The sequence below is a fragment of the Syngnathus typhle genome, linkage group LG5 (genome assembly GCF_033458585.1).
Source record: "Syngnathus typhle isolate RoL2023-S1 ecotype Sweden linkage group LG5, RoL_Styp_1.0, whole genome shotgun sequence".
In the NCBI taxonomy this organism is placed as follows: domain Eukaryota; kingdom Metazoa; phylum Chordata; class Actinopteri; order Syngnathiformes; family Syngnathidae; genus Syngnathus; species Syngnathus typhle.
The window spans coordinates 19594274-20107500 of record NC_083742.1 but is presented as its reverse complement, the minus strand read 5'-3'; the positions used below and the strand labels follow the sequence as shown (position 1 = coordinate 20107500).

Below are 513227 nucleotides of genomic sequence, written 5' to 3'. Positions count from 1 at the left end.
TGTGCTCAAACATTAATGGCGTGTTTTCTCCGGTCGAACTCCCCGGGCGTTAAATGTCTAGACACCACATTTGGAGCTCTTGTCAGTGATCAATTATTCCAAATATTCTAAGAAAGCTTCCCGCAGCCTGCCCGGCACGGCACGGCGCCTTCTTCCAAATGTGTTTTGTTTCAATTTGCCAAATCCATTTCCTCACCTTTTGGACCAGAAAGGCTTTTCAGTTCAAGGCTTCAACTTTCAAGACTCTTTCATCTTCTTTAATTTGTCGATCAGACAAAGGTGAACAGGAAAGGAAAACAGGTGAACTTCATTCACAGTCTACTCCATATAAATATTTTGATATTTTCTTCAGTTGCAAGAGTAGTGCTTCATTTCAAAAGAAGTTATTTAGCCCGTCCGTGTCAATGTGTCGTCCTTGAACCCAATCATCATCCCTTAAAAGCTGTTTATTTACCGGGGTCTTATTTGACGCACACCTTTAATTTGGCTTTTCCACTCCATCCATATTTGCGGCCAATCTCATTCACAAGCATTGATGATGAAATCTAACACAGCCTCCGCAGCGGTCCTCTGGGTGTCGTCAGGGGGCAGTACGCATTGGTCGCTACCAAGCTGCGAGTCCCGCTGGGAGGCGGCCATTACACCGCAGCTGGCCACAGGGAACGCTCAAGGACAGTGAGAGCAAACAGACTTAAGTAGGAGGAGTGCAGCCTGGATCGGTGCGACGAAAAACCGAGAAGGTCTAAAGCCATAGATGAATGGAGTTTGCAATGCACTATTTTATGCAGATGAGGTCTAGAAGCAGCAAGAGGCCAACTGAAAAAAGCAAAAAAACAAAACCATGAGAACTAGCAAGCTGTCATTATTCCTTGTTGCATTTCCTAATTCTGCAAAAATCAAACTCCGCCGTGGAGCTGGTGTATGTACAGCGTACACAAAATGCAATAAATCACAAACTGTCATGGTGATAGATTGCATAAAACCACCAAACAGCTGCATTGTAATCCAAATAAATACTACACCCTGACGAGGGTAATTTTATTGATAAATGACTTCTCTACCTAGTACTGTATAGTCTTAACACTTGTCTAGTTTGGAACATTGGGATTAATAGTCTCATTTGCTGTATAATATCAGGAGAATTCATTTATTTGTAGACAGGTGGTGTCAGTAAAATTCCAGGACTAGCCTGAAGGCACTCCTGATTCCTCCTGGATCCTCCACAGCTTCTTCAAGATGGCCATCTTGAGGTTGTCCATGGAATATCTTGGGAATGTCTTTTTTTTTTAATCCACGAGTATTTACTATATGAAATGCAAAGAATTTGTTGTAGGAATATGCCGACCTTTTCATTTCCTGGTATCTGATATCTATCTACTTTTATATAGACAATCAAGTATGCCATTCTTATGACAAACCATTGTAATCCTCAATTCCAAAACCATCTCCTGTGCAATATTAAGTAGTAAGAAAAAAAAATGAAGCGACGTGAAATTGATTTCCCATTTGTGAGACGCCTGATGGCATCATTGTTGTTCCACTCATCAACTACTTAACTCCCTGCCCGTCCACCACAGGTGAACCTTTAATCGCCCCTCGGCGAATCGTAGCAATGAGCTGAGGACTCCCCTGCATGATGGAGTATCAAATTATCACTAATAGGCAGGGTCAGGATGGGGTGCGTGCGACTAGCATGCTAATAGGGACTGCGTCTCGCCGCCACGCAACAGGACAAGCTAATTTAGCTGTGGAGAGAAGAGCCTGTGATAGGGAATATGTTGGGGGGGGTAGGACCTTGGGGATGATGTGGAAAGATGGGAATCCGCCCCGCTCAAACACCGTATTGATCATCTTTCTGCAGTGTTGACACAACCCATACCTCTGCAGAGCAGCTTCACCTCCACTGTACGGCAGCGGTTCATCACAGACCTTTGTGTTGGCTGCCCCTTGGCAACAAAACAACAACGATTGGTATGGAGACGACGCTTTGTTTGTCGTTGTTTTTAAACGAGGCGCATTCCTCTTTTAGAATTATATTGGTGCCGTTACAGCTGGGAGCGGAAGAACAACGCGGATTTAACACAGCGGCTGGCAAACTCAAGCACGCCAAAGCTCCTCCTGCAGCTTAATAATGAATGACTGCTTTTTATAAGATGGCTAATTGGAGGAGATGACGCTGTATGCTCACACTGTGGTCTCCACCTTGATATTGTTCCACTCCATAGCTGAATCTATCCGTAGATGAGAGATTATAGTCAGATGAGTGATGGGAATTGGATAGGCAGGATAAAACCGCAATGCGTGTCGTAATGGTATGAAGGAGCAGAAGAAGAAGATTTCTCCTGCAGAGTACCTACTGGGATTTTCTAGAAATCAAGATCCATCAGATTCTATGAGGTACTACTATAATTACTTGTTCGGTTGGTCAACAAAAATAAACAAGCATGCTCGCGTTAGCTTCACCCTGTTGCATTTGTAAGCTTATACGCAACAGTGTCCACTTTGGTGAATCTGCTCTCTTATTGCTATGGCTTCAGTTTGTCTCTGTGCTGTGGCCCAAAGCCACACGGCAAAAATGAAAACAAAAATAAAAACAAGAAATGCCCATCCTACTCCATCATTGACACATGTCAGCATTTGCATTGTAAAAGGATCCTAGCCCAAGAGGGACTAGTTCCGATTTGGATCCACAATACTGACCATGTTAAACGTGACACTAAAATATAAGTACGATTCAAAAAGAGGTTTGGAAGAAATCCAAGTAAGGCTAGCAAAGGAGTGAGAAAATACAATGTGTTCCCGGGCAATTGGGAAAACAGATACATTTGTATTCCAAATTGTAGGTACATTCAGCTTAAGTCTCACCTAAACACACTTTATGACTTTCTCGCAATAAGTCAACGGAAGTCATCAAACTTTTAGCAATGACCTAAGGCTCCTCTTTAATTGGTAATGGAATTCCATTCAGCTTGATACCACGGCACACGACAGCAACCCTCTGTTTCACAGCAGCCAGTCGGTGTGGCTTCAAAGTCGAACGGTCTAATTTGATCAGACAGTCGTCAAAATCGAAGCTGTCCTCGGACGTGTATGCCGATTCCACGTAGGACCTACGTACGCCGTAGGTGCTGCGAGCCGGTGCGGCTGGGGATGGATGACTTGTTCAAAAGCAGAAACATGAAAGAAAATCCTCTTGTTCCAAACGGTGTTCTCGGGTACAAAACAAGGATACAAGAGCTTGGACCTAACCAGTGATCCGGGAAGAACAGGATTCGGGTGGCCGATTTCAGTCATAAAAATTATCTGTGCTCTCTAAAGGGGATTAATCCGCTTTTAGTTATTTATTTTTGATATACCCAGACTAAAGTTCTCGATAGTAACCTTTGGAAACCCGACACAAATGACTCCCACAAATATACTCGTTTTCTCTCATTTGTTAATAGTCTTGAGACGATTATTTGAGGCTGATTTGTTTTTAAAGGAGGCTCTGAATCATTTGTAGCGTCGGGTTACAAGCTATTGCGTTGGCTAGCTATTAATTCGTCTCCGTGGTGGGCCTCCCTCAATGTGGAACAATGCTCCGACACGCTTTACCCCCCTCCCGCCACTTAAATGCGGGGACAGCCGTGTCCGACATCGCCGTCATATCCAGTGTACTGTGGAAGCCTACAAGTCAAATGAACGTCAGAGCGACTTCTCAGCAGGATTAGGTCACACTCGAGCCGCCTAGAGGATGGGAGGTCAATTGGACTGCATCCAATTAGCCGCCTGTGACGGGTGGCCGTGACGGGCCTAACGCTGCGGCGACATCTTATTCCTCACGGAAGGGATGGAGGAGTGGAAGAATAATAGAAGAACAAACAAGTCACGACTCGGGGAGAAGAGCCAGCAGATACTCATTAGACGAGAATCTCTCCTGACTCGGCCCCATCCTCCCTTTTTTGCTCCACTGGATGAGATGAGAGGGGGGGGAAAAAAATCTTTATTCAGGCTCATTTGGACAGCAATTTTTCCACTTTGCGGAATACACAGCGAGTTGTATTGACAGCTCGTTTGATTGCGTTCATTTCAAGTGTTTGAATATGTCTGCGGTGACAGCGTATCTCCTTTCAAAGCAAAGTGGCGACACTTGGTGAAGAAACTCGTCCTTGGAGTTTTGCGCTTTTCTTTTGTTTTAAACGATGTCAAATATTCATTCATGAACTTCAATACTGCCTCGACGTGAGTTCATAAAAATAGGAGCGAGTCTGCTGTGTGTTGTCCTTTTAGAAGAGACATTTGCAAAGTTTACATTAAAGGTTAAGATAAAAGCACTCAGAGTAATCCATAGCCACTGTTTATAAATGTATTTTCAATAGAGAAAGTCAAGGTTTGAGAAATGCTATCTTTCAAGAGGAAAATCACTTTCAACACGTCGAAGTAATTACTCCGAGCGAGCTAGAGAGCGCCTCCCCGAGAACTAAACTCTTCTCGGTGGTTAAGACAGTAAACAAGTGGTGGAAAAGGAGGCTGAGGGGAACCTTTGATGTGATGTTTAAAATAAGCACAGTGACGTTCCTGTTCGCAGCCCCCGAGATGGAGCATCTGCCGCTCACACAGGAAGCTCTGCAGTCCTGGCACGGAGCTCTCGTGGCCCTGGACCAGAGCCTTGCGGGACCTACTTGGTAAACGCCTAATGGTCTCGGAACAAGCGGCCTCCAGGCCAACTCACACAAACACCTGGGATAGCTGCTCAATCATCACCAGCTGGCCTTAGTAAAGCATTCGGTCGGCTAAGGTCATGCAAAGGGCACAAAGTCCAAGAAAGGTCTCCAACTGCCCCAAAATGATCACTTCGTACCCCTAAAATTTGACAGTGACATTTTCAACTTGGGGTGTACTCACTTTTGTTGACGACAGTTCGGACATTCATAAATATGTGTGCGATCAAGTTAAATGATACAAATTTCACTTATGAACAGAATACTTTAAATTCCTTCAATCCCATGGAAAGTAATCATCAAATCAACTTTTGCAAGACGCTGCACCGTATACAATTTTGCTAAGCAGCAAGAGCAAAAACTTCAAAGGTGGAAACCAATCTGGTGAGAGTGAACTTTTGCTTCGACTACATGAGAGAAAACAAAAGAATGATAAACAGCAAAACATTGGGTTCATCACACCTTTACTTGAAAAAGGGTTTTAAATTGGGTGGCCATCGACAAAAAACAATTCTGAAGCCAGACAGAAGTGGCACACTGGGGTCACAAAGAGCTACGTGAAAAAGAACCAGGTAAAAAAAGAAACATTTGTTTTCTGCCAATTTGTTTTCAAAGTGTCTAAATAAATAAATAAATAAATAAATAAATAAATAAATAAATAAATAAATAAATAAATAAATAAATAAATAAATAAATAAATAAATAAATAAATAAAAGTGCATACCGCACACAAGGGTCACTTTAGGTCATCTTGAGCATAATTAAAACCATAATTAAAGGCATAATTAAGAAAAATAAAGAAAGCCATAATTAATACATTCATAAGATACAAGTCCAAAAGATTCCTTTGATAGTACTTCATCACAGCAAATAGAGATGTATTAGCTTATGAAGCAACTTGGGTTTACTCATGCCTGTTTATAATGAATTTTAGGAAACACGTTTAAAAGTATTAATTAACTAATTAATTCCATGTCGTGACGCAAACGTTAGGGCTCATGGAGAAAATACAGCTAAAAGACCTTAAAGTTGTCACTCATCAGCTTTTCTTGAGTACAAGAATGAGCAAACTAATGCCAATTGCGGTTTTAAACCAGCTGGGCTTTGATGGTTTAATTCGTAATTATGTTCTGGGTCACATTTGCTACATCACGCTGTGTGATATCAAGTTTGTATGTACGCGGATATTCTCCATTCTCTGTGGTAAACAAATCCAAATTCTATTGGGAGTTTGCAACGTATTATGTTAGCTAAGCGGGTATACCATGCCGTACCGTACCGTACCGTACCGTACCGTACCGTACCGTACCGTACCGTACCGTACCGTACCGTACCAAAGCAGCAAACTTGTCAATAATCTTCAAAATAGTCACAGTATTAAAAGTGATTTGAGCTTTTGAGTAAAGAAAGTTTATTGCAGAGGCGGAAGAAACGGCTAATCGAAGCTTAGCTAACGGTGAGTGATATGCTGCCACCGTGGACGTTAGCTTCTTTAGCTTGGCAGTTATAAGTTGGCCACGCAACACTCGTGTCTGAACGACATCATGGGTGCAGGGTCGCCAAAGACGTATGGAAAAGCAGTACACATAGGACGGCATATTATGCTTTGTAAAAAGAGCAATTTCTGGTTATTGATTGCTTCTGGGTTTTTCTTTCGCTCTTCTTTATTTTACTCAAAGATACGTAGTCTGATCTCCTTTGGTCGGCGAAAAGATGTGGCTGTTTTTCACCTGAAATTAGCCACTAAACTCTTGGAATTGAATCTATTTTGGATTTTTCTTCTCAACACTGCATGGCTATGAAACTCATGATGAATACCGGAGAGAAAAAAAGCGGTTCAATGGCCGTGAGAGCTCAAAAGCATTCCATTTTAAGAAAACACATCGAAACCAAAACTAAATGGTTAAAAATGTGTTCGTCAATGCGACAAACAAACAAACAAACAAACAAACAAACAAACAAACCTCTAACAAGAAACCTCTAAGGATGAAGGGACGAAGATTGCAATGGATGTTGTGATTGCCGAAGATAATTGTACTCAACTAGGTACAATAAGAAGCAAACATACTAATCCCAGATATCCAAATGAGATTAGTGCTTAATTAACCAAGTCCATTCATTGGCTGATTATCCGTTGCGGATAATAAAAAATAAAATCGACTGTTTTTTTTAAATAGTAAATACAAACGCCATCTCCATTGCATTAAATGAGTCGGGATCCTAAAATGTCACCTCAAAATGATAGCCAGGCTTACAGCAATATTCAGTAGCATGTAAAAAATAACCAGCAGGTCAATGAGAAGGCCCAAGAAAACAATTGCAGTTTTGATTTTGTCCATTACTTATTTGGAAGCAGCTTTGTGCTTTATATCGGATGAGGAAGCAAAGGGCATCTCCATCATGATTCTGGGGGTGGACACTTTTATTGATTCTCCAGTGACATGTCATGGGCAAAATCAATTCTTTGTCTCTGTATCTCACCTCTCCTAGTTTATAAGTTAATAAGGAAACTAGCACTCTATAATATTGAACTTTACGAGAACATGTAGTACTAAAAATTAAATGGAAGACAAATAATTGTGTGACTTGTATAGTCCAGTCATGCAGAGACAACGTGTTTCAGCGCTATCATTAGTGATGCAGTCATCATTTTTCACAGAAAATAAAGAACATATGCATGTGAGTTTTGTTACATTGTCTGTCTACATGTGTTGATGCACTGTTTGTATTCGCATAGCCATTACCTAATGACATTGATGCTCTTTGTGATCTGCTTTACTGTATGGAGTTTTTGCATTATTTGTTAGCATTAAGCTAACATCAAATGTTTTCCACAATATTCCATTCAACAATATATTGAAATGCACCGGGGACATGGTATGTGACAGTTCACAGTATTTTTATGAAAATAGTCCTTAATATCCTCCACAGCTACAAATCCTTATTGCGTAATGTATTCCCTGTTACGGTTTCTACAGTCTTCTTGTAATATCCGCATTGCATCTGGACTGTTCTGCGGCTGCCTGGGCAACATTATGAGTCCTGGGACAAAGCGCCGCCAGACTCTTTGCTACATCTTCTCTCTGCGTGCGGCTTAAATAATGAATGCGTTGATTGCTGGGGTATTCACGGACACAAAAAGGCTTTCCCTATTCTCCGCCTGACAAACCTCCTCGTCTCCGGGAGACGCAGGAAATACGCTCATCACCATCCGACGTCCTTGAACGTCTGACTATCCCAAATGAGCGTCATTTGGCGAAACGAATCCCCCCGTACTTAACTTCCTGGAAGCAGCAAAGAACGTATATTTACACTCTTTGCTTTTCAACATCAATAAAAGATTTGAGAGCGACTATAGACAAATACAAAGACTATTTCCACGCAGCTTAAGATGCATAAAGTACGCATCTTCTCGTCGGTGACCTTGCAGAGTTGCGTGGAAGCATTAACTAAGTATGTTTGCTGCCACCGCTCTATACTTATTTATTCATGTGTGCGCTCCGGCGCCGTATAAATCCCATCATTAAAGCGGATTTGTGTACAAAGAGCGGTGATGTGCTGGGGGGGGGCCTCCTAATGGAAGGAATTAGCGGCGAGGAGCGCGACGCTAGCGCTAGAGCTCTTGGCGATGTCACGGCTGATTCTTTACGTGACAGCTTCGGCGTGATAATTGTTGCGTAATAGACTAAATTGTCCCGCCGAGACGCCGACATGTTAGCGGCCTCATTGACTGACTATTAAACAATTAGCCTGTCAATCTTTTCCTCTCAAAGGCCAATGAGCTAACCTGATATTAAAGTCCATTGACATGTAATGGCTTCCTTTTCGTGTCGCCTGTTTGGAGTTTGTTGCTTCGGATCCGCTGAGCAATCTGTGGTTGTGTGGGGTTTCTCTGCTTCCTCGCAGTTCGGGAAAATACGGAATTTTCCTGATGACCGTCACACCCTTGAACGTCTGTATGGATTTAGCTTTTGGAAGTCTAATTTATATCCAATGCAAAATGGTCTTGTGTGAATATAAACGCAACCTGTTGTTTTTCTGTATCTGGCCTGCAATTGGCTGGCGACTCCAATGCCGGCAAACGGTTCTGAAAATGCATGGATCTCCTTCTCTAGAAATAAATGAGAAAGTACGTTCACGTTGGCGAAAAAGAAACTACCGTATTTTCCGTCCTATAAGGCGCACCTAAAAACCTAAAATTTTCTCAAAAACCAACAGTGCTCCTTATAGTCCGGTGCGCCTTATATATGGACCAAATTCCTAAATTTAAACTGGCCCAAAGCATTGTGTCATGAAATCAGTCATAAGTGGCCCGCTGAAGACTATGAATCATGACTCAAAAAGACTATGGATCATTCTTTTATGATTATAAAGTCATTTGTTCTGTCTGAAGTTGAAATAAAAAAGATAAAATGGAGAATGATTTGATTTGGATTAAAAATCTGACATGATGCATTAATGGTGCGCTTTATAGTCCGGTGCGCCTTATACAAGGATAAAGTTTTAAAATGGGCCATTCATTGAAGGTGCGCCTTATATAGTCCGGTGCGCCTTATAGGCCGGAAAATACGGTACGTCGTTTTTCTTTTTGACCAAATCATGAGGATGTTTAAAGTGCAAGCTATTACGAGTGCATCATTTCCCCCAGGAATTCAAACAGTATCGAGCGCAATGCTTGAGGAAACATCAATGTGAACGAATCGGACTGGATTCAAACCGGATTGTTTAATTTCCCATTGCTTCACTTGTGAGCAGACATAACAGGCTGCATTTGTCAGCAGCATTCATAGAAATACTTAGAGAGGCAGACTGCATGAATTAGCCAAGAGCAGCAATGAGCTTTGCTTGACACAGACGAGGGCAACCACACTCACACGCAGAAATATTGTATCCGTCCAAGAAAAAAACGGGCAAGTGTGTCTTTGCTCATCGAGCCTGCTTCGGACCTGAGGGCAATGTTGCCGTTGTAACTCCCGAGTCGGCCAGCCAGCCAGCCAGCCGGTCGGTCGGGGTTGGCGACGCTGCCGCAGACCTGCTCGACGGAAGAGGGAGGAGGGAATCTCACCACAGGATGAGTCATGTCCCCTCCTCACCTCGTTTGCTGCACGGAGGGATCACTGCGGGGAACCAGCCGTGTGGGAGATGAGACGTGCCGCGTCTCTGAGGGCAGCCCGTTGGTTTTCTTGCCATTCTAACTGGTCTTAATTCATTGAATTCAATTAGCTTTGAAGTTGATATACATCCCCCTTTCACATGTGAAATGAAATAAAAGTAGTGTGCGCTGCATTGAGTGTTGGAGAGATGTTGCTAAATTGGCTCATTCATGCTTCCCTTGCCCCCAAATATGCAAAGGCCGTTTTTCCCACAAGCAGCATTGTATTTATGGCAGGCTTAATGGGTCCCGTACCATGTGCATGCAAGCCCTTAGCATGAGGTAATACTCTCTGTGTGGCAAAAACAATTTGTCTGCAGCAAAACTCTCAACTTTTCACTGGCTGTTGGAAGAATCCCATATACCGCCCAGCCTTGAGACGCCAGCAAATTTATTTAAGTTGATGTGAGCCATCGCAGGGGCAATGAACTCAACTCACTTCATGAAAAGGAGCAGGATGGCAGACACTGAGTGAAAAAGTCTTCAAAATGTCCAACTAAAGCGGATGGATGGATTTGGGTGGATGGATTTGGGTGGATGGATATGGATGGATATGGATGGATATGGATGGATATGGATGGATATGGATGGATATGGATGGATATGGATGGATATGGATGGATATGGATGGATATGGATGGATATGGATGGATATGGATGGATATGGATGGATATTTTGGATTTTTTTTTCTTTCGGTATGGCGCCGTAAGTGGCTGCCTCCCAGCAGTGTTCTCTCTTTTCCTCTTTATTTCTTTCTTTTCTCCTTTTTCTTTCTGTCTTTTTGTCCATTCGGCGATGCTGGTGCCTTCTACCGCACCTCGGTATCTCTTCGGATCGGATATTTTGTATTATTTTTTTTTCTTCCTGGGACCGGGATCATCGGTCGAGACCGGCGTAACTCTACGGCGGCTTCCTGCTTATCCGGGCAGTGATGACCGGGTCCCTCGCCTTGGCCTTGCAGCCGCAACCCCTGTGGGGAGTCCGCTCCCTCGTGCTCGTCGGAACCAACGACTTTCGCCATGCTAGCCCCGTGGTGACCATCTGCACGTGCACCCGACTGGGTGCCCAGGACGCTGCTCACACGTTTGCCTGCTTTGTGATGTTTTTCACCGATTCACGACCACGGTCCATTGGGCGCCGTTGAACTGGACTGCCCCTACACCTGTCTATGGACCCCGTGGAGGCTATTTAGTGTGTTTTGGGGTGTTCTCTTGTATTGAGGGGTGCTGGTTGGCCACAGTTACTTTTTTTCCTTTGTCTTTTAGCTTTGTTTTGCTTTGATGGCTTTTATCTTGAGCACTTTCTGGCTTTCTTTGTGGCGCCGTTGTGTGGCAGCCTTATGAGAGCCTGTTGAGTTGCGCTCATGCCATTTGTGCGTCTTTTGTATACCCACTCTGTGGTATGAATACTGCTGGGGCCTGAATTTCCCCACCCCTGGGGATCAATAAATATTCAATCAATCAATCAATCAATCAATGGATGGATATGGATGGATATGGATGGATGGATATGGATGGATGAATATGGGTGGGTGGATGGATATGGATGGATATGGATGGATATGGATGGATATGGATGGATATGGATGATATGGATGATATGGATGATATGGATGATATGGATGGATGGATGGATGGATGGATGGATGGATGGATGGATGGATGGATGGATGGATAGAGAGACATTTTATTTCCAGAGGATTTGATCCTATATCCAGATTGCACTCCATAGCACCAAGTGCGTGTCTACAAGTGAGGAAAACATCAGCAGCAGCTGTTGGGAACCACAGTTGCTTGGGTGCTCGTGTGTGTGTGTGTGGGGGGGGGGGGGGGGGCAGTCCTATGTGGTTTCACTAATGATGTGCAACTGAAAGATTTGCACCAGTAGGGTATTCTATGTGAGTGAAAGGAACACCGTGTGCAAATGCAGAGGCTATACACTAAGTGGTGGACACACATGCAGAGCGGTTGAGGCCACTCTAAGCCATCAGCTTCAAAGCAAACGGAGATTTGCACCAGTAGGGCATTCTATGTGAGTGAAAGGAACACCGGAAAACCCGTGTGCAAATGCACTGGCGATACACTAAGTGGTGGACACACATGCAGAGCGGTTCTGGCCACTCTAAGCCGTCAGCTTCAAAGCAAACTGACCACTGACGGGACGGCGTTTAAAAGGGGATTATTTGCTGCAACATTAGTTTGTGCTATACTATCATCACTGAGGCTTAAGTGCACCAAGCCTGTAATGATGCCAAGACAACACAATAAGCATCAATGCAATAGGTGCGAGTCTCAAAAGCCGCTTTTTGGGTGATTTTTCTTTTTTGTTGTAAATCTTCTGGGACTACATTTGGCCATTTGACAGCATACAGATGCGACAAATATTGAATTCATGTAGAACTGCTCCGAATGCTACTTAACAATTCTAGCCAGCGGACATGCGTGAATTCATTTAAATGCATTAAATGGCCAATTTGCCAGACGTCCAGTAATCATTTGGTCTCAGAATCAAATTTCCATATATTCACCATCAACATGTTTCTAACTTTATCGCGTGTTAATCAGAGCTTTTCAGACTGGTCAATACTGAGAATCCCGTTTTGTCAAAACGGAGATTTCATCAAAGCGCAATAAGGTACATATGACCTGATTAGCTCACACAAAAACATGCAACTGCCAATATGGAGTTAACAAAACAAATGACACGTGTATTTGCCGGTCAAGAATGTTTCCGCCATCTTTCGGTTTGTGTTTTCCATTCCATTGCTATTTTCTCAGTCTTCTCCAGGACGTGTGAGTGGAACAAGACTCCAGACAGCCTGCTATCCACCAAGGACATAGATTTGAATGAATAATGTTCAAACTGAGGCGTAAATATTTTTCCACGACAAGCCGTTTGGATTGCTTCTCATATGCGATCGGATACTCGATGCATCATGATCCAGGACGGCCGACCGAGCAGTCGGCCGGCTCGCTTTGTAAGCAAAGGCTTCCCCTGTCACGGGCCAAGATGCACTTAAGGCCTTTCAGGACAGGCCTAGAACTGTCACGCTTGACACTGACTTGTTCTGATGAAGTGGCCCCGTGAGTTCATGGAAAGAGAACATCCATTTTGGAACGTGGATCAAATGTTGGTTGAAGTTACCCAGGGATTAAAGGCAAGCGATTGGTGTCATGTTAATCCTGCAGAATGACACGCTTCGAAAATCGCAAGTCTTTAGGGAAGCTTCCGTGACGTGACCTGACCTTGCGTTGGAACGACAGATTATCAGTCTAATTAAAATCCGACTCGTTCCTCATTATAATCCTTGCGTTGTTTACCTTTGATCGGCGCGGCTTTATCGTCCTATTCACGGCTTCGGCCGTGTTTATCTAGCTCTAAACCAATCACGTCGATAAGCGGAGGAGATCAACGGTGAAATGACATCGGTCACCTCGCTGGAATATGGATCAGCACTCAAGCATGAATCTGTTTGCCAAAGGGGTGGAGGGCATCTGAGGGGGTGACAATGACCTCGTTTACAACATTTTGGGGGGAAAAGTTTCACGTAGAGTTGTCACAACTCTGGCACTGCCATGGACGTTTATTTTCCTCAACTGGAATCCAACCGTTTCCATATCTCAAGACTCTGCGAAATCTTTTCAAATACATTTCCAGGCTCATTGTTCGTTGTTGTCATGAAAGCCATTTTTTTCGTCTTCACAGGCAAATGTGTGACAAACCCATCGTGTCCTTTCGCACTCTGCCTAACGTACTTAAAACGCCTCAGTCGATAGGAGCTGGGTTCTAAACAAACGCCTTCATCTTATTTTCTAAAGGGTTTTTGGACGCTGCCACCTTTGGATACAGTCCCCCCCCCTAACCCCACCACATGAATGGTTCCTGGCTTGGACTCACAAAAGAGAGCCGCCATTATTTATTAAGACACAGAGTACCTTTCAATTTTCATTAATAATCCATCAATGGGCTGAATAAAACGCAGGCCCAAACGGCATCTTGCTCTTTATTTCACTTCATTTTCTCTTTTATTTGTCAATTCAAAGCCTCGCCAGAGCGCCCACGCATGTCTGAATCTTGATGCCGCCGTCTGCCCATGAGCAGATGTTTGCTTCCTCTTCCTCACCAGTATGTCTCAAACTAAGAGCTTTGGCCCTCCACTTGATCACTAATCAAATCCTGGCTCGGGGCAACTTTTCACTCCTTAGCATTCTCTCCCAAGTTGGCACCAAAGTGGCAATCCATTCTGAAAAGTTCAAATCAGTTCAGCTGTGATCGGTGTGGCGAGAATTTGTGGTTTGCCTGCAAAGGAATGACATGACAGAAGATCCGTCTCCAGTCCTCCTGTCCTGTCTTATTCCATAGACAAGCTAACGCTGAATTTTGCTTCATCCACCTAGCTAGTTCGTATGCGACGTTACGATTCTAGAGCGTTTAACTCCTTCGCTACCACTGACGACGATAGATGTCGATTCGTAAATGGTCTGGCAGTGAATGAATTAAGGAACTGTAAAAATCATTTTCTTCTCGCCAGCCCTTCGAAATGGATTTACCGTGTAAAGTCTAACGCTAATGTCATTCGGTCATTACTTTCTGCTTCAGCCTCGTGGAGTGCGAACGGCAGAAGTCCCACTGTTTTAAAAAGATTCTCGAGCGCTGATGGAAACTATTTAAGCCCTTAAAGCTTCCTGTCACCATCCTTCTCTGCCAAGAAAGTCATATTTCCATTCCAGGTTCAGTTAAAGAACACTAAAGGGCTTCAGATGATAATCACTTAAGTACTGTAGCCTGTCTCGGATAGTCCATCACATCTGCAAGGTTGTCGGCAGACCATTTATTATTAATGGACCGTCCGGGATGATCCTGAAAGCAAAGGGCTGATCATGACTCTGCGGATGTTTTAAGTGAAGTTTCTTCTTCTTCTTCAGTTCAGTTGGTTGGAATGGTGAATCAAATGAATTGATTGTTGCTTATAAAAAAAAAACACGGCATCTGTTTTGTCGATCTTTCAATTACACGTGTATTTCAAAATGCCAATGTGCAGAAGTAAGAACAAACAAAGCTTCCGATTGGATTTTTAATTCAATTTAGATTCTTTATAGAGAAGATTAAAGACATTTATGCCTCTGAAAGAAACGGACGTGTTCGGAAATACGTCGCTTAAAGAAGAGGAACAGAAGAGTATCCAAACACAATATTGTCTATCTCATCCATTGCTATTGTTGCAGGCAAAATACAATTACCCGTCTCGCGCCTCGCAATAAACAAGCCGACAAATATTTCATGTCTGCAAATCACTCGAAGCATGTTGCAGCACCGACAGATCGAAAATGAATTCAAACTCCAGACGCGCCGTTGGGAATTCATCATTGTTGCGTTCTGCATACAAATGTTTGACGGTGGACTGAAAGCACACAGACCAATCAAGTCGGGGTCTTCCAAAAGATTTTAAGTTAGTCGTGTTGTTTTTTCTTTACTCAACTTCATCCCGGTTTCCCGCTTTCAACTATTTTACCGCCACGTGGGCTCGCTGACTATCTTTTCGCTCTCAGACAGACTTGTGTCCTTGAGCACTATTGATTCATAGCGCGCTGTATTTACAGCATGTGAAAATAACTTTGAAGGTTGAATCCGAGCGGCCCGAATATCTTGCTTATATTGCCGTTTTATGACGGTTCTTCGTGTACCCAGCAAACGGCCCGACGGATGACAAGGAACTGAAAAATGATGAACGCTAGATTGTGCACACCAATTGAAAATTGGCTGGGTTCTTTTGTTCTCTGGTCCATTTGATCAAAAATTGTCATCCTTTCGGTGTGTCCACGTTTCCAACATCTGTCAATCTCTGGCTGTCATTTTCTGTAAATGTCTTTGCAACGTCAACTTCCCTGTCTGCGTGCTCATCCGGTCATTTCCTGTTCTTATCTTTGGCATGTTAATTGCCTGCCTCATTTATAATACATTGCACAGACAAAATGATGGTTAGCCAAACCATCAAATAGTTTTGTGGTCGAATGTAACCGCAACGTAATATCTTTTTTTCTCCCCCCCGCCCTGTCAGGCTTTCAACATGCTGGACCAAATTAGTATTTGTATTCTATTTTGTTTGAACTTTCACTGTCTAGCTTTGTTTAAATATATTATTATCATTAAAAAACAAATATAATTTTACAAGTCTGTTTTAAAATCTTGCTTGCACTGTAGCACTTTGAGATTTGGTGCCAAAATAAATGAAATGTCTTAGTATTATTTCAATCTTTCTATAGTTATTGAGCACTTCCGGACTGATGACTGCTCTCTCCTCTTTTTCCAAATATCATTGCGCCTCTGCTTAGTGCATCCTACGCTGCTCTCCGTGGCAGCCTGTATATTATTCAGCGGGTATAATAGATGCGCTCAATTTGCCCGAGCCACCTCTTTGGCTCATATCATCACACAGCTCATCTCGGTAATTTATGAGGATTGGCAAAAGATTCCTTCAAATGCGGTCAACCTTTGCCGAGCACAGATGAGCTGCTTCCTGATTGCAAATAAAGCTCCTAAAGCGTTTTCAGTTTTAATATTTATCCGTGCATATCAAAAACATTCTGGACGACATCGGCCCATTTCAAGAGATTTTTTCCATTTGTTTGTGGTGATAAATCAGTTTGATTTCTGAATTTGGCTTGGTTACAAACGATAATGCATGGATGGGGGTCTTGTTTAGAGTCAAGAATGTCAGAACCGCTCATGGTGAACTAAATCTCTTCCAAATTAGTCCATTTTTTTATTTGCCGTTCTGGTTCGCGGTCTCGCTTTAACGAGGGCAGGCTACAATCGACCAACACTGCACTTCACCATAGTGGTCCCTCGTGAAACAAGTTTCCAACTGACACAAGTGCTTGATGAAGATATCTTATTTGGAGACCAGAACTTCTTCTGTGTGTTCCTTCTCGAAATAATCTATAGCTTTAATCCAATTGCTGCCAAGAAAATTAGAAGATGTCGACAGGGACGTGCCTTTTGTATTATTCTTAGCTTCTCATTGTGATTCGCAGTGACCTCTCCCTGCTGTCTATCGTGCTGGCAAAGTACCTTCCATCGCAGCCGACTGTCACAAGTGCGGGGGGATTTCGATGGTCAGATTATTAGGAAGGTGAATAATAATAATATATGCAGGACAATGAACCCCAGGGACGGAAATTGGTGACCCCTACAAGTTTTGGTGAATGTTCTTTTTTACAGAGAGGAGAAATACAATTGTATTGGTCAATAGTCGTGACAGCAACAAAGTTAGAAACACAAGTTATGCTTTTGTGGAAACAAGTTCAGGTTAAAGTTGTCCGTCACAGAGTTCAGGTTGTTGATGAACTTTCTTCTAAGACAGGACACAGAGAAATAAACTCTTGCGGTATTGACTACTTGTCATAATTGTGCATTCAGCCTCGGAAACCAGACGCATGACGGCAAATGCCGTAGGCGAGACACATATTCATTATTCAAGGTTAGTGTGATAACAGCGATGACCTGCCTTTGTACCGTTATTTTACTTTTGTGTACTGTACAGAAAAAGCTATCAAAAGTACAAATGTGGCAACAGTTAAGCAGAATATAAAAGTCAGGGGAAGTACATTCTTAAATGACACTTGTCTACTATCAGCCACAGCTTTTTAAAAACTTCATATCAATTTATTTCCCTCACTCAAAGAGCCTAACATGTTGTAGAGAGATGTCAAACCAGTTCAATGCACAATTCTCCCAAAGAGCACACGCATCCTGATGTAACTAACCTCTTCCCTGTGGCGTGAGTAAAAAAGTCAAGTTTGATCAAATAAAAAAAACATCACTGCCGTTTTCTCAGGGCTCGCCTCCAGATTCTTTCCTTACCATTTCCAATCTCTGGAATCCGGAGAGTGTTCCGTGAGGCGGGCGGTAAACAAATGGAGTGATGTCACGATAGCCCTTCACTTAATGCACCTTGCAATGCAGCCAAGCCTGTAATCATCTCCTGCACAACAGCGGACTTGCTCGAAGCTAACCTTTTTTCGAGGGGCTTGTTGAAGCCCTCCTGCCCAAAGCCCACCCCCTCCACTTGCCCGAGGACACGCTGATCACTCGCACTATGATCTGCTGTTTTCCCCGTCATTGATCAGAGTCAGCGCCTCACTGTCCACTCAGCCATGCGCTGTGTTGTGGCAGCAGCTCATCTAGCTGTGAAATGTTATCACTCGGGCCGAGTCCACAACGGCGAGGATCAATGCTCTTCTACCGGGTCGCTTTAGCCTGTCATGTGCACAACGCTTTGATCGGCACTTTCATAGAGCTGTCAGGGTGTCTTGTAAGGGAGACCGCATGGATACGGGTGAATAACAGCGCTTGTGTCGTGAGGTTATTGACCTGCGTTGACTGTTAGCGTCCTGATATATTGCTTCCCTTCCTAAAAGCCATCTTGCAAGTAATCCGGCAATACAGTCACAGCAGAAGGTCAGAGTCAAACGCAATCCGTTAAGGCCTGTTCACATGGTCAGGAAAATAGAGTCGTTTGGGGTTTTTTGTAATGTTCCACTTAAGAACATCATCTAAATCTCGATCCGAGCTGAATTCCGGACTTGTCAGAACCCCAAAACATTTGGAAAAAAGTGAGACGCGTCAAACGAGAACATTTGCTTACATCATAGCCTTCATGTGGCGGTTTACTCGAAACCGCAAGGTGACGCCATTTGTCTTTAACGTAATCACACTCGGATTAATCCTTCATAAATGACTTCCTGGATTTTTCAACACCCGCTTCGAAGCCTCCGCACAATTTTCCCCATCACTGGAACTTCTACGCTGGCAGAGAAAGGAAGGAAGTCTGGACAGCCAAAGAACTAGTGTGCGTGGCCAATGAAAGGACATGCCAAAGTTCTCTCAAAACAGGTCGGTGAACTCGGCCTGTGTAGCCCCTTAGGCCACCGCCTGTCTCGGCAAGGCAGCAGGAACAGGAACGAGAGGATGCCAAGAGAGTGGCATCAGGCCAGAAATAGAAGAAACATAAATCAGCCTTTTTTCCAGCATGCATCAGGAACACGTGAGAGAAATGGCTTTGGATGAGAAGAACACGCAAGGAAGACAAATGCGCTAGATGTCAAATATTTGCTTATAGAAGAAAGAGGCCTCTTGATTTGGTTTTCTTCTGACGCTGTGCCCAAGAAATGTATCAAAATAGTCTTTCTATATTTTCAGACTTTATTTCACGGAAGGATGCCAGCCGTCTCGACCCCCATCCACTGCTTGTTAGTGTAATCACTGTCCTTTCGATGGCTCCACACATGATATAGCTTCATGCTACAATTAACTGCTGCGGGGGGATTGGGCAGCAACAAGAACACCCCTTCAGCAGAGTGCTGCCCACCCTGGGGAGTTGATGGAGGGATGATTCGTAAAGAAAATAGAAATGCAAAAGGGCTGAGGATAGAAAGAAGTGAGGAGGGTGGCATACTAAAGCTTTGTACTACTTTTGTCTGTATTTTCTGGATTGTGGCAGGAAGAGGTACGCTTTGTGCTAAGAGGGTCGCTTCTGCCCCCTACTGCAGACAACGTGTTGATGGGAGGTCTGTTTTTTTTAAAAAAGATGGTAATACAGTAAATCTAAAAAAATAAAAATATATCAATATATTTAAGCAGTACTTCCCCTTCTTGGCTTGTTAAGCTGGTGATCAATAGAGTGAAGATGTTGCCAGGATTTTTTCAAGTTGTTAAAGGTTACAAGTTATATAACTATTCAATATTGTGTCTGTGCAATTTAATTTGCAGGTTCCCGTTGACAGTTATTGAGCCATCGTCACGGATTTCTTTTAATGATGGCTAGGAAGTTACCATATTTTCTTTTTTAATAACATGTTGGAACGGGTCACTTTGTAGTTTACCTTTTGCCTGAAGTCATCTGGGATAGACTTTAGATAAGCCATGACCCTGAACTAGATAATTGGAGTAAAAAAATAATGTGGAGATATTCGATATTTTTTTCAAATCGAGATCAAATCGTATTTCATTGATCAGCATGTGGAGATGCAGTTTTTGCGATGGCTCCGCTCTGGTTTATATGTTGACAGTGAATAGTTAAACTAGTTCCAGATCCTTTTCAAAAGTGATCTCAGATTGTACGTCGTTGCGTATTCCCGGTGCAAAGATCAGGGTGGAGTTAATCATAATTCAAATGGACAATTCCTGACTTCAAGTCCACCATTTGAGAAAACTAATTGGACGTAGATTATTTGTTGATGAAGCCCGGGTGGTAAAACAGTCAATGGTTTGATTGCAAAACTTTACAAGTGTTTTTAATCGAAAGAACTCTCAAACACGCACGCACGCGTGCATGCACTCGCACACACACACAGAGGTATCCTTTAAATCATCTGAAATGACTGAATATGCTTCTTTCCAACCAGCTGTTGTCTCATGGGCTGCTTGTCCTGATAAACAAACTCACACTCATCTAATCGCCGCAACAAATGATCCATTTTTATAACCTTGTAAATGGTAAATTCCTCCGTGCCGTTCCCCCGTTCCGAGTTTAACCGCACGAGCGTACGTAATGTATGCAAAGGCATACATCGCGAGGGTCACAATGGAATTCATGTTCGTAAATGAGAACAATATGTCGCCGCCGAGAGATTCCACACGGGGTGATTTAACGACGATTCGCCTCGACTTTGAGAAGGTGGAAATATGAAAGCATGGAATGGTGAGCATCCATAACAACCAGGGGGCGGGGGGGAGTGGACGACTTGGCTTTTCTTCACAGTCCTACAGAATATTGGCTGTCAAGGAAACGATATGCAATCAATCACGGGCAAAGCCACAGCCAATGTGGAGGATAGCAGTACGCCTTCGGCCGCATGACACTGACAGGGTATCAGTCACATCATGTATGACTCTGCGCTACAGATTGAGATTGATGGACACTGAGTACAATATGTACTTTTAAAGTGGACTGGAAGTGACCCCTCATGGTTTGAAAAACAGATTCAAAAATAACATCTGTGGAGATTCTGAGACATCAACGGAGCTAAGATGGGACATTATGGGTCCATATCCCCCTTGCGGATTCCTCTTTGGAAGATGCCACTTCCCGAAGTTTAAAATGAAAAAGAGTGTCCACCGCTTCTGGATTCCTTTGTGTTTGTTTGTACACACACACACATAAAAAAGACACCTCAAGTGAATTCCTTTCGAATCTCACTCCGTCTCGCAACTTGGACAAACGGCTTTTCGTATTTGAAATTCACTTCAAGTGGGAGGAAAAAGATCTGAAGCCTTGATGTTGAAGACTTTGCAGTTCCTTCTGTTAAGGGAGTCACTTGAAGCTCTTTCGCTTTGGGACACGATGGCGCTTCAGAGACGAGCGTCGTTCACGAACGGTCGCGGCGACAAACAGCCAAGCGCGTCGTCGTCGTCCTTTTAAAACTCCAATGTCCGTGTCAGTCTTCCGCTCGTGACCCAAATCCATTTCGAGTTCAATCCGAGATATGTGTAGCGTTCCGTTGCACGTAGCCATTTCTGAGGATTTAGATATGATCGGATCATTACGGCATTTATCCAACATGAGCAAGCTGCCCTCCGCAAACACAGTTCTGCAACCCTGACGAGGAGCATCATGTATGCGCAGCTCTTCCAAATCCGTGGACATTGTCAGATGACAGATCTTGAGCACTGAACTGTCATCCCGAAAAGCCAGGGTGGATTTTCATTCTGAGCGGCAAACGAGAACAAGTTGTATCGATTTGCTTGAATTAAAGAATTCCTCCACAAATGGTGGATCCATGATTTTGGAATACGTTTGCATCTTCTTATTCAGAAAACTTTTGTTTGAGTTTCCTGGCATAACTTGTGAGATTCGGCAAAACAAAAACAAATCAATAGTGCTTTTTTGTTGACTGGACTTGACGGGCTATGCAAAGACGACCAGTTTCTCAAGCTTGATGTGCTTTTGTCACGACAGCACATTGGATGGAGACAATCTTTTTTTTTTTTGTTTGGAGCTGCTGCAGGCTCAAATCTGGCCTACTTTTTGCTCTACCTTTTCCTCTCCCGCTGGTTGCTGAGACATTACCAGGCAAGATTTAAATATAGCCATTGCAGATGATTGCGCGGGATAGTGCTGAGTATTGACTTAATTATGACTCATTTGTTCTTCTAGGTAGCGAAAGACGAAAAATAAGATAAAAGATGTGAGAAATGTGGGAATAAAACAGTTGCATACAAAAAGGAAAATAATACAAATTGGAAGCACTCAATTGTTTTGTTTTTTTAATCAAAGGCAAGTCGAAAATTTGTTTTCATACAGGAAATTAATTTTTCACATTTAGCAATAGAGTCAACACTATTTAGAGTTGTTCATATTTTTTATTTTGCAGTATCAATATTGGTTAAATCTCACTTGGAAATGAATGTTAACTGTTCCTACAATTGTGTGTAAAATTAATGTTGGTTAGAAAGCAAAAACAGTAACAGAAATCCTTTTGTTTTGTTTTTACTTGCCTTGTTTAAAAACAGATTCATGTTCTGAAGCGCCAACAGTTTGGAAAGAATATATCGTCATCTCCTTTTTTAAATCACATAAAGCTGACATTTGAACAGGGGTGCGTATACTTATGCTATTCACTGTTGGGATAGAGGAGCCTCCCTAGTGAATCACAGCCAGCAGCAATGTGGCTGAAATCTCAGCACGCGGACGGCTAATAAACTTCAAACCCCCCTTCCAACCTTTGCTGAAGCAAAAAGACGTCTGCAGGCAGATCGGGAGAGGTCATGTGTGCATTGCTGCTCCTGTGATTAGGCATCCTGGCGTACTGCAGAATTCATCATGGCCGCTCATACATCTGCCATCCATCATGCACTTCTGATTAAACACACTGTGAACGGGTGCATTGCTCAACGGAAGCCCCGAGCCAACTTGTGCAAGCAGCATTAAATTAGCGCCGTGTCCGGCAGGAACGGCTTTTCGTTGGCCGTTCTTCCGAGACTTCAACCTGCTTCCGTGTGGATATATCAATCCATCCATTTTCTACACCGCTTGTCTTCATTAGGCTTTCGACTGATCCGGAGCTGATCCCAGCTGAGTTCGAAACCCGAGACCGGTGGCCAGTCGATCACAGTCAACATACAGTAGCCTCGGGTCAAGCAACTATTCGCTTCAAGTATTTGATTTTATTTGTCAAAGACATCAACACACTTGAATGAAAATCAGTAGCCAGCACGACCATTTGTTTACTTGGTTACATCATTGCCAAGATTTGGAGTCTCCAAATGGAAAATATCCACTGGCGAAGCTCGCTGCCGAGTGATTTATTTTGGAATCCAGCAAGGGGTTGGACAAATGATGATAACAGATGATGCCTCTTGGCTTGGTGATAGGTGCAGCATCCCCTTCTGAGACATCCTAATGCTTGCGCTAACAACTGCCACTTTTGGCACTCCTTTCACACTGATCATGTTTTCCAACGGTCTGCCCCGAATCATGAACAGGTCCTCCCATTTTTTCTTTTCTTTTTTTTTTTGAACATGTCTGTTTTATCTCAACTACGGCAGTTTCCGGGAAAGAAACTCTGGACCCGACGTAGGTCTAATTGCGAGACGGTACAATAAAGGCGCTTCTCAATTTTGTGATTTGCTGCGTCACTGATGGAATTCTGGGATGGGATCCAGTGCAATAATTACAAAAATCTTCCTCTCACCAGTCGAGAAAATCTGGATTCCTGATTAAATATTGACTTAGGATCACCTCTGCTCCATCCAATCAACGATTCATGAGCGATCAGTTCTAGGTGGTTGTTGATGTGTTCGCAGAAATGATATGACTTTAAATCAACATGTGCTCAGTGAGAAGCGTGACTGAATGTAAAGGATTCCTTTCTCGATTTTTTTTCCCAAGTTTGGCTTCGTTCCATTCAATTTGTACCTCCATTCGCCATCCGTCACATCTTTATTACGTTAACATCTCGATGTAATACCCTCAAAATGAAGTCATTTCATATTAAAGTCAAAGTCAACGCCGACCAATCCCAACGGAAATAATTGCCAACTGGATATTTGAACAATTTGTTCAAGCTCATAAGGTGGCCCGTTACGACAAGACAGGTTGAAATTTGCCGTCAACTGTGTTTCTCTGAGACAGTGTCCAAAGAAAAGCAGCCTCCCTCCGGTGCTGGCCCTGACTCGTGCTGCAGAGCCATGAATTTTTCATAGCAGTGTGAAAAGGTTGATGATGAGCAGGGACGGCTTCTTAATGCGCTCCCTCCAGACTGGCAACAACATTTACAGCATGCCACCGTGGGCCTGAATTGCAAAGAGCCATCGGTCGCCATCACTCGGGGGAGTCGACGCAAACATCTCAGGCGCGCAGTAAAGAACTGGGAAAAAAAACAAGCCACTTTCATGAGGGAGTTTGAACGAGCTTCACGGGAGTGCGCCGGGGGTTAACCGAATGCAAGCGTAACCTGTGGCCCTCTCTGTGGCAATGGCGGTGGTCTAAAGAATGGATGCTGTTTTCAGCAAGAGTAAATGCATTTCTTTGGAGACATCCAACGACAAGAGTGATACAAAACATAGCAGCTTTAACAAAAATACTGACAGCTGCAATTTTTGCCTTGCTTTCTCCACAGGTCAGGACCCACTGTCAGTGTGGAAGAGTGCAAAATGCAGACAAAGAAATGTTAAGACGAGAAATAAAAAGGACACCGAGCGGCCGTCACGACGGTTAGATTGAATCAACGTTTCATCGTCTCGTTGTATTATTGCGTATACACAACAAATTGATGACTAGAAATAATAGCTTGTTCAAATGGCTATCAAAAGGGTAACAAAGAAAATTGCATTCATGACACATGCCAATTTGAAATTAAACACACAGATTTTAGCGATGTGGAAGTTTGCTTGGCGGGCCGCTTAAAATAGTGCGGCGGGCCAGACCTGGCCCCCTGCCTCGAGTTTGACACCAGTGAGTCTTTAACATTCTCGAGAATGGACAGTGCAACTTCTGTATGGACGTATCCACAAATCGACGTTAAGCAGAGAAGCGACTGAATTTGGGGCTCGCTCGCGCACATTCTACGTAACAAATGCTCGGCTGTGCTTTGAAAGCGCAAACTGTTAGCATTGTCCTGTGAACACAAGCGGAGAATGGGAGCTGTGTAGATACGGGGCTTTAGTTTTGCTTTGACAAAGTCAAACAACAGCTCTCACTTATCACACCAAACAAGATGTCCTCGGTGCCTGAAAAGCATTAAGCTCCACCATTCATGCTTGAAGTTAATTCTCTCCCAGTTTTTGCTAAATTTGCCAAGCTACGGGGATTTACTGCACTTTTCAAAAGGCCGCCCTTAGCGACACGCGGCTGATACATGTCCTGTCCGCAGGAAGCGGCTTCACGCTCGTCGCCCGCCACTTTGATCACCATTTATACTCGTTCGTGCGAGAAACGCCAACGGAAAATCCCTCTAATGCACTTGCTGATCATATTAGCCTGACGTCTGTTATTGGAGCGGCAGAGGAGGCAGTTGGGGCCCAACGCCGCAGTTCTCCCTAATGGGCACTCAGTGCAACGGGCAGAAGCGCAAAATAAATGTGTACCTTCCCAGGAGCGTGGAAGTTGTGGACTAATAAGGAAGTGTGACACTTTTACCTGCTGTGCCCCCGTGCAGAGCTCCCCGAGGAGGGATACAACCTTCACCTCGAAGTGACGGAGTGTTAAAAGGGAGCAAAGCTCCAACAGACTGTCGCTTCTTGTAGCATTTTTTACGACTCATAAAAGCAACTGGTGAAAGAATGACAGAAAAGCTAATACATTTGATTTCCCCCGATGTCGAATGTCCTAATGAAACCAGGCAAAGCGATTCGATGCTCTGCTCATAAGTGATTTAGCCAGTCCGGCCGTAGTAGACGACATCAAGTGAAAACGATGCAATTCCTCAACAGTAAGTCGGTCTCCAGAATGAAGCTATTTTAAACTTGGTTTTCTATAAAAGATGATACTGAGGTTGCGGTCAATGGATTTGTAATGGGCAACATCTTTCATATAAATCCCCACAACGACGGCATGTTATGCAGAAAATGCCATGATTTCCAGCCACAGTCAAAATCATGCACTCAACGCCTACTACTCATCCAGATCGTCCAAGGCTGCCAACGCTGAAACTTTGACTTGAATATGACCGTAAAACTAACGCATCCGTCTCTCTGTGGGAACCCAACTGTCACTTTTGGAATGCATTATGAATCACGCTTCATCAATAATTGGTGAGCAAAAAACGGAGGAAAATCCCCTGTAGGGCAGAAACGAAAACCACAAAGAAGAAATATCTTTGCCTTGTTTCAAAACTTTGTGGTGGAATTTTGTTTTCAGAAGACCAGAGTCATTTGGAGGGCTTTCTGAAGCTAGACTAACATTAATTCATATCTCATTCTGGCACAATGTGGACTGTTAAGTGCGTCGCACATGCTCCGATGTATTCTGACGATTGTTGGCTCGGAACATGCTGGAAAGTTAATGGCTGCATCAGCGAGATGTGCCCAGATTTGGGTCACAGTGTCTGCTGGGAAACATCAGGACGATATACCGCACTGTATCTAGATTTGGAAACAGCAAAAAAAGATATTTTGTCTCGCCAAACCACTGCAGTAAATTGGAAGATGGATTACACCATCACTTTCAGAGCTAAAGCACAGCAACAGGGTTGCTAGCATAAGCAATGTTAGCATTGTCCGCCTTTCCAGCATTTGGACAAGATAAATGAACAAAAAAACGCAACTTAAACTTTACGAGCTACTTTTCTCTTACGTATCCAAATAATGAAGCAGTGAATAAAGCGCCAAAGCTAAAGCACAGCAACAGGGTTGCTAGCATAAGCAATGTTAGCATTCGCATTCAATTGTCCGCATTTCCAGCATTTGCACATGATGAACGAACAATAAAAGACGGAAAAAACGCAATTTAAAGTTTACTAGCTTGAATACTTTTTTCTTAAGTATCCACATAAGGAAGCAGGGAATAAAACAACGTCCCGGAATTAGATGTCAAAGACATCCATTGTCTGTTCGTGCGCTTGCTGCTCTGTGATAAAGTGACGTCTCATTGGCGGCATCAAGGTGGCATAAAAAGGTCGGTCACAGTAATCCACACCGTATATCTACTTTCACATTTCTAGGACACGACTTTAAATCACCCTGAGAATGTCTTTTCAGGCTCTTGCGTCACTACAAAACTGTCAAAGGTGAGATTGCAAAAAGTAATCACCGATTAGCAATGAAGGCAAAGTTCAAGCATCCTTTCAAATCATTTTAGTTTTACTCCAATAGAAATAAAGTTGCTGGAGATGGGCCATTACTCTTTTTTTTAAATGTTTGTTTTTATCGGATTTAGGGTAAAGAATTTTTACACACAGCAGCCAAAAACACGGCCATGCTCAAATACTACCGAATCAGCGCAATGGCCACCCATTTTTGTTAAAATGAAAATAAAAATTGAAACAATGGCTGAAAAGTCCAACAGGAACCTACCAGTGTAGCGAATTCATAATTCCATGCTTAACACAAGAAGAAATCATGACAGGTGAGGAGCCAAATCCTACTGAATAAAATCCCGACCGACTAGGTAGTATCTTGAACCTGCACCGTCTTCATTCCCTTATTGTAAGACATCAGTGTGGAACGGATACACGTCTTACAGCCACAGCCATTGATCAAACTCTGCCACCGTAGACAGCTTCACAATGCTGTGACATTACGTAGTACATAAAGAGGGATGACAATTTGACACAACCATTAACGAGTCCAATATTGTTGTCCATCTCACACAATGATCCTATAATAGTACCTATTTCTTGCCGTCGAGAGGAATGCGTCTGAAAGGACATTTCTCGCGCAGTATTTCTTCCCGAGAGAAGTGTGTGACATTTATATATTTCAAAGTTGCGACTTAGAGGCAAAGCGACAGTCTAATGCATTGCCTGGTCAATATGGCTTGACATTGCAATCCCCTTGCCGCCGAGTCCTAAATTCACCTGGTGAAGTTTTCTCAAACCAAAAGTAGAGTGTCGACAGAACGAATGGCGGATACTATTTAGTTTTTTTTTTTTTATAAATCCTAACCAGGGATCGAACTCGTGCGACTAGGATGAAAGTAAGTAGCATGTACCATTAGCTCACCAATGCTAAAAGTTTTTCAATTCAGCCCTGGAGTCTTACAATGAAAGGGGGCGGGATCAATACAACACATTTCCCCAATGCTTGTTGCGGTGCCGGTTAATTTGCTTAATGATCGTCGCGATGACTAATTCTGATGCACATTAAGGAACACGTTCTCGCAATTAACGCTTAAATCCCATCAGGCCATTAAGTGAGATAGTACATTCTCTCTTTATACGCTTTTTGTTAAGTAGAACATTGGGGCAGCTAAAGAGTATTTGTCACAGCAGTGATTTCACGATAAATCACAAAATGATGGATCATGATTATTTCGGGTTCAAAAAATCATTTGAAACGTTAAATAAGTGCCTCCTTGTGATTCCACCTATCTCTTCGTGATGGGTGTGCGAACGACGACAACAACGAGGCGTTCTAATCTAGCGGTAGGTATAGCTAGCGAGCAAACCGTGCCTCGCAATTGTATCGGTAGCAAATGTTGCTAACAATCACGGACAAAGAAAACAACAACTTGATCGATTAATTGTCAAAGAGGCACAATTTAATGGATGTGATTAATGAGCAAATCAGTTCCTGGCAGAATTCTAGCATTCATGTAACATGGCATTTCCTCTTCCATCTTGTGTAACAGATATTGCAAAGTCTTTTTTGTAAACATAATCAGTTATGTAATTCTCCTTTGGCTGCACTTTCTTATTTTGGATCCAAGCATGTTTCACCTATTCCCAGAGTGAATTTTCGATTGCTACATTAAACGGTGTGGCGCAGACACAAAAAACAAGAAGTACAAAACATCAAAACAATTTTCCCTTTGAATACAAACAAGAAGAAAAAATCCTTGCCCGTTGGTGGCAATATTCCACCGGAGCCTTCGTGGCCGAAAATATCTCCGACTGGTCTGCTAATGTTTTGATTTAATTGCCCGCGTGCAAAAAGAAACACTTTGAGAAAGGTTGCTCCGACTTGTCATTTCAATCAGGTGAGCAATCTGCAATAATGAGGAGAATATTCCAACAAAAGCAAAGTGAAGTGCAAATTGATGTTTGAACATTTCCGGGCTTTAGCATTACCCTCGAGAGTTTTGGATATCGACGTAATAGTCCACTGCTGTCCAAGCCGCGCTACAATCATTTCCCGATTTGGTGAAAATCTCCCTGAACCATAATTGAATAATGTCATATTGAAACGGAAAGGAGATGCTTTTAAATTACTGGTTTCATATAGTCAAGGCAAACAGCAAAAAGATGTAATTGGAGGAGAAAAGGATGCTGCAATAAGTGGAAGTATTTATCAAGAAGGCTTACAGCTGCCATGGCAACCTTGCCCTGCTGGACTTTGTCAAATGAATCTTTTGCACTTGAGAAATCAATCGGATATGAGGCCGATCCCAGTTGTGTCCCACCTACACACATCAAAACAACATTGCTTCTCTCTGTAAATGTCTTTCATCCTCAGCTTAAATACTCCACAGCAGTCCACTCCAAATGTAATGGAACGTTTTTTGTTTCATCGCAAAGACATTTGGGATGAATAATCCATTTTGCGGGTGAGGATGCCCTTTTTTAGATTTGAAAGCAACCAAAGCGAAATTGGACACTGTATTGAGTTCAAAGCAGGTGAAAGAAAGATGGAGATGATTTTGTCACAAGGCTGATTGGGATGGATAATGAAAAGGTCAGAAGTCACTGCAGGGAGAGCAGCTGGCTTTATAATACCTTGTTAAGCGTGGCCGTCTGTGGAAATTGTGGAAATTACCCACTTAACTTTTGGGTGAACCTCGGTCAAAAGGCAACAGGGCCTCACTATTAGATGGTTTAACATATCGCAGCTTTGGTGCTTTGCACATTCTTCCGGCCAATAGCGGCGTTGGGGCGTGTTTGCGTTGAAAAATGTTTACGGGGGGAGAACGAGGCACCGAGCGAGTCTAAGAGGCGTCATTCATAATTCAGAAGGCCTCACTAGGAGGACTTGTGTTGGAACACTGGCGGCGCTAGAGTGGGGGCTGCGGGGGCACTGCCCCGTCCCCCTGTAAAATGCTCGGGTCAACACCAGGTGCCAGACCAGATCATTCATTTGGGAATTCTTTCGCATGCTCTTTATAGAGAACATAGTAATGCAGAGTTTTTTGTGGTACGTAAAAAAATGTTTTTTTGCGGGGCTCCTCGTCGCTGTTGCATTTCGCTTCCACCAGGTGGCAGGCCAGATAATTGATTTTTGGATATTTTTGGAATTCTTTCCCTTGCTCTTTATAGGGAACATAGTAATACTGAGTTTAGCTATGTTTTTGGGGGTGGGGGCTCCTCGTCACTGTTGCATTTCGCTTCCACATGCGCCACCTCTCAGCAGGATTTAGTCGCCACTTTAATTTCCACCTCTGTGTGCAATCAACCAATTAAGGCGGTCCAATTAAAAGCCAATTCCGGCTGAGACCAGCATGCTTTGTGCCTAATGGTTACGTTGTAATTAGCGCCAGAGGTCCTCGTCTCGGGGATGTACTCCACTCGGTTGTTAAATGAACACGCCTTTCCCATCCTTTTCTCGTAGGACCCTTTTGAAGGTGTCAATCTGGATGGGAAATTTCAAAGCAAACTGCGCCGTCCGTCACAGTATAAGAGCGGCAAACGCTGCGGTGGGCATCCTTTCAATACACGCCGCTCGCTATGTGTATTCACCGCTCCCCCAACCAAAACTTGCAAAGTAGAGATGAAAAGAAAGCAATCCACGCTTCATATTTAACCAATTCTCTTTTTATGAGGCCGTATGATTTTTAACGCTCACGTGTTTCGCAGGCCGTTACACTGCAACGGCCAAATGGAGGCCCAAATGACATTTTCACCTTTCACCTGTTCCGCTAAAGGATGAGTATTGATTTGCCGGTTTATGTAGCGTTACCTACGCTGTGCCTGAGATAATAAATTCCCAGGGGGGCCACTGGCGGGATATTACTGTGCCCCCCCTCCTCCTTCCCCCTCCCCTCCTGGTGTAGAGGTCAGCGTGAACAAACAGGCTAATGATTGAGATAATTACAAGCAGGCTTAAGCAAAAAACACACATCGCTGCTTCATTGTTGAGCGAGTGAGAAATCATGGTGGCGTAAAGTGCGCCGCGTGATCAAGTATGATTTATTGATCAGCCTTCTTGTAATGTGTAATGCAATTGCGTTTTATTGCTTTACATATAGCAAGTGGAATAAAACATTTTAATGGGGCCGCACGAGTGCCGTGAGATAAAGAAGCGAGGAGGAGTCGTTGGGGCTCTCAAGCAGCACTTGGGCTTGTTGTTGAGACGTGATTGAAATAAAGCGGAACCTCCCTCCGAGTCTCCGCGCTGTGAGCATTTCAATCGCTAGCTTTGTCAGAAGCGTAGGAAGAAAAAAATAGAAAGCGACTCAAATTGTAATGCGAGCATAAGCGTGATCAGGTTGAACAGGAGCGAAGCATGCTGAGAACTAAATCAGCGCTTTTGTTTCTCAGGGAGACGGACGGCGCAGGAGACACATCGCCGTCAGGCCCGGGAAAGTCAAGCTCGGCAGAGGTTTGACAGCAGAGCCTTGGGCAAGCGTGAGGATGGACTCGCCAGAGAAAGGCTATGGCTCGACACGACGGGGGGAGGATGGAGAACTTTTGTGAAAGGAGATGGGAGAGCAAAGGGAGAGAGAGGGAGAGAGAGAGAAAGAGAGAGCGGACGGCTTTCTGCAGCCATCTGGCCCGTTCACTGATCCAGAACATTGACACTGGCTGCACAGGGAGACAAGAGGAAAGAGAGCAGAGAAGACAGTTGCCTGATCTGAGGCGGAGAAGAACGAGAAAGGGACAACCCAAAGAAAAGGATGTTTATGGCGGCTGACAAAAGATTAAAAAAGAACAAATTCACTACTTATTTCTCCCATCATTTCATAATGACAAATGAATGTGTTCTCCTTGATGTGACTTTTGAAATGAGATAAGACTCCCAATTAGGATTTAGTTGATGAAGATAGCTCCGCCCGACCACATCACTCAGCGATTAGCTGCGGCTGGCCACCGAGCTGAGCTGATAGTCGTTGACACACAGGATAGAGACAAGGTGGCATATCTTGTCTAAACAGATGGCAGGAGTCTGCCCGCATGAATGACTACACACGCGCGTGCACTCATACACACGCATTTGGCAAAAAATCAGGAAAGCTGAATTAGTGGAAATCACTCGAACGCTATATTGCAATTGGATACATCATAGTTTGTGTGTTTCAGCAAATTTTATTTATTTTATTTATTTGGCTATAATTTAAATGGAATTTATTTATCTATTTATTTATTTATTTGGGTACAATTTAAATGGAATTGAAACCTAAAATATAGACATATTAAAATGGTAATGCAAGAAAGAAGACACTTGTCATGACTGTCATATCACAACCAGCAGTCACAATAAAAAGAGTTTCACAGCAGAGTCTTGCACGGAAACCCTTCGTAAAAAATATCTTTTTTCTGAAACGAAACATTCCGGGATGCCGGTAAATAAAGAATGACTTGAAAATAAAGTCGCTATGATTGAAGATCTCACAAAGTTCCAAATCCTTCATACGGATGAGTCTTGTTGGAGATTAACTCACAAACTTTGCAAGTTCTCATGATGCAGCTAGAAAATAAAAGTAACAGATAAGTTCTGATCCATGTCTGGATCCTGTCTTCCCCTTCACATGGTATAAGCAGGCAAAGAAAAAAAAACATTTACATTTAGACTGGTGAAATCCATTTGCAGTCACGTCTCGCAAGCAGACCTCCACGCTTCAAAATGACCTTCCGATTGTGACATTGGGAATTGTCGCTGTCACTGTTCTCCTCCTCCCCTGCTCATGTGGAAACATTTGGTCTTTGTGCACGCTGGCTGGCTGGCTGGCTGGCTGGCAGCGCTCAGCCATGTTCACCACCCCTGAAGGAGAAGCAAGCTGGTCCCAAAGTCGCTGAGGCGGATTAGTCTGTCCTCTCGCTCTCTTTCCCTCCATCTCCGCTCGCCGATTAAGCGTATTGGAGGGCATGTGGAGCAACAACAAGCTTCAAACTTAACGCGTCTGTCCAGGGACTTTGCGTCATTCTTCAGCTGTCCCATAAAACTCGTCTTCCCAGTGGCGTTCGGAGTCAATATTGCACAGGTCCATTTGGGAGGACGGGTCAATAAAGAAAAGCAAACAACACGCTGATCATCTCGTCCCAGAAATGAAACACGAGCCTTTTTTTTTGTCATGGCCAGACTTGTAACCTTGGACGATAATGGTGTGACTCGAGTACATTTTGAAAAAAATAAAAAATAAATAAATAAATAAGATAAGCAACAGAAAGAGGCTGAAGGACTGAAATACTCGATGTTCGCAAATCCAACGCCGCATAAATATGCGCGGAGACGTGTTAGACAGGGTGTCGGTCATTTCGCAGCTGCGCCGTTGTGGGCGTGAACACTCCATGTGTTGCCAATCAAAATGTCTGCTCTCGCTGCCTTTAGTAAATGTGTCGCAGTCACATCCCTCATGGACGCATAGGTGCGGAAAAGGACGCAGCGAAGCACGCGTGACGGGAGCATTGTTGCTACGCTCGGTGGCTATGGCAACAAGAAACGTCATCGGGTAAATGAGTTAGTAGAAATGGATGGGGACTTCAAAGATTTCTGCAGATTTCTCGTATCAATCGTTTGCCGTGCTTCTATTAGGCTCAGCAGCCAAACATTTCCCTGTCAAGTAAATCAACTTACTGGACCACCGCTAAGTCAGGTGTTTTTTTCCATTTTTTCTCCTGTCACTTTCTCCGTGGCAAATAGGCAGAATAGCACATGGATTTCCTCCGCAGGTGGGCCTCCCCGCATTGTTGCCGACAGGAGCCGGGAGTGATTGAAGAGCTCCGCAAAGGAAAGGGCATTTTTTTACAAAGCGAGCCGCTCACCTGTGAGGAAAGCAGCATGTCGGACGGATTGTGAGCTGACGTGTGTTGCCGGGTGAGCCCAGGCTTACGATTTTACGCACGTGTTAACGTTTCGGCGGTGGCAGCCGAGGAGCTAACGGCTTCTCAAAGGTGCTCAGAAATGCATTTTGAAGTGAAAGGAGGGAGGGAAAAATATGTTTTAAAAGTGGCGTATTCACAAATAAGTTGACACATTTCAAATGCGTTGACCTTTGTGAACCGGCAATTGTCCCCATATAGAAAATACAATGAATATGATTATTTGGCATATTTACAATGTATTATATAAGCCTTTAAAAAACATGACACCGTTTTTTTACATGTCTCTTTTTCAGCCAGTATATCAAATAAAATGTTCAGATTTGACCGTAGATGTCTAATGGTCAAGAGCAGTTGGGCCACTATTAAAGTCTGACCTTCCTAATTTCCAAAATGATGGAAGAAGCTCAAATAAGGCTCTGGCCGCAAAGTGTTTCACACATCCAAAAGCGCTTAACACCAAAGTGGTCCTGTGACTCATGAAGACTAAAAAGAAAGCCAAAATAAAACTACCTCGACATTTTGATTGCGCAGAGCGGGGGCTCTCCGCTGCGCGGATTGTGACACGTCAAGCGCTTCCCTCCCATTTGCGGTGACACATTTGGGCGCTCGGGGCACCCAAATGCCACGGCGCCACATTTATTTTTGAAACAAACTCATTTGGACCTTGCTGTTTGCTAACCTCCGCTTCTCTTGTTTCGCCGTGGTGACAGTTGTTCGGATGTGGGAGGACAGCTCCTTTTGCATTGTACTTTTTAAACCCTTGAGGTGCAGCTCTAAACAACCATGATGTGTAACATGCCATGTCCTTTATTTTATTTTTTTAAAACGGCCTCGGCATCAGAGTTAAGCAGCCGGGGCAGGAGTAGCGGCGCTTAACAACAATGGCGTCGCGCTGTGGGACAGCATCTGCTCAGGTTTAGCAACGTCGGGAGTTTTAGCGAAGCGAGAGGGTCATTTTGGGCATTTCTTTATTTTAATAGGCTCTATGACAGGACTAATCAGCTCCCCCGGAAGAGATGACTCAGCAGTTGCAAAATAAACAAACAAGAAAGCTAATTAAGAGTGGAAATCTTACAAAATGCCAAATGAAAGATTCAGCTAATGCAGTGCTTCTCAAATAGTGGGGCGCGCCCCCCTTGGGGGGCGCGGTGCTATTCCTGGGGGGGCGCGTGTGACCCTGGGGAACAGGCTTTTTTTTTGGCAGTACTAGAATAAAGTGTAATTGCGCGTTTACTACAGCAGGGGGCAGTGGCGCTCTCATTGTTACTTCTGTCACGTTTGCGACAGTGCAACATTTTACGATTTACAAGACAAGTTAGGATAGTCACGGTGGGGAGGGGGGGCGCGAATAGTTTTCTTCTTGCTAGGGGGGGGCGTAACAGAAAATAATTGAGAAGCACTGAGCTAATGTAATGATGACGGTCATTTCTCATAAGCATACCGGTGATTTAATAAGCATTTAGTCAAGATGGCCCCTGAAGATTTCGGGTCAAGGAAACATTCGTCGTTAACGACAACAGGCGCGCTGCGCTATTAGCCAGGGGTCAAGACGAGACACGCTCGCCCACACGTGGCGTGCACATGTCGCTAGACGCGGCACTGTGAATATGAAAGTGAGAGCTGTTACTTTCCTCCTGCTGATAGCAGCAGTTGTTTGGGAGAAAAGTGAAAGCACACAACATCGTGCCGCTGAAGCACTTTTGTACCGTCAGCCTCTACAAATTACACCAGAGCCCCACCAAACAACTTTTATGATTGAAATCATTAAGGTGTGTGGAGCCTTTCCAGAGGGGAAATGCTATAAATCCAGTCTTATTTATTTATTTACTTATTTATTTATCGATCTATCATCAACACATTATCCTAAAATCATATTCATTCACTAATTAAAGATGCTAAGAAAGAGCTGCTTCATTCCACTGTCAATGTATAACTGCGCACAGGTCTGCAGCATTAGCGGCTAACGGCTAACAGCGAGGGCCCGCCTGCCTTCTGCGTTTTTTTTTTTCTTTGACAAAAATGTCGAGTTTTTGGAATGAACTCCCGATATTTAAAGGAAGAGATTTGCCTTAAATTGCACTTTGAGATCTATTTCATTCATGAGCCAAAAATAGGTGCCTTGCCTTATATCGCATTCAAGACATGTTGATACAATCTAAACGGCCATTTTGACATTGTGAGTTGAATGTTTATATTTATCGACTTAGTTATTATCCATTATAATTCAAATCCCATCATGGCTGTATTTGTTCATTCTTACGTAGCGTGGAAAATAAGCTAACGTCGACTTGATTGGCTTTTTATTCATTAGCTGCTCAACACATACAGTAGCGTGCGTCCTCAACCAAGAGATCAATGGCTTATGTAGTATGTTTGCTTCTCTGCTGTTGTTACCCAGCAGGCAGCGTACATTCACGTGATTTGAGATTTTTCACTAGTAATGGTTGCAAGCTGAGGTTTGTAAGAGCAAAGCGGCTGGTCGGAAGAAAAGAAATATCAAGAAAATTGGCAATCAAACATAAGACGCCATGCAGGGCGGAAAAAAAAAAAAGACTTCATGCAGAGTCAACGTCTTGAGCATCACCCACAGTCGTTTAATCTGCAGATGTAGGCAAAGAAAACGCAGTTTAGCTTTGAAAATATTGGACTCTTCAATTCTTTCGCGTTAAATATTTACAAATCAAATAGCAACATTTAGTTATTTAAAAGGCACTCATCTCGCAAATCGCTGACTTTGTGACTGGCACTTGAAAAAGCAAATATTACCCACTGGAACAAATGAAAATATGATAAACGTGTTCACTTCCACGAGGTGATCTCGGCTTTGATTTGGCAGTTTGTAAAGTCTCCCCAAAAAAAACGACTTAGTCAAAGCCAAGAAATCAAAGCTCGCAATCGTATCTGCTCATTTGTCATCGCACGCTCTCATGCGGTACAATTTGTATTTTTTATGAGGTGATGGAGGGCACCCCATTGATTTCGCCCTTGGTGTTCTTTCTTTATTTATTTTTTTTGTCCATCCCAGCCCAGTCCAAATGCTGGCGGGTTGTCGCATTTGTCCTGCTGCGCTCTCCGAGTGCGTCCACCTGACATGGGCAGATATGAGCAAGTGTACGTAATGGGATCGTTTATTTTATTTTATTTTTTTAACCGCACATTTCTGCTGTGCTACCATGCAGTAAAAACACATCAGTCATACAATTGATGAATTGTTTCAATTAGCGGGCGCTGTTACACGTCCCAAGATTATGATGTTCTGCCACCACAGCCTTCTCCAAATTGCATTTTTAAAAAGTCCTGTGATGCTTATGCACATGAGCAAATAACTCAACGTGGTTTTGTTGGACATGTATTGTGCCCATGTCGATTCCAGTGACCTGGTGCGAAACATGAGCCCGCTTCGAAAAAAAAAAACGACACTTTGAAATATTTAAAGGGTTCCCCGTTATGAGTAAACAACGTGGTGAGGATCCAAATTAATTTATCACTTGAGCGATGATGCAATAAGGATAACGGGCACCCTAGGAAATTTTAAAGTCATGAGACGACCATACTGCTCTTTTTATAATAGCATCGCTATTGTTCTGAAGTCATGAGATGTAATCATAAGATGTCCTTGCTGTTTGAGAAACGATGCATTTATGTAAACTCCCTCCATTGTTGTTCCTCAATAAAAGGCACGCGCAAACTGGAGGAAGGGCGCCAATCTCAGCCACCCTTGCTGCGTGTCTGGTTTGCGCCCTTCTGCAGAAGTCGCTTGCCATCTCCTGCCTCTGTGAGATTCTTTTCTCTTTCTTACATTTCAAACCATGAATCATTTGGAGTTTTAGGAGTAACATGGACAATTGGCTTTTGGTTCCCAACCTCTGCGTGAGGTGTGATTATAAAAGACTGGAAATCAAATTGCCTCCATGCGTCACATTTTGCCTGGCTGACTTTAATGTGGCCTCGCATTCGGCGGTTTTGTCTGGCTGCTCCGGATTCCTCCTCCACTTCATTTCCAGGCACTTTCATAGAAGGAGAAAATCTTGATTTGTAACCCTTTTGACTTTTCGACTTGATTCCCCGTGCGCAAACTGTCTGTTTTTCTCATTTTTCTGACTTTACATGACTTTTATCCTTCAAAGTGTGAAGCCCCATCAAACAATACTAATTCTTATTAGATCCTAATGTGTTTTGATTTGCTTTGGATTGGAAAATGAAATCCATTTTTGAAATGGAATATTTTCGTATCGTTTTAAATCAAAATTTGTTTTGATTATGATAGCATGCGGCCTAGCCAACCTTGATAAATGGATGGTTGACGTATTTAGGAAAAAAAAATGCCGTTCTTTGGTACCCCCTGCCCAAAAGCAGCCAAGACCTCAATAAACGGCACCCAAGTGTTTTTCTGTCTTTTCGTGCGCAAGCCTGACGTCACGCTGGTAAGAAAAACCGGCAGTTGCAGACTAATTGCTTCGCAGTAGAAGCGCTGGCCAAAAATGACTTTCCAGTTAATTACGCTCGTTAGGCATTGCATAAAGGGTGTGACCCCGCTGTTCATGTTTTGATCATGCCACCAATCACAAACAGACGGGAATCAATATTGCCTCTTTCTCAACGTGCGTGACACAATTGCAGAGATTGCTCGTGCAACAGTGGCCGCCTGACAACGCTGCAGGCGCTCCACACGTGTCATGCACACGCCGTGATATCACAGCCAAACAATTCACTTTGCTTTATTTAATTCAGCAGCAAAACATAACACTAGTTACCTCGGGGCACTTTTTGTTCGGAGCGGGTGTAAAAGCACACTCCTAATGTATTTAGAGAGGAAAAAAAAAAAAAACCACTGAAACAGACACGGGTGGACGGACAGCCATCCATCCACCCACGGTTCACGCTTACTAATGTCTCGCTTAGTGTGTTCAAAAAGTCATTATTCATGTCGTTGAATTGTGTACTATGAATTATTTTTGCACATTAATCACGAGCGACTGCGCATCTAGCTAGTGTTTCATGGACGCATTGTAGAAGAAGTCACTGAATACCCTCGGGATTTGGACAATACACTCAGATGCGAAAGCAGTTTGGCTCTCTTGAACGTCTTTGTTGCTTGGAATGGAAAATGCTTGTGATTGATGCTTAACTTTGTCTCTAGAGATGCGCAGTTGCAGTTCAAAAAAATATACTCGAGACGTTTTCGCCCTCGTTAGCATTCTCCTGAAGACTGCCAGTGAAAAACACTTGATTGAGCAAAAGACATTTAACTCGCCTAGTAACTAAAAAATAACCTGTAAATCAGAATCACTCTTTTCCCGGAAATGAAGAGCCGTGATTCTCGAGTGTGATTTTTATGGCGAGTCTAATTTTACAAGCATATCAAAGAAATCTTCTCATTCCCATTTGCCAGACTTGTATGTTAACGAGAGGCGGTAAGGACCGCAGTGCGGTGTACGTCATCAACAACCTAATTAGCGCCTGGAATCCAATTTGCTTGAAAGTGATTGATGAGCCGCTAAACAAGGGAGCATTTTACAACTCAACCGTGTCTCCCCGTCGCCATTTGCTGCAATGCTGCCATACCGCGAGAATTTGATGTGTCTTCTTTCTTCTCACGCACGTTTCTGCTCAAATGCTTGCATGCTTTTTTTCCATTAGAGAAGCTCAAATTACATTCCAAAGCTTTTGAGCAACAGGTGATGGTATTCCGTCCCGTCACTTTGTGCTTACTTGAAGTCTTATCTGTCCCGGTTCACTCGACCCGCTACTATGGGTAATGGAAACATCCCCTGATCCTTTTCCAGGGAGGAGGATGAGGAACATCTCCTCCTTGAGCAGGTGTCACGCCTATCATGGCAATCCTTGCGTATGTCAATCTGTGTGTAGTGGTTCCCGGGCATGGGCATTTTGCGGGGAGATACATATCAAGTTGAATTGAAATGAAACGCGTTGGTCAGGAAAAGTGCCATCATATCATCAAATACAATATCAAAGAAAGCCTGTGTGCACTTATAGTCAAATACTCTGCTGTATGACTTTCTCAAGAGGTAAAAAACATTCAATCTAAGTATGTGCATATAAGTGTAAGTGTATTTATGTGTATAGAAATATATGTGTATGTACCGTAATTTTCGTACCGGCGTATAAGTCGCACCAGCCATAAAATGCCCAAAAAAGTGAAAAAAAAACATATATATGTATATAAGTCGCTCCTGAGTATAAGTCGCCCCCCACCCAAACTATGAAAAAAAATGCGACTTATAGTCCGAAAATTACGGTGTATATATATGTGTATATATTTGTATAAGTACGTGTATATACTACTAATATATGTGTATATATGTATAAATATAAATCAATGTGTATATATGTCTGTTTATATAAATATGTGTACATACTCTATGTGTATATAGCTAGAGCTCTAGATAAATAAGAGATAGATGTGTGTGTGTGTGTATTTTTTTGCAGAGTCCAAGAGGTTCTGTTCTAAAACCCCCTGAGCGAGCGTTTCAGTGCATGGCTCCTGTTGCATTGCCTTCAAGGCACAGTGGAGCGGGGACATCTGTGTTGTAGACTACATGTGTCGTGACTTCCTCGGTCTCAGGGGAAGATGGGCCACAGTGAAAACTCCATTCCATCCAGCCTCAGCCACGCATCACCGGAGTCTGGCGTGCAAACGTTTTCTCGCACGCTCACCGGTGTCCTTCCTCACACATCATTTATACGCACCTCTCCGTCATGTTCCGAGCCCTCGTTAGACCCTTATTGATTGCTTCTCTTCCTCTATCTCGGCCGCAGCTGCAGCTCTGCATGAACTGCAGCGTGGAAATAACGTGCAGGTGCTGCCCCCTCAAAGTCACAAATGAAATGACAAAAGAAATAGAGGTGTGCGCGTGTGCGTGCGTGCAATCACACTCACTGGTCCCCACATCACAAACAAGTACGAGTTTATCAAGCTGACTTCTAGTCAAGAAAAAACACCTTAACAGGCAAGCATGAAAAGCATATTCTCCTCTTATTGAATTCCAAGCAGCTGCAGGGGTGTCACGGGGATAGTGATCCCCTTCATCCTACTCACGACGGAGCGTCCCGAAGAGGTGGGCGTGAGCGAGGCATCTTTGTGAATACCTGATGAAGCGTGAAGGGAGTGGCGCTTTTCTGTCCTCCTACTGGTCCTCCCTACTGCCTCACATCTCACCCTTGCAGTCAACAAGCACACGGCTGCTCCCCCCTCCCTTCCTCTCGCGGCCGTCCCGAGAGGGCCGCTTTGGCTAAACAAGAGAATTGAATATCTGAGAGGAGGAACATGCAAAAGTTAAAATGAAGGTATCGGCCGTTAATTGTATGTTCAAGGGAGGTGGTGTTGGTGGGGGGGGGCGGTTATGAGTCATTGCTGGCTCCTAATTGAAAAGCAGCAGGAGGCGAAATGGCCGCATGGATGCACACCTATGGGCTAGTTCCTTCAAAGGAATTTATGTGCAAAAAGCTATTACTGCGCAGCAGTCATTATGTTCCAAAAGCAATAGTGCCTGTTGAGGCCAAATCATTAGTTGATTGGGTAATTAATATGAGGAGTTTGCAATTTTTGAAGAAAAAAAACTCATTTGTTAGCGACACTAGTATTGGTAAAATAATCGGTTAGACAAAAATCATCTCTCTCTGATGCCTTTGATTTGATTAGTAAGGGGAAAAAAAACACGCCTTTTATGTGTCAATCATGTTCCGTGCACATGCCAGCGCACGGGCGGGCCTTTGCTGACTTAGATCAGAAGGGATGGGAAAAAAAAACGCCGGACTCGCTTAATTTTACAAACATGATTGAATCGTCTGCAATGACCTTGATACGTTATTAACATGTTGTGATGGCTTTCACCGAGCAAATGAATTTTAGATTGGCTTCCACCTAGATGTTGTATAATATTCTGACATCATTTGTTTTTGGAGTTCTGTTGTGTGCAGATTAAAAAAAAACAAGGGGGGGGGGTGAACCCAACAACAACACAGGAACACGTTTTCCTCATTAAGCTCACCTACCGTGCAGTTACGTAAGACTAAACACTTAACTCTTGGCAAAAAGAATTGCAACTGAGCACATGAGACAAAACGTGACGCAAATGTTTCCGAAATTGGGTGCACGCCCAGCATCACATTCAGAAAGTGTTAGTTCACCTGAGGCTGCTTCATGGAATAGGTGGGAAAAAAAACTTGCCATTCTAACGCCCCCCCCCCCCCCCCCCCCTCCCAACTGTACAGGTTATAACTCGCACTGGCGGTTTAAAAAAAAAAAAAATCTTGATCTTGTTTAGACTTTTTATATCCTCTGAATACCAGTCATACAAAGCAACTTGACTGGCAAACTAGCATTATTGTAAGATTCGAAAGTAAGAAAAGCAATACCATTGGTCACCACAGGGGTCGGTATAACATTTGGTTTCTTCCATCGGCCTTTGTGTTAAAAACGGAATCTTTTCTGACAGTGTGCATGTCGACGCGAGGGTGTTATTTTTAAAAGCCTGAAGGTTCAACCTTGGGACTGAGAGGTAAAATGACTCATTACTGTCCAGATCAAGTTCACACTTGAGCGTGTAAACTCAGCAGGAGAGCATGATGCCATACAGTGGCAAAGCATGATTTGCCTTTGAATGCACCTTTCATTGCCCGACACTGATGTTGAGACTGTAAGCAAAAAAAGAATCAAAGTCAAAAAGATGAAGATAAATGCTTCCGACTCACTCTCATGCTGAGATTGGGGATTGAAGAATTGTGTAATTCAGTTTGAGCCGCGTGAAAGACAACAACAAACCTCTTCAGAGGCCCCACGTCATCCCTCAAGCTGCGAGAAATGGATGTGCTTCATTTTGCCACCTACGATATCTGCGGGGGATTCCGGCCACCTTCCCGCCAGGTACGTGCCGCTCTATTAAAACTGTCCATCGTCTTTTTTCGGCCGACTTACGAGAGGCCGAGAGTCAGGAGGGGGGGGGGAGTTCACACGAGCTGTCGCTCAGTTTCAAGACTGCATCGCTGCACAGCAACCGCATCAGAGTTTGAGCGCTGCGCGGTGTAGTGAAAGAAAGCGGGATTTTTATCTCGCAGAGTTTTGGACAGGCGGTCCGCAGGGACCACCCTTACTCATGTATCCTGAAGGACTGTAAACGTATCAAAAAATAGAAATTTACATCAAACTATTCCATCCTCTGAAGAATTTCCAGGAAACTAGCCAAGAATAAGTACAACTACATATTTTTAAGCTCTTGTTCTGGTCCAACATTGATGACCTTAGAGCATACGAAAATTCTTCTGAAATTCCCCACAGTAACCAGGAACCACAGTCAGGTCTCCTCTCCCAGAGTCATAAATTTGCATGACGGGTGGTACCTTGTTATCATATTACACGTCGGAGGCAAAATAGCGCCGATCGCACGAGCGGTTCTAAATCGCAGACCTTTGCGGGTGAACAAGGATAAACAAGACAGCCCGCCCCGCCGCTGCCTGACTTGGAATTCGTTTGCAAACTCGCACCAGCAGGGTGCATCGAAAATGCTTCCACATTCACCTCACTTATTTATTCATGCGGAAAACAAGGCTCCAAAATAGTGAGAGGAGGAGGCTAACTGGCATGGGCAAACCAGGAAATAGCTTTCATTTGCTTTAAAATGCGACTATCATATGAAACAGAAAAGTAAACCCGTCATTTCCTGGTTATAGTTTCCGCTTTTATTCATCTAAAAATGTTTGGGTTTATTTCATTTTTAAAAGAATAATGGCAAACATCTGCTGCGCTGTTAAGTCTCACAGCTGCCCTAAATATGTCACGGCGGCACCAACACATATCCCCGCGGGCCAGTATCCTTCCCCATGCTGCACCAGCGAAAACATCTTTGAAAACGCCTCACACCCCGCGCCCCAATCCCTCGCCTTCCCCTTCCTTTAACTAGCAGCTGAGGGCCTTTTTTTTTTTTTGCCTTGGACATCCCTCAACACACATGACAAGATGAAATCTGACTGAAAGCTATCTCCCTCTGGTCAACAAGGCAGCCAATGGGAGAGTAAATGTGCCCATTTGTGGGCTCTCTAAAATAACATCTACACATTTACTCAATAATTAGCTTTAAAATGTGAAAGATTTTCGTTCAGTGCACTAAACTTGACTAAACTCAAACGCATCAAACTATGTAGCTAGCTAGCTAGCTAGATAAGAATCAAGGTATCTTTTTTTTTGGTCACACAAACATACACACCGTCAAATGCGGGAATCAAACTCACTACACCATCAGCGACTCCCATATTGAGCTATCTAAATCAACTAGCTAGCTTTAACTATCCAGATCAGCTAGCTCCATCCACCCATCCATTCATGTCAGTTTAGGGAAGTGAAAAGTGTACTGCGGGAAACCCCCGTTCCTCTCTCAATGCCTCAGAGATAAATTAATTAGTAGATATTATGTGATGTAGTGGAGGAGACATCTCAGACTATTTAGCTCAACAAATCAATTTGAAATGTGAACGTGCTTCTGCCGGCCGAGGAGGCCTTGACAGCCCTGACCGCACGCAAGCGTCGTTCGCCAACCGCCTCCAAGTTGCCGTTAATTCTTAAACGCACACTGCCAACTCCCAGCGGTTCATCGCCCTTGTGTTTATTTTTAGCATTGGCCCAAGCCAAACATTGATCTCCGACGGGGAGACACGGGGCAGAGCCTAACTAACTATCAGCGAGCTACTTTGCAGCCCTCGCACAGTAGGATAGCAGTTGATCCAGCGCAGCTTGCGGCCATTGTTTGATCTGCACGGCGCGTGATGCGCCTAGGCCGACCGCTTATGGACTTCATCAAAACAGGAAGGAATAATGTTAAGGCGTAGTTGGGGGCTTACAGTGGGAAGTTATGCTGTAAATAGGCAGCAAATTAGGTGGCTGGTTCTGTACAATCACCTAGGTGGCCTCAGATTTGTTAAGCAAGCCATCTCTGTGGCTCCCTAAAGAGAAGCTCATGCTGCATTCTCTGCCCTGGTGTTTGCTTTGTTCTCTTTCCACCCTTTTCTCCCCCACTGGCTCTTTACTCTCATTCTTGCCAGTTTTTCAACGTATACTGATGAGCTAGCTCGATGAAACTCGGCCGACTCATCGGCATGTAGAGCACGATGCGATTGTCAACTTTACAGCACGTTAATCACGGACGTCCCCTGCCTGCAGCTTCTTGGCGTCTCGGACCATTCCCCGATGTTTTGGCTCGCGCATTGAGAGTTGTGTCAGGTAGGCACAGTTGTGCAGCCACAAAAGAGGTGAATGCGATTTGGGTGAGTGACATAGATGTATCCGCAGTCTTGTTATTGCTCGATGCCTGCCCCTTGGCATTTCCTTGATAACGGGGATGCCCGTGGCCATCGCCCCGTCGGCCCTTTGCGCATCCCCGGAGACGATTGTTTTGTTATGGCAGCCAAATGGAAGAGAAAGCGGTTGTGTTGAGTGTTTGGATGATATTTCGTAAGCCATTCGCTATGCTAAGGATAAAGTTCCGAGATACGCTAACAGTTAGCCGAGCTTCTTTGATTTGTTCCTCTTTGTTTTATGCTAAGGATAAACTTCCAAGATAAGCTAACAGTAAGCCTAGCTTCCTTTACTTGTTCTTCTTTGTGTTCTCCTGCAAGCTGGATGTCCTGTTGCAACATGACTCCTCCCAGAGGTCAGTCTGAGTATTGCAATAGACGTGATTTAAGGGACGCTTGAATCCAACGCAGTTTATTTTACAAATCATCTTTCACATTTTAAAGCTAATTAATGAGTAAATGTGTAGAAACTAGTTGGCGCTGCTTTGTAAATGAACAAGATCAAGGAGTTTCGGAGTTCAGGAGCTCACGTTGAATTCCTCGAGTAATGTCCCTGTGACAAATTTCCCCTTACACTGGTTAAAAAGCATATTGAGCTTATCAGCGTGACCCAGATAGATGGTCGACAGGCGTTGCAGAGGCTGTTCCTGTGCAATTCCACTAAGTCATGGCCACCAAAGAAAAATGGAGGTATTCCGCGGTGCTACATCAGGTTGGCAAGACCCTCAGCTCCCCTGAGAACTGAAGAAAGAAAATCCAGTTACCATGGTGGCAAAACTCTTGCCCCTGTGAGCCTGAAGAAAAAAACTTTTGTAGCGATCCACTCAGAAATGATGGCGCATCAAGATAACCTCGTGAGGCAGCGGCTTTTGGGACAAAACATGTGCGTGTTAACAGCAGTCAAATTTGTCATTTTTGCAGAGGGTAAAGAACGACTCACTGCCGAACGTACCGCTACCGAAAAGCTAACCTGTCGAAAGAAATCTGCTCGTAAGGTGCCTCGTCGAGCGTGCACGAGATGAGTTGAGTACAAAGTTTGCTTAAAGGGAACCACGAGTAGCTACAGAAGGCTGGCGTGCCAGCGTGCCAGCGTGCCACCCTCTCAGCTTAGTGATGTGAAGGAGAGAGTTCATTTTTTCGACTCTGAGGCGAACGACTTGTGACGTTAATGAAAATGTTGCCCGAAGGTGAAAAGAACAAAGTCTTCTGTGAGGACTCAAACGCATGCAAATTGACATCACCGTGACTCCTATTACAGACCAGACATTGACCCTGCACATGAAGCAAGCCTTTGGAAAAGATTTGCATATATCAAGCAAAAAGAAGCAGAAAACTAAGATATCTATCTATCTATCTATCTATCTATATATCTATATCTATATATATATATATATCTATATATATATATAGATATATATATCTATATATATATATATATACACACACACACACACGTATGTGTGTGTCTACACACATATACACTCGCACACACACATATATATTAGCTTGGCTATGGTTATTTGCATTGTCTGTTAGCATCAAGCTAGGTGGCCTTTGTTTCCTACGACAGTGTTCTCAATTGTTGAGAAATTGTTCACTCTCTGCCAAACTGCTGCTCGCACAACAAACGGTCCATTGTATTCTTCCAGCTGTTTTTATCGTATTCATTTGGCATTCAAATATGATCCCGTTCAATTATGCACCATTTTTTGCTCACCGACTTAACTAATAAATGTTAGCAAATACAACGTGTGTGTGTCAACGAGTGGACGACAAAGTCAAGCCCACGGGAGAGATGAGCGAGGAGGTCCCGGTGCACAATAGCCTCTGATTTGCCGAGACTACAGGAGGCAGTTCATTTGCAGCAATAACACACCTCTGAATGAGCCAGAAGCTCTGAACGGCACGGAGCGCTCGCTTGCAACACCACCGATTGGGCTGTCATAATGAGGGACGGAGAGTGGCCATTAATTCCCATCAGGATTACACCCCCCTCCTGTTCATCATGTCTAATATAATGTACTGAGCAGGGAGGAACACAAGCTGTGGATGTGTGGGAGCAGAAATGGTGACTCTATTCTGTCAGGATTGCGCTCATGTCAAAGCGAAAAAAGAAAGAAGAACCCGCGATGTTGCACCTTGAGGTCGCCAGTTGAATTACATGAAGGTTTTCTTGAACTGTGGATGCAGTCAGACGTTTATAAATGACTCATGTAGGTTTTTCAGAAACCCAAGATTGGATTTGATTTAAAAAAATAAATAAATAAAACAATGCACTGGGTTTCATGGAAATTTGTAGGAAATTTTAGTAGAGCCCATCTAAAACAGTAGTACATATCAATAGAATAAAGAAGAAAAAAAAATCACTAAGGACTTCTTTGCATGATAACGTCTAACAATGAGCCGAATCTTATTGAAGCGAATCATAATCGCGCCCAATCGGTACACTTGGAAATGTGCTGTCCTTGAATTATGTACACCACATTGAGCGTGGCAGCAACACCCAGAAAGAAAGAGAAGAAAAAAAAAAAAAAAGCTGGGGAGATATAAAAGAACTCAAGAAAATGTGGAAGGTGAAGGCAATGGGGGTGCTACGACTAGAAAAAGAGAGAAAAAGTTGTGATGTCAAGGCGATATTTTTATTTTTTTTCCGCATTTCACGATCGAAGTGCCTCTCAAGCAAGCAAACGGAACAAGTTAAGAAGCTTGTTCATTTTGGTGACATAATTGGTACGAAACAAAGTTCTTGCGTTAGCGAGGTGCACGTTTAATGGAGTCAGCTACTTTATAAATAAAACAAGGCTATCAGCAAATTTTGTGCATATTGTGCTGCTGACTGACTTTGGCCTATAAAATATGTGGATTGCATCATTCTCATATGATTTACTTAACAGGCAATTAAGAGTAAAATATATAATATTTAATTTATATTATAAGATTTAAACAGATAATTAATGGTACTTGATTGAAATCTTACTGTATTCTAGTTTATCAGTGATGGGACATTGCGATTTCCTAGGAACACAATCAGACGACAACAAGAAAACACATAAGTTGTCTCTGGCTTATTTTGTTTTGGCTCATCCAAGTTTCTTTTTTTCCGCAACCACCGTTTCATCTTTCCAAACATAATTGAACCTTAACCTAACCTATGAGCAGCGGCGAGCTTTTGTTGATTCATTTTTCTTTTTTCCCAATGCTGATTGGAAAATAGGATGCCCAGAGCTGGGGTTTATTTAACAATGGCTTTTCAGTCCCATCTCGCTGAACATTATTGCCGCTGCTGCCACCGCCGCAAGCATTCAATCTCCGTCCAGCGTCCTGTTTGGGCTCTTAGTGAATTTTAATTTGCTCATATTATCATTTGAACATTTTCTACTTTTCTGCTTGTGTTAAAGTTGAGGCACTTTGCCAATAAAAACTATATGGCTAGAATGCAATCAGTAGAGCAAAGACCTCCAACAAGGACAAAGGTGTGCGTGACTTGTGTTTCAGTGACTTGGGTCAAACCTTGTCTGGCCAGCAGAGGGCGTGAGAGAAGCCTGAAATGATCAAATGGCATATCTGGGCGGACACAGAAACCATCTCACGAGACTAAGATCTTACTCGGAGAGAAAAGCAGGCAGGCTCTAACCTTAGTTAACGCACCATTGACGCGTCAAAGATTCATTTTAAGCGAAGGAGTTAATAACATTAGAAAAGAATGCTGCAACGGTAATCATTTCTTGACATGAACCCAAGCTGGCTAAATGCAGGCTTTTGTTGCCTGTTGTGTTGTTCGAAGAGGCAATGATGGTTTTTTTTTTTTCTATTGGCCTATTTACACGTCCTTTGTGAACCGACGGCATGTTCTCAGCATGGAGTCCTTCTCGCATTCATTCGGAGCTTTTTGGCTCCCACGCACGCTCAAGCTTGAACGGCCAACACCTCGCAGCGAAACAGGTTAAAGAGCCCCCCGGGGTGAGGTTCGCTACCCAGCAAAAATTGCACAAGAGGAAAAATGGCTCACATCTCGCTAAACGGAAGACAGAAATGAATCATTCATAACCTCGTCGCTCTATGATTCGAACGTTGATATGTTGCCATCATAACAATCCTGGTTTGTTCTTTGTTCGGACCGAATCTGCAATTTGAGTCGGGGGCAGGTGCAACAAGTGCGCAGAGGGCTCGTCTACTCTGCCGCATTCGTCGTCTATTTTTCTTGAATTTATTTTTTACAACCTTGGGGACATTCAGCTTACGAATGGAATCCATTCAAGCCGCGAATGGAATTCACAATTGGCGCTTCTGGAAGAGAAGGATTACGCCTTGACTCGCTGTTCTAAACGGCGGCGTCAAAGCCACTCAGCGAATAGAATCGTCTGCTGGCGAGCAATCGGCAAAGACTGGAAACTTCACAAGATTTAATTATACCCAATTGTGTGGTCCCTTCAGTCACGCCGAGCTATTTTAAGTCACTTAATGACTCCAAACAGATGGAATCTCCGTTCTTTGATAACAAGCAAAGTGGGACGAGAACAACGACAGCCACAGCGTTTAACATATCAACGCGTTGCGACGTGGGGGGGGCTCGCCGCCGTTGACGCGGGCGGGTTTGATCGCTCGCCGGCGAGTGATCACAAATTCTGCGTGATGCAACGGCGGTGAAAGCGCATCACGCTCCGAGAGCGACACGTCGCTCGGGTAAAATGTCACGCCGCCTGGCCTCGCCTCGCCTCGTCTCACAGCTTGTGTGCTCTCCGCGAGCCTTTTGTGTCATGGGCACGCACCGGTGAGTGACGGCGCCCTCCGGACTGAGACCCCGTTTGGCGTCATGAGATTAGTTCCAGCTTCTCTCACTTCCTCAAGGGCCACTCCAAAAAAAGGAGCCAGCTGCATAAAAGGCCCGGCCGCCGTGCGCTGATGAAGACTTAAGATTGGCTTCCATGCACTCCGTAAAACGTCCTTTTCATCCCCTAATTTTCAAGCTGTCTTCTTCAAACTTTTACACCATACGGTCTTTGATTGAAGGATAAACGTGAAACCTCCTCCATTTAAGCGACTAATTGGAGGAACAGAAGCTGTCATGCAAACTATTTTTAATTTAATTGCCCAGTAGGCTGCAATTTAAATGTGACATGAGGTAGCATTTAAAGAGCTCAAATACTTTCATATTGGATCGTAAGTCCCAGCGCTTATGTAGTGTCTTATTACATTTCATACCCTCCAGAAAAAAAACTCCCGTTATCTAATAAAATTGGAGATTGTAACCTTAGCCTTAACGTGTTCATTTCCCGCGAGTGTCTCTTCTCTTCTCTTCTCTTCTCTTCTCTTCTCTTCTCTTCTCTTCTCTTCTCTTCTCTTCTCTTCTCTTCTCTTCTCTTCTCTTCTCTTCTCTTCTCTTCTCTTCTCTTCTCTTCTCTTCTCTTCTCTTCTCTTCTGTCACAGTTCATTTTAGTGGAGCGCTAGGTAAACATCAAGACGCTAGCATAGTCATCCCGTCGTAATTCAAGGTAGCGACATGACGAGCGCAAGATGACTTGGGTCGCCGTCCGATTTTTACATTCCGAGTGCGCGGGGAATCATCTGCTCGGCGTCGTGATGGCCCGGCGTGATATTTCCAAAAGGTTACACGGCAACTGCGTCGACGCCATTGTTTTGCGTGGATTTATATTTGTTTCAAATGTTGTCTACGATAATAAATGCAATGACAAACAACCGGGCAGGAATTCATTTAGTCAGACAAGGTAGAGATAAAGGCGGCACCCTGATTGCCCGCCGGCGACACTTCGTAAATCAGGCGACGGCGTGGATGAATTAGGCCCGGCGAGAGGAGTCGGGCTCTGAAGGACAAGCCAGCGCGGGCGGCGTGTCTATTTACAAGCGCATGCTTTTACAGCATCACTCTTCGTCCGCTGTATGCTTTTTCAAATTGTGACACTCTGATAAGATGCAGGGACACAGCGGTATCATTCCAGCCGCCTTGAAAAGTTGTTTTGTCTCAGCGCTATCATTCTCGGTGTCAGACATTTTAGACGAGCCTTTATCTCTTTTTAATGGACGCCTGTCACTCTAAGATGGATGACAACTGCTTGATATTTGCCGGATATTTATCACTAAAGTATTTTTAAGGCGTTGCAATAGTGATTATGAGGGGCGGTTCAGTGTCAGAAGTTTTGCTAAGGGCTTTGGCGTCAGAGAACATCTGCTATTAGCACAAGCGTTAGCATTAGCTAGGCTAACATCAGTGAGAAGAGATTACTGGGTCAAACCATTTTGAAGGCAAAAAGGGTGTGTGTTTTTTTTGTTGAGAATATGTTTAAGTGAATTGGGTGTAGAAAAAAAAATGGAGAACCACTGCTTGACAACCTCTGCGTGCATTGGAATGATGGCATCAAACCAATGAACAATAATGAATAACAAGTACGATAGGGTTGAAATTGAATTTGTAAAACTCAAATAATTGCACGTTTTCAAATCGGGCGCCTGCGATTGTGTTGCGCCACACAAAGCCTCTCTGAAAAGAAATTTCCCGTGAATAATGACAGCCACTTCATGCAAATGGCAATATAACAGCGACTGCGGCTTGGGGCTCGGAGGCTTCGGGGCCAAGTGGAGGCTCATCACACTGCATTGCTCGCAAATACAATAGATGGACTCGCCATCCCGCTGAGCAATTTCAGCTACGGCTAGAAGAAGAAGAAGAAAGAAAAAAAAGCCCCCTCGGAAATATGGCGGGCTTTCCGCTAATGGTCTGGTCCCGGTGTTGTTCCAACCAAATGGTGTGTAATGAAGCCCATCACGGCTTCTTTTAGTTTGTTTACACTGCAGATAAGCAGCCGGGTGTGTTTGGAAAGTATGACTTGGTAGTGAGGGGTGAATCTGGAATATTTTCACTGGCTACGTGTGAGCAATGTTAGAAAAAGCGCTTCTTGTACACCATACGTTGTTAAATCAATACTTGCCCAAAGGCGTCAATCAAAATGGAGTAGCGTTACAACCACCGAGGATGTCTCGTTTTTTTGTCGCATCTGTCGGCCGGATCGTTCCAAAACGATCGACTGAAGATTCATTCTGATACGTTGTCAATTCATTTTTGTGGCAACGAAAATCGGCTTCATTACATTTGCAGTGCATCCCAATAATGCACAATACAAAACAAATACATTGCTGAATGCACATTGGAAATCAGGACATGACCTTCAGTCGTTCAGTCAAGTGATTTGGCAAAAGGTCACCCTAATGAAACACTGGAAAGCACACGGTAATACAATGCACATAGTATGTTGTTTGCAAGCAGGTCAACAAGGAAGCAGGTGAATAATAACAGGAAGTTTGAAGGTGACCTGAGTGAGCTGAGTGTCAGGTGCAAAGCACAATGCTCCACTGCCCTCCCTGCATGCTGCTCTGCACTCGACCATGTGGTCTTGATTTAGATGAATGAGCACACCCTCAACCTCTGGACACAATCTGATAAAAAAAAAATATATATATATATATATACGGATATAGGTATATATAATTTATATGGAGTTTCCATATATACTATATAACTTGGCACTGTCAGCATAAGAGTGAGTTGTGGAGTCATCCAAAAGTTCTGCCCGCATCCCATTCCAGGCTTCCCACTTTGGATTGCAAATACGGCACAGATGTCCTTAACAAGCATGGCTGCTCAGCCCAGATGTTGGCATGGCTCGGCTGGCGTTACAGATGCTGCGCAACACAACTGCCACACTGTGCATTTGGACGAGTGCGCATCAGCAACAATCCAAGAAGAGCGAAGAAGCAAAATATTTTTGGACAAACGTTCCTACTTTTTCCCTTATGTCCAATCAGAACTGAGCGTAAATATGGTTTTACACTTGAGGCCTGTTTACACGCCGCCTCCTGCCAAAGTCAGGTAGGAGAGGCTCAATCTCAGCCGCCACCCTGATGAGGATAAGCGCGATAGAAAACGAACGGACGGACGGACGGACGGACGGACGGACGCCTCCCGCAGCTGTCCCTCTAAATCGCAGGATCATTAAAGCAGTGCAGCTTCATCATATTAAAAGCTTTGCATGCAAGGTAGATCACAGCGAGCATTTAATTGGGGCCAATGATCAATCAAATTATTATTTTCTCCACGCACTCTTGCATAGGCATTAAAAGCAATCAGCTTGGAGATCTAATGTCACTCAGCGACAGCGACATTATGTTCGTCGTGCCGTTAAAACAAACGAAATGAAAAATTGACAACACCAAACTATCTTCAACTCATCAACTCTGCCGTTCAATTTGCATTCGTATACTTTGAGTTTTCCATCAGAACACAATTGAACACCAATATTGCTGTGAAGCCATAGGGTAACTGCTACAAAATGGCGGCGGGATGGATGGATGGATGGAAAGATATGGAGAAAATTCACAAACGTAAGAACTCAAATTAGTAGAAAATGGCCGTGTTCATTCATAATGTCATAAAAAATGATGTTTCAAAAAAAAACAAATCCCTTTGGTGGGGTCGTGAGAAAGAGTGAAATGCTCTCCTGGCAATACAAGACTGAAAGAAAGAAAGAAAGAAAAGAAAAAAGACTTATTTAGACGCTCGACACTTTCACTTTGTACTTCCATTTGGGAGGATTCACCGCTGTGGGCTTTTTACTCCGAGCACCTATTCCAAGGAGATAACATCGCAGCCACTACTTGAGATTTTGGAGAGTGATTCTTAAAGCGCAAAGTAAACGCTCCTGCCCAGAGAAAGCTCGCCGGCAGCTTATTCCGTCACATCTTGAGTTTAATCTTCATGGTTGCAGTGCTTCCTTGGAGACGATGACTCAGCCGGGCAACCTTTTGCTCAACTCTCAGCTTTAACTTGTCTTCTGTTTTTCTTAAGCTTGCTGTCATTCCAGGAGCTCCAAGCAGTAGTCAGAGCTGCCACTGCTAAAACATTTTGGAGAAATTGGTGTTGCCATTATGTATTGATTGATTGATTTCATCGTTGGAAACACAGCGCCTTAAAGTTTGGACCTTTGAATCTTGGCTCGAAACGTCCTGTTCGGTTCATTGAAGGAAATAAATTGGGATTTGAAATGTGACTTTGAATCTACCTTTGTTATATGTGGCCTGTAGTCATCCCGACCTCGACATTTTCCAAAGAAAAATGAGAAAAAAAGTAAACATTGGGGGCGGGGGGGGAAAGTTGAAATCTTTTTTTCTGTCCACCCCACCAAAAATCAAACAAAAGAAATCTAACAAAAACTTGTCATTTGAACAGGGGTGTGTAGACTTTTTAAACCCACTGGAGAGGGGCATCTCAATAAATTAGAATATTGAATATGGAATCTTTTTCTCCACATTTTGTCTTATACAAGTTGACCTGACCTTCTGTCTGAAGATAATTTCTGACAAAGCCTAATCTTTCTGAACTAAATGTTCTGAATTCGCAAAGGTGCCCCATGATTGCGGTCTTTGACGAGGGCACGCCAACCTTCTCGAGATCATTCTTGACTTCCCTTGATGAGGTTTTGTCTTTGCTGAGAATAAAACGTTTTGCTCATCCACTTTGTTGTGGAGTCTCTAAAAATAAGGCTAGAAATCTGCATCTGTGTGTCAAAAAGCAAGATCTAACAAAAAGAATCCCTCTCGACTCTTTCGAGTCTGGCCAACGCAGCAGAAGTGTGTCAAACTACTCCTTGAATTATATAAAGATGATTATATACGTTACTTCAGTACCCAGAGTTCCCACAAGAGCACCTTCTTTGTTGTGACTTTTAGTCAGAAGTCGTTCGTTTTATATTTAAAATTCTCCTCAAAATCCCCGGCGGCTCAAAATTCAAACAGTCACGGTTATTATTTAAGATTTTCTTCTCAATCGCTCAATTAGAGTCTTCTGTAAGACTTGAAAAAAACGAGAATAAATCCAGAAAAAAAAAAGAGAAGACCAAAAGCAAGCACAAAAGCCTCTTAGAGCCGAACGACGGGGGATGAGGTGGAAAAGGAAAAGAAAAAACATGAAACGTAGGGGAGGAGGATGATTACGGCGTGTGCTTATTGCACTTACGATACTCACTATGATGATTTGCAAAGGTGAAATCTGAAAGCTTAGCAAAAACACCAAGTTGCTAGCTTGAATGCTATTTAGCATGACTATGACAGTAATGAGGTCGCTCCGAGACTCTTATTAGCGCTTCCCTTTGACCATTATCTAAGTAAGATGCAAGACGCTACAGAATAAATTTAGCGGGGTCACTGCTAGGACAAATTGAATTTGCGTCAACAGCCGTTGTCGTTGTTGTTGTTGTTTTAATTAGCATCCCTTTTTCTGTTTACGTTTTTCCTTTATGCACTTTTCACAATACACCTCACATACAATTCTAACCTTAAAATGCGGGATTGTAATAAAACAGAAAGTGGGATTATCTTTGACAATATAATAACATAAAGAGGCTTCCATCGCTTGAATGTAGCTTTTTCTTCATTCTTCAGTGGAACACCAGGCCCTCCCTCACAATGCCCCATTTATGATTTTTTCTTGAATCTGCAACCAGCTGATCAATACATGTATTTACTTTGGGTAGACGGTGAATAAAAGCTTCAATATGTCAGTGTCTTACAATGAATAATTCAAAATAAAATATCCTGTATATATTCCACAAAAGGAGAGAAAACAAACGTAAAGATTCATGTCAGTCAGAGGCAAAATAATACCATCTGCCCACCCCGCAGAGATATAATGTATGCTACACAGCGCCAATACATACATCTCTGTTTTTGCATCAGCATATAATTACGCCACCTACGCAGTGACATGATTGCAACCCGGCCTTCTAATCCACCCAAACATTGTGAGTCGCCGCACGGTAAATAATAAACAAAAGCCGGCAGAACGAGGAAGACGACGTTGCAACGCTTAAGCATATTTGGACGGGAAATGATGAATAATTGAATTTGCGGGGCACGCACACACACGAGCACGTTGGAGAAATACTCCACCGGGTCTCCAGTGCCATCTAGGGATGGTCGGCAGAAACAAACACAAAAAAGCTGATAATGGAATCAGGTGTCCCAATACATTTGTGCCTGCATCATGGCAAAACAAGATCCACCATTACCCTTTGCGTTAGTGATGTTAAACGGATTTGCTTCTTTTCTTTTTTTTTTTGCCATCCTGCAATTCGAAAGGACAACAAACGCCTCTGCTCGTGTCCCCACGCTGCATTTATTGTCTCGCTTTAATTGTTTGGGAGGAAAAAAACAAACAAACATTTAACATAACACTGATGTTATTATGCCCAATGTGCTCTACTGGTTAAACGGAATGGCTGTTGTTGAGCGTTCGCTTGCGAAAATATTTGCCTGTTTGAAGATTAAATACATTTACAGTACTTAGACTTTAAATTAAATTCTTTGAAAAGACTTTTTTTAAAAGGTAACAAGAGATGCCACAAAAACAAAAATGTCTTCGGCTTTGAGGTATCATAGATTTTGCCCGTTGGAGGGAAACACTGAAATCTGTTTTTGCCTTGAACTAGTGGAACATATAAATTGTTCTATATTTTTTTCTCCACACATTTTCGAAATCTTGAATGAACTTTTTCATCCCAAATATTTACTCCACATCCCGCATTTCTCCATATTGGCACCTTTCTGCTGCCTGCCCTGCGTGGAGCGACACGGCAAAGGGAAAGTTCCACAAAGCCACTTGTTTATTTCCCGTTCAGTTCTGGCAGCGGAAGCCAACGCACAGAGGCCGGCCGGCTGTTGTTCTTTTCACCGTTCTCGTCGTTAATGTTGTCATTCCCGCTGGCTGCTGTTGGTTCGCATGCCATTGGCGGAGCTCGGTGCCCTCGCCTCGCGGTGGCGACGTTCCAGAGCCGTTCCATCCCCTCGTCTGCCATTTGGGGACTGTGGCTTTGCTCCAGGGTCAGGCTCATCTTACCCTGACTGGGGATTTAATGCGCTAGCTAGCCAAGGGAAGAAGAAGAAAAAAAAAAAGACGCTTTGCTTTGGACGCTCTCCTCTAACTCCACATCCATTATTTTTATTGCGGCGAAGATTAAAAACGGATAAAGGAGAAGCCGCTCTGATATATACAGAAGGGAAACTTTTAATTGACTATACGGAGAACAGATGTGTTTTGTTGTTCCATTACCAGCCTTCATTTGCCATAGTGAATATTTACAGAGGGCAGTGGGATTTACACGCTTTCAAAGGTAATGTAATTAACCCAGCCCAGCTATTGTTCAACATGTAAGTTGCCCTTTGTACGTAAAGAAGGCTTTTTTCTTTTTTTACTGCAGTGCTTGAACGTGTCTAATCTAAATGATGTCACAGAATTATCATTCGCCATAACCCAAACCGGTGAGCGGCGACAGGATCTCGTCACATTTCTCCGATCATTCTTCAAATTGGATTGATTTGTTCCCTCCTCCCTTCCACTCGGCGGGAGTGTTAAAGGGCTGCAGCGCCTCCGAGACGCACTATCTGTATCTCACACACGCTGCTGAATTACACTGTAATTCTGCCCAAGTTCTTGACAATAAGCTCATGAATACTGAAAGAAATGTTAGACTTGGCTTTCTGGCAAGAAAGCAATGAAAGCAGGGGTGGGGGGGCTTGAGCCAGTAATAAAAGGAAATATGACACCGCAATTTAATTACCGCATGAGGATCGCCTCGCGCTTCTGTATAAATATATAAATATCGATTCCCGCTTGCACTGGAAGCTCTCGGCTCTTTATCATCGCCTACGTGCAATCCCTCGTTCCGATTAGGGGCCGAAAATTGGACTTTCAAGCGATGCATATTTTGTGTCACCTGAAATGACTTGGTGTTCCGAGCTTTCTGCATGTCAAAAGACTTTGAGAGGATTTGGGAAAGACTTGTGGTCAGTCTCAAGACTTTTTTTTTTACGGACCTTTTTGTTTACCTTTTGTCTAGCTGCGGGAGAATCTCGCTTGGCGACTCGGACCATCTCGCCGGCCTCCGCGTCTCTCCGATTGCGAGAAATGTCTGCAGCTTGTCGTCACCGCCAGGCGAGACGCATTAAATAGTGTTAAAGTCAGGCATGAAGGGATGTTTCGTTGAATTACAAAAAAAAACACACAAGCTAAAAAAGCCCTTTCAAAGCACTTAAATGTAAAAGATCAGAGTGGTGCTCCAAGCTCCTTTGACTAAAGGCCATCCAAAAAGAAACTCCTTAAAAGCTAAGTCGTTTTGTAAACAACACACGCTTCCTCGCAAGGTCTAAGTGTTTTCTCGGCGCTCTTAACAGGGTGACTGTCTAACAGCAGTGGCCAAACAAGCTAGGTCGAATTGAATCCTTGTCAGAGAAGTAAAGAGAAGCATCAACAACCTTGAAACAGCTCCTGTTGTCTCATTCATTTTGAATGAAGGTCTTCCAAGCCCCCCCCCAAGTCACGCGGAAACACGACAAAACTAAAGCAAGGATCCTTCTCGGTGCATCACAGGTGCCCGACACTCAGCGGCCAAGAGCCAGCCGCGCAAGAGCAAAAGCCTCGGCTTTCAACCCACTCGCTCGCCGCCTCGCGGGATCACCAAAACATCAATTTCCTAATAGCCCACTCGTGTGATTCACCGGCACACCAACTAAAGATATTGCAAACGCGCTGGCAGGGCCGACGCATGGCAAACACAATGAGGCCTCCCCTCTTCCCGAAAAAAGGAAGCAATGTCACTCGCTGGCAGATGAGTCGGACAGATATCACATCCCGGGTCAACACGGAGGAAGAGTGACCAGTGAGAGGCGTACATCAAATCATAAGCATTTTAGAAATCGAGAAAAATCAACAACAGGGTTCACTGGTTGAAATGCTTCGTGAGGAAAACTTCTCAGTGGTGTTGTCAGTTCCATGTGATACATTTGAAAGAGTAGTAGGGGGAATATACAAAGATCTAAAGCTGCACGCGCAAGCTAGCACAGCTGGAAATAAGCAGCTGGTTACAGGAGTTTTCTTGCGATACGGAGCTCCTGAGATTGTTTGTACGAGAGCGTTCAAATTTAATCATGCCGGTGAATTGTGTACCAAACCTTTTTGTATACACTCTTAATAACAACCAAATGGGCCTTGTAAAAAAAAGGCAGGGCGGCCATAAGTTGGATCAACGCGACTGTTTGGGTACCCCCGTGCAGCAAGTGCACTTAATTATCGAAGTAATTGAAGTATAGAGTAAATGCAATCGCACGTACGTGCCTTAAGTGGACATATGTAATCGCATAATAAAATCAAGAGCCCAGACTCATTGTAAACTTTAACATTAATGTGCTTTCCAGCCACATACAAGCCAGAAGGGATCAAACAAATACAAACATTCAATCATTGGTATTTTAATAAAGCGCAGACGGCCGGTTTCCTTAAAACAAAATTTTAAAAGATCAATCCCACAAGAACTGAAAATGTAAATATTTTTGTGAATAAAGTGTAACAAATGTATTTTTCTAATTTGTGTACGCCAAGCCATATGCCCTGTTATACTTGTTGAATATAAAACACTCAGATCAAAATGGCGTCTAGAATTAGCATGGATCCAACGGCTAACCTAGCGCATGTTCATTTTAAGCTAGTTGTTCCAACCGTGGATATAGCGGCCGAAATGCAAGGCTCAGTTAAGAATTTTGGTTGATCTCACTTTCCTTGTATCCTGTGCTGGACATTTTCTATTTAAATCAAGTTGCCCCAAGGCTTCACCCTATTTGCTTAGCTGACATCAAGCTAGCCAAACCAACGTTGCAGCTCCAGTAGGTTTTCACACCTGGACAAACTTACTCTCTATCTACATTTTTGAAAATGTGCAAGCAGTCACACTCGAGTAGTTCAAGGCAATTTTTTCCATGGATTTTAACGATGCAGGCCGCATCTTTAAGCTTCCCACCCAGCGGGACACAGAAATAGTGAGTGGAATCTAAGTGAGCAACAATCTCCCACAAACCACAGAGTTGGACACGGAGCAATGTGGCCGCTGGAAATCCTCAAAGTCTTTCAGTACTTTGATAGAAACTTCACTGGTGAAGTGGGGACACTAAGGGACAGCAAGTGTTTGAAAAAGTACAGCAAGTAGAAGGCTTGAAGCAGTGCAGATAAGGCTAATGGCCGTAATGGCAGGACTAATCCCATTATGACAATTCTATGATATAAAATAACGATGTCTCCCTTTCATAAGGTATTATCATTGGGGGGGTTCATGGTGCAGCGAGGTTTCCATGGTTATAGTCAGAAACCCTAAATTGAATGAAAACTAAAGTAGGATATAACGACCCCACACACGGCAGGCTTAATACAAAAATGTTTCATCCTCCCACATCAACTGGGAAGTACTCGTTCGATGTCGTGCGGCGAAAACACACGAGGCTAACTTCTCGTTATTGGCGGAACGTGTCCGCCGGGTGATTTGGATCCAAACAGGCTGGAAAATGAGCAGGTAAAAAAAAAGAAACAAGAGTTTTCCTGATGTAGGAAGGCAGATCAAGCAAGGCAGGGAAATCAAAGTGGGGAAACTGATAAGCCGATGAGACCATCTGCTTGAGAAAAAATATTTCCCATGAGCGGCTGTGTAAAAAACAGCAGAAAAAACAAGCCAGATGCCAACACCGCATCTCTAATAGAGGCAAAACACAACTCCATTTTCAAACCAGAGAAGCTGATGCTCCTCTCCGTTTAGTTTTTTTTTTTTTGCAAAGACCACAAGCGCTTGATCTCGACAATTTGTTCAAATTCCGATTGTGTAGTGCTTCGTATTGTTTCCCTTCATCCTGTGGTTTGCCTTTGACTACCGACCGGACCAAGTACAGCAGTAAACAAAGTTACAATGGAGAAGCAGTCATTCTAATGCTCATAGTAAAAGCTGTATCATTTGCAGTTGAGCACATCAGTCAGTAAATAAAAGCATGATTGAACATTTTGGGCAAGCTGTGAGAGTGGTGTTTACTTACCATTTTCTCCGAAGGGGCCGGATCTGATAAAGAAGCACGTCCAACTCACAAGACCAATTGAACGAGGTGGCCGAGGTCATTTTTCATCTTGACGTTTCTTTGTATTGAAATGACACTACCACGCCCATAATTGGATTCCAATGTTCCTTGTCACTCGAGTAGATGGTACTGTGTGAGGAAGAAAAAAAATACATCATTATTATTTAGCGCTTTGAAAGTTTGCAGAGCTGTCAAATAAAAAAGAATCAAAGCAGCTTTATTTTCCTTAAAACAGAAGAAATGATTTGTGAATATTTGCTGAGAAGAATTTTGTTAGTTTGATATACATACAGCAAGTGCGGCTTGACTGAAGCCAATGCGACGACGCTAGCATGTCAACCGCTAATAGCTAGCATACAACTTCTCGTACGAGCTTTTTGTATCGGGCTTGGGCGCGAGTGTCCAAACAATGATTTATAAATCCCGTCACATTTTGGAAAGTGCCATTTATCTGTATTGACTTTCCCCACGCACGCCTAATCGTTGTGAAGTTTGAAGGCCACGGAATTACGGGATAGTGGCGCCATCAATCTGTCAACGCATCCGAACTATGTCGCTCTCCTGGCAGACACGCGAGCTCTGAATTAATGAGAGCAACTGTCATTGCCAAATTACTGACACGGGCTCAAAGACAAACGTCTTCTGGCCGATGCCAAACAGCAGGCACAAGAGTGATTAATTCCGAGAGGACGGAGTATCATCATCATCATCGTCGTCGTGGCACGTATCACCGTGCGTTGCTCATGTCCAGGAATTTGGATTACGGAAGCATTTCATTGCTGAGATGAGCCGGCGGCGAGGTGGCCCGGGCTGACAGGATCTTGGCGAGCGAGCCCATGGGTCAGTGGCGCCGTACTTTCTCAAGGGCCCCAATTTGATCCGATGACAGGATTGAATTACTCGGTCACCGTCCTGTCGACTGCAATAAGGATAGCGAAGGAGCGCTTGGGCCAAGGTTTAGTTGATTCTGACCCAGGTTTCATAAAAGGCTCACAGCCAATAACTGCTGGAGGCAATAATGCATCTATCCTTTCATAAGCGAGAGGCGGGTCTGCATCCCTTCCTCGGACCACTGATTTACATGTATACGACTCTTGAATATTTGAATAACTTCCATTATAGTTGGATCATCCATCAAGTTTGTGTAACGTTTGTCTTCATTAGTCTAAGTGAGCTGGAGCCTATGCAAGCTGATTTGGGCTAAAAAGGAAGCTTGCTAGCCAATTGCAGAAGCCATCATAAGGCCATAGCATCATTTTCTAATCAGAAAACCGTACCGGTTGGAGACAGAAGTACAAACTCGCCACAGGTCCTCAAGGGCCACCACCATCCAGCATGTTTTATGTTTCCCTCCTCCAACACATAGCTCATCAGGCTTCAACAGTGGAGAACACAGGTTGTACTTTCAAGCGAGAAGGCGGTAAAGCCCCGTCAGACATCTGTGTAGCTCCAGTCGACTCAAGCCCCTCTAGCATTCTGTTTGATATTCTAAAATATATTTATCAAGTGTATTCTCATCACCTTGAACTCCGGAGAGGGGGGAAAAAAAACTGCAGCAGCCTAATCTAAAAAAAGAGAATTGAATTGTTCTGCTGGTCTCTATATCACACACCTGGACTGACTAAACTAAAACTAATAAAACAATACTTGTTTTATACGGACTAAAAATACAGCCAAAAAAGTCACATGCCAAATTGCAAACAACTTGTTTGTTTCCTCCGAATCATTCCACCATTCGCTGAAAACGTGCAGCGATCTACTTTGTGTCACATTGTCATCTTAAGAGCCAAGGTTCACGCCTGATATCACTACCTGGGAGAGAAGGCAGATCAATCAAATCCATTATCTGGCTTCTGTGTTTCTTGCTTTGAAAGTTGCAGCAGGAGCCTGGCCCTGCGTTGTCATGGAAACAGTTGCGGCAGGAGCAAGCATAATAAAGAAAGAATAATGATGAAAAAAAAATAGGTTAGATTGTTGCTGAACTTGGGTTGGGATGTACCGAGTAATGATGAGAGTGGTTATGGGCAAGCGTGAGCAAGGCGGGCGCTTGCTGCTTTTGTTTGCGAGGCAGACTCATTAGCGGAAAGCGCTGCAAGACAAAAAATGCAGTCAAGTAAAAATCACAGGTAAGCCAAGTGAAGGTAATATACACGCTCTCATTCTTCTATGGTAATAAAGGCTGAAGAAAAATCATGTTACTTTTCCAGCTGGTTTTTAGCGGCACCACTACGCAACCTTCCGTCCTGTCTGTCTGTCTGTCTGCTTCACATTTAATATTCACAACCTGGGGATTATTGACAATGAGGCTTGGAGTAGCTCTCCATGCAGGATCATCCCAAAGCTAGCAGTCATGCATAAAATGATATTTTAAGAAATCCGATATAAATCGCGTTTCAAAACATTCATAGGGTCGAGAGCATTAGGAACACATGCACTGCTTGGAAAATGTATTCATGGTACAAATATCATGCTTGTCGACCATATTTCCACAAACATGGGATCAACTTTGAGATGCAAGACGTTTTTTGACCTGCAAGGTTTAAAAAGAAAGGGCGGTGAACAATTCTAATTTAAGAATAAAAAAAATGCCAACCACGTAGCGTGTCTACAGCAAAGCTGAGTCAGCATTTTCAAGGGCCAATGGAACCGATGGTCTTAAGAGATCTATTTCTATTTTCCCCTTTTGTGTTATTAGGGGAACTGTTGACGTGGGCAATGCGGGCGATGCTGCAATCGTCCAGACTGACGTTTCGAGAATAAGCCAAGACCAATGTAGTCATTATACGGCGGCACCGGTCCAAAAAAAACGCAAAGTAAAAACAGCACGAAGGCAAAACGTTTTTTCAAGGTTTCTTCTTCTTCTGGGCGACATCACACAAATAATGCTTTACGTACACCGACACCCAGCGTGGGCCGTATGTCTCGGCTGCTAGCCTGTTATGATTCGCTGCATAATAGCAAATAGAAACGGAGGCTACCATTTTTTTTTCCCCCCGTTTATACCCCGGCCTGAAAAGGTTGCATCCATTCCGCTTTTTCATCGTTTTCAGTAACCTAACAAAAGCGCGGCTTATCTTCCGATGTTCCATGTATGCTAATTGAATAATTGATGCCGTTCTTGTGTGGTCATTTGGCTCAGCGAACAAGCCAATCGGTACGTTACGAATGACATCAATTTGGCGATGTCATACTAAGAGGTGTTTCTAATACATTTAGCTTGATGAGAGGAGCGCGTAATGCACACTAATAAAAAGATTGAAACTAATACCTCGCTAGCGGTGTCAATAAAGGCGGAGCATTATCGTGGAGAAAACAGATTTGATGATGAAGCTCTTAAAATGGGATTAGATTGTGCATGCGGTCATAATGTTTTGGCTGCTTGCTGTAATAGAAGGTGATTTGCTTTAATAAATGACCGTGTTAAAACACTGAAACTAAATTGGTTTGTTGATGCCAAATGCCACGTTAAAGTCATTTCGAACAAATCCCTCATTTCACGAGGTAGCCAATCCTTAAAGGCAACTTTTGAATGGTAAATATCTGCGACAAAAAGCCCTGCGTGTTTCACAGGGCTATTTCTCTCATGCTAAATATGACCTAAATACTCAACAAAGCACACCAAAAATTCAAAGAAAAGAAGCTCCGAGTAATAAATATGATAATGGCTGCTTTTCAGCGCTGGCTGGCTGGCTGGCAAACAGTTGGATTAGTCACCGACGCAGCCACTCACTTTCTCGCCTTGCTTTGCACACATACGAGGCCTCAAAATGTGCCACTTGGACACGTTCGCCCCGTTTTTTATATATAATATAAAAATGTCATTTCAACCCATGAGAGCCTCATTAGAGCTTTGTATGAAAAGTTCAGAAATTATATGTATATATATATATATATATATATATATATATATATATATATATATATATATATATATATATACTGCCGTTCAAAAGTTTGGGGTCACAAAATTGTTTGGGTGACCCCAAACCTTTGAACCTTGTAGTGTGTGTATGTATATATATATATATATATATATATATATATATATATATATATATATATATATATATATATATATATATATATATATATATATATATATATATATATATATATATATATATATATATATATATATATATATATATATATATATATATATATATATATATATATATATATATATATATATATATATATATATATATATATATATATATCTCTCTCACAGGAACAGGCTCTGAACACCAGAGCAATAGAGGCCAAGATCTACCACACCAGACAAGACCCAAGGTGTAGGCTGTGCAAAGAGGCCCCTGAGACAGTCCAGCACATAACAGCAGGGTGTAAGATGCTAGCAGGAAAAGCATACATGGAACGTCATAACCAAGTGGCTGGCATAGTGTACAGGAACATCTGTGCAGAGTATGGACTGGAAGCCCCAAGGTCAAAGTGGGAAGCACCCCCTAAGGTGGCAGAGAACGGGCGAGCCAAGATCCTGTGGGACTTCCAGATCCAGACTGACAAGATGGTGATGGCGAACCAACCGGACATTGTGGTGGTAGACAAACAGCAGAAGAAGGCCGTTGTAGTGGATGTAGCAATACCGAGCGATGGCAACATCAGGAAAAAAGAACTTGAGAAGCTAGAGAAATACCAGGGCCTCAAAGAAGAGCTTGAGAAGGCCTGGAAAGTGAAGGCCTCGGTGGTGCCCGTGGTCATTGGGGCACTTGGGGCAGTGACCCCCAAACTGGAGGAGTGGCTACAGCAGATTCCAGGAACAACATCAGACATCTCAGTCCAGAAGAGTGCAGTGCTAGGAACAGCCAAAATACTGCGCAGAACCCTCAAGCTCCCAGGCCTCTGGTAGAGGACCCGAGCTTGGAGTGGAAAAACCACCCGCGGAGGGTGAGAGGGGAATTTTTATTTTATTTTATATATATAAGTTCAGTAATATATATATATATATATATATATATGGACTTCCTCTTTAAAAAAAAAAAAAAAATGCCCAAAGCATCATAAGAAGTACATCAACATGTATTTTCTCATTCAGTGCACTCCTAAAGTGGATTGCCGTGTGTGTGTGCGTGTGTGAGGAGACACTTTTGCAAAGCCTTTAACATTTTGGTATTTGACAGCGCATGAAGCAGATCCAATATCAAACTGTATCAAAAGCCCCAAAAGAAGTTGCAACATTCATCGCGGTCGAGCTGCGGCTTTCAGCGCTGAGGCAAAGACTCGCTCGGCTTCTCAGGGATGAGAGGAACATAAAAACGTGGCTTACGACAGGGAGGGAAACCCGATAAATCCGTGGATTAGGACGGCCCGACTAGGCGCACGCAGCGTGCAGGTGGTGTGCATGTGTGTGTCCGTGGGTCTTAATGACCTAATGTGTAGCCACTGCCCAAGGTCCAGATGGAATTCTAAGCACAGGCCCATATAAAGCGGATTAACTATCAGTTGCTGTCAGAAGCATCGCTGCTGTTTGTGAGTAGTACAACGGCAGGCTTAATGTTATTACGGGAATAGCCTGTTTGACAAAAGAACACATTAGTCTCAATATGTTAAGTCCGTAATGATCACACTACTGCCAGGGCACGCGCCATTAGCAAAAGCACCGGAGGCCAATGGAAGCACCGCAAAGAATGGGAACGTTGTTGTCACGCGATGATCAAAACGCTTTGCCCCATTTCACACAAATAAGTTGATTTCCTCACTCCACTATGCATGTCCTGATTCGGTATTCAGTGGAAGTTGGACTTTTTTGGTCTTTATTTATACCAAGCATTTTCAGCACACCATTGTTTTTGGTTTTTTAGGCCACAGAAAAAAAAGGTACAGGCAATTCTTTCCACTCCAATGGGTCCGTTAAATTGAGGTTCCACTATAATATACAAATCGATATATTTTAACAAGAATATTTCAGGGCGCCCAAGCCTTTGACTGTAGATAAACAAACCAAAGGTAGGAGAGAAAAAGAAGTCATGCTGAGCCGTGGAGCTGCATGCTAATCACATGTATCCAAGTTGTGTTTTTTTTTGCCAAGTCAAATTTCCATGCTGTCTATAGAGTCAGTCCCCCAGTTCAGTTAGGCGTCTTTCAAACTCAATTCCAAAACGAGTTTGGAGAGATGGCAGCGGCCTCAGTGTTGGTCAATCATATTTTCCTCATTAATTTAAAAGACGCCGGGGATGACTTTTGATTACCGCATGAATAATAATGACTCCTTGGTGGATGTCTCTATTAAATTCATTGTCCTTTAATGTGGGCATGTTGCTTGGCTGGCAAAAAAATTGGATGCATGAAATTGTTGTTGCAGACCAAAACAGCCAGCCAGCCAGCCAGCCAGCCAGCCAGCCAGGATATACTGCATATAAACAAACCTGAATCCAACGACAAATGCATGTGAAAATGTTGTATTCTGTGCCAAAAAGTCTACCTGATATCACGGTTCCAGGTGCTTGATCGAATTTGGCCGCCAAAAGATCAGCCACTTTGATGCAATCGGAGCCCCAATTTGCAAAAAGTAATTACGGGTTGGGCTGCAAAAAGCGGATCCCGTTTCATTAGGATGCACAATTTATTAGGTGAAAATCACACAGATCACACAGATCGTTGGCTCACGTGGTAATCGTCATTCGGTGGCACTTTCTGATTATCGGTGCGTTAATGCCAAACACGTGGCCGCTATGAATTATTCAAGAGCTTGTCTCAGAGCAAGTCTGCACAGCATGGAAGCAGAGATGCCGCCGCACAGGTGTTATGTCGCCACCTACAGGAAACCTGAGAAACTAACTCTCCTGCTGTTGATAAGACTCCAAGTGGGAGGACAATAAGATACAGTGCAACTAAATGCCGTTCATATTTAATAAGAGGTTAGGGACAAGTCAATTGTGAAATGAAATGCTTTAGGAACTTAAATTCGATTGTAGTGAATTAACGTTTTCATAAAACAAGATGTGTGTTGGAATAAAATAAGTTTTAATGACTGATTTTGTTTACCATAGTAGGTGAACACGCTTCATGTGTGAGGATAATTCAAAAGGTGTCATTTTTCATTTGTAATCTAGGCTCTTTCTTTCAATTAAATCAAAAATGATTTTTTGTTATCTTGGAGTAATGTTTGTATTAATACCGTTTTTTTCCATGTATAATGCGCAAAATTTAACAAATTTATTGTCCAAAAATCTGGGGTGCGCATTATACATGGGTAAGAAAAAAAAAAAAATTGTTTTTTTTTTTTTTTAATCCGGATATGATACGGAGGCCGCCATTACAGATGCGCTTTCTTCTCTGCTGTTCACTTCAAACACGCTCCATACGAACACAGTGCTCTGGTATCAGACGCTTGCTCGATCACCTGCTCGTTTGCTGTCACAATGTACCCTACATTATTATATTATACATGGGTACAGGCTTTTTTCCAGCATCAACATGCCATTTTTAGGGTGCCTATTATACATGGGGGTGCATTATACATGGAAAAAAACGGTACTTTGATTTTCAGGTCAACTCTAATAAGCGCAAAAGGAGTGTCTGGGGGTTTCGCTCTCCCTAATGAAGGCAACAATCAAGCAAAGGCTTTATTGAATACAAACCTAGAGGAGCGATAAAGTCAAAACAGTAATTCTATTAAAAAAAAAAGTCAAGTGAAATTGAAAAACGCTTCAGTTGAAGGTTCTTTAATATTTATGAACATCACATGTACAGCAATGCAAAGTCATCATGGTGCAAAACGTTTTCAAAGTGAAATCACATGTATCCGGAAAGTTTTTCCTTAACTTTCTCTTCAATAGTTGAGAAGTATTTCATTTGGGCAAGCAGTGCCTTGGCAGTTTGGAGCTCTCCTGCCAGGGAAAAATAAGAAAATAAAGACGAGACAAGAGCGCGCGCACACGCACACGCACACACACACACAACAAAAGAGATTCAACCGATGACTCATTCGGCGACGTAAAGCTTCGGCAGATTACATAACGAGCAGGCAATGCGTGGGAGGGATGTAGAAGACGTTTCAAAGGGACTTCTTGATGTCTCACCTGCACGCAGGGCGCCGTCTATCTCCGCTGTCAAGCCTTTCAGTTTCCCTGCAAGCGAGGAGGATGCGACAAGTTCAGCGACTGCACGTTACGTACAAAGGATCGGTTCTTTCATTGGGAACCGAACATTGCATCAGTCTGTGTCTGTCAATGCACAGAGTAGGACCAAGTGAATTTTGTCAAAGAATATACAAACTTCAAGAGCTTCAAAGGGGAGTGCAATTTGTCGTGAATCGAGTAACTCAAATTTCGACAGTCAGATTATCCCGAGACAAATTCAACCACGTTTCCATCGAGTGGAAGAATATTTGATTGTTCTGCATAAGTGGCTGGCATAGATTGCTAGATCAGGGGTGGTCGACTGAAATACTGGTGGGAGCGACTTTTTTTCCCACCGAAATAAACTTACACAAAATGTTAGTTATCAAAGTAACTATGTTTGTCCTGCACATAATTTCAAATCTGTAAAACAATTAGGTCTACACATCTTGTACTATAGGGTAGTAGTTTAAGACCCAGTGTTAAGTGCAACTTTAGTATGTCTGCCATCTAGTGGTGATATGTGATATTGCTATCCCAATGTGGAACCAGTTCAGACTACATCCGTGTGAGAGACATGACGTTATTAGTTTACATTTTGTGTCTCGACTGATCTCATCGGCTTCCTCTGGCGTCTGGGCCCGTTCGAGGGCTTCATTGATCTCCATCAGCTCAAACAGGAACTCGGCATCTACCCCTGAATCTGTGCCGTCGTCGATGCGCATTCCCTTCAGCTCCAGCTGGAACGCAAAACATCGAGGACACGGCGCGTCTTGCAAGGCAGACGTTAGACGAGGGGACTTTGAACTTACCAAATAGAGGCCGCGACTCAGAGGCTTCTGCAGAGTCTTGTAGGCCTTATTGACGAGCGCTGACTGGTGTTCGGAATACTCTTGCTCTTCCTGCAAAAGAACAAAAGAACATCAACCGAGCACTCGTAGACCATGCTCCTGGACCGTTACCCGCTTACAAAAGCCCTGCTTACCGCAGATTTCTGGCTGAAGTTGTCTGGATGAAGGGAGCGTTGGAGCAGCAAGTATCTTTTCTGCAGTTTGTGCGTGTCCAGTGCAAATGTGTCTTCACTGTGGGGGAGGGGGGCATGCACATGCACATGATCATGTCATGATTTCCATAAATTCATGACATTAAATGAATATATATATATATATATATATATATATATATATATATATATATATATATATATATATATATATATATATATATATATATATAAAGAGTGGTATCAATTTCATATTGTATTCCCTATGACAAGAAAAGAGGCTGGTGGAAGGAAATCTTACCGTCAATCGTGCCTTGTATTGAGTAAGTGCATCATCCATGCTTGAATCTAAAGTTGCTTATATATGACATGAAGGTTTCAAGATGCTCACCAGTCCATGATGCTGAAGAAGGATACTCCCTCATGAGGAGGTTGGACTACTTTGCAGGACGAGCAGAAGAATGTAGGGAGTTCCTTCAAAGGTTCTTTACACTTCCAGCAGTTCATTTGGACATTGGATGTGCTGTAACTCCTGACTGTCGTGACGCCCCAGAAGTAGCGATTCAACTCGTTGTCACTCCTTGTGCCTCTGAGGGTCTTCTTGCTTGTCCATGAGTCCTTCGCCAAGCCCACAACCAAACAGCGTGCTGGACATGTAACAGCATTGAAAGCGGCCGGTTGATTGGTCACGAGCCGGCCTGTGAGTGGCAGCGTCCGGAATGAGCCTACCGTTCGTAAAATGTTCAATGACACCATTGGGGAAGTTTTAAAATCACCTTAATGGAAGCACTTTTGACACAACGAAAACAAATACATAAGCATCTCCGGAAACAGCGTCTTCTTTTACGTTGACATAATATCATAACACTGCCACCTATCGGTCGGCGGTGACAGACGACGACTGAAGCGTCTGGATTGTGCTCGGAAAAACAGCGGCTACGGCTATTAGCTTTAGCTGCCCTAGCCAAGAAAAGGCAAATACGCGCCCTTTCCAGTGGTTCTGGATTTAAACACACGTCTTCAAACACAGTAAGTGAACGTTTCAAACTGTTTTCCCACAACTTCTTAGTTCCCCCGCTGACATATTATCCGAGGCGTTTCCCCCCCCCCCAAATGAAGTTCAAGCCCAGATGACACAAAGAGCCGGGTGGTAAACATGTAGCTAGTTAGCTTGCTGGCTAACTGCACCCATAATGCTATTGCGCTGAAGATGTTCGTGTCAAGTAGTCCGATCTACATTCACGTGTTCAATGGGGGGGAAAACCAACTGAAAATGATTGCCTGTTTTGTAAATCCACACGTCTTATTCTTGAATCAACGACTTGTGGTTTAGTAAGCCATTTTTTTCCCCACAAAGCCCGTTTGTCATGGTTTTATGATTTGTCATTAAGGTTAATCATATGCTCCAACTCAAACTATGTCGAATTTGACTTTCTCAACATTTTTTACCACATGCCATCATTGACAGATCTCACAATTCCCCCACAGTTTATTGTATTTCCTTTTTTTTGTCATATAGGTTTCACACATAAGCTCATGGCACTGATAGTGGCGATGGTCCATGAACGCTCATGGACTCACAGAAAACGGCTTGTCCAGCACCAACAGCAGCAGGCACTGGAGCCCAGATAACACAGTGAAACTGGTAAGTTACGCAATAGTGAAACAGCCATGTGATGCGGGTAGGGGAAGAAAAAAAAGAGCTCTGAAGTTGAGCCAGTATAAATTTGCATTTTGGCCCCTGATGCAGACTTGGTGTCCCCGACTTTATCGTTTGCGAACAAAGTAGACGCCTGTGATGTCTGCCTCTTATTGTCTTAGTGAAGGTGTGTTGGGGAGGTGAGGGAAAAGGTGACAGTAGAGTGTCCCGGAGAGGCAACTGCTTGGAGACAGCACTTTCTAAACAGGATCTGTCCGACTGAAGGTCGAGGGAGGTGCTTCTCAAGGCCCCCGCAGACAATACTCTGGCTGGGTATTATTAACGGAAATGGCTAAGAATAGAGAGCTAGCGAGAGAGGTGGCTCCTCTGGCCGTCGCGTTGTTTGGGTTAAACATGCCAAAACGGAACATCATCTTTAGAGGAGTCCCGCGCTGGGCGTGCCGCACACACGCCAAGCCCGAGGGGCCGATTGGAAGCACTGATGGACAACATCGGCGAAAAACCTGATGCCGAGTGTTGTTCACTGCAAACGGGCGGACTTATTGCTCTATACAGATGTGTGAGTAGAATATATCTTCTCCTTCTAATGCTCGTTCGTAATTGTATTTTTAGAATGATTAAATAATATAGTGCGTCATCTGCGTGCGGTCGTGCATGACTTTTTATGGAGAGTTGAATCTGTGTACGATTGATAAAAAAAAGAAACTTGAAATCGGATGAACGTGCTCCAGAGTCAAACAGTCATCCTCGTGAAATATTTCCTAAGTGCGTAAGAACTGCTTTCCACTGTGTGAAAGCAATAAGACACGCTTGGGTGCTTAACCCTTAACTTGAATGACAAAGGGCAAGCTTGTACGAAAAGTCACATTGCATGTTAAAGATTAGCCACTGCGAATTTAATACGAGTGGTTTTTCTTATATCAGCAGTTGGCTAGTTAGCAGCAAATATTAGCAATTGATGCTGACGTCTCACGTGACACCACTTACGATAACCATTTCTTTTGGTGTAACATTTAGAGCCCATTTCGGTCACAAAAGTGAGTTTTTTTTTTTTTTTTTTTCCCCTTATTAATTCAATCTCTGCGAGTGATGCAGTTTTGTTCTTTTTGGACATGTGCCAGCAACTCCAACTGTTGAAATGGGATCATTTTCTTTTGATTTATGCAAATGTAAATGATGGCAAGACCGAAAATTGTACTTCATATTTCAATGACTGATGAGTTTTGGCTCCAAAGCCCACATGCAGTATGGCACCCCATTTCCGAGATTAATTGGACCTGTTCAAAGAAAAAACAGCATATCCATTATACTAAAGTCTGTCTTTGTCAGGAAAAGCCAGAAGCTCACTCTTGGAGCACTGATTCTCAATCCTATTTTGCGCCGCAAATTTGATCCGAGTTTTGCCGAAAAATGAACTGTGGACTACAAATAAGTGTATCACATAGGCATGGTTCATTTCAGAGAACTTCGATACGGAAGTTCCAAGTAGCAAGTGTAAACAACTCGTCGATATTTACAGAAGAAAATCAATAGCTGGCCTTACTGACTGCGCCTCAGGCCGAGCATCTTCTCCTTCAAATCCGTGCTTTTTCTCACAGATAAACCATGATCCCCATCACTGAACTGCGGTACTTTGTGGACACCCAGCCAGCCTACCGCATCCTGAAACCATGGTGGGACGTGTTCACGGACTACATTTCCATCGTTATGCTCATGATCTCGGTGTTCGGTGGGACTCTGCAGGTCACCCAGGACAAGATGATCTGCTTGCCCTGCAAGTGGGTGGTGGATAAGACCTGCAAGAATAACTTGAATTCCTCATTCATCGCGCCTTTGTCGTTGGAGCCCAAAGGGATCCAATATGATTTGGACCGCCACCAGTACAACTATGTCGATGCCGTGTGCTACGAGACTCGATTGCACTGGTTTGCCAAATATTTCCCCTACCTGGTCTTGCTCCATACCCTTATTTTCTTAGCCTGCAGCAACTTTTGGTTCAAGTTCCCCCGCACCAGCTCCAAACTCGAGCACTTTGTGTCCATCTTACTCAAGTGCTTCGACTCGCCGTGGACCACCAGAGCTCTTTCGGAGACGGTGGTGGAAGAGAGTGATCCGAAACCAATGAAAATGAACGGCTCCATGGAGCACAAGGAGTCGGTCGTCAGCGAAGACGTGGAGGCCAGCGTCCCTATGCTCCAGCGAACCAAGACGCGGCTCGAGCAGGGCATCGTCGATCGAACGGACACGGGGGTTCTGGATAAGAAAGAAGGCGAACAGGCCAAGGCTCTCTTTGAAAAAGTCAAGAAGTTCCGAATCCACGTGGAAGAAGGGGACATCGTGTATAGGTTGTACATCCGTCAGACTATTATCAAGGTGATCAAATTCATTTTGATCATCTGCTACACAGGGTATTATGTGAACGATATCAAGTTCAGGGTGGACTGTAACGTGGACATAGAAAGTCTGACCGGCTACAACGTCTATCGTTGCGCTCATCCCTTGGCGACGCTCTTTAAGATCTTGGCCTGTTTCTACATTAGCTTGGTGGTGGTGTACGGCTTCATCTGCATGTACACGCTGTGCTGGATGTTGCGGCGCTCCCTCAAGAAGTATTCCTTCGAGTCGATTCGAGAAGAGAGCAGCTACAGCGACATCCCCGACGTGAAGAACGACTTTGCCTTCATGTTGCACATGATCGATCAGTACGACCCGCTCTACTCCAAGCGCTTTGCCGTCTTCCTCTCCGAAGTGAGCGAAAACAAACTGAGGCAGCTCAACCTCAACAACGAGTGGACACTCGACAAGCTCAGGCAGAGGATAACCAAGAACTCCCAAGAGAAGCTGGAGCTGCACCTTTTCATGCTCAGCGGCATTCCAGACACGGTGTTTGACCTGATGGAGCTGGAGGTTCTCAAACTGGAGCTCATACCGGACGTGACCATCCCGCCGATAATCGCGCAGCTCGTCAACCTGCGAGAGATGTGGCTTTACCACACCCCGGCCAAAATTGAAGCGCCGGCCTTGGCTTTTCTGCGGGAGAATTTGAAGTCCCTGCACATCAAATTCACCGACATCAAGGAGATTCCTCTATGGATTTACAGTTTGAAGAATCTCAGTGAGCTTCACCTCACCGGCAACCTCAGCGCTGAGAACAACCGCTACATCGTCATCGATGGGCTGAGGGAGCTGAAAAGGCTCAAGGTTCTTCGCTTGAAGAGCAATCTCACCAAGCTGCCTCAGGTGGTGACCGACGTGGGCATGCACCTCCAGAAGCTGTCGGTCAACAACGAAGGCACCAAGCTGATGGTGCTCAACAGCCTGAAGAAAATGGTCAACCTGACGGAACTGGAGCTGATCCGCTGCGATCTGGAGCGCATACCGCACTCCATCTTCAGCTTGCACAATTTGCAGGAGATCGATTTGAAGGACAACAACCTGAAGACCATCGAGGAGATCATCAGTTTCCAGCACTTGCACAGGCTGGTCTGCCTTAAACTCTGGTACAATCAGATTGCCTACATCCCCATCCAGATTGGCACGCTCATCAATTTAGAGAAACTCTACCTGAACCGAAATAAGATTGAGAAGATTCCCGGCCAGTTGTTTTATTGTCGCAAGCTGCGCTTTCTGGACCTGAGCCACAACAACTTAACCAACATCCCGGCTGACATCGGCTCCCTGCAGAACCTTCAGTACCTTGCCGTGACCGCCAATCGAGTGAGTACGCCCGCCACCGTCTGTTTCCACGACACGGTTCTATTCAATCTTTTCATTTTAATTGCATAGGCTCTAAAAATAACCACTCGTTTCGGGAAAAAAAATAATAATGCTTCTCCCGTTCGTCCACTTTGACCCGCAGATCGAGAGCCTGCCCAATGAGCTGTTCCAGTGCAAGAAACTGCGCACTTTGAACCTGGGTAACAACTGCCTGCAGTCTCTGCCGTCACGTTTCGGCGAGCTGACGGGACTGACGCAACTGGAGCTGAGAGGCAACCGCCTGGAGTGTCTGCCCGTGGAGCTGGCCGAGTGCCGGCAGTTAAAGCGTACTGGTCTGGTTGTGGAGGAGGACCTCTTCAACACCCTGCCCACGGAAGTCAAAGAACACTTGTGGCGGACGGACAAAGAGCCGATATGAACGTAGCCATGGGTTCACAGATGCTCGCCGAGCCGGTCACCGAAGCGGCCGAGACGGGATGGCGTCATGTAGGGCCAGTAAAAAAAAAAAAAAAGGGAATGTGTTCACTAGATTGGCACGATTCTTGACCTTCCCAACTTCTATTTGGTCACACACTTTGACCCACTTGTCGGGCTATTTAGCAATAATAAGAGAAGACTTACTTTATTGATCCCAAAAGGAAATTGGAGAAGCAGTGCCATGGTGATGTTTGTTTACATTTTGTGCATCTCAACGTTGGCCAATTGGAGGTAAGTATGCAAAATGGTAGGCCAACAATACTGAGCATTTCACAAGCATTAAACAAGACGTTCGTCCCATATTCTCGGACACGTCGTGTCAGCGAGCCAACGAGAAGCCGAGCACGGTCTTTCTTTTGTATTACATCATAGTATCGAAATCAGCCGAGTTAGTGTTGGAAGTCGGTTCCTTTGAAGGACTTGACGAGACAGAGCAAAGTCTCTGCAGGTTAAGCTCATTATATATGTTGCATATATTTACAACCGTACCAAGTACAATTACACTGTCAAGTTGACAATCATTTAAGTTGGAAAAATGTGTCACCTGGATTTCCTATGTTTGTTTGTTTTTTGTCCATAATATGTCGTACCAAATCCCAGTCCTGTTGGCATAGACTTTAAAAAATGTGAGTGGAAGGTATGCTTCAAATGTATTCATTTGTGAGAAAATGCGTTTGAGCACGTCAGAGAGTCCTCTGAACGAGTGTTATGTGCTTGCTTGATCTCCATGTTGGGTGGGGAAGGAGAAGTATCCAAGTATTTGAGCCAGCCCACCATGCAGCCCTATAAACAAACCTCAGAGCAACGGAAAGGAAATGCCTCGACTGCTCAATTATTAATCGGCATTTGCTTTTTACACGAGTGCAACTGAAATGGCCCCTGAGCCCCACCCCTGATCTCAATCTTGGAGTGTAGTGAGTTTTTTTTGTGTATATAGCTAAATAATGTTGAAAAAAAGTAACACAAAAAGCTTACAACCTTGCGCACCCCAATGAGGAGTTCTGTCACTTTCATGAATATCTGATCGCCTGATACGCACAATTACTTTGATAAAGTGGGGCCAAATCTAGTCAAATAAAAACCACACCATCGATCATCTGACAGTGACTTTTCGAACGGCTGTGTGTGCAGGCCACTTGCCTTAACCCCTGTTCACTCCTGTTTCTATGGACCGTGGTGTGTTTTGTTTTGATTGCGTGTCTAATACTTTGTACACTTGACCACCTGTTAAAGCTAATGTGGAAGACTACTTGGCTCCAAATAATCACGGCTGAAACAGAACATTTACGTGTATTGTATTGTAAACGTTTTGGAATGCTTTGATCATTAATCTGTCGTAGCTAACAGGAAAGAAGTCACTAATAAATGAGAACCATTGTGATATAGGCGATGCTCCTTTTTCTATGATTACAAATGATAGCGTAAGTCTTATTACTTTGCAAATAAATGTGTAGATTGTTTTGCAGATGAGAGAGAATCATGGATGTGTGAAATGAAGAAATGAATCAAATACAAATCTTTTCCAAATAAAAAAAATGTGACTCGTCTAGTGACTGATATATTCAATTGATACCTTCATTATTAACAACGTGGGGGGTGACAAAGTGATGCTGGTCCACATTCAACGCCAACATCTTTCATATTGTATTTGACATGAGACTTAAAGTATCATAATTAAACCTAAGAGCAGGGTTAAGATTGATTAAAGCCACTTGTTTGGCTTTTTTTACTCCCAACATAAAAACCCCAGTGTAAATTGGGCTTAAAAGGAAAATGCAGTAAAAGCAGAACCATTCAGTTTACATGAATTACCCGAATACTATGTTTCAACATTTTTCAATTCACTTTAACATTATTTGTGACTGTATTTTATATTCTTGAAATATTGTTTGTTTGATTTTGAAATACCCAAATAAATTTGAAAACGTTATTACACAAAGATTATTCCGTTTCCGTGCTGACTTCAGGCATCGTAAACGAAAGAGGACTCGCTTTACGACAACTCCTGTTCATGCAACAGCGACGGATTTATTACGTAAATCAGGACGAGCTTTAGTCTGTAGTTTAGACTAAAAGCAGTAAAGGTAGCATTATGACAATAAATATTTATACGAATATCAACAATATAATACATCAAAGAATTGCGTTCCTCGAAATGTCGTATGTTGGGACGGAACTGAGGTTGGGCTACAGTTTGTCGTCTCGGAACTATTATCCGCTGAGTAATGCATCCACACGGACTTATTTCGTTCGCCCACTCATTCACGCACTGTCGCAGCGTTTAAAATGGTAACTTTTTGTTTTAATTTAAGACGACGAAGCAGCTTCCAAATGAATCATAAATATGTCTTCATGTTTTAAATGTGTGTTATTTACAGATAATTTCTGTTTAGTTCTTAACTCGTCGGTCGAACTGACTGATTTGATGTCTGTTTTTGTTTTGCGGCGTGCGTGTGCAGGCAGTGACCCTTCACACCGATTTAGGAGACATCAAAATTGAAATATTTTGTGAACGCGCACCAAAAACTTGTGAGGTAAGTTTTTAGAAAGACATCGACTAAAGGGAGGAGAGAATTGATTTTTTGAGCTGTGTTTCGACTGAAGAACGTTGAAGACCAAGTGTGAGAGTTGTTTGGTTGATTTGACAGGGTATATTGTGATTATGAGGCAAGAAGTTACGTTTATGTCCATGCCTCACCAGTCATGACCCTCACCAGAAAGTCGCTGCTTGTCATTTTAGAACTTCCTCGCCCTGTGTGCCAGTGGCTTCTACAAAGGATGCCTCTTTCACCGAAACATTAAAGGCTTCATGGTGCAAACGGGAGACCCAACAGGTAGAGGGTGACATTGAATAATAACTTACAATGTCATTTGCCTGACTTTTTATTTTATTTTCTTCCCTTCCATTTGGATGCAAAATCCCACAGGCACTGGCAAAGGAGGAACAAGCATATGGGGGCGCAAGTTTGAAGATGAGTTCAGTGAACATTTAAAAGTAGGTGCCCCCCATCCCCTATTTTTTTTACAATGTTGACCTAAATTTCCTCATTAATTTTCCTCATACCTCAGCAGATCTCATCTCAGCCAGCATCAGGATGAACTTTTAACAGTTCAGATGTCCTGACATTTTGTTTACCGTACTTTACTCTCTATGTAGGATTGTTTTCTTTTGGTTGTATTTTATTTATTTTTTTAAATCTGCTTTTGTTTTTTCTTTCAGCATAATGTCCGAGGAGTGGTCTCCATGGCAAACAATGGTCCAAATACAAATGGCTCCCAGTTTTTCTTCACCTACGCCAAACAGCCTCATCTGGACATGAAGTATACGGTGTTTGGAAAGTATGTACTGTACGGAATGACATTTCCGTCCATTTAGAACCTTGTACATATGCAAATTTTGGAGGCAAATGTGTGCTATCTCCATGCAAACTGCCTCTTCATCTATATTAGACGTATTTCACATTTCTGCTTTGCTTTCTAGGATTATCGATGGCTTGGAAGCATTGGATGAGCTTGAAAAACTGCCCGTGCATGAAAAGACGTTCCGGCCGTTGACTGAAAGTCGAATTAAAGATGTCACCATTCATGCCAACCCTTTTGCTGGATAGAAGAAGTCTCCAAAGTGCAAATTGTGAAGATGTCATTGTTTCGTACAAGAAACCAGTATTTGCCCATGTTTTTTAATAAATGACATATGATTACTTTTATTTCTCATTGCTGTTGTGTTTGGAAGGTTAACAGTGCAGATACTTTGTTACTGTGTAAAAAAACAAAAAACTTTATTGATGATGTCAGTTTAGCTTCGAGCACGACGACCGCAACGGCCCTAAAAAACTTCTCAGCCATTTCGAATCCATTTTCTGAGAGGGAGTACACACTCCATGAAGTCATCCTTCACCAGAAGTTTTAAAGGGGGATAGCTTGAGTTTTATTATGGGTTCGTTTATGGATGGCAAAACACTTAAAGCGTCTATTACAAAGATATATAGTACAAATAAAGACTGTCATCATCAAAAGCAGAGACAGAGGCCATTAAAGTCTACCTCAATATCACTTTTGAAACTTCCCACAACTATTACCAGTCACTTTTTACACACGAATGTGTGGTTTATCAACCTCATCTTCCAACAAGAAAGAAATATTGTGGATTATCATTGTGTTGCATAAAAAATTACTTTCAATCAATCATCGACCGCTTTTGTATTCTACCGTGCTTTTTTTGTCTGCTGTCATGCAGTTGTGAAAGTTTGACAAAAAAATGCAAAATAGCTGAGCTCCACCCACTCTGAGTGAGCGTTTATCTATCTACTGCAGGGGGGAAGGTTGTCGCAATCGTTCTCTGGGAACCCAAGTGCTTGGCAGGCAGCTGACGAAGCAAATAAAGCGAAATGTCAACCTCAACCTCATGTGCTGATTTAAAAGTAAGTTTCTTCTATCAATTCACTCTTTTGTATTTTCTCATCTGCGTCTTCACTTTGGTTATTGTATTTTGTATATTTTATGATTGATTTTATTAGGAAAATGTATTGTAAAGTGAGCACATGCTGACGAGAGGGAGTTCAATAAAAAAATGAAAAAGTCAGCATGACCCTGGCCGAACGCGTTGCTTGCATGATTACAATCATTTGGACGTACATTTTTGCATTTATAAAATGTGCATCAGTCTACAATCAGGCTGCAAAGAAGAACTTTGTACTCAAACAACGTATTCTAAGAAGCTTGATCCCACACAGGAAGTTTCTTAACACTCAGAGATCGGATTTTGCATTTCAAAATAATGGTCCTCTTCAAGCGACATATTTGACCGGAATTAAACCTCATAGAAAAATGATAAATATTATTGGAGTCCAGGGCGAAACTCGACCGAATTGGAATTACAAGCTTTTACTGGATCTGATGTTGCATGAAAAAATGAAAGAGCCTTTGAAATATACCTATTTCATTGAAATTCTCCATTTCAGGTATCTTCCCTGAAGGGAAAAGTGAGCCTGATCACCGGTGCCAGCTCAGGTATCGGCGCAGGTACGGCCGTCCTGTTTGCTAAACTTAGAGCTGTTCTGGTTCTCAATGGCAGAAATGTGGAAAATCTGAAGAAGGTGGCCAAGGAGTGTGCAGAGTGTGGTGGAGGAACTGAGGTATGGATGTGTCCATCTACATACAGTCCCCTCTTTGGTCTTTAAGACCGGTTACTTACGCTTCTACACAATGCACAGCCCTTCCTTGTACCAGGGGACCTCACGGACGAGGACACGGTGAAGAAGATGGTGGAGGATGTCATTGTGCGTTTTGGCCGACTGGACGTCCTGGTGAACAACGCCGGCATCCTGGCCTTCGGCGGCATGCAGACGTCAGACTTGGCGACGTACGACAGAATCATGAACGTCAACGTGAGGTGGGCGTCGTCATGGAGATGCACTCCTGCCGGTTACATCGTTGAGGGAGCTTCTTACTTTCTAGGTCTGTGTACCATCTGACCCAACTCTGTGTGCCTCAACTGATCAAGACCAAAGGCTGCATTGTCAACGTATCCAGCGTCGCTGGTCAGAGATCGGTACGGGCTGGGAATCTCGACACAAAGCACCGCAAACTATGATCCCAAAAGTGTTAACGATTTCAATTTGATCTTACTTTGCTCACTTCTTCCTGAGAACCGTTTGTTGTCGTTGCAGTCGGCCGGTGCTCTGGCCTATTGCATGTCCAAGTCTGCCATTAACCATTTCACTTGCTGTCTTGCTGTGGGTGAGTTTGTACTGTTATCTGATGGTGCTCTTCTTCTAATGCACAAAAAAAACAAAAGCAAATATTTGACTCTATTTTGTTTTCCATTCAGAACTGGCGCCAAACCAAGTTCGAGTCAACTCCGTGTGGTACGTTCAAGGACCACATCCAAATTGGTGCAGACAGGTGACATGTTTTAAACCAGCGTGTGTTTTCTTTTCACAGTCCTGGTGTGATCGTCACAGGGGTGTTCAAGAGCGCAGGGTTGGGTGATGAGGAGACTGTGAAGGTAAAGACATTGCCACTTGTAGGCTGTGGTTTCAAAAACGCATGGAGGGACCCCTCAATTCAAAAAAAAAAATCTTAATCAATAAATAAATAATGCCCTTGCAAGCTCCACCAGTGATACAAACAACTTTTATATATTTTGTTATATAATTGGTTGGAAGTCAAGCTGTGTCACATTGTCAGTGGTTTCGCTCTATTTTGACATGATCTTTTTTTTCCTTTTCAGTTTATTGAAAGGGTCAAGCACAGGCACCCACTTGGCCGAGTGGGCGAAGTGGACGAGGTGGCACGCTGCATCGCCTTCTTGGCATCAGATGCTGCTAGTTTCATCACCGGAGTCAACCTCTCTGTCGATGGGGGCTACCATGTCCAAGGTCCAGGGAGCCCTTAACAGAATAATAATAATAATAATAATAATAATAATAATAATAATAATAATAATAATAATAACACCATTTAAACATGTAAATCCAGGGATTTTTATTAGAACTCAAAGTTTTTGGAATAAGTTCGCAAAAGAATATACTTAATATTGCTGTCTATTCTGTTCCATCCCTGTCATATAAGGTGCGTGCTCGTGCTGTGTCTGATTTCTGCCATCATGCAAAATCTTCAATGAAGTTTGATATTAAAATATATTTTTTAAAAAGAAAATAAGTTCCACGGATTTCTGTTTGTCTATCACTCGAGCACAATTATAATTTCTGACTGTGTGACAGACTGCCACGTCGCAAGCTCAAACCAAAAATGCCTCAGGTGAGCCTTTAAAAATGTCCCAATGTGTTTTTCCGTGATATGAATCACCTATTTTTATTGATGATATTATTCATCATTAATACCATCTATTTTATTAGTATGGATAATGCGCAACAATTGATGATGATCATTGAAATTTGGACTATCGATTACGTCACTGCAGTTAAACCAATCACAGCTCGAACCTGAGCACCACCCGGAAATGAGTTCGTTGCTCTGCTCGCGTGTGTCAAGCAAGACCACGCAGGTCGTGTACAAAACAAAACAAAACAAAACAGTCCAGGTTCAATTGATCTGACTGACTGAATTGTCAAATGGCCTCAGACGATGCATACAAAGTAAGTTACTCTTCACGTCTGCGGCTTCTTGTATTAACGGGCCACACAGCTTATTCTAAACTAGAATAGAGACAGAGATATGATACCGAACTTCATAATACTACTATTAAGTCACTCACATTTAAAAGTAGTATATAAACTTGTTCTATACTATTTCGACTGTAATGTTTTTTTTTAATTATTTAAAAGTAAAATAATCCTCAAGCGTGAGCTATGGTGCCTTTCACGAGTCTCATTAAAAGCTCGTTTTTTCCCATTTATTTTGTTTTTATCATTTAGTTCCATATTCATTTTGATTTAGATGATTGATTCACTGGGATGTCTCAACTCTTCTCCATTGTTGCTGTTTTTAGGGACTGTGAAGTACAGTGACCGCTCGCTACTTTGCGTTTCGTCTATCGCGGCTTCACTACATCGCGGAATTTAAAAAAAACATTTAAAAGTCAAAATAAAACTTCTAAATTGAGGAAACATGTAGGTCAATGTAGTATTGCTCCAAATGTTCCTTTACATTCCTTCCGTTTTCGCGTGTTAGCACGATCGCGAATTAACATCTTTCCTCTAACTCGTTAGCCTCCCCAGTACTTCTTGTTGGTGACCGTAACTCGCGGATTTCACTTATCGCTTTAGGAACCAATTATCCGCGATAAACGAGGGATTACTGTAAATTCAATCATATTCTCATGAATACAAGTGTGACACGTGTGTTTCAGGTGTCTTCCCTGAAGGGAAAAGTGAGCCTGATCACCGGTGCCAGCTCAGGTATCGGCGCAGGCACGGCCGTCCTGTTTGCCAAACTTGGAGCTGTTCTGGCTCTCAATGGCAGAAATGTGGAGAGTCTGAAGAAGGTGGCCAAGGAGTGTGCCGAGTGTGGTGGAGGAACCGAGGTATCGATGCGTACGCTTATATATGCCGGTTATGAAATTCTCAAAAGGTAGCTAGCGACTCATATTTTGCGCAGCCCTTGCTTTTGCCCGGCGACCTGACGGACGAGGACGCGGTGAAGAGGACGGTGGAGGACGTCATGGCGCGCTTCGGCCGACTGGACGTCCTGGTGAACAGCGCCGGCATCCTGGCCATGGGCGGCATCGAGACGTCAGACTTGGCGACGTACGACAGGGTTATGAACATCAACGTCAGGTGGGCATCGTCATGGAAACGTACTCACGCTGCACACATTGTAGTCAGTGATTTTGGCTTTCTAGATCTGTGTACCAGCTGACCCAACTCTGCGTGCCTCACCTGGTCAAGACCAAAGGCTCCATCGTCAACGTATCCAGCGTTAATGGGCAGAGATCGGTACGTAAAATCGACGTCTTTATCATCTCACTTAATCAGGCAATGAAACAATTTGAGTTTGAGTTTATTCACGCGATATCCAAGACATACAACATGGAACAACAAACAGTAATTCTGGATGCGTGAAAGGTCACCCCAAGCAAGCTATTTAAAGCTTTTAATAGGGGGCCTGGTTTCCCATAAGTATCAGATATTGGCCAGATATCCTTACATTTTGGACAACATACAGATATATAATAGACAACAATAATAAACACACAACAAAGTACAGCACACAACAACCATACGACAAGCAATAGACAACCTCAGTATTCTGGTTACTCTGGATTTGATGTAAAGTACATTTGCAATTTATAAATTAACAACTAATATATTAACAACAGGACACAGGTGTTCATGCAGTTTATAACCAGCACATTAAATATACATTGATAGGAGTTGATTTTTTAGATTTGCCTTAAAGATGGATATGGATTGCAACATTTTTAGTGTTTCATCAAGCTCATTCCAAATCTGTGGCCCTCTGCACACAATACTAAAGCTTGTAGATTTTAGTTTCCGTTTTTTCCCAATGATTAGATTTCTATTATGTACGCTCATCCTATTCGTACTACTCAAGGGACATGTTTTAAAAAGTTAAAGGTTTTAGACACCCCTGTTCAAATGCCAGGTTCTGGTGGAATCTTTGCAAGTCTATTGTCATTGTAGTTCCCTGGCGTCCTGGCCTATTGTATGTCCAAGTCAGCCATTGATCAATTCACTCGCTGTGTCGCGCTGGGTGAGTCAGCAGTTTTACCTAACAATGCTCCCTCCCTCCATGCACACAAAAAAGGGCAATTACCAACGTGTTTTTTGATTTCAGAACTGGCGTCGAAGCAAGTTCGAGTCAACTCGGTGTGGTACGTTCAATGACCACGTCCAAATTGCTGCAGGCAGGGGACACTTTTTCAACTAGCGTGTGTGTTTTAATACCACAGTCCTGGTGTGATTGTCACAGAAGTGCACAAGAGGGCGGGACTGGATGAAGAGCAGTATGCCAAGGTAAAGACAACCGCATGTTTATAAAAGCACAAATGGCCTACAGTCCTACTGAAGATGACAAAAATCCATCTCGCCAAAATTCCTCCTGAGAAATATTGCGAAATAATTGTTTTATTTTGTTTTATGATATGGTGCTTAACATAACTTTTCACTGATTCATTCACTTTACATAATTTTCGATGGGAAAAATTCATCAGAAATGAGGAATTGTAAGAAATTGATCTGGAATTGTGGGCGCCCTCTAGTGGTACATTTAGGAATCTACAGTTCAGTTGCATTTAACTTGGTAAGTTGAGTAGATTTACTGTACATATGATCTTTAAGAGATGTTTGTAAGGAAACAATGACTTTAAAAAGGTTGTAAATAAATGCAAACTAATTGGTTTAAAAAAAAAAAAATCTCAGTTGTTCCCTTCTTTTGTTTCTCCTTTCAGTTCCTAGAAAAGTGCAAGCAGACTCACGCACTTGGCCGACCGGGCGAAGTGGACGAGGTGGCCCACAGCATCGCCTTCCTGGCGTCGGACGCAGCTACTTTCATTACCGGAGTCAACCTTCCCATTGATGGCGGCCGCCACGCTATGTGCCCACGATAAACCTTCACTGTATAATTACTAGGAGATAAAAAAGTAAGCCTACCTCTGAGTTGTGTTTCCAAGAGTAAATAGTTGAGTTATTCCAAATTCAAAAGAGTATTTTGATTGGTGCTCAATATAAAAATGATAACTGTAGCTTTAGAAAATAAACATTTATTGAACAAAATGTGGCCAGCTTGCATATTTTGTGAAGTATTCCTGTGGAGTACAGAGCAGTTGCAGCACCAGGTTAGGTACACTTGCACAGTCTAATGGGAAATAACACATTATCCATTTTTATTGTGTTTTTTTTTTAATTGTAATTCAATTGAATCAACCAATTACCCAACCTAGTATATACGAGCGTGGTTTGATGTATTTGATCTTACGATTCATTTTATGAGACAAGAATTAAGTGTATGCATTTTGATTTACTATGTAACATGATTTGCCTTTACAAAAACAAGTTCTGTTTTAATTAGGTTTTGATGGATTCATCGCAGTCTGCTCTGCTGAAAGCGGAATTTTCATCAACTCTAATTAGAGTCTGCAAGTGTCCCTAATGTTGTGGCCAGTGCCGTACGAGGTAGTATCTTCACACGTGCCCGTGTGAAGATATCTGAATGACTGATAAGATGCACACTGAAACATCTATTGCACTTTATATTACAATATACAGTACATACAGTTATAAATAATACATTAGCGCATTTATAAATGTACCGTCCTTATTTCTGTACAACCAGAACCAAAACAATGAAATGTTCTTGGTGTTTCCTTCCATCCAGGCAATTCAAAGCTTGGTAGCAAGTCACCGGAGAGGAAACATAGTCCATTTTATTCCAAAGGCGGATCAGTGCAAGAAGTCTTAAATGTTCCTGCAGTCCAAGCATAGTTTCTGGAGAGTAATCGGGGTGTACCTTGCAGTCCACAACTGTCCGTCAGGTCACCCCACTCAGGAGGTCACAGGTCCCCCCCTTTGACTGAGCTTTACAAGAAGCAAACAGGTCCAACCTCGAGGTGATAACGTGATCCGGGTTCTGTGGTCGGTAAGTTGGATACTTCCACTATAGGGAGTGAATTTGGCTCCTGAGTCTGAAACACAAAGTGGGTCTGACGCCAGCGGCCGTCCATGATCTGGGAAGCGTGACAAAAAAAGAGATATCGTCACGGTCCGATTAAAAGCATTTATCTTCACATTTTGTCTGCTCTAAAAATGCGGCTTGTGTCAGACCTGCATCGGAAGTTAACGATGAGTGCAACCACACGACCGAAAATTCTTTTGACTTTGCTGTTTGAATTGAACAGGAGTGACGTGTGCGCATACCCAGCAGTCGTCTCTAAGTACAAGCGGTTCCAGAAGATCGCCCGCTCTGATCTTCTCCCCCGTCCAGGTCTTGAAGCTCACGGCCTGGCTGTAGTATTGCAACGAAGGTCCCGCTGCCCAAACCGGCGTGTTGAGGCAGTGGACCGTAATGTGTTGCACAGCCTCACTACTCAAAAGGTGGATGAAGTTCATCTGGATGCGACCGACCCCCGTCTCCACCTGGAAGGTAAATCAACAAATCTCTTGATTGGATTCCCATATAGTGCAACTGGATCAGTTTGAGCCAGGAAAAAAAAAACTGCTTGTGCATTGACGTCTAGGTCCACATTTATTGAACCAACCTTGGAGACGGTGACAGGTTTCAAGCAAGTCTGTCCTCCAGCAGTGAAGTTGCATGTGACCTCGATAGTGTCAGCATCACAGCCCAGATTTGGGTCGATCCAGTATGTGCCTGGAAAAGTAGCAGGAGACTATAAAGATGGGGAAAAAAACCTGGCACCAGCAAGACCATCTGTCCAGGTATTTGTGACCCTACCATCATACATCCTTTGCTCACAGTTGTAGAGGTCTCGGCAGATGCGGGCCGGATTGTTGCGCTGCCCCAGTGGGTTCTTCAGACTTTGGATGAGAGCGCTGAGATGCTCTAAAGTCCTGAAGATCTCCGTTCCCTGGTCCAGCATGGGAAGGTCTACATTGTGGTAGTTCAGCTTCAAACAGACCACAGCATTGTTATTTGGACTTTTCAGTTTCAGTTCATGTATTTGGAAAACGGTTGGGATTAGTTCAAATTGAATGTAAATGCTATGCGGTTTTTAAATGTCCATTTTTAAAAACCTCTCAGGCTTTGTTTCAGTCAAAACTCACCTGTGGTCTGAGTGGTGCATGCGAATCAATGATAACTTGAAAAGAAGCACCAAGCGCCTCGCTTGTCTGCAGAAATAAAACCGAGACAGAGATCAAACCATCACAGATAGTTTGGAGCGTATTCAGAATTTGCCATTATAAAACAAATCGACATACAAGAGGAAGAGTAGAACTGGTGCGGCCCTAAGGAAAACAAAAATGGTGTCTTATTAATGAATTGCATAACATTCGATAAGTTATGTATGTAAAGTGAACTTACTGGAAGTCCCGGTGGACCTCGTGGACCAGGAGATCCCTGAAAAATTCCATTCATACATTAGGCTTTCAAATATTCATGTGTATTCTGGGCATGCTTTGACGAGCACTGAGAAGATTTAGTATCACTTACCCTTGGTCCTGGCAAGCCCTGTCAAAGATGAAATAGATCAATACTTGAAGGCAGACAATTCCCGAAAAACACAATTAGAAATAATACCTTTTTGCAAAGCAGTTCTGAGATATTTCTCCCTTCTCATCACAACTGCATTTTTAGGTGTGGACAATACGTGAAGCATATCAATACCTCTCTTAAATGGATTGGTTATGAGCTCAAGAATTTCATTGTCGCATTTCATAGGAAAGTGCCAAAGGGCTTTAGAGAGCGGTCGGTATGAGTGGAGCCTCCGCACTAAGCATGCAATCCAGCACTCACAGCTAAGACAGAAAGGGATTTGTCAAAAGTTTGTCACGCACCACGTCCCCCCGACTTCCTTTGTCACCTTGTAGTCCCTGACAAGAGAGAAAGCAGGGGGTCACGACAAGGACCGTAAAACTGTCAGGCGGAATGTGTTCTAGAGATACGTACAGGATGGCCGCTGGGGCCGATGATGCCAACGGGGCCCAGAGCTCCGTCCGTACCCTGGAAAACAAGGAAGGACAGGTTTGAGAGATTTAGAGCAGTGGTCCCCAACCACTGACTCCAGACATGAGCCATCAGAGCTAACATCAAGATAACGATCTCAACGAATCAAGGTTATATCGTACGGTGATCGTTGTTAAATCACGCTACGATACGTATGGTAATACCGCACATGGAGTTGTGTTCTGGTTTAAAACTGGAAAGAATATCCCGATTTATTTACCATCAGTCCCCTTGGTCCTTTTGGTCCCTGTATCCCAGCTGGCCCCATGTCTCCTTGGGGCCCCTAGAGAGAGACCAGTAATCTATCAAAATATCAAAACAATGCTTGGATCTTGGTGGAATCCTACCTTTGGTCCAGACAGACCTAGCACCCCTGCAAATCCTCGTTCACCAAAGTCCCCCTAAAATATTACAGGATGGGTTGTGCAATGATTTCAAAATAAGCTTTCATGCTAAATATGGTATTTCTGCTCACTGGTTGCCCTTTGGAGCCCTTCGCTCCTTGATTTCCCCTCAGTCCCACACTGCCGAGGGTCCCCCTCATTCCTGCCGGTCCAGTTTGGCCTGGGAGACCCCTTTCACCCTGAAGGTTATAAAAACATATCCCCTAAATGCCTCCTAAAGGTCCACGAATGCACCGGTACCATCTGAGAGATATTTCAATTTCTAGCCAATAAAATAAGTCTTACTTTTGATCCAAAAGAACCTTGAGATCCAGGGAGACCCATCTCACCACTTTGACCCTGTGCCCCAGGTTTCCCCGTGAAGCCCAACTGTCCATCTTCTCCCTGCTCCCCCTGAATGTAAATATAAAAACAGTTACCCCTAATCGGAGTTATTAATCAAGCAGCACTCCTGACCTTGGTGCCTTTGCTTCCATCTGTACCAGGCCATCCATCCATTCCATGAAATCCCTCCAGACCCTCCCTTCCTGTAACACCTCGTTGGCCAGGGAGCCCCTCAGGACCCTTGACAAAAACAATAAATACTCAAAGAACTGTGAACTTGTGGCGCAAGTGTTTCATGATAGTCACGATAGTCAGAAATGATTTTAGTTTCTGATAAGACTTGCTTAGCGGTTACTGCTTTCATTTTGCTAAGTTTCTACTTCTTTTTGTCGCACATTCCTTTTGGCTTTCTTGGACTATACTTTGTAGGATCTATAACCGTTTCGAGAGTTTGAGTATCGTACTGTTGAAGAGAACTGAATGAATCTACATTAAGGATGCTACATTAGCCGATCACGCTAGCTGCTGGCTGGTTAGCTGCAATGTTCTTCTTCAGATTGTAGCCAAACTTGATGATAACACTGCATTTAACTCACCGGTGGTCCTTTGGTCCCAGATGTTCCTCTCGGTCCAGACTTTCCTTTCTGACCCTGGAGCACAGAGAGTTAATGTTCCATAACACAAACGTGAGTGCTTGTTAGACTTTTAGAAGAGAGCAACACACCGCCTGCACTAGTCAGCATTACTTTGAGATAAGTCCTTACTTGTTCACCTTTGGATCCTTTCGCTCCTTGTTCTCCTCTGGGCCCCGGGTGTCCCTGAAATGACCATTACGGTTTGAGAAAGTAACGTCAAAGCTCGCTGTGGCTTTAAATCAAACCAATGGGATACTTACAGGAAGTCCTTGGGCACCAGCTTTACCTCTCTCTCCATTAACACCTACTGGACCCTGCAAAATGTCATTTTGTACATTACGTTACACAGACACCTTTCTTAAAATCGTTGGCTCTATAACTGCCAAGAAACACAAGTAGGGAACCAAGTTGTTTTCAATTCACTTACAAGGTGTCCGGGGTCACCTGCTTCTCCTCTTTCACCTCTGTTACCGGGAGGACCCTGCACATGGAGATAAAAACAATTTTAAACGTGGCACGGTGAGCTAAGGGCTCCCCCCCCCCTCAGAGAACGTAAAACCGATACGGCCTCACCTCCTCGCCCAAACAAACCGCAGACACTAAAATATTCATTGCTTCTAACGGCCTCAAAAACATATCCCTTTGTACAAACCGTCCTTAACGACGGCATTGTCTGAAGTTTTCAGCTCGCCTCACCTCTCTCCCAAGAGGAACTTTTCACAATAGGAACTCACTCTGTCACCTTGGCGACCAGGGGGGCCTTCTATCTTGCTATCCTCCCCGTGTCCACCCTGAAAAGCAAAACAGAAAGAAATCAAGATTTACCCTTGAAGGCTAACATCACAAAAAAAACCCCCATCATTTCAAAGAATGCCGTAATCGTTGTCCATTTCATAGGACAGGTGGTTTCATCCTTTCAAAGTGATAAAAGAACTTTATTACACCAATTGAACAATAACAGACGTGTAAAGAATTTGATCAGTCATGTGTTCGGCATGTGTCAAATGAAATTATTCCTAAAATGACTAGAACAGGATTAAAACAATAATAATAATGACCAAATGTCAAAGGCCATGGAAACATCTCCAATCATATTGTATGTTTGCATCAAATCAATTACATGTTTTTGTTTGGAGGGTGAATCGGTTCAACGATGTGGCAGAGTGATTTTGATTAGTGAACAAGAATTGCTATTATTTTCTAACAATACAACAATGGACGTCCAGATGGTTCCAACCCCCCCATGCAAAAACTTCTTTTTTTAATCTGCTTTATTGTGTTGTGCTGCATCGTGTCCAATAAACAGAAATGTTTGTATTCTTTCAATCATGACTAAAAGAGTCCAGTTACTCGGCTGATCGCGGCGTGAAACGGCACAAAGTGAATTAGTGCCCCAAATCATCAAGAATGAATACCTTAACCAACAACAGTTGGAAACTGAAATGGGTGCGGAACAAACGGTGTACCAATGTACCTTTTCACCTTTTGGTCCCGGTGGTCCTTGTGAGCCTTGCAGTCCTTTGTGACCCTACGACGAGAGGCGTACTCCGTTACACGGAGGAAGCTAAACCTTTGTTTCATTTACTCCTCTGTTGTCATAAAATCAATGAGTGAAAACTAGAGTGAAAAAATATAATCAATAATTGTTTTTGCTCCCATCAAATTCTAAATCACCTCGCAATGCTGATGACACGGCATGATTATTCCACTACGGTAAATCACGGTGAATATTTTTTTTCTATCTAATTTTCCGGGGTGATCATTTTAATGGGTACCCTAAAAAAAGTTCATCTAGTTCTATTTTACACTGTCTGGATCAGATTATATCTCATTTATTCTTTATTATGAACACACTATTTAGTCTGCCTACAAGTCTTTACAAATGTGAAATGAGTTTTTCCATAAGGTCATGAAAATGGAACTATCATAAAAATGTCACCTCATCTGTAAACATGCCATTTGACGGTTTTAAAAATGCCAATGAGATAATTAATAACACTGTTTCATTTTGCTCAGTATGCAATTTGGGTAGATGATGCGCTGCTGTGATATGGAAATGTTCCTGTGTGTAATCCTGCACTGTATCCAAAAATATGCTCCATTGTCTTTAGATTTCATTTCTCGTCTTTAGATACTGCAAAACTGTAAGCGGAGCCTATAACAGTCCAATGGATCATTTCATTGTGTATGGTCACAAAGTGAAGGAATCTGGAATCATTTCATGTTTTTCTCAGTGACACTAATAGAAATCGAAGAGAATCCTACTCTTGGGGTGATTGTTTTATCTATCACCTTACTGGAGGGGATTTCTTCTGAAAATGCTATCATTCCACACCTCATAGCCCGGTATTCCCGGCTCTCCCATCTGGCCCATTCTTCCAGGAGCACCCTGGGGAAATAAACCCACGTTTACCAAAATCCCATTAAGTCTGTCAGTCCGATGGAGGTTTTAAAAGCTAACACATGTTTTACCACTGGGCCTATGGTCCCTCTGGCTCCCTTCAGTCCAACGAATCCTGGCGCTCCCTGCTCGCCCATTGGCCCGCTTACACCCAGGTAACCTTGGTGTCCTTTGGTGCCCTGGCGAGAGGCGGTCAATAAGCGGGTATGTCACGCGGGGTGAAAACTGCCATTTCCAATCGCAGAGCTGAACCTCTTTATTTAGAAGTGTCCCATCACTCCAGCAAATGGACTTAAATGGGAAGGTGACGGCTGGACAAACCTTGGCTCCTGCTTTTCCACTCTGGCCAATTGTGCCCGGTTTACCCTCTTGACCCTTTTAAAAGTAGAATGATTTTAAAAACAAGACCTTTTATTTGATCAAGCCAATGCCATCGACACTTACTCTCACGCCCGACAGTCCGGGAAGCCCGTTGGCTCCGTCCTCTCCTTTCTGTCCTAATTCACCCTTGTCTCCCTTGGCGCCCTCTGCGCCTGCATCTCCTTTCTCACCCTGAAATTGTATAAATGGAAGAATTGATATCGATTTATGGGACCCAAGAGGATAGTCCTACTTGATCATATCAAAACAAACAAACAAGCAGAGCAGTCATTCCCCCGGTGATTTTTTCCGACTTATTTTCACATATCGAAATGTAATCAAACGGAATAGAAGTTGGTTGGTTGGTTGATGTATGTATCTTTGTCAGTATGTGAAGGAGTTACGTAACTGACAAATAGTTGATTAGTTTGCTAATTCAGTAATTCAGATGAACTTAAATTCTGGAGCAACCTATGGAGTCATTTTTAACTGTTGTAAACAGTTCCTTGCGCTATACAGAGTGATATTTTAGCTGCTTTTTTTTGGTGACACTTACTTAATAGTCTTTTAATACCTTCTGGAGGATTTGATGGAGATACACATGACTGCAAAGAGACAAAACTTGCTGACTTTCCATTTGTCTTTGGCCAGAATGGAAGAATGAAGTGATACACGAAGCGGCTTTTATTCCTCCCAACAGTCAGCAGCTAATGCTGCAAATCCCCCGGCCGGTGTGTTGCAGTTTTACATCCAAAAGCTACAAAGACCATTTCATGTACACTCTCTCGGTTGACAAAAATATCTTGTGTGTACTGCACAACGCCGAGCCAAAATGAATCTCTTAATTCTATTTGTTTGACTTGGTTTCATTTGGCAATCTTTTATTTGTATAATCCTCTGTAGTGTTCCATTTATTTTTTTGCAATACTTTCCAGCCGCGATAGCTTTTAAATGAGTCTCATTGTGTGTTTCTGCCACAGTGGCTTTCCAAGAATTCACGCATACTGTACGTCTGTCTCCCTTTTAATGACAGTAAGCTAGCGGTAAGACTCAACTGGAATTGGGTTCATTCGGTCCTATTTTACATATTTCTTGGACTGAATGAACTCATGCTGAAACGGTTTAGTTAGCATTTAGGATCAACATAAACCGAGGTTGAAGCTACCGTTCCATTATTCCCTTTACCTTAACTCCATCAGGTCCATTAGGTCCAGCCTCACCATCGATGCCTTGCTCACCCTTAGAGGCAAAATATTCATCATTGTAATAAGTTACTTCCATATTTTGACTCTGTCATATAGAGGATACTCACTCTCTGGCCAATCAGGCCTTGCTCTCCGATGTTGCCAGGTGGGCCAATGTCACCCTGCAAATGAATGTCACTTCAAATCATAAAAACTTTGTATTTGCTTCCAACTACATCCACGATAACTAGCATCATTCTTATTTTAATACCACGCTGAGCATGATTCCATTCTTAAAGGCCTCAAACTGTCATACGATGTAGGTGTACCTAATAAAGTGGCCTATACCTTATCTCCAGGCTCACCAGACAGTCCTCCATCGCCGACTTTCCCCGGCGGACCCTGAACAGACACACAGACATTGCCATCATCAGCGTTCCCAAGCCGGTTGTGTGAACACACTCACCAAGGGTCCCATCTCCCCCGTCGGCCCGCCCGTTCCCGGAGGCCCGGCTGCTCCCTGCACACACGCACAAAGGTAGACAATCAATCTGAGCGTTGGACAACCTCTAAAAGTGACAGCAAAGGAGGGAAATAAATGTGGGCTTGAGGAGCCATATTAATCTGCAATGGAAAGCGTGGAGACGAGGCTGTTGCTATGGCAACACTGCTGTCTGGCCAGCAGTAAAGCTGCCTCTCCAGGTATAGGATGGTGTGGATCTTCATCTCACTAGTCTAATGTAACTCAGGTGGAAGAAAATAATTATTCCGCGCGGTTGTTGTTGTTGTTGTTTTTATCACAATACGTACTTAAGGGTTCAAAATTTGAAGTCAGGCAGAAAGTCCCAGCTGGGTTTTGTTTCTATCTCAAACAATCCATGATATTATTATTTTGGTAAAATTACAAGTTAAATCTTTTTTTTCTTGTTTTAGCATATGATCGGTCATTATTGAACGCTTTACAATTCTTTTTAATGGCGGGGGAAAAAAAGGACTGGTGGTAATTTAGGAAAATATGACTCACTGTATCTCCAGGAAGTCCTTTGTCCCCTGGAGGGCCAGAATGCCCTTGTACCCCCTAGAATACAACACCATATTATTAACAAATTCAACAACAACAAAAAGAGGGTAAAAATGGTCACTTACTGGAAATCCATCAGGCCCGGTTTCACCAGGCTCGCCAAGCTTTCCCTGCAACACAATGAGGCCAATAAGTGCAATGGTGTGAATTTTTTTCGATACAGCTAATTAGAAAATTGTTGACATTTATTTTGCATAACTTAGGCTCAAAGTAGCCAGTGAGTCATAACCTGTACAAAAAGATGTATTTTCTACAACAAATATCCTTTTTTTATTTTCATCTACCTCATCCCCGGGGAGGCCTGCCTTTCCTGGCGGACCATCCGGACCCTGCGAAGAATAAACTCGAGTGAGATTCCTAAAAATCCCCCACAGTTAAACGTCGGTCCACAGCCAAGTTCTAACTCACAACTTGCATTTTATTCCCTCAACAAAGAGCTCCCTTGAATAAAGTTTGTCAGATGTTAAAAATAATCACTAACAAAAAAGAAAACGGATGGATAGAGCTATTTATGATTACTTTGTCTTTATCGACAAGATGTTTGCCCAAGCTTTTCCATATGTCCAATTAGAGAGCTGCTCTCCCCAAATAGATTTAGAGAATGATGGCATCACAAACAAACATTTGAAGCGCCACGAGAGAACATTGACCATTTTTAAGGTGCTCACCTTTAGCCCAACACCACCTTCTTCCCCTACGACACCATCTGGACCCCTTGGACCCTTAAAAAAAAAAAGAAAAAAAAACTTTCATTCACACATTGTGAGGAAAATTAGGACTTTCACGTTGGCTGACTGATGTGGTTTCAAAGATGAAGTCATTGAATCAGAGCAATTTATCTTCATTTTAAACAAGTCGGGCCGAGGAGACAGTCTCTATTTTTATTTATTACAATTTATCCCACATTGGAGACACTCGAATGAAGACTGCGGTCATGCAGTATACGGATAACGTCGTCTTTCCGTGATGGGGATTACTTGTACACTGGCACCTCTGAAGTTCAATCGGATTCGTTCCAGGAAAGTACGAGAAAGTCGCGGCCCGTAGATGCCTCCGAGCTACAACGAGTGCGGAGGTATAAGTGGATACAGATAACCAACCGTTGGCCTCCTCAAATTCCCTTTCCCAAAGCTTTTTAAATGGCTGGAAAACCTTTCAACTGTTAATGAGGATTTTCATCAGGCAGATGACTGTTTTAATTCAATTTTCCAAGGGCTGGATGTCATTTTCATCTATTATAGTTATCAGATATTATATTTGTGATACCAGGGGAAGATTGTTCAACTAATTTACCAAATGAAATGGCTTCATTATACACGCTCGTGTTCAATTGTTCATTGGGTCCACCCGGCCCGTCTCGCTGTGCGGCATTTCATTAGATCCGTTGGATTATGGCAAAGTCAATAAACGTGACTCTCAACCGCTTCTCCTTTGCCGCCTCACATGTGAATCACTGATAGAGATTCACGAGTATGTTGTGGCTGGCACATCATGTCCAATAAAATGCAGATAGGTATCTCTGATTTGACCAGATTTCATCTGCAAACATAACAGAAATGTATTTTGAAGCCTCACCTCAATGCCTTTGGGTCCTCTGGTGCCATGTGATCCCGTGAGGCCAGTAGGTCCCTAAAAACACAGGACTGTAAATACTCAATTTGACCAGTCCAGGGTGAACCCCATCTGAGCTCACTCAGATCAAGTTCTCAAAGCTCACATCACATGCTATAATGAAAGAAAATATTCAAATATTGCACCAATTCTTCAACCTTGGAACCCATCAGTGGGTTTGAGGATCAAGCTGGATTGACTTACTGGGATTCCTTCCGCCCCGGGAGGGCCTGTCTCTCCAGGTAGTCCAGTGTGACCCTGAACAAACAAACAGAACTGCAGTGATTCCAACATGTTAGACGTCTGTATCAAAGTGCCACAACGGCCTCTCTGGATGAACATCATCATCATCTCCTCTAAGATGCACATGGTTAAAAAAAAGCACTGAGTGGGACAAGAGACTGACTGCAGACTTACTATTGACCCCGATTCCCCTGGAGGTCCGGGAGTGCCTGTTTTCCCTCGATCACCCTGCGGAAGGCCATGTCATAAAGTGATAAAACTTTAAGACAGACGTTACTACCGATTCAGTGGGTTCACCACTTTTGTGCAAAGATTTCAAGACTCTTTAACAGCAAACTGATCAAAGTCAACATCAAAATGTGTGCTAAATAAAAAAACAAGCAAACCATTTCTCCCGCAAGGCCCATTGCCCCAGCAGTCCCGATGAAGCCAGGCAAACCCTGACGGAATAAGAAAAGAACGCTCTTTATCACTAAACAAAATCAAAGTTGCCATTCACAAGGAGAAAAGCATTTTTTTACCCTCTCGCCGAGATTCCCGACCTCTCCGCTTATCCCGGTCTCACCCTACGGTGAATAAAGTATGTCTCGTTTGCGAGTATGTTGGAGGACAATTACCATTTGATTTATGATGATGAGACGTTATAGCAAAAAAAACAAAAACAAGGAGCCAATGCTCTATTTGTGTGCGCTCTGTCCTTCTGACCTTGAGTCCATCCAGACCCGTAAGTCCAGGGAATCCTTGCCTCCCCGGCCTGCCCTGAACACAAAGTCAAAGTGACACAGAGAATGTGTTGCGGAATGAGAAACACTCAACAACATATGTCCAGTTCAAAGTGACCATGTAGGTCCATCTGATTACCGTTGAGTGGAAAAACTAAATTCTAATCTAGTATCTAGATACGAACCTCGAAATCTGGGGCAAATTCTATATGTTTCAACAAAAACAATCTGGACACTGTAAGGACGGCACAGTTGGTTCACAGATTGGGTCAGCTTTGTGTTGTGTTTGCATGTTAGCTTGATCAGGAATTAGCCAATCCCTAAAAGGATAACTAATATCAAAATGGGTTTGATCCAGTCAGCGCTCACCTCAATTCCTGCTGGCCCAGCCGGCCCGATGGGCCCCTCATCACCCTATCGAGAATCAAGTATCAAAACGGAGTGGACGACACAATCATCGATTGTTGATCAACAGAATGGCTGTCTCGTCTCACATTGAGTCCAGATGTTCCTTGTGGACCAGGAAACCCTCGTGTGCCTTGCCTCCCCTGGAAATGGCAACACTGAAAATCAATTCAAGCCACATTTGAGACACAATCTCTTTATATTTACACACCACTGACCTTTGGTCCTTCTGGGCCGTTTTGACCCGGAGGTCCGATGTCACCGGGGAAACCCTGGAATGAACCCCGCAAAGTGAAATCTACATTATTATACTGCCAGTCGTGATTTTATTCCACGATGTTGTTGATGAAACATGATTTCATACCTCTAGGCCAGGAGGGCCGGCTGAACCATCCAGACCTTTATCACCAGATTGACCCTAAAAAGTATGATGATCACCAAAGTAACAGCAAAGGTCAAATGTGCCAGCACTATTCTCTTTCAAAGACTTTGTAGAGGGGGGGTTACCAAATGAAGGAATTCACCTGCGGTCCTGGATTTCCACATGGTCCTGGTGTACCAGCTGACCCCGGGACGCCCTGTCAAAATACAACTCGAGAGTATTAACACTACAGAAACATGTTGAGACAAAGAAAAAGATCCAAACGAAGAACTTAGTTGAGGTTGCACTGGACAAACTTACCTTGTCCCCTTTGAAGCCCGCATCTCCCGGTTCTCCTGGCAAACCAACATCCCCCTGAGATGCAATTCATACATGACACACACAACAGCCACAATTAAAAAAATGGCAGTACAACACAAGTTTTGTATTCGTAATCCAACTCAAGATAAATACGGGATTTGATTAAGACTAAAGGCTTTTAAGCCTGTTTCACGCGTGATTAGACAGCTTATGTTTCTTGATAGCCCGCCAAAATATCCAAAGGGAACTTTGGAGCTGGCCAAAGGCTGTCAATCAACTCAAAGTGACCTTAAACGACAACTCGCCACAAGTACCGCATCAAGAAATGTCTCACCGCTACTCACATAATCCATCACTGCCAAATACGGTATATATTGCATTCCATCAATTATAACCACTGCAAAAGAGTGATTGAACCACCAACATGATCATTTTGTGGCTGCGAAGCAATAGCAGTACAACACGACACTCTGCACAAGTCATCAAAAATGTCAAACGCAATATCTATCTTCCAAAAAACATTGTCAAGTACGATAGCTGAAGCTTGGTTTTATTCCGAATATTATACATCCTAAAAATATTTGTTGTTGGAGAGGAAGACGGGTTGTGGTTGCCTTTCAGTACAATCCTCTGTGACAAGAACCATTTTACGGGCGCAAGTATGATCCATGACACCAAATAATTTGGGTCAATTCTAATGATCAAGAGGCTGAGTTAGGCATACGAGACTGGTCTTTGAGGACTAATAGTCTGAGAAATACATGAGCAGATCACCTTATCACCTTTCAGTCCAGGTTCACCGACGTTTCCTGGCACTCCCTTGGAAGCAAAACGACAAATGCCTAAGAAATAACAGGCCAAAGTCTGCTCTTTTCATATCACCATGGAGACTGGTTAGAGTGTTTACCTTGAGTCCCGGAGCTCCTGGTAACCCCATCATGCCAGCAGGACCCATCTCACCCTTATGCACACAAAAGAAAGATCATGAAGTCAATTGTTCAATTGCCTGATAGCCCACTTGCGATACTTACAAGAAGACCAGGAACTCCATGTGGGCCATGAGCTCCAAGGTCGCCCTTTGAGAAAAAAGGGAGGGAAGAATTTAGACCCTAAGATACGCAAGTTAATCCTGTGCAGGTTTTTAGTTTCATTTGAGCCCGCTGACTGAGCACTTGGCGCTCAACACACAGAGACTTCTGTTGTCCAGGTTATGAACCCAGCGCCATGTCCACATCCTCTCCCCGCTTTACGGCCAGCGTGGATAACAAGTAACCCAGCGTGGCCTTCCTGTCACTTCTGATTCTCCAAAGGAACGACAGGAGATGAAAGCAGCCAAATGTGACTCACTTCCCACACCAGACAGGAAATCAGGCCTGGGATCAGATCTCGGAGGTCAGACGATGGCAGTGGATCCTGAGAACTGAAACTTACCATCCTACCTTCCACGGGATGAACGGGAGAGGTGTTGACATGACATGAAACTGAATTTGCAATTGGGTTCCAGCTCTGACCCATCGTGGAACTTGGTAGTAGTGGCCGCAACCCAGGTCTTTTGGGTTGGAACATCAGTCCATTAACAATTCACATCCAGTCTCTTTGGTACGATAGCTCTATTGTACCCTACCTCAAAAGTCTAAAGTCCAGTTCATGGCAACAAACTGGTGTTTACTCAGAACCGTAGTTTTAGTAAATGGTGCGGTATTTACGCATATTTCATCTTCCAGTCATCATGTACTTACAGGGTTGCCATCAGGACCAGGGGGTCCTCTTTCTCCAAAGTCGCCAGGAAATCCCTAAGCAGACAGATGAGGTCGTTATGTAAGCGATTGTGTTTTTTCACAATCTTACGGTTCGGCTTTCATTCAATTGCCCGTTAAGTGTTAAGTCGTTTGCAACTGCCATCTCAGCAGATCCGATCAGATGCGCTCCCCATGCTTCGTTTCTGACAGACTGGCAGGAAATTCCACAAGAGTCAGAAGCCCCCAGGACTTTCCCACATGGTCGAATCAAGCTGCTTGCACGGTGAACCCATAAAATGCTGACTTCAGCTATTTTTTTAATTGCGGCTGGTGCTGTTGATTCCATCATGAAGATGATGGAACCAAAAAGTTGACGCATGCTTGTCACCGTGCCAAGGTCAACACGCTCATCACGGGAAAACATCCCACACGTCTGTGGAAGACGAGAATGATGACAAAAAAATCCCTCTTGTGTTCTGTTTGCTGACTGAGGTTCGATTCATTTGAGGTACCCAAAAGATACCGATTTTCTTTGTGGATCTGATGTGGAACATTTGGCTGTCGCGGATAAAGCAATAAGCAGTAATTGGTGCAACATGAAGCCCACAGGAAATGTGGAAAATGTTGCCTCTTTCCAGAAATGCCAATAAATGTCTTGGTTTGATCAGAAACACATGCGAGCCTTTAACAAATTGGCGAGACTGTTTTTTTTTTTTCTGGAAGAGGATTCGTCTAAGAAACGCCAGCCTGTTTATTATTTGCGCATTAATTTAATTTCTAACAGAGATTCGAGTGTAAAACAACTTTGATTGTTTTACAATGGCACATCTACCCTACAAATGTAAACGCTTGCCTCTTACGTGCAGGCCATTCATTTCTGCTGACTCGGAGAAAAAAAACCAAAGTGCGTTACGCAAAGCCAATGAGCTCACTGAGAGAGAAATAAGTCATGGCAAGGCTACGATGAGGCCTGCTTTTGGCCGTCTTGTTCATGTCGTAACGTACGGCCTGACTCGTCCGCCGGGACCCATCACGTTGACGCGAGCGTTTGTGAGCGGTATCACCGTTTTCCATGTAAGAGCTCGCGGATGGAAGGCTGACTTCCAGGCGCCATTGACGGGAGACTTTGCCTGCTGTGTGGCTCGTTGTGTCGTAGAGCCAAAACCACAACTGACACTTTGTATTAGCAAAGTACGCTAATGAACACCAAGCACGGCGTGCTGCCTTTCCTTAAGTATCTTAAAACTACGGGAAAAGCACGTTTGAACTTCAATTTAAAAACGAAACAATACAACAGATTCGCATTTTTAGTCTCTTGATGAAAGCGACGCTTATTGTTTTGGCGGGATGTTGACGAGCTTATGAAAAATGAGGGGCTGTAAATGAGGATAATGAAAAGTGTGTTGAGAGAAAACTTTACCGGCCTACCCATCTCGCCCTTCTTCCCATGTACACCTGGAATTCCCTGAAAAACAGCCAACCAAACAAACACGTGAGAAAAAGGGGCTCCCTCTAGTGGTGCATGAAAGTATCACACAATTTAACGTTCTAAGTGGGCATATGCTAACTTTTCTTTTTTCAATCCTGTACAGTTCAGTTGTATTTCATTTTTAAATATAGTGCATTTAATCATTTACAAAATTCTGTATTTTTTCATTTAAATTGGCAATTGAATTTCAGCATTTGTAAGTCGTTTTTTCTTTTCATATTTAAGTACGGTGTCAATGTGCGATCACACTCAATCTAATTTTTCACCAGTGCTAATTTCCACCGTCGGAACAATCGAGTGAATTGGAAATGTGTGAATTGGATCACTTGGCTCATTTCGAGCAACACCACTGACACTCACTCTCTCGCCATCAGGACCGGGAAGGCCAAAGAGCCCGGGGGTGCCGATGTGCCCCTGAAGAGATGAACAGATGAAGGTGGATGAAGGGAGCCAACATGCATCCAAGTAAGGTAAGGCATCTAGCTGTGAATTTCGGACGATGTTCACGAGGTGCCAGGTCTTGAGGCCAGTGTATATGCCCATGGACTGCATGGTGCTGGCTTCCACGATGTAGTCCAAGGGCACATACCCTGGCATCAAGAATCTCGGAAGACCTTGTTGCCAAACCTGCTCAGAGGAGAAACAAATATTACAAGGACCTCACACGATAAAAATGCCAAATCTGAAATATCCAGTCTAACGATAAAGGGCTAACGTCAGATTGACAGAGGTCATTCCTGGGGTAAAATTGAAGAACCCTCGGATTCAAATCCATCCTGGCACAACCATGCAATGTATTTGAAAATGAAGAAAGCATGCAACTGCCGATGTTGAGTAAACATTTGGACTGGCAAGTATGTTTGAATGTATTTGCAAAAATGTTCAAACATATTTGCAAATACGGGTGAATGTACCTCGAGGCTAAATGCTAAAGTCTTGGCCATTTTGTTAAGAGCATAAATCATGCACTGCAGACAACTTTATTTCATTTCCAAACATTTTGATATAATGCAGTTCCACGCTTCCGGAGAAAATGATAAGAATGGTCATCTAATATAATTGATGGTGACGTTTAACTCACCTTGACTCCCTTTGGTCCCACATTACCTATCGGCCCAGGTAAACCCTGAAAGTAAAAGAAAATGTAAAGAATGTGTGTTTGTGGTTGCAATCAGCGACATTGATCATCAAATGACAAAAAGCAAAATGTATTCCACCTGATTTCCTGAGAATTTGCTGAAAAGATATTTCTGCGGATGTTAGCACTTTTAACGAGATTTTTTTTGACATTTTCATCATTTGTGTTTCTCCCATAAAAAGGGCTTAGTCTTTGTCTGTCTTATCCTGTGAACTCGCATGGACCGGCAAATATGGATTTGCGATTACTCTTGAACGTACTTTGACCGTATAAACCAAAAAAAACTTTTTCAAACAAAAGGCCCGAGCGATGGGGAAACTCTGTATTGCAACTTGTAAATTCATCATGGTAGACTCGATGGTTCTCTAGAAAGACACTTGGTCAAAGCTGCTACTGTAGCACGCACTCGTGATTGGTCTTTAGGGAATGGACTGTTTCTGACAGTTTTGTCATAAATGTGTCAAACCCGGAGAAGCTATGATACTTTCTCTGGCATGTTATGACCTCAAGTACTTATAGGCATGTGCATGTGACCTGTATTCGCCACATAAAAATATCTTACAGATGTGGCAGACTATAAATCCGTTGGGATACATGAAGCAGCTTGATGAAATTGTTTGAGTATTTTGGCCAACGTTCAGCTGCGTTCTCATTCGACTCGATTCCAGTGAAGGAAGCGGCGCGACGATAAAGTTCATCCGCCCGTGTGCGAGACTTGGACACTTCCCAGCCTGCGCGTGGTAGGGGGTGCTAAAAGCTCATCCGTCAGCGTAGGGTAAGCAAGCGCCCGTAGGCGTCAAGACCTCATAAGTGCTCTTCGGGAGGCAAATGGCGAGACCGATGCGTGAACTCCGGGATACTACGTTAAACATACAGATGGGAGAAACGCTCGTCTGGTTTGGAGGTTAAGTCAAGTTGAACAGGCCAGGCGCAGTTAAACATCTTTGACTTTTGGCTCAGTCTGGACTCTGTGACCTGGAGACTTTCAAATTCCTCATTAGACAGATGGGCATCTCAGCTACTTTTGAATCATTTGGCTTTTTCTGCCATTCGCTCATGCCAAAAAAAAAAAAAAGCATTCTTTTTCTCCATTATTTCTATTTTGGTCATGTGACTTGAAATGTCCCCCTACCAGTTTATTGGGGTTGTTTTATGATGATATTTTGAAGGAATAAAAAATATATAAATAAAAAAATAATTAAAATAAAAAAATAATAATATAAAGACCAATTAAACTTCAAATGAAAAAAAAATAAAAATGAAAAGCTTAAATGAAAAGTACATTTAATTTGAATTAAAATGGAAAAATTTCAAACGTCCTGTAATTTAAATCCACATGAATGATTTCTGCGTGTGTGGCCGTGCTCAACCAACCCTGCAAGACTAGATTTACTGCACCTGCCTGCCAGGATAACCTTTGACCCCGGGACTTCCGTCCGCTTCCCGTTTGCCCTTGGGAGAGAAGCAACGAAACACAGATCAGCACAAAAGAGGTGCAAGTGTAGCAATGCACATGTGTTTTGAGTTGGTGTCTCCATTCAGAGAGGATAGACACTGATGATATCAAACATGAGGCGATGCTTTTGTATCTCCCTCCCTTGCATGATTTGTTTGTATTTGTTTGTGATGACATCATTTTCCATGCTACTCTGACACGTTCAAACATGCAGCAATGTCAGCTAGATGCGTTGCTAATGTGCAAATCATCTGTGCTACAGCCAAATTATTTACGACTAAAACATGACTATAACTATACATCGTAAATTAGCCCAATTCTCCAAAACAAAGTTTGTAAATTCCAAAGATTACGGTTTACTACTAAGTTCTAAACGCTTTCTTATTAAAAGACCACAAGTGGAGTGAGAAGAAAATAAATTGTTCCAATAAAACAAGCAAAATGTTCATTTATTATAGTTTTAAAAACAATAAACGTATTTGTGGGACGAGTACCAATCAACCAGCGGTCGACCACCATTCATTGTTAAAGAAGCTGCAATAAAACTAAGGAATGCTACGATTGGTAGTCAGTAGAGTCGAAAATCCATTCAGAATTTATTTTACGCAAAAATACGCCACTTGTGATGGCTGGTGTCCGCTTGAAAGGGATTGAAAGGCACAACATCAGCGCTAAATTTGAGAACTAGCACGTAAACTGTAAAACCTACAGAACACATGATTAAATCAATCAATGGGATAAATAGAAGAATAAACAAACAAACAAACAAACAAACGTGCATCCAAAGTTAATTAGCAAGGAGCGCGCCCAAGATTTGGAAGTGTGGGAGTGCAGCAAATAGCCTGGAGTGTCCAAAGCTGTTAGCCCACTTGTGCGCTTGCCAGCGACGTCTCTCTTTTCCGCCAAGATTCCTGAACAACCGATAGCTGATGTTTCGAGGTTAATATCCCCCCCCCGCCCCCCTCGCATCCTGTTTTGGAACTATAAATACTCGATAAGACATCCCGATTCCACATTATCGGATGTCGCTATGAGTTATCCTGAATGATAATCCTCTCATTTTTCTTTCTGATATTTCAAAAATGGTTCCTAATGTGACACTGGTGCCACCTTGTGTTTTATGCTTTTTTAGGGGGGTTGTTCATATTGCAAAATTTGCACAAAAGCGCCAAAACAAACAAAAGTTAGCGCACATTTGGCAGATAGGGTCAGTTCAGATTTTAAAAAGTACTCACAGGTTCCCCGGGCAGACCAGCAGGACCAGGATGCCCTCTTTGTCCCTGTTGACCAAAAAACAACCAGTTAGAATTTGGTGAGAAATTGAGTCCAACGATATGTGCGTGACCTATGCTCTTTGGAATTCCCTCATGTTGCTAATCCCTGATAAATGAAGCAGAGTACTGACAATAAAATATGCACTGATACGGCTTTAAAACTTGGCTCAGTCAGCCAGTCTCGAGCTCGGACTGCCTTGGAAACCAAAGCAAGTCCCATCATGATCAGTTCAAACGTCGTACCAGAAAAGTCGGAAATCGTTGAAGAATCGTTGAATTTTTAACAGTCAAACCACATTGAGGAGAACCAGAATGAGACCAAAACATTTTGCATCGTTTAAATTCTAAATTGTTTACCGATGTTTGGCCACTTGTAAAAATTCCGATTCAGTTTTGGCCTCTGGACCAAAAAGCTGATGTCATGTTCTTCGTTACACCGATTCAACAGTAGTGCCGTCCGTCTACTTTGCTAACATTTGCTTCAAGACACCATTAAGTTACAGTCTGTTCCAAACAAGTGAGCTCATTCCTAACAAATAATCAAAAACTGAAACGATGATAACGATCAAGTAACGATGTTGACAGCCAAAAAAAAAAAAAAGATTAGCGACTATCCAAAGCCTTCACACGCTTTATTCTAATTCACAATCAAGGATTTGACAGGCATGTTTTATTTATTTTTTTGCAATGTGCTTCAAATTAGCAATAAGTGGCCCAAAAAATCAAGGGAAGACTGAAAGACGGCTAAACAACCGCAATCCCGATTAGTCAGCAGACTTTAGTCCACATAGAAGAAGAAGTCTAAAAAGAGCTTTGTTGGTCCTTTTAATGAGTCTTCAGACCACACAACAAAGCCACAACAACACAGTTTGTCCGGCAGACATTCAAAATATTTCCCATGAAAAAATACAGAACAAATTCCCGCTCGGTGAAGATCCCACTACTCAGCAAATTACATTTCACCACCAAGAACGCGTAAGAGCTTCTTTTCCAGTGGTCCAAAATCGTCATAGCTGGCAAGAGAAGGAAAAATTACAGCAGCCCAGAACTGCGAAAACTCGACTCAAGTGTCGCTTTACAGCGCTGACCGTCTCCTTGGCAACCTTCACATTCTCCGAAGAGACTGAGGGGCTTTCTCTGGCGCTGGGACAGCCAGCTGACCAAAGAGATACAAAAGTAATACAAATCATAATCGGCGAAAAATTCAACATCATAGAAAATGGATGGACGGGCTTATTGTATTGTATGTTATTGTATTGCATAATGGCACATATGGAGGAGAGTGGCAAATGAACCATCTGAGAGGCAGGCGACGTTTGAATCAAAAGCGCTGAGTCGGCTTGATTTTTGGTTTCTGGCTCCCGGGTGCGGGAATATGACCCAGATGATTTGTAAAGGAGTTAGTGGAGTGCAGCTGTGCGCAAAGAGGTGCCTGATGCTCTTGAGATGAGCCAAGGTGATTGCATGGCTTTCGCTTTTGCCATTCAGAGTTGCAGTATGAACATGTGAAAAGGTTTAACCCAGATGTGTCCCAACTTGAGCCAGACTGTCAAGACAACGCCCAGCGAGAGATGACCATAAACCATCAGGAAGCAGATCAGCGTTTTCCCATGACTACATGTTCTATGACTCATGAGGAAAGAAGATCTCGGCATTATTTGATTGCATAACACGTACATACTTGTAGGATTCCTGTCACGTGAGCTTTTTTTCCGCTGACCCCCTCACCTGACCTTTGAGTTGATTGATAAGGAATTTTTGCTGCTTTCTTGCAACTTGACTCTAATCAGTTGTGAAACCGTAATGCCACATGAAAGCAACGTTTTCCCTTTGACTGTAGATCCCAGGAGATACGTATACTCTTGCTCCACGAGTAAGTAAATTTAGGGTGGGTTCCTCCGAGGAAAAGCCGACACTGCCAGATGAATGTCAACAACTTTGGCCCTTTTTTTTCTTTTTTGCTGTTTCGAAGAATCGACATCAAAAACATCTGTGGAAAGTCTTGAATAATATATTATTATTCATTTTACTATTAATAATATTCCACCTGGAGCCAACTAATGTCGGACTCTCGGGGTTTCAAGGCAAAGGACTTTGTGTTGACCACTGCATTGGATCTGGGGGTCATCTTGCTAGCTAAACAAGGCTAATGTGATTTGGCAATGCATTTGTTGAGTGCCTTTTTGTTTTGGTTATGAAGTCAAATGGACACTGCTTCGATGCGAATTGAGCCAAGAGGACCGACCGCAAATATGCAAGTGCTTGAGAGCAGGTGTCCGCGTTTACAACTTCCTTTGCTGTCCGTTTGGGAAACAACTCAATGGATAACCTGGGGGAGCGGTTCGCCTTGGAAATCACTCTGGCTGTGCGATTCCAGAAAATACCAAAGTTTAGGGCCAAGGACCGAAATGCAAAGCACAAGGTCTTGAGCAGAAGACTCGGCTGCTCGTCATTGTCACTATTGACGCGACGGGGCAAACTCGCAAAAAAATAGACTGAGAATTTTTTTAGTTGAGCGGGTGCTATTGTCACTTGAGCGTCCATAACACGAGCTTCACTCTGCGAGCTCGGAATCTGACTTGCAGATGTTCAAACTACAGTGAATCCAGAACACAGGTGTGCTGCTGGATGCCTGCGTAGCTTTCCAGGCAATGGGCTAACATCCACTTTTTGGCTCTCAAATTGTCATTCCAGATCAGGGCAGGGAGGAGGAGGAGACTTGATATTCCGATGTCTGCTTAAAAGACAAAATATGGCACATATGGGCCTGTAACATATGACAGATGCCTTCCTGCTCGACTCAAGTTCACGCGCAAACGTAAACAGATTGAGATAGAACAGATGGGGCCTACCTTTCGCCCGCACTGACCGGGGGGTCCAGCATGGCCTTTGACACCAGGCTCTCCCTGCAAAAACAAAACCGGGTCACACGTTCTAAGTCAGCGGCAGTAATATCAGTCGTTCGTTGCAGAGGCTAAAGAATGTCTGCCTGAACTTGTGCTTTAAGTAAACTCGCTCAGCCATCTGCGACCCTGATAATGGACGGATGGATTTTGGTGTCACTGAGGCGCGACGTACTTTTTGTCCTTCCGGGGCTTGACCAAGAGACAGTCCAGGATCACCTTTTTCTCCCTGGAAGAGAAGCATTGATTTGTTTTAGACGTTGCACTACACGCCAAAGGGCCCCCGAAACATTTTGTTTACATTCGCACTATCAGCAAGTAATGAGATCATCCTTCTTGTTGCCTCGTGTATTTACACAATCTCGCGGGCCATTTATGCCCTCCAGTAACTCGGTTTACACCGAGGAGTGACTGCGGAACATTCTTCTCCCTTTTCGGGCAGTGGGACCACTCAGTGGGTGCATTCTGGGTCAGCGTGCACATTTTTACTGCGAGAGATCCGTTGGGGAAAGAAAACGAACATCGCCGGCTCGGAGTACGTTTCCAACCAGGTGGAACAAGTTGACACCGACGCCGTATCGTTGTATCAACCAAGATTTGGCCATGAGACGTCGGTCGGTGGGAATTTTCTCCAGGTGGATTGTTTCAAAATACGAGGAGCAAATCTCCAGCACAGAGAAACATACTGTTCATACATCTTGGGCCTGTTTTTGTTTAATTCCCAATCGATCATGTAACGATTTCAACACCAAACGCGGTGACTTCTTTCAATGATACCCTCATCTCAATTTTGGTCTTGGTGTCGAATACAACGGTCAGACAGTTCACCGTAGTGAGTCGGTGAGTGAACATGGTTTTGTTGCAATTTATCATCATTACAGCCAGATCAGATAACAGAGGCAAAACAAACCTCACAATCTACTTTTTGCTGGTTGAGTTATGACGTGATGGCATGCGTTGATGACTACGGTGGCATATGCCGTGGAAAACCGCCGCGCTTTAATACCTGACATAGAAACACCTCTCATTCCAGGAAAGTATCACATACGCAAGTGACATCATCTTGACATATTATTCCTAGCAAGCTGCTCGCTAAACAAATCAAAGCTGGAACACATGCTGATGTCAAGCAGTTGTAAATGAGTCTGGCCGCACTTGAAACCGCTCGAAAGGGAACGAGAGACTTTTGAGGAGGTCAGAAGACTTGTTCAGTCTGGAAGATTTGACCCCAGTGAGAGTAAGTGGACTCAATATGTACTCAGTAACTACATCTTCCGCATGGTTTTGTTTCATATCTGCCAAGAGCATTGCAGAGAATGATGAAGGGCTTTGTTTTGCACATTTCCAAACTAATTCGAGTCAGATTTTTGTCACTTAAAGTTAGGAAGTCATCAGTTGGGATGGATACGCTTGATCGATTTTTACTTTTGTCTCATTTTAGTCAGAGTATGACATTCGTTAGCCGGGCGAATATACGTAGCAATTAAAAGGGGCACGTCATCAGCTTGGGGAATATAAAATGATTATTTTGTGACAATATGCATGAGTCGCTGGTAATGGCTGGAATGAGGTTCCCCAGGGTAGAAGTTGGAGTCCCCTGCAATTTGGGTTGGAGTCTTTTCTGATCTTGGGTTGATTGTCAACAAGCTGTCCTCACACAATGGCCATATTTGTAATCGTAAAAATGAAAATGTTGTGATGAAACCAAAAAGTGTATCCCAAAATAAAACAAAAAGGTAGACTTCTCAATGCCATACCTTCCTTCCAGGTGGTCCGGATAAACCCGGGTTTCCATGTGGGCCGACAGGACCCTGAAAGCAAAGTAACCATACGTTTATAAGTTGATACGTTTCCAACATTAAACACATTCTGAGATAAATAGAAGTCTCCAAAGATTTTTTCCAATTGCCATAATACGTTACCTGTACAGTTAATAAAGCTTTTATGAAGACGACTGCCTATTTCTATTATTCTTTCCATTATTTCCTACGGGAAAAATATTTAGATTCTAAATATCTAAATTTTAGAATAAATCACAAGTCGTCCACTATCCCAGAATGGCCCTTAAAGTTCCACTATACGAGCGCTAACACGTGTAGATGTATTCTTCCTTTTCCGGCGACTGTCTGGGGTCCGAGGCACGGCGACCGGGTCCTGGAGTTTACGTCCGGGTGTTCTGCGAGCCCTCATATGTCTCCCTCATGTCTCTCCTGGCGTAATGTCGGTTATTTTCCTTCCCCCTGCACTTTTCCACTGCTTAAACGGGGGTCCCGTGATGTGAAGGCCACTCATCCATCACATTATATGCCCCCCCCCTCCAGTGGCAAAGTATAGACATGTGATTTAAAACCTGCTCGATTATAATTCTTTGAGCGAATCCAAATATTTTGCCGAAAGCGAGTCAAACCAGGTGGGCAGAAATGAAAATACATTTTTATCGTTGATGGGATCGTAAATTGATGCAAACTACAGAGGGGGGCCTCTTGGAAAAATAAAGCACCATAATGGATCCCTAGTGTTCGAAAAGCGCTGACGAGGCAAAATCCTACTCATTCAAATATATCCCAACCGGAAGCCGCTGTATCTTCTGCCCGTTCTTTGACTTCTTTGAGCGTTTACGATGCGCTCCGCACTGGAGGTAAAAGAAAAGGATCGGATTCCACCTGGGTGATCCTTTCCACATCTCTGTTTTTTATCTAACTTCACTTGTCAGCTTGTGTCAAAGAACTCCAAAAGAACCTCCTGCCTTGCCTCTTTTCCCCCCACTCAAAAAAAAAAAAAAAAAAAAGAAGGAAAGCCCAAACCCTTCTTCCCCCTTGCAGGCGCTGGACATATGGAGACACTTAACAGAAGCTCATCCACAGATTTTCTTCTTCTTTTCTGTTTCAGTAAATTCCCCTTTTTTTATGCTCCAGATTACAACGGATGGAAATCATCATTAGCAGATAAGGAGCAAGAGAAACGGAGATATGAGCAGCCGGGCTCTTGTGATGACAAAACGCCAAGCTTGCGTTGGACAGACGTGCCTAAAGGTAACGACGTGACTTTGTGTTTGTGATGGAGCATTAGTGCACAACAGACACACTCGCACCTGTTTTCCTCTGGCCTTAAAACACATGGACACCATAGTCACGACCTGATGAATGAACCTCAGAGTAGTTGCAACTGCAAAGACCTGCTGATCTCCAGACGGGGTCTTAAAAGGCTTTTAATATGATGGAGACAAAGACTCTCTGTTGCTGAAAGGGATTGGGGTCCACTGAGAAGATAGTTTCATGGGCAGGTGGACTTCATTCATACACCCCCCGCACTCAACACTCCAAGTAGGACTTTCAAGTCCTGCACTTGTTTGCCATTCCGTTTGTTAGTTAGCTGGTCGGGAGTGGACAGCTGCTGCCCATGTCAGATTCTGGATGCCATGTGTGCTTCCGCATCTTGACTCAAACCACAACAACAACAACATTTCTCGTATCAACAAATTCCACACTGAAACACAATGTTCTTCATTGATCAACTTGACCTTGCCATAGGAAATTGCTCAGTGTGCCCCGACATCACAGGGGAGTGTGTAAAGGCACATGGAAGTGATACACACACACAGCACAATTGAATGAATTTGTCCTTGAAGATCCTTCCGCAATGTCGGAAGTGCATACTCCAGACAAATGAAGACCACGCGACACGGTGTGTCAAACTCGAGGCCCGGGGGCCAGCTACGGCCCGCCACGTCAAATTGTGCATCGACTTTGTGTCTTTACTAAAATTCCAAATTGTCTTCACTTGTAAAAAAAAAAAAAAAAGAAATAGTGATATTGCTAGAATTCATTTTTACTTTTATCTTTTTAAAATATTTGAAGAGTTTTTACAATATACATTCAGAATGGCCCGTGACAAAAAATAAGTTTGACACCCCAGTTAAGCATTTTGAGTGGAATATTTCATTCCGTGATAAAGTGTTCCTTCCCTTCACTCACCCGTGGACCCCGCTTCCCTTGCTTTCCTGGCAATCCTGGAAGTCCTTGAAAGCCCTGGAAAGAATGATGTCAGATTAATTGTAAATTCCTCTGTAAAGGTCCTCGTAAAATAGTGCAACAGCAGGTCTATTTGCGTCTTATTTTTAATGAATGTCACATCAGCTATGACCAGTTCTATAAATGCTGTTAAGGACCAGAAGGTAAAACTGCAGCTGGGTGAAATAGTGGCAGGCCAGAAAATGTCTCATTTAGGGTGCAAGTGACCCTTACGGAGCCAATATTCCTCAAGCTAGTAAAGTCACTTGTGACATCTAGAATTTGTGAGGCTACACGCTTTAATGAAGGCCATTGGCCGGCTTTAAAACAATTTCATACATGGATTAGCAAGGCTCGCAAAGGTCAAAACTAATGAGGGATCTGTGGAACATGAGCTTGCTTGACAAGTTAGCAGTGTTGGCTAGTTTTCCTTATGGCCCCAGCAATAACAAGAACAAGCTTGTTCTCGGGAGAATACAGCAGGAAGTCGTGCTCGATGAAATACACTTAGCATAAAACCAGAAAGGTTTGTTGTGTTGTTTAAAAGAGGGAGGGATTTTATGGAAATTGTAGGATTTCAACCAAAGCCCGCAGCATACGTGGGATTTGTCAAAAAGGCCAGTAAATTTGGAAGAAATGAATTGTGAATGACGACTTTAATCAAAATAAATAATGAAAATGATAAGAATTCTAATCAATAAAAAAATATATAATAATAATAATTAAAAAAATCTTTCCAAATTGACTGAAGAAATGGTGACCTGGACCATAGACAAAAAATACACGTCAACATGGGGTAGAACTTGTTAACTGGAAGGCCGGAGCCCATATTGGAACCCAAGACCTCAGAACTGTGAGGCAGACCACAACCACTAGTAGGCGAGGCTGTTGTACGTAGTTACAAAGTCAGTTATCATCAATCAATCAATTTCTGTGTTTTCGTCACTCACTGGGAGACATATTCGCGTGGTAATCTTATCGTGACATGATTGTGATGAAAGATGATAAGATATCAAAAACACGAAAAATAAATCAAAGTGTAGCGGTACGACTTCGCTAAGACTGCTGGAAAAAAAACATGCGGAACAGTTGAAACTCAGCCTTGACATAACACATGTACATTATTTTCTTTGTCAAATTTACAACTTGTGAAATAGACACCGCGGAAGGAATTTTGTGGGACAAATTGTACAGTTGCCATGGGGATCTGTGTAAACGACATAAAATCGGACGTCAGCGAGTTACACAGTCGTGCGAAGCATCGGGAAGATGACCTTCACCACCCAAGTGATTGGCAGCGACTTTGACTCTCATTTAAATAGTCTGAGTGGCTCGTAGAGCTGCGGTTTCCTTCACCGCCACAGAAGGAAAGATTTATTTCAAACCTTTCTTTTTTTTTTTTGTGGGTCAAACATGTGCTAGCGCACAGAAGGTCTCTTTGACAATGGAAAATGTGTGTAAGCATTTTGTGTTTTGCAGAAAGACAGTGAACAATGTCAAAGGGAAACATGCTGACGCAGCTAAATGCTAACGCTGCAAAGCTAGGTCAGTAGCAAAAATAGTCATATTTAATCTTTAATCTAAACTCCATATGCTAAGTAGCACTTTTTAATATCAAACGTATGCCCAAATAATATCCATTTAGTCTGTAGTCCAAAGCAAAATGAGCACCGGAAACTAAATCCATGTTTTCAGTCTGCTAAAGCTAGCTAAAAATGAATCCAGGCTTGGTATGGATTTTTCAGTGGAACTGGTTAATTGTGCTTTTCTTCTAATATCGGGGTTTTGTCTAGCAGTCAGTCCGAAGAATCTGAGACTTCAGCACCGGCCGCTGAGGTAATAGACTGTTTCTAAAACTGCCTATTTCTATCATGGCTAAAAAACAGATTCGCCCTGGTTTGACAAGTTTTGATGTAAGAACAATAAGCTAAAGTCAGGGAAAGCGGACATTCTAATTTGGATTTATCAACACAGAGATTCCAGGTTTACAAAACCTAAAACCCTAGAGACGTATTTAATATCCACGTCAGCAGGAATGAAGCCACGAGCTCAGCCTTCCGTACAAATGAGAACCAAAATCGTATTAGGGATTAGCCCATATGCGTACGGCGGCCAAGAGTTATGAAATGGTATAATTAATCATAATCGTTTGTAAAATAAACACAATGCTGACAGAACTGTACCAGGAACTCTCGCACGCAAGTTGGAAAGAACCGATTTATCGTCTACACACTCACCGGAGGCCCTGGCTCTCCTTTAAGCCCAGGTGGTCCTGCCAAAAGTGAGACGAGGGTCGGTTCCAGGTCGAATGTTTGGAAGTCATCTCCGGCTGCAGGAGTGACAGGAATAACGGGCATGGTTTGGACATCCTGCACGATGCTTACTTGAGGATCATTTTTTGGAGGCGCATCGGTGGATAATTGCTGGAGAAAGTCGGATCTCAAGGTGGACGCCTGTGTGGATTCGCTTGCGGTCTGAAGTTTAGTCTCCGATGGTCCTGTAGAGGTCGGTACATCCTCCAATCCTTGGCCCTCTCTCTGCTTTGTGTCGGCGGTGGTTTGCAAAGGTAATTCCCATGTCGGTGGTGTCGGACTGGTCCAGAGAGACGTGGTCACAGTTTCCGTGGTGTTCCCCAACCCCGGAAGGTCCACTTGACTGCCGGCAACAGCGGGTTCAGGAGTCCAAGACATGGATGCGTCATTCCCAATTAGCAAATCATCTTTTGGGCCAAAAACGGATCCCTCGGCTGAGGAGGTAGTAGGTTCCGGGGATAACGCCAGCGCTGTTGTATGACTTGTGTTTGGATGGATGAAAAGGAGAGGTAGCAGGGGTGCGAAGACAGGCCGATAGGTGTCGGCTTCTCTGCAGTGTTTCTTAACGTAATCGCAATAGTGACGAGCCGCCTCCGCTGACGGGTAGATATCGAACTGGCAGATGGCGCCTTCAAAGGGCACCGGGTTGTGGTTGGTTTTCCCCAGGACAAACGAGCCCTCCAGAGTAAGCCTTTCCTTCTTTTTGGATTGAAAATCTCCATGGAGGCTTTTGTTCCCGCAAGAGGTGTGCAGGGACACCCGCTGACCTCGGAATTCCAAGGCCAGACTGTGCCACCGGCCGTCGTGAACGTCATGGTCGAACGCCACGCTGTTCCTGTGGCCCGCGTAAACAAGAAGCCGGCCCGGTGTGAACTGCACACCGAGTTGCACTTTCCCTCTCTTGGACACAACGGCGAAAAGAAAGGCGCTGTTGATGCGGTGGACGGACAGACTGAGAATCAGGGAGAGGTTGGCGCTGGTGAAGGAAGCCGGGAGGACGCTACGCAAGGGCACCTGGATGCGTGCCCTCGGGGTGAGAATAACTCCAGACTTGAAGGGGATGATTCCGTTCGGGACTGATGGAGCGCTCCAAGATGTTGACCCGCCTGACCTTTGCCCAGAGAGACCCAGCTGCTGCAGAATATCTACGTCTTCAAAACATACAGAGGAGAAGTCAGCAACCGCAAGCGTTACACTGGAACATCACAAGGGGGGGGGGGACTTTTGTTTGTTTAGGTTGCGTGCACAGAATACGACATGATTCCGTGTTGTTCAGACTATAAAAGTTACATTTCCAGCATCTCGATGTTCAACTTAAGGAAGAATTTCAGATATCATTCATATAAACACTGGGGTGGGGGGAATAATGTTAGTTCTTCAGCAAACCTAACGTCTAAACTGCCAGAAAATGGGATTTTCATTTCAAAACTGAGGCATCGATCAGTACTGTATTCAAAGGTTTCTCACAAAAAAAAAAAAAAATTGGAGCGTCTCCTCCGTAGAAGTGCAGCCTCTGGTGTGGCGCTGTCAAACAAAGGCGCTGTGTTTAGCTTCAAGAGGTCGGAAAATCATCCAGGGCCAATCAGCTCATCTTGGATACTGTACGCTAATCCGCTCAGTACGTGCGGTGGCGAAACTCCCGGCTTATATAAAGATCTCAAATATGCATGGGGTTTCTCTCCACAAAATGCAAGGGATAAGCTGCTTTCGAAAATAAATTCAGAGCTGAGCAGAGGAGAAATAAATGGACGTGGAAGGGGGGAGGGGGGGGTCGAGAATCAGCCCCACGTTAAAAAATACATAAAGAGAAAAAACATCTTCCCAACAAAGCACAGATTTTAATTGTTAATATTCAAATAAATGTGTTCTTTTATCTCATGTACTTTCACAGCTTTACTGAAGATGGACTGCCTCAGGCTTCCTTCCCAAAAGCGACCAAAAACGTCTGCTAAAAGCAGCCAACTAGCAAATTTCACTTCAACCCATCGCCTTTGTCAAAAGAGATCTTTTTAGGAAATACTCACTCTGGCCCAGTGTGAGAGAGCAGGTACAACAGAGGATAGTCCAAAGAATCAGGACTCTCCTAGGACACACAAAAAAACAACAACATTTGAATACAAAACCTTCGTCCATCCATTCATACTAAAGTCATCTTTTTTTATTATTCTCAACAGTTGCTATGCTCTTTTACGGAGGTGATAATGGGAGTGCTGGCTTCACACAAATGATTTGTTTTTTCAAGCTTTTCCATTTCCATAATGTGGTTGTGTGTGGCTTGCTAACGGCGCTTGTAATACAGGAAGTTTATTACGGTTGTGGTTTTTCCCAGAGAGCTGCTGTAAACCGGCGGTCAAACCACTCCACTGACATTACTCAGGACCCCCCCTACTCCTCCTCCCCCCCCCCCATCCTCCTCCCTCCTCTCTCTCTCTCTTAGATATTAAAACAAAAAAGATAAGTGGGTGTGCACTCGGCTCACACTGTCTGTACAGTAGTGTACACTACTGATGAGTGCATACATATGTTGCAACGCTTTTTTTTTTTCTTCTCTCTATCTCTCCTCCCTTTTTGGGGGGAGAGGGGGGGGGGCAACCAATAAACAGAAGATGATGCACTAGCGTGGGAGGAGAGATGAGGAGGGCTTGTCTCCTCCTCTCATACATCTTTTTTGAACACCAAATCACAGTAGAGCTGCCAAAAGGGGACGATGAAAACTCTGTGCAGTTGTTTCAATCCTATGAGTGAATCGAGGTGGCCGTGTGTTAATTAGCTTGCTTTTATCTCGTCAAGCGAGCAGAAATAAGATGCAAAAGCGAGACGGTGACTCACCCCCCGGCTCCTTTGAGTTCGGACTGCGGGGCATTGTCCATAGCGGTTACTTCATTCTTTCTTGGGGGGCTTCTCTCCTGTCCGGATGAGGAAGAGGCGCTCTTTCCATCCCGGGTTGCAACTATTTTCCAAGTTCTTTTTTTTCTCAAATAAGAAAGTGATTTAAGGTTCCAAGTCAAACGCAGTCTGTCATTGCCTTCCACCTGCACGCGTCTTCCCGAACCCTCGCGGCATTGCGCGCGTCTCTGTCTATATGTGTTGTGAGCGTGCGGACTTCCCGAAAATGAAAGTTTCTTGTGTGAGTGAGGGGGAGAAGAGAAGGAGGGGTGTGTGTGTGTGTGTAGGGGGGGGGGGGATGCCTCCCTCTGTCGTGCTGTGGAGCTGCAGCAGGGACTTGAAGGTGTGTCCTCCCTCCCTCCCTCCCTCCCTCCCTCCCTCTGTGTGCAGCCCCCTCAAACTCCTCCTGGGGGGCTCCTCTTGCATGCGTGAGTGGAGCTTTACAGGAAGGATTTAGGGGATCGTGACAATGAAAGAACCCCCAACAAGTTAAAGAGAAGTTAAATATTAGTGTTTCAATGAAATAAGTCCTTTATTAGTGACTTTGGGCCATTTCAACATGGCAGGACCTTTTAAAAATGCACATGTTGGGTGTATAAATGAAAATTCGAATTGTCCGGGGACGAGATGAACTGTTGATGTAATAAAGGGGATTCCTAAATGTTATTTCAAGGGAGGGCAGCCAGTGTATAGCTATTTAAGAAAATTCAAAGCAAAGTGGAAAAGTTGTTTACTAAAATTTTACTTCTAAAAAACTTTATTTACCGTTTTTTTCCGTGTATAGTGCGCAATATTTTACTAATTTATTGTCCTAAAATCTGGGGTGCGTATTATACATTGGTACAAAAAAAAAATTTTAATTTTTTTTTTTTTAAATTTTTTTTTTTTTTTTTTTTAAAGAAAGTCATGGTACAACAAAACCAACAACAGGACTGACCGACAAAGTCGTGGAACAAAAAGACAGGGTGACATTACCAAAGACAGGAACAGAATGACAGTAACACATGCAATGATCCAACGGTGAGCGAGGGGCAGACAGGACTTAAATACAAAACACGTTACATCGATTGAGGTGACACAGGAAGAGCGGGGTGACACGAACAGAAACTATGGCAACCTAGACACATAGCAAAACTGGGGACGAGACATGACAAATCTCCCCCGAAATAAAACTCACCTTTCTTCTTGTTTGTTGTCAATCGCGCATCGCATTCAGCCATCCTGCCCAACACACTTAGTAAAATTCATAATTGACGACACATCGTTTGATGCGATGGTGCAATCCTTGATGGTGTGTTATTGTCAAATATTGTTTGTTTTTTAATCTCCATCGCGGACCGGACGTCATACGGAGGCCGCCATTACAGATGCGCAGAACGGTTGCGCAAGACACGTCAGCTATATAAAGAGCGAGAGTTCAGTTCTCCACCTATTAGTTTCAATTCACAGTTTAATTAGCAGTTTCAATCAGCAAATAACAAAATGCGTATTACAGGTAATATTTGATTTCACAACACTTTGCCTTGTTCCTTTCGTCTCTGCTGTTCACTTCAAACACGCTCCATACGACCGCAATGCTCTTGTATCAGACGCTCGCTCGATCACCTGCTAGTTTGCCGTCTGTCACAATGTACCCTACACAAATCCGAAACATTTGTTGCGGCTCCGAGTCACGACGAGGGGCAAGTTTTGGTTTCCAAGGGTGTTTTTATTCCTCTTCAACGTCTCTCCCATACAGAGCCGCCTCTTTCCCGTGTGCGGACGGAGCGCGGTGGTGCGTTTAGGGGCAGTCGGAGAAATCAACGCCAACAAAAAAAATGACATCCAGCCTAGTTAAGACCATACCAAAGACTATAAAAATGGGACCCATTGCCTCCCTACGTGTGTGACGATCTTTGGGACTTAAAAAAAAAAAAAAAAAAAAAAATTAAATTTTTTTTTTAAAAAAATTCATAAAAATTGGGTGCGTATTATACATGGGTACAAGCTTTTTTCCAGCATCAACATGCCATTTTTAGGGGTGCGTACTATACATGGGGGCGCACTATACACGGAAAAAAACGGTATTTATTTTTCTATCTGTTTTTTGGTGCATATTCCTTCCAATCAGTTTGAAAACGTGACAGAAAGCGACCTAAAGAGCCAAACGCATATTATTGCATTTGCCATATGTTATTTGGGCTTTCACTGAGCAATCTTAGTGGTTGAGTTTAAGAGCAATTCTGACCGCAGCTGTATTTTTTCTGTCCAAACCTTCTACATCCTGCACGACAAAACCACAATTTCCCCAAAATGTCCATCTTGAGCCTTAAAACAAGACCTTGAAAATGGATTACCTTCGTGAATTGAAATGAATGAGTCACTTGGCCAATCTAATTTATTTATTTGCCGTGCGAAGAGAGAATTCTGCTTTTAGTTGTAGGTATTTTGAGAACTATAATAACCTTAATTGTTAATAACAAAAAAAGGATCTTAATTGCAGCCAAAATCAGTTGGGTGCTCTCTGGTGGGTGAAAGGACAAATGACAGAAGATACGAAATGTGAGAGAGATTTTATGTACAAGCCACTTGGAACGTAATCACCTCAGCAATATTTTTCTCATGGCTCGGACACATCGTTTGTAACCCCGACCGAGCAGACAGATAAATCCGTATACTATAAACCCTCGCTTTGAGGTCAGGTCCACTTGTGTCATATTCATCTCGCACCACCGTTTCAAAAGTGACATCACGAGGTGTCAACGTATGGACGGTGTATTTACGGCAACTTTCTTTCCAGAACACGTCTGTTCTCGCCGCAGTGACAGAGACGTGTTGCAGGCCCGCTCGTGTACTGTGAAATTCCTCCGCGTGGAGAAAGTCCTCATTGACCTACGGTGACAGCCAGCGTCCGAGGGGAAACCCAACAGAGCGTCGATTCAGCTGCCTGCAACTGGATCCTGCCGAGGGCCCGGCCCCACCCCTCCCCTCGCTTCGCTTCGCCGTGCACCCATTGTGATCCAGGAAGGCGGACCGACCGAGCCTGTCGCCTTCAAACAACGCCTCCCATGACCCAAGAGAGATACTCGACGGGCCTGTCGAGGTACTGGAAAATAGTATTTTCATTTTGTGGCTTCCCAAGTGATTTTATTTTTTTCCTTACTTCATTGGAACACAATGACGGGTTGTGCATTTGGTACCTGGAACCTATCCAACTTAACCCAGCAGCTGTAGAAATCAATACAATACCAAAAAAAACGTAAAGCTTACTTTCGCTTCGCATTCATTTGAATGTAAAAAAAAAAAAAATTGCTTTGACTTGCAAATATTTTCGGATCAGAGCCAGTTAAGTTTAGAAACCCAGGCTCTACTCGCAAGTTGCAACAGTTTACGGTCATTTTGAAAAACAGTTCACAGAAGACTGACATCTGTTTTTGAAAAGTAGAAATGTGCAGAATATTAGGAACACTTCCCGACTGCTCATCCTTGATTCTTTTTTTTATAGTTCTTTTACTGCAGCAGGATTGTGTTTGCGTAATCGGGCACACAAACGGGGGACCGTGCACCTGGAAAAAAAACATTCAAGGGGTCAGCGAGTTGGATGCCTTGCTCATGGTAAATGGCCTTCTGAGTTTTATATTTTTTCCATAGCATTATTTTTAGTTTGTTGGTGAAACACTCAATTAGCCTCGCAGCTGCTCGGCATACATTGGAAAGTGATTCCTTCCTTCGACGTGGCTCGACCTCAACTGCACAACACAAAAACAGGACTCATTGTGTCCCTATTTGACGAGCAGGTTCCAAAATGTACTTTGCATGTGTTTCCTGCCGTCAGTGTTAGAGGGGGGTTGCGGTCTCATGCGTATCATCTCGGTGGTCCTCGCCTTGACATCTCTTTCATGTTGGCCCACGGGGGCCAGCTTCCGTCGAACCCAAGTGAAAAAACATTGACTGCAACCCAAAAGTCTTCAGGGAAGAAAATCGAAACAGATATTCAATACCAGTGCCATTGTTTTGTTTTCTCCCCACACGTCACACTGATTCATGATTCCAGCCAAATAGGAACTACCGTAATTTTCGGACTATAAGTCGCACCGGAGTACAAGTCGCACCAGCCATAAAATGCCCAAAAGAGTGAAAAAAAAACATATATATGTATATAAGTCGCTCCTGAGTATAAGTCGCCCCCCCACTCAAACTATGAAAAAAAAACGCGACTTATAGTCCGAAAATTACGGTAGTTACTTTTCAAATCAAATCTTCAGGGTAACTCAGCTTGTTTTTCTACCGTAACTATGGCAACACTGGTGCTGAAGTTTTTTTCCACCTAGGTGGAGGTCTGCACTTTTTTTTCGTCCACGTCTGAAATTAGGAGGAGAAGAAGAATCCGTGGAAACTGCGGTCTTCTAAACACGCCGTCTTTTGTCTGTCTCGGGGCCTTGTGATTGCATGGCAGCCCCGAAACAGCTGGCTCCAATCAGAGCGTGCCCCTCGGTGCTGTTTACTCGTTCCATGCGTACGTTACAACAGGAAATTGAACATCAGTCCACCATGACTTGATTTAATGGTGGGTTTTGCTTAAAAGCGCTGCTGCACCCAGATGGGGCATTTGAGTTGCTTTGAATGGTTGATTAACTGTCGCTAATGACGTGCCTTTGTGGAGTCCAACAAAAACGTCAAATTGGAAAATGTGACGTTAGTCTAATCGTGGATGATGGATTTATTTATGATAGCAATGTTTGATATCACTTTTAAGATGGATACTAGTACTCAATTATTGAGTAGTAGCTACTTGAAGTGATACTAAGTACCGTTACCCGAAAAAACTTCTTCTAATTTAGTTCCTGCTCGTAAAGTGGCCGCAAGAGGCCGGCCGATTCAGGTATTAGTACCGATCCCGTGAAATAAGGCTGGTATCTGTACCGATACCAGGTATCAGTAGTCACCCATCCTGAATTCATGATATATCATTTAAAAATTTCTAACAGCATACTATATACCTTAAAAAAAGAACTCAACTTTCCGGGGTGAAATTCTCCATTTTGATGAAATTGTCAAACTAATTTGAAAACAAGCTGTAGACTGCGGCAGTCATACTTGGATGGCGTGTTTCCCGAACGTCTGGAATGAATGGTGATGAAGATATAACAGGCTGTGTTTGGTCATTAGCACTCTTTTTGTATTGGGTGTGAAGCTGCACACTCAAAGCAACATTTGTTGGTCTGTTGGAGCCATCAGTCAGTCATCTGAGACTCAATTCTCCCATTTCCTTTGCTGGGCTGGGCTGGGCTGGGCTGGGCTGGCCTGTGTGAGTCCGACTTGTCATTTCTATGAAAGTGGTAGTCACGATGTTTCCTTCTAATAAATGGGAAAGCATAGGTCATTATTGTCAAGCGTTCACACCCCCGTGGAGCGGCGGGGAGACGCAAACTGCTGCCAAGTCAGAAGCATTGTTGCGCTGACATTTGCACGGAGGATCAAACCCATGATGAGTAATCCATATTGAAAAGCTCGCCGTGCTGCCAAATGTCAAACGGCAGCGGGGGCTATTGTCAGCCCAGCCAACTCTCAAGTATCAATTGGCCGTCGTCACAATGCCGCGTCACCGACTGTATGCGGCGGCCATGCGGCTTGCGCTCCACGCGTCTGGCTTTATTATGACAACAATCCGGGATGGACCTTTACTGGACTATATTATATTATATTATATTATATTATATTATATTATATTATATTATATTATATTATATTATATTATATTATATTATATTATATTATATTATATTATATTATATTATATTATATTATATTATATTATATTAAATTATATTAAATTATATTAAATTATATTAAATTATATTAAATTATATTATATTATATTATATTATAACAGCTAATCAAATGTCCTTTAGGTACCGTTTCAGATGGCATATCATTTTTAATTCCACATCTGCACCAAGCGAGGCCTTGCAGAGAACTGTTGTTCATGATGCTATCTAGTGAGGATAAAGAATATATGCCAATGGGTATATTGTCATGTTGCTTGCCTGCTTACAGGGGAAGCCATGTTCACTTTTCAATACGATAATATGCTGTGTGCACCCACAGGAGTGTAAAGACGGTATTCAGATTATTATTGCGCTTGTGGACTTTAACCTAAGCGGCAAAATCCACCCGTTTTTAACCATCTTAGGGGGGGGGGGGCATTTTGCCATTTGCCGTCGACTGAAAATGACATCACAGTTCCTCCGGGTTCTGGTTGTTCACAAATATGATTCTTCTTGCCATCATACTGAAAATATATCATTTTAAATGAATCTTGCATCGTCAGCACAATGCGTTGACTTACGCTTGTGTTGGCGCGAGCGAATAACACACCAATCATTTTCTCCGTTTTAGCTTTTGTGCGTGCATGACGCCGGCTGCGTCTATAAATTGCTGGCGCATAGAAAAGCAGGATCTGTTCTGCGGAGATCCCAAGGCAGTGCTACATCTCGCACATCTGGAAAGCCAAATTTCATACGGCGCCAAGCTTTTTCCACCCTCGCATTTGTTCCTGTTTACTGATCCAAATCTCACGATAAAGGCTTCCAATTGAACTTTTTGTTCCTTCAAAGCAGCAGAGCCAACAGAAGGTCCGCTTTTCCCACCTGGCCTTCCTCAAACACACCAAGTCTATTTCTGAATGTTGCTGTTCTATTTGTGTTTGTTTGTTACCCGCCGACCGGGCCTCTGTTGACGTCCTCCGTCTCGGCCCTCTTTGGTGCTAATTTAAGTAGCGAGCCTGCGGGACCTTGCTTTAGAGGTCCAAATGTTCTTGTTGAGCTGCGTGGTCAGACTGAATGCTAGATGTCAAGGTTCATTTCTTTCTTTCATCAAAGCGTAGCTTGATGTATTTTTCACGCGTGTGACGGAACAAATAAGATGCGGCAAGGCAGCCTACGAGGTCTCAAAGGTGAAACTCTCTGGCAAATCTGGAAATTCCTTTCCACACTGAAGGCCTTGTTTTTTTGGACCTGGAAAGCAAGCGAACGAGCGGGATTTGTTTCCAGCCGGCTAAAGATTACACCAGTGGGCGGACAATGGGGGTCAGTGATCCTGATGTATTTATATGTAACAGAGACGGGGCGCTATCAAAGGAGAATGTGAATTGCAGCTCCGCACTCGCTTTGTCGGGCACAAATGGGCCTGTTGAGATTCTCGTAGATCAACAGCCAAACCAGGCGGTAAACGTCGGCCGCATTGCGCTGAAGGCAAAAAAAAAAAAGGACTTTCAAAAGCGTAAGCAGCCGCGTGGAGTTTTAAATGAGGACAACTTGGACAGATGTTATCTTCAGGTGTGCCCGCTTTATTTAGCCGTCATCCTCGGAGAACATCTTTCTCGGCGCTCCACGGCGAAGAAAGACCATCGGATCAAATCTAAGGAGGATTGATTTCAGCAGACTTCACCGTCGAGACAAGGCGATAATCATCGGCTTGACAAGCTTTGATCTTTTTCTCTCACAGTCGAGAGAACAATCGAGGTCGTCATTTTTCGCATTGTTCATCCCTAAATCGATCGGATTTTCCTTTCACTTCTTCTCGTATCCTCCGCATGAGCCCGGAGCTGATGTTGTTCTCGGCGAGACTCAGATGCCTCATGGGAACGTGGCCCCTGCAAAGTAAAGCCTCCACGAGGTGGTTTCCTCCCACGTCCGTGACGTGGTTGCCATCCAGATCCACCATCTGCAGACGGGGGTTGGATTTCAACACGTCGGCCAGCAGCCTGACCCCGGGGTCGCCCAGGTTATTCTCGTCTAGAATGATATGAGTCAGCCAGTCGTTTCCTTTGAGACTGTCGAAAAGTTCTTTCCACGCCGCCAGATCCGGGCCGCCGGTTTGAGCTAGACCCAAATACTGCAGGTGCGAGTGCTGCCTCATGTAGGACGCCAGAACCTTCAGCCCCACCCCGCTCAGGTTGTTTCCCCCAATGTCCAGTTCCACAAGTGAAAAGAAGTTCTCGCCAGTGCTGAGGTTGGCGGCGGCGGCGGCTCTCGATGTTTGCTCCTGAAGCTCAGCTATGCCGCTCAGGAGGGCCAGTGCGCCATCATCGCATAGTCGGTTTCCAAACAAGCTCGAGAAGGGAAAAGAAATGGTGTGATCCTGTTGTTATCAAGAAAATCGCTTTGGAATAAATTCCCACACCCTCCCACGAAATGTACGTTCAGCCATAAACGGGGCCTTTTTGGAGTCCCTGGTAATCGTTTGGCAGCTGGAGGTCACAAAATGGATTCTAAGCATCAATCGGAATTATTTTAATAATCGATTATCCATTGTTTCACTTCAAACTGGCCCTTTCGACAGTTATCTGATTTCTATGTGTTTAGTATTTTTTAATCACAAAGAAAACAAATTAAACAACAATAATAAAACGCTTAAATGCAAAATAAATATTATCCGATTACCGTTTTTTTCCGTGTATAATGCGCAAAATGTAACAAATTTATTGTCCTAAAATCTGGGGTGCGCATTATACATGGGGGCGCATTATACACGGAAAAAAACGGTAATTGATGGAATCATCGATTTTCAAAATAAGGTTTAGGGTTCATATCTTGGCTTTTTCATGTTTGCCCGTCTTTTCAGCACTTACTGTAAACTTTTGACCTGAGGTTTCACCTTCAGGACGTCCAGCAGAATGCGAGCCCCGTCCGGGCCAATGAGGTTGAGGTTAAGGTTGAGCAGAGCCACCTCGGACGAGCTGCTCTTCAGAGCGTCCGCTACGATGAGCAGAAGCTGGTCCGTCAGGTCGGTGTTCCTGAGAACCAGCTGCTCCACCTCGTCCGATGTGCTCAGCACTGTGATCATGGCTTCCAGCTATGGCAACAAACCGGGAGAAATTCACGGCAATATGTGAATGGTGTCATTTTTCACAAGCGGGCTGCTGAGCTCTTTCATATCGTCTTGGGGGAATTAGAAGGCAGCTCGAAAGCATGCAGGTCATAGTTCCCTGGAGGCCAAGTTATGGCATCTGACTTCCAATCAATTAACCGCAGGGTGAAAAATCTTTTTCTTGCATTTGCAATTACATTTGGACATCTTTCAAATTCGTGAGAGAAATTTCTCATTCATTTTGCAGAAAACCAAAAAAAAGCACATCAATCTATTTCCGAATGCATAAGAAACAATTTGATCAAGGTTTTTTTTTTTTTTGCTCCAACTGCTGCATCGACTCTAGTTTCTGGTCATTCGTATGAATATACTGCCCCCTGTTGATGCAAAAAATATCAAATCCTTGTGGCAGCAGTCATATGACTGACTTTCTTGAAAATGAGCAAACACACATCTTTCATTTCCATCCATAATAAATAAGACCTTTACTTTTCGAAGCACACCTGCGCTTGCAGGTCTCCATTTTGAAGCGTCTTCTCCTCTTCCCCCTCGCCATCCTCCTTTTCGTTGGGCTCCCCATCTGCTGGTAAGATGGTGTCGCTCCCTTCGCTCAGCTCCACATCTGAGCTGGGCTGGGCGAGGCCCGACGCCAGTCTCTTCTGGAGCCGACGCCTCTGTAGCACTTTGCACAAACAATGGGTTATTGTTAGCGTTGGCGCGATTCAAAAGCACTAGAAGGTGTCTCCAAATGGACGCTAATGTCTTTGATTGTTCCATAGTGAACCTTCTCTCCCTATTATGTAAATGACGGCGGTGTCACGGTGCTGCAGCAGCTCTTTCCACTTGGCTGCAGTTTCCTCGCTCACTGTTTGCTTGGAACCAGTTGTGCTTGCTTGGGCTCTTCTCCAGTTCGCTGCTCATCTGCACGTATTGTTCATGGAAGTCCGTCTGTCCGTCCCCAGCTCTGCTTTTCCTATTTGACTCCCTCGCTTTCTCTCGTTTCTGCTTAGTCAGGACTTCCTCATCCTGTAAGCAGTCTTGGAAAACAAAACCAATGTTGATCTTTGGTGTCTTATCCCCACAATGACGTATCAAGGTTGGTCCGGTCTCACCGAGCGTATGGGCCGTCTTGCTGATGTTCGGCTCGTGAGTGCCGCGTGACCCTTGACGCTGCAGGTCCTGTCTGGCAGATGACGCTCGGCCCTCATTTTTGTGGGACAAGGTCGACCCTGGGGAGCTCCGGCTCGTGGCCGTCTTGTCTTTGCTCCTGCTCTGATCAGTTTGACCCTTACGTCTTCTCTCTTTAATGGCCGCGGGGTCCCCGCTGTCCGCGGATCCACCGGCCTTGTCCTTGACGTGTCTTCTTGCGGATTTCTTCTCCGTTTTGGTCGGGGTAAACAAAGGCGATGACGGACATGACGCCGCTGTGGGAACATTCGGGTCTTGGCAGGAACATGAAACGAAAAGAATGAACGGCGGCACATTTTCTTGTAGCTTTCGAGTATGAATGAATGATTGTGACGAATAAAAAAGAGCGGATGAAAAAGCTTTAGGAAGGAATGGGAGAAGTCGTTTGTACCGGAGCGTCGCACGAGAGGGAGAACTAAGCTCTCCTTTGTGCTGTTGTTCAGTTGCTGGCAGGAGCTGTATTGGCGTCGAAGACTTGTGCATCTGAAAGAGAAAAAAAAATGTCCTGTCCAACTCTTACACATCTCGGCCGCTACGGTAACTTGCCACCTGTGACAAGGCATCCCACCGGCGAGCCAGGACAACCGGAAGCAGCTCTTCTTCCCCTGCTGGAAGCCGGGCGAGTAGCGGTACTCGCAGCAGGAGCTCATTCGGGCCACCTTGATGCCATCGACGTACAAGGAAGCGCTGAAGGGGAAGCTTCGGTGTCTTTGAGAAATGAACTGGAACTGGTCTGGAAGTTGGAAATGAGTGTGGGCTCAGGAAGGTACCCTGAGGAATGCCGCGAGCGAGCAATTTTTTGAATTTGAAATCATTTGTATTGCGTCTCTTCAGATCAACCTCGCTACCTCCTGGAGTCAGCAAGCCCTTGAAGACGCAGATGTTCTCCCCGCCGTTGACTTGTTGGAGCACTTGAAGTTCGTCTCGACTTGAACCTCGGTGGCCTTGTCCCAGGTACGTCATGGTCACAGTGACGTTGGATTTCTTTGCCTCTCTCTGCGCACTGAGGTAGTTCTAAAAACACGAGGGAGGGAGGGAGGGAGGAAAGTTCCAGAAGTGGAAGCTTCGTTCTTCCTACTTGTTTGTTTTTTGCCTACTTGTTTGTTGCAGTGACCTCCGGTCGTGCACGAGCTGACCGAAGAGAAGGATCCTCTCCGACTGTTGCTGAGATAAGGGCAGGACTGACTGAGATTTCCTCGGAGGGAGGCCTTCCTGGTGACGGCCGGCAGGTAAAGGTCATCTTTGCCAGAGCGCGCCGTGAGATCGTCCAGCTACGGGGAGACGGAACAAATCGGGTTTTTGTCTGAGGAGTTGTTTTGAAGTCAACATCATGACTTGTAAAGATGTTTATTGGGACAGTTGCTTGAGAGATCAAACGTCAGCCAATACGTTATTTGGTGGGAAAAAACTTTTTGCAAGATAAATAACGTCCCAGAAATGAAAAGCTATGACATCATCGACTCTCAGGGATCTTCAAGACGTGATCAATCTTTTCAATAATGCTAAAATAGCGCACACACCATCTCCATCAAGGAGGAATTTGCCTTTTTGCTCTGAGCAAACTCGTTTTGCCAACTGGACCTGACTGAGCCTGGATGGGATGAACATGTCAAAATGAGTTTGGGGTTGTTGTTTTTGGTGCTGACAGGATGCGAAGAACTTACTGAAGTATTTCTGCCTCCTGCGCGGCTTGAAAAGAGATCCTGCAGGAGCATTTGGCTGTTCTGCCGGATTCTTCTCAGTGATTCCTTCTGGTATGTCTCCATTACAGCAGGCCAACTGAAAAAAGTGGACAGTTGATGAGTTGAAGGAGCTCAGGAGGAAAATATTTCCCAACAGTAACAGGCTAAAAGACTTTTGACGATTTATGATTTGAGAGACTGCCTCGCCTCTGAAAAATAAATACAGTCAAAGAAACAAGGTTAAAATGATCTTTGAGTTCTTCCAGTTTTGTTCTGGCTCAAGACGTCAAATTTCTTTTCTTATGACCTGAAATCAAACACGACTTAACTGGTCTGTCATTGTTTTGTCATTTCGAACTATTTTATCTATCATTCTTGTGAGATCACATTCAACAAACGTATTACTTTTGAAACGGACTCATTAAAAGGAGGCACTGGAGCGAGATGTCCTACCTGTTGTCTCGTCGGCTTGTGAGGTGATACTGTCGCTTTGCCGGTTTTCCAACAAGTGACACCTGAGAAGCTGTCACATCCTCAGGTGAGCAACCATGACCTTTAACCTTGCTTGTAAATAATGACAAGGCTCACAGCATCAGGCAACTCTGCACAGTGACTAAATACATGAGATATTTTCTCCTTTTGTATATTGATCGATTTTGATGTCACATGCTACATCATGATCATTCTGAGAGCTGCTTGGAACATTTCAACTATTTGCAGCTTTCGTGTAGCAAAGAAAAGAACCCAAATTCTCTGCAACTCAGCGTTTTACCACTAGAGGGTGCAAGAAGACCGAGCGGTCTTTCCACACTATACTAATAAATAATAAAATCAGGTCATATTGACGTCAACGGTAATACAGAGAGCTGAGATGGCACTACTATTAAATGAAGATGCTGTATCACAGAAGTCAAAACAGAATTGGTACTTGAATAATAGATGACAAATATAATCATATATAATGATAATATAATAACATATAGAAAGATAATAAATACATAAATAAAGTCAAAGTCTGCTTTATTGTCAACATCTTCACATGCCGAGACACACAAAGAGATTGAAATTACGTTTTCCCTATCCCACGGTGACAAGACATATTACACAATAGACATACAAGTAAACAACGCAATATAAAAAACAAGAAGGCACAAACAATAAATAATAAGAGTAACAATAAATAATAAATAAATAGAAGCACCAGTCACACATATGATCTTCCATTCATTTCATGATGAAATGCATTTATTTACCAAACTTTTCAAAACATACTGACAGTTGTGCAAATGAGCGATGCTTATTGCGCATTGATTTTTCCCACTTAAGTTATTCATTACTGGCACACGCACATAGACACATTTACGCTCAGTCCTGTCTATCAGGCGTCATATTTCATTAGCAATCATTTGGCTGACAGATGACTTCGACTTATATTTAAAAACTAAAGCTAATAGTATAACTAATAAAAGTTCAAAGTGCGCATTTCCGAGAAAAATAGCAACTCAACTAACAAGCACAATATTCATTCAAACTAACTGAATTCAAAACAATCAAAACCATGAAAAAAAATCCCCAAATAACTGTGATGAAAAATCCCAACCTGATTGGCACTCAAATCTATTTTTCTTCCACACACAGTCTGAGTGGATAATAAGCGACATTTTGTCATCAAGAGCACAAAAGCGTTGCTTCGTCCAAAAAAATCATTCAAATCATTCCCCGCTTTGTGTCGTTCTCTTTTCTGCTCTTTACGAAATGAACTTCCACTCTCTCCGAGTCCAAAAATGACTTCATGACAAGTTAGGGTTGAAGATCACTTACGTATGTCGGCGCCTTGCTTTTATTCTTAGGAGATCTTATTGGGGACAGCTGCAGGAAGTTTAGCCTTTCAGGGGCTGACCTAGCGGGACATCCAAAAAGTCAGCATGACCATCACATGACCACCTACTGTCTGGAAGGCGCATTATGTAACACTGAGGATTTTACGAACATCTCCTACATTAACGCACGTATAAAAAGACCCGCCATTTGGAGAATAGCACGTCTTCATTTTTGCTCCATGGCACTTCAAGGCCTTTGATGGCCTTTACTCTTTAATGGATGGCTGCCATTTACGTCACACTCGGGCATAAAAAATTGTCAATGGCAGTTGCCGTCAGTAATCCAAAGAACAAAGATTGAATACAATCTGTTGAAGGAGGCGCTGTGACCTCGTCAATTTCAAAAAGCACAATTGTCACAACAACAAAGCAGCTACTAGCTAGAAAAGGCTCAGCTAGCATTTTTGTGGAGTACGATTTTGGAACGTTCATAACGGTTCGATGGTTGTGGGCTTGATCAAGAGATGACATCATCTACCGCGATGACATGGTGAGGCAGTTGCCGGGATAAAAACGGACCATCCACCTGTTCATGTAAAATATCTATCAGCTACTTCACACCATCTCCTGCCTGCCTGCGCATGATCAACAGCTCGCCTTGCCCTCCATGTGTGCTCTTAATTTATGCTGAAATCGCCTGATGTACAGTAACTGCTTATATATATATATTTCTTTCTTTCTTTATTTTCAAATCCTCCTTCAGTGAACCTCTTGACCTTGTGAAAATTCGGCCTGTTGCAGTGGAATGCCTCCGGGCAAGTGCATGTGAGTCGGCCAGTTCATCAAATGAAAGCTTCCAGCCAAAGTGTTTTGGTGTTGATTCTCGGATGGCAAATTTGGATCATCTCGGCGGGCCACCGGGGAAATCTCGGCCACTTCTCGTTGGATAATGAGAAGAATCCATCTTCTTTTTGCTCGGTGCGTTCGGGCTGGGGACTGTTTGCTTCTTTTCCATACACGCACGGGCTGCTTCTGTATCATACACTTATTTCGATGCGGTGAGTCAGGAAATGAATCATTGTCGAACTTAAATGTCAGAGACCAAGGCGATGACGGACGTTAACCAAACTCGGACATCGGAATAAATACTAAAAAGCGGAGAAGGCTTTCAACGAAGATGGCATTCCAGCAGAATGCGTCAATAAAACTGCAAGGTGAAGCAAGGCCACTTTGCACAATTTAGAAACACACATTATACGATTTTTTTTTTTTTTGACGCCTACTCTGTGACTCAGTTGTCAGCGCCGTCATTCAACCACTGACTGATGGTGAGATGCATCTCGAAAAGCTCGCCGAAACAGTTAGATGGATGAATTTAGCTTGATTTATTTGACATCACAGAGCCTTCAATGCACCTGTCAAGATTTGGATCGACTGGGGAGGTTTATTTGCTGGAAACTGAAAGAGCTTGGAAGGGTGTGCGCCCCGCCCCGCCCCGCCCCGCCCCACAAGTAACTGAAAGCATGTGGAGAATTCCGACAGCGCGACAGTTGACAAATAAAATGTTCAGGAGGAGTCTTGGGTTTCAAAGTGCACAGGTGGGGGGTGGAGGGGGGTCAGTTACATCACGAAGGAGGGTGGCCAGTGTTTCTAGGGAGAGTAAGCTTGCTCCTTCAGTTTGCTGACTACAAAAGTGTTGACGCTGGCATTTTTTAAAGCAGATTACAGAAGGCCTTGCTGGAGGTAGGAACGCGGAGCAACGGAATAAGGAGAGAGAAAAAAAAATGGGAGTATACAATGAACAAGGGTAAGGGGCTCGACTTTGTGCACGTTTGTGATTGGTTGCCGTCATGTCAATAGAAGAAATAAGTGAATGGTTTGGAAATGATTTGTTGTCCAATTAAAAGCATCGTGCTGTAGCAACTCATCTTTTTTGTAAGCCAAAGTTCAGGAAACAAACCAAATAATAAATAATTAATATGCCAATCGTTCTCCTGTAGACTGCGATAACCCGTTGAATTAAAATATTGTCGCTTGCAAAAAAACAATTGGACTTTTAATCTTCTGGAACGATCATTTTGAGCCTCTTTTAACAATTTCATATTCAAAACAAGTCCCTCAACAATATGAATTGGAATCAATGGCCAGCAAGTCTCCATAAATATCACGTCTTTTGATTTTCTCTTTGCAGGTCATCCATTGAGGAGCCCCAGAATCAGCACATGGTATCCAAGGATGGCCGAGGCGGCGCCACCCCCCAAGATGTCGGCACTGACATGATATTTATGGGTCAGTGTCTGCTCGTCTGGTGGGACATCTTACGTAGGATAAGATGAAATCCGCAGTGAACAGCCGTGGACGTATCGGTGACACATTCTTTCTGTCAGGCGACTCGCTCACAGTAAAAACCAAGAGATACTTTGTTTCTCCACTTGGTTACTTTGCTGTTAGCATTTTTTTGAGAACGGTGCTTGGCTCACACTCGCTACTTAAGTACAGATTCAATCGATCAATCAATAAATGTATTTGTAAATGAAGAAATAAGCAAAACCTCCATAGCAAATGAGCTTTTTGCCGTTTTGTTTCCACAGTGGGCGGCTGGACCAAGGACGACCCATCCTGTCCGGTGGAGCAGTTCCGTCCTGAATTGAACGAGTGGAGGACGGCGGCTCGCATGGTCAAGCAGAGGGGCGAGGTGGCCGTGGGCACCTTGGACAATAAGATGTACGCAGCGGGTGGGGAAGACAACCTCCGATGTTACAGTAACGTGGAGAGGTAAGCTGCTTTGTGCTGCTAAACGTGAGGTCGGCATTAAAGCAGAATTGATTTGAGTCATGTGGGACACGCACACATGTAGACTCCATGCTCGGCTCACTCACGGCACTCTCAAATAACTCGAAGCCGTTGGCTGCTCTCCAGTTCTCACAGAGAGACACTTCTTGACTAAATGAGACCCAGTTGGGGAAACATCCACTCCGGCCATCGTCACCGTTACCTGAGAGGAGAGTAGGCATTCCCTGAAGTGCTCTTGTGGGCTTTTCAAAGGCTTGCATGCATCCCTTTCAACCAAACACCAATTTCATTGAGGTCTGATGAGGAAGATGCTTAAGTGCGCCACATTTCATGGTGGAGACAATGCCAATTATGGGGCGAAATGTAAACGACTTGCCAGTCAGGCTGATCATAAATGAGGCCTTGGGTTGGATCCCAGAGCTCGCTATTGAGGCGACAAGGTTACTAGAAATAGTACTCGGTAAGCCAAGAATGCCAAACTGAAATAAATATTGTCGGTCATGCATGGTCAAGCAAATGTGTCATGTAATGTAACGGAGAGTCATCATGTTTATGACTACCGTTTTTTTCCATGTATAATGCGCCCCCATGTATAATAGGCACCCTAAAAATGGCATGTTGATGCTGGAAAAAAGCCTGTACCCATGTATAATACGCACCCAAATTTGGACTCCTACTTAAGTCGGTTAACGTAAAATTATTTCAGAAAAAAGATCTTTAGGATAAAAATAAATAAAGATTTTTTTTTTTTTGTATCCATGTATAATGCGCACCCCAGATTTTAGGACAATAAATTTGTTAAATTTTGTGCATTATACATGGAAAAAAACGGTAAATGTTTTGCATTCTATGCAGTGCTATTTTTGAAGCCATTTTTTCCATCATGTCACTTTGGCTCGCTCAGTACATCACCGTCATCATTTCTTTGTTTGCCGTTCAAACAGCCAAGCGAACACGACAAGCATGTGTCAATTCTTTCATTGGTCACCATTGATTGTGTGCCAAGGATTCTGCCTAGCAACAAGTGTCTGCACATAAAATACCAGTTGTGACATGACTGCGTGTTTGTTTGTTACTACATTAATGTTTGAAGACTAATTAGAGCGGAGCTGTCTATTTTGGCTCAACACTTGACCCCCCCCCCCCCCCCCATTCCCGGTAGGTACGACCCAGACACAGACAGCTGGAGTGCGGATGTAGCACCCTTGAGCAACCCCCGCACTGGAGTGTGCGTGGTGACCATGGACGGATACTTGTACGCCATTGGAGGACACGACGGCATTGCAGCCGTGAATACCGTGGAGAGGTACTGCGGCAACATTTCCATACCAAACGCTGTCTGATATACTTTGTGGGTGCGGGGAATGTTCTTTCTGACGTCCCTCAAAAGCATCTTATGTAACAGAGTTGAAGACAATAAAAAGAAAAAAAAGCTCATATTCTGAGTTCAATAGGTGTTCTTCTTTGGTTGCTGCAGGTACGATCCACAGATGAACGCTTGGAGCAAGCAGGCGCCCATGCTGACAAGACGCGCCAGAGCTGTGGCTGCCGTGCTGGGTGATCACTTGTATGTGATTGGAGGCAATGATGGAGTCCTGCCACTCAATTCAGGTCTTGTTCAAGAATTTTTTACAAATCCACAAAATTCTTCCAAAAATCAGGATTTGTTGCCTTTCCAAAGACGTGGAAATGTGGGAAATTATACCCAAAGTCAATTAGTTGGACTGGCACCTGTCCAATCCTATTTCTCAGTGAGGAGGCGGTCCCCCAGCAGCCCCCCTTCTAACTCCGCCAGTGTGTACAGGCTCCCATGTCCTTAAAATATTAGCCTTTAAATCACTGGCTGCTTTAATTGCTTGTAATGAGCAAAATGCAAAGAATCCAGAGAATGACAGTTTATCGTCCAAATTTGGCCGTGATTCCACGCAGAATAAGAACCTTTTTCACTGACTCGGCTTGTTCTCGTCTTTTTTTTTTAATTAACCAATGCACATTTGTTGTTAGCATCTCTTTATTAGCGTCATAAAAGTAGATGCTGTTTTGCAGTATTGGCTGGAGCTTAGCAGCAAAAATAATAATTAAACAAAACAAGCAAGCCAATTGTACCTGCCTGCTGTAAAGTTAGACCATTTAGAATTTGACCAACCAGGCCGGACAAAAGGTTCAACCAATCATTTTGAATGACAACCTTGAGAATGCTGCACTTAGTTGGCTCTTTTATCGTTTATGGGAAATCAAATCGTGCTCTCGTGGGCATCTCTTTACAGATTATAAGATACTTAAAACAAAACAGTTAATGGAGGTTTAAAGCTGGACCCCTGCTGTTATTTGCTCTGGGAAAATTGCTTCATATTAAAAAAAAAGAAAATCCCGGAACATAATATGTTTAACGTCACAGTTTCCACTGCACAGGAGTGGAAAATGCACACCATTTTTTTTCAAGCAATGACAAAACCCCAAAACATGAATTTGGACTTTTATAGTGTCATTTAATACTGCTTACTTTGACGTCAAGCAGACGTGACCTCACATACACTCGCGTGGTCTCGCTCTCACACACACACACACACACACACACACACAGACTGGCCTTATAAAAAAAAACAAGAGTTATGTCCCGCTGCCACCCATTTGGACTATTTCAGTCTCTGAGAAGCGCATGCCCCTGAAATTCCCACAACCTATTTGGGTCAAGTTCAAGGTCTGCATTTTTCTTTTCAATCCACAACAATAATTTGGGCGCATTTAAAAATAAAGATGTCACTGGTCTTAAGGTTTAGGTACAGCAACTGTGTAAATGTTTCACAGTGGAGAAATACAGCCTCGAAGACGGCACCTGGTCCATATGTGCCCACATGTCCACTCCCAGAGAGAAGGCGGGCTGCGCCGTGTACCTGGGTCACGTCTACGTGGCCGGGGGCAGGGACGACCTCGGCTTGTGTCTGTGCTCGGCGGAGCGCCTCGACCCGGACACCGGCAGGTGGACTCCTGTCAAACGCATGAGAAGCAAGAGAGACAACGTGAGCGGATGCACTCGGTCGGGCCTTTGGAAATGTCGCCGGTGCCATTTTTGTGAATGTTTTTCTTTTCAGGTGTCTCTCGTGGTGTTCAAGGGTGCTTTGCTGGCCGCGGGGGGCTCCGACGGCGTTGCAGATTTGAAAACAATCGAAGTTTACGATAGTGAAAGCAACGCTTGGAGGTAAGAGGAGAATCGCTACGCTCCTCCCGGTTTAATTACAGCGCTGATGTTGAGTGAGTTTTATCATTAGCGATATTGCCCGCTAATTCCATGCTTGGCTCTATTTGGTTCATTTGTTTTTCATTGCTTTCACGGGCAGGGGTCTGGCTATTGTAAACAATGGTAAAAATGAAAAGATAGGATTGTTTCATATCAATAAACCAAAATGTCGAGTTGTCAACGAAAACCTAATAAAACAAGAAACAAAATTAGTCAGCTGAAATGTGATTTTTAATCAGGATTTTCTATAGAAGAAGAAGAAATATAAGAAATATTTATATTTGTCAAATTTCGAAAACACATTAGATCATTGAAAATACGACTTCACAGCAATAATACAACAAGAGAGGTTTTGCTGTGCCCAATATTTGTATTATCTTGGTTGTAGATTTCGGATTGTGCATCAGTGTAGAACTGTACTGCACACTGGCGGAGCTAGAGGGGGCGTCCCCTTCTGAAATGTGCCTAGGACAGCCACAGGTGCCAAGACAGATCATTTCTGATTCTTTTCAGCCATTTTTTATTCGGCATCTCCACCCAGCCCCTGTAGGGAACATATAATTGAGTCTTTATCAGAATATTTTTGATGAGTTTTGGGGCTTTGTAAATATTTTCTTGTTTGTCTAAATTAGCCAGCTCTCCCAGTGGTAAGATTCCTAAAATGTTGTGTATTACAACCTAGAACAGACGAGCTAGTGCTACCACAAGTGAGTCATGACAGGTACACGAAAAAGTTCCCAGATCCGTGAATCAAACGCTCCCACTGCACCGCAACTAACTTGGGCGCTACTTCCGATCACATTCCAATCAAAACGTCGAGACGGCGCAACTTTATGATTCATGCGAGGCTCCTACATAAGCCTTGAGGCTTCCTCCTGCATCTGACTGCGGCGCCGTCTGACCGTTTCTCTTTCACTTGTCTGTTTTTAGACACTTTGGAAGTATGAAGAGCAAGCATCCAGGAGGCAGAGCGGCCGTGCTTTACTGAGCCCCCGACAATGCCATGAGCGGGACACAAGTGATGGAGACAAAGATAGGCTGGGCTAATGGATGCCAGTGCCAGGCTTGAGGACATGCTGTGATAAGCTTCAATCCCTGGCAGCATAATGACTGAATAATTGAACAGTTTGCTCAAAAATGAGTTGCATTAGTAAACCGCTGGTAGAAAACAAGTCCACGCATTGAATGGAAGGAAGCACATTAGAGGCTGCAAGGTTACATCACTGCTATTTTGATGTCCCCTTCTTGCATCGAAAAATGGATCTTTTAGAGGTGGTCGATACATGCATGCACAATAAGAGGGGGTGACTAAGTGTGGATTATGTAAAGTACAGCGGAAGCCAGGGAATCAGGGAAGAGAGAGAGTGCTGTTTACAAAGAGGTTAACAACAGGTAATATTAAGATGAAAAAAAAAACTAGCTTACTAACCATGTCCAAAAAATATACCGAAAAAGTTAAATATGAATGAACTGTATTTAAGCAGTGATGTATTTTTGTTCACCACTAGGGGGAGCCCCCACACGACACTTTGAGAATCACCCTTTACTAGTCTCTCAGCGATGTTCTTGACCTAATAAACAGAAAGTAAATGATAGTAGTAGCATACAAACATTTTTTTAAAATCGTGCACGATGTTCGCTAACCTCACTGAACCTCAGTTCAGCAAGCGTTAGGAATCTTTACGATTTTCATTACGCCCCGCAATCTTCATTAAAGTTTGATGAGTTTACCTGTAAATGTGAGTGATGTTTTAATGTATTCATTACAGAGTATTTTTAAGCATTCATGTTGTTGTATGACGGTGACAGCCGGACCCTGAATCGATTCTTCATATTTTGATAATGTCCTGTGAGGAAGGGAAGCAAAGGAGACAAATTCTTGATCCAGATTTCAACAACATTTCAGTGGAAGCAAAGACTGGAGTAAAAAGGTGTTTGCAAAGTCAGATGAGATTTTGAGAAGAAGTGCAGAGAGAATGTTATAAAAGTGAAATATTGTATCAATATACCGGAATTAAAATGGTGTTCCTTCCAAGCACACTGCGTTGTGTGTGTTTTTCCATCACGGTTCACAGTCTTCCTTGTGCAAACATAAAGCCGATCTCGTTTTGTTGAAATCTGGAGGAAATCAAGCGCCACAGTGAGGCGAGCTAGTGAGTGAGATGCGCCAGCCAGTCGGCACGGCACGGCACGCCACGGCACGGCACGCCACGGCACGGCACGCCACGGCACGGCACGCCACGGCACGGCACGGCACGGCACGGCACACCATAAGTGGCTGTGTGGGCTTTGAAAAGGATGACGCTCCGCTCGGAGGGTTCTTGCCCCCTGGAGGATAATGGGCTGAAACGCGGCTGAGGCTGCCTGAGCACAAGGAATACGCACACGGAGCCGCAAACAGCAGCTTTCCCGGAGACGTCGGCCATCCATCCATCCATCCAGCCCCGCTCCCCGTCAGCGTGTGCACAATGAATGTTTTCTTCAACTTGAGGGGCTCCATTGTGAGACAGATGGTGGAGGACAGAGCAGCTCCAGGTATGTATTAAATGGCACATTTTTAGAACTTCTTAAGATGGAGTCAATAACATCATCATCAGGTGTCTTTGAGATGTAGTTTCCTCCCAGCCTTATGTCAATGATAGCAACGTCATAGACAAAATATTGACAATTAGAAATGACTGCGTTGGAGATCATCTCGTCTGTTTCTGTCCACAAAGTGTGGGGATGGATTTTCCGTCTGTTATCTTGAGAGCATTGGCCTTGACATTACGCCTTATTTATTATAAAATGACCCAATCCTCCGCGCATGAAAGCTTCAACAAGAAATTGCAACATTTTGGCAAGAAGTAGAAATTGTTGATCAAGTGATGTGACAAAAAATCTAAGCTTTACCCACCAAAAGTTGTGATTTTCCATGGAACAGTGAACATGCAAAACTAGGAGCTTAGTCCCAAGGTGGACATTTGAGCTAATATTAGCAATTCCCACTTTTTTAATTGCTTTAGGCTACATGAATAATAAATACATTTATTAAACACTTGGTGGACCTTCACTTCGCAAAAGGAGTAGGTTAGCCAGCCGCGTACTGATTAAAATGACAGAGTGGATACGTTTATGAAATATAACAATGTCAATTTATATTTTGCACTATGCACTGATTTCAGCCTTCATTGACAACAAAATGCTTGTTGCTGAAAACATCAGAGGTTTTCCCAAGATGTGTCGCTTATAGCGACACGTGCAAAAGGTGATCAATAAAATGGATTATCCATACTCAAAATGACTTTTTTGATGGACAAGACAGTAAGATGGTGTTGAACTGTTTATTTCACAGGGTAGTGTGCGGGCCAGCCATGCCAAAATCATGTCTATCCAAAGCAAGTCCAATGAAGACCCATTTTATGAGCTACTATTGTGTGCAAAGACCTCAGCCTTTTATTCTGCGAGATTTTCTAGACGACGGAATGATTCTGATGAGAATATTTAATGTCCAACACACAAAAACATCTCCCTGCTTGGTCGCTAGATGGCGTGACGCCCGTAGGTGCTTCCAGGTTTAGGCATGAGCGCCTTCCTCCCTCCCTCCCCGTCCTCTTCCTCATCTGGTTGGTGTCCTCCAGAGGAAAAGATGCTGATGCTGACAACAGCAGATTCTCGCCAGCCAGCCAGCCATCCAGCGTGTGTGTTTAGCTAGTCGACATGACTTAATGCGGTAATGTTAGTTGGTCAAGTCGCTGACAAAGTTGTTGCTAAGGGACACGCAAGTCACTCCGCATTGGCGCGAAACTGGCTTGGGCTTGGCGGCCGGCCGGCGGATTGATATTTAAATTGGTCGTCAGGTGTGTTGTAAATCTTTTGGGGAATAGCGCGTCAGCCAATCAGAGCTGAAGACGGACTACTTTTCTGGCCAGCTGCCACAAGCTGCCTTGGAAGAAACATCGAGCGAAGCAGGCAGGCAGGCGGGCAGGCAGCTAGCTTGAGCGTGACGTGCTGCCTTCACTCTGTTGGACCGCGTTGACCTCCCGAGTGTCCGTGTGTTCCGTTTTGGGGAAGAAAATGGCTCGGCTTTGTCACGGACGCGGTGGTGGGGCAGACCCGCTGGCACGGAAGCAACGCCGGAGAGCAAGTTTACGCTGATGGGACCGCGATTAGGAACGGGGACGCAGGCAGGTAGATGGAGCAAAACAAGGCCACCTTCGACGAGCCAAACAAATGCAAATGGCTTTGGCGTTGACGAGGAAAATATTTGCCATTTCCAGGTGTAGTCATTTAATTCGATACATTTTGTAACTCTGTGACAAGTTAGATTAAAACTAGGAAAGAAAGAAATCATTGTGATCATCGTTCGGCTTTTCCAAACTTGGCTTAGGGTTCTAAATGGGTCCCAAGGCGTTTCATATTGGGTCATAAGTGTCACATTTTGACATCAGTGTTGTCACAGTAACCTTGAAAAAATAGTTTACTGATGACTTCATTTTAAAAGGAGCTTAATTAGATTGCAAGTTACTTGACTAGTGACTTTACTTTTTTAACTTGAAAGTATTTATGGAAAAAACAAACCTGATTATTTGCATTAAGTTGTACCAAGCAGACAAAATATCCAGGAAACCCTCAAGGAACAGAATTGAAGACCTGCTTTAATTATCATTGGCTTGGATCAGCAGCCTACACAAGTACCCAATACGTTCCAGAGCTGATACCAGGTATCGGTTACCTGGTATCACTGCTCACCCATCCCTGGCTAATAAGTTTTCATTTAGTCATTGAGCAGTTGTATTTCTTTGCCTATATTTTACTTCAAGAAGCCAATCGGGCACAATAAGCCTTTATTATTGCCGCAGTGGGCTGGGCGCTGCAGTTGTGGTTAGCGCCCAGTTGCGTCAGTAGCTCATCCATGATCCCGATGAGGCAAGCTCGATAGAAAATGCATGCATAGATGGATTAAATAATCTTTGTTTGAGTGTTTTAATAGTCTGCAAACCAGAGTTTGCCTCCATTCCCCCTTTGCTCCATTTGTCTTTATGACCCGAATCTGCACTCAGCGACGATTCCATTAAACCAGTTGTGACTCAGCCGTTATTTCCGTCGAAAACATAAAGGTCACTGCTCAGTTCACCGGCATGCTTGTAGGGCTTCATCTTGTAATTGTGTCCCCCCGCCCCGCGGAAGGAAGCGTGCAACCTGGCCCTTTCCGTTCCTGATGTCCACCCACCAACCCACCGCTCTTCACATTAAGCCCACTCGAAGCTGCCCACGCCACGCTGTGGCCACCACTCACAACGCAAAGTAGTTACGTAGCACCCAAACTACTGTTCCCACTGTCGAGCCTTTCCGAGACCAATCCAAACAGGGTTCCCAGACGCGTTCATCACGAGGCTGGGCATTTGTAAAATAAGATCAACAAGGATGAGACGGGACGGACAAGGCATGAATTGATTGCATTACAGCGTCTGTGATTTATTCCTCAAAAGAACTCCTCTTGTGTCTCTTTCTCACTCTGGGTTCGTCATTCCGAAACGTTCCACAAGAGGCAGCCATGAGCCCTCCACGCCGATCATCGAGTTCCCATGGCGACAGGTAGGAAAAGCAAATTGAATTTGTATTTTCAGTGTGTTCAAGAAATAGGGATGCATCTTTTTGAGCATGCTGACCGTGTCGCTTTTTGCTTTTCCCAGCAGGACCTCAACGGAGACCCTTCAGAGGAACAACAGCAGCAACTCTGGTGTCATCTTGGACATTGCTGCTCTCAAGATGGCTGAAGTGGATACCGAAGTGCCTCCCCTTCCGCCTCGCTACCGCTTCAGGGACCTCCTGCTGGGCGACCAGACCTTTCAGAACGAAGACAGGTAGCGTAAAAGCTCTTCGAAGCGTCGCTGGTTTTTAAAGCCCCTTGTGTGTGTTGCGACGTACATTTTCGATACCCTGCCGTGGAAATGGCCCGAGCTCGAGTAGCCTGCGCTCTTGGGAGTCCCTTAAGAGTTGAATTATTACTATGGTTTGAGATGAGGACCAGCAGATGCTGAAGGAGGCCCGGGAGGGCAAAAAAAACAAAACAGCATCTGATGAGCTCTCCATGGTGCTGAAATAAAGCGCCTTAGCTCAGTGCAGTGCTGCTGCAGAGCAAGTGGAGCGTACGCTTTGCTTTTTCCAACTGCATCAAAACAAAAGCCACCGTGAGGTTAATTATCATGACTTTCACGAAGAAAAAAAAAAAAAAAACTTTTTAAGTTAACTTATTCATCATTTTTTTCATTTGCTGAAGCAGCAAGCTCGCATCACTGCGCCTTTCTATAGCAAGCGGCTTGTTTGGTCATTTACCCGCTGCATCGCATTGTCCACGTTATCTTTCCCACTTCAGGCGTCCGGTTGCTTGTGGATGCAGCAATATCTCAGCAATGAATCAATAACATTGTTTGAACGGCTGCGGCGGATGGCAATTAGCTCATCGATCCAACGTGTGTGGCCAACGGGAAGATTATTCCCGCCGCCCCCGTTGGGGACGGTCTCGTGTGACATGACTGTAAATACAATGTTCCGCCTTGTCGCCTTGGTTAGTTGTTCTGTCTCGACACGGCTTTGTCATTTCCGGTTGCGCTCGCCGTTGTGCGCTGTTGTCACTGAGATTTACATCAAGGGAAAAATATTTTGTCTCCGCGTAAGCGTTTCGACTCGCGCTCCCATGTTTTGCTCTCCGCAAGGACACGCTTGTATGCTTAGTTTTTTCCCCTCAGAGTCCCGAGATGTATTTTTTTATTCATGAAACTGCGCCTTTTTTATTATTCACATTGCTGACATAAAAGAGAAGAAGCTTAGAAACCATCCAACATATCGCAAGTCAATTTGAATCCTTGGTGTGTGTGTGTGTTTGTGCCAACATGGCAGTTATTGCATTTCCAATACAAATAACATCGGTAATTCAACGCACACTCTCTCTCCCCTTTGCACATTTCTATGAAATGAAGACGCCAGAGTAGCGGCGCACGATGCTGTTGATGGTGCCGTGGTGTAATTGCTGCTTTGGCCGGCGAATGATGTGACTGAGCTTCGGGGACCGGCCATTAGTGGCTCTGCCGTATCCTCACGCTTTGGTGATCTTGATTATTTCCTACGCTCAAGTCTCATCAAGTGAAAAGCTTGGAGACAAATTAGCCCCCCCGACCCCAACCCCCCTCCCTGCTCGCTGTCTTGATAGCCTTTGGCGTCTACTTGCTTCTCTTTGTCATGCTGTCACATTCAACCGCTGTTGTCTGAAGTATTGAAGCCATAAAGACAATTTACTTGACAACATTTCATGGATAAGCTAAGAGGCACATTTATTTACAGTCGAGCTTGTTATATGTTAAGTAGAAAGTAATGTTGTGAAAATGGTCACGTCAGCTGTTTGCGAGGTACATAAAGCAAGCAGCCTGTTGGTGTAGCGGTTAGCATGGTTAGCATGGCTGAGATTTCACCCGACTCTCCTCTTTCTCTAATGTTCTGAAAACATACATACATGTTAGATTCACTCGGATTGTATTTCACTTTTTTTTTTGATAACATTCAATTGTGGAGCTTGACTTTTTTGGAGTTAGAAGCGGAGCCCAGGCAGAACTCATTTCCATTTGATTTCTCCGATAAACCGTAAAAATCGGTGGCCTTTTTTGTGTTGTAAATGACTGCGTGTTATCATCATATTGATTTTTTTAAATGTATTTTTTGGAAATATTCTCCAATTTTTAGTGTGAGGTATGGAAAAAGAAAAGTTTCTGCTCTTTTTAAAAGTAAAAGTTGACTTGTCACAGATGTCTATACAGTCATGGGCTTGATGCCCGATGCACCCACGAATCACGGCTTTTCAACAGTCACCTAATCAGAGGCAACGGGAGGGGACCTTTCTCCTGACAAGTGTGGGGGCTTAATGAAATAGCAGCCAGGAGATGAAATGTGGGGCCAGATAATGGAGGGGCTTGTAAATATGTATCAAGTGGAGTTCCAGAATACAAGTGTGGCGCTGCAAATAAGCATAATTGGGCCTTGTTACAAGTTGGTATATCCTCGTTCAATCCACTTTTGCAAAGTGCTGCAGAGATTGAGGGTGCGTTAACTTGTGTGTGTGTGTGTGAGGGGGTCCTCCCTCCCCTCCCCTTCACAGATGTTATTATCGCCAGACTCAAACTAGTGTTTGAGGACTTTAATGACTGCGACAGTGTGAGCTGGGAAGTGATTTTGCTGCTTTGTCGTGTGTGTGTGTTTGTGTGTGCGCACCTATGTGTCATTCTGATTATACCTTAGAGAGCGTGTGGGTTTGTTTCTCAGCGTGTCAGCCAGTGGAAGTAGGGGGGGGCTTGTCTCAGCCATTGTCAGAAATAGAAGCGAGCCTCATACAGAGAGGCAAAAAAACCCGAACTGCAGGTCTAAAATTGGTTCCATCCATCTTTTCCTCTCCGTGTATAATCGAGCCGGGTGTTTTTTCTCTGTTTGAATGAGACGGTGTACAGAAGGGAGTTGACAGAATAAGTGGTGTTAATTGGCCACTAAATCCAGAAGGTCCAGAATGGCTGACCCGGCCGGCAGTGTGAATTTGTCTACACTCTTTGTACTATGTGTCCTCTCTGCATCCATTGCAGCCTGCTCATCCTGGAAGAGGGACCTTCCCATCTGTGGTCTCTTCTCAAGGTTTCTCATTTCCCCTAGCTGGACTTTTGAGGTTTTCCTTGCCCTGTTGGGAGTTTAAGATCAGAATATTTGCCATTTTTCACATGTCCTGAGTGTTGTTAGTCACCTAAATGGTGAACAGAGGGTGTGATTTACCCAAGTCCAATTCCTTGTTTGGCACGCTCAAACATGGCCAATCAAAACTCTTGAATCTGTGAAACAATTGCGACTGAGGCAAGTTTAAATTCCCTCAGATGTAAAAATATTGAAAGATATCCTCCGTGGATAATCCACGAGCATTCTGGCGGCTAACAGTCAATGCTAATATTGCTACTCGTGTGTTCTGTAAAACTCAAGAGCATGACCCCTGTCAAAGTTGGTTTCTTTTAAGCGTGGCTGGTAATTTAGCGGGCTGCTACTTCTTGTTGGACATCACACAGGCGGGCCCCAGTCCAAAAAAAAAAAAAAAGTTGCGAGTGTCTGCTGGAAAGCTGCCATTTTTATTCCTAATCTCTGCCAAGGTAACTCCCAACTTTGGCTGCTCTTCTGTACTATTTCAAATTCCACTTTTTGAGTCGATATTAATTCTACTTCACAAGTAAATCTCCTCTGACAGAAATTTAATCAAAAATTGCAGCACTCAGACGAGATACTAGTGCTTCTCACCACTAACTTAAAAAAAAAAATATATATATATATATATGTATATATATATATACATATACATACTAGTCAGAATCATGACCCCAAAAGTAGAACCAAAATTAATATTGCGCTTTTATAGAGGAAAATAAAAAGACTATATTTATGCAAAGCACTTTTGGAGTCCACTATAAAAAAGCAATATGAATATAATTTACTTAGTTACTGAGGAAAGAGTTAGAGGGTTTGAATAATCTAATCAGATCTCTCATCTTCTTTGGTAGCTTTTCCCTTGACAGCGAGTGGGGGACGGGGGTGCATCCTCAATTTCCCCTTCGCTCAATAAGATATCATTTTGCTTGGGTTACACATTGATAAATGAGCTCAACTCCCCTAAATGGCAATAGGAACACCGTAGCCCGCTTTGTGCATATTTGTTTTTGGCCACAGAAAACTGCGCGGGTGAGTGTGTGAGACTAGTCGAGCGCTTTCACGTTTTCAGCACGTTACCTTGAAATATATGAAATGTGCTTGGAAACAACCGGCGGTAAGGGATGCCGTCAAGCTGAAGAAGGAGTCCTATCGGGCCGTTTTGGCCTGCGGGACTCCCGAGGCAGCTGACAGGTACCGGATGGCCAAGCGGAACGCGGCTTCGGCGGTTGCTGAGGCAAAAACCCGGGCGTGGGAGGAGTTTGGCGAGGCCATGGAGAATGACTTCCGGACGGCTTCGAGGAAATTCTGGTCCACCATCCGGCGTCTCAGGAGGGGGAAGCAGTGCAACGTCAACACTGTTTACAGTGGAGATGGCGTGCTGCTGACCTCGACTAGGGACGTCGTGTGTCGGTGGGGAGAATACTTCGAAGACCTCCTCAATTCCACCGACACGCCTTCCATTGTGGAGGCAGGGCCTGGGGACTCTGAGGCGGACTCTCCAATCTCTGGGGTTGAAGTCACTGAGGTAGTTAAAAAACTCCTCGGTGGCAAGGCCCCGGGGGTGGATGAGATCCGCCCGGATTTCTTAAGGGCTCTGGATGTTGTGGGGCTGTCATGGCTGACACGTCTCTACAGCATCGCGTGGACATCGGGGACAGTGCCTCTGGATTGGCAGACTGGGGTGGTGGTTCCCCTCTTTAAGAAGGGGGACCGGAGGGTGTGTTCCAATTACAGGGGAATTACACTCCTCAGCCTCCCTGGGAAGGTCTATTCAGGGGTGCTGGAGAGGAGGGTCCGTCGGGAGGTCGAACCTCGGATTCAGGAGGAACAGTGTGGCTTTCGTCCTGGCCGTGGAACAGTGGACCAGCTCTTCACCCTCAGCAGGATCCTCGAGGGTGCATGGGAGTTCGCCCAACCAGTCCACATGTGTTTTGTGGACTTGGAGAAGGCGTTCGACCGTGTCCCTCGGGAGGTTCTCTGGGGGGTGCTTCGGGAGTACGGGGTACCGAGCCAACTGATAAGGGCGGTTCGGTCCCTGTATCACCGATGCCAGAGTTTGGTCCGCATTTCCGGCAGTAAGTCGGATTCGTTCTCAGTGAGGGTTGGACTCCGCCAAGGCTGCCCTTTGTCACCGATTCTGTTCATAGTTTTTATGGACAGAATTTCTAGGCGCAGCCGAGGCGTTGAGGGTGTCCGGTTTGGGGACCTCAGCATCGCGTCTCTGCTTTTTGCAGACGACGTGGTGCTGTTGGCTTCTTCAGGCCGTGATCTCCAGCTCTCACTGGAGCGGTTCGCAGCCGAGTGTGAAGCGGTCGGGATGAGGGTCAGCACCTCCAAATCCGAGTCCATGGTCCTCGATCGGAAAAGGGTGGAATGCCCTCTCCAGGTCGGGGATGAGATCCTGCCCCAAGTGGAGGAGTTTAAGTATCTTGGGGTCTTGTTCACGAGTGAGGGGAGGATGGAGCGCGAGATCGACAGGCGGATCGGTGCAGCGTCGGCAGTAATGCGGACTTTGTACCGGTCCGTCGTGGTAAAGAGAGAGCTGAGCCAAAAGGCAAAGCTCTCAATTTACCGGTCGATTTACGCTCCTACCCTCACCTATGGTCACGAGCTATGGGTCGTGACCGAAAGAACGAGATCCCGGATACAAGCGGCCGAAATGAGTTTTCTCCGCAGGATGTCCGGGCTCTCCCTTAGAGATAGGGTGAGAAGTTCGGTCATCCGGGAGAGACTCGGAGTAGAGTCGCTGCTCCTCCACGTTGAGAGGAGCCAGATGAGGTGGCTCGGGCATCTCATCAGGATGCCTCCTGGACGCCTCCCTGGGGAGGTGTTCCGGGCATGTCCCACCGGTAGGAGACCCCGGGGACGACCCAGGACGCGCTGGAGAGACTATGTCTCTCAGCTGGCCTGGGAACGCCTTGGGATCCCCCGGGATGAGCTAGACGAAGTGGCTGGGGAGAGGGAAGTCTGGGAGTCCCTCCTGAAGCTGCTGCCCCCGCGACCCGACCCCGGATAAGCGGAAGAAGATGGATGGATGGATGCTTGGAAACAAATCCGTGAACACAATGTGAAACCTTGACAAAGAAGAGCAATAGAAATAACGCTTCCCGTTTTCCCTTGCTTATTATACGTGTGTCCTTTCCTTTTGAGCATCGTGAGCGGTATTGTTTCACCTGAACAAGCGTGAGAATCTGATAAATGACCTGATAAACTGAAAATGCAGGCCAAGATGATTCTAGATAAATAACCGGAGGCTTCTTTACACTGGAAATGCGCATTTTCGAATCTTGCACGGATACATTTTTCCCCGAATCATCTCCTGGCATGTTTGACAGACGGGTTGTTTTTCTCAGGGACACGCGCAGTTTGCACTTTGGTACCGAGTGGGTGGGTGACACTCCGGGGGGGGGGGGTCACTCGATTTGAGCAAGGCTGCGATGTGCTCTCGTTTTGACGATTCTTGTCGTGGCAAAGTGCAGGCGACTGACGTTGCCGTTCTCTCTTCGTACGTGTAATCGGCAAATTTTGGATTATGGACAGAAATACGAAATATTAGTCGACGTGTCGCAGCTCGTATAAACTCAGACCGCGTAAAACCTTCAGCGCTCGGATTGCTCGAAATGATCCGGCACATTAGAATGACTAAGCAGGCAGGAGTCAAACAGAGCAGACAATTAAAGATAAACGATTAGATGAATGCGAAAATAAAAATCGTTTTGAGCTTTAACGGCTTTGCTCGGAGATCCCCTCCTGTGTTTATTCTTCGGCGTCCGCGCCTCGTCTCGCTTGCCTAATTAGCATCGTTCAGGGGTGTCGGCCCCGTTAATTTCGATGAGCAGCTGTGACGGCGGCCATTTTGAGTAAGGAGTCATCCTTTTTGGAACGTCGATTTAAAATCTGCACGTCGTCGATGATTTATCAATTTGGGGAGAAAAAGCAATCGGGACAGCGGCGACCTTTAGTCCATAAATCCGCTTTGGTTGGCTACACATGAATGCATTTTTGTTGAGGGAACAAAAAATAAATCTGTGGAACACTAAGCTTCTGCTCACTCTGCAAACAAATCTAATTCAAGCACATTTCAAACAACCCACCTGAGATTTTCATATTCGACTAACAAGTCAGAGTATCATTTGATGGTGTAACACGACTCTTAAATGTTATTATGTGCAGTAAATATAAAAAAAAATGAGGCAGTCTGGAGCCTTCTAACACTTCACACACTACTTACTCACCATGGGAAATAAACGTCAATCAATTTAGCCTTTCTGTAATGAAAAAAACTATCGTATTTATTTGAGGCTGCTGCAGTTTCTTTGAGCTCCAGGGGGAGGCGCACCTGATGCTTTCAACTGTTTCAGGTATAGGTCAAATGTTTTTTAACAAAGAGATCCTGCAAAATGTCTGCCGCAGCGGAAGATCACGCAATTAGCTACCTTTGACTTCTAGGCAGAATCCAGCAATCACATGTACGGCAAGTCCAAAGACCAAAAAGCTCAGCGGGTTTTTGGGGGAGACTTTTCCTTCCAATGTTTTCCATTTCAGAAAAGAACATAAGCTTATAACAATATGTGGCTAGTGGGACCTTTTTATATCAGAAGAGCAATTTGCGCACTGCAGGATGCAGTTGTGTGTGCGTGTGTGTGCGTGTGCGTGTGTTGCTCAAGCTGTAGCCAGTGGCACAGGCGAGACTTGTGCCGCTCGCCTCCAGCGGCGCCAGCTTGCTGCCTTAATATGTTTTGACATAAGAGGCATCATTGCAGCTCTCAGTGGCCATCTGCCGCTCGCTTGGCGCGTGTCGCTTGACTATCCTGTCATGTGGAGCTTTGAACGGCGTCTTTTGTTGTGATTGGACTCATTACAGCTTTAACAACGAAATAACTGTTTGGTCCTCTTGGTCGGGAACAAAGTAGCGACGGGCGACCGACGATACCGGCCGTATCTTAATGTATCGAGCCCCCGCCGTGTTTGCCGTTACCAGCCACCGATACTTTAGACAGAAAGTAAAACCTCTTTTTTTGTTTTACTCTAACTCCTGAAGTATTTTGTATTGAATGTGTGGGGTTTGAAAATACATCTAAAAATATCTTTGGGAGTGAATGAGATTTAAGAGCCAATTTTGAATTGAGCAAATTCCTTGTTCATTATCTTTCATCTCCATAAATTTCAACTTTGGCAATATATTTAGATAGATATATAATTTTATAATATGTCTTTCCATTTCTTAAATGCCCGTATTGAGTCAGCACTCAATGTGGCAAGTTGCAATGTGATGATGATTGGCACAAAGATGTCATGTCCTTCCAGTCATCCATCGCCTTGTGTCACTTTGTCCTGTGTTAACTCTTCCGATGTCACGTTTTGTGCCAAGCACCACTGAGAGTGCTTGAGAACGTTGCTGTCGATGGTTTCCACGTAGACCCAATGGAACATTGCAGATTGCAGCGTGGGGTCTTTTGGGTGTTTGGTGCTGCTTTAATTCATTTAACAAAGCGTTTCCTTTGATGGGTGCAAAAAATGAATCTCTGCTGCCACCTGGTTCATTAGCTGCAGAATGCATTAAACCTGCAGCGTGTGATGCTTTCAATCCGCACTTCCTTCTCCGTCATGCCACTGAATGTCTCTCGGTTCCAATCAATGCGTCTTGTCCTCCGTGCTTGCATCCAACAAAACTCCGCCTGCTTCTTCTTTTCTTTCTTTGTAGTGTTTAATGACTATCGATTCTATGTCGGGATTTGGCTGAGCAATTTTATGGAAGAACAAAAGGCATTTGGCTTGAGTGAAGCCAGCCCACCTTCGCTTCATGCAGAAGCGGCCACCTGCTTATTTGACTGCGCTTTGCGTTGGGCTGGCACAACAAAAAAAAGTCTTCGATGAATTTACATTCAAGTGGCCCGAACCAAAACGCTTCCAACTCAAGTTATGTAAGACGAAGAGTCGACTCGTTGGTCGAGGCAGCTTTGACGTTACGTCGTGACGACGCGCGCAGGGAGACTGCGCTGCGCGGCGCGGCGCTGCGCGGCGCTCCCCTCCGTCAGGGATGGAGAAGCGAGCAGGAGGCGAGCCTTGGCTCCTCACAGGATCTCTCCGAAGAACACCCGCCGATGCGACAGGAAGGAATGTTCTCGCCCTCCTCCGCTCCGTGTTGCTTGAGTGAGACGAAGATGCGTTGAGCGAGCTCGTGTGCCTGCCTGCCTGCCTGCCTACGAGGGAAGGGGAGGGGAGGGGGGGGGGCGTTTCGACAGAGAAGCATGGCGGGCGCCAAGCTGACACCCTCGCCCTCGGAGATCGACCCAGACGTGAAGACCGAGGTGCGGAAAACCCCCGAGCCCACCTGGGCGCACTCGTCCAACCCCCTGAGGAGCATGGACTCGTTTGGGAGCGATGTCGGCCAAAGGTAGAGAGAATCGAGCTGCTGCTGCTGCTGCTGCTGCTGCTGCTGCTGCTGCTGCTGCTGCTGCAGCGGAGATCCGAAACGCGACGATGCACCGACAGACATAGATTGGTCTTTTCGCGTCGATATCGCGCGTCCGAACTTGAAGTGCTGATCGAAATGAAATGGCCGTTTAATGTTGAATCCCTCCTGCTTAGGTGAAAATGTCCTGCCAGCTTCTGCCGCCGGTGTGAGGCAATTGCATGACAGATTGCAAAGGCACCTGCTGTCATTTTGTTTTTGTTTTTTTAATTTAACACTTCAGTGATTACATAATTCCGTAGATGCTGCATTCCCATTAGAATTGAATGAGTCTCAAGGGAAAGTTCTTATTAAGTATCAAATGCAAACCATGGGTTGACATAGCAACCAATGCTGTTGTATGATTGAGGGCACTGATGGCCTACTATTTGATTGACAGCTGTCACAAACAGCAATTATTTTTGCACTTGAAGCCTGCGGGTTATTTAAAGCCAGGTTGGCAGCACAAAACACAAATGTGCTTTTTTTGGCGCTTTGGCTGTGTTTCAGAGAGCACTGCACATCTCTGCTGCTGCTGCAGTGGGGACTCGGGAGGTTTTCCCGAATGGCTCAACGTTTACTCTTTAGCTGTGTTGATTGCATGTTGTTGTTAATGCTGAGCTGACCATTTTCAATGACGCTTGTCCTCATTGGGGTCACGGATTTGCTGGAAGCGATCCTGGACCGGTTGCCGGCCATTTGCCGTAGTCCTGGTTCATTTTCACCCAAAATGAGCAACATTGACAATGCATGACTGTTGTGTTATATGGCCCCCTGGTGGCTAGAACGGACATAACAGTAGGAGCAGCGCAATGAATTTGATTGCAGCATTAATACAAAACAATACAATCATATTTGGGTATTTTCTCTTATTTAGACATTTTTGGGGGGGGCGGGGGTGCAGACTGTAATGCACTAATGACGTTCTCATTTAGTTCAAAGAGATGAGCGACTGGTGCTAATCTCTTGGCACTACTGTAATATCAATCTCATGCAGAGGGTGTTAAGTGCACTGTACATTTAATATAATGAGGTGATTACATATTAATGTGGCTCTCAGGCAAAGCGTCCCTCTGAGGGGAGACTGTATCGACAGAAATGAGTTTGACACCTGAGTATATATATATATATATATATAAAATGTTTTTTTAAATTTTATTTAGTTAGTTCTGACGAGCATTTTTAGAGGTGCCTATCTTTAGCGGAGAGGGAAATTGAATTGGAAATGTTATTGAATCTTAAAGAGATGCTGAGGCTGAACGGAGGTTGAATTGGGTGGGCAGCCTCAACAATATCAGCGTGTAGGACACGGTAGCGTGCAAAATATCCCGGAAGGAACAGAACAAAACAATGAGCGAGTGAGTCCCTATGCATCCTATGCATGAAACTACAAATCCCATTTGCCCTTGAAATTGCTGCAGAGATAGTGGCGGCGTGCGAGGCCCTCCCTCTTCAGATGCGTTCATCCCTCGCAGGGAAGCATGCTTCCAAAGTGCCGCCTTCCACTTGTTGTCTTGCTAAGTCAGCTCAGCCTCGGGATTTGACATCTGCCGCACAGAGGTGAGCCCAACGTGGTCCGACGGGGATTGATATCCAAAGGGCACGCTGATTGCATGGCAGGAATGTGGATTGAATATGTTTTAATGCTAGCAAAGCTGCAAAGAGATGTGTTTACAACCAGATGAGCGTCAGTGAGCGTCTCCTTTCTATGTACCATGCTTTGTCAGTCACACTTTTTTTTTTTTTCTTCCTGCTTATTTTGTTTCTGAATCAGCTGAATGATCTTATGAGCGTCCAGATTGTCAACAGCAAATGAGTGAGGTGACTGAAGAGAGGCTCCAGCAAGGCCACTAAAAGCAAGTGCTGCTTACCAACAGCCACAATTGGGCATTTTATCGCGCCATTAGGATTGAATCAGTGAGTCAGCCATGTTGTCCATAAGGCAAGATGTTTGAGATTAATGGGATGCGCGCATCCTTTCTGGTGACCTAGCTGCTTCCTCCTAGCCGGCTTTAATGGAGCGAGACTCCATTAGCCCATTTAGAAAGGCGAAAATGTGTTGACGCCTTGTCAGAAACTTTGAAGCTATAACTGTCAGCCATAATGGCCTGGAGCTAAATCAATGTGATTTCATTCCTGATTGGCCGGGCGGGACGTGGGACACTTTGTGTTCAGCGGTCTCCCATGGTTTGCATTGGCTTTGATTTGTTCTCCTTCTCGCAGCGTCAGCTTTTGAAGCCATCTCTCTCTGTCTGTCCTGTCGATTATGTTCATGTGTGCTGCATCCTGCAGGTATCAGGAGGAGTACAGTATGGACTCAACCAATGCCCAGTAAGTCTCTGGCAGCATCACGGCTTGCATGGCATGGGTCACGTCACGTCACGTCACGTCATGCACTGGAGGCATCAGTCACACCGTTTAGCATCTTTGGGTGGTTTTTATGATTCTTGCCTGACTCAGCGATGATGATATTGCTGCTGCACAATGCTGATTTATGGCTACCTTTTCAACACTTGTTGTGGTGACGAAACTTCCAAGAAAATTGAAATCTTTGTATATTTATTTAAATATGGTTTTATTTTGTGTACACGTTTTTTAATAATTTTTTTTTTATCAATCTCTTTTATTTATTTTAATTTGATGACTCCACAGTAAATGATGAAAAGGTGGCACGTGTAGTGGGGGGAAAAAAAAATAGCCTGTCAGTGGATATGATTGACAATTGATCCATTTCTAAGAAAGGCAGTTGTGTGCACTTTGCATGCTTACAATGAAGCAGCATTTGGCAATTTCCACCGGCGATCACGTCCTACTGGTAGCAAATGGATCGAGTTCTCTGGGGGGCATCCTAAGTGGTGAGCTCTAAGCATGTTGACATGCACTTTTTGCCTCCAGGCGCCGCTTGTGTCCTCCAAGCGGCTGAGTGATGTTACATACTATATCGCCACCTCCTTTTCAGTCGCACAAACAATTTGATAGAGTCTCGTCAATATTTGAACTTTTTTGCTTCCATTTGGATTTGAACCTTTTATTCCAATTGGCTTCTCAAAATCTTCGTCTCCGTCTGCACATTGGCGTCCAAATAGCGTGATGGATCTCGAGAGACTTTTGACAGCGGCATTATTTCATCTCATTTGAAATGCTAAGTCATCTGGAAACTACTGCAAAGAGTTTTGAATGAAAACATTTTGGCCGCCGCCTTGTAGCGATGACTCGGAGAACCAAAAGCGACCTGCGCTTTGATCTCTTTTGGGCCGCTGGCCAATATTTCAGTGATTATACCAAACTTATCGACTTCCTAAGTGTTTTGGACTTGAGCCAGTTCTACAATATCATCTCCTTCAAGACAGCGAGGCGCTGCAGCTTTTAGATCGCATCTAAGCTTTGGTACCTGCCTCTATTCCAACGGAGAATGAATACAAGGAAATATAAACAAAAGTGAATTCAAGCGATGACGGAGAACGGAAGACCGATGCTGTGCAGCTTCCATTGCGGCTTAAGTTTATTAAATGTCAAGATTGGTGACGGCGTGAACATGAGGAGCGAGCGGTGCCACCTTAATTGGAATTCATGCACTGCTGGCTTGGCATCAGTTATTGTTGTGTACACAGCGGCACTTGTGCAAACTAAACATATATAGTAAATAGAGACATTTTGTTTTCAGCTGTAACAATTTGTTCCACTAGATTTATGGGAATTAAAGTACACAGAAGCACCGTTGGCCGATCTGGAAATGGATATTGACTTTTACCAGGTAGGCGGAAGAATTACAGTAAAAAAAAACAACATAAAGGCAAATTAAAGCGCTGATTAAATGTAAATTTTCCACAATTTATCAAGGTCATTCAAGGAAAAAAAAAAAAGTAGTCTTGGGCCAAATTTTTGAGAGAACTATTGCTACTTGAAAAGACTCATTGTCCTTCACATTGTCATTGAGTCTGAGGCTCAGCTTCTTCTGTCAGACAAATATTTCTTTCCCCTTTGAAAGCTAACACTCTTTTTTTTGATTTTGGTTTTACACCATGCAAGGCTGCGTGCTACTACTCTCATCTCAGCCTCCCTCCCACACGGAGATGCAGACAAACACACGGCAAGCCAGTTCAAACAAAGCGTGACATCCCACCAATTCTATTGTCAGACTGCAGTTTATTTTAGAGTCCCATTTCAAGTCAGAGCGCGCAAACTCTCCGCCCGTCCGACAGCGGGCACCACCTAGTCGGTTATTGATCTCATTTGCCACCAATTGGCACTTGATTCACATGGCTTGGCCACAATGCAGCGTTTCAGGGATGTGGTTTGCTTATGAAAGCGCCCTAGAATCTGTCTCCATGGCGACAGAGGCCACGGCATGCGACCAGGGGAAATTAGCGTTTCGTATTTTCTTCCGCCCACTATCATGTGGGCCTACTGCTCTCTCATCTCCTCGCCCACTCTTTTGTGCCCCCTTATTCATCATGTCAGCTCGGTGATGCTCCTTTAATAACTCCCTCTGCGTTCATTAGCGACAATCATTCTTGCTGCAGTACACAAGCCGCATTTATCGGAGCTCCCCTACACATCATCATCCTCGCAGTTGAAGTGCTGGTGGGCTCCACCGGGGCTGTAGAAAGGCGCCGCATCGGCTTCCTTTTGGATTTCCGTTGATTGAAAACACAAGGTGTTACATTCAGATAAAGTTTTGTGAATGCTTGGGTCGTTTTGGGATTGTCGGAAACCACACCGGCGCAAACAAAAGCGATTGGCTAAAGGCTATTTAACGTTTCAAGTCCCCACGCTTCTCCCAACAGGGTGCAGGTGGAGTTCTACGTCAACGAAAACACCTTCAAGGAGAGACTGAAGCTTTTCTTCATCAAAAACCAAAGGTCAAGTAAGTAGAGTCATACGCTCGCGATACAAATGTGCTCAGTGCAGAAGAAAGGCACTCCATGACTAAGCATCCAATCGTGCTCAATCTCACATGGGCTTTTGATCATTGCATTACGCCTCATATTAAATCCATGGTTGAGACAAAGGGCATCGCGTTGTCCTAATGAGGAAACGCAATAAAGATGGCTTTATTGACGTGAACCTCTCAGGATGTGGTACACAAGGCGGCAGAATTGAATGAAAATGTCACCCTTTGCTGCGGGGGCCACCTTGCTCCAAATCGATGCTCAGCTGCTACCAAATCGTTGACGCGGGGAACGCAGCTGCGACCGCCATCCGGTCGCCAGGACACACTGCAGCCGAGGTTCCGATGGATCGGCATCAATCTCCGGAATTGTGGGATTCCAAAGCTGGGGGGGAAATGAGTGGCGACCCGCCGAGAAAATAACAATGCTGAGCCAGAAAAGCCGTAAATTGAGCTGACGCACGCTTAAAGCGGACAAACGTGGAGCACAGTCAAAGTTGGGTTGTTTTTTTTTGCCTTTATGCAGGCTTGAGGATCCGCCTGTTCAACTTCTCCCTGAAGATCCTCACCTGCGTGCTCTACATCGTGAGAGTCAGCCTGGACGATCTCAAGGAGACCAACGGAAACCCCTGGTGAGCGTCACCAAAATGGATTTGACCGGATTTAAGGGGCTCTTGGAATTAGAAGCAGTTTAAAAAGGCAATTCATTGATAATTTCATTGATGAGTCATGCATTTATTTTCTCTTCTTCTTCTCACAACCCAATGATTCGGGACTCCAGCTGGCCCAATTCAACATCGGAGTCACCAGAAATCAACTGGTTCGTTCTCCTGTGAAATGCAACCATGCAGTGTGGTACCTTGACTTTTGAGTTGAATTCACAAATCGACTTTGAAATTGGAACAAATATTCTATGCCATCATTTTTATATAACTAAGAAGTAACGCAGAGTAAACAAAACATTAAGAAATCAATATTTTGAGCGTCACACAGTGGGCATCGTGTATTATGTGTGCGTGCCTTGGCCACTAGGGGGCGGTATATTGCATCTACCGTTTTTTCCCGTGTATAGTGCGCCCCCATGTATAGTACGCACCCTAAAAATGGCATGCTGATGCTGGAAAAAAGCTTGTACCCATGTATAATACGCACCCAATTTTTATGATTTTTTTTTATTTTATTTTTTTTTTTTTTTTAAGCCCTAAAGATCGTCACACACGCAGGGAGGCAATGGGTCCCATTTTTATAGTCTTTGGTATGGTCTTAACTAGGCTGGATGTCATTTTTTTTGTTGGCGTTGATTTCTCCGACTGCCCCTAAACGCACCACCGCGCTCCGTGCGCACACGGCGGCTCTGTATGGGAGAGACGTTGAAGAGGAATAAAAACACCCTTGGAAACTAAAACTTGCCCCTCGTCGTGACTCGGAGCCGCAACAAATGTTTCGGATTTGTGTAGGGTACATTGTGACAGACGGCAAACTAGCAGGTGATCGAGCGAGCGTCTGATACAAGAGCATTGCGGTCGTATGGAGCGTGTTTGAAGTGAACAGCAGAGACGAAAGGAACAAGGCAAAGTGTTGTGAAATCAAATATTACCTGTAATACGCATTTTGTTATTTGCTGATTGAAACTGCTAATTAAACTGTGAATTGAAACTAATAGGTGGAGAACTGAACTCTCGCTCTTTATATAGCTGACGTGTCTTGCGCAACCGTTCTGCGCATCTGTAATGGCGGCCTCCGTATGACGTCCGGTCCGCGATGGAGATTAAAAAACAAACAATATTTGACAATAACACACCATCGAGGATTGCACCATGGCATCAAACGATGTGTCGTCAATTATGAATTTTACTAAGTGTGTTGGGCAGGATGGCTGAATGCGATGCGCGATTGACAACAAACAAGAAGAAAGGTGAGTTTTATTTCGGGGGAGATTTGTCATGTCTCGTCCCCAGTTTTGCTATGTGTCTAGGTTGCCATAGTTTCTGTTCGCGTCACCCCGCTCTTCCTGTGTCACCTCAATCGATGTAACGTGTTTTGTATTTAAGTCCTGTCTGCCCCTCGCTCACCGTTGGATCATTGCATGTGTTACTGTCATTCTGTTCCTGTCTTTGGTAATGTCACCCTGTCTTTTTGTTCCACGACTTTGTCGGTCAGTCCTGTTGTTGGTTTTGTTGTACCATGACTTTCTTAAAAAAAACAAAACCCATGTATAATACGCACCCCAGATTTTAGGACAATAAATTAGTTAAATATTGCGCACTATACACGGAAAAAAACGGTACGTATTTACTTTCATCGAACTCAATTTATCTTCACGTTTTTTGCCACACATGCCTCACTTTTAGCAGCTTTTCTTTTTCAGAGACAACTGAGAAAGGATTTTAATTCCTTTGAATTATTTTAAATTATTTTAAGGCCTTTATTGAGTCTTTGTGCCTCATTATAGTCAATTTCCATAAAAGTTGCCTTATACGCAAACGTCACTCAGATTATTCACTCATTTTGAGCTTCAATTTAATGTCATTTACTTCATCTTCTCAGCACTTACTTTCAACTCTAGTCAAGGTACATCTATTTTCCAATGACAATATTGTCACTAATGGACTTGTGCTTTTTAAAAGGAAGTTGATTTTCTGGGTTACCAGACCGGATCCATTGTGGGCTATCCAGGTAAGCTATCCGGGCAGCACGCTGGGGGTTGAAATCTCGGCAGTGCTTGTTAGAGTCTGGTGTTCAAGACTCCAGCTCACCTGCAACCCTAATGAAGACAAGGACTTAAGTAGATGGATGGGTTTATTTCATCATGATTCATTTGGACCCTCTCTTGTATTTGTGTTAAGTATCTTACACACACATTGACTCCTTAAGAGCTCCAACGGATTGGCAGTGGCCTTCCCCAGCAAACACCTCACCAATAAATCAAGTTCAGTTGCTCAACCTTGGTGAAACGAAAGGAGAAAAGTAGTTGCTCACCTCAACAAACTTTTCAAATCCCAGAGTTTCATGAAAGTTTTTTTCTGCTCCACTTTAGGTGACCGTGGCTTTAATCAGTTTTTTGGAGACCATGCTGATCACATATCTCAGCTACAAGGTAAAGAAGTTTCTTGACGCCTGTCTTCAAATTTGTGGCGAGTTTGAGAAATATAGTTGCTTATCGGCTAAACTGCTGCTTGGCCAGAAGTTTGCTCATCGTCAATTTGCTCTCCAGGGCAACATTTGGGAGCAGATATTCCAGATATCCTTCATATTGGAGATGATCAATACAGTGCCATTTATTATCACCGTAAGTAATAAACAAGGAAGGGCATTTCTTTTGAGTCCAAATTGTTTTGTCCAAAAACACCCCAGCATTGACTGACTGACTGACCTTCCTGCTGATCACTGCTCTGGCCTCACTGTGCTTTTTCCTAGATCTTCTGGCATCCTTTACGAAACATATTTGTTCCAGTTTTTCTAAACTGCTGGCTTGCCAAAGGGGCGCTGGAAAACATGATTGTAAGTATTTGTTGGAGTTACCTCAGGGGATCCGCAAAACAAAACAAAACAAAGCAAAACACTTTTTTTTAACAACGCCCTGTAATATTTCCAAAAATGCTGTTGCAGATTCAGAATACGTTCTCGATGGAGAACAGATGCTAATTTAGAAAAAAAATTCCCAAGAAGCCCAGAGTCAATTATTTGGGTAGTTCAAGCACATATTGGGGTGGGGTGGGGGGTGGGGGGGCAGTGCCCCCACAGCGCCCCCTTTAGCTCTGCCAATGGCTTCCTGCCAAAATTGTAATCAGCCATCTGGTGTAATCTGCTACCAAGCAGACCGGCAGAGCAAGGCCACGTACGCCACACCACGCCGGGCCGGGCCGGGCCGGGCCGGGCCGGACAGGTGGTGACATGCGAAGCATACTAACGCGGAACAAGTGTTAACAAAAATGATTCCTGTACACATCCAGTAAGAGCAGATGAGCTGTGAACAGTAAGCTCTTCTGTGGTGTTATCAGAATGACTTCCACCGTGCCATCCAGAGGACACACTCGGCCATGTTCAACCAGGTGTTCATCCTCATCTGCACTTTACTGTGTCTGGTTTTCACCGGGTGAGTGCGCGTCTCTTCAACAACGACAAAATCCCTGCTCTTGCCACACCTGTATAGAAAAAAAATTTTTGTTGAACGTCATCTGTGCCATTTCTCTAGAGCGTGCGGCATCCAGCACCTGGAGAGAGCCGGAAAGAACCTGACCCTGTTTGACTCCTTCTACTTCTGCATCGTGACCTTCTCCACCGTAGGCTACGGAGATGTGACGCCTCAGATTTGGCCCTCGCAGCTACTGGTGGTCATTCTCATTTGCGTGGCCCTGGTGGTGCTCCCGCTGCAGGTAAGGAGGCGCGAGGCCACAAGAATCTGTTGAAGGCTTTCCGCGCTTCCACTCAAAACGCTTTCAGTTTGAAGAACTCGCCTACCTGTGGATGGAGAGCCAGAAATTAGGCGGGAACTACAGTCGCCACCGAGCACAGACGGAGAAGCACGTGGTGTTGTGTGTCAGCTCGCTGAAGATAGACCTGCTGATGGATTTCCTCAACGAGTTCTACGCTCATCCCAGGTTGCAGGTATACTTTGGAGACAGTCAGTCCATCCGTCCGCCTTGTCTTTCGGCACACTGCTGTCGGATTGTTGACTTTTCACAGCATCGTCACTTTCCTCTGTCTTGCAGGATTATTATGTGGTGATCCTGTGTCCCACCGATATCGATATTCAGGTCCGCCGCATCCTCCAGATACCTTTGTGGTCCCAGAGGGTCATTTATCTTCAAGGCTCCGCCCTCAAAGACCAGGACCTGATGAGGGCCAAGTGAGTGATCGCTGACGGGTTGCGTAGCTTTCAAATAGTATCGTAATAACTTCATAACAGACCTATCATATGTTTTTCTATCCCCACAACAGATTACAACCATAATCTCTCATTTTAGTCATCCTCTTTTGTTTTTAGCGTTACATATGTATAATACTGCTCCCTGGTGGTCGATTTGCACACAACAGGAATCGCTAAACTAACGCGTACAATTTTGATGCACAAACTGTTTGATTCTTTCCATTCTATTTATTATATGCTACAAAAGACTTGATTGGTGTTAATGGCGTTTCCATTCATTTAAATGTGGAAAGATTACTTTGAATTCTAAGCCTGGTCAGGGAACAAATTGAACTAGTAAATCAAGGCACTACTACAATCGATCTCTGTGATAAAAAATGCATAGTCTTTAATGATCATCAAGCACCTCACACGCAACCGTCTTCGTCTGCTTTAGAATGGACGACGCCGAGGCGTGTTTCATCCTGAGCAGCAGGAACGAGGGTGACCGAACTGCCGCAGTAAGTCACACGACAAACTCCAAATGTTCATGGCATCGCGCAATTGCATCAGAACACACCCATCCGTGCAATTGTGCTATAATTGAGCACGTTTTGCTGTGCATCTCCTCCACAGGATCATCAGACTATTTTGAGGGCTTGGGCCGCAAAGGACTTTGCTCCTAACTGTCCGCTCTACGTGCAGATTCTCAAGCCGGAGAACAAATTCCATGTGAAATTTGCCGGTAACTACAAAAACATTTTCTGCACGTTTCGGACGGTAACAATCAATCATAACCGTCTGGATTTCCAGATCACGTCGTGTGTGAGGAGGAGTTCAAGTACGCCATGCTTGCACTCAACTGCGTGTGTCCGGCCATGTCCACCTTAGTGACGCTCCTCGTTCACACCTCCAGAGGACAGTAAGTGAGCGAACACGTCTTTTTTTTTTTTGCATTCCTCACAATTCTGTGAAAGTGTCATCGTTGTGCTAATAAATGCGCAGGGAAGGGCAGTTGTCGCCGGAGCAGTGGCAAAGGATGTACGGACGCTGTTCCGGCAACGAGGTCTACCACATCCGATTATGCGACAGCAAGTTTTTCGGGGAGTACGACGGCAAGAGTTTCACTTACGCCTCCTTCCACGCTCACAAAAAGTAAGCCAAAGCGCTCTCGGGATGCTTTTCACAAACCGTGCAACCCATTTGTTCGCACTCTGCCAGGTACGGCGTGTGCCTGATCGGTGTGAAGCGGGAAGACAACAAGAGCATCCTGTTGAACCCCGGCCCGCGCCACATCATGGCCGCCACCGACACCTGCTACTACATCAACATCACCAAGGAGGAGAACTCGGCCTTCATCTTCAAACAGGAGGAGAAGCACAACAAGAGCCTGTCGGTCTCCGGGCTCTACGACGCCCCCTCCAGGCTGCCCGTGCACAGCATCATTGCCAGCATGGGTGAGAGCGAGCGAGCGGGCGGGCGGCATGAAGCTCGAATGGCATGAATGTCAATGAACGGCGGCTGCGAGCGGTGGGTGATGCTTTGGCTCAGTTGTGCATGATTGTTCTCCTTACCTGCTTTTTTCCGGCTGACATCACTGTGTTGTGCTTTTTTTTGTTTCTTTGACTTGTAAAAGTTGATCAGGCCACTTCATATGGTAAGTTTGTCACCTCCTACAGCTGTGGCGTACTTTGCAGTCCTTAAATGTATCCGTGGCACTTTTTCAACGCAATGTACACAGGTAGCCCTTTTTCATTCAAATCATGGAAGCATCAACAGGATAATTGAAATATTTCCCGTAATTTTCGGACTATAAGTCGCGTTTTTTTTTTCATAGTTTGGGTGGGGGGGGGGCAACTTATACTCAGGAGCGACTTATATACATATATATGTTTTTTTTCTTCACTTTTTTGGGCATTTTATGGCTGGTGCAACTTATACTCCGGTGCGACTTATAGTCCAAAAATTACGGTAATAGTGACAGTATTTCTTCATGAAATCTTTTCTAGTGAAATAATCCCGCATTAGTTCGGTCCAGGGGTGCCACCAGGGGGTGGCCAGGCGTGGCAAAATGTATGAATTTTCTCCAGTTTGTACGATGCGATGAAAAAGTGGCATTCATCGATGTCATGCAAAACGCCAGTGTTGATATGCGATATACGGTTTGGGCAAATATCCCGCATTATTCCACATAGTGCTGGCTTGCTCTGTGCATTAGTAGGTAAGCGGCATATGTTTAACAAATAGAAGTCGTGATTGTTTTGCATGCTGCTCTTAATTCTTTTCCAAGACTTTTAAAAGAGGGGAAGCACACTTTGAGATTCCACTGAGTACTTAGTGTGTGGTGTGTTGCGTCCAGGCACCGTGGCCATCGACCTCCAGAACCCCGATCCGCCGGAAGAAATCAACAAGCTGGCTTTGCCCACGGAGAACGGCTCCGGGAGCCGCAGGCCGAGCATCGCCCCGGTCCTGGAGATCGCAGACTCCTCCGCCATTCTACCGTGCGACCTCCTTAGTGACCAGTCAGAGGACGAGACCAACCAATCGGACGAGGAGGGCTCCGTCGGATCAGAGTAAGTAACGCGGACGCTGCTGTGATCCAAACCCGCGACATCTGCTCCTTCAGACCCAATAGCCCTCGCCTGAGCATAATAGACTCTCAAAAGGATTCATGTGCTCCACCTCCTCAAGTGTCAGGGGGCGGCGGTAAGGTGAGATGATGGATGAGCTTGGCGTGTAATGATGATGAAAGGGGCTGAAGCACTTTCCAACATGTGTGTAGCTCACCACACGCATGTGGTACACTCTCAATTAGTATCAGCAGGTTTGCAAGAGCACCATGCTTATCGTTGCTGAGATGGCTCCAACTCAAATCCATTATAGAGATCCACTCCATCTCCTGGACACTGTATTTGTTAGGAGCCAACTCCAGCGGTGTCTTGAGATCCAAACGTTACAACAAGCAGCAGTTCGTGTCAAATTCATCCAAAAACAGCCTGATGGGGATTTAAAACGGCCTCAACCAAAGCAGTGTGTGGTGGATGCTAACGCTAATTAGCTTCTATGATGGTGCCTTCAAGCAACACATTGAACACAAATGTGTCATACACAATTCTTTGCATTGAACCACTGATATTAGTGGCGTACTGATGAGCTCAGAGAGCAATTGAGATGCTTAGTGGATGAAAAATGAAAATGTTTTCTTCTTGCCCAGTGGCTGTTTCCCTTCTTTGGTGGCACCACCAAAAAAAAAAGCCCCCAAAATGACTTTCTTTGCGAGACTTTTCAGGCCTATTTTTCCAGAACATTTTGATTGCGCTCTAAATTGCTCCGCTTTGGTGGCAAACTACTTGCAGCTATTATCAAATCATTGAATGGTCTTGCTTTCTTTTTTGGCAGTTTTGTGAAAGGCTACCCTCCCAACTCGCCCTACATCGGCAGCTCTCCCACACTGTGTCACCTCCTTCCTCAGAAAGCTCCATTTTGCTGCCTGCGCCTTGACAAGGTGACTGACTAGTTTTCACTCACACGCACACACACACGGGATCCAGAGAGTAAAAGTTCCTCTTGAAATGTGATGAAGGGCTGCACGCACAACAGCTTCGAAGACGCCAAAGCGTACGGCTTCAAGAACAAGCTGATTATCGTGTCGGCCGAGACGGCGGGCAACGGCTTGTACAACTTCATCGTCCCCCTGCGAGCGTACTACCGACCCCGGAAGGAGCTCAACCCCATTGTGCTTTTGCTGGACTACCCGTAAGTTCATGCGATTAGAAAAAGAATTGCAAACTCCCTGAGATATCATTTTGCTCCCCCCCCCCCAAGGAAAAAAAATCCTAGCTCCGCCAGTGCTCATATCACAATAACTGCACTTCAAGAGGTTCCTCTCATAATGTCTCTGGGATACTCCAGAAGTGACCCACGAGCCGTGTGGCTTGCTAACCGGTGATTTCCTGTTTGCCTCAGGCCAGACAACCACTTCTTAGAGGCCATTTGCTGCTTCCCGATGGTCTACTTCATGGCCGGCACCATCGATAAGTATGTGCTGGGTGGGGGTCACAGTCGCGCTCATTCCGTGATGTTGCTTGCAATTATACACATCACTTGAAATCAATACTTCTCATCTATCATCATCATAATGTTGAACGTGGGCTCCCTCTAGCGGTACACTACAGAGGTCAAAACACATTTTGCTTTTTGTTTTCACGGATCAGCTTGGACAACCTACTGCAGTGTGGAATCATCTACGCCGACAATTTGGTGGTTGTGGACAAGGAGAGCACCATGAGTGCCGAGGAGGACTACATGGCCGACGCCAAAACCATCGTCAACGTCCAGACTATGTTCAGGTAGTAGGAAAGAAAAGTTCCGTACCGTCCGCTTTTTATTCCGCGCTTCATCTCCGCGATCCCGTTTGGTCAGATTATTCCCGAGCCTCAGCATCATCACCGAGCTCACGCATCCGTCCAACATGAGGTTCATGCAGTTCCGAGCCAAGGACTGCTACTCGCTGGCTCTTTCTAAACTAGAGAAGGTGGGCAAGACAAACACTAGCAGGGGCTCAAGTTCAAACTCCTGACCCCTGTTTTTCCAGATCGAACGAGATAAGGGCTCCAATCTGGCCTTCATGTTCCGCTTACCCTTTGCGGCAGGGAGGGTGTTCAGTATCAGCATGCTGGATACGCTGCTCTACCAGGTGGGAGGGACATCAACACAATCCCATTGCTTTTTCTACATCTGCTTTTTTTTTTTTTTTTCCGGACAGTCATTTGTGAAAGACTACATGATAGCTATAGCCAGGCTGCTTCTGGGTTTGGACACGACACCCGGTTCCGGGTATCTGTGCGTTGTAAGTACAACCATCGCCAGCTCCCAAGAAGATCTTTTTTTTTTTTTCCGGGGTAACTCCGTTCTCTCCAAACTCCCTCAGATGAAGATCACAGAGGAGGACCTGTGGATCAGAACGTACGGCAGACTCTTCCAAAAACTCTGTTCCTCCAGCGCCGAGATCCCCATCGGGATCTACCGCACCGAGTCGCACATGTTCTCCACATCCGAGGCGAGTTAGCTACCATGTGACGGCGCGTTTGCTTTGGCTGCTCATCCGTCCCTTGCATCCCTTTGACTGATTTTTGCTATGCTTTTTTTTTTTGTACTCATCTTTCCTTTTGTTTGGATGTATGTTTGTCCTTCTCTTATTCCAGTGCAAGGACAGTTACGTGCAGGTAGGGTTGTCAAGGTGCCCCGCCCTCCCCCGCCCCGCCCCGCCCGGCTCAAAGCACGCAACGACTACTACTCGTTAGGTCAGCCGGGTCCCAAAGCGGCTTTCTAACAGGTTCTTAACCATCTCAGTCTCAGGTGTCCATCAACGTGGAACAAGGCGAGGAGCAGCAACGCAAGCGCAAGGAGTCGTGGAAGGAGAAGACGGCGCACCGGAACTCCAGCGCAGGCGAGCAGTCGGAGCACCCGCTGCTGAGGAAGAAGAGCATGCAGTGGGCCCGGCGCCTGAGCAGGAAGAGCACCAACAAGCCCTCCAGCCGGGCCGAGCGCATCTCGCAGCAGCGCCTCAACCTGTACCGCCGCTCCGAGCGCCAGGAGCTGTCCGAGCTGGTCAAGAACCGCATGAAGCACCTGGGCCTGCCCACTGTGGGATACGGTCAGTAGAAGCGCCATGGCCTTCCTTTTTTCCAAATGAAAACATGCAGTAGAATTCATTCCATAAATGCCAACCAGTTACGTTGATGATTTTGTTTCCAAATGATTCCTCATTGCATCACAATTGTCATTTGGGAAACAAAATCCAGTTGTTGTTTTTTTTGCAGACTGGAGTTTCAGTGAAGAAATCACTTAATCAATTAAGATGAAAGGAAAGAATGTAAATATAAACATGAGTTTTTTGTTTTTTTTTAATTTTGCTCCAAAATAATTTAGGATTAAAAAAATGATAGGACAAACTCTATGGAGCTACAAATTGCAAAAATCCACTTTTTTTTTTTAAATGAAGTTAAGATGAAATATAGCCTCCACCCAGAATTTTCTCATGGAACTCCAATCTGTGTTTGTGCTTGTTTCATCATCTCATGGCATTTCCGCTGTGTGTCTTTATGACCCGCGGTCCAACTCCATCATCATGAAGCCAACATGCATGGATATCTTCGACCACCTTTCACTGCAGAATTCAAAATATGACCACTTTGGCTTTCCATGGGTCCATCAAGTCAATCTGAGAGTTCTGCCTCAAAAACCACCTCCGACTAATTGGATGGTACGCTGCAATCGAAATGCAAAGCCATCAATACTATCATTTAAAACTGAAGCCAATAAAAACTTACTTAAATCATATACATTTTAGATATACGTATATAATATATATATATTAAAATTGATAAAGATATTTGGGAAAGAATAATTGACAAAATTCTGGCCCATTGACAGTGCTAAATGAATTTTTGATGGATTATTGTGAATTTTGTTACATTTATAAAAAAAATATTCCACCAGTCTCTTTGAACTGATTTGGTATTAACGGACTTTTGTGTGTTATTTAACAAAATAAAGACATGTCTGATTATCCAAAAATAAATCTTCATTATTAACTTAATTAATAACCATTTTTATCGTTAACTATGAATAAAAGATGTCTCATAAGGGTGTACATGGAAAACCGATTTGATTTAAAGCACTTACCTGTCGAAACCCTGCAACATGCATCACGCCTCCGTTTGCTTTTGCATCTGCTCACATTTCCACTCATCACGTCACGCTTCCAAAACAACAGCGAAGGTTCCAAAAAAAAGTTTGAGTCGCCCTCCCGATGTGTTGCGCTGGCTGAATCTTGTGTACTGTGTCGCTCACGCTGCTTCCAGGGAGAAGCCCAAACGCTCCTGACCTTCTGAGTGAGCATCCACCACAGATGAATTAGTGACTCTCTGCATACCCAAGCATGGCTTCTTCTCATTTTTTTTCCCATTTAACTTCTTGCATCGTCTCACCTTTTGAAACTTTTCTTTTCTTTTGGTCAAAACGCAAATGCATTCGCTGCCTGCCTGATTTTTCTTTCTATTCTCTCTCTCTCTCTGACTCTTCTCTTTCCCCCCTTTTGACCCGTAGAGGATGTTTCTAATCTCACTGCGAGCGATGTGATGAATCGAGTAAATCTAGGATATTTGCAAGGTAACCCGTGCGCCTGCGTGCGTGCGTGCCTGCGTGCCTGCGTGCGTGCGTGCGTGCGTGCGTGCGTGGTTGTGGGCGAAAGGAGCTCGTCCTTTCACCAGCATCCTTCTTTGGATTCGATGTGTGCGCCCGATCGGGTTAACCGTGACTACCGTTGCTTAGAGTTGCAGGACATATCAGAGCAGCCGTATACAGACGGGAGCCGGCCGTCAGGTTAGCCGGTCCATCCGCTTTATTCTGTTGCATGTGTGAGAGCGTGCGCGCGTGCGTGTGTGAGAGTGTGCGTGTGTCCGATGTGTGTTAGATATGAGAGGCCGTCGGGGACGTCGTTCAGGATGACCTCTCACACACTTAACGACCTACTGAATCTTTCTCACTCTTTGAATGAAATGCTCTTACATCACATGATCAATCTCACATATTCATCTAAAATGCTTAGATTATTATTTTTTTTAACACTTTTTTTTTTTTTTTTTTTTAATGTCCTCACTGCTGATTGTTTTTCCGCTGCTAAAACACAATCACATCGTTACTGATCTTAACTGAACTCGCTCTCACACATTATTGGACGATTGGGTAACGCTGGTCTCACTCAGCACTGAAATAAGACCGGGACATTCTCGCCGCACAAATCAATGCGCCCACGCAAAACGCAAATACTCTCACACCAAATGATCCACAGGCAAACTACTAAAACGCTCTCTCACGCATTCCTTGAAAGGCTCTCATATTTCACGAGTGTGTCTGAGAGCTAATCCTGAATGATGTCCTTGCCATTGTTAGCTCGGCAGCCAGTCTCTCGCTCTCCTGTCACTCTCTTGTTTTCTATCTCTGGCCTTCTCTGCATCGTGCTCACGTGAGTGAGGTGACGCCCTAAAAAAAAATGAAAAGCTGGAGTCCCGCAGGGGCGTCCATTTGGCTTCTCGACTGGAGCAGAACGCATGATTGTCTGTAGATGGAGGCCTCTATTTTAGCCACGCACGCACACACACACGGGGGATGACATCCACTCCAAAATTCCTACGTGTGACTTGAAAAGTTCTATATGACAGCCATTCAGCGTTGGCCGTCGGTGAGGTCACACACTCGGTCGGGTCTTCCGCCCTGGCACGCTCGATGCGTTCTGCTCCGCTAGCTTGTGTTTTTGAGTCGCTCGCTACGTTTGGTTCAGTCTTGACGGATGCTGGAGCATGTGTGTCGGCATGGCAACGTCTCGCCTTGCCAGCTGGGGTCGGAATGCCATGGAGAGGATGATGATGATGACGATGATGATGATGGACGCTGCGTGCATGTTTGAAGCTGCGCATGCGCCTCTGGATCCACCTCCACCCCCCCCCCCCCCCCGTCCTCGTCACAGTGGCCGTCAGTGACGCTAACGCTTGGCCCTTCTCTCCACACACCCCCTTTTGCACCCCTTTGTCTTTGTAAAGAGCCGCAAGCAGGTGGGTTGCCGTGGAGACACGCGGAACCTACTTGACTCACGTCAAAATGGCAAAACACACTTGAAGACATTTAAATGCGCACCGTCCACTCCCCGAAAAAAAGGCGATCGATAAAATCAATGCGATGCATTAAACCTGTTGGAAAAAAATAATCAAATGAACTACTTATTGAATTGAATTAGGTCATGATTTTCCTATTTTTGTAAATCTATTCTTTTTCTTGCCCTAATAAATATGTATAAGCCTAAATAATTTGTGCTATTGCCATTCACAAATGTAAACTACTCCTTATTCATGTCTCATTAATGGCAGCGTATCAACTTTCCATGTTGTCTTGTTGACTTGTTTCCTTGCGCGGCGCGATAAGCAGTACCGTTGTCAAGGAGCCCCCCCCCTCCCCCCAACTGAAACATGTTTCTCTCCATAGATGAGATGAACGACCACCAGAACACGCTGTCCTACGTACTCATCAACCCGCCTCCGGACACCATGCTGGAGCTCAACGACATTGTGTAAGAAAGCAGCGAAGGCGGCCGACATTCCAAGATCTGTCTTTGTGACTTTGTGTCTTTCAGGTACGTCATCCGCTCCGACCCGCTGGCGCACATGCCCGAGGAGTCCCAAGTAGGCCAGAATCGGAACACTCGCAACCCGACGCACTTTGTCTCTGAAACCAGAGACGAAACGCATCTATGAGCCACGCACGCACGCACGCACACTGGGCAGCGTGACCTTTGCTACTTGTTTCCACTGAGCCCAAGGATGCATGAAGAGTGCCTCATCGTCTTCACGTGTCGATCACACGCCTCATATAGCCAATTGACACTGGAGGTCGCCAGGGGTCGGGGGCAACTTAGGGCTCGGGGGCAATTCCGTGCTATTTGAAAAACAAGTAAAACCTCAGAGGAACTGTCATGAAAAGCCCCCCTAAAATGCTCCTCAAGATACGCTACTCTCCAGAAGTTAGAGATATTGGGCTCCCCAAAAAAATTATTTTACTTGATTAATAAAACACATGTAAGTGATATCATAAAATAGAATATTGAAAAAAAAAAATCACATTCCCCACCTTGGCCACCTGGGGGCAGTATAAAACAGACAGCATTCCTTTCAGCTCACCAGTCGCTGTTCTTTGCAGAGGATAAAGAATATATGACTGAGGACTGTTGAATTTTCCGTGTGCGAGTTCAAATGTTTCATCGACTTCAATCTGAAATTGCTCCCTCCCCCTAGCCCGATATCACTACCTTTCTGTAAGGAGTGTCAAATGAATTTATTTAGCGCGCACACGCACACTTTGTGCCCTCGTGCCTTGCGTTGGTGGGGCAAAAGCATCAGCGCAGCCGACGTCCTAATTCATTCCAATCATTTCCTACTCATCGAAACTATGACTTTGCTTTGTAGTTAACACTTGATTTAGGAGCACAAGCGTCCCTGTAGGGGGCGGCATTGACACAAGCGTCTTATACCAACTCCCTGTAGGGGGCGGCATTGACTGTCAAAGATGTGAACCTACTAGCTGCCAATGGCCATGACTTGATTCAACGACGACGGAGCGGTTGGCTCGGCAACAAGCCGCTGTCTCGGACTCTCGGCGGGCGGCGTTGTAACACTGGAAATGTTTACGGAATTATCTGATTGCACACGTTTGAGACAAAGGCTTTCAACTCGGTGGCGCTTATCAGCCATTTTGTGTGCTTTTTCTGAAGTGTTTCTAATTTTTGCAGTGCAGAGCAAAGAAAAAAAAAACAAGTGTTCATTGATTTCAATGTGTCCTCAAATGATCTGCTGTTTGTGCCATTATTTATTGATTTGTAAATACCTTTTTGTACACTATGTGCCATTTCTCCTCCCTTTTTGGGAAGAACAGAGCCTGGCCGGCCAGCTTCCGCCAATTGTTTCTTTGTGATCGTACGCGTCATTTTAGACGTGAAAAAAGAGATGTTGGCCAAAAATGGATTGGCCAAAATCAATTCAGTGGAACCCCTAAAATTGCGTTCCGTATTGCCAGATGGTTGTCATTTTAAAACGACATTTCTTTGTGTGAAAAAACTAATGTGCCGTAGTTTGGGTGTTAGACACCCCGAATTTGAACTCTACAAACTTTTTTTTTTTTGTTAACCTAAGAAGATTCCGAATCAAGAATTGGTTTGAACCAGAATCAAGTCATTGAAATTCAAATGATGTCCAACTCTAAATGTGACTGCAGTTGGGGATAGACCAACTCGTCACTTTTGGGGTTCCATTTAAAAAAAAAAAAAACATAATTGTGCATGCCAAATGTTAGTCTCGGTCAGGCTCTTAATTTCTTGATTCAACATAAATGTCAGACTGATGATTTAAGGTTTGTTTGTTTATTGTGATGCTCCACTCCGGGTTGCAGCGTTAATTGCTTTCTTTTCGTGTGACTTTGTACGCAAACTCTCCCGAACGTTGATCCTGCAATGACACGTGAAAGATGACTATTTTTGCACTAATGGAATATTTATGGCATGACCCTTTAATTCCCAACTCTTGTCCATCGTTCAACGTATCACCTTTTGTTTTCCTCGCAGGCAAATGTAAACAACAACAAACACATTCGAGCGTGCATGTTCAATTGATCTATTTATTTCTTTTAAGGCCTAACTTTATCCGTTGGCCCATTTTGAAAGAAGTTGAAAGGCTTCCAACATTCCACAGTGTGCGCTTCTCTCCAGTCTAAGGGCATGTTCAAGGGATTTTAAACAAACCGCATGTTTTTTTGTTTATTTTTCTATGCCAGCTTGCCAAGAACAATAATGTGTACCCGTTAGCCAATGTCGGAGCCGCCGTTTGATACGCCGTCTTTCTTATATGAACGGAACATGCATGTCGTTTACGTGTCAGCAGCCTGCGTGTCATGTTTGCCACCTCAGTGTTCGACTACATGCATTTTGTACTATTTTTCTTATGATGGAAAGGTCAAGGTTGAAGGTCATGAACAAATAAAAGCTGCATGCAGCCAGTTTCAGTCAGCCTGCTTTTTTGGAGTCTGATTCCGATCATTTGGAGAGCAGAATTCCGAGAACTAGTTCACTGGATGACGATACACACACACACATATATATTTTGGGGGGAGTGGGAAAATGACGGAGCAGACTCGCTGACTCCTCGCAAAACAACAAAGGCACTTAACCACTTCATCATAATGAAAGAAAAATGTCATGATATCAAAATGAATAAAACACATGAGCCAGTTGAAGTCTTTTCCAAGAAATGTACTGTAACTCCCAAATCTTCAGATAGCTTCATACAAGTTCTGTCGTTGGTATGCAAAGTTCAAAGTGAACTTCGAACAAAGTTAAATGATACCACAACCTCAAGTCAACAACCGAAACTTTGAGAACTTTTTTCTTGTTGTCTGGAAATACAGTATTATTTCCAAAAACTTTGTACGGTGTGTATTTTGTTTTCTTTTCTTCTGTTGAATGTATTGACGGAAAGAGGTCCACTAGTGTAATTCCAAAGGTCCTTCCTGTAATCTTCACTATAAAAATCCTTTGCGACCGGAGCCTCTCTTAGATGAGACCTACATACTGCAACAATGGTAAACCAAATTTTTGTTTTCCTTTTTAAAAATTGAGGGCTATACACTTTTAAATTTAAATGTTAAAATGAATTCAATTCTGTGGTGATTCAGTCATTTAAAAAAAAAAGCTTCCTTTTGTTTACGCTCTTTGCTTTTAAATATATTTGGGTTGCAAATGCCTTCAGTTGTTGTATTTTTTTAATCGACTAAAGATGTGCTTTTTGTTGTGTGGAGCACACTGTATTGCTTTGCTTATACTGTTTCACTTTTTTTTAGACATCATATCTGTCTCTGGCTTTGCTGCTATGTGTCCTGCTGCCACAGTCAAACGGTTTTTGCACTGTCTCGGTGCTCGAACCAGGTATTATTTATTTATTTATTTATTTACACGTGCCATTTGGTGAATGGAAACATTTGAGCATGTCTAGTTTGTCAAACGTTGCTTGTACCCACGTACTGCAGGTGCAACCCATTGCCTGGATGAAGTCGATAATAAATGGCACCCGGTTGGCACTTCTTGGAGAAACAGTGATTGCATGGATTGTTCCTGCAGCGGGTGTTGTTCTGCGTAAGTTGAAGGGTCACACGTTTTTCCAGTGTTTTTATGTGTGGAGAGCTTGATGTTGTTGAGCGCGTGTTGTATGTTGATTTGCAGGTTTGCCATTCCCAGAAACTTCCCTGATGACTGCGAATCTGTGTTCGACAAAGCGAAATGTGAATACAGCGTTCATAGGAGAGATGACCCATCTATTGAATGTCCAGTTTTTGGTTCAGTAGGGAAGTGACAAATAAACAATATCCCACGCTAAAAAAAAAATGCATTTTGTACTATTTTTCTTATGATGGGAAGGTCAAGGTTGAAGGTCATGAACAAATAAAAGCTGCATGCAGCCAGTTCCAGTCAGCCTGCTTTTATTGAACGCACAAAATCCACATTTTCTTTGGTGAATCAATGAGGGCTGGTCTGATATGGGATTTTTTGGGAGTCTGATTCTGATCATTTGGAGAGCAAAATTCCGGGAACTAGTTCATTGGATGACAATACAAAGTCAAAGTCAGCTTTATTGTCAATCTCTTCACTCAATTCATGTGTGTCATGGAAATGAATAAAAATGCAGCAGATTTTGTGGCTTTGTAGATTTTGCCTCATTTGGAATTGCGGTTTGTAGTCCCTGGACCTTTTGTGACAAACCTTGCACCTGTATTGACAGAAGTCTTGTGCAGAATTAATTGTGTGCAAAAGAGACCACCTGTATGGTGGTCTTCAGGTAACCTTGATTATTTTTTGTTTGTTTGCTCCGAACACAGTGTCATTGACTGGAAGTTTAGGGAAAAAAACAAAATCCAAGGTTAATGCCCCCCCCCAAAGCCAAATATAAACACACTACTTAGTGTAAGAGCTGGTGCTGGGTTAATGTGTAATAAGAGCTATTTTGACTTGATCTGTATCTAGTCTATTAAAATCCACTAGGTGTCAGTATTGCTCTGTGTAAAATGTATGTTGAAAGATGATGACTTTAATTATGCAGAATGTTACAACGTGATGTTGAGATTTTCTTTTCCTCTCTGGTGTGACAGCAATATTATCTAGTTCTGACAAAGAACGTCCGTATTAAAAATTAATTTATTTTGATTTGATCAACAAAACACTCCAATGACCAAATGAAGTTATGCGTTTTCATTTCACGTGAATACAAGCGCAGAAATGAACCTAACCGTAATGATCGTGTCCAGTCGGTGTTATAATCACGCATGCGCAATAGCTATTATGATAACACCTTTTTTTTTTTTTCTTTTCTTACTCCAAGTGTGGAACGCCCTCCTGCTTACTGCTCGTGCTTCAAGTTGTGTGGCTACAAATTGCCTAGCATGCTTTGTCGTTTCCCACAAAGGTAGATTTCGAACAATCGCCCCTTTATTTCCCCTGCTTTACGCGTTGATTTTCACCGCGAATGGGGTGTTGTTGCTGGGAGACCGACCATCCTGACCTGACTCGCCTCCCCTGTTAGCACCATTAGCTGGCGGCTACGATGTGCTGCAGGCGGCGGAGACTTTTCTACGCAGCGGCCCACTGGAAAGCAAGGCGGGTTCTCGGTTGATTATTAACCCCGGTTGGACCGAAGGGTGACTTACATCTCTACATTGAAGGTAAAACGGGCGAACATTAAAAATATATATAGAATACACGCTAACCAGCCAGCGTTGTAGTTAGCATTAGCATATGATGCACGCTTGCTTTTCCCAAGAAGGCTGCTGGCTAATTGCTGTATCGTCGCTCAAAATTCCACATCCATGTTTCCGAATTCACGTCACCACAAATAACTCCAAGTATATTTGAAGGAATTCGGTAGCAATGACAGTGTGCTGGTCCACGCTAGCGTTGGGCCGTTCATGGCTGGCTTGGCTTCACGCTACAGGTAATGCAACTTGGGAAGACATTTGCGGGAGGGACGATCCGAATATGTCCTCAATTAGGAACCGTGTGCCTAACTGCAACACAGCGTTTTCTGTCCTATGCTATTTACAAGTAGATTCATAAACTTGAAACTTTGCAGCAATGTTTCATTTTCCTGCAAGTATACTGCCTTCGTCTAAAAAGAAAAAGCTCTCTTGGACCAGCACCAATTATTAACCTATAGTAACCCTGAGGGTTTCTTGAATAATACTGTAACATTATTCACGGTTAGATCATTGAAACTGCACTGACAAGTAAAACACATTATGATTATGTTTTAAATAACCAGTATGTTTGTTGTCCTCCCAAAGGATGGCTGTTGATTTGTGTACGGGGGACGGTACCAGGAGGAAAGTGGACTTGACTGGGTCTGCAGAAGGTCCAATGGATGTCATCCCCATGGAAATGTACGACTCCGCCAGAGCCAAAATAGCGGCCAACCTGCGGTGGCTCTTTGCTAAATCCTACGGCATCGGTGAGTCATTCATTTTCCAGCCGTATAACCAAATGTAATTGGCATGTGGATTGTGTTGTCACTTTTATTTTTCACCAGTGACATGTCAGTCTGTCGTCATGGGTCGGTTAAAAGCTGTACTTTAATAGAACAAACACAGGCTGAGCTCATTTTCACTGCAGAATATGTTCTCGGGTGAAACATTGACATCAAGAGTCCAGGGTAAGAAGGAAGTATTTACGCACTTGAGCAAATGACAATTCCTTCGTAAGCGTACACTGCCATTTTCAGACTTGTGTTATGGCCAGTGGAATTTCATCGAAATCGGGTTAAGGATTACATAACAGTTGGACTTTAATACGAGGTCAATAAATTGGAGGGAGAAAAATCTATCTTGGTGCAAATGGAGCTGCTCCACCATCCCGTTTGTCCCTTGAACACAAAACATCGATAGATCACAGTTGCCGCCTCAACACAATTTTCTCTTCCAGCCTGCCTATTAGCTTATCGTTACCTACATTGCAGTAATAATGGAAAAGAGGCCTTTTGTGAGGATGACTTGGCGTACTTTTCCTGAGCCGTTACTGACATGACACATTAACCGACTTGAGTGCTTGGCAGATGGATTTTTTCAATCAACAACAGGGAGCAAAGTTGGAGGATTAACATCTCACTGTATCGACATTGGTCCACTCCAAGAATACTTTCAATTCTTAATGGCACTCAGAGTTACACTGTAAGTGTAGCAAGTCGGATTATAGGAGGCACCCTATAGATCATTTTTTGAATTTCCCTCTCGAAGGTAGGCATCTGTTCATCTCGCCATCAATTAGCGTCTCTTTTGAGTGTGCAAACTGCGGCCCGTGGCTAACGATGCAGACAGACGGTGATTGTGTTCAGATAGAGCACAAAAGCCTACGGGACCCCTTGGGGCTTTAGGAGCCTGCTCTCCTTTGGGAACCCAATGCACAGGGCTCCGTTTACTTTGACGCTCATGTGGCGTTTGTTAATGTCATTAGTTAGTAGGTGCCATGACATGCCGGTCGTTTTCTTGACACAGCTGAGCGGCATCTCGTTCAGCAAAAAAAGCTTCCCGCATAATTTAGATGCTGGAGCTCGTGCGGCGTTCGAGGACAAACCGTATGTCGGCGGTGTTTGTGTACTCGTGTTGTGTGGCCGCCGCACAGCTGCTCCCAAGCCTGAGCGGCGGACAGCCCCGACATGGTGTCAAGAGCGGCGTGCACCTGTCGCACTCGAAGCCTTCCGCCCTGCTTGTGCTATTTGATACGGTCGGCTAACGCTAATGTAGCTGAGATCCGCCCGCCCCATCCCACTTAGCGGCCGCAGCCCAGCGTCGTCCTAGTGGGATTAGAATGGGGAGAGTACTCCTTGTCTTTGTCTGCGGAATCAAATCAAAGTGTTTGGTGGATAGGGAACAAATCTTCCAAAAAGAGTTAATTGACATTAAAAAAAATAAATTGATTGCCAGGTTTCATTAGCCAAAGTGATGCTTCGATACAGCAGTCCGCATTTGTTTCATTGAAAAAGATGGACCGCTCTTTGGGTTCCTAGTTAGATTTTCAGCTGGATGGTAAATCGGCATTTCGTTTAGTTGAATGTGAGCCGGCCGACAGCCGCTTTAACCCGTCACAACGGAACACCTCGCACACACTCCGCTCTTGTCGTTCTGCTGAGACACACACACACACACTTGGTGTGAAAGCAGATTTGGTGGAACAAGTTAATTTCTCCCTCCACTGTTCTATTGCAAAACGGGATTTTATAAAAGCTTTTCCCCAAATCTATTTTGAGCTTCCCTGTTTAATTGAACCGTTTTGGCATAGCCAAGTCCAGTGCTTTGTTCCAGCTCCTTATAAGGTTGCCGTGTCTGGATTTTGCACGACTTCACATCCACAGAATGGATTCTCGTGTCAAGGAATTTTTTTTTAAAAACATTTCTGGAGCTCTATGTTTCAACTTTCACGAGCAAAGGTTTGCGCCGAGTAACTTTTGTCTGCTAATTCTAGATCATATACCGGAGGATTTGCGGGATCCCTTCTACACGGACCAGTACGACCAGGAACACATCAAGCCCCCCGTCATCCGCTTGCTGCTGTCCTGCGAGCTTTACTGTCGCGTCTGCGCCCTCATCCTCAAGACGGAGCAGGCCGCGTCCCTCCAGTCGCACCGCTCCGTCATCCAGTCTCTGGAAAGGAAGGGCATTTATGTCGTGGAGAGCGATGACACGGCAGTTACGGAGGAGGACCTGGCTGGTTTGCCCATTAAAATGGTGAGTGGGGACCAAGTGCTCGTGGGAAGGAGGGACATTTCCAGCGGTGTGTTACGTACCTTAACCTGAAAGTAGTTTGCGCGTCGGAACAAGATCAAGTTAGTCTGCGGTGGTTCCACGTTGACCGCCAGCTTTCAGTGCTCTTCCTTCCCGTTTGTTACCACGGAAACCGATGTCGGTCTGCTTTTCCTGCTCGCGGCATGATGTAACACGGCCAGACACGAGGGGATGGAAAATCAGCGCTCCCACTTTGCTGACTCCACCAAGCATTTTAATAGGAGCCGAGCTTCTCCCCCTTCTGTCAGCTTTTTTCGATACTTGTAAGCCTTCTGCAATTTCTGATGGGGGCTCCTCTCGTCCTCTTTCAGAGCGCCCACATCCCCATGATTGATGCCCTGATGATGGCCTACACGGTGGAGATGATCAGCATTGAGAAAGTCGTAGCTTCCGTGGAGCGCTTCTCCACCTTCCATCCCTCCAAGGAGCTTCCCTTTGACTTGGAGGATGCCATGGTCTTCTGGATCAATAAGGTAGAAACACGTCTGCGTAAGCACACGCGAGCGGGGTTGTTCCTGGATCCAAGCGGAGGTTCCTAACAGGTGTGGAATAAAGAATACACATCACCTGTTTGGAAATCTGAGTATGGGAAAAATAATCTGTCAAGGAACTGTACCATAGCTTCATTTATGAGCCACTTGTTAAATCAGATCGATGAAACTGTTTTTGTGATGCGTCATGAGCATAATGGGCAGATATCATCATCGGCTGGTCCAAAAAAATGCCCGGACAGAACAATCCCAACACTTTCCAATGTGTGCAGGTAAACACTAAAATGAGGGAAATTAGCGAAAAGGAGCACAAAGTCAAGCACCACCTTCTGGAGTCTCCCAGTCACCAAAAGGTAAACGAGGTCTCCTGAATTTTCTCGTTTTGTGGCTCCTCAACTTTGCTTGTGTGACCTCTGACCCTTTCCTGTTTCTCTGTTCAAATTGGATGCAGCCAGCACCATGCAGTCTTGTGTCTAATACCTCTGACCTATTAATATCTCTGCTCCTGTTCCCCATCTGTACCTTCCTCTCCTTCTCTTATCCTTGCAAACTGGATAGTCTCCCTCCAAATGGTATTGGAAGCTTGTCCCTGTAAGTTGGAAGTCCCCTGCCCCCCTCTCTCTCCCTCCCCCATGCACGCATAGTTTTGTGTTGATGTGTGCGCACACCTCACCGAGGCTTGTTCAAGCTCACTCTATGCTGCTTTTTAGCCAAGGTGCTCCAAAGCCAATAAAACTTCCTTATTCTTCCCTTTGGGGAAAAAAAAAAAAAAAAAAAATCAACACGTGTTATACAAACCCTGTTGATGTTTGTCGTCTTGTATTTGCTTGAGTAAAGTCATTGCTGGCACATCTCTTTTTCTTTGCAGTGCACCCTGGCCGCCACATTGACTTGCTTTCACTTTTCTGCTCACATTCTTCTTCTTCTTTTTTTTCTTTTCTGATCATAATTCCTCTACTCTACTGACACATCTACGCGATTGAAAAAGTGTCCGCTCCAAATCTGCCAACTGCTGCTTTCTGCTCTGCTTCTGAAAAAGTGCAGTCTCGCTGCATGCTGAGCCAAACATGCAAATTGGGTCACTCGTTTTCCATCAATAGACTCTTGATGTGCCCCCGTTGCGCCTCCTTTGACTGACCAAAGGCTTCCTTCCTTCCTTCCTTCCTTCCTTCCTTCTGGCTCTTTGTTTTTGGCTGCTTTAACACCTCCCTCCCTCCATCCCACCATCAGCAAGTTGCTTTCTTCGGGGTTCTCCCTAAACGGATGCATTTAACCGCATCGTGGTATTTGCGTTTCTATCGATCCGCAACTCGTGCTCTACAAGGGAGGACCTCGGTCGGATGTTTGAAAGGCATCAAACGTGCTTTGACTGGGTCAGCTGTGCATCTCAGCGCAAGCCATATGCTCCGCGTCATATTTGTCTCTGATTGTTTTTTGGCCGTCTTATGTTCAGGTCCGCTATCGTCGGGAGCACGCGTCTGGCCGCCATCTTCCCTTCTTCCCGCTGCTGGAAGATTTGATGAGAGATGTCTGTGACGGAGCTGCGTTGCTCACCGTTGTCCACTTCTACTGCGCGGACCTCATGAAGCTGGAAGGTATTTGGCGACATTGACAATTTGTGTCTTTTTTTCTTTTTCTTTTTTTTAATGCTCCTCTTTTCCCGCCTGATCAGACATTTGCCTGAAGGAAGTTCCCTCCCTGGCCGATAGCCTGTACAACATCCAACTGCTCCGAGAGTTTGCCAATGAGTATCTGAATAAAAGTTTCTATCTGACGACCGAAGACATCCTCTACTCGCCTCCTGTGCTCAAGGTAGAACGGCCGGGATTGAAAATGGCCGCCGTGGGTAATCGCCGCTTCTCTCCGCAGCACAACGTGATGGTTTTCATCGCCGAACTCTTCTGGTGGTTTGAGACCGTCAAGCCGGAATTTGTCCTGCCCAGGGATCTGCAAGAGTCCAAAGATGGTACGTGATTTGGGATATGATCATCAAAAGAGACCTTGACTTTGAACTTTACTCATGAGCGTCAACAACTGACTTATGTTCTCGTCCATTCCTGTAGCTCGAGCCATTGCTCAGCCAAAGAGTTCTCGTCCATCAGTGCCCATCTCCAACGCCACCAAGCGCAGCTTCCTGGCCAGTCCCGGCATGTCGGAAAACCAGGGCGGCCCTGAACTCAGTAGCAGGTAAACCGCATCAGGATTTGACTCGGCTTGAATGAGCGCAGGCAGTGAGGTTCCCGTGGCTGGTGAAGTTCTGGATCAAGATTGTTCACGATGTGCTTTTTTCCATTAGTCTGAAGTCATCTGATTTCTTTTTGTTTCAATTCAGCACTTTGGGCTCCTCATCCTTGATTATACTTTGTTCTTTGATTTATTTTTTTATTTTTTTCCAGTCGTGGGCCATCCTTTAGTCCTTCCCATCCACTCTTGCCTTTGCGCCAGAGGCAACAGAAGCCTCAAGGAGACGACGCTGCTGGTAGAAGCATCGCCTTACAGCAACTGCTGAGCTCCGTCTTTGGAACCTTTCAAATCAATCTTCTTTTCCTTTTAAGGTCTGAGGAACCGCTCCAACTCCTTGAGCCAGATGGATCGACAGGCCCGAGGTTCTGTTGCCGCTTGGCCCGACAAGAGGCAGCGGTAAAGAAAAAGAAGGATCGAGTTTCTCAGTCTCAGTTGTTTGGAATGGACATATCTTTGTTCTGGTGTTCATGAAAACTCTTCTTTTCTTTTCCCTCCGCAGGCCAGTGTCCACGCTGGGCCCATTTGCGTGCCATTCGGCCGCGGACAGCGATGCCGATGTTGCTTCTGGCGACAGCGTCAGCCTCGCCCGCTCCATCAGTAAAGACAGCCTCGCGTCCAACGTCCTCAACGTCACGCCCAAACACCAGACGCTAGCCCACATGCGCAGGGTCAACGGTCACGGCCTCTTGGGGAAAGTCAACCTGGATTACCAGGAAGAATCTCTGGCCAGGACCGAGGTTGCGGCCGTCTCCAGACAACCTGAAGGAAGCCAAGCGTCGGCCGCAGTGGAAGCGGAGTCAAAGTCCAAACCTGCCGCCGATGGCTTTTACCTGGAACCGCTGATGCCTGCTGCGCTGAAACCGGCCAAAGAGAAGTCTGTATGCCTGAACAAGGAGGAGGAGAGCGGAGAGGTGCCCCGGTCCTCGGGAAGGGGCTTTTCACGCAGGGGAGATGGATCTTCTCCCGCAGTTCAGAAGAAAGCCGCCCTCAGCCTCAACAAAACGTTTAACGCCTCGGCCGACGAGCCCGACTTCTCAGACGAGCCTCGTCAGGCTCAGGCGGCTTTCAGACACATGGCCACCAGCGGTGCGGACCCCGCGACGAAAGAGCCCGGTGCAGGGTTCTACCTGCATTCAGATTCCGACGAGCCCAAGCCTTGCCCCCCGAGCCTTGACGCCGACCTCCAAGACCTGGACGAAGAGGATGAGGATTTGGATGAGGCCGTTCCGGCCAAAGAGCTCGCTTGGCCGAGGAAAAGCTTTAATGGGGACGATGAAGAAGAATCCGCCAAACTCCAGGAGGACATGAATGTCAAGGAGCACGAGGACAAAGACATGAATGGCTGCAGCGGTCGCTCCAGCCCCTGCCTTAGCGTTTACTCGCAGGCCAGCAGCGTGGCCAGCGGAAGCGTGCGCATGACCTCTTTCGCCGAGCGTAAAGCCCAACAGCAGCGCTTCGGCAGCAACCACGACCTCCGCTCCAGTGCCTCCAGCTCGCAAAGGACCACGCCGGACGGTTCCGAGTGCAGCGGGCCCCTGTCGTCTTCTTGGAGATTCAAAAGAGACCAGAGTCCCTCGTCGCCCCTGGGAGGTTGCAATCGCGACGGCGGCGGCGGCGGCGGCGGCACCACCGTCCTGGCGTCGGAAATGATCCAGCTCCGCATGCAGCTGGAGGAGAAGCGCCGCGCCATCGAGCATCAAAAGAAGAAGATGGAAGTTCTGTCAGCCCGCCAGAGGCAGAAGCTGGGGAAGGCTGCCTTCCTGCATATAGTGAAGAAGGGCGGCGGTGGCGGCAAGGGCGCCACGTTGCCCAATCCGCTCAAAGCCGACCCGGTTGCCGTGAAAGTGACGTCGCCGGCTAAAGACGATATGTGCGTTGATGCCCTGCGAGGGGGGAAAGAGCCGGAGGGACCCGGCAGCCCCTCGGGTGCCTTAGAAGCAGACAAGAAGGGAAACAATGGCAGCTTTTACCAAGAAGAAGAGTTGGACCTCAACGAGTGCAACCGCTCCATTGAGCTGCTGCACGAAGCCATCGGCAGCATCCAGCAGCAGATGATGCAACTGTCGCTTCAGCAGGAAATGATGATGAAGCAGAATGTACTGTCCCCGCCAGGTGCTCCTCCTCAGCCGCCGCCCGCCGCCGCCGCCGACAAAAACAGCGACGCGAGAGCCGGAGACGCTTTACACTTTGTGGAACACGGCGCCGGCACCGCCCCCACCAGGAAACCCCCCAAGCTGAGCTCAGGCCGGAGCTCCAGATCCAAGCCGACGGAGCTGAAGGTCAGCAAAGAGCAAAGCCGGCACGCCGCCAAGACCGCCACCTTCTCCCACGGCGGCCCAGAGGCACACGCGCACCCGAGGCAATCGGCCGGGGGCAGGTCCCCCAGGAAGGAGCATCCAGAGCCACACAGCCCCAGGAACCCTCCGGCGGGAGAGCCCACCCACAAAACCACCTCCAGCCACGCTCGGAGCGCCGCGTTCAAGCTTCACGACGATGCCAACGTGCGACTGCCCACCCGAGTGGACCTGAATGCTTTGTCTCCTCCCGAAGTGTCCTTCGACGACTGCATGTCCAGCACCTTGAGAGACGCCCAACTCAACTCCTCAGACAGCCCGGGCAAAGAGAACGTGACATCGGACGAAGCCCAGCGCGCCAAAGGTCACCTGATCGAGGTGGATATGTCAGGGCTGAAGGACCTCGAGGGCGAAGAGGCTGCTGACGGAACAACTGACGATGGGGATGAAGAGCAGAAGTCTGTTATGGGCTTCTTCTTCAAGGTATTTGCCTGCCCGAGTGAATGCGAAAAGTGAAACGTCTGGGTTCAACAAAAAGATGTTCATGCAGTGCATCTGTGATTTAATGGCCTCATTGTGTTGCAACGTTCCAGGATGAGCAGAAAGCAGAGGACGAGCTCGCCAAGAGGCGAGCGGCGTTCTTGCTGAAGCAGCAAAAGAAAGCGGAGGAGGCCCGTCTCCGCAAGCAGCAGCTGGAAGCCGAGTCGGAGCTGAAGCGCGACGAGGCCAGGTAAAATTCCTCGCCGTCGCTATTGGCCTCGGCCCAACAAGCGCCCGCCCACATGTGCCTAATCAACACCAGGCGGAAGGCTGAGGAGGATCGCCTGCGGAAGGAGGACGAGAAGACGCGACGGGAGCTGATCAAGCAGGAATACCTGCGGAGGAAGCAGCAGGAGATCATTGAGGAGCAAGGTCTGGTCAAGCCCAAGACTCCCAAACCCAAACAGAAACACAGACCCAAGACCATTCTCAGGGAGGAGTCGTCCAGCGACAACGTCTCCAAGTGCTCTTCTTCCACACGTGAGACCGGCCGGCTCATGTTTCACCACATTCTGTTTGTCGTCCTCTTGGCCACACTGACCTCTGGCGGCGTGTCTTGTGTATTACATCATTATTTATTTAGCGATCACATTGTACCTTATTAGGCATGCCATCCAAACTGACTGAACTGGATTCTTTCCATCTGAGCTCAGAACCGAATTGTTTCCACTGCCTCTTTCTTTTTCTTTGAGTGTCAACATTTAAGTTGAATCCACAATGAGGCTTTTACACAAGCATGCAAAATGTACTCGTCTTTATCTCATTTCTATTCATTTAGGGTCAAATGGTCAAAGTCGGGCCCAAAGCTGAAATGTGTGTTTTCTCTCACAGCCGACAACCTGAGCACAGCCCAGTCCGGATCCAGTCTGTCGCTGGCCTCCGCTGCCACCAACGAGGCTGACAGCGTCAACTCCGGGGGTGCGGGCTCCCAACGGTAAGACGGCCGGCTCCACCTTAGTTCCATTTCCGCCTCCGTTGGCGTCGTCACGCTACAGCCGTCCTATGTTTCAGCTGCGACTCCGTGGAGTCGTTCCCGGGAAGTCGCAACCACAGCCGGGCTGCCGAAAGGGACTGGGACAACGGCTCCACCGCGTCTTCCATCGCATCCTTGGCCGAGTACACCGGTGAGTCGGTGCTATTCTCCAGCCGCTCTTTCTCATACGTCGATCATTCTTCTCAAACGTCTTCGCTCAGGCCCCAAACTTTTCAAGGAGCCCAGCGCCAAATCCAACAAGCCAATCATTCACAACGCCATCTCGCACTGCTGTCTGGCCGGAAAAGTCAACGAGCCGCAGAAGAATCAGATACTTGAGGTCGGTTCACTTCTTTCTCATTTTTAGACGACTGTATGCACTGAATTGGATGTAACAAAGGCAAAAACAATGTGTCAAATTGCCACAGTATAGCGCCCACTACTGGCGAGGAGGACTTACACACGCCATGTCACCGCCTGCTGTTGTGTTGCGTTCTTTCTAACCGAGCTCTCCCGCAGGAGCTGGAGAAGTGCGAGTCCAATCACATGATGATCTTATTCCGCGACGGCGGCTGCCAGTTCCGGGCGCTTTACTCCTACTTCCCGGACACGGAGGAGATCCACAAGCTTACGGGCACGGGGCCCAAGAGCATCAGTAAGAAGATGATCGACAAGCTGTACAAGTACAACTCGGACCGCAAGCAGTTCACCGTCATCCCCGCCAAGACCGTGTCGGTCAGCGTGGACGCTCTGACCATCCACAACCACCTGTGGCAGGCCAAGAGGAGCGCGGCGGCGTCCAAGAAAAGCGGCAAATAGCAGCAGGGGGTCCACTGAGCCCCCCCCCCCGTACCACACCCCAAATCATCTAGCGCCATCTTGCTTTGTTTCCCACATTCAATGCTTGCCGGCGTGCAAGGTTTTACTGAGAAGAGCCGGTTGCTTGCCGAACAAGACCGACATTTCCTGGGTTGGCTTCCCGTGTGATGCGTTCAGGCGCATGCGTGGCTTACACTACTCCGTATTTATCAGCTTTGCCACCACACTGAAGAAGATTGAATTGGACAAGATCTTCCTGTCTCATGGAATTCTGATGGTACTTCCCATCCCAGCAGAAAGGACTCAAAGCAAAACGGCTCGTTAGTTTTGTTAACAGGATTTGTTTGGCCTTGAACACGTGGTGGCACTTCTTGTCAAGCCATCAAACCGCCTTTTAAAATGCCCGCTGGTGTTGTTCGCGTGTATAGCAAAGGAAAGACATCAGCAGCTGGAATTTTAATGACTTGTATTTATCCAAGCATCCCTTTTTTTTCGTAAGGGAAGTCTAATAAGGGAAATAACCGATCTTTGGTGCAGACATAATGCTTTCTGGGTTTTTGTTTTTTAAGGAGGGGTTATTTTGGTTGTATTTTTTTTCCTCCAAGTGGCGTGCTGTCAAGTTTCAGCTGACGTGGGTGTTTTCATCACAACAGATCTCTGATGTGTAGAGCGTAGTTGTGTCGGCTCTCCACCGGGCCACACAAAGACAAAAAGGTGCACACACGCAGACACACACACACACAAACACAATCATAGGAACGCATCACGCAATGTAAACCGCCGAGCGCCGCCATTAAAGAACATTCCTCCAAGGGTTGACGCACACCGCCACGTGGTCTCGTCTGTCTCTACAAGTGCTTCTTCACTCAACGGCAAACCATCACCAGCACTTTACTTTTGTACGAAACACTCGAGAGGCCAAGAGGTCTCGTACTACTGCAAGTGTTTGTCGTTAGCGTGTTATCAGAATGGATTGTATGGGCATGGGGTCACCGTTTGTGTTACACTGGTCTCCTTTTGTTCTCATCCCGCTATTTGAGTTGTATCCTTTTTGCCATCTATTTATTTTGATACACTTAGCATGTTGAAATTGGATTAAAATCACCTTTTTATTTTTATTCTCATGGCTTGTTTTGTCCATTTGCTTTTGTCACACACGCTTTGGAGAAAGGGTGTGGAGCCTACAGTGCGCCACATCATTCTGAAAATACCGTTTTTTTCCATGTATAATGCGCAAAATTTTGCTAATTTATTGTCCTAAAATCTGGGGTGCACATTATACATGGGTACAAAAAAAAAAATTCTGAAATATATATATGTATTTTTTAAATCCGGATAGGATACGGAGGCCGCCATTACAGATGCGCTTTCTTCTCTGCTGTTCACTTCAAACACACTCCATACGAACACAATGCTCTCGCATCAGACGCTTGCTCGATCACCTGCTCGTTTGCGGTCACTATGTACCCTACACAAATCCGAAACATTTCTTCGCTATCGAGTATGCTAGCGCATGCGCAGTGATACTGACCGGCAGAATAACATCCGGTTGTTCCCAAAGATGATCTTTTTTCTGAAATAATTTTACGTTCACGGATTTAAGTAGGAGTCAAAATCTGGGTGCGTATTATACATGGGTACAGGCTTTTTTCCAGCATCAACATGCCATTTTTAGGGTGCCTATTATACATGGGGGCGCATTATACACGGACAATAAAAACGGTAATTGAGTATTGGCTTCGGACGGGACTGAAAAGGTTCCCCATCCTTGCCTTTTTGGTTGTCTTCTCATCATCTTGTTGCAGAAGCAAAACTTCTTCTCGCCCTCTCTCTACTGGTGAACGCAGCTTGACTGCCACCGCCTGGAACCTCCTTGCTCAGTTGGATGGGATCGGCTACAGCTCATCCATTATTCAAGTGAGTGCTACAAACAATGGGATGGGTGTCAAATGTACACACAATTTGCATTCATTCGTCACGTTAAAAGATGCAAATAAGATTTCAAATCTATTCCATTTTATTTACAACCGCTACGCTTAATCAAGTGCTGTCCAGATTGAACGTGAGAACAAACTCCACTCCGCTGGACTATACTCCAGTCCTAGTTTTCCGGAAGGCCTTCCGCGCCATAACCCGGGTTGCCAGTTCCGTCACAAATCAGCCGCCATAGTCAACGAAGCCTCCAGGAGGACTGCGGCGCATGAATCTGGCAACACCCTACACAACAAAAAAAGAAAGCAAGCTAACGCGTACTGCCTGTGTTCCTTTTGTAACGCATATTAGTTACGCCTAAATATGTACACGTTCGTATTAGTTGGGCCCGCAAGAAGACTTTGAACGATTGCGACCATAAATGGATCGTTAGAGGCAAAGGTGAGCGACGTTAACCGCTTCTTTTAGCCTTTAGTTCGCTATGCTAACTTTAGCATGCTAGTGTAGCCCACCCACAAGTCACTCACGTCTTTCTGGCCGTTTTTGACTGTTGAGTAGACGGCCGCCTTACGATGCACGTCACCTTCAAAGTGTCCGCTCGACCTCTCATTGGAATCGTGTCTTAATGCGGGTCGTGCATGCTCCTCAGACAAGAAGACAAAGCACCTGCAAAGCTTCTGAGGATTGGAGTTTGAATGATTGTTGCTTCCAAACGTCAAATTGTTCCCCAGCGACTCTGCTCCTCTATTGTAGACAACCAATTGTATGACAGAAAGAAGAAGAATTATATTTGAATATATTTGTGTGGCGTACTCTGATACTGTTTCAGTACTTGATTGCCTTATAAAGTTGAGGTATTTATGTATATACAGACAACGTCAGCGCGTTCACAGATAACTGATGGTAAGTACGGTCGTTATTGTAAAAATGATTTACCTTCCTTTCCCATGTTAATGTAATAAATAATGATAATTGGGCTTTGCTTTGTCAAATATTTGCAAAATTTCTCTTGATTTTTCGACATTGGAAAACTGCCTGAATTTTGGGGGAACTTTATACCACTTTGCAACCTTTCAAAGAATCAATCATCGATTGATCAACAGCCCTTGGACCTGAGCATCTTCTCTTGTGATGCATTGTGACAGCCATGCCAGGCTGCATAAAATGCATTGATTAAGGCAGTGCTTTCTGCTTTGTCACTCTCCTTTAGCTGTGCGTCAAGTCCAAGAGGTTGTGGAGGCCTTCCCAGGGTCCGTCTGGGCCCTGGAGGAAGATGCACCGGGGCGGGGATAAGGACTACCAGATCTCGGCACGCAAAATGGGGACGTCCTTGCTCTTTCAGCTGTCGGCTCACGATCGAGAGGTGGACCTGGTGTGCCTCGATCACAGCTACGCCAAACCGTGGAATGCTCACCCGGACGCTAGCAGCGCACGGCCCACAAGGACGCTGTTTGTCACCCCTCGGCGCCAGCCAGAAGTCTCACCGTGAGTTGTTTCGAACTGGCTAATGATTATTCACGAAGGCTGCGGAGAACCTCCACCGCGATTGATTTCTTCTTCTTCTATTGCAGAGATTCCGAAGCCGTCATCGATGTCGAGACGGTCACACCCACGCCGGTCCCCCTGTATGATAACCACAAAGCTCAGAGCGTGATGAAGGAGTGCGAGCGACACGTCTTGTTTGCTCGCACCGTTGCGGAAAGTCCCCCTCCTCCAGACGACTGGGAGGAACATATCAACAAGTAAGACAACCAACCGCTTAAGGGGGGGGGACTTTCTCTCTTGCAGTGTGTGTCTTTATGATCTTGTCATTGTTCTTTCAGGACGATGTGGTCCATCACTCAGACCAAATTGTTTAATAAAGTCCTAAAAGCACTTCAGGCTGAAAGGTTAGCCCGCTTGGCCAATGAAAATGTAAGTTGTGCTTGTTTAGTTTGTTTCTGATCGAGCCGCAATGTATTTGAGACGTGTGTTGAACAGACACTACATTAGGGACACTTGAAAGTTTTATGCAAAGCCATTTGTTGTGGGTTTTGTGTATTTTTTTTCAATCCCGGGTCCGTTTGACACATTTCCATACGCTACTCTCATCCCTCAAAAGGCATCCAACGAGCCAATCCTACGCAGGATAGCTGTGGACAAATGTGCCAGAAAGGTGCGCCACGCCTTGGCCGGTGTCAACTGGGAGACCAAGCTGACGCAGTGGTTGCACACCACTCTGATTGAATCGCTGAGTCTCACCTTGCTGGCTGCCTACCTGGATGTTCTGCAGACTCTCAAAAGCAAGGTGGCTTTGCGTCGAACGATGGATCACGCGGCTCTCCGCGACGGGCTTTGTGCCCACGTGTCATTTCTGATTTTTCTCCGGGCAGCTGCCGTCGCTGATTGACAGAATGTTGCTCCCGGCGGCCAAGACGGGTTCTCCCAGTGCCGAGGCCCTATCGCTGCTGCTGAAGCGTCCGTGGGACCCGGCCGTCGGGGTTCTGTCGCAGAATAAACCGGTACAACTCAACGGCCATTCAAAATAGTGTAGAGTGCAATACGGCAAAGAAAGTACACCGCTTGATTAACGTTTCAGAGCAAACTCCCCGGATCGCCCCTCATCCTACTGGCACCGTCAAGCCCGAGCAATCCAGCCGTGCCGACGTCACGACGAATGAGATTCTGGCAGTCGCAGCTCTCCTGTTTTGGCAAGGTGGCGAGTCTCGATCCGTTGTCTTTCCAAATGGTGCTGATAGCAGCTGTTTTCTCTCTTGCTAGGTCATCCCCATACACACGCATGTCAGCGGTGGCGCCAATATCGGCATCACTCAGTGTCTGGAGCACATGATGGGAACTGTTCGGGCAAAGGTCATTGAGGTAGAGGCCATTGTCTTTTTCCCTTTTATTTATTTATTTTGTTTTTCTATTTGTGCTGAAGAAGAGTTGGAAAAGTCATTTTGTGATGTCCATTGCGCCTTCCCCACATTCAGGTCCGCAGGCACTTCCCTCACAAACCCATCATCTTGGTTGGTTGGAATGCTGGCGCTCTCATCGCTTGTCATGTAAGCGTTTGCACATTTGGCTTATTTATTTTTCGGGGGTTGTTTTTAATGGCGACTTCTCGACAGGTTTCGCTCATGGAGTACCTGACAGCTGTCATTTGTCTGGGCTTCCCCCTGCTTACAGTCAACGGTCCTAGAGGGGTGCGCATTGACGGAATTGATTCCCATTTTTTTTTTCTTCTTCCCTGTTCATTGCTTATAGTCACTGACGTGCGTGTGTGTGTGACTCGCAGGATGTGGATGACCCACTGCTGGACATGAAGACCCCCGTCTTGTTCGTGGTGGGTCAGAACGCTCTGCAGTCCACCGTGGAAGGGATGGAGGAATTTCGAGAGAAACTGAGGACTGATAACAGCATGGTGGTGGTGGGAGGGGCCGATGATAACGTCAGGTGAGTCGTGTCTGACATCATCACCTCTTCCAAATATGTTGAAAGTGGCTTTTCTCTCGACAGGATCAGTTCTACAAAAATGAAGTCCGAGGGATTGACGCAGACGATGGTCGACCGCTGCATTCAGGTCGGCCCTCCAAATCCTTCTGCGCTTCCCGCGGCCGCGCCAAGCCACATCGCCAATGGTTTTGTTGCCGTTTGACTGGTCGGCAGGATGAGGTCGCCGACTTCCTGTCCGGTGTCCTCACGCGGGCAGAGAGCCACGGGCACGGCTCGGGCGAAACGAGGGACCTCGACACCGAGAAGAAAAAGAGGACTCGGCGGGAGTTTGTTTTTGACATGGAGAGAGGGCGGCCTTCCTCCCCCGCGCTTAGACTGGCTATCTCTCCGTCAGGTTCAGAGGTCAGTCGACGACAGTCACCCAAGCGGTGAGGATTTTCGGAAAGCTCACTGTGGAAGTTGTTTGGCTCGCCTTCGGCAGGATCTGTCCAGCGTCTGCAGCAGTCCCACGTCAAGCCCCAAACCCAAGAGCAGTCTGTCCCCAGCGCAGAAGTCCAGTCTGATCACAGCCACGCAGCTCCTCAAGACTCACATGCAACGCTCCGGCACAGTGCTGTCACACAAGCAGGCTCAAGGTGAGCGCAGTGAGGAGGAGCATTCTCGCACATCTGCTCTCAACTTCCTCATATAAGCGTACAACTTAGGGTAGACATCTGAAAAGAAAAGAAAAAAAGAGCCGCGGCAACGGGCTTTTTCGAAGCAAAGAGCGACGGAAGACGCCATTTGTAGATAGTAACCATTGTTCACGTCACAGCATCTTGATGGGGCAAGATGGAACGTGACTGAAATACTCTTGTCTCCTTTTCTTCAACCTTCCTCTCTGGCCTCCTCCTCCTCCCAATTCATTCACAGCTCAGTTTGCTGCTTTTATGAAACAAAACATGCTTGTGAGGAAAAACCTTCCTTCTGGTACTCCTCCTTGTATTTTTGGTAAGTGGCTAGCTAGCCCTCCTCCTTTCTCTGTCCTCTCTGGTTTTCTCCCCCCCCCCCCCCCTTTTTCTCCTCGGCTTCTTCTGCTGTTGGCCTCTTGTTTCCCGCAAAGACAAGAACACGTCAGGGAAAATCAACTCGTAAGATCCAGTGTCATGACGAACTGATGTTGCTAACTTCATCCCGATATTACGTTAAAATTATAATAGCGCACAGTGTATAATCGGTTCACCTTTTCGAATCATTATGTATAATATGTGTGATACTTAAAAAGGCCACTAGTGATTTTTCGACATCAGTGCTGCCTGCCTTCCCAACAACCTCACGAGGATGGATGGATGGATGGATGGATGGATGGATGGATGGATGGATGGATGGATGGATGGATGGATGGATGGATGGATGGATGGATGGATGGATGGATTTAAAAAAAATGAATACAAATCTCCATTCCTTTTGTAAATTTGGTTTGGTTCCGTTTTGACTCCTCCATTCCGGTGACTTCCTTTTCATACGCGTACAATGCTCGTTCTACAGTGACAAGTGATCAGATGGAGGCCTTGGACCGAGATGAACTGAGAGCTCGCGGCAAGAGGCGGCTAACCCCGAGCCCCACCCCGAACAAAGCCTCCAAGCGGGCCAAGATCAAGGTCACGCTTGTTTCCCAAAGCGAGGCGGCCGGCCCCACCCTCAGCGCAGCCGTACAGGAAGGTACGGATGGACAACCTTCTTTGAGTCCAGGGTAGCTCGGCTCTAGAATCTCATTATTGGCTGTTCTCTTTGCGCAGTGAGCAGTTCTGGGAAGCCTCTCGCGGTGACAATGGGCCAGACTGTGGCCGGAGCAGTGGAGCTCTCTGGACTTCTCACCGGCCAACGGTAAGCCAGTCTACCTGGCCGCACATGGGCCACGAGAATCAGTCGAGTTCTAAAGCCCTCCCGACACCCGTGCCCTGTTCCCACTTCGTCGTACACGCACACAAACAAGCTTGCCTGGTGCAAAGGGGCTGTTGCAAGCCGAGGGTTCTGACCACAGAGCACTTTGTGAGGTGGCTCTTGAGTGGACCGGTGGTTCTGTGTGTCACTACAGGTCCGCTAGTCTCTCAGAGGTGTCTGGTGCCCTGACCCCAGGCTCCAGCCCCTTCAACAGCGTGCAGCCTTGCATGGTGTCAGGGTCGTCCGTACCGATCCAGGTGCAGGCTCCGGCAACTGCCCAAGGTATCTTTGCCTTTGTGCCCCACCAGCCCCCCCTAACGCTGAATGGTGCCTCGTCACCGCCATTTCGGAGCGACGTCAATCTCCGTGCGAGAGCAAATCTCATCGATCACCCCGTCGCTGTTTGTCGCTGTTTGAATTGACCGCTTTGGACATGCGTCCACCCAGTTGGCGGTTTCCCGTATGGGTTGGGCCGGGGCTACTTTTTCAAGATACATCAAGATCTTTGTGTGTGTGTGTGTGTGTGTGTGTGTGTGTGTGTGTGTGTGTGTGTGTGTGTGTGTGTGCAGCATCTTCCGCCAGCAGTTTGCTGCAAGGCCTAAGTTTCAGTCTTCAGGAGATCGTCACCAAAGCACCTAGCTTGCCGTCTGCCGAAGCCCGCGCTGGAAGCACACAGGTATGGAAGCAAATGTACAAAGTACACAATACAAAAAAAAATAAAAATGATCAGCAGCGTCTGCTTTTTCTCCAGGTATTCTGCGGCAAGCCCCAGGGTCAGGTCCTGAGCGCCGTCCCCGCCGCCGTCACCAATAGCGGCACTCTGCTCCGTGCGGTGCCCGTGGCCAAAAGCAACGCCATCCACCAACTGCTCACCAATGGCGGACTGGCCAAGCTGGCCAGCGGTTTACCGGGCTTTGCCCACATCACCAACCAGACGGCCGGTATGTCTCGAAGTGTCAGAGGGCGACGGCCGCGCTGAGCGAGGATGCTTGTGTGAGAGGGGCAGCTCCGATGACCACGACGGCATCCGGGGACGGACCAAGCAGTACAATACGATTTGTGCCGCAGACCCATTTGGCGCTGTTTGTTTTGTAGGAGAGAAAATCTTTGTGTATCAAGTTGGTCATCTATTTTTGGTGTGCGAAAGACTCGCTCGCTGTCATCAATGTATCGACATGAGACATCCGCCGTCCCTGTTGCAATAAAAACTGCTGTCGTACTGGCTCTTAAATGCTTCTGCCCATTTTGCTGTCATTCTCATTTGGTTGTCACTTTGACTTGCATGGAGCACTCATGTCCTCCTCTGGCCACATGAGAATGAGTGTTTTTTATCGTTTGTGTGTGTTGTCATTAGGGCAGAAAGCCCCCACGTCCGTAACGGTGATGCTCGGAGGAGCGCGGCCTGCAAGCCGAGCGGCTGAGCTGACGCCTGCTCGCAACGCTAGCGACTCTCAGGTGAGTCTCCTTTTTGGAGTTTGAGGTGGTGGAGATGATGAGACCCGGCCGGGTGAGCGAGCGAGCTACTCCCTTTTGGCTACCGCTTTCTGGCCATGTGAGGGAAAGTTGGAATTTTTTTTTTCCCACTGGCGAGAAGAAAATGTGTGCCTTAGAAGATCCAGATAAGTGCTGCTAATGTTTTCCCATTGTTTCACCGCACTCCAATTATGAGGCGTGATAAGTGAAATAATGGCTTCAGCTAAATCTTATCCGAGCTCGTCTAAATTGGATGTTGCAAGCTGTTCGTCAAAAGCTATTTGAATGATGCGGGTATTTAAAAAAACACTTTTTCTGTATGGATGGAGAACATTTGCTTCACCCGTTGATTTCTAAATACAAATACAACTTGGGTGGGGCTTTCCTGCTCATGGAGCATTTTGGAATGTAGGCACCTACTTTTTAAATTTGCTTTTAAAACAAATAACATTTGAAAATGGCCACAGTATTGCTGCATTATATTTGATGATGGTTTTTTTTCTCCCCTTCCCTTCCAGTGATCAAGTGGCCCCCAGAGCCAAACGGGAGCAAGATACTTGAGGGGCCCCTACCAGCGTTGCTCCATGGACACTTGAGCTTCTCGGAACATCATAACCATACAAGTGGACATGAATGCCAAATGAATTTTCATGTGAAAGCAGGAGCATATTTGCATCTTGTGATACTTTCCAAGACATCTTTATGGAAGACTACCATACATTGACTGCTCCTATTTAAAATCGTATCTTATTTTTGCTGCTCAGTGGAAATCCCGGCCCCAATTTGTTCTTCTCCATCGGCCATGTGTTGTGTTCTTCCCGTCAAGCTTGATCTAATGCTCAAGTGGCGTGTTTGCAGCAGCAGCAGCAGCAGCGGCAGCGTAAATACAGCCAGCCAGCCAGTCAGCCAGCCTGCCCACTCATCTGAGCAGACATCCTGTCTTCAATTGCGCACGCAGATAAGCCTAGGAAGATTGTGTGCCTTCCTTCCTTCCTTCCTTCCCTCCCTCTTATATAAGGCGCGCTTTGTTTGCCACTGCTGGCACACCGGCTGCCAGTTGCGTTTCAACCAACCAACCCGCTCTTAGTTCTCAAAGCGTCTTTGTTTTCTCTTGTCGTTTAATCCTATAGAGGCCGACTCATCAACCAACAGTATACTGTATCGCTGAACGGGCTGTACCTCCAAAACACATCATAGGATGAACTCTGGACCATTTTGTTTTTCAAAACTGCTACCAGTATGAGGATTAACTCTTTGAGTGCTCACCGGTACCTCTAGTATTTTTGTTTAAAATTTGGATGGAGGGAGGGAGGGAGGGAGGGAGGGAGGGAGGGAGGGAGGGAGGGAGGGAGGGAGGGAGAGATGATGATGATGATGGATGGGATGGGATGGGATGGGATGGGATGGACGGATGGATGGATGGATGGATGGATGAATGATGATGATGGATGGATGGACAGACGGATGGACGGATACCCTCTACTTGTTGGGAAGAATTGCTTCCCTTCCTTCCTTCCTTCCTTCCTTCCTTCCTTCCTTCCTTCCTTCCTTCCTTCCTTCCTTCCTTCCTTCCTTCCTTCCTTCCTTCCTTCCTTCCTTCCTTCCTTCCTTTCTTCCTTTCTTCCTTTCTTCCTTTCTTCCTTCCTTCCTTCCTTCCTTCCTTCCTTCCTTCCTTCCTTCCTTCCTTCCTTCCTGTCCCAGTTTTCTTCCCTTTTCTTCTTGAGTTTTGTGCGCAATGTACCTAATTGGTCAGCCGAGGATGTATTTAGCCGACAGGTGGCAGTAAAGACGCGCCCCTTCCTTCAACCTTGTTTGTTGTTTGCTTTCGTGTGCGTACACGTGCGCATCAACGTCCCGTTTTTCTCGTGCACGCGTCATAAAAATGCCCAGCCAAGGTCAAAAGTAAACAACCGGAGCAATTTTCCAGTGATTTCTTCCATTGACGTTGTATGAAAACGCTTCGACGTTTTCAAAGGCTTGCTACTTTGAGGCAAAAATTAGCAACAAGCTAAAAGTGTACAGTTACCTGTCGTTTGAAGCAGGTTAACTAGCACAATGGTGCTCTCCATTCGTGGAAACTATAGATTTATTCCTATGATGGCCAGCCAAGCGATTGAGAGCTGTACATTGCAATGTTTGCATGGAACAATTCCAGGGGTGCTTTTCACCGCCCCCGAGGGAGGATCTGCAGCCATATCATCAAAGTTTCTCAAGCAGTTCTCGACCGTCGCCTGGCGCTCCAGCTGGAGGACAGCAATCACTTGAAACCCCCCCAGAGCCAAATAGACACCGGAGAGAGGTTGCATTTAAAACCCGCCCTCCGGAGGGATCTCGTTTCCCCCAAAAACCTCCCATCTCTCTCTCTCTCTTTCTGTCCCCACTCTCTCTCTCTCTCTCCTTTACCTTTATCCCTCGCATTTGTCCGTCTCCCCCAGCACAATCATGGATCTCGCGGCGAGATGTTTGCTTCTCCTTCCCTGCCTCGGTGTGATTGTGGCACTGGATTTGGAGCCGATCGACCCCAGCTACTTCGTGGAGCCCGCCGCCGCCACATCGGAGGTGATCGACTACAAGGATCCCTGCAAAGCTGGTGAGTGGGATTTTCACGTTTTATTTTTTTTAAGGACTGAGATTTGCCTCGTATGCGTGGACGTGCCACGATGGGGGTTTTTTGGGAGGGGAGATCGGAGATGACAGTGCGAGACGGAGTTGGCGAAAAGGCTCCAAGGGACATTGTGTGCATTTGTTTGAATTTGAGACAAGAATTTATGAAACATTGAAAGGGAGCGTCCATATTTCACCCCGAAAACTTTCTGTTAGGAAAAAAAGTTGCAGCCTACAGTATGTCTTTTTTCTTTTTCTTTTTTTTACTCTTCTATGTGATCATGATTAGCGTGTTGGGAAACTTCAGTTTAACAATGCCTGCTCTTTTTTTGGATGCTGTCAGTGTACGACTAATCATTGATCTGGGACGATGCTCGAGTCTTAGGCTCACATTATTCGGCCAAGACGCTTCGGAGTTGTCATGATAATCCTTTTCCTGCTCTCTGAACTCTCTCGTCTTGCCAAATCTCTTTTTTTTTCCATCTGCTGAAAATATCCCTGTTCCACCGAATGTCCTGAAAGCGCTTCGTTATTATGTGTGCATTTGTGATGTGGCAGCTGGCTAGAACTTTCATCAAATCACCCAGCTGATGTCTTCATCTCCGACCTTTGCGACCTCATACACTCAAACCGGTGTAGTGTAGCTTTGTGTCAACACAACCAAGGCAGGCTGCAGATATCCGCAGCCAGCAAAGGGGCTCCTTCTGCTTATTGTGTCCCTCTTTCATTTTTGACGCACGAATATCCATTTACGGGACGTGATGTCCTGTTCTGGAGCCTTGTTGATGTCGGAGAGTGACTACAGGGCGGATGTTATTGTAATTAGACTCATGTGCTTGACATGTGATTTGAAAGCTTTAAGAGGCAGGCGCAAGACGCTCATGACACCCACTCGCTTGCACTACTTCTTGATTATTTGACCTCCGTATTGCTGCCGTTGCTTCCCTTTTGTGTGTGAGAGGGGAAGGAAACTCCTCAAATGGAAAATTCCTCTTGTGTTTTTTAACCCGAAAGCAAAGTGCGGGGTCAAAGTCTCTGTCAGTGAATGCGGCCATGGCTCATTCCCAACTGCTTCTTCAACACTCTGCCTGCCTCCTTTTAATCTTGCACATTTCCTCTTTGTTGCAATTTGCTTTCCTTGACAATCACGCCGTGTTTTTATGGTTCAATAACAAATCATATAGTGTCTGTAGAGCCTCCAAACAAAATACGTCGTCATGGTTTCTCATTTCCAACGCGTTGGTAGAAACTTACTGCAAGAAAAGGACTCATCTAAAAATAACACTCCACTTTAGCTCGTTTTGTTGCATCCTATTTTTTCCTAATCCCAAATCTCCGAAAAAGTCCCGTGTGGTCTTGTTGAAGTAAAACTTGAGGGCCACCAATGCCTTCACGCTACATTTCAACAAAGCCACAGCGTTCAAGTTAGGGCTAAACAGTGCATTTTTCTTTTTTATCTAGGATTATAAATAGCAAACTTGGCTTCCCCGATTGAAGAAAAAAAAATCCTCATTTTTCTATTCGGTCTCATAAATAAACATCGGGCCCAGAAAAAACCTGCCGGGCCCAAAACTGTGTACATTTGAGTCAACTCCATTGATGACATGATGCAAATGGGCATTGTCTGATGTAACGGACCCGTGGAAGTCCGACTTGGCACGATCCCAGCGAGACATTCGAGACTCGACGGAGATTAGATCGGCTTGTTTTGAAAATGAAAAATAGATGAGACGCAGTCATGCTCCGCTTGGTGATAATCATCACAGCGTGAATGCTTGCGCTCACTGGAACATTGTTTCTCCTTTTATTTCGACGGACGCAAACTATAACGCTCTGGATTTGATCAAGATCCCGTTTTAAACGTTTCCATTGTCTGGCACACGCTAAACTGTTGGCCAAAGTTTCAAATCAATATTCCCTTCAAAGCATTTCTACTGAATCCACCTTCTTCATTTTTACGAGTTGATTTTGACCAAATTCTTTTGGCGTTTAATCTTGGTTGCAGACAGACAGACAGACTTCTCAAGTCTCCTCTTATTTTTGCTCTTTTTTCAAATTTGGTTTTCTCGCCTCTGTTAGCTCCCTCCTCGGACTCACCGGCGGGCGCTGACTGTAGGTCATTCACCTTGTGCCAAAGGAAAGCGGGGCTGGAAGGTGCAGGCCAGACAAACACTGACTTATGTCATTCCTCTTGCGGTCAGCGCTCAACCTGGTTCCCCCCTTTTTTTTTTTTTCTTTCCTTCCACAAAACAGCCGCCTTTTTTCCCTTTGGGGCGTATTAAAGAAAAAGCGATGTTTAATGTTCCCATTAAAAACTTCCTCTCACTGACCCCATCCACCTTTTATGAGTTCATGTCTAGCTCGATGACATCATACACTCGTTTGCAAATTTCTGCCATTGGGCTAAAACATTATTACGCCCAAATTTGGTCAATGACATTTTTCTTTCCTCACAAATCACAATGTTATTTTCTTCAAACTACAGACCAATTCAAACTTTCAATCTTTCGCCACATGCAGACACAAGCAATAATCCAGATCTTTCTACTGGAGCCACCACCGCTTCACATAAGATAGCGGCAACCTATAGAAAGCAGCATATTATTACACAGCCCTCCCAAGCCCGCCAGGTGTTCCAGTAAAATGGCAGCAAGCCCTTTTATGCCATTTTTTTTCCTTCTGCTTCTCAACCCAATGCTCCGCTTCCGTGATGGGGTCTGTCGGCTGGCTAACCTTCACCATGGGGCCTTCACTTAGGCAGATGCTTTTTCTTTTCTCATGGAACGCGGGCCCTATAGAAGCGAGCCCACACTGGGTGTTTTTTTTACATGACAGGACCCCTGCCACTTCTCTCTCGGCAGGGTTCTGCTGATTAGGGGCCCCGGTCTATTGGCATGGCCTCAGCCGCGTTAGTTGGAACAATCTGTTTGTCGTCAGAGCAAAGTCCTAACTCATCTTGCATGACATTAGCCTGAGTGCGGAGCCTAAGCAAAAAAAAAAGTGTGTGTGTGTGGGGGGGCATTTAAATGGCTTCTTAATTAGCTTACTTTAATGAGGAGTCATTTACTGTTTCTTCACCCACCCGTGCTTGGATGGGCTTTTTGCGAGAAGCCCGAGGCAGATTAAGAGGTGTCAAATCAATGTCAAAACATTGCCGCCATCTATATGGCTGTGCTGCTGCAACATTTTGTCCAAATAAGCTGCTGCTAAGTTATTTAACGGGGTTGCTCAGGCGATGAGGTGGAGATGAGCTGTGAAATCCAATTTGCTAATGAGCTGGACGGTGGCGTGAAATGTTGAAGGCAACGTGGCCGGCCGCTCGCTCGCCCTTTGCGGCTCGGGTGGCTCTCACTTTAATCATTAAGCTCCGAGCTGCAGTGATGCTCTTCATCATCTCAGATGTGCTAAATGAGACGTCAGGCTTTTGCAAAGATAACGACTCGAGTCTCCGCCGGTGGCAAACGAGACGGCGGCCGGAGCTTCTCGTCTAATTATACCTCGTGTACCTTTTCTCAAATGAGCAGATAAGCAAATTGGCTGGCTTCTTCCACCGTGAGCTCAAATTGCCTCGTTAGGAAATGTCAAGCCGAGCGAGCGCTTGCTGAGGAAATCGCACGTTCTGCTTTTGCTAACAGGATTGACACGTTCGCATTATTCCCAATTCCGCTTTCGAGAGAGAAAAAACAACCACAGCCTAAAGAAAGTTGTGTTTGCATGAAAATAAAATTCGACTGAGGAGCAGCTCAAGGCAGGGCCAGACCATTTCAGGAATTTTGAAAATGAACTTGAAAGTGCACTGGCAGCCGGTGGAGGGAGGACACAAATCAGAGTTATGTGCTCCGGGTTAAGAGGAGCCAACTGGAGACGTTTGGGATCGGAGTGCATTACAGTCATCTAGAAAAAATCAAAAGAAAACGAGGTTTTTCCAACAAAATGGGTTTCATGGTGCTGGTTGACTTCCAAGTTGTTCAACATCAAAACATTTTTCCGCATAGGAACTCATGTAAAGTCATTGAATTTGTTCCTGACCCAAATGACCTGCATCGTCAAACCTTTCCTAGCTTTTGGATGCTCCTCACGAGATTTGCTACCAACTAAACTAAAACGTGATCATCAAATGGTAATCACCTTCCCGCAATCCACAGCTGGCTTCCATTCAGATTCAAACGCGGCGTTTGTTAGCAAACACGGCCCGGGCCGTGAAAGGCGGCGCCAGGGTATTGTGATGCATTCCTGACGCACATTTCTCCACCTTCATCATTGGCAAGCACTTCCGGGCCGCCCAGCAGTTTGAAACGGTCCTAAATAAAAGCTCCCGTCTCAGTTTAGCGTTGATGTTTGTGCCGCTTTCAGTGGCAGATGTCACAGCGAGCGGATTTATTTGGAATCCCGGTGTGTTTGTCGCCGCTTGGACATGACACCAATCGATGGGATTAATTTGATGGAGATCCCACGTATAATCTGATGAAGGATGAGAAGGACGAAAGAGATGCGGAAGGGATTAGGACGGCGGTCATGACCAAACATGGAATCCGACGGCATGCCTATTTTTGTCGAAAAAGTGGAGCCAACAAGAATAGCGGCTGATGTCAGAATTATCGAATTAGAACTCCAGCTGTTGTCATTTAGGTAATGAGTGGTACGTGGGAAGCCATCTGTGACTCCTCTTCTGTATTTCCACTTAGCCTTTGTATCACCTTTCTCCACAGGGTGTCCTCAATCCCAGCCCAGAGTTGTGTACCCAAATATGCCCAAAATCATGTCGGTGGATAATTAAAAGGAGGAGACAAGGGGATTAATTGAAAATCCCCGCCAGTCTTTCCATAAACCTGCCACGGCGTCTCCTGCTGCGCCCGCCCGGGGGGGGGGCCGCCCTGCCGTTCATATGCTCACTTCAATCTCCGCCGTTGTCCGAGAACAATGACACTGCGGATTAGGGAGCGCGTCCCCGGCGCTCTGCTGGATGCTTGGTCCTCGGCCATGGGCACAGTGCTCCAGGGCTCCATGTGAACCTGGCTGGCTTAGGGCGCTGGCCCGTGTCTCCCGGTCCCTCCCTGCCTCCCTCCCTGCCTCCGCACAGCTTGCAAAGTGACCTTACACATGAGCGGATGTGTCCTCTACTTGTGCTTTGTCCTCAGTCAGCAGATTGTTTTGTATTGGAATGAAACAGTCGGTTGTCAGAATCCAATAAAAATCCAGATGAAATTGATCATAGGTTCTTGGAAAGCGTGGTGCAGGAATGCCACAACAATAAACTTGTTGTCAAAACCATACATGGTTGCAATTAAAGCGTCCTGCCTGCAGTGTGCTGTGATGAAATCAAGATAGTTCACTCAGTCCTTTGTTTGCAGGAGATTATTGGCTGCCATTGGAGAGCTTGGTACTTGAGCTCCAAGCACTCAAGTAAAACAAATGTTTGATCATTTTGACCATTTCGACCATTTCATGGACTCTCAAAGGAACATTCTGCAGGACCATAGTTTCTGAGAAGCTCCCATGAATGTCTGTTTCTCTGATAGCGTCCTCATGTCATGTCCGTTTCGATAGTGAGCGGTGTCTTTTAAAATCAGATGAAAGATGGCTTCTGACCTCTGGAATTCAAGCCTGCCCTGTGCATGCCCCATCTTGTCATCAGCCTTTTCCACCTCTGCTTAGAGCTGCCATTAACCTCTCATTCCAAACACTCATTCAGCCACGTGCATCCTCTTGGACCTGCAGGGCGGACGATTTGCTTGTATTTATTCAATTCTACAAGGAAATGAACACCCGATTTTTTTTTTCTCAACGTGGCCCAAAATGATTCTATCAGCGTTCTGTCATTATTCTTATTCTTAGCAACCTCCTTTATCTACACATCTGACGCTACTGCCTTACATCTCAGTAAATATAGTCTCCATCAGGGATGGCACTCTGAAGTTAAAAATAAAGCTCATGTTAAATAACTGGCATTAAGTTAAGTAGTGAACGGCTCTCTGGGTTCTGGTCCACCTCGCCAGCCTGGAAAGGCGCGTGCATGCAGAGGGCTGTCATTTTCTTTCCTCTCCACATCTGCCGTCTCCATTCACAGCGCCTGTGCGGGTAGCGCTTGTCAGACTGTATCTCCTCTTCGGTCGTGGACTTCAGAGCCACTATGCTTTGCTTAAAGCCCAAAAAGCTCCAGCCCCTTCCCCCACCGCTGCCTGCATACAAGTCAGGCCGGGCCAGGCCAGGCCAGGCCGTAAATTGTGGAAACGTGCTGGTGTTAAAAGCTTGTTGAAGTGAGCGCCTTGTCTCTGCGGAGAGAACCCTGAGCCCTTCCTGCATAGAAATGGGCCATTTTGTAAGGAATCCCATAAAGCACATTCCTCGTAAAGTGGGACCGTGTGCTTATTTTCCCCCTCTCCTTGGCCTCATTAGAAATCCAATCCATGTTCAAGGTGCCCCATATTACTTCATGGAGGCAGTGTCGAGGCGTCAAATCATATTTGATGGCTCTCGTTAAAGAGCGACTCAAGCCAAACATTTTCTTTCCTAATATGTTCTGTGGAGCCCAATTAGTGGGAATAAGTTGACTTTGTGGAATACGAATTCAACAGGCAACTGTTTTGATCCACCTCGAGGGGCGGCCATTTTGACACTTACTGTCCACCGAAGATGACATCACAGTTGCCAGGTAACAACCAATCACGGAGAAGCTGAGCTGTGATTGGTTGGGACTCACCATATGGCAACTGCGATGTCATTTTCAATCGACAGCAAGTGTCGAATGAAAACGGCTACATTTTGCTGTATATTCCACAAACGCAATATTAATCAGAATGCCGTGTTTCGGCTAGTAAGGGAAAATAAAAAATGTTTGGGTTGACTTCCCTTTGGACGATCGAATCAGGCGCTATGTAGTCATCTGGTCAATCTAGTCTCAGCTTGTCTGTATTCATTTTGTGGACAGCCAGGTTTCTGAGTTCAGGCTTTCTTTTCATTTCATGAAGCAGCAGACCACTTCCCTCTACTCTGCAATATGTTGCTTACATTTCTATCCTATCATTTGGAGCCCAGTCAAGGCAGTCTTCCTACTAACCGAACATGCACGTCTCTATTTCTGTGTCACAGTAAGAAGTCAATGAAGTTTTTTTTTTTAATATGTTGACAAGCCATCCATGCAGCCCACTCAGTCTGAGCAGCAGGAAAAGCCTCTGGCAAGAAGCACTTGTCTACTTTACAACCATCTGATCTGTGGCATTTTTTTTTGTTTTCTCTCTTTCAGCTGCCTTTCTGGGAGACATCGCTCTGGATGAGGAAGACCTGAAGTCATTTAAAGTGGATCGGATTATAGATTTGGCCTCCAGAACTGTCCAGATTGTTAATCGCACAAACACAGGTAAATGGAACGCCAACCAAAAGTGCTCTGCCAGTTCCTATTACCGCTTTCGGTCGATTTTAAAAAGAGTGAATCTGTTTCTCGGGTGATTCATCTCATGAAAATTGTCAATGGTGGTTTTGAAGTTTTAAACCCGCAAACGTCATTCCAGATGGATGTGCAGGAGTCATTGGTTAGGTAAATTGTGTTGCGAAATGGAAAACTGGTGTTTAGACAACAGCTGGGAGACTCACAATTCTGTAAACTATTGGTAGCGCGTGTTCCAACATGTGCGTTCGTGTTGTGGCTGCCTTGTGAAGCTTTTATGTCTTCCCTCCTGGGTGGAATATGGCAGTTGAAAAAAAGAAAAAAGAAAAGTGCTGCTGCTGCAGGTTTGGAAATACCTTTAAAACAGCAGGATGGGACTTGATTGACATTTTGTATTGTTACAGAACCAAACAAGGATCGCTGTGACTCTTATTCAAGCAAATTTAAAATGTTCTCTTGAAAAGCTTCCAGGTCACACACACGCCACAACGTTCAAGCCGATTGTAGGAACCAATGTTACAAATTTCTTGTTCAGGAAGAAGGAGCAAAGCACTGCAATGTTTTTGCTTTTTTTTTAAAACATATCAGGTTCAAGTTGGCATATACCGTAATTTTCGGACTATAAGTCGCATCGGAGTATAAGTCGCACCAGCCATAAAATGCCCAAAAAAGGGAAAGAAAACATATATATGTATATAAGTCGCTCCTGAGTATAAGTCGCCCCCCCACCCAAACTATGAAAAAAAAACGCGATTTATAGTCCGAAAATTACGGTAATGCGATATGTACATAATGCTAATAATGCTATATGTAATTGCAAAACATAAAAAAAAATCAGGTTCAAGTTAGTATATAATGCTATATGTACATAATGCTTACAATGCTATATGTAAGTATAAAACATAAAAAAAAATCAGGTTCAATTTGCACATCATGCTAATAATGCTATATATATATATATATATATATATATATATATATATATATATATATATAATGATAATAATGCTATATGTAAGTGCAAAACATTTAAAAGAAAAAAAAAAAAAGATTTAGGCTTTCTGTTTTTGTTCCCATCTGTTTCAATCTTGCTTTGTGTCTCTTCAGGGTCTCCCAATAGCCAAAACAGACAAAGCGCTCACCGTAGGAAACGGGCCGCCACGTCCAGACCGGAGCGTGTTTGGCCCGAAGGTGTCATTCCATATGTCATCAGTGGCAATTTCAGCGGTAAGCTCAGCCTTTTTTCCAAAAGAATCTGCCTTGCATGTGATGAAAGGGAACGGACGCTTTGCACACAAGCATCTTGTCGATAAGCAAGTGTCTCTTCCCATCCAGGCAGCCAACGAGCGATATTCCGCCAAGCCATGCGGCACTGGGAGAAGCACACCTGTGTGACCTTCAATGAGAGGACGGTGGAGGAGAGCTACATTGTCTTCACCTACCGACCGTGCGGGTGAGTCGAGGGGGTTGGTCCGTGGCTCCGCCCCAACCCGCTGGGTCTTCTTCAGTTCCGGCTAATGATTGAACGCCTGTGTGCTTTTCCCCGCTCCCTGCTCGGCAGTCTTTTCACCATTGTTCCTCTGTTCCCGGTCTCTGTGTGAGCTGTTATTTCAGGACCTCGGAGAGGCGGCCCATTCAGTGGCCAAGAAGGCTTCCCTTCCCTTCCCGTAGCTCTTCATCACGGCGCATGGGTCACCGCGCGCGCGGTCTTGCGTCACGCATGTTGCACAGCGCTGCACCCGGCCGGCCGGCAGGGAGACTTCCGCAGCCTCCGCTCGCTCGGTGGCCCCGTTTACTCCGTTTTATTGACCTTCACAGGGCCAACTCAGCGTTTTTCTTTTAAACTCAACGGGAAGTTTGTTGTTGCCAAGAAACTATTCACAAGCTCGTTGAATAGCGGCCTTTTATTTTAGGACTACAGTAGTACCTTGGTTTATTCATTTCCAGGTTGCGGGATGTTGTTTTTGTTTTCTTTGTGTTGCGAGTCGAATTTTGAAGCACGAGCAAAATTCACATGACTTTTTTTTTTTTTTAATGAAGCAGAAATGGTATTTATACATTCTACATATGTATGTATATATTATTATTTATTTAAAAAAAAAAATTAAAGGCACACAAACACACCACATTTAAAAGACCACTTCAGAAAGCGGCCGCAGTTCATCTGGCCATTTTTAGCTGGGTAACCTGCCCCGGCCGGACAGGGATGGCATTATCCACGCGGGCGGCAGCGGTTAGCAGCGGGAATGCCTGACTCTGGTGGCGCATATTGAGCAGGCCCCCCCTCTGTCCTTTGCAAAGTTCAAGGCGTGTCTCAGGAGAGCCTGGCTGGCTGGCTGGCTGGTTGGCTGGTTGGCTGGCTGGCAGGCCTTGTGCTAATTAGAGAGCGGCGGCGGCGTCTGGCTCGCGGGGCCCCCGTGCGTGCGCGCGCCCCCCCGCCCGCCCGTCCTCCAGTCACCCTTACCGAACCTTTTGAATGTCACGCCGAAAGGGAACCGAAATGAATGAATGTCAAAGCTCTCTATATACCTCCTTGATTAAGTCGAGGTAAAGGTTACGATCGATTTCATATCTCCTTTTTGATTGCTTTCATTTGGAAGGTTGACGACCGAGTCCGGAGCCGTTTTTTTTGGTACAGTGCTAACAGCGCCCGTGTGCGATCGGCAGGTGCTGCTCCTACGTGGGCCGGCGCGGAGGAGGCCCCCAGGCTATATCCATTGGAAAGAACTGCGACAAGTTTGGTATCGTGGTGCACGAGCTGGGCCACGTGATCGGCTTTTGGCACGAACACACGCGGCCCGATCGAGACGAACACGTCAGCATTATCAGAGACAATATTCAGCCAGGTATGTTGCAAGAACATTGCACAATCATTAAATATAGTTTATAATTCTCTTGACTGGGGAAAATAAAAAATCATTATCTTCACCTTACTCGTTTTGTTTCTTTTTATGATGAGGCCGGTGTACCTAATGATGTGGCCGGTTCAACCGAATTTCTTTTGCCCGTTCACAGGTCAGGAGTACAACTTTTTGAAAATGGAGCCCGGCGAGGTGGATTCCTTAGGAGAGGTCTACGATTTCGACAGTATCATGCACTATGCCCGGAATACATTCTCCAGGTAGGAGCCAACCCAGGCTGCACTCACGTAAAAACTCGTCTTTGGTCAAGTCGCGCCGTGCCCTCGGCAACCCGTCATCTTGTTCCCCATCGGTGCGCATCGTCTTTCATGGCTGCCTGTCTGTAAATTCATCGACGTAAGCAATTTTTAAGATTGAAAGCAGCCACGCACTAAAAAATAATATCCACCCCGAAGATATCAAGTTTGTGTGGATTCTTTTCCCAGTGCTTTGGAATTAGCATAGAGAGTTTTTTTGAAAAAGGGTGGGTGCTTTCTTTGTTTTTAGAGATGAAAAGTTCCCCTCTCCTCTGGTTGCCATTTTATTCTATCGTCAGCTTCAGGCACAGCACTTAACCAATGTGACGTGTGAGATATGTAGACATCTGCGCCTTTTCAGGGATGCCACAAGTCGTTCTACTTTATCCAGAGAACACAATCAATGTTTTTTATTTTTCCTTCTTCTTTACGGTCTGACCTTAGGCCGAAAACAGAAAAGTCGATAACCCTTGGCGCGCTGTCATTATTGGGCAACACATTTGAAAAACAATCAAGCGCTTCCATATTGCGCCCAAAAAGCTGCCCGAGCGGAGTGAAGTCAAAGTTTTGCTAGCTACGTATATATTAGGGATGTGCCACAGCTTGTTCAAATTAATTCCGCTGGTCCGTCCGCTTTACTGCCGCCAGCTCATAGAGCAACCGCGGCAACCGTGGCCTCGCTTTATCGCGGCAAAATGTCGACGCGCCGTTTTCGGGGCTACGTGCAGTCGCTCGTAAAAATCGCTCCTCCACCTCGCTGGCTTTTTGAAGAGGCTTTTAATGATCGCTAACACATTGCGGGGGCCCGAGACTCATTTTCCAGGTCTTTTAACACCCGTGCTGCCTATTTCATTCAAGTGATAAGGAATGGAAAAGGGGACGTTGGCAAACATACATACCACCTAAAAAAAACAAAACAAATTGCCACATCTGGCTGCTTGGTCATCTGTTGTGGTCAGAAAAGTAGACGTCTCCACGAACCGCTAAAGTCGAATTCGGGTTTCTCACTTGAAATAACGGCAGGTGTGCGTTTACTTTCCCTCTCTCATCAACTGCGTTTGAAAAGTTTTTGCTCACATAAATGGTGGCTCCAAGTCCTTTGTAGCGACCGGGGTGTGTCGACTTTTTCTTTCCTCTGTGCCTCTCTTGCCTAGCCAAAGAGGAAAGGGGGCTACAGCTGCAGTCAACAGTCATTTCAAACCACGCGGGCTTCCACCTAAAGCAAAGAGCCTTTGACACGCTGCAGCCAGAGCGGCTGTAATTTGATATTTGCTCACACACACACACGCACGCACGACTCGAAATAACTAAACCAGAGAGCCTGGACTATCATCACTACGCCGGCCGGCCGGCCGGGTCTGATATTAGAACCAGCTGTTAGGCGCTCTTTTGTCCTCCAAGAGCCACAATGTCTCTCCAGTTCCTTGTGTTAGTCTCCCGGCGTACGCGGCCGCTCTCCAATCAGCTGCTCTGCTCTTTGCGAGATTCCAGGAAGCAGAGAGACAATCTTTGTCTAAACAAACAGTGCGCTGGATGCCGGCCAACGGCTGTCCGTGTGTATAGGTCAGGAATGCGCTCCACTTAGTATAGATGTGAAATTCCCATTTCTTTTCACGGTCTAGACTTCATAAAAGAAAAAATTGTAGAGCATATATACCGTCATTTTCGGACTATAAGTCGCACCGGAGTATAAGTCGCACCAGCCATAAAATGCCCAAAAAAGAGAAAAAAAACATATATAAGTCGCTCCTGAGTATAAGTCGCCCCCCCACCCAAACTATGAAAAAAAACGCGATTTATCGTCCGAAAATTACGGTAGATATACAGATTATACACCAGACACCATTTTGTATCATTAGATTGAGTTACCCTGTAAATATGTCAGCATGTCAAATTTCCAAATCAATTACTTTAATTGTCAAAATGACTTGTCATTAAAAGCATTTAAAAAAAAAGAAAACCTCATTTTTTTTTAATTGCAGTCTTTATAATTGCAGTGAAGTAGACAGTAAAAGTGTTTAGTGCGTTCGTTTTGGCTTTTCACCTGCCTGCGCTGTGACTGCTGAGTCGCCACCATGGCGTCCTGTCTGTGTGTCAGATTGGCCGCTCACTCCTCTCCAGACTGGCCGCAAAGCACGACGGCCAAAATATCCTGCTCGCGTCGCGGTCCACAAAGCGACGTGTGAAGCCAAAGAGCGTGCCCGCACTTTTGGACGGTCTGTGCCGCAGAGCAGCTAATAAATGAAACCGTTAGACCTCCTCAAGCAAGTTCAAAGCTAATCCAAGTTTGTAACATTACGACACAGAAAACTCATTTTATCACCGCAATTTAGGATATATTAAGCCGTAACGAGCTCAACTTTTTTATTTATAGAGCAATTAAAAAACAACCGCGGCTGAAACGTAGTGCTGCACGCAAATCCAATTAAACAGTAAAATCATTCCTTATTAATTCATTAACAACACATTCATTCATTATTAATGAATCAGCTTTTTTTAAAAATATCTTTTTATTTTTGCCAATTTTTGCAGATACATTTTGCTCCTCCCCATAAATTGCCCAAGGTGGAAGAAAAAAAAAAAAAAAAAGACGACCGAGGGACCTTTTGTTGACCTGAAGAAAACCTTCGGCAGCTGATGAGTCGCTAAGACCTTCTTCAGAATACTCAAACATCACTCTATCTGTCACACTGGGTCAAGATGTGGATTTAACTTCACCATCTCCAAAGTTGTGTGGCAATTTTCGACACAATAGCCCTCAAGCATGTTAGGCTGATAATCTCCCTTGACCTGCTTTCACTTCAGCACTGATTCTGGCCTCATTTGCGGATTTGTGTTGATCGCTAAAGACACGAGAGGAAAGGCTGCCACGGCGAAAGAATGTTTCACACAGTTCTATTTGAAGACTGTTAGCTTTTCACAAGTGCATTTCTCTGCATGCTGATTGGCCGATTCACCTGTGCCAGTATCCGTCCGTGTTAATCCTATATGAGCTTGTTGTACGCTAAATCACCGTGGGAAACCGGGCTGACCGGATCGTTTGCGAGATTTCACGGTTCCTCTTCATGTCTTGCTGTCTTCTTAAGACAAGTACAGCTCCGTGCCACGGTTAAGATGAAGTTCTTTACTCCAAAATGTTTTTTTCCGATCAAGCCGTGAAGCACTGCCAAGTCAAATAGAGACCTGCCAGTGTAGCCTTTGTCTCCTCTAACACAGAGAGTGGAGTTTTTTTTTTTTCTCCCCCCCCTCCACTGAACCAGCATACGGGCTTGCGGAGGCTCAAAGAGAGACAAGCAAGCAGGAACAGTCCAAACTGTTAGCTCAGGCTGCAGTGTTTGCACATGCCTGGCATTGATAGGCATGTCACCATGGGAACGACCAGGGAACCAGCCCGCTCCTCGCCAATACTCCAAGAAAAATAGAGATGAGAAACGAGCAAAGTGTCAAGTGAGACAGCAGTGAGAAAAGAGTCTTTTGAGACGCACTCTTCTCTCCTGGCCTTTTGGAAAGCCAAATGTTCTGCATCTGACCTTTTGACAACCTTTTCTGTCATTTTAGACTTCTAAATATGACATACGGCGACCGCTCCTAGAAAGAGGTCGAGCACAATGTCAGGTTAATATGCCCGACGGTCCCGTGTGCAATTAAAATGTTTTATATGAGGAAAGTCCCTCGGCGGTTTGCATTTTGACATACTTTAGGTGTGCGCAATGAATGGATTATGGGTGTGGCCGCGCATGTTGATTCAGGTTACTAATGACTTCTGATGTGTAAGCCAGGAATGTGATTACTGGTCGGTTTGTCATGAACAAATGAGTGAGGTGAGAAAAATGCTGGGGCGCGCTTGGCTGAAATGTATATATTTATTTAAAAATGTATCAAATATATATTTAATGTAATATAATAATAAAATATATATTATATGGAATATATTTTTTATATAAATATTTATATAAAATGTATTTAATTTTGTTATTTTGTGTTTCAGCAAATACAGTTGTGCCCGCTTTTTTTAGATACTATACGAGAAGCAGCAGTTTGGTTAAAAAAAAAAAAAAAAAAAAAAAAAACTCTTAAAAAAAGAGACTCCTGTATTTAAAAAAAAAAAAAAATGAGACGATTTTGCTTTTACATGCTAATGGGAAACAGCACCACTAGTAGCATCTCCGCAGTGGTGTTCTTTGAATGGCTGAACAGAAATGGTGCAGCAACACATGTACACTCTGTCATAGCTTGCATTAAAAAAAAGAGTGCAAATAGAGAATAAATTCAATCTCCGTTGGATTAAAACAATGAAAGTAATATGCATGACAATCTATTATTGTTCATATTTACATTGCTTTAAAGACACGGAGAGAATAGCCGAGTCGGTTGGGGTCACCGGGTTGGCGCAACCATTTGGTAGTCGTTAAGTACGCTCACGTTGGAAGCGGATTAAAAGCGAGCAGGCTTTGAGCATATTACGTATATGCAGCGCACATTGTTCTGAGTCCATTTTGGTTTTCATCCGGAATCCCAAATTTGGTTGGAACAGGCTCTCAAGGGTCATGTGGTACTCACGTCCGTCTCCCTCTCTGTGCACGACAGGGGCATCTTCCTGGACACCATCCTGCCGCGCTACGATGTGAATGGTGTGCGACCACCCATTGGCCAGAGAACCAGACTTAGCAAAGGGGATATCGCACAGGCACGCAAACTCTACAAATGCTCCAGTAAGACCAAAACGGCAGATCCTGTCTGCTCTGCTCTAGATTTTTTTTTTCTTTTTTCTTCCCTTGTCTATTTTTGCACATGCGTGAGAGATGTGCAGTTGTCCTGCGGTGCTTTCCCTCCATGCATCTCCTACTGGGTGGGAATAGCCAATGGTCTACTTTTTTGATGTGGTGCGGCCGCTGGGCTGCAGCATCCCGAGGAGTGTAAACATTAGCCGGCAACAGGAAGTGGTCGCAGATACACGGCGGTCAAGAGAGGACAATGTCTCCCTCCGCAGCCAGCAGGCTTACATAAGCTGGCCAGCCGCCTTTGTTTACGCTGCGTGGCGTAAACACAATCGATAGCGTTGGCGCATTGGGAACAGACCAGATTGGATGTCATGCAGTTAATTATAGGTCAGGTCAGGATCGCTGAGTTGTCAAACACGATGGCGATGGGCGGCCGACCCGCAAAGTCGAACCAGCTGCTGAGCCTCCACATATACATCTGCGTTTGCGCGACGTCATCTCCCTCAATGAGCGGAAGACACCCCCTTGTGATGTGGCAGCGGTGATGTGTTCCCGGAAACTGACTAAAACCTTCCACGGCCACGGATCTCTCTTTCTCGGAAATCGATGTCATCCCCTACATGTGCCTCGAAAGTGGTTTTTGTTTTGGTTTTACCCTTCGTATTCTTACTCACGACTCATCTGGGGGTTTCCTACCGTAATTTTCGGACTATAAGTCGTGTTTTTTTTCATAGTTTAGGTGGGGGGGCGACTTATATACATATGTTTTTTTTCACTTTTTTGGGCATTTTATGGCTGGTGCGATTTATACTCCGGTGCGACTTATAGTCCGAAAATTACGGTAGTTGTTCTACTTGGAGGAAAAACGTAAACAATTGGGGAGATGTTTTAGTTATCTCCTGCTAAGTTAAAATAACAAGCGGGATCTCAAATCTTCGCTCCGTAATTGGATCTCATTAAAGACTTGATCTTGAGCCTTCCCTTTTTGTCTTGTGGCGCCAGTCTTTACATATTTAATTGTGCCATCACGTACATAATGTATCACATCCTCTACAGGGCTCGGGTTATTTATAGAGGGTCGGCTCTATTTTCAGAGAGAGAATGTCTCATCATCTGGACCTAGGAAACAAAAGAACTCCAATTGAAATGTGATGAAAAAAAAAAAGACTTCCTGTTAATGTGGTGAAAATACATCAATATCAAACAGGAGCTTTTATTTCCAATGCATTTCTTTTGGTTTCTCCCTGGCGCTGTGACCTTTTTCCTAAATGTGTGAATCGGACAAACGTGGGTGCCTTTCAAGCTGTCAATTTCAACGCGTCTGCTTCCCGTGCCGAGCTGTTTCGACCTGGCACCGGTTGGGCACGACACGGGTCTTAACGCACGGCTCCTTGTGTGTGTGTCGGACAGAATGCGGGGACAGTCTGCAGGATAGCAACGGCAATTTTTCCTCTCCGGGTTTCCCCAACGGCTACTCGGCTTACATGCACTGCATCTGGAGAATATCCGTCACGCCGGGAGAAAAGGTGAGCCGGCGGTGACGGACGGCCAAACGGGCCAAAACAAACACGGCTCTCTTTTCTGAAATTGCATCACCGTGTGACCTTTGTCCCATTTTGTGTCAATAATCACCCCCCTTGTTTTTTTTCCAAAGATCATTCTGAACTTCACTTCCATGGATCTATACAGAAGTCACCTGTGCTGGTATGACCATGTGGAAATCCGGGATGGATATTGGAGGAAAGCCCCTCTCAAAGGTCATTTCAACAAAAACATTTTTTTTTTCCCTTTCATGGGAGTGATTGCACTAAAAATGTTTTGACATGACTCTAGTCTGATGTCCCTCCTTTGGCAACTAAATTCCCTCAAAGCATTTTCTTTCCGTATGGAATTGTCGGAGTTCACTTTCTACATTTACTATACGTCCCACACTAATGGGAACCGGGCCTCGGAGTGGTTTGACTCTTTGAGGAAAAAGACAAAGTGTTTGAGTACGGTTTGTATCATGATGGTAAAATATAAACGCAGGATCTTATCCTTCCCAAATATTAAACCCCCCCCCGCATCTGTGATCCAGGTCGATTCTGCGGCGACAAGCTACCCGAGCCAATCATCTCCACCGACAGCCGTTTGTGGATCGAATTCCGCAGCAGCAGCAACTGGGTGGGCAAAGGTTTCTCTGCCGTTTATGAGGGTAAGCGCCAAATGGCCACCTCCCTCCCCGCCTGGGCCATGTGCTCGCCCATTGGCCTCCAAGCTGCGCTAATATCCTCCTCCTTCCTTTTTTGGCACCCGCACTGCTGATGTGTCAGCCACTTTAATCAGATTTGGGCCAGCCCTCAGAATCGGCTCTATTGTTTCCAGGGCGTGCAGAAGCTTGCGTGTGTGTGTGTGTGTGTTAGTCACAGAGTGTGTATGCGCGTTTTGGCTAATCCGCATTGCGAAAATCCGATCAATGTGTCCACTTTTCTTGTCTTAATCATTTTGCTATGAAGTGTCTTTGAATTGTTCTCTTGCTGTCACGTGCAGCCGTGTGTGGTGGGGAGGTGAAGAAGGACAGCGGGCAGATCCAGTCCCCCAACTACCCCGACGACTACAGACCCAACAAAGCATGCGTATGGAAGGTTACCGTGGCTCAGGGCTACCACGTGGGCCTCACCTTCCAGTCCTTTGAAGTAAGGCCACGCCAAGCCCATTTCCTTCCCGGCCCCGAAAAACAAACCTTCTGTCACGCAGATTGAGAGACATGACAGTTGCGCGTACGACTACCTGGAGGTGCGTGACGGCAACTCGGAGAACAGCCCCCTGCTGGGCCGCTTCTGCGGCTACGACAAACCGGATGACATCAAAAGCAGCTCCAACCAGCTGTGGATGAAATTTGTTTCCGATGGCTCCGTCAACAAGGCCGGCTTTGCAGCCAACTTCTTCAAAGGTCAGAGTTGAAGGGTTACGAACGCCGCATGCGTGTTGAAGAAGTAATGTGTTTGGCATTGGCGCTCGAAAGCACAGCGAGATAGTTGGAGGTTGCCGAATCTTTCATATTTTGAATTGAATTTTAACATGAGGCAAACGAGCAGCACAATATATTCTATTCTATTCTATTCCAAAATTCCTGTTCTTTTTCGTGAATCTTTTTTTATGCGCCCAATTTTCTTTTTTTTTTCAAACTCTCCAGATGGCGCTTTTGTGTGTATTTGGGGGGGGAGTTGAGTTGAGGACCCTTCAAATAAATACATTTTTGCTGCAGGCAGTTGAAATAAAAATTTAATGTTCACAGCAGCGCTGAGTACACCAACAGTTGAGTCATTCGTCACAAAATATTTCATTCATGAGAGCAGTAAAACACTCGTAAAATACTCTCCTCAACTTGAATCAACCACATGACAGATGTCCCTCTCTTTTTATTAACATTCGCTGTCACAAAAGAAAAAGAAAAAAAAAAACGCAAAATGGTGATGTCGTGGGAAAAAATGTCAATTAATCAAACCCTCTTGTTTTCATAACAAGTGGTGACAGGCTGGCCAAGTGTTTCCAGGCCTTTATTAAACCAAGACACATTTTACAATGAAAAAGATAAATACCAAAAAGTCCTGAAATGATCATGTTGTGTGGTGACACTGGTTGTCGTGGGAAAACGTCTTGTTTGTCATGGAATGCCTCTGGCAAATATATTCTCAATCCATTATGTCAAACTTTGCAATCGAACCTAGTAATTGCTCTCACGTGGTTAGCCAGTTGTGCTAGCAGCTAATGATAGATGCTATAACAAAGTTAGCTCCTTGATGCTAGCTTTACAATCCCCCGACAGTGTTCTTTGTTTTTCAATTGAAAACATAAGAAAAATGTTTTTGGGAGGGGGTGGAAGATTATGAATCGAATTTCACTCGGGAAAATCAAGGTCATTTGAGTTTGGCGCTTATTGCTGCGATTGCGCCACCGTTTGTGTGTGAACCTTCTTGTCTGGAAGCAAGGGGCCCAGCCAAAAGGCTCCCAACGTATCTTTGTGTTTCAGAGATGGATGAGTGCTCCAAGCCAGACAACGGTCGCTGCGAGCAACGCTGTGTCAACACGCTGGGCAGCTACAAGTGCGCCTGCGACCCGGGCTACGAGCTAGCTGCCGACAAGCGCAGCTGCGAGGGTATGTGGGATGCTCCTTCCTTGGCCAAAGTTGGATTCCGTTCCGTGTTGACCTTGAACGTCGTGGCTTAACCGCCAAGTTTGGGCGTAGCGGCTGTTGTTGTAGCGGAATGCTACGTTACATAATTCATCCTGAGCATTCCCGAAAGCACCCATGGCAGGCCGGAGCGCCATTGCCCGAATGGATGTTTGACATCAAAGTCATGCCCTGTGCAGCTGCCTGCGGAGGCTTCATCACCAAGCTGAATGGTTCCATCACCAGCCCCGGTTGGCCCAGAGAGTACCCGCCCAACAAGAACTGCATCTGGCAGCTGGTGGCCCCCACGCAGTACCGCATCACTCTGCTCTTTGACGTCTTTGAGACCGAGGGCAGCGACGTGAGTGACCGGGTTCTTACGTCGGGCGGCTTTGTTCTGTTGTTCTCGGCCGACTCGCTGCAATCCTTGCCGCGTATCGAGACATTGATGCCACCGCCGGCAGCCACTTCACCCGGCCTCGTATCCGTGCTCAGGTTTGCAAGTACGACTACGTAGAGGTGCGCAGCGGACTGTCGGCAGATTCCAGGCTACACGGGAAGTTCTGCGGCGCCGAGAAACCCGAAGCCATCACCTCTCAGTACAACAACATGCGCATCGAGTTCAAGTCCGACAACACCGTGTCCAAAAAGGGCTTTAAAGCACAGTTTTTCTCAGGTCGGTTCATTTCACCCCAACTGGATTTCTTTGCCATCAGGGTAGGCCGAGTTAAGGAATGTTATAGCTGCTTGTCTTTTGCGGATACCTGCATAGTCTCACATGGTCGCTATTTTTACGGCCACTAGACAACGTTTGCGGACAGATACAATGACAAGGGCCGAAATGTGACCCGCCACCCTTAAGTTTGACACCGGTGATTGGCCCTGACTGTCGCCCGCCTGTCCTCAGACAAAGACGAGTGCTCCAAGGAGAACGGCGGCTGTCAGCACGAATGCGTCAACACCTTCGGAAGCTACAGCTGCCAGTGCAGGAGCGGCTTTGTGCTGCACGACAACAAGCACGACTGCAAAGAGGGTAAACCGACAAAAATGGCCGCCCGGTGCAATTTTTGTCTTTGCGCTTAACTGCTATTATCATGATGATTTTTTTTTTTTAGCCGGCTGCGATCACACAGTGACCAGTGTGAGCGGTACCATCACCAGTCCCAACTGGCCCGATAAATATCCCAGCAAGAAGGCGTGCACTTGGTCGCTCACCACCACGCCCGGCCACCGCATCAAAATAGTAAGCGATGCGTCAAGTAGGATCGCCTCTACCTAATAAAATGGCCTGTCACTGTAAACGGATCATTCCTCCTCCGTCCGTCGTAGGCTTTCAATGAGATCGACATGGAGGCTCACCTGGAGTGCGCTTACGACCACATCGAAATCTACGACGGGAAAGACGGCAAAGCTCAAAGCATCGGGCGCTATTGCGGCACGAAGAAGCCGCAGCCCGTCACGTCCAGCGGCAATAAACTCTTCGTCCGCTTCTACTCCGACAACTCCGTGCAGAAGAAAGGCTTTGAGGCATCCCACTCTGCAGGTACACACTTAATGCTCTCAAAAAGGAGTTCAGAGTCAGTCCAACGTCATTTTTCCACGCACAGAATGCGGCGGTCGCCTGAAGGCCGAGGTGAAGACCAAGGACCTGTTCTCGCACGCCCAGTTCGGGGACAACAACTACCCCGGAGCCTCCGACTGCCAGTGGGTGATCTCGGCCGAGAAAGGCTACGGCGTGGAGCTCATCTTCCAGACCTTTGAGATCGAGGAGGAGGCGGACTGCGGCTACGACTACATGGAGCTCTTTGACGGGGCTGACACCAAGTCTCCGCGCTTGGGACGTTACTGCGGCTCGGGAGTAAGCCAAATATTTTTCCTTTATCGATGGCAGACTTTCAACAATTGCGGAATGTATTTCCCTCATCAATTGCCATCATTTGATTAAATCCACAATTCAGCAACAGATCACTTACCGTAATTTTCGGACTATAAGTCGCACCGGAGTATAAGTCGCACCAGCCATAAAATGCCCAGAAAAGTGAAAAAAAACATATATGTATATAAGTCGCTCCTGAGTATAAGTCGCCCCCCCACCCAAACTATGAAAACGCGACTTGTAGTCCGGAAATTACGGTACTTGACCTGGCAGAGAGAGCGCTTTGGACAAGGACCACGTTTCCTTTGGAGCAACGGTAGTACAGTGAAGCTCCATTTATTGCTGGGACGCAGCTGGGATTGGTGAAAATCTGCCATAGATTGTAAAAAAAATATATACCGTAATTTTCGGACTATAAATCCCGTTTTCTTTCATAGTTTGGGTGGGGGGGCGACTTATACTCAGGAACGACTTATATACATATATATGTTTTTTTTCACTTTTTTGGGCATTTTATGGCTGGTGCGATTTATACTCCGGTGCGACTTATAGTCCGAAAATTACGGTATATATTTTTGAGAATGATTTACCCCTCCTGCATATTCTAAATACATTGAAGTGTAAATTGTATTTGTACAAAACCCCCAAAATAACTCACATTCAGATAGTACAAAAGTCACTTAAACACAAAATCATTCAACCAAACAATGCAACAAGTCTGCTCGCTTAATATGATGACCATCAACTTAAAAATCATCACAAGCATCGTTTTAAAATGTGCGCTATAGTGCGGGAGGGCCACAAAAGGTCAAAGACCATGACTCGGATTCATTTTGAATGTAGGAAAGCAAAAATATTCCCAGCATCGTGCTCCTCCGGGCTTGGGAGTGACGATCGTGACGCTAACGGGTGTGATGTCATCGTCTGATGTCTTTCACAATGTTAAGTCATTGGCCCAAAGATCGCTAAAACCTCAGCGGCACTTGACGTGATCGAACGATACGCCGATGAAGGTTCCTTTTCTCAAATAGAAGATCGGATATTCCCCGAAGGAAAGGAATGCAAAGTTAAAGGTAACGTTAAAGACTTTCAGGCAATTTTACACTCTTTCATGTTGTCCCCCCCTTTCAGCCACCCGAGGAGATCTACTCGGCCGGCGACTCCATCGTGATCAAGTTCCGTTCGGACGACACCATCAACAAGAAAGGATTCCACGTGCGCTACACCAGCACCAAGTTCCAGGATACGCTGCATTCGCGCAAGTGACGAGTGGGGGCCGCAAGGGGCCGCGCGGCGGGGCAGAGGGCCACCCGGAGGGGCCCCAAAGGGAGGCTCCCGCCTACCGCTCGGAAACCTTCGGCCACCAACGCCAATCAGATGCGACAGAAGAGCCGCAAGAGCGCCGGCACCAAGCGCACCTCAGCTCCCAGGGGCTCCCCCCGCAGACTGTGAGGAGTAAAGCCATTCTGCAGTACACCTTCTTTTGACCTTTTTACGCTTAGGATCCATCGGGCTTTGGCGGACAGCGACGGGAGTGGGGGCGTTTATTGACCTGACCCCTCCTCTCCCATTCTGGTTCATTCTGATTCTTTTTTTTTTCTAGTTTTTTTATTTTTATTTTTAAAGGTGCCTCCTCACATGGCACAACAAGGAAACCAGTGGATTCTCAGGATCTATAGGAAACGGCGGGCATCATCCCTGCTCTTGCCGCACCAGACCACCCTCCTCCTCCTCATCATCATCATCACAAAGGACTTGAGCGGTGGGCCTGGGCGTGTGCACCGGGGAACAACTGCAGCAGCATTCTGTGTAACGACGGGCGACGTGACGGCCACACTCTCACTTGTTAGCATTAACCCAGGAACATAAGGAAGCAGTTTTCTTATTAAAGGACTAATCAATGAAATGTGGTCCATGGTCTTCTGGTCGGTCATTACTGTACCTCCATGATGTGTAAAGTGTGTATGCGTGCGTGCGTGCGTGATCTTTCAAAGGGAACATGTGCTTCTTCTTTTTTTTTTTTTTCTTCTCAGCTTAAACCATTTAGCACTTTACAGTGAATTGTTCCAAAATCATTGAGCGTCGATGGATTTTTGTGAAATGCAATGCCAGTTCACTTCTTTTTAAATGCATTTTATCTCTCTCTTATTCAAAATCAAATTTGTTTTGTTTTTTTCTCTCTCTTTTGCTCCATTTTAGTTCCTCGGGCATACTTGAACATTGTGTGTGCCCTGTGACGTGGGGTAATAAAGATATGACTTATGTGTCTGTGTTTTTACACTTTTCCAGGTGGGGGGAAAAAAAGGAATTTGCTTTTTTTTTTGCTCCAATGAAGTATTTCTCACGAACCAAATGAGCCTGCTTATTTATTGTAGTCGTTACATCAATTTATGTAAACGGTGAACACATAACCCTTTAATTGCCTTCTTATGTATAGTCATTGGTCTATGTTGAATATACTGTTCAGCAAGAGTTTACTAGCAACAACAAAAAAAGAATAAAACAAAATGCAAATTTGCTGCTTGTACATGCACTCAACTCAACATGCATTCAAATTTTAGCCGTCATTGCCACCTTTTAGGGTTCGGGCCGCAAACATGGATCAGGGTCCCAAAGGGTTTAGAAATGGGGTGAGGGTTTGAACATAGGATCTCAAAATAGGCTTTTTAAAATGGGGTTGGGGTTTTAAAAATAGGCAAACAATGTGGTTCAGGGTCTGAAAGTACAGTTTGAAATGAAGGCTAGGGTTAAATAAGCGTTATATCTTAGGGTTTTAAATTGCATAGGTATTAGCATAGGTCTCAAATAGGTGTTAGAAATGGGGAAAGGGGTCAAAGGCCAGGGCTCAAAGGTTAGTGGTCAAGGATCAGCAGTGTAGGATCAGGTGTCACATAGTAGGGAACAAAGCTGTGGAACTCCAGTCCTCGGGGCTGGCCGCGTTCCAACATGTTTTCCAAGTGACCCTCGTTAAAAACACCTGCGTGAAAAGTTTTAGCTCCTTTCACGTTCCGCAGGGGCTAAAACTTTTCACGCAGGTGCACTTAACGAGGGAATCACGCGGACACTCCATTAGGTACACCGCTATTTTCAAGTGTACCTCATAACAGGCCACTTTATTAGGGAAATATCATGGTCAAAGGTCACAGGTGTCAAGCTCTAGTCCTCGGGGCCACGTCCCAACATGTTTTCCAAGTGACCCTCGTTAAGCGCACCTGCGTGAAAAGTTTTAGCTCCTTTCACGTTCAGCAGGGGCTAAAACTTTTCACGCAGGTGCACTTAACGAGGGAATCCCACAGACACTCCATTAGGTACACCGCTATATTCATGTGTACCTCATAACAGGCCATTTTATTAAGGAAATATCATGGTCAAAGGTCACAGGTGTCAAGCTCTAGTCCTCAGGGCCGCGTTCCAACATGTTTTCCAAGTGACCCTCGTTAAGCGCACCTGCGTGAAAACTTTTAGCCACTTTCACGTTCTGCAGGAGCTAAAACTTTTCACGCAGGTGCGCTTAACGAGGGAAGCACAAGGACACTCCATTAGGTACACCGCCATTTTCAAGTGTACCTCATAACAGGCCACTTTATTAGGGAGATATCATGGTCAAAGGTCACAGGTGTCAAGCTCTAGTCCTTGGGGCCGCGTTCCAATACGTTTTCCAAGTGACCCTCGTTAAGCGCACCTGCGTGAAAAGTTTTAGCCACTTTCACGTTCTGCAGGAGCTAAAACTTTTCACGCAGGTGCACTTAACGAGGGACTCTTGTAAAACATGTTGGAATGCGGCCGGCCCCCAAGGACTGAAGTTTTTAACCCTTAGATGCACAAGTGACTGGACTCTTCCATATGTGGGTCAAAATATAAGAGTCAATGTTATTTGATGCCATTTTGGTAGAGTTATTTACTTCTATGATAATAGGCCCAGACAACACTCATTTAATGTTTGAAATCTTTATTTTGAACTTTTTAACTTCTTTGTAAAAGACAATTACATAGAACAGTCAGAAAATTGTGAACATTTTGAACATCTATGTGTGTGTGATTATGTAGGGACTCACAAACAGCTCATGGACAGATACATATCATTTCTTCTCACTTCCGGCAAGCAGAATCAATCCAAAGAAGATAGTCTTTTTTTTCTTTTCCTCTATCTCTCAAGCTTTCCTCTCCATCCTTCCATCTTTGTGCACTTCACCTCTCGCATTATATTATCAGTGATCATCCATCCGTCCGTCCGTCATGTCAAAGGTCAAAATTCAATGTCAATTGTTTTGTTTTTCTTTTTTTTTCTGTTCTTCTAGTAGAAAGTGGTTGGGAACAAAAACTGTGATATGAAAAATGGATCCATGTTCTACAAATGAGATGTTTGTACTTAAATATGACATCTTTAACATTCACTGTGAGTGCAAACTCGTATTCCTGTGAGGGGAATTGGTTCCGCGACAGCGCTTCTCAAACTTTTGACACAAGATAGGACCTCAAGCAAACCAAAAAATAAACCCCCATGTATCACCATCACAGTAGTCCAAAATAAGGCAGAGACGTTATTAGAAGCCACTGTTGCATTGACTTTGAGAAGAAACACTGATCATCTGCTCTTAGACAGTGCTTCTCAGCGTGGTCCCCCCGCCCACCCACCACACGGCTCCCCCCGCGCTCACCAGCGCCAGCACGGCCACGGCGGCCTTCAGCACGCCGCCGGGCGTCCTGCTGAAGTGGACGGGCGCGGCGCTGGCCAGGGTGGCCACGGTCACCGTCAGCGTGAACAAAATGGACACGGTGGTGTTGATGGCCACAATCTGTCCGAACTTGGCGAAAGGCACGATGACGCAGAAGAAGAGGGGGAGGGTGGAGATCACCGTGGTAACAGCGCTGGACACTATGGCAACGCCCACATGCTTGACTGCCTCCACGCAGCGTCTCTGCCTCCGAGCCGCGGTCTCCTGCCAGCAAAAGGCTACATGAATGCCACATGCTGATTTGGACCTCATTTGCAGCTTCCTTCAAAGACATCTCACAACCTTTTATGCGCCATGCCTAAGGAACGGTGATTCTTTACGATGGATATGGAGGAACGATGGCGAAGCTTACGTTGCCGAGTCCTGCGGGAGAAGGTGGCGTCTCTCCAGCCAGCATGTATCCTTCCACCAGGTGCAGACAGTAATCCACAGAAGATCCCACCAGGATGGACAGCGAAATAGCCTCCACAGCTCCCAACTCCCAGCCCAACCAGTACATGATGGCGCCCACCACGCAGATCACCCCTGAAAGAAAAAACATCGTTCAGGCCTAAACAAGTCTGAGGAGCTTTCAATCTTGAACGCTTAATATTGATATACCCAGGATGGTTAGGAGGACTGGAAGCAGGAGAAGAAGATGAGCGGTAAAAACAGAGACGGCAGCCACGCAGATGACCAGGGACAGGAGCAGACTCCAGAGGGCGCTCTCAACACCTACAACACACTGGGGTAAGTTCCTTATCGCACACACAGGTCACGGGTGCGTCCGTACTTATGATCTCCATGAAGATCTGCTTCCAGTGCTCACAGGTCTGGAAGCCTCGCCTCAAGGCCGAAGACTGCGGCAGAGTAGAGAGTTGCTCCTGGATGAAGGTCTCCCACCGGAGGAAGTCGGAGTAGGTCTGGAAAGACGACTTGCCCTTGTAGGTGGTCTGGAACGAAAAGATGCGGGAACGAGCGGCTCGACGGAAGGAACCCCAGGTGAGAAGGCGACTGACTCACGGACTCAAAGGCCATGGAGAGCCATCGGACCTTCCCGCCGTGCGTTCCCACCGCTCCGTGAGAGAGCTGACCCGGGAGCAGGTTGGGCTCCGGCAGAGCGCGGCAGTCCGGATGCAGCAGAGGCAGAACGCTGGACAGCTTATTACCTCATTGCAAAAAAAAAGGTTTGGGCTTCAGTGTAACGACACCGTGGGAGTTTTGGAAAAGAATCCAGCGGGCAATTACCTGAGGGCAGACATTGTGCTCCTCCGGGCTTTACGAGTTGTTTATTTGCACTAACAGCTTTACAAATCTTGCACAGGTATCCCATTTCTTGGAAAATATCAAAGTCCGGATCCAATATGGCGTTGCCCTGTTGGATGAAAAACAAAGAGAAATTGGCCAGAATTCTTTGGATTGACGGACGGACAGGACGGGAGAGCCTCACAAGGTCTCCGATAACGTGATTGCCCCCGCGCTGCGTTCGATTAACTCCCAAGATGCCGAAAACCACAAAGACCATGGCGCCCGTGTCGACCAGAGGACGCACGGCCGGTCGGCCGCAGGCGCCGCCCGTGCACGGGTTGAAGCCAAACATCTTGGATGCCTTCTCTGGCGCTGCAGTGGTGGAATCTTCAAAGAAAGAAGTCATCACGTGAAGATCTCACAACACAGCGCCTCCTTCTCACCTCCGGGAAGAGGAGCGTAAAAGGTTCCCCGCGCGGGTCCATCGGGCGTGCCGCCGACGCCGCAGCCAGGCGGGCTCACGCACACTCGAGTAGGATGAGGCCTCAGTTTGTGCTGAGCAAAATGCAGTTTCCTATCAATTGAAAAAAGGATCCCGTGAAAATGTCATGTCAAAATGAAGTGGCATTTTTATTTGGTGACCTGCTGTGCTGTTGCGCCGCCGTCGCCACATAGAAAGAAAACTCGGGCATCCAGCTGTGGCGCCGGTCGCACGACCCAAACGTGATCATCCAGCTCGGGTATGGGTAGTAGTCGTGGGATACGCACACCGTCATCCTTCGAGTGTAATTCCGCCACGGACGACTAAAGGCCTGCGTGCAAGACGTGTTTGTTGTCTACTACGCCGGAGAGGGCCGCTGAGACGCCGAGCGCGCCGGCCGACCTGAAAGGAAGACACCTGCTCGCGCTCCGAGCCGCAAAGCGTCCACGGGGAAGGAGTCGTGGCGTTGAGGGAGAAGCGGTAAACTCTGGTTGAGCTTCTCAGCTCCAATTTGGATATAAACACTGTGAGTCGTAAGCCTGGAAAAATTAAAAGAGTGCTGTCATCATCCAAATGTATTCTTTCGCTCCAAATTTCCCTTTACCGGTTTGGTTGATGCTTGCGGCTGTGTTGGGAGGCGCCGTTGAGGTGCTCGCCGCTGCGCCGCGGGCCCGCTCATGCGTCCATGTTCGGATCGTTGACGAGGAGCTACGATTGTGCAAAGAGTGCGGCTTCTCCATGAACACACCTAAAAAAAATATATATTTTTTTAGGGGTGTTTCTATGTAGCCATCAGCAGCTGCAGCCTCACCTGAGCACATGGGGCAGGAGATCCCTTGACTGCTGAGGTTGCTCCTGAGAGCCAGAAGAGTCTGAAGGTTGGTGTCCTGGCGGAAGAGCAAGGGGGCGTGGGAGGCTGGCTTCAGGAGGCAGCAACAGCACGCAGATGCAAGGAAGAGCACCAGAAAGAGGCCTGAGGGAAAGAGCACATTTGGACACAGATCTATAGATTTGGATTTATTTATCAGGATTTTGCCGCTGAGATGATAGGTGGTCCATTTAACCTTTGTAGCTTGGAAGCATAAATGTCTTTCCATGTTTTTGGAACTGTCCAGCCCAATTCACTGTGTGATTTCCTTACCTAGAATGGTTTTCCTCCTGTCCACAGTTGGCTGGACCACCCAATGCGCGAGAGCCCACTGAAGTTTGGCGCTGACCACACCTTGGTGTTGCTGCCCCACAGGGTTCAGCGGTGTCTCCGGTGACAGGAAAAGAATGCCCGCGTCGCCATCAGCCTCGAGGGGATCTGGACCGAGACGTAGACCACAAGGGGAATGGCGGGCCTTTGACCGGCCCGTTCCGGATGATATTCTCACCTGGCTCCATCTCCACCGACAGCAGGGCCACGTCGTCATCGTCGTCCGACAAAGGGCCGTGGATTGTAGACCATTTGCAGCTTGTGAAAGCAGAGGCCATTTAGGGAGATACACAGCTGACTATTTTTTTTCCGAATGCCAACACGCAATTAAGAACACCAAACTCCGTCAATGTAAATAGAAAGCTTGAAATAAAAACGTACATTCAAAAATCTAGACAGCCATATTCGAAGGCATATATTCTTTATCCTCTTTGAAAAAATATTTTGGCAGCTCGATTGAGGCGGTCTTTTGTTTCCTGTGCAGTATGTCTCTATGTTCTGCGCTGCCTCCTGGTGGCCAAGGTGCACGTACGCCACACGGAGCACAATACCCGAGTTTTTTAATGAATCAAGAGACCCATTTTTGCACTCACCAGTGAAAGCCTTCGTGCTCGTGGGCTTCCACACGCCGCGACCAGATACACAAGGCGGCCGGCATCAGCACGCAAACCCAAAGCCAGCAGCAGCTGACGATGAGGGCCATGAACAGGCCAAAGTCGTGCACAGCTGGGATCTGCGGCGAGAACCGCAAAATGACTCCCGAGCGAGCGAGCGAGGCGCGACGGAAAATTGGACGCCTGCGCTATGATTACCTTGGAGAAGGCGTTGGCAGCGTAGGCGGCCGCCGTGGTGAAGGAGGTGAGGAACGTGGCCCGCCCGGCTGTCTTGACGGTGTAGACCATCCGCTGCCGCGGATGACCCAGATGGGCCGCCTGTCGGAAGGTGTTGATGAACACAAACACGTCATCCACCCCTGAGCAAAAAAGCAAGCAAAGGAAATGAGATATATAGAAATAAATGTAGACGAGATATAAAACGATATCATTTCCCCCAAGCCGTACCGATTCCGATAATGACAAAGGCGGCCACTCCGTTGAGAATGCCCAGGTACCTGACGCCGAACACCACGTGGTACAAGAAAAGAGCCATCAGGCAACTCAGAGCGATGCTGGCCAGGCCGAAGAAGGTCAGAAAGGCTACGCGGGGGAGAGAACCCAATTGAATTGAAAAAAGTAGTTCAACATATCAAACAAGTGGTCAAGTTAGACCTTGTGCTTTTAAAAAGGAGCTCATCTGCGTTTGCAGCTCTGTTAGAGTACAGCTGGGACACACTTGGACGCCGCTCGACAAAAAATCAATCAATCAGCAAAAAGTACCTGAGAAAGAGGTCAGGATGTAGACCAGCACGGTGATGCAGCCTCCACTGATGACCGCCAGCATCATATCCTTCCTGAAGGTGTGCCTGACTTCATGGTCAAACAGCTCCGTCCCCCCGTAGAGAACCTTCACCTGGCTGAAGACAGCGTGAGAGGAAGGAGGGCCCGGCCTGAGCACCACCCCGACGACCGGACCGCTTCTGACCTGGTGGACTGCTTGGCCAGGATATCGGCGTACTGCACCGCAAAGGTTTTGAAGTGACTCCTCTGCTCGTCGGCTCGGTCCTCCACGGAGTAGTAAGACGGGAGAGGGGCGCCGAAGTGGATTTCGCTTCGCAGGAGGGAGGAGGAGAGATTCTCGGGGGAGAGGCTCTCATCCACGTACCAGTAGAACTGAGGGTGAGTGATGGCCAGACTCAACGAACCTGCAGGGAAAAATCAGGTGGACTCGGCGCTCCCGCTCAATCTCGCGGTGCGCTCACCTTGAATGTCAGCCAGATCCGGACCCATTCCGTCGTAGTAGATCTTCCCTCCTCGCTCGCTGGGGTAGAGGTAAGACAGGAGCGAGCTGGGCGGAGAGCAGAACGACGGCCCCAGCGGGAGGTCCCTCAAGGCCTCCATGGGCTTCCAGCAGAACTGAGGGAAGCGCGGGTGCTGCATGAGGAGCCGCTCCACCTCGTGGATGGTGCGCAAGCGCTCGGGGGTGAAGATGTTGCGCTCGCCGTCGCCCTGAGCCACAAACACCAACTCGATTCTCCACAGCGCCTGACTCTGGAGGTAGTAGTCGGGAGCCGAGCGTCGTCTCCGATGAGACGACGCTCGATCTCCTTTCGCGGAGGCTTTGCGGAGCGTCCCGTTGTTGCCCAGCTTCTCCATCAGCAGCTCCCGCAGGGCCTCGCCGCCGTCCGACTCCCTCCTCCGTCTGTTCCAGGAGCCGAGCTGGGTCTTCACCGCCATGGCGAGGGCGTCGAACCGCTCGGCGGAGAAGTGACTGTGAACCTCGAAGGCGCTGTAGGAGAGGTCGATGTCCAGAGGCGGGCAGTAGAGGAGCATGAAGGCAAACAAGGTGCAAGGAAGGAGGGCAAAGCCCCCGAGGACCACCCCGCTGGCCCAGGGCCGCGTGTAGATCCAGGCCACGGCCCTCCAGGGCCCCCGTAGCACCCCATGCCTCAAATCTTCCACCTGCTCTCCTCCCCGGCTTGCGCGAAACAACAGCTCCTCATCGTCCTCGTCCATTCTTGATATCTGGCAGGGACAAATGAACTCAAGTCAGGAGATGGAATACAAAAAGTCAAGGATATTGTAAAATGTAAAAAAGTGTTGTTGACAAACCTGGCAAATTTGAATCAAAAGTCAGTCTTTCATTCTCAACGAGGCTTCAAAAATGAAGAATCAAGTCGTTGTCTCTGCTCTCAAATGCTGTGTATTGGCCCATTCATGGCTCAAAAACCTGTGGGAAATATTGCCGTTCAGTTCCTTGCTTGGGCCAGCTCAAAATCCGCATCGCCGTGTCTCGCTTGGTATTGTACCGAGTCCTGCTTTAGCATGCTAATCACACGGCATGATTGAATTCTTGCCCTCACCGATGGCTCGTCCAAAACGTTATCACCGGCCGGCAGGGAGAGTCGGAGCAGCGTGCTGGCAAATTCAATCATCTCGCTCGTTTGGTTATTGACAAAATTGAGCGGATTGATGGCTGCCATCTTGGTCTTGCCCCATTTGAACAGGAGCCACTTTTGCATTCTTAGTGGCAATAAGACCACTGAGCACTTATTGATCTGCTTCTCTGCTCATGTGAAAGAAGTATTTCAAATGAGATTAGGAGTCTTAATTGGACGCTGGAATCGCTAAGGGCCAATACCTTTGCTTTTGGTGCCCAGTTCGAAAACGTTTCAATTAGGCCTACTCACCCTACTGTTAAAAATAACAAGCCTCAAAGAAATATACCAATGTGCTTGCTCTTTTTTTTTTTTCTCCTCATTTCCCCAAATGTCCCATTTATGCAGCTACGCTATTAGGCAGATGATATCTGTGTGCATTTGGGATCAGCCTAAGTGTGATTTAATGGCACTTCATGATGGGCCAAGAGTGAAGATTTGGAAGATAAAAATAAAGACAGCATCACTGCGCCATCTGCACAAAGGAAATCATGTGGTCTGTTGTTCTTCTCCTCACATGGCAACATCCAGCAGCCTCCAAAGGGATGAGAAATTAGAAAGCGAGACAGTTTGATGTGACCGAGAGGCAAAGCAATATGGCCGCCTGCCTTGTGTTTAGCGTCTGCCATTGTTGTTCAATCAACACCACAAAGTCCATTTACAAGCTGTGCAGGAGTGGCGGACTGGGGGAAAAAAATCATTCTGGCTCTGATGTTAATTTAAATCATCATCATGCCTCTCATTCATATTAGATTAGGTCTTTCGTCCATTTTCTATAGTGCTGGAGGCTTGTCCAGCAGCGAGCAGTACAACCTGGACTCTGGACTGGATTTAAATCGGAGTACAGTGGACAAATACATGAAAAAAGAACATTTCAATGCCTCGGTCAATTTCATATTATTGCCGTAACGATTGCGACTGCTTTTCGCAGTACCATTATGAAGATTTAATCAAACCGCAAATATGCAGATGTCTGCTATCTTAAAGCTAAAGCAATGCTAAACATGGTAGACAGGTTGGTTTTCAATTAGTTTGCCAGACCAGCAAAAGCATATTTCTCGATATGACATCGGCAATCCAAAGGTTGAGCTGCACTGTATTTGTTTACAAAACAGCGAGCAAGTGAGTGGCATTTCCCGTTGGTACGGTACTTGTATTTAATAAAAAAAAAATATATATATATATATATATTCTTCGTCTTACTTCTTAATAGCATTTCCATTGACTCCAATGGGGAATGATGCTCCACTGTGATGACTAAATACATTTTAACAAACCAATTAGAGAAAAAGAAATGGTTTGGCCAGCAGCCCTGCAACAAATAAACGGCGAGAGCCTTTGACAAGGCTCGTGACCTTTACCTGCCTTCACTGGCGCCCGTTTGGACTCTTTTACACATCAATTTTACGCCCACTCTGGACAAGTCATTCTCATCTAACAAGCTTTGTTTTAGCTGATCTAGAAATCTCCTTAAGATGTCACAAAAAGCTTCACTCAAGCAGGACTTACATGAGGTTGATGAGAGGAGGGTCTCATGGGGGTTCATTCAGGCCTTCTGGGTCCACATGCAATGTGCGCTTTGCGGTCTCATCATCATCATCATCATCATCATCATCCTGCTGCTGCTCCTGAAAGGTGCCGCTTATTGTCATCAATCATCAAGCATGCAAACCAAAACTCCTCCAATGCAAATATTTGCCTTCCCCTTTGTTTTGCTTTTTGCACTGGCGTCTCTCACTGCTCTCTTCTGCTCGCCGCTGGTCGTCCAGGCGACAGAGTCAGTGAGACATTTCTTCTCTCCTCTCTCTCACTCTCTCTCTCGTGCTTTGTTCTGAGTGGAAGGCAGGCAAGGAGCATACCAACGCAGTTATTTGTGCTTACCTTGCCAAGTGCACACAAGAGGATGATGGGCAAAAAAAAAAAAGATTTCACATGGTTTCAAACCCAGATTACGCTGATTACACGGTGTGAGGATGAGTTGTTTTGCGTGGATGCTAAAGGGGAGCACCCCCCCCCGGTAGCTTGGCTGAGATGGTATCATCCGGTCCGGTCACGGTTGATGGGGGCGTACTATGAAAACAAGGGTGATCAGAATGATTGGCTACAGTGGGATACAAAGTGCAAGCAATTTGGCATAATCATGTGGAATAAGAGTTTATTAGCGAGAGCTTCATTTCACGGTGGGTGCTTTGTGTGTGTGTGTGTGTGTGCGTGTGTGTGTGTGTGTGTGTGTATACCTCATAGTGGGCCCGCTTTTCCCCGCAGCGCCTCTCATCTAACATTAATGACTCCGCACCAAGCAAACTATCCATCAGCTCACTTCTCAGCCTTTACTCCTGCGGATCACTTTGACATCAAGTCGTGTTATTTATCATCTAAATCGGCGCTTCTTAAACATTTCATACCAAGCACCACATGATAATAATAATAAAATAAAAACTACAAATACAGTAGCGTAGTAGGCCAAAGTGTTCCGGATATAATACTGTAATTTTTGGACTATAAGTCGCGTTTTTTTTCATAGTTTGGGTGGGGGGGGTGACTTATACTCAGGAGCGACTTATATACATATATGTTTTTTTTCACTTTTTTGGGCATTTTATGGCTGGTGCGACTTAACTCCGGTGCGACTTATAGTCCGAAAATTACGGTAGTTGAAGAAAGTAGTTGAGCTAAAATGGATTATGTGGAATTTTGGAATTTAAATTGTAGATTGCAAGAAAAATGCAAGAATTTAAATGGTTTGAATTTTTATGACAAAATACTGTCAAAATCTTCAAAGGTAGAAAAGAAAGGATCAATTAGTGGCCGACTCCATACATTGTCCTTCACTGAAGTTTAATGGCCTCCAAGAGTAAAACATTTATGACAAATATTGGCAGGCAAGAACTCAGAGGCAGTGCACGCATTGTGAATAATTTACACTTAAATAATACAAAATTCGTTCATGGCGGCTCCTCGTTGCGTTCTCAACGCATACGTCCTCGATTGGATCGATGCCCTTCGACGGTGCCGTTAAAGGTATTCCTTCTAGAACAATAACATGTCTCATTGGAGATGGGCAAAGACATTGTAGGGCCACAGAGAAAGGAAAAAGAACAAAGTCGTCAAAATCACAAGGAAGAGGTCATCATTTTCATGGAATTTCTTTTTTGAAAAAAAGAACAAATTGGGAAAAAAAACAGTCCTTATATTTGTAACTACTAATGAGATCAATATTACTTTAATAATGATATGTCTAACATTTTCAAGTTATTTTTGTTAACATGACCCTTTTTATGATCAGTCTTTCGTCTTGTAACATGACAACCTTTTCCTCATAATTGTACTTTTTTGGAACTTCCCTAATCCGTATGCAAAGCGACACATGATACAAAGCATTCGGGCAAAGAATGGTCCTTATCACCAGTTTGGGTTGACAAAACAAGCAACATTTACATATACCATAGTAGTCAAGGAAACGTGTCGGGTTACATTCTCGGTTTCTTTTTTTTTTTTTTTTTTATAGGGACACTACAAGCATATGTGGAAATAAGATTGCATGCTGAGTGTTTCCAACAAGCACAATTAGACTCCTCAGTTGTAAGAGCCTCTCTTCCCTCTATAAAAAAAAAAAGATTGTATCTGATCCCTGGGAGGCATCACAGGTCTTCAACAGGGTTCTCTACTAGAACTGTGACAAGGAAGGTGAGCTTTATATTTCAGCTGCCTCATGACACTCAAACTGAACATCGTAATAAATCCGTAGCATGCTTGCCTAAACTTTGAGCATCAAGTACTTTTTTTTTTTTTGGTATTTATAAATCTGACGCAAAAACAAATCCCTATCAATAAAACCTGACTTCTTGAAGCTCAGTTAAAAAAAAAAAAAGCACCTGTTATTACAGTAGTGAAAAGGAACATGTACCATATATTTGTGCAAAATCAGGTTCTTCACCTGAAAAAAAATGTGAGGGGTTGAGAAAAACAAATGAGAGCCTTTAAGCTCAGCCGCCTTTAGCATTGTGGCTGGGATTCCACTCCAATTGGATGACTTGATCTAATACAAACATCACCATCGCAAACATTTTAGAAAATCAGAAAGACGGATGCCAACAAGTGGATTTAAACTGGAGTGCAACCCCCAATTGTTGATTCAGCACCTGCTTAACGAATGTTGGCCATTTCTGGATATACAAATAAAACATCGCACATGTAATGTACATGTATGACACACTTGGCATGACAAAACGACATAAAGGGAGTCTGAGACTTTGTTCACATTGACAGTGAAGTGGCAGAACCTGAGTGAGGAGCCCTGGAGGTTTTGGTTGAGGGCAACAATGGATCGAAATGTGCTAAATGTTCATTGGTCCAGGAGAAATTGCACACACACACACACACACAACCACACACACACATACAGTGGATATAAAAAGTCTACACACCCTTGTTCAAAAGTCAGGTTATCGTGTGTTTTTTTTTCTTTTAAAAATAAGACAAAGATAAATCATTACTTTTTTTTTTTTCCTTTTTCCACTATCAATGGGCCGGATGGATCTAAAGCTTAGTAGAACTTTATCAGGGCTTCATCAGAGGCACTTTGAATGCGCAGATGTGTGCCGACTGCCATTTAGTAACTTGATGTGATTGGTTACGAATGAGCAAAGCCACATTTCCAGGTCCGAGAGGGTGTGCACACTTATGCAACCTCCGCTCCCAAAAAGATTCCATTTTCTTGAGTTGCATTACTGTGGCAAAATGATTTCTCTTGGTCTTATTTTGCGAAGAAAAAAACCCGAGATTTGAACAGAAGCGTGTTTGCCTTCCTCTTACTGTACATCATTATTCTTGTTGTGGAGAAAGTGAGGAGCGTCTGCTACCACAGGTGTGTCTCTCTGATCTCACAGATGATGTGATTGGCCTTCTTAAGTGCCTGAGAGAGAATGACGAGAGTTTCAATGAAACACTTTCAGGAAAGACACAAAAACAAAAAAGGAGAGGTTGGGTTTACCTCCAGCATTTGCGCGACCTCGGTCCTCTGCTGCGCTGTGTCCTGCGACTCAATGAGCAGGTCCTGGAGTAGCGTCTGTTTATAGAGCTGACCCACCAGCTCGCTCTGCAGATGCTCCTTGACATAGTTCACCAGGAAGTGCATGACGGTCTTGGGAACGCTACGCAACACGCACACACACTAAACGTTAAGATGACTCGCAAAACATGCCAGAGGAGGTTAGCCTGACCTGTCTTGGATGGTCTTGCGGACGATGAGGAAGTAAGACTTGATGAGTCGCTGGATGACCTCGCAGTCCTTCTGCTCCTTTGAACTCAACTTGCGAGGCACGGGCACTGTCTTGAGGAGAAGACAGTCAACACCATACCATGGTACCTTCGTACTTGATCGATTTTTTCTTTTTTTTTTTGCTAAGAAATGTGACTCCAAATTGAACTACAGCCACTTGGCCACTAGATGGCGGTAGACAACCTTAAATCCTGAAACTACATCTATTTGTTTTGAATTTAAAAAGGGAAACGTCGTCTAATCCCCCAACTGCTGAGCAAAATGTTTGCCATCACTCACTCACTCACTGTGTCAAGCAGGTTAATGGGCTGCCCTTTACTGGGGCTGCCAAAGGCCGCCGTCGGAGCTTTGTCCTCTGCCACCTTGTCATTCTTCCAGCGCTTGGTTGCATCCAGGCCGTCTGCCTAATGGCCACAGGAAGTCAGGCGGAACACTTTGACCACATTGCGACGACGCCATCAACTACCTGCTGACTGTTGACGGATGCCGAGACCTGCGCCGCATCCGTGAAGTCCGGATGCTTTGTGTTGATGTAGGCCAGCTCGATTGCTACTAAATTATGCACCTGGAAAAAAGAGCACGAGTGGTTTAAAAGCCGATCGTGTGAATTTTGAATACAACTAAAAGGAGGGCTACCATTTCATTGGCAATTGGCAGGCGCTTCCTCAGTAATCCCGTCACCACTTCCACAATGGAATCGTGCAGTTTGGGGAATCGCAGAAGCTCCTGGCAAACATCAGAAACAAACTCAATGACAGGAGAGCAAATCACACGCCATCACAAAATGTTTTTTTGTTCCATCCCGCTATTACGTCAGTGTGAAAGAAAAACAAAGACCCCAGAGCGGAAGCCTCCTTTCCGTACTTGCGTGCTGAAAGACGAGCAGTGCTGGATGATCCTCTGCAGCTCTTCGTGGACCAGCTCCACACAACGCAGACTGGGCTCTTCCAGACGCTTGATTTGACGCTTCACCAGCAACTCAAAGGAAACCTCCGGGACGAAAAGCGCCGGGCGCGGACCCTGAAGGGCAAATCAACGCCCTATCACCGAGCCCTCCATTTACGGTGAGCGGCGTCGAAAAGTTCGTACGGTAGCATTGCGGATGGCGGTGAGGACGTCGAATTCTGTCAGTCCTCCCAGAGGGTCGATGGACTGCAGCGTGCGACCGAAGGTTTCGTGGAAGATGTAACAGATGCGAGCGCCGCCGCAGCTGCGAGGGAGGCAGGCACATTCATCTTAAAAGTCAAGTCCAAAACGATGGGCATTGATCAGAAAGCCACCTTTCGTGAAACTCGATTTTAAGCATCGGATCATGCAAGGAGAAGACTTTGCTCACAGCTCCGAGGTTTGGATGTAGCGCGCCGTCCCCTCGATGGTGTTGCAGTAATCGCTGGCGAACTTGGTGACAATCTGCAGCAGAGTGGCGCTGTGGTCCTCCACCGGCTGGCCGTAGCTGTTGAGACGCGACTGGTACTGGGTGCTGAGCACCGTCACGCGGGTCTTGAGGTCCGGCAGGCAGTCTCGGATGTGGTGCATGAGAAGCCTGCTGAGCGTTTTGGCCAGGTAGCGAGAGCCGGCACGGGACGCCAGCGACGGGTAGTGACGCTGCAGGAAGGCCTGCTCGTCCTTGACGCTGTCCCCCAGGCTCTTCTGAGTGTTGATGTCGTGCTGGCTCCTACCAGCGGCAAAGGGAGAATCAACGGCCGATCGTCGGGGTCAACCGGGCTCGTGGTCAGCGCCAACCTGTTCACCACCCCGATGATCCCGAGCCTGACTGGAATGACTCGACCGAGAAGTACCTCCAGAGCGTCTGTCCCCGCGTCCATCAAATCCAGCTTGCTGACCACGAGAAGAGTCCGTCGACCTGATGGACAAAGGAATGCAACCGTAAGACCTGTGAGTCAAAGAACGGGAGTGGTCGCTGAGTCTCACCGTCTGGATCGACCTCACGGGCCAATTTCAGAGCGTCCGAGGTAGCCAAGTCGGAGTTGGCGGGGGACACGGAGAGGATGAGTGAGTTGGGATTGGAGATGAAGGACGAGATCATCTCCTCCACTTGAGCTTCGATATCCTCGGGCTGATCCCCAACCGGAACCTGAGGCCACGGTCAGGAGTTAATCAAGTTTGGAGGTCAATGCCCAAACGCGGGACTTTACCTTAGTGATGCCCGGCAAGTCAACAAGGGTGAGATTGAGGACTTTGGGGGAGAAAATCTTCAAATGGATGGGTTCGGGAGTGATTCCCTGTTGGGCACGGAAGAAAGGATAAAAAAGTAAAATCAAATCACAAGCCATGAGTGAGTGAACAGCTTCAACAGAAAATCCAAACATCATGACGGAGCTTCCTCCTTACCTTGTTGTTGCCTGAAGAACGTTCAGTCTCCGCCTCGATTTCCTGACGGATTTCCCCAAAATCTGTAAAGACCTTTTGAAACACACAAATAGCAACATAAGGAAAAGATTCAAAGAAGATCGTTTCACGGTCAGCCAACCTGATTCTTGCAGTGGAGGAAGGTGCCCCATTCTTCAGCTTTGATCGCTAAGCAGACAAATGGAAATGATTTGTTGGGAATCGAGAAAAAACAAGCACTCGTGTTCAAAGACTTTCCGATATGTCCATTATGGTGCAATTCTATCACCACAATAGCAAATGGAGAGCAATGTACCAAATGCTAACAAGGAAGAAAACATGCACAGAGGAATTTGACAAGACCTGGGTAGTTGTTTTGTGTCGTTTGTTTAACCCCATTTCCTGGAAAGTATTATGGGGGGGGGGGAAAAAAGAAAGTGTTAGTACACAAGAAGGAAAGCTTTAAAAGAAAGATCTAATAGTGAGCAACTATGACGTAAAAATGACTCCACGCAGCAGCCTAATATAAAAATAGATTTGTCAAGTGTATTTCTGACCATCTGCTTTACGGTTACAAAGCTACGCACCATTTTCAGTCTTCAGTCGCTCCTCCAGAGGTGCGACGTTGACAAGCTGCAGCACCAGCGGTCGTCTGGTGACGATCCCCGAGCCTCGGGGCAGGAAATCGCGTCCAACCAGACTCTCCAGCACTGAGCTCTTCCCGCTACTCTGTTAGGAAACACACAAACGTAGTACAGTGACACTTGCACCACTCATTGGAACATGACTTCAGTTTTGTCTTCACCCGACAAAGCTGCATGAAAATGTCTGCCTAATATGACCAGTAAGCGTGCATGAAAAGGGAAGGGGCTCTCTCACCTGAGATCCGACCACGACGATTTGAGGCAGATGGATGATCTCTGCGCCGACCGTGAGGAAAACCTCTTGCAAACGGTTGATGGTGGGAATCAAAGTCTCCATTGTGCTTCCACTAGCAGAGTGGATCCACTGAGTAGGAAGTCAAGCTGGAGTCAGAAACCATCAAAAGGGCGCACGAGTGAGCTTGTTGAATCACAGAAGTATAGGGAACACATTTATGGGACCAAAAGGGAGGAGGAGTGGTGCTGATGAGAATGCTCAGCAGCCCTGCAGCACGCGCGCGCGCGCGCCTGACCAAACCCCGCTACATGTTTATATTTTCCACAACAGTGTTGACGGACTGCGTTCCAAATACTCACACTGACCCAAGACGTCATCGCAATTTGACGGCTTCCGAATTAGGCCGACGGGGTGCCTATTAATATCGGCTAACGTTAGCCAGCTCAAACTGGATGCAGGAAGTAGGTTGTGCTCGCATTGTGGTAAGCAGCCGTAATAAAACGAGATAGTCTCTCACCTAGTGGCGTACGACGTCAATATCCGTGTCAGCCGACGTGTTTCTCCGTCATAGTTTGTAGGAATAACACACAGGGGGTGAATAGATTCGTTCGATGGTCCAAATCGTCATTCAAGCGGTGATCCAGTTGACATCCTCTGGGCGGCTCCCACGGTCAATCTGATTGGTCGGTCGATAAATACGGGACAAGAGTAGGCGTCGGCTGATTGGTTGGTGGGCCACCGAAGCCCCGCCTCTGAACGTGCTTTGTCAACCTTTCCATGAGTTTCGCAGCTTTGTAAACATACAAGAGGATACCGAAACAAGATGTCTCGTTTTTAATATTTGAATATAAACAGAATATTTACAATGCATACAATGATCATTAGTTGTCAGCAAAGAGAAAATGTACTTCCTTGTCTCCGAACAACGCACATCACCCAAACATTAAAAATAAATATCCTCAAAGACAAGTTGTGTTCCCTTGGAGCTGTAAAACATGAGACTCACAGCATAAACGATTCCTTTGTTTTCCAAAATTGGTCTCGTGACATTACTGCGGCGTAAACGACACGGACCGACCCTCTGCGGTGATGTCGGCGCTTAACAAACCATCCAAAGCTCACTCGCACTCTGATTTAGGCGCACGCCGCGCTCTCCGCATCACATTTCACGCATTCACAGTAGGCAGCTTCCGGCACGGCTGTCCCTCGGACCTCAGTCCATGTACGACGTCGTGTCCATGTCGTCCGCATCCGGGTGAAGCAGTCTGATGGCCAGGCGCTCGATGTCGTCCAAACTAAGTTGTCGGAGCGAGCGTTCGTAGTCCTTCAAAAAGACAATTCCAGTTAAAACGCATTTTCTCGCATGGTCACCAATTCCCATGTTATCAACTAAATAAATAAATACCTTAATCAGCTGTTCATGGACTTTGGCAGCATCTGCGGGACTAAAGTGTTTTGCGAGGATCGTGGACACAGTCTGCCACACTCCTCCTCGAGATGTGTTTCCGTTGCTGCTGCCGGTGGCTGTCCCCGAAGCTCCGGTTCTCCCCCCCGCTGGACGGATGACCAGGTTTAACTTTGCTTCTGGCCCGATGGAATAGTCACTTAGTTTGTGTTCATCTGAAGGGATAAGTCACAATTACACACAATGGAATTTCCTGATGGGTGAATAAAAAAAGTCAACACAGACAGCCCTGTTGTAATGTGGAACTCATTATACACTCGGCCCATTTATAGTGCCGCAAAGGGAGCAGAAGTGAGTGAGGTTCACGGAGTAGGCACGATGGTTAAGCAAAACGTACCTGCGAGCGCTTTGCCTTTATAAAGCAACCGCTGCTGATTGGCTGGGATGTTGAGACGTTCCGACACGAGCTCTTTCACCGTGGAAACTTTTTCATCTTCGGTCACCTGCAAAACGACACACAACATGGTCAAGCTGAGCGCAAGTTAAATAGTCACGGGAGGTAAGGAAATACAAAATCGTTACAACTCTATGTACATACGGCTGCTTTTATTTCCCCAACCACCTTGTTCAAAATGTCCATTTTACTTATACTTCCAGTCTATTTCAAACCAGTATGTGAACTTCCACTTAAGTAGAGAGAGAGTGAGAGTATTTTTGGAATCTCTGAATTGTATCCTCTGCTTTCATTCGTGCATCGCCACAGCAAATTTCATCCTGTCCTCGACATCCTTTGCAGTTACGCCAACTATCTGGGAGGTCTTGTTTGGCCACAACCCTAAACCTCCTTTTTGGGCCTTCTGCCTCCATTTTTAGCATCCTTCCACTGTCGCTATTGTGTTCGTGGCATCCAGCTTTGTGGCGGAACTACTATTTTACTTTCAGACCCTCTGATACCAACTTGTCCATTCTTATTGTTATTAACAAACACGGTTTCACCAGACATCAAGTTATTAACATACAAAAACGACCAAAAGACTGATGTGTAGAAAAGAAGTACAACCTAAACAGATGATGAGGCAATCGCGTTAGTCTGCGTCTTTGTCTGGCTGATGCTAGCAACCTACGATAAACTATCCTTACGCGTCACCGCTCGACCGGTGCGACACTGAAAATAAATAGGAAAAACATAAGTCTTTACTAATCAAATTACCGGTAAAAAAAAAAAAAAAAAAGGTCAAAAAGTGGCTGAACATATGACAGTGACCATGCCAAACGGTTAGCGGCTAGGCGGCTACACCGGTCAGAAGCGTTAGCGTACGTCAGGTGAAAGATATTCTTCACTTACGTTGACGATGCATTCTTTTCCCTGAAGCGGCTTCACAGTAAGAATCATTTTGGATCGAACTACGATCGACTAAAACGATGATTGCTGTGGAGGTTAGGCCACTAAATCGTTTGGCTAGTTTAGCTAAGGAAGACCGGGGCTTCTTCTTCGTTAACAACGCATGTTCCGCTCCTGCTTTCGAGCGCCCTCGGCTGGCGGGGTGTATTACGTCTGCTGGCAGCCGGCATGTCAGCGGCTCTCCAACTGAGGTTCCCGGAGCTCCAAAGGTCCGCGTACGGTACCTTCGAGGACCTCAAATTAATTTGCAATAAATTGTCTTATGATTATAAAAACTTATTATTGTTATTATTTTTGTTACTGTTATTGTTACTATTATTATTATTGTTATTAATTAAGTGATAGTTATTGAAAAGTACTTACAAATTACTTGTAATAATAAAGTAGTCATGTGTTTTTGGTTAATCTCTCTGACCATTGAGGAAGCATTTGAAGGTAATTGTTTATATATTATATATTTACTCAAAATAAATGATCCATTCGCAACAGAATTTTTTTCTGCAACTAAATCTAAAACAGGACCCTCTTCAGTGCACTTAAAATCAAACCTCCAAAGCCCATACCTAATTTTCAGTCCTAAATAAACATTTACCAGCCCATACCCCCCCCCCCCCCCCCCCGTAACAATAAAACACTGTAAATAAAAACAGGATTCAGGCATCCATGCTTTTCTCATGTCTCTGGAAGCCCAACCTATCCCAAAAAGACGATCTGACCCGCTCCCCTCTCGTCTCATCTCAGCCTTGCGGGCTGGCTCTTTGGTCACGTGACTAGCTGCAGCCGTCTCAATTCCGCCCCCCCCCCGCCTCCCCCCACCCAACTGGAGAGGAGGGAGCATCATCCTTCTCTTCACTTTCAGAGGACATTTGCGTGCACCTGTCGAATGGACTGTCTGTACAAGGTAAGTGCTGATCTATCTATCTATCTATCTATCTATCTATCTATCTATCTATCTATCTATCTATCTATCTATCTATCTATCTATCTATCTATCTATCTATCTATCTATCTATCTATCTATCTATCTATCTATCTATCTATCTATCTATCTATCTATCTATCTATCTATCTATCTATCTATCTATCTATCTATCTATCTATCTATCTATCTATCTATCTATCTATCTATCTATCTATCTATCTATCTATCTATCTATCTATCTATCTATCTATCTATCTATCTATCTATCTATCTATCTATCTATCTATCTATCTATCTATCTATCTATCTATCTATCTATCTATCTATCTATCTATCTATCTATCTATCTATCTATCTATCTATCTATCTATCTATCTATCTATCTATCTATCTATCTATCTATCTATCTATCTATCTATCTATCTATCTATCTATCTATCTATCTATCTATCTATCTATCTATCTATCTATCTATCTATCTATCTATCTATCTATCTATCTATCTCTCTCTCTCTCTATCTATCTATCTATCTATCTATCTATCTATCTATCTCTCTATCTCTCTATCTCTCTATCTATCTATCTCTCTATCTCTCTATCTCTCTATCTCTCTATCTATCTATCTATCTGGATCTTTCCAGGATTTGTTTTGTGAGACGTCCTCCTTTGAGTGACATTGAATAAATGTAAGTGCAACTTGTGGCTGCATGCAACACTTTGACATGATGTGTGAGTGCAGATTAGAAGTAGGTCATGGGCACGCTTCGAGACCTTCAGTTCGCCCTGCAGCTAAAGATTGAGGAGCTCCGTCAGAGGGACACCTTGATAGATGAGCTGGAGCTGGAACTGGATACCAAGGATGAACTCATTCGGAGACTTCAGGAAGAATTAGATCGCTACAGAGCCTCCGTGGTGCTGCCGGGACCTTCTGCAAGCAGCGCCGGTCCGTGTGCAATATTCCGCTTTGGATGATTTGCTTTTTTTTGAGTCACCCAGTATGTTTTTTTTCTTTTTTTCTTTGATTGCAGCCTGCTCTATTGGCGATGATGACCTCCGTGTTGCAAACAGAAAGACGGTTATTTCCGAGTCCTTCACTGTGGATTCGGCGAATGTCTTCACCTTGTGTGACAAAAACCAGGAGTGAGCAAGCACTGTTTTTCTTCTCAGCGCGACACAATTCTCAGAGAGCAATAACCTGTCGACTTGAAAGTTAAATACAACTGAAGTATACTTAACATACTTTGCTAGTGGGTGCTTAAGTGAGAGAGAAAAAGGAATTCATTTCACCCCGAATTCCTGACGATGATCCTCTGCATCATCGTGCCTAATTCACCCTAATCCCCTCGGTGCTTCTAGATGTCAAAAGTTGATTCAGACGGCTTTTATGAAGAGTAACTTGTTGAAGAACCTCGACGGAGATGAAACGCGAGCCGTCACGGCCAGCATGCAACTCACGGCCTTCCATCACGGCTGCTGCGTGATCCAGGAGGGAAGCGGCGGCTCGCAGGCTTACGTTGTACAAGGTAAGTCATGCTCATCACGTCCAAGGATGGGTGCTTGGTGCTTGAATGGAGAAATGATTAGTAACCAAAGCGGGCGGCGTCCACAAGACTCTTGATTTGGGATCTAACGGCTGCTTGTGTTTTTTCTCTCTCATCGTGCTCCTTGCAAAGGGACCGTGTCTGATTTGTTGACATTGTGACGCAGTGCATTTCCAAACCACTTCAGTGGTGAGCACATTTGCCTCATAGTCGAGATGTTCTGGGTTTGAATCTCAGATGCTACATAAAATGACACGGCGGGCGGACACTGGACTTGTGTTCATTCGAGACTTTAAATTGTCCATATGAGTGAATCCCAGTGTGAAGTAGGCCCGAAGAATTCACCCAATTCAAAGCGACATTGTCATGTAGTGGAATGCCAATTGCTTTATTTCATACATACACTACCGTTCAAAAGTTTGGGGTCACAAAATTGTTTGGGTGACCCCAAACTTTTGAATGGTAGTCTAAATATTATTATAATAAAATATTATGAATTGAATATTATAAATCATATCTTATATTTTGTATAAGATTATATATAATCTATGAATATAAGTATACATTTATATTATAAGATTTTTTACACAGAAGATTATATATATAATCTATAAATAATGATCTAAATAAATATATACACTACCGTTCAAAAGTTTGGGGTCACCCAAACAATTTTGTGACCCCAAACCTTTGAACGGTAGTGTATGTATGACTTTAATTTCATTTTATAATGCGACACACACTATCCGTGATGGGCGTGTTTACCAGGTGTGTGTGTGTGTGTCATAACAGAGGGGAGGCTGGACGTGACAAAAGACGGAGAGAAATTGCTCACCATCGAAGCTGGCGAAGTGTTCGGAGAGGTGGCGCTGCTCTACGACTGCACACAAATCTACTCTGTCACAGGTACTGATGCATATGTGTGACTTTTTTTTAAATTCTTTGACGTATTCAGCCGGCTGGTAGAACAAAGTGCTGCTGAGACTTTTCAGTGTTTAGATTAGGTACGGATGGGATTCATTTCGGGGATTATCACAAGCAGGGTTATTGCGGCCATGGAGGTCACAGACAACACGGCGCCTGCTGAATGATTTCCTCACATACCTACTATATGGGTGGAATTTAAAACAGTCCATCTATCTGTCCCTTTGCAATGCTACATTCAACCAGAATAGGAACATCACAAAGGTGGTTATGGAATTTCATAATTGTGAGCAGATTATTGTTTTGCTAAATCAAGGCCTAGGAAACTTTGTGCGCCTGATTCCGTAAGTAAATAGGCTGCGGATCATCTGAAATTGAACTGTGTTTACCGTCTTTATCGCAATGACAACAGCGCACAAATGTCCTTTGCAGCATGCCCTTCTCTAATAGCGCTTCCTTTTTATCGGCATCAAAATTATTTGTTCGCCATCTGTGATCTTGACAGATGGAACGAGATGTCACCTTTGGGAAGATCACATTAGCATCGCGCCGCAATCTAATCCCAATGCTAGCCAACACCAAAGCTCCGTCCCGACTCGAAATGTTGACGTTCTGATTGACGAGATATTTCAACTCAATGTTGATGACTGGGCTTGCAAATTGCGGAGAAATTGACGTATGACAAAGATGTCTTTTCCCTTTTCGAGGCAGCGCTTCATCCCCACAACAACAAAGGACACTTGACAAAGCAAGCGTATGTGGTGCATTCAAAAGCGGAAATTAAACTACCCTTTTTTTCCATGTATAATGCGCCCCCATGTATAATAGGCACCCTAAAAATGGCCTGTTGATGCTGGAAAAAAGCCTGTACCCATGTATAATACGCACCCAAATTTGGACTCCTACTTAAGTCCGTAAACGTAGAATTATTTCAGAAAAAAGAGCATCTTTGGGAACAACCGGATGTTATTCTGCCGGTCAGTATCACTGGGCACGCGCTAGCACACTCGATAGCGAAGAAATATTTCGGATTTGTGTAGGGTACATTGTGACAGACAGCAAACGAGCAGGTGATCGAGCAAGCGTCTGATACGAGAGCATTGTGTTCATATGGAGCGTGTTTGAAGTGAACAGCAGAGAAGAAAGCGCATCTGTAATGGCCGCTTCCGTATCATATCCGGATTAAAAAAAAATATATATATATATTTTTTTTTTTGTACCCATGTATAATGCGCACCCCAGATTTTAGGACAATAAATTAGTTAAATTTTGCGCATTATACATGGAAAAAACGGTATCCTGCGTAGCTTTCTTAATAATTCCCTTTCTAATGGCACAGTTAAACTATCAGATTAGAAAGTTCAAACAGTGGACAGTCTCCCCTCACAGGCACCTTGTGTGAACCAGCACGAGTATCATAATTAATTCACACATTTTAATTATAGTTTAGGAAATAGATTAATGCTTGATATCTTTCATTATTATTAATGTCCGCTTATGAATAATAAGTGCTCCCGTTTTTAGAGCCCTCTCTGATGGAAGTCCACGCATGTTTTGTGTCTTCTCAGCACAGTCGGACAGCAAGCTGTGGGTTATCGAGCGCAAGAGTTACCAGAGTGTGCTCATGCAGAGCGGCCGTGAAAGCCTCACGCGGACGTCGGAGCTGCTGAGCAGGTGAATGCCATCGGCCCCTCCTTTAAAAGAACAAGCGTGTTATAATCAAGGGAGTAAACATTTCTAAATTAAAAACAAAAAAAACAAAAAATGTCTTTTTACTCCCTACATCTGAAAACAGACACCTGCTTGGTCAAAATAAGCTTGTTACTTTTTTTTTTTTACTCCTTACATCTGAAAACAGATATCTGCTAGTTACTTTTTATCAACAAGTGGATGACAACACAACCTAAAAATAGACGTAATGAATTTATTTGGGTGGTTCATTTCATGTAAGCTAGGTTAAATATATATATACCGTAATTTTCGGACTATAAGTCGCGTTTTTTTTCATAGTTTGGGTGGGGGGGCGACTTATACTCAGGAGCGACTTATATACATATATATGTTTTTTTTCACTTTTTTGGGCATTTTATGGCTGGTGCGACTTATACTCCGGTGCGATTTATAGTCCGAAAATTACGGTAAGTGAATGATAATGTGATAAATACAGGACATGACGCATATGAAACTACCAGACAAGGACAGGACGGGATGAGATGAGGGGAATGTTTCAATGATACTGAACGGAAAAGAAAAAAAAAGAAAAAGCCTGCTCGTGTTGTTTCACTTTCCAGTGTCTAAAATGAAGCCCGCCTTGTCCCTGCAGTGTTCCCTCTCTGCTGTCCTTGCCCAAGGATGCCATCATGAAGATGTGTGATCTCATGGAGGAGGTACATCTTCTCAGCACGTGCTGTGCCATTTGGCCAGCCTCGCCTATCCATCATCATTTCTTTGTTCCCCACCCCGTTCTTTCGTTCCACTTTGCCGACCTTCTATGTTCCGTTTGATTGTTTTTCTCGGCGTTCTTTCTTTCCGCAGGCTCACTACGCTCAAGGCGACTACATTATGCGTCAAGGCGCCTTCGGGGACACCTTTTATATCATTAACAAAGGCCAGGTAAAGTCGGGCCACGCGTCAGCACGGCTTTAGAAAGGTCTCGAGACAGGCCGCAATTGAATTTGTCACCTTTCTCCGTTGCCTTTTGATTGGCCAGGTGAAAATCACCGAAAAGAAGGCAGGTGATGAAGAGCAAGTCGTCTCCAAGCTTTCCGAGAGGCAGTGGTTTGGAGAAAAAGCTTTGTGGGGGTACGGCGGCATTTCTCTTTGGTTCTTATCACAAAGCTCGAATTGAATCCAAGAATCTTTTTATTTAGAGAGGACGTGCGTGCCGTGAACATCGTCGCGACCAGCGATGTGGCGTGTCTGCTCATTGACAGAGAGTAAGAGACCTTGCCAAGGACGGATGCACTTATAAATATTTCACGGAATGTTCCGTGATTTTTTTTTTTTATTATCTACTAGGACCTTCCGAGATATCATTGGAGGAATGGTGTTTGACAGCAGTCACGAGGTGCAACAAAACACTGCATGCAAAGACGAGTAAGCGGAGTCTGTTCGTCATTTCAAAGACCAAGCTGTCTCCGTCATAAACCTTCATGATCGAGACGTGGCAAAATTTCAGTGTTTTCGCATTTCTTCTTTTCACGCAAGGACAAGCTGACGTCAACGAGTCACTGTCAGAAGAATAAAACAAATGGGCCAAGCAAGCATCTTGAATTATAAACTTAACAAGCAGAAAATGAATTCAAGTCATAATAAGCACTGCGACACGCTGACTTTTGGAATCGAGCCAGTCGGCAGCTCAATCAGCTTAGAAAGCCTTTTCTTTTTTAATACCACTCTTAGATGCACTAAAATGCACAACAGCACTCGCGGAATGTCCAAATGAAAGATTCTACTTGAAAAGTTGGGCATTAGTCAAGACCTTTGGAGGAAATAGGAAGAAACAGGAAGTAGATAGCTACCAAAATAAAACAAGATACAACACAAGATTGTCACAGATTACGCAAACACTAGCTAACAAAAGTAGAGTCCGCCCCCTTCACAGTAGATACTATATTCTTCTTGAGCTTTCACAATCCACAGAAAATCCGCAAAATGTCTTCAGCAAAAAGCATAACAGGCTTGATGTATGGCACCACTTTACTGTAAAGGCATTCAACAAGTAGGTCCGTCCACCTCAATCTGCGAGCAGATCACAAGTCAAGCATGCCGCCTCCCTCGCCTCCTCCAACTTAAGTGATTTCCAGATAATCAGCACTCTCGGAGAAGGAGACTTTGGCCGCACGGACCTGGTGAGATTCTCTCACCACGGCATTTTTCCAATCTTGTCGCATGATCCAATTCACGGCTTGCTGCCACTTCTAGGTGCAAGTCAAGAGCAACGTCAAGCATCTGCTGGCCATGAAGGTCCTCAACAAAAAGGCCATTAGCCACAAGGCCCTGCGAGAGCACCTTCTGAGAGAACGAAACATCCTGATGGATGCCGCGTGTCCATTCCTCGTCAGGTAATCTTCTCAGCATTGTTTTGATGACACGCTGTGTGCAACATTTCTAAAGATCCGATGAACAATGTATGAACCCACAAGCACCATTTAGGCCAAGATAAAGCCCCGCTGTTGAGTGCTCGCAAAGGCTGCCGATACCACTCGTCAATACTTATGGTGCCTTCTTGTGGCCATTCAGGAAGTCAATGACATGCATGAACATTTTTTAGAATAAACTACTTAAGTCCTTTCAAATGTCCATTCATGTCAAACTTCAGTCATTAAATATTTCATTCGAAGGTTCATCAGTCTGGAATATTATTATCGTCCAAAAAAATCATACATTGATACAATATTCCAGTAGTAATGCCTGAGAAAACTGCATTCCAGCAAAATATCGAAAAAAAACCTGCTTTTCATGGTGTGATTGCGCTCAAAAAAACTAAAAAAAAAATATATAAACGTGTTGTGTTGGATGACCAAATGCCTGCCGCCCGGGAGTAGGAGAGCGCACGTTTGTCCGAAAGCAGCGGCAATCTAAAAAGAATCTTTCTCCGGTTCCGTCAAGGTTGCTCAAAACCTTTCAAGATGCCGAGTGCCTCTATATGTTGACTGAGGCTTGTCTCCATGGCGATCTTTACAACTTGCTCAAAGACAAGTATGTACTTTTGAACGGAAGGTTATGAAGACCTTCGACGGTCTGAACAAGCGCGTCAACGTGCCATTGTATTCCACAGAGGCTGCCTGGACGAGAGCAGCAGCAAGTTCTTCGCGGCTTGCGTGACGCAGGCCTTGACCTTTCTTCACGCACGAAATGTCGTCTACAGAGATGTCAAGCCTGAAAATGTTCTTTTAGATGAGCGAGGATACGCCAAATTGGTAAAAGGACAAACTCATTTCCTCTTTTGTTCCAATGAATGCAACGTGAGCAGAAGTTTTTTTTCCACCACGACTGACAACGAGGCGCTCTAATGCAATCGTGCGTCGGCCGTCTTGGTTTCTCGTCACGCGAACGTGACCGTGCTTATTTGTCAACCTTAGGTCGGGTCCAGATGTATGAAGAAGATTGAGGCGGGGAAGAAGACGTACACTTTCTGCGGCACTCCGGGCTACATGGCCCCCGAGGTCATCTTCAACAAGGGCCACAGTGCAGCCGCAGACTTTTGGTCTTTGGGTGTTTTTGTGTTTGAGCTGCTAACTGGTGGGTGAGTTGAGCATATTATTCCATTTGACATGGTTGAAAGCCAATGGAATGAAAGAACGAGAAAATATTTCACCAAGATGCTCGACTTCACATGTGTATTTATTATTCGTATTTTCTAAAGGCTCTTTATGAAACTGCAACTCAAATGAGCAATTAGCCTAATCTCCTTTTTGCTATTTTCCAAAACTCCCAACCAGAGATCAACGTTAGCCCAATTCCGCTTTGTCGGGTTATTCATTCCACTTTGGAATTGGAACTGTCTACGTGTCTCCCAGGCTTCCGTTCTGCGGCGCCGACCCAATGAGCCTCCTCAGCGAGACCGTGCGCGGCATCGATAACATGGACTTCCCTAAAGCAATCAGCAAGAGTGCCTCCGGTCTCATAAAGAAGCTGTGCAGGTGTTGAAAGCAGACGCAGGCGCCACAGCTTGACTGACACAATCATGCTGGTGTCCTTATTTTGATGTCCTCTCTCCAAGGCGCAATCCCTCGGAGAGGCTCGGCAGTCGTAGAAACGGGGCCAAGGACATTCAGAAGCACAAGTAGGACTGCGGCTTTTGCACCATATGCCTTGACTTTCATTTCTTCCCTAACCATCCTTGTAACTCTATTTTTTATTATGATATCACTGGTCTATTCAATCAATTAGAGGCCCTTTTTTTTTATGTTGACATATTTTTCTTTGTTTTTTGTTTTTTAGTTAGTCATTTTTTTACTTGCACACAACTAAATATGATCTAGTTTCATAGATGTGATTTTCTTCATCAGATGGTTTGAAGGATTCAACTGGGATGGACTTAGTAGAGGAACGTTGAGTCCAGCTCTCAGCCCCAAAGTAAGTATTGGGTTATTTTTTGATGAGATGTGTTTAAATATTTTGTCCTAATGAATGTATTTTTGTCGTGTCTTTAAGATGAAACACATTTGGAACAGCAGCGGGACCTGTGCTTATTATGGCGGAGATGCAGCCGAGCTGTGTACAACATGGGAGGACTTCTGATGGCTAAACTATTTTTTGACATTTTGATTTCAGTTTTTTTGGGTTTATTTAGGTGTAACGATAAATAGCAATTTTACACTGGTCAATATTTTTAAAGCAGAAATGCAAGTTAAGATTTCTATATGATTTTTTGCGCTGGTCCAGAATCTGCCCTGTTTTTTTCCACAAGCACATCTGGTTTTTATAATAGTAATATAATAATGATATAATATTTAATATAGAAATACGCTTAGTAATATTTATAAATGGCTTGGTTCAGCAACAGTTGGACTGTGGAATTTATTTTAGAAAGGTCATAACAATATGGGAAAATCAAAAGGATAATATCTCAAAAACTGGCAAATTATTACATTTTTAAAATCAAATTTAAATGTGCCATTATAATTGCATCGGATAATATGTATATTCTGATCCTGCCTTATTTTCATGTATTAAAGATGTTATTGTTACTAAAAATGTATTTATTTATTTATTTATTTATTTATTTATTTATTTATTTATTTATTTATTTATTTATTTATTTATTTATTTATTTATTTATTTATTTATTTATTTATTTATTTATTTATTCATTCATTCATTCATTCATTCATTCATTCATTCATTCATTCATTTATTTATTTATTTATTTATTTATTTATTTATTTATTTATTTATTTATTTATTTATTTATTTATTTATTTATTTATTTATTTATCTATCTATTTTTTTATTTGTTTAGAAAATGCTCTTTTCCTACTGCGAGTTAAAAAGCTTTTGGTTTGAAAAGTTGCGACCGGAAACAGTTGATGATCTGCACCGACTTTCGGAGTGAGCAGATTCAGATGGATGAACGCTCAATCGTTTTGGAGCGCCAAGCCATCAAGCGCGGAGCTCGGCAATAACAGGTGATTTACTTTGGTTCTTTTTTTGCATAGTATCGTTTCTTCTGCATTTGACCAAATAACATTTCATTTCTTCACAAATTTCCCGGAAAGTTTGGGCTTTTTTGGCACTCCGCGGTCGGTCCGCTGCGGTTGCAACGTCACTGGAAGATGAACGAACTTTCCCTTTTGTGTTTGCAACTTTTGTTTTTTTATGTTTAAATCCATCTTCTTTTGCTTCTAGTTGGTTGGTTGCACAGAATACTCTTGGCTTTCAACTTTTCGCCACGCACTTTCCGCGGCCACTACATTAGGTACACCTGCATCCATTCCAAATCGCCTGCTGCCATTTTGATTGGCACTGCCACTGGCAGAACGTTGAACCATTTGTCATTGTTTTTAATTAGACTACCATTTTTTTATTTTAACAGTACAAGTGGACGCAACAGTGTAGTAAATGATATCACGGATACTTTCGACATAAAAGTTCAATTCAACCAATGAGAGATATTTTTGAAAGACCTTTCGTTCATCTATGACAAAAAGGCAGAAAGGCAACTCTGCAATAGAGAATGAATGTAAAAAATACCCTACAGTTGACTCTCTACGAATATAGGATGAGTTGTAATAAATCAACAAAACAGCAAATTAGAGTGTACAAAGAAAACTAACATTCCCAGAGATTTGTAGGTTGAAAATGAAATTGCAACACCTGCAGCAATTTACAATGGCAATAACCTATCCCCTGCGATGAATAAATGTTGGTGTCCCTCAGGGCTGTGTCCTAAATCCCGTGCTATTTTCTTATTTCCAATTCATCAACCACGATTGATCCTTCTGCGACTTGTCCCATCACTCCGACCAACGCATGTCCCCAAGACATTGACGTCCATCCACCATAGTAGTCTTGACAAACAACTCGGCTGCTCAGCCAGCTACCTAAAAACGGCAAACTCATCTCCCCTCGGCCACACTACGCCACGAGTCCTCTCTCCCCCCCCCCCCCCATTGAAAGCCCCCACGCCCCTCCCAGTGTCGCCTCCTGTAGTTTTCTGGGTCAGGGGGAGGAATTTCTCTCATTGTCAGTCAGCTACTATTTCGCTTCGGTATTCACGTCAAGCCGACATTCAGTTTCTCTGCTGGACTAAGAAAAAGTTGAACTGTATTGAAGTACAGAATAAAGAAAGGCCTCTTCTGTATTATGATACTCTATTTTATGAAGGAAAAAAAAGGGGGGGGGTCTATTACCAGCAAGTTGACACTTTCAAAGATATTGTATCGGTGAAGATCAAATTGATCGACTGTCATGGTGAAGGTATCAGATGGCAAACATGATTTGTTTCGTACGCGATATCAGTGCTCAGGTCAGGATTGGATGTGCACAAACCTGCAGGATGCCTCAGGCTCGCACACGCCTGCTGCCTGAGAAGCTGCATTCTTTGCTTTTATTGTGTCACTCAAGCAGGATGTCATCGGATGAAAGGTAACAGCGGATAATTAGTAGAAGGAAGCCATTTCACTTTTGGGTTATTGGATAAAGCTTTAGGAGTTTTTGCTTCGTGGAACTTTGGCTTCCTGTGCTTGTCTTATTTTGTATGTCTTTGCTTTATTTTGTATGATCAACTAATACACAAATTGACACAAGAGCTTTATTTATAAAACATTTAGGCCCAGTCGTTTCTTATATGTGGGTTACCTTTTTAGAAAAAGTTATTGGAACTTCCTAGGTGGACCACACGTGTTTTGCGGCACTTGTTGGTGTGCAATTCTATCCGCAATCAGCAGGTATTTTTTCACTCTCAACTAATTTGTCGCCTCATGTCGCTCAACGTAACAAAGTTGGGAATGACTAACTGACGGATCCCTCGTTCGTTTTCGCTCTCCAGCGTCAATCAAGCGAAGCAACGTGACTCGACCGCAAATCCCAATTGGCGCAATATCCTGACAACATGCCGAGATTTGATACAACATCAAGTCTGGGGTGGAAATTGTACATTTCCAAATTGGAGCGACAACAAAATACAACATAGACATGTATGCACATTATATGACATCATCTTCCATGCAATTTTGGTATCAGATTTTGTTAGATTATAATGCAGATGATACAAAACGTCATTCTATTTAAATCATCAATAATTAATAATATCAATTCAATTTCAGCTCGACAGGGTTAGGGTAGGGAAGTGGTGTTGCTTGACTATTTTCCTTTCTTTTAGTCTGATGTTTTCTAGGGCGTCAAAGCTGTGAGACAATGGTGCCTGTCTGGGTCTTGACAATTGTCTTTATGAATGGAAGGGAGCAGGGGGGGGGGGGGGGGGGGGTCGTGCCGAGATAGGGGGATGGGGGAGCGAATGCGATCATCGCAGTGAACTGTCATGTTCTTGTTCACTTTTTTGCTGTTCTTCTGCTGATGACCAAAAAAATCGTTTCTGGTGGAATAAGCAAGTCTAGTTTTCTTTTTGCTCGGTTTGCTTGCTACTGTCCAAAACGAAAGATGAATTAAAATGGCCGAGCAGCCGGCAGTGAGAACGTCGGCCTGTAAATTGTGTGGTAACTTGGTGACGGGCATGCAAAGGGAGCCAGCCAAGCTGAGTGTGGCCACAGTTAGTTGTAAAGCTTTCCCTCCCTCGCCGACAAGAAAAAGAAAGTGGGGGAAAGGTCGTGGAAAGAAGCCTGTGTTCGCTTAGAAGCAAAGACACCTGAAGTGCTGGGAGAGCCGTTTTGGAGTCCCAACTAAAAAAAAACAATATAAAGTGGCACGGAGAAAGGGGGTCACCCCCCCCCCCCCCTCCCCCCTATCTGGCGACCAAATGTTCAAGAGGACCCCCTCCCGATAGTAAAGTGGCACGGCATGGCTGAGGGGGGAGGGCCTGGTTTCATGACTTCCTGGTGTTGCTCCACTTTGAGTAGATGCGGCGTGCCAAGCGTATGTCCCAGCAAGAGTCCCTCTTCCCTTTTTTCCCTTTCCTGGCTGGAAAAATAAATCCCAAAAGTGAGTTGAAATGTGATGTTGGTGAACTAAATCTCCTTTTCTCTCTCTATCAATCAGTGATGCATTTTCAGGAGTGGTTACAGTCACTTGGATCCAGCTTGGAAGTGAAATTTCCTCAGTCGGATCAGGCGACTGGAGATTGGCATCTCCTGTCCCTGCACTCGCTGTCCCTGCTGGGATTAGGAGCCCTGGCCTCCCTCACCACATACTGGCTGCTGACCCGGCCGCAGCCCATGCGCCCTCCCTGCGACCTTCAGGCCCAATCGGTGGCTGTCAATGTGCGTGAGCGAGCGGCCTTCCGCCCAGCGGAGCTTTGGGAACTTACCCACGTGATCCTTTGCTGCAGGGCGATCCCGGCTGCAGGCGCTCCGCTCTCCTTCAAGATGATTCCTTGCTGGAATTCTACCACGACGACACCAGGACGGCCTACGACATGTTCCAGAGAGGCCTGAGGATCGCAGGTGGGACTTTGAATATTACACTCAACTCAAATCATCATTTTAGAATATTGTCAAGTCAGTCAATTCCCCTTGTGGCCGGTTTAGGTAATGCACCATGTCTTGGCTTCAGGGAGTCCGGCCAACCCTACCAGTGGTTATCCTACACTGAGGTACGGACACGTTTGTTTGTGCACTGAGCCGCAAATTCTCGTCGGCACTTCCATTTGTCTTTGGACCCTTCAGGTGGCCGAACAAGCACGGGTGCTGGGTTCTGGTCTCCTGGCTAAAGGCTGCAAGCCCAACCCAGAACAATTCATTGGGATATTCGCACAGAACAGACCAGAGGTACACTATTTTTGCATTGGAGCTGCTGTTTTTGCAGAGCACATTTTCCCCAAATTATTCCAGCAATGTCATCGAGGAGACTCGAGCCTGATGTCAGCTGACATCATGTGGTCGGACTACAAAATGGATAAATACTGTCTTGTAGAACTAACCATATTATGTCACTGCGCATCCATGTGGGGTAGTTTTATAATAAACACTTCCTGGTGATTTTTTTTGTTTTAAAAATCAATATTATCGCATTTTACATTGATGGTATTTATCACATAATTTGACTGATTTTGTTAGTGCTTGACTAATATAAAGATACTTGATCTCTACCAAGCTTCACCACCAATCATGTCCAGGGAGTTACTTTGAGCAATTTCTGTGTGTCCTTCAAAAGTAGGTAAAAGTTTTCTAAATCAATATGAGAGGAGAAGATACTGCAGGCATCCTCTGCGTGTCCCTAGACAGCTATTACTCATTCAAGTGGTCTGCTGCAATCATCCTTTCTATTGTACCCGACAGGCAAGAGCATTTTCACCGACTCAAAAGGGCAAAACTATTATTTACTCCATTCCAACCGTGAGATTAACTCCGAAACCATGATTATAATTCCCCCGAGTGTCTTTGTTTGCTTTGGCTGACATTTGTCTTCGCTTGGAAAACGTAGGGAGAATGACGTGAGTGTAAAAGTGTGTCTTTGTCTCCCTCTGTCGGTGGCAGTGGATCATTACAGAGCTGGCCTGCTATACTTACTCCATGGCGCTTGTTCCTTTGTATGAGACACTGGGGCTGGAGGCCATGGTCCATATTCTCCAGCTGGGTAAGGCATCCTGAATTGTAGCAATGGAAACAAGATTAGAGTAATAATAAAAATACACTTTTAATAGATCCTGTAGATGGATAGAACTCACGCTTGTTTCTTGTGCGGCGGGGACATTTAGCGGAGATCTCCCTGCTGGTATGCGACCGTGAGGAGAAAGCCGCCTCCCTATTGGAGAATAAGGAGAAAGGCGTCACACCCAAACTCCGCTGTCTGGTTTTCTTCGACGACTTCAGCGAGGCTTTCGCCGAGAGGGCGAGGGCTTGCCAGGTGGAGGTCCTCAAACTGACACAGCTCATGGTGAGCAGACTTTTTTTTTCTTGCATTCATCACCATATGGAGCTTCATCCGTTTTGTGCTTGTTGTAGGATCTGGGAAGGCAGAATCTCAAAGAGCCTTTGGTAAGTTCTCAGTTACATGAATTAAAAAGAAAAAGCTGTGAATAGGTCAAACAGAGAATATTAAGGGTCCACTGTATGTGGGTACCATGGTTGGAGCGAATTCCATTTTTGTCCAATCTCCAAGCAATTGATATTGCATTTTGATTTCCTCGCAGCCCCCCCAGCCTCAGGATCTGGCCGTGGTTTGCTTCACCAGTGGCACCACAGGTAGTAGCGCCTAATCATCCCCCAACTCCCATCCCAGCAACGTTGCCCCCCCCGCCGTGCAACTCCCAAAAGGCGCCCCTAATGTCTTTGTTTGTTTGTTCATGTGCAGGCAAGCCTAAGGGAGCCATGATCACCCACGGCAACATCGCCTCAAACACGTCCTCTGTCATTAAGATCCTGGAGGTCTGTCTTCCATCCCACAGCATCTCCATGTCTGCTTTGTCGCTCGTCTATTTCCTCCCCGCTGTGTGTAATGCTATGATTAACTGAGTGTTTGATTGGCCCTGTGGTTGCGAGCCGCTTAAACTAATTGCCTCTTGATAGATCATCTGCCATCTAAATACTGGAGGGGGAAAAAAATTACAAGATGTTTGATTGCCTCTGAGGTTTCATGTCTCCCTGGAGAACTGAAACATTTCTCATTATTTTCCCCTCTGCCAGGGTTCCTTTGTCATCCGACAAGAAGACGTTTCCATCTCCTACCTGCCGTTGGCACACATGTTTGAGAGGATGATCCAGGTGGGCTCATCGCCGGACTACCGATCAATAAATTGGCTCTTGAAGCAACCGAGCGGCAAAAGCTCCATTTAGTCATTGGCTTCGCTTTTAAAAGGCTGGGGCGTTGCGCTATGAAGCCGTGAGAGAAATCATTCAGAGCGTATAGCGATAGAAAGAAAGTCGCGGCTCAGTTAGCCGCATTAGCCCGCTAGCATCGCCAACAGTCATTTGTATCGCACCTGTTATTAGTTATTCGCATATGGTTGACTCGATCCTTAGATTAGGGGGCGTCTTATACTCGGGAAGTTACGGTAATCAATTTTTGGACTCCTCTGATGTCTAAACAAAGGCTAATCCCACGGCAGGTGTCCATGTTCTGCCACGGAGCTCGAGTGGGCTTCTACCAAGGGGACATTTCCCTCCTGATGGACGACATCAAAACACTCAAGCCCACCTTCTTCCCCGTCGTGCCCCGAGTGCTGAACCGCATCTACGACAAGGTCTGCTTTACAGACGCCGTCCGTCTTCCGCCAGATTGCTGTTTTCTAAGTCCCTACCCATAACCCTGTTCAGATTCTGGCCTCGGTGACATCCCCGCTGAGGCGAGCTTTGCTTCACTACGCCGTCAGGAGGAAGCAGGCCGAGCTAAGCAGCGGCGTCGTACGCAACAACGGTCTTTGGGACAAACTGGTCTTCAACAGGATTCAGGTCTGTGGAGCCAGCGGCCTTTTGTCGTTGACCACGTACATAGATGCTAAGCTAGTGCACCGGTTCCTTTACGGTCCCAAACAAAGCAAGCTTTTTCTGATCAAATGTGTTCCGAGGGGAGCGCAAAGCAGCTCGCAGCATGTTGTAGGAGAAGTTAGTCGGTGATGCAGAGCTCTTCCAGCGAGCGGTGCCAAAAGCAAGCGCAGCATATTGCGCCTGTGGGAGTCCATTGGAGACACGCACGCACGCACGCACGCACGCTGGCAAGCCAACATTTTGGCTCGCCGGAGGTCGATGGAAAAAAATATGGTCCGGCTTGCTGTCCAAGTGGGATTTAAAAAGAAAAAAAAAGAATAATAAAAATCATGCACGACTTGCTTGTGTTCCAGGCCAACTTTGGAGGAAAGCTGCGCTTCGCCCTGACCGCCTCGGCGCCCATTTGCCCCACGGTGCTCTCCTTCCTTCGAGCCACCATGGGATGTCTCATTTTTGAAGGCTACGGCCAAACCGAATGCACGGCGGGATGCACTTTCTCCATGCCGGGTGACTGGACCGCAGGTTAGGCTGCCAAACAAACACGTCTTGCATTACAAGGGTGTTAATAGTCCGTTTTGAGATCGCTTTGAATTTTGTTTGATGTAATCGTTCCTTTTTGAGTTTTTCATAGCAGCTCGGTTGTTTTTTAATTTTTTAAGTGTTCATTGTTTTTTCAAACGTGCTGTTTATTTTTCCAACGTAAATAACGGGTGGTCCACAATCAATGATCAAATCTTGCAGAAATCTGTAAAAATTCATTTGAAAGGATACATACGAATAGTATATATAGTGTAATTTTTTTCTTTTGTGGAATGAATTTTTGTCGGCACCGCATTTGTCAGGACACGTTGGTGCTCCTCTGCCATGTGCTACGGTCAAGCTGGTGGACATCCCTGACATGAACTACTTTGCAAAGAACGGCGAGGGCGAGGTAAGTCGTTTAGATTCAACGTTTTTGGGGAAAAAAAATCATTTCGGAGCTTGTTTCAGTCTTAACGTCGACCTATTTTGGGGGGAAAAGATCTTGAGAAATAAATATACATTATAAATTTAAAATAGTAAGTGTGTTTTGAAACAAGTTATCATGGTTGCATATTTAAAATGTCAAACATTTGAACAGGGCTGTATGGACATGTTGAAAAATGGCGCTTCAGGACTTTTCTTATGTTGTCAGATCTGTATCCGTGGCCCCAGCGTGTTCCGAGGCTACTTGAAGGACCCCGAAAGGACGGCAGAAGCTTTGGACAGCGACGGCTGGCTGCACAGTGGCGACGTGGGCCAGTGGCTTCCGGTATGCGTCCAATCTCCAATTTAGTTTCATCTTTTTTTATTTGGTCATCACCATTGGTGTTATTGGCGTTTTAGAACGGGACGCTGCGCATCATTGACAGGAAGAAGCACATCTTCAAACTGTCGCAGGGAGAGTACATCGCTCCGGAGAAAATTGAAAACGTCTACACGCGCTGCACACCTGTGCTGCAGGTCTTTGTGCACGGAGACAGTTTACAGGTGTGCTGCTCGTCTGCTAACTTAAAATCCAAAGGCGTTAATTGCAATGATGGTTCCTTGTGCTCAGTCTTACCTGGTTGGGATTGTTGTCCCTGACCGTGAGGTTTTTGTCACCTGGGCTAAGGAGCGAGGATTTGTGGACTCGTACGGAGAACTTTGTCAAACTCCTGTAAGTCATAGATGAAGCATCGTGCACATTTGATCAGACTTAAATATCCATGTCCGTATTTCTCTCAGGACGTGAAGAAGGCGGTGTTGGAGGACATGAGAGTGATCGGAAAGGAGGCCGGCCTCAAATCATTTGAACAGGTGAGGAACAAATGCTAGTTTCGTTAGCCGGCCTATTTCGGTTTGTAATTGGAGTTAGCATTAAGCTAGAAGACTCGGAAGGAAATGTTATCGAGGCGCCACTGTACGGATTTGGCCTTATGTTCCGTTCCAGGTGAAAGACGTCCACTTGCACCCCGAGACGTTCAGCGTGGCAAACGGCCTCCTCACACCCACGCTCAAGAGCCGACGCGCCGACATCCGCCGGCTCTTCCAGGAGCAGATAGCCAATATGTACGGCAAGACGGCCGTGTGACAAAATGGCAACATGGAGGAAGTGCCTTAATAGAAACACGTTTGACTTCACTAGTTGATACACGTCCGTCCGACATTTCACGTGGACATTGTTATCTAACGGTATCGCCTGCCGGTGTTGTACAAAAAAAAACAAAAACGTTTTTATAACATGTGGCGTTGTTTGAGATGTCTCACTTGTAACATGTCTTCCTCCTTTGTTCAGCTTACATCTTAAATTGGTTTTGTAAATCTAATGTGTTTCGTTGAAAATCCAGCCGTAGGTAATATTGTGTTGTAAATACGCTTTTGCGCCATTACTGACTTAATAAAGAAAAAAATAAAGATTTCTAACCTCTTTTGTTTTTTATATTGAAAGATTATTATTGGTGAGTATATTGCAGTAAAGGAAGAGAGAGCAAAGTCACATCTTATTGATCATTTATTTTCTTAATGTATGCAAAAAATGCTATTGGACAATTACGGAACATATCAAGTTTACAAACAAATAAAACCCTTGAGGCTAACAGTATTTGTCAAAATAAATTAAAAAACGACATTGTTTAGAAGGAGTATTAAGGTCACATTGAAAAAAATAAAAAAAAGAAGAATACAAGAAAAAAGCAGTAGTGTTACTTGTATTTTTTGACAATGCTGAGGAAAATGAAGATTTACACCCAAAAAACAAAGTATTGTGAAGTACTGACATAAATTAGTACTTGACCTGATCTTGGACTGACATTCAAATCACGTTTTCAAGTTAGGGTTTTATAACAAAAATATTATAGGTAAACTTGAGAGTGGAGTTATTTTTGCATGGAAAGCTGCTCTATGACAACAATAAAGATGGGGGGGGGGGGGGGGGAAGCAGTACTGTTTAAACTAATATTCTAATAACACATTTAGTTTTCTGATAAGGTGTAATACTCCAACTTGTAATTCTGACATGTTACTGATAAGGTAATATTTCAACTTGTAATTCTGACATGTTAGTATTTTGCTTTCTTTTCAGTGTGGCCCTAACACTGTTAAAAAAATAAAAGCCTTCATTTAATATAAAGTCCCCTTCATTCATCTTAAGTTAAAATAGATAAAAGACAAGGCAAACTGCCTGTATGACACTTAAGTTAAAGTAAGCGTAACCCTAATGAGCATCTGTGACCTCTGAACCCTTTTAGCGCTTTTGGAACGAGTCCTTTTCCCCCCCCCGCTAGAGGGAGCACTTGACTTGATTTTAGCACTGTGGCTGAGACTTCTGTCCACTTGCTCAAGTAACAAATTGCATTTCACTGCTTCATGCGCCACAAAGATGATGTGATGTCAACACGCGGGGAAATAAAATCATGTTGGACGTTTAAAAAAAAAAAAAAAAGTCTAAAAACTTGAAGTGTCTAGAATAACAGATTGTGCCTGCAAGCCATGACAAAAATAATCTAACATCCTATAGTGCCAAATTGCAAGTATCTTGCATGTAGAAACACAATTGTGGAATATAATTGAACGGAATTATCTATACAGAGCTACGATTGATGTCAAGTGATTCGGAGTGTAAAATAAAAGCATCATTACAACATCAGGAAGTGATGAGTGAGGTGCTGCTGTTTTGGGTAGCAATGACCACACGACAGTCCATGTGAGAACAATAACAATCTATGACTTCATGATCAGAAATTAGAAAATAATTACACAGACTTACACACGTATGCATCTGAATGACTGTTTCCTGTTGCTAACCAAAACAGCAGCCCCTAACCAGATTCAAAAGGCCAGACGATGTCTCTCAACACATATCATGATACATTTTATGGACTCCACAGATTGCAAAATTTAGAACATTTTCAAAATGATTCATGGGGATTTATAAGGATGAAGCAAAAATGTCTCAAATTGAAGGCCACTTTAATCGAGTTGAGGAAAATGCATTTGATCCCCATCATCCAAATTAAAGCAAGCCGATTTCGCTTCAAAGAAAACATTTGCTTTTGTTCTTTCATGAAAGAACTGAATGTTTAATCAAATATCCAAAACTAAAATACTTGTTTCGGATATTTTAATCTGAAATTGACCTTTGCTTTTCAAAAAAAATTATTCAAACAACTTTACTTTGGTTCGTTACTGCTGTTTTAGTTGGCGACAGACTTCAGATGAGTTCAGCGCCCTCAAATTATGCGACTAATCCGGCGGGGCACGGCATATACGAATGGGTCGGGTCGGCCGCTGTTTGAAGAAAGCGGCAGTAGTGTTTGGCTGATGGCTTTCTTAATGTGGCATCTGGTAAAACAAGTCATGGGAAGGAAGGAAGGAAGGAAGGAAGGAAGCAAGCACTAACCGGTGAAGGCCACAGCAGCCGCGTGCGTCTCAGTCGTCGGCCACGATGGAGAGAGCGCGCAGCTCGTTGAGCTTGGCCTCGCTCTCCCTCTGCCGCTGCTCGTCAGTCAGGCCCGCCCGGTCGATCTGATCCGTCAGCTCGCTGAAGACCTTGTACATTTCCGTGAAATACACCACCTGAGAAAAAGTGTGATGCAATGCAGTTTAAATTGAGAGAAAATTGGATGCTCTAAAAATATAACATGCATACGTAACAAATTTATGTATGTTTTATTTGATCCAAATACTCCGTTATTTGATGGAATTTTCAAATGGAAAATATTTGATAGCTGCAGCCCTAATATAATAGGGTGAACAATTGAACTGCGTCTCATATTTTACCCTCGGACTGTAAATTCACAGCATGTGCTCATAATCCATGTTTCAGGAAACAAAGACAATCCCGAGGGAGGGGGACAATAAATCACCTCTATTAATAGTTTCTTGTTTTTTAACTGAACCCGCATGCTGCAGGCAGGCAGAATGCAAAATATGCCGATTGCGCGTACAGGTGGACCCGCACGTCCCAACAAGTGTCGTTGGCCGCCGCTCGCGCCGGCAAACAAAGGAGGCTATTGTGCCTGCGCTGATGCCGCTGCTGGGAGCGGCAGAGCAACGGAGGAGAAGAGAAAGGGAGTGGAGGACCAAACCGATGGAGCTCCGCCGCCCACCCACGTGTGCCTGCCTGCCTGCCTGCTGTGTGTGTGTGTAAGCGCTCATTCAGCAGACTCAAATGCTCAATTACATTTCCTCCAGAGTGACCGCCTCACTCGTTCGTCTTCCATCCTTTCATTTCGCAACTTTTGGGGGAATGGAGCAAATTGAAAGATTCGATTGTCCTCGCCGTCCTGCGAGTTCAAAGCGCAGTTTGAGCTAATCTCGTTTGCTAATCAGGAGCGTGCCGCCGAGGAAATGACACGGTGGCTCCGGAGTGGGGAGGGCATCTGCTAAAAGAGCAACGTCAGCTTTGGGGCCAGACAGATGAGGCCTTCATGAGACCAGCGCCACTGGTGGGGCGGGGGGTCACGCGTCCACGCAGGCGTCCACGCAGGCGTCCACGCAGGCGTCCACGCAGGCGTCCACGCAGGCGTCCACGCAGGCGTCCACGCAGGCTTACTTAACAGAGGGCCCGGCCGGCCGTGATTGAGGAGTAACCAACCTGCGCCCGGATGAGAGCCTCGAAGCTGGGCTGGAAGTAGTCGATGCGGCTGTGGTAGAACTTGGGCATCTCGTCCAGCAGCTGCTTGTTCTTGGCCTCAAAGTCCTCCTTGACGGGTCGCAGCTCCTCTCTGGCCTGCGGGAACGGCCAGACGTCAATGGCGATACCACACGTGGCTGTTGTGCAAAGACTTTCATCGGTTAACATGAGAACAATTCTTCCAATAAGAATCTTGAAAGTGTTTCTTGCCACTCCCAATCGAGTGTCAAACAAGGGCGTGATGGAAAATAGAGTTGGTTTTCCCCAGTCGCCACAGTGGCGTCGGCTTTTTGGTCGGGAAGGATATTTGCCTAATTCCCACGGAGAAGAGCTGCAAAAAAGGCTGTAATCACGACCACAGTGAGGAGGAGTGGGTAATGTGGGCAGACTTGGCTGTGAGTGGACTCTAGCACCACAGAGCTGTGTGTCTGTGTGTGTGTGTGTGTGTATATTAGTGGGTCGACCGTAGACACCTAACGCACGATGAATACGCGAGAGGGTGAGACTTGCTACAAAGAGACGGTCCGTTTAAAATGGAGCATATTGTTTTTTTATTTCGCGTTAGGACGGTGCGGTGCGTTGGTCCTCGGCGAGTTGATTTGAAAACGAAATGGCATCGGCGTGATTTTATCTTTTTTGTCGGGATGGTCTCTTGAAGTGCATGGGGATTCAAAGGGCAGGCGTGCAGGGGCGCCTCTTCAAGTCTTTGTTCCCCTGACGGTGCTTTTCTCGACGTGCGTGGGTGGGCGGATCTCCATGTGAGGATGTGTTAGCGGCAATAGCTTAGGCAACGCTATCTGTGAATGTGCGCGCTTCGGTAATGGCCTCGTGTGAGTGTATGTGTGCGTGCGTGCGTGTCTCCAATTCTCAATTACGTGCCTGTAGATGTGCAGCAGTGGCTTTTTGAAAACTTGAGAGCTCGCTAGCTCGCGTGGGTGAAAGAGCGCGCACGCACTGTACACGCACGTGCGCAACTATTTTTGCAGTCGGCGTTTGTCTGGTCCGCCGCCGGCAGGGGGCGCCATCGAGCGGACGGCCGGCCGGCTGGCTCAGCCTACCTGGTGCAGTTTGACCATGACGGGCCCGGTTTTCTCTTTCTCTTCGTACTTCTCCACTTTGGACTGCAGGCGCTTGTAGTCCTGCAGCGTCTGCTCGCGACGTTTCACGGACATGTTGAGGCTCGGGAAGACGGCGCCGTACCTGGCAAAATGCATTTGCAGTCAATTGCGAAAAAACCCAAAATGACTGCTCCATAAAAAGCCTAGATGAGGACTTTTCTATTACAAACAACGTTAATAAAAGTCATTATGAATAAATAACATTCCTTGTCGAGGTACTTGACAAACCCCGGAGGACAGCTCTGCGTTAGGCTTCCTCGATGATCTCATTATTGTAGTTCAAAAAGGCATGACAGTCTTCATTTGGAGACAATTATCATCCTTTCTAATGAAAGTCATTTCTTACTACCAGAGTTTTGGTCTCGGGCACTAAAAATAGGAGAAGACTCAACTGTAACTTGGCAACAGACATGGACGGGAGCTTCATCGCGGGACTTGTTGCGCTGCTTTTGGTGCCGTGTTTGATGCTCACGTTGGACACAAATATCATTGAGTAAGAAGGATTTATTGTATTTGCCACATAAGATAATGATGACAAATGTGATGTTCGTTTCTGGAGAATAATTAAGTCACTCCAGAGTATATCGTAGCGCTCAAAGAAATCCATCAATAAAAAAAACTAAACAGTTGCACTGGACTATAAGTCGCATTTTTGAGGAAATTTACTTTACAAAACCCGAAGGGCTCAAAATTGTATTTAAATGATACATTAGTGAATATTGTCACACTCAATCCATTTCAGAACAGGGCAGTAATGCACCAAAAGTATTTGCCAAAGAAGAAAAACAAGTCGTCATGGCAACTAACCCGCCAAACGACGGGAGCGTCTTCCCAGCTAGCTCGATAGTTTAGCACGCGCGATCCAGCACAAGCGAGCGTTTACCATTTACAGCACCCAAAGGCACAATAACCAAGTCCGTTGTGACCTTTGGCTACAATGCGACACGGGATTCGAGTTTCATATCCAACCAAAACTCTTTTGCTGCCCTCAACACAATTTTGGGTCCGAGTCTGAGCTTTGAAGCCACAGCGGTGTATAAATTGGACAAACCAAACGACGAAAAAAGTGCATTTTATCGTCTGTAAATATGCTAAGAACAGTTACATATTGAATCCTATGTAAAAAAAACGATACAGAGAAAAGAATCATTATTCTCAAGCTACTGGATTAGAGTAGGAGTATAAAAATGAGCTGAGTCATTGATCAAAACGTACAACTAATATTTTTTTTGTATTTACTTTTTGGAATGACTCATTTAAAGCATTTTAGCAGCAGAGCTCTCACTCGGAGATCACAACGTGCTGCCCGTGGCGTTATTAGCCGTGTGGGCTACACGATGGACGTTTCCCTCGCCCCTGCCTGATGTGCGGAACCACCAGCGACCCGCCATTGCCAAACCACAAGACTATCTCGTATCTTACGGGAGGGAGGGCGAGCGAGAAAAGTGACGCGCGCCCAGGCTGCCTTTCAGACAAGTGGGGATTGTTTTCCGACAGGAAGCGGAGCAAGGAGTGGCCTTTTGGAGTGACATCACGACCGGCCCGGACCGGCCCGGCCCGGCGGCCCACGCTTCGACACTATTTATAAACAACCACGTTGACCCAGTTCATGGCAGAGCTTGATCCTCAAGTCTACTATCTGCGCTCGCAGCATTATGTAAGCGCCCTCCAGGCACGACGGCTCGCCTCCAACGGGCGATTTATGACACAGCGAGGGAAAACTGATCCCGGACCACGCACAGCGTATTCTCACGTGCGCACTACACCTGTCAGCAAAGGGCAATTTTGTCATGACACACCGCCGTGCCTCTTGTTGCCGTTCATTCGTCAGCATGTTGAAAAGAGTTTGGAGTGCTCTCTCCCTTGGATGCTGACGTCTCGTGCTACTTTCGACGGCTCCGTGTGACTCAGCGATATAGGACGGGGGTGTCGAAACTTTGCCTTACCAGCACAGCGTTTTGAAAGGTGAGCTGACACCGACCGGTCGGCCGTCGGCGAGGCGAGCGGCGCGCACCGCTGTCTACGTGACAGGTCGGGGTGTGGCAAACAGAGGGGATGGGAATAGCATCTGGCTGAGAACGCGTGTTTATGAAGGAGTGCCAGTCCACAAGCGGGCCAGTCGGACCGGCGAGCCAAGCCAAAGTCTGGCCTGAGCGCCCTCGCGTCCGAAAGCTGGCCGTCCCGTCCCGCCGCGCCATGGCATAACTCACAAAAAAGACGGACCACAAGAAGGCCGGAATTGTTTATGCGCTAACCTCTAAAAGTGAAGAAGAGTGTGAGAGAGAGCGAGAGGGGGGGGGGGACGCTGCGTTAAATGCGCTGTTGTGCATGCAAAACGGCTTCCACCTGCTTCGGGAGCAGTTGGCCTCTTGAGCGTGCACGAGTGTGACGAACGTGAGTGGGAGTTTGATCTGCTGCAACTTGCCTTACGCTTTGTTGATCAAAACTCACACATGCTGCTAGTTTGGAAAGAAAGCAACAGCAAACACCCTTAGGTCTAAAAAAAAAAAAACACACTGTACAACCTCAACATTCGGAAACCAACAACAAGAAAATTCTTCTAAATTTAAACCCAAACTTGAGGTTGAACAGTCATCGCCCGCGAGACGTCAGCTCGGTGAAATGTCAACGGCGAGAGATGCGGATATTTTATAAAGCGAACAAGCGTGTCCCTCGTTCTTGTCAAATGGCAGCCGAGGCACAAATCTTGACTTAGCACAGCGTGTACAAAGGCTAAGGTTAGGAGGCCCAGATAACACAAATGCCTTGGTGCCCACGCACTCCCGTCCCATCCCCTCAAACAAACACCGTGATGTCATTCAGGGACCCCGCAGAGTGGATTAAGTGCACATCTGGGCGACAAGATAGAAAAGACCAGACGGCAGAGGAAAGAAAGAAAGAAAGAAAGCGCGTGCGAGCGTTTACCACGTATTTTCAAGTATTAAGGCGAGCGGGCGGGCGGATGGCGACGTTTTTAAACAGTTAGCGCGCATTTGTCGTTGGAGGCTTTCCATTAACTTTTGACACAAATGCAAAAATCACTTATAGTATTTGGGTGCTAAGCAAACAATGGGGAAATATTCATTAGTGAGGGACTAATGGAATCTTAATGGAAGCTCAAAAAGGAAAGAAAAAAAAATGGAGTAGCTTTTAGGACAAGCTGGAATCTTGGATAAATGAATATATGGCATTGTTACTCGTGTTTGTAAAACGGCGGGCACGGTTGATGAATGGAGGGAGGACATTAAAAGTTCGGGACGGGCGAAATGGCCAACTTCACAGCTTCGGATGCTTAAGTATGCTTGAGAGGGAGCACCGTCTTGTGACACTTCTCAAGCCATTCCCTGCTCTGGGCCCTTTGCCATATTCTGAGCCGGCCCACACGTCCGCCTGCCGCCCACCAGGAAGAGGAAATTAGAACCATTCCATCCTGTCATTTCTCCGCCACCGGAGCAAAGCGGGAGAAAAGAAACCAGCACGTGTCTTCAAAAAAAGATGTGTGTGTACACTGTTGCGTTTTATTTCTTTCATGTGCTGGCGAATGTTTCAACTAAACGCTTCTGTTGTAAAAGTGTGAGCGAGGCCTCTTCGGCAGCGTACGCTTAAAGTCCTGGGAGGAGCCACGGGAGGAAGCAAAACCTTAACAAGCCCTCCGGAAGATGAGTGGGAGCATCCAACCACTCCCTTAAGTACCTCTGCTTTGCATGCCTGTGTGTGCGTGTGCGCATACATGTGCGTGTTTATGAAGGAATGGAATAGCACTCGCTGCCGTCTGCTCAGATGGGGGCGACCTTCATGAATAAGAAGCGTATAAACGGTCTTCCAGACACACGTCCGCCGCCGCAGCCCTTGTTCACTTTTACAATACACACTGCAGCTCTTTCGGTTTTATCATTCTGTAAAGTAGCGCTTAGGAAATACATTTACAAAAAAAGAATAAGGTATTGTTTGCATTGGTGAAAGATGCTGCTAAATGATAGATTTTTTCAAATGAGTATTTAAAAATGAGGGATGGTTGATAAATACAGTGCAAATGAACTCACATGATGACTTGGAAAGAAATGCTCCGATACTACAGCACCGATACTATTTGACGAGTCTGATATAGCTCTGGGCTGATGGAGCCTTTTCAGCCCTGTGGACATTTTTTAAATTGGTAAACGTAAATTAACGAGCCGTCTGTCAAGCACCAAGTTTGAAAAAAAAAAATTTAGACTTACTTTTTGAGAGGGTCGATAACAGTCTTCTGGATCTGGTTGACCTATGGTTTAATGAAAGACAAAAACACATCAGCATCAAGAGGTGGTGAAGTTACAAATTGTCAAAGTGAGTTACACTCAAACTAAATTCCTCATTAGCAATAATGTCGCTGTACAAATGACAAAATACATTTTAAACAGAGCATTCAGGAAAAGGGGGAATAAGTGTGTGTGTGTGGGGGGGGGGGAGTCGAAGGGAGCTTGTGGAAAGGGAAAAAAAAAAAAACAACTTTGCTGATCATTTTATTGCATGCAAACCCTGAGGTGAAAGGCGTGAATATTCATCGCGCTTGATATACAAAAGGATGCAACTGTCAGGGGACGGACATGAAAGCAAAGCCCCTCTGATTTCAAATCCTGTGGAAGGTGGGCCGCCGCCACACAAGATGAAAGTTCTTTGCAAACAAAAACATTTGAAACAATAACAGTTTATCTTTTTTTTTTTTTTTTTTACATTTACTTTCTGGTTGACAGAATTAACAGGCAGGAAAAAAGGGAGGGTTGCACGTGTGTGTGTGGCCGGGGTGTGCATCCGTGTTAAATGGATATGAATGAACATTTCATTTCAAGGCCTCCAGCCTTAGAAGTTAGCAAACGACTCCTAAAGTTTCTCCAAACGATAGTTGGAGCTCACATGGCAGAGTAGTTGGAGAAAGGTAAATGCACAGAAGACGGAAGAACAACGGAAAATAACACAGACAAGCGAAGCGTCAGCGTCGTCCGATGATGATGATGAAGAAGAAGAAGAGCTTGCCCGCTCTCGGAAGAAGCTCGGCCGATACGGCAATCTAACAAATGGGAGCGAGGTCGCAGCTGCGCGATGTGAAAAATGCCCCGACCAGATACGAGAAGGCGTTGTGACGCCGAGGCCCATTTCCAAGTGCAAACCGCTTGATTGTGGTTGGAGGGGGTAAAAAAAAAAAAAAAGAAGCAAAAACAAACAAGTGTATGGGAATTCACATGCTCTTTTGTTTTACATATTCAGCCCCCCCCCCCTCCCTCCCTGCCGCTTCTCAAAGGTGTTAGCATGCGGCGAGGAGGGAAAAGAAGAGCAGCGGCGGATTTGCTTAAGCATGCCGGTGCCCTCTACCCTCTGCCCCGGAGAGGAGGGGCGGAGCTATTCCTCGGAGGCCCTCGCGGAGCCCGAGGCCGGCGCTCGAGCTGCAGTCTCCGTCAGTGAGTCACGGAGCAGAGGCCAGCCCGGCACACAGGCCTCCCAAAAATATCGCAGAGGAAATCAATATCCCTCCCTCCAAACGCAGCGTGCTCTAGCGCTGCCGCCGCCGCCGCCGCCGCCATCTAGGCAGGGGCTCAGCTTCGGCAGCGGTGCGCCGGCGGGGCTGCGCGCCCTCCTCAGCCCCAGAAATAAACACGCAGACCTGGGCCACTGCTGCCTTCATTATCGCTCGGCGTTTCATGCGCTGGCTGGCTGCTCTCGCTCACTCGCGGGCCCCGCGGCGCAACATCTCGTCTCAGCGCCGAGCCCAGCCAAGGGTGGCTTGCTTTTGTGTCTGTTTTTTTATTTCTTCTCTCCCTCTCTCTCTCTCTCTCTCTCTCTCTCTCTCTCTCGCCAGGGTTTGGCTGTGGGTGCCGTCAGAGTCGGCAGTCAGCTGGCGCGGATGTGCGCAACACCTAGCAAAGGAAAAAAGTGCTCGCCGTGTCTTTCTTGCCTTGAGCTCATGTTGAGCCACTTTACAGCGAGTCAACACGCCATGAAGGTTAGGAAGTTTATTTAGTGAGACGGGGAGGCGTGGTGGATTTTCAAGTGTGACGGGCTGTCAGTTCCTCTCTAGCTGAAGGTTGTCTGTCCATCATCACCGGGAGGAAGGGGGGGGTGTACTGGGATCGGCGTCTGACTGAGTCAAGAGCTCTGTTGAGTATCAACAACCTTTTCCACTTGCTCATTGTGCCCACTGACATGAACACTGCTGCTACGGAGATAACGAGACAACTTGATTGTGTGTAGATATTGACGAAATGGAGGGAGTGGAAGGAAAAATAAAATCGGACTCAACTGTACAGCTTAACTTATTTATTTGACATTAGTTTCTATGTCAAAGTATCATTATTCTAAAATGTATCCCAGTGTTATGATTTGTACGTGTCCGGAAGAAATGAATTGTTTTGACATTATTTCCTACGGGAGATATTGCTTCAGTTTTTCTCATTCGAGAATTAAGAAACAACCGCACAACCGTTTTGTTCATTTGCGTTTGAAATGGTGGAGCAGTCCTGTCACTTTATAAGTACATCCAAAAAGATTTGAAGTCCACACTATTTCAGTCCTCACGAGTTTGACTCGCGTGATTTCACGGCAAAAGCGACGACCTAGAAAATGGTTTTATTCTATTCCGAGACAAACGATTCAAAAGCTAATTGGACGACAACAAAAGCAAAATGCAACGCGATCTTCCCAATGACGCACAAAGTTCCAGATGAAATAGAAAAGCTCTGATGTCAATCTCCAGCGTAGCACATTTTGTCAGTCTTGTGCCTTGAGGATACGCACATTATGCAACTATGATTCACACGGCAAGTACCCGTGGCTATGATTCTTTTCAAAAGCTCACCAACACTACGACAAGGAAGAAGAAATGTTGTTGCGAAAAAGACAAGAGTTATTTTGGAATAAAGCGAGCTAAAATGACCTTTATTATCATCGGCTACTTCCTCACAGATTGGGCCACTTTTCTCACTACACGTTGTCTCTATTGTTTTGTCTGTCACAGCACGACTGGAAACAACCACATCCGATTGCAAAGTGCACTCTTTTTTTCTTCCTCAATATACCGTCGAGTTAACGCCTCGCCTAGAAAACAGGGCATGATCGAGCACGATTCTAACCTTCTCTTGGTTAAAGGAGTCCATCGTCTTCATGGCGGTGTCCAAAGCCGTCATGGACTCGAGAAAGGCCTGGTCTTGCTCACACAGCGGGTTACTCAGAAGGTCAGCCGAGATCTTCACTGCCGCTTTCGACATGGCTGAGGAAGACAAAGGAGAGGATCTTGTCACATTTTTGATAGACACGGCGCATTATGGCTTCGGCGTCCCAACTAATGAGCTGCGTCGCGGGAAACGCGAGATGGCAGGAAAGGCCGTGGTGAAAATGGCCTTGGTCGAAACGTGGAAGAGTCCACCGGTCCGTTTTCACACTTGTCTCCAGAGGCCCATTTTCAAGCAATTAATTACCTCGCTGTGGCGTTCTTGCTTTTCTCACCAGCTGACAAGTAACACGCTGCCGGCGACTATTGTGACGGCGTCTCAAATGACGCAGACAGAAATGGGGGTCAAAAGAGCCGAGTGACGGTTGAGATGATTACTTGTTTGAATTAGCCGTCTGAGAGTCTTCACACTTGAAGGGCGCAAACATTTCCAGTAATTTGACTCGAGAGTGCTTTATTTACATTTGCATTATTTCCTATGGGGTAAATGGTTTTGGACTCTCAATATACTGACGAGGGATGGCCGGGTAGCGGTAAAAATAGCGGTAAGCTATCACTCGTGATACCAGCCTGTTATACTTAATGTAAAACAAATCTGACATACACTAAGCCCTCCACACCAGTAGGTGGCACTACACTGTGGCTGTGTGATATGTTGGTGAATCAATGCGCGCCAAAGAAAAAAAAATCTTTGTTTACAATGACTTGAAGTTGTTCACTCAAATGCAATGTTCCGAAAAAAAAAAAAAAATTGATATCGGCACTGGTATGGGTCTAACCCCCCCCCCCCCCCCCCCCCCCAAAACTGGTATCAAAAATCTCCAGTACCGATCTCTGCGTTCACCAATGAATAAAATAAGAAAACCCCATGAAAACCATAAACCAAACAAGCATATTAAGGAAATAAAACCAAAACAGAACAAGGTGTGAGACAATTCACCTACAAAACAAACAAAAAAAAAGACATTTAAGAGTACAAGTGCCGAAGCACACATTTCTTGTAAGCGCCTAAAAAAGCCTCGGAAAGATTAAGGCAGCGCTCTGCATTCTTTCATTCCATTCGCCGAGCCGTTCCAAGATCTGGCGTACTTGGCAAAGGAACACAAACAAGACAAAGATCTTTGCAGTCTTGAAAAACCTGCCAATCAACAAGTAGCGATCGATGGCATCCAAAAGCGGGAGGGAGCCCGCGTCGTGGCGGCGGCGGCGGAACAAACCTAAATCAGCCTCCGTGCTCTTCTTCATGTCCTTGTGAAGCTTTTTTGTCTGATCCTCCAGCCTGCGACGAGAGGAAGAATGATTATCGGCAACAATCTGCTGCCATGTAAACAGTCAATGTGGCTTCAAGAGACACAAAATAATAGTGGTGGCAAAACCCGGAGTTCAACTGTTTGATCGGAAACAATACAAGTCTGAATCGACTTGGGCAAAGTGCGCTACGAGAAGAAATTACACGTTTGACTGCGTACAAAGTTATTATGGCATCTTTTAGATCATTAACCAAACAGGTTAACATCAACTATATTTGCTGTAAAAAGCATTATTAACGCCTTTCATCATTCCTCTGTACATATTCCACTGATGGCTGTTCAAAATGGCAATTACCCGACTAAGGAGGCAGAAAAGACACGGCGCTCATTATATCAATGGAGGGCTTTCCAATCTCCCCCGAGACCACCGTCAGTCACGTCTGCTTTGATGAAAAGGCAAATGGGCTTCCATTTCCGCATCAGCTTTGCACAATTTGGGGGCGCCGGACAAGGAAATCAAACATGGGTGGGATTTGTTTCCAAAATGGATGGACTATTGTAGATGAAGGGCAAATACATAGTTGACTTTTTTGTTGCAGCCTAATAAGCGAGCGCCGTGCTGCGTTCGAATCATCGATCGAGTTCCCCGCACGATTCGGTGTTAGCTTCACTCGAAACACAATGGACGCGTTTGCTTGTGGTTTCGGTGTGGGTTGAAATTCAAACTCTGAAATATTAGAAGGTCAGAGGAGGGCGGCTACATTTATATTAATTTTACCTTCATGACTCTCAAATTGATTTTTGGATCCATTGACAATTCGCAAAAAAATCTCGGACTTTTCGGAAATTTCCCGAGTACGGGGACTTTACTTGGAGATTTTCAAGTGCTATTGTTTTAGCCCAATATTTAGTACCGGAATTAATTGTTGCATTTATATTGACATTTTGACAGTTCTTCAAGTGCCCCCCCCCCCCCCCCCCCCGCTCTCTCCACAGTTCCCATCGGTTTTCTGTAGCACATAGTGAAGCACGTGCAACACTACTAATAATTATTAATAATCTCATCATGCAGCAGACTGGACTTTTTTTTTGTTTTTTTTTTCTGACAGCGTGGGCAAGATGTGTCCCGCAGGCCATCTGTTTGACACATGTGGACTACAGGGCTAGTGAAGATCCATGAATTAATACCTATCATAACACGCTTTGGAGCGTCTTGACGTTTTCAAGGATTTCACAGAGAATCGCCAGCGACCAGATGGAGGTTTGTTCCAAAAATGTCAAGCGCGGCGAATGATGCAACGCGGCGCTGTATTGTTCACAGCACGGCTCTGTCAGAACAATCTGCACACTAACTTCTTATATCACTCTCAGCAATTAGATGCAAGTGGGTCTCGCGGGGCGCAATCGCAAGCTTCATTTTCTCATGGTCACAATTTTTTTCGGGGTGGTATTCTTGCAAAACGCTCCGGCGGACATTATTAGCAATACTTGTGACATGATTGAATCAGGATCCGGTCATTGCCGATTGTCTCACTCTGCAAAGATTGGCAGCGCATTACACGTGTTCTCCCGAACCTTGATGAATTCATATTTGGCGTACTCGACAATCTCTCTCGCGCCGTAGCTGCAGATTTGCCGCTCTCACCACCCGCCGACAGAGAGAGAGCAAGCGGGCGCGGCTGAGGAGAGTCATCAGGTGAGGTTTGAAGCACTTTCCAAAAGGTGCTAATAGGGTGGACTCATGGAACAGCTGCTGCTCCTTGACCTACTGCCCCACTGTTTTACCGCCACGGAACTTTCCCATATTCACCAAAAAAAAAATCGCATTTCAGAAAAAACAACTATTCATAGTTTTTATATAAAATATATAATATAAAATATATATAAAATTTACAAATTTACACACACATATATAATATATATATATATATATTTTTTTTCTAACTAAAACAAGCCTGCTATACAACACGTCACGAGGAAAAGGAAAATCTTTCATTGCCCAGACACTAAACAAGAATCACTGCTTTTCATGGCAGATTTTTTTTTTTTTTGATGGACTGATAAGAATCTTTAGGGTGGAGCAGCAAAATACCAGTACAAGCCTGGCATGCTGACTCACGCGTGAGGGCGATTGACCACATTGCACCACACCTCACCGATTAAGGGTCCTCCTACTGTTTTACTTTTCCATCGAAATCCTGGTTCTAGTTTCTGGTTAAGACTTCTGTCTTGGTACATTTCTGGTTTGAGATCTTTGAAGGCTTTCATACTGTACAGTATTTTGCTAAATAAAATTTTTGAAATTCAATTGCACACTGGTCCACAATTCAAATGTGGATCCTTCATAGATTTTTTCCCCCCAAAAATCGATTGTTTCAAAAATACTCTTTGAAGGAAACTTTGGAGCAATTACAGTGTCGCCCCCGCCCAAAAAAAAAAACCAGTGCCTTTATTTTCAATTGGAAGAACTTATAAATGAATCTTAACTTAAATGGTGACTTACTTTTGGAGCTTGTCATATTCCCTCTCAAAGTCTCTTTCGACCTGAAAATGAACACAGAAATGCCCAAATATTTGTTTGATGACTTTATGCCAAGTGTCTACTTACAGTTTTGGAGACAATCTGCTTTTTCGGCTGGCCAATCTTGAAGGGAATCCTGAAATGACATCCACAATGTTAATTTTGAGCGAATTAAAAGAAATAATTCCAAAAGTGTCTTCTTTTTATTCAGCGCAATGACCCTTCTCAAACATAAAATGTGCCTTAGTCTCATAAAAGTTGTCAAATTAACCCCTCAATAAATGTCACTCACATCACAGAGTTGGGTGAATAACCAAAACTTTTCAACACAGTTAGGAAAAAAGTCAGAGAGCCTCACTTGAGTTTTAGCGACAAAACACCTTAGTTAAAAACACACACTCTTTTATCCCCATTTCAAAACCCCAGCTTTAATAAGTATCTCCGCAGCATCAGAGTGCTTTGTGAAGCCGACCGACGGCGGCGCCTTAGCAAAAGCGCTAGCTGGCGGCTTGTCATTGATACGCCGCTAATGGGCTGAAATGTAAGCTATATGACGGACAGTTGTGTCTGACAGGCAGGGCGAGGCAGCAGCTGTGTCAAAAGAAAGGTGTGTAGTCTAATGAGGTGGATGGATGGATGGAAGGAAGGAAGGAAGGAAGGGAGGAAAAGAGAAGGAGGGCCTGCGTTGCGCAACCAGGAAGCAACGCAAAAAAAAAAAATCGTGTCGGCTACACTGATTGATAGGATCTTAAAAACACACACACACAATGCAGCCAAGACAATTACCAGACTATGTAAATGCACTATAATTACTTTATTGTTTGTTTTTCTGGCTCGCAGAATGCTAGCTTCCCGTAAGGAACTCAGGTCTTTATTCCATCACTATTACGGTAATTGTTATTACTTTCATGAGTGTATTGTGTTGATGATAATTAGCGCAATTGGGTGTTGTTTTGACACTGCTAAAAATAAAAGTGTCATCCTTTCACATGTTAGTTTCACAATTGGTTTAAAAAAAAAAAAAAAAGACTTGCACTCAATGTCCAACCATACACTCGTGCCTCATGTGCCTCAGCTCCGATGCCGGAGCTTCTGCTATTGTCATCGCGACATCATGAGAACTCATTCGGATTCACTTTGGTCCTTTAACTGAGCTGTCAATGTGCTCAAAGTGCGCACTCAACATTTACTGCAACAGGCTGGACGACGTCACGGCCGCCCGAAAGCACGTAAGCACGAACAAAGACGTGACAGTCTTCTGGCCGTTACAGAAGAGCCAATGGCGAGCGACCTCGCACAGAGCCCCGGTTGAAGATGTTGGGAAGCCGAATTGTTCCGCCTCTGACCCCAAAGTCAAAGCTGTCACGTCAGAGGAGCAAGTGTGCGGGCTGCGCAGGAATGCGGCCCTCCGCGGGGTCCATAAAGAGCTCTTTTCACGGCCGCTGCACCCCACTCTTGACCTTGTGTTTGGCCGTGCGTGCTGGCCCGGGAGTGGCTTGCCAGCCATTGACGCCGACTGAACCCAATGACGCCATGTCACTTGATTGCTCGATAGCCGTCGTCCTTTCCGTTTTGCACCGACAATGTGCCAAGTGTCATAAAAAAGGGAATGCGTGTGCAGACATCCAAGGAGGATTATTAACCTTGTTCCCGTTACGTCCTTAAGCTACATTCGTGAATACTGTTAGACTTTGCTTGGCTCGGATCCATGCTAATTAACATGTGCCCACCATGGAATATATATACTGTACAATCACTGTTGTACGTGTAATCTGGGTTTTAACTGAAGCTCAGAGATGCAGAAAACAAGTGAGATGACATTTCACTTTGCGTCCGGTGTGAACGTAGCATTAGTACCCCAAATAAAAATATTAGCGTTAACTTCTAAATCAAAAATGAAACTATCATCTAAATGTCTACTTTTGTGCTTTTGTGTTTGAACTCTTCAAATGAATCATTTCACTTGACAGGAGGGTCTTAAACTGTTATTGTCGGTGTCTAATGCCAATATTCGTTCAGTCAATTAACACAATTTGCGAACCTTTATTTTGTACCGGATGCCAGTGCATCTACTTCCTTTCCCATCTGGTCCAACTTTACTGACCTCACTCCAAACTATTATCAGTCAGTTACGTCCCTCACCTCAAGGTCAAGGGTTATACAGAGTGAGAACAACTCTATTAAATTGACAAGAGGATGTGAATGCAACTGTTTTCGGCACAAGTGTGCAAGCAATGACGAGCGTGCTAACCGAACATGGGAACAGTGAAAACAGAAGACAAGCGCCCTTTACTCAAGTCTGACAACTCGGCTAAATCGAACCCTCTTTAGGTCAGAATAATGCAAAGAATACAATTGTCATCCGTACATTTATACGTGTACAATTCCTGCGTCGTTGCAAAGCCGAGTTAGCTTAGCACCCTTAGCGTGAATATAGTCAACAAAGTGTTCCAAAGGAATTCTATTGCATTAGCTCAGACGATCCACATGACAACCACGTACATAATATGTCTGTTCAAATAGAATGAACATAGAAACACTGAGCAGGGCTTTGATAGACGCTAACGCTAACTTAGCCATAAGTTGTGATGCTACCAGGAACTAGCCAAAGCCCTGCTCGGCTTTGCTCAATGTATCGTTTCAAGCTGGATCAAGACTGCCTACAACCGAATCATTCGCGTCGGGGGGGAATTGTGACTTACCAGCTCATTTTTGTTGAACTTTGAATCCAGTTTCAATGGGCTACTGTGTTTTCTTTCCAGGAACTCATCCCCGTTTAGCCAAACGACGGGGCATCAAACAGGAAGTTGGACGATCAGTCAGCCAGCCAGCAGCTTGACTTTCCTCCGAGGGAGGGAAGCGTCGCGTCGCGTCACGTCTCAAACTTGTAATCTCGCCTAAATTCACTTTTATTCTTCACATTGCACAAATTGGTTTGTTTTGATTTGCTGCGCGACTCAAAACGGTTGTTCATTCAAAATAATTGTCAGAAAAGTTCCAGGACTGCTTTTCATTAAAGCTACTCAAACACATCCCGAGTGTTGGAAGGTCACCTGCTCACAAAGCCTTGAGCATCTGGCACTGGAGAAAATGGCCATGCTGGAGCAATTTCATGACTCACCTGGACTGGCTCTAGGTGACCCTCTTTCCCAAGTATATCAAGGGACCTGTTTTGAAGACGTGGAAGGAGCTGCAGGAGATCCAGTCTGAGGAGCATATGAAGGCTCCATCAGACTCTAGAGCAGAGCAGATGACTCTATTAAAACTTTACTAGTTAGGATTTGATTAGGATCAAACCCCCAAAGACAAATTAGTCCCGTTTTAGCATAACTGGTCAATTGAGATGACTCTGATTCAAACTATAGCTTGTCCTGAAACCTTTCTGACAGAGCTCATATTGATGCCGTGCGACCCTAATGAGGATAAGCGCTACACAAAATGGATGAATGCATGTGTAGCCAACCGGATGTTCAGTACGCGGTATCTTTCTTTATTCAAGTACTTACATAGAAATGACAAAACATTTGCATGACAAGTAAACAAGGATAGAGTCAAAATTCATTTCAATATTCAGCTCGTCATAAAAGGACCTTATTGTAAGGTAATAGAAACATGAAAATAGTCCAAAGACATCCACGACATTTCAAACAAGACCTCTTGTTTTCCTTCAAAAAAAAAAACCAAAGAAAACGGAACAGTTATCCCAGTGTGCGTCTCAAATTGTCCATCCTGGAATGATCCCATTATTCCCACCCGTTGTATTTTCATGCATAATAAAAAAAAAAAAAGAACGCCGCCCACGACATCGGGCAGGCAGCGCTTGGGAACATTTCCGTGCACATGCAAACACCAGGATATACTGCCATGAAAAGGAAACACAACACAACGGAAAAACAGTGCCCTAGATCAGTGTTGCTCAAACCTTTTTTTGTTTCCCCCCTCAGGAAAGACACTACGTACGGACGTAGGGAAGGGAAGGGGGCACTGCCCTAGATGAGATCCCTGAAGCCACCCCGTGAGTGAGTAGCCTGAACTATCTCCGCACAAGCCCAGTGGGACAATTCAAACACAAACATTAGCATACGGCTGCCTTCCACTCGTGAGCAGACTGAGGTCACTTTTCTTTTTTTTTTTCTCTCTCTTCTGTGATTCGGAGTTATCATGGCATATTGTTTTTGATCAGCCAACCCTGCAACCCAGTTTGGCACCAAAATGGCTGCTGATGTTGGCTAGTGTCCAACGTGAAGCCGAGAAGGAAGATGAGGCGTATTTCCACCCTCGGCTTTTTGTAAAAATATAAACAATATCGTTTTGCGAGTGGTGATTGTTTAATATTCAACAAACAAACAAAACAAAAAAAAATCTATAGGATTCACACGGGAGGATTATTTTTCTGCTACCACCAAACTGTAGTGAGTGGGTGGGAATGAGGAGAGCGTGAATCCATCTGTTCATTACAACAACAACAACCAAAAAAATACAGAAATGACAGTCAAGAGGATGTGACCAATGACATATTGAATACGTGAGGTTGTAATTACACGGCTTCATTTAGTCATGGAAAGAAAACCGTGCGGCGCATTCCTCAACACAATGCGTCGGCGAGGTGGCCACACTCGCTATATAATTTAACACATCCAAGTGTCAATTCAAGAATAGCTTTTTTTCAAGGGGGGGAGGCGGTCAAATATATATATATATATATATATATATATATATATATATATATATATATATATATATATATATATATATATATAATTTATAACAGGGCTGGGGAACCATTCCATTAAAAAAAACATCAGAGGAATTATTGTTAAAAAAGATCCTTCTTTTTTTGTAATCATCAGTTTATAGCTAAAAAGGTTCCCCAGCCCTGCTATGTAATTGCTCAAAACATCAATATTACATTAAACATAAATAGCTTCCTCTATCTACTCACATCATCTAAATATTGCTTTGTGCTTACTGCATGGGAAGAGTTGCTACATGACCTTTCTTCGAAGAAATCTCGCCAACAATCTGATGGCACTTTTCAAAATTGTGCCCCCCCTCCCCCCCCCCCCTTTCACTCTCCATTTGATGTGTTCAAATCTCTGGGTGCCTGTTCATTTATCCATGTAGATGAGTTGAGAAAAGACCCCGTCAGGCCCAAATAATTGGAACGTCAGTGCATGGACGCCGGCCAGGAAGCTCAGCGGCGAAAACGGGTCGTTCCGACAGAGGGTGACGCTTCTTACTACAACGTGTTCTCTGTTCAACTTTCTGCTTCACCCTCGCTCGCCAATACTTGACGGCAATATGTCGGAAAGTCTCGCTCCAATACAATTTAACAAGCACAGCTGATTCCTGCAGCCAAAAAAATCCAAATAAAAATCTGCCAGCCAGACTCAATGCTTCTGGAGAAGATACATATCGAATTATATTCTCCATAAAGTGGTCCCGAAATGGACATTTATATTCATGAAATAACCTGGGTGGACATTTCACGGCTTTTGTCGACCGACGTCAAATTCACACGTTCATTTTCATCTCTGAGCAGACAATGTCACCGTTTCATAAAGCGGAAAGAAATCGGCTCAGCTTTTGACGACGAGTGTATCTTTTTGGCCCAAATGTGAGTATTGTTTGGTGGAAGATGACATATTGTGTCTTTTCAACCTCCTTTCAGCACAATGGTCAACAACAACAACAACAAAAACCACTTGAGAAAAATGTTGGTTTGAGAGATGATGCAATCATTTAGCCTCTCCAAAATGGAAGAAGGCTTTACCACTTCAGGCACGGAGCAATTTGTTTTCTTCAATTAACTTCAATTAACATAACCTCAACAAGCGTTTAGTCCAAAGCTTCTCTTTTAATTAATGCAGATATGTTGGAATAACATATTGTGCATTGTAGCATGCACATATATGTACAAAACCTTTTTTTTTTTTTTTTACGGTGCGTTTGAGCGCATGACACAAACGGCTGTCACTTGCATACAAATTTAAATATGGTACAAAAAAAAACAAACAAGAAACTTCCTTGTTGGCTTTGAAAACGATTTGGATGTTGAATGCTATGCAAATACTGGGAAGTAGGAGGAACCATTCCTCCGACATGTAACGTGCTAGTTTGACACCTGCTCCGTTTCGACCGAACTTGATGGTGTGAAATAAAAAATAAAATTAAAAAAAAAAGAAGAATTTGAGAGACTTTGGAGTCTGACCTTTCTTTGAACCCTCCGCGGAAGCAGATCTCACTCAAGTTTGGTAAATATCAGGCACAAAAAAAAAAAAAAAAACAAGGTCGGCTGAGTTACTACAATACATTTGGCACATTCATCGGAGAAAACAACATTCAAATAGAATAAAAAAACCACACGGTAACAAAAATCAAATGAAACAGAAAAAAAAAAGAAGACGAGTGCCACTACTAAGGTGTCCATGACAGCACACAAACACAACCAATTGCACTTTTTCACAGCCGAGGAAAAGGAATGCCTCACCCTTTCACTTTGCTCCTCCTCTCTTAATATTTACTTTGTCCATTTGGATAGCTGCGATCGATTCTGGCTTGCTCTCGCTTAAGAAATGTACAAAAGGGCAACCGGGGGCAGAGGGCGTGGATGCTCCATGGCTTTTTGGGCGGAATGGACGAAGATTCTCCGCTCAGGTTGGCGGCGCAGCCTCCTCCCCTCCCCTCCTCTCCCCCCATCTCAAAACAGGAGAGGATGCGAGCGAGAGTCACCCGTAGCGTTTCTTATCCCGGGCCCGGCGGCCCTGTTGCCCCCAGTGGATGTAAGGGTCAGACGGGTCCGTGAGCAGGGAGCGATGGTCACGAGGGCCCCATGGTGGGGCCTCCGCAGGAGCCGGGCGGGGAACTGTGGCTCCCGAGCACTCCGTTGCCCTTGTCGGCCGCTTTCTTGTCCTTCTGTTTCAGGTGAACCTTGGCGTGTCGCTTTCTCTCGTCGCTGCGGGCGAACTTGCGTCCGCAGAACTCGCAGGAGAAGGGTTTCTCGCCGGTGTGCGTGCGGATGTGCGTGGTCAGGTGGTCGCTGCGGCTGAACGAGCGCATGCATATCCGACACTGGAAGGGCTTGTGGCCCGTGTGGATGCGCAGGTGGCGCGTCAGCTCGTCCGAACGCGAGAAGCGCCGGTCGCAGTTCTCCGCCGGGCAGGCGTGCGGACGTTCGTGGACGGGCGTTTTGCTGGGCCGGTTGGGGTATTTGCGCGGCCGGATGGGTTTGAGCGTCAGAGTTTGCGGGGGAGGGTGGTGGGAAGGAGCGTGCTGCTGGCCGCCGCCGCCGCCGCCGATGAAACCCGGGTGGATTTGCTGCTTGTCTTTGAACGCTCGGATGGTTTCCAGAGGGGTGATGGGCGGAGGGTTGACCCGGATGGGGTCCATAGTCTGGAAGGGCTTGTGCTCCATCACGCTGACCTCCCCCTGGTGATGGAAGAGGTTGTAGTCGGGGATCATGGAGAAGAGGCTGCCGTCCATGGAGCCTTTGGACGTGGCGTGGTAGTCATTGGCGGGGTACGCCAGGGCCGTGCCGCCGGCGGGACTGTGGTGGAAGGACACCTGGTCCTGGTACAGGTCGCCGCAGGTGGAGTAGGCGGGCAGCGGCGGCCCGTAAACCTGCTCCATGTCCGAGTTCTGTCCTCCCATGCCGCCCGCCGAGGACGGCGTCTGGGCGCTTACCGTGCCCGACGACGGAGAGACGCCGAGGATCCCCGCGCTGACCAGGCTGATGATGTTGTTGTCGGAGCACCAGCCCGAGCCGCCGATGCCGCCCGAGGGAGGCGTGTCGAAGGCGAACTTGCCCAGGTAGGTGACGGTCTGCCCGCTGCGGTTGGACTGGAAGCTGGAGCCGTACTGAATCTCTCCACCGCCTTTCTCGCCTCCCATGCCTATATCCATGATATTATCTAGGTTAGAGCAAAACAAAGCAACATGTAATCCGCATGGGTTCCGTCAGCATGGCTAACTGCGCTCGGGCTGGAAAGAGTCACACTCGTTCAAGTCGTGACTTTTGGAAGTCCTGTCCTGACTGACTGGAAATCTTCACACGAGCGGCGTCCGAGCGGTAAATTCGAGCGAGTGACTTGTGCATCGAAAGCGGAGGCGACTGTCCCTCTGCGATCCCGCAAGAACCTCATAAATCACACCCTAAACACCCCCTTTGATCCAACCATTGTGTCCCTCAGGAGGGCAGCCAAATTCAATGGTAGGTAACATCATCCGACTCCCTCACGGGGAGGGGGGGGCGGTCGCCTTTATTCGACACACATCTGGACATAATAGAGGAGGAGTGAGGGACTTCTTGAAATTAATGAGCAGATATTCAAGTCAACCACAATGAATGTGACACGTGTCAAAGATACCATACAGACTCGCCCAAAACAATGTAAAAATATGATCCATTTGAATGTCACTCCTTGTAATTTACAGGCAAACCTTAAATACTTGAGCATGTCAAGTCTAGAATATATTTGTCATTTTATTTTAAGATTTATTTTGCGATGGATGTCTCATTTCACTCGTGAGATTTTTCAACGGGTATATATGAAAAAGTGTCTGAAATTAGATTTGGTTTTAGGAATTACGAGAACACACCTGAAATGTGCAAGTCATTTTATAACAACTTTTTGAAATTGTATCACGTTTTGTACATTTTTAGGACAAACTAAAAATACGTGCAAATAATTTGCCGTCACCTTTTTTTCATTCATTACAGCTATACTGGGTGTACATTTTTTCCGTGAGTGTGTGTGCGCGACCGAGCGCGTTTTGAGATGCTGCTTTTATTTTAAGCACAATTTAAGGTGGGCGTAAATATTAAAATCTAAACGTGCATGCATTGTGCGCAACGCGGAGACGCGCGCACAATCATTGCTGATTGATTTCCTGCCAATGTGCGGCAGGCAACCGCAACGCTTCGCGGCGACGGAATTAGGAAATAAACGCGATCATCGGGATTAAGGTGGAAACGGGGCCTCGCGGTTTGACTCCACAAAAGGAGGTTTGGCGCGGGCCTGCTTGGAGGAATCACGTCAAATATATTTAGGAAGTCGGCGTCAATAATGCATGGCTTGATTTTTATTTAGAAGTCATTTAAACGCGGGCTTGTTATAAATCAGCGGTGCGTGTATGAACGGACATTTTCGCTTTAGTATTTAGAAATCCTAATAATTAAAGCGATCGCGTGGCGGATTTTGAAAGGGCTTTTTTTTTTTTTTAAATAACCTGCAACTATATTTATAATAAAAATAGTTTATAAGCTCCATTTAATTGGGCTTCCACAGGTGTGTGTCGTTCCAACTTGTGGAGCGGCGGAATGAATGTGCGCGCGCGGAGAGCAGCGTGCCAACAGGTGCCCCTCTCCAACTTCCTTCCCTCGTTTGCAAAATAAAGAAGCTTTTTGTTGAAAAGAAGAAGAAACGGCACTTGTGCTTACCCGCCGCGTTCATCTGCGAGTAGTGGTTAATAGATTCCGTGCTGGTGAAAATGTTCATGGAGGTGGGGACGTCCTCTTCTGGGTACAGGCTGTCGGGGATGCTGTTTATTAGACTGCTCATGGTAAGAGGAAGCTTGTCCGCCACTTTCCCGGTCATAGCACTAAGAGTCACTCCGACATGGATGTGGGAGGGGGCCGTCGTATGGGTATCCCCCTCCGGGAGTCAGGTGCGAGGAGTCGGGCTCCGACTCCGGCAGCGGCGGCGGCTCCTGGTGCGTTCCGAAGTTGATCTTGTTGATGCTTAGTTGATCTCCTCCCCGCCCGATGCGTCGACGCTTCCGTGCATGGACTATTTTGTTATGACTCGGGACCGGCGTGGATGCCTTTTGTGGGCTGCTTGTGGTTCCAGTGGACTGTGCAAAAAAAAAAAGAGTCGCGGTGGTGTACTTGCTCTATTGGAGCTGGCTGACTGACTGACTGGCTGGCTGGCTGGGGAGACTTCAGTGTGATGGGCGGGCGGCATTAATAGTGGGCTGGAACCTTGGCGTGACGTAGATGCCCATATAAGGACAGAGAGCTCGGCTTCCCAGGCTCCCCGCGCGTCGCCCGGACAGCCCCGTGGAAACTGCAAGTGGAAGAAGGCAATGGTAACGGGAGGTAACGTAACGGGGCGGACGGTGATGAGGTTGCCGGTTTCAATGCTGCCTGCAGTTTACGTGATGTCACTCGGTCTTCTTGTCAAATTTCGAAAAGACTACCGATGCCGGAATCGACTTGATTTTTTTTGTTTTTAAACTTGCACAAACCTCTCCCCTCACAAAATATCTCCCGTGTCCTTCTTCTATTTATATATTTTTAAATAAGGTAATTATCAAGTTTTGGCTCCTGTCAAGTTGCCGAAATGGACCTCGGCATTCAATTAGTAGAAGATCACAATCGCATGGATTTCTTCTTCTTCTTCCAAGGACTAGAAACTTTTTGGACACTATGTAAATGGAGCGTATCGCAAGAAAAAGCAGCAGGCAACATGCACGGACAGCGTCAGCTGACGCACATTTTGTCAACATTGTAGCAAGGGAGCCGCCGGGGTTAGGTGTCGGCCCACGTGACCATCACAACGTGGAAACTCCAAAAAAGGAGCCGTCCGGTCACGCCCCCTCCCTGCCCAATATGGGCAAGTTCCGGGTGAAGTCGTAGTAGTGGAAAAGTGATCTAAAGCCGCAGACGAGATGACGGTAGACTCAACGTCACGGCGCTGCTTTTTGCCAAGCAAAGTTGTGGGAAGGAAACAAGTTAAAAATACCACAATAACTTCTCTTTTTTTTTTTGGTTAATAAACAGTATATGTCAACTTGCAATAGTGTGAGTGATATATTTAATTTTAAACTTGAGATGGAACATTACACGCACAAATGCACCAAATACCAACCAGAGGAATAACAAAGAAATGCGAATATTCCGACCCGAGATTTTAATAATAGCTTCTCATTGAAGTGTGTAAAAAGCGTGGAGGTTGGTCTGAGTCACGCTCTGTGTTTTGGGGGGGCTTGCACAAACTGTGGCAGTGGTGTGTGTGTGTTAGGATTACCAGTTGCACCAGCGAGTGGACGAGCAGCATCTTCCCTGGCCCAGGCTGGATACTCGAATCAGCAAAATAAACCGTGATTCAGTTACGGGGTTATTGACGTCTATTGATCTTATTGAATTAGCACAGATGAAACATGACTGCGGTCTTTACATCATTTAAATAAAATCATCTCTGTATCGACAACTCTATTCATCGGAGTCTGTTTGGTGCTGCTGTTTTTCTTAGCCGCAATGTTCACATAGACTCAGCTCCTTTTTGCGCTTTTTTTTTTCTCCCCCTAAGAGGAAGCATCTATTTGGGGAGAGGTGTTTATTTGTTCAAGTGGACCACGTTTCGAGTGGGAGCCACTATTTGAGGAAACCTGATAGATAGCGTTTATCAATGCAAACCAATGAGAGCCAAAGACAAAGCTCTTAGTCCATGATAAACATCCAGCGCAGGCAGATGGGAGAGCCCGAGGGATGGCTTGCTTGCTTGCTTGCTTGGAAACACCTGAGCTTGTACCTGCGCTAAAGCCTCTTTCCAACACAGCGTCACACGGCCATCCAATCCAGCTCATGGAAAAGCCAGGCCCGTATAGTCAAATGGCGGAAGGAAGGCTCAAAGTGGAACATCGATAATGCCACGTTATTTGGACTTTTTTCATGCCTCAAGGTGAGTTTGGATGACAGAACAAGTCCAAGTTGCATGATGCAGTGTTTAATGTTGATTAAAGCAAAGATGCGTTGGTGACTTTCCCTCGAAGGCAACGCTGCCGTCGATACAGGTCATTGCTCAGCGAGACAACGGCGTCACAATAAAGCGTGTTCGCGTGCCATTTATGTTTCCAATCCTCCAGTGAAATCAAGCCAGGGAGAAAAGTGGTTGCGTTTATTAGATCACTTTTGCTCTCGGTTAGGCAACGGAATTGATTAAACTCATTCATTTGAATACATTAAGATGGTATTGAATACATTTGCAATATTCTCCGGGGTCGGCGAGTGACAGCTGTCAATGCGCTTGACGTTCAGAGTCAAATTAAAAAAGGGACAAATCCAGTTGTTTCTGGCAACCCGGGCGCCCACATATGAATGGAAGCAAAAGCGCTGTTTTGATTTTTCAAGTCAAAATCTTGGCAAAGGGCTGGATTGCTGATGCATTCCAAGTAGGTGGGGTTTTTTTTAGGGGGGGCGTGATGATTCTCTTCCACTTGGCACGTTACACAATGAGTGTGTGGATTTACAGCCTGCGTGCCAACTGTAATAATATTTGATAGGTAACATCAAGGTGGAGAGCGACGTTCCACGTGATGGATACTAAAGAGTTGTTTTGTTTGCGAGGCTTTGGACCAGGAAGCAAACAAAATTGATCAATGATCTCGGAGGGTTCATCAGAAGGGCACGCTGGGGCTTTACCAAGGCTGTCTTATCCACCAAAGACATTACCTACTCCTGCCTGGACCACTGAGGAGACACCAAACTTGGGGTTAATCAAAGGATTGATCACCACAACATCAAAGTCCTTGATGGAGATTCAGAAATCTGGGCTATTGATACAAGCCCATCCCAGAGGAGAGGTGCTGGTTAGAAACCAATACTTTACTCCGACCCGCCCGCTACAAAGAAGTCGGAAAAAGCATCCGCGAGCGGAAGGGTTGAAAAGTTGACCTGGCAGGTGGGTCTCTTATGCAAGTCTCCAAAGTTCAAAACGGGTTCATGGAGTCAAAGTCAAGGACGTGTTTGGACGGACGAGATTTTCTCTGGAAGTTGTTTCCAATTGAGCTGACGGCTCAGTGGAAAAATGCAAACAAAAACACAACGCACGGTAAGTCCCCTTCACCGAATAAATTGTAAATCACAAAGCCCCCCCGCCCCCCACCTTGCCATCATGTCACTTTTTAGTTCCACTGCAGCATCCGGTTGTGCTGCGGTCTCAGTTTCACCTCCTACTTCCTATTTTGGGCCCTGACGTGTTTCCGCCCCTGATTTAGAAGCGACTCTTTCCACACCGGCTCGCGATATCAGAGGCCCTTTTCCTTTTCTCGTCGACAGAGTTCGGAAACTAATAAGAAATCCCCCGCCCCCCCCCCCATTTTCTCCTAAAATCTCACGCGACAGCGTCATGCGATCATCGAAATGCATGCAAGAGGGAAAACACAAAGAGGAAACAATACATTCGGATAAACAGATGTGATAAGCGGCAAAACAATTGTGCATTTGTAATTAATTCCAACTTTCAGGAGATCTTTAGTCTCGGTAGTTTTGCGTGAGAAACTGCACGCTGGCCACGGGAGATCCCAGAGCGTGAGCAGAGACGAAGGACTCCACATCCCATTGACCTGACAGAAAGACATAAAAAATAGGTGATATAGATTTATATCTCCGGCTAGATCATTTCAGGTTGAATGAAAAATCTCGTGATATCGTCCAAATTGGTGACACGGAGAGCTCATTTCAACTCGCTGTGCTTCATTTTGCTTTCTCTGAAGGCTTTTTCGATGCAACAAAGAGAAGAAAAACACGGAGAAGAACAATGCCGATTCAAGCAATAAAAACGTCCGTGGTGTCCAAGTCCTTTTTTTTTTTTGTGTTGCTTTTAAGCGACTGAGCAGAAGTGATTCCGTAGCTTAGCCTTTGGTGTCTTTGCGTTTCAAAAAAAAATAAAACTGTAAGAATAATCCCAATGGGAAATCTCATTTTGTAAAACGAGCAAATGCAACGGAACGGACTTTGTTCCGCAAACATCCACTAGCGTTGCAATCCCTGCTGTATTTGTCATGTCCGTGTTTAAGGCCTAAGTGAGCTGTGAGTCACACACACACACACACACACACACACACACACACACACACACACACACACACACACACACACACACACACACACACACACTGCTGAAAATAAAACATGTTGCAGTAATGATGGAGGTGGCAACGCAAGATGATATGATTCAGTCGCCTGCACTTCTTTTTCTTTTTCTTTCTTCCCCCTTTCCCTCTCCTTTTCAACAAACACCAGACGGCGAATCCGGCTGCTATGACAATATCACGGCTTCAGATTTTGGACAACCTCAAATTCCCAGCACAGTTTGCCTTTTCCCTTAACCGACACTTGCCAAAATGGAGAGAGCGAAATAACTACGCGAGAGCATCTTCGTGTGTTCTGCTGTACATAAAAGAAATCCAGGAAATGGCTGACATTCCACGACTTCCATTTGGAATCATTAAAAAAACAGCTGGACGGTACTGGAAAAGAATCTCGTAGAATGCGAGCCAACGATTGAAGCCCTCCAAATCTGTAGAGAGAATCGAGTCGGGCTCTGCCTCGGATCCCAACGTTACTGCGGACCGGCTCTTTCGTTGCCTCCGCCGTTTGCGGCTGTTTTCGCCATCAGGGAGGGAGACGCGCTCCACCTCCGCCGGCATCACAAAGGACATCTGGGAAAGATTCACCCGTGGCCGTCCGTTCGTATTGGAGGTGTGTTGAAGGCGGGCGATGATCTTTAACTATTACGGCCGTTGATACAATGAGTACAGGTGGAGCATAAGAAATCAAAGAAAAATGGCCGCTCCGTCACTCAAGAGTGAATACGATGATTTGACAGAAAGGGCTCTGATCATCATGTGAGGGCAATGGAGTCCAGCGACCTGCCTGAAAGGTGGGCCACGGCGTTCCACGCCAGATAATGCGCCACCCCCGCAGGTGTGGAACAAGGCCCCCTCACCCTCAATATCAGGTGGGGAGGGGGGGGAGGCAAGAAGCGTACTCCTGTCACTTGATGCCGGTTCATGAGTCAAGTGGCAGATTGGACTCTGTTGACATGCACAAACGCGTTGACGTGCGTCCACCATCGCGGTGGGATGACAAAACCCGGCCGGCCATCGGAACTTTTGCTTGCGTTATCACCGGCTGGCTGGTCCGAGCCATCTTAAAATAGGCTGCCGTGTGTTTGGAGTGCGGAGAACATGTTTCCACCGCTCCCATCTCAACGCTCATGGAAAGGACAGAACAGATAGTGGCGGACATGAAAGGTGATGTGAGCGTCTTCCGCTTTCGTCTCGCTCACGCTTTGGTCACACTTTTTTTTTCTCTCCCCCTCATTGAACTCCCAAATATTCAAAATCTCCATTTCAAATGACAGGAAGTCACATACATACACACACATTATATATATATTATTATATATAAATAAAAGAATAAGGTAAAACATCGAAGTGCTCTCTGCCGCAGAAGCCCAAAATCCTGGCTGCGGCGCTCTGATTAATGGTAGAGGCCGTGGGTGGGTGGTAGACATGGATCTGCCCATTACCGCACTGCAACATGGCAAATGGCTTCAATTACTGTGGAGTGTGCTGAGCTGGCAGTGTGGGCTCGAGAAGGCAAGATGAGCAACACCATACAAGCCCAAAGCCCGCCCGCCCGCCGCTACACTGTCATTGGCGCCGTACGATCATCAGGTTCGCATTTTGGGAACAAGGAATTGAGATTGTTGTCATTTTCAACCTTCGCTTTCGGCCAATGACGTCGATGCCGGGCCCCTGAAAGATGAGAAGCCAGCCCCCCCCCCCCCCCCTTTCGGCATCACATCCCTTTGCAAACCCGGTGGCGCTTGCCAAAGTGGCTAACAAGCATCGCGAGGGCCACGATGCCCAATGCCCCCCCCCCCCCCCCCCTACCCTGGCACGGGGGATTCCCCCATCATCTCTTCCTGGAGCCAAGAGCCCCCACTCTTTCAACTATCTGACCCATATTTCTAAGTTGAACGCAGGAGACACAGGGGCGTTCCTCCCCCCCCCCCATTCACGTTGGCCCAGATGAAAAGAAAACAAGGGACAACATGTTGGCAATCAAATTGAGTCAACGACTGCGCTGCTGGAAGTGGAAAATGATCATTAGGAGCCGCCCTCCCACGACTAAATGCTCTCCCATTGTAAATCACATCAATTAATGTCACGGGCCTGACAAATGCGCTCTGTGTCGCTGCACATGGGAGGGAGGGAGGGAGGGAGGGAGGGAGGACAGACGCTAATAAGTGAACATACTTAACGGAGGAGGTGGGGAGACATGGGATTCCCTCCGTCCGCTCGTGTGTGTGTGCGCTTGTGCCTGTGTAACCTTGTCAAAGCCAAGCGGAGGCCAGTCCAATTGCAGCAGGTGCCAGACAAAAGTCCTCCTCAAAGCGTGGCAGCAGACAAGTAGGCATGGGCATCATCTCCTCATCAATTACCCGAGACCCTCGCTTTCTGTGAGGGGCGCAAGTTCGGCCAAAAACTAAGCCAACAGGACCACTTCCAATTCATCAATTATTCACAAGTTGATTCTCGGAACCTTTGACATATCATTGCGCATGATAATACTCATAAATAAAAATAATTGCATAATTATAATATGATTTGGATTCATTGATATTAATATTAAAATATAGTATAAAATAAAATAAGAAATAAAATACAAATAATTTATAATTACAAATAATAATAAATAATGATCTTAAAAATACAATAGCAGTAAAAATGGCTATTTTAACAACTGATACAAAATGTTTTACGAGTAAAATTTGTAATTTGATTTCTTTTTGACGGCAAGACGACTTTGCTGAGGAGAGGAAGTCATCCGGGTCAATTACAGCAATCCAGACGAGTAAATATGGGTGGGTGCAGAAGCTTCATAATGAGACGGGGGGGGGGGCTGAAAATGCATTCTTCTGTTTGCGCAAAAATCATAAAACAACAGCAGGTGATTATTCATGCTAAGATTTCTCGAGATTAACCATGTTTGACATTGGGACTACTTGGAAGAATCTTCTGCTCATTTTCAAACCCTTCACACACATCAAACAAACAGCGTGCCGGCATCGATTAGTGACGTAGGTGTCAAAGCTCCGAAACAGCAGAGAGTGGCAGCTGCACTCATTCATGACTCAAACCGCCCTCACATCATCGGCCGGAACCCGAGCGCAACAGACAGCCAGACACGCCTGATCGTGGGGTTCCAAACACGCCCACCTTTGGGGGCCAACAAGTACAAAAGTACAAGAACCTCAACAAAATCAAAGAATTGAAATAACAGCTCTTTTGAATCATTGACTTCCAAATTTTAAAAGTTTTTTTTTTTTTTTCAACCAAATGAAATGATAGTTTGTAAAGTAAATTAAAAAATGAATTTGTTTTGACCGAAAATGTCCTTGTAACTTCAAATCTGACACAACATTGATGCAACATTAAATGGTATGTAACAAATTGTTTCGCTGAAGATTCCACCAACTAGTTGAGTAAATCAATAGCGCCTCTTGTGGACAAGTAGACGCACTGCATCCTTGAACAAGCTAATTGAGCATTCACATTATTTTCCGTCTCAACATTTTGGCGCCACTAGTTTGAAAGTACTCTTATCACCTAAAACTCCTTTGCCTTTTAAATTCAATCGACTTTTCTTTTTTCCATCTCTTTAGGTACATCAAGGATGACCACTATCATTTCCAGTAGGCCATAAACGTATAGAAATGTTACATGATGAGCTTTCCGTGTTTGCTTTTATTGCTGATTCAACAACGTGTTGGCAGTCGCGTTGATTAGCCCTCGTATGATGGATGAGCTTTTAGGGGTCAGAGGGGCGGTGACCTCTGAGAATCATTACCTCTTGACGTCTGCGAGCCGAGGGGCGGCACGTCCTGCGACTGCTTGAACAACAGGAACTGGTAGCGGTGAAGACCGCTATGCTGTGGTGGACTTGGAGGAGCGTAGTCTGCAAAACAAAGGAATTAGCCGAGCGACGGCTGATGAATGCAGTCACACACGGTCACATAAATGCGATTAGAACAATGAGGCAAGTCAAACTGCATGATTGTCACTGAAAATTGAGTCAACTAAGACATGTCCCCCCCCACCCCCACCGCTCATTGCCTGTAAATGAGTTAAAAAAACAGAATATTTAAAAATAAAAATATACTTACCAGTGATTGTGCGCCCTCTTAAGTCTCCATTCTTCAGTGAACTTCCCTATTCAAAAAAACATGTTGGTTAGCAGTGTTCAATATTTCTAATCGGCTTTTAATGACTTTTTTTTCCCTTTCTAGCAGAATCCTGAAGATTCTTGTGCCAACACTGACTGGAATTTAGAACTGTTCCTAATTATTTCCATCTTGAGTAAGGCTACAGTTCCAGCTCAAGAAAAGTAGCCCCGAAGCTAAGACGGTTTTGAAAAACAATGACATGAAAACAGCAGGGGTGTGTCCATTTTATATACACGATAGCATTTCCATGAACAAATCTATTGCTGTTGCATTTGTCATCAATGAAAAACCCGCACCTAATCAATTCATATAAGGGAAAAGAAATGTGTTTGTAACAGCAGGTTGCATCTTCATCAGATGTCAGGCGCAAAATCGTTATGCACATGTCAAGTTCAACTGGCTCATCATGGGCCCAGCGCACAGATGCTGCGCGCCATGCAAATTGCTGACAGGAACGTTTGTTTAATAGGCTTGGCTGCTCTCTCGCTCGCTCGCTCGCTCGCATCCTCGAGTGGGAGGAAAAGGGCTAAATATGTTGTCTGTGAAATGGCCCCAAAAGCACTTGAAGTAAACACGGAAGTCCCCGTCAGCGGCGCTGAGTGGGTATCTCGTCTCAGCAGCACCTGCCAGAGCCGCCTGTCTCTCCACGCGCAGGCTCCCCCCGCAGGGTGACTGAGGTACTGTGACGCAACCCAGTGAAAAGGCCGGCCGCCCGGCCACCGAGGGCATGCGGAATGAATGGGCTTTACCCAACCTCATCGGCCGGCTCAAAAGCTAAATGAGAACAGCAGTCAAAGCGTGAGAATAGTGTCATTTCTTTTGACCCAGATGATCTTTGCAAAAGTGATGAATGCCAGTTAGCGGTTAGCTTGCAACGGCCCTCAAAGCTGCCACTCCGAGACCCCATTAAGAGCCGGAAAAATTGGGATGACAGGCATGATCATGGATCTCTTGGAAAACGACACTATTGCAAAGATCATTCGAATCTCTTTTGTCAATGACAACGTCGGCTCGCTCTTTTGTTGTACATCGGAGAAGATTTACCAAGGATGATACAAGTGAGGGCTTTTAGAAAAATAATAATTCTTGCGTGATGTGGCGTAGTCATTGTGTCAATAATCCTGTTCCTGCGCTAGCGTGCTAAATATCAAGTGCACGGCGCCATTGTGAAGGCAATCGCTACTACCCGTGCGTTTCTGCGGGGAGAATTTTTCATCGTTTCATCCAGTGATCAGCGAGAACAAAAAGCTTTATTTAGAACAAGCAAGAGTCCCGAGGCCTGCAGGATGCGAGCCCGTTGCCGTGGCAACAGGTAGTCAACATTTGCGCGTGCGGCTTTGTTCTCACCGCGCCGTGATAATTCTACTCTTATACTATGTAGCGTCGTTAAAACAACAGCAGAACAGTTGCAATTTAGCGTGACCCGAGGTTTTTTTTAAAATCATTTTTAGGACAGTTATGACAGTTCAGGGACGCTCACCGGGGAGCGATGCTCACACTCATCTACAGGACATTCTCACATAGTGGGTGGCCCACCTCAGGGGACTGTCGTGTGGGGGCGGGATGCAGATCGCACGGAAAAAAGTTGATTGAAAGCTTCTTATTGAGTTGTTAAATGTTAGAAAAAAAAAGTTATAGTAGACTATGTGATGGGTGTGTTGGGTATTTGGGGGGGGGAAAAAAGCAGAGTTTATATAATAAAAAATAAATAAATAAAACTTTGGGCCATTGTTATGTTAGTGGAGTCCAAACAAAGCGCCGAGAACATAACTTTGAAAGTCCTCAAGGTGCTTCACGGCTCCAAGAAAGCATATCGTGTATATATTGCTTTGAAATAAGAAAAACACACAATGTGACGCTGCCGTGCACCCTCTCATCGGGGAATACTTAACTCAGAGCCGGTGTAGGCGGTAGGAATCTGACAAATACGGGAAATAGAACAATTCAAATGATAGATAAGACTATTAAAAAAAAAAAAAAAAAAGACATAGGAATAATTTGAGTTTAAAGTTGCGGCTTTAAAGCAACATCCAATTTCCAAAAGCAAGGGAACTTATTGACAGCTTTTATCATTACACAGCTGAACATTTGATGTCCACATTTCATTGACTCTGTTGGTCAGATGAGCAATGATTTGAGGCAAGCATGCATATACGTAACGTCCTTTCACCAGGAATACCGAGCGCTAGCCCAACATCCCTTTTTTCCCTCTTCTCCTCTTGTGTGGGTGAGTACTTCCCTTTGTCAACGTGAATTACTCATGCATCCACCTCTTGCTTCTCCCCTCCCATGCACACCCACCCACCCCGCGCAAGCCCACACCTACGATAATCAGCACCCACATCCGTCCGTCTAAAGCGCGGCTCGGAGCGCCTCGTTCGCTCGCTCCCTCGCTCTCTCGCTCGCAGTCAGGCTAACAGACGGGGAGAGAGAGCATGACAGATGGTGTTCACAGCTCTATTTCTGAGGCTGGACTTGTAGCCTGCCTCCCGCCAACCCCGCCAATTCCACTCAAGCCAAGTGCTTGCGATGGCGCCTGCTTCGTCTTCGCCTGGGTGCTCATTCATTTGCAGGCTGGTGGCGAATTTAAAGAGACGGCGTTGACGTACACTTTGCAAAGAGTTGCCGTGGCGGAGGTCTCGCCGCGTGCTAACGCCTGCTAATGCTAGGAGTCGAGATGGAAACTGGAGGGGAATCTGCTACTTGACTGAAACGGGATTGGTCTTAGGCTAATTGAACAATCCATTAGTACCTCAAGCTTGCGAGTGTTTTGGACAACGCCGTACGTGGCTAACCAAACTAGCAAAAATATTGTTGAATGATTGTAACAACGCAGCATCTCCCTAGGACGATATATGCTATGAGGACCAAAAAAAAAAAAGCAATCGTGAACCCAACATCCACTTCTCTGTCTCCGCCAAATCAAAAAATAGTCGCCAATAGCTTTTATTTGCATTTTCCAGTGGCAGACTACGTTAACCTATAAATGCCATTTGGACTCAGTATGACGTTGGAGCATTTATGCTTATCAAAATTCAGAGAAAATCACACTTAACGACATAAAATGCTGTCAGTTCCCTTAAATACATTTTTTTTTTCTACCCTCCGCAAATGAGAAATCAGTATTCCGGAATGTTGGCCTCGCTCTACAGGTTGCCCGTCATGTTATCTGCTGGTGCGTTGTGGAAGCGGCACCTAATTAGCTTTCATGCGGTGAAACGGACTAAATGGCCATCAACTAAGCAGGGTGAATTGGCCCCAGTCAAGGGTGAAAAGCAGTGGGTGAGTCATTCCCGATCTGCATCGATGCATCAACAAATTAACCCATTTAACGATTGCCGGTCCGACTAATGGCTTTAGCCAAGGAACTCATTTGGCGACGCTAATGAACTGACTGGAAACATAAACAGTCCGGTTACTAAGTGAACTCGGGCGACATCGCCTGACACACCGCGACGTAGCTCGTCATTAGCGGCGAAGCCCATGATTAGTCCAATCGCTAGTTGAAGAAACTAGCCACCCAAAGCTATTATCGCCCTCATCTATTCCGTCTCATTTGCATACATTACAAATGCGCCTTGGCAAAATGGCCGTGCCGGTCTGGTCATTTCATCCTCGGAGAGCAGATTGGCCTGCGCTGCCCCGTTAGGCCAAAAATGAGTGTACGCTAATAAAACTAATCTCATCCAACATGAGAGCTAATGAGAGTATGGATGCTGATGAGGCTCTACTTTAGTACAGCTGAGGGGAAGCCCGAGCTTGAGTTCCCAAGGTAACGCTGGCTTGGAGTTGGAGGGGGGGCAGGATGACTCACTTAAAGGGAATCCTGGATTCTGAACAAAGCTGCCCACCCGAAGCTCCAGCGGGCCAACATGTAAACAAGACATGCACCGGCCCCCACCCCTCTTCGAAATCAACCCCCGCCATAGGACTTCCCACTGACGGGGGTGGCACAGAAAAAAAAAATCTTAGCTCGTACCGGCCTACAACAACAAGCAGTAACATGATAAGGCTTTGACGGGGGATACAAAATGGACAACAGCCGAAAACAACGTCAAGTACAAACTTTTTTACATTGTTTCAAAAGCTCCACTTGCGCCGATTTCCGTTTTTGATCGACGTGGTGGGAGTGAAAACGAGGGCTATTAATGGCGTAGATCTTTAGAGTGGAGTGAGAACCATGACACAAATGAAATGACTTTTTGTGGGCTAAACTACGGGGGAGGAGGAGGACAAAAAAAGAAGCCAGAGAATGCGGAGGAGGGGGATAATAATGTAATTATTGAGACATTAAAAGTGATCAACAGGCGTGTAATTGACCGCTCAAGTTGGCCCAAGGTCAGTACATCCTTTTGACTTTGGATTCGCGGGCGGGCGGGCCAAAAGTGCGGAAACCACGTGACGCTTTGAGGAATTTATTTTTAAAAACAATTGAGTTGATTTAATTTCAGCATATTTGCTCAAATCAGGAATACATTTACCGTTTTCTATTGAACTCTCGTTTCACGATCAGAAATGATGTTTATCCAGTCAGCCGCATTGAGAGTAAAGTCATCCATCCCTCCAGTTAAGAGCAGGCAGCCATTTCGGCACAGTTCATTCAGTGTCTTTAGTCATTAACGAGCGAGAGCTGCCACAAAGGGATTTAAGAGGCGGCATTACTGTTTTGAATGGCCGCGTGCTTAATTCTTGTATTATAATTGAGGCAGGAGCGAGACAGAGGTTACGCTAACCGCTGGAAACCTGTCCCACTTCACGGAAAGGTTAATGAACCTTGCAAGTCCTATGGGAGATGGAGTATGCTGTTAATTTGACAAACGTGGGAAATAAATGCTTTTATGCTTTTATTGACGGTGACCAATAGCGGCCTTTTCCCAAATGAAAGGTTTTTAGTCTTTTCGGGTGCTTTTGCCGGGAGGCAAAAACAATCACGTGGAATGCATTTGCTGGAAGAAACTAAGTGCATAATTGTTTGCGTGGAACATTTCAGGCAAAAATGCGTCTTCATTATTTATTCCTAGGGGGGGGGGGCGTATACCGCAAAATGTAAAGTGACCTGCTTCTCTTAATGTATGGAAATTGTGGACTTCTATAACATTTCATTTTAAAAGAAAACTATCATTTTAGTATCCACATTTTTAGCTCTAGGTGATTAGGTTGTAACTTGGAGTTACTCAATTGGAATTTTCTGCAAAAGTACAGAAAGGGTAAAACTGTCCTAACCTTGCATACCTGCCCAGCCCGATCTCTCCTTCTCTCTCCCAGGGCTACTACAACCGAGCGCCGCTCCGTCTCGCCCGCGTGCATAATGTTTGCCGGAGAATGCTCGGCAATCCCTCTTAACCTTTGACCTTGGCTTATTGTTACCTGTGAGCGGCAGTACGGCAAACATGCGGTGAGAACACCGCGTAGACCTGCAAGCACTTTGTGTACTGTAACTACGGAGGAGGGAAGGAAAGAAGGAAGGGAAGGAGAGAGCTATTTAATCCCCCCCCCCCCAAAGGAACTCCCCTCTCAACCCATATCGTGAACTCGCAGGCAAATCGTGTTGCTGGAAGGCACACCACAAACACACACACACACACACGCACGCTGCCGTCTTTTTAATTTCGTTAGCTGAAAGAAATCTATACAGCGCGGCGGAATACGCCGCAGAGCCAAGTGAACTATACATCACCCTGGAATGTAAACCGCTTTCTTCTAGCAAGTGTAGCATAAAAATACCACATTGCAACAAACCTCTTGGCGATGATAACGGTCAATAGCGTAGATCAGAGGTCTCCGAAGATGTATGGTTGTTAGTCCAACAGCGTATCAATAAACTCAGCAAATAGTACGTAGGAAAAAAAAAACCTCAGCAAGAGAACGACGCTAATTATTCAGAAATAGCTGTATAATTGCCAGCGTTAAATCAAAAGCTGTTTCCAACACCGAAAAACAGTTGAGTACCGATACCAACTATCAGGGCCGATACCTGCCTTATCTCTTATCGATACATTTACCATCAGAAGCTAGAAATGAGAAGGATAGAAAATCGCCATTTTGGGGATCGTAAAACAATGACAGATCATTTCAATGTATCAAAAGTACCGTATTTTCCGGCCTATAAGGCGCACCGGACTATAAGGCGCACCTTAGGGGTTTTTAAGTTTTTCCTTGCCCTTTTGGGAGCTTAAGATCAGGGGATGCTTTGAGAATAATTGTCAATTTCTGTCTATGTGAAGCCCTTTGAGACTGCTTGTGATTTAGGGCTATACAAATAAACTTGACTTGACTTGACTTGACCTTCAATGAATGGCCCATTTTAAAACTTTATCCTTATATAAGGCGCACCGGACTATAAGGCGCACCATTAATGCATCATGTCAGATTTTGAATCCAAATCAAATCATTCTCCATTTTATCTTTTTTATTTCAACTTCAGACGGAAACAAATTACTTTATAATCATAAAATAATGATCCATAGTCTTTTTAAGTCATGATTCATAGTCTTCAGCGGGCCACTTATGATTGATTTCATGACACAATGCTTTGGGCCAGTTTAAATTTAGGAATTTGGTCCATATATAAGGCGCACTGGGCTATAAGGCGCACTGTTGGTTTTTGAGAAAAATTTAGGTTTTTAGGTGCGCCTTATAGGGCGGAAAATACAGTACTTGTGGTATCGGTATCAGTCTGAAAAAGTGCCATCGAACATCCCAAGTCGAAAATAACCCAAAGCGACCGATCGGCTACTTTGCTTGGATTGATAACCAATCAAATCAGACGATCAATTGAATCGTCAAGGATCGAAACATTAAAAATCCAATCATAGCGCACGTTCGTAATGACTCAGTTGCTAACTTTTGAAATGAGACAGGCCGCTCTAACATGTGCCAACGTTGCCATTCATAGCTGTCATATTTAATTACAATGCCAAAATACATTGGCTGTGTGAGGTCCTTTGTCAAATCTTTGTTTTTTGTGTACAATTATTAACTGGCAAGCATGCCATATACTTACATAAGGGCTATTCTAGGAGAGCATAATTATTAGTGAGTTGTTTTTATCAGCATGCCTCCCTCCCTCCCCTTCAACGGACTCGGAAAGACACAACTACGTGGAAGCCAAGGCCTAGACGACCCCCCACTAACGGTGACATTTATGCTTGTGTACGCCCCTCCGGATCCCATGCAGGGATTTTTTTTTTTTCCTTCCATGTCAAAAAAGACAAGTTACAAGTGGAAAGGTAAGCAGCGATTGACAAACACGTACTCCACCTTGAAATATCAAATCCTATCCAGGGCCCAGCGCCAGAGATACTGCTTTTGACTCGGGGTGGGGTGGGCGGGGTGGGGGGCATACGACAAAGACGACAGCTTGTGAGGGGGAACATTGTCTGCGGCTGCTGCGACTGGAAATCGTTTCAGGAAAAAAAAACAGGATTTGATGCACAATGCTGGTGGGTGTGAAGAAAAGGGGCTCATATTAAGAGAAGTGTCTTTATGTGCGCCGAGCGACCGGCGTTTAACTGCGTTTGCGTGGAGCACGTCCAATCGGCTCTAAAAATAACAAATATATACATCGAGTGTGACGGAAGCGTTCCAAGAGGGCTTTTGAGGTTGTCCTGGTTTTCTTGGAGTCATCTGGATAGGCATATTTGTTCATATAGCGACGCAATCTTTTTGGCTTTAAATGTCGAAACGGAATCTGAACAAAGTCCGCTTCGAGAGGGTCGACAGTATTTGCGTGTGGACGGAGGATGGAGCTGATGATTGGGCGCGGGATTCTTATGTAATTCTCCCTTTAGGTGGCGGAGAACAGTGAGAGCGTCAGCCCACACTAGAGAGAAACGTGTTTGTTATTAACTCATTTACTGCCGTCCCGGTTAAAATGGACGTCTATATCCGTCAACGGTAGGGAATGAGTTAAGTGTAAGAGGGGCCGGGACAAGTTCTAGGTGGGGCAGTAGAGAAGGTTGGGGAAGGATGTCTTTGGTGGAGATTTGAGCACGTTTTAATATTTCCGTTTTGTGATTTATTTGTCCTTCTTTTTTTCCCATGCCGTTCATCAGCAGTGTGCTCATCAAGCATTGGAGGGCTGAGTCATGAACTTCACGTGGTAGCACCTCTGACATTTACTGGAGTTTGGCTGCAGCTGACAATAGGACGAGCGCCACGAGCGGCTGTTAAGCATCTCCAGCTGGGCCCGCTATGTTAAGGACGATTGTTGTTCATGTTCATCAGGGGAACTTTTACATTTTAACATCCCAGCGGTCATAGCATTTGGAAACGGACCAAAATTTGGGTGGAAAAATGATTACGGCTGCAAATCTTGCAGGATCACTGTCAATGTATTGTTTTTTGGAGGGGGGACGTCGACTTTTTACTTTTCTTTTGTCATTACACGACAAAAAACGATAGATCACACTATGACCGTCAAGCCAAAGAAACGCCTCATATACTGGCTACACAAGTTTTCAAATCAGAGACCAGTAAAAACTCTTCAAAAGAAGAATTGTCATAAAAGCTGCTCGCGAAATCTCTATTTTTTTTTCAAAGTGAAGACAATTTGTTGTTTTAGTATCGACACGTGAATTGGATGCACAATTTGCCGCATAAAATCATCTGGCGGGCCCCCGGGCCTCCAGTTTGACACCCGTGGCTTGGATCGAAATCCCGGTGTACAATATAAGTTGCGCTGCTGTGTAACAAAGTTTACAAAAGTACACACAAGAAAAAAGTGCACATCGGTTAGGAGCATATTTGGCAAGTTTGGAAGAAACAAACAAAAAGAAAATTGTTCAATTCCTTCGCGCCCACCCCCTTGTGATAATATATGGATGTCCCGTAAGGTTATTTGTGTTTGCCGGGAAATGAAGTGCTCAACTGGATTAAAAACACAGCGCATATGTTTTGTAAATCTGTTTCCCTGGGCGTACGAGTAGCGTGAAGCAGCAGCTTGAGAGGGCAGACACTCTCATCATTAGCCGGGCGACGGCGTGCTCCTCTACCTGCACCGATCTGCGCAGCCAGGCACCGCGCAGATGTTCCCAGCGCCAGGTGCAAAGTGGCAAAGCCGCTTGGTGGGGGAATCGGCAACGGAAAATGGAAATAGCGTGCGGAATGCACAATAAGAGTTTAATTATGAATAATATCATTGGCTCTTTGTTCTCACAATGGTTTGGCTTGCCTTCGGGAAGTTCTACCTTATGGGGAGACTGCTGTCTGTCAAATAAACTTAAAGTCCAATGCTGTTATTTGCTCATGTTGTCTTCATTCTCCTCGGATGTATCTCCCCAAAAGATTGGAAAGAAAAAAAGGCGTAGCCCGCTCTATACTTTTATACTGTTAGCCAAAAATCAAATCTTGCATGGAGTAGAATACAGATAGGCTACATGATGTTATGCTAAGCTTGCTTTTTGTTGCGGTACCACCGCAAAATGGCACCAAAGCTGGCAAATAGCAAAAGTGCGATGAGAACCCTAGAACGCAAAACATAACTCGCTGTGACATACGTTTAATCATGCTACTGCGTTAAAATGCCACTAGGTGGCAGGACCGCTCACCATTATTTGTGTGTCAATGTAAACGTTTCATAATTACCGTAATTTTCGGAGTACAAGTCGCACCGGAGTATAAGTCGCACCAGCCATAAAATGCCCCAAAACGTGAAAAAACCCCCCATATATATGTATATAAGTCGCTCCTGAGTATAAATCGCCCCCCCCACCCAAACTATGAAAAAAAACGCAATTTATAATCCGAAAATTACGGTACAGAGACATTGATGCTAGCTTTGTTCTATGTTAGCATTAAGCTAGCAGACCTTAAGACAAAATGAATGAGATTGCTCAAATAATCATTGAGGATGAATTCATTTTCTATGATTTGCTCGGGGAGGGAATTTATTTTATTTATTCTTTTACAAAATTAGAGCAACTTGGAAATCATCCATCATCACCGAGCTGAGATTGCGTTCGACTCTAAAGGTTCCGGTGAGCGACACGTAAAAAGCCCTCATCTCCGTGATCTATTTGATTTTGCGCCGCATAGCAAAACGGTGAATAAAATAGCAACACGCCTAATAGTTTGCATTTTAAGGACATCTTGAGGTGTGGAGCAGATGATCTCTGCAGGCCTCCCAATTCCCAAACACCAAGCCAGCTGGTCTGAGACAATCACAATACTTCACTGTTTGCCTGACCAGCAGCAGAACACAGGCTCTGTCGCTCCCCCGGGAGCCCGTACAAGAGAGATGCATGTTAAAGCATGCATATCCCTCATGCGCCATATTAATGAGCACAGCATGCTTCGCCATGAAACTGTCCAGCTGTCTTCAAACAGCCACAAAGACAAAGTGCTACAAGAAGTGAATTCAATTGCGTGCTAATGAATTTTCGAGGAATTCTTTTGCCCCAAAAAATGAACGGGGCAGGGGAGAGGGGGTGGGGGGGGGAGCTCACTTGCATAAATTTGAGTCATTATCCTAATGCTAACTTGAAATCCATGAAAAACCTCAGGCTCCGCATCCTTCTTAAAGAGGATTTGACAGCGATAATGAACACCTTGGAGCGAGAAAGAGCATTAAGTGAAGCGCAGTTCATATTGCATCACTTTTGACTCACAAGCCGCTGAAAATGATCAGGAGAGTATTAACAAGACCGAGTAACGGCAAGTTCTGTATGTGCGCATAAGCTGCGTCTATTCCGAAACTAATGATTTACTTGTTAGAGTAATTATCGCTGTGAGACATGCTGGAACATCTGCATTGATTTAGAGTGTGGAAGGCCAGTGAGGGGGAGGGAGGGAGGGAGGGGGGGGGGGGGGGACAATCTGGATTTCTCGCTTAAGAGAGCAAGACAATCTGTTGATGCTTATTTTGGTAATTAACCATAAATTGATGGGGAAAATGTGTACTCTGCATTTGAAATGGCTTTGACAACATCCATCACTCCATTTATTGAGAAAGCTTTTGAATATCCACGTCCCAGCGTATATTCTTTCCGTTTTGTAAAAATGGAGCTGTTCCTTTTATTTGAACTTTCAAGGTGAGCATGAAGTCAGAGCCAGGTAAACCCATTGTCCTTGTTCTGCTCCCTTTGCCTCTAATGAGGGCCTGTTGACCTCAATTCATACCGGGCTGAATTAAGAAAATCTTTACCCTTCATAACTGGAGCTATGGATAAGGAATAGCCATTAATTATGGCAACATCTACAAAGTACTGCAAGATGATGTGACCTTGGACTGATGAATGTATCTACTGTAGAATGCAGGTAACAAAGGCAACTCAATTTTGCTATTTAAAAAAAAATAAAATTAAGTTAAAAAGTAAAGAAACCTGAATTAGCTAAATGCTCATTTTCATTACCAGTGGTAATATAATTTGGGGCAGGACCAAATGCCCCAAATTTTAAGTAATTATAAGTAATATAATTACTTTATATTAATTTATAATTATAATATCTTAATTTATAATTAAGATTATAAGTAATATAATTTATTAAAAAAAATAAAAATGTAAAGACACCTGAATTAGCTAAATGCTCATTTTCATTACCAGTGGTAATATAATTTATTTAAAAAATAAAATAAAATAAAAAATGTAAAGACACCTGAATTAGCTAAATGCTCATTTTCATTACCAGTGGTAATATAATTTATTTAAAAAAAAAATGTAAAGACACCTGAATTAGCTAAATGCTCATTTTTATTACCAGTTGATAATATATATATATTTTTTTCCTCCACCAGCGTGATCTTGACATAATGCTGCATCTATCTCTTTTCGCTTGACTTATTTATTAAGAGAGCCATCAGTGTGAAATAGAATCCCGTGCACACTTTGGGTGAGGGGGGGGGGGGCGATTACATGCCAAACCTGATGTTGTGCGATGTCAGAGTGACACTGGTCAATTAAACACCTCCCACTAGTGGTTAGCATCACTCAAAAGGCTCATTAACCTTCCTGACCAAACAGCAGTCACCAAGCGCGCCGTCAAAGTGGCCGAGCCCCGCATGGGCAGCGCGGGTCAACACCCACACAAGTGACACGGAAGTCAATTGTTACAAAGACCACGTCGCTCTCGTCTGTCTGTCTGGGCACTTTGTTTAGTTGCACGTGCTTAAGCTAATAGCCAAGGTGACGCTTAAAAGGTGCATATTTTTTTTGTCCATCAATGAACCAAGGTTATTCTTTGCAGGCTTCAAATCAAGCACAAGGGCAGCTCTATAAATCATAAGCGCGCTCGCTATTGAAGCCGAACGGCATTACGTTTGGATTTTTTGAATCAATGATGCATATATTTAGCGTGGAGCGACGGCGTCTGAAGTGGAATGAAAGCAGCCCGAGCGCCTTTGTGCGTCTTGCTTTTCAGACCACTCGTCTTAATCTATGGAGTCGATCGTCTCCCGGTTCGCTTAGGATTTAAGAAAGAAAGGAAAAAAAGTCGACAAATATTGGACGCAATCGGCAACTCAACACGCATTTGCAATGTGAAGACACAAAAACAAATGTATGAAAAAGGAGCGAAATAGGAAGAGGAAAAAGGGGATCGGAGCCGTGCCCATTTTTGGGGGTGTAAAATATGGAGAAGTGTGGATCATCGGGGGAGCAGTTCTGCCTGGGGGAACAGATGAAGGGAGGACACTGTGCCAAAATCTCTCCACTGGAGGGAAGGGTGGGGGGCTGGTGGAGGAGCTCTACGGGAGAACGAGTGTGCGCCTCGCCTCGCCTCGCATGCCGCTTTCCTCAATCGCAGTCTCGCACGCCTGCGTTGACACGTCTCGGGCCGTGTGCAGCGAAAGGGAAATTGTTGCTGACAGGCCCTTGCAAACTTCACAGCCATTTCCAAAGACTTACTCCCACACTTTTGTCACAGGCGTTTATTGCCGCGGATACACCAAACCAAAATTTGTTCGCAACTTGGCATCCTCTTTTCATCAAGTTGAGCCTCGGGACCATTTGTCATTTTTCGGCCCCGGCGCGCATTCAAATGCCAGTCGGGGGGGGGGAATGATCAAAACACACAATAAAATAAAATAAATAAATAAACAAATACCGTAATTTTCGGACTATAAGTCGTGTTTTTTTCCCATAGTTTGGGTGGGGGGGGCGACTTATACTCAGGAGCGACTTATATACATATATATGTTTTTTTTTCTCACTTTTTTGGGCCTTTTACGGCTGGTGCGACTTATACCCCGGTACGACTTATAGTCCGAAAATTACGGTAAATAAATAAATAAATGAATGTCCGATCACGTGGTCAAAGTGTGAGAACTCAAAAAAACAAAAAATTACCTCAACATCTGTGACCAACCAGTGCCTCCAGTGAGCCATAGTCGGTGAAGCGTGACTTGGAGCGTCAGGATCAACCATCATCAGAAGGTACTTCTCACCCTGCCAACAACAAAAGCGCCACTTCATCATCATCATGCGTTGGACAAGTTACTTACAAAAAGTAATATATTTCAGATTAAAAGTTACTCCCATTTGAAATGAATACCTTCTTTTATTGCAACATCAGCATCTGTGCTACTGAATGATGAGAGAATAATACCAATGTGATTTCCCGATTCACTCTTGGGCTGAGTTTACACTTGTCACATCAGTTTCGGTTACTCCCACAAATTGGCGCCTTAGTTTCGGTGACTGGTATCGGCTGCCGTCGTAAGTATCCGATACGTAGAAACGAGTATTGGCATTTGCCCAATCCTTAGTTACACTTTTTTTCTTTGTCAACACCTCGACCAAAAACAAACAAAGATATGTTTTTCAGGGTGACACTCCAAATTGTTCCACTTTTGAGTCATTCAGCTTTCGAGGTTGCGCCGTCTTCCCAAACTTGGCATGGCTCAGCTTGGCAACCCAACTATTCCGCCAATTCCAAATCTGATAAAGCCAAATCCTTGTCGTTCGAATGATCACAGTTAACTTCCTGCCACTTACCAACTATCTTAATACCCCTCAATCTGTCATTGGATAAAGTGAGAAAAGCAGCATCTCAACTGACACTTGATCACACTTATTGGACGCTGATTTGGCCGCCTAATTGCCAGAACATTTTCATTCTGTCTGTCCCTAAAAGTTACAGACTTATGCGAACAGATTGAATTATTGCAAGAGCACATTTGTCATCTCTGGTCCTACGCCCAAAAGCTGCCAGACCATATGATAGTTTTTTTTTTTATAAATGTTCACTTCCTCTAGGAAACCGATATATTAATCGCGGCTGCTTCTCTCAATGATGCTCTGGAAAAAAATAAAATAAAAAAATGATCTGTTTGTGTCAACAAGAAGTTAAATTCCCCGTTTGTTGTGTTTTATGGAGGCATTCTCAGAATTAATCCAAATCCAATGTAGTAGCCTATGCTCAAACAGCAGTCAAGCATTTTTTTTCCCCCGAAATGCTCATTTTTGAGCCAGATTCTCTGCCTACCTGACAAGCGGTAATAAGCGTAAACAACTAAGCCTAATAATAGGATAATACCGTCGTCTCAACGATAGCGCCTGCAGGTAACATGCAGACAGACGGGCAACAATGGAGCCTCCTCCACAGCCTGTCAAAAGTGACTCCATATGAGTGACCCCCCCGGGCGGCTTAGCAACCATGACCTGTTGCCTTCTCACCAGTTCTGTAATCCTCATTTGTACGCGTTTGCTACCGGGCAAAGTGATAATGGACTTTTTTTTTTTTCGGGAAGTCTGATGTGTTCATAACACACACTTTGAATTAAACATGACTCCCGGTCACAATTATCATTCAAAGAAATGGCCATAGTTGATGAACATTCATCAAGGTGTTTCTTAAAGCTAAATTTAGAAGACTTGGAATTGTTTTGACAACTCATTCCTGATGCTTTCTGGGCACGTTAGGTTGTTGAATTTCTACCTGTTAGAATTTCGCCCCGTCCATCTGGCACGGGCGGCGGAAATATAAGAGAGGATCCCTCCGTGCTTGCTCTTCACACATTGTGGCATGTACCCTTCTCTCTCTTACACGAGGACATTTTTTTTTTCTTCTTCTCCTCTCCATCTGTCAAAATCCACATTAATTGCGCACTGATATGTGTGAAAGACTCCAGGGAAAAACAGATGCATGCTTTGCCATCTGAAATAATATAACAGGGCTCAAAGCAACTCAACGTCGTCTCCAAATATGTTTGAGCGAGAGAGGTGGCTACTGTACGAGCAAGGGCAGACTTAAAAAAAGAAATACAAATACTCCATTTGCTCTCACTATTGTTACTAATGACAAATCCGCATTGTAAAGGCACACGTATTCTATTTCTGGCATTCCAAAAGTATGCGTATGAGGTAAACCGAGGACTAAATTGGCCATAATGTGAATGTTAGTTTGTTTATATCCTACAACTCGCCCTTGTCAAGCGTAATTGGCGACAACTGACCCGGTCGGGAACACAATGATGCAACTTGCACATAAAGTGACCAGCTGGCTGAAAAAAAGAAAATAAAAATAAGAACATTTCAGCCAAAACATATCCCGTAAGAGCTAAGGTTAGCCTAAGAACGTGAAGGATATGCTTCCGCATATAGAAAAAAACCGCATGGTGAAAAAAATGAGGATTTGCGCGTATGAGCAAATAAAGCATATTAATCACCTCCGGGATGGACCTTTATCCCGTTATCGAGCTTAAATTCTCGACTCTAAATCACTTAAAAATATCCCGTTGAGGCAGGCACTTTTGAGAGCTCCAAGGTGTGAAATACAGTGGAACCAATGGTTCACTTTCAACTTCTTCCGATTGAAACCTATTTCACATTTAAATGCAAATTATAATGATTCGAAATGTTTCCATTGTCCCATTTTTTTCACCTTTCATCACACAAGTATAGCATATCGAGAACAACTAATGTGTAACAAACACTCATCTCAAATCATCTCTCCCCATTGAAACCAATGTCAATGCCGTCAATCCGTTCTGACCACGACGTATGGCTCATCTTTACACATGGCGGTTTGAACTCCCTCGAATTTCTTTTGTGGCTGAAGGTTGCACCGTATTATACTCGATGATCCATATGTTCTTGGTTTCGCAGCCTTTATTGCTCCACCGTAATGACCCGACGCCACTAATAACTACAAAAAAAGAACAAAGTAGCTCCGGATGTAAACCCCTCGCTTACCTTTGAGTGAACTCTGCTGGGGATGAGAATCAGAGAGTTGTCTAATCGCTACCCTCATAGAACGGCCTCTGCTATCGAGCCCGGTTCTGCCGACTGATGACACCGCGAAGAGCAATAGCGAGGCAGCGAGACGAGGAGAGGGATGGAGGAGGCCCCTCTGCGAGTTTACAAGTTCACGCTTTATCCCCGACCCGACAGCAAACAGTGTCGTCCGTGTAGCTGCCTATTAATACACCCGTTGCTTCATCCTCCCTCCTCGTCCACATCGGAACCGGCGGCGTTTCGTTTAATGGTTAACCGTACGCACACCGCTCGAGACGAAATCCCAGTTTAAGACTCAAAAACATTTGAACTTGTTTGGTCATTAACAGGTATCTGTGTTGTGATTAAGAGACGGCCGAGGCTTAACAAGCATCTGATGCAGCTTAGAGCGAGGCTGAAAGATCCATCTCGTCATACAGAAAGAAAATTGACATAAAAACACCAGATGGTAGGTAATACGGTATTTCATATGATGTATCTCGAAAACTCGTACGTTAGCATCTCAAGGCGCCGCTCTCGATCTGCCGTCTGATTTTGGAGACGGTGGCAAGAGCAGAGGTCGCAAGATGGAGTTAATCCTGGTGGTTCTGGTCAAACGGGTCAAACAGGCAGCGGTAATTGAATCCCGATCAAAAAATGCGGCCTGAGAGGCAAAAGATGAAACGGAAATGGAAGAGGTCACTCAGTCACCTTACGGGTGAGACGCTCCTCGTTTTCATTAAGAACGCTTTTGGACTTGGCTTGAAATTGAAGCGATGGCATTTCTCTGCCCTAAAAGATCATGCTGATTGATCATCCCTTTTGCTAAATGATTGTCAATATGGGATTCGAACCTCTTAAACCCGAGTATTGACACAACTCGTACGCAAAGAGAACAAACATCAGCATGTTCCTTAAGTGCCTCGTGCGGCACGGCACGGCACGGCACGGCACGGCACGGCTTGCTCGCTACCTACAAACCTGCCTATTTTTAAACTCAGCCTGCCTCCTACACAGGAGCGGAGCGTGAAGTGGCTTCGAAATCCACACTTTGGAAGAGCCACATGGTCAAGGGAAAGTCACATGTTGACATAAAACGTGGGGCCCAAAACAACAGCGCTAATAGACTCCCTCGCGCTATATTAGCCGAGCGCAGCGGTGAATTCGGAGGAGGCGGCGGTTCAAGAGGAATCACGAATCATTCAATCGCTCATACTCACAACGCGCGAGGCGTCGACGTTGTCGTCAAAAAAATAAATCAATTACCGTAAATTCCGGACTATAAGCCGCACCGGACTATAAGCCGCACCAGCTAAAATTGGGGGATATTTTAGTTTTTTTCTTATATAAGCCGCACCGGACTATAAGCCGCACGTGCACACGCGTTTTTTTACAAAGAAAGACCGTTCACAGAAAGCCTTTTTAAAGTTGTTATAACATACTTTAACATGTCTTTCTCAACATTGCCTGTGACGAAGGGTTTAGAGCCCTTTGACGCAGGTCACCTAGCGTGCATTCCTATAGCTCATAATAGTCACAAGCAACACAGCCAGAATAAGCAGCAGTCATAGTAGTGTTTCAAAATAGTATTTTTGTTGTTTTTTTTCGTCAAGATACCGCAGTGTATAAAAGTGATCAAGTCATCACAAAAATCACGAAAAAAAATCCTTATATAAACCGCACCTGACTATAAGCCGCAGGGTTCAAAATTTTGGAAAAAAGTCGCGGCTTATAGTCCGGAATTTACGGTATATCACTGTGGATCTAAAGTTGAGTATCGGACTACTTTGATAAATTCCGTCTGTTTGTGCATTCTGAGTAGCGCTGGCATAGCTAACATTAAGATGCTTCACAGAGTGATTGAAGCTTTTTCAGGGAGGGAGGGAGGTAGGGAGGGGAATTAGTATAAGGCCTCGGGAACAATTTCTGCATTTCTCTCAACACTGACGACTTCTTTCACCACAGCCGTGCTCGTGTTAAGCTTATTAGTCACCCTGGATGCCATCTTGCTAGCTGTGGCTTCCGCCACTCTCCGGTGGATGCTTTCCACACCTACTCACTGCCGCCAAAGCGAATCCCCGCAAATGCCTTGCACACGCTCCAGCACGGTAAACGCCACTAACAGGTACTCAAGTGGCAACGCACAGGAATGTGAATTTCATATCCCGCCATGCTAAATGAGGCCGACATATTTTTTTTGACACGTATTGGTAGTTATGCTGATCAGGACGCAGTAGATTCAAACAGGGAAAATTATAATGTTTTGGACTCATGTCCATAATTACGCTGTCAAGCAAGCAGCATGTTATGAAGTCAAAGTGTACTGTTCCATCAACATCTATTTTTTTTTTCTTTTTTTCTGACTTTAGAAAGAAAGTCGTCGTACAAACTTATTAATGTTGTAAAACTTACGGGGCATTTTCTCTGTGGAGTTTTTCTGTGGGCTTCAGTTTCCTCACAAATTCCCCAAAATGTGCCCGTTAGATGAATTGAAGACTTTTCGCTTAGCTATACTTGCCCAAAGTCAGCTGGAATGAGATCCAACTCACCTGCAACCTGAATAACAAGTGGTACATGGGCTCCCTCTAGTGGTGTGTGAAAGAATCATTGCATTAGTACAGTTCAGTTGTATTTCACTTTGAGGGTCAGCACTTTTTGTTTAACATTTAAGAACTGTTTTGTTTTTAATACTAATAGTTAAAGTTTTTACGCGCAACACATTTGAATAATAATTCGTTTTCTTTATTGTGTTCTTTCCCCACTGCTGATATTTACAAATGTACAAAAAATGAATGACGTGAAATTCTGACAGTGAAGATTTGATTAAAACGATTATTTATCATGGCGCAGTCCAAATTTCGCTACGAGTTGAGTTCTGCGTCCTCTTGACACCCATTTGTGTTTGGCCCTCAGAGTGGTTCAAGGCGTCAGGGGCTGTTCACAGGCACTGTGTGTTTCACCAGCCAAGATGGCTTCCACATTTTTTCTATCATGATTAATTATGGTTGCTGATGGTAGTACAGTGAGAAAGTGTAAATTATTCCCACATTTGCTAGTGCCCTCCGCGCAGTCACTGTTGTGTAGGAAGATGCTATTGACGCCATCCATGGATGCCGACCAAAAGGCATCTACATGGGGTGGCAAACTCGAGTGATTATTAGGACGGGAAGGGGGGGGGGGGGTATCTTGTGTCAGCTGAACAGAGTCCAGACTGCCAGTTGACAGGGCCGGAGTTTCCAGTATGGAAGAGTCTGGTTTCAGTGGGCGAAGCTGGGTGTTGGGGAGACGTTCGGACCGCTTGGAAGCTTGAAAGAGAAGCTTTCAAACAGACAAGCACCGTCTGTGTTCCAGTGTCACCAGCCCACCCGTCTGACAATCAGGGCCATGTCATCACTTGGGCTCTGAGTAATTCAGGGAACACTCTTAGGGGACGCTGCAAACAGACGGCAGGGGGACCATCGATTGAACAAATTCACATTTAAAAAAAAAAAAAAAAAGTTGGAGATCAAACTCATCACCTGTTGCCATTTATACACCAACAGAATAATAAATCATAGCAAGTTGTCCATTCATATAGTGACAATTTTTCTTTTTTTTTAAAAGCTTGTGAATAACACAAATAGAAAACCCTCGGGTGTAAAAAGAAAACGAAATGATAGATCGAAAAAATGTTCTTTGAAGTCCCCCAATATGTCTTTTTAAATGCATAGTGCATGCCGGACTGACAAGCTTTAGTGTTAGAATCCCCCCAAAATATATATTTAAAAAAAAAAAAAAAAAATCAAAAACATCTGACAAATCATTTTGTGGTTGTTGTTCCATTTAGCGCTGTCACAGAGGACATTACGGAGAATGGCATTTATAATCACAATGCAGAAAGTGTTATCAGAGGAGGTACAGGTTTATGGTTCAAGGGCTCGTCCATTCACGGAGAACAAGCTCAGCCTTTCCGCTTGACACGCTGATAAAGACGGCACAAATAAAACCTCCATCTTTGCCTCTCCCCAAGGGAATAATATATCAGCCATTTGAATGTGGCACATATTGAATCATTTCCAGCGACGATGATTCATTTGAATAAATCAGCCTCTTATTTTGCCAACTTGAACTGATACCGAAATAAGAAAAAGAAAAAAAAATACATGTAATGTGGTTAGATCTAAGGAGGGACAGGTGTTGGGAGTGTTCTATAGTAGTGGTGGTAATCCTAATCCCCTTTCAAGCAACAATTAATGACTACAGCAATAATCTTGGCATATATGTCGTCGCAATTCCTTTTTGACTGTCAAGCGCAACCTGCCTTTCTCGCATCCCACAAGATATGTTGCTGCAGGCAGACAGGATTTGATCCTGGATTTGCATAAATGTACAGCAATAATTCAAGAAATAACCCAAACGGAGATCGTTGGGACCCAATATGTTGTTGTTTTCTTAACCTACCACTATGAACTCACGTTATCGATAAGATCGACCGTAAAAGCTTGTCGTGAAATATGGATCTCGTGTATATTAAGTGATAAAAAAAAAAAAAATCCAAACTTTTAATGCCTTTGACAAAAAAGAAAAATCAAAGTACGGATGCACAGGATCAGCCTATCGGCAAAGGTATACAATTTATAAAAAAAAAAAAAAAATCTGCATCTTGTGCAATGAAAGGGGTTATATGCACACTGAAGCAGATGTACACATTCTGACACACACACACTGGCGCACAAACACACACACTCGCGCGCACATACACAAATCCTGTTGAGCTGAGCCGAGCACAGATAGCCTCGCAGGCCTCCGAGGCACAATTAGGATTTCACGCGGGGAAGAAATCTACATTCCCGCACACATGAAAAAAGTCCTTTCTACCTCTCGACAACAATATCAACTTTTCACTTAAGGAAGGGGGGGGAAAAAAAAAAAAAAAACCTGCAGCACCACTCGAAAGGATTTGGACAACAAAATGAATCTGTCGTTGTTAAGGAAAAATATGACGGTTGAGGGAAATCCAGTCCTAAGCCACCCAGTTCCAATCAATTTCTTCTATTGGCTGCGACATGAAAAGAAGCCAGCACGTCTGGTTTGCTCCAAGTGAAAAAACATTCCATATATGGAAAGAGACACAAGTTGAAATTGGTGACTTTTGATGGGCTGTGCTAACAATTTTTTTTTTGACTTCTTATATTCTAAACTAATGTTGGCCGTAAAAAAGTAAACACAAAACTAATTCCGATGAATTAATAACTGTACTTGGCGTGAACTATTGTCACAATTTAATGGAGCGCCATCATGCACACTTTAACACAGACAGACATGAGGCTAAATACCATGTCAGACCTTCAGCCACAATGAACGTCTCCACATGTAAACTTCACTTCACCCGATGCGACACATCATCATCCCCCAGGGCAAATAAGGACTGGAGCTGCATTCGAATTTGACCGGGACCTTTGAGCTGCTTGCTCACTGAAATTGCACAGAACGGAAAACTTATTGCAAACGTCACTGCGGATATGCAAATTTGCATCACTGCAAAAGAAAAGGTTAACGGCATCATCTCGAGTATCCCCCCCCCCGAAAAAAACCTAATCTCCAGCAATGTCATCCAGCGACAATATGTCATCGCTCGTTATCGATAGCTCTCCTGACATTCCCTGAAAGAAAGCGAAAGCTTTGCATCCTGCAAACACCTACTCTGTGAGCTTTGGTTTCAGCTCCAAAACCTCCACACCACAGTGTGGGCAGTGCTGGCAGAGCCCAACCTGAGAACACTGACTGCGTGCAACAGTTGGACTAATGACTGGGAAAAATAAAAATTATATATATATCTATTATCAAACTGAAATGGCCTCACAGCAGGCACAGCTCCGTGGAAGCATGTTGACTTGTGCCCACCTCCCTCTTAGACGTCCACAATGCCTCGAAGGTCTTAGCGCCGTAAGGTGTGCTGAGCGTCTCCAGCTTCAGCCACTCCAGAAAAAGATCACTTTAATATGTTAAGAAGATTAAGATGGATCAATGTCGAGATACACGTTTCGAAAAGCCACCTAAATCTCGAGTGTTTTGAACGCGAGTCGGTCGAGGTGATCAACAAACAAGCCCACCGGAATTGGCTAGCGAGAATGGAAGCTTATTTGGAGATTTGGGCAATTTTAAGCTTCTTGAATCTAAAACCATCCCACCTTTTGCTTAATAATTCATAAACACCAAGCTCGAGGACAACAAAAGCACGGTTAAACATCCTGGTCACAGTTCCGCTCGGCAGCCGTCTTATCCTGTTTATGCTAATGCTATATAGTCAGTCCTCTTTGTGTAGGTCAACATTTGCCTTAATCTTCTGCTGCAAACATGTAAAACACCAAACAGAGAAGCAGGAGGCGAAAAGTTTAAAGGTCTCCCAAATCAAATTGAATTTCTCTCATCGAGTCTTTCAAGGGAATTAAATCAGGTATTATGCTAAAATCAAGCTAGGTGGTTGTGTTGCCACCGATTTGAGAGTGCTGCTCTACAAGACAATGAAGAATCGGAGCTGGAATGAATGATGTAAGTGGATTAGCAATTAATCCGCATATCATTTCCCCCCATCGACCGTCCTTAGATTAATCATAGCATCAATGGGCCTGATTGCTAGCATCGCTTGCAACGTCAAATGCTAGCATGGCAATTACGCAAAAACTAACTAAAAATGGGAGAACCCAAGTTGTGGGAATCACTTTCCCGTGGAAAACTTTCTCCATGGAGAAAAAAAAAAGCCTAAACATCTTATTTTATCTGCCAAACGTGTATTAACCTGTTTTTCCTGTACACTGGCTCAGAGTTAAGACAATAAGAGCACCGAAGAGATGAAGGGGAAGGCATTATGGAGCGTTAAGCATAATGAGCAGCCCCCGAGCTGTTCTTAGAGAAGGTGAATCAGAGGATTGGGACACGAGTGGAACTAAACCCTGTGCCGGACCACAAAACATTATTGGGCAAAGTGCCACTAAGCCATGCATGTGTGTCTTCAAGTAAACTTCACGTGATCACGCCACTTCAGGATTACGTGCTTGGAAAAGAAGAAGAGGCTGTCAAGAGGAGAGCAGAAATAAATTAACCCAGTTTTAAGCATAAGCACCGCAGTAATCCTGCCTAAAAGTTTTGTCTGCGTTTAGTTTTCAAAATCAGTTATGATGCGCAAAGGACTGAGGACTGAAATGTTTTTCGATGGAAAAGAATTGACGAGGAAGTCAAATTCACCAGGAGTGAAGTTTGATATCTTGGCTCGCATCATAATGAAAGCAATGTCGTACCGCGACGGCTTCACGGAGCGGTCGACAAATGATTGCCTGGTAAATGTTACGTTTCTGTACTTTGTAAAAATAGAAATTTAATCTTGCATGTTTATCTTTGTGAGTTGGAACTGAGCTTACCAAAAATGTATACGAATCCAAAGGTAACACTTCCTGTTTGACAGCTAAATATTAATCATTTCATTTCCAATAAAGGCCCGCTGTCAAGGTCTTGGCTATTGACCTGTCAACTCTGTCGGCAGATCTCAGTAAAATTATTTCATTTTACCGCGAGTGTGGCCCGTAGACTCGTCCCTCCTTTGTTTGCAAAAATGCCAGTTATTACCAATTGAAGAAAAAAAAAAATCATCCAGTTAGTACGTTTAATGGACTATTAAAAATATTTCATTGACTTGTTACCATCATCTTCCTGATATTATATTTTCAATAAAGATGATAATCACAGAACCGCAAATGGAACCCTGCCTGGAAGCAAAAAGGCTCGTTATTGCTGTATGCACTGGTGGTGTCTGTTGCCAGAACACACAAGTGCCAACACTCTGCATTGTCCATGGGGAATCAGATTTTCCTTGATAAATTGCGCCACGCTGTTTGTGATTTAATCACAATAAATAAAATATTAAACGGATCAGTCGAAAATATTCCAGTACTCGATACACTTGTTGAGCCTTGCCGTCATATGACTGTGGAAATATTAGCCTCGCTGAATGAAAGCCGTAGTCTTCTAAACTTTCAATCCACGTGTTTTTTTTTGTGTGTGTGGGGGGGGGGGGACTGTCAGGAATCCTGCATGGGTGGACTCAGAGGCTTTCCTGGGAATGACAGGGTCTGCGCGAGAGGAACCCCACCCTCGCGTCTCCGGCGTGCCAACACGGGGGGGGAGAGTGGGCAGCACGGAGACGGCAGGCTGCTGCCGTGGGCACTGCCAGGCTTAAAGCTGCCCTGTCGTCATCAGAGGCTCGCAGAAAAGAACGCTGAGATTCACCAAAACAAAACAAATAAGAGGAGGGGGCTCGTTGCATTTAAATCCTCTCTCAACGCCCCCGCGTGTTTCAGCAAAGCATAAAAATCATTCACAGAGAGCGAAAAGCAGCAAAGAAAGAGACAGAGGGAAAAGCACTATTAGAAGCTCAAGAGATCATCATATTGAGGCAGCGCTAATCACAGTCATGCTTTAAACCCTCCGTCCATCCATCCATCCATCCAAGTGTCTACCGAAAGAAAGACGACGTCTGAAAGCCTACTTGGCTTTGAGCCGGACCGAAACGACGGTGTTGCCGTGACTAGAAAGTTCGAGGATGCTCATTTATGACGTTACGTTCGTTTGTGTTAGCACCAAATGCAATCGGTACCCGGTCGGGGCTAAGCTAGCTAGCGGAGGAAGCTAACATAGCACGGCAACTGTCACAGAAGATACAAAGTAGTCATTTTACTACAAAAAGCTTTGTTGAAATATACTAGGAAGGTCCAAAGTCCAAAGCTTGGAACCAGTAAGAAGTTAAGAGGAGGCTCACAGTTTGTTTCGCTTAGCTCCAAAAAACCCACAAAAAAGCGTGAAACCTTGATTCTGGCTATAATGACTTTAGGTGCGCATGAGATCCTCACAAGACAGTCTACGTCAGAAAATCCAAATCTTATTGTTCACAGTAATTATGGTCAGCTCCAAATGAATTTGAAAGCTTCGGCCATATTTAGAGGTGTGTTTCTAGGCCGAGTGGACTCCATTACAATTACTCAGCAGGCCTGCCTGCCTGCCTGCCTCCCTTGGCGGCCATGGAGTGGGAGGACCAGTGGGTGGATTTGAGCCGAAGCGGCCGCTATTCTGTCCCGCTGCCACAGGTTTGCGAGGCTGAGTGGCAGAGAATAGCGCTGGCGCCTTGACAGGAAGCGTGGTGGACTGGCACGGCAACAATACGAGCGACAATCGCGCTCCTTCAATTGCGCCAATTGGTTGGAGTGTCGGGGAAACGGAGGGAATCGCATTTCAAAGCCAATAAAGTTTGTATTGATTTATTTTCACGTGTAATGCGTTTTGCCGTCTGGTTAGAACAGTGAATCAGTCCGGACGGTATTATAGGACCATAGATCAAACGGGGTTTGGGCAATAGATCATGTTCAAAGTGGACTGCTTAGCTGGTGAATCCACAGAGGAGATCTTACATCCAACTGGATTTCAATTATATTTTTTTTCCCCACGTCATCTTCACAATTCCCGGTTTTTAAGGACCCAGAAAGAGTCGCCGGGGCACACTTATGTGACTGGAACCTATTGCAGCTGACTTTTGGTGGAAGTGTGAGTAACTACCATTGAGAACTACATCCAGCAATGAAACAGGACATTTTAACTCATTCATTATTTGTTGGACTAAGTTCATTTTGTTTTTACTTCACTGGTTCTTTTATCTCAAACTAAATATTTTAGGTTGCATTACCTGACATGTTTCGGCTTGTACTTCAGTCCTGCATTTTAAGAATTATTCCCCATAATAATGTTTGGACTCGGAGCTCGGCGGTGCACTATTCTTTAAGACAACAATGTGTGCTAGTTAATTGATTCAAGTCATTTTAACTATCTTCACTGGAGGCACAAAAAAAGAATGCATAGAAGACAAAGTGAAATAAATCACAGTACAGTACATTTAGCTGTTGTTCATTGCGGTGGCAACAATAAAGTGCTAGCACCACCCACTGGTGTTGGATTGCGAGAGAAAGTCATTTCAGGATAACAAATATGATACATTAGTGCACTCTGGTGTTAAGAAAAAGATAATGCACACTTTGACTAGCATCATTAAATTGCCATGTTAACTTCACATGTTTTTTTTCATTCTAGACAGTTGTATGGTTTATACTTTCGCTCTTACCTGTTAAAAATAATCAATATCTCTTGAACTTTTAAATTTCTCTTTTTTGGATCAAGTTGGAAGAAATGACAAGGTAATCTGCACGATTATTTATTCTTCCTCACTATAGATTTAACACATGGGACAAACTCTTACCTCTACCGCTGCAGGGTAGCGAATAATTGGAGTTTGCCACTCAATGGTGAGCTTCTCTCTAAGTTTCTTGTCGTCGTCTGGAACAACCATGCATCTATCAACGGTCAGCTCTGGGTATAGCACCTGGAGACCACCGCTTCAATAAGCAGAAAGAAAGAAGAATTCAGTGACAATTTAGCTTACCGTTTTTTCCCATGTATAATGCGCAAAATTTAACTAATTTATTGTCCTAAAATCTGGGGTGCGCATTATACATGGGTACAAAAAAAAAAAAACAATTATTATTATTTTTTTTAAATCCGGATATGATACGGAGGCCGCCATTACAGATGCCCTTTCTTCTCTGCTGTCCACTTCAAACACGCTCCATACGAACACAATGCTCTTGTATCAGACACTTGCTGGATCACCTGCTCGTTTGCTGTCACAATGTACCCTACACAAATCCGAAACATTTCTTCGCTATCGAGTTTGCTAGCGCATGCGCAGTGATACTGACCGGCAGAATGACATCCGGTTGTTCCCAAAGATTATCTTTTTACCGAAATAATTTTATGTTTACGGACTTAAGTAGGAGTCAAAATTTGGGTGCGTATTATACATGGGTACAGGCTTTTTTTCCAGCATCAACATGCCATTCTTAGGGTGCGTATTATACATGAGGGTGCATTATACATGGATAAAAACGGTACTTAATCATGTTTACTTAAATAAATCGTCTGACAGTTTGAATGCATGACAGAAAGATTGACAGTACAATCTTTTTTTTTTTTTTAAATGTCAGTGCTATTTTCTCGTACTTACAAACAAAAATGCTCATTCTCGACGCCCAGGAGAACTGCTGAGGCCTCCTTGAGGTGAGACCCCCACATGCAGCCAAATAAGAGCAGGAAAACGGGGAGCTGCAAAATAGATAAAATGTGCGTAGTTCAAGCAGAATTGGGACTGATTTCACGCCAAACTGTGTCAGTGAAGGTGCTATGTTAGCAGCAGCATGTTTATCAAGTCGCGTATGGGAGCTTCATGAAATCCAAAAACGTAAACAAGACGAGACTGGCCAGATAGACAAAATAACAACAGTCGATATTTCAGTAGGCCGCAAATCCACGGAAGTTCCAATCGATCGATAATCGCAAGCGTTACTTGAATTGAAACTTTTCCCGAAGTTTCTCGACGAATCTGTAACATATGTTCATACCATGGCGTCGAAGTTGTCAGCAAACAGGTTTCAAATGTCAGCTGAAGTCGCGATCGCCCGCCCGCCCACAAAGTTGCTGATGACAACCACACTTCAAATAAAGAAACAACAATTACGTCTTCTTATTTTTTAGCACAGCAATGGCGCTCCATGCAGGGCTGCTTTGTATATGATTTTTATGAACAAGTTTCAAGTGTCTCGTGGACTATAAATAAAAGACTGCTATGGACATTCCTTTTTTTATGTAGTAAATTTATTTACATATTTTCAAGAACACATGCTACAGAATTCCAGATTTCAATAAACAATACAAAGATCTTTTGGAGAATCAAAGCCACCCGATGACTTCAGGAAAACGTCACCTAGGCTTAGAACACTGAGAAAACATTCAAGTTCTTTTTTTTTAAGTTTCTTTTTTTTTTGAATTTCCAAACAAGGCCTCTTAAACTATGCAATAGTGATTGTGCAGCATATACATATTTATATATTCCTGGTGCTGCTTAAGCTCCCTTTGGTTTGTGCTTTTCTGCAGCGGCAATATTAGCACCCAAACACAAAATGGGCTCTCGAATAAATTGTATTATCTTTTTCTTTTTTCTTTAACTTTACCTGACGTTGTCTACATAGCTAATGTTTTGAGTCATTTGAATAGAACCGTTTGCTACAAAGCAGTGCAAATTTGTAGTCTGAAATTTAAATATGCACAGTAGAAAACCTTTGTTGGATATGCACCGTAGCTTATCGCTTGCGTTTATTTACAATTTTTAAATCCCAGTCTAATTTTGTGTGGTCTCACTATTTTTTTATTGAATAATTCTAGCTTCAATGGAATAAACCCATTTTAAATCCCTGCATTCATTAGATGACTAATGCTGCAAATGTATGTTTTTTTTTCTTTTTTTAAACTTAGCCTCATCTTGGCCAGAATATTTTCTCTCTGTTGTGAGCATGAAACAAGATATGCAGAGTTCAAACGAAAGCACTCATATTGCACACAGATTGCTTGACATCCACATTCTGAAATATGAACATTGCTACCCACAAAGGAACACTACTTTACATTCAATACCATACACTGACACTGTACATTAAGGCGTGAGGTGTCATTGATGTCAAACATCAGCGGAAATTGTTCTAAAAGCGATACGCAGAGGCGTTAAATGCATGTTCATAGATGAAACACACCGCTGGAGGGAAAAAAATATATCAATACTTATTATTCTGCTGACTAACTAACTATTCATTAACAATGTAGAGTGTTTTTTTCTTTCACGTGAAACACAATGTATTTTTGTTGCTTTGAGAGAGGAGCTACATGCTTATCATTGTACAACAAAGGGGTGGAGAACCCTTTCCAATCAGAAGGATTTTCATTTTTTAATCAAATCCCTGGACTAACCTAATCATAAAATGTAGCATTATTACAGTACAAGCAGGAAATGGGTTTAGACACCAGTTTGTTTCGTATCCCTTTCCCATTTGAAGCTCTTGTTGGGACTCTGAATATTTCATAATAAAAATAAAATGTGTTTTATTGATTCTATTACGTGCTACGTTGTAATGCAAGTCTAATTTAAACATCTCTACTTTGTCGTAATACAACCATATGTAAGTGGAGGCCAGCAGAATGACTCATTGGGTCATTTTTCCACAACAGTAAGTCGCTGCACATAAACGATTAGTCAAGCCTATATTCCGTAACGTATTAATCCATGATAGTGTGCTGTCCTGCTCAATGCCTGCAGCGCACAATATAAAGTAACCGCACATGACACAGTTTAACGACCAATGTACAATTTACAATCCTCCCTCGTCCACCCACAATCACAAACGAGACACAACATGACCATTTGAAACACTGTAGTGCAAAGTGTGAGAAATGACCACAAATGAACAATACATCTTTGTTTTTCCAGAAATGGGTTTGTATCCCACTGGAACATTTTGAGCAGCAATTTTTCGATGATGTCATACTTAATGTCTTGTCATGTTAAAGAAAAGCAGCTTCTCGTGTATGGCGAGGAGTCCAAAAAGAGCTAGCCTAGAGCTAGCCTACCGCTAGCTAGCCTAGAGCTAGCCTACCGCAGTTAGCTATTGGCTGGCTAACCAGTTATTAATGATCAGATAATTCCCCTTCCCTTGTGATGATAGATCTGATCTAATCTTTTTTCTTGCATTTGAAAGAAAACACGAAAAATTGGGGCTCCCTTGTGTCTCGGGACAATGAATGCATTCGTGTAAACGACAGCCCTTGTGAGGCCACAGACAGGATCACGACACATAATAATCAATAGCGAGCGTTTCCGGACACACTCTTAGCTCTGCAAAGTGAATGAAAACATTCAAGAAAAGTAACGCAAGTGCCAATAGTGTCACATGTAGACACGATTCCAGTTAACATGGTCGGTCTTGTTGGTGAGGACAGCAGACTGTTCTCACTGTGTGGTAGATTGTACAAACACTTAAGGACAAAGTGCCATATCTCTGAGATTTGGGTTGTGTGTTGATTTGCTGGTTGTTGCAGCTAATAAGCAGCACTTGGTTACCACTTCAGGTTAGATGAAGATTATTATCATACAGGTGAAAAGTTTGTAAATATATATATATTCTCTTTTGGGTCATTTGCAAGAATTTCTTTTGGGTGTTTTTGTGGGCACCTCGATTTTTTTGTTAAGAGCTTGAAAACTATTTGAATGCAATCACCCCAGTTCCTTTGCACTTGCTCAGATGACGGCAGAAGAACCAGAAGAAGAAGAGTTTGAGTTGGGGGATGAAGGAAGGTTCCAGAAAAGCCACTTGCGCTTACACTGGCGCCTCTGGTAAAGGTAGTCCTCCTTATCACGCTCCTTCCGAGCTCTTTGGTAGTGGTCGTCCTCTTTTAGGAACCACACTGGTGGCCAGCGGTGCTTCTCAAAGTATTCTTGGTTATCTGCGTTAGAAATGAAGAATGACGTCATGGTCGGATTCATTCCAATTCCAATCGACCCCAATTGAAAGTTAGCTACTTTTACAATCGAGTAGCTTCCACCTGCCAGATGAGTGTTAACTGCAAATTGTTTTCGCTTCCTGCACTTACCTGCAGACTTGGCCTTCATGTCTCTGGGGAACTTGCGGCAAACGCTGTTGTAGTTGGTGCAGATGTGGTGAAGGCACCAGCCGGTCAACTGCTGGGCACCGTGGAACTATGCAAAGACCAATCAGTGAGAATTCACGCTCTGCTTTATGAAGATTGGAGTATGGCCCTACCTGGGCCATGTCCAGATACACCAAAACCTCTCCATCAATGTCAGCCCCCATCATTGCTGCCTCTGTCAGCACCGTCACCGTGTAGAGTTCTGTGAGGAATCCCGTAAATCAATGTCAATTCAGACGTGGCAGACGTACGGAAATGTTTTACCTGTAAGTGCAACCAAGTGGGGGAGGCAGAGACGGTTGGCAAGAACGATAAGCTCCATCGCATCCAGGTCACTGCGAGAACAGAAGCGACCCGTGTAAAGATACTCCAGCACGGCCCTCATGCAGCTTCGAGTGGTGTTGGGAAACAGCACCTGGAGTAAGAATCATTCACAGGTTTGGTGTTTTGCTACCAGCTGAAAGGTGAACCGCAGAAGCCCGAGTAATCCCATTACGACACATTTGCAAGCCTCTAATTCAATTACACTTTGTACACAGAGCACACAGCGAAGTGGTGACGGTAACGACATTCACGTCGTGGTGTTTAATGAGTACAAATTATGAGCATAGTCAAATTAATGTTCATTTGCACGTGTTTTTTTTACCTCTTTTGTGCAACTCTCCACAAAAGGTCCACCAAACATAGCCGCCATCCAGTCACAACTTGAGATGAGCAGAGGCTTGTGGGCCATTATGGTTCCGTCGTCTAACTTGAAGATTACGTCTGCGCGGCAAAGACGACACACCAATTTGGCATTTGATTTCCATCACCAAACATAAATTGGGTAACACCAGCAAAATGGCAACTTGTTTTATCTTGCCAAAGCGCAATTTGATTATATTTTTTAATCAGCTCCTCCAATTTGGAGCCAAACCAGATTACAACAACCAACATATTTATTATTACTTTACAGTTTGGCGATAATGTGATTGGAAAAGTCTTTTTGTGTGAATTGGCTCGGCCTTGGCAAGATAATAAAACACGTTTGTATCTACCAGAGAAGGTTCCTTTAGCCAAGCACTCTTTGACTCGGTTTGTTCGGCGTACATGGAAGGCTTTGGTGATCTCTTGGTTCATGAAGGCTTCGTTGTTGAGTATATTTGCCACCATCATGCGCAGATCAAACACCTCCAGCAGCTCGGCGATGTGCGCAATGTGCATGAGCTCCTTCTCGTTCTCGTCCAGCTGGCCCGTGTACAGGTAGCGGAGCACGGCTCGAAAGGGTCCGAGCTGCATGGACCGGTCCATGTGTACGACGGTCATGGGCCTGGGGCTGTACGTTATGGGGTCGTCCACCAGCTCCTCCTGGATGCTGACGAACGCCCGGCTCCACGAGGGAAGCAAGCGGCCTCGACGGCCTCCTTCCGAGTCCTTCAGGGTTCCGTCACTGGTGCAGGCTCTCAGGTTGGCCCTGTCGCCTTCGTCGTTGCTCTCGCACACGTCGAAGCTGGCGGCGCGCATCAGCAGCTCTCGGCCCGAAAGCGGACCGCGACTGGGCCGTTCGCTCTCCTCCTTTTGCGTTTCCATGATGAAGAGGTCGTAGAACTTTGAGGAGGATGTGGATAAGTATATCTTGTGCGCAAAGATCTTCTGGCGCTCCTGCAGCACCAGGATGACGTCGGCGCAGTGCGGGTCCTCCAGAAGACCCACCGGGTGCTCTTCTGTGGTGGTCGGGGGCGGTGGCACGGTGATTATAGGCGGCGGGGGTTTGGGCGGCAGGAACGGCGCCTGGAGGAGCGGCCGCTGCACATTTCGGAGATGAGACTTCCAAAATTGCAGGTGGCGGCGCGAGATAAGCGCAGCTCGGATGGCGTTGTCAAAGACGTCCTTGACTCCGAATTGAGCAACGACGCTGGTTTCGTAATACGGCACTCCCAACTCTTTGGCCACCTCTCGGCCTCTCTCTGGGGGAAGTATCTCATTTGATTTAATGGGTCTGAAAAAGAACATTCAAATGATGTCATTCAATTTTATAGATATAATCAAATGGGAAAATATATGTAACGTTTTTTTCCGTGTATAGTGCGCAAAATTTAACTAATTTATTGTCCTAAAATCTGGGGTGCGCATTATACATGGGTACAAAAAAAATGTTTAATTTTTTTTTTAATTTTTTTTTTTTTTTTTTTTTTTTAAGTCCCAATGATCGTCACACACGCAGGGAGGCAATGGGTCCCATCTTTATAGTCTTTGGTATGGTCTTAACTAGGCTGGATGTAATTTTTTTTGTTGGCGTTGATTTCTCCGACTGCCCGTAAACGCACCGCCGCGCACGGGAAAGAGGCGGCTCTGTATGGGAGAGACGTTGAAGAGGAATAAAAACACCCTTGGAAACCAAAACTTGCCCCTCGTCGTGACTCGGAGCCGCAACAAATGTTTCGGATTTGTGTAGGGTACATTGTGAGACAGCAAACGAGCAGGTGATCGAGCAAGCCTTGTCTGAACAGATATATATATATATATATATATATATATATATATATATATATATATATATATATATATATATATATATATATATATTTTTTTTTTTTTTTTGTCCAATTTAATGATGCCATGAGCTCATATTGCTTTACTATCCATGACTGGTCATTTTGTTCTTTAAATATCCATCAGTCACCATAATCCTTATCCCAAGTCTTAAATAGTATTTTCCTCCTACCTTGCCAAAGGCCTCCGCGCCCTGTTCACTGCCTCCAGATCAGCGTAGCGTAGGTCCAACTGACAGCCCACCAGGATGACGGGCGCCCGGGGACAAAAGTGCTTAATCTCGGGGTACCACATGGTCTTCACGTGATACAAAGAGTTCGGGTTGGCAATGGAGAAGCACAGTACCACCACATTGGACCTGAATCCAAACAAATGCATGATTCAAAACAAAGCAACTTGTATAGTAAATTGCTCATGGGCACATTTTATTTCTCTTCACTCACCTGCCATACGCAAAACGTCTGTCCTTGTGGTGGTCCCCGAAAGTATCCCAGAGACGCAGGGACACACTGACATCATCAACCACATCTCTGGAGCGCTCCAAAACCTTGAAAAAACAGGCCGGTGAATCCTTTTCTAATCAAGGGTGAGCAACACAGTCCGAATAGTGGTAAGAGTTAGCATCCTCACCTCCTGGCATACTCTGTACTGGTCTATAGCCCAGACCGTGGGCACGTGTGTCGCCAACAACTGGTATTGTGTGAGCGTGGCGTTGCAGGCCCTGGCACAGATGAGGCGTGTCTTCCCCACGGCGTTGTCTCCGACCACCACGCATTTGATGGTTTCAACGTTAGGCCTCTCATAGTCCATATCAGAATCTGTCAAATGCGAGCTGAAAGAAAGACCCAAGGCGAATGTTCAATCGATCGATGGCGCTCGTATCGACAACGTGGCTCCTCTTTCACACTCTGCACACTGAGCGAGCGGTGAATGGTCTCGTGACTTCCCATTCACAAGTCCTCCGTTCTTGACGTCACGTGAGCATTTTTTTTATTTAAAGAGGCAAGCAGACAAAAATAGAAAGCACACTCGTTCATATTATCATCGTATTAAGAAGCAGAGTTGGTCAAAGTTGTAAATCCAAACAAAGGCCCGAGCCCCAACTTTCAAAATGCCAGGCAGATGTGCTTATATGTGATTATTTGTGCATCTGGAAAATAGTGTGGGTCGAGCCAGGAGTGGTTTCCAAGGTAACTGTCGCCTCTCTCTCCTCTTGTGCTATCAGGCGCTCCCATCTTTGGATTCAAGCTGGAACTGTCTAATGGAGATTGTCGCTGAGCTACAGCCAATGTCATTTATGTTTGTGAGCACAGTGGAGTCAGACAGTCCTTCTTCCGATGAAAGAAAGAGAGAGAGCTTTAGTCTAGTCATTGTCAATGGATCTATTTTTGTCTGAATCAAATCTTAACAGTCTTCCTCCATTTCAGCACCATCGGAAAAACGGACAGTGAATTGCTCATTCTTTCGGGATCAATGCATCTTCTGCCATTCATAAAAAAGCAGCCTTCATTGAAATCTCGCCATCACTGAAGGTGCCATTATAAAACAGCTGAGTGAACATGGTCTCGATGACTCCCTATCAACAAAGCCGCCTTTCATTTTCATATTCCTGCGCGCTACGACGTGTTCATTGAATGATGCAAAATAGGATGGGTCACATTTCCATCTCCAAGCTAATGATGTTCTCCCGTCATGCGGCTGTGCTGCATTACGCCTTACGTAACACCACCGTCACTCTTGGCCGTGCTACCACAGCAAAACAAGAACGTTGTGTGCTCCAAAAAAAGAAACACATCCAAAGCCGCCTTCTCCCCGCTTACCGTAACGCGAGGAAGTGTCGCATGGGTTTGCTGGAGGGACCAGACTCCATCGGATGCGGCTCTGCACCTGGCGGCAACCCGTGTTCAACCTCATCTTCGAAAACACGCTACTCCGGATGGATGGATGGATGGATGGATGGATGGATGGCAAACAATAAGAGCAGAAGAAGAAATCCGAGTGGCGAGGACGCCCAGCACTCACTCGTTCTCGCCCGCCGCCGCCGCCGCCGGTGCTGCAGCCGTGACGGTCATGTGGATGCTTCCACCTCAACGCACTCCATCGGCCTCTGTGGCTAATAATAGAGCAGGAGAGAGGGAGGGAGAGAGAGAGAGGAGAGGAAGAGAGAGAGGCCGGCCTGCAAGGAGGGGGAGAGAAAGCCGGCCCATTACTAAACAGTGATCCATTTTAAAGTGGCATCAATCTCCTTCCACTGATCCTCGGTGGCCTCGAAAGAGCAACACATGCTCTTTAATCGGTCTCAGCAGGGTGTTTTGGAAATCACATGGCAGCAGCTCATTGGGACATAATGCTGCACTTGCCATGGCTAACTAACACCAACAGCAACAAACGCCAATGATTTTTTTCTCATGATAAGTAGCATTTAAAAAAAAAAAAAATCACTTAGTTCTCCAACGACCATCATGTGCATTATAGGCCAAAGTCTTAATTGAAAAAAAAAAAGGAGTAGATTCTTTGTCCCGGTGTAGATTTCCACTGACAATAAGATTGCTTAGTGCTATTTTCAAATGCTGCAGCCACTACTACTTTATGCCGGTTAAAGAGCAATAAAGCTTCCCTCTTCGGCTCTGGAAGAAAAAAACAACACTTTTTGGACTGACCTCTTTCAAAATCATTGCTGCAATATTAAGCCTGTACCACCAGGTGGTGCTGACACTTTATTTTTCTGCCGCTCCAAATGCTTGAAAAACTGCCATTCCGACTCATTTTAGGTTGGAGGAAGCAAACTGCCATTCAAACTAAATGACGCAACAAACCCGCCCGCACGAATGTTTCATATCATCCAACAGAGTTGCGATCCATACAAACTATTTCCAAACAACTGGCAACCAATCCCAGCTATTAATTGTGTTTGATACCAAGTCCATTTTTTTTTGTTTACTGTTGTGAAAAATATCATATCACCAAGAGTTACTTTTTTATACATAATTCAATTTTATAAATACACTCAATCTTCACCATCGCAAGGTAGATTAGCAACCGTTGTTTGGCACTTTATGCTTCATTTCCCAACTTTGATTATTTAATTAAAGGGAGCAGAATGAAAAGCCAATTGATTTTTTTGCAGAACGGTGGCAGGAAGAAAAAAGTAGAACTTCAAGTTGAAAGAACCGGGAAATAATGTCCTGAGAAGTTAAAGAAAGAATCTTACACCATGTACTTGCATCAATAAATCACATGTAACATAAAAAATGGCAGATGACATCAAGTTGGGCCCGGTGACAGAAGCCAAAACACGATGATTCACGACCACTTGGCGTAAAAATTGTGGCGTGGCATAAAAATCTCTCGTTGCCCGCGGAAACCTCCCCTTAAATATTCACAAACTGAAACGCGTGTGCTGATTTTCCACGCTTTATGTGTCATTGTGCAGTGTCAGGGTCTCCTTTACTTTTGCCGTTGTGTAATTATTGACAACAGGCTAAAGTGAACTCTGTGCTGGAGTCCACCAGGCCGAGGTCTTGTGATGCATTCCGAGTGCCGCGTATGTGTTGCTCTCTTAGACACACGCTCAATGGCTGCTTACAAAGACTCCGCAGCGCCTTTCTCTCTGCACGCGTACCACGTCTCGGAGGAACTGGGCTTCGTTTTACCAGAACCTATGGTTGGTATTTTTCACCACTAATATTTTGGGAAAGTAGCTTGTAAATAATAGCCGATTGGTAGTAAGCGGTGCCCGGAAGCTCTCAAATGATTGAAGTGAAAATATCATTTGAATGCAAATTTTTGGTTTGCTAAGAGTCAAAACTGCTCACTTAGCAGTTAGAAAATGGACCGCCTAGCTCGTATGCTAGCTACTGCTATTGATTTGAATCAATTGACCGGCGGAAGCCGCATTCTGGCATTCTCTTTGCTTTGTCTTGAACTTTTACAAGTTCATTTTTCTATAAAAACTTTTTGTACAGAACATCTCAGGTCACCCAGTGGAACAACTGATTGTAACCTCTGCCCCACCACATCATCTGACCTTAACTAGTCTAACATTGTCATGCAATCCCCATTGTCGTAACCAACTCCATCTTCCTGCATTTATTTCCAAAGCAAGAACTTCCACCTTACTACCAACCATGGATGGACATTGCCCATCAAGTCCCAGAGCTTGTTCTCGCACATGAATTGCGCTCGCGTATTGAGAAGGTAAATGGACTCCACAAATTGACAAAGCCACTCCATCAGATTTAAAGAGTGGGGTATTTGTGCAGATGCCTCAACTGAGCATCCAGTTCCTGCAGAGACATAGGGAACTCCGGCTTGCCCACCTGGCCCTCGGTGTCATGACCATGGGATATGTTTGGCAGGAGGGTGAGATCGACACAGTCAAGGTATCTCTCATGGTTGAATTATTATTTTTTTTTATTTGATATAACTTGCCCCCTTGAGCCCCCTTTGGACAGGGGAAAAAAAATCCTAGCGCTGCCCCTGGTTACAGGTAACACTAATGGTGGATTCAATTTTGAAATGATGTGTCTTGGTCTTATCTTGTTTGGTGGATGAGGTTTAGATGTTACAGCAACAAGTAGGCTGACATGCATTCTCTGCGCATCATCTCCATCCAAGATGCTGCCGCGCACTCTGGCTGTTCCATACTGGGAGCTATCCCGACGCTTAGGCCTGCCTCCAATTCTCACCCATGCTGACGCCGTGCTAGCAAACTGGCGCAAGAAGGATCCAAAGGGGTGAAGCCAAATAACTGCTGAGCAAGTCTTTGTTGTATTGGGAAAAAAAAAAAAAAACTCATCAATGTTCTGTTGTTCCCATTTTTCCGGCATTTCCCGTAACAGGCCGTTAGACATTGGGTGAGTGCGTTTTTAAATTGTTTTTAGAGTTGTATTCAAGAGTGTCAACTAAAGCTGAATTTGCTTCCCGCAGGAACTTGGAGCTGCTGGTCAGTATTCCTGGAGGTGAAAATGTGCGAGGCTTCTTCATCGTCACGCTAATGGTGGAGCTCGCAGCCATTCCTGCTCTGAAGGTGAAGCTGTGTCGCTGTTTTGTGTTTTAAACTCATGTTGAGACATTTCATCTTCAAGAAATACAAATTCAATTTTGGTCATTTTTAATTTATTTTATTTGCGTATCATGTTACCATTTACATTCCAGTACGATTTATTTTTTATTTATAATTTTCCCATTTATGCTCCAAGCATTGTGACTGTGTTTCAGAGCATTCCTAAAGTCATCAATGGTGTCAGATGTGCTGATACTAAAGCTGTGGCCCAAGCCTTAGGAGACATCAGCCAATCTATGGACAAAATGGCCAAGTGCCTCAGACTACTGCACGGTAATGGCTTCTTGAAATCAAAAGCAGAATTATTCCTTGAGCACTTTAACCAAAGGACTGCATTTTCCTCATATAGAACATGTGGATCCTGCTGTCTTCTATGGCATCATGAGGATCTTCTTATCTGGGTACTTTTTGTAACATCAAATTTGAGGTAGCAGAAGTCTACACACCCCGAGTTCAAACGCCTTCTCATTTACTCCTCTCGAGCACATTTGATCACCCCCTCCCTTCGGTTATTATTTTAATGTCAGGGGTGTGTAGACTTTTCAACTCACTATAGATATGAATTATTTTTTTTTTACATCACAAAATGTTCGATATTGTCCGTATATGGGACCTTCTTCCACAGATGGAAAGACAACCCGTGTATGCCAAAAGGTCTGGTTTACGAAGGCGTCCAAACAGAACCAATGGAGTATTCCGGAGGGAGCGCCGCGCAGAGCAGTTTACTGCACTGCTTCGATGAACTTCTGGGAGTCAAACATGAAGCGAAAAGTGGTAAGAGTAGCGTCGGCTTTATTTGAGGCCCTTTTACGTGATGACGCTTTCACCTGGCAGGTGCCTTTCTAACATGCATGAGAAATTACATGTTACCTGCTCACAAGCAACTCATCCGGGACATCTCGTTGCAACCCTCCCTGAGAACGTTTGTGCAGCAACACGCCGACCAGCAGCTAACTGAAGCCTTTCAGGAATGCATCAGCAAATTGTTGGCTTTGCGCAACTATCACATCACCGTCGTCACTCGCTTCATCACAATCCCCGCCGCTAAAGCCCGCCAACTACGGAACCAGAGCAAGGAGGCCGAAGCGCTGGAGACGGTCAGCATGGCCCCCGTGGCGCTGGAGGAACGGGGCACCGGCGGCACCGGCATCATGAGCTTCTTAAAAACTGTGAGGAATGAAACCAGAGACACTCTGCTGCCGGCAACGAGCCAAGCCACGACGCACAATAGCTGAAGCGGGAAATCACAAGGGATTACTCAGCCTATCATTTTATATGGGATTTGTAATTGCATTTTTAGTAAACATTTCGAAATAAAGCGACACATTTTGAGGAAAAGAAAAAAATGAATACCGTAATTTTCGGAGTATAAGTCGCACCGGAGTATAAGTTGTACCAGCCATAAAATGCCCAAAAAAGTGAAAAAAAAACATATATATGTATATAAATCGCTCCTGAGTATAAGTCGCCCCCCCCACCCAAACTATGAAAAAAAACGCGACTTATAGTCCAAAAATTACGGTAGTTATCAGAGTTCAGAGCCGTTTTCATGTTCTAAGGCAGGGCTGTCAAACTTATTTTTGGGCTGCATCATAGTTTCCTTCGGAGGGCCATTGAAATTGCCAAGCCAAATAAATGTGTGAATGTGTCATTATATTTTGTGTCGGCTACACAACAAACAAATGACTACCTAGTTTTCAAAACAGAGACTAAGGGAAAACGGTTCAAATATTTGAAGAATATGAATGTTAATTAGTAATGTTAGTATTGACATGAATTTGATGCACAATTTGTGTTTGCGGGCCACACCAAATGATGTGGCGATCCCTATCTGGCCCGCGGGCCTTGTGTTTGATACCTGTGTAAGGGAATGGGAAGTTGTACAATAACCTATGGGGTCCCACTCTTGTTGTTTTCTAGATAATACACGCAAAATATTAGACTGGCAGCTTGTTTAAATGGTAAAATGTCATGAAAAGATGACTTTTGCCATTGTGATAGTAAGAGGCCCTTTTGCTTGACGTTTTATTTTGCCCGTAAACAAGCCTTAGCCGCATAGACGTGAGCGCCACCCATTATTTAGTCCAAACCATAATTCAAACCATTTCTGTTACTTTCTATGAAATTCAACCGCTAACTCCTCGTCTCATTTGAAGTGTAATCCAAGAAAGGCATTGTCTTGTCCCAAATCTGTGTCGCTGGATAGCAAAAAAGAGGTAATTACTGAAAACCAAAACTTCTTGGGAGGTTATTTACAGATTTGGTTCAAGTAAAGTTTCGAGCGACCCAAGATGCTTCCTATTTAGCTTTAGGAAGAAAAGGGCAAAATTGTAGGCATGTTAAATACAGGATATTCATTTCCATTCATCCGTTTGTGGCTGAAGCGCTTGGAGCAGACTTTGGGGGAAAAGTAGAAATGAAATAAAAACAATTTCAATCAAATCAATAAAAAACAGCCCTTCACACGGGACATTTCTTTTGCTTCTTTTCTTCACGGTCAACACAAAGAGAGAGCTATTTATAGACGTGTTGCGATATCAGGTATCCCTCAACCAAAATACCCCACGCTGAAATATTCACACCCTGGAAACTTTCCATCTCATGAAATAATCAGCCGTTGTCACGTCTTCATTCAGCGGGCGCAGCTTTGCTTTGCGGTGGCATCATCATCAGGTTGAGGCACAATGCGGGGCCATCACTTGGCAAAATGGTTACCTCAACGCTCCTGTCATCCCTCCCTCAGCCCTCACAATACTTGCTGATACCGAGAGTGTGGGCAACATGAAGAAGGGACGGATTGTGGCTCACGCTGTGTAATCTTCACCTTTCCTGGCTCCTCTCCAGCGGTGTTTCATTACAACGACACCCAAGCGAGATGTGGCAATTAGACGTGACAATTCGGCCGTCCTGGGTGACCCAGCTTATCGTGCCCTCCACAGCCAGGCGAGGAAGAAAAAAAAAGATCTCCAGCGAAGGGAAAACACAATCTGACCAGCACGCAATTGTGCCAAAGAAAAAAGATCGACTTTCATCATCAGGAAATGAGACTGGACTAAAAGAGAGCGGCACTGAAGGGGACAACTGAAAAGAAAGAAATATTCATAAAATACACCATAATGTTATAAATAACTTTTTATTGCTATTGATTGTCATGTATGTCCAAAATAAATCCCACAAGGAATTGTGAAAAATACAGAAAATGCAAAAATACGCATTAGGAACCGAGGGGAAGTTATCATCTTACCCCTGAAATATTTTGTATCGAATTATATTTACACAGAGGCATTTGAAAATACATCCTTTAGTCTTCATTCTTTCAAATTTCAAAAATTTCTTTCATCTGGTCGGACCCGAGCTCCAGCTGTTTGATGATCTTCTGATGGAGGACTCGAGTTGAATTCTCAGTTGTCAAATCTCTCCCAATACAACAGTGCATTACCGTAATTTTCGGACTATAAGTCGCGTTTTTTTTCATAGTTTGGGTGGGGGGGGGGGCGACTTATACTCAGGAGCGACTTATATACATATATATGTTTCTTTTTTCACTTCTTTGGGCATTTTATGGCTGGTGCGATTTATACTCCGGTGCGACTTATAGTCCGAAAATTACGGTATTTCTCATCTGAAATCTTGACCAAACTGCGATGAGAACAAGCTCGTAGGAAATGCTTCCCAACCTGAGAAAGCGTCCCCGAGGTCAGAGAGGCAAAGGTGAGCAGAAACTGACGCAGATATGGAGAGAATTGGACGCTTGTGTTTTCACATGTCATCTGATTAGATCCTTCTTCCAGTGCCAAAGCAAATAATCCCTTTCCTTATTGCCTGACTTGGGAGGACTCCCTGACAACCGGACAGTAAACAAAGACCATCTCCAAGGATGTCTTCATTGTGTAGCCGGAGGCCGCCGGGCAGCCGCTAACTTTTCACCTCGCCATCGCAACGGCGCCTGCTTTCAATGTAGCGCAAATGCATGTGCGTACTCGCCTTGCGCACGTCAGGCCGTTCAATTGTTTGCGACGGTGAGAACTTTTCAAAAACTTTCCTGGAGTCACCCATTTTCTTGCAAAGAACTCAAAGCAGCTATTAGGGTCTCCTTTTGGATAGACATTTGCATATCTCTTCCTCGCTGGTTGACCACAAGATATCCTGAGGGTCTTCTTACAAAAGTGCAATTTGGCCGCAGCTGCGTACAGTACAGAAGGCGACTCTGGTCGTCATCTGGACGACGCAGCCCAGGCACATTCTCATCATTCATTTAATAGCTCACCTCGTGAGTTCAAATGCGTTATATCGTTTACTAGGCAAATCTTTTTTGTTCATTCATCTTTCCGGGGGCCCTAAAAAAGCACCCTCGGGTTTTTTTTTTTTTTTTGCAGTTTGGATTTAAAAAGCAGACAGGAGAGTTGACCTCAGAGGTTGTGGTTCCTATGGATATCGTGTTTCCAACAATTCTCTAACGTCTTGATCACCTACAGGCTGCCGTGACTCATCCTTCCTCCATTTGGACCCTTTCCAGCGGAGAACCTCGAAACCGTCGGCGCACGATACGACAAAGGCATCTTTGGTGCCGGCCGGCATTTCCTCGCACATCACTTAAAAGGCTCTTTTGTGCTGTCACCCTGCAGCAATTTTATCGCCTCCAGCCCAGAATCTCCACATGAAAGAGGAGCAAAAGACAGCTTGAAAGGGTGGCCTCCACCAGGTGTAGGATTTCTGTTGTTGCCAGTGTTGATGGAGCAAATCGGATGATGTCAGCGACGCGGCGGCGGCGGCGGCTGCGTAAATGCTTAAAAATCAAATCTTGATATAGTATCATGTGGAGTTTGCACGCTCTGTCAGCTTGGCATCTGATGGACTCTTGCTCCGGGCATTCCTGTGAAGCTGCAGGGTGGAGCTGGATCCACGGCCAGATTGTTGATATTGTTGAAATTGCAAACGTTTTGATGAGTCACTAAGTGACGCTTTCATAGACTGAAAAGAGGAGCAAGATTGCCTCAGACAATGGAAACAGATTGAAAGAAAAGCTTTCAAAGTTTTGTTTTTTTGAATTAACAGGAGGTCAATTCATTTTCACCATAGTAGAAGAAAGAATTTTGGTCAAATTACTATTTGTTTATTTGTGCCTGATGTCGAAAATACGCCATAACGCAAACTGTACTCGTCTCTGCGGCAGCATCACATATCAACACAAAATACAAAAAGCGAAAAAAACTTGAAAATCCTTTGGTGAGTATTTGGTGGGACCTCCAAATTGTGCATTTGGCTGTTATTGACCAAAAAGTCCCATTTGAAAACTATGCTCAACCCGTCAAACATTGTTTATTATGCAACATATGTTTTTGGGTGCAAGGGAGCCTATCCTTTTCAAATGTTAACATCTTTCCTTATTTGTTTTTTAGGAACACCGAGTTAACTGAGCGACCAAATCGTTTTGGTGTCGCTATCATTTTTCATTTCTGGTTCAATAATTACCATGCCACGTTTCTACGGTACCTTCTGCGGTAACGTCACATAAAACACAAAACACCAAAGAAAATACAAAATACACTCGGCGAGCTCATCCTTTAGAATCTTCGGAACGTTTTATTAGATTTTTGAGGTATATATTTTTCCAGAACATTTTGAACTTTGCGGCGGTTGTTGGAGTTTTCTTCAGGGGACCTATTATCATTATTATTATTATTATAGAAATCAGTCTTAAGACATGCTGGGTCAGATTCTGACATCTGAAAAAAAGAGGCAAGGAAAGCAGACAGTTAGCCTAGCCTCTTAGCTAAACCAGGTCCTGGTCTTTGGACTGCTGTTTAATTGTGATTTGTTGTTCATCACAAGAGTTACATTTCAGACCACCCCTGTGATAAGTTGAGACAGTGTATTTATTTTATTTATTATTATTATTACTATATTATTTATTATTGTATATATATATATATATATATATATTGTATTATATATGTTGAAAATATTATTATATATATATAAATAATAATATAAATATAATATTTATTAAATATATATAAATATATATATATATTGTATTATATTGTTTATTTTGATTTTATTTGGACATAGTTTAAATGGTAAATTCGACACTACTGTAGTATCTGTGACTGAAATAATGCGTGCGTCAATATTCCTATTGACCAAAATGCTTTCTCACCTCACCCTCGCTCAGCGGTTGTCCAAGCGACGTGAGTCAAGCACACTTTTAAATCAGATTTTGACAGCGGCCAGAAGAATACGTGACATTCAAAACGCTTTCGTCACAGGATTAGCAGAAGCCCACCAGCGTCACGGCCTTTTGTCTGAAAGGTTAGCACAACACCGAGCAGCGCGACTGCGACTCACCGCTGTTGACGCACAACTAGCACAGCCAGGTGCAATATACACAACTGAAGTTCCCTCCACACACACACGCACATGCAAATAAAAGGCCGCACGCCATGGATACACGTGCATGCACATGCACAGACAGGTCTACATTCCCTTGGAAAGTTTCACCGTGTTGACTCCCACTTTCCCCACTTGGCTTGGTGTCACAAGCGTATTGTTCTGCCCCCCACCCGGCTTGGACGGCTGATTGACTTCCTCCTTGCTGATTTGTTACCTTTCCACACTAGGCACGGAGCCACGCACATCATCATAATAGCTTGTCATCCGGGTCACGTAAGAACAGTACATTTCATTGGTTAACAAAGTTGATCGTTTTGCAGTCAACGGGAATGAATTTGCTCTAGGAAATGTATTGATTTCAATCGAAAGCCTTCAAAAGTCAATGAAGTTATCCGGAGCTCCAAAATATGCGCGTTACAAATTATATTTAGGGTGGGCAACGCTTTCTGTGCATAAACGGATGGTCATCAGAGCGTGCCGCAATTGTGGAGTACCACAGGGTTCTATCCGAGGACTACTCCTTTTCCTTATACATGATAATCTTTTTTTTTTCACACGTTTTTGTGTACTTCAAAAAAGATTCTGCCCTAGATATCTCAAAATGGTTGAAATGACCTAGTTATCTCTCAATGTCAAGACTTCTACCTTTATTATAGTTCAATCAAAAGGTGGAAGGTCAACATTTATGTGAAGTAAGCCAGTTTGGGCCCTCACTAGCCGTGTATACTGTTCTGCAATTTTGACATAATCAGGTTTATTTTTTGGTGGGGGATGAAGCTCAGGAATCCGCACAGGCCCTTGCTGACTTATGTAAGAAAAAAAGGAGGGGGCGGGGCTTCCTTTCTTGAGCGCAGCTACCAAGAGATGGAATGAAAATCCCCGCAATGGTCGGCTAATCCTGAACTTCCCAGTGAAAACATTGCACTTCCTCCTTAGGCCAGATCCGGACTTGTTGGCATGCCGAGCGGAGGCAGGCGGCGCAGGGTGGGCTGCCCCGGTGAGGGGGGACAAACTGGAGACAGATGAGGTCTCGCAGAAGGAAGGAGCGCTCAGGTGCGTCGGACTATCAAAGCGTAAGAGACGCCCACGCGTTATTGGCAGAAATATTTTCAACATGATATGGTTGTGTTGTCTCAATGACCGATGGTTATTTCGACCTCAGGAAAAACATTATTATTTTTTGTATTGGATCTCATTTGTTCCAAGTATCGGTTCTTCTCACAGAGTGGATTGCCAGCTTCTTGTGCTTCCACAAACCCATTCTGGCCCAGTTCTAACACTTGCCCTTCTCTACCCACACATGGCGCCCGCTACTCTCTGCTCTCAAGACAGCGGGACCTGAAAAGGTATTCGTAAAACAAACTATTACAGTTTGTTCTGCCAAAGCATGTCCAGCAAAGCCAAAGACAACCACATTTAGATGAAGGACCTTTTACTTTGTGCCATGTAATTGGACAAAATTGAAGAAGGTAATATTGTTATTATTCACTGCGGGCTTCATGCAGGACACACAAATAACTCCCTGCCAGATGTACTTATTCAATGTTTTCATGGATGAAATTAGTTTAATAGTACCTAGACATTGTTCATTGCAAAAATCAGTGGAGCCCAAAAATATCGTTCCAGATTTTTGGGTCTCAGCCTGCTTCTGCAGACGTCTTGGGACTGGGAGCCATCACCGCACAATTATTGTAGGACATACCTACACTATTTTTTCCTCGTGGTTAATGATATCCATTTGTCCATTTTCTGGACCACCAATGCTACGTTTGAAACATTCCAAATATCCAGATTCTGTGGCTATTGTACATATTACACGTGTGCCTGACATGATTTTTTTTTTCGTATACCTGGGTGTGATTCTTCGTTCAGCCGATTGACTTGAGTATTAAAAGCCCAAAGCTTTCCACTCAACAAGATGAAGCTTTAAATTTGAATTCAAGCCACAGCGTCAACCAGGCAACGGCTTTTCCCCAAATATTTGTTGACTCTTTTGTTTACTGCTAGGACCGACCGATCAATGCTCGTCTTCCAACATGAACTCATTTTTCCAGTGAGGCAAAGCATCTAAATCTTCGACGACATTTTGCGCTTGTGCAGCCGCGGTCAACGACTTTGCTTCAGCTCCAATGTGATGATCTTTCCTTCAACGCACTTTTGCCACGTGTCGAACACTTTTCGTTTCCTCTCATTGATTAGGTTCAATCTCCTGTTGCGTGGAGTCGATGTAAATGCCCCAAATGCAGAAGTCTCAAAATGAGAGCTTCTAGATTTGCTGCAGAACGATGTTTCAAGTTGGAATGGGTTGAATCGGTTGCAAAATGTAGAAATGAGAAGGGAAAAAACGAAATTTGGGAAAATCTGGCGTGAATTTCAAACTTTTAAACGTGACATTTTTTAACTTGGCCATTTTAGGAATGTTGGAAATCTTCCCCAATGTGATTTGAATGTGCTGCATGATGTGAATCTCAAACTGGAACGACGTAAATGTTGAACGCGCCATTAAGAAGGAATCATTTGCCGTAAATTGGCGAATTTTACAAAAGCGGAAAAATTCTGCGTTGAGGAGAACAGGTGGAGATGAAATCCAAAACCAGCAAACAGGACATGAACACGGAACACCGGAAAACGTGACGAAACCTGAAACCAAGCTCAATGGAATCAAAGCAAAGTCAACAAAAACAACACTGAAGCCAGTTGTGTGTAGCCCTCAAGGGACACAGCAAAATAATCAATTGCTATTATTTCCTAAAAAGAAGAAAAACACAAGGAGATGTCTGTCTACCATATTGGACCTTTTGTCAACAAAATGTCATTTCCCAGATGCATTTGCAAAACCATCCCTAACCATCATCCCATGATGTGATGTTGTGGTAACAACAACACGCTCGAGTGTTTTCATCTTTGGGTGCATGGCAGCGCATTGTGGTGAAGATCATTCCTAATCCTGAGAGGAATATCTTCAACTTGAACATCTGATTTATTGAGCTACTGCGAGCGGACGGGCAAAAACACAGCAGCCGTAGTTATAGCAGCAGTCAATTTCTTCTTGACATCATCCAGTGACGTGAATGGCCACTTTCTCTCGCTCCTTCTCTCTCTTGGAAGACCCCATCAAAGTCACTAAGTCATACAGCTACTGGTGCCAATTAGCTTTGAAAAGTGAGGTTGTGTTTAAACAACAGCGAACACAACGCTCATCACAAATCACTCGAGCTTCAGAGCAAGTTTCGCGACGCAGACCGGACGCTTGCTTCAATGACTTCAAAGCGGCCGTTGCGCATGATGGAAAATGCGACTGTTTCTTTGAACATTCCAAATGGAATCCATTCCAACACGCCAGCGCCGTTCGAAGAGAAAACTTGATTTATTAAGAATATTAAACAACAGCAGCTGCGCAATGGGTCAACTTCACCGTGAAGGACGTTCTGGCACCTAAGAAACTTCAAACAAATTAAGCAGTAGAAGCTTGAGTGGAAAAGTCTCCTCAGGATAAGCTTCGACTTCTTCGGAGCCGTGAGAACATCATGTGCCAGATAATGCTCAGACCTCGAGGAGCTTGTCTGGATCAAATCCACACACTGCCAGTGTCAGCATGTTTTAGATGAGAAGACAGGAAAGAAAGAGGTGACGAAATGTAGATGACACCATTTCCAAACACACCATCTCCAAACACAGATCGGATCTGATCAAAGACGAAACACTACGTAGACTCTTACCTTATCGTTTGGCAATCAAAGTTGAGAGCTCGTTTATATGGAAACAATCCTGTGAAAATATCTTATCTAGTTGCGTTGTCTATTATCTGGCCGGTCATATCCGAAAACATTTGACTACTTTCACAGAGGCCTTGGTTCCCTCACTTGACTTTGGTTGGTTCAGTTCCCACTCAGTGACATTTGAGTCCGATTGGTCTGATCTGTCCTGCAATTGGCCCCACCCTTAAAACTGCCGAGTTAGAAATAACCCAATTTGGCCGATGATGTTTTTAACCCAACACCTTTAAGGGTGGAGCTACCAGTCCAGGATGTAAGCCCATGAAGCGGTTACATTGATTGCAATTTTCAATCCCAGCCAAACTAGCATGAAAACTAGCTAGCTAGCTGCAAAACCCCGCTCGGTGTGTGGTGGGCCTTAATTTCGAGATGGTAGCGATACGTTTTGAAAAGAGCCGTCCAAAACACAACAACCGCTCCGCTTTTATCTCTTTGACTTAAATAGCATCTTGTGTAAAAGCCCCTAAGACCTTCGAGATAAACCACATAAGACTGTTCTCATTCATGAGACTCAAAACGCTTTCTATCTCAACTTGTACTTTTGTTGTTGTCATCGCGCCATTCATTCTTTATCACAGAAGCATTGAATGGCCACCGAGTCAACAAATCTCCTATCGTAAGACGAGAGGCTTTTAAAAAAAGAAGACAAGCTAAAGCGTCGGCGGTAGCCAAGCAGCTGATAGCGTCTCTCTGGCGGATAGGAAAACGAAGCAGCCTCTGTCCAGCGCGGCTGCACGGTGGGAGCGTCTGTCAGCAAGCCACAGGCCAGTCACGTTAACTGCCAGCATTCCCACAATCTGGCCTTTATTAGAAGGACTAATGGCATCCCCAGAATCAGGTAGATCTCAAGTGCCCCACAGAGAGAACACTGAACACAGGCTAATTCATACAGGACGGCCTAAAAATATCTCCTCCCCGCCCGAGTGGCAGATGATGCCAAGGAAAGCACTGGGCTATCACAAAGGATGTTGTTGATGTTCAACGAACAGAAGGTGGAGCGACATTCCCAAGTCCACCCATTCAGAAGGAGCTCCGATCGCTTCGGAGCGGGCTGCCGCAAGGTGTGTCGGAGAATGTTCCCATTCTGGAGGGGGGTTGTCGGAAACTCGTTTGGCGCGCCGGGTTTTTCGGACGGAATTGGAGTCGGAGCGCTGTTTGGTTTGGAAACGTATCTGTGACTCAACAAGAGGTTTTGCGCTCAGAACCCGGCGGAAAGCACCAGTCCCCTTTGCTTTGTACCGCTTCCACCTCATTCATGTTGAGTCACAAAGCAGCGACGGGGGGAAGGATGTTTCCCCCACAAATAACTCATTGTGGTTTTCTTGGAAGCAACGATTGACCAAGATAAAGTAAACGTGCTGTGTCGCTCCCACGTTTTCATCCTGTCGAGCTCACTCCAATGACTTTTCTCATCAAGTCGACTTTATTTACAGAGCCCTTTAAAAACAACCGAACCGCAGCTGCATACAAAGTGCTGCGCAAAATGTCCAAATCGGATATAAAAACAAAGACGGTTCTGGCAATAAATGAAGATCAAAGTAAACACGATAAAAACGGGAACAATTAAGAATCTTACGGTCAATCAAAAGCAAAAGAAAATTCATGTGTTATACATCCGTGACGAATGGTGCCGGGACTCTGTGGTGGGATGCAAGCACTGCTGGCCTCTGGCGAAGTTTGTGATCTCCAGGCTGTTGGGGTCCTGAACTCTCTCCCCCGTTGTTTACTTGTATGTTACCCGTGTACTCTGTCTCGTCACTGTGGGATGGAGGAAACGTAATTTCCATTTCTTTGTGTGTCTTTGCATGAAGGAATTGACAATAAAGCTGACTCTGAAAAGGGACCGAGAGTGTGCTGGACTTTTTGGGAGCTGAAAAGGTGGAGAAAATACAAAACTGGTCGATGGCACCGAAAAAGGGGGGGGGCTCTTCTGATTTCAACGACTACCCTGAGCAATGTATTGATTCTGGCTCCACTCTGACAAAGGCCAAAGGATACTGCCATAATAGGTCAGGTGACACTGTCTGGGATCAAAAGGCAACAACAACCAGAACATTATGGTTTGAAATATTTGTATTCCATGGAGAATCATCCATCTATCCAACCAGTCACTTTGAATAATCCATAACCAAACGACCCTATTGACTTCTTTTGGCAATTTCAAGTTCACTTCTCCTAATTATCCCGGGAGGAAACTCGAAAAGCCCGAGAAAAGCCAAACAACGGACACGCAAACTTCACACGGTGATGCTCCGACGGATACAATGTCTGCTATTATCCGTCTGGGAGTTTACGCTTTTCCGACGCGGAGCGGAGCTCATTTCCGAAGACAAAATGTTGCACTGTCTTCTCGTGTTTCTCCCTCCCTCCCTCCTCCGCACCTCTCCATTTGTTATCCTTCATCTACGAGGGAATCCTCCGCCCTTTGAACGACCTCGGAGCCAACCCGACCGCTCGGCTTTTCAGCGTTGAGCAAACACGGGACGCGGCTAACCTCATGTGCACAAAGACGATGTTTCCAACAAGCACGGAAAGGCAGCTGTGCATGCTGGGAAGACTCTGCGATACTGACGAGTCCCCGAATGACTAAGTGAGGATTGAACTGTTTTCCAAACAACGGCGGAATGAAATGGAAGGCGTCGTTGGGATCGAGGGAGCGAAAATCGTTTGAAGTCTTTGTGACGGATAGACGGCATCGTGGAGAGGCGCCTACGCGTGCTTATGTGAACGCACGTGTGAACAGGCAACGTGGAGGAAAAAACACAGGGTAAACAATACGGTTATGGCAACGGGAGGAAATGAGGTCAAGTGCGCAGGAAGGTTCCCGACTTCCCCTTCCAGTTGTAAATAATAGCTATTAAGGAGTCGGAGTCGGCCAGAGGTTCACCAATGTACCGTTTGATTCAACGGGGACATCTGAGGTCATACCATTCCCAGTCCAAAATGCGGGGCCTCACCATTGGTTCCAAATAGGAACAATTCAGGGTTCAACTAGATGTAGCTACAACTCCTGGGTCTCCTTTCCATTCATCCACCCTAAAGTCAGTCAAGCCTGATTTTGAGTCATGCTGAAACAGGAAAAGGGCCTTCTCAGAATAGTTTCGACATAGTTGTGAAATTCAATTGTCCAAAATGCCTTGGAAAGATTAAGACACAAGATCCAGGGGCAAAATAATAATAAAAAAAGTGCTGTACTCTGCATTTGTTTGTTGGTGAAAGATTAGGCATAAAAATAAAATAAATAACATGAGCCAGGAAAGAAGCCATTAAAAGTTTTTCTGTTGCGCTTCTAAATGATGGAGAACAGGATAAGGTGAGCGTCCAGGAAATTTTTTGGACCTTTGACTTCATTCTCTGAAAATGTCCTTCATATTTCTGTGAAAAATCCAACCCTATTCACTGCCAGCCGTTTTCAAACCTGTTCTCGTCTTGCCAAACATTTTACAAGATTTTTGACAGAGCTCTCAAGACCCACCAAATATTGGGTGACAATCTGAACTGAGCAAAGAAAGAGTAGATTCTCTTCTTTCACCAGAAAAAGTTTGTTTTGACCCTTTCTTTCTAATTTTCTAATTAGCATTCAGAACATAGGAAAGTTTCACCAATAATATGTCAAGTCCAACATCAGCGCTGTTTTCCTCAGCTGACGCTGATAGCAGTGGTACTGCATTTGGCAATTTATTTGATTTATTTGGCCCCCAAAAAAAAAAAAAGGACCACAAAAACATTCCTTAAATAAGGTTACATTTTTGGGAAAATGTTTCCAAATTCTTGCTGCCATCAAGTAGCCTTTCCAACCAGCATTCACATTTCAACAGATTTGCATTTTGTGGAAATCCAATCCCATTACTAGTTGAAGCATATTTTGGTGTGCTTTTAAGCCAAGATTTATTTTTTTTTTTTTATGGGATGCTTCATTTGAGTCTTTCATTTATGCAGATAATTATGATGCAATCATGCAGATAAGATAGGTGCAGTTTTAGTTTGATGCAATAGGGCAAAAAAGAAAAAGTGGACTGGAGAGTCTTCCAATCACAAGTTCTTCTTGAGTGACAAAGGGGATTTCTGCAAAAACCGTTGACCCCGACCCCCACGTTTGCTACGACCGGGCCTTTCTCTACTGTTCCTTTTTCAACACCCATCTTTAGTTTTGATCTTAATACTTTCCAGAGTGGCCAAATTAAGTGCACACAACGCAGCGCAATGAATAACAGCGGGCCTCAAATTCAGAAGAATAGCTGATGCTTTCCAGGAAGGTTAACTTTAAAAACCTCTGGCACCACACATAGCGATGGGGGAACAGAAAATGATTGCCAGACTTTTGCACCCAATTAAAGCTATTAAAACTCAGAAAGAAAATAAAACATAAAAATATTCACAGGGATAAGTAATTACTCTGCAATGTAGACTTGTTTGCCAGCCAGATCATGACTAGATTATCATGAGCTTCTTTTGTTAGCTCTGATGCAGACTTGTGTGGAATTCCAAAAAGGGGGGGGGGGGGTGTCGGACGAAATAATAAATCAAGCCAGGAGGGTTTGGGTTTGTCAGTCACAATGGGCCAACGGTGTTAAAAAGATGTGACTCAGCTCACACGTGCTGGGCACAATGGCAGCTGTGTGCTTGCTCATAGGTGGCCCTTTAAAGTTTACAAACATGCGCCGTAAAGCTGCCATCGAGTGACTTTGCCGTGAGTCATGTTGGACTCGCGCACAGGCCCGTGCGTGCATGTGCACCTGCGTCGCGGCGCATGCCGCCACCTTTGAACCTTTATGTCTGCACACACTGTGTTGAAAGTCACGTTTTCCAAATTGGCATACATGGAAGAAAAAAAAAAAAGCCAATCAATGCAAAATCGATATTTGCACGATCAAAATAAACGTCGTATAAATTTGACATGACAGAGAAGAGTATTAACACTTGTGCAAATCTTCACCGTCGTGTGTATTTAACAAATGAACTCCAAAAGTGTGTTTGGCGTTTCAAACGCTTTCTTTCCACAAAAGAATATTGCTGATGGCAAAGACATCAAATGAGATGCTAACCAGAGAACCAGAAGCAGAAATGTTCCAGATATTGCTTACTGTGACATAAGAAATGGTCCAGCTGCTCTGTACAATGTGCTCGAATAAATTACAGGCAACTATTCTCTGCAACAAACAGAAGCCAAGTTGGACGGACAATTACTTAAACAGTACATAGTGTTCTCGTGCTGGCAACAGATACGCACTGCACTTATTTATTCCAGCCACGCCGAGTCTCATTCTGCAAGCGCTTTCCTGTTCCCTCTCGTCAGTGAAATTAAATACATTTGATATGACTGACCATCTGTCCGTCAGTCCGATCAACCCATCATCCATCAGCCCATCCATCCATTCATCCATCCATCCAATCAACCCACCCATCCATCCGTCCGTCCAATCAACCGACCCATCCATCCATCCATCCATCCATCCATCCATCCATCCATCCATCCATCCATCCATCCATCCATCCATCCATCCATCCATCCATCCATCCAATCAACCCACCCATCCATCCGTCCGTCCGTCCGTCCGTCCGTCCATCCATCCATCCATCCATCCATCCATCCATCCATCCATCCATCCATCCATCCATCCATCCATCCATCCAATCAACCCACCCATCCGTCCGTCCGTCCATCCATCCATCCATCCATCCATCCATCCATCCATCCATCCATCCATCCAATGAACCCACCCATTCATCCATCCAAATATCTATCCGTCCGTCTGTCCGGCCACCTCTCTCCTCAAGTCCCCTCCCGCCCAGCCGTGACACTAATGAGCACAAAGCACTCTAGAAAAAGGAATGTTGGATAAAGGCGGGAGGGGGTTGGCATCGGGCTCGGAGTGTTACGGGTTCAAGTATTCCAAATATTGCAAGCAGGAGTTCATTTAGCTTGTGAGTAACTTACAAGCCGGGAGCTGTTCTTGCCAGACAAGGTCGACAAAATGCAAACGGGCTGGTTATCATCCCAGATAGAACCATGCTTCCCAGGACCCGAGCTGTTTACAAGCTCATGAATTTCTTAATGGAAAATATTCACCTCCAACAAAGTCACCACCAGTGTTGTTGGATGTCTAACAGAGCGCACACAAATACACACACGCGCGCACACACACACACACACACACACACCTGATTTTCCACATAAAACCTGTGTCTCTAAACAGTGAAGTTTTCAATTTACAACCCCTTGAATTGTGACACGTCCTTCTCAGTTAATGTGCAGTGGTGGAAAAAATAAATACATAAAAAATCACATCACTTCATCGGTGGCTTTTTATCCCCTTTGCTTTTCATGATCAAGGTCGAAACTCAAAAATAGTCTCATCTCAAATCATCATCGCCAAATGAAATGAATGGAAAGTGCAATGGCCCCCCGAAAAAAGCCAAATTTGCTCAACTTCACAAAACTCTCCCCAGTTTGCTTGAAATGAGATCACAACAATACTGCAGCAATCCACCACGACATCAATTCAACATTTGATCTTTCCCAAACCTCTTTCGCACTCAACTTATTTATTTCTAACATTTCTGCAGCGATTAGAAAATGACATTGTGCTCCATTGCGGTGTCATTTGATGAATTGGTCAGCCCTTAAACCGCAGGGCATTTTACGGAGAGCTGTTTCTAATATTTTGCTTGGACATAGCTCGAGAGGGGGAGGGCCGAAATATTAGCAGCATCATCTCCCTGTATGACGCAGCGTTTGTGACTACTGGAGGATGTGAGCTTGGCCAGCATGTGCTTTTTTTTTTTTTTTTGCCTGTTTGCCTGCCAGTTGATGTGTCATGGCTTTGCAAGAGCTGAAAATGAAAATGTCTCAGCGAGGGATGTGGATTTGCCAGGAATGTTCACACAAGAAAGGTTACAAGGACCCCTCTTGCTCCCTCTCACTGCGAACGTTCGATGCGGTTTGCATTGTGACGGCGCTTCTGCAAAGGCACTGGAGCAAAAGTGCCATTTATTTATTTATTTATTTATTTCAGCAGCCATGCGGGGGGAAATTACCATGTAGTCCAGGCTCAGCAGTCATAAAGCGGACGGGGAAACTTTCCAAAATACGTCCTTCAAAGTGATTTAAAGATCATCTGAAAATATGCCAAAGCCCGATGACGCCCATGTGCTTCATGTATTATGTCTGACGGCAACGTGATCCATCTCCAAGCAGTGCAGTTGACTAATCATGACCGGGCAGGATTTATTCCCTTCTCCAAACACCCTTGGGAAGTCAGACCAGTGCACAAAATACAAAGTGATTGTACAGATCTAGAAAGATGAATAAAAACAATCATCATCAATCATCAAATAGGATATGAATTGACTTTCAAATCCCAAGACATTGCAAATATTACCGTTTTTTTCCATGTATAATGCGCAAAATTTAACTAATTTATTGTCCTAAAATCTGGGGTGCGCATTATACATGGGTAAAAAAAAAAATTTTTTTTTTTTTTATCCGGATATGATCCGGAGGCCGCCATTACAGATGCGCTTTCTTCTCTGCTGTTCACTTCAAACACAATGCTCTGGTATCAGACAAGGCTTGCTCGATCACCTGCTCGTTTGCTGTCACAATGTACCTACCCTACGCAAATCCGAAACATTTCTTCGCTATTGAGTTTGCTAGCGCATGCGCAGTGATACTGACCGGCAGAATAACATCCGGTTGTTCCCAAAGATGATCTTTTTTCTGAAATAATTTCACGTTCACGGACTTAAGTAGGAGTCCAAATTTGGGTGCGTATTATACATGGGTACAGGCTTTTTTCCAGCATCAACATGACATTTTTAGGGTGCCTATTATACATGGGGGTGCATTATACATGGAAAAAACGGTATTTTCACTCATTCAATTATATCAACAAAACCTGTTTTACTCCAAGTAGCACCTAAAACAAAGAATTCAAAATACACGAGCAGAGTAGGACTAAGCTTTCAAAAAGAACTGACAAACAACATTTAACTTCAGTCCATCCTCAGAAATCCAATAAATCCAACACCAAAACAATCTGCGCGCACTCACCTGGCTCATAATGTGTAATGCTTCTTCCTTCTTTTGATCCATTTGGACAAAAGTGACTTGAATGTATCCAAGGCCACAATTTTCACTCATTAAAGTCTAAAAACAGACAGGTGCCAATTATGGCGTGCCGCTTGCTTCCACAAAACAAGGAAATAGGCGGAGTCTCTCACTTCTCAGACATTTTGAGTGTTGTTGTTGTTGTTGTTGTTTTTTCCCCCCTCCAAACTATTTTCAAAATTATTTAATATTGTATCAAAATAACAGAAGCAGTCAAACGGTATTGATTTGCGTCGGACGTCGACTTACTTCCTGAAATGAGCCACCAGCTGTCGCCACGTTGTGTGGGTGGGTGTGGTTGGTTCCGGTGACAAGTGAGGAAAGTAAAAATAACCTTGCCTTTGCTCCATTTCCCATTTGTGTGCTAATTTAATATCCTGTGAACAAGAGGAAAAGTAGCATGACCCCGGATGAGCCTTGTTTGTACTCCCCGCTCGCGCACACTTTTATGAAGTTCTTGATGGATTGATGGAAAATGCACGGCAACTTTGATATCTTGCGGAGGATGTTTTCGCAAGCAGATGCGAGCTGAGTCGCTGAGCAGGTTTTCACTGGGCCATTTTTAAAACATCGGAACATCTGTTCCGAGCCGGCTTCAACAAACATTTGGCTGAGACCTAAATACAATTGATTAGCACTATCTAATTAGAAACAACTCCAAAACATTTGTATCTCAAATCATCTTTCCCCATTGGAATGGATGGGAATGCCATGAATCCGTTACTTCCCCTTCAAAACTACAACGCTGTTGTAATGTGTGTTTTGAATAATCTAGTACAATGCAAAAACATACAATAATGACGTGATTCAATCGAATTTAAGGAGACTTGTGATTACACTTGCCGATTATACACATTAAAAAATTGTTATGTGAGGATTCTGCTGGTCTCAATTGGCCACGTAGATTAGTCACATACTTGCACTTGGATTTTTTTTTCATACATACGTATAACCATGTGCTCTTTGTCAAAATAAACAAAATGGTTATAGGTCCATGCTGAGAGTGAATGGAATGATGTCGGGTTTTTTCCTTCAAAAGAAACAGCAGTGAGCAGTGAATAGGTGGCAGACGGGAATCTGCAGAAGGTCACTTTGAATGAGAAAAGCATCATAAAAAAAAGTGTCGACTGAAACTAACAGATGTTGCATTGCTTTCCTTTTCCGCACAATAAGATCTTTATCTTGGACTGTGAATTAAGATTATGTAACTCAGTTTGAAGAGGTTGACAAGTGGACTGAGGAGAAAGTGGTGGGCTGGTTATGTGCAAGTGCAGCTATGCTGCTACTGTTTGCTGTGATATACTGTATGGAAGCGCCAACATAACTCACACACATACATATATATATTTATATCAACGAAAAGAGATATGGACAGAGGGTTGACATGAAGCAAATAATTACTGCCTGACCTGCCACATGGCCGCTCCCATGAGAGGCTCGACAGCAAGGCGACGGATGGACGGACTGCCAGGATCCCACAGTGTCCAGAGAGCTCCTGGGCCCAGGCACGCTTCCAGCCCCCAGCCCATCATCCACAGGGCCTTCACACCGATGCCATCGGTGCCGTTCATTAGGCTCCTTTGTTCGCCTTTTTCCACGGCTGTCTATCTCACCAATCTGCATTCGATTCCTACTGAGCTGTGGTTTGTTTTCGTTTTTTTCCGAGATGTTCAGAGCTACTGTTGTGTACGGAAAATAGCCGCCACCGTGCCTCTATATTGGAACGTCCTTCCATCTTTTTTTGTTTTATAGGCTAGTTTGAAGCCACTTGTCAGTGTCAACGCGACATGTGACAAAGAGCAGGAAAGCGAGAGCCGCTGCTCGGCTCACGCAAGATGGATGGTTGGGGGTTACTGCTGCATGCCTTATGGGGGGGGGGGACTTTTAGAAATTGAGGGCTGCCACTGTGCGGCTCATATCAGATTCAATCAGAAACGGTATTAGCATGCAAATTGAACTGCCAGTGCATTTGACAATATGGAAGTGTGACACCATCGGTCTTATCGCACAGCCTGATGAAATATTGTACCGCTTTATGAGTACAGTACAGGCCCGTGGGCGTCCGCCGCCGTTCTTAGTCATTCCGCTCCTTCAAATGAGCTGCTGGTGACTCTTGGAAATGGATTCAGAGAGAAGTGACACAACCTGATGCAGCACAACTTCCCTGGGCTGAATTAATGGATGCCAATGTGAAACACACACACACACACTTGAAATGTGTTTGTCATCCGGTGATTAAAAGTGCGGTTCACGAGGCCTGATCCCGCAAGTTCCCGAAATTCATCCAAATTTTATGCGAGCCAGACAGGAGAGAAATATAGTCGCCTATAAAGTGTACAAATATTGTTTTACAACAATACTTCACCATCTTTACAATGGCATACGTAGCTGAGGATGAACTCGTGGTAAAAATAGACGTGAGCGGCGTACGTGCCGCACCGGTTCCGTTCAAATGATGGGGAGCAAGTACTGAATTTTGATTTATTACTTTTGTTAACGGTTCAACGGTTCCGCTTTTCTGTTAGCCGTCCACGTAACTTAGCATTACAAAAACTACCAAGTGGTATACGAGGATACCCAAACGTTGTTCAGTTATATTTCAATTTGATTGACGTACACCCACTAGTCTAAATTTGCCATTCTGATTAATATTGTGTTTGTGGAATAGGAGTAGAGCAGCAACATTGACCCGTTTTTATTCATCTCAGGGGAGCGGCCATTTTGCGAATTGCTCTTGACTGTCGATGACGTCGCAGTTGCCAGGCAAAGAGTCAAACCTGGACAAGACACGAGTGGCAGGTGAAAAACAAAGACCTATCGCATAAGACACGGCAGGAACGTGGAACTATTTTTTATTTTTTTTCGGAATAAAACATCTAGTTCATTGTAGATAATATTGGTGGTTATATGTGATCAATTAATTTTTTGGAGAGCCAGTAAGTAATACAAAAAAGCTGAATTCCCCATGACATATCACGAAGTGAACACAAGGGGAAAATTACAACATGGTTCGCGGCATGCCCAAAGTCATCTTTGACAGCCACCCCTCCAAAAATAACAACAGCAACAAATAAAAACATACATTTAAGACATCGTTGAAATGTGAGTGAACGCTTGCCCGTGTGAACGGATGTGGGCACTACTCCAAAATGTATTCCTGAGATGCCTGTTCTAGAGACACAACCAGATGGGTCTGAACTACAACCAGATGGCTGGCTGAAGGTAACGTGGGCTAGCTAGGTAGTGCAATGCACACATGCACACGGATGGATGGATGGATGGATGGATGGATGGATGGATGGATGGATGGATGGATGGATGGATGCATGGATGCATGGATGGATGGATGGATGCATGGATGGATGGATGCATGTACTGTACAGTATCTCTGGAACCATCACAAATCACGTACAAATGTCAGCATGTGACTGGATAGATGGAAATGAGAGAGACAAAACAAGATTTACAGTTATAATACCAAATGATTATTCATGGTGTTTCAGACCATTCTGCTGTAAAAAAAAAAATTCATGTTGGATATCACAGCATTGATTTAAAAAAAAAAAAAAAAAAAAACGATCGGAGCAGCTTTCAATGACAACAAAACTAATCGGCTCTGTTCACACCCACAACGGCGCAAGTCGCCTGTTTTCTAACTGCGCCAAGTTGCGCGTTTTTAAAAAAAAGCATTTCGAGGTACACGCCATTATTTGCATCTTAATGACTGAATAAATAGAATTTGTTAGAAACAAAAACAGAACTGAATATGAGAATCTATTGTAGAAGAGGAAATCCAGCTAGACCAATACACTTTTTTTTTTTTAATTCCCTTTGTAAAATCATGCATAACATAGCAGCCATGACATTGTTTGATGTCATGTTGCGGAATGAGCATGCTTACGTGCTACGTTTAGACATCTGCTGAATCTTGCTCGAAGACAAAAAACATACAGTCATTTTGTCACACGCATGCACATGCCAAAATGTAAAACAAGGCGATTGTTTATTAAAAGCGAAACAATTGAGGTTTATACAAACGTTTTGGAAACTGAAAAATGTGAAGATACAGATTTCTGAAAAAGCAATTATCATGGTTTTTATTGTCAAAGGCTAACTGGATGAAAAACAAACGGTCAGCGAGATTTGCACCAGAAAACTGGAACAGTCTTGAGGTTCTCAGTCCCCCCCCCCCCCCTTGCAGCACAATTTGCTCATTAGTTGTTATTGCTAGCATCAAATTACAAATGATATGCCATTTTCATTTTAAAAACCTCATTATTCACTTTTTCCACATTGGATTGTAGTGAGGATTTTGCAAGTTCATTGCCTTTTGTTTTTTATTGACCTATCAAAGCCTCAACTTTTTGGACTTGGGATAAAATGGTAGTAAGTCAAACAAGTCTATTAGTTTTTTTTTTTTTTTTTAAAGCAGACTAAAACTAAAACATCTGCAAGTGAAATAAGATGAAATTAAAAATTTAGAATGCCCCAAGGATAAAAGTGATGTAAGCTTTCGCTTGTTCTGCATATTACTCCAGGTTGCAGGTGCACTCCAATAAAAGCGGGATTTTCCACCCTGAGTAAGAACAGCCGGCCGGCCGGCCGGCATCATCAATGCGATCCAGACCTTTCGGTGGGTTCAATAAAGGCGACGTTAAAAGTCGGCAGCCAGTTGACGCCGGGGGTTAAAAAAAAAGAAAAAATGCTGACTTTGGAAATACGTAAATGAAAAGTCCACATTTATGACACCTATCAGCAAGAACGCTCTGGCTTTCTCTAATGGGACTTATATAAAGCTAACAAATAAAATGTGTGCAGGACAGAAACATAAAATTGATCAAAGTGGGAGGGGGGTCATCAAAATCACACCGTAGCAACAACAAACTGATTGTCAACAGTTAAGTGGATGTTTTTTCTCCCCCCCGCAATTATGCGGCCTGACAAGTCGCACGCACCTTATGTAAAAGTTGACCTCCCGTGGACAAATATGCAAAATGCAATATCTCAAATGACCTTTTCTAGATGCCTTGCATCTATTTCACACTCGACCCCTGTTGTGCTGGCCCCTTGGGGACTTGTGACACGTTTACATGTGTTAACTACTGCGTGTCCTAAGTGAGTGTTGATAAGAAGCAAATGATGTTGTCGTTTTTTTTTTGCTGGATTTGCAATACAAGCTTGTTGGAAGAACAGACGAAATTCCTAAGTCAAGGTAGCGCTGTGTGGTGGTCGAGAGCCGTGACAACTTTTTAACACGCTCTCGGATGCAAAGCGGACGATACGGCGATAGGACTCGATGCAAATGAAAAGGAGACGGCCACATCGCGTCGGCCCCGCTGCGCTCGCGTTCGCCCGGTTGACCGCCAGGCGAACTTCTCAAGCTAGCCTTGTTTTCAAAGCAGGGTGAATCGCTTTCGCCTCCACCTGACACCATGGCGGCCCCAAAGGACGGGCTGTAGGAGCGGCCGTCTTCTCCAGTGTTTTTGTGGTGTGGCTTGCCTCCAAAAAAGGGGAAGCGGTAATACGCAAACAGGGATGACTCCCAAACACGTCAATAAGCTCGCACTTCACGTTTAGCTGAGCTGGAGTGAACAACACAGCCAAGTGTTGAATGCAACAATGCCATTTTGAATGAGTTATCCCTTTATTAGTGATTAGCATTATGGCTGATGGTAGCATGGCTAGGAAATGATTGACATCAGCCCATCAGCAACAAATTGGTTGTTTTTCCTCGGTCGTGGTGGTTTTTTGAAAATGACATTAGAAGCTTAAAAATGTACTGCTGTCAGTTCAGAATTTAACAAGCATTAGACTATTAACAAACTGAATTTGACAGAAAGAAATCATGAAGGGCAAAAAGGTCAAACACGCATAAAAAAATTGCTATTTGCTCAAATTAAAAGAACAAAAAAATACAAATGATTATCCAGGCCTTGAATTTGCACCCATGCTGAGCTGAAGTATCAGGAAATATGTGGACGTGACCATTGACACATTTTTGTGTTCCAAATTGTGCAACCTTCGGGTTCACTACCAAAACAAGGTGCCTTACAAGAACAATCGAGTGCTGAAATGTCTCCAAGATCTTATACTCATGGGTTCATATCTGCAGGATGTCTTGACTCTTGGACGCTCTATTGGAATTGTTTTCCCCAAGATTGTACAAAAGTGTGTCGACGTAAACGTCCTCAAATGACAAGGATGTTGATCGATTGTTTTTTTTTTAATAATCACATTTGTGCACCAGATCAAGCAGAGCACAAAGATATGAAGAGGATGTCTTCCGATACAGTCAACGACGTCATGTCACAATGGGATGATTTGTCACGCACATAAATCATTTGTTAAAAGAGATTTGCTATTATGACCTCTGCTTTGTGTGAAAGTGCAGAACAAGAGGTAGAGGGAATATTTTATTTGACAAATAATAACTCTCTTTTAAACACTCATGGATGCAATTTCATTTTCAGCTGCTAGATGGCGGCACACTTATTTCGCTCGAGACTGATTACGCTTGAAAGAGGACGTCCAAAACCGGATGTGCTCTATTCCTTCACAGCTTCGTTTTTGTGATCCTGATTTGAAGTTACAGAAAGCTTAAAGCTGTTATTTTTTTTTAGAATTGTATAGCTGGGCGTATGAGTAGAACTCCATCCGTGTTAGCTAGATACAGAAAAATATAAATATAATCATCAAATATAAATAATTGATTTATTATTTGTGCCTTCTTGTTTTTATTTTGTGTCGTCTACTTGTATGTCTATCGTGTACTACGCCTCGTCACCGCGGGATAGAGGAAACGGAATTTCGGTTTCTTTGTGTGTCTTGACATATGAAGGGATTGACAATAAAGCGGACTTTGATAAGATTAAAAGACATTTTGGTCAAGACAACCTAATGAAAAGAGCATTTCATGATTGAGGTAAACATCAGACGTATCACAAGAGTTGATCTGGCGTTGCCACGGCAACGCCAGATTCTTCTTATTACAGGCTAGCGTATCATCACAATGGTGTCAAAGTTGTTTTGATAAGGTCAGATTAGTGCATAATGTTGCTTCACGCTGAGTTATCACTCTGCTCTTTGTGCTTCAGATGAGTTGTTCATTCTGTCTACTATGCCGCTGAGGGGGCGTGAGAGAGATAAACGGTCAAGTCCCACACATCTTCCTCTGTGTGCACACACGTGCTGCTGCTGCAAGTTGGTGGACTTCTTGAAAAATGAGGCCAACCGGAGACATTATACGCTCGACGTCAACAACGAAGATGATTCGATAAGGAAAAGCAACAAAAGGCCTCACCGCTGTGGGAAATGTCATGTGATAAAATGATAGGTCATTTGAATACGGTGGGCGCTGGCTAATCCCTTCCGTGATGCTGGTTGACTTCCAAGTTGTTCAAATTCCAAAACGGTCTTTCCTACGGGAATGGTCCAAACAATCAGATAACACCGGCCTTGACAAAAGTTCATGGGCATAATGCAAAACACCATAGATGACCTCATGAAACTAGCATCAACTTTAGCTAGCGGCTATATGAACACAAATGGTGCAGCAACACGACATAACAATACTTGTGGAAATGTTTTCTTTGGACTATGAAAAGCAATCCATATACTGCGACCAGGTGACCACCGTGTGCACACCAGAAGGCACCACAGGATATATATTGATCATGATTTGTCAATTCTTTACATTCAAGCGCAGTAGTTTTTAAACGAATGTAAAGTCATCTTTTTGGATGGATGGATGGATGGATGGATGGATGGATGGATGGATGGATGGATGGATGGATGGATAGGTTTATTGGATGGATGGATGGATAGGTTGATTGGATGGATGGATGGATGGATGGATGGATGGATAGGTTGATTGGATGGATGGATGGATGGATGGATGGATGGATGGATGGATGGATGGATGGATGGATAGGTTTATTGGATGGATGGATGGATGGATGGATGGATGGATGGATAGGTTGATTGGATGGATGGATAGGTTGATTGGATGGATGGATGGATAGGTTGATTGGATGGATGGATGGATAGGTTTATTGGATGGATGGATGGATGGATGGATGGATGATAGGTTGATTGGATGGATGGATGGATGGAAGGATGGATGGAAGGATGGATGGATGGAAGGATGGATGGATGGATCTAAATGATTTTCTATGTTATTACAAAAAACATCTCAAAAGGCTGCCCTCTCAAATGAAAAGTCATTTACTTGAACTTAACTTCTTGTCGCAAGCATAAGAGCGATTGCAAATTATTCCTTTCCCGTATAATGTGCAGGTGTGTCCATGTAATACCGGTATCTACGCTTGCTGATGACTACGCTTCTAATAAAAAGATGAATGCATCATTTTCCGGATGGCTCTCCTGATGAATAAGGCGGATTTCTTTCCTTTTTTTTTTTTTTGTCAATTAGTAGTGGAGCGAGCAGGAGCCGGTCCTTGAACGCAGCCTCGCGATTGGCGCAGGCGTCCAGCTCGTGGCGTTCCGAGCTCCTATATAAAGGCGAGCAGGCTGAAGCTCCCACTGAGCATCGGTGCCGTCTGCCTGCCTGCCTGTCTGTCATGCGAGTCCAAAGCACAGAGAGGAAGGAGTAGCGCAGCCTGGTGAAAGAGCAGCCCTACCTCCCTCCTTCCTTCCCTCACTCCCCGGTTCCGTTCTCCTCATTCATCTCCTTCTTTTTGGTTGCGCTTGAATTCTTGCTGAATGAGTCTCCCGCGGAGGCTCGGCCGTGTCTTTGCGCTCACTTGTGACATCTTCGCCGGGAAGACGATGCCTCTGAGGACGGGACTTTTCCTTCTGATGCTGCTCAACGCATCTGCATACGAGCTGGATCACAACGAGTCCTATTCGTCCAGGAGAGCACGCTTCTCGGCCAACAGCCCTTGTAAGTAGCACACACATGCTTGGGCATCATCTACACTACTGTGCGCGTGCGCGCGCCAGCCTTGCTGAGCTCGCTCACATGCACATTTCTTCTCTCATTATGATCATTTTTGGCCTGTGCGGTCGTTTTGCAGTGCAATGAATTTTCTGTCTTTTTTTTTTCTTCTCTCTCTTTCTTTCTTTTGGGTCATTATTACTTTGTTGCCGGCAACAGATGAGCTTGGACCTGCTAGTGCTGCATAGCTCCCCCACTATTTTGTGCAGTATTAAACAATATAAAGAGCTGCACATCCATTCCATTTGTAAAGGCAAATAAAAAACAAGACGCATGAAATGCATTCATACTGGGTGGATTTTGCACTAATTGGTGGGCAACCGACGGCCCGTGGGTGCATTCGATCACCCAGGCCGTGAAAGTCGGAAAAAAACAAACAAATCAAGCCTATGAGGAAGCCGCAAGTGTGCATAATAATTTCAAATCTTGACAGCATATTTAGCGTAACGCTTCCATTCACACCTCTACTATTTTCGAGTACCGTATTTTCCGGACTATAAGGCGCACCTAAAAACCTCAAATTTTCTCAAAAGCCGACAGTGCGCCTTATAGTCCAGTGCGCCTTATATATGGACCAAATTCCTAAATTTAAACTGGCCCAAAGCATTGTCATGAAATCAATCATAAGTGGCCCGCTGAAGACTAGGAATCATGAATCAAAAAGACTATGGATCATTATTTTGTGATTATAAAGTCATTTGTTGCATCTGAAGTTGAAATAAAAAAGATAAAATGGAGAATGATTTGGATTACAAATCTGACATGGTGCGCCATATAGTCCGGTGCGCCTTATATATGGACAAAGTTTTAAAATGGGCCATTCCTTGAAGGTGCGCCTTATACATAGTCCGGTGCGCCTTATAGTCCGGAAAATACGATACTGCACCTGATAAAAACTCACACAAGTGTAGAGAAAAAAAAAAACAAATTACAATCCAAACTCCACGCTGGAAGGCTGAGATTCAAACACAGAACCTGTGAACTGCAAGGCAGACATGCCATCCACCATGCAACCTTTGAAACGTTAGCAAGCAAGTGCCCCGAGACTAACAGCATGATCCTTTGCAATATGTCTGAAGTGGGCTGGCTGGGTCACATTTTTTAAAAAAGATGTTGCTATGCATGGCGACCAGTCCAGGGTCCAACTTGACTCCTCTCTCACCAAAATTGAACGTATTCATAACCTTTAATGATACAAATAAAAAAATCGCATTTTATGTTTTCTTTGGGTAGTTACAATAATTTTTTTTTTTCATTAAATGAGTGCATGGTTGAGATGCCATTTGATGGTAAAAGCAAACATGGAAAATGACATTATAGTGACTGTTTCTTTTCTCAACTCATCTATCCAGCACTTTTCGCACTCATTCATTTGAGCTTGACGTATGGAAATGTCTAAAAGCAAGAACAAAAAATACGGCTCGCAAATAGTGGAGCTGACAAAGTATATGATGAATGCATCTCTGTTTCTTCAAACTAAATATTTGCTTTATCTTTGTGGACCACTGTTTGGTCAAGTGTGTAGTTAAAGAGATGATGAAGTCACACGTATCCAACTCAAGGCTCGGTCGGGGTGCGGAGCAGCTAATTGATCCATTTACAATATAGACAGCAAACTGAACCAATCAACAGTCAGAGTGGCCAAAGTCAAAATGCCAGGACCGATTTTTTGTGTCAGTCCAGCTCTGAAAATGTCAATGCGGCCAGCTAGAAAAACGACTTTGACACGCCTACTCTGCATCGATGAATAGATGTCCAGATGATCTGTTTGAATGGCCCGAGCGTGGCTGTGCTTCATTGACGTGTTCTTCCTAATATCATGTTGCCATTCATATTTGGCCCAACTGTGGCGTGTGGCACGAATACTGAAGTGGTCGGAGTCCTAAAATGTAGCTCCGCAATTACCAGTTGGTGCAAAAATAATTGAAGACAGAGGCTGGTGGCAGGACAGCGTGCACGTGCACGTGCGTGCGTGCGTGCGTGCGTGCATGCGTGTGTGCACGCCAACAATTCTCAGGAAACTCTTTGGTATTTCTGGTGCCGTTGGTCCAAAAGCTCTGCTGCGAAATATAGCCCCTGCCAAGGGAAAAGCCAAGCGGCGCCAAAAAGTGTCTGAGCCTCTGGGAGCTAGCTGTAAGGTGTCCAATCTGCAGTTTTGCCCCTCGCGGCTGCACGTCCTTTGTGAATATTCTCCTTTGTCGGTGGCATTTTTCTCGCCCAGAGCCTGGCGACTGTAGCGAGCGTGTGCAGTGGAGCTAGCGTTGGCTTGCGCCGCTGACGGCTCATCATCATCATGTGTGTGTGCCCACAGCAGATGTGGCACGCTGTCTCAACGGTGCCCTCCAAGTCGGCTGCGGGGCCTTCGCCTGCCTGGAAAACTCAACGTGCGACACAGATGGCATGCATGACATCTGCAAGTCCTTCCTGTACAGTGCTGCTAAATTTGACACTCAGGTATACGCTTACACTCCCTCCGTGCGCCGACGCCTGGAGTCGCAGTCGTACGGCAGGCTATCAAAATATACAGCGGGGTGGGATCTTGACTTACGACTCGTGCGACACTGCGTTCCGAAAGTGTTAGTATTAGGAAGGGCAAAATATGGAAGCTCAATTTTGATTGGACCAATAAAAAGAACCCAAAAAAAGCCACAAACGCGCAGCCAAGACACACGAGACAAAGAAGACACCCGTCAGAAATAAATGACGTCAGGCGCATTCAGAAAGCGATACTATGGGAGATGAGGATGGTGGTCAGAGTAGCACAATGCGTTGCTCTTCTTCCACAGGGTAAAGCATTTGTGAAAGAGAGCCTTAAGTGCATTGCCAACGGCATCACCTCCAAGGTCTTCCTGACCATCCGTCGCTGCTCCACATTCCAAAGAATGATATCGGAAGTCCAGGAGGAGTGCTACAGCAAGCTGGGTATCTGCACGGTGGCCCGGACCAACCCGGACGCTATCGGCGAGGTGGCTCAGCTGCCGAGCCACTTCCCCAATAGGTGAGCAGAAGCAAGACAGAAGATACGGTGACGTAGCACCAAACTTAGCATAGCGTGCTAGCTTAACTTTGCTAACGTCGTAACTGTACACAGTTTTTGCTGACGGGATGTGACAATAACTTGCGTTGTGTTGTATCATTTATTCCCTTTTCGTGTTTGGCGTAGCGATATTTTGTTCTTTTCCACGGACTTACCGTCGTTTTCTGTCGATTGGTCATTAAAGCCTCGACTTTTCCTTGGCTACATATTGACCGCGATATTAATGCACAGCAACTAGGATAAGTAAGTCATCTGATTATTGCTTTGGAAACGGTGTTAACTGGAGGTTACTCGTGACTGAAAAAGGTCAGCTTGCAAGACACCCGTCGGCCTTTAGGCAACACGTGGCCTATTTAGTTGCGGAGAGTCATCACCGCAAAAGTAGCATAAAGTGCCGTTGTTGGTTCAGCAAATATAAATGTTGTAGACCGGATGCCCCTTTGACCTGGATTTATGTCGCAGAACAGATGGCTCACGTTGTATTCACTTGCATGTTTTGGTTACCATCTGCTCGACGCAGCCGGGAAATAGAAATTCAACGGCGCGCCTCGTTCGTCGGAGTGCATACGAAGGAGAATCGGCCTCGAGGACTCATTGTGGGTTTTTTTTGTGGGCTCAGGTTCTACGGGAGGCTGCTGCAGAGCCTGATGGACTGTGACGAGGACACGGTAGAGCGCGTCAGAGCCAGCATGGTGTCTCGGATGGGCCCGGAGATGAGCATCCTCGTACAGCTATTGCAGAACAAGCCGTGCGCGTCCACGGCCGGCTCGGTCGCCGCCGCCGCCGCCGTCGCCACTCCGACCGGAGCGGAGGCCCGCGGGAACTGGCGCTGGTCTGTGGGCCCTCATATGTACAAGATCCAGCCTAGTCTGCGAAACAGAGACCTTGCCAGTCATTTTGGCAAAAAGCGCTCAGCCAGTGACAGCTCCTAACTTCGTTGCACTCCAAGTTGAAATGGCTCCTCTATTCCCTCGGGGTGAACTCATTCATTCCTCCGCTCGACTGGAAGTGATACAAATATGCACCTCCAGGGAATGCTGGACCGCCACGAGAGTTGATTTGATTGTTGCTATATTGTGTATGCTACGTCTAAGGCTTGAGGGACACCCCACCCCCACATTCATCACTCCAGCAGCCTTGCTCACTCTTCATCTCGCTCGGAGGAGATGAATCCTTAAAAGGTCTTATGCCAAGCACAAAAGGGAAGAAAAAAAACAAAACAGCCATAGTGGTTCATATCTCTAGAGTAGGGGTTCTCAAATTTCCCGTCATCCATATAATCCTCATGCCGTTTAAGGCCCAAATGGTATAGGACTGTCAAATGTTGCCTACGTTTGAGAACAAAAGTCAGAACGGTGGTTTTTTGAGATTTGGTCAGTGTTCAACTGTAATCTTGAGAATAATGTCACTTATTTCCAACTCGTAAAACTATATTAACGAGCACATTTCAAAAATCTATTCAAAAATAGTTTTTTTTTTTTTCAGATATGAGGCAATCTGTTTTAACAATGACTTTATCGTTTAAAAAAAAAAATCATGTCATGTTAGAATTAGGATTGGACCTTAAGTAGGGAGGGGATGTGTCAGAAAAGTTCCAGGACCCGTGTCACGAATCTACTTCCCCCCCCAATAGAAGTCCTCCGCTCACACTTTGCCATCCCTCTTTGCCTCGCCTTCATGCACACTTGGAAGGCCATCTTGACCCACATCACGATAGGAAAAGAGGGGAGTCGGATAATTGGGAACGTTGTTCCACCACGGCAATGCTCTTCTCGGCCAGGGAGTGTCAGATGCTCACGGCTTTGTCAGCTGGTACGTTGACGTAGCCAGGAGTTTGGGTGCTAATCCATCATCTGACGCACAATAAAGGGAAAACAAGGAGTATACATTGTGACACCAACCCTGGAGCTTTAAAAAAATCATAGCAGAATTTATTGCTAATTATTTTGCTGACCCCACTTTGAGAAAGAACCACTGCTCTAGAACAGGGGTATCACTGGAGCCCACCACTTCAATGCTGCAAATTGAAAATAGGATTCTCCAGGGCCCAGTTGTCACGGGACCATTCAAATCTTTTCCCCCGCCTCTTCTGGCTCCACTAAGCACAAGCTAAAGTCATCCATTGATCGATTTATGGGATCATCCGCAAGGGGGAGGGGCGTTATTTTAGGTGTAGCTGATATTTTCGTGATGAGACCAGTCAAATTGTGAGCTTGAGATGTGAAGATCACCTTCACACGTATTCTTGAACGACTCTTACATGTACTGTATCCTCGAGGTCATCTGCCACAGCCATAGCTAGCCTTCTCCGAAGAGCGCGTGGTCACCGCGTGGAGAGAGATGATCTTAAACTGACCAAAAATCAAAGCAAACAAAACAAAAACCCAACTTCAAAACTGCCCTGAATGCTTTTCATGACAAAACCAAAATACGAGTGGACACATTTGATGCTGATGTTTGTTTTCTGATGACAGATGGAGCCATTAGTAGTGACGCGTGTTGTTCGCAATCATCGTGAAGCTCGTTAGGCCAAATCTCTCCGTCAACTCATCACAATGCATACGACTGTTGAGCTTGCCGGCGTCTACGTTTATGTTGCCGAACGACACGCGCGCGCGCTCGCTCGCTTCCCCGGGGGTCGAGATTTAGAGTGACTATTAAAAAAAAAAAACACCAAAAAAAAAAAAAACGCAACAAATAAGCCTTCGTGGAATTATATTTATTTTCCTACTATATTATTTAATGTCTTATTTTAATGCACATATTGTAGGTTTAATTCGCTTAAAACAAGCAGTTCGGTTATGGCTCCGATTTGAACATCTCACAAAAAAAAAAAAATGTAAAGATTTTTATATATATATATATATATATATATATATATATATATATATATATATATGACTGAACGGGACCCGTGTTATGACTCTGTGCTGGCCATAGGGGAACAAAGTTGGTCATTCAAGTCAGGTGATCTCCTCTACTCACATGGGAGCACAACTACACAGTTGCATTGCGGCTGCTACAAAGCACTTTGGATGCGAAGCAAACATCAGCATGCAAAAGACGGACGGACGGACGGACGGACGGAGGCTCAAGTTAGCAGCTGGTCTGTTGCTATTTTCCCTTCTGACAAAGGTTAAAGCCTTCATATTCTATGAAGACAATCGGGCCCCAAAGGAAGTCCTATGCTGCTGTTTGTTTGGCCTGTTACCTTGTCGATGGTCGGTCGGTCGGTCGGTCATTGAGCCTTGGGCTCACCTGTTTGTGCACATTGCCTCAAAGGAAGCGTTTGTCGGGACACCCTTTTTCATCTCGGGGGTTCAGTACCATTTCATGTGTAACAATTAGCTGGATGGGCCAAGTTGGATCTTGAATTCTGCCTTTACAAGGGAAATAATGCTTTCTCGGGGCAATTTACGTAGAGTCTTTAAACAATGGCCAGTCAGTCTGGTCACCAAACAATGACAGGGAACATCTAGGCCAAGTACCAAAATGGAACAAAAATGGGCACTTCAACGCAAGTCAAAATAAGTCTCATCTAACATTATGTACTGTTAAATCGCTCTGAAAAAAGTGAAATACAACTGAACTATGTTTGGGCAGTGATTTGTTCAAGTACCACACTAATCAAGAACTTTCACACATACAGACGATCAAAACAAGGCTGTTTTATCGATATAACGTGATTTCATTCAGGAGATAACTCAAGTACAACATTTAAAAATAAGTAACGATATAAAAGTAGCTGACTGAAATGACCAAAGTGGTGGTGAAAGAAAGAAAGAAAAAAAAATGGGAAAATTGATTTCTGAAATGCCTTAACCGGAATTTAAAAGCATTCACACAAATTTTAAGCGCGAGTTGAGCCTAACGTGCGTTTTTACGGAAGAGGATTAGGGCCAGTAAAGAAAAAAAAAACGAGGGGTGACAGGATTCTGACTTTATTCTCAGAATTCTGACTTTAAAGTTTGGCAGATTACCCCAAACTTGAAATTGCAAGTCTTAACTGTGATTTTTTCTGACTTTAAACTCAGAATTCCCAATTTCTGACTTTAAACTCAGAATTCTGACTTTATTCTCAGAATTCTGACTTTAAAGTGGGAATTCTGACTTTATTCTCAGAATTCTGAGAATAAAGTCAGAATTCTGAGAATAAAGTCAGAATTCCCACTTTAAAGTCAGAATTCTGAGAAAAAAAGTCAGAATCCTGTCACCCCTCGTTTTTTTTTTCTTCACTGGCCCTAATCCTCTTCCGTACGTTTTAATTGCGGAAGGAAGCTACTCAGTATCACTTTTCCAAATGACACCCACTCTCTGAAATTGAAGCTAAAAGATGATCCAACTTCTAAAGGCAGAATCTTTCGATAAGGCACGCAAAGGTGCAAAAGGAGCTGATCGCCATCCCGCGTGGAAAAAGCGCCTTCACTGACCACTGACGAGCACAAACGCAACAAGCTCTTCTTTTTTTTTTTTTTCTTACTCGATGATAAGTTTCCGGCGGCAACTCCGAGACTGGAGAATTCCAAACTATGCAAAAGCTGACGCAGAAAACGGACCTTTTGTTCCCGCGGTGAATAAAAGCGCTCGACGCTGATCGTTGGGCTCGGTCAACTGGCCGTGTCCATCCGAGAGCTGTCGTCACACTGTCGTCCAAACGGTCTCCTGCTACTTTCTGTTCAATATGCACTTTTCCCCCCCCCCCTTTTCCATCTTGACCACTATAAAGGGCATTGAAACATTCATGATAGGTAGGTAGGTGTGCGACTATATGTTGTCCATGGCGGGTTCATCCCGAAACCCAAACAGCTGCTGCCCACTTATTGGCACGTATGTGTCTCGTCCGTCGTCATGGTGACTTCCTGTGTGAGACATTCCTGCGTGTCGATGACTTTCTCGGGCAAATGGACTGTTTTCCTCACCGAGTCCGACGTAACGGTAGTTTTTCAGAGAATGTAACTGTTTACTGAATGTCTGCTAGCGGGAGGCCACGTCCGCCGAAAGCTACAAGAAACAAACACGAGCGCACACACACACACACACACGTAAAAAGCGGTCACGGGCCTTCGGTTAGTTTGCGGGCGAGAGCGTCACGGCGGCGAGCTGCGTGAAAACGGTTTCTCCTGACACGTCATGGTACTCTTTCCTCTCAAGACTTGAAATAGATTGATCGTGATTGATTGTCGTTGTGCTCGAGCAAAAGCGAGAAAAAGAAAAAAGCTTCGGTGACTTGTAAAGTTGATTTTGTATTCGTATGTATATATATCTATAAAGTAAATATATAGATATATAGATATATATATGTGACAGTTATTTTACTATTCGAATAGCACACTCCAAGTTTGAAGTGAAGTTCCTGATACAGATGCTACGTATGTAACGCATGATTGACCTTGTGTAAATGACTTGCACTTTAAAATATACCCACAAACATATACATGTACCCATACTGTGGATATGTTTGGGTTTTTTCCTCTGTACTGAAAAGTCACGAAAGATACAAATGCATCAATTAGGTGTCTTTTGCTGAAATAAAATATTGACCGTATCTGGCATATCGGACGAGGTGTTTTTTTTTTTTGCAACCACGACGAGTTACGCAATGTTAATCGGTACATCCAACAACACTGCTTGACATTTAACTTGAATTTACTATTTCCATTCAAGTTGAAGGTCTTCCCAGAACTTCAAGTTTCTATACGTATCCCGAAAAATTCCAAATGCTCATGATTTGAGTTGACTTTATCTTACAAGACAAGAGTGGGAAAGTTAAACACTAGATCACATTCAAACTAGACTACTTTCCAGGAACATGAGCGCTCCAATAAAAAGAAAAAAAAGATGTCAACGTCTAGCCACAACATACTCCATAAACAAAGATTTTTCCGAGAGGACTTTTAAGAGGGTCCTTTTCGTGGGAATGTCGAAGCATGGTTGAGGACACAAATGTCCCAGGTGGGCAGTCTAATTTCGTTTGTCCTGCCTTGGAAGAAAACATCATCGCAGTGGTCGAGAGAGAAAACAACCAACCAAAAAAAAAAGCTCCTCAACTATGCTTCCGTTTGCTCTTTGCAATGTCCTGTAAAAGCCACTCTTTGTCCTAATTGTGCAGGATGTGTCGCTTGATCACTAGCGCTGGCCGTGCCAGCTTCAGAGTGAAGAATTTCATACACAGTGAAGAGGGGAAAAGAGAGAGAGGGGAAGAAAGAAAAAAAAAAAGGCACATACAATGCACTTCATTATAACAGCGCGCTCCCCGGGCCGTGACCTCCAAAAATAAAGACAAATTAGGCGCCGTGTGAGAGCGTCAACAACAATTGGACTTTTATGGCCGTCATAAAAGCAGAATTCAGTGCAAGGCTGTTACATTGTGCAGGCGCACAACTCGCTTTCGATAAGTTCTGCCAAATCTAAAACTAAAAGTGCATCCGGCGCTCTCCGCTTCTTTCTATGAAGCGCAAATTATCAGCGCATGACACGGCTGTGGTCGACCACATCCTCTGAGCGCTCGGTATGTGTGACCAATCCAGCAGGACCCGTGAAGGCGGATCAAGGACGCCCAGCACCTCCTGAAGGAAATGAACTTTCTTCAACTTGAACGCAAGCGAGCTGAAAACTGCAAAGTGGCTGTTTGGTGGAAGGAAGGAAGGGCCCGAGGACAAGAGAGAGAGGCTGCGTGGACACTAATCTCAGTCAGAGGCAGATATAATTTCATGCCTATTTAGAGGAGAGTCCCGGGGGGCAAACTCATCAGCCAGCCAGCCAGCCAGCCAGCCAGCCAGCCCGCCTGCCTCATGGATAGGTGATGCTGCAACTCAAGCACGCCAATTCTAGCATCTTCTCACGCTGGCTCATCAATGAAGCATGGTCCACATGTAGGCCTGCCGATTTGTAACGTCCAAACCGTAAGGGAAACACTTGGCACGTGATTCTAATTCTAGTAGAATTTCACATTGCATTGTGGCCAACAGCGGGTCGGTTATTCAATGAATACTCATTCGCCCACAGCTCTAATATAAATGTAGATACTGTATCGTAAATTCCGGACTATAAGCCGCGACTTTTTTCCAAAATTTTGAACCCTGTGGCTTATAGTCAGGTGTGGCTTATATAAGGATTTTTTTCGTGATTTTTGTGATGACTTGATCACTTTTATACACTGCGGTATCTTGAAGAAAAAAACAACAACAAAAATACTATTTTGAAACACTACTATGGCTGCTGCTTATTCTGGCTGTGTTGCTTGTGACTATTATGAGCTTTAGTAGGAATGCACGCTAGGTGACCTGCGTCAAAGGGCTCTAAACCCTTCGTCACAGGCAGTGTTTAGAAAGACATGTTAAAGTATGTTATTAAAACTTTAAAAAGGCTTTCTGTGAACGGTCTTTCCTTGTAAAAAAAAAAACGCGTGTGCACGTGCGGCTTATAGTCCGGTGCGGCTTATATAAGAAAAAAACTAAAATATCCCCCAATTTTAGCTGGTGCGGCTTATAGTCCGGTGCGGCTTATAGTCCGGAATTTACGGTACATATATGTATACAGGTGTATATATATATATATTTATACACAAGATGGCGCCAAAGCCCTAACCCTAAGTAAGTAGTACATAGGCAAGTACGAGAGGCTAGCAACATAATTCAGGAGTAGGTCGTACATATACTACAAAAATGCTCTGACAACGGAAAAAGACATTTCCGTATAACGTGTGAGCGCATTTCCCCATCCGCTGGTAATCACTCGGGAGAATCTTTTCGAGGCTTCCACTCATGGAGCTTTTTCGGACTTTGACTGGAAGTGGGTGAAAATGCACAAATATGGCGAGATTGTCAGTGTGTGTGTGTGTGTGTGTGTCCACGGCTGCGCTGGTGTCACTTTTAATAGCAGCTGGCATGGCGCTTTAAATACACAGAAACACCTCGTTGCCTGGAAACAGATTTTTGACCCTCACTCGGTTGCCCGTCGCTTGGAGCGCTGCCCGGTTGTATCGCCACCCTGGGAGTCACAAGCCGAGGAATACATGAATAATGATGACAGGAGAGGATCATTATGCAGATGCGATTCTTACCATCTGCTTGGCGCTCTTGAAAATGTGCTCATTTGATTTGGTTTGTCCCACGATGACAAATAAAGCCTGCGACGCAACCGCACCGTCTAACGATGTGTCAAAAATGACGGCTGGACCGAGTTAAAAAGGCACACCTCCGATATTCAAACGGGATCAACTCAATAATTGCATTTTGGTGCGACACAACGCAACTTGGGTCTCACCCTGCTTTCTCACCCCGTGTGTGTGTGTGTGTGTGTGTTTTACATTCATGATGTCCCCTCTCTTTCCCATGGAACTTGTGGCATATTCATCAGCACTGTGACAAATTAGATGTGCGGTGAAACGGAATAGCGGCAAAAGATTAGATCCACTCCAATCTCGCCAGCAATCACTATCCCCTGCAGTTCTGTGGGGAAATACCCAAGGACAGCCAAGATAATGAGATCATATTTGACTGCAGAAAGTCTTCGAATGGAAGCAGAAAGACACTGAGCTGTCGTTCGTACTTTATATGCTTTACGGATTGTGCCAAAATATGTATGACACACTTTTTAGACAGTGGAAACAAAAAGTCTACACACCCCTGTTCAAATGCCAGGTTGGAAAGAAATATGTCTAAATCATTGTAAAACGTTATCACCATTAATATGGCTCATATATATATATATATATATATATTTAATATATTTATATATACATATATATATATCGTAGTTACATATATAAATATAAATGAGCCACATTAATATATATATATATATATTTTTTTTTTTTAGGGTTGGGAAAGTTAACATTAATTTTGCTAGATAACAACCTTGATCATTTGATCAGGTGTGTTGCAACTGGGAGAGGTTTCACTTGCTTTTCCGCTAAGGGAATAAATGTGGTATGACAGAGACACCTAGCGGACAATTATAAGAAGACTTTTTAAGCAACGAGTTTTCGAAAAAGCGAAACATATAAAAGGATTTATCGAAATATTTATCGAGATAAATGCATTGAATGTGTTAATTTTTTTTCATCCAAACTTTCCAAGGTATTAATCAAGTCTTTTTTTTTTTTTTTTTTTTTTTAAATCGGCGTATTTCTTTAAATCTTGTGACGAACTATACAACTAATGCGCGGAGTAGCCCCTGAAGTAGTAGATGTTATCGTTGCATTAGTCAAGTTAAAACAACAAAGATCCGCTACTGCATCATCGTCAGTCACGCATTGCAGGCTGGCGCCGGCCGGCGCCGTCGCCTCTCCACTTCCACAACATGAGGTGTCGTCTTTCTGTTTGTTGTGGCCTCGGACAACACTAATAACGTGTCTGCACAACAATGTTGATGGCAAAGCTGGTCAACATCACCAGACGTCACTCAACTACCCCCCCCCCCCCCCCCCCCTCAGCACCAAATAATTATCAGAAGATTGCTACTAGATGAACAGGGGTACTTAATAACATGTCCTTCTAGTGATTAGCAAGCAGTGTCAGATAAATGTTCATCAGACTCTCACTGCCTGTCAGACACCATTGAGCCCACTTATCTGTCAATTAGCCCCCCCCCCCCTCCCCCACCCACTTGAGTCCTTCCAGTGTGGTGCGTTCAGGTGTAAGGTGAGAAGCATTCGGCAGGAGATCAGAGCGTGTGGCCTATTTGTCGGCTTCTTTTGGGGGGGGGGGGGGGAAGAGATGACAGAGGACATCCCCCCCCCCCCCACACGTGTTTAAAGCTGCACGGGCTACCACGCCGCCACTCAGTGTCAGAGGTCAGGCCACATCGAGCACAAAAGAAGCAAGAAGAATATTGCAAGACGAGAAAAAGAGGGATGATGCATCCCAGGGCGTCGACACCGTTTTCAGTGGAGGATATTTTGAAGCTTCAAGAAAATGAACATGAGGATTCGCTGGCTGAGCGACAACATCACGGGAGGCAAAAGAAGACGTTCGCACACCACGCAGAGGTGGAGGACCAGATGAAGAAACTTGGTAAGATAACTACGACTTGCCCCTCTGTTGCCTGATCTTGAAAGTTGGAACACGACTGGGCAGAACTTAGAAAATATTCATATTAATTGTATACAATGATGGGAAGATGCCTGAATAGAATTCTTCTTGTTGATTTCTGGCGAACGTAATTCAATCCAGATGATATCGCAATGCTAACAATGGTTTTCTACGTTAAATTGGATTTGAATGCAAAATGTGACTTTAATATTTCCGCAAATATGAAATAAATGCAAATACAATTTTAAAAGAGATGATTTGTCATTCAATATAGTCCAAACTTTACTCAGAACGCAAATACATTTTCAATGCAACCATGAAAACAACAGACCATTTCTATTTTTGATAAGTCTCACTGTAAGGTACGATTAACAAATGACGGTAATGTAAAGTTTAAGTGCAATTTGTTTTTCAAAGATGCATTTTTCTAGAATGTCATTTGTTTAATTATAATTATATTGAGCTTTTTGCTTTTAAACCAAAACAAACAACCTACAATATGACGTGTTTTAACAGACGCGTGTCTCGAGCACAAGGGTGACCCCGAAGGTGGCGCGACCTCTCGCAGGAGGCCGCGCATACTCTTCTCCCGGGCTCAGGTGAGCGAGCTGGAGCGTCGCTTCCGCCAGCAGCGCTACCTGTCGGCGGCAGAGAGGGAGCAGCTGGCCCTGGTCATCAAGCTAACGTCCACCCAGGTCAAGATCTGGTTCCAAAACCGCAGGTACAAGTACAAGCGGCAAAGTCAGGACAGGAGTCTGGAGTCGGTACCCCGGAGGGTGCCCGTGCCGGTCCTGGTCCGGGACGGGAGGCTGTGCGGGGCGGGCTCCCTCGTCCCGCCAGCTTGCCGTGCAACTTTCGGCTTATTGAACGGCACGGTTGGCTACGGCAACGGCGGCGGTGCGTGCGCTTGGAGTTATCACGGTGTGTGCGCCGATGTCAACAATAGAGACAATACGTACTTGGTGTGTGCGCTGGACGCTCTCAGAGGCTGCTGACAATGCAGTCAAAATCAAGACCTGATTTGTACAGAAAGGAAGATCATTTCAACTGATTTCTGTTTTGTTTTGATATGACGAGTGATTTGTTTAAATGTGGCAGACTGCTTTGAAAAAGGACACCGCTAGATAATCCATTTTGTCTGCACGTACTTTTTTCATACCTTAGTGTCATATATAAGGTCTGCAATAAATTTCCTATGTCATTATTCATTGGTGTTGTTATTTTAAATGAGTTAGTCAGTCAGTCAGGTCAGGAAATCAGTCAGTTAGTCACCCAGCCAGCTAGTTAGCGAGTCGGTTAGTCAGGTCAGGCAATCATTCAGTTAGTCGCTTCGTCAGCCAGCCAGTTAGTTAGTCGGCCAGTCAGTTAGTTAGGTCAAGCAATCAGTCAGTTAGTTGGTCGGTTAGTCAGCCAGCCAGTCAGTCAGTCAGTCAGTCAGCCAGCCAGTCAGTCAGTCAGTCAGTCAGTCAGTCAGTCAGTCAGTCAGTCAGTCAGTCAGTCAGTCAGTCAGTCAGTTAGTTAGTTAGTTAGTTAGTTAGTTAGTTAGTTAGCTAGTTAGTTAGTCGGACAGACCCAGAGAAACGGGTAATTATTTAGTCAGGGAAATTGTTGCTCTGTTATTTCGTACGCTAGTCAAACAAAAGTAACATTTTCTAATAGTTCCTGGAAGAAAGTCAAAGGAGGAAGTGACACCCGACCTGAGGCGAGCTGCTCGATCAAAGGGAGCTCATCATTGTGCCATTGACTAATCCAGCTGATAAGAGCTCCGCGTCCATCCCGTCCTCCATCTTTGCTTGGTAAACAAACCTGCAGACTGAGAGGCTCTTCAACTGGGAGAGCAGTTCCATTCAACTGTCACTCACTGCAGAAAGTCATCCTTTCTCTTCCATTCACACATTTCCTTTGCCACGATTTAGAACGTGTGCGAGTTCGGCGAGAAACTGGAAGATCACCGCAGAAGTGGCATACGTAGAAACGAAAAGAAAAAAGAAAGGACTTGTTTAAACAAGGTCTACATGATGAGCTGTTAGTGTGGGGAAAACCCCTGAAGGTGGAGAGGAGGTGAAGCTCTGTGATAAGGAGGAACATGTAGACAGAGTGGAGTCCAGAGACACTTGAAGAGATCAGATAGGCCTATTAGCCAGCTCCCACTTTTCCCTTCTTCCTCTATGCGTGTGTGTCACAGGAGAGACAAGAGATACTTGATTACAACGCACTGATTCACATTTCATGAGGGTCATCTGCTAGCCAGGATGACGTGAGTGCGAAGGGGGGGGCAGGCGAGAGGTAAAAGCAGCTCACGTCATGTGCGCACAGCCACGCTTTTTAATTGTGCGCCTTTTTCATCATCTCGGCTATGCTGACAAGACTTTTACAAAGTCAACCGGCATGACTCATCATCTTAATCTTTACAAGATGAATCTTTGTTTATGAATAGCGGGGCACTACGTACATGCTGCTGTTTGCCTTTTGGTGCCTTATCTGACTCGAGAGCGCTCTCTAGTGGAAGACCTTCACATTACACTAAAAAAACAGGCTGATGCTTTAGGCAATTCCTTCCTTCCTTCCTTCCTTCCTTCCTTCCTTCCTTCCTTCCTTCCTTCCTTCCTTCCTTCCTTCCTTCCTTCCTTCCTTCCTTCCTTCCTTCCTTCCTTCCTTCCTTCCTTCCTTCCTTCCTTCCTCTCTCTTGTGTTTCTTTCTTACTTTCGTAGTTAAGTGAAAAGAGTTGGCTCGCATCACCTGCGCCACAACTTAGACCCACTGCAAACTAGTCTAAGGTCTAGAATTCAGTGATTGTCGAGTGTGCTGGGGACGTGAAAAATAACACTCTGAGTCCGTAGGAACGCCCAGCATGGCGCAGCGCGGTCTGCAAAATTCCCAAACACGGTCGACTAGAATCGCCACGGTACGAAAATAAGAATGTGCTCGCTTATACGTGAACTGGCATGTGAAATTAAATGAAATGAAGTCGGTGACGTGATTGAAGAGGCAAAAAGCCGGCCCGTGTCGCAGAGCAGGCTGACACATGTAATGTTACGCCACGGCCTCGGACAAAGACGGCAGGAAAACAACAGAAGATTAATGACGAAACAAGTCGGGATGGCTCAAAGAAAACATTTTGCGGAAGATAAACAACTTCCCGGTGAGAAAGGTCACTAGTTGAGCTATGTCGCTCCATGTGTTCGGCGGGGCAGTTACAAATCTTTACAGTGCTTAAAAACTAGACTCAACTATTCTCAAAGGGTGGGACAGGCTCCCACTGATGAAAAAAAATTGTTTTCACTTTTCAATTCAATACATCTGAATTTCATCTTGAAATCTTTTGAACTTTGTATGTGCCATACATTTGAATCAACACTTTCCCAGACAGAACTAAAGAAAGTCAAGGTGAAAGCTATCACGTAAGTCATCTTAATACTATGTTGACCAGACAACAGCTGAAGCCTGGGAAGAACCTCTTTACTGGTTCTAATCGGATGCGTTTACAATCATTCGCGTCTTGCTGTGCCGTTCCTGAACAGGGAACAGGATGTAAAAGTGTGATTAGGATGTATACACAACAAATAATGGGTGAAATATTGCCTAATCCATATAAAAACACAAGCGCTAATACGGTTATTACTGACCTTGTAGAGGAAGAAATAAAAAACAGGTACTGTACACATACTACGCACACAGCAACTTTTCTCTTCTTAACTCATTTTTAAATGTATAGATATATTTTGTATACGTGGTGTATTTGAAACGACCATAAATATATGGTAAGCATATCGCCACTGAAAATTGCAAGTCCCCTACAATAAACTAATTATCTGTTGTAGTACCAAGACTGACCTGTGAGAGGCAGCATGGTACAAAAGCACACCCAGACCAAACAAAGAAGAAGAAAGAGTAGGAGCAGAGTCATCCAAGTAGCAGCAGTGGTAAAAGTAGAAGGAATACAAGAAGCTCATTCTTATTTATGTCCGGCAATAGTACAAAGCATTCCTGAGCAAATCAAAGACGAAAAATTACCGACACATCCCACACCAAAATAATCATTGGTACGGTCAAATCTCCCTCTCTTCATTTGGTCCTGTAGATCAGCCCAAAATGTCCCTGAAGCAAATGAAGCATGAACTCCCTGAGGAGCACGGACACGGCTAGTAAATGTATCATTCTCGGGCCACAACAACAAGTCAACAATGAAGGCGTCCGTTCAGGAGCCGGTCAAAAGGTGCTGAAGTCATTAGTGCAGTCCAGTGGCTAGGCTACGACCACCCACTCTGACCCCAGGATGGGTCAGCCTACCTCCAGGAAGTCGCTTAGGGTAGCGTGGAGAAAAAGCTCAATGAATCAATGAGCTGGCCTTTTATACTGTTGGATTGTACTTGTACTAGAATTGGTGTTATTTGAAGAAGTCAAATCGTGCCACGGAAAAGGCAAATTAAAAAAGGAAAATGAACACCTAGAAATATTTATTCGTGCTATTATTTGTATGCATTTTCAATTGTAATATTTTTTTTAAATGCATTCGCTTACTTTGTAAACCCCATTTAGCCCTTAATATTTTCGTATGCATATTTGAAAAGTTATTTGTCTGTTGTTTGTTACAGTACCTATTGGATTTTAAACGACATATTCTGATCTTGTTATAGCCCTTAGTTTTGAAAACGGATTCTTAATTCTATTTAATACATTTCTAAATTTTAGCACATACACTTTATTCTCAAGTTAACTTTTTATTCATATTTAAAGAAAATATTTTTTGTTGTAACTTAATTTACTATTGTATGTTCTTTTTTAAATCCTCTTCTTTCCGAACATATTTTAAAAACGGATTCATTTTATACATTTTTTTACTGTTATGGAAGGTGAATTTTTCTCATTTGTACTCTTTCAAAATAATATCGAAATTCACCGATTTGATTGTATTATCGCGTCAAGCAACTGCAGCAAAAGTCACTGAGCGAGCACGAGTACACACCTCCTTCCCAAACCCGCCCCCGCACTCGCATAAAAAGCTGCTGTGTGCACCCACGTGCAAAAAAGCACAAAGCACTTGAGCACCCTCTGACACGCAGAGGCCTACCTCCCAAGCGGACCCGTGGATGGCAACATGTCTGATCCGGTCAAACCTCGGACTTCTTTCCTCATCGAAGACATCCTCTCCCTGAAAGACAACGGCGTCTTTGTTGAGAAATGCTGCACGAGGGAAGAATGGGAAGCAGACGCCCAAAAGTTGTCCGAGTCAACGTTTGTGGAGCACACAGGTGAGCTCAACATCTGACTGGAATTTCTTGCTTCATTCTTTGGCTCAGGCTGATGTTTTCATCTCCGATTCACAGCATCTCTGGACGCATCCTGTCCCGGCACGTCCGAGCCGGGCGCCTTCGCGTCCGTGGAAAAACCCAAACGCTCCCGAGCGGCGTTCACGCACCTCCAAGTGCTGGAGCTGGAGAAGAAGTTTAACCACCAGAAGTACCTGTCGGCCCCCGAGAGAGCCCACCTGGCCGGCGTGCTAAGACTGACCGAGACCCAGGTGAAGATCTGGTTTCAGAACCGCAGGTATAAAACCAAGAGGAGGCAGCAAGCGTCAGAGTTCCTCAAGGACACGTACAGAGCCGACGCACTGGACCCGGTGGTGTTGTTTGGCTCTTTCTGTCGGGCGTACCAGTACCGACCCTACTTGTGGGATTACGGCGGGCCCTGCAGGCCTGCGTTGTGGTGAAGAAGAAAGGGGAAAAAAAAAAAACATTCACTGACTATGCCAATTTGCTTTTTGATTGTTGTGACCATAATATGTTGAGAATGAAAAAAAGTGTCAAAATACTCCACGACGATCATTTTTTGTCATTGTTGACAAATATTTCCCAGCTCTGGAAATTTTAGAGAAAGGACCACAAGCTTGTTTTGAAAATAGCTCACTAAAAATGAGGCGTTGTGATTTCCTAGGAATGTTGTCCAAGTGATCATTTGAAAAGGTGAACAGTGATAGAAATAAAGTGTTTCATTTTGATATTGATCTGTTTAAATCATTGTTGCTAAATATTGTGGGAACTCATCAGTGTTTTAAAAAAAAATGAAGGCCATGAATCGTTCAGAACAATATTCTGTATCATGAAACTGGGAGATCTTGGTACTGAGCATTCAGTTCCCGGGAGGTTTGAATATTTTGGATGGAACATTTGCTCACCTTCTGAAAAGATGACACCCACAACCTAAATTGGGTCAAAGTGGACTTGAGAAGCGTTTTCATATTGAATCTAATGATTGCGGCAGGTTCCAGATGCATCCGATAAAGCCAACTGCGCCTACAGGAATGACAAGAAGCACTAATGCGATAACGCTCCAGAGAAGTGAGTGCACTCGCAGGGTCACGCGGGACGACTGCGTCACCGTCGGCTGCAACGGTCGGTCGGGAAATTTCAATCCGAGTAGCGAGTTCACACGGGTAGTCGCGGCCAACTTGATAGGAGAGCGAGTGGCACACACAAGAAGGTACCGTGTCGACAACACCAGCGACAAACATCTTAAAGAGCTTCGTCTTATCTCCGCGCGTGGGCATGGCGAGATGTCAACGTAGCATGAAGCGGAGAACCAGTCAAGTGGCTCCTCTCCTCCGTGGGATCGTTTCAAGCCGACCGACCGGTCGATGAGCGGCGGGCCAACAGGTTGAAGGGGTAAACACAAGAGTTTGACTTTGGAGACATCCAAACGCCGACTCCTTATCTATCATGTGCGCGGTGGCGGCCCTCGGCGTAAACAGGTAATTAGACATGAAGAGGGCAGATAGCGTCTGTTTTGACGGCCGTGAGAATGTGAGCGTAATCTAGCGGGCACGCGGACATGTTGATAAAGGAATCTGCCATTGTAATGCCCGCACACTACATTGGGCTGAACACGATCCCAAGACCAGCAATTCCAACCCCAATTCTCAAATGTCTTCCATAAAATTGCATTTGTTTCTTCCCAACAGTCCAATTAGATGTTAGCCTCTACTGTGTGAATCGAATCCGCCTTGAGAATAAGTCTTGTCTCAGAATCATTGCTATCCTCTCATCTTAGTTGCCTTCGAATATTTTCCTGTGGCACCTGGATCGACCGGATTTGGTTGGAGGTAAGTGATGAAAAGCACCGAGGCATTAGCTTGTGTACCTTTAGATTAACGACTTCCCATTAGGAACACCAAGGAGCGACTTGTTGTTTATTTAGGCTTAAAAGTGTGGTTAATGGTACTAGGGACTCTTTATCAGGTAAGGAAACCGTGTACCTCTCATGATGACACAACAGGGGCATCTAATTTGTCACCAGCAAATACTTTATTTTAATTTAATTTAATTTATTTATTTTAATTTATTTTAATTTATTTTAATTTATTTTAATTTACTTTAATTTATTTTAATTTGATTTAATCTAATTTAATTTAATTTAATTTAATGATGACTGACTTCAGTTTTCCCTTTCCATGTGCCCCATAATGGGTTAAATGTGTCTTCAAAAGGACCAGCAGATCTTCATCAAAGGATGAGAAGCAAACCAAAGCTGACCACAAAGGAAGTCTTTGTCGGCGCTGCAATGCGCCGTGACTGTCTGACAAATTTGTTGGGTCTGATAAGCCGTTTCGAAGCAGCTCTGGATCCCCCATGTTACTAGGCCAAAGAGGCAACGGGCGTACTTTTGAATCCGGCGCATCCAGGATGGATGTTTGTGTGTTAAGACCAGCATGTATTGAGGAAAGAGGCTGTTGTCATTTTCCAGCTCTTATCTTCGATATAAAGATGTAAAGTAGTCAAGCAAATGGACTGCAGATGAAACCGACAAGGACGGAAGACGTGGCATCCATTGTAGGCTCGGGATAAACAACGTGATCACGGACACCACCTGTGTACGTGTGCTGGGACATGCCGGCTCGGAATAAAGCTCGCCACTGTCTGCAGCCCGATAAGAACGCTCTTGTTTTCCTTCCATCCGAGCGTATCGGTAAGTATCTGCCTTCATGTAAACAGTCCAATAAATGACAGGCAGCACAAGAAGAACCACGAGCAGAATTATTGTGAGCACGGCGGGGTCATTTAAAGGACATATGTGGTCCAAGTCTGGAGCTAGACCTCAGTTACGTGGAAAGTCTCACGTGTCTCTGGTTGTGTGGTCCAGGTGTTAAGATCTTTAGTCCATGTCTTGAACTAGATCCAGGTTATGCAATCTGACAAGGAGTCCGAGGTCATTTTGGGTTTGCAATCAGATCATGTGACCTCATTTTCATGCTTGTTCCAGATCATGCGAGCCATGTCTCAAGCAAGTCCAACCAGTTTTAGGCTGATTCAAAGTCTTGAGAGAAAGGTCGGAGTAAATACTCATACTAGTGAGTCCTTGTATAACGGTAGTAGTCTGGTCCAGACCTCAAACAAGACCCAGGTCACGTGGATCGATTTTAACGCTAGCTCAAGGGCAAGGTTGTCGAGGTTATGTCCTTCAGGTTTAAAGGCAGTCCTGGAAGGGTAGAATTTCACTTATGCTAATGTCTAAGGTCATGTGATTTGGGGTCTTATGCTAGCCATTGGTAACCAGGATCAGATCAGGCCAGATCTAAAACTGGTCTTCGGTCTAGTCTCAAGAATCCTCAGTTATGTGGCCCAACGGATGCATTCCAAGTGGTCCTGGTCAAAAGATTGTCGGCTTTGTGCGGTCCAAGTAGAATGGTAGGTGTGGTTTAGATCAAGTGAGAAGTCATGTGACTTTTACATTTCACCTTTAGCATAAACTGCTGTGTAATAGCGCCCTCTGCTGGCACCACAACGGAATGACACAAATTGGACTGCCGTGGCCTTGGGGGGAAAGACAGGAATGTAAAAAAGCTTGCAAATAGCGATCGACACCAATTTCATCCTATTTCATTTATTTCAGCTCCAGTGTTGCATGCTGCAGCAGCATTGTTACAATGATGTCATCTGACATTCTATTGGCCTTATTAGTGCGTAAAAAGTGTAACCAGTTTACAAGTACAAAATAGTCACACAAGCACACCCCCACTATCCCGCACTGTGGGATGCGTCTTAAAAGTAGAGTGACCTACAAAGACATGGCGGGCAGGTTTCTTCACTTGGATTAAAGACAATTACCTCACGGAACGCAGATGACGCAAATGCATATACTAAAAGCTCGTCAAAACAATTGCTCCTGGGAAAATGTTGCGAGGGCAACTATGGCTTATATAAAGTGTACTGAATGATTAAAAAAAACAAAGCCATCATTAAACACACCCAAACAGTGGGGAAAACTACAATGACAAAAAGGTCCTCTTCAATTGCCGCACACGAAAAACAAAAAATGGCCATCTTGCATATTTGAAACAATGTCACACAGTGGTCACCGCAATATGAGCAAAAATGAACAAATGGAGTGTGCACAGTGGAAAAAGCAGGTGCATAGAAAAATATCGTTTCTTACAATCCAATGTCGTTTGTGGCAAGTACACATCGACCCCAAAAAATAAAAATAAATGTTTTGTTCTTCTTCGGATTGGTGAATATCTTCAAAAATACAAAGGGAGTGGAAAGGTGAATTAAAAAAAATATGTGATGATACAATCTGCAACAACGTTTATGTACAAGTCAGGTCAGTGTTGAGCCCTCCAATAGCTGCCCTGTGTCCCTTCGATTTAAATGGGAGGGCATAGTGTGTGTGTGCGTGATTCAGCGGCGGGCAGGCGGGCAGGCGGGCGCTCATTGGGCTCACTCGGCGAACCGATATGCCAACAGACGCTTGAAGAACTAATCGCTATGGCAAATCAATTCATTGATCTTCCAGTGCAACTTCATGGAGGTGGACGTGTGAACCGCTAGACCCTCTGATTTAAAAAAAAAAATATATATATATATATATATATATATAAAGCATCGTACTCTGCTGCAACCAGCTGAAGCGCTCTCGATTTCGTAAGACTTGTGAGACAAGTTTGCGTTTGAAAAAAAGTCCAGCATGACGTCATCTCTGGAAAGTTGAGCAACATTCCTGACGTGGAGTTCCCGCTCGATATGGCGCTGGCATGGAAGCGGAAGTTCTTTTGAAAATTGCTTTCGTGCTTGGAGATGAACTTTACTCCTACCGGATCAACCAAACGTAGTAAACGGTAAAAGGGTCCGAATAGATAAGAAAGCAAAAAAAAATCAATTTTTTTGTGGGGGGGGGGGGAGCTAAAATGATGGAAACAGACTGTCTCAATAAAAGACTAAAAGAGGCACTTGGAAATTGGAGTGAGGATTCATTTTTCCGTGTCGACTGATTCCTAATAAATAAACAGAGAAGGAAAGCAAATAAAGCCGCGTTGCGTTGCGCTGCTTCCTTCTGCAGCCATTAAAATCACAAGCTAGGCAAATAAATAAATACTATGAGCTCTATCTACTGTAAACATCATTGAAGACTTCCTTCGCTCCACGCACTGCTGTGTGCGCTGGAAAGAATGTCCAACGATGACTGTGTGAATTTGTCCGTGATTCTTCTGCCTTTGAGTGAAAAACAAGGAGGCGTGTCACAACTGGCCGACTTCCTCAAACGCGTTCACTTTGCGTTCCTGCCGGCGGGTCTCGCCTCCTGCTTGGTCAGGAAGTACTTGAAGAACTCGTAGACGGACCAGGCGATGGCCGTGGACGGCATCTGGTAGATGACCCGGGCCCGCACGCCTTTAAAAAAGGCCGGCACGCCGCCGAGCTGGTACACGGTCCTGAAGGCGTTGGCCATTCCTGACAAGTGTCCGTTGACGTTGACAGAAGTGAGCGCCACGTTCTCCTGCGTGTTGAGCAGCGTCTTGCACACGTCCAGCGGCGTGGTGACGGCGGCCGAGATGGCGCCGGCCGCCGCCCCGGACACCACGTGCGTGCCGGGGTGGTAGTGTCTCTGGGGATTGAGCCATTCCTGCATGGTCTCATAAGTGATGAAGTGAACGGCCTGGAAGGGGATGTTCATGGTCAGCTGCGTGCTGTAGCTGCGGTAGAAGGCGCCGGCGCCCTCCACGCGGGTCATCGTGCGAACGCAGTCCCAAAGTCCACGATAGGGCGACTTGTACATTTGCATCCTCTGCTTCACCACTGAGCCATGATAACACAAAGACATTCAATGGAAAGGTGATTTTTTTTTTTTTTTCAGTTTTGCTTGATGGATTTTTTGGACCATGGAATATTTGGAAGGGCACCACAAGCGCAAAGTTGGAAGTGAGCGACTTGAAAGCGTTAGCGGACCAACAAAACGAAAAAGTTGCAAAATGGTCTTGCTGAAAATGGCAAAATTTTTCTGCTGCTTCAAAAATGTTTGAGGAAGGAGAAAAAGATTCATTTCCCCAAATCACCTTTTACTTGACATTTTGTTTTGGTTTGGTTTGCACCCGTCTTTCGGACATGACGTTAAAAGGTGCAAAATCGGCAAGCGTAATTCATCTCGTTCTAAATTCGGTTTTCATTTCAAAGTGAGTTTTGTGTCAAGTGGTGCACGCTGCGTTTTACAGAGACATCTTCAAAATATCAGATCGCACATCTACACAGTACCGCACACGTCGTTGCTGTCGGGTCAAAACTCAGAATTATGATATTATCCGTGTTATTATGAATGAAACAATCAAAAAACAATCCATTTTGGATAAGGCTATTTTTCCAGTTGCGGCATGAATAACATTTATCTTTGTCAAACAGTTTGTATTTGGATTTTATTGCGCTTACCTTCAGCAGGGTTCATAACGGCATCGTGGAGGACGGTGGCCACGCTGCCTGCAACACCTGTGCAGACAATATTTCGGGTTTAATATTCCCCAAAATTGCCATTTAAATGGACTTGATATAAATGATTATTATTTTTGGGGTGGGAGACTTTGTACCGTTGGCCAGGTGGCTGTTGCCTCCACTTTTGATGACGTCGCTGAGGGAGTGCTTGAGGCGTTCGTAGCAGGCGAAGTAGAGCGCGTGGGCAGGGCCGGCGCCCATCATGGTGATGTTGAGGCCCCTTAGTGGTCGGAGGAAGCCCTCTGTGCGGATGATCCTTCTCAGGGCTTCGTAGACGCCTCTGTACTGGGCCTTGGGGTCGGGCTGCAGGCTCTGCATCCTTGTCTGAAGACAGAAGAAGACATTCATTGGTTATTATTATGATGACAGCTGGCTTTTTACAAATGCGAGGAGGGGAAAAACACACGGTCTGGCGTGTACGAGCAAGGCAGTCAGCACTTTGTTTGAGTCCAGCGTGCCAAGTTATCTGCACAGCACAAAGCCTGTTTTTATTTGCGGGGAGATGGAGCCGGCGCTGGAGAGGTAAGATAGGCCCCGTCCATCTTCCTTGTTTCCTTCCTTTTTGCGCTCACAATAAACTACAATTTCATTTCCGCTTAATACAGATGTGGGGATTTGGGGACACTCAAATCTTGGCTGAGAAGTTTTGCTTCTCTACAAAATGTTACTTCTTGTCTACAGATTTTTCACGTTGGGGACTGTTTTTGTGACATACCGTTCTGGCCTCAGTCTACCACAATTGTTGTAAAATCTTATAAACGTTGTCGTAGTACCTCAACCCGGGCCGTTATAATCAATACCACACAAGGACGAGGACATAAACACGCCCTCGACTGTGTGAGGTTGATTTCAAGAGTGTGTCACACCGATAAGGCCGCCCCTACACACACCCTTCACAAGATTGGCACTAGGTGTGTCTCAATTGATATCTTGGGTGGTCAAGTGATTAGTCGGCAGGTCCGCTGAACTTCAAATACACACCTAGCATTTATTGGCAGGACACACACAAAAACTATGACTGCAGAGGTTATGACGTCTGGAAGAAAACATCCAGAAGAGCTTAAGAGGAAATGACCAAAGGAGTTTGAGTAACACAGGGCAGTTTGGCAAGATGGTAAAAGAGGATAAGGAACGGATTTGTGAAATTGCCACACTTATCAATGGAGAAAGTTGATTTCATTTGCGAGTGATTTTAGTTGGTAACCATCACACTCGCAAGTCAAGGCTGTACTCGGTAGCGTTAAGTTCTAAAATGGAAAACTAGTGCATTATTAATTAACTCAAGTCTGTACCTGGGCGTCAATGGAGACGTGTCAAACTTTCTAGTCACAGAGAGACATAAGTTAATAGCTTGTGTTAAACAAAAAAAAGTATACGAATGTTTTTAACGCTTATCCGCAACAAAAATGTTATTTCTAAACTGGCTTCCTGAAGTGAGCAAACAAGCTAACTGTGGTCAAGCAGGTTGCATAGTTTAAAGCTAATGCTTGTTAGCAACACACTGTCGTAGCCAGCCGACAAGCCGTGCGTGGTGGATTTTATACGTCAATGTTGGTGGCGTGACTCGGGTAAAAATGAGGAGTGCGGCGCTGAGGGAGGGAGGTGTGCGTCCGTTACCTTGACGGAGTCCACCGGGTACATGACCGTGTGCTCCAGCACGCCAGCCACTGCGCCCGCTGTCATGTGCGTCGTCACCGAGACATGAGGGGGCAAGGTCTCGTAGTCGCCGTCGCCGGGAGCGGGCTGGCCACCTTGACTCGCCGTCTGCGACATCTTCAGCGGTGACAGCACACGCTCTGAGCTCAACTCCATGCGTGGAGCGCTTATCGGGGTGTTATAGGCAGCGTGGACGGCCACAACATTTTCGCTCGTCACCACTCGCTGGAGTGAGAGGGGCGGAGTGACGTTTCCTTGAAAAGGCGTGGCTTTCTCGACAATTAACCAATAGAATTGCCGATGGTGGCCCAAAGGGCGGGCTATTGGACTTTAGTGGCCAATGAGAAGTTGTCTTTCTGAAATTTGCCTATCCCTACGGGCTCAGTCTCATCCATTGCATCTGTCATGACTTTTTAAAAATTGAAATATATATATTTTTACATATTTTAATGGGATTTTCATTCACCTAAATAACCTGCGACATGCACTTTGTACTTAAAATGTCTTTAAAAAACAAATTCATGGATAAAAAATTCATTGCTGTAGTGCGTAAAAAGCAAACCTAAAGCACGTTTAAACAAAAATGATATACTCCTTTTTAATCAAAACAAACTGTCTTTCACGATGACAAACAGTCCAGTGATACAAAATAAAGTCAAATAAAACAAGATAGAGGAGAGTGGGTGGGGCACTTTAGACTTTTGAATGAGTTTGACATTTTTATCACATACTGCTACTGGAATAGATAAGAGGGCTTGGTCATCGCAGGACAGCCCGATAACAGACTGCGGGTTCTCTTTCCTACAACTAAATTTGCGGTAGGATGTGCTGATTTAAGAATGTTACAATAATTGGCAAAACACTTCAACAAGACTCTGCAATTCAATAAATGAAGAAAGTAGAGGCCAATCAATTAGTCTGATGTTTGCTCATCAGGCAAGAGAAGTGTCAGAAAACACAAAGCTTTATTAGCATACTGCAGCCTGACAAACATTGTGCATAAATAACATGTTGCGTGGATCAGGTCATTACAAATCCTCATGAGAGCTTCTGAAAACGAAGGCCACCAAAATAGCCTCACTAGTCCTCGATGACATCATTTCACAGCAACAATGAGACCAAACAATTTGAAGGGCTCTGCCAGTGACAAGACATGTATTGCATCAAATTCTTACGTGCACACATACAATTGTACCGGGAGGGGCGGTTTTAAGAATGTTCATGTGCAATCCAGTGCTCCTGCCACATAAAAGATGGATTTAGTTTCTATTAAATGTATAAACGGGAAAAAAAAAAGCTCTTTAAAAAGGCAGAACAAGGCGAATGCCCAGAAAATAAAATTAGTCAAACTTCGAAGTAGTTTCGATTTTGTCTACAGCAAAAAAATAAAATATTTGCCAAGTTTTGAGCATGATATGAATACAGTAGCTCCGACATCTTTTTGTGGCTCAGTAAGGCCTCAGCTCAAGTCTCACACGGGATCTTCGTGCCCGAGACGTCTCGTAATACAACACGGTGAGCGCGTGGACGCGGGTTTACAAATGAATGGGGAGTGTTGGTGATCCCAAGCCTTCCTCCAGCCACGGCACGGAGGAAGGCGAGCAGCGCTGCGCGGCGCGCCGGTGGATTCGGCGAAGTCTAAGCATGTACAAGATGATTGACAGGAGGACGATGAAGAAACAAACCAGAAATAAGTAGTGGTTGTTGACAAACGAGAAGCTGTGGCGCAAGTGGGAGTGTGATCCTTTTAGACTTTCCTGCTGGATGTCCCTGGAAATAAAGAAAAGTCCGCAATCCCCATAAGGACAAACGTGAGTGACACAAAATGGAGGAACGGAATGCAACTTCAGCAAAAGGATCTTACCTCAAAGGTAGAAAGCGTGTTCGGAAGAGAATAGCTCCGAGAGTCCACTGGACCTCCTTATCGTAAACCAGAAATGCTGTTTTCAGGTTTTTATAGTCGGGAGGGAAGGAGAAGCCCGAGTGCAATACTTCATACATCCACGCCGATTTAAAACACTGATACCTGCAGAAATAAAGAAATAAAAAAATCAACCATCATCACAATCCAAAACATCTTGAATTATATAACACATTCACGCCAGCTTTCGCTCTGTCAAAGTGCTCAAATGAAATAATACAACAGAATGTATCACACAAAACATTGGGAATAATAATCATAAATATCATTTTGCTTAAGAAAAGAAAAACTTAATAGACAGCATATGAATTGTATATGATTATCAAGAGTCTCAGTAAAGGGATGGGTTTTAAAAAAGAGCACACACACTTGATTTTAGAATCATTAATAGCTTTAAAATCAGAATGTGTGTGCATTTACCGCAGTCTGTGGAGATCGGCGTGGGAAGCGAATAAGCCGGCGTCAAAGCGTTCCCTCAGAGTCCCCCACTGGGTGGCGCAGTAACTCTGAAAATGTGAAACGTACATGTTGAGCAAGTCACCACGAGAAGCTTAGACTTTTTTCAAATAATGAGTCTGAGATTCATTTTCATTCATCTACATCACACTACCAAAGTCAAAACAAAATGTCATGTGTTTACGTTTCATTGCAAAGAACTCTTGAAGATGTATCGACGCCATTTCCTACGACACGTGTGTTGACTTATTCTCCTCCAATGAGGCTTGTAGCCATTCACCTTTGCAGCTTGGGCATATTTGGAAGCGTTGTAGTCTCCGCCCATGCGCAGCACATCCTCTGTGCAGTAATAGAATTCAGAGAAACCAAAGAACTGGCTGTTGTTGTAGTCAATGGGCGGCTGGAAGACGCCGTTCAGAGACGTTTGAGTCTCGTTGGTGCGGTTGAGGAAGGGTTGGAGTGCGTGTCTGCACTGGTCAAAGTCGCCTGTGCCCAGCACGTGGAGCTTCTGTTCCGGGGAGCCGATCTGGTCCCGCAGGTCCGTGGGGAGGCAGGGGTCCAGGAGGGGGGACGCCGCCGTCTCGCCGACATGCTGACCCAGCAGCCTGGTCAAATCGGACACGAACGAAATGATGAAAATGAGTCCAAGCGTCGGTCGCTAGGCTGCGGCACTCACTTGTTGCGAGTGGTTGTGTTTTTGACGAGGCTCTCCTCGTAGGTTTGGCGTGCCGCGTTTCCTCCGAAACCCAGGAAGGTGGACACGTAGACGCGGTACACATGATCAGTGCGATGGGCGTCGCATCCCAGATTAAATTCGGCCAGTAAATTCTTGGCCACCTCCTCCTAGGAAATAAATGAAAATGATGACGTTAGATCATAGTGTGGGTTGATTTCTTTTTCCACACGACATGAAAATATGGAGATTCAAACAGGACATATTAGGTACACTACTGAGCGCCGATACAAGAGCTGCTTGCCAAATGACTGACGAGTTCTTTGAGATTTGAGCAATAATTTGGCCTTTTTTTTTTTTTTGCTGACTTGCGAGTCCTGTATGGCGGCAGTCAACGCAACCTCACTTCACAAAAAGGCAACAGAAAGACAAACGGTGCACACGCAGGCGGACAGAACAACTACACACGGGCATATTTTCTTTATCCTCTGTGAAAACCGACCAGTATTACGTTTATCATTAGAAACTGTCATGCGTCTATATTACACTGCCCCCAGGTGGCCAGGGCATGCATGCATGCACGCTAGGAGCAGCACAACGTTCATTGAATTTCAGCAAAAGTACGGCAAATACAGAGAGCGGTCCAGGGGGACAAAAATGGTGCAAACAAAGCCGACGAGGAAGCAGAAGACTGAGTGACAACCAAAGAGCACAACAACAACAAAAAATGAATTGATCATGGATAATAACCTGTTGTGGAGAGGCAAAGCTTACACTTTTGGGCACTTCAAATGCTATCTGTGTGGAAACTCCGCCCATGTCCAAAACACCTGCAGTCCTTTTTCTCACTAGCGCCTCCTGGTGATCACTGCCCGGGATATTGACCTCGACAACCGCGTCGTCATCTTGACGAGAGAGCAGGACAAAAAGGTAAGAAGGCTACAGACATTTTCTGAATGAACAAAAAGGCAACGCAACCCTCGGTGTCCTTACCACTGTGAGCATGATTAAATTTTCCAAGGACAAAATTGATCCCGATCCACGCGTAGACTCCTGAAATCAACGAGAACATCTTTGCACGTTAATAATGCTATCCTTTTCCAAATGCTGCATCAAAATGCCAGCCAAGACAAACAACGCTCAATTCGGAAATAATATCAATTTTTTTATTAACGTGGTTGTACTTTCCAGCGGTGTAGAACTACACTGCGTTATAATAAGAGCACTTTCGAATACTGTACATACAAATAATGACTGAGAAGAAAAACTACCAGGCAGTCAGAGTGTATTGTTATATTACCTTCCAGTTTTCCGGAAATTACTTCGACATGAGAATCTGAGAACAGGAAGTCAAAGTTCACCGGGATGTCTGTTCGCAAATCTTCCAGAATCGCCTCCTGCTGACTGATATAAAAAAAAAAAAACATAAGAGGGGGCACAATAAGAAAAACATTTCTGTTGAAAACAAATTTTTGCTGGTGTGTTTTGGGGTGCTGGAAAGGTTTAACAGGAATTCAATTCAGTCAATGTGGAAAATTTGTTTCACAGAAAAAAAGGAAGTTAAACACAAAAATACAAATAAATAAAACTCAAAGTAATATCGCACAAATAAATTTAAGTGCACCTCTCAGGCAGAATTCTCATTCCAGCTGTGCACAGGATGTAAAGCGGTGTTTCAATGTGCTTATTTTTGGGAATGTGTTCAGCTGCAAAGCTCAGCAGTGGATGGATATAGTCACTGGCTTTCTCTGGTGTTTCAGCCATCTTGGAAATCCCTAAACACAACAAGAGGAAGCATATACGTTCATCACGTGTCATTATTGCCATCATCTGTTTCAGATGCCTTTTCGAACCTGGTTTGATCTTCATGACCACCGACTTGCCATTTTGATCCCTCATTTGCCGAATGTCCAGGAGCTCATGGGGGTTGCCATTGTGACTGGGCCAGCAGTACACGTAAACCCTGGAACCACTGCTGCCGCAATCCACCACCAAGCCGTAGCTCAGGTCGGGGTTGCTTGCGTCGGTCGCATCCACGTCCGACACCCGAGCCAGGTGCCTATGGAGGGTAAAACATTGCTCTCGTTCTTGTCCGTCACACTCGGAGGCCACAAGAAGACACATCCGGTCCTTACACTATTGCACGTGATTGCTTCAAATGAGAATGGGTTAACCTGTGGAAGCTGTTTCCATTTGTGCTCCAGCTGCCGGGCAACTTTCCAGTGACCAGAAGCAGGTAACACACTCCCAAGAACAAGAGGAGCAGGCCAATGAAGAGCAGCTGCCTGGATGAAGGAAGCAAGAGACGAGGAAGGCTCTGGGATGGCAGGCTAAAATGCCAGGACGCTGGGAAAAGGCAGGAAAAGCTTATCCTAAAGGACAAAAGGGGGAAAAAAGCAATATAAAATCAGCTGAGATAACATGTGTGTATATTTCTTAAGAGGCTTGTTGCAAATGTCACAGGAGATATACCGTTTTTTTCCAATGTACCCTACACAAATCCGAAACATTTCTTCGCTATTGAGGTTGCTAGCGCATGCGCAGTGATACTGACGGGCAGAATAACATCCGGTTGTTCCCAAAGATGATCTTTTTTCTGAAATAATTTTACGTTCACGGACTTAAGTAGGAGTCAAAATTTGGGTGCGTATTATACATGGGTACAGGCTTTTTTCCAGCATCAACATGCCATTTTTAGGGTGCGTATTATACATGGGGGCGCATTATACATGGAAAAAACGGTACTTCAAATCTAAACTACAGAGAATCCCTCTTGCCACGGTCTAGAAACAAACCTGCCCATGATGAAGACTCTCCTCAGGGCTTTAGTCTCATTGATGTGAAGCCGCCAGTCAGTAGGATGGACGAAGAATCTCCGGCATTCGGGCCACACTCCATTCCGGTTTCATGACGGCTCCCCGTTACCTTGCATTGGAAAAAATCGGATGTTTAGGGTTGAATCGAGCTTCGCTGGGCTCCTCGGTCGAATTGTAGTCTTCATCCGCAACATTAGTTTCAAGCAGGTAAAAGCCAAACAATGTAAAAACAAAACAGCTGTTGTTTTGCTAGCGTTAGCGTCACTCCTCCGCAATGCTAGCAGTGTACGTGACCAAACACATATTTTAACATTCGTCGTTCGAGTACTACACGTACGAGACAGTGAACATATGTCATACTTACAATTCACATCGCAAAAGTCTTTTACAAACGTCATTTGCGAGACACCAACTGCTAGCCGGCCGGCTAAACTTGACAAGTGTGTGGCAAGTCCCTTTACGAATGACGTAGGGTAGGATTATGACGTATGAAGAGGGCGCGTTTGATTTTATTCAATGTTAACGCGGTCAAATGGGGACAACGTTCCGAAAGCACCCAACAGTCTGTGTGAAAGAAAAGAAAAGAAAAGAAAAAAGAAAAGAAAAGATGACACCGACATGGGAGCTTTGTCATTTACATGTTTTGAATGTTTCCAAACATGTAAGGGCAAATTCACTTCCTAGAACACAAGAGTAAATACTTTGTAAAATACAGCCCCGCATGGCACATTTGCCCGAGCCACTTTTCGATGTCTCCCTCCTCCAATAAAACGGACTCATGATAGGATCCGTGGCCTGGGACTGCTTTTTATTTTATTTTATTTATTTTTTTGAATACGTGGCTGCTTCTGTAATGATTTGTTTTTTTTATTTTTAAATTGCGAGTACTCGAAACCTACGGAAGATACAGTACGAAAGCTGACCAATTGATTCAAACAGGCTTGCAGAGTCAATGATGAACTCGGAACCGCCCAATTGGATTTTGGATTTTACCTGTTGGTCGTCACTCTAATCGGTTTGAACATTAACTAAAGAAACAACTATGATAAGGAAGTGAAGTCATTTCCAGAGCCCTTAGGAACGCCAGTCTGAATATGAGTAGATTTGGACTGGTTTTGAACCAAGTGCAAATCTCGCAAAGAACTACTTGCAAGTAGGGCTGGAGTCACTATCGAATACTTTTAGAATATTCTACTGATTATTTAAATGATCGGATACAGTTTAGTTTATATTGGAAAAGAATCTTGGTGGCTCCTGGTCAAATAATATTTTTTGTTTATTTGATATGATTTAGTTATTATAAAACAATTAAACAACAGTTGTAACATCAGACAGCAATGATTGTTGTTCATTGAGATGTTTGCAAATGTCTTATTTGGATTAAACACAAAAGATAGTCTGATTACATCTATCAGAGAATTACTACAAAAATGCTTTTGCTGGCAATATAAGAGAATGTCAGTCTGCAATCTAAAAGTTGTCTGAACCTGAACAGAGCTTCTGTCTCTGCTTGTTCCATAATGCATTGTTAATTCCAAGAAGGGTTACTCAATCACAAACAAATGATTGACACTCCGCAAGCAAAACATCACGCTGAGGAACGGCCTCACCTCATAATCAAACGTGTCCACTTCTCAACAGGCATCACTGCATCTTGAGACTTGATTTGTCTTTGAGAATTTTTGGGTGCGGCGACTCTGTAACTAGAATCTAGCAATTTCTTTTGAATCCAAATTTCCCGAAACTCTGATAGTAACGCAACATAATTTTTACTGCAACAAAGGAATATTCCAAATATTTTATACACAAAACAAATCATGTACTTTTAAAAATTTCAAACCACAGATAAAAAAAATGACAGTAAAATCCTAAAATTGTGTTTTATGCATTATTTCAGACCGTGCAATTTTGCTATCCAAATCAAAAAGAGCATGTGAAAAAACGTAAGTGGTTTTCGTCAAGTACGATCAAGCCTGAAGTGCCTTGTTGTTTTTGTCAAGCCGCCTTCGTGCTAGTGGCTCTGCCAACACCGCAAGCGCTTTGCTTCTTTTGTTTTAAATCATCACAACCATTTGCGCATTTCAATTTCTCGAGAGCCACACTTTGGATCTTATTTACAGCAACAACAACAGAAAATTATATCTAGTACCGTATTTTCCGGACTATAAGGCGCACCTAAAAACCTAAAATCTTCTCAAAAGCCGACAGTGCGCCTTATAGTCCAGTGCGCCTTATATATGGGCTAAATTCCTAAATTCAAACTGGCTCGAAGCATTGTGTCATAAAATCAAGCTTAAGTGGTCTGCTGAAGACTATGAATCATGAATCAAAAAGACTATGGATCATTATTTTGTCATTATAAAGTCATTTGTTGCATCTGAAGTTGAAAAAAAAGATAAAATGGAGAATGATTTGATTTGGATAAAAAATCTGACATGATGCATGAATGGTGCGCCTTATAGTCCGGTGCGCCTTATAGTCCGGAAAATACGATACAAAAAAACCCGCTGGGCAGTCAAGATGAGTTAAGGTTGCTTACAGTAAATTGCTAAATATTAAGTTGCTGATAAATTGCAAAATACTGCTCAGTGCACTTCTACATATTACTCCTGCAAATAAATTCCAAAGCTTGCCCGCTACAAATAATCAAATGACAGCCTGAATGTGACTCATTTCTAAAATCAATCATGAAAGAATAGGCAACATTGCGAGTCATCCAATCAAAGTGATGCTAAATCTAGCAGAGGGGCTTCTTGGGATATGGTACCACTTTCCTTCCGGCCACATAAACCTCCACGATGTTTCTATCGTCACCTGCACGACAAGAACAAAAGGCATCGTGTGGAGGATGTTACGTCAAGCACAAGGGAATAACTCGTAAAGCAATCGTAACCGGTCACTCACCCAAATTCAAAAACTTTTCCAGCATAATCTGAAAGGAAAATTGATCAATCAATTAGATCTACCGGATAAGAGAACCAAACTGGACAAGTGTGAGCCGAGTGTCAGTTTAACTCACCTTTGGTTCCTCGAGCTGGATCAAGTCAATGGGCCCATCCGGAACCGCTACGTTCACTCTCAATGCATCAAAGTCTTTCCCCACTTGAAAGTTTCCAATTTGGTCATCGAGGGACAAAGCTAGAGACATACCACATATTCATCAAAACAAAAACAGCGCTAGCCTTTTCAATATCAAGATGACTAACCGAGAACGTTGTTTTGTACCTTGGCTGCCACCGAGTGTCGCCAACCTGAACACCTCCTCAAAGGTGAGCGTCTTAAGTTCCGGGTCCTGTAGGCTCAGAATTTTGGACGTGTCCAAGGTTCTCCTCACGGCGTCCAGCATGGAGGCTGAGTAGCCTCCTGCCACGTCTGATGGAGGGATCACATGAGTAGGCCCAGAGAAAAACCTTTTCGTACCGTCATGGGATTGTTTCATTTCGCTAGTGTCTTTTTAAGAAGGTTCAAAGGAGGTCCCAAATATTCATCCTTCCCACCTGTTCCGAGGCCAAGCTTGACTTTATGATTCAGGACGTTCCGGACATTGAGGAATCCACTACACAACCTGAGAGGATGAATCGTCGCAAACCATTAGAACAGCATTTTGCCTATTGTAGTTTGAGCGCTAAATCAATCGCGCTTACGAGATGTTGGAGTTCGGACAGTGAGACAAAGAAGCTCCTGTCTCTCGAAACAAATCCAACTCTTCATCGCTCAGGTAGCAACCGTGCGCCATCACCGTCTGCCAAGAGGCAACAAATTAAACCAAGAGGCGACCCAAAATGTTTTGAAAGCAAACCGGCGATTGTTCTCACCTTGTCGGTAAGAAGGTTGTGTTTGTGGTAGACGTCTGTGTAGGAGGCAGAATCGGGAAACAGCTCCTTCACGATCTTCACCTCCTCAATATTTTCACTAATATGACTCTGGTTATTCGTGAAAAAATATGACATTGGCAGTTACTTTTATCGCTTTAAGTCAGGGTGTGTATATTTTTGCATGTTCATTTTTGGAACCCTTTGGTTTGAATCTCTCTGGCAACTGTTCCCAAGGGGAGCTAACTAGCTTTGGTTGGCATGGTGACCTCACCTGAATATGCAGGTTGTTATTCTTAGCCAACTGTCCCAGTTGTCCCAGCAAGGTTCCGGAGCACGACAGGACAAAGCGAGGTGTTACCACGGGCTTCACCAGAGCGTACTGACAAAAGAGCGACAAGAGACCACCACTTAGTCAAAAATGGCGTGAGATTGACCTTGACAACAAAGCTCTTTGACATTGCATTTCTCCCAAAAATTCTACTCACCTTCTTCCCCAAGAGCTCAGCGATGAAGCTTAAGGATGAAACACAAATCATTTGCATGTGAACCCTCACATCTTACTCCACATTGATGTACGAATGAATTTTTTTCCTACCCACCGACGGGTTTCCTCCAGAGACTCTTGACACGTCTCTTTGTAATGTTTCACGGAATTATTCCTGTCCATGCACACCTTGCCCACCAAAGCTCGCTGTCCCAAGTCATCTAAAAAAAATAAAATAAATCAATTTGCCATCGTTGCATGCTTTCTAACTTTTGTTGCTTGACAATACAAAGCCTTCATTTAAAACGCACCCGCAGAAAAGCGGCCTTCGAGGACCAGAGTTTTAACACCTGTGATTTAAAACCTTATCTCAGGGGTGTGCAGACTTTCTCAAAAAAAAAAAAAAAAAGAAAATTGAAGGGCTACTTTGATTTTGTTAAACACAGTAAAATCAGTCAATCAAAAAGGCAAATATACATTGTTTATGTAATAAGGTTACATGAAAAACTGCTTAGTATTTTCTTCTAGGAACTTTTCGGGGGGGGGGGGTGTTCTTTTCACACGTCTGCAGCAGATGACATAACACAAGCCCCAAGCGTCTGTCCAGGCACCTGCTTCCACTCATCAAGGCGAGTTAGCGTGATTTGTACTTTGCCTAACACGTTTAATTGCTCGCCATAAACCGCACGGGGAGGTTTGGACTATGAACAACATGACGGATAAAGTTGGGAGCTAAGCAAAGATTGCAATAAAACAAAAACATTTCAAAAGGATCCACCGTTTTTAGCAGCCCACGCAAGAAACAAAGGTCAGGGGCTTCAGCGAACTGGCGTGGGGTGAATGACCGTAAAACTGCCAATAACCCGGGCGGCTTGTACTCGCCGTGGCTGTGTGATAAGGACAAGGTAGAAAGGTTCATGAGCATGATTAGGAAGTGAAAGCGAAAGAAAATCAGACAGCAGATGAGAGGTCAACAGCTGAAATAGAAAGAGAAAGAAAATCAGACATTAGGTGAGAGGTCAACAGCCGAGATAGAAAGAGAAAAAAAGCTGAGATGGCAGACGATAGTTCATATGTCACCCGGCGCCACGCGTCGTGATGTCGTGACAACCACTAAATGCCTCTACTGTATTCTTCTTTTAGAGGAGGTGTGATCTTTTCCTCTCACGCGTGCCTTACGGGAGGGACATTGTTCCAAGAACCACCTCAGAAGTAAACATAGCAAGAATGCATATTTTGATTCCAACCCAACAACTCATGCATGTTTAATCAAGTCAGGTTTTTCTTAATACAAAAATACTTTACACACTTATTAAATATTATGCCCAAGTCAAGAATTTGTACGTGAAAGCAAATATGCGTGTGAAAAAATCTACCGTAATTTTCGGACTATAAGTCGCACCGGAGTATCAGTCGCACCAGCCATAAAATGCCCAAAAAAGTAGAAAAAAAAAACATATATATGTATATATAAGTCGCTCCTGAGTATAAGTCGCCCCCCCACCCAAACTAAAAAACGCGACTTATAGTCCGAAAATGACGGTATGTGCCAAGGTGCTCATACCTGCAATGTGACCCAACAAAAGAGATGAGTCGGTATGTATGGTTGCAAAGTAACAAGCGGTGGTTGTTCCGTTTTTCAGGGTTCTTTTCTGAGAATGACACGAAACCAATCACGGGATTAAGAGGTTGTTTTTTTTTGGTCGAGTTCCTAAGTGGAAGTACACACATCTTGAAACTCCTAGATTATGTAACAACAGGATGTGATACCGTTTCTACGGAAACCAGCTTGTCATAACACACCGACACATTTAGAGGAGCTCACCACGACTTGAGTGTAGACCTCCCGTGCAAAACTCTTATCTTTAAAGCGTGATTCCACGGGAAAGGTATACTTGTTGAGCCAGTCAAGCAAGGGCATGTCCAGGGCCGTGCCAGCATAGCTGTATTGAGGGGCGTGGATGTGGGTGTCCACCATTCCGGGCATGAAGAATTCACTACAAAACAAGAGGGCATCGCATATGAGCTGTATGCAGTTGTTTTAGATGCATTACGCTGTCTACAGAGCCATATGTACGCGTAGCAATATACATTTTGTACGCTTACTGTTTTTCCAGGTGAGTTACCGACGATGGACTAAATGCAAATTCTTTGGAGAGTCGATGCAGCTCCTTGCCATCTCCGATAAAGGCGATCTGGTGATAAAATGGACCTGAAGTCATTGGCAAATGATTGAAACGGAACAGCTTGCACGGGTGCGTGAATAAAGAATTGTTATCATGTAACGATAAACACAGTTCGGTGAATGTTAGACATTTCCCCTTGGGTTGGTGTCAGGAAGGGCATCCGACTGTAAAAGGTTTTGCTCCAAAAATGTTCTCAGTATAGGCACTCTCAACTACGAGATGCCCATGGACCGTCCCCGGTGGAAGAAAGCCACATCGAGAATCTAGTCCAACCCAGCGGCGCCTGGAAAGCGGACTTTAAACCGATGATGATGGTGAATGTTAGACATTGCTCACCCATTATCGTTTTTATACCACTACTAGTACGAATATAATAGTGATTCCGTAATAATAACAACAATCGATAGAAATATTCAAAGTAATATTAAGAATACCAATATAACACCATAAAATAACAATATAATTAACATGATTATAATATATATAAAATATATATATATAAATGAGTAATAACCCACAAATTGGTCAAATTGAAACAACAATAATAATAATATAATTAACATAATTTTAATATACGAATATAAAATATAAATTAATAATACCCACAAGTTGGTCAAATTGAAACAATAATAATAATACACCTTTCCATCAGCTTGAACTCCAAGTAGTGCATCTTCCAGAATCTTCACCGCTTCCTCCGGGGTTGCATGGATCAAAGTGCCCCTGAAGACGAGCATCCGCGCAGAAGCTCCGTTCGCGTTCGCCATCACAATTTTAGAGCAGTGATACGAATTCGCGCACACTTGCAGCGTACTGCGCCTTTGAGTCCGTCGTGCGGCGAAACTTGAGACGGTCGCTCTGCTGGGGAGGGGAGGGGAGGGGAGGAGAGCGAGGAGGGGGGCGGGGCAGGGGCGCACCTGAATGCTCAGCCAATCGGAAGGCGAGGAGTATCTGGGGTGCGTCCAATTCAACGCGCACAAGATAAGGCGCGACGTTCACTATTATGATGTCGCTATTCCAAAGCTTACGTCGGGTTTTAAAACTGGAAATGACCAAAAAATGATATTTTGCATAAGGTAGCAACCTCAGACTGCCTTCAAAAGAATGACTCAAATGTCCATTCTCCAAAACGTTCACCCTCACTGGATTGTTAATTTGTAAAAAAAACTATTTTTGCATGAGTTTCCCACCGAGTTGAATGTCTTAGTGTAAAATAATGTTTGGTGTGTGGTTATCTTCATAATGTCACGATAGTGTCTACTGGCTAACTGTTTTAACCCTTTATTATAAGGTTAGGCAATACAATGATGACATTTGTTAGCACAACTCGCTATATGCGGAGTGGCAATGCACATGAAGACTACAGAGCCACATTACATAAAGGTTGTCGTGAGAAAAGTTGGATCGGGATGTGATCGCGCTCGTGTTCTGGCTGTATGGGTCATGATATAGCCATAGTTGCCTAACTGGCAAAAATGGAATAAAATGATCTCACTTGGGTGAAGAGTTTACCTCAGGCTATCACTGCTTCCTCATTGGTCCGGTGCCACTAAACTATAATTTCCTCAATTTTCAAGTTGATTTGAGTTACTTCTCACAGCTACCACTCTGAAGTATATGAAATGACGTACCAACTTTCCTATACAAGGAGGATATGAATAAAGTTGAGTAATAATGGGGTCTCACTGAAAAGAAAAACACATCACGATTATTAAAAAACAAAAAAAGTCTACACACCCTGCTCAGGTCTTTGTGACAAATTACCAAAATAAATCATTTGAAACTTTTACTTTCATGTTTATTGAGTTGATAAGTAAATTGTATTGCAATATGTTTTGTCAGGGTGACTTTTTGTGTGACTTTTGCAGCTGGACTGTTCTTTCTTTATCAAGTGCAAAAAAGGTGGAAAAGGATATCTTGGTCACAGTGTTGGGTGAATGGATTAGTGACATGTTATATAATTTTGCCAATGTGTTCAAATATTACCACAGGGTAGAACATTAGTCACCGATTTGGCTCTAAAATGTTGCAGATTCATATGAAACTGTTCTCTACATTGCGGCATCATTGAAATAACACCAAGAGAGTTCCAAAGTAGTTGCTCTCCGTTTCAAAAAGGTCGGTGATCCTTGAGTTAGAACAAGCTCGATGCAGGTCAACCGACGTTCAAATGCAAAGACATGTGTGAGGGTGACGTCTGATGCTATTGCACTGGATCCTTGGCACGCCAAAGCATCAGAAATGCAAACGATCGCAAATGAAAGCGAGAAAAATGAGAACCGGTGTGTTGCGCAAACCGGCTGTGGTAAGACGACTTGAAGTAAGCTACATTCGATTATCAACAAATGAGATGAGATGACAGGACACTCCACTCGTGCAATCATTTACTATGTGAGTTTTACTCGAGACACATCTGGAAGCGGAGGAGACTTGCACGGTGTCATCTTTGTGACTGATTGACTAACTTCATCTTCATCCTCAGGGTCACTGAAGTCTTCATCATCATCATCATCATCATCATTGTCCATGTCCTTTTTGCCTTTTTCTTTGCTATCGTTGTCCTCTTCTTTTTGGTCCAGATGAGAGTTGACTCTATAATAGTGGAGGAGAAAATATCATCAGCATCATCATCTTCAGATATGTCAACTAGTAACTTGAGAGCATGAGCTCCCAAACTGTAGTAGGTTCCAACAGGGTGTAAATGTGTGTGTGAGATGACATAATTAACCAGTTATGTTGTTTCCTATTTGGCTCAAACCAAATAGAAACGGTTCAAATTTCTGACTCAAAACCACAATTTTTATCTGCTATATATCGCCCTCTACTGTCAAAACAAAGGAACTTGTGTGAGGTAACTCAGCCACAGGATGGCAGTCTCCTCAAACAATAAAATGCTAATCAAGAATAAATGATTGAATCCTTCTGTTGTAAGAAATGGTCTTCAAATGTTATATAGCACCACTGCAATTCTAGAGAGAAAATATTGATCAAACAAATACGATATGCATTGGTTAATACTTACGGGATGACAATGTCTTCTTTTTTCCCGCACTTGCAGCATATTTCCAGCTGAAGAGAGCAGGGTTTACAAATGACATGATAAGCATCCTTCACAGTCTTCTGAGAACATTTGATGCTGAAATAGGAAAAGATCCATCTTTAATTATTGTGATAGCAAAAAAACTAGCATCACAATAGGTTATGGGTCAGGGTCATTTTCAGGTTACAGACGAATACAATTATCACCATGCTTACTGTTTTATGTTTATACATTGACATACCATTTCCGTGGCTGTGTTAGAGATTTATATTTGTTGTACTTGACTTTCCACTCGAGAACACCCTTGCAGTGTTGACATAGTCCATCGTGGATTTTGGAGTTGGCCTTCTGCGTTTAAAGAATGTTAAAGATTTTACACAAAGCGACTGCCAATTTTGAAAACACTAAACAAGCATTCGTGCATGCATGCATAGTCAAGTGTATGGGTGTTTTTCTCGGGCAAACAAGTCTTACCTTGACTTGCACACTCGCTCCGTATTTGTCATTCTTGAAGGCGACGGTGTTCTGGTACTTTTGGCCTCGCGAACGAGACGCGTTACCCCTCTGAGTACTCATAATACAGAAGTAGTTAGTTATTAGTTAATTACGCATGGTACAGTTTAGCAACCCAACTACACGCGAAAGGACAACTGACCCGGAAGTACTTTTCATTCGCGAGAGTAAGTGGGCGGAGGTTTTGCCACCTACTGGCGAATCACTCTTCCATAACAGGAATCACACCGTCACTTGAATTGTTCTTGTTTCTTTTTTCTTTAATGCATTTTATTTTTCCGTTTCACTATAAAACCAAAACATACTACAGTAAAAATTGAAAGAAAAAAAAAAGCCATAAATTATCAGTCAAAAAATGTGGTGCCGAAAGTTCCACCAATGGTATTGGTTCGTGTCAACGTCAATCAAAAATGTTACCCAGCACCACTCAATGACGACGATCCGCCTAATTAGCGCCTACTAGCTTTTCTATTGGTGGATGCATCGTGATAGTGCAGCTACAATTGGTTTACAAAGCTGTCAATCACCGCCCTTTATCCGCTCGGAGGCAAGATAGCAATCTGACCGGCGATGTCTCATGAGTCAAGTGATACTGCTGTCAACTGCTTGGTAATACCCAAAACGCTCTGATGCCAAACCACAAATAAGTTCAAATATCAGCGACTAATTCGTTCTCACCCATGTGGCTTTCAAATCGTGTGGATTTTTTTGGTTCCTCGACTTGATTAACATTCGGATGTGGAGGAAACCGAGCAGAGGGAGGAAAAGGAACCGTCACGGAAGCTGCCTGAAGTGGAGGACGAAGCCTTTGGAACGGGAGTGACTTCACCACACATCAACAACAAGACGACGATCAGCATCGAGGGGATAATAACCTTTCCGCATCTTCCCATCACATCTTCCCGTCGTCTAGAAACAATTAGAAGAACAATTAATCGTCTTGACGACAATAACAAAGGTATCATCTGAAGACTGGAAGGGAAACACAGCAGACATCCAGGTAATGTCACACACCGACATTCTCATCATATCCTGAGTTTATTCAAATGAAGTCAAAGGAAAACAAACACACACTCTATAGGTGTGTATCGCTAATTACAACCACTGACTGACGAGTCTCTGCAACCTCAACCAACCAGTTTAAAGAATCAGTGCAAGCTCGCTCGCTCCTGCCTTTCCCACCATTTTAGAGTAAGCAGCCAGCCGGCCAGCCGGCAATGCACCCACCACTCGCAGGGCTCGTTTTTTGTTGTGCCCACCAGATGGACTAAATGGTGGGCTAAATATAAAAACTAACAACGTCCGCCCTCTACGTAGTAAGCTGCATCGAGATGCCATTGCAGCCTTCACTAGACCATAGCATTGGACCTTAATGAGGTTCTGTTCAATTAAAATCAATGCAGACTACTTGTGTGTAATTCAAATGCCCTCCGCCTTCCATTTAAGTGTGAGTCAATAGGCTCTGGTTCATTAGCAATTATAATTTGAGACCACTGCCTACTGGAGCTATGAAGAGCTCATCAGTGTTGTAAAGTGATCATTTTTTTACGTTATGATTGACACCACAAGCAAACAAAGCACGCATTGATTTTTATAGTACTAACCAATTTGTAAAACAAGACACAGTAAGGAAAACCTTGGTGTACTCACTGATTACTTTTCTCCACCATGGGATAATGTCCAACTAAATGTTTTTCTAACAGTCTCATTTCATTCTAAGATAGCCTGTAAAAAAAAAAAAAAAAGGCATCAGTCATCATACGAAGAGGTGTTTCTAATATTTTTTCAAAATGTAGTGGCCAGTTAATAGTTTTTGCATTACAAGGCCAAAAAAAATGTGTGTGTTTGAGGAGGGGGGGTGCTCACATGATTGTGGGACAAGCATTGGCCTGAAGGCATTTGGCAAATGTTATAGAAAAGCTTTCTCCCCCATCTGAGACATGCAGTGAAGCGCAGAAGCACAAACAACCCCAGACTCTTTGAATTGCACCGTTGTCCAGTTGACAAAAGGAATTAGAGCGGACATGATGTCAGCGAAAAAAAAATACATCATTTAAAAAATAAAAAAATGCTTCCAGTTGCTGTCGGTCATTTAAAATTGCTGCATGAAACATACTAACCCAAATGGTTCTTATCTCTCCAAGGATGAACCACCTATCCTTTAGCGAGTTTTGTTGCCTCTTCTGCTGCCCGCCGTGTCCCAGCAAGATCACGGCCAAGCTGGCCTTCCTGCCCCCAGAGCCCACCTACAGTATGATGTGCGACGAGAGCGGCAGCCGGTGGACGTTGCATCTGTCTGAACGCGCCGACTGGCAGTACTCGGCCCGCGAGAAGGAAGCCATCGAGTGCTTCATGACGCGCACTTCCCGGGGCAACCGGATCGCGTGCATGTTCGTCCGCTGTTCGCCCAGCGCCCGCTACACGCTCTTATTCTCCCACGGAAATGCGGTGGACTTGGGCCAGATGAGCAGCTTCTACATCGGTCTGGGTTCCCGGATCAACTGCAACGTGTTCTCCTACGATTACTCCGGCTACGGCGCCAGTTCCGGGAAACCGTCAGAGAAGAACTTGTATGCTGACGTAGACGCCGCCTGGCATGCACTCCGCTCACGGTAAGGTTGACGTCAACTTCACGCTTGCCTGTTAGTGTTAGCAGTTTACTGACTGGAGAGCTGTCTCAAAATTCTGCCGAGTTGACAATGAGCGCCACTGCCACCTACTGGAGTGGATGTGCAATTGCATTTTATCAAATGACCAAACAAACCAAAAAAAAACTGTGATCATGTTTTTAAAAGCGCTAATATCAGCACAAAGTCAGGGCATGACTATATTTGAGTTTTGCAGGATCATACTGGCCGGTTGTGTTGGTGTGAGTGGGTGAGTACTGTATGCTGAAATGGACCAAAAAAAGAAGAAAGTTAAGGTGTTCTTTAGTCTAGGCTCCTTCTTTTCTTTCAATCTGATGTGTGTTCTTTACGTCAAACATTTTGTGCACTCCTTTGTTTATTTAGCTGAGGGGGGCGGGGTGCTAATGTTCTAAGCGAAACAAACGGCCAGCTTGATTTATCAGTGGCACACTAAATATGTGTCTTACAATTGAGATTTAGTTTTCTAGGATAGTTATTCACTTCCAGCCTTTTCTAAACTCCGATGTAAACATCCCAAAAATCTAGACAGCAGTATTGTCTGAAGCAACCACGTTCTATTCCGCTTCTCTTCGAAGTTCTGTCTTTGCTTCTTATCCGCAGTCAGCAAGTGTAACGTTTGGTCGAGTGCAGACAAAGCGGTGCCAGCTACTCTCAATACAACGTGCGAGCTCCACGATTGCGTCACGCACACTCCGCTTCTGTTTGTGGTTTCATTAGTCACTGGACAGGAGGTTCTTTCACCTGAGCAGGGAGCGGTTCAGTTGTTGAGTCAACAAACCCAAGCGCAAAAGTCCTGATGATCATACTAAGGATTCAAACTGGCAAAATCGTACCGCAAAGTGTAACATATGTTGTATCGTGTGTGTGGGTGTGTGTGTCATTTTCCTTGCCCTCTGTGATGGAGGTGGGCCAGCAGTCAAACCTGCCAGTCTAAGATCCAGCGGTAGCCTAGCAACCGATTTCCAATGAGCATTCAGACCCAAGCCTTCCCACACTGTGGCCAGGAAAAACAAAACAACAGCAAATCACTTCCTAGGCCACCAGCATATGGATTCTAAATTCGACTCTTGGACGTTTGGTCGTGACCCGGGAATCAAAAGTGGCTCATCGCGGATGGGGTGCGGACTGGCCGTCAAAACTTGTTCCTTGGATATTAACACAACATACACTTGATTGTTGTTATCCTTATCAGGGGGTGGCCATTTTGCCACTTGCTGTTGACTGAAAATGACATCACAGGTGTTGACCAATCACGGTTTAGCAACTGTGATGTCATCAGCAAGTGACAAAATGACCGCCCCAGGAGATGAATAAAAAGTCACTGGATCCTTACCAGACTATTCCTGCCATTTAGCTAATCAAACACACATGACTAATCCGTGTGTAACGCACGTGTTGAGGATGTCCTAAAAATATCCTTTTTTTCTTTTTGCTATACTTGCTTTCTTTTTTTCTTTCCTCTCCCGGGCAAAAAAGCAGTAGGCTCTCAAGAATCGAGGAACGAGGGAGGATGCGAGGCATAAAAGATCGGATCTGCGTCGAGAGAAAATGCACGAGGGCTGTGGGGGAGGGCTGTAACCATGGTCGCACGACCCACTATGGCACGGCAAGCCTCCATTCTACAAAGCAAATTGAAGGCTTGCTGGAAATGGGCAACGGCCGCGCTGCCAACTTCACACAAGTGCAGCTGAGCAAAAGCCAAGACGGACGACAACCTACTTTATCTGTTGTGTCCTCCTTCCGATATAACATGACGTATTGTGTCCCGTCACCTGATAAGTAGGCGGGCCCGGCTCGCCCTACAATATTGAAACGTGGTTGCGCTGAGGGATATCATGCAGTGATACTGGCAAGCACAGGATAACAATCACTTACTGCGCCATGACAAAAGCTTCATCATAAATAAGCTCTCGAGAATCATGTCACTGATGCCTTGAGGGAATATACATATCATGAGTACAAGGGTCAACGACCTTTGAGAAGGGGCTACCAGATGACTGTCCTGCACAAAGCAAACCATTTACATCCCTCGACATGACTTTAATATTTCACTTAAGATCATTTGCGTCGGTTGCTACACCCCTGTGTGACGGAAGTCAGCTGATGACCAGGGCGGAGCTATACACGGCACCCGTACGGTTTTGGACAAATGGCAGATTTTGTTTGCCTTAAATATCGCTTGCTAGTATCGGTACTCGTCCATCCATCATAAATATCGCTTGCTAGTATCGGTACTCGTCCATCCATCATGGAAAAAAAACCTCATCTCATTCGCATCGTACTATTATTAGCACCGTTTTGTTTCGTGACAATTGCATTTGGACTGACTTGTGTGTGTGTTTTGTCAAATGTGAAGAATGTGTTCCTGAGCTTATGTTAGATCTCGTGCCCTTTGAGTGTGCACGTGTTCTCGGCTTGTCTTAATCCACTTTGGAGCTGTAAATGTGAGGCGCAGCGGGTGTTCTCTCTCATGTACAAGGCCGCAACATCTGGCTTGTGATGTCGACAGTGAGCAGCCTTTTTTTTTTTTTTTTTTTACTCTAGTCAGTATTTTCATTTTGTTGACAGCATTTTCTCCTACTGTACAAACTCCTTAAGCGGTGCTTGGTTAACCGCGGTCAGGTATCACATGCAGAGCCAGCCAGCCAGCCAGGCTGGATTTCGAGTAGTCAGCTGACTCTCACTGGAGTGTGTCACGTTCGCAATAATCATCTGGGGAATGTCTCCTGTTTGCCCTCCCTCACTTTGATTTTCTCGTGCAACCAATCCAGCGTCGGTGTTGTCCATCTAGCTCCTTCTTCTCTTCCCTTACTGAGTTGGTTTTACAAAAGTACCTTAGCGTCATCCAACGATTGTGTGCTTGATTTAGGAGGCAGCTACCGCTGAGTCATGAGTGAGTAACTTATTTGACCTGCAGGCGTGTGCTTGTGTGTGTATGTGTTGTCTCATGGCGCACCTTCTCTTAATTCCAAGGCTGACATTAAAAATACGAGCGTGTGTCCTCAACATTTAAAGCCACGTCCAAAATATAGCAATCCACACACGCTTGGCCACCAAGCTGTTTGTTTTTTGGATCAGATGGCCAATTTGGACAGCCGCCATTATATGCAGCAGAGCAAACACGATTGAACCGCAAATATGTTCCTTCACGCAGGTACGGCATCCGTCCAGAAAACGTCATTGTGTACGGCCAGAGCATTGGCACCGTGCCTTCTGTGGACCTCGCCTCTCGCTACGAGAGTGCCGCAGTGATCCTGCACTCCCCGCTTACCTCCGGCATGAGAGTGGCCTTCCCCGACACCAAGAAAACGTACTGCTTTGACGCCTTTCCCAAGTGAGTCCGCAGATTGGGGGGGGGGCGGGGACTCAAAAATACAGCGGTGACTTTAACATAGCCACGTTTTTGGTTTGGTTCTGTGCGCTACACCCCGATTTGGTTTCTGGGCGTGTATCTGTTGGCAGATCAGCGCCCTCTGTTTAAATAGCGAGCGTCATCATAGTAGCAGGATGTCGTTTCAAACAAGAAACACAAACATCTTGAAAGCCTCCGTTATTTTTCATTATGTCCAACCCTCCATGATCTTTCGAATCAATAATTGTTCTGCTTTATAATTGCGTGTTTAACCTCTCTTTCCGTAGTATTGACAAGATCTCAAAGGTGACCTCCCCGGTCTTGGTGATCCACGGCACGGACGACGAGGTCATCGACTTTTCCCACGGCCTGGCGCTCTACGAGCGCTGCCAGCGCCCCGTCGAGCCGCTGTGGGTGGAAGGGGCGGGGCACAACGACGTGGAACTCTACGGACAGTACCTGGAGAGACTCAAGCAGTTTGTTGCACACGAGCTGGTCAACTTGTAGAAGAAGAAACGGAGAACACATCGGTGGCTGGTTTTGTTCTGTTGTGATTATCATGGCTGTTTTTTTTTTTCGCCTCAGTGGAAGTGTTGGTGGTAGAATGATTGGTGCTCGGAGCTCCTGTTCAGTCCCGTCCACTCCACCGCAACTGTGAACCTTGAACAATATACAAACTAAAACCCTATTCATTTTTTTTTTCTTCATGTTGCATAATTGCACATTGCCACAGTATGCTCATGCAAGAGAGAGCAGACTGTGTGGAAAAAAAGTCCGCGGACAAGTGTGCACGTGACATTTTTGTTGCCTTTTACAAAGAACGCAGTCCTCGACCTCAGACCAGGCCAGAAGGATGCTGACCTTCTCACTTACAGCCTTGATCCAAACTGGACTGCACTCTCCCATCCAACTGATATTCACTTATTATTTTGTATTCTTATTATTGCAGTACGTTTGTGTATATTTGCACATATCAACTGTCACTGAAGAACTGCGCGGTACAAACTGCTGTGCCATTGAGTGTTGCCAAATATTTAGTAGAATATATTGCAAAGATCTCACACTTGATTGCATCACCTCCTCTAATCTTTGTTTTTTTTGTTAAAGTTTATCATGCAATGTTGTGTTACGCTCAGATTAGCATCACTAAGCAGAAGTAGAAGAAGTCTGCCGGCCGGGTCTAACAGTCTCTTCTAGATTTGAGGATGTTAAAGAGTCCATATCCAGAGCTCATATTAAAGATTATATAAATGATAGAAAATATTTACTTTTTTTTTTTTCCATATGTTGGAATTGTATACCACTAATGCCCATCTAGGCCGAGAATGGTGCCTGCATTCTATTTATATTCAAACATTGAAAATGAACAGCTTTTTTTTCCCCTTAGTATATCTAAGCAGAGATTGAATGAACACTACACCTACTAACTCACCAAGCATGTCTTTGAACAATAACTTATGTCATAGCTCAGTGTTCCAGGTCTCGTTTGTTATTTCCTTTCACGCTCTTGCCTGCTTGCCATTTCTGCTTCCATTGTTGATGGTTTACTTGCCCTTTTATCGCTGAGCAAGGCCAAACAAGATATTTCAATGCACTAATGACTCTATTTACTATCAGAGCTGAGATAAGCAAATGTCAACGTTCATGAATGCCATTCTTTTGTTGATGTTTTTGGCTCACCAGCCTGAGTTTATGTCGGACGCTGGGCCACGTTGAAGACATGGGTGCTAGTGAAACACATCACATCGACTGATTCATCAGGATTCAGCATCTGTCGGGTCCTGACTACCTGTTTGGGTTCTTCTTTAATTTTGTGCGCTTTGTAAATAGGACATTATATGATGCTTGTACTTTTTGTTTCCAGTTGCCATCGTCTCTGTTAAATGACATTTATACTTCATGTGACGTCTGCCCGATCAAGTTACAGGCTTCATTTTTTACTGCACAGCTGGACTATTGGCATCTTTAATTCTGTTTTTTCTACTGCATATTTCGATACAAATGGAACTCAAACTGTAATAACGATTAAATTTAGTAACCAACGTGGATGACAAAAATAAAATGGTCATTTAGAAGAACTCTAGTTTGTGCTGACTTTTTTTTTTAAATTAATTTGATTGTTACGTAAGAGTTATTCTGGCCAGTCAAATAAAAGGAATGCAACACAGCAAAATGTTTTACAGTTAAATGGATGCCAAGGACCCTAATGACTAAATAACGACCGTTCATCCCAAGCCCACAAAAGGTCCTTTTGTATTTGTTCCAGCAGGTGGCAGTGTGGCATTGGTTTAAACAAGCCCCGCCCCTTCACCAAAGAGCTCCACTACGGCCTGTTGAGACGTTCAAAACGCTTTGGAGAGAAGGACGAAGCTGTTTAAAAAAAAAAGATGCCATTGAACATTATAACTTCGCGACTTCCACAAAAACTACAATCTAAATGCTTGACTATTATCTAAAATTGCGTCACTATCTTAAGTGCATAGTATACTTCATTATTACGTGGTTAGTCATGCTGCCGACTGTCCCTCAACGCATCATCACTTCCTGTCCCAAGCCGCGCCTGGCGCTCTCCTTTCGGCGTCTGAGGGGGTTGACCGTCGGAGGCGGGTTCGTGGGGGACGACTGCCCATCATCAGCCATAAAAAAAAAAAAAAAAATCCACCATGTGTAGAAAAGGTGAATATAAAAGCCACGCTGACAGCCAACAGCGAGGGTGAAGCTATTTAGTCCGTCTCAAAGTTGCCTTTCGGAGCGAATGGACGAGAGCGGCAGCGGGAGAAGGACAGCCCGACCACCACCGAAGGTAACTCACAAAGGCGCCTGGAGAGGCTCCACATTGTGTCCGCTTGTGTCGCGGCGGGGTCGGACGAAGCAGACACTTCCCCGGTTTACGAGAAAACTTCCCAGCGATTCCCCGGTGTTGTCTGTGCATGTCAGATTCTTGGAGCCGACTGTCATCAAATGCCGCTAAGCTAGCAAACATTCTGTTATTTCCTTCTTTTGTGTTGACATAGTAGTGAGTCAGTGTCATTTGGAATTGCCATCAAAAGAGATCGTAAATGATGACTTGTACTGCTGCTTAATCGTCAGTGATGAGTGTAATTTGCCAAGAATGAGGAGAGAGAGCACTGGACGGTACTGTCATCATTTCATTGGTATTGCAGATTCTTTTAGTTTCTTGTCCATTTGCAGCTTTGCACAAGAAAACACACAAGCTCAGCCGCATGGAATGTGGAGTGGCAAAGTAGCAAAATTACTTTTTGTTGGGGGGGAACTGAGGAATGTGTGAGGGTCTGTCTCACACATCTGTTTGATATTCAGTAGCAGGAAATCCATGAAGTCTTGTGTGTGCACTCTGCAGCCTTTTTGCACAGTAGTGACATGTCCACGGCGATGAAATGAAATTTTGGAGCAGCTGACCTGTTTTCACAGGTAGAAATGCATATGAATAAATCCCGTTTAGTTTTTTATTAGTGGTTCTCAAACATTTGTCACCAAATTACACACACCCAAAAAAATCATGCAGCTCTCCAATGTTAAAATACAGTAATATAACGTTTAAAATTTGGGAGTTAATGTCACTATAGCGGTTTTTGTTTCGGCAGTGTCATTTTCTCCGCTTCTGTTTTTGTGTGCAGGTGTATGACTTGCTCATTCTATGCCTGCATCTACATGCTGACGTGTGTGTGTGTGTGTGTGTGCAGCCTGAGCCCACTTTGTGCTACTTTTTCCTCTTTTGTGTTATATAAGCAGAGCTGGAAGTTGCCCGACTATAATTGGTGCCATCTGCTTCAACATACTTTCAGGAATGTTGTCATCGGCCAGTATTTTTACAAGCACCTTTTGGACTTTGGACACACACCAGCCAATGGATGATGTTTTGCATTTCAATTTCTTGGAATTACATTTCCTGCAACCGAGTCCTATAGTTGATCTATTTGATGTAACATAGTGTTTAGACAATTTATTACAGTAGCCGCCCGACCCGTGGGCCAGCTGATTTAAAAACCAAACAGCTTTTTCTTTCTTTCTTTCCTCCTGTGGTTTATGTATTCGTTTATGAGCGTGTTGAGTGTCTTTTCCTCACTTCTTTTTCACTCGCCTACTTTGATATATGACGTTATTCAGGGGACCTCAATTTACAGGTGGCGGCCGGTTCGCAATAAAATGGGCAAATGATTAATTACATGGCTCTAAAAATTCAATCAAGTAAAGTCAAAGTGAAATCTCTGTCTTGAAGTTTGGCTGGAATCGTTTTTCCATACAAACAAATGGAACTGCAGGCTCACGCATCAATCGGAAATGAAAAATGAGGACCCGCTGTATTATTTTCTCGATTCACTGTTTTACCCTGGACTCATAAAATTTCTGTTGGATGGGTTCGTTCAGTGCGCACACAAAAATGTGACTCAAATTAAGTCTGCACGCAACGCTATTGCAAAAACGTTCCATGCTGTTCTTTTTTTTTTTTCTTCGCCACACTTTTCCAAATCTTTTCCAAAGCGACTCAGTGACTCATTTGCTCAAAGTGTTGAATGTCTATTGTTTGTCTAAACCTCCATCTCCGTCTTTTGGTTTCCTTTCAGATAGCAGCAGGCGTCAGCAGACGTAACGACCATGCCAAGTGATGGTCCGAGCCGCTTCCCGGTCTTTGCGGCCCCCCCCAAAGGCAACCACCAGCGCTCCCCGGGCTACGTCCCCGGGCGGGTGGCTCCGGTCCGTTCGCCCCCGCCGGCCAAAGCCCCGCCGCCGCCACCCGTCAAAACTCACGGCCCGCCTCCGAATCAACAAGCCACCTTCGGCTTGTCGGAGGAGAACCAGAGCCGGCGGGAGTGTGCTCAGAGCCTCCGGCTGAGAAAAAACACGCTCATCTGCTTCGGGGTGTCCGCGGGGGCTTTCTTCTTCAGCCTCATCCTTATCCTAAGTCTCACGAGCGGTGATATTTTAGATGGTGAGTCTCAAATATTTCACATCAACCTGAAAAAGGCAAAAATAATCGATTGGGTGTTACTGTAAGCCGTATTATAAATACGTCATCGATTCCTTCATAAGATAATGAGCGGCCGTATCCTTTTTCAGCCAACTGTCCTGATCACAACCCGTCCCTGAGTGACTGGAACCCAGGCCACCAGCCGGGCAAAGCCATTATCGTGACGAGGGGGGATTTATTTCGATTGGAGGCTTCTGCTACTTTCCGTTCACTCACCATCCGATCGGGAGGTAAGAAGCCCGAGACGGAGGAGCGGCAAACACAGATGCTTTCCATTACGACCGACGATGACTTATTGGGCAATCGCTTAGGTAGCTGGGCTCGACTGATTGGTTAACTGTCTTCTCCTAGGTCGGGTCGTGTTTGCCGATCACAAAGACGGCTCGAAAAACATCACCTTGAGAACGGGACATATCCTGATTGAAAAAGGCGGAGCCTTTTACATCGGCGCACCCAAATGTCGCTACCGTTCCCGCGCCGTCATCGCCCTGACGGGTCGCTCGGACGACAAGGACGTCCCCGAAGTAGCCGGTCTCGGCCGCAAGTTCATCGGCGTCATGAGCGGCGGAACGCTCGAGCTCCACGGCCAAGAGCGGGTGGCCTGGTCTCTGTTGACCAAAACCGTGCCTGCCTCCGGCCTGACCACAGGGGGCGACACTTTCCAGCGCAATTTCAGCAGAGGCATCAACCTGCGCGTGGTGGACCAGGACACGGCCGACATCCTGCTCAGGGAACGTTACGACACCCACGAATCCAAAAACGACAGTCGCCGGCTCACCCAGCTGCTCCGGTCCCTGCCGGCGGGTCGCATCGTCACTCTCGCCGTCGGCGACTCGGCCGTCAAGAGTCTTCTGGATGAAACCAAGGTGGCCATCGAAGAGACGCTCGGCAGCAGATACGTCTATGATCTCAAGTACAGGTGAGGAGGCGTGTGGCCTGAACCCACTTTGGGTTCAGGACCAAAGATTCTTTTCAGATGGTGCGTCAGAAAAAAAATCCGACCTTGAGCTTCGGTCGCTCTGGAAAATTGCTTTGCTGACGTGCTTTTGTTTGAAACCTTTTGACACTTCTTTACGTAGACAACCAACAACAATTCTTTGTTCTTTCCTAATGCTCTTTTCCCATTTGGGATTCTACCTTGAACCATTCCATGCTATTTCTCTTCCTGTTTTCTCTCAATTTCTGCCCAGAGAGGAAGCACGCGCCGGATAACCAGGCTATGGCCGTAAAGTTTCCAGAATTTGGGAAAAAAAATAGGACTTCAGGAAATGGAGTGTCTATCACTCCTTTTTTTTTTTTGAAGGACAAAAATGTTTATAGTTGTTTATAGTCCACAAACACATGTTTCTTCCACTAGGCTTAAATCTGGTATTATTTGGAGTCGGACACGGCTCGGTCCTCACTTGGCAGTGACAGGTTGAGCGCGAAGACAGATTCTCCAGTTTCACCTCAGGGTACCGAGCCAACACAGAGGTCTTTGCAGAAATCGACCTAAATCCACAACACAGCGCTTCAAATGATAGAGGCCGTGTGTGTGCGTGCATGCGCACAACTGCTACGTGCGCACATTTTATTAATTGAAGGGATTTCATCTTAATCCGTACCTCCATCTGAAATATATTAGTGTGCAGTTCAGTCTGAGAAATCTTTCAGGCATTAAATCGACATGAGTGAGTTGGACTATGACCACTTGAACAAATAGTGGGGGCAAGCGGACGCTAACGCAATAAACTTGTGCAATATTGTCGTGAAATTTTGCATCCATTTCAACGGCAGAATAATTTCACTCTGTTTCATATTCCAAAACAGGGCGAGTATAAACACAAATATTATTTTTGGTACCGAATATGAGCTCTAAGTTGTTTTGGGAAATGAAAGTAGACCATCCTTCTTTGTATTTAATGTTTTTGTCTCCCAGGAGAGCACTTTGACACTTTCGCACACCCAGCAATAACGAGCTTGTTTAAAGGCTGCGAAGAGCAGCCGCCGGCCGAGGCGGAAAGGAAAAGTGCGCTGCTTCCCGCTTGCGCTTTTATCGGTACTCGCATAGGGCGCGAGGTGAAAGGTTCTTTCCCCCCCCGGGAAGATCTCCACTCGACAGAACGGTCCCCAGATGGATCCGGTTTGTGCGCGAACCGCTTTCATCCTCCAGAAGTGATTATTATTTCACAGGGTTGGTTCCCTTTTTTGTATTTTCCAATAGAAAACTTTGATGGAATTAAAAATTGGCCCGTGACTAGTTCAGGGATAGTCCTCAAATGGATGATTGAGGAACTATGACATGCAAAGTTTGAACATGTGCTTGGAATGGGGACAAAAATAAAATATTTGTGACGGGATCACACCCCCTCGCATCCACACCCTTTGGGCGCCACCATTTGTATGATTTCATCTTGGTCGATTTCAAACAATCATTTTCCATTTCTTTTCTCCTCTCCCCTGATCTCTGCAGGCAAGCGTGGGCTTTGGTGTCCGTAGTGGGCGGCGGTAACACGTCGTGCTCGGAAGACGTTAGGGAACACGAAAACCACGACACTGGAGGGAGAGCTGTGGCGAGGCGGAACTACACCACCGTCAACGGCGTGCGCTTCTCTGTCTCGGCCTACAGCGAGTGGAAAAATGGTGAGGAATCCATCCCAATTATGTCAAGGCCATTTTGCCAATTTATCATATACAGGTTTTGAAAACAACCTTGAATAAATGGAAAACGACAAAGTCAACCCTATTATGAACTTGGTGATGGATTTTTCGTCAGCATTGTGTAAACAAGTACAAAGGTCGAAAACGAGGTGTGTCAGATGACCGACTTAAATAACACTCGGTCTTTGTGACCATATCATCATGATAAATACGAGCCTTTCAAATCAGTGACCTTTGAGCTGTGTATTTAGCGCGACCGTATGTAACCGCCTGCTTTCCTTTTTTTTTTATTGTGATGTGTTGCAGAAAAATATCACATTCAAATGTTCCTTTTCTAGGTTTCCCAATCTCAGGCTTTCAGGTGGATGCGGTGGACCAGGTGGTGCTGAATCTCCAGGACGAGGTCCAGCCGACCTGGCAACCCGGCAATCAAATTGTTATCGCCAGTACTGATTACTCCATGCATCAAGCGGAAGAGTTTACCCTCCTGCCCTGCCCTCATTGCACCAGCAGGCAAGTCCGAATACAAGGTGAGACAAAAAAGTTTTATTCTTTTTTGCACAAGACACAAAAGCTCTTCTTTTGTCTTTTTTTTTTCTTTTTTCACCACATCCAAATATTCCGACCCAAACATTCCTCCATTGTCAGCAAAGAGCAACTCCCTTCCTGCAGAAAAGGATGTGATAACTTTCGAGTCACGATTCCAACCAAGCAGCTACTCTGCGTTATGCTTGCCAGCAGCACCCCGTGGACACAAGCACATTGGGAGCTGATTTATATTTTCACAAGCCTCTCAGCAGTTTTCTCTTCCAACTGTTTATTATTTTAACAGGGGTCGTCGCCGTGAGGTGCGGCTGCGGCTAAGCACATTTTTGCGGTGGCCAGTAAACATTTGAATGGAACTGTTTGGAATACGATCTGTTATGTGATACGGGCCGTTCCCGCGAATGTGTTTTTTTTTACAATGTATTAACTGTGTTGCTATTACACTGCTAATTTTGCAATTGTGTGTGCGTGCAGGCAAGCCTCTTTACAACCACGTCGGGGAAATCACGGATGGAGTCGACATGCGTGCTGAGGTGGCGCTGCTCTCCAGGAACATCCTCATCTACGGAGAAATGGAAAACTCCTGCTACGGAAATAATTTGTGTCACTTCTACAGCCACGACACTTATGGAGGCCACATCAAGGTGAGCATTTTTTTCCTTTTTGTACGTATCCTCCATCTGGAAATATCCACACGGAAGCTGCTCATCTTAACGTTCCCAGTGGTACTCTAAATATTTGTAAAACTTGTAAAAAAAATACTAAAAAGGCTTCAAATCATAACTCCACTTCCTACAAACAGCGCGAATATTTAAAATGCAAAAATAAGAACATCTGGATATCAACTTCGACTGCACACAATTCAATTGAATTCCCAATTGACTGTGACAAAAATGTTGCCAAACACAAACCGCATTCACCAATGTGTCATTGTCCATGTGTGCGTCAGCAAAACTGAGAGCACGAGCTGTCGGCGAGTTTCAGTTGACTTACCAGAGCATGTGGATTACGCCGTCCCAGTACATGCACACACACAGTCCAAAGACCTCCTAGAGTGTTTTTTTTTTTCTCCTTTATTATTACAAATGCGTGGTTTTTGCTTTCTATAATAATAATAATCAGCCTTCAATGTGGTCTACATTTGTAACACACAATCATCTCATTGCCCCCTCCATGATGCCAGATCTTTGGAAACTTCTCCTCGGTGCATCTGTCTTACGTGGAACTGAAGAACATGGGCCAGCAGAGAGAGAGAAGTCGCTACCCGGTCCACTTTCACATGTGTGGCGACGTAGACCGGAAGGGAGGCTATTGGGAGCCCACCTATGTGGACGGTCTCTCCATCCACCACTCCTTCTCGCGTTGCGTCACCATCCACGCCACCAACGGCTTGCTGGTCAGTACTTTGACGTCAATGGGCTCATCATTTCATTTGGCTTTTGTTAAGCGTCGAGGACATGGAAAGTACAGAAGGTGTTTGCTCCTCCAATACGAACCGGTTCCCATGTCCGAGTCATCCGCCGAGCTTTCCTGTCAGCATTCCGCCGCTAGCGATTGGCAGGCAAATTCCCCTCAGCGCTAATCACAAAACGCTTTGTGGTAACTCCACCGTCATCTGTGACGCTTTCCCAGCTCGTTGTTTGCGCAAGAGAGGAAGCCAGAAACAATTAGCCATGCACTAAAACACCTCTCCATGAACCTCCAACGAGACAATTGGGGACGATGACTTCCTGAGAAGACGGCAACCCGAGGCTGTGCCTTTTTCATCTGTCGCACGGCTTCGGTTTAACAACCCAAAATGGGGATATGATGAAATGTGTTGTGCGTCCTGACCAGGTGAAGAACACAGTGGGCTACGACACCCTGGGCCACTGCTTCTTCCTGGAGGACGGCATCGAGCAGCGCAACACTTTCTTCCACAACTTAGGCCTGCTGACCCGACCCGGTACTCAGCTGCCCACCGACCGCAACGAGAGCCTCTGCCTCAGTATTAAGGACAAAGTCTACCAAGGCTACACTCCCTCCCCCAGCACCGAGTGCAAGTAAGCTGTGGGAATTTCAAGATGGCGCGCTCGCACTTTGATCGACAACGGAAGATCCAAATTCCTCGCTTTTATCTGCGCAAAAACATCCACTCGTCCAGACCGGATGTTTTTCTGTCACAGTCCGAGAAGTGCCACTGTGAGAGAACCTCCGACGTCTGGTTCCAGCGGTGCGCACGTGTGTGTTTTGGCCGGGCTGTTCCTGTCCGAGGTTTATGTTGGAGAGCGAGATTATCGGGGAATGTTTGCGAAAGATCACCGATTTCATAGTCTGCTCGTTTCCCATGTGACTGGCTTTTAATAAGCTTTGATTGTTTTCCAGGGCGGTTTCCACCTTCTGGATCGCTAACCCCAACAACAATCTTATCAGCAATGCTGCTGCTGGTTCTCAGGTAATTACATCAAGATCGCTACATAAAAGAAAAGATCCCTGTGGTGAATCATTTTCCGCGTGTAACAAATTGATCCGTCAATAAAAAAGGACTTAAGTGTCTTTTTTTTTTTTTCCCCCCGGATTTGCTGTGATTACACGGTTGTGGGCTTTAATCAAATAAAACAGAAGGGGGTCTACATGTCATGTTCTCCCAGGTGGAGGATATTTTCATCTAGGACGCTCTACCCGGTGATCCTTCAGGATGGAAAGCAGCTACGATTGTAATGTATGTGGTTATCTTTTTTGTTCCAGGATGCTGGCATCTGGTTTGTGTTCCACACTTCCTCCACAGGAGACTCTCACGGCTTGGTACCGGAGACAAAAGCAGAACTCACCCCTCTGGGGATTTTCTACAACAACCGCGTTCACTCCAATTTTAAGGTAGCGCAAGGAAAATAATTGGAAAATTAATAAGTGGGTCAATGTCGCCTTTGGTATGCTCATTAAGAGCATATACCGTAATTTTCGGACTATAAGTCGCGGTTTTTTTCATAGTTTGGGTGGGGGTGGGGGGGCGACTTATACTCAGGAGCGACTTATATACATATATATGGTTTTTTTTTCACTTTTTTGGGCATTTTATGGCTGGTGCGACTTATACTCCGGTGCGACTTATAGTCCGAAAATTACGGTAGGTCTTAAAATACGCAAGTTTTTTTAAAAAAAAATATGGATTTACATCATTTTGGCAGGTTGCTCTTCTATTTAATGTGTGCGTATTACCTCTGCTTAAATTAGGATTGGAATCTTTAGAATTTGAATTTCTTTTTGTGTTTACAGCAAGCTCACATATTTTGCTGTTGTCATTTACATGAAGTTATTTTAGGATCCAAAAAAGATGTGGCCGATATATCTCACTGAAATGAATACGAAGTTCCATCTCAACATTTTCGGTGTGAAATGGGGAAGGTATTTTATGGTGGTAGAAAACGATGTATTTACGTGAAGCACGCGCCCGGCCCTCTGCTGACTTGCTTGGTTGTTGTACACACACACACACACACACACACGGAAACTGGCTGGAGAACAAGCCTCTCTGTTGTGTGAAGACAGACAGCAGTCGTCAGGTGAACTGTAACTTCTTTGTCCACTCTGAGAGTGAGCGAGAGAGAGAGGGAGCGAGCGAGAGGAAGCAGCCCAACTATACTTCGGCACAAACCGCGGGATTGACACACAGCGTGTTTTCTTCTCGCCAACACACACATTCAGATCCATTTAAACCATACAAAATGAATTATCTTATTAGGTATGTATATATACAAATTCACAAGAGGTCTTGTGTGAGCTCTGGAAGTCAATTGGCTTACTCAAATCGACTACTGGTCAATAATTGCCATTGTCTGGTCACCTTGCAGGCCGGGCTGTTTATTGATAAAGGAGTGAAGACCTCCAATGCGAGTGCTGCCGACCCAAGAGAATATCTGTGTCTGGACAACAGTGCCAGGTGTGTTCTATTATTAAGAAGCTCACTTGTGGAGGGGAAAGGTTTCTTCCCAAATGTACCTTTTTGACCTACCGTAATTTTCGGACTATAAGTCGCGTTTTTTTTCATAGTTTGGGTGGGGAGGCAACTTATACTCAGGAGCGACTTATATACATATATATGGTTTCTTTTTCAATTTTTTGGGCATTTTATGGCTGGTGCGATTTATACTCCGGTGCGACTTATAGTCCGAAAATTACGGTATTTCATTTGGTCTGCATGCCTGGAGTTATTAATAGCTCTCAGCATATTTTCTACGGCCTTACCTGTGAGTATGTGGACGATCATATTACTCCAGTGTTGCGTTTCGGTGGAGGTCCTCACAAGTTTGTGTTGACAGAAATAACAAGTTTTTGCACATACAGTGTCCTCTCTTCCCCAAACGGAAAAATCCTCCGCATCCACCGGGGACTGTTGGCCATGCTGAGTTTGAGCTGAAACGTTCAAATGTGTGCTCTGTATTAACACGACACGCCAAGATATCACAAGGCTCCTTCTTTTCTTGATGGCTGCTGTTATGGCCAAAATAATCACTCATAATCTTATTTGGCAGTCCATTACAAATCTATGAATAACTTCACCACACCGCCCCAAATGAAGAAAAAAAAAAAAAAAAAAACGCCACCCACAGGGCACAGCAGAGAGAAATCCGAGGTCGTCGAAAGCAGATGAATGATGAGACGGAATGTCAGTGGAAAGACGGTAACACGAGTTTGTACTCGGCAGATTCCGACCTCACCGGAATGCCGATCCGAACCAAGCGCGGGTGGCGGCGGTCATCGAAGCGCTGGTCTCCTTCAAGAACAACGACATGGGGGCGTGGATACGAGGCGGCGACATCGTCATCCAGAATTCCAGGTGAGGCGACACTCATGACCCCTGTGGAAATACTCTGACCAATGTTGGAATGCGAAAAATCCAGACGTTGACATCAAGTCATTTGTTTTGTCCAGTTTTGCAGACAATGGAGTGGGATTATCCTTCGCCAGGTGCGTACATCTGGGAGCTCGTATCAGACCTCAACCAGCTGTTTTCTTCATTTCCTCACCACTCATAACATTTGTCTGTTGAGAATCCCAGCTGCAGACAGAGGCCAAACCTTTTCGTTTGTATTTGATATTTGTCGCGCCAGTGACGGCAGCTACCCGAGCGACGAGGGCTCCAGTCAGGAGGTCACGCAGTCTCTCTTTGTGGGAGAAAGTCGAAACCGGGGCACCAACGGAGGACAGAATAAATACTGGGGCTTAGGAGGGACCGATGGGAAGATGAGGACTCTCCCGAGAAACAGGTCAAGTATTTCAAAATGGGTGAATGATATAGAAAAGGACTTTTGCGTGAGCTTGTGAAAGAAGGAAGCGGTGTGCTGATGTGCTTTTTTTCGTTTGCTCGAGTGACATGACTCATGGCTGCATTTTGATGACTTCATCACTTTTCCTTTTTTTTTTCTAGTGTAGAATTTCTAATGAGGTTGATGTCATCGTTTCCTCCATGATCCCCGGAAGGGAAGTTAAGAGGATCCAAATTATAAAGCCATCGCCCATGAAACATTGTATTCAATTAATGGTGACACGACTTTAGTCATATTTTTTTTTTACGGCACATCTATTGAGTGCTGTCATTTTTGGTGGTTAATATGAGCGTCTCTAACGCAGCTAAGTATGATGCTATTGTGACTATAATGAAAAATAAAAATATACTGTCAAATGTCCTTTTTTTTAAATGTTGAGAAAATGGCTTTTGTGCTAAAAAAAAATTGGACTTGTCTTCCTTTTAGAACTTTCCCGATCCGAGGCTTCCAGATCTACGACGGCCCGGTGCGGCTGACCCGCAGCACATTCCGCAATTTCATCCCCACGCCCGAGCGTTACACCACCGCGGTGGGCTTCAGCCTGAAGAACACCTGGCAACTCACCCCACGAAACAACATGTCCCACCTCCGCTTCCACGCCACCGTGAGCCCTCTCTCCTTCCACTTTGACCTTTCCTCACTAAATCCCGCAACCGCCATCCATCCGTATGCCATCCTCAGGTGGGTCTCCGGGCGTTTTTTGGTCGTCCCGGGCAATGGTTTGAGGAGAACGACCTGGATGGAGATAAGAACTCAATCTTCCATGACGTGGACGGCTCAGTGACAGGCTACAAGGACACCTACGTGGGCAGGGCTGACAATTACCTAATCCAACATCCTAGCTGTGTTAGCACACCTCCATGGAATGGGGTGATATGTAGCGGCCGCTACTCTCAGGTACGGCACTCGCACTTTATTTCAAAGGTTACGTGCCTTTTTTTTAATACACGCTCTTCCTCAGGTGTATATCCAGACCCAGGGTGCTCCCAGCCTCGTTCTGTCCATCAACAGAGACGAGTATCCCGCGGCTCCTCTGCTTCTGAGGGGGATTAACAGCCAGGGGGCGCCCTCGCAGCAGTATCAACCCGTTTTGATGATGAGCAAGAGCTACACGTTGCATTGGAACGGACAGGCACCTCGAGAGGTCGTCCTCTCCCTCATCAACTTTGACAAGTGAGACCATAAACGTGTGTCGGAGGTGTCAAAGCGGATGTTCTCTTTGGACCTTATCCCATTGAGTGGATTGTTTTTCTTTCCATTAGAGATGATTGGGTGCTGTTTGGACTGTGCTACCCGCCCGACACCACCTTCCAGATTGTTGCCGACATCAACGACAGACAGAGCAACACTTTTGATGACATCACCGACTACGGGCCCGTCTTCTCGCTGGCTGATTTAGAGTCCAGACCGTTGGAAAGGAAGTACTACTTTGACCAAAATGTCGGGTAAGAGAAGACAATTAGGCTGTGTTTTTGCTGTAATTATGTCCAAACTTTGTGGACTCTACCATTTTGATGCCACCAGCTTGCTGTGGCTGTACCTGCGAGCCCGCCACGGTCGTGACGGTCACAGCTACTGTTCGGTCAAAGGCTGCGAGAGAGTCAAAGTCATGGCCACGACATCTTCGCAACGGACGTGCAACTGCACCAGCAAGGCCTACCCCAAGTATGCCAAAACCCCCTCAGCCGTCCTCCCGATGCCGGCCTTGGACACGCAACCCTGCCTGGACTGTGGAGCCCAACAGGTTTGTTTATGTACATTCAGGTACCAAAGGAGTATATAGAAATATTTTGGGATGGAATTGTTTTATTATTAGGGATTTTCAGTGGACTGTTTTATGATTTGTCTGATGGTGTAATGTGTTAAGGTGAAAACAAATCTGCCATCACTGTCACATGATTTTCATTCATTGTGACTTCCTCAGCGTGTATTTACCAGTGAGCCGTGGACGTCCTACCTCCAGACGCAAGTCAAATCTCTCAGTGTGAGGGAGCAGAAAAGAGGAGACAACATGTCCTTCATTGCTGTGAGCAGATATTTATTATGTGGCACGCATGGCACTGGGGTGGAAATTCTCCATGAGAAGTTATGTTTTTTTCATTCCATCAGGTAAATGACGAGATGATACCCTTCACTCAGCCCGGCTATCTGGTGGTGTCGGTGGACGCCTGCTCTGGAAAAGTCGCCCTGACGGCGACATTTACCAAGATGGACGCCAACATGAAGCAGCACCTAACCACCGGAATACCAAAGAGGCGCGTGTGGAAACCTAACGTTGACTTTAGTCCGCAAGGAATGTTGCTGACTTGTTTGTGGTCCTGACCAACAGGTCTATCGTACTGATGGCAACACGAGGCCAGCCCGAGGGTCTGCCCGATGTGGCTCAATATCTCATCCCCTTGGGTTTGGCCAAGGAGGCCGACTTGCACAATAAAGGTTTGAGGCGGTGACGCTCGTCCGCGGTAGCGTCACAAAAGACTAATCCGTTTCTCTCCGCAGAGAGTGTGGCACTGTGGGCTTTCCAGGGCAGCGCCTCCCCCCCTCCGTGGGTGTGTCTCCAAGCGGGCCAAGGGGACCACGTCCTGGGCTCGCAGGAGCGCTTCTTGCCGCTGGCTCTCCAAGCGTACGGCTGTCCGCCGCCCGCGGCGCAGCAGACGCGGCGGGACCTGGAGCTGCTCAAACAAGCCACGGGACTCCAGTGAACCAATGTGAACTAGACAAACACACAACTGGCTGATGAATGTGAACTGCTGAACTTTAATTTATTAACAATGGCGTAGATGTTGTTAGTGGAATGTTGTGCGGATGTTTGAGTTTGGGCCAATAAGTCAATGCACTTTTATTTAAAAAAACAAAAACAAAAAAAAAAACAGGCCAAAGTCATCTAATGGACCTTTTTGAAATAAGGCTAGAAATAGCAAATGAAAACACAAATCAAGCAACTATATTATTTGATCGTTGAATAAATGAGAACAGGAATCTCATTAGTGGGAAGGGTGCGGTGCATTAGTCGCAAACACGAATTGAAATCGAGTCGGCTGGGTAGCAAAACTGGAACGAGACACACTCTGGATAAATCAATCGAGAAAGCGCCAACGCGTAGTCAATAAACAAAGCCGATGGGTGTGCAAAACAACATGCCGTATTCCCATGCATATTTAAACAAAAGTCATTTGCAGACAGTTTGATGCGCTTTTGCCTCTCCATTTTGTTGTTGAACTGGAAAAGCGCCTGAGGTGATGAGGAGATAAGCACCTTTTGAGTGAATGTCTACAGTATGCGCAGGTGTTTAAAGTGCAGGCCACGAGAGCAACGGATATACACAATAAAATAAGCCTTATTAGATATACCTATGCGGCGGAATGTAACAGAATTCCCTGGGCCATACAGTAGTTTGTTGGATCTATTTTAGCTGCTGTGCTTTTTGTTGAGTGTACCCCTTCGAGAGGCCTTTTGGATGTGAGCAGGGCTCCCCCACTGAGCATTGATGCGTGCCAATGACTGACTGATAAATGTGTGTGTGTGTGTGTGTGTGGATATGTGTGGCCTTGTAACCACTCTACTGTTTGAAAAGGGCAAATTCATGAGAGAGGGTCTTAGAGATTAAAAGAAGAAAAAAAAAAAACTAATTATAGTGAAACATAAGTCATTTTGTACATCTACTGGGCAAACTTTTTTCAGTTTTTGTTTCAACATGGATACCTGGCTTTTTTTTTATGAGGAAGTTACTGAAATAAACATATACTTTGTTGTTAAGTGCTGCTTTGGTGACTAAATCTTTATTTTATCCATTTTAATAAAATAGTGTGTTGCAGTGCAAGATTTTAGTGAAGGAAAACTAACAAAATAAGTCAAACTAAAATTGAAAAAAATATTCTAGTAAAAAAAAAAAAAATCATAATTCCCCAAAACAAAGGTACGGAAGAAAAAAATAAATAAATTGGAGGCGTGGCTAAAATGGCGTCCTATGACTCCCCACTATAAAAACACGTGAGTGCTTCCTATGCATTAACTGATTGGCACAATTGCAAAAAAACATTTCTACTACTGCAGTGTACTTGGCACAATTGCAAAAAAACATTTCTACTACTGCAGTGTACAATTAGCACTCATCCTTAAATGCTCCATGTCATTCTCAGTACATCAGTCTGCAAAGATGAAGCCCGAGAGCTTGCTTGCATGCTCTCTGGAGGCTAACACATGTAAGTTTGGGACACGAATGCACGACACATGGCTTGACTGACGCCATGTTGCTTCATACACAGTCTCTGCTTTAAGTGTTTTATTTTTTTGGGAGGGGATTTAATTCTAATATTATGTGGCTGTTGGTTGTTCCAGAAAATGATGCATTGTTTCCTAAAGCAGACAAAATGATGCGCCCTGTGTTAATCAGCTATTAATTAGACTAAATCTAGCCTCATTACTTTAAGCAGATGAATAATACATTTATTTGGTTTCAAATTTTTTTTTTTTTTTTTAAACGAGGGCGCTACCCAACGTACACAGCGCCCCCTTCCGAAGAGTTAAAAAAAATCTTCTATGTCTTATTAGGCTTATTTCTTTTACAGCTCGCTCACTGACAGTGATAGTAAGCTCTAATTAATATATAGCCTAATTCAATGTATTGAGTGATTTTTTTTAATCGATCTAATTCGTCAGAATTGTTGCATATTCTTTTTTTATGCTCGGCCAAATTTACAAGACATTTATTTTCCCTTTACATGGACTTCCATCTATTGACTGCCATGCCCACGTTAACAGTGAAAGTTAAATGGCAGCTTTTCCCACTTTTGAATTTATTGGATGCTTCTGTTTGTCTTTAACCTTTTGACCACAAGGGGGCACCCTAGCATTTCCAGCACAAGCTTCGAAACGACTGCCTTTCAGCATCACCGTCCATTTCAATCCCTTGAGTGCATTAAATTGTTTTCTTTGACTCAGTGAATTCCATTTAAAACGTGCAAATGGCCTATAAAAAAAAAAAAGAGAAAAGAACTCAAAAGAAAGCACACCCACTGTACGGCTCACACACTGGGGTAGAAAGACTGACACATCATTCAAATTCATATGAAAGAATATTCATATAATGATTCAAGTCACATATATTTTTTTTACAATTATTTACTTTCATGCTTGTGTTGCTATCTTGTTCATGGATGGACTACTACTATGCAAGAAAATGTATGTCTATAACAAGATCAGGCCATATCTCACCCATAATGTCTCAAATATTTATCTACATTCTATCATACTGTCTAACCTATCATACTGTCTTCCCATTTGGTCTCTAACCACAAAAGAAACTCTGGATCCTATAGCCAGACTATACAATAGGGCATACAAAATACATGGCAGACTATCAATCTGGACCCATCACTGCAAGTCACTTGCACGCTCCAATGCACTAACCTTTCAGAATTACACAATTCTCATGGCAATAAAACTCTTCCATCAACTACATATAAATTCTTTCCCACCTATAGTTAATTCACTCATCCCAGGCCGTAATGAAAGACAGGCCCGCATCACCCGCTCAGTTACACAGGACCTCATCCGAATCCCAGCATACCAAAACAATTTTGGTCATAACTCATTTATCCGCACATCTATTTTAATCTGGAATAAGATACCCCTTCAAATCAGATCCGCCACCTCTATTATGCAATTTAAACGGCTATACACATATTTCTTAATAACAAATCAAACTTGCACCCATTAACAATAAGATATATATATATATATATTGTATATATTGTATTGAAATGTATGTAATGTTATAGGAACCTGCTGTAAAACAGTTCTTGAACTGAGTCAGGCCAGTCCATGAAACTTTGATGTTACATGTCGACCTTTCCTTTAAAATAAACAAACAAACAAAACCGTTTGAAGTGTGCAAACACAATTAGAGAAATGCCAAGGCTAAAAATACGACACTGTAAGAGATGTGTGTGTGTGTGTTTGTGCGCACGTGTGTATGTGGGCGGGTTAGTGCGTGTACTAGCTTGAGGTCTACTATACAAAGCGTACATATGTTCACTCCCTCATGTATTTATTTCTTTTCATTCGCTTCTTCCAAACAAGTACCGTAATTTTCGGACTATAAGTCGCGTTTTTTTTCATAGTTTGGGTGGGGGGGGCGACTTATAGTCAGGAGCGACTTATATACATTTTTTTTTCTCACTTTTTTGGGCATTTTATGGCTGGTGCGACTTATACTCCGGTGCGACTTATAGTCCGAAAATGACGGTATGTCCTTCAAGAAAGAATCAGTTGTACAGTAACGAATCATAACGAGATGCATAAACATGATGCAAAGGTTGCTCTGTGTCACTCTTCCCGACTGTCTTATGGTGTTCCACAGGGTTCAATTTCAGGGCCCCTGCTGTGTTGGACTCTGGGATTGAGGTTGGAATTCCGAGTTGCGCTTGGGGTCTTGCAAGGTAAGATAGGTATTATAGAAACTAGCAGTTGTGGGTGGGTGTACCTAATGCTAAGTTCAGTGGCTATTTGATGAGCATCTAATGGAGAAGGGGGTTCTCCTCCTAGATGTTTGAACAGGTACGGTTATCTTCTGCCCCTCTCAAATCACCCCATGATAAGACCGCTTAATGGTTTGAGCGGTTCCACTTGAATCCCGCTGAGACCGCTACTGAATAATTAAATGATTCCAACTACTTGGCAGGGGTCCGTTTCCATGGTGACCCCTCCTCCGTGAGGACTGATGTCAGTCTGCTTATTGCCACCTTGACGTACTGTTAAAGTGGAGTATAAAAAAAAAAAGCAAATCTTTACAAGATTTCAGTTGAGTGCTTTGCTTTTTTTTTGTATTTTAAAATAGTTTTGGAGTTTTCACTGTTAATGCACCTCCAACTCAACCTCATCCACCTGCACAAGACCATGTCTGTGGTCTGCTCTATTATTAGCAACAACATGGCGGACTTTTCCACACCCTGTGGCGCCTTTTGTGATCAGGCCTGAAGAAATGCAATAAAAATAGGATTACAACATAGTTGTTTGTCGTCCAAAGCGCTTACGCTTCAATTTGGTTATTAGCACGTGAGGGAGCCGTGGCGCTTCCCAGCGTGAGATTTATGATTTAGTCGCAGTGTAACCGCATTGCTGTCACAATGTTGTTAGCAAGCTGTTGTTGACGAGAAAATGAGCATTGCGGAGGTGTCCGTTCATTACAGGGGAGGGGGGGGGGGGTCATATCTGTAAAACGTTCCCATTTCGCAGAACAAATTGTACGACGCAAGTCAAACCTAATCTCGGTGTCCTCACTTTAGTGTCGTGTGCTGAAAGGACACGCTCTTCTTTCTGTGCCGCTGAGTTGTTTTTTTTTTCTTCTTCCTTTTACAATTTTTGCGACCATTAAATGCACAGAAAGAAGCGAAGCGAGGAAATGTTCGTGTTGCCCTTCACTGAATTTCTGATGATTGTTTTCCGTCAAAGCTGCAAGCCGTGTGTGCACCTTCACCTTGGCGTTAAAAACGCACACTTGTCTGCTTTTGAATAAGCAGCCTTACAAAAGCGCTTGCTTCTTTTCCAAGGCCTTCCACAATATTTAGCGGTAAAGAAAAATCTCCCTGTAAGACACTTTAATAGAGGAGTGAATGTCTTATGCTGTGTATTTTTTTTAGTGATGCCAGGAAAAGTTTCAGCTGGGCCGCCCTCTGCATCCAAAATATGAATTGAAGGTCTTGAGCTAAGCAGTATTTTTCCTCATCATTTGACTTCCATCCATTTTGCCGGGTGTAAGCTTATGATTTGATTCTAATACTACATGCTATTGTGATAGTCTTACTTTAGTATTTATTTGTATTTATTTTTCTGTATTTTTCCGTGCAATGATTTTTTATTGGTTTTTAATTTGATTCTAATACTACATACTACTTGGGTTATTTGTTTATTATTTATTCATCACTCATTTTATTTATTTATTATTTATTAGTTATTGTTTGTGCCTTCTTGTTTTTATTTTGTGTCATCTACTTGTATGTTTATCGTGTACCGTGTCTCGTCACCGTGGGATGGAGGAAACGGAATTTCGGTTTCTTTGTGTGTCTGGACATATGAAGGGATTGACAATAAAGTGACTTTGAACTTTGAACTTTTACATACTATTGTGATATTCTTACTGTATGATTTATTTTTAGTTATGATTTTTTTTTTTGTAACTTTTTCTCTCATAACATGCAACGTTTATTTATGCGTTCTAATTCTCATTGCATTATGACACCGTGGATATCGTTGGCCAAATCTGCCATGATCACTCCACGTTCACGTATCCATCCGTAGGACACGCCAGTCATGTTGCCGGACAACGGAGAGGCACGTAAATGACAATCATCCAGGCACGGCGGCCGATCATCCCGTCCCAATTCCCCTCGGTTGCTTTGGCATCCCAGTGATGTCGTCATTAATTCATGGCCCAAATGAACAGCCGCCCGCTGTTGACTTTGCATTATTTGCAAGCATTAACCTTCCTAGCCATCTAACCGCACATCTCCCTGCGCTGATCTTTGTGTGTGTGTGTGTGTTTTGGGAGGGAGCTTCGTAGCTTCCTCGCCTAGCAACTAGCCCCGGAGAGATGCTCTCTTTGGAAAACACACACACACACGCTTGGCTCTCCAATCCCTTCCAAGATGGCCGGTCCGCACATCAGTAAGTTTATGACCAAAGTTTATGACGACACCATCCATGTGGTTGTCATGGTAGCCAAATGAGGTCATCGTCCTCTTTTTAGGCCCAGACACCCCAAAATCTGATCAAGCACATTTTACCAAGCAATGATGAGTGATGGGTAGACATTTTGATGAGAGCGGGAAATGTGCACATTGTCACAGTTTGCCTGGTGGACTAACAGATGCTTGTCAATACGGATTGACAGTGTGACTGACGCACACACACACACGCACGCACACATAGGGGCGCCTTGCCCACCTGTGGCTTTTCCTGACTCCTGGAGCCAGCCATCTTCTCCTCTCCTCCATTCCTCTCCTCTGCCAATCACCTGTGCGCTCTCCTCCTCTCTCCTCAATTCTTCTATTTTGATCCTTCACAAGTTCTTTTCTCCCAAATTTTAAAAGAAGCGGGACCTTTTCTCCCCCCCCCCCGAGAAGAGGATTCATAAGGTCAAGGGGGTTAGTCCTTCAAGGAACCTGAGCGACTGGTAAGAAAGCAGCCGTTTCTCCAATATTTCGGTGAGCTTGAGAAGTTTTCACCAACTAGAAATTTATTTGACACGCTTTTGGTTGGGGAAAATGAATAAATGATAATTGCCTCCGTATTCTTTCTGTCACTTGCTTCGACCCTCCAACTGTTGGACACCATATGCTCAACATGTATAAATTAGCAGTAGCATAAAACATAAATCGAGCCGACAACTAGATCTCTATTTTTTTCATGTTGACTGTACTTTTCTGACCCTGAATACCTTTTGTTGTCCACCTGCTAGTATATATGTTGCCTGCTTGTTATCCAGAGACTTTTTATTTGCACTCTATCTCTTGTTATAACCCAACTTTGGTGTGTTTGCGCTTCCCTGGTAAGGCACTCATTTGACTTTGCCTCCAGGCGGCTGTACGCCACAGACAGGTCAGGTCGTTCCCTCATTAAAGTCCGTGGTCGGTTCCAAGGCACAAGCAGAAAAAAAATAATCACCATCTTCTGATATTCCACTGTAAGTTAAGCAACGTGGTCTTTTTTTTCCCCCCTGGCGGACTCCACCTCAGCTTTGCGCTCATCTAAAATAACAGTTTGCGATCTGAAGGTATTTGTGTTTTTATTTAATACGTCGGCGGGAACGGCCCCAGCTGCACAGTCAATTTGCTTTCTGATTGGATCCGTTCCCCTCGGGTATTTTGTGTAAACCTGTACCCGATCCGCAAAGACGCCGTACTTGGATAAATGTACAAATAGTCACATTGTCTGCAGATGAATTATTGATGGCGTCACCCTGCTTGAAAATGCATCCCCAACCTTTCCGTCCCACAAAGAGTGTGTTGCAATTAGTGTTGGGATGTTGCGCCGGCTGGCTGGCGTAAACGTCGGATCCTGATACTTTGAAATCAACATGAATTTTGAGAATGAATAAAAAAAAAAAAAGGTTTCATTATATGAGAAGTGACAAACCTGAAAAGATTTGACTGATGGCGCTCTGGTTTGAAGCAGCCATTTTGGAAAATGTCATACATTTCTTTCAAAACTTCTCACGCTTTTATTTTTGTAAAAGCACGGCGCCATCCGTGTGTGTTTGTTGTCATGTCCAGACACACACTTGAGGGCCTCCGTCTTGACCTCATCGAGATCTTTCAGCGAGCCCGTTATGCTTCCGCTTTTAGACGGCGTGACCCGGAATCCATCCGACACATTTGATGAAATCTCTTCATTGAGGAAGGCGGACAAAATAAATCGGATCAGTGCAAAGAAGGAGCGGATGTGGGCAAATGTTTGCAAAGAAGCAGAAAGAGTGAGAGTCATCGCTCACTCCTGCCTCTTGCATGAGATTCGTTTGTTAGCGTTTGAGCCGACCGATACCACGTTACGCTCATGAATCCAAATAAGACGTTATTCCCAGCTTTTGATCGGATATGCAAATGGAATCTATAGTATCACACACGCACACACAAATTTGTAGATATCTCTCCTATACAAGAAAATTAGTCTCATTTAATCCAAGTGGATCATTGTAATCATTTTCATGCTAACTTTCTTTTTGTCTTCTTTCCTTAGAGGAAGATGCCGAGGAAATCTCACAGTAGAAGAGTTCTCGCCCCGCTGTGTACAGAGATAAAGGTAAGAAAGAACTTTGTACTACCTATGGAGATTGCCATCATATATTTTGTTTTCACATTCCCTATTTGACTACAATAACAACAATTGATCTCAATTTGAGTGGTCTGATGAGCACGTGAAATTCAATACAAAAATATCCTCAAGCAGTGTTGCTCATTTTTTTTGTTAATTAATTCTTTCTAACTGACACTGTACTATTAATGAGCCTCATGTGAAGTTTTATTATTTAACTTCAAAAGGTTCCTGATTGCCTGATGTTGATACTTGATGATCGTCGTCATGTCAAGTGCTGTGCCGCCATTTTGTAGCACCCGTACGCTACTCTAAACCAATTTTCGGCGGGGAGGCTGGCTCAATTATTCCTCAGAATTGAACAAAAATGCTCATCGTTTTAATGATGTCATCTTAATACCATCTTAATAATGTCATAAAAATATGTTTACACTTGAGATTAAAATATTCCGAGCTGAATTTCAATGTCTGCAAGTGGGCGATAAATGCTCTGGGTTTGCAGGCAGCCATTTCAAAAGCTCCGATTTAAGGCAGAAACTAAGCTACAGATTTATCAAAGTTGGATTAGGAAGTGCACAGCTTCATTTCTGCATTTAAATGCTCCAGTGCACTTTCAAACGGTTACTGATGTCAATTATTACACCTGCATGCTGATTCCGACTTTGGAAAAAAAATCCATCACCACGTTGCTCGTTTATGCGACAGTGTCCACTTTAAAGCGCTAAAAGTCGTCGCGCTGCTTCCTCTGATATGGCAAGCCGCTTTTTTTGCTCGGACATGTTTTGGTTGTTTTCGTTCTCTTGTTTTATTTCATCTAAATTGGACAGAGCGCGGCGGAGAAAAAAAATAGCCCAGCATCTCGGCAAGCCCATTAAAACGACTCTGGAATAAACAAATTGTTAGTGACGACCCAGAATGACCTATTACATTTACATTGGTGAGCATTAATGAGCTTTTGATGCGGCGTGCTTTGGAATGCATTGGATTTTTCTTTCGGCTTAATCAAGTTCTGTAAACGAAAACGTGCCGATCGGGTGCGCAGGAATACGACGAGTGCTCGAGGTGATACATGCATGGGATGATTGTAATGAAGACTTGATGATGCAACATCAAAGTTTTTCATGTGGTTGCTATGGAAACCATGTGGAGGTGGATGTTTGACGCTAAGTAGGACGGGGACAAATGTCACAATCGGACAAAGTCTTACAAAACAGAGCGTCGGCTTTTGGCAAATAGACTTAATTTTTGTTTTATTTTATACTCTAGTATTTGTCCTTCAATGTTCCCATTGTGAAGGAATTGAATGTCTTTGCATGTTCTCTCTGCGTTTGTGTGGGCTTCCGGCACTCCTGGTCTTTGTATGCAAATGAAAGTGGCCACTCGTCAACCTCTATTCTGTCCAATTCTTGTGATTGTGGCAGCGGTTGAAATTTAAAGTCAAGTGTTTTTTATTTATCTATTTTTTCTGCCTTTTTTTCCATTCATGCAAATTCTACAGAAACATGTCAAACAACGTTGTGGCTAGCACGCATGTGTTCATAATTGATTTGAAACAAAAAGTGCCATTGTACTCTTTCTCTTCATTGCCTTCAGGGAATTGCTCTTGTTTTCTTTTTCTTTTGTGTTACACACACGGACGGGCGCGTCAAAACACCATCTCCCGGGTGGCCCGCTACTTGTTGTTGGGGGTGTCCCCAGAGTTTGACACGGTCGCCTCTTCTTATGGCCAAGAACAATATCACCATGTCCTTATTCACCTGACCTGGCTTTTCCAACCTCAAGAAGGAGAGCCAGATTGAAGACATGGACGATATCAAGATAACCGTGATGAGGATGGAGCTGCCACAAAAATTCTTGGACTGCAGGAAAAGGCACAAAAAGCCAGGAAAGTCGAGTATTTTGAAAAGGGAAGCTGATACAAATCCCGGAACGTACCTTTGTGTGAAATAAATGGAGAAATAGGAAGGCTGTAAGTGGGCGAGTCGTTCGGAAACTGTCTGAACGAGGCTCATCCGAGCTGCCTTATGGGCTCAAGAGGAGGAAAAGAATTAAGGTTTCGGAGCTCAGGTTGATCTCAGTGAGAGAATGAACAACCTCACACGAGGCTTCACAGAATCCCCCCCCCCCCCCCCCTTTGTTCATCTCCTCCACCTGTGTCGTAGTCATTCCGCTCTTTCTCCTCAAAGCACAGCTCCTAATTCCTAAAACCTTTCTTTTTTTTCTTCACCTGAATCTCAGAAGCCCTCACCCCCCCTTCCCTCTCCTTCCCTCCCTCCCTCCCTCCCTCCATCCCTCCCTCCCTCCGCCTGCGAGGAGGCAAAACGAGCCACACTACGTGCAAATGCAACAGGGTGCAGCCTCTTCTCTCCTCTCCTCTCGACAAGGCGACAAGTGAGCACTTTTTCCTTCACCCCCAATCAGAAGATCAGCCAAAAGTCACGGAAGGAAAAGGAAGATTCCTCTTTCAATATTTCCCAGACTGTGGAGATCATCCACGTAAGAGTTGTTCAGTTGGCGAAGGAGTTTGGAAGGAGCTCAACATGCCACCTGTGGCCGCAGTTTGATGAAGAAGGCTGTCCTACTTACCACATTGACATTTCCTCACCGATGGCTTCCAAGAAGAAGTGGAGCGAGCGCAGGGAGACGCGCAAGGAGACGCCGTTCTCCACCCGAGATGATGCGTCCGTCGCATCCGGGGCGTCGGGGCCGGGGCGTCCCACCACCAGGGGGCGTTTCTCGGAATCGTGGAAAAGGTTGAGCTCCAGAGGGGGCTCCACCAAAAGGGGGGCGCTGGGCTCTCAGCAGCCAACGGTAAGATGTTCTGGAGGACACACGGGCTGGTCTCCATTCATTTCTTCATCCGACAGTCGGGCTGATGGGAGGCTGAGAGAGGACAACCCAAAAGTAGAACCTGACAGCAAGTCAAGCAGGGAGGGAATTTAGAAGACTAACATTAAAACGTTTACAAATGTATGCAATAGAAATCATGATTTCAGTTATTTACAAGTATTCCTGAACAAAATAAGTCATTTTAGTCGTTTTAATTTTGCTTCACTATTATTCTCAACTCTGACCATAGTATAATTTGAATATAGTTATTATAAATTCACCTTTGGCATAACATTGTAACCTTAACATGAAAGCAAATTAAAATGAATCTGCGGAATAACTTCATTAACATTATTTATACTTTTTGCGCAGTGTCTGACAATGAGAGCACCACTGCCACCTACTGGGGTGTATGTGTAATTACGCTAGTCTAGTTTGGAGGGGCATCTTCCCTGGGGTCACTTGCCTCCTCTCCCATTAAAAAAAACAACACTACAATGAAATTAATCCTTTCTGTCAAGGCAATGATTTTCCATAGATATTGTGAGTAAACTCAATAATTTGAGATCAGGAGTGTTTGACATTATCGAGCCATCTCTTGCTAATTATTTCTCTCAGTTGACAATAACCAGCTATGATTCAGTGAATACCTCCTCTTAGAATGACATAGACAAGTCATTATCTTTGCGCTACCACCTACGAGACGCCATCTGTGCTAGTGGGCACTTTTAAATAATGATGGAACACTTAACATTGGACTTAATACATTGTTTCCATATTTCTATGTGCGCCCGTATCGCTCGTACGCATAATTGTCACGGCATGAGATGTGCGGAAGTTTCTTTGTTTTCCTCACAAGAAATGTAACTTAGCTATAACAGCACTAATTAGCTCAAAAATAACCCAAACATGCAGCCGTTGTTGTCAGAACAAGCTGGCAAGATAAGATAGCAAGTGAAGAAAACAAAGTGTGCCCAAAGAAGAAGAAGAAGAAAAAAGTGTTGCCTTAATCCTCCTGGACATGAAATCCGCCTGAGGTTGTTCCCGGAATCCCCTTCCACTCATCCGTGACAACATCACAGAGCTGCTTGGTGCTCTGCTTTTTTTTGGGGTGTCCGACTGGTGGTCAGTTGCGTTCATGTCTAGAGGCACTTTCAACTTTCCTTCATCTCATAAACTCGTAGCACTCATAGACCCTCAGACCATGATGATGCAATCTCCATGTTGGATTTTAGGCGAGAGTGAATTATCTCGAGAGTCTAATTGGTAGTCGTGAAAACTCAGTCTTGCCTCCCAACTGCGGAAAGTTACTTGATAACTGCAATCTAATTAGTTTGGTCATTTGGCTGTCGGCAGGATCGAGCAGCTCATTTCGAGGGAAGATGTGTTGGGCGGCCGTTCGCAAACAGCCGGTCAGCGGTTTACACTGGAATGTAGCCAGACAATTAGAAGCCAAAGAGGCAGATGTTCTCCCACAACTGCGCCTCCAAACAAATTTCCTTCAGTAACTCTTATCTTAGTTACCGCAGTTCATCGACCGCAACGATTGATTGACCGCAGTGGCCGTTTGGCCAGACGGAGAAGTCGGGGATAGTTTTCATCGTGTGTGTGTTTGTTGTCTTGTGTGAAGCGCCATGTTGTGAGGACCGTGTCTGGCTGTCATCTTGTGTCACAGTTGGACGGCGCTGGCGTTGCAATCGGGCGCTTCGCCCGCCGTCGTCTCTCCCTTGGCACCCGAGCCCCATTTTCAACTCTGCCCTGGCCTATTTATCCGACGAGGCTGGCCTGTGTCAAGAAATGAAAATAACCAATGATGTCACACTCGAATCAAAACGCTGGGCTGTAATTAGGTTGTCACGACGCATATTTCACCTCGGATGCGGCCATTCCGGATGGCGTTGCAAGCGTCCGTCATATGTTGGGGAAAGTTGTTTTGCCAAGTGTCAGCGCTGATTATCTTGGTCGCAAACGAGATGAAGCCGCAAGCAGCCGTTCAATAAACATTTACCCGAGATTCATTAGGTAAATCAAAACAAGCAAAAGTCCCGACACGACCAAAACAGCGTGACTATGCTTCGGTTTCCGACATGACCTGGTCGGAGGGGTTAGATACTATCTGCTGTCATCGTGACCTTCTGCCAAGCATCCAGTCAGGAGCCAAATTTGCCCTCAGCAAAACATGTTGACATCACTTTTTGATGTCAGTCGAAAAACAACAAACAAGGCTGGTCTTTTCTCTCGACGAAAGATTCATTGAAGTGTTTCCACCGCTTGTAGAAAAGATTTTTTTGTTTTACTATTAATTGCTTTTGATGAAAAAGAATTGTCTACCCCATACCTGGTCGGAACCACTTTCTATTTTCGTGCCAAAATAGGTTTCTGTGGAACGGCACGTAATTAATTTTGTGGCGCTGATTACACAGCGTTCCAGGGGAACCGGTGCCTTTTATCCGTGAGCACACTCTTGACGGCGTGCTGCTTCTGCGATACCAGGATAAGACCTAAGCTCCCTTTGCTGCTTGAATTTATCGGAGTGACACGGGTGGATAAAAGAAGGTCTCAAAACTCTGTTTTTTTTTCCTTTTCGTTTGGTACTGAATGTACTTGAACGTATAGTCACTGGGGTCATATTTTAGCATTCATGGCTTATAGTTTTTTTTTCCTTTTAATTGCATTTTTTTCCCTCTTCCTTTCTCTTCATGTGAAAGCAACAGACAGTAATATGTAAAGTAACAACTCTGTGACAGGTAACTAAAAAAATTATTTTGACTTAAATTGGATTCCATCCATCCATCCATCCATCCATCCATCCATCCATCCATCCATCCATCCATCCATCCATCCATCCATCCATCCATCCATCCATCCATCCAAACCCACCCACCCATCCACCCACCCACCCACCCATCCACCCATCCATCCATCCATCCATCCATCCATCCATCCATCCATCCATCCATCCATCCATCCATCCATCCATCCATCCAAACCCACCCACCCATCCATCCATCCATCCATCCATCCATCCATCCATCCATCCATCCATCCATCCATCCATCCGCTGCTGCTTCGTCAAGCCTTTGCGCAAACCTAATATCCCGTCTCCGATTGTTACTCAGAAGATATTTGGGAAGACATTAGCAAAGTTAATCGATTCGAACATTCATTCAGTCAATGGTGTCATTTAGCGCCCCCCCTTGTAGCTTTAGTTGAGGGAGCATTGTCTTTCCACCATTCCTTTGCAAAACAGGCTGATAAAGAAAATTCATTATTCTATAAACAACGACTTTTGCTTTCTAATAAAGAGAGGCGGGAGTGGGCGCAGCCATTTGTTGTCCATTTTTTTGCTTCTTGTTGACGTATTTAGTAGCTAGGGTGATAGATTTGCACAGCTTGTCACAACATGCCAAAGCCATTATCAGATTTGGGGAACTTGGCTAGCCCTCGCGTGGCGCCGCGTGCTGGATCTTGGAGCATCTGGCGCATGTCACTGGCCATGATGGTAATAATATTTCTCTGTAGATGACCCAATCAAATCATTAGCTTCTATCACACGAAGACAAGTTTGGCAAATGTTTCTAAGCCATGTGACCCGCTAACTTAATTTGTATTTTTCATTCGGAGGGAAAACTATCTATATTCAAATGACCAAATTTGCTTTCTGCAATTTTTCACGACTTCAACACTCGATTCCAGTTTGTACATCATAATAAATGGGGAATCTCTGACTATGAAACAATATAATGATGTGTACAATGAGCGATTTTCAAAGTTATTTCAGGGTCTTCTGAGGGGAAAACACAACTACACAACAGCGTTCTATTTTTACACCATGTAGTTGGCCTCACTTAATCAATGGTACTAAGTGGCAGAACAATCATGCCCACTGCCTGTTTGTAAATCATTAGTGTCTAACAATGTACCGCACACTAATTAAAGGGAATTTAATTTACAAAGCAAAAGGAAGTGAAAAGAAGTCCTGTGGAGGTAGGCAGCATGTGGCAGACGGCTAAGCATGTAAGCATGTGTGTGTGTGTGTGTGTGTGAGGTCCAAGTAATTGGCCTGTCTCGTGGCATTCAAGCCCCACCTTTCATCTGCAGCGAGGTGGCGAGCCGAGTCATAACCGAAGACCGGACCGCTGGACTGACGTGTAATCCGCTTAGCACGTTTCAGTAGATTGGAGAAATACGATGGTTATTTGATGTTGCGTGTCCAGGTTGTTGACCGACAACCGTGGCGGCAACAGTAGCTTGGAAACAATCTTACAAAGAGCGGCGAATGCGGTGGGAGGTGTTTGAAAAGTGTGTATTTGTGCTGTGAAGAAATTCTGGTTTTTCTTGCCCTCCTTAGGGGTCAACATCATGACCTTTGAGACATTCCTGTGATCAAGGGCCCTATAAATAAATGTGCCTTGACTTTTAAAAGTGTATTTTTTCTCCACGAGCGGCTTTTCAAATGGATTTGTCAGATTTCCAGCCTGGGCTCTGATCAAAGCTTTGTAATTGGAGTTTCTTCTTCTAATGTATTCTCATTCAGGCGCAGGACGGAGACGAAGAGCCGCGCAAATGTTTCCGAGATGCTCAGTCATGCTTCAGCTCCAGACAGCTGCCATTTAGACAGCTCCCATTCAATTTTACAACGCTGAAATATGAGCTTGCACCTTCCTCCTTCTGCTGTCTTTCAAAAACTAGCTTTCATTTGAGGAGAACCAAATGTGTGTGTTTTTATATATATATCAGAAAAAATAATACTTCCAGGAGGAGTTGTGGCACAGTCCTAGTTGAAGCGAAATCAATGATACCAATTTAGCCTTAATTACTTTTTAACAGACAATTATGTCCCCCCCCCCCCCCTTTTGGAAAATATTGTTTTCATTTGAACAGACCATTCTATAGAATATAAAATGAAAACTTAAACTACGACCGTGCAGACCTCCGAAGAGAGAATGGCTCGAATGTGGCCTCGCCGAGGTGTAGCGGAAATTGGACCGATGCGTTCCTCACTGAGCCTCGTCCATTTTTTTTTTTTTTAGGCGAATGTAGACGAGCTTTATTGATGCAAGTAAAGACATAGTGAACGGAGATGCGCCGATGTCTCTCTCTTTGAAGCGCATCTTTGAAGTGGAGGTGTCTGATGATGTAAGCCGTACGCTTTGAGGCTGGCTGGCGCGCTCGGCGCGGCTGCCATCATTATCGCCGACACTTTTTCATAAATCGCTCTCCCGTTGCCAATCGAAGGTTTCATTGTGTTGACTCCATACGGCTCCTATCGATGCCTGTGTACTTCCAATGGAGATGAAGCGGATAGGTGGCCCAGCGAAGCCTCACAGGACCCGAATTAGGTTTTTTAGGCTGCGCGAAATGATCATTCTCATGCCTTGTGTGTCTGCATTGCTCTGTTGACTCAGAAGATTAGCTTGGCGAGCACTGAAGTTAATCTAGCAGTGATAGATCGGTCTGTGTGTGTTTGGTGTGTAGTGTGTGTGTGTGTTATCTCCCCGCAGATCCCTGAACTGACAGTAGGGATTTGCCAGCTAAAGTTATTAACAGACAAGGGGTGAAGTGATCTCGTAGGTCCAGAGCGCAGTATCGGACTACTCTTAAATCTTTGGATGAAATCATGTTTTCATTTTTCATCCGTCCAATGATTGTTGATCGTTCAAATTTGCAATCTTTATTCTATCCGTCATAATCAGGGTAACAATCTTGATCTTTTGATTTAGGGGCGGCTTCATTTCTCAATTTGTCAGGCTTCCGATTGTTTTGAAGCGACGGTAAAGGTTAGTCAATGTTTCTTCTCTTGATGACTGCGAGTTGGCTCAACGCTGTTCGGAATGGATTCGCTGGTTACTTTTGACAACGTGATGTCACTAAGCGCTGAAAAAAAAAAAAAAGTCAATGTTTGGATCCAATAATGGATTTGATTTGCTTTTTACTTTGAGAACAAGCCTCACGATATCTTTGTATGCAGTCTAAGCCTTCATTTAAGAAACCAATTCATTTAATAATGCCCCATTTGGCTCCCTGCATATTCATTGTTCTCAATTATGCCCCGCTGAATTGCTAATATTGTTTTAAGTACAAACAAGCGCAAGCATTTCCGGGAAGCTTTTAACCGCATCGTTTGTTTGAACTCAGCTACATTATGCAAAAAAGCAATCCAACCAAGAAACTGGGAAATGTGAACAGAAATGTATTTGATTTGCTGCTTTTCTTGAAAGTCTCACAAAGACCTTTGTTTGCAGTTTGCAAGTATTTGAATGGTAAAAGTCAATAGAGAGAAGAGGAGGGATTCTTGCTGTTTCTTTGTCCAATTTGCTCACAGCTTGCTGTAATATTGACTGAGGCATTGAATTTATTACCGTTTTTTTCCATGTATAATGCCCCCATGTATAATATTTTTTGTACCCATGTATAATGCGCACCCCAGATTTTAGGACAATAAATTAGTTCAATTTTGCCCATTATACATGGAAAAAAACGGTATATTGCGGTTTTCCTCCCTCCGCTGTTGGAATTGTTTTATTTCAAAATGGTGCTGTCTCGCAGTTGTCGTTTTATTTTTCTCTCTGCGAGAACCGTCTTGTCGATGCGGCTGGGAATCGGTTTTCGTGTATGCGCATTTTAAAATAGCAACACAGCCATCGCTTAGAATTACAAAGCGCTTTTCGGCGGATGACCATTTCATAACTGATCCGTTGTCAGCTTTTTGGATTTTGCCCTGCAACCAAAATATTCTCCATCCGCAGATGTCTTGCATCTTGCCTTCTATTTTTTTTTTTTGGCTCTCCCCAGAATCAGGAGGTGGAGTGGCTGACACATAATTGGAATTTTTAGTGACTGCTTCAGAGGCGATAACAAAATATCCTTGAAGGAAACCTTCGACATTTAATTTCTCCGATGTCGCGCACGATTTTGTCTGTATGTAAATACTCAGACGTGGCAGATATTTTTGCAGATTTGATTCGAGCGAGGCCATCAAAAGACACATTTTGCCATCTTAGGGCTTCAAATGTCCGTTGAAGCCATTTTGTCAGTTCCTTGATGATATCCTCCCATTAACTAGTTAATGGGCCGGCCGGTCGGCAAAATGGCCGCATCTGCCGAGGCGTGTTAACAGCCTCTCGGTAGTGTCGAGACTTGGCGCGGGTTCCAAATGAGGTCCCAACGCTATTATGATCTCATGTAATAGGGGAAGGCTGTCTTAAATGCAATTATCCTTCCAGTTTCCACCAAAATGGCGTTCTCAAAGGGGAGCTTTTTTTTTTTTTTTTTATCATTAGTTGACGTTTATCTGTGTTTCACTAAGGTAGAATTTTTTTTTTAATGTTGTTTTGAATTCCACTCACATGAGTTGTTTCGTTCTGTACCGACAATTTTGGTTTAATATTCGAAAAATGTGTCAATAGAAATGAAGGCAGCTTGTGCTCAGCAGCGTTGAACATTTCTAAACTGAAACTATTGTGTCACCATTTCAAATATTTCCCATCCTCTTTTCTTGTTGACTTGGTCGATCACAAGGTCAAAAGCTCCTTTTGATGCTCGGGAAGGGGAACAACAAAATATTTGCAGACATTTTGTTTCATGTGAAACATTTAACATCGTAACACAGCACTTTAATTTGACTCGAGACATTTAAAAGAAAAGTACATCAATCGTCACCATCTCTGATATATAGATACCATGTATGCGTGTACGGTGCCGAAGCATGCACGGTCTCAAAATCATTGCTCCTCTCCAGATGGAGGACGATTGTCAACTCAGCGGAGGTCTTCCTACTTCCTCCGGGCGAAGGAAGCAGGAGGGCTGCCGTTGGTGCGTGCGTATTGGGCGAGGTATTGAACTGTCACATCCCAAGCATCCTCCTAGGAATAAGCATCACACAGAGAAAGCCAAATTAGATAACAGCTTTTTCCACCATCCGTCCATAAGGGACAACGTTGTCAGCACATGCCTTCGGTCATGTGGGAAAAAATCCCACCATATTATTGCCGAGGAAAATGTCCTTTTTGATGGATCGGCTCATCCACCGAGGTTATATTCCTGCCTCTACACAAACATGAGGGCTTACGTTCAACCAGTAGGACACCAAGGTGAATGGGGAATTGAAATGTTGAAGTTCGTCAACGTCCCAGAACAGATGGCGAAGCGCCCCAAATTCGCAGCGCTTTAGCTATTCAGGGCCATTTTTATACTCCAAGCTGGGTTAGTCACATGCGAACGCGTCGACCAAGTATCTGACTTCAATCACTTTGTGTCTGCCGAGAATAAACTGCTTGGTTTTGTTTGATTGACAAGCGGAGAAGGACCTTTCCGTCAGTCCTGTCACTGGGCGGATGGATGATGTCACGGGGTCAGCGCCTTCTGCTGTCACCTCAGTAAGGAGCTCGGCTCTCACTGAACACCTATTCAGTCTTGCTCCACAGCATTATGGAATATGCATACCACGCTTCATGACCATGTGGAAAATCTGTAAAACCACAAAAAGCAAAGATTGTGTGCTGTCATTTAAAGCTGGGTAATCCAATTTCTAATTTTTTTGTTGTTCTACTCTCACCATCTGATTTATGAAAGCCTTTAATAATTCCGAAAATAAATGGTGCATCTGCCAAGTTAATTTCCCCGTGACGAAAATGAATCAACTGCGATCTCATCTTGTTTTGTCACGTTGCCTGAATGTATATTAATAATGTGGGAAATTAGTGTACCCCTTCACCAACCCCTAAAATACTGATTTGAAGAGTAGCCCAACGTGTGTGTGTACAATGCCCCCTAGTGGTCAAAGGGATTCTTTGTTTTGTAGGCATCAGAAGACATTTTTGTTCAAATCTCGATGGGAATTTCATAATGAGAAGTTAGCTCTTGCATGAGCGCAGGCTCAGATAATTATTTTGCATTCATAGACTGCCATCTAGAGTCCGGAGGTAGGAAAAGCTGCTTGATTTATCTTTTGGATTCTATTCCAGGGTTCATATGTGAAGGAACACACGCATGCGGTCTAATAGGTAGAGAGGAGCTTCAGGTCACATTCTTCTTGTGTGGGCCAACCTAAAATGTCCACACAATAAAAAATATCCAAGTCCAGGCTTGATTCATAGAATGACTTGAAAATGCGCACGGCTCCCCACTGAATAGCGATGCACATGATGGACAGCTCCTCCGAGGTCTTGGAGGTCCCCCGGGGTGGAGCTGGGCTGTGAGGTTTTAATGTCACTCCCTGGTTGTCAACAGGGCAGAACCCCCACTGAGGTGCTGCCCTAAAGATAAATTGGGATATTTTTGATATGCCGTTTCACCAAGAGGGAGGCAGGGTAATCTATGAATTTGAAATAAAGGAGGACATTTTCACAATCACCAAACGTGTGACCCATTGGTGTTTTTTTTTTTTTCTTTCTAACACTCCCTCCCCAAACAAATCCAGGCATGCAAAATCTTTCACATCCCGACTTGGTGATAATTGTCACGCTCGAGCTTTGCTTTGATGAGTGTTTTATACACATCGGAAGCTTAAATATAATAAATTTGAAAAAAGTTTTCTCGGTTTTGTTCAGCTCATTTGAAGCCCTAAAGATGCAAATGCTTTTCACCACAAAATACACACCAATATTTCATTTGATTGCATTTGTCATTAGGTGCGAGAATTGCCTTACATGCAGACATCTCTGTCTAGACTCTTGTTTTTTGTTTTGTCCCTCCAAAAGTGGAAAATTGCCATTTGGTCCCAGCACTCTGTGTCCGTGCCACCCATACAGAACAGCGGCACCTTCAAAATAGGTCGAAATGGACTGAAGTGTGTTGGGATTTCCCAAAAGTTCCACTTGATTGCTCTTTCATCGCGGAGATGACTCGAAAGTGGCTTGGGATATTGGCCCTGCTTAATACTCAAATGCTGGTGTGGTTAGTATATGTAAAGCTCCATCCATGGCTGGGCAGGGACCCAACTCATTGTAAACAAGCCATTGAAAAGTCCATCATATGTCCGATTGTCCAAATAAATACCGTAAATTCCGGACTATAAGCCGCGCCTTTTTTCCAAAATTTGGAACCCTGCGGCTTATAGTCAGGTGGGGCTTATATGAGGATTTTTTTCGTGATTTTTGTGATGACTTGATCACTTTTATACACTGCGGTATCTTGAAGAAAAAAACAACAACACAAATACTATTTTGAAACACTACTATGGCTGCTGCTTATTCTGGATGTGTTGCTTGTGACTATTATGAGCTTTAGTAGGAATGCACGCTAGGTGACCTGCGTCAAAGGGCTCTAAACCCTTCGTCACAAGCAATGTTTAAAAATACATGTTAAAGTATGTTATAAAAACTTTAAAAAGGCTTTCTGTGAACGGTCTTTATTTGTAAAAAAACGCGTGAGCACGTGCGTCTTATAGTCCGGTGCGGCTTATATAAGAAAAAAACTAAAATATCCCCCAATTTTAGCTGGTGCGGCTTATAGTCCGGTGCGGCTTATAGTCCGGAATTTACGGTAAGTGCACCTTTCTCCTCTCGTAGCCCTCTTGGCCTAGCTAGCTTGCAGTCCACTAACTAATCATATGTGGCGCTTTAAACTCTACTCCGAGGAACAGACGTCGTCAACTATGATGTGGCTGACATTGAACAAGGTCGAGCGGTAAATCTGTTTAACAAAATGAACTCCTGCTGTGGCTAGCTTGATTCGCGAGGGACGCCGGTGAGGATTCTGAGATGAGAACATTTTGAATATCTATTTAAGAAGCATCTGCACATCAGTAAGTAGGTCGCATGCCTTGTAGACACAGCGGCTATATTTCGCTTTTTTTTTTTTTGTTTTTTTTGTCGTCGTCGTCGTGGCTTCCATTTTCAGGATCCACCAGAAATCCCTCTGTCAGGCAAAGAGCTGCCACTGGTTCCCCCCACTTGACCATCATCCAATGCTGCACTAGCTCCCTTTCCAAACGTTCTCTCCTATCTCATCACTTGTTTTTCCTAAGCTTGATTTCAGGTTGACTAGCAAATGTGTCTCCTCCTCCTCTTCCTCTTCCTCTCTCCCATCTTGGGAGACAGTGTTGGAAAAGCAGCCTCCACTGTAACTCGTCACGCCGCTCCGTTTCTGCGCTCCATCTCGCTCTCCCTCCTGCGCTATTCTGCACTGCACTGCATCCCTCGCTCCCCCTCTCTCTCTCTCTCTTTGCCTCTCTTCCTTTCTCCTACCTGCATCCCCCTCACTCTGCACGCTCTTGTTCCTCAGCTCTGCTCCACTTGTGGAAATACCGCACACTCTTGTTTCACGGCTGGAAGTGGAAAGTAATGCTCCAGAATTTTTCCCGACTCTGTGGATCTGTGCGGGCCTGAGGAGGGGGGGGTGGTGGCGAGGAGCGGGTACCTGAGAACAAAGTGGTGCCGCTGGCAGAGGTGGTTGATGGTTGCGCCTGGAGGGTCATGCCCTGGGACTTGTGCGCCTTGCGCTGCTTGGAGCTGGAGGTCTTCTCCCATTTCTGCCCCAGCTTGATCCTGGTGCCGGGGGAAGCTTCCAGGCACCGAGAAGAGCGGGCACCATGAACCAACTGGATGCGCCGCGGCCAATCAATTGGACTATCAGGAAACTGTGCCACGCAGCCTTCCTGCCATCTGTACGCCTACTCAAGGTAAAAAAAAAAAAGAAGAAGAACACAAAGCTGCATCCAACTGCAGTACTTGAATGGAAGCGCTTGTAAATGGGTGAATAGCTCCCTCCGGGGGCGCTATGTCGAGTCTTTGGATGTCTTTTAATGCACTCAGGGGTTGATGTTTCCAGGAATGCACAAGTGTCGGCGTAAAATCTGCTATGGTGGCGGGGGGGGAGGACAAAGATGGAGCGTCGGGCGGTTGAAAGTAAAAGGATGGAAGGACATTTTAACCAGAGCTGAACAATAGAGGAGGGTAAAAGAGTGGAAATGTGGAGTTTGGGTTTTGTTGAGGTTGGAAGGTTGATGCGAAGAGCACCAGGCGGACCTGAAGAGATTCGTGCAGACGGATGAGCCGAGATGTTAAAAGAATGATGACGCGTGCGCTGAGGAGCTGTTGATGTACCAAAGTTGGCAGCTATTTTAAAATGAATTCAACTGCGCACCTTGATGGACATGATTTATTTATATCCCAAAATAGTCTCGAGCACATCTTAACATGCTCAAGTTAGGGCACGTGTGTCCATTTGACTTGTTTACGGACACGTGCTTCGTCATTTATTATTCACGTGTGAGCCACTTCACCCTCTCGTGATCTGGGAGGCTCTTGGAGGAAGGAAGTCCTTTGCTCTGATGTCCAAGTGTCGCGTGTCAGACATTTGCATATGTGTAGTCCGCTTAACTGGATTTCGTTGTAACACTTGATTGAATCTGTGTGTGTATGCAAAGCGAGTTGCATCCACACAAACCTCTAAAGTTGAGCACACCTGAGGTTGTTCAGTCTTAAAATCATTTTTAGATGAAAGTCTTCTCTCTGGGTTGACGGTCTGTTTTCTTATTGGCTTTTGGATGACATTGAAAGGATTTCCCAATGACGCTGACATTGTGTTATACTGCGTCTGTTGGTAGCATTTAGCGGCGGGAAGCTAGCCCTCAGCAAGGGGCTTGAATAAACGAGCATTTTTGCTTTGGCTGCAGTGATTTGAACACACAATCATTTCAATTTCAGAGTTGTTGTAAAGTATTCCCATCTCAAATATTCCAATCCAGTGTCCAGTGGCTTTTTAAAATCTCCATCCAAATGATCTTTTAAGTGTGTGCGGTTGCTCAGATCAGAATGAATGTGAAATGAGCTGTACAGTGTCACACCAAATGATGAATGGGGGAGTTTGTGGCCAGTTTGCGGAAGGCACTGTGGGAAATGCCAAAGCAATCACCAAATTGTACAACTGTGAAATGCACACTATAGCAGAATTTGTCATTTATAGAGAATAGGAACTTCCTGCAACTTTTCCTCCGGTGCACAAGCTGAGCTTAGTCGAATGCTTCAAAGTTTCTCCTGTCATTGTTGGAGTTTCTCAAGAACTGTCACCTATGGCACTATGGGGGAAGGAAAGTTTCACCGTCGGTGCATTCTGCTGTAAATTTTGCACGGATATCAATATGTAAAATGGAGTGCTCCACTTGACATCCCATCTTTTATGGAATAAGAAGACTTCAAATCTTCCACTTAACTAGCAGCAGAGGAAGGTCAAAGAACAGAAGGAGGGACTGTCACTAGAAATGTAATTCTCTCAACTAAGTAACTGCATTCTTAACTATAAAAAAGCGCCGATACTATGGCAACGATACCACTTCACCGGCAAGATCCGAGATTTTCTCTCACTGTGTGGTGAACACAGACGACAACACTTTAAGCTAGCTACAAATTATGCTCTGCAAAATGAACGTTAGCATTTCTAGAGCCAATATGTGTTGTATTCGAGTGAGACATACCGTGTTGCGTGTGTTTTGGATTAAAACAAGTATCAAGTATCGGGTGCTTGGTATCGGCACTCAAATGTAAGTAATTGTGCATTGCCACGCTCAACTCAATGCAGTATTTACATGTATAAAAATAGTCTCTCGGTGGTGTGACCAAGGTATTGTATTTGAAGGCTCGGAGGCAGACATCAAGCTGTCGGTGTGAAATGAATCTAACAGGCCTGTCATGGAGATATTTCTGCATGCCAAGCACTTCCCGCCCATGTGGAGTTATTACCTGCCCTCCGCTGCCCTCTAGTTTATGTGCATGTGAGTGTGAAGGCAGCAGATAGGCTGTCAGATGTGTTCGCTGTCCTCCTTAGCCTGTATAAATGTGCATTTTGATTGCAGTCCCGCTGATACAGTTAATGTTGCAGCAAATACAAGGCCTTGCCTGCTAGTCAGTCCATCACCCAAGTGCAACTGAAAGCACCTCACTCAGCCTTTTTACTTATTAACTCATTTGACTGATTTGATGGGATACGTGGTGACGTCATGCATGGTAAAAAGGCTGACTTGTCAATCTTGGCGACTGTGTCTTTATGTTCATTTGGTTGACTGGAATCTCTCACAATGCCGGTTGACCAGGTTGGCAACGGAAATCCATCATTCGTTGGATAGGTTTCTTAAAGTTGGTGTGTAATAAAAATTAATAAATAAATAAATACAATAAAATAAATTAAATAAATTAAATAAATTAAATAAATTAAATAAATTAAATAAATTAAATAAATTAAATAAATTAAATAAATTAAATAAATAAATGGCTGGAAGATGTCTAGCCAAGGAATAAGTTGTAAATGTAAATCAGTGCCTTAAATGTCCTGGCGGACTGTTTTCCAAATTGGAAAAAAAAAGAGGAACATCTCATTCTTTTACAACACCTTGTTGATGCTGTAGCTCAATTTAAAGTGGGAGTGTGTTTGTGATTGTGTGCGCGTATGTGTGATTCCTTATGTGTGGGCTCCGAATATTGATCATTTATTTACCCAGGGGCAAATCCTCTTTGTTTACTGTCTTTACTCTCCAAACACATTCAAGACTTGGCTCTGTTTGTCATCCTTTGCATATTATTGTAAGAAGCTAACAATAGTTTATTTTTTCCGTCTCTGTGTGTATATTTGCAATTCAAATGCTTGGTCGCTAATAAGCAACTGATGTTTAATGTCATGCAGTGCCCATTTGTATGCCAAATAAACCATATCTGCATGTATTACGTTCAAATTGGATATTTTGGGGGTATATTTTACGTTTAGGTGGCATTTTCAAATGAAATCATTTCTGCTTTGAAGCTTTGCGGCGTTCAGTTTCATGTGACTGGCAATCATGCTGCACAGAAAACTGTCAAAATGCTTTTGATTGATTGACACTTGATTGACCAAAAAGCCATCCGTGATGATTTTTTCCCCGCTAGTGTGAATTATTTGGGGGGCTTATTCTATGAATCCCCCAAACTGCATTCATCTCGACTAAAGATTGAGCAAGTCATTAAATGCCGCGCAACAGGCTGCCATCGACCCACCGTTGGCTGGTGTCACCGCCCGCCCAAGAGCAATGGCCTTCATAAGCTGCCTTGGGAAGAAGTTTAAATTCCAGCTCACATTGTGAGTAAATCGCCCCCGACAGAAAGTCAAAAGTAACGATTGTGGCGGTCACACAATATAGACCAAACTGAAGTTCTACGACTTGACAGATCACACTGTACCTTTTGGTTGTTGCGCTTCAGTCCTGTCTGTCTGTTGCGTTTATTTAAAAACAAAACTGTTATTGTTGTCAACCCTTTCACCCCCATTTCCGTTATTCAGCTTGTGCAAATTGTTGCTCAGCTCCGACAGCCTTGAAAGCTGCTTCTCGTTCCCCCCTCCACCGCCGTTTATGTCCTTCATTGCATACGACAGATGTTGAAGTTTCCATCAAAGATACTTCAAATCTCATCTCTGTCAGCTCGCGCCTCGCTTTCCAGTTGTCGGCAATATTGACATTTTTACAAGTTCAAGACGGGGATTTTATGCTGATTCCAGAGGCTCATATAATCGTAAACTAAACTTGACAGCAGAAAAGGAAAATATTTTACACTTGAGTCACGTACTTGGTGTCATCTTGATATGACCCTACTTATTTTTCTAAATTCCCAATTCTACACGTCCATCATATCTTCATGTTTCTGTCCTCTTTCATTTTTGTAAGCCAGGCATTTGTCCCCTCCGTCTTCCACTTTGTCGCTCCCTCCCACGCAATCATAAAGCATATATAATAGTGTCTTGTGCAAAATACATGAGGCAGGCTGCTGCTAAAAAATAAATATAGCTCCCAAATGCTAAAAAAAAAACGCGTTACATAAAAAGATCCTACAGGACATATTATATCATCAAGTTGGAGCGTGATACGTATGGAAACGTCGACGATATGAAATGATCGTTCTGGTTGGCTGTCACCAATTTATTTGTGTAAATAAACCGCAGTAATAGTCAAATATTAATTACGTAACTCATTTTCAATTTCGTCAATGGAATGGCACGGGATACACTACCGTTCAAAAGTTTGGGGTCACAAAATTGTTTGGGTGACCCCAAACTTTTGAACGGTAGTGTAAATATTATTATAATAAAATATTATGAATTAAATATTATAAATTATATCTTATATTTGTATAAGATTATATATAATCTATGAATATAAGAATACATATATATTATAAGATTTTTTACACAGAAGATTATATATATAATCTATAAATAATTATCTAAATAAATATATACACTACCGTTCAAAAGTTTGGGGTCACCCAAACAATTTTGTGACCCCAAACTTTTGAACGGTAGTTTATGTGCAAGTCGAGCCACTACTCTACGGCGTTATTGGAAATATTTCGGAATGGAAGTCATGCAATGCGCATATAAATCATAAAAAAATAAAAATGGTCAGTTCTGAACATATAAAAACTTTCAAAAACATCAAATATTCCTAGCTTGTCAATAGCATGCTATTATTATTTTTTTTTGGGGGGGTAAAACGCACAAGTGCCAAAATCATCTGAGTATTAAAACGAAACAAGAAGTTGTTGCAAAAACACAAACGGGAAATGTCATTTCTAGAATGGTAAAAAACAGAAAGCATCCATCCTATTTACTGCTTAGTGTTGCTTGGGATGATGTGTCAAAGTAGCTCCGAGGTAAACATCAGTCACATCCCAAACACTTCTTGGTGCATTTGAGGTCAGCCTTTGGCTAGGCTCTCACTTCCTGACACCCCCAAAAGTCTCCAACGCAAATACGACTTGAGTGTCACTTCAAAGTGGAGAAAAGAGTGTCTTGTCATGTGCAGCCTTTGACTCGCTTTCATCGTCTTTCACGTTGGGTGGCGAGACCGACGTTCGCAGGATGCTGCTCGCTTGCTCGCGTCTCGCTTAAGCAGCAAAGAGCCCATTTAGAAGCATTTCAATCAATACAAAATCAGCATGCCGCTTATGAGCTGCAACAAAAAAAACTATCTACCGTTTTTTCCGTGTATAATGCGCCCCCATGTATAATACGCACCCTAAAAATGGCATGTTGATGCTGGAAAAAAGCCTGTACCCATGTATAATACGCACCCAATTTTTTTTTTTTTTTTAAATTAAATTGTCGCCCCTCCCTTCCTGTGTATCCTCAATCAATGTAACGTGTCTTGTATTTAAGTCTGCCCCTCGCTCACCGTCGGATCATTGCATGTGTTACTGTCATGATGTCTGTTTGGTTTCTGTTCCTGTCTTTGGTAATGTCTTTTTGTTCCAGGACTTTGTCGGTCAGTCCTGTTGTTGGTTTTGTTGTACCATGATTTTCTTAAAAAAAATAAAAATAAAAAAATATTTTTTTTTTTTTTTAATTGTACCCATGTATAATGCGCACCCCAGATTTTAGGACAATAAACTAGTTAAATTTTGCGCATTATACACGGAAAAGAACGGTAGTCATCTTTCGGCGACACACATCACTTTTCTGCACGCCAAAGCATCCGTCCGTCTCTTTGTTTTCAAACAATCATGTTTGTGCTTTTATTGTTGTTGTTTTTGTTAGCAAATTCATTTGTCCCGAATGGATGCACCAAACACACAGGACAGGACGGAACCCACCCACCACTCAGCCGCTGAATTTTTTATGAGAACCAGACGCTGAACGGACGCGAAGTTTCCGAATAAATGCATCATTTGGCAAAACACCTCCAGCCGTGCATAGTTCCCACACGCACATGCTACGCTATCTATATCCGTCCAGCCACATATTCCACGACGAATTGAGAATCGCTTTGCCCGCGTCACCGGCCGTGGATGTTATGCAGTCCAAACATCCACCTTCCACCTTGAAACTGCTACAGGGGATCATCTACCTTTTTAGTAATGTATGAAGGAAGTAAATCCTCATGAAATGGACTGAACACGCAGTGCTGGCCGTCACCACGGCTATTTTTTACTCGTGTTTTATGACAAATTTTCCTTTGCTGGATTTTCCAAACAGGTGTGCAAGGTTATTCAAGAGTTTTGATTCGCCATGTTTGAGCGGGCCAAACAAGGAATTTGACTTCGGTAAAAACACACCCTCTGTTCAACATTTAGGTGACGAACAACATTCAGGACATGTGAATAATGGCAAAAACAGTGTAGACAAATTCAAAAAAGGTGTGAAGACTGCAACCTGGGTGAGAAGGGTCTGTAGAGATGTTCCTTGCACGTTTCCTGGTCCTGGACAGGTACAAGTCTTGGATAGATGGGAGGTTGATTCCAATGATCTTTTCTGCACGTCTGATTGTCCGTTGTAGTCTGCGCTTGTCTTGTTTGGAGGCCGATCCAAACCAGACAGTGATGGAGGTGCAGAGGACAGACTGGATGATGGCAGTGTAGAAGGTCTTCAGAAGCTCTCGTGGCAGGTTGAACTTCTTGAGCTGTCTCAGGAAGTACACCCTCTGCTGGGCCTTCTTCCGGACAGAGTCTATGTGGCCGGTCCATTTCAGGTCCCGAGAGATTGTGGTTCCCAGGAACTTGAAGGTGTCTGTGGAGAGAATAGTATTACTGCGGATAGTGAGGGTGGTGAAGGGTCTCGCCTGAAATCCACTGTCATCTCCACGGTCTTGAGCGGGTTCAGCTCCAGATGGTTTTGGCTGCACCAGTGGACCAGCCGCTCCACCTCCTGTCTGTACGCAGTCTCATCACCGTCCTGGTTATGTTACTCATAGCACACACACACACCCATGACCTTTTGACCTTGTTTAGGGCTGATCAATGTCTACCGAATGACTCAGTACCATGCAGTAGTAGTAAATGCACTCGTTTTTGTGGAATCCGTCTTGCTTATCTGTTGAGGCTGTCAAAGAAATGAAAAAGCCTGCTGAGGTGTGAGGCCCACTGATTGAAATGGCTTTAAATTTTAAAGGAGCTCTTTAGGGGAGAGCCCGAGCCATGCTGCGAATTAGTCGGAGGTGATCAATCAAGCCGCCGTTCACGTCGATGCGATGGCCCAAACGCAATTGGCCAAACTCTTGCGCTACTTTGGCGGAAGTGCTGAGTGTAGCACCACGGACAGCGGCAGTGCAGCGCGTCAAATTGAGGTTTAAAAAGAAAGTTACTTTCGATTAGGACTGCACATTTGCCACATTGACTTTTTGTTTGAAAGTGTCTGGATTTTTTTTTTTTCAGTTAATAACCCCAAATGTTTTGATGTGAGACACCAGAGGAGCAGCGGGCTTGCTCCACACACGTACTGTAACTCATTTAATCACATGCTCTTCATCTAGGTCATTAGTTCTGGGTCATTACAACGACCCACACTTCCCCTACCCCAAAGCCCCCCACTTACCTGTCTAAAATTAAATGCACTGCTTTTAGGTTCATGCATGACTATTGTGTGCTCTTCAAAGATGCTTTCTTTTTTATTGATGTATGATGTATTTATTATTGATTTCATATTTTAGTATTCTTTTTTACTTTCTTATGTTCGACATCACATTGAGGTTAAGACTTCAGGATTGATATTGTATACAGATTTTATTTTCACATTGTACAGTTCCTTCTTTTTTCAGTCCAACATATTTCCTGATATTAGCGGCGGCGCGATTTTCACCGTGCTCTGCCTAAAACAAGCAAAGAGGAGAGCACTCTGTGTAAGAGCTGTAATTCCGTTTCATCCAAATGAATGGCCTCTCCCACTATGCATAAGTAGGCACTCAATGTAGCCTTCATTTTGAAATGCTCCTCTCCAGGTCCAGTCTCTATTTTTCTGCTTATTTTTCTATTTTTAGAATGATCAAAGTACCGTCGGCTCCCTCTAGCTGCGGTGCCCGACAGAATTAAACGTGGCTTGTGGACCATGTTCAAGTTTTAAAGAAGGCAAGATAGGATTGTGAGTGTGTGATATCTCGAACACGTGTGTGCTATAAATTGGATATTGGGATGAGGAAAATGAAGGTGAGAAGCATGGCCACCAGGGCTATTTCTGTCCCATCCATCTCTCAGTCCTCGGCATGCTCTCGATTCTTCCGCGCCCAGCCTCTCCTTCCCCCCTGACGTGGCCAATATATTTAGAAAGTGTCGTATCAAAGCAGTCACAAAAAGAAGCTCGGTGTCTTGGGAATTTAGTAGAATTTGACCTTTGCAGTGATTTAAAAAAATTAAAAAATAAATAAATAACTGGATCATTTGAATGCCCCTAAATGTCTGTTTTAATTGAACCCTTATTTATTTGCATTGGCTCATTATCATGGATGACATATTTCTTTAAATAGCAAAACTCTTTGACTAGCTAAGGGAAAAAAAAGAATAAAATAATTAAAATAATCAAACAAATATAATAAAACATTATTTAACTATCTAAGAGAAAAAACAAATAAAATAAAGTAAAAAAAATAATAATAATAATAAAAATAAGCTTGATAGCTGGGCTCCGGTTGCTTTTGATTTGTCGCGTGTCTGAGAGAATCAAAGCTGCCGTCTTTCGGGATACCGCTTCGAAGTCTGCAACTCCAAATTTCCACTTTCCCCCTCATTTATTACATAACATTTGCTTGGCTATGTAGTTCAGTTCTATAAATGTCTCCATTCATCTTGTACCAAAGTAGACGACAAGATAACTGCATAAGTCATGGAAAAAACAAAAACCAAGCAATCCAAAATGTAGCAAAGAAAGACAGCTCACGTAAAGTGAAAAGAAAAAGCGGGCAGACGGAAAGAGGTATAGAAAATGGCATTCGGGAAGCCTGCGCCATGATGAATGCGTGCCCGCTGCTCAGCGGGACACTTGGCAGGTGTTGTGTGTCTCCAAGCCTGCCAGCAAGCTTATGTAATGATTCGGAAGCGTCATGGCCGCCACTCCGCCTTGCTTGTGAAGACAAAGGTGCGTGCAGCAGGAGGACTTTAATGAGTCTGACTCTGGCTCTCATCTTCGACGTGAAAATAGATCTCATTTTGTTGATTCCATAATACATTCAAACTGGAGATAATGCATCCACAGAAACCTGCTAATGGCTCCCTCAAAAGAAAAGAAAAGAGCGCATAGAAATGATGACATGGCCCTGAAGGACTGTAGGCAAAGCTCACCTGGTGTTGTATTTACATTTCCTCCTGCTTTCTTGATGAAGCCCAGGTGTCAAACTCCAGGCCCGGGGGCCAGGTACGGTCCGCCACATCATTTTATGTGGCCCGCCAAGACAAATTGTGCATCAAATTCATATGTCATGACTAAAATTGCAAATTGTCTTCACTTTTTAAAAATCATCTTTTTCAAATATTTCAGCAGTTTTGACGAGTCTGATTTGAAAACGAGTTATTTGTCCGTTTGTTTTGTAGCTTCTACTGGATAGACCGTAATTTTCGGACTATAAGTCGCATCGGAGTATAAGTCGCACCAGCCATAAAATGCCCAAAAAAGTGAAAAAACAACATATATATGTATATAAGTCGCTCCTGAGTATAAGTCAAAAACTATGAAAAAACCCGCAACTTATAGTCCAAAAATTACGGTAATGCATTTGCGTTTGTACATTTATTTGGGTTGACAGTCATAAACTATGACTACAAAGCGGCCCGCGACAAAAAAAATGAGTTTGACACCCCTGCCCGAGAAGATGCTAACTGGACTAAAGTCTTGACGTCAGCTTTGATAGCATCTATATCATTCCCAGAAATGTCAGCAGCATTCACAAGTGCACATCCTCTAGGGGTGTTGACATCTCCAGTATAATGGAATGAAGCCCCCGAAAGAACTTTTAAATAGGTTCACTTTAAAGTAAGATCCATCCAAACAATGTACTTTAAAGGTCATTTGGATCCTCTGCTAAATAATATATGAAACGCACTACTGTGACTTTCTCCAGTCTTGGTAAAAAGTCATTCGTTTGCTCTTGCTAACTGAACATCATTGTTTCCAAGGCCAAAAAAAGGAAGAACATTTGAAATCCGTTTGTCGTCGCAACCCCGAGATGCGCGCTCTTGCTCGGTTGACCGTAAAAAGCGCCATGCCGGTCCTTTTTCCATCCCTCGCGACTTTGGCGGTTTTACCGGAGGCTGTGAAGAACCTCCTCCGCACATTATCAATTCATAAGGAGCCTCAGATGTTTTGACACAAGAACCCTTCAGAACAAGGCTCCTGGCCTTGAAGCACACTTGTGTTCAGGCATGAGCGAGCGTGATGGACTGTCTGTAGGAGAGGGTCAGGTGCCCAAATGGAAGCAGACAAAGAAAGCCTGCAGTGAGGCTGCCAATGAGAAGAGCTATTTTGGGACACTCCACATTTAAAAAGAAAAATGCACATGAATCATTCCTTGGGCCCAAACCACGCATCTTCTAAGACCTGCCTGTCCGTGTTGGAATTCACCATCCTTGCTCATTTTTATTTGAATGTTTGCGTGGAGGAATGTCTCCAGTGGGATTGAATCAATTGATAGAATGGGCCAGTCAGGTGGGAATTGAAGGGGGGAGAAAAGCAATTAAAGTGGCAGAGGTGCAGCCGAGCATCAGATGGAGGCAGTCCCCGCTTTAATTACACTTAACCCTCGGCGTGAGATCTGTCGCCGTGGCGCAAACACGTGCTCGGTGTGACCGAACGCCTCGTTTTGCGTGTGCCTCGTCATCATGGAGACAATTGAATTTTTATTTTTTTCAATACTACGCCGTCAATTCATCTGCTCTTGCTTATGACCTTGAAATGTCCAACATTTGGATCAAACAAGGGTTCAATTGATCTGATTTGGAACAACCTACTTTACAGATCTTCTGGCTGGTTTGCTCTAAAGTTCTGGTCTGTCTTAATTTGGCATTATTTGACAATTACAGGTTGACAAGACTGATTTTAAAATGAAGGGGACGCTATGTAATTGAATGGATTGGTATTAGAAGCATTTGGAGCTCCTCCCCTCCCCTCCATCCGCATCTCAATTGCCACAGGTCGTCCAGATGCTCCACCTGACAGTTGCGACAGGCAGGGAGGACAGCCAAACACAGCAACAAAGGGAAGAGCTGTAATCAGGAAGGCGATGAGGTATTTCGGCACTTCTCCGACCGGAAAGGAAGAAAATCCATTTCACAGAGAGCCGGGTAAAGACTACAAACAGTAATAAGGTTGCTCGGAGGACTGAGGCCACAGAGACGGCAGGAAAAGAATAAGACCAGACATCGCTGGCAAGGCTTTACCATTTGTAACGTTTACAACCTCAAGACTTTGTGACCTTAAGCACACCATTTAATTCCTTGCCGCTAAATGGTGGTATAAATTGTGTGAGAGAACATGGGAACTGCAGACATGTCAAAAAGAGGAAGCACCTCATGAATGAGGTCATGAAGGACAGTCAGAGACAGGCATGAGCTTTCACATGCATGCCGCTCATTTTTTTTTTTTGCCTTATCAGGCTGCCCCAGACATGGTCATGAAAGCCACAATGCATTTGGAGCTCTCCTCCATCTGCTTCAGCCCCTGGTTCCTGGAAGCTCGGAGGTCATCACAAGGCGTGCACCGGCGATGTAATTTGCGGCCATTTGACCATTTTGATTTGCATTCACAAACTCGGCGTGTGGTTTTTTTTTCCAGCAGGTCACGTGTGAAGACCTCTTTGTGGCTTGTACGCGTTCATCAGCTTCCCATTTAAGGTGTGACTGTCGCTGATGAACAGCGCTGAGGTGCTTGATGAATCCGCAGAGACGTTTCCGAAGCCAAAGGGCTGACAGCGGCACAGCGTGATGACTTGTTTTTTTTCACTTTCCTCAGGCATGAACCTTAACCATAAATCAGTCGTTTCATTTGAAATTGCATATTATTCACGGTATGGGAATTTGAACAGGAAAGTGAGTAGGTGTATGTGTGGGAGGGGGGGGGGGAGGGGTATTGGTGTAGGAATGCAAATCATAAACTCCAGTCACTCCACAACTGAAATGTGCAAAAAAATATGGATATATATATATAATGATATATAAAAAAACATACGTATATATGTTCTTTCGTTTCTTGTGTGATTGTCAATTAATGGTTCAGTAGCGCCCCCCTACAAATGTTTATTGTGAGGCTTATCTCTTTTGGCTTTTCTAGAGGTCACGTTTTAACAAACTCCTCCGAGATCGTTTTTCCAATTGTCTTCAGAATTTGTGAGTTTCATCGAAAGGTACTCAAGTTAAAAAGTTATTGAAAGCTTTTGATTTCGTCGCATACTGTTGCCTTGGCGATGCAAAGAAAAATGATACTTATGTCATACCTGGCGTGAAAAAAACAATATCTGGAGATTTCTCGTGTGATTTTTAATAAACAGCTTCTTGGTTGTAGCTACTTCCGCAAAAATCGGGTAACACACAAAAAAAATCTATTTTAGAGGATTATTGTACACCGATCCTGTGATATTGAACTATGAATGGCACAAGACTGGTTTATTGATTGAATTAAAGTATACCAGATGATTGCTAGCGTAGTGGCTGACACAACGGCCTTTCATCCTGCCGGTGTGTGCCAGACGCTCACAACTGCCCTCTGATCGACTATCGACCAGTTGAGGGATGGGGTTTTCCTTTTGCCTTAAGTCAGCTGGGATAAGCTCCGGCCTTGGTTGGAGCCCTGAATAGAAAATGGATATTGGGAGGATTCTGTGCCTTGGTTAAGGTGCGATTTCTCCAGACTCTTGCTCTCCTCACATGTTTTTATACAGCCTGAAGTGAGAGAAATTATGTGGGAAGGATTGAGTGGGTGACAATTTATTACAGTACCGTAATTTTCGGACTATAAGTCACGTTCTTTTTCATAGTTTGGGTGGGGGGGGCGACTTATACTCAGGAGCGACTTATATACATATATATGTTTTTTTTTCACTTTTTTGGGCATTTTATGGCTGATGCGACTTATACTCCGGTGCGACTTATAGTCCGAAAATTACGGTAGATGGAAAGTTATAGCTCAGGAAAAAAAAAAAAAGTTAAGTGTTTGTATGAGCGGTGTGACTTTTTTAAGGTGAGTGGTCATATGGAACAACGGAGCTCGTCTTACGGACGAGTTTACGCCATGGACCGAATGAAAATTAAATTATTAGCTGAAAGATAAAGCTCCAGTCATTAATTATGGAATCAAGTTGTGGAATTAGCTTGCTATTGGGTCCAGATATGACGGATGGAAACGTGTGTGTGTTTTCAATCACAGTTGGAGCTGAGCTAATTCTCATGGTCTCATTATGTAGGTAATGGTTCTGTCCTCAGTACATTTCCTTTGGCAAAGTGCTCACTTGACACCATTGATCTTCTCCGCCACTTTCATGCAAATACTTGTCGAAAGAGAATAGTCGCTCGAAACAAATGTGTCATGTCGCCCAAAGTGACGAGAGGTAAAAAGGCAACCGACATATTGATGAATATTTTGATATCCAGTGTAACCTTGGAGTTGGGAAAACACTCTTATTATTCTGAATATGAATGGACAGTAAGCAATGCATCATAGCGTCTCTTAGAGTGCAAATTCACCCATCCATTAGCTGAAGCGCTAATTCAAAATGTCTGAATTTGTAAAGCAGTCTTTGCTTCCACCCCCTCCCCGCCTCCCTCGTCGGCCAACTAATTAGCAGGCGTTTTTTCACTGCAGGACATTTTTTTGCTAAATGATGGATATGTATAAACCATTTAATGCATCATCCACGCTTCCTCTTTGTTTAGTTAGAGGGCAAAACGCAAAGCCCCGCTGAGAATGGACACATAGCTGCAAAAATAGTCATTCCTACCAAAGATGTTGTTGGCTACGAAATATTTTTTTCCCATTGGAGACCAGTCACGTTTTTGAAGATTGTTTGAAAGGTGTGTCAAGACCAAGCCTGGTCCCTCAAGGTTACTCACACACAACTCACCCAACAGCACATTTTGGTTTTGAACACACACACTCGTTGCTATGAATAGCAAATGTTCACACAGCCCAACCAGAGGCATTTCAAATAAAGTTTTGGATTTTAAGAATACATTTTTCATGATATATTCTTTTCTGAACTCATTCACTGCCAAGTGAATTTTGACGTCTATTCTCGTCAATGGCAGTGAATGCCATTTTCATAACTCCTTCACCGTCAAGTGAATTTATTCTCGTCAATGGCAGTGAACGAGTTCATATAACGATGGATAGGTGATTTACATAGACAATAGAATCGGTATTGTACTTTTTTGATGCCTGACCGATGTGTGACAATTTCAGACAGTGTCAATCAAAAGCCAGCATTTGTTATCTTTGTGACGGTGGAATTCCTAAATCAATTTACCGTAAATTCCGGACTATAAGCCGCACCGGACTATAAGCCGCACCAGCTAAAATTGGGGGATATTTTAGTTTTTTTTTTTATATAAGCCGCACCGGACTATGAGACGCACGTGCACACGCGTTTTTTTTTACAAAGAAAGACCGTTCACAGAAAGCCTTTTTAAAGTTTTAATAACATACTTTAACATGTCTTTCTAAACACTCCCTGTGACGAAGGGTTTAGAGCCCTTTGACGCAGGTCACCTAGCGTGCATTCCTACTAAAGCTCATAATAGTCACAAGCAACACAGCCAGAATAAGCAGCAGCCATAGTAGTGTTTCGAAATAGTATTTTTGTTGTTGTTTTTTTCTTCAAGATACCGCAGTGTATAAAAGTGATCAAGTCATCACAAAAATCACGAAAAGAAATCCTTATATAAGCCGCACCTGACTATAAGCCGCAGGGTTCAAAATTTTTGAAAAAAGGCGCAGCTTATAGTCCGGAATTTACGGTAGTCCGACAAGCGCATGTATCATTTAGCTTTTGGGTCGCTAATGCGTGTGTCTCACTGCCTGCATGTATAATACATTCATCGCTTCCATGATTAATCCTTGTTACGGCGGTGCTGACCGACACAACAGCCGCTAGAACCCAAACAACACAAAGGAAGGGAAGGACGCTTTGAAAGCTGCGTTCAATGCGTCATTCCCCGACACAAAGTGGATGGAGTCATGAATTTCTGGAGAGGAAATGCGTGAGCGCTATCACCGGTGTCACGCTCAGCACTTTACATAATATCTCCGGTCTCGCCTGAGCGCTTTTAATGTTTGCATTTAATCAGAAGCCCACAGGAGCCCAACAGCCTTCATATCAACATGCTAACACACGCGCCGTTTCTCTCTCTCTCTCACTCACTAACACACAGCTTACATGTCTAATGAATCATCGTAGGATTAATGAACTCTGTTTGCAGTGCAATTAGAATTCCATCTTTGGCATCGAGGCAGTCACGGTGAAGCCGACGTGGCGTCTGTGTCTTTCGCTCACCTCATTACGGTGTCAAATTGGGCCTCATTTTATTTTCCTTCTTGTATTATGAGTTTAATTAACATGATGCCATATTGTCTCGCTCGCTGACATTCGTGAGTTTATCAAATACACATTTCCTATTAGTCATGAATAGGGATAGTTGAATTAGAGGATACAATTCAATTCTATTGTCGTGGAACAGGCTTTGTCGCTTCGACGGTATTCCGCGTGAGTATTGGCGAATCCTCTCACAATCTTATTTGCTGAGAAAGGAAATCCGCTCAATGTCAAATATGGATGGGCTTGCGAGATTCATGCCACTAGCACAAGTGAACGCCAATTTGGGAGTATAGGAAGGTTATACTTAGCTTTCAGGACCGAGTGTGGAACTCTTGACATGATGTGACATTAGCTGCAGCACAACTATTCTTGACATTGCTGAGGGCCTCATGATGTTTTTTTTTTTTTTGGGAGAGACTCGAGCTCTGACCTAAGCTGGTGAAAGGATAACATGCGCTCTACGGTCTAATTTCACGGACATGTCAAAGACAAGACAGGTGCGACGCAATCTGTTTAGCTCCGTTGTTGTTTTCCGACCGTGTTCCATCTCGGGAGCCTTCGACAGCTTTGTGCTAAAAACACGACAAATCATTTTAATGAGACTTGTTGTCCCCTTACCATTCCCTCATCTGCCCGGGAGGCTTAGCTTTATTACGATTTACAAGACAGGCTTGGCTAGGAGTGCGCACAAATGCAGAGTGCAGATTAAGAGGTTCACTTCTTCACAGTATGACAAAAGAAATGAGTCTGCACTTCATCCAAAGTCCGCTAGACTGAGTTTGTAAACCTGCTAATCATTGTGAGCTGCCAAACTGGAAAGAGAGGCACAAACCGTTTTGCGTGGCTAGTCGGCTGTTATCGTGAAACTTTTTTTTAATTGTTATCCAGCATCTGCCATACAAATGTCAAAACCAATTAGCTAAGGCCAAGTAAATGAAAACGCACCAGCGATATTTCCCGTCCGCTCTTTTGTATACCGCCTGTTATGGATTACAACTCATTTTAACTAGCAGCGCTAGGCTATAGTCAGTTAGCTACCACAATGTTTACTGGGGATGTGAAGTTGAGTACCCTGCAAAAACCTCCATGTGAGGGTACAGCACAGCTGTAGCCATCGACTGAAACATCCCACGTCGACGGATAACAGGCTGCGTCCTAAATTGAAATGTAACACTCCCTTGCGCTCACGCGCTAGCTCCATCTGCTAATAACTATCTCGGATCGCATTTTGATGAACTCGGTTATAGAAGTATCAATCAAAGCTGGAGCTCAGCTGCGTGTCTCGGCTCTAACTTCCTCCTCATTAGAGACGGCAGAGGGGACTCAGGTGTAAAATTGACCGTGTTGCGCTAACCGCTTTCCATTCCCACTCGTAGGAGCTCTGGCAAAATGAGGCAATGCTATGCGGCAATTCGGTAACTCGTGTAAGAGGCTATGCATGATAAATTATCCAGGCTTAATTCTCCAGCCGCCGCCGCCGCAGCAAATGCACATGGACAATAAACATGGCGCTTCACTTCTTTCTGAAGCTTGCTTTTGTATTCTTTCACAAACTCATCTTTGTTATTCATTATTGTGCTTGGTATAGTGCAAAACAAGGAATGCGTACATTTCTTTCACAGCTTCATTTCAATAACGTTCGGTGCAACTCTGGCTAATCAACTTGAGCATTAGTACTCGTTTGAAATTGATGATGTAACACTCCCACATACTGTGGAGATTATAGATAGATATTCATACAAAAAACTGTAAAGCCTAAATTGTCAATTACAAATGGCTCCACGTCATCTCAAATGATAGCGGAAACGATTTTAATTTTTATTCATTTATTCCAAAATGTTGTTGCTTTAAATGCTTCATTCATGTTACCTTTATCTTTTTCTCCTCTTCTTTTCCCTAATGATAAAAAAAAAAAAAAAATGTAAATGTCAGACATACTTTCCATCTGACCATTGGGGCGGAATAAAAGCAGGCCAGTTTCCCCCCCATCTTGCCATTGCAACCGGTTGCAAAAGTGTCCCTTTCAAAGAGGATTAAAAACCAAGTCGAAATCTCAAGTGGAAATATTTTATGCTCATCTCTGGTGACTGACCCACATGGGAGGAACTGCTCAACGTTGAATCCTCTCGAGCGAAACATGGCCTTGACAAACATAGACGAGTCTAATCGTACCCCAAACATGTTCTTCTGTTCCGTCTCTAAAACCAGGTATTCTCAATAGTTGCATAAACCCTGGCAATAACTGCCACCGAAGTTCAAGAGTCAACGTCTTCGTTCCTTCCTCAGTCACTTCTACAAATAAGCCAAAGTGAGAGAATATGAAACGAATAAGACACCTGCTGTCCGAGACGGAATAGCACACAAAGACCATCCGTCCATCATCAGCACCAATCACGTCTACAAATCGCTGCGGATGAAACGCTTTAACCTTTCGTCATCGCCGTCGTTTAACGAAGGCAAATGCGAAACATCGTTAGAGCTGGCGACGCTGAGCTGACATTTACCATCATTTTTTTTTTAACCGACAGCGGAATGGATAAAAAGTCACACCGATCAATCTCGCTATTTACTATGTTCACATCCAAATTATTTTGCCAATATTTACAATTGGGGCTCACAAGTACGGAAAAACATTTTTTTTTTTTAAAATTGTATTGTTTCTTATCCATTCATTAACGAACAAAAGAAAGCAACAAAGCATTGCGTCAGATTCTGCACGCCGACAACGGTCAAGAGCTACCATGCACTCTTGACCCAAGTGTCTCCCTCCAAATATAGATGGCAGGGAGGAGATGTCACGCAGTGTCAGGTTGTAATTATGCTCTGCGCTACAGAAGCCTTTTTTTTTTTTTTTACACTCTGCTGTACGTGGCTCCTTTTTTAAACTCTATTCCACACATGCACATCCCAAAATCCCTCTAGTGCAGAGGCTCCATAAGAGGCAATTTTACAGCACTTGGCCTGAACCACCTCGCACACACACATTTGCTTTGTCAAACAGGTGATGATCAAGCTCCCGTCTCTCCATCCTCCCGTCTCTACTTACGACCTTTTCTTCCGTCCTTGCACCTTAAGTGCACCGGCCCCACCCCTCTAAATCCCAAGTGCCCCCCCCCCCCTTCCATCGCCTCCCACCACAGGCAGAATGGCCACGCCAGTGTCGATTAGCCTCTGTTCGGCCAGATGCTCAGCTCGGATTAACCGAAGCCTGTGGGAAAGGGAGCTGCTTATTCTATCCCTGGGAGATGTGTCCGCCACAACGGCAGCTAAAATAAGCAAGCGTGCTCATTTGAGAAATCGTTTCTGCCAAGATCGCTGTACAGGATTTTCAGATGTAGGGGGAGGGAACTGCTGTGTCACCAAAATATTTTAAATGAATAATTCTTTGATTGTATCAATGATTTTTTTAGGCATGAAATTGTTGTTCTGTTTACTTTCTCTTTTCCCATCATCGATTTCATTTTCCATTGTGGTAGCCATGTCTTCCGGCACAACTGGTGGTCAAAGTAAGAATAATGAAACGACAGTAATTATTGCCATCTTCTGGAACAAATTTCCCCGAAGGAGGGCCTGTTAAGGTGCACTGGTTATTTATGTGGAAGACAGACGTCAATTAGTTGACACACGGCATCTGTTAGTACACTTTTTGAGGCAATAAGTAAAAAAAGAAAAAGCTAGCATCAACTCATGGCGCACACAATTTTTTTTTTTAGTTTTCGTAGAATACGTCCTTCTACTTCCAACAAGTGTTTTCCTTGAAACTCTGTGGGCAATTCTTCTGTGGCTTACGCTCTCTTATCTTCTCTGCACTGTGCTTTGATTTACAATCATCCCAAGGACACACTCTCCAAGGTATGACCTTTTAATAGTCAAAATCTCAATTTGAAGGTTCTCTCATGGTCAGTGGAGGGTTCACTGATAACCCACAAGTGAAGTTTGAGATCTCCGTGACTGAATCAGTGTGCCTCATTCAACAGCTCGTCACTGTTGAGATACTGATTACGTTAATTCCACCTCTCCGCCAAATTGGCTAGCAAATGAATGAACCTCAAAAGAGATGTCGTACGGATGGCAAAGTCGGATTCAAGTGGCTTACCTTGCATTAATAAAAGAAACATTAGGTACACTTGCTTCAAAGTTAGCTTGTTTGTAATGATAGCATTAAGGCTAGCTTCCTCTGGTCCTAACCACATTGACGGTGACATTAGCTTTGGACTGTGTGCAATGACATCCTTAATGTCAGCCCGAAATTCATTACGGGTCAGGATCTGAATATGAGTCATTGTAAACGTTGTTTACCCTATACACCGGCATGCCCAGATTGAGATCTCTTGAAGGTCACTGCCTAACGCCAGCTAATACGGTTGCATGAGGCAAAAAGGGCTAAAGTCCAAAATAGCTTTTATTGTCAGCAAATGCATTTTGCGCACACTTTTCCAAGTGGTGACGAGAATGCGCAGTGTTCCCAGATAAATGTGCACGTATGGAAATGAAAGCTACGCTTGGGGGGTTTGTGTTTCATTCGTTTGTTGTTTTTGTTTCAAGCACGCAATTCTTCGGAACAAACCGCAAGCTTCACACAAGTATCATCTGTGGGGACAAGGATGAAGAGAAGAAGCTGAGTGCAATGGATTTGGCGGGTGGAATGTCGTCACTTAAAACAAATTACAAGCTTGTGAAAGGTTCCGTTCTGTAAGGGCAGAACGTTTGAGAGCGTAAGAAAAAAACACACCGTATGTATGTTTGTTCTCCTTCAAGCAAGATTGACTTTTTCGCATTTTTCTTATTTAAGGTCTGGATTTACACTGCGAGAGCTGAAACTGGGTCACTTGTTAATACAATAACCCCAAACCACAAGGCTATTTTAACCAAGAGGCTTGAAGAAAGTCACCTCGGAAAAAAAAAACAATGTCCAGATGAGGAATGAGGCCACCGGTGAAGACACGAAAAAAAAAAAGCTGAAAGGCTTTTTCTGAAACATCACCATTGTCTAATATGTGAAGAAAACAACAATTCATAAAACAAGTTTCCAGGAAGTTAATGACGGTTGCGCCACAGCAGAACAAAGCCATCACACCCAACGATGTCGTTGATTTGAATTTTTGTGAGGAAACAATATTAAATTCTTCTCAAACATAAACAGAATTAATCTGCCAATTTACAAGAATTCAGTCAAGCTAGCGAAAAACAACTGTAACATATTTCTAGCGCTGCTTGTCCAAGAATGCCGTTTGCTTCAACTTCTATTCATAATATCCAAGTTGAGCATAACTTCTTTGTAAAAGCAGATATCTGGGCTGTTTGGTACTCTGCATGGGGAGGAGACTGATCAGTTTGGCGTCAGGGCTGGCTCAGTGTGCGCCCTTAGCACCGTGAACACGCACACTAATACGCTCATTATAGCTTCCGGCAAGAATCATGTGTCAAAATGCTCCCTGGAGTTTGCTTTATAAAGGAAAGCCCACAAGAATGCAACCCGCATCAAAACTCAGGTAAGTTGATACCCAAAATTACCAGAATAAAGTTTGACTTGTCTTTTGTCCAAATGTTTTATTTAGCGGCCTGTTATTCAACCAATGACAGATAATCTCTAAAGCTTCTTTTACGTTACCGTCATTTCATTTTCTAACTCTATATTTATGTGTTTGCTCTCCCTTTTTGATAGGCTAGATTGACGGAAGCATCAAAATGTCATTTATTCATCTTCAAGGGAATTTTTCTGTATGCAGCTAGCTGAAACAAAGTCCGCATCGCTTGGTCACTTGTGAAGGCTTGGCTCGGAAAATGTCCCAAGGTGCTTTTTGTGCTCCTATCACGGAAACACATCAGAGTCAGGGGAAAAGTGAACAAGCCGTTCCAGTTTACAAAGAGACTCATTCTCACGTACGTTTTTTTGGAAGACTGTTCTCGGCGTGTTCACAAGACAGTTCTCTGTTCTTTATTGTGAGAAATGGCCGATGTCAGTCGATGGCTACATATCAAGTAGGAGGTGAGTTTTCTTAAATTGTTGAGATTAGGATGTTGTTTCTTTATTCAGCTTCCCACCACTGCTAATAAGAAAGTAGAGGCAGAGGAAGCAGTTGTTGAGGTGGAAAATACATGCTCAGTTGCTCACAAAAGTCAAGTTGTAGAAACAATCGGGTTATTTGTTTTGGTGGCCCACTAAGTCGAGTGTTGGTCACAGGATGATGGTCAGTCCCTCTCAGCGGCCCTTAAAGCGTTACGGTCTGAGTACGGTGTTAGGGTAAATGTGCCAACATTGGTCCAGTCCGGTTTGTGGCGGGTTTGCGGTGGGTTTAGTGGTGCCGTGGTGTGACAGGGTCAGTCAAGCGGATGTGGCTGGTGTTGTTGTAGAGGCGGCAGCAGTCAAAGGCTTGTACAAGCAAGTCTCCGTCCGCACTGCTGGCTGGGAGATGAACCAGCCTTGTTGTTCCAGAATGAACAGCGGGCAGGACCGTTTTGTTGCTCCAGATCTCCCTTTGGATATGTAATTCTTAATATTAACGCAATTATCACAATATCGTTCACTTTTGTTGCAGATTTTGTCAATCATAGAAGTCTTGAGCGGTAACAATATAATATCTATAAAATCAATATTAATTAAATCGTATAATATTTAATTGAAAATATTTATATATATTTTAATCAATATTAATTAATATAATATTATATATATATATATATATATTATATAATAGAAGTCTTGAGCGGTAACAATATAATATATATATAAAATCAATATTAATTAAATTGTATAATATCTAATTGAAAATATTTATACATATTTTAATCAATATTAATTAATATAATAATGTTGATCAACTTCTAATGCAAGTAAAAGTATGAAAATATAATTATTTGGTAAATTTCTAACGCTGTGTAAAATTAGCCAAATCAACTAAAAAGATCAGCACAGTCTTTTCTTTCATGTGATATGGATTCTTTATTTATCTCGGATTTGCACATGCATTTTGGGATTATCTAAACAGTTGTATAGCAACCGTAATCCCGCGCCGCGGGGTTTTTATGTCGAGCCGCCGTGCACGTGTGCAGCAGGATAATTGGCCCGTGTGCGTTTCCGTCACTCAGACCTGCAACCGACAAACACGACGACCACATGTGCAATTCCATCGGGACTGCATAATGCAGCAGCCCGCTTATTTGTATGTTGTCGGCACACGCACAAGGTCTATTTACATATTGAAGAGTTCTTCTTTTAGGGTTTACGTTGACACTTTGGAATTTCCTTTCCCAATTTGTTAACTCTCTAATGAAACAAAATGAGGCAACCAAACTATTGCACACTGCTCTCATCATGCTTGCAATGCACTTATTCAAATTTCTTTCCTAGTTGTATGATGGCTTCCTTGCATGCATAAAATATCAGTAAGCGCGCACACACAAACAGACACACACACACACAGACGTTGCTGGCTCCAATGCAACATAGACTGACATCATTTACCGCCTCAGTGCTTTTAAACATCCGCTTTCTGTCTTTCTTGCTCTCGCTCTCTGTCGCAGCAACTTTGCTCAGCCGGTTTGGGCTCGACTCCCAACATGAAGCATTTTTTTTTTTTTTCTCCGAGGATTTAAATGATGCGTGAGGGACTTTTACAGCGATGTGGGCTTTTTTCCAGTTTCTAAAATGTTTGGAGGTGGAGGTGTGTGTCACCAAATTGCTTGTCTAAGAAGACAACATGAATTTTTATGTACAGTATGCTCTCAGTGTGAGGTCCTGCTGCATCATGGGTAATTACTCCTCACAAAGTCCCATTTACCATTGTGCAAGCATTTCCAAAAAAGCATTTTCAGGTGAAGTCAATTTTCTTTTCTTTTTGTCCTATTGACACCCACTGTGCCATTAACCTTAATGTTCTATTTTTTTTTTTTGTGTCCACAGGCGCAGAAATCATGGATAGAGAGAGCGTTCAGCAAGAGAGAATGCGTTCATATCATTGTGAGCGCCAAAGACCCCCATAGGTACGCACAATTGCAAATTTTTTTCACAACAAAACAAGTATAGACTGCTTGCTATAAGCGCTTCAAGTACTTGCTGGGATTATCGGCGCCATATTTTTCGTGCGTGACATTTTACAAATTATTATTTGTCTAAACTCCGAGGTTAATATGATTTAAGAGGCCTCCGTCCGCGACAGGATGATTTCATCGATGGCTGTCCGAGCGTCATTTTCTCCTCCTCTCGGCAGTGCAGGCAGTTTGAAACAATAATGATGATGAAAACTGAAGTAGGGAAAAGCCTTTTTTTTCTCCTCTTGTCATGTTGCCCAGAGTTGTTATTTTACACAAGCGCAGTTTGCTGAAAGCAAATTGTCCCAAACCGAATAAACATAAGCGTCACCTGTGAGCTAGCCTGTATTTATGAGTTCATGCAAAACCTCTATGACTGGCAGACACGTCTTCTTGCGTCAGCGTACGACTGAAAAGTGGCAGCCCTGTAAGCACAGACTTCATGAAAAAGAAAAACAGCAACATGAACGTCCGGGCTCCTTTCCAAGGCCTCGCCAATGAAGCACACCAAAGATATGCCTGGATCAAATGTCAGAGCCACGGGTGAAGAAGCGGCTCCTGAAGGCATCCACGTGTGCGAACACTGTTATCTGTACAAGAGGAGTTGTCAGATGAATGACCCCCCCCCCTCCCCCCCAGTGTCAAGAGAGGCTATCACTCGGACCGGAAGAAGAGATGGCGAGCTCAATTTGCCCCCCCCCCCTCGTTATCATCATCCACCAACAAGCAGGAGGGGTTGACTGATAAGGCGGACACATCTCTCTTGGCTCTCACCAGCACGGATTCTGGACCAAGGGGTGAACTCAGTCGCGCCCCCTCAATTTCCCGACCCAGCGGTGATCTCCTAGATTGTGATTGGAGAGAGTTTGGCCTTCTGTGATAGGAGCGACTAAGCTCGCTTTGGAGCGTACATAGACTTACGGACATACACTACCGTTGAAAAGTTTGGGGTCACAAAATTGTTTGGGGTGACCCCAAACTTTTGAACGGTAGTGTATATATTTATTTAGATAATTATTTATAGATTATATATATAATCTTCTGTGTAAAAAATCTTATAATATATATGTATTCTTATATTCATAGATTATATATAATCTTATACAAATATAAGATATAATTTATAATATTTAATTCATAATATTTTATCTTATAATATATATGTCTACTAATATTCATCGATTATATATAATCTTATACAAATATAAGATATAATTTATAATATTTAATTCATAATATTTTATTCTAATAATATTTACACTACCGTTCAAAAGTTTGGGGTCACCCAAACAATTTTGTGACCCCAAACCTTTGAACCGATTTCTGAAATGCGATGCGCAAGAGCTGTCGCCGCTCCGATATGAAATTTAAAAAGACGAGATTTTAATTCCTTTCCTACCAGCAACCAGGCAAGCTTCAGTACGCTACACTTTGCTTGGGTAAGGGATTATCATACAATGATGTCGAAGCAATTTCCCTCGAGACCGCATCTTTTCTTTCAAGTGAGAAAACAAACACTCGCTTTGCGGGAGGTAAAGGAGAAGCAACCGAGACGGAAATATCAAGTGTCGACAGAATCCCGGTCCAAGCTGCTTTCTCTTACTTCATCCCGTGGGATTGAAAAACAAATAGGATCCAAATAAAAACCAAACTTGTAATGCAATAGCCGCTTCCATGTAACTTTAATAGCTTGTGTAGAGGGACAAGGAGTGTTGAGAGCAGCAAATCAAAAGAGATCGGGCTGATAACAGAGGGCAAGGGTCCATCGGAACCTTCAAACACCTCGCCGACGGACATCAATCTCTTGACGGGCTGTCCCTTCATTTTTACACACTTTGCCCTTGACAGACGCACAAGCGCATGACAACCTTTTGACCTTAAAGAAATGTATCAAGTCGGGTTGTGATCTCACACAGGTGCTGCTGCGGTCGCCTGATAGGACAGCATGTGGGCCTTCCCCCCGGCATCTCATCCAGTCACAATGATACCAAGAATGACGCTCTGTCTGAGAAGTGGTCCATCAGCAAACACACTCAGCTCAGCCCGACGGATGCGTTCGGCACCATTGAGTTCCAGGGAGGAGGACATTCCAACAAAGCCATGGTGAACACCTGCTGCACATACGCTAGATCAGGAGTGTCAAAGTCATTTTTGTCGTTTGGGTCCCTCCGAGGGCCATTATGACTGTCAACATCTTCAGAGACGAGTAAAAACTATTCAAATACCGTAATTTTCGGACTATAAGTCGCGTTTTTTTTCATAGTTTGGGTGGGGGGGGGCGAGTTATACTCAGGAGCGACTTACATACATATATATGTTTTTTTTCACTTTTTTTGGGCATTTCATGGCTGGTGCGACTTATACTCCGGTGCGACTTATAGTCCGAAAATTACGGTAGTTTAAAAAGATGAATGGTAATACAAACTGCGAGCAGAATCTACTTTTAAAAAGTGAAGACAATTAGTAATTTTAGTAATGACACAAATTTGTCTTGGCGGGCCACATAAAATGATGTGGCGGGCCGTATCTGGCCCCCAGGCCTTGAGTTGGACACCGATGCACATCCAAGTCACTGTTCTGAAACCAATCCACGTTCTCTCGCTGAATAACAACGAGCAGACAAACCTAGAAACTTTTTTTCAGTTGAGTCTTTGCTATGTATATTGTCACAGAACTCAATATCTTGCCAACTGTAGGAGAAGCTCGCCATGAAAAAAACAAAACATGTTGGCTCCCCATTCGTCATCGGAATAATTCAAGAGAGAATAATCAATTAAGTCTCTGTACTTTGAAGATAAAAAGTGAAAATGAATTTTTTCAAATGACATTTGATTGACTGTCAGCGGTCGCCGTAGCCTCCATGCGTTCCGTGTAGATGATAACAGGTGAATCGGAGCTCATTTATTTTCACGATTGAATTATTCATGCCATGCATATGTTAGTTTGGGTATCTGTAGATGAATTCGATCAAATCAACAGATGTTTGGATAATACACACGGCCTCCAATTATAGCAAACATCTGTCTGCCATGTTTGCGACTTGCAAAAAACCCACAAGCAAGGTTTTCCCGCATCAGCACAATCACTGATCACGTTTCCAACCGTCTGCAGTACGTGCGAGTGTCTTACGACACCAAGCCGGACCTGCTGCTGCATCTGATGACCAAGGAGTGGCAACTGGAGCTGCCCAAGCTTCTCATCTCAGTCCACGGGGGGCTGCAGAACTTTGAACTGCAGCCTAAACTCAAGCAGGTTTTTGGCAAAGGGCTCATCAAGGCTGCCATGACCACCGGAGCCTGGATCTTCACCGGAGGGGTCAATACAGGTGAAATACCACACCCCACCAAATGTAATGTGAATTCGAGAAATGTGAGTTTCATCACCAGTGCGTTCTGTTAGGGGTCATTCGCCATGTGGGTGATGCGCTAAAAGACCACGCCTCCAAGTCCAGGGGAAAAATCTGCACCATCGGTATTGCTCCCTGGGGGATCGTGGAAAATCAGGAGGATCTCGTTGGTAAAGACGTAAGTGAGAAAGCGAGAAGCGACACTGTGGTTGAAGTTTTCCAAAGAGTGAAAACGTTTGCAAAGGTAAAACAATGAGAATGATTACTCTGCATTTATTTGGTCATGTTAATTAGGATACAATGTTAAGTAGACAATCTTATAGACCATTGATACTATTCATAGCACCGTAATTTTCGGACTATAAGTCGCACCGGAGTATAAGTCGCACCAGCCATAAAATGCCCCAAAAAGTGAAAAAAAAAAACATATATATGTATATAAGTCGCTCCTGAGTATAAGTCGCCCCCCCACCCAAACTATGAAAAAAAACGCGACTTATAGTCCGAGAATTACGGTAGTAGTCACGGCGGAGTGTAACTTTTTTTTATGCTAAGACAGTGAGAACAATCCTTTTTTGATGTTTTCTGCAGGTGGTGCGTCCGTATCAGACCATGTCCAACCCAATGAGCAAGCTGACGGTTCTCAACAGCCTCCACTCGCACTTCATCCTGGCCGACAACGGCACCACGGGGAAGTACAGCGCCGAGGTCAGGCTGCGGCGACAGTTGGAGAAACACATCTCCTTGCAGAAGATCAACACGCGTGAGTCACACTCATACGTGTGTATGATTGACACTGTGAATGCTAAAAGGTGGTGTGTTTTTTATTTTTTATTTTAATTATTTTAATTTACTTATTTATTGATCTATTTTTTTAGATCTTTTTAGTGAGGCAGTTGACAGACATTGAATGCATTTTGAGAGGCATAGTTAATATCAGTATTTTCCACGTATCCAGTTTGAATTGAGCGAGCTTACAGCATGTCGAGAAGACGGCAGCAATAGCTCATTTGTATTTTTGGAGCGTGTACTGTGTGTTTACACTCGATTAATGTGTATTTGCTCATGTGCACGCTCTTCATTTGCTATTGAGCCCCTGTCACATTGCATTTATCAATTTTCAATGTTCATTTAAGACCTTGGCGGGAACCCAAATGGATTGTCACCAACACAAAATGCATTTCTCTCATTTTCGCTCTTGCTCTCTCACAGTCAGACACAAAGCTGGAGCCCGCCGCCGCATTTTTCAACAGCCATATTGTTTCAAATGTGTCAGGGACACAGACCTGGATTGGGGAAGGCACGATTTATTTTCTGCTCCCTCCTTTTGTTGTCAACATGCACGCAAACACCTTTTAGAAAGGCCAAAAAGGCTTTTGCCAATACGACTCCATTTATTTCCAAGACAAGGACACCAATGCATTTTTAAAAATAATAACATGAGGCGGACCTTTGCTTTAATATCACCCCAAAAAAAAAGTTCTCTCTGCTCACCCTCCAGTCATGTGACTCATGGACTTCCCTTTGTCATCCTATGCCTGGAATCATACAAAAGGGGCTGGGAAGGCAAAGGGACGCCCAGTCGTCACACATTCATCATCCGAGCAATGTAAAGTGCCTGATGGGATTCCCAATTTCCCCCCGTTTAAACTTTGTTTCTTTTATCGGATCCGAGGAGGAGCATTTCGGGATCTGCCCGACGAGATAAGCAGTACTGCTACAAAAGTTTAAAACCAGCTCGTCTGACATTCGGCACTGTTCATCTTTATCTGATGTCCCCGTTGAAACCTTTTAAGGAGGCGTGTTGTGCATTTTAGCCAAAATAGCCAGGATTGGAAATTCTACTCCATGTGAGGCTGTTTTGAAGTATGTGGTCCAGTCTCACACTATTAATACTTTTTAGATTGTTGGATTTCATTGGTATACCTTCAAATACAAGTGAGCTGTATCACAAATGACTCGTGGTGAGCGAAATGGAGAAGTACTGCTGGAGTATATTTTTACTTCTTTGGCCTTCACTCTAGGGTTAGTCGACAGTTATTAATTTGATTACCTGCCCACAAAATCAAGTATTGGCGGTATCAATTTTCCTCACAGCACGGCACACCGCTGCATCCCGCTGTAGCCTGCCAGACAATTAAAGGACTGAAGAAATTACAGAGTGAAAGGTTGGACTGCACGTATAATCACGTGCGGTGAAAGAGAGGCTGCTAGGTGAAAGATGTCCTGCCTGCGCTGGCTTTTATTATGTCACACTGGAAAAATGACATTATAAGCAGAAATCAATTATTTTTAAATCAATTACCTTTACTCTGTGCAGTAATAAGTTGCAAATTGTCCATTCGTGACATGGCTTGGATCTTCTTATAGATGAAAGACAACTACAGGATGAAATTAAATAAATAAATAAAAAGCAAGATAGATAAATAAATAATACTAAATAAAATAGTTCAAATAAAGTCTACCAGTACGATGAAGGCACCTTCCGATTGCACTTCAATTATTGGGAATGTATATAATATTATATATATATATATATATATATTAATATATATATATTATATATATATATATTAATAATAATATAATATAATATAATATAATATAATATAATATAATATAATATAATGTAATGTAATGTAATGTAATGTAATGTAATGTAATGTAATATAATGTAATATATGAGGGTGTTTTCACTCCAGGTAACCTTCGCTGACCTTTCTCCACGGGCAGTTTCATTAATCGCAGCACATGATGAAAGTAAATAAATAAAGATGAAGTAGGCCAGGTAATTGAATCTCGAAAGGCATCAGGCCTTGCGTTGCAGATTAGCCGTGACACGGTGACCTCGTTCGTGGACCGGCCCATAGATGGAAGATTAAAATGAAGCGACGGCACCGGGAAAGTCAAGAGCCTCGTGGAACAAAACCGAGGCAAACTTTTTGAAGTACTCCGTTGTCGTCCGAGCCTCACTTTTTGCTACGTGAGTGGATGGCGAAATGCGACATGATGTGGAAAGAATGCGAGTGCGTGGTCAGCAGCGCGGACTGCGGAATACCAAATCTTTTCCACCAGAAGGGAAAAGGTCACGGGAGTCTTCATTTATTACTCGCTCGCCATATGCCGCAGTGATAAAAGGTTAGCACGAACATAATATGTTCTTTTTTTGAATAACGCACCTTTTACCGAGTTCTGATCTTTTTGGATCTTTCTCAAGCCTTCAGGAGCTGATTTAATTAAACACAGAGAAGATCACGTTAGCAGTGCTAGGGTGGCTGGCTGATGTGAATCAAAGCAATATGAGGGTATGATTTTCCGTCATGTACTTTTTCAGTTGCCATTAAAGATTATTTCGTGGCACGCCGGCGGAAAGAAGTCGAAGCCAATCAATCAAAGCAAACACTGATGGAGAGAAGTTATTCCCAAACATTGATATTTCTATTATATACAATTATTAAGTAAATTAACCTAAGGCAATGTTTTTTTTAGGATTTCTACAAAACATTCCCTATCCAGGACGTGTTTGTTATTGTCATCAATCATTTACTTAGTAGCAAGTATTGTGTTGAATATCCAATATCTGGAATAACCTCAAGCAAGAAGTAAGACACGCTCAGATGCTAAACAAACCAAGCCAGTAAACGCTAACCAAACTTGTCTGTCATAAAAAAAAACTTTGTCCAATAAATAAATAAACACATAAATAAATAAACAAATAAATAAATACATAATTAACTAAATAAACGCACACATAAATAGATAAATAAATAAATAAATAAATAAATAAATAAATAAATAAATAAATAAATAAATAAATAAATAAATAAATAAATAAATAAATAAATAAATAAATAAATAAATAAATAAATAAATAAATAAATAGATAGATAAATAAATGACTGGATGGAAGGTGAGCGAACAAGTTGTAAAAAAAGTTGATATTTTTTTATTCTAAAGTTGTTCCAATGTAAATGTTGTTGTAGCTGTGCTTCCCCCTCCTCATTGGCTTTGACTTGAATGATACTTTGCCTCCGCAGCCATCAAAACAACCCCAAACGTGCAAAGAGCAAGACGGAAGAGATCAGCTTCCTTACGCCTGCGTCCATTTCGGTGTCCCGCCCTCGTCTAATCTTGTGACGTGTCACGGCGCAGTGACTCTTTGAAGCAGATGAAGTCCCGAAAATATTCTCCTTATGTAACTGTCCCCCTTGCGGTGGAGTCTATGACGCCAAACGCCCGCAAGAGGCCGTGTGAATTATGCAGACCCGAGAGTGCGGCGCAGGGACGATCCAGCAAGGCGTAGCTTTTTGAATTACAAGAGTCAAAACGGCAAGAAGAAATAGCATGTCAAACAAGACAAGAGGGGTGGCGGGTTTAGGGAATGGATTGGACCCAAAGCGTTAAATAGGCGGGGGCGGATACTGAGCCGTCATGCCTCAATGGATATTCTCTTACAACAAAAAACATGGACTGAATTGAGGAGAAAAATCGAATATCTTGCCACTGTTCAATTTGTAATGGTTTTCGGATTTGACCGAGAATTCCAAATCGTGCTTTCTGTTTTATTTGTATCCAGGTATTGGCCAGGGCGTACCAGTGGTGGCTCTCATTGTGGAAGGAGGCCCTAACGTGATCTCCATCGTGTTGGAGTACCTCAGGGACACCCCGCCGGTCCCTGTAGTCGTGTGTGACGGCAGCGGAAGAGCCTCCGACATCTTGGCATTTGGTCACAAATACTCCGAGGAGGGAGGGTAGGCAGATTTGGATGGAGAGGACCATCGTACAGATGCACGTTTTTATGCCTTTGGCCAATAGACATGCCCCGATGCTAAATGAATCTCATTATACCGTGCATACTGCAGACGCGTTCCTCCGAGTATGTGTAATGATGAATACATTTAAGGAAAACGGCTTATTGGGATCAAAACAATTGCAGCAAATTAAAGTTGTTACTGGAAAATATGCTGATGCATCACTTTAATAATGCAACGGGTTTCTCGCGAGACGCGCTTGGGGTAATTGTTTTTAGTGTTTCTCACTGTGTCCAGTTGAAGATGAAGCTCATTTTGCCAAAGAGCATGAGGAATACTGTAGCGGCCGATAGTCCCGGTCAACCTTGGGTTCCCTTACAGACAACAAATCTAATTGACCCCCCCCCCCCCTGGCCTTTCTTTGGTTTGATTTCCATTTATCCTGCTCCTCTCGGCTTCTTCTTTTCTGCAGCATAATTAACGAGTCTCTGAGAGACCAGTTGCTGGTGACCATCCAGAAAACCTTCAGCTACAGCCGCACACAGGCCCAACATCTGTTCATCATCCTCATGGAGTGCATGAAAAAGAAGGAGCTGGTGAGTGCTTTGAAAATATTGATCGGACACGCTAACCACTCACAGGGCTTGAGACTAATCCAATTTTTTTGCCTTGGTTGATATAGCGCTAATGTTAATTCTACCCAAGAGTATCCAAACTGTGCATAATATTACACTGCCTAATCATAATCCAATACAACATAATACTCATTTATTTATATTGTGGCTTTTACATATAGCAATGGGGCAACCACAAATAAAATCTACAGTGGCAGAATAGTCCAAAGTCAGTCAAAAGCCAAAGTCATATTAATAAAACCTCTGTCTCGTTTGTGACGAACACATAGACCCACTATACTACTGTATAAATGTTCGCCATGTGGTACTATTCCATAATTAAAATTTGAGCTGACGTGAACTGCGCGGTGAGGGTTTATACAAAGTTCAAGGTAAGACACACATCCTGTGTTGTCACACACATTCATCTCTCATTCATGACATTGCTAAATCATAAAATAATAAATCATTCAATAGATGAATGAAAATGAAATGCAGACGACTATCTTTCAACACGCAAACACAACACGCTAATGAATAAAAGAACTTCAGTCGATATTTATCGACAGCTTCCACTTTATTCCGCAGCGAGTCTCGAATCAATCGACGCTAGCCACAAGTGTAAGTTTGCCGATACAACTGGAATTAGTTTCACATAGAAACACTTCATCCTCATTTTGATTCAACTTTGTGTTCTAGTTCATTCGCAACGTATCGAATTTGTCGTATTTGCAAAGTAGCAGGTCGGAAGCCCGGCCGCCATGTAAGAGGATTGACGGCATCCTCAGCGGGCTTTCTCCAAAGAGGCCGGCTTCCTGACACAAATGCCACCAAGCGGAACAATGGCACGTGAATCATTCAGCAGAAGCAGCTGTAGAGCGCAGATAATTTCAAGCTGCACAACAATTACCACCGTCGCAATAACGCGCCGTCATTATGACAACATACAGACTGCGGTGAATCGGCGGCCATATTGCTCACATTCTTTTTCCTTCTCTTCCATTGAAGTCGCGCTATGAAGACGTTTTTATGTCTGTTTTTTTTACGTTGTCATTAGGACGAAGCGTTCCTGTTATCTTGCCACTGTCTTCATTTAAAAAGGACTTGTCTCACAGGATGCGATCATTTCTCCTCAGTAAAGGCCTAAATGGATTACGGTTGTCTCGGAGCCAGAAAGTTGTTGGCACTTTGCTGCTTGGCACTTCACGGCCTCCGACAATTAGGTGTTGTGCCCAAGTGGACATGACACGTTTTTGTCGTTCCCAAAAAAATGAAGACATTATAGAGTGGTTCGGCAGTCTGAGTAATAACATTTCAGATTTGGAGACTAATCTCCACTAATGAATGATGTCAGCTTCACATATATATGATGTGTAGGAGCGCACAAAATGGCGCCTTTTATTTTTTGCTTTAGAGAATAGAGCAACAGTTTTCCGTCGCCATTAAGCAAACATCCAAAAACTCTAAATGCACTTTTTTTTTCTTTCTTTCTTTCTTTCCTGTGGCGCTTATAACCAAAAGTCTCATGAAGTATTCATGAGGTAGACCTTCCCCCCCCCCCCCCCCCTCCCTTTAAATGTGATGTTATGCAAGTTGCTCAATGATATTTCCCATCTTGGCATGAATAATTGAGTGAAGAATCGCCCTTATATGTTTAATCCAAATGAAATATTCACGAGAAACAACCGTATTTCGTCGGCCGGAGAAGATAAGAATTAGTTGGAGAACAAAATGGTCACTTAGGAGAAGGAGTCAAGGAAAATATGTGACTTTAAAAGAGGAAAACTGAGCTAGCACATTAAACTTTTGGAGGGGGAGGAGAAAGAGATAAAGTTGCCGGCGAGACACTTTGTTATCAGATGGGCAGTTCATCTGTTTAAAAATGGATGAGGAGACAAACTTAGTTCACAAAATTCCTTTTTGGGCTGTCAAGCTGTGAATGATTATTTCTTCTCACGATACATGTTCAAATATGTTATATATTTAAATTCACAGCCAGAATGTTTTTGCTTTGGTTGCCAAAATATGGAATGCCGTTCACATGTGTGCATGTCGCATTCATCATGGCACAGCATTTTGCATATTTTCTAATCAGCTTGACACACTCCAGCATGATCCCCAAAGCGTGTAGCTTAGCAAGTATGAAGATGAGGGAATCCTCCACTCACAGGAAGATTGCTTTGCCTTGACACTTCTCACATCCGTCTTTGCTCCTCTCTGCCTCCTTTGCCACACACAGACTTCCTCTTTCCTCTCATCTCCGTCTTCCTTCAGAAATCGCTACGATTCAGGTCTTATCCTTTATTCTGGTCTGCTCAAAGGCAGACAAAACTGGGTCGGTATAATAATAATAATAAATTATAATATAATATAATATAATATAATATAATATAATATAATATAATATAATATAATATAATATAATATAACATAACATAACATAACATAACATAACATAACATAACATAACATAACATAACATAACATAACATAACATAACATAACATAACATAACATAACATAACATAACATAACATAACATAATATAATATAATATAATAATAATTGTTATTATTATTAGAAAAATAAATAAAAAGATTATTATTATTATTATTTTCCAGTCGGATGTATAATGAGGTATTGCAGAAAATGTCTCATGCCATGATGCTCCGGGAACATCAAGTCTATTTTGAAGCGACTTCAAACGAAAGGCCTGATATGAAGCGAGCGTACAATCAGATTAGGTGGACATCACTTTGCATGTAGCAGATGTTGCTGCATCAAGGGGGTCCTTGAAATCAGATTAGCAAGCTTGTACCTTCTAACAGGTTGCCTTGTTGCAAAAGATCTCCATTATGAGTGGAGGCACAAACACTCAGGGGTCACCTTGACGACGTGATTGGAAAAGGGAAAGAGAGAGGGAGAGACTGGGAGGAAGAGTGGAGGGGAATGGGAAGGGGCGGGATGATTCATGGTTAGATTCGTTGGGCACAAAGATGGTGGCTGGGAGAAGGCGCGGCGGTCAAGGTGAATACTTCTGGGGGGGCCAAGATGATCTTCACTGATTGTGCTCTTTCCTAAATGACAACTTCATCCATCTTTTGTTCTGAAGGCAGCCAAATGCAAATTTCAACTGAGCTTTAATGATCTGAGCCGGAGTCTGATGGAGTCATGTACTCACCATCTTTCCAATTCTTCTTTCATCCTGCAAACTGTGGATGATAATATTAAGGCAAAAAAAAGAAATATTTTGCAGGCGGAGTGGCGCAATTACACGCAAGCAATGTGCGTCTTCTCAGGAAGACCTCTAATTGATACCTTCACATCAAGACCTTTTGATTACGCGGCCGTGAATGTGTGGTGACGCACACACACACACACACACACACACACACACATTTTGAAGTGCGCCCCTAATTAGAGATTACGTGACACAATCCGAAGGTATTACGTCGCGCCTCACTCCTCATTCCTCGCAGGGATGCGTCCGCATGTCATCAGCATACGCTGCTCCAATGGGCCGAGATAATAGATACCATAAATCACCAATGAGGATGGGATTTTTTTTCAATATTTGTATGAAAACACACATCATTGGAGAAAGGACAGGTAGGGTTGGCCCGCATGATTGCCACATTGGCCGAAAGAACGGCCAAGCAGCAGCGGCGGCGGACGTCGGCCGATTCCCGCCGTGCTATGGAATGAAGCCAAAGAAAGAAAGAAAGAAAGAAGGAAAGAAGGAAAGAAGGAAAGAAGGAAAGAAGGAAAGAAAGAAAGAAAGAAAGAAAGAAAGAAAGAAAGAAAGAAAGAAAGAAAGAAAGGAAGGAAGGAAGGAAGGAAGGAAGGAAGGAAGGAAGGAAGGAAGGAAGGAAGGAAGGAAGGAAGGAAGGAAAGAAAGAAAGAAAGAAAGAAAGAAAGAAAGAAAGAAGGAAAGAAAGAAGGAAAGAAAGAAGGAAAGAAAGAAGGAAAGAAAGAAGGAAAGAAAGAAGGAAAGAAAGAAGGAAAGAAAGAAGGAAAGAAAAGAAAGAAAAGAAAGAAGGAAAGAAGGAAAGAAGGAAAGAAGGAAAGAAGGAAAGAAGGAAAGAAGGAAAGAAGGAAAGAAGGAAAGAAGGAAAGAAGGAAAGAAGGAAAGAAAGAAAGAGGGAAGGGAGGTGGGAGGAGATGGATGGTTGGATTGCGGGATTAGAGGAGTAACTCGTCAGCCATTCAGAACACGCCTCTTGGCTTTTTCAAGGTGCCCTCCACGCGTGAGCACATCATACATGTACGTGCGCCTATGCCCACGCGTGCCAACGCTTGTTTGCCAAATATCACCTCGAAGGAATAAAAGCGTGCCTCAAGACAAAGGAAGGGAATCGTTTTCTCTTTTACTGCGGTGTCCGAAAAATGTGTTCATATTTTTACATTTATTTATTATATTTATATATATAATTTCTATATTTCTTTTCATTTCATATATTTTCTGTCCCTCCCAGATTACAGTCTTTCGAATGGGCTCCGAAGGTCATCAAGATATTGACCTTGCCATCCTCACCGCACTTCTGAAAGGTAAGCCCTAATATTGTTCATATTCAAAGATGCAGGCTCATTTAACCTCAAGGAAAAAACATCCGGCGATATGTTCAACCTTGATTCAGTAGCCGCGTCTTGATTCGCCTAAGCAAATAAACAGGGATCGGTCTGTGTGTGTGTGGGGGGGGGGGGGGGGCATTGGGAGTCCGACACACAACTGAACCATCCCCAATTGTTTCCCAAGGACAATCTTCCCCCACACACACATAGGATCCATACTTTCGATTGGTGGCTCAGCTTCTCTGATTGATCACGGTTGCTCTGATGGTACAATCGGACTCTAATTGTCTCAGTAGCCCTTTTGGAGCGTTCTCTCATTTGCATTTAGGAATAGTTTGTAGCAGATTGGAATGTTTGACATAATTCTTGCAGATGCATCATTTGTTTAACTCAGGCGGCGATTTGCGCCTGCCTTTATTGCCTTGCCTGTGAACAAACATTCTGTTATCTCCATCACTCTTTCGTCCTGATTTCTAATACGTTTGTTTTCCCATTTCTTTATACGCCGGTGTTTTGAAAGTGGGAAGAAGGGATTTCATTAAAATCGTGCAGAGGAAGCACCAAAAAAAAAAAAAAAAAGCCGCTCGAGAGTCATTTCAGACATTTTTTCTCTCTCCCGCACGGTGAATAAAAGTCGTGTGAAGGCTTTTAGTGCAAATTGAAATTGTGCCTCTGTCACATCCTGCATTTGAAAAGGCTGGAGTAGATCACACAACAAGAACGTAGCAAACAAGAGGTTGTGAGATTTGACAATAAAGCAGACTTGAGGGAATAATTGATTTACAATGTCTGAGGTTTGGCTCCATAAAGATTATTTGGCCTCTACGGAGAAGCGCTATAAGATGAGACGCTTTGAATAAAACAAGAGCACGCTGCACTTTAATGCACACAAATCTCCAGTAAAGTGCTTATTAGCGAGCTTGTCCTCTTATTAGTGGAAATCGCAGCATGAGGCTCCAGTAATGCGTGTGCGGGCCTTCAAGTAGCGCCACTTTCTAGACTGATTATTCTATTGGACTCATTGAATATTCTTGTCTACATACTAAAAGATTATTAGGGTTTAATTCACAGAAGACTGATTTTTTTAAATGAGGCAGCTTAAAAGACTCAAATTATCGTCTGAGCGGTCAATTTTTTTTCCCACCGCTTAACTGGACGTTGCTTTGTTATTATTCTTATTTCTGCCTTCAATCCTAAATGAAATGTCTACTGGATTAAGTATTTTATTATTATTTATTTAACGATTTATTATTTTATTATTATTTTTTATCCATTTTGATTCAATCTGCAGTTTTCACACTGAATCAAATGATGAAAATTTATTTGGGTAGATTCTCATTCATCTAGGTCATCGTAACAAGAGCGGCGTCTCCGTTTCTAAATGCCGAGGAGGGGATGTCATCCTAATAGTGTTGTTGTTGCCCAGAGTGGTTGGTGACCGAGTATCCTGCATACCAATTGGTGGTTCAGTCGCCTTGGTGGCAAAACAACTCATTAGAGCCTTTTGTTTTTATTGGGGGTTGAATGAGACAATCTCCGGAAGGTGGGCTGTCGGGGAATTGTTATACAACTGCTGATGCTTATCTGTTTCAAGATGCGAGCTTCAAGCTTCTTCAGTGTCATTATGCGAGACACAAAATTCAGACTACCATTACAGAGTTTTATAATTGCTTCTAGAAAGGACAACATATCCCATAAGCAAACATGCATGTGATTCATCCTCCTCCTCCTCCAGGCGCCAACGCTTCAGCTCCTGACCAGTTGAGTTTGGCTCTGGCGTGGAACAGAGTCGACATTGCCCGGAGTCAGATCTTCATCTACGGACAACAGTGGCCTGTAAGATATTCACAGGAAGCTTTTCCCTTGTTGCCTAAACTCTACCCCGAATTATTTAGCATGTGATAGTTTGGCTGAAAAGTTCGGTCACGTTAAACCATAGGTGTCAAACTCCAGGCCCGGGGGCTAGATACGGCCCGCCACATCATTTTATGTGGCCCGCAAAGACAAATTTTCCTTGGACTTTGTGTCATTACTAAAATTACAAATTGTCTTCACTTTTTAAGAATAGAGATTTTGCTAGCAAGTTTTGTTACCATTCCTACTTTCAAATGATTTGAACATGTTTTACCAGTCTGATTTCAAAACTACCGTATTTTCCGGACTATAAGGCGCACCGGACTATAAGGCGCACCTTCAATGAATGGCCCATTTTAAAACTTTGTCCTTATATGAGGACTATAAGGCACACAATTAATGCATCATGTCAGATTTTTAATCCAAATCAAATCATTCTCCATTTTATCTTTTTTATTTCAACTTCAGACGCAACAAATGACTTTATAATCACAAAATAATGATCCATAGTCTTTTTGAGTCATGATTCATAGTCTTCAGCGGGCCACTTATGATTGATTTCATGACACAATGCTTCGGGCCAGTTTAAATTTAGGAATTTGGTCCACATATAAGGCGCACCGGACTATAAGGCGCACTGTCGGCTTTTGAGAAAATTTTAGGTTTTTAGGTGCGCCTTATATTCCGGAAAATACGATAGTTATTCAGTCGGAGGGAAAGTAAACCACAATGGCAAAAAATAAGTTTTACACCCCTGCATTAAACGAACGTCTCCTCAGGTTGGTTCCTTGGAGCAAGCCATGTTGGATGCCTTAGTTCTGGACCGGGTGGACTTTGTCAAGCTGCTGATTGAAAACGGAGTCAGTATGCATCGTTTCCTCACCTTATCCAGGCTAGAGGAGCTCTACAACACGGTAAGCTAATCGTTGACGTCGCCGACGCGCCGTCGCAGACGGTTTGTTACGTTTTCCTTCCGTTTTGATTGCAGAGGCACGGCCCGTCCAACACGCTCTCCCACCTCGTCAGGGATGTCAAAAAGGTACGAGAATCACTTTTGGTCGCACAGCCTCTGGGAATGTTGGCTGGAATGTCTTGTGTAGTCAAGACCACATGAAGCTTCTTTTGATTTGCCTTTCTTTGTATTTCTTGGTTTGGCTAGTCCTAGTTGCTCCTAACCCGCAAATAGAGGCCGGCCGGTCGGTTTTCTTTCAGCCGGAGCTGCGTAGAGCTGTGCATGGCTCTCATCCCTCTGTCCACTTCCGTTTACTCCTTCACTATTGACTCTGTTCTTTCTCGAAGGCACACACAGCACCATTGCAAACAAACGCCAGCGCGCATTAAACAGTCTTTTATTCGCAGACCTTTTGCAATTTGAGAAAACAGCTGTGGGACTGCTGCCAGGCTGAGAAGGAGTAACCTCATGTGTTTGTTTGTGTTGACAAGCGAAAATGCACATTTTGCCACATTTGTTCCCTATGCATCGCAATCACGTTGATTTCATCGTGAAGATGATGAAATGTTTTCATTCACTTCTTGCAAGTTAAACCGTCGCCATTTGTTTTGTTTTGTTTTTGTTGCGCACACAACTTGATTGGAACGTAGCCAAAGCGAAATCTGAGCTTCACGGTCCGTCCGTGGCAATTCCGAATGAGCCCTCGTTTGGGAATTAACAGACGGGTCAAAATCAGCAGCGTTAGCATTAGCAGCGGTACATTAATTAGTAGCCTTGCATCCTGCGTTGGGAGTTGCGGAAAAGGTTGGATGCTGCAATCGCACATTTTCAAACCTTTTTGAACAACCCCACCTACACACGCATACAAATAAAGTGCATGGCGACACATCCCTTTTTGACGTCTTTAATACCCACAAGACACTATACCACAAGGGGGCGCCAAAGGTCTATCTAACAAAGAATTGTTGTAATCGGTGTCAATGAAGTATGTCGAAATGAGTCTGGACTGGTCTAGTTCTTCGCTAAGTTTAGCCAGGGTTGTTAACAGAAGTTACGGAGAGTCTTTGCTGTTTTTCCTCAAATGTGTTCAAAATCGCTCAATCGTAAGAGTTTGAAATGATGCGGAACTACACTGCATCTCTCTGACGTCAGATTTTAGCGCCTTCCCCGGATTGAGCGTTCGCGGCCGCTGTTTTGGTTCACCTGGGCAGGCTTTTAGATCCCGAAGCAGGTGTTCTTCTGGTAACTGTTGCTGAAGGTTGCTCTCGGGTGTAATGTGCTCCAATCATTACACGGTGGCAGATTGGCTTTGTGGGCTGCAGCTGCTCAAGCAGAAATGGACTTTCCTGACGTGTAAATGAACAAAAGGTGGATCATGCCGGTTTGGCACCGTGCTTCCACATCTCAGCACGGAAAGTAACCTGCCTCTTTGACTTGTTGCTTTTGCGAGTACATGGCATCTTTATTCAATTATATTTAATAATAGAATATAACTATCACGGCACTTGTGTGCCTTCATGACACTCTTTCGAAACACTTGTCAAATATTGCCTGCAATCCAATATATTTCTACGACTTTCTTCGTTACTTGAAGCAGGTTGGGGACCGATGAAATTTCTGGGAAAATATTCCAACGGATCACATTCCGGTCGACTACAGAAAAACAAAACGCGTCAATAATCAAGCCTTTGTCTGGCCTGGATCAGAAGCATTAGACCGCTGGTGTCAAACTCAAGGCCCGGGGGCCCGGATACGGCCCGCCACCTCGTTTTATGTGGCCCGCGAAGACAAATTCATGTCATTGCTAAAATTGGAAATCCTCTTCACTTTTAAAAATCGTCTTTTTAAAGTTTTCACGAGTCTGATTTGAAAACAATTTTAATGGCCCTCCGCAGGACCGCGATAAAAATGAGTTTGACACCCCTGCATTAGACAATCGTCAAACTGTGCTTGATTGTCGCTACGTGTATACCTCGCCTAACTAAGCGGACATCCCTTGAGGGTAAGTGTTCCGTGATAATGGATGAAGCACCGTTGAGGGTTTTTGTCGAGGGCAAACATCTTATCCTTAAATCCTCCTTCGTCTGTCCCTCTTTATATCACCCGTCTCTTCCAGACTAACATTTTTTTCTCCCGCTTTAGTCCTTAAAAGAAAATGGTTCAGCTTTTAAAATTAACCTCAAAAATCAATCATGCTCTTTAGACAGTTTGAGAATTTTCATCGAAGGCCAGACGTGGACATTTTGTCAATGTCTCGAGCCTTGCGAGACCAGCCCAGGTATTGGCACTCCTTCCAATGTAAAGCACGGACTTGTTGAAAAAACAATTTTGTGCCAAGCGCTGGAAGAGAGATCCCATGCGTCGTGTTTTGTGTTTCTCATTTCCCTTGCTCGTGCTTATCGTGCGTTCTACTCACTGACGTTGTGTGTTCTTTCCAAGCGAGAATATCCAGGGTTCAGTTGGATCTACTTCAAGGTGAATCCAATAATCACGTTTTCTTTCATAGCCAAACTCAGTTTGATGTGGATTTTTTTTCGTGTTGTTGTTGCCGTGAGTGTGCACATTACTTGGCTCGCCAAGAAGTTGTTGCCCATTAACGCTGCGCACTTTTGCAGGGAAACCTGCCCCCAGACTACCGCATCAGCCTCATCGACATCGGACTGGTCATTGAGTACCTAATGGGCGGAGCTTATCGTTGTAACTACACCAGGAAGAGATTCAGGACTCTGTACCACAACCTTTTTGGACCCAAAAGGGTAAGCAAATTCATCTCATGTTTCTTCAACAGTCATTATTTTGATTTTAGATATAGGCAAAACTTGTGTATATTTATATCTCTTTTTATATATTTCAAATATATGTAAATATTGATATATTTGTATCTATTTATATATATATATATATATAAATATATATATGTATATTTATACATAAATATACCGTAAATTCCGGACTATAAGCCGCGATTTATAGTCAGGTGCGGCTTATATAAGGATTTTTTTTTCGTGATTTTTGTGATGACTTGATCACTTTTATACACTGCGGTATCTTGAAGAAAAAAAACAACAGCAAAAATACTATTTTGAAACACTACTATGGCTGCTGCTTATTCTGGCTGTGTTGCTTGTGACTATTATGAGCTTTAGTAGGAATGCACGCTAGGTGACCTGCGTCAAAGGGCTCTAAACCCTTCGTCACAGGCAGGGTTTAGAAAGACATGTTAAAGTATGTTATTAAAACTTTAAAAAGGCTTTCTGTGAACGGTCTTTCCTTGTAAAAAGACGCGTGTGCATGTGCGGCTTATGGTCCGGTGCGGCTTATATAAGAAAAAAACTAAAATATCCCCCAATTTTAGCTGGTGCGGTTTATAGTCCGGTGCGGCTTATAGTCCGGAATTTACGGTAATATATATATATATATATATTTTTTTTTTCACTACTTGAATCATTAATCTTCATCATTACAAATATATCCTATGACCAAATTAACCCTGATAAGATGAATAATTTGGATGCATTGTATTTTAATCATGATATAATATGCAAAGCAGGGACTACAATGTGTACTCCAGGGCAAAACGTAAAGTTCAGTGTTTCTTGCCACATGCCTGACTGGTCAGCAAGATCACGGCAACCTTAGCCCATAATTATGCAGGCAGTAGAAGTTTTATTCGCGTTTTCGCTGCTTTCGGCGCACAAATTGGAATTTCCATTCTTTTAAACGGAGATAGATGTCATCTGTTTTCAAATGAGCCTTATCTGTTCATTTGAACGTGTAACTTTGGAGAGTCAATGTTATCATTGACGCGGATGCTAACAACCTGAAGGCTGTCCGGTCTGGTGGACTGATAGCCGCAAGAAAGCTCTAATCTATTGTCGCCAAGGGTAACGAACCAATGATTAGCCCATCCACGTTATTTTCTAGCTGGGATTCTGATGGAAGGTTAATTAAGGTCAAACTATTACAGACTACCGTTTTCTATTGATGCTGTGTGTGTGTGTCATTGAACTCACATTGATATTGATTGTAAATGTTGTCGATGCAGCCAGTACCACTCATCTCACTTGGCCGTTAGAAACCACTTAGCAAAAGACTCATTACCCGCTCCTGTGCACCTTATAGTTGGCTTTTTTTTTTTTTGGCCACCCCATGCACACCTTCATTATGAGCAGTCCATTCCTCTTCAATTGGGTTCTTGCATCAGACATGGGTGTTATGATAAAAGAAACATCACAATGTCTTCATTTTGCTTCATGGTCCGCCGTACGTGTGCGCGTGCGTGCGTTGTCATGTGCTTGTTTATCTATTTGCATGTCTCCAATGGAAGCAACAAAAGCAGCTTGACGGAGGAAGATGGAGTCACGCAAAGCTATTTTGATGGCGAGGGAATCCGTTTCTTATTTTGCCTTTTTCGACGCCAGCAAAAGCTGTGATCGCAATCACACGCTCATACGCACGCACATAAACACATGTTCAAAAAAAAAAAAAAGGAACAAAGCCCTTAAATAGATGCAGATATCAACACCCCCCCCCCAAGGAAACCATGCTTATTTTTACCAACTGGGATGATAGCTCATGAATGCATAATGCAAACATGGCCTTGTTTTTAGTACAGATACACAGTACGCTGTACTAAAGCCACCGCTCTGCTTCAAGAGAGGTTGTAGCTGTGCACATACGTAGCATCCTGTCTTTTCACCAGCAACACATTGCTCCATGAAAATACATCCCAAAAGATGTTGTTCAGTCTGTTCATGTTCTTGTTGCTTTTTTAGCCCAAAGCCTTGAAACTGCTGGGGATGGAGGTGAGTGTTGCCATCATGGTCATTCCTTCACCGCCCGTCCGTCCTCCACTTCCTCCTTCCCCTCCTTTAAAGTGTTCTTCCAAATACGTGCTGGTCTGTGTTTTGTCCCTGTTTTGTCAGTCAGTGTCTTCTTCTTTCCAAAATAATCATCACTGTTTTGTGGCTCCCGACTGTTTAAATGTGTCAGTCATGTCTGTGGAGCTTCTTCTCACAAGAGTTTTTAGTAGGATTTCATACGAAAAGTAATACACTGGACTTAGCAGAGTTGGGCAAATACTGACGAAGGACAATACCCTCCTACGGTACTTAATTTATATAAAAAAAAACTTGTTTTAAAACTATGCCAAAATACACTATAAAATCTACCTCTGAAGTTGCACAAAACCTTTAATTTACTGTACAATTCAAGATTCAAGAGTTGGAATGCTGCGCTACCCGTTAGCATGCTGGAGAATATCTTTCCATGTTTACTTTAATGATTTGGAGGTAATTTATGTTTATACATATTTATTACATATATTTATGATTCTTTGCGATAATTTGACATTTTCAATGTTAAAGTCTTAACGAGTCGTAATTTTCATTGGCGTCTTTTCATCACCAAGCAGCACAGTTGTCAGATGTGTGCCTGCTAGCTAGGGCAGTTTAGGTTAAAGGGTGGGTGAACTTTTTGTGCTGAAGAACCAGAGGAAGGCCATGTCATTTCTAGATGAGTATATTAAAAAAAAGTATGAAAAAGTTCAAACAGAGAATCCTTTCCGCCCAGCTCCTCCAGAGGGATTCCAAGGTTTTATAAAGCTAGCTAGGAGCCGTAGACGTAGGTCTAAAAACACCTATCCGCTACAGTCAATAAAAGATTTACGACAATGACAGTTTGCCCCTTGAACTAATAGAGTCCCAAAATGGTTAGAGAGAATCAGTTCTCACTTTTGTGAAACTTTCTACTAAATTCTTGTGAGAACACATTTGTCTGAGCTCACAGTTTCCCTGAACTGAATGAGCAATGACTGACGTCATGTGTGATTCCGCACTGTGTAGTAGCTGCAGTTTTCTGTGAATCATGGATTTAAAAAGAAAAAACATGCATGATGTTTCGTCTATTCTCTTCACGTGTGCCTGTCAATGTCGCTAAACCAAAACATGTTAGCTTGTTATGTTAGCTGACTGCATTACAGGCTATTCATTGGCCAGGTTTTGTTTCAAAGCATGTAGAATATCTAGAGCGCTACAGCTAGCCACTAGATATTTACAGTTGAGCATTAATCAAATGACAATTTTTGGAATAAAAAATTCATCATGTGTTAGGCTCTAGCTAGCAGTGTCAGTCCAGAGACAGGAATACACTACCCGAGAGACCTTTTCAGACACAAGGAGGGCAAATGAGATTTTGAACATGTCATTTTCATTCATATGTATGCGAAATTGAAAGTGGTCAGGGCCGCCACATTTGCTCTGATGGTAATGAGCATCATCCGTACTCTACAAAGCTATCTATCTTTTCCTCCCCTCCTGTCACATGTCACGGATCCCCCCCAGGATGACATGCCGATCCGTAGGGGCCGCCAGAAAACCACGCGCAAACGAGAGGAGGAGGTGGACATCGATTTGGACGATCCCGAAATCAACCACTTCCCTTTCCCCTTCCACGAGCTGATGGTGTGGGCCGTGCTGATGAAGCGGCAGAAGATGGCGCTCTTCTTTTGGCAACACGGCGAAGAGGCCATGGCCAAAGCCTTGGTGGCGTGCAAACTGTGTAAGGCCATGGCCCACGAGGCTTCCGAGAACGACATGGTGGACGACATCTCGCAGGAGCTCAACCACAACTCCAGGTGGGCGCGACAGACCCGTCTTTATAAAATTAAAATAATTAAAAGAATAATAAATGTATGGCTACAGAAGAACTGAAAAAGGGAAATTTGAGGGGGGGGGGGGGAATTTAAGTTTAAGTTTCATTTAAGTTCGGTGGAACTGTATTGCAACATACTGAAATGTTTCTATTTTGCCAATCTCATATTGCTAAATAAGGCAACATACTGATGAAAACGTCTCTCAGCATGATGTCGTGTGTGTCTACTTGAGCCATTTTTATGTGCTGTTGACTTTTTTTTTTTAGTCCTCTCTCTTGTGTGACTGCGTTTTTATGCAAATCTAATTTCGAATGTGGAGCAGATGGTCAGTGATGCCTGGACCAGTTTCATGTAATCCTTACATGTCGTGACAAGGCACAACAATCCCTCTGTTCGTGTCTTTATGCGGGCGCTTATGTTCCGCATACTATTTCCTAGAGAGTTTGCCCAGCTGGCTGTGGAACTTCTGGACCAGTCCTATAAACAGGACGAGCAGATGGCCATGAAGCTCCTGACGTATGAGCTGAAGAACTGGAGCAACGCCACCTGCCTGCAGCTGGCGGTAGCGGCCAAGCATCGCGATTTCATCGCCCACACTTGCAGTCAGATGTTGCTGACCGACATGTGGATGGGACGTCTGCGCATGCGGAAGAACTCGGGACTCAAGGTAAGGGAAATAATCATTTATGGACCCTTGAGGTAATAGTCCAACACTTAAGAGCGTAATGAGTCGAATCAGCCGCAAGCTGCGAATCTTCTGCCGTTACTTTTAATCCTGCCGATTCTTTTCTGAAGCCACGGGCAATGAAAGAGTTGACCTTAATTACGAGCAAACCTTCAAACCCTGTCCCATATATTTTGGAGCTTTCGCTTTAGGGCCACGGACACTTATTCACTTTGACTGCCTACTCAATATTTGCATAAATCTCCACTTTGAGGTGAAAATGCAACTGGGCACTTTTTCTGTTCGTTTTTCTGTCTAATGGGTGACAAAGACACTTGGAGGGAAAAGTTTGGACTTCCAGATGTCCTGCGGTAACAGTTTGCATTTTGACAAGCAGTCGGTTTCTGGGTTGCTAGGGGTGCAGTCAGCGGGGGGGGTCGCACCCTGTCTCGGTTTAGCCTCCCGGAGCAGGAGGAACCGGGGAACGCTTCGAGTATTCCTTGACCTTTGAGTGTAGTGCCGAGGCTCACGGGAGTGGAAAGAGACAGTGAACACGACAAACAAGATGGCGTGCCCTCGGGGTGTCGTGACATCTGGCAAATAACGCTGTCCAAATAATGCGCATGTCGCGAACGTTATCACCGCGACGGTGAGCATCCATTCTCAAAACCGGAACTCATCACCGCAGGCTAGGAACACCATCAAGGAGTTGACACTATCGATGTCTGACGTCTTTCGATTCGCTTGACTAATGACAGACGCTCGGTGCGAAATGAATGATTTGCCCTCCTTCGGATTGACGGTCAGGCATGTCGCTGGGTCGGCAATAGTCGACTTTGTATTTGCCGGGCCTTAACGACTCGCGTCTCGGTAATGTCGCCTTGAGTGTGTGTCGCTCGCTGCTGGCAACGTATCGCCATTAAGATCCTCGTTGCCATGCTTACAAATGAGCATTGAGTGTTCCGTGCATTAAAAAGTGCTACGACCGATTACGAGAACTGCTTCCGGCATCTTCGATCCATCTTCTTTGCCGTTTGAAAGTGTTTTCAGAGCACTGTACCGAATCCGCAAAGCTTCCTCGGATGACTTCCGCAGCGACGGCCTCCACGGCGGCCCCGACCCACTTTATGTATCACATGATGATCAATGCCGCATCGCTGCTCGTTTCCATCACATCTGTCACGGCTCCCAACAGGTCATCTTGGGCCTGCTCCTGCCGCCGTCTATCCTGAGCCTGGAGTTCAAGAACAAAGACGAGATGTCGTACATGCCCCAGGACCAGGAGACCTACTTACAGGAAAAGGAGGAAGAAGAGCCCGAGAAGCCCGTCAAGGAGAAGGAGGAAGAAGACATGGAGTTCACAGTAAGATCTTACTGTGAGGCGCAGTACAACTCCGTGGTGAGAGAACCCACCTCAGCCCTGCATCTCAGAACCTACACACGATTCTCGTAGTCATGTCCAAAAAACAAGTGCAGTCTGATTCTGCCGGAAATGACAATTTGCCGCGCACACACGCTGACAAATCTCCAAACACGGCCAAGCTTCCCGTTCTTCGTTGTCTAAGCCAAGACGTTGGAGTTGTAGCGTCTCTTGTGGGTTTTCCTCGTGAATGTTTCTCCCTCCGTCGATATCCTCCTCCCCGCCTCTTGTTCTCGTTCGACCCCCATCCTGTACCCCCTCTCCTTCCCTCCCTCTTTCCAAGATGAGGTACTGTACAACGCTAGCCGATAGCCGCCTGTCACGCTCACCACGGCGGGCCGCTCCGCATGCGGGCTGCCGAGCATGGGCCGGCCCACAATATGCATTGATGTTTCCCGTGCGTGCCTGCCGCTGCACATCTGAAATCATCCAGAGTCTGAGCGAGCACCTTCTCACAGCCATTGACGTCTATAAAAGACTTGGATGCCGGGGCAGCACTTGGAGGTTTTCCCGGTTCAATCTAATCAGTTGAGGAGATATATCAGGATCGGGTTTGCGCATTAAAATCAAGAGTGGCAATTGATTTGTAATTCGCAACCTGGATCTTATATTGTCCTTTTAACTGATTGCATTGAAGTTGAGCACTTCAGCACCACGCTCTTTCCCTCATCCGCATTCAGCTCAGCTAGCAAGCCGGCACAAAGAGAGGCTAGCACGTGTGACTCAGAAGAAGCAAAATGGATTTTTGCCCAATTCAGTGGACGAGCCGGAGAGCAAAATACGTCCATTGAAAAGAAAATGAGCTGTGTTTTCGTCGTGGACGTGACCTATGTATAAGAGGCTTGCAGTTAGAGGACACATTTGCAATTTTGTCCCGGCTTGTGACTGTGCAAATGCACCGCTAAGAATTTATTCCGATCAAGTATATCAACCAAATAGAACGGCTGTATAAAACAAATATCCGCCAAAAATGTTCAGTTTAAATCCTGATTATTACTTACAAAAAGTCACACTCAAACCAAATGATAGGAAGTGCTTTCTCAAATGTATTTACCGTAATTTTCGGACTATAAGTCGCACCGGAGTATAAGTCGCACCAGCCATAAAATGCCCAAAAAAGTGAAAAAAAAACATATATATATGTATATAAGTCGCTCCTGAGTATAAGTCGCGACTCATAGTCCGAAAATTACGGTACATGTATTTTTATTTTTATAAAACGCCCGACCAATAGTTTCATTGGTTCCAAAAAAAAATAAAATTAAAAAAAAAGCTTTTCCAAGCGCGTTCTTCAACACCCCGCCGATGTTCTCAAATGACGCAGACCGGTTATCAAAATGTTTCATACAGCTGTTGTATTGGATTGCATAAGATTGTGTGGGTGTACCTAATAAAGTGCCCATTGAGTAATATATCAATTCCAAAGATATAAACTCTCTCATAGTCCTGCTGTTGCTTTCACATAATAAGATTGGGGCGTGAACCCTCGCTCATGGATTTCGAAATTGTGTCCTAGATAAAAAGTAGATTTCAATGTCTTCCTCTCTTTCTTTCTGTCTTCTCCTTGTCCCCTCTGGTCCGTCTTGTTGTCTGAGACACAATCCATGAGTGTGCGTCCGTGTGTCGTTGTGCGTCACCAGCATTCGCTCACCTCAACACTCACCTCAAACACACATTTCACATTTTGGAATGAAGACATTGCTTGTGCTTGCTTTTTTTGGATTTGGCAGAATGATAAATGATGAGGTTTGTCTACTTGCCTAGAAAGTAACCCTTTCTTCTCTTTGTGTGTTTCTTCTCTTCTTTTTCGTGTTCAACACACCCCATCCACCCTCTTTCCTTCGACATGCTTGTCTTCCCTCCTCCTTGGCCGCATTGCATTTTCCTCCCACTCTCTTCATCCCTTTATCCTTCCCTCCCTCCTCGCCGCCCACGTTGCTCCTTGTGGGGATCCCGTGCCTCCCCCTCCCCCGCCAGGCGATGTTGGGGAAGGTAGCCACGGAGACGTCCAGAAAGAAGGACGTCGAGGAGGTTCAGAAACGTCACCGCCTCATCCCCATGGGACGCAAGATCTACGAGTTTTATAACGCTCCCATCGTCAAGTTCTGGTTCCATACGGTCAGTTTGTGGTCCAGCACAAATGTACTCTGTGCTTCCACCATCACCAATGATCTCCTCACTCCAGCTGACACAAAGTCATATTCCATCCACATCCTCCTTGACCCAAGTGTGACCTTTGACACCATCTTACACACAATAGACTTGGCTTCATCCACATCGGAGCGCACTCCGTTCATTCCTTTAAAGTCTCTCCCTCGTCACTTCCGGTGTGCCCCAGGGCTCTGTCCTGGAGCCCCTGCTCATCATCTACCCAAGTGTCACTTTTCATAAATTTGATATTCTCCTTCATTGCAGATGTAAACAAACAAAAATAACATGATTTCAAGTGTTTTGAGTTCTTATGTGTGTCTGTTGGGTGCACTTAATGGCCTAATGTGCTGATTATATTCTTGCCGATATCACACGAATTAGCTTCCATTAACTTTCCTTGAAGAGACGTCACGGTTTATGCTTCTTCTTTTATCTCATTTCCCGCCTCTGGTTATTTACCTTCCTCTGATTCCTTTTGTATACTTTATTAATGTGGTCCTCTTTGGCTTTCCATTATTGTTGTACTCTCCTTAGCACAGTTTACATAGCTCTTTTTACCAGTTTAATTTGGCCTTGAATTATAGCATGTCTAAAACCAAAATAATATTTCATGGTTACCGTAAATTCCGGACTATAAACTGCGCCTTTTTTCCAAACTTTTGAACCCTGTGGCTTATAGTCAGGTGCGGCTTATATAAGGATTTTTTTTTTCGTGATTTTTGTGATGACTTGATCACTTTTATACACTGCGGTATCTTGAAGAAAAAAACAACAACAAAAATACTATTTTGAAACACTACTATGGCTGCTGCTTATTCTGGCTGTGTTGCTTGTGACTATTATGAGCTTTAGTAGGAATGCACGCTAGGTGACCTGCGTCAAAGGGCTCTAAACCCTTCGTCACAGGCAATGTTGAGAAAGACATGTTAAAGTATGTTATAAAAACTTTAAAAACGCTTTCTTTGTAAAAAAAAACGTGTGCACATGCGGCTTATAGTCCGGTGCGGCTTATATAAGAAAAAAACTAAAATATCCCTCAATTTTAGCTGGTGCGGCTTATAGTCCGGTGCCGCTTATAGTCCGGAATTTACGGTACCTTTTTACTTCCGCATAAGACCTAACTTCTGATTTGAATCCCTTTTCCTCTGGTCTGCGCGGTGATGAGCTACAGTTTATATTACAAGTGCCGTAGAAATCAAATCAGTCAGTCGGTGACTGATGTTAATAGGCGCAGCCTCGGGAGATGCCTAATGGACATTTTCAGGCCAAGCGTGCAGGTAGAGTGGTGAGATGTCTCCACATCAAATCTCTATTTTGGGGGATAGTGTCACTCGGTCGGTGAGCAGTCATTAAAACAAGTGTCACGGTTAGCGGTTGATGCTGCGGGCCCATCACAGTCTCATCACGTTCTACTCTTTTGAATTGTTAGCATACCAATTGCTAGAGTGTTCGAATCAATTATCGTTAGAAATAGCGACTAATTACAGGAAAGGATGAATTGGTCTCAGCACATTCTCGACTCAGCAGTCCGTCTTGGCGCTTTTATAACCCAGGCTGCTGACTCGCTATATTTTTGCATATCAACTGTTAGCATGTTAGCATTTTATCAAATGTAATTAGGAATATACCCTAATACAGAGCAAGATGTTAATCCCATACATGCCCTAACATTTTCTCTGCTCAGATTACTGCTTGCTAGTTTAAGAGTGAGAATTTGAATTTTCTTTGCTTTCCAGATGGCCTACGTGGGCTACCTGATGTTATTCAACTACATTGTCCTGGTAAAGATGGATCTACAGCCTTCGCCGCAAGAGTGGATCGTCATCGCTTACATCTTCACTAACGGCATTGAGAAGATGAGAGAGGTACTCATTGAAAAGACACATGCACAAATAATCACATGTATCGTAAACCAAATGGGGTCATGATGCTCTTTCGGACAGTTGGTAAAATCAACAACAAAGATGAACACTATGTAGATTCATGAGACTACGGCGTGTTAGGTTGTGACCTGCTTGTGCTGTAAATGTATGAAAAGCATTTATCAATTTGTCACAACCATTTTTCCTGAACTGTGCCTTTGAATAGGTGATCTTACACTGCCCTCTACCGGCAGTTAATCTGGAATTTATTTTCAGACTCATGCAATGTGGTTTACTGTCCACTGGCTGCAAAGTTGTAACGTAAACCACCAAATGTTTGCCCCGTGTCTTCGCCTGACATTAACGTATTTACCTTTTTTCTTGACCCGTTTCAGCGTTCTCTTCTGGTCTTCCTTCCCAGCTCTAATTCTTCTCCAACCCTCTTCTAGATCCTTATGTCAGAGCCAGGGAAGTTGTTACAAAAGGTCAAGGTGTGGCTTCAGGAGTATTGGAACATCACAGACCTCATGGCCATCCTGATATTTTCTGTCGGCATGGTTCTGCGTCTCCAGGAGCCCCCGCTCATGAACTATGGACGGGTCATCTATTGCGTCAACATCATCTACTGGTACATCCGGCTGCTCGACATCTTTGGTGTCAACAAGTACCTGGGTCCCTATGTGATGATGATTGGCAAGATGGTGAGATGTAGCTGGAGCATGAACTCCTTTTGTGTTACGTGGCTCGCCAATTTCCTTTCAGTTCTCAATGCTAATAGAGCCTTGAAAGCCACTTTTACACAATGACCATTTCAGGCCAGCGTGGGTAGAACGTGACGGGCAAACGTATTTTCCCGCAACTCCGCATGATGCGCTGAGATGGAAAATAGGGTGGGAGTGTAATTATAGTCTAAGTTTGCTGTTTGATTAGGAAAAGGGCACAAGTTTTCAAGACAAAGTTCCAAAGGCCAGCATGTGATGTTTCTTTTGAGGTGGTAATGTAGGTTGCTCTCTCTCTCTCTCTTTGATGCCAATCAGCAATTAGAGAGGGAATGGCCTAAGTTGTCCAGGTAATTGCCTGTGATGTTGTGGCTGCCTTCAAATCAAAGCGCTTCAGAGGGAAACAAGCTTGAATGCACGCAGCCTTCTGAATCCATCAGAGTCATAATTAGGAGGACTTGGCATACACAAAAATAATGGGTTGATATTGAGAAAATGTTCTCAACCCTCCTCGTGGGATGTTTTCAGTTTGGATTTGTTATGGTTATTAAGTCTGTGGTTTAATTTGGAGTGATCAACCAAGAATCCGTGTCCAATGAGAAAGATCAAGTGGGCAATCATGAATTAGTCACAGTTTCACTGTGAGCTTTTTTTTTTTTTGGTTCTTCCCTCTTCCTTGTGAGCCACCTGGGTCCTTTGATACTAACCCTCCTCTTCGCCCCTTCCGTCAGATGATCGACATGATGTACTTTGTGATCATCATGTTGGTGGTGCTCATGAGCTTTGGGGTGGCACGGCAGGCCATCCTCAACCCCAACGAAGACCCCTCTTGGATGCTGGCACGCAACATCTTCTTCATGCCATACTGGATGATCTATGGCGAGGTGTTTGCTGACCAGATTGACCGTAAGTTCACAACCAAGAGCTCTTGACAGCAGAAGTAATTTGTTTTTTTCTCCCCAAGAGCTGAATTTGACGAGGGTTCAACCTATAAAAATAGCGCTTGACTGTTTATGGAGGGAAAGAATCAAATGCTGTTTTCTGTGCCATAAATTGCATTTTCTACTACATCAGTCTTTCATTTTGGTACTAATTTGCCTTAGGCTTCAATTGTTAACGTCACCTTAGAGCAGGGATGGGCAACTTAAATGTTGGAAGGGGCCACAAAAGTTAAGAACAAAATAACCACGATTTTGTTTTCCTCCATTGCATAAAAATGACCATTCATAAAGTTTATTTCCTCAAAAATCAACTGAATCAAAATGCAAATTATTCTTGATATATGTTCTGCATATCATTCCAAATCAACCCCCAAAAAATACGAGGCCTACTCGTGTTGTAGCAATAGTGCAGTATAAGACCCGAGTAATCGCAACTAAGATGTGTCTGCTATCTAGTGGTCATTGGTGATATTGCAACTTAAAATATTAAATATTTTTAATTATATATATATTTTTTTATGTTTGAGATTTTATTTCTGGAATTTCCCTCCATTTTACGTAGGCCGCCAGTTGCCCATCCCGGCTGTAGAAAAACATGAACCCGTACTGTACTGTAGTATAGACTGTGTTTGGTCTGTACGTGTGTTGTTTCTTTTGTCAATATGTTTGCTTGTCCATTACGGGAGGAGTGGCCCAAAGAGAAGAGATCTGAAATAATGTTTTCATTCTGTGTTTCAGATATTCATAGTAGGAAGTTACAGCACAGGCTGAATGAAAAACTCTGGCTGGTCGAAAATTACTTACGAACTCTCGGAACCTGGCGTAGTAGTGGTGCATCCCACATTGCCCAGTGCTCTCAGAATTCCAGTAAATCTCCTCAATATAGATTGACTCATGATGACATTGACCGTAAATTCACTGCCCCTTGCTTCATCATCCTCACTTGACCATGCCCACTTTTGCCACTAGAGGCCGCAAGTGTGCATGCGACACCACACCACACACTCGGTTGAAGTTGCCTCTTTGGTGCCTTGGGTCAGCTACTCTATAAAATCCAGGTGGTCCTAAAATAATGTGACATCATTTGAAGTATGAATATTAGAGTACAACAAACTGAATCCAAATAATAATAAAAAGTCATAAAAAAAAAAAAAAAAATTAAATTAATAAAAAAGTGCATTATCAAAAATTTGTAACATACTTGGGTTTTATTATAAATCTTTCAAAGGTACTGATTTAATTGGTCTTTTTTAAAAAAAATTGTATTGTATTTTGTTTATTTTTTATATTCATAAAGATAGAAAAATAAGAGTGTTAGCTAGTGGACTGTAAAAATATTCAACTTGGTACACATCTTGTTAAAAAGCAATTTGAGTGAGAATTGGCGAAGTTATTGGACTGCAAAATGATGTCCGTTTTTTTGGGGCTACCCTGAATTATACCAGGTTTGAATACACAATGTATATATTTTTCATATTTGGTCCACTTGTAGTTTGACCGAAGGCTACCTTGCTGTCTGCAACTTAACCTTCACTGGCAGCCTCTTTGTCGTTATTAAACGGCAGTAAAAAAAATTAAATAAGACGTTTGTCTGTCATTTATTTTTATTTTTTTTTCCCATTTTAACAGCAAGGGCAACTATTGAAGTTTAAACTTGCGATAGTCCCTTGATGTTCCTTGCTCTCACTTCCGTCACTAGAAAAAGCTTGCCACATCTCGCCTTCCTTTACTGCTGACTCAGCATAAACCAGAACCCCCCCCCCCAAAAAAGAGACTCATAATAAGCAACTCAGTGCATCATAATCAGCCACCATGTATAAACTGTTTTTTCATGTGGTTCAGTTGTCAGAGTTGTTAATTTTGAGCGTACAAATTTTAAAAGCAGACAATTACTTCACTTCTCTGTCTTTGGGCTGCATTGTGTGAACAATTGACGAGCATGACCAGAATGAATCCGAAAAAGGCAAACACGGCAAGAAGCGATGCTGGATGTTCCGCTGGTAATCCGCAGCAACTGAACCATCACGGATGGAAAAAACACAGAATGTATCTTACATACATTCCAAAGCTAGCCAAGCTATGGCTAAGCTACGTTAGCTGCGACAATATATTTGAAACCAGAAGGATGTGTTGAAATATATTGTCGACGTGTGTTTTTGTTTTTTCCCCCGCTCCCTCATTATATGAAGCATATGCTTGACCAAAAAAAAGCATTTTGTCTTGTTTATTTTTCTGTTCTGCTTGCTTTTGTCACTATTAACATTCTGATCATGTCTTGCTTAATTGGCTTATTTGTGTGTCCTTTGCACTTTGGATCTACTGATGTCTTGAGTGTTTTGAGGCATCCTGTGCATTTACCCTTTTTGTTTTTTTGTGGTGTGTAGCTCCCTGTGGGCAGAACATCACCAGCGAGGGCGGAGTGGTGGTCACTCTGCCTCCATGTAAGACGGGCGCCTGGATTGTCCCGGCCATCATGGCCTGCTACCTGCTGGTGGCCAACATACTGCTGGTCAATCTCCTCATCGCTGTGTTCAAGTACGAAAGCCATCCCGATTTCTCTTCCAAATGTCACTTTTGGAATCGCAAGGTCTAATCATCATCCTCCTACTGTGACTGCGTTACGGTAGCAACACCTTCTTCGAGGTGAAGTCCATCTCCAACCAAGTTTGGAAGTTCCAGCGCTACCAGCTCATCATGACCTTCCACGAGCGTCCGGTGCTTCCTCCGCCGCTCATCATCTTCAGTCACATTACTATGGTGCTCAAGCACCTGTGTTGTCGCTGGCGCAAGCACGATGACGACGAGAGGGACTATGGACTGAGTGAGTGGCGCCGAAGCGCTCGTCTTTTAAAGCGTCTGGTTTTAACCGAGCCCTCCAACTGTGGTCATCCGCAGAGCTTTTCATCACAGAGGACGAGCTGAAGAAGGTCCACGACTTTGAAGAGCAGTGCATCGAAGAGTACTTCAGAGAGAAGGATGACCGATTCCACTCGTCCAATGACGAAAGGATCAGAGGCACCTCGGAAAGGTGTGTCCGAGATCAAAACGAGGTTTCGTCTTATTAACACGAGAGCAAGGAGGTTATCAAGCCGATATTCTTTCGTCGTTTCTGTTGTCAGGGTGGAGAACATGGCCATGCGTCTCGAGGAAGTGAACGAGAGGGAGCACTTTATGAAGGCCTCGCTGCAGACCGTCGACGTCCGCCTAGCGCAAATGGAGGAACTGATCGGGCGAATCGCCGTGGCCCTGGAGCGAGTGACGGGCGTGGAACGCGGGGAAGTCAACAAAGTTCGATCGAGGACCTCGTCTGACTGCACCGACTCGGCGTACATCCTCCGCCAAGGGGAGTGCGCGGACGCCGCCTACATTCTTCGCCAAAGCAGCTTCAACAGTACCGAGGGGAACACGTACCGCCTTCAGGAAGCGCTGGAGTGCACCGCCGAGGGCTCCATGTCGCCTCCTTCTCCGACCGGCGGAGCGCCACGAACGAGAAGCCATTCCTTTTACGTGGGAGGCGGTCGCGGCGGCGAACGCGCCACTGCCGCCGAACGAGCCGACAGCTTCTTCAAAGAGCGCTCGCTCAGTCTCCATCGAGCCAACAGCTCGCAGTCTGTGTCGTCGTCCGCCGCCACCAAAGAGTCTAAGCCCCTCCCTCTGGCCACGCTGTCAGTCTCCCAGCAGCACCGTCCGTCATCGTGCATCGATATCTACGTCTCGACTTCCGAGGAGGCGGCACCCGCCGAGGTTTTTCTTGAATCTCTGCGTGTGGTCCCGCCCCTCCAGAGAGGGGCGTCGCTGCAGTCCGACATCGTGGAGGCGGTGCTGCCGGGAGGCCGGGACTTGAGCAGCGCCACCACCAGCGGCTTGGGCGACAGGCACTCGGAAGGCGGCGCGGCCAGCAGCGGGACGGCCGGCGCCGTTTTTGACGACAGCGCGGCGGCCGATCTGTCCTTGTGCTCGGCCCACCTGTTACCGGACATTGGGCTCCCCGCTTGGGACGCGGACCCGTCGCCGCCCCTCTCGGCCGGCCCCCTGGAGCGCTCCAAGAGCAGCCGGCTCCTCTCCGCGGTGGGCACCTCCTTCCTGGAAGAGCCTACTTTGGTCAAGTCCCACAGCCTGATGTTCACGGCGAGGAGCTGCTACGGCGGACTGGGTGCGGGCGTCCAGGTCAAAGCTGCAGAGTACACCAGCATCACCGACTGCATCGACACCCGCTGCGTCTCCTCGCCGTACACCCCCATCGACCGCTCGCATTCCCCCGGGGGCTCCACGTCTTTCACTTTTGATAAGCCCTCGGACATGGGCTCCTCTCACCCAGAGAGAGAGGCCGAGCTCAGTCACACGGAGTCCGATCCGGAGGACCTCGAAGAGCTCGTTCCGGCCCCGGACACCCCTCATCCGGGGACCCTGGGCAGACCCGGCGGGGCCCCTCTCTGCCCACCCTTCTCCAGGCTGGAGCGAGCAAACAGCTGCTCTTCAGACGACTCCCATCCTTCGCTCACGCTGGCCCCTCCGCACAGGAAGAGCCTGTCGGTGAGTGAGAGGATGGAGAGGGGACCGGGTCCGGGGGCAGACAGGGGACCTGGGCCCGGGGGGCGGGGTCTGGCGGGAACCAGAAACCCCTTCCTCAGGAGCAAGTCCGGGGCACGGCCTGACGCGGCCAAGACTGACAGCCTCTCCATGAGGAAGCTGGCCGCTCCATCAGCGTTCCGCAGCTTCGATAGACAGAACTACACGTGACAAGACACGCGTCGCGGGCACACATCGCACACACTGAAAGGAAGAAGGGAAAGCATGAAAACCGGATCACCTTACCCCTAGATTTCTACCTGGACCAGATCTGCAGTGCATTTGGGATCAGCACCTGGAGTGTGTGAGCGGGTTCTGTCCACCTGTCAAAAAACCAAGCGCTATAAATTGAGCATAGCTTTCACTCACTTCATCTTGTAGCTAACTTAACTCTCAGTGGAAGCTGTGTTTGTGCTGTACGTCTTCCACCCGCTAGCTCGACATCATCTTTTTGTCTCAGTCGCGTCACGGAAACAAAACATCAGAACCACAAAGGTGAGATAAGGACATTGAAAACAACACAAACCGTAGCATAATGTTGCCTCAACAAATCATTACAGAATCAAGCGGCGCGACATTGTTGTCACGGCAACCACCAACTTGACTTCTCCTGTTTAGGCCACTGGAAGATTAGGAACGGGACATTTTGTGGGAATCAAGCCCACGTCAGCTCCACAAACCGCAACGCCGCCAGTGGCTCCTCGCCCAGCTTTCCAGAAAACGAGCTTGTTTCTGTCATTTCAAGCAGGCAAAAGCTTCATGCCATCCGTCAGAGTGATAAGACAGCAAAAAAAAAAAAAAAACATGCTCGTGCTACTATCGGCTGATTTTGAAAGGCGGTGTGTAAACGGAAGGGCGACATGACGTTGCTCCATACGCTGACTCAGCTTCTTTCCACCTGCAACCAAAATGGCATCTACCCAAAGAATGGTTGTTTCTCGTTTCATCTTTTGTCCCTGTCTCTTTGGCTTTCATTCAGCCGGACATCTTTTTAAAATGTGCAATTCCCACTTCACGTTCGACCCATGCGCCACTGCTTTACATCCTCAACTTTTTGATTTCATAGTCTGCAGTGGTTTTGAACTGGCCTTTACTATTTCCACCACCGCTGTTTACGTTTAGAAACAGTTATGTGCAAAAGTCTTGATAGCATTCCTAAAAAGTTTGCACGGTGCTGTTCGTGAGTGGGGTCAGACAATAGGAAGGTAAATAAATCTCGACTGTGGTTTTGAGCAGGATGAAGAAGAAAATGCGGACTTGTTACAACTGCCACTTCTTTTTCGGTAATGTTTTGATCAAGCTGTGAGAGGAGAAATGAAAGGACCAGCGTGTAGAATTTAGTGGCTAAAAGATAACGGCTAACTGCGAGCGAATGATTGCAAAAACATTTGCGCACAAGTGGGTCACACACACACGTGTGAAAGTGCCTTCCAAACACCGCTACATATCACTAAGCTTGCGTAGATGGAGGAGTGGAAGGAGGGAAAGAATCTTTGAAGGTTTGCTGGAAATGGAAATGTTGGTTTGCGTGGCTCATAGTTGTGGTTGACTCCGATATTACCCCGAAGATGCAAGGCATCGGTTTTTGGTTGGTTCTGAACCACTGCAGTAAGGTGGGCCCCATCTTAGAGGACTATCTGGAGATACAAAGGGCTCTTTTTAAAGATAGGAATTCTTCAAATGAGGACATAAGTATATATATATATATATATATATATATATATATATATATATATATATATATATATATATATATATATATATATATATATTCACTTTAATTTTCCAGCCAGTAAGTCCCACGCACTTATGATATCCGTAGTCCTATCATATCATTCTATCGTTATTTAATGTCTCAATTCAATCATTAATTAAATGCCTGATTTCTGAATATGATATTTATAACTTCTTGATATTTCTATAATTTTCTAAATGGATTAAAAAGACAGATATATGCACTAAATGCAGATGTATCCGTGAAAAAAAAAGAAGTTTATTAAAAGTAGTTTTTATCATATGATGAAAAATTGAATCGCACGGCAACAAATTTTCAGGTGCCTTTGGGGCATGGATGAAGTAGGTTGGAGTTCAGCCGCGTATTCCTTTTTTTACTCGATATATCCCCCACATCATAAAAATCGAAATGTCCATCGGCATGTGGCCTCAGCACCGACATCTGCTTTAGCTCGTTAAATGTAGAAAGTTGTTGGAATGTGTTGGCAGCAGCATTGCGTCTATTTGTTGCCAAAACGCATTCACGTATGTTTTTGCATGAGGAGATCAAGTCCAAGTGGAATACGGACTCTGTTTAATAGTGACTCATTCCAGTGTCACGCAATAACCTACCTGTATGTTGTCTCTGTAGCAAAACTACAACACACCTTGAGGACGCCCTCAGTAGATAACAGTGCCTGTGTTGTCTATTTAAGAAATGTGAATTTACAGTGGAACCTTTAAAGTTAAAAAGAATCTGGAATTAAATCAATCATTAAGATTAAAACGTAAAAAACAATTACAGGGGCTCTTCAATTTATGACAGATTTGTCGGACACAGTATAACACAATACAGCCTAGCCTCTGTTACCTAGCAATGCTAATTTGTATTAAAGTCATCGTTACAATGAATATCTGTATGAAAAAACACTTCTAGGACATAGAGAGAATCTGACTTGGACTATTATAGTCTACCAGTGTTTTCCAATCTTCATTGAGCACATATTTGATCTTTAGTTATCAAGAAAAGCAGACAGAGCTAGTAAAACTTTGGCAACAATAAGATACATATTGGATAGATCCACTTATCCAGTCTGCTAATGGTGAAATAGCGGCTCACTCATAAAGGCTGCTAGCTATGCTAGCTATTCATGCATTATTTTACTTCGTACCCTACCTTATACTTCCACCAATACCACCCTAAAATAAGGACTATCACTATTTTACTACACTAAAAATGGTTTCGTTTGCTGTCATCGATGAAAATTGCATCGGCCCTAATATGTTGCCAGATTGTTCTAGCAGCTAGCTGTTAGCGGCGAGCTACCTTGTAGTTCAACTTCGTCCACATGTAGGCTAATCGTGTTTCGATTAAATCCAAACTAGCAAAAGAGTTTCTTTGAAGGTTTCACTGTATGTGATTGAAAGGGAGTAGCGTGACGCAAAGTGCTCAGGGACCAACAACACTTCAGTGATGTAAGCGAGTAATAACTAGCAAGAACGACTAGATCAACCAACGACTAGATTTACACCAATGAGTGAGAAACACACACTTTGAGCAGTATATACGTAAGGGATCAAATCAAGACTCTTTTATGTCTTGGCAATCACATCAAAATGAATGTCGATAAAATCACATCGGTTTCCATCCCAATGTTTAAAACAACAATGGGGGAGTGGGAGGTCATTTTTCCTGGAACAGACGGCCGTCATTAGCCCGTCAACGCGATTAAAAAAGATTGCCAAAGAAGCTGAGCGGTGTTCTGCTGACATGCAGCGTGCACAGCTGAGGCGTGCTATAGATCCATCCGCTCAACTTTGAAAACAGATGTCCGGGTGGAGGTTACACTTTGTAGACTTGAACCCTCACAGCGACATAATGCTATAAATGTGAAATGCCTGTCGTGCGTCAATCTAACGATGGGCGGGTGTGTGTGTGTGTGTGTGTGCCTGCGTGTGTGCGTTCAGCTCTTAGCATACACGCATTCTCAGTGTACAGTATTTTCTAAAGTATTTTCCTAAAAACACCAGCCTGTGAAATCCCGAGCATACGACGATAATCAGCACATTGAATTCCTTCCTTGTCATGCTCGAGTTAAGAGACGTCCTTTCCCCGCAATAACTTCCCACTCGGCGACCTCCCGGTCTCACTGAATTTATTTAACCAAGTCCATGAGATGCATGCAGTTCTTCCACTCAGAGTGTACAGAGATGACCAGTGAAGACAGAGAAAGAGATTATTCTATGAAAATCAAAGTAGATGCAAATACAAATTCTGTATTCTTAAATGTGAATAGGATCATGTCTGGCATGCATTGGTAAATAAACAAATAGATTGCCAAACCGATAAGCTATGTGCTCTGTGTTTGTATTGCGGCAAACGTGTGACGGCCGGAATGTCGCTGCGGCATTTAAATGTACATTCGCAAGTCGCGTAACTTCAGAGGTCTGATACAACACTCACTTTTGATTGACGCTGTCAGAGAGCTAATACCGTAATTTTCGGACTATAAATCGCAGTTTTTTTCATAGTTTGGGTGGGGGGGCGACTTATATTCAGGAGCGACTTATATACATACACTACCGTTCAAAAGTTTGGGGTCACAAAATTGTTTGGGTGACCCCAAACTTTTGAACGGTAGTGTAAATATTATTATAATAAAATATTATGAATTAAATATTATAAATTATATCTTATATTTGTATAAGATTATATATAATCTATGAATATAAGAATACATATATATTATAAGATTTTTTACACAGAAGATTATATATATAATCTATAAATAATTATCTAAATAAATATATACACTACCGTTCAAAGGTTTGGGGTCAACCAAACAATTTTGTGACCCCAAACTTTTGAACGGTAGTGTATACATGTTTTTTCTCACTTTTTTGGGCATTTTATGCCTGGTGCGATTTATACTCCGGTGCGATTTATAGTCCAAAAATTACGGTAATTAAATGACATGTTCTATATAATATTTGTATGTAATATCAATGCTAAGTGAGCCAGATTGAATCACTGAGTGGGACCCATGGGCCATATTTTGGAGCGTAAGATCACATATCACCTTGTGTGTGTCTTTGCGACCCAGTGGCCCTTTGGAAAGGAACACAATGTCTCACACCCACACACACACATTCCTCTTCATTGCAACATGTGCCGACAGTCAACAAGCAACGTTCTGTCGACGCACCAGTTTTCTTGACCCACATGTGTGCCTCGTGCAATTCTGTGCCAAAAAAAGTAAAGGGGAGACGGGCCTCCTCCTCTTCCCAGGAACTATTTCGAGCCTTGAGGAAAAGGAGCAGCAGCAGCATGACCTAAGTTTCGAAGAGTAATTCCTAGAAGTGTGGGGCCACTAGGAAAGGGGGCTGGGCTTTGCTTAGCCTCTTTCTGAAAGGAGGGAGGCGTGTGCACCATTTTCTCTGAGACTGCCGTTCTTTCACTTTTTCATTTGATTGTTTAAAGTATTTCTTATAAATACTTACTGTAATTATGCCTACTTATGCCATATTTGTTGACAGGCTAGAGCACATTCTGACTCTTATACTGAATGGCCACTTCCAATGTGCTGAGTGCAACTAAAGCAGCACCAACTTAACATTTTTCCCCAAGGTACTTGAACACATCCCAAAAGGTCCAAAATGTGTCTACACTTAAAGCTTCCATGGGGTTTTCTACGAATATTCCCCCCAGGAAAGAACCGCCCTCTTGACTTGCACGGTTGTGCAAGGCCTCCCCCCCTCCCCCACCCCTCTGCGGCTTGTGCTGCATATCATACGAGACCTTGAATGTACGTTTTGCCTGTCAAACAAAAGCAGGTTGCCCCGCGCACGTGTTCGCATTTTCCAGGGGCGCACCGGAGCCTTTACCATATGCTATTACCCCGCTTGGCTATTCCTACACCCCTAAAATGCTGCTTCGCTTCAGATAGTCTGCTCTTTAGAGTGCCTCGTTGTCACCGCGTAGCGTCCATTTTTTCCAGATTGTAGTAGCGGTACTAAAGCTCTTCTCTGCAATGTGTCAAATTTACAAGACATTTCTTTACACTATACAGGGATTGTAAACAATTAAGATCATATATGATTTTTCATTGGATTGCACACGTGCACCTAAAGTTTTGGCCGGTGGTGGTGAGCACACACATGCCCAAGCAAATATTGCATGTATGTGCCAAACTGCAACACGGTCCATATCATGAGTGGGTGAGATGGAAGGACGTCCTGAGCCAGCATCCTGTTTGTTCACATCATGACCACAGCCAGCAGATATGATCTAGATTCGGATTTGTGGCTCTGTATGCGAATGAATTGTTACATATTGGCACAGAGAAGCAACTCGAGACTGGGCAAAGTTCTTCCAGGCATGTTAAGTCACGTCGTGTCGGACATCTAATTTAGGACGAGCTCATCACAACAGCTGTTTTGGATTACATTTGAAAAATCAAAACATGTTTCCTGACACACATTTACAAGTCACACGTTGTATTTATTTCAGGATGTCAGTTGCATGAAACAGGCCTCACGTTAATTATGTGCTGATGATGCATTCAAGTGTCTTCCCAAACGTACACATTCGAAGAATAGAATTTTGCAGTACCCGTCACGTACCATCAAAATGCCAGTGAATACATCACATCATACAGACATCACTAGAACGTTTTATTAATGCATCATGATACTTCATAGGAACGCCTAGCTACTATTTTAAACTGGTCATTACATCACATCTCACACTACACAAAAACACCAGAATAATAATGGCTAATGCAACACCAGATAGCCATTATATTGCATGCAAGGCATGGCGCATGGTTGGGGTTAGTTACCAACCGTTCCCTGCATGTACTACATGTAGACCCATGACGTCACAAGTCCAAGTCTCAGTGGCAATAGCACCACTCAACTGGATATGCGTTGCAGATCCAGTTGGAGATGTCC

The 513227-nt window shown here is 44.3% G+C and overlaps 32 protein-coding genes and 3 long non-coding RNA genes across 59 annotated transcripts; 22 read left to right on the top strand and 13 right to left on the bottom strand.

The window, feature by feature from the left end:
• Window positions 1–68914: 68914 nt before the first annotated feature.
• hscb (HscB mitochondrial iron-sulfur cluster cochaperone) lies at window positions 68915–71174 on the bottom strand. 2 transcript variants are annotated; one of them, XM_061279475.1, is made up of 7 exons: window positions 71059–71174; window positions 70721–70976; window positions 70312–70408; window positions 70139–70228; window positions 69922–70066; window positions 69288–69335; window positions 68915–69095 (listed from the first exon to the last, which is right to left on the bottom strand). In XM_061279475.1, exons 2-7 carry the CDS (start codon window positions 70834–70836, stop codon window positions 69001–69003), a joined length of 591 nt encoding a protein of 196 aa, XP_061135459.1. In that variant the 5' UTR covers window positions 70837–70976; window positions 71059–71174; the 3' UTR covers window positions 68915–69000. The 2 variants fall into 2 exon arrangements, with proteins under 2 accessions (XP_061135459.1, XP_061135458.1); XM_061279474.1 differs by having other exon boundaries at window positions 70721–71119.
• Window positions 71175–71217: 43 nt separating this feature from the next.
• On the top strand, window positions 71218–77730 carry lrrc8ab (leucine rich repeat containing 8 VRAC subunit Ab). The gene is made up of 4 exons (XM_061279461.1): window positions 71218–71358; window positions 71849–71974; window positions 73588–75706; window positions 75849–77730. Exons 3-4 carry the CDS (start codon window positions 73595–73597, stop codon window positions 76122–76124), a joined length of 2388 nt encoding a protein of 795 aa, XP_061135445.1. The 5' UTR covers window positions 71218–71358; window positions 71849–71974; window positions 73588–73594; the 3' UTR covers window positions 76125–77730.
• A 603-nt stretch (window positions 77731–78333) lies between these two features.
• ppil3 (peptidylprolyl isomerase (cyclophilin)-like 3) lies at window positions 78334–79890 on the top strand. The gene is made up of 6 exons (XM_061279477.1): window positions 78334–78472; window positions 78643–78717; window positions 78924–79017; window positions 79111–79178; window positions 79404–79522; window positions 79665–79890. The coding sequence occupies exons 1-6, from the start codon at window positions 78470–78472 to the stop codon at window positions 79789–79791; spliced, it is 486 nt and encodes a 161-aa protein (XP_061135461.1). The 5' UTR covers window positions 78334–78469; the 3' UTR covers window positions 79792–79890.
• Window positions 79891–80447: 557 nt separating this feature from the next.
• LOC133154624 (3-oxoacyl-[acyl-carrier-protein] reductase FabG-like) lies at window positions 80448–82846 on the top strand. The gene is made up of 8 exons (XM_061279476.1): window positions 80448–80604; window positions 81145–81318; window positions 81397–81575; window positions 81641–81734; window positions 81853–81922; window positions 82014–82050; window positions 82127–82190; window positions 82416–82846. Exons 1-8 carry the CDS (start codon window positions 80572–80574, stop codon window positions 82578–82580), a joined length of 816 nt encoding a protein of 271 aa, XP_061135460.1. The 5' UTR covers window positions 80448–80571; the 3' UTR covers window positions 82581–82846.
• A 130-nt stretch (window positions 82847–82976) lies between these two features.
• On the top strand, window positions 82977–86382 carry zgc:101858 (uncharacterized protein LOC449555 homolog). Of its 4 annotated transcripts, XM_061279471.1 has the most exons (8): window positions 83001–83283; window positions 83997–84170; window positions 84245–84423; window positions 84489–84582; window positions 85291–85360; window positions 85445–85481; window positions 85560–85623; window positions 86058–86382. In XM_061279471.1, exons 1-8 carry the CDS (start codon window positions 83260–83262, stop codon window positions 86214–86216), a joined length of 801 nt encoding a protein of 266 aa, XP_061135455.1. In that variant the 5' UTR covers window positions 83001–83259; the 3' UTR covers window positions 86217–86382. The 4 variants fall into 4 exon arrangements, with proteins under 4 accessions (XP_061135453.1, XP_061135457.1, XP_061135456.1 ...); XM_061279469.1 differs by having other exon boundaries at window positions 82977–83283; window positions 85291–85481; XM_061279473.1 differs by having other exon boundaries at window positions 82977–83283; window positions 85291–85481; window positions 85580–85623; window positions 86058–86133.
• Window positions 86383–86838: 456 nt separating this feature from the next.
• LOC133154617 (collagen alpha-1(XXVII) chain B-like) lies at window positions 86839–118810 on the bottom strand. 2 transcript variants are annotated; one of them, XM_061279459.1, is made up of 61 exons: window positions 118490–118810; window positions 117685–117743; window positions 115586–116811; window positions 113313–113366; window positions 111096–111149; window positions 109514–109567; window positions 109288–109341; window positions 106397–106441; window positions 105104–105157; window positions 103649–103693; window positions 102928–102981; window positions 102499–102543; window positions 101079–101132; window positions 100371–100415; window positions 100247–100300; window positions 100114–100158; window positions 99340–99393; window positions 99182–99235; window positions 99022–99075; window positions 98876–98929; window positions 98747–98800; window positions 98622–98666; window positions 98236–98289; window positions 98052–98096; window positions 97917–97970; window positions 97705–97758; window positions 97492–97545; window positions 97252–97305; window positions 96345–96398; window positions 95961–96005; window positions 95742–95786; window positions 95620–95673; window positions 95062–95115; window positions 94944–94997; window positions 94724–94777; window positions 94597–94650; window positions 93496–93603; window positions 93304–93426; window positions 93123–93230; window positions 92986–93039; window positions 92125–92178; window positions 91385–91441; window positions 91078–91131; window positions 90911–90964; window positions 90780–90833; window positions 90612–90665; window positions 90148–90255; window positions 89977–90084; window positions 89763–89870; window positions 89635–89688; window positions 89508–89570; window positions 89231–89284; window positions 89119–89154; window positions 88775–88792; window positions 88646–88681; window positions 88543–88569; window positions 88387–88452; window positions 88058–88229; window positions 87864–87973; window positions 87523–87741; window positions 86839–87332 (listed from the first exon to the last, which is right to left on the bottom strand). In XM_061279459.1, exons 1-61 carry the CDS (start codon window positions 118528–118530, stop codon window positions 87186–87188), a joined length of 5073 nt encoding a protein of 1690 aa, XP_061135443.1. In that variant the 5' UTR covers window positions 118531–118810; the 3' UTR covers window positions 86839–87185. The 2 variants fall into 2 exon arrangements, with proteins under 2 accessions (XP_061135443.1, XP_061135444.1); XM_061279460.1 differs by having other exon boundaries at window positions 93373–93426; window positions 118490–118808.
• Window positions 102925–122645, top strand: LOC133154626 (uncharacterized). Its single transcript, XR_009714500.1, has 4 exons — window positions 102925–103037; window positions 112254–112370; window positions 121326–121628; window positions 122031–122645. It is a non-coding gene; the product is annotated as an uncharacterized LOC133154626 (long non-coding RNA).
• A 3207-nt stretch (window positions 122646–125852) lies between these two features.
• LOC133154619 (NLR family CARD domain-containing protein 3) lies at window positions 125853–130788 on the bottom strand. Of its 3 annotated transcripts, XM_061279462.1 has the most exons (7): window positions 130249–130788; window positions 129682–129855; window positions 129433–129598; window positions 128976–129317; window positions 128509–128838; window positions 127886–128433; window positions 126746–127381 (listed from the first exon to the last, which is right to left on the bottom strand). In XM_061279462.1, exons 1-6 carry the CDS (start codon window positions 130348–130350, stop codon window positions 128213–128215), a joined length of 1335 nt encoding a protein of 444 aa, XP_061135446.1. In that variant the 5' UTR covers window positions 130351–130788; the 3' UTR covers window positions 126746–127381; window positions 127886–128212. The 3 variants fall into 3 exon arrangements, with proteins under 3 accessions (XP_061135447.1, XP_061135448.1, XP_061135446.1); XM_061279463.1 differs by lacking the exons at window positions 128509–128838; window positions 128976–129317; window positions 129433–129598; window positions 129682–129855; window positions 130249–130788 and adding an exon at window positions 125853–126638 and having other exon boundaries at window positions 127158–127381; window positions 127886–128203; XM_061279464.1 differs by lacking the exons at window positions 128509–128838; window positions 128976–129317; window positions 129433–129598; window positions 129682–129855; window positions 130249–130788 and adding an exon at window positions 125853–126638 and having other exon boundaries at window positions 127158–127381; window positions 127900–128203.
• On the top strand, window positions 129696–140152 carry si:ch73-29c22.1 (kelch-like protein 20). 3 transcript variants are annotated; one of them, XM_061279467.1, is made up of 8 exons: window positions 129696–129813; window positions 134278–134375; window positions 134678–134861; window positions 136042–136185; window positions 136357–136490; window positions 137688–137899; window positions 137972–138078; window positions 139048–140152. In XM_061279467.1, exons 2-8 carry the CDS (start codon window positions 134309–134311, stop codon window positions 139103–139105), a joined length of 906 nt encoding a protein of 301 aa, XP_061135451.1. In that variant the 5' UTR covers window positions 129696–129813; window positions 134278–134308; the 3' UTR covers window positions 139106–140152. The 3 variants fall into 3 exon arrangements, with proteins under 3 accessions (XP_061135451.1, XP_061135450.1, XP_061135452.1); XM_061279466.1 differs by lacking the exon at window positions 129696–129813 and adding an exon at window positions 133706–133893; XM_061279468.1 differs by lacking the exons at window positions 129696–129813; window positions 134278–134375 and adding an exon at window positions 134462–134579.
• A 253-nt stretch (window positions 140153–140405) lies between these two features.
• Window positions 140406–174612, top strand: LOC133154737 (potassium channel subfamily T member 1-like). The gene is made up of 31 exons (XM_061279667.1): window positions 140406–140652; window positions 143646–143694; window positions 143793–143963; window positions 158068–158147; window positions 158698–158803; window positions 158953–158991; window positions 160799–160847; window positions 161209–161268; window positions 161386–161460; window positions 161589–161672; window positions 162173–162267; window positions 162367–162547; window positions 162615–162779; window positions 162884–163020; window positions 163478–163541; window positions 163657–163765; window positions 163834–163942; window positions 164026–164175; window positions 164242–164477; window positions 165380–165593; window positions 166420–166525; window positions 166604–166776; window positions 166987–167058; window positions 167235–167369; window positions 167443–167554; window positions 167615–167716; window positions 167786–167869; window positions 167951–168079; window positions 168373–168676; window positions 172063–172147; window positions 172211–174612. Exons 1-31 carry the CDS (start codon window positions 140586–140588, stop codon window positions 172329–172331), a joined length of 3663 nt encoding a protein of 1220 aa, XP_061135651.1. The 5' UTR covers window positions 140406–140585; the 3' UTR covers window positions 172332–174612.
• Window positions 174613–176974: 2362 nt separating this feature from the next.
• On the top strand, window positions 176975–188926 carry LOC133154130 (calmodulin-regulated spectrin-associated protein 1-B-like). 2 transcript variants are annotated; one of them, XM_061278598.1, is made up of 19 exons: window positions 176989–177077; window positions 177195–177333; window positions 177952–178115; window positions 180122–180384; window positions 180753–180914; window positions 181205–181285; window positions 182386–182527; window positions 182605–182744; window positions 182802–182898; window positions 182996–183119; window positions 183329–183411; window positions 183488–183572; window positions 183676–185953; window positions 186064–186200; window positions 186273–186490; window positions 186842–186944; window positions 187022–187134; window positions 187205–187323; window positions 187503–188926. In XM_061278598.1, the coding sequence occupies exons 3-19, from the start codon at window positions 177953–177955 to the stop codon at window positions 187800–187802; spliced, it is 4608 nt and encodes a 1535-aa protein (XP_061134582.1). In that variant the 5' UTR covers window positions 176989–177077; window positions 177195–177333; window position 177952; the 3' UTR covers window positions 187803–188926. The 2 variants fall into 2 exon arrangements, with proteins under 2 accessions (XP_061134581.1, XP_061134582.1); XM_061278597.1 differs by having other exon boundaries at window positions 176975–177333.
• Window positions 188927–189980: 1054 nt separating this feature from the next.
• kansl3 (KAT8 regulatory NSL complex subunit 3) lies at window positions 189981–197848 on the top strand. 3 transcript variants are annotated; one of them, XM_061279311.1, is made up of 23 exons: window positions 189981–190175; window positions 190607–190637; window positions 190945–191219; window positions 191306–191476; window positions 191558–191648; window positions 191836–192021; window positions 192107–192235; window positions 192313–192429; window positions 192495–192593; window positions 192707–192778; window positions 192845–192919; window positions 193012–193169; window positions 193233–193296; window positions 193383–193571; window positions 193651–193804; window positions 194082–194159; window positions 194697–194870; window positions 194948–195035; window positions 195247–195374; window positions 195662–195768; window positions 195844–196033; window positions 196447–196547; window positions 197084–197848. In XM_061279311.1, the coding sequence occupies exons 2-23, from the start codon at window positions 190635–190637 to the stop codon at window positions 197084–197086; spliced, it is 2652 nt and encodes an 883-aa protein (XP_061135295.1). In that variant the 5' UTR covers window positions 189981–190175; window positions 190607–190634; the 3' UTR covers window positions 197087–197848. The 3 variants fall into 3 exon arrangements, with proteins under 3 accessions (XP_061135295.1, XP_061135296.1, XP_061135297.1); XM_061279312.1 differs by lacking the exon at window positions 194082–194159 and having other exon boundaries at window positions 189982–190175; window positions 197084–197846; XM_061279313.1 differs by lacking the exons at window positions 195247–195374; window positions 196447–196547; window positions 197084–197848 and having other exon boundaries at window positions 189982–190175; window positions 195844–195983.
• An 834-nt stretch (window positions 197849–198682) lies between these two features.
• bmp1a (bone morphogenetic protein 1a) lies at window positions 198683–222724 on the top strand. Its single transcript, XM_061278563.1, has 21 exons — window positions 198683–198864; window positions 199001–199155; window positions 206413–206526; window positions 207661–207780; window positions 207889–208006; window positions 209221–209399; window positions 209569–209674; window positions 214298–214422; window positions 215842–215957; window positions 216086–216188; window positions 216509–216625; window positions 216961–217106; window positions 217168–217363; window positions 218444–218569; window positions 218785–218945; window positions 219080–219260; window positions 219492–219617; window positions 219700–219827; window positions 219914–220127; window positions 220192–220442; window positions 221592–222724. Exons 1-21 carry the CDS (start codon window positions 198698–198700, stop codon window positions 221724–221726), a joined length of 3084 nt encoding a protein of 1027 aa, XP_061134547.1. The 5' UTR covers window positions 198683–198697; the 3' UTR covers window positions 221727–222724.
• Window positions 222725–225055: 2331 nt separating this feature from the next.
• On the bottom strand, window positions 225056–233197 carry disp3 (dispatched RND transporter family member 3). Its single transcript, XM_061278444.1, has 22 exons — window positions 232646–233197; window positions 230811–230928; window positions 229961–230723; window positions 229684–229903; window positions 229479–229615; window positions 229164–229298; window positions 228915–229075; window positions 228696–228835; window positions 228281–228360; window positions 228046–228210; window positions 227716–227877; window positions 227509–227652; window positions 227307–227443; window positions 227066–227235; window positions 226867–226997; window positions 226626–226810; window positions 226424–226550; window positions 226199–226344; window positions 225969–226128; window positions 225797–225910; window positions 225549–225721; window positions 225056–225400 (listed from the first exon to the last, which is right to left on the bottom strand). Exons 3-22 carry the CDS (start codon window positions 230712–230714, stop codon window positions 225056–225058), a joined length of 3786 nt encoding a protein of 1261 aa, XP_061134428.1. The 5' UTR covers window positions 230715–230723; window positions 230811–230928; window positions 232646–233197.
• A 760-nt stretch (window positions 233198–233957) lies between these two features.
• Window positions 233958–240342, bottom strand: si:dkey-32e23.4 (dynamin-1-like protein). 5 transcript variants are annotated; one of them, XM_061278780.1, is made up of 18 exons: window positions 240163–240342; window positions 239646–239774; window positions 239354–239495; window positions 239130–239168; window positions 238909–238955; window positions 238770–238841; window positions 238574–238660; window positions 238350–238512; window positions 238161–238281; window positions 237754–238092; window positions 237507–237627; window positions 237282–237437; window positions 237054–237143; window positions 236884–236982; window positions 236705–236821; window positions 236359–236468; window positions 236130–236289; window positions 233958–236051 (listed from the first exon to the last, which is right to left on the bottom strand). In XM_061278780.1, the coding sequence occupies exons 2-18, from the start codon at window positions 239745–239747 to the stop codon at window positions 235995–235997; spliced, it is 2022 nt and encodes a 673-aa protein (XP_061134764.1). In that variant the 5' UTR covers window positions 239748–239774; window positions 240163–240342; the 3' UTR covers window positions 233958–235994. The 5 variants fall into 5 exon arrangements, 3 of the variants coding, with proteins under 3 accessions (XP_061134764.1, XP_061134763.1, XP_061134765.1); XM_061278779.1 differs by having other exon boundaries at window positions 239646–239791; window positions 240163–240341; XM_061278781.1 differs by lacking the exon at window positions 239130–239168 and having other exon boundaries at window positions 239646–239791; window positions 240163–240341.
• A 122-nt stretch (window positions 240343–240464) lies between these two features.
• ubl4a (ubiquitin like 4A) lies at window positions 240465–242564 on the bottom strand. Its single transcript, XM_061278782.1, has 4 exons — window positions 242396–242564; window positions 241448–241553; window positions 241051–241265; window positions 240465–240969 (listed from the first exon to the last, which is right to left on the bottom strand). Exons 1-4 carry the CDS (start codon window positions 242441–242443, stop codon window positions 240859–240861), a joined length of 480 nt encoding a protein of 159 aa, XP_061134766.1. The 5' UTR covers window positions 242444–242564; the 3' UTR covers window positions 240465–240858.
• Window positions 242565–244113: 1549 nt separating this feature from the next.
• On the top strand, window positions 244114–252472 carry prkg1l (protein kinase cGMP-dependent 1, like). The gene is made up of 19 exons (XM_061278760.1): window positions 244114–244317; window positions 244403–244514; window positions 244731–244897; window positions 245708–245821; window positions 247408–247513; window positions 248163–248226; window positions 248375–248452; window positions 248550–248641; window positions 248710–248775; window positions 248858–248935; window positions 249591–249690; window positions 249764–249903; window positions 250451–250540; window positions 250620–250761; window positions 250924–251087; window positions 251362–251484; window positions 251565–251627; window positions 251854–251920; window positions 251999–252472. Exons 1-19 carry the CDS (start codon window positions 244128–244130, stop codon window positions 252083–252085), a joined length of 2043 nt encoding a protein of 680 aa, XP_061134744.1. The 5' UTR covers window positions 244114–244127; the 3' UTR covers window positions 252086–252472.
• Window positions 252473–252869: 397 nt separating this feature from the next.
• acsl2 (acyl-CoA synthetase long chain family member 2) lies at window positions 252870–263525 on the top strand. 2 transcript variants are annotated; one of them, XM_061279537.1, is made up of 20 exons: window positions 252870–252972; window positions 256001–256221; window positions 256290–256404; window positions 256489–256553; window positions 256627–256728; window positions 257437–257536; window positions 257658–257836; window positions 257905–257937; window positions 258093–258144; window positions 258254–258327; window positions 258586–258663; window positions 259008–259142; window positions 259216–259350; window positions 259740–259908; window positions 260229–260317; window positions 260561–260677; window positions 260752–260895; window positions 260963–261064; window positions 261133–261204; window positions 261338–263525. In XM_061279537.1, the coding sequence occupies exons 2-20, from the start codon at window positions 256003–256005 to the stop codon at window positions 261476–261478; spliced, it is 2121 nt and encodes a 706-aa protein (XP_061135521.1). In that variant the 5' UTR covers window positions 252870–252972; window positions 256001–256002; the 3' UTR covers window positions 261479–263525. The 2 variants fall into 2 exon arrangements, with proteins under 2 accessions (XP_061135521.1, XP_061135522.1); XM_061279538.1 differs by lacking the exon at window positions 252870–252972 and adding an exon at window positions 255842–255943 and having other exon boundaries at window positions 256015–256221.
• On the bottom strand, window positions 261881–279956 carry bin3 (bridging integrator 3). Of its 2 annotated transcripts, XM_061279544.1 has the most exons (10): window positions 279814–279956; window positions 277199–277247; window positions 277094–277134; window positions 274558–274619; window positions 273243–273379; window positions 270360–270400; window positions 266080–266221; window positions 264983–265117; window positions 263786–263961; window positions 261881–263673 (listed from the first exon to the last, which is right to left on the bottom strand). In XM_061279544.1, exons 1-9 carry the CDS (start codon window positions 279819–279821, stop codon window positions 263815–263817), a joined length of 762 nt encoding a protein of 253 aa, XP_061135528.1. In that variant the 5' UTR covers window positions 279822–279956; the 3' UTR covers window positions 261881–263673; window positions 263786–263814. The 2 variants fall into 2 exon arrangements, with proteins under 2 accessions (XP_061135528.1, XP_061135527.1); XM_061279543.1 differs by having other exon boundaries at window positions 261881–263961.
• On the top strand, window positions 267631–272999 carry LOC133154663 (uncharacterized). The gene is made up of 2 exons (XR_009714506.1): window positions 267631–268104; window positions 271973–272999. It is a non-coding gene; the product is annotated as an uncharacterized LOC133154663 (long non-coding RNA).
• LOC133154662 (uncharacterized) lies at window positions 279861–282458 on the top strand. Its single transcript, XR_009714505.1, has 3 exons — window positions 279861–279998; window positions 281056–281130; window positions 282236–282458. It is a non-coding gene; the product is annotated as an uncharacterized LOC133154662 (long non-coding RNA).
• Window positions 282459–283393: 935 nt separating this feature from the next.
• egr3 (early growth response 3) lies at window positions 283394–322918 on the bottom strand. 3 transcript variants are annotated; one of them, XM_061279540.1, is made up of 9 exons: window positions 322754–322918; window positions 322360–322457; window positions 321556–321691; window positions 308412–308510; window positions 295069–295114; window positions 294753–294860; window positions 287029–290455; window positions 286551–286963; window positions 283394–285021 (listed from the first exon to the last, which is right to left on the bottom strand). In XM_061279540.1, exons 8-9 carry the CDS (start codon window positions 286705–286707, stop codon window positions 283931–283933), a joined length of 1248 nt encoding a protein of 415 aa, XP_061135524.1. In that variant the 5' UTR covers window positions 286708–286963; window positions 287029–290455; window positions 294753–294860; window positions 295069–295114; window positions 308412–308510; window positions 321556–321691; window positions 322360–322457; window positions 322754–322918; the 3' UTR covers window positions 283394–283930. The 3 variants fall into 3 exon arrangements, with proteins under 3 accessions (XP_061135524.1, XP_061135523.1, XP_061135525.1); XM_061279539.1 differs by having other exon boundaries at window positions 286551–290455; XM_061279541.1 differs by having other exon boundaries at window positions 283394–285003; window positions 286551–290455.
• A 117-nt stretch (window positions 322919–323035) lies between these two features.
• Window positions 323036–351903, bottom strand: LOC133154770 (rho-related BTB domain-containing protein 2-like). The gene is made up of 12 exons (XM_061279756.1): window positions 351706–351903; window positions 330441–330594; window positions 330239–330345; window positions 329049–329250; window positions 328862–328965; window positions 328591–328776; window positions 326924–327864; window positions 326533–326651; window positions 326151–326301; window positions 326000–326088; window positions 325830–325935; window positions 323036–325682 (listed from the first exon to the last, which is right to left on the bottom strand). The coding sequence occupies exons 3-12, from the start codon at window positions 330286–330288 to the stop codon at window positions 325477–325479; spliced, it is 2154 nt and encodes a 717-aa protein (XP_061135740.1). The 5' UTR covers window positions 330289–330345; window positions 330441–330594; window positions 351706–351903; the 3' UTR covers window positions 323036–325476.
• Window positions 331937–335881, top strand: ido1 (indoleamine 2,3-dioxygenase 1). The gene is made up of 10 exons (XM_061279865.1): window positions 331937–332082; window positions 332520–332615; window positions 332681–332800; window positions 333036–333154; window positions 333260–333274; window positions 333348–333447; window positions 333639–333756; window positions 333833–333884; window positions 334109–334257; window positions 334318–335881. Exons 1-10 carry the CDS (start codon window positions 331945–331947, stop codon window positions 334716–334718), a joined length of 1308 nt encoding a protein of 435 aa, XP_061135849.1. The 5' UTR covers window positions 331937–331944; the 3' UTR covers window positions 334719–335881.
• Window positions 351904–360295: 8392 nt separating the features above from the next.
• On the top strand, window positions 360296–366444 carry stc1 (stanniocalcin 1). The gene is made up of 4 exons (XM_061279355.1): window positions 360296–360664; window positions 363030–363172; window positions 363505–363716; window positions 364375–366444. Exons 1-4 carry the CDS (start codon window positions 360484–360486, stop codon window positions 364685–364687), a joined length of 849 nt encoding a protein of 282 aa, XP_061135339.1. The 5' UTR covers window positions 360296–360483; the 3' UTR covers window positions 364688–366444.
• A 7031-nt stretch (window positions 366445–373475) lies between these two features.
• On the top strand, window positions 373476–374888 carry LOC133153968 (homeobox protein Nkx-2.3-like). Its single transcript, XM_061278324.1, has 2 exons — window positions 373476–373771; window positions 374306–374888. Exons 1-2 carry the CDS (start codon window positions 373612–373614, stop codon window positions 374782–374784), a joined length of 639 nt encoding a protein of 212 aa, XP_061134308.1. The 5' UTR covers window positions 373476–373611; the 3' UTR covers window positions 374785–374888.
• A 3910-nt stretch (window positions 374889–378798) lies between these two features.
• On the top strand, window positions 378799–379793 carry LOC133153969 (homeobox protein Nkx-3.1-like). The gene is made up of 2 exons (XM_061278325.1): window positions 378799–379041; window positions 379117–379793. The coding sequence occupies exons 1-2, from the start codon at window positions 378888–378890 to the stop codon at window positions 379497–379499; spliced, it is 537 nt and encodes a 178-aa protein (XP_061134309.1). The 5' UTR covers window positions 378799–378887; the 3' UTR covers window positions 379500–379793.
• A 2857-nt stretch (window positions 379794–382650) lies between these two features.
• slc25a37 (solute carrier family 25 member 37) lies at window positions 382651–387427 on the bottom strand. The gene is made up of 4 exons (XM_061278321.1): window positions 387157–387427; window positions 385635–385863; window positions 385480–385536; window positions 382651–384855 (listed from the first exon to the last, which is right to left on the bottom strand). Exons 1-4 carry the CDS (start codon window positions 387349–387351, stop codon window positions 384329–384331), a joined length of 1008 nt encoding a protein of 335 aa, XP_061134305.1. The 5' UTR covers window positions 387352–387427; the 3' UTR covers window positions 382651–384328.
• A 677-nt stretch (window positions 387428–388104) lies between these two features.
• On the bottom strand, window positions 388105–394813 carry entpd4 (ectonucleoside triphosphate diphosphohydrolase 4). Of its 4 annotated transcripts, none has more exons than XM_061278313.1 (14): window positions 394672–394813; window positions 393426–393625; window positions 393041–393170; window positions 392420–392617; window positions 392099–392304; window positions 391870–392020; window positions 391546–391649; window positions 391239–391298; window positions 390996–391150; window positions 390249–390415; window positions 389853–390177; window positions 389537–389622; window positions 389060–389221; window positions 388105–388965 (listed from the first exon to the last, which is right to left on the bottom strand). In XM_061278313.1, the coding sequence occupies exons 3-14, from the start codon at window positions 393046–393048 to the stop codon at window positions 388731–388733; spliced, it is 1857 nt and encodes a 618-aa protein (XP_061134297.1). In that variant the 5' UTR covers window positions 393049–393170; window positions 393426–393625; window positions 394672–394813; the 3' UTR covers window positions 388105–388730. The 4 variants fall into 4 exon arrangements, 3 of the variants coding, with proteins under 3 accessions (XP_061134297.1, XP_061134299.1, XP_061134298.1); XM_061278315.1 differs by having other exon boundaries at window positions 391020–391150; XM_061278314.1 differs by lacking the exon at window positions 393426–393625 and having other exon boundaries at window positions 394672–394812.
• gda (guanine deaminase) lies at window positions 394320–400395 on the bottom strand. Of its 2 annotated transcripts, XM_061278319.1 has the most exons (14): window positions 400188–400395; window positions 399467–399555; window positions 399186–399357; window positions 398925–399012; window positions 397476–397581; window positions 397362–397389; window positions 397148–397255; window positions 396877–396984; window positions 396706–396803; window positions 396559–396626; window positions 396287–396433; window positions 396081–396199; window positions 395966–395993; window positions 394320–395875 (listed from the first exon to the last, which is right to left on the bottom strand). In XM_061278319.1, the coding sequence occupies exons 1-14, from the start codon at window positions 400311–400313 to the stop codon at window positions 395799–395801; spliced, it is 1362 nt and encodes a 453-aa protein (XP_061134303.1). In that variant the 5' UTR covers window positions 400314–400395; the 3' UTR covers window positions 394320–395798. The 2 variants fall into 2 exon arrangements, with proteins under 2 accessions (XP_061134303.1, XP_061134304.1); XM_061278320.1 differs by lacking the exon at window positions 399467–399555 and having other exon boundaries at window positions 394845–395875; window positions 400188–400368.
• Window positions 400396–401322: 927 nt separating this feature from the next.
• Window positions 401323–403265, bottom strand: lg5h9orf85 (linkage group 5 C9orf85 homolog). The gene is made up of 4 exons (XM_061278326.1): window positions 403061–403265; window positions 402828–402934; window positions 402569–402682; window positions 401323–402138 (listed from the first exon to the last, which is right to left on the bottom strand). Exons 1-4 carry the CDS (start codon window positions 403160–403162, stop codon window positions 401934–401936), a joined length of 528 nt encoding a protein of 175 aa, XP_061134310.1. The 5' UTR covers window positions 403163–403265; the 3' UTR covers window positions 401323–401933.
• Window positions 403266–403620: 355 nt separating this feature from the next.
• abhd17b (abhydrolase domain containing 17B, depalmitoylase) lies at window positions 403621–411177 on the top strand. Its single transcript, XM_061278322.1, has 4 exons — window positions 403621–404099; window positions 405244–405711; window positions 408902–409081; window positions 409387–411177. Exons 2-4 carry the CDS (start codon window positions 405245–405247, stop codon window positions 409604–409606), a joined length of 867 nt encoding a protein of 288 aa, XP_061134306.1. The 5' UTR covers window positions 403621–404099; window position 405244; the 3' UTR covers window positions 409607–411177.
• Window positions 411178–411669: 492 nt separating this feature from the next.
• On the top strand, window positions 411670–426337 carry cemip2 (cell migration inducing hyaluronidase 2). The gene is made up of 24 exons (XM_061278312.1): window positions 411670–411902; window positions 413686–414050; window positions 414179–414319; window positions 414441–415008; window positions 416542–416711; window positions 417068–417259; window positions 417750–417919; window positions 418459–418671; window positions 419112–419317; window positions 419640–419709; window positions 420003–420131; window positions 421106–421194; window positions 421960–422091; window positions 422187–422222; window positions 422366–422521; window positions 423008–423185; window positions 423263–423478; window positions 423543–423754; window positions 423844–424026; window positions 424106–424325; window positions 424506–424607; window positions 424691–424836; window positions 424911–425017; window positions 425081–426337. The coding sequence occupies exons 2-24, from the start codon at window positions 413717–413719 to the stop codon at window positions 425281–425283; spliced, it is 4173 nt and encodes a 1390-aa protein (XP_061134296.1). The 5' UTR covers window positions 411670–411902; window positions 413686–413716; the 3' UTR covers window positions 425284–426337.
• A 21415-nt stretch (window positions 426338–447752) lies between these two features.
• Window positions 447753–479595, top strand: LOC133154615 (transient receptor potential cation channel subfamily M member 3-like). Its single transcript, XM_061279454.1, has 7 exons — window positions 447753–447842; window positions 471367–471446; window positions 473411–473597; window positions 474606–474819; window positions 474894–475018; window positions 475432–475603; window positions 479417–479595. Exons 1-7 carry the CDS (start codon window positions 447753–447755, stop codon window positions 479593–479595), a joined length of 1047 nt encoding a protein of 348 aa, XP_061135438.1.
• A 12413-nt stretch (window positions 479596–492008) lies between these two features.
• trpm3 (transient receptor potential cation channel, subfamily M, member 3) lies at window positions 492009–507507 on the top strand. The gene is made up of 12 exons (XM_061279453.1): window positions 492009–492388; window positions 493925–494217; window positions 494674–494902; window positions 496095–496298; window positions 498297–498437; window positions 500207–500335; window positions 500782–501033; window positions 501783–501957; window positions 504377–504527; window positions 504620–504813; window positions 504888–505020; window positions 505112–507507. The coding sequence occupies exons 1-12, from the start codon at window positions 492383–492385 to the stop codon at window positions 506730–506732; spliced, it is 3528 nt and encodes a 1175-aa protein (XP_061135437.1). The 5' UTR covers window positions 492009–492382; the 3' UTR covers window positions 506733–507507.
• The last annotated feature ends 5720 nt before the right edge of the window (window positions 507508–513227 follow it).

Excerpts from the sequence above, each read along its gene's own strand:
- LOC133154615 (XM_061279454.1), top strand. The coding sequence starts at position 447,753 with ATGAACCAACTGGATGCGCCGCGGCCAATCAATTGGACTATCAGGAAA. Across the intron at positions 471,447-473,410 it reads AGCGCCAAAGACCCCCATAG|GTGCTGCTGCGGTCGCCTGA; the intron begins GTACGCACAATT and ends GATCTCACACAG. Across the intron at positions 475,604-479,416 it reads CTTGCAGAAGATCAACACGC|GTATTGGCCAGGGCGTACCA; the intron begins GTGAGTCACACT and ends ATTTGTATCCAG.
- si:ch73-29c22.1 (XM_061279466.1), top strand. The coding sequence starts at position 133,871 with ATGGGAGTATACAATGAACAAGG. Across the intron at positions 136,186-136,356 it reads GCCGTGAATACCGTGGAGAG|GTACGATCCACAGATGAACG; the intron begins GTACTGCGGCAA and ends TGGTTGCTGCAG. Across the intron at positions 138,079-139,047 it reads AGTGAAAGCAACGCTTGGAG|ACACTTTGGAAGTATGAAGA; the intron begins GTAAGAGGAGAA and ends GTCTGTTTTTAG.
- bmp1a (XM_061278563.1), top strand. The coding sequence starts at position 198,698 with ATGTTTGCATGGAACAATTCCAGGGGTGCTTTTCACCGCCCCCGAGGG. Across the intron at positions 208,007-209,220 it reads TTCACCTACCGACCGTGCGG|GTGCTGCTCCTACGTGGGCC; the intron begins GTGAGTCGAGGG and ends TGCGATCGGCAG. Across the intron at positions 220,128-220,191 it reads TGAGGCATCCCACTCTGCAG|AATGCGGCGGTCGCCTGAAG; the intron begins GTACACACTTAA and ends TTCCACGCACAG.
- LOC133154619 (XM_061279462.1), bottom strand. The coding sequence starts at position 130,350 with ATGGAGACATACCAGAAGGAATCACTGAGAAGAATCCGGCAGAACAGC. Across the intron at positions 129,856-130,248 it reads CAGGAGGCAGAAATACTTCA|CTGGACGATCTCACGGCGCG; the intron begins GTAAGTTCTTCG and ends GTCTCCCCGTAG. Across the intron at positions 128,839-128,975 it reads CCCTCTCGTGCGACGCTCCG|ACCCGAATGTTCCCACAGCG; the intron begins GTACAAACGACT and ends GTTCCTGCCAAG.
- lg5h9orf85 (XM_061278326.1), bottom strand. The coding sequence starts at position 403,162 with ATGAGTACTCAGAGGGGTAACGCGTCTCGTTCGCGAGGCCAAAAGTAC. Across the intron at positions 402,935-403,060 it reads GAGCGAGTGTGCAAGTCAAG|AAGGCCAACTCCAAAATCCA; the intron begins GTAAGACTTGTT and ends CTTTAAACGCAG. Across the intron at positions 402,683-402,827 it reads CTAACACAGCCACGGAAATG|CATCAAATGTTCTCAGAAGA; the intron begins GTATGTCAATGT and ends TTCCTATTTCAG.
- prkg1l (XM_061278760.1), top strand. The coding sequence starts at position 244,128 with ATGGGCACGCTTCGAGACCTTCAGTTCGCCCTGCAGCTAAAGATTGAG. Across the intron at positions 247,514-248,162 it reads ACGTCGGAGCTGCTGAGCAG|TGTTCCCTCTCTGCTGTCCT; the intron begins GTGAATGCCATC and ends TTGTCCCTGCAG. Across the intron at positions 249,691-249,763 it reads ACTTTGGCCGCACGGACCTG|GTGCAAGTCAAGAGCAACGT; the intron begins GTGAGATTCTCT and ends TGCCACTTCTAG.
- abhd17b (XM_061278322.1), top strand. The coding sequence starts at position 405,245 with ATGAACCACCTATCCTTTAGCGAGTTTTGTTGCCTCTTCTGCTGCCCG. Across the intron at positions 405,712-408,901 it reads TGGCATGCACTCCGCTCACG|GTACGGCATCCGTCCAGAAA; the intron begins GTAAGGTTGACG and ends TCCTTCACGCAG. Across the intron at positions 409,082-409,386 it reads TGCTTTGACGCCTTTCCCAA|TATTGACAAGATCTCAAAGG; the intron begins GTGAGTCCGCAG and ends CTCTTTCCGTAG.
- LOC133154130 (XM_061278597.1), top strand. The coding sequence starts at position 177,953 with ATGGCTGTTGATTTGTGTACGGGGGACGGTACCAGGAGGAAAGTGGAC. Across the intron at positions 183,412-183,487 it reads TCAAGGAGACGACGCTGCTG|GTCTGAGGAACCGCTCCAAC; the intron begins GTAGAAGCATCG and ends TTTCCTTTTAAG. Across the intron at positions 186,945-187,021 it reads GGGGGTGCGGGCTCCCAACG|CTGCGACTCCGTGGAGTCGT; the intron begins GTAAGACGGCCG and ends CCTATGTTTCAG.
- si:dkey-32e23.4 (XM_061278780.1), bottom strand. The coding sequence starts at position 239,747 with ATGGAGACTTTGATTCCCACCATCAACCGTTTGCAAGAGGTTTTCCTC. Across the intron at positions 238,842-238,908 it reads TCCTCCACTGCAAGAATCAG|GTCTTTACAGATTTTGGGGA; the intron begins GTTGGCTGACCG and ends GTGTTTCAAAAG. Across the intron at positions 238,661-238,769 it reads GTTCTTCAGGCAACAACAAG|GGAATCACTCCCGAACCCAT; the intron begins GTAAGGAGGAAG and ends CGTGCCCAACAG.
- entpd4 (XM_061278313.1), bottom strand. Across the intron at positions 392,305-392,419 it reads AATGGAAACAGCTTCCACAG|GCACCTGGCTCGGGTGTCGG; the intron begins GTTAACCCATTC and ends TACCCTCCATAG. Across the intron at positions 391,299-391,545 it reads AATTTCCGGAAAACTGGAAG|GAGTCTACGCGTGGATCGGG; the intron begins GTAATATAACAA and ends CGTTGATTTCAG.
- LOC133154624 (XM_061279476.1), top strand. The coding sequence starts at position 80,572 with ATGTCAACCTCAACCTCATGTGCTGATTTAAAA. Across the intron at positions 81,923-82,013 it reads CACTTGCTGTCTTGCTGTGG|AACTGGCGCCAAACCAAGTT; the intron begins GTGAGTTTGTAC and ends TTTTCCATTCAG. Across the intron at positions 82,051-82,126 it reads GTTCGAGTCAACTCCGTGTG|TCCTGGTGTGATCGTCACAG; the intron begins GTACGTTCAAGG and ends TTCTTTTCACAG.
- kansl3 (XM_061279311.1), top strand. Across the intron at positions 191,220-191,305 it reads CGCCAGCCAGAAGTCTCACC|AGATTCCGAAGCCGTCATCG; the intron begins GTGAGTTGTTTC and ends CTTCTATTGCAG. Across the intron at positions 192,779-192,844 it reads GCGCTCTCATCGCTTGTCAT|GTTTCGCTCATGGAGTACCT; the intron begins GTAAGCGTTTGC and ends ACTTCTCGACAG.
- ppil3 (XM_061279477.1), top strand. Across the intron at positions 78,718-78,923 it reads GCGCACCAAAAACTTGTGAG|AACTTCCTCGCCCTGTGTGC; the intron begins GTAAGTTTTTAG and ends TTGTCATTTTAG. Across the intron at positions 79,523-79,664 it reads AAGTATACGGTGTTTGGAAA|GATTATCGATGGCTTGGAAG; the intron begins GTATGTACTGTA and ends TTTGCTTTCTAG.
- LOC133154770 (XM_061279756.1), bottom strand. The coding sequence starts at position 330,288 with ATGGAGTCTGGTCCCTCCAGCAAACCCATGCGACACTTCCTCGCGTTA. Across the intron at positions 326,652-326,923 it reads GGCTAAAGGAACCTTCTCTG|ACGTAATCTTCAAGTTAGAC; the intron begins GTAGATACAAAC and ends TTTGCCGCGCAG. Across the intron at positions 326,302-326,532 it reads TGGAGAGTTGCACAAAAGAG|GTGCTGTTTCCCAACACCAC; the intron begins GTAAAAAAAACA and ends TTCTTACTCCAG.
- bin3 (XM_061279543.1), bottom strand. Across the intron at positions 277,135-277,198 it reads AGCAGATTGTCTCCAAAACT|GTCGAAAGAGACTTTGAGAG; the intron begins GTAAGTAGACAC and ends GTTCATTTTCAG. Across the intron at positions 273,380-274,557 it reads GAGCACGGAGGCTGATTTAG|CCATGTCGAAAGCGGCAGTG; the intron begins GTTTGTTCCGCC and ends TGTCTTCCTCAG.
- ido1 (XM_061279865.1), top strand. The coding sequence starts at position 331,945 with ATGCATTCCGAGTGCCGCGTATGTGTTGCTCTCTTAGACACACGCTCA. Across the intron at positions 333,448-333,638 it reads CAGCCATTCCTGCTCTGAAG|AGCATTCCTAAAGTCATCAA; the intron begins GTGAAGCTGTGT and ends ACTGTGTTTCAG. Across the intron at positions 333,757-333,832 it reads GTGCCTCAGACTACTGCACG|AACATGTGGATCCTGCTGTC; the intron begins GTAATGGCTTCT and ends TTCCTCATATAG.
- LOC133154737 (XM_061279667.1), top strand. The coding sequence starts at position 140,586 with ATGAATGTTTTCTTCAACTTGAGGGGCTCCATTGTGAGACAGATGGTG. Across the intron at positions 168,080-168,372 it reads ACATGTTCTCCACATCCGAG|TCTCAGGTGTCCATCAACGT; the intron begins GCGAGTTAGCTA and ends TAACCATCTCAG. Across the intron at positions 168,677-172,062 it reads CCTGCCCACTGTGGGATACG|ATGAGATGAACGACCACCAG; the intron begins GTCAGTAGAAGC and ends TTCTCTCCATAG.
- acsl2 (XM_061279537.1), top strand. The coding sequence starts at position 256,003 with ATGCATTTTCAGGAGTGGTTACAGTCACTTGGATCCAGCTTGGAAGTG. Across the intron at positions 256,222-256,289 it reads CCCAATCGGTGGCTGTCAAT|GGCGATCCCGGCTGCAGGCG; the intron begins GTGCGTGAGCGA and ends CCTTTGCTGCAG. Across the intron at positions 258,664-259,007 it reads TGTTTGAGAGGATGATCCAG|GTGTCCATGTTCTGCCACGG; the intron begins GTGGGCTCATCG and ends ATCCCACGGCAG.
- cemip2 (XM_061278312.1), top strand. The coding sequence starts at position 413,717 with ATGCCAAGTGATGGTCCGAGCCGCTTCCCGGTCTTTGCGGCCCCCCCC. Across the intron at positions 414,051-414,178 it reads GAGCGGTGATATTTTAGATG|CCAACTGTCCTGATCACAAC; the intron begins GTGAGTCTCAAA and ends ATCCTTTTTCAG. Across the intron at positions 414,320-414,440 it reads ACTCACCATCCGATCGGGAG|GTCGGGTCGTGTTTGCCGAT; the intron begins GTAAGAAGCCCG and ends GTCTTCTCCTAG.
- hscb (XM_061279474.1), bottom strand. The coding sequence starts at position 71,085 with ATGGTGTCATTGAACATTTTACGAACGGTAGGCTCATTCCGGACGCTG. Across the intron at positions 70,409-70,720 it reads TTCTTCAGCATCATGGACTG|TGAAGACACATTTGCACTGG; the intron begins GTGAGCATCTTG and ends CCTCCCCCACAG. Across the intron at positions 69,336-69,921 it reads GATCAGTCGAGACACAAAAT|GGAAACTGAAAGGCTTGACA; the intron begins GTAAACTAATAA and ends CCTCGCTTGCAG.
- lrrc8ab (XM_061279461.1), top strand. The coding sequence starts at position 73,595 with ATGATCCCCATCACTGAACTGCGGTACTTTGTGGACACCCAGCCAGCC. Across the intron at positions 75,707-75,848 it reads TTGCCGTGACCGCCAATCGA|ATCGAGAGCCTGCCCAATGA; the intron begins GTGAGTACGCCC and ends TTTGACCCGCAG.
- stc1 (XM_061279355.1), top strand. The coding sequence starts at position 360,484 with ATGAGTCTCCCGCGGAGGCTCGGCCGTGTCTTTGCGCTCACTTGTGAC. Across the intron at positions 363,173-363,504 it reads CTGCTAAATTTGACACTCAG|GGTAAAGCATTTGTGAAAGA; the intron begins GTATACGCTTAC and ends CTTCTTCCACAG. Across the intron at positions 363,717-364,374 it reads CCGAGCCACTTCCCCAATAG|GTTCTACGGGAGGCTGCTGC; the intron begins GTGAGCAGAAGC and ends TTGTGGGCTCAG.
- egr3 (XM_061279539.1), bottom strand. The coding sequence starts at position 286,707 with ATGACCGGGAAAGTGGCGGACAAGCTTCCTCTTACCATGAGCAGTCTA. Across the intron at positions 285,022-286,550 it reads CTCGCAGATGAACGCGGCGG|ATAATATCATGGATATAGGC; the intron begins GTAAGCACAAGT and ends GCTCTAACCTAG.
- LOC133153969 (XM_061278325.1), top strand. The coding sequence starts at position 378,888 with ATGTCTGATCCGGTCAAACCTCGGACTTCTTTCCTCATCGAAGACATC. Across the intron at positions 379,042-379,116 it reads AACGTTTGTGGAGCACACAG|CATCTCTGGACGCATCCTGT; the intron begins GTGAGCTCAACA and ends TCCGATTCACAG.
- slc25a37 (XM_061278321.1), bottom strand. The coding sequence starts at position 387,351 with ATGGAGTTGAGCTCAGAGCGTGTGCTGTCACCGCTGAAGATGTCGCAG. Across the intron at positions 385,864-387,156 it reads ACCCGGTGGACTCCGTCAAG|ACAAGGATGCAGAGCCTGCA; the intron begins GTAACGGACGCA and ends TTCTGTCTTCAG. Across the intron at positions 385,537-385,634 it reads CAACAGCCACCTGGCCAACG|GTGTTGCAGGCAGCGTGGCC; the intron begins GTACAAAGTCTC and ends TTGTCTGCACAG.
- trpm3 (XM_061279453.1), top strand. Across the intron at positions 501,958-504,376 it reads GTTTGCTGACCAGATTGACC|CTCCCTGTGGGCAGAACATC; the intron begins GTAAGTTCACAA and ends TGTGGTGTGTAG. Across the intron at positions 505,021-505,111 it reads ATCAGAGGCACCTCGGAAAG|GGTGGAGAACATGGCCATGC; the intron begins GTGTGTCCGAGA and ends TTCTGTTGTCAG.
- gda (XM_061278319.1), bottom strand. The coding sequence starts at position 400,313 with ATGGCGAACGCGAACGGAGCTTCTGCGCGGATGCTCGTCTTCAGGGGC. Across the intron at positions 399,556-400,187 it reads GAGTTCAAGCTGATGGAAAG|ATCGCCTTTATCGGAGATGG; the intron begins GTGTATTATTAT and ends TTTTATCACCAG. Across the intron at positions 396,434-396,558 it reads CAAGCTTGGCCTCGGAACAG|ACGTGGCAGGAGGCTACTCA; the intron begins GTGGGAAGGATG and ends TCCCTCCATCAG.
- LOC133154617 (XM_061279459.1), bottom strand. The coding sequence starts at position 118,530 with ATGGACAATGCCCCGCAGTCCGAACTCAAAGGAGCCGGGGG. Across the intron at positions 94,998-95,061 it reads CGGGGGAGATGGGACCCTTG|GGTCCGCCGGGGAAAGTCGG; the intron begins GTGAGTGTGTTC and ends GTGTCTGTTCAG. Across the intron at positions 94,651-94,723 it reads AAGGCCTGATTGGCCAGAGA|GGTGAGCAAGGCATCGATGG; the intron begins GTGAGTATCCTC and ends TTTGCCTCTAAG.
- disp3 (XM_061278444.1), bottom strand. The coding sequence starts at position 230,714 with ATGGACGAGGACGATGAGGAGCTGTTGTTTCGCGCAAGCCGGGGAGGA. Across the intron at positions 228,211-228,280 it reads GTCGGTGGAGATGGAGCCAG|ATCCCCTCGAGGCTGATGGC; the intron begins GTGAGAATATCA and ends GTCTCGGTCCAG. Across the intron at positions 226,998-227,065 it reads GCGGCGCAACAGCACAGCAG|GAAACTGCATTTTGCTCAGC; the intron begins GTCACCAAATAA and ends TTCAATTGATAG.
- LOC133153968 (XM_061278324.1), top strand. The coding sequence starts at position 373,612 with ATGATGCATCCCAGGGCGTCGACACCGTTTTCAGTGGAGGATATTTTG. Across the intron at positions 373,772-374,305 it reads GGACCAGATGAAGAAACTTG|ACGCGTGTCTCGAGCACAAG; the intron begins GTAAGATAACTA and ends GTGTTTTAACAG.
- zgc:101858 (XM_061279469.1), top strand. The coding sequence starts at position 83,260 with ATGGCCTCAGACGATGCATACAAA. Across the intron at positions 83,284-83,996 it reads CCTCAGACGATGCATACAAA|GTGTCTTCCCTGAAGGGAAA; the intron begins GTAAGTTACTCT and ends CGTGTGTTTCAG. Across the intron at positions 85,624-86,057 it reads ATGAAGAGCAGTATGCCAAG|TTCCTAGAAAAGTGCAAGCA; the intron begins GTAAAGACAACC and ends TTCTCCTTTCAG.
- ubl4a (XM_061278782.1), bottom strand. The coding sequence starts at position 242,443 with ATGATTCTTACTGTGAAGCCGCTTCAGGGAAAAGAATGCATCGTCAAC. Across the intron at positions 241,554-242,395 it reads GAAAAGAATGCATCGTCAAC|GTGACCGAAGATGAAAAAGT; the intron begins GTAAGTGAAGAA and ends GTCGTTTTGCAG. Across the intron at positions 241,266-241,447 it reads TAAAGGCAAAGCGCTCGCAG|ATGAACACAAACTAAGTGAC; the intron begins GTACGTTTTGCT and ends TTATCCCTTCAG.